This window comes from Dasypus novemcinctus, chromosome 2, assembly GCF_030445035.2.
Source record: "Dasypus novemcinctus isolate mDasNov1 chromosome 2, mDasNov1.1.hap2, whole genome shotgun sequence".
Lineage (NCBI taxonomy): Eukaryota > Metazoa > Chordata > Mammalia > Cingulata > Dasypodidae > Dasypus > Dasypus novemcinctus.
Window position 1 is genome coordinate 96,047,291 of NC_080674.1, and position 576,716 is coordinate 96,624,006.

The 576,716-nt window shown below is 38.3% G+C and overlaps 2 protein-coding genes, 1 long non-coding RNA gene, 2 other non-coding genes and 1 pseudogene across 32 annotated transcripts in view; 3 read left to right on the top strand and 3 right to left on the bottom strand.

Annotated features, from left to right (window-relative positions):
• Positions 1-30,117: 30,117 nt before the first annotated feature.
• Positions 30,118-262,312, bottom strand: LOC105747308 (uncharacterized). Of its 17 annotated transcripts, XR_011646249.1 has the most exons (10): positions 261,346-261,814; positions 250,192-250,313; positions 247,838-247,882; positions 238,340-238,459; positions 237,014-237,116; positions 198,373-198,517; positions 138,595-138,799; positions 128,249-128,342; positions 37,999-38,100; positions 30,118-36,289 (listed from the first exon to the last, which is right to left on the bottom strand). It is a non-coding gene; the product is annotated as an uncharacterized lncRNA (long non-coding RNA). The 17 variants fall into 17 exon arrangements; XR_009180544.2 differs by lacking the exon at positions 198,373-198,517 and having other exon boundaries at positions 128,266-128,342; positions 261,119-261,817; XR_011646237.1 differs by lacking the exon at positions 198,373-198,517 and having other exon boundaries at positions 128,266-128,342.
• Positions 137,202-137,993, bottom strand: LOC139436817 (motile sperm domain-containing protein 1 pseudogene; annotated as a pseudogene).
• Positions 194,000-194,160, top strand: LOC111767118 (U1 spliceosomal RNA). Its single transcript, XR_002799011.1, has one exon. It is a non-coding gene; the product is annotated as a U1 spliceosomal RNA (small nuclear RNA).
• A 1,441-nt stretch (positions 262,313-263,753) lies between the features above and the next one.
• NR2F1 (nuclear receptor subfamily 2 group F member 1) lies at positions 263,754-275,192 on the top strand. Its single transcript, XM_058276218.2, has 3 exons — positions 263,754-266,086; positions 268,534-269,061; positions 274,151-275,192. Exons 1-3 carry the CDS (start codon positions 265,624-265,626, stop codon positions 274,429-274,431), a joined length of 1,272 nt encoding a protein of 423 aa, XP_058132201.1. The 5' UTR covers positions 263,754-265,623; the 3' UTR covers positions 274,432-275,192.
• A 20,304-nt stretch (positions 275,193-295,496) lies between these two features.
• The window catches only part of ARB2A (ARB2 cotranscriptional regulator A), a 496,486-nt gene continuing 215,266 nt past the window's right edge, over positions 295,497-576,716 (bottom strand). For 8 of the 12 annotated variants that reach the window (XM_058276244.2, XM_058276234.2, XM_071209004.1 and 5 more), the window contains 4 exons: positions 520,197-520,316; positions 472,955-473,071; positions 463,892-463,976; positions 295,497-301,507 (listed from right to left, as the gene is read on the bottom strand). In XM_058276244.2, coding sequence (XP_058132227.1) covers positions 301,365-301,507; positions 463,892-463,976; positions 472,955-473,071; positions 520,197-520,316 — 465 coding nt within the window. In that variant the 3' untranslated portion in view covers positions 295,497-301,364. Of the gene's footprint in view, positions 301,508-381,715; positions 381,822-463,891; positions 463,977-472,954; positions 473,072-520,196; positions 520,317-576,716 lie in introns of those variants that run through there. The other 4 variants (XM_058276246.2, XM_058276243.2, XM_071209002.1 and 1 more) reach the window with 2 other exon arrangements.
• On the top strand, positions 399,402-399,503 carry LOC111767115 (small nucleolar RNA U13). Its single transcript, XR_002799008.1, has one exon. It is a non-coding gene; the product is annotated as a small nucleolar RNA U13 (small nucleolar RNA).

Here is a 576,716-nt window from a genome sequence, read left to right on the forward strand (position 1 = left end):
GTGACTAGAACTTTGTTCATGTTACTTTGGATTCACAGCCTGTATCTAAATGCAGCCTCTGAATTGGATCGCTACATGAAGAATCTAGCCAAATTGGTTGCAGAGATCTTCATCAAATGTTGACATCAAGAAGAACCATCATTAAAGCAATTTTAAATGTACAGATCCAGACATAGTCTAGGACAAGGCTCAATATATGCCACAGAACGATAAAAGAGATTTGGTGATTGATGCAGCTCTTGGAGTTGGTAACAGGCGACGCTGATTGGAGACTGGGAAAAGGTAGATTTTCTCAACACCAGACCTAACCTTATCACATATTGGGCTTACAGAAAAGTTTCTTAAGGGGAATTCTCTCCAACTCATTACTTTTTTCTTCTTCTTCTTTATTTTCTTTTAAATGTTACATTCAAAAAATATGAGGTCCCCATATACCCTCCACTCCCCTGACCCCACTCCTCCCACATCAACAACCTCTTCCACCATTGTGGCACTGACCCTCTCTCGAGGGGCAAGACACCAGAGGAGAAAACACTAATAGAAAAATGAAACTATTTTCTAGAAAACTATAACTTACCAAAAAATGCTCAAGCAGATACTAACAATCCAAGTACTCCCATAGCTATAAAGGTCATTGAAGTGGAGTTAAAAATCTTCCCAAAAAGAAAACAACAGGCCCAGTCAATTTTAAAGGCAAGCTCTATAAAACTTTCAGGGAACAAATAATTTGAATCTTACATAAATGATTCTGGAGTATAGAAAAAAGCAAGAAAGGAGAACAATTTATTATATATGATTATATAAAACCTTGACATCAAAACTAAACAAAGAACAGTATGAGAAAGGAAAATTCCAGACCAATCTAATTCATGCACATAGATGCAAAAATCCCAAATAAAATATTGGTAAACTGAATCCAGCATCATATACAAAATGCACTAACTAGTTCCATTTCTATCAAGAAAGCAACTTTGAGATTTCCAGTTTCAGCTCTTACACATAAGGAGCTTGGATGACGTCATACACATCCTCACAACAAGAAAAAGTTAGATAAACTGAAAATAAAACATTTTCCTTGGATCCAACATAGAACTGAGGCCACAAAGCAAACCATCACCCCAAATCTTGGAGAGAGGCACATCAAGATATGCAGCAACAGAGATTTGCTTAGCTGGAGCCATAAACTGATAGCAATACTTAAATGGTAAGTTTATCAATTGCTAAAGACCAAGTATAGACTATCATGATAGAGCAACTCCTGAAAACCACAGCCTTAAGGAGGTCCCCAGACATTCAAGGTCTTTCCCTCCAGGAACCCCAGCAGATGCTCATGCTGAGGATCCTGACGTGAGGAGGATTGGACTGAGGGTCTGGCAGGTGCAGAAGAGTAATCATGGTGAGGCAATCTCAAAGCCTTCTCCAATTAAAAAAAAAGACCTATACTCCAGGGCAAAGGACTTTGTCTTAGTGCAATCCTGAAACCTTGTCCCAGGTAGAGGAATGGAATTCCTCCCTACTGCAGCCCCCTCCAGCCTTCTCATTTCACCTAAAGGAAAAAAAATTGAAACTAAACAAAATATCTGTAGCGAATAGAAAACAGAGCTTTAAAGATATAGGTGTGGAATGCTGAAGCCAGTGAAGGGAATAGGAGGAAGGAAGAAATAAAAGCAAGCCATTAGAAGATGGACAGAAACACTTGTGAGGATCAGAGTCCCTTAACTCAGGCCCACTAAAAGAGATTTAATCAGAAGATTTTAAAAAAAACAAAACTTCCCCTTCCATACTCCTTACCTCCACATAGAGAGGGCTCCAGTATAAAAACAGTGGATTACAGCTAAAAGAGCTGCAAGACATAGATTGTCTCTGAGAAACAGTACATAGGGAAGCCCCAAAGCAAAGAAGGGAGATAAAAACAAGGATGCTAGAGCAATGTGAAGCCTTGAGAATCTATAGCTACAACAAACATTAAAGACAGCCCAACTCCTGGCCAGTGATCACAAATCCTCACACTAAAGGTCTATCACCTCAGTTTCTATTACCTAAACAATAGGTCCAGCTTTCTACAACAACATAAAAAAATCATAAGGATGCCAAAAGGCAAAGAAAAAAAAAAACTGTCTAAAGAGGCAAAGCAATCATCAGACTCAGAAATGATAGAGATGTTGGAATAATCAGACAGGGAATTTAAAATAGCCATGACTAATATATCAAGGATTCTAAGGGAAAAAGTAGAACCACACAAAAAACAGAAGGGTATTATAAACAGAGAGATGGAAACTCAAAGGAAGAATAAAAAGGAAATGCAAGAAATAAAAAATATAACAACATGAGGAACTTCCAGGTAAGATGGCACAATAGGGAGCTCCAAGATTCAGTCCTTACACCAAAAAAATTATTAAGCAGGCAGGAAATCTCTGAAACAAGTATTTTGAAACTCCAGAGGCCAGAAGAACACTGTACAGCATCCAGGGAAGAGTGGGAGGAAGAGGCTAATAAAGTACAGTAAAGAACTGTAAATTGCTCCGTCCATGCAGCAGAGCAGCAACTACCAGCACAGTTCCTCCAGTCTCATAGCTGGCCATTGTGGGTTTCAGTGCCTGGGTAGTAGCTGTTGACAGAAAGAGACATTAAAAAGCCTCTTCTGCAAAAACAGGGGCATGCATGGCCAAACACTGATAATGGATTTGATGAAAGAATTTGGATCCTGGTACTAAGGACAACTCTTGTTTCAACCCACCCCAGACAAAGGCAGTGGCAGCCATTGTTCAACCCTGCACCAAAGAGGGGCAGAAGTGGGAGAGATTGAAAGATGCAGGGCTTCCTCAGGGCTGTGGGGGAAAGTTAGCTGAAGGGCTACATTTGCTGGGGAGACCAGGAAAGATCAGTTTTGAGGAGCTGTCAGAGAAGTTTTGGCACCCTTCCTGACATACTCCACAGGGCACTTTGGATCCAGTCTGTTCCCCTTTCATGGGTCCCTGGCCCTGTTTTGACTGAAAAAGACCAACTTGGGAAAGTCCTTCCTGGAATGACCCTTCTCCAAGAATTTGCCCTCCAGGCAAAAGAACCATGAGACAATGAAAGAAGTGTAAAAACTAAAGAGGCAGAGAGTATGGAACAAAGACCTGCCAGCTTCAGACATCCAGGACAAGGAGGTTTGTCCCATAGGAAACAGAAGGGAAAACCAAACTGCTGTGAACAGGAGAACTCCAAAACAAAAAAGCAAAAGCCCAGGTAAAGACACAGGCCTAGTAAGACAGGGAAAACCCTGCCTAGTGCATTCATCTTGGTCAGACCTTCCTGAAAGGAAGGCTGAAGCTCTGTCTTATCATTAGCTGGATACAAAACAAAGAAACAGACATTCTAGGGAGTAAATCCAAGAGTTAACATTCAAAAATATTAAAATGTACATACAGTAAGCCACAAAAAAGTACAAGGCAAACAAAGAAACAGGAAATGCTAGATCATCCAAAGAATGAGGATAAAAATACAGAAAACACAAGATGATGAAAATGTGGAGATACTGAACAAAGCCTTTAAAAAATGATCTTAAAAGTGCCCAAGGAGATGAAAGGAAGTACAGAGAAAGAACTATAGGATAGCAAGGAGGAAAAAATGAATGAACAATATCAGAGTCTAACTAAAGAGATAAAAATGTTTAAAAGGAACCAAACAGAACTGCTGAAGTTGAAGGCCACAATAACTAAAATGAAAAATGCCCAGGAGAGTTTCAAGAGTAGATTGGAGCTAGAAGAAGAAAGAAATATTTAAAGCAAAAATAGCCTAAGACAGCTATAGGTCACCATCAAGCACACCAATATACGCATAAGGGGAATCCCAGAAGGAGAAGAAAGAGAGAAAGGGATAGAAGAAATACTTGAAGAAATAGTAATGAAGAACTTCCAGACTTAGCAAAAGACAAAACTATGCACAACCAAGAATCTCAGAGAAACCAAACAGGAAAAATCTGAGGAAAGATACACCCCAAAATTTATTGATTTCACTATTAAATGCAAAAGACAAGGATAGAGTTCTGAAAGCTGCAAAAGATAAGCCATGTGTTATATACAAAGGAGTACCAATAAGACTGAATATGTATTTCTCATCAGGAGCCATGAAGGCAAGGCAATGGGTTGAATTACTTAAAATACTTAAAGTGCTGGAGGAAAACAACTGCCAACCAAGAATTTTATGTCTGGTAAAACTCTCTTTCAAAGATTAGGGAGAGATTAAGACATTCTCAGGTAAACAAAAGCTGTGGGATTAAAAGCAATGTTAAGGAATTTTTCAGACTTGAGAGGAAAGGGCACTAGACAGTGATTCCAAGCAGCATAAAGAAATAAACACCTGCAGTAATGGAAACCATTTAGATAATTATAAGCACCAGTTGTTATTGCATTGTGTTATTTGGTATTAACCTACAGATGCTAAAATGCAAACGCATTCAAAAGTAATAGTAAATCTATGTTTTTGGACATATATTTTACAGAGAAAAAAAGTGTTAATAAGTAAAAAAAAATAATAATGGGGTAAAAAGGGGTATAAGAAAAGTCTACATGCATGCTACCAAAGTTAAGGTGATATCTTAGGATGTTGAATTTTAACCCTGTGATAACCACAAGGAAAACTGTATCTAGATAGAAATGAGAAGGCACACAATATGGTATGATAAAAAGCAAATAAATATAAAAATAGGATTTAACAGAAGTGAAGGACAAATAAGATATAAGATTTGCAAAGGCTAAATAGCAAGAAGGACCTGTATTTTCAGTAGTGACTTTAAATGTAAGTTGATTAAACTCTCCAGTCAAATGGCAGAGATTGGCAGGATGGATTTTAAAAAGCCTAACCCAACTATATGTCTGCAAGAGACTCAAAGTCAAAGATACATGTAGGTTGAGGGTGGAAGGATGGGAAAAAATATACCATGCTGGTAGTAATAAAAAGAGAGGTGGGGTGTCTACACTAATATTGGATAAAATAAACTTTAAGTCAAAACAGTTACAAGGGACAAAGATAGTCCTTATATACTGATAAAGGGGACAATTCAACAGGAAGGTGTAACAATTATAAATATTATAATTTATTATATTATATTATAATATATAGTTTATATTATTATAATATATTATATTATAAATATTATAATTATATACTTTTGAGGCAGAGCCTCAAATACTGACAGATTTCCGGGGAGAAATTCTAGTGGTTCTACATTAATAGTAGGAGACTTTAATACACACTCTCAATAATGGATCGAACATCTGGCCAGCAGATCATTAAGAAAATACAGGGACGTGGACTTGGCCCAATGGATAGGGCATCCGCCTACCACATGGGAGGTCTGCAGTTCAAACCCTGGGCCTCCTTGACCCGTGTGGAGCTGGCCCATGTGCAGTACTGATGCATGCAAGGAGTGCCCTGCCACACAAGGGTGTCCCCCGCATAGGGGAGCCCCACGTGCAAGGAGTGCACCCCATAAGGAGAGCTGCCCAGTGCGAAAGAAAGTGCAGCCTGCCCAGGAATGGTGCCGCACACACAGAGAGATGACGCAACAAGATGACACAACAAAAAGAAACACAGATTCAGGGTGCCGCTGATAAGGGTAGAAGTGATCACAGAGGAGCACGCAGCAGGTGGACACAGAGAGCAGACAATGGGGAGGGGGAGGGAAGGGGGGAGAAATAAATAAAAAAATAAATCTTAAAAAAAAAGAAAATACAGGACTTGAATGATACATTCAACCAACGAGACCTGACAGACATATCAACGAGACCTGACAGACATATCTAGAACACTGCACCCAACAAAAACAGAATACACATTCTTCTCAAGTTCACACGGATCATTCTCCAGAATAGACCATATGCTGAGTCACAAAACACATCTCAATAAATTCAAAAATACTGAAATCATACAATGGATATTCTCCAATCACAACGGAATGAAACTAGAAATCAATAACAGAGGGAGGAAAGGAAAATACACAAATATGTGGAAATTACACAAAATACTCTTAAACAACTAATGGGTTAAAGAGGAAATCAGACGCAAAATTAGGAAATATCTTGAGACAAACGAAAATGAAAATATAATATACTGATACTTATGGAATACAGTGAAGGCAGGGCTGAGAGGAAAATTTATAGCTCTAAGTGCATACATTAAAAAAGAAGGGAGAGGATGTGTTCTACCAAGCATTCCAAGAAGAATTAACTCCAATTCTGCAAAAACACTTCCAAAAGAAAAAATTGAAGAGGTTAGAACCTGCGTAGCTCATTTTTTGAGACCAACATTACCCGCATACCAAAGCCAGATAAAAATACCCTAAGAAAAGAAAACTACAGACCAATATCCCTTACAAATATAAATGCAAAACTCCTCGACAAAATACTAGCAAACGTAATCCAACAGTACATTAAAAGAATTACATATCATAATCAAGTGGGATTTATCCCTAGTATGCAAGATTGGTTCAGCATAAGAAAATCATCAATGTAATAAACTGCACTAATAGAATGAAGGGGGAAAAAAACTGATCATCTCAATGGATGAAGAAAAGGAATTTGACAAGATACAGCATTTTTTCTTGATAAAAAGACTTAGGAAAGTAGGAATAGAAACACTTCCCCAACATGATAATCACCATATATGAAAAGCCCACAGCTAACATTCAACTTAATTGTGAGAGACTGAAAGCTTTCCCTCTAAAATCAGGAACAAGATACGGACGCCCACTGTTACCACTGCTATTCAACATTGTACTGAAAGTTCTTTCCAGAGCAATTAGGCAAGGAAAAAAAAAAGTAAAAGCCATCCAAATTGGAAAGGAAGAAGTAAAACTTTCTCTATTTGCAGATGATATGATCCTATATAAAGAAAACCCAAGCAGAGGAAATAGTGGCTGCAAATGTCTAGGTGCTTTCAGACACTTGTACAGTACCATATGGGTGGATCCCACAAGGTATGGGGGCAGGAGTACTGGAAGCTAAGCTGGAAAAGTAGATGGAGGTCAAATTCTAAAGGGTTTTGTTTACTCCCAAAAGCAATTTGGACAGAATCATACAGGCAATGGGGAGCCACTGAAGAATTTTAAACAGGATTAATGCGATTCTGTTTGCATTTTAGGAAGGGTTGTCTGGCATCAAGGTGGATGACAGAATAGAACGAGATTAGACTGAAACAAGGGAAAAAAGCAAACTAGTGAAAGAATCAAGGAAAGACAAATGCCAGCTCGAATTAAAACAAGGAGCAAAGAGAGGATGACACAGGAGACAACAAAGAGCTGGAATCTACAGGGCTTAGTGTCTGCATGGAAGGAGAAGGAGGATATAAGGATGATCCTCAGGCTTCCATCTTGGGTGATGTAAATTATCATACAGAAAGAGAAACCAGTTGGAAGTTTGGGGATGGAATAATAAGTTCAATGTTGAACATAGAGAGTTTGGATATTAGAGTTATATCCAAATGGACATGTTTAGTAGGTATGGAAAACATCAGAGATAGAGAACAAAAAAATGAGTTTCCATAGTGAAAGAACAAAATCAGAATATAGCCTGGTATTGTTATGAAGAGCTGGCTGTCACTAATGGTAATCAGGGTCACTTCCTGGAAAATGTGCTGCCTGGGAAAAAGAAGTCTGAATAAACAAACTACTACTAAATATTAGCCTTAATTTAAAACAAAATAACATTTACTGGTGTCAAAATAATGCAGTCCAAATGAGTTTGGGACACCCAAATCTGAAAAGCTAGTCTTTTAAAATTCAAATCATTGGGCCTAACCCAACTGACATCAGTGACTATTTCCCTTTCTTCACCATTTATACGTAGATTCTATATAAAACAAAACATTAGAGTGGGCAATCTAAGGAAACCCAGTATATAAATTGCTCCTTGGAAACTAGAACGATCCAAACAATAGCAGCAGCAACCCCTAATGTAATGGAAGGATTCCATCTAATATGCCAGGGCTGATTAAAACAACTCTGCAACAGTGGCACTGGCCCATTAGATCACCCCATAAACTCTTGATGAACTATAGTAACGAAGATCAAATAAACATTGGAAGAGGTTTTAGCTTTTTAGACTTCAGAGTATCATATAGGAAATCATTGCCTCAATGACCTGAAAAAGTTAATATATTCCCAGAGATGCAGGAAGAGATGTAACTCAATAAATTCTACACAAAGCATGAGAAATCTGCTAAAGTTTCAAAAATGGGTTTTTATATAAAGTAATTATAGAACTGCTAGAATAAGATTTTCAGTTTCCTTGCTTTGACTTATTCTATGTCTCACTTTTTTTTTAATGTTTTAAGTGATTACCCTGGCACCTTTTGACATTAGCTATTGTCTTTTCTAATTCCCTAAGTTTGCTCTTTTTTCAAAATCTACACTTGTCACTTTTCTCTGGAATGTGTGCAGAGGTAGCTAGATGCCGAGTCAAGGACGACCTAAACATGTGCCTGTGCCATTAAACACATAGCATTACATGCACACCTTTTGTCTTTAATTATAGAGTATTCTTGGAGAAGATGCTCAAAATAATTATGCTGCATGTTATAGAATAAAAATATCTTTCTGCATTAACCTTTCTTCACATTTTGGGGAGAAGGTGTTGGTTTTTCACTAGTATTATTCTCAAACATATATTTCTGAATAAAACTCTGAACTTCTTTCACTGGATGTTAAAACTTGTTCTTTTTACTTTTCTCATTTGCTTCCCTAAATAATAAACAAACTCCGTTACTTTCTAGCTGCTAGAAGATCTAGAACTTAGGAAACCAAATGCTGCTATTTCATTTCTTATGCATCTCTGAAAAGCCTAAAGTTTAAAAACATAATAACAATCATGGCTAAAGGCAGTGGTCCTTTGATTCAAACATATCTTTCAGCACTTAAGATTAACAGGCATCATATTTGTATACCCACGATGTACACTCCTAAATTAGGAATAAACTATACCCTATGATGAGAACATTCAAATTATGTATTCAAATTAGTGATTGTATAGTTTTGAATACTTTACTCACGTATAATTCTAATGGCATAAATATTCTTAAATGATTTTATCAGAAGATCGAAGCTGCCACATGAAAATCCCTTTATTTTTCATATTCTTATAGTAATTGACTGATTCTGATTTTATTCAGTGAGTCAACCTTTACTGAAACGATCCCAAGCCATGCTGATTTGTGTTTTCCATAATATTCTAGTACTTCTCACCCCCACAACACTTTTATAAATGGATATACATAAAGGTCACACCATTCTATGAAAGGCTTATGATTCTCTTTCAAGATAGAGAAAGACTAGACATAAAAAGATAAAGAGGAAAACATTGGGGTCAGGAAAATAGCTTTTTTTCCAGCGATGAGATAAAAGCTGCAATGCTATTGCTACCTGTCACTCACTACATGTGCATTCTTTATGGTCTTGTTCTGATCCTTTTCCAGAACTTACTGTTGGAAAATTATCTATCCCTGAGTAGATCAGGTCCAAGAACTAAGTCTCTGTGCATTTAAAACCACCTCTGTGAACTATTAGGGCAGTGTATGGGCTTTCTATGGCTGCTGTAACAAATTACAACATATTTGGTAGCTTAAAATAAAGCACATTTATTATATTACAGTTCTGGGAGTCAGAAGTCCAAGGTGGGCCTCACTGGGCTAAAATAAATGCACCCTCAAGGCTGCGTTCTTTCTGAAGGTTCTAGGGCAGAATCCACGTCCTTCCCTTTTCCAGCTTCTAGGCCACCTGCATTCCTAGGCTGGTGGCCCCCTTCTTCCATCTGTCAAGCAGCAACGTTGCGCCAAGTCCTTTCACACTGCCCCCACTCTGGTTCTTTTATTTGATTCCCTCTTCTATTTTTAAGGGCCCTGGAAATTACATGGGACTCACCTGCATAATCCGGATGATCTCCCTATCTTAAAGTTACCTGATTAGTAAATATGAATTCCTCTTGCAACCTTTATTTCTCCTAACATACTCACAGATTCTGGAAAACTGAACGTGGATATCTTTAGTTTACCATTTTTCTGCCTACCACAGGCAGAAAGCTATTACCTAGTATCATTCTAACCGCATCAGCTGTGACACTCTTTAAAAAGCAGTATCAAGTCCCAATCGACACTAACTCTGGAGTCCTTCTTAAGCTTTAACACCCAGCACAGAGATATGCGCACTAGGCAAGACTCTCCATTTGCATCTTTCTGCGGTGCTGCACCACGGTACCTTGGCACTGTGACCTGGCACTGACTCACCTGTGAAGGTGGGGGCACCATGAAGCCAGAAGGCCAGGACAGCAGATCTTCAAGGACAGGCAGAGCTCAGTACCTGCATCTCCCAGGAGCTTGTGTTCCAGAAGTTTTGTTCTGGATATTCCTGATGCCTGTTTTCAGAAACTTCCCAGAAGCTGGTGACTATCCCAAAAGAAAAAGTTTTAAATCCCCTAATTTTAGTTAGATTTAAAATTTAGTCACTCCTACAGCTTCCTTCTAACAATACAATGGACGCTTAGGTCTCCTTCCATCCTGATGTTGCTGCATTGTCATTGTCCTCATCTGCATGTTTACTTCCAAATCAGTTTCCATACCGCAGAAATGAAAAACAGGGAAAGTTCAGGATAAATCTCTTTTTATTCAGCCAGCGAGGCAGTGGTTGCACAAATCCCATTCCCTCACATTCAAGCCTAAGCACACATCCACAGCTAGCTGCAAGAGAGGCTCAGGAATTTAGTCTTTAGCTAGGCAGCCATGTGTACCTGAAGAAGGCAAGAAAGGATTTAAAGTGACTTTAAAAGTGATTTTAAAGTCCGCCATCCATTCTTCCTAAGCTTTCACAAAATAATCTCCAGCACTGAGTTCCTTATTATTACTGCTGCCCAGGGCTTGTTATTTTGCTTGTGATAATCTGCCCTATCATTCCTACAGATGTCCAAATTTCTGATTGTTTTCTTACGTTTGAAGATCTACCTTTGCTCCACTCTCTGCTGTCTTGATTCCTCTCTCATTTGCCAGCTAAGTTTCATCCAAGTCTATCAATTTCTGTCTTCCTTAACACCCCACAGTGAGTCTGCTCTCAGATTGCTGTAACCTGTACAGGCTGTTCCTCCATCCAATAAATGTTGGCATTCCCCAAGCTTCAGTCCTTGGGCACTGTCTCTTTTCTACCTTCTCTTGGGTAGATCTTGGAGATCTCATCCACTCTCCTTGCTCTATACATCACCTCTTTGAAGTTATCTTCATTCCCAAAGGGAAGGAGTGACAGTCTTTTAATCTTCAGAACATCCCAACAGGTAGGTAATATTCTCATTTTCCAGATAGGTTCACTGAAACTCAATGGTGGGGTCACATAGGTTATAAGTAAGTACCTATAAAATAAAAGGGTATCACTCAGTACCTTTAGTTTCTTAGAGAGGATGAAAGTTCTCAGGGTAGGAGGTGGGGGGGATATATCAGAAAAAAGGCCAGAAGGAAAAACATTCTGAGGAAAGACGAGTCAGTATCATTGACTGGCAAATAGGACAAAAAGAAAGAAAAGGAAAAGAAATTTTGCAAGCTGTATGCTCTCCCCTAGAAGATATCTCCAGGCTTTCTGAAGAAGAAATAGCAGTTGGAGTCCTCTTGCCGGATGTGGGTGGGAAGCTGCCAGCACTCCCCAACCCCAGAGAGGTGTGTTAAGTTATTAAGCAGCAAATAATGTGGTGTTCATATTCTCCAAAGATACCTGGGAGATTGGGGAGAAGATGGCAGGGTCATTGCTCCTTTCCAGAAAGAGGTAGTGGCCATGGAAGAAAAGGAGCCTAGCAGAAGTGAGCAATGAGGCCAAGAAATCACTCAACTGCACTGGTCTTAGATCCCCTTGACTGCAAAATGAAGTTATATGTCTAAAAAACTTTATAGCCCATTCCAGCTCTGTGATTTGGTCAATCTTTAGGCCTACAAAGAGCAGGAAGGCCTTCTATCTGGGTCCTCTTTTTGATACCTCAGCGACTTATTACAAGGGTCAAAAATGAAACTAAAAAAGATTAAGGACCTGATCAAAAGAACAATAATTGACATTTTGAAATAGGAGCAGGTGATAAGGAGAATTAAGGGAATGCCTAAACATGTGAGAGAAAAAATAAAAGAACACTGTTTTTGAGAATAATGTCAAGATGGCTAAACCAAATGTTTTAATTGGACTCTTCTAAACTAAATTAGACCCAAGAGAGACTAAATGAAAGCATGGGGGGCTGGCACACCTAACCACAAGTATCAGCATGGGCTAGAATCTTCTGCTGCCATGGATCCTCCCCAATATTGGAGCATCTAGGATATGAACAATGGCCTCATTCCTTTAGACACTGGGCATTAGCCTGCTGTTCATCTTTCTTGGGAACCAGTCCCATAGCTAAGACCCTTGCCCCATCAAGTGGAAAGCCACCTGTCCTGGCTTCCCTTCCTTCTGCATCAGTCTCTGAGTTCCTCTCAGCCTACACTAATATGACAGGAGGAAATTTCCTACAGTAAGTGTTATCCAAAAAATGAAATTAGCTGCCTTTCAAGGCAATTGCTCATCATTGAATATGTCCAAGGTGGGCATTTGAGTAGAGGAATGAACTCCATATGACAAAATAGAAGATACTACTTACTGAGTGCAGACTTTTTATACATTATCTAATACTTAACAACATCAGCATTAACTCTACAAAGTTAATGTTATCTCCATTCTACACATGAAATGAAGGCTAAGAAAGGGCAACTCAGTTTACTCAACTAGGAAGGCTGCAGAGCCAGATATCACACCCATGGGAGTCTAGCTCCAAAGCCCAAATTCCTTCCACCCCTCCACACAACCACAAGCAGAGAGGCCTCAGGAAACTCAGGAGAGGTTCTCTGCACTTTAACACCCCTCCATCAGTTGAAAATGAGTGAGAATGACTGTTTAAACAAAATTTTTAATGAAGATGTTATCACAGGAAAGCAATCCTTTATCTAAGGCCTTACTTTTTCCACTTTGACACAGCTCTGTATACCAAAAGAAAGCAAATGGGGCTCTCTTTCTAACATTTATTGAAGACCAACTTTCTGCCAATTCCTTATACGCATTATTCTCATTTCTTGTTGATAACCAAAGGAAACAAAAGGGTCAAAAAGTAGCTAAGACCCTAGCGGCAGATTGCCCAGAACACCCGGGGGGGCTGAAGCCAGATCTCTCGGGTCCCGAAGCGCATGGTCTTTCCAATGTACTGCCATGCCTCGAAAATACACAGGCTGCCTTGCTTGGCAAATTTTTCTTTTTAGGATTTTGAAAACATCAAGGTTGGTTCTGCTTCTTTTCTGAATTCTTCATTCCCCTAGCTAACATTTCCCTCCACAGAGCCTTTTTCCTCTCATGAGCCAAAACAGAGTCTTGAGATTTATTTTCTCATTTGCCATATGCGTTAAGTAGACAGTTGTATACATTTATAAGGTAGAGCCCTTAATTTTAAAAGCAGACAATATATCATTTTATTGCTTTCTATTTTCTAAGAGTTAAACTCAAATTCATTTCATTTTGTCCTTTGCTTGCCTTTAAAATCATTTGATATCTTTCCCCACTATGGCCCACCTAGGTTGAAGGAGTTACTCTTTGAAGGCAACAAGCATGGAAACTGAGAGTTAATGATCAGGCCCACATCCTTACAAAAGCCCTCTAAATCAGAACAAGATGAGCCCGAGTAGGGAGAAGAAAATTAATGGGTGGCAGAGGTCCTTATGAAAAGAAAGTAAGGGAAGTTTGCTATAGAACCACAGCCTCAAAAGTCAGAGTGGGAAGGGACAGAGAGCATCCTGTCCATCCCCCTCTTCTACTGGAGTATTAATTTGCCCTGTCTCTGCTGTTTCGTAAACACGTCTATCACCTCTCACAGGCTCGCAGCTCCCAGGTAGATGATGGCTCCTTAAAGACAAAGTGAACGTCTTCAATTCGGCGTCATCTCCCCACAGCATTCTTTACATGGCTGGTGTTCAACAAATGTGGCTGGCAGTAGGCTTTTTTTGGAAACTCAAATGTAAGATGTCTGAGTAAAAAAAAAGCCTCGAATGAGATTTGTTTTTTCTTTTTACCAGAGCCCACACAGAAAATGACCGTCTGTTGGTGACAAATCTGAGAATCAACTCAGGGGTTCTCACTGACTATCTGGGTCCCGCAGCTCTAAGAGTTTCCCTCTCAGGTGCTCAAGACCGTAGCTGCAACAAAGAGGCCAACAGCAGTGCATGTCCTTGTCAGCCTGAAGTGCTTGGCCCTCACAGCTGCATACCTTGTCAAAATTGTTTGTCCACATCACTGCAATCTGTGTGCAGGGAAGCCTGATACATGACTGTGTTTGGGAAGCAGTGGAACGTATAACAGGTTGTGAATTCATAAGTCCAGGAAAGCAGTGATTCAGAGAGAAGCTGCTCCCCTCGGTTCTTCCAAATTGAAAAGCACTCGAGGCAACAGAGCAACTCCTGCTTCCTTTGGCTGGTTCCTGTTGACCTGACTTGACCTTTTACCTGCCACTGTGAATTGGGCCTCCAGCTAGACCAGGGAACTGCAGCCCCCCCTCTCAGGCCTGAGTTTGACTGAAGAGTCTCTCCTCCTCTCTGCACACTCACAGGAGAGGAACCACACTGCAGAGATCGAGCCCAAAGTGAGGCTAATGCACGTATTTCACTAAAGAGTTAACAGCCCCTACTTCCTATCCCTTTCTGCTCATCTGCTCACTTCTTATCCTTTACATTTTATAGTCTTCACCTCCAGTTACAGCTGATTAATAATTAAGTGATTGTTAATTCTTTTCTATCTCCTTGGAGTCATGATAATCTGAGCAATGGTGATGCAATCATAGCCTGGCAGTTAAGGGGAATGGACAGGCTTTAAATTACAGTGTTTCCTTTCCTGTGCAAAAATTAAACCATTCACAATGAAGTAGGTTGTTATTTGTGCTCTTAAAACTATAAACATTTTACTCTATTTTTTTTTTTTTTTTCTGAACCAGAGGCTGAAGTTTATTAGCTGCTTGAGTCTGTGAGAAACATAGTCCAAGCCAGAAAAGCCCGGATGATGAGAAGTGCCGGCAAGGAGGACCACACGGCTCCTCACCAGCCAGCCCCAGAGACTCCTTTACTCTATTTTAAATTAAATTTTTCTTTCTTATTTTCCAGGTCATCTTCATATTCCCAAGACACGGAATGAGAAAAAAAAAAATTTTTTAAGCAACATTACTGATTAAGGAATTGTGAGCTTACTTAGCTCCAACTTTTTTCAAATTAAATATTAAATACTTGGCAGCTGATTCAAATTCAAATAAACCTGCAGTTATTGTGTAAAATAAAGTGTGCTCCATAACTCAATGCACTCAGAATTTGTGGAAATTTTACAAAAGCAAATGACCTAATGTATGTTTCCAGTTTTACCCAAATAAATCGAACCATTCATTATTGGATGACATGAGGTTAAATCCAGCCCAAAAGATCTGCATCAAGGAATGTTCTTTGATGTTGCTCTTGAGTTCTCAGAGTTTATAAAACTAGATCCTTCTCAAAAAACAGGAAGGTTGAATTGCATCTCCCCAAAAGACGTATTCAGTCCCTGACCTCAGAACCAGTGAATGGAGCCTTATTTGGAAATAGTCTTTGAAGATGTGATTAGTTAAACTGAGGCCAAACTGAATTATGGTGGGTCCTAATCCAATACCACTGGTGTCCTCACGAGAAGAGGAAATTTGGACACAGACACAGAGGAGTATGCTATGTGAAGATGGAGACAAGAGAGGCCATTTGGAAATAGAGGTGGTGCATCTACAGGCCAAGAACACCAAGGACTGCCAGCAAACACCAGGAGCTAGGACAAGCAAGGACAGATTCTCCTCTACAGGTTTCAGAGGGAATGTGACCCTATCGATATCTTGATTTTGGACTTCTACCCTCCAGAACTATGAGACAATGAAGTTCTGTTGTTTTAAGCAGCCCTATGAAACTAAGATAATCTGTATGATGTGTATGTGCATACAACCAGATAAATGCCAAACATACTCCTATTTCAAAGAACAAGCAACTAGAGAAATTCCCTAACCATCTCCACTGTGTACCAATTACTCGCTTTATATTCATTCAAAGTGATTTGAACTACGTTATCTTAAACATCTTGGATTCCCCATTTTCCCTAACATAAAATTTTTTATCTACATGTGGATTTTAAGCGCTTTAATGAAAGGAACCTTTATTTACAGTAAATACTCAACAAATACGTGAGATGAACAAATGAATGAATAACTAAATGCCTAATTTAGACAAAGTGGCCATTCACTAAGCAGTGATCAGGTTTATGTTACAGTCTGTTACCAAGGATTTCTTGCTACCTACTCTAGTTCCTTCCCTCCATGCCCACTTCCAAAAGTAATAATGAAATTTTCATATTATATTCTTTGGAATCCCAAGGTTCCACAAGCATAGAAGAGCATTCACAGACATCCACATATACTACCCTCAGCCAGGACCAAAGCAAGGATCAGGCAAGCCTGCACCTGCCTTTCATGGAGTATTGGCCAGTGGTTGGTTACAATGGAATGCCTAGCATGAATCCATAGTACAGATACTCCTAGCACTTGTGAAACATTTGCAGTACTTCTGATCTGACATATTGGTAAGGTGTGAGCAAATAGATATTGCACTCTTAATGATTCAACTTTGAAACAAACGTTTTCCATGAGTTCTCTTTCAAGCTCCTGACTCAGTTTTGCGGTCACCCCTTGGGCTGAAGTGTGGTTTGCTGGCCTGGCAGGGGAGCGGCCGCGGCAGGCCAAGCCGCTGCCCCCATAATAGGGTGGCTGGTCAGACTCACCGCCACCCCTGAAGGGAGCTCGGCATGGGCGCAGAGTGCCCTCGGGTCTCCCCTTCTCGGCAGCCATGCTTCCGTGGCCGCCCCTCCTCCCGGATGGCGCCACACGATGCCTGTGGGGTGGCACCCTTCTTCTTCTTTCTCCCTGCGCAGGCGCAGGGCGGAAAATTCCAGTCTGCCCTTTTCCCTCCCCCCGACAGCAGCAACAGCCAGGCGTGGGCGGGAAACTCAAGTCTGCCCTCTACCCCAGCAACAGCAGCCACCAATCACTAAACCCTGCCACTTCCCCCAGCAACAGCAACAGCCAATCCCTAATCACCACCCCTCCCCCATCCAGTACCGCCCACTGACCTTTCTTCGGCAACCAATCAGAACAGGGCGTGGCTTCGACCAATCAGCCTTCCCCAGCCCCTATAAAACTGTTGCCTCTCCCTCAGTAAAGTGGACTTGCGTGTTTACCTTGTCTCTGCGGTAGTTTTTCTGCCGTGCGCCCTCCAGTCCTGAGAGCCCCCGACAAGGGCCTGGCCTCCCTTGTCCCCAGTTCGTCGCCTGCTTCTCCGGGCGACCCCTTCGTCGCCGGCTTTGCCGGCCGACCCCGTCAGCCGAACCGCGCAACCCCTGTGAGACCGACCCCTCGTCTGCTGCCGGACCAACCCCTCGTCCCAAGTGGGACCGACCCCTCGTCCAGAGCTGGACCAACCCCTCGTCCGTAGCCAGACCCCACCTCTACCGACCGAGCAAGCTGCCGCAGCTGGCGCCCAACGTGGGGCAAGGCAACTCCACCACAGCCTCACTCCATAACCTGGCGGCCCCCCCCCCTCTCTTCTCACCGTGGGACTTCTCTCATGCAACATTGCTCCTACCTGAGCCTTGGCTACCTCATATGATCCACGGCGGTCTGGGAGAATCGCTGGATGGCTTTCTCCTTCCATGTCGGGGGCTTATACCGACACGCTATGATTAAGAGGAGCCTTGGATTTCTCGGGAGCGCGCGCTTGCACGTCTGAAGTAACCCTACCACAGCCCTACACCCTCCTCTCTTCTCACCCCTATCTTTTCGCTCTGCATTGCTGCTCCTGAACCTTGGTGACCTCATACGATCCACGGCGGTCTGGGAGAATCGCTGGATGGCTTTCTCCTTCCATGTCGGGGGCTTATACCGACCCACTATGATTAAGAGGCGCCAATAAAACTCTCAGGAACGCGTGCCTGAGCACCTCCACCCCTGCCTTCACCTCTGCCTCCTCCCCTCTGTGCTTGCTACCCTTTGCCTTGCTCCACTGCTCGTCGTTCGCCTTCCCCTCGTCGGGGCCTTCTTTTGGCCCGCGACCACCGTCGGAGTCCCATCGGCTCCGACCCCTCGTCTCACCGCGCACCTCGGCTCCCATCGCCGCGCTCTCAAGGTAAGGGCCCCTTTTCTTATCGGCTCCAAAAGGCCATTAGCAATGGGTAACATCCTATCTGCTAAGCAAGCCCCGCAAGTTCGGGCCCTCGCCGGTCTCCTAGACACTCACCGGTGTAAGGTCTCTTTGAAACAGCTCCAAGTATATTGGGACCTTCTTCTCCCCTTTAATCCGTGGCTTACCACGTGTCAGCTTTGGGACCCGGACACCTATACTCGCCTTATAGATAGGGTCACTTCTGCTGTGGAGCAGGAAGGTAAAAGATTCCCTCCTGGCTTATTACCGGCGCTTTTTACCATCCGCTCCTGCCTTCAAGGCGCCCCTACCATCGACTGTCCCCGGCCGAGCCACCGCCGCCGCCGTGATTGTCAGGACGGCGACTTTAACAGGGACCCTGATTGGAATTCTGATACCGACTCCGATTCCGACTCTGAGTCGCTTGTTGAGCGCCTTAATAACGCGCTCGAAAATTGTCCCCCTAAACAGTGTAATCTAGCAGTGCCGAGCGCCGGTGAAGATGGCGAACTTCCGCCTTCTTCCTCGCTTGAAAAGGGGAGGCACTCTCAAGATGGCGGACTTCCGCCTTCTTCCTCGCTCGTAAAGGGGAGGTCCCTTTGCCCCTCCCTCCCCCCGACGACTTCCTGCCTGGGTGGGCCGGAAGCTCCCTCCCCGCCATTTTGTAGCACCGCTGGGGACGGCCCGCAGCCATTTTGTAACACCGCATGGGCAATGGCTCCTCTCGCGCCCTCCGCGCCAGCGGCCCCCCCGGCTCCGCCTCCCCCTGGCAGCCCCCTCCATCCGATCCATGGCAAGCTGCCACACACGCGGCCCCCTCTGGTCTGGCCTATTTTTGGACCCATATTCCTCCCCCGCCGGGGCACCTCCGCCTACCTCCCCGCCACCTCTGCAGCGGATGTCCCACAGGGAACGGCGCCAAATGCGAGTGATCCAGCACCAACTGAGCCAGCTCACCCTCCACCCCGAGAGACAACCATCCAACCCTGAAGTCCGTTCACTGCTCGCACTCTACCGTCAGTGCAGACGCCGCAACCCTCACCATGCTGGCAAGCCAATTAACATAGTCTCTCTCCTTAGCTATCAGCGACTCGCCACTGCAGAGGACACCCCTCCCACTTCATCTTCTCGACCTCCTCCTGCCCGACCTCTTCCTGCTCACTCTTCCCGCAGGTGTCCCAAGTCTTCGGTAACCGCGGCCCCCCATGCCGCCATCGCTCTCAAGCAGCTCCAGCCCCGCTAAACGGCCCGCAACCCGCTTTCCCCGGCCCGCGGCTTGCCTTCTAGCATCCAATAACACTTCTGCTTTTGCCTCCCCATACTTCTGCGGAGCTTCCTCCTGTCTCGACCTCACTCCTCTTCTCAGCCATCCAAAGCGTCCTTTCTCGTCCCCCGCCCCCCTCCTTTTTTTTTGCTTGAACCCCCATTGCATTGCAGATTAGGCCACCTCATGTCGGCCCGCCCCGTTTACATTGGCCTCTCTCGCGCCCGTGGAGACTTTGGCCTTCCTGTTGTCCTCGCCTACGTCTCCACCACTCCCGACGCTGCCGCCACCACCGCCGCTGGTGCCCTGACGCAACTTGTCCTCACCGCTGCGATCCTCCAGACCATCACACAGTCTGCCTCTGCCGTTCTTCGCCGCCAAGGAGAGATCAACTACCTGTAGCGCGCTGTCACTCTGGACTTTTAACAGCAGATGGACCTTATAGCCGCTGAGATCAACGAGAATTGGACATTGACCACCCTTGCTTGCAACGGCAAGATACTGCCCCCCAAATTGTACATTTGTATCCCCGTCATACCCACCTCCCTCTTCAGCCCCGCTTCCCTCATTGCTTACTGCCTCTTGGGCCTCGGCTACTTGTTGCTGCTGCCATCCTGGCCCTTATTTGAAAAGAAGGGGGAAATGCGGTCACCCCTCGGACTGAAGTGTGGTTTGCTGGCCTGGTGGGGGAGCGGCCGCGGCAGGCCAAGCCACTGCCCCCATAATAGGGTGGCTGGTCGGACTCACCGCCACCCCTGAAGGGAGCTCGGCATGGGCGCAGAGTGCCCTCAGGTCTCCCCTTCTCGGCAGCCATGCTTCCGTGGCCGCCCCTCCTCCCGGATGGCGCCACACGATGCCTGTGGGGTGGCACCCTTCTTCTTCTTTCTCCCTGCGCAGGCGCAGGGCGGAAAAATCCAGTCTGCCCTTTTCCCTCCCCCCGACAGCAGCAACAGCCAGGCGTGGGCGGGAAACTCAAGCCTGCCCTCTACCCCAGCAACAGCAGCCACCAATCACTAAACCCTGCCACTTCCCCCAGCAACAGCAACAGCCAATCCCTAATCACCACCCCTCCCCCATCCAGTACCGCCCACTGACCTTTCTTCGGCAACCAATCAGAACAGGGTGTGGCTTCGACCAATCAGCCTTCCCCAGCCCCTATAAAACTGTTGCCTCTCCCTCAATAAAGTGGACTTGCGTGTTTACCTTGTCTCCGCGGTAGTTTTTCTGCCGTGCGCCCTCCAGTCCTGAGAGCCCCCGACAAGGGCCTGGCCTCCCTTGTCCCCAGCTCGTCGCCTGCTTCTCCGGGCGACCCCTTCATCGCCGGCTTTGCCGGCCGACCCCGTCAGCCGAACCGCGCAACCCCTGTGAGACCGACCCCTCGTCTGCTGCCGGACCGACCCCTCGTCCCAAGCGGGACCGACCCCTCGTCCAGAGCTGGACCGACCCCTCGTCCGCAGCCAGACCCCACCTCTACCGACCGAGCAAGCCGCCGCAAGTTTAATTGAAGGGTATTCTGAGACTGCAAGGCAAACTATTTCTGTGTGAACCAATATTTTATTGATACAATACCAGGCAAAGTAAATAGAAGCCAGAAATAAAGTTGGATTTTTGAGACTGCTATTTGGCTGCAACCATCATTCAGGGCCCTGGGTTTCACATTTTTGCGCTTGTCACAAACAGCTTCATTGTTATCATTGACTACCTGTAAAATAAGGAAAAGCTATCAATTTGAACTTACCAAATGAAAATATTTTTGTTTATGTATTTGTTTTATAAAAGATGTTGTTTTTTTAATATTACTTTTTTAAAAGAGTTTCGAACCACTAAAACAAAGCACCAACAGTGAAGGCATATGGAAATCGCAGTGTTTTTAAGCAGTCTACACATTTTATTCATAGTCATTCAACAACTACTCCCCAGCACCTAAGCAATGCCCAGAGCAGTTGTAAGTGCTGGGAAAATAGCTGTGAATTAGAGAATAACATTCCTCTGCCTGTATTATAGAGAATTAGCATAGGTTATATAGTATTTGCTTTTCAACTTCTTAATAAAACTGGTCAGGGGATTTTGTCCCATATTTCAAATAAGCCACAGAACACTGAAGAAGTAGACTTTGTAGCCCCAAAATATCCATTGAGTTGTTTCCTCATTCGTAAAAGATTACATAAATTATGGAATCACTAATGCAAATGAAGGCTTCATTTTCTGAGGCAAATGTTCCAAGGGCCTTCAACTGTTCACAAGACATGGATTCCAGACTCCTCTTAGGCCAGTTTCCTTCCTCCTGGAGCTTTCTAGTCTGTTGATGCTCTCTGTGAGATGTGCGACAGTGTGAGAAAAAGTCTCTAGAAACTATTTATGCACTGATGGCAGGAGCTGCAGGAAAACTACACCTCAATAAATCCAGAACCAACACTTTTCTCCTCACCCTGCCCATTGCTGTTGGCGAGAGCAGCCATCTGCTCACCAAATTCCAGACTCTGATGCTCTCTGACTGGCTGAGGGAGGATGCTGTAGCTCCCCTTAGTGCTGCATACTTTGGGAGAAAGCTGATGGCCTCTTCAAATTCTTCCCCAAAGTACAATATGTATGCAGAGAGATGTAACCATTTTATTCAATTCAACCATCCAGCAAATAAATAATTAGAACCTGCTAGATATATAACAAAACCCGGATGCTCTTCTCAACACACATAAGTGGAACTTAGATTGAATAGCGTAGTTTTTAGAGCCATCAGTCACGACCCTCTGTGCCAGCAGAGTCCTACTCGATAGGAGGCACCATTGTCCCACTGAGGGCTCTGGGCCAGAATGCTGGGTTGGCCTGAGTTCTCTACCCTGGGCAAATTCCTTAACCTTTGAGAGCCTCACACACGCCATCTGCAAAATGGGGATGACAAAAGAGTATCTTCCTCATAGGACTGTTGTGAGGGTTAAATGAGTTAGAACATGCAAAGGAGTTGCACCAACCCCCCTTGCTAAATTGTAGCTGTGATCCCTGGGACACTTTGCACAGCTGCCAGAATGCTCCACTGTTTTTTAATATCTGTCCATGTGACTTTCCCCAAACAAACATTAAGAAACACATTAAATAATGGGAAGGACAGTAAAATGGTTCCAAATAATACCAAATACTATGTTCACACTAAAATTTGACATTTTATTTCTTTTCCTCGGTCGCCAGCCCTTGTATATCAATCAAGGGGAGAAACTCATTCAGGTAATTAGACTTTCTCAGGGCATGTGTGGCCTTTGTCTGTTTTACAAATTCCCCAAAATTCCTTTCTAAAATAGGTGAGACAATAATTCATTTTTCACGTGCTGGAGAATGGTAAGAAATGCAAAATTCTCTTAGGTGATATAAAAATTGAAAATGCTCCATAAAAAGTACCCACTTAAATGTCTGACTTGTAAAAGTAAATGTCGTTTGAAAATTTTTCATTTGTCACACTCCATGAGGTCTCTCCTGCTTGCCTGGCCTGTGTAAGTCCCTCTCTGTGCTTTCCCACGTGTGGCGTGAGCATAGCTAACAGACACCTTTACTTGTGAGCTGCTGGAGAATGTGCAAATCTGCCTTACCTGCAGAATCTGCTCCCATTTCCCCAAACCCCCTACTCTAAGAACCTTTAGTCCTTCTGCTGCATTTTAGAGCTACCCAGGGAGAAATTCTGCGAAAGTCACACAGTCAGGTAGAAGCCCAGCAAGTCAGAAGGTAGGTCTTCTGAGGACTCCTGAGGCAGTGCTCATTCCCCTTGACCAGGCTCACATTGAGACACACTAGAGCAAGTCCCAGAGCTGATTTTTAGCTATGTGGTCTGAGGTCAGAGTCTTGAAAAGCCTCTAGGAGTTGGCCATCACTTTGGCCCCAGTACCCACAGAGCGTCTGTGGAAATCTCCACTCTGCAATTCTAGCAAGCCTCAGCGGAGGACTCTAGAAATCATGCCACACTCCCATGGGCAGAACGTGTCCAAGAGCCACTCCTGCCCCGGTGGGACAGGCCAGCTTCTTGCTCAACCAGCCAGACTCGGCTCTCCTGGAATTTCAATAAACACCAACGCGGGGAGCCAGCGAGCAGGCTGCTGGCACCGCGGATTCGTTTGCTGCTCCCTCGTTCATGTCACACGCTGAGCTGTGTTCACTTAAGTGCTGCCAAAGTTCTTCAAAGTATTTGAATGAAACTCTTCATAAAACAAACACGAAAATCCATTACCAGCAGTCACCGAATGCTGGCGCCTTGACAAATGGCCAACCTGCTGGCGTCTGGGAAATGCGCAGCGCTGACAAGTGACTCTTGCAAAGGAGCCGTTTACTTCAATGAGGTGTGGATCAACTTCCACTTCGACAGAACACGTGGGAAGTAGGCGGGTCGATGAGGCTGCTAATTACAGCAGAGTAGCAACCCTCTGTGTTTAGGATGCATTTGTAAATCCAACATGGTCAGCTCACTCAAGCTCTCTGAATCTATTAATATAATCATGTTTCAAGTCGTGCCATGGATGTATGCGGGCCCCCTGGCAGCTGCTGCGAGCTGCGGAGGGGACAGGCATTAGCCTGGAAGGAGATGCACTGGGGTTCTTATGGCACTGCACCCTGGTCAGCCAGGCACCCGAGCAGGGACTCCCGTAAAATGCAAAAGGGGAGGGGAATAGTTCACCAGGTATCAGAATGCATTTATAAAAGCTGAACACACCAGCTAAAAATGCAAGTGTAGAATTTGGGAGTGTTGCTGAAGCTGGTTAGGATAATTCTCCCTAATAGTAAAACTCGTTGGCAACTTGGGCTGAAATTCTGCAGAAACCCTCAAGAAGATTTTTTTTATGGATTTTTCATCTTCATTTTTAATGAAGGCTACAACACTCCCCCATCCTCCAACCTACCTCTCTACAGCACACCCAATATAATGCCCTCAGCAAGTTTGGCCATTTTTTTGTATTTCTTCTTTTATTTACATTTTTAGTTTAAATGTTTTTATAGAGGCAAAGAGTAGTCAGAGAACCTTTTGTTTCCAGGTTAACTTAAAAGCAAACGTTTGCACCACTGACGTATAAATATAAATTACATTGAAAATATACATGTTCCAAAGTCTTTACAATATTAGGACACTTCTGTGTTTTCTATCACCTCTGAAGGAATATCAGGAAGCCAGGGGAATAAAGATGTGTTCCCCTATCTTTAATCTTCATATTGGGTTTGAGTAGTTACAGGTTTGCAAAATCTACACCTACAATATCCACCTGCTCCTGCAGGCAAACGTGTACTTAGCTTCTAGGCACAAGCATAGCACTGTGGGAGAAGGCGTTTTTACATCATGTTGAGGACTAATAATTCAAGTACATCTTGGAGATTCATTTTCCCAACATTCTGTTGTTTCAGCTGAACCATTCATACTACAATATTTTTATAGGCTCTGAGACTGAAAAACATTCCCATCCAGGCAGGATATATGAACCTCTCAGTTTTCTGATGCAAAAGTAGCATTTCAGATTATCCCCTTGCAGAAGGAAACTGCACTCCTTATGCTGGCAGGTGAATGGGAGAGTGGAGATTTGAACAAGGATATGCAATATAGGTAATACTTCCATAAGCACCTTATGTTACAGCATATGTGCAACAGCTGCCTTTCTGCATGTCTGAGATTAAATCAGTGTTACCCGACGTAGGGTGTGGGTGGGAAGGCATCTAGTAGAATCACAGGTAACAGACAAGGAGCCCCACAATCCTATTTGGTAGCCACAGCCTGGTGAAGGGCCATATTTCTTACTAAGTTTGATGGATAAGAAGAGCTCAAGATCTGGTTTCGGGGACCTGGGCTTGAATCCCTATTCTACCACTTGCTACCTGTGCAGCCACAAGCAAGTATTTAAACTCATAAGTGTAGCTTTTTTAATAGAATGGGGACAATAATAGCTGAATCCTGTCTCTGCCACTTACCAGTTGTGTAACCTTGGACAAGTTTCTTAACTTCTCTATCCCACAATGTCCTGTCCTATAAAATGGAAGTATTAAAAGATTTTATCTCATGGGTGAGGATTAAATGGTTAAAAGGGGTAGAGCTCTTAGAACAGTGCTAGCACATAAAAAAGCGGTTTCAGATTGTTTAGGCAATCCAAGCTTCAGGACGTCTTCCAGAACAAGATGAAGAGGGGAAAGTGAGAAGCCAAGAGTTGGGACAGAGAGAGGAAGCAATGAGCAAACACTGCTGCCCTGGCTTCGGTGGCACCTGATCTTGGTGCCTCTGGGTAGGAGCTGCCTAGCAGGAGTAGCTGGGTCCCTAGGAGTGGACAACCAATGTGGCAACACAGTTGTTTCTTCGATCGCTTTACCGCACAGCTACTTGAGAGCCCTGAACTCAGGATTTTTCTGTAGATGCTAATATTGGAGAAAGGGATATAGAGAACAACTGACTAAGACTGAATACTTATAATAAAGTAAGTATTTTTTAAACATAAATGATTAATCAGTGGTAAAAGAAAGAATGTCCTAATTTTTATTAGCTGCCACAAAGCTCTCCAGTAAGAATAATCTAGTCATTATAGATACCATCTTAGTGTGTGATGTAGGGGCTATTTCTCTTAAATGGCTAAAATCCTCTTACTATTTGTTTAAGGTAAGAGATTGCCAACGAAAAGGAAAAAAGACAGAGAAAAACAAATCACCCCCATCTTGTTGACTATCTCTGATTTCATCTGTGAGTTGGGAATATACCAGCCACAAGCTGAGACTGCTAAAGGGTTGGGAAGTTGCCAAGGGTTTTAATCTCAAAGGGATGTGAAACCTCCCTGGCACGTGCAAGTCTCTGAAAATATAACTAGAGGGAGAAGCATATACAAGGACTCCTATCATGAAGGGTATTATGGTTAGTTAAAATGCATTTATTTGATAAACCTACTAGTTGATATCTGATATCCATTCTCTCTTCCCTCCACATGGTCAGGCTACGAAGGCTACAGGTCCTCAAGGTGGTCATGTGACTAAGTGTTGGCCAATGGCATGTGAGCAGAAGTGTTATCTGCAGCTTCTAAATCATACCCTTAAAGAGAAAGGGAGTGGCCTCTCCTTCCTCTTTTCCCGTTCCGTCTTCCCTCTGGAATGTGGGTGGGTAAGAAGCCATCTTGGATGATGAGTATGAAAGTCCTGCCCTAGGGATGGCACAGGACAAGCTAGAAGGAGTCAGATATCCAGTTACCAGGGGCCCCCATATTAGCACTGTACTGCTTACAAGCCGCACAGCTAGGTGACAAATAAACATCTATTTTGCTATTTTGGGTCTCTGTTATGCTAACTTCACCAGTACTCTAATTAACCTAGTGCCATGTGGGTTAAGGAGTGAGATCACACGAGGTGTCCTTGAATTATCATAACTGGGCATAAACTGCTTTCTAAGGAAGGAAGGTCTAGATAATTCAGGGTTTTGTTTTGCTTTTTGCTGCCAGAGCTGAATTGTAAGGGACAATAAAGAGGAGGCAGCCTATGTGACATCCTCTTTCACAGCTCTTCCACAGGCAGCACCCAGGCTTTTCTGTATATAAATATGACTAAATCTTTAGAGAACATTGACTTGAACGGAGCAGCCCTGGGTGCACGTCTCCGTCTTGTCTTGTCTTCCAGACAAAGTTGTTTGGAGATGTGAGATATTTGTGAAAACTCTTACAAGAATGCCTGCCAAGTGGTTAGGGCCCAACTTAAGCAAGTTTCTTTCTTGACAGCTGCCCCCTTTTTCTTATAAGGTATGTTAAATTTCTAACGGAAGACCTTAGTTGATATTCAAAATTGCTTTGGGAGTTCCCTGCTTATAAAGATGGAAATGCTGCCCAAATCACCTGTGAATTCCTGAGAAGCCAAGTAAACTGTTTTCCCCAATTAATAAGGTTTGAGTGAGACTTTCTGGACATTTAGTTTGGGAACTAAAGGTTGAAAAGTTTAACCCCATGCTAGAAAACAAAGATGTTCATTGGAGACTCCTTGTTTAACTGTCTTATATGTTTTCTCAAAAAGTCTTATTCCTTAATGTAGTGGTCTGGGTCAATGAGCCCTAAAGTCCAAACTGAAACTGGAAAAGAAAGAAAATATGGTATATGAAAGTATCTTTCATTCGTTTTGAAAACATAAAAACATCTTGCTGTAACTTCATTGATGCATCCATCAATCTTCTGTTAACGACTTCTGCAATTCATCCAACAAACATCCATGAGGACTTCCTAGGACTCAGGGCCTGTGGCAGGCTCTGAGGATACCAAGACAAAGGCCCTTGCCCTCAAAGAGCTTTCAGTCACTGGGGTGAGGGGTGGGGGGGGGTGAGGCCAGAGATAGGGACTGAGTGCAGCAGAGTCACAAATGAGGAGCAACCAATTCCTCTTCCACAAAGAAGGGGACATTCTAGTCAGAAGGACTTTGTGAAGGGCAAAATGCATTCCTGAGTGATTGACCGCAGATCACTATGGACTAGGGGCAGCAATGCAAATTATAAGACTATTATAATCAAAAAGGCACAAATAAGGGAAGGGCCCAGGTTAAGGGGGTAGCAATGAGGATGACAGACACAGAATGTGGTGACTAAAAAGATGTGTGAAGAAAGAGAAAGGGTCACTCCAAGGTTCTTGGCTCACTATAGGAGGTAGATGGTATCCAAATAAACAAGACAAAAAATAAAAGAGGCAGCAGAAATTTAGAAGGAAAGTAGCCAAGCCCTATGTTGAGATGAAGAGTTTGCAGTTACGTAGATAACCAGGGAGAAGTACGAAGGAAGCTGTTGGATGGAAGGACCTCAACTCAGGAAAGAGGTGAGGGCTTTGGTTTGGACAGGGAAATCTTCAATCCATTCATTGGTAGCTGAAGTGATGGGAACAGATGAGATAATTCAGGGAGAAGGCTGTAACAATAAGAGAGGAGAACCACAGAGAGAACACTCGGTATTGGAATTTTTAAGAATGAAAAGGAATGAAGATAATTTTTCAAGGAATAGACATAGAAATGGGAATTTTAAAAAATAGAGGGTAAACAATATACTCAAATGCTGCAAAGAAGCCACTGAAAATAAGAACTAAAACTTGGTCAGTAACCTTGGCAACTCAGAAGACAAGGGTAATCTCTGCGATAGACTTAGTGGGATGATGAGGATAGAAGCCTGATGCATGATAGGAGAAATGAGTGGGAATGAAAGGAATAAAATTGACAAGACTAAACTATTTTTTTCAAGAAATTTGGTGGTAAATTGAAGGAGGGAAATAACATGATGGGGAGATTGTGCCAAGGGAAAAAACAAAACTAAAGATGGAGGCAGATTTAAGAAATTTAGAGGCTAAGCACAAGGAACCAGATCAGAGTGAGGGGTGGATGAAACTAGGAAAAAGTAAAGGGTGGAAGGAGATCTGAAGTAGAAGGGAATGGATGGAGTGTCGAGACCTCACGTGACTTCCATCTCTGTTAACAGGCACCAGCCTTGTGTTCCAAAGTTTTTAAGACTGATTTCTACTCATCATAACAAAAAGCTAACCTAGGTTGGATTCTATTACTCAACATATCAAGTTGAGAATACCCCCTCACCCAGGAATTGGGGAAAGTCTAGTTGCCTTCTACCTCTATGAGATTATGGAATCCAATACTGTTTCCCATATCTATCTATAATGATGTCTTCTTATATCACATATCACCTTAGCACTGAGCCTTACCCTCTCCTCTTCATTCTGGTATAGTACACAAAATACAGATTCCAAGTTCCATCACTAACACCTTGTGTTATTACAGTCCAGTGACATAATCTCACTGTGCTTCAATTTCCTCATCTGTAAAACAGAGATGCTTAATACCTCAATGTTGGATTATTTTAGTGATGTTTAGTTTCTATAGCAATCCACTTATAACTATAAAGCACCTTTATATTTTAAATTCATTCAAGAACAACAACTATGTGTGATTTGGAAACTACTCATTTCTCCATTGAAACAATTGTTTATATATTCTAAGTTTTGAAAAATAGAGAGGAAAACCCCTCTAGATACCACACAACTCATGCCCTACTGACTTCTTAGGAGAGGTTGAAAGGTTGCTGTGGTAGGCTGAATATTGGCGCCCAAAGACATCCAGGTCCTAAGCCCTGGAACCCGTGAATTTTACCTTATGGAGTAAAAAGGGCCTTTGCAGATGTGATTCAGTTAAATGAAGTGGGAAGATCATCCTGGATTATCCTGGTGGCCCTAAATGTAATCACTAGTTTCTTTATAAGAGGGAGGAAGAAGGGGATTTGGTCACAGGAGAAGAAGGCCACGTGACAGAAACAGACAGAAGCAGAAGGCAGCTGGGTCAGAGAGAGAAGGTTCTGCACATCTGGCTTTGAAGATGGAGGAAGGGGCCAGGAGCCAAGAAATGCAGTTGGAGATGCTACAAAAGGCAAGGAATCAGATTCTTCCCTAGAGCATACTGAAGCAGCACAGCTCCGCTGACACCTTGACTTTAGCCTAGTGAAACTCATTTTGGACTTCTGACCTCCGGAACTATGAGAATAATTTTATATTGTTTTAGCCACTAAGTTTGTGGTAATTTGTTACAGTGGTGTATTAGTTTCCCAGCTGCTAAAACAAATATCACGCAATGGGTTGGTTTAAACAATGGGAATTTATTAGTTCACAGTTATGAGGCAAGGAGAAGTCCAAAATCAAGGTGTCAGCAAGATACTGCTTACTCCCTAAAGTCTCTGGCATTCTGGGGCTAGTTGCTGGCAATCCTTGGTCCTTGGTTTTTGCATTATATAGCAGTGCACATGTGGCATCTTCTCCCTTCTCTTCTTGATTCCATTGACTTCCAGCTTCTTGATTGTCCCGTGGTTTCTCCCTCTGTGGCGTTCTCTATAAGGCCTCCAGTAATAGGATTAAGACCCATCCTTATTCAGCTGGACCTCACCTTAACTGAACTAACTTCGTCAAAAATCCTATTTACAATGGGCTCACACCCACATGGAGGGATTAAGATTAGGTTTTTCTGGGGTCCATAACTCCAACCATCACAAGCAGCAATAGGGAATAAATGCAATTGTTTTCCTCTATCTGACACTTGGAAGACAAGGTATCATGCCTTCTACCTGCAAGGGGAGAAGGCAGGAATCAAGCCACTGCCCTTTTATTTCTGAACCATAGAAAAGCATCTTCTGAGAGGACCAGCCAATGATATACCCCAAACAAGATCAGTATCTCAGATTCTGCAATGGAGGATTGTCCATCCTTCTCTAAAAGAGGGTCAAAGAATAGATTCACATCTGCTCAGGAGAATGGTTTTATGTTTTCGTTAAAAATGAAATTGAAATAATCACTTCTAATATTAAATATGAGTTTTTTTAAAGCAATCAGGTTAATTTAAGATTCAACTCTTCATTTACCCAAGAAGTAGGGAAATTAACTCTTAGTTTTAAGTACTAATAAAATTACAGTGTAAGGAACTGGGTTCTAAACATAACCCATAAAATATGGATGTACTTAAAATATTGTTATTAGATAATTGCCATTCCCACAAACTTCCCCTTATTGCTGCATCCTGGCAGCTGAGCACACTGTGAAGCAAAAGGAAGAAATGGTTTTATGAATAGGCTTTTTCTTAGGACATTTTGGTAAACAATAGGATCATGACATCAAGAAAACCCTGCTCCCAGAAGGAAAAAAAGTCATTTAAATTTTGTCAGGTGTTCCCCTAAGGGAACTGATGAAAGCATGTATTTCTTCCAGGAGCTTCTCTGGATGCCAAAAGCTGGGCCAGAACACAACAATCTGGTGACCTCCGTCTTTGCATCCCATCTTTGTCTTGGGCAGTAAGTAGATGGCATATTCTGAATTGCATAAAGGATGGTTCATGTACCCAGAAAAATGAATATTTCTGTTTGTCCTTCATCCCATTTGGAAGAAAGATACAACCTTGATTTAATATATCCTAACTTGAGCATCCCAGAGACTTACCATGGAAATTCATTTCAAACACTACTTATATAATTCTCTCTAAAACCAACAAGGAGACTTAGCTCATAGGAAACAACCAAATGGTATATCAAACAAAAATGAGATTCCTACTGTATGAAAGAAAATAAACTAGATACTGAAATTTAGGGATGAAGTTCAATGATAAACGAGTCAGAGTACCTGCCTTGAGTAAGCTTAAAAGAAATCTCTTCCAAAATATAGGTAGAATGGTGTAGTCAAGAATATCTAATTCAAACTTCAGTTTGCCATGAGTACATTATGGGGTTGTATTATAGCTATTGTTTTACCCTGCCTTAGCCTCTATCTCCCTTTTCTAGTAACAGTAACTTGATTTTCCTTTAGGGAATCCTCTCTCTAATTTCAGTACAGTAGTTATGTGTGAGTTGCCTCAACCCTCAACCCTCAGCAGCTCCAAGGTGGGCTACATGATCTGGGCCAAGAATAAATTCAACACAATAAACCAGAACCAAGAGATAGAGCCTAACAGATCAGTTAATTTGATTACTTGTACCCAGGCATTTCTGAATATCAGCCTATGATTATTTTTCAGTTATTTCAGCCAATAAATTCTGTGTTTCTATCATTTGCAACCAAAGAATTCTTCACAAATACAAGAGATGGGTGGGTCTATCCTTTGCAAAAGGTTTCTTGTTACCAGTATGATCACTGCTGGGACTAGGAAAAATAGAAGCCATATAAAATTGGTGTACCCTTTCATAAATGTTTAAGAAAAGGTACATATACTTAAGAGATAGTCAGAAACATCATTACACTGTCTATTTTTCTCCACTACTTTCCTACATGATTTTAACTTCCACTTCAGAACCAGAAAGTTGGCCCAACATGAGAGGATGCTCACTGTGTAGCCCTTTCTGTAAAAATGCCTTTTCTACAACCTGAAGGCCTTTCTCACTGAGGCTCAGAAGCTTTCTCCCTGAAGTCCCCTATCTCAAGGTATTCCTAACTATTCAGGATTATGTGTGAAGCCAACACAGTCCCTACTCAAGGAGGGTAACTGATTTAAAATGTGGGGGGAAATGTCAGCAGAAAATTGGGTTAGGGACTAAGAAATGCCAGGAAGGACAGTTGTGGATTGCAAAAAATGGCCATCATTTCCTTCCATTAAGAGGTGGAGTCTATTTCTGTATGCCTTGATTTTAGGATGATCTTGTGACTTACTTTGGTCAATAGATCATGTCAGATGTGACACCATGTGAAATCCCAGCCCAGGCTTTGTACACCTCTTTAGCAAACCCAGGTCAGCCCACAGAAGAAAAGAGAGACCTTGTGGAACCACCCAGCTGAACCACCCCCCTCCCAGACCAGCCAGCCCCCCATAGACCGAACAACTGACCACAGACACATGAATAAGCCTAGCCAAGACCAGAAAAGCTGCTCGATGCAACTCGAGTCAAATTGCTAACCCACATACTCATGAACTAAATGGTTGTTGTTTCATGGCAATAGGTTCTGGGTGGTTTATCATGCAGCAAAAAACTACCTGATACTGGGGTTAGTATACCTTCCATGCTTTTTAGACACATTTAGAAATTAACATCATTTACTCTATCCACCAGACTATGCACTACAGAAGAATCTCCCAGATAAACAAGTGGTAGGGGTCCATCTCTCTCAACTGTTTATCCTCAGGAGTCAGTCTTTTTCTTTCCCCATCTCAGTTATGGTTATTCAAGAGACTCCATTTTTCAGATTCCTCCTAGATTGGAGGTTCCCATGTAATCTCAGATTTGAATTATTCCATAATGACTGTATTCCAAAACCATAAATAACTGAAGGCTAGGCTATAGGCATTGAAAAGGGGGTTAATGAACTTTGAGATCATGGCTCAGAAGTTCTACATATCATGAAATAGATGTTCTCCTTAAATGCAATAAGAACAACCCTAAGACCAAAGTTCTTTAAAAATTAGAATAAACATTCCTTTCCAGATGGCATTAAAGACCTGGTGAGTCCAACATTAGTAATGTCAATTGGCCCAGTGGTTTAGAACCCCATTCTCAATTCTAAAATCAATCAACTGTTTCATTAAGAACCTCTTTGAAAAGTTTCAGGTAGGCTACCTTCCTCAGATACTTAGACACAGAATAGAAATGCAATGGTTTTTTCTGTTCGTTTTAAACTGCATTCCACGTTCTTTCTCTTCAGTATTCCTTTCCCCTTGCTAGATAGAATAAGCTGTTCTTCAATTCCAAATCTCCTCTTGAGGTTTGTTCTCCCTCTTTATTTCCCCATGCTTATCTCCCCAGCCTCACTAGAAGGCAGGCTTTCCTTTTCTTTCTTCTTGGCTCATACCTTTTGTCATAGAGTTTGTGACAAAACTAGATCTAGTTTGGGTCTTCAGAGCTCCAATGCACCAGCATGTCCAAGAGCCAAATAGATTTCCTACCTTTAAAAAAGGTTTCCATGGGAAAACGGACTTGGCCCAGTGGTTAGGGCGTCTGTCTACTACACGGGAGGTCTGTGGTTCAAACCCGGGCCTCCTTGACCCGTGTGCAACTGGCCCATGTGCAGTGCTGATGTGCGCAAGGAGTGTCCTGCCACGCAGGGGTGTCCCCCGCATAGGGGAGCCCCACGCGCAAGGAGTGCGCCCGTGAGGAGAGCCGCCCAGCGCAAAAGAAAGTGCAGCTTGCCCAGGAATGGCGCCGCCCACACTTCCTGTGCTGCTGACGACAACAGAAGCAGACAAAGAAACAAGACGCAGCAAATAGACACAGAGAAGGGGGGGGGGGGGATTAAATAAAATAAATAAATCTTTAAAAAAAAAAAAAAAGGTTTCCATTCAAAAGTAGTCATTCCCGGTACTTTATATTTTGAGAACATGCAGATAATTATTGATAAATCCTCAAGCTCCTCAGGTGGTGAAAGAGCCAAGGTTAAGATTTCTATTTTATTTGTCACCAATTTTTCCTGGCAAAAAGAAGATAAATATATCAAGCTTTCATGATTTTTATGACTTACTATGTAATCAAGGCTATGTACAAGTAAAGAAACTTTTGAAAATATTTTAGAAGACCAAATGAAATTAACATTATCGTTAAGTTAGCCCAACAACAGGAAATAAAGCAATGGTAAGTTTGGTTAGTCACATATCATTTCTAGGGTTTTATGTATCGATGCACATTTTCACGACTGTATATTTAGTATTGTAAATCTAGATACACACAAAACAACCTTTGGGAGAATTTTGCTAAAGAGAAGCATTAAAGTAAAATTAGATGTAATGGATTTTATAACAGAAAAAAATGTTCACTGGTCATTTTTTATATTCTCTCACAATAAATGAAATTACACACAAAAATGGTAGTAATTTGGGAAAGAGGCTCCAATATTCCCTCTTCTATGCCTCTTTTATTTCTATTTGACCAAATTAGAAATCTAAATTGGATATGTGTACTAAAAGGTACACGTTATTTTATTTGCCTGCTGTCTTTATAACTCTCTGTTTATATTCTATTTCTGCACTCTTTTAGTCTAGTAAGTAGGTTGTGGAATGCGCCAGAATTAAAAGAGAACACAAATTAGAGCTTGACATTAACTGCTTACAGAATAGCATGGGGTGGGGTATTATGCAGTGTGATGTTTATGTGGCTTAGTATACTTAGTAAGCCTGGTCATCTTTTAAAATTGCTTTTTCAGGCCCTCCATTGGTTAGCATGAAAAAAGCTTTAGCTAAATTTACATGTAAAGAAAATGCATGGCTTGGTTTTGCAGTCTACTAAATGGCAGGCATTAACATTGAAAAATAACACAATTGAGGAAATTAATAAAATATCCTGGCACCATGGCCTTCTGACAAACATACAAAACATACCAGACCTAGAGAAACAATTGAGGATATAATTCTCACCCCACCCAAAGCATACTTCTCTACCTGAGTCAACAGAAAACCGAGTGATAACACAACTATCACAGGGTGGGGCAGCTGTCTGCCGAACTGCAGAATGCCTTTCCTTTCCTTTTCCTGTTTATGTTGTCAATTACAAAATGCTGACTTAGAATGTTCTCATATTTAAGACCTATTCAGCGTTTTGTCATTTTCCTCACATTTACGTTAGCCTTTTCCTTTCATTATCTTGATGCTGTTGTTCTTGGCAAGACTACATTTTCCATTATGCTGTGTTTACCTTCCAAACAGTCTCTACTTCCTCCTTATCTTTGTGAACTTATTAAAATGTCCAGCTCCAACCACGCACTTCCTCTCTTCGGCATATCCTCACCTTCGCAGCTCACTTTTCTTTCTCTTTTTTCAACCCCTCTTTCAACTCTCACCCTGACCCTTTCACCCCTTTGGAACAACAAGTTATTTCCTCTTTCATTTCCTCTTACAGAAGATGTTTTTGGACCCCTTCCCGAAATTCCTTGGCATGAAACTGTACCCATGCCATTCCCAGTTTCCACTGGGCACCTTTCCAGAGGCGTTTCATCAGCCTGGAGTCCTTGGCCTTCACGCCGAGTCCAGCCCAGCTCTGTCAATCACGTTCATCGCTGAACAGCATTCCAGGCAAGAGTAGAGGCTGTGCTAACAGGGCTGCTGGGTCTTGCTCCCTCTGGCAACAGACTCTTGTTTTCAAATCTGTTTCAAGAATTCTGTTTAAGGGATGAAAATCTGGACATACTTTTTTTCTTCCAAGTGCACAGGTGAGTAGATGAAGGAAGGGAGTGCTGAGTCAGCAATATTTCTCCAGCTGCTACATGTTTCTCAATGTATGGAATATGTGTATTATCCAATTATTTTTCATACTTTATAGGTCATCCAGAAGTAAGTTTCACAGTTTCATCCAAGCTGGAGGGGAAAAAAAGTGTTAAACAAAAAAATCTGATTAAAATTAAATTTTAACTTTCTATTTTAGGGTAAAAAAAAAATGGGGGTAGGGAGAACTCACATTAATTTGTCCTTTAAGGGGACTGGAGTGTTATTACCTGTAACAATTATATAAAACAGACTAAAAAGTTTACCATTCATTATTTTATAGTGTGTTGAAGTGATCAGTTACATAGCACACTTTTATGATGTTCTTAATATTTATCACTAGCAGAATATGTTAAAGAGCTAGAAGACTCTGTCTTGAGATATAGGGTTTTTTTCATGTACCGATACCCAAGGGCAAGAAGTCATGACAGTGTTCTGTGTCAGTAACCCTAAGCAGCCTACTTCCCATTTGCTATCTATGTTTTGTCAACCAAGTAAGTGAATCTACATGAAAGCACACATTCAAACCAATGGCATTGAAATCTGATGCTCATAAGCAGAGATACTGAAAGAAATAATTAAGTGATTTCCTTAGATTTAAAACACTCTAGATTCAAACTCCAAACCTAATCATTTTTTGTTTGGTTTTAATGGGTTTGGTTGATTTGGTTCAAAGGCCAAAGGGCAAAGGTCAGAGACAGAAGAGAAAGAAAAGGCCCTGAATTTTCACTAAGTTCTTTAGTGAATAGGTCCATCAACTGGACCAAGTTATAAGCATTTTCTAAGTTACTCCAATACATTGTTGTTAATGCAGTTAAAAATGCAAAGTTAAAGAGACTTCCAAGTCAAAATGGCATTTGCCTAGCAGCTCCAATAAAGCTTCTCCCTTCAATCTGATGAAAAAAATGGATGAAGGCCCAGAAAAAGGAAATTTCACAGCACATTGCTTGAAATACATCAGTTCAGCACACTAACAAACCTGCCATAGTGAAGGAGGAAGAGATGTTTATAAAGCACAGGCTCTCTAGTGAGCACTTGTTAGGACTGAGGGGTGTCTCTGTTCCCATCATCCCATCTCAGAGAATCTGGATCTAAATAGGGCATCAGATCTATTTTAGTTTGCTAAAGCTGCCAATGCAAAAATACCAGAAAAGGGTTGGCTTTTATAATGGAAATTTATTAGGGTAAAATCTTATATTTCCGAGGCTGCAAAAATGACCAAGTCAAGGCACCATCGGAGATGCGGTCTCACCAGAAGTTGGCTGGTGGCTGATCCTGGACCCCTGCCACCTACTAGGTAAAGGGGCAGCTGGACTCTACCTTCTCCTCCAGGCTGACTCTCTTCCTGAGCTCAGTTGTGGGTGATCAGGTAAATGGCTTCTCTCTCCCCAGGCCTCATCTCTTCAGCTTCGGGCTGCTCTAGCGATTCTTCTGGCCTCTCTCTCAGCCTCTCGGGGCTTCTCTGTCTTCCTGTGGCTGTAGGCGATCCTGGAGTCCTCTCTCACAGGCAGAGTAAAAATGGTGGCTCTTTCTCTCTGTGTCTCTGCTTTCAGTCCTCAGTTTAAAAGGATTGGGACCCACCCTGGGTCTTGCAGTTTAATCAAAAACCCTAAACTGAAGCAATCTAATCTAAAGCAGTCTAATAAAAACTCTCTTAACTGAATCTAACCAAAAAGCCCCACATACAATAGGTTTATATGTATAGGGATGGGTTAGTTTAAGAACATAACTTTCTGAGATCCACAAAATACTCACACCAGGACAAGACTCCACACACATAAGGGCCAAAACAAGCCACTCACCCTCTCCACTGAAAACTGTTCAGTCTGGAGAGCTTGGTCCTTGCTTGAAGCTGCATAAGAAGGGATGGGGAAAAAACGCAGAACAAGGGAAGGGAGCAGCTTCTGGAAGACACAAAGAAAGAACAAGTTGGGTTTCAGTTTATTGCTTAGTGGCTGTTTGAACTTGGGCAAGGTACTTAAACTCTAATCTTCAGTTTCTTCACTTAAATGCAATTTGTTGTGATAATTAAGTAATATATAAAAAGAAAAAAAATGTAACTAAGATATGGTAAGCATATCATGGTTACCAGATACTGTGCAGTCAAGTTACCATTCATTCAGCTAATACTATTGAATTCTGATATTAAACTAGATGTTTCTTTTTGTATTATTATGCTGTTTGTATTCTAGTGTCATAATTTAAATAGTGAAGCTCTGGGAATTATAAACTCAACTGAAAATCAATATGGTAATATTATCAATTTGTTTCCAGGAGAAAGGAGGTCATGGAAATCTACAACTCAGAATCAAAACTAGTCAAACTATGTTACAAATAAGATTTAATGTACACATGTATAATTACACTATTACATTCAATTTTCAAGAACATAATTACTATTGTATCCAAAAATATAAAAATAGTATATATGCAACAGTCTCTGAATATAGACGACATATAAATTGCTTAAAATAGGATATAGAAAACTAAAGGAATTTAATCTGTTAAGATTTGCTACAAAAATGTAAAGCATCAATACAATAATATTAATCTAAGTGAATAGTTATGCTTATGTTCTAATAATCAGATGATCTCAGAATTGCTTTATCTATCTTTTTCCACTAATTACTATTTGCTATTAGGGATCTCTCACCATTTTTTTTAATGTGGTCAAATTTATCCTTTAAAAACATTTTGGTTAATATTGATTTGTGGAGATTTTCTTGGGGAACTCACCATGAGAACACAATTTTTAAACCAGCTTTTGGAATATGGTTTAAATTGGTCGATCTTTTTGACCCTGTGTCAGAGCAGAAGAAATAAGTTGTCCTTTCTAAGATGATAGTGCATTTGCCTCAAAGTCAATCCATTATTGAAGTTGTTTAACTTGTCATGTGCTGCCATTTCTGTTTCCTGCCTAATTTGACAGACTAGCTGATTCCCCCCACCCAAAAGTCCTTTCAGATGCTTATTTTGGTTTTTTTGCTGACTTTTCAAGCAGGTAGCTGTCCTAGTAAAGTGTACCGGCATCTTGCAAAGTGTTCTTGAGAAAAATGTGCTAATATAATATCAGGGTCTCCTCTTGACTTAGCTCATTTGATGGGGAAAACTCACAAGCATAACAGAAATAGAAAAAGGATGAAGAGGGGGCAAAGGATTTTACCTAAAGTTGTGAATGCTGAAGCTGTAAGTTTTTTACACCCTCCCAAAAGTTCTGACTAAATAGCATTCCTTGAAGCATATCAGAGTCTATAATAATTTATAAGCCTGAATCAGATACTGAAATAGAATCTTCCTTTGTTGTCTAAGATGCTCTGCCTGTTCTTCTTCAGAAAATCCAAAAAAAGAAAAATAACTTCTTGGCCCACACTAAGTACCTTTAAAGTCATGAAATGCACGGTCCCTTTGGATCAGCTCCTATCTTTCTCACTCTCTCTCTGCCAGTAAAGGCTTTTTACAAATGGAAAGGAATATCTTTATGTTCTTCCTAAGTGTTCCCCACTGCCTCCTTCTTTTTGATGGGTAGGTTGGTGCTATCGTCAGCAGTCCCATTCTCTATCAGCACATTTTAAACTACACTGAAAATGAAAAAGAAGAGAGTAGCTATGTCCGAATCCAGAAGACTGACCATACTGACTTCAACTTCGCTAGTTGAGAAAACGACTTCCTGGGGCCTTCAATCCACAACTTTTATGTCTAGAATTACATCTGAAGAGTTTGGAGAAAGAAAAATATCAGGAGAAGGAATACCAAATACTCTGCTACAAGTAATTGAGCTTAAAGCATGTCCAGAAACATGCCAGCAGCTTCTTCCTGCTGTATAGAGTGGTGGGCTAGAATAGTCTTCGGGAGCAGAGTCCTGAGTTGTAATCATGTCTCTGTTTCTAGACAACTTGCTTAGTTTCTCTAAGCCTGGGTTTTCAATCATGAAATACGTGATAACAACTTTCTGTTTATGTTGCTATATAGATTAAATTAAGATACAACGTATGAATTGCTTAGAATGGTTACTGACCCCACAGTAAGTATTGATAAGTCTAATTAGTAATATCATCATCATTTCTTTTACTTGACTCTTTGTTTACATTTCTCCTTCTCCCCTATTATTTCAGTCATTTCAACAAACACTTTTAAATGATACCCTGTACTGGAAAAGCACTGTAAGAGCCACTTGAGACACAAAGAACAGTTGAATGTGGAAGCTGGTTATAGGAGCTCATAGTCCAGGAGATGGGTCAGAGATATAAACATAAGCACTCTACCCACTAGTAAACACATGGCACAATGTTGCCCTTATTTCTGTGCATGTGTGCATTCACCACCAGACTACAAGTCCCTCTAAGACAAGGCCCATGTCTTGGTCTTCCACATAGCCCTAACACCTCGGTTTGCCCATAATTACATGTTCTGAAATGTCTACAGAATGAATGAATGAATGAATGGTTTGTTTTGGTCAGCAAAGTGAACTTACTCCATCTAGAGAAGATGGGATGCCTTGCCACAGCGGACACATACGAGCTGGGTCATATCAAGCAATTAAATATGCCAGACACCATTCTAAATGCTTTTCAATATTAAATCGTTTAATCCTCACAATTGTAAGAAGTGGGATCTGTTTTATTGAGGCACAAGGAGTTTAAGTAATTTGCTAAAGGTCACATAGCCAGGAAATAGCAGAGCCAGCCTTCAGACCTAGACAGCCTGGTTCCATTGTGCATATCTTATCCACATCATATCTTTCCTCTGTATTCCATCATTCAATAAATATTGAGCACCTACTTTATCCAGGCTCTGTTCTAAGAACCAGAGCAGTACCTTGCCCTTATGAAGCTTGCATTCTAGTGTAAGAAGACAGACAATAAGCAAAATAAATAAGCAATCAATATGGAGTATGAGAGATAGAGTGTTGTGGAAAAAATATTAAAGGGAGAAGAGAAATAAAGAATGCCAGATAAAGGGGGGACTTTCTATTGTAACTAGAATGGTCAAGGAATGCCTTGTTAAACAGATGACATTTGAGCAAAGACTAGAAAGAAATGAAAGAGACAGCTCTCTGGCTATCTGGAGGAAGGGAATTCAAGACAAAAGGCAAAGCAAGACTGAGCATGCCCACCTGTTGAGGAACCGCAGTGAGGCCAATGAAGCCGAAGCAGAGTGGCCAAGGGGCAGAGTAGAAGAGGTCTGAGAGGTAAGAAACAGATCTTGTAGGGTCTTATAAGCCACTGGCTCTAACTATGTAGGGGAAATTTTTATTTTCTTCACCTCACTACCCAACCAGACTTCATCTCTAGCCTGTGTCAAGAAATAGGGTAGATTTTACAGCTTCAGCACCAAAGAGAATGAGTCCACTTTATGGTACTCACAAACCCATCTTACCTTCCTTGGATTCCCTCTTTCATACAGTAAAATAGAATCACTGACAAAATGGAATCAAAACTGACATGAGGGAAGCGGACTTGGCCCGGCGGTTAGGGCATCCATCTACCACATAGGAGGTCCGCGGTTCAAACCCCAGGCCTCCTGGACCCGTGTGGAGCTGGCCCATACGCAGAGCTGATGTGCAGGGGTGTCCCCCACGTAGGGAAGTCCCACACGCAAGGAGTGCGCCCCGTAAGGAGAGCCACCCAGTGCAAAAGAAAGTGCAGCCTGCCTAGGAATGGTGCCGCTCACACAGAGAGCTGACACAACAAGATGACACAACAAAAAGAAACACAGATTCCCGTGCCGCTGACAACAGAAGCGGGCAAAGAAGACGCATCAAATAGACACAGAGAACAGACAACCAGGTCAGGGGAGGGGTGGGGGGAAGGGGAGAAAAATAAATAAATAAAAATAAACCTTAAAAAAAAAAAAACTGGCATGAAGGAAGTCCCTGAGACTTTGAATAAGATCACCAAGTCTAGTAGGCAAAGAAGAGGAGGTGGAGGGTGGGGGAAGTTTGGTCACTTTAAATGGCTGCTCTGAACTTGCAACCATTTGGGGATGGGACTAGATAAAACATGCTTTTTTCGCATGTTTCACAAAAATGTCAAATAAATACCATTTTTTGTATCTACAGAACATATTGTATTTTATCTCAATTTTCAATTTACAGTTCAATACCAGAGTTCCATTTTGGGTGAAAATACTCTCCAAAGAAAAACCCTACCCATCTCTCAAATTAACTGCAAAGATTAAGTTTGAGAGGGAAACTTCATAATAAGATTAAAACAGATATTAGTAACCGAGCCATTAACGATCTTTAAAAGGTATTGTCTTAATAATTGCTATTTACAATAAATCTGAAATCTTTAAATCAATGAAAGCTTTTAATTGTTCTTATTTAGGTAAAATTTACATACAATGAAATTCATAGAACTTAAATGTATAAAGTTCAATAAGTTTTGGCATTTTGGGCAAATATAAACAACCATGGAACTAACAGTCAAATAAAGACATAGAAAATTTCCATCTCCCCAGGAAGTTTTCTCATATACAGTCCCAGGCAGTTCCCCCAAACTCAAGACAACTCTATCAATTACTTTTTATCATTTCTTGAATTTCATATCAATGGAATCATAACGGGATGAACTCTTTCGAGTCTGGCTTCTTTGGTTCAACTTAATGTTTTTGAGATTCATTCATATTGCTGGGTATATCAGTAGTTCATTCATTTTTATTGCTAAGTAGTATTTCATTATATAAATATACGACAATTTATTTATCCTTTCTTCTGTTAGTGGACTTCTGGGATGTTTCCAATTTGGAACTATTATGAATAAAGATGTCATTAACATTCTTATACAAATATTTTGTGTGCATGTATTGTCATTTCTCTTGGGCAAAAAAAGCGTAGAAGTGGAATTGTGCAGTTATAGGGTTCAGTTATGTTTAATATTATAAAGTACCAGACAATTTCCCAAACTTGTGCGATTTTATACCCCTACCAGTAATGCACAGAAGATCCAGTTTCTACAAATCATCACAAATTTGTGTGAGGAAGGTCAACCACCACACCAAGGAACTGAGAAAGTCTACAACTGCAAGCAGGGGAGTCCCATCTGACAGCCATGTGGGATCTAAGCCCCATCTCGATTTAGAGGTGGAGGGGACATTGCCATCCCAGGGTTCTCAGGATGGAGGAATAAAATATGGATTAGAGCGGACTTACTGGTATTCCACTATAGAATTATTGTGACTCTAGCAATGGAAGAATTGATGTGGAGACAGTGGCCACGGGAGTTGCTGAAGGCAGAGAGAGGGAAAAAGAGGTGTGATATTGGGGCATTTTGGGGACTTGGAGTTGTCCTCAATGATATTGCAGGAACAGATGCAGGACATTATATATCCTGCCATAACCCACTGAATGGACTGGGAGAGGGTGTAAACTACAATGTAAACTGTAATTCATGCTGTGTAGCAATGCTCCAAAATGTATTCATCAAATGTAATGAATGTGCCATACTAATGAAAGAAGTTGTCGATGTGGGAGGATTGGGGGGTATGGGGTATGCTGAATGGGGTATAGGGGAACCTCCTGTATTTTTTAATGTAACATTTTGTGTTTTGAAGTTTCAGCACATAAGTCTTGAAAACTTTGGTTAAATGCATTCCCATTTATTTTTGTGTTCAGTTTTTTACCATTAAATTAAGTGCAATGTTAGCTATAGTTTGTTTTTTAAGACACTATCACATCAAGGACATTTTCTTCTATTCTTTTTTCATTTCTTCTAGTATGGCAATGAAGTCTCTCAGCTGTCACTTATCTAAAAATCTCTTTATTATACTCTCATTTTAAAGAATGTTTTTATTACATATTGCATTCAAAGTTGATGGGTGGTTTTTTTCTTTTCTGAACTTTAAAGATATCATTTCATTGTCTTCTGACCTCCATTCTTTCTAATGAGAAGTTGGTCATCATTCTTTTTTTTTTTAAGATTTATTTTTATTTTTTTATTTATTTCTCTCCCCTTCCCCATCCCCTCCCCCTCCGTTGTCTGCTCTCTGTGTCCATTCGCTATGTGTTCTTCTGTGTCCACTTATATTCTTGTCAGTGGCACCTGGAATCTGTGTCTCTTTTTGTTGCATCATCTTGCTGCATCAGCTCTCTGTGTGTGTGGCACCACTCCTGGGCAGGCTGCACTTTTTTTGTGCTGGGTGGCTCTCCTTACTGGACACACTCCTTGCGCGTGGGGCTCCCCTACACAGGGGACACCCCTGCGTGGCAGGGCACTCCTTGCACTCATCAGCACTGTGCATGGGCCAGCTCATCACACAGGTCAGGGGGCCCTGGGTTTGAACCTTGGGCCTCCCATGTGGTAGGCAGACACTCTATCCATTGAGCCACATCTGCTTCCCAGTCATCATTTTTGTTTCCCATAATTACTGTAGTTTTTTTCCTCTCCTTTTTATTGTTTAAAAAAAATGTTCCCTCTGAGTGACTTAAAGATTCTTTTTTTATTTTGGGTTCCTGCAAGTTGACTGTGATATGCCTAGGTATATTTTGCTTTGTATTTATCCTGCTTGAATTGGATCTTTAGATGGATGTTATTCACCTTGTATGGGAAATTTAGAGTTATTACTTCTTCAAATATTTTTCTGCCCCAGTCTCTCTCTTTTTTTTCTGATGCTCTAATTCAAGCTACTTGATATTGCCCCACGTGTCACTGAAGCTCTGTTTTCTCCCCATCCATTTTTCCTCTCTGTTCTTCAGTTTTAATAATTTTTATTGACTTTTATTGAAGTTCACTGACTCTTTCTCTGCACTGTTCAAATTGCTGTTAAGCCCATTCAGTGAACTTTTTATTGCAGACGTATTTTGCAGTGCTAGAATTTTCATTTCATTATTTTTCACAGATTCTATTTCATACTGATATCCCTCATCTGTTCATTCATTCTGACCATCTTTTCCCTTTAAATCCATGAACATGTTTACAATAGTTATTACAAACTCCCTGTGGGCTAATTCCAGCATCTTTGTCATTTCAGAGTTTATTTTGTTTGCTTTTGCTTCTGGTTGTGAGTTTTAGTGTTCTTCTTCACATATTTACTATATCTAAATGATCAATATTGTGAATAATACATTATAGGGAATTTGGATTATATTGTATTCCTTTAAAGGATGTTGAGTGACTTTCTGACAATTGGATAATTTATTGGCAGATCCTCTTGATCCAGACAGATTTCATTTTACACTTTGTTAGAGTGGTTCTATTTCAGTGTTGTCCCAAATTGAGACCATGGTTCTTGCTCTAATATGGTTCTTACTCCTAAAGTGTGGCCTTTCTGAGTTCTCAACTGAATGTCAGATGCTCAGTGTGCTCTGTCCACTTTGGCTGGGTTAGAAACTTATGGAATCTTCATTCAGCTTTCTCACCCAGAAGCCTCTCTCTGCTAGGCTTATAGAATCTTACACGACACATGCACAGCCCAATACTTGGCCAAGGGAACCACCCCATCACCCCTCCACCGACTTCTCCCCCACAACCCCTGCAGCATCAGTCTATCCGGAACCCTGAACTGCATGTTCCATCCTCCCTAGCAGACCTGAACTCTGATCTCTGCCTTCTCAGCTCAGCAAGACTGACTAGTTCCACTTGACCTCACTCCCCCACCCCCCAAACCACAGTCTGGAAAGTGCCACAAATCAGAAAACTGGGGTAAACAGGAAGCTTACCTCATGTCTTTCCTTCCAAGGATCACACCTCAGTACTACCTGTTTGTGATGCCTGAAAAACCGACACTCCATACCATTTGTCCAGTTTTATAATTATTGACAGCAAGAAGTTAGCTCTAATACTAGTTACTCTATTATATCCAGAAACAGAATTCCAATCACCTGATAATCACCAGTTTGTGATCTTCTGCAGGAATATGTTCCTTCGGCCTCAGTATTCTCATCTTGTAAAATGATAGTATGTAGAAACCTATCTTTTCTAAGGTCCGAACATTCTGTAATTTCTTGCCTCAGAAATTAGAGAGTATCCTTGGTCATAGTCTCTTTCCAGCTATGGACTGACAGCATTTGGACTACCACCTTGAATTTTCCAGTCAGCATTAGCTATGGCATGATTTCCTGAAAGTAAGTAAATAAATAAATCATCTGGATCACCTTAAAGGCGATTTTAAAATATTCTTACAAATCCACTACACCATTATGCTGGGGTAGAAATAAAAATGGTCCCAATTTTCCCATTTAATAGGGAATTTAATAGAGAATTATATAGGTTTCTGACAAGAATATTGGAAATGTGTCTGAAATTTCTTGAATGAGAAGGACTGCATAAATATAAAAGAGAATTTTCCTACCTAAAAACTATAATACTCCATATATGTGTTATTGGGTAGAATGAAGAGAAAATATGAAATAAGTGAAAATATTTCAACATCAGGCATACTTTAAAATGTCCAAGAACATACACACACACAAAAATCTGCCTTTAATGGGTATATTTTTTATGTAATATTTTGTATAATCTATATATCTTTTTAAAAAATTTTTTTAATCTATAAAAAATATCAATGGCAAAAAAATCTGCCTTTCATGAAATAAGGGAATGAATTTACTAGTCTTATGAAAGACTAGGATTGATGCAATTGATAAGGTACTAACAAATATCCATTTCCCCAATTTTCCTTTTTTGTCTTTTCCTCCTTTCCTTACAGACATGAATATACACCCCCAAAAAAGTAGGTTTAAGGGAGTTCAGGCTAGAACATTTTGCTCCTATAAAACACTATTTAAAAGCATTAACCTTTCTTTTATCTAAGAGCACTTGAAGGTTGTCTTGATAAACATCATGTGTGGAAAACACAACCTTTTCTTACATTAAGCATTTTGGTTGAAATATTTTTAAACTCCATGTAGTCATTTCAGATGATCTAAAAGAACCCCAGAGACAATAAAAGTAGAACACATCTGTTATCCTCTCTGTTAATATAAGTGTCTGATTGTTTCAAGTGTTATTACCCTATGTCCCACAAGGCATATTCCCACGTAAAACATGACAGGGAGAATGAGTAGTAATGACTGGAGTACAATGTCTAGTTTGTGAACATCCCACACAATGGCCATCAGTCCACTTATAGGATGATGTGCTAACAATACCAAAAATGAGCAACGACAACCCCACAGGATGAAAAACAACAGAAAGGGACACCAGGACACTGCAGGCTTGTTAGAGAGAAGGCATTTACTAACCCTGCTCCTAGGAGTCAAGGCCTCAGGGAAAGCACAGTTTACAGAGCACTGCTCTCTTTCTCTTTCTGCAGGGTGAGAAAACCAATGTCAGGACAACTTTTGATCTTGAGAGCAACAGGGGAAGGAAGAGAGCCAGGAATTTTGCCTAATGGACGGAGCTCCCTTCTTAGGTATGCAGCATTTTGAAATGGGAGTAAGTCAAGGTTGATTTTAAATATGCCAGGACAGGAACATCTGAATACAGACAGTCCTTGCATTGCACAGGAATGCAAGACTGTAAAAATGAGCATGAAGGTAAAGCATGCAAAGTGATCTCATTCGATGGGAAAGGTTTCAATTGCTCTGTGACTTTAAAAAATTTTGTCAAACCAATAAATCTTTTCTTACTGTCAGATTATAAATTAAAACAATAGGAAAAGGGAAGTTTGTTTCATACACTGTAACTTAAAACTTTTAAAACATCAAGAATTAAAGTGGGTATTTTTTTGCAATAATCTTTTTTTTAAGATATATTTGTGTTTTGTTTTGTTGTGTTTTTTGTTTTCTCTCCCTTCCCCCCCCCCACCCCCTCAGTTGTATGTGTTCTGTGTCCATTCGCAGCACCAGAAATCTGTGTTTCTTTTTGTTGTGTCAACTTATTGTGTCCGCTCTCCGAGTGTGCGGCACCATTGTTGGGCAGGCTGCACTTTCTTTTCGCGCTGGGCGGCTCTCCTTACAGGGCGCACTCCTTGCACGTGGGGCTCCCCTACGCGGGGGACACCCCTGCGTGGCAGGGCACTCCTTGCGCGCATCAACACTGCACATGGGCCAGCTCCACACGGGTCAAGGAGGCCTAGGGTTTGAACCGCGGACCTCCCATGTGGTAGGTGGACACCCTATCCATTGGGCCAAGTCCACTTCCAGCAATAATCTTTTAAGAACAATCTGAACAGTTTTGCTGTTTTCTCATCATATAACATAGGATATGAAGCAAATATCTTTTCTATGTCTTGAATTGTCATATTCTTTCTAAGTTTGGATCAACTTCCAACATTTTCTTCATTGTGCTTTAAATGTTGTGTAGTATCTCCAAGAGTTCCATTAATGTGAAGTCTTATGCCAGTGCTTCCTCTGAAACATCTTTATCCTTTCTGTTCATAACTACTTTCCAATTTCACTTCTGGAGTCATCACATTCCATTTCTCTGCTGCACTTTCATCTGTTGGCCAATTCCTTCTTTCAACTATCCATTTCTGTAATATATCACATGGGTTTATCACTGGGAGATGAAGAGACAACAAACCTATGTACTTTGCTGTCTGTGCTGGATAACATGTACAATGACAATTCATAGACTTTGAATCAAGTGATGTAATTGGTCACTGTTTGTGATGGCCTGGTCAAATACCTGGACATAGTGATTTTTTGACTGAAGAGCTAGCAGCAAAGTTTGTACTTACTCATAGTTAATATACCCTGATAACTGAAATTTAAACCTGGTTTTGTGCAACTGGTGTTATTTAACTAAACTATGGTAAATGAAATTAATGACTATCTCAACAGTACAAAGCAAGGACTGCCAGAGTTTAGAGAATTGGTTGTCCCGTTGACGTGATTTTACCTAAACGTAGCCACTGGGTATTTTCTTGCTGCTTTGTTTGATTTTATAAAACTTCTAAGCAAAGAGCTTGATGAGTATCTTGGAATATAGCAGGAACAAATCTCAGTTAAAACTCAGGTGTATAAGAAAAAGAACTGTTTCATAGAGCTTAATTTCTATTTTGAATTCCTATTTCAGCATGACTCATGTACTCGTTCAAGCACACCTGCATTACAGTAAATTATCTTGTGACTAAAAGGAAAAAATTCCTATTTTACCAAGTGGCAAAAATTAAAAATAGTCATTTCAGTTTGTCTGGGGCTTGTGACAGAGTTCAAGAGGTTTATATAATTCACAATGTATATGAGGTTGTGGGGGCAACAGGAATTTCCGATCTCCAGTCATCGGCGTCTCTCAACACCAGCATAGGGTGCAATGGTGAGCTGTCATCTTCCTGACTGGCCTTGAACTGCTCTTCGTGGAGATCATGTCTTCTCTCCTCACTGTGACTGCTTAGCTCCCAAGGTCCCTTTGTTCTCTGGCAGGTCAAGCAGCTGTCTGTGACCTAGGAAAACATTCTGTGGATCTCCAAGCATAGCGGAGATGCTCAGGACCTCACGCTCCTCTACTCCCTCTTCATGACGGCGAAAATCTACTCTCTTGCTACTGTTCTGAACTCTTCAAGGAAAGGGGGCACAGTGTCCTTTCAGTTACCCAACCTGATCTTGGAATCTGTTCAATCCCCACTCCTATACTAGGACTCAATCCAAGAAGCCACTTTGCAGGAGTCACCAAAATCCCTCCAGCTTCATAGCCTGATTCTCCCCTCTTTTGTATACTGTCTCTCCCCCACAAGCAAGCATTACAAGAGAGGGGAGATGCTGACTTTGATACTGAAGTACTTTTAGTGCCCTTATATCATTTCATCTTATGCCTGGATCTTTCTGAAACTCAAAAGCCAGCTCATTGCTGAAACCCATTCCCCATGGCTATGAAGAGGGATTCTACCACATTGACCGCTTCTCAAGGCAACAGATGCTACAAGATCCCAGCTTGAATGGGAGAAGGACCATGGGATAAAAGAAATGGAAGGAAACACATAAGTTAATGTGTTTTCTAAATTTATCCCATAGCAAGGGAGTAAGAAACACAGCGTGGAGCAAAGGTTATGGCCTTTAACCAAGGTCCATTTACTTTCTGAGTTTAAACCCTGGCTCCACCCCTAAATAACTATAACCTTGAAAATATCACTTCACCTCTTTTGAGTCTCAGTTTCTTCATCTGTAAAACTGAGATAATGATACAGACCTCTTAAGGTTTTTATGGAAATCAAATGCCCTGTTTCGTGAAAAGCATTCAGGATAGTACCTGGCAAAGAGCAACTACTCAATGAATATCTGCCCTTGTTTCCAAGGGAAACAGGCACTAGTGGAAAATGATTTTGGAAATTGAATCATGTCCCCACAAAAGACATGTTCAATTTTCAATCTACTTTCCTATGGGGGTGAACCCACTGTAACCCTTTGAAGATGCTATTATTAGTTAATGTGTGGACTGATTTGTGAATAGGATCTTTAAAGATCCTATATAGATGACACCAAATTGAATAGGTTTCCATTTCTTTTATCCCATCATCCTTCTCTCATTCCTTAGTCCATATGTCTGAAGCCCCTTAAAGGCAGAGGAAATTTGGAAGCAGTAAGTCCGTAGAAGCCAGAAATAGAAGCCAGGGAGAGAGAGAGAGATGTAAGCCAAGGAACCCCAAGCATTGCAGCAAGTCAGCACCAGAATGCTATATAGACTTTAGGAGAAAGCTTGGTCTGCTGAGACTTTGATTTTGGACTTCCAGCCTCCAAAACTATGAGACAAGAAATTCCTTCGTTTAAGCCACCTCATTGTGTGGTATTTGTCACAGCAGCCCTGGCAAACTAAGACAGATGGTAGCTCAATTTTTTAAACTTACTTATCCCAAAATGCCCTTAGAATTATGTTGCTTATTCTCAGCAAGGTTGTGATTGCCACAGGTTTCCAAAAGACATTTATCCAACAATTCTCTTTTGGACTAAAGACCAAACTTTGCTTAGAATTTTCTTCACACAAAATGAGATGAAAAGAATTTTCTGCTTTTTAAAAAGAACTTCATGTGATTCTTCATGTAATTACACATGAAGTGGTCTAGGATAGGCATAATGAAGTAAAAAAAATTGCAGTAAAATTCATTTTTTTCCTTATCATCAATAGAGTCAAATCTTTGAATGCTGCCATCAGGGCCAATCATTCTAAATCTGTGTGATCTAATGGACTTAAAGTGAAGGGTCAAGAATCACAAAAATTCAAATTTTTTTCTCACTCTTTGAAGATCACCTTGGCACCTGGGAAACCATCCTAACTGTCATTGCCTTTCCATGGTTTGAGCAGTGTGTCTGGAATCACTTCCCAACAGTCATGTGTATGTATGCATATGTGCATGCATATACAGAGGATGGAGGCAAAGAGAAAGAAATGGTTTTGAAATGAATGAATCAGGTATTATTTATAGGTGCACTAAACACATTTTAAAAAGCTCTATCTAGTTTTCATTACAATTGTGGCAAATCTGGACACAAAGCAAAACAATACCTAATTAATTAATCAATAATCAGCATCTCCTTGGCAATTGTACCCCTGAGAAAAATAACATTTATCGAAACTCAGCACAGTGAGTGACAGTCAAATAGACTAAGTAAGAGCAAGACCAGGGAAGCGGACTTGGCCCAGTGGTTAGGGCATCCATCTACCACATGGGAGGTCTGCGGTTCAAACCCCAGGCCTCCTTGACCCATGTGGAGCTGGCCCATACGCAGTGCTGATGCGCGCGAGGAGTGCCGGGTCACGCAGGGGTGCCCCCATGTAGGGGAGCCCCACGTGCAAGGAGTGCACCCTGTAAGAGAGCCGCCCAGCACAAAAGAAAGTGCAGCCTGCCCAGGAATGGCGCCGCACACATGGAAAGCTGGCACAACAAGATGATGCAACAAAAAGAAACACAGATTCCCATGCTGCTGACAACAACAGAAGCGGACAAAGAAGAACAGGCAGCAAAATGGACACAGAGAGCAGACAACTGGGGTGGGGGCGGGGGAGAGAAATTTTTTTTTTTAATCCTCTAAAAAAAAAGAGCAAGACCAAAACTAAATTGTAGACTCAATTCTATCCTAAATGGAAGGAATAAAGGAAGAACCATCTTTTCAGTCCCTGTTTTTTCCTCCCACCTTGGTACATCTGACTTTCTTGCTAGCTTGACCTCTCTCCCTCTCTCTCCTTTCTTCACGTGACAGCACCTCAGTCTTACTTTAGGTCACTTCAGCTCCACCAAGGCATGTTACCTACAGCAAACAAAGCATCTCACTTCTTCCTTAGCGGAGGACACTCAGACTCTCTTTTTCATGAATTTAATCTTGATAGGGGTGATGCAAGGAAGAAAATCAACTGGAACTCATCTGTTCCAGCAGTGATATCCTGGTCCCGCTACCTAAAGCCCTAGTGTTGTATGGACTTCCAGACTTCCCGATGAGCCTGCACGTTCTTCCTCATCTTTCCTATAAAGTCCCCTATTGATCCAGTTAGCTAGAGTCAGTTCTGTTGTTTGCAACCAAAGAAGCCTAACTCATAAACTATCTTATGGTGCCTTCAGTCTAGTCCCTACATAAAACTGCCTCAGGTGAAAAAAAGGCCATCCCTATGGGATTACTTCCTCTTGAGACCCATATCTCAAATAGGGGTGACTAAGTGTTCATAATTGCTCATCACAAACCCTCTGGTTTGACTTGACTTGACCAAATTTTCATCAGGTTTTTCTTCTGCAACAAATCCCTGGACTTTGAAAACTTTTTTAAAAGACTTGGGTCTGAGCAAGTCCTAAAATGCAGAATATCCCCCCTTTACAGCTCATCCTGAGATTCAGCTAACCACCATGAGAAACTTTTCCCACCAAATCACCCCAATTATGCTCTCGGCTCACCCCTACCCACTTGCCCAATTTCCCTTCAAAAGTTCCTGCTGACCCTGCTTATCCCTCCCTATGAAAGTACAGCTTTTCTCGGTTTAATTTTGAGATGTTCACAGATCCTGAGGTTGGAACAGTCTCCCAATAGCATAGTAGTTGTTTTTTTTTGAAAAAAGTTTCTCCTTACCTAATTCTGAATTTGTTTTTATTTGACAGAGAAGCTGCCACCATGAGAAGAAAGATGTTACGGTTTGCACTTCACAGGTCAACCAAGCATGGACGTTAGAGAGAAACAGGAAGTAAATGTACACTCTCATAAATACATATAAATGAAAATGTTTATTTAAAATGAAGTAAACATTTTGTTTAACAAATGTAAGTCATGATATAATACAAAATCAATTTCTAAAGGTAGAGTTCATCATTTTCTGGTCCTTAAATGTTACCAGGAGAGTTCTTACTCTAAAATTATGCCTTCTTAAGAAAAACACACTTTTTTCCCCCTACATTAAAAAAAAAATTGTTTAAACAGTACTTGTCTAGAAAGTCATAGATTGCCTCATCATGGCCAACAATCTTGATCTGAATGGTAGTTTTTAACTTGTACTTACTCTTATAAAAGGAAGGCAGACTTTGAGGATCCCCTGAGTCTTTTTTTAGCTTCCTGAACAGATGTCCCTCTGTGCCTCTTTTTGCACAGACACACTTTCTTTATCTTTTTCACATAGTTTGATTACCAGCAGCTCCCTTTCAATTGGTCAAAGAGTGTCATGGGACAATCTCTTTCCACCAACTCCCTGTGAACATTTCAGCCTGCTGTGAAATACCAGAGCAGCCTCTCTTTCAAACAGCAAGAGGATCCCTGGACAATAAGTTTTTAATCATTCATTCCATCCCCTTTTGAAGCTGTAAAAGTTACTTTGCACATAATAGTAAAGATTACTAATTAACTTCCCTAGAAACTTCTTTGAAACCTTCTAAAACAGCTATACCTTTTTTCTGAACTTTAAACAAAATTGAAACAAGCAAAAGTGGTGTTTGTTTGTTGAAGAGAGTCCTGTGGTCATTTTCTCACATTTTTCAAGGTTACTACCTTTGGTTATTAAGCCTGATATTTAATAATTCTCAAACCTGGTTTCTCTCTTCAACATCCAATGACAGTGTGAGCCAGTCATTATTTAACTTGCTTTTTTAACCTACAATAAACCCAAGCCCCATTGAGGGGGACGAAGTGACAAATGCCAGCCTACATCTTTCCTGACATGCATAACACTCGCTCTCTCTTAACACACAGACCTCAGACCCTTGTTCAGAATTGTTCTAGTACAATTGGTCACTCTTATGTCAAATTTGGAATTCAGTCACGAAATCTGTAATAACACCTCCTATATTCCTGACACTGCTTTAGGCACTCTGGTGCATATAAAAATAGTAGAAGGTCTTTTTTGCTGAGAAACATTACAGTGATCCCACCAAAATTCAAGACTGAAGTCTGTTTTCCTGCTCAGACTACATCACTCTCTGAGCTCAGAACCTCCTTAGATCATCAGCTTTTGTAGATGCATTGTCTTCCCATCCTGTGTAAAGAAATAAGACACAAATGGCAAGGGCAAATTAGTAATAATAAAAATTATCCTTATTCCTGTTGTTGTTGTTAATGAGCCATGGGAGAAAGGAACCACCATGAGAAGAACTTACTCAAAGCCACTTACTGTTTGGAAGTATCATGAATTACAGTGACCCCAGTGTTTATTGAGAGACTCACATTTGCCTGTGAGGTCATTTATTCCATCATCCCTTTTAACAGACTTCAGTTAAGTTCCACTTTTGGATACAGAAAACCCTGTCATTTCTAAGGTGGGTGGAAGTCACAAAGAGGAGAGGGAGTCTACAGTCTTCCAACTCAAAGTATGATCCAGGACAGTAGCATCAGCAGCATCTGAGAACCTGTTAGAAAGGCAGACTCTCAGGCCTTACCCTGACCTTCTGATCAGAATCAGCATATTAACCAGATACCCTGGATGATTCTTCCACGTGTTTAAGCTTGAAAAGCTCCCAATCTATGGCATTTGATAATCTGAAAGGGCTTTCAAAACTATCTGAAGTTCCTGGTTGTAATTCCTGGAATGTGAAAGAGAATTTATAATGCACGTACATGTCTCCCCTGCAGTATAGCATGAAGACTTTCTGATTTGTGACTGAAATAAGAAGACATCTTATGAGAACTGTCTCTACTGATATGAATTGGCCAACAGTGAAATTTTTCACACCATATATGAATCCACTGAAAGAGAAGAATTTATGTGTTTATCAAATTTAAAGTAGTTACATTTATTTTAATAACACTTAACATGAGCATGAATTATGCAGCCACATTAAGGAAAGAATAATGAAAACAAAAACCAGCTCCTATAAAATAACTTTGTCTCCCAATGTTGCCTAAAACAAAGTCTTGGACCCATAAGATTTCTCTTTTTTCTTCTCTGAAACATTCCATTTAAGAGAATTAACTTAGTCTTTCAGGCAAACTGCTCTTGCCAAAGAAAGATTTGGTAACATGCTTAAATCCATATGGTTCATTCCATTATAAAATAGCCATGAAAAGTGAGAGGAAAGAAGAAACTGATATCTCAGAAGGAACCAATTTGAGATGACAAATTAGACTAAAATGAGGCTATTGCAAGGGTTAAACTTGCATTCCATGTCCTCCAAAAATCTAATGAAATTTGGGCCTTCAGGGAAGGTTGGAGAGCATTTTATAGAAAATGAAGACTCTGAGGAAAACGATCTCCATGGGTAGTTTAAGAGGAATGAAAACCTATCTATAGCATTCACGTTTGGGTTAGAAATGAGGAAACGTTTCCAGACAATTAGATTATTAAATGCATAAATTAGCATTATTATATGGAAAGTTAAGAGGACACAATGTTAATAGAGCTTGCTTCCTTGAAGCCCTGGAGTTGATTTATTCTTACAGGGGCTCCTGTCCTATAATAATAATAGGTGTTCTTGTTGTTGATTAGCGGCAATGAAAGTTGAGCACTAACAATGCACCAGGCACTGTGCTTCGTGATTTACATATTGTAGGTACTATTCTTATACCCATTTTACAGCTGAGAAGAACTGAGGTTAAATGACTTGTGCAAGATCACAAAGCCAGTCTATGGTAGGGCCAGCATTGGTACCCATGTAGCTTTCCTCAGAGTGGGCACCCAGAGCCACTACACTGCTCTATATCATCTCTTGGAACCTGAGCATCATGATGAGCCAGACTGGGATCCTGAAAATGCGTTAACTTGCTTTGCTAAGCAAATGGACTTCAAGAGAGACTGTAGACAATACTGGGAAAGGCATTAAGCAACATTAAGCTAACATCCAGTTAACCAGGTGGTTGAAATATTTAATTTGCTCCTTGTCTGCTCAATGTGTCATCAGTCTCCAGGCATAGCCCACCACCTGGAGAGCTGGCTTGGCTACCTCGGGGCTTCATATGCCATCCACATGGCCCTCACCATATCAACACCCAGCAGAAGGCAGTTCTGGAGACAGTCTGACCCTCACTACCAATTGTACTAACCACCCATGATCTGTCAACATGTAGTATCCTCTCTCTCCAATTAAACACAAGCCAGATCACAATAATTTTCATCAGAAAGTATCATCAGAAGAGCCCAAAACAGACTGATACTATGACTACCATAATATAAACACAGTGGGTTTCATGGTTCCATAACACATGGAAGGCCCAGTCAGTGGGCCATACATCAGAGGAACTTGACAAATGTCGCTTGTTTTCTTTGCCTCCCTCCTTAACCATGTAGTTCTCACATATTTCATTTTCCTTTTGAATTGGAGAGTGGAAAGGCATGGCACCTTCAGAAAGCCAGGTGATAGCCTATTGTGAAGGAAACAGATTGGAGTTAGGAGTGACAGGGCAGAAATGGACATATTTATCAGGTGTCTCCCCTTTATAAAAGGAAGCTCAAGGTCACAAGAGAAAAGGAAGTAAGGACACATCAAGACTTAACACAAGGTAGCAGAAAAGATCTGAGAGCTAACGCAGAAACTTGGAACCTGACTATTATAAAACAACCTTGTGCTGGAAGAAACCATGAATCATTTGAAAATGCCAAATGCCTGAACTATCCTAGACTATAACCAGTAGCTTATTACAAATGGAAAATGCTGAGCAGACCAAAAGCCATGAAAATGACCCAGATGTGTTCACAGGAAGGTAAAAATAAACCTATGATTAGAGAAGTTTCAGATAACATTTAATTTACCAGAATACACATTACTTATACTGGGAAGTTTCAAAATTGATTCCTTGGTTATACTGAAAATTACTAATTTGTGTGTTAATTTCTTTTAAAGTCATATTTTATAAAATGTGTTACTGAAAATAAGTGATATGCCCTTGTTTTCTCAGTGAGACATACTGAAGCAAGTCCAACCTCTATGCCTAAAAAATCAATAAAAAGAAGAAAGTGATAAGTTCTCTCTGGCAAGGTATTTCTCGATTTGAAACTCATGCTATGATGTGTATCAAAATTTCATGCTTTCTTTTAATGTTCTATAAAATTCAGAACAAACCAAACATTTTATTAAAATTGAATCAAGCATGAGCAAAAAAAAAATAGATAAATTAGACTTTGTTGAAATTTAATAATTTTGTTCATCAAAGGACATTATCAAAACTGTGGGCAGGAAGTGGTGCTCTGTCGTGGTCCCTAGGGGAGCAGCAACAGTCTCCCAGGTACAGTGGCGGGGACCGGGAGGGAGTGAGGGTTCAACAGTGAGCCCCTGATGCTAATGACTATGCTTGCGAGCTGATAAACCTAAAATAAGAACAAGGCCTAGAGCAACATTGTGCCTGGGAATTTCCTCCTGTCAGCCTTCATGTTACTCAAATGTGGCCAGTCTCGAAGCCAAACTCAGCATGTAAATGCAATGCCTTCCCCCCAGCGTGGGACATGACACCCGGGGATGAGCCTCCCTGGCAACGAGGGACCACTATCAACTACCAACTGATGATGCAACTGGAAAATGACCTTATACGGAAGGTTCAATACGGATCAGCAGAATATCCATGTCTACATAAAATACCATGACTTTAAAATGCTGTTTGACCTAAAGTAAGGGGGAAATGGAAAGGAGAAATGAGTCTATATGGCTACGAGTTTCTAAAAAAGAGTCTGGAGGCTGGCAGAAGGATTGCCCTCATGCACAACTGAGAAGAGTCAGAGAGACAGATAAAGCAGATACAACCCCCAGATATTGGTTCCTTTGAGGGCTAAAGAGACCCATGGGAGTTATGGTCATGGCCGATGGGGTTAACTACCAGGGCAGATGGCCCCTCTTTGGAAATGGTGTTTATGTGTGATGAATCTGGACTCAGATGGGATCTCCCTTCATAAGACTTTCATGCTAATGTGCTGGAGGTGCAGTTAATGTTGGGGTTTAAGATATATTTAGGGGATTTGAATCTCTGGACTGACAATGTGATAGCCAGGTCCTGAGCCTCAACAGACTCCAGCACCTACAATCTGATTTATTGGACTTACCACACTCAGCTAAGATGGAGTTGAAGAAGGACAACCACCACACCATGGAGCCTAGAGTGATTACAACTGAAAATGGGAGGATTGCATCCAGCATCCATGTGGAATCTGAGCCTCCTCTTGACATAGAGGTGCAATGGACACAACCAATCCAATGTCCACATAGAAGAGGTGGCATTGGATTGGGAAAAGTGGACATGGTGGACGATGGGTATGGGGAAAGGCAGGAAGAGATGAGAGGTGGAGGCGTCTTTGGGACATGGAGCTGCCCTGGATGGTGCTTCAGAGGTAATCACCAGACATTGTAAATCCTCACAGGGCCCACTGGATGGAATGGAGGAGAGTATGGGCCATGATGTGAACCATTGTCTATGAGGTGCAGAGGTGCCCAAAGATGTACTTACCAAATCCAATGGATGTGTCATGATGATGGGAACGAGTGTTGTTGGGGGGCGGAGAGGGGGGGTGGGGGGGTGGGGTTGAATGGGACCTCACATATATATTTTTAATGTAATATTATTACAAAGTCAATTAAAAAAAAAAAAAACTGTGGGCAGGAAAGCAACCAACAGAATGGGAGAAAATATTTGGAATTTATATAGCTGATAAGGGCTTTATATCCACATTATATAAAAAACGCCTATACGCCAACAACAAAAAGATGAAAACCCCCAAATAAAAAATGGGCTAAGGACTTGCCCTAAGAACAGGTCTTCAGTCCAGCCCTCAGCTTGCGTGGTTCTGCCTTTGAAGTCGTTTTTCCTTCAATCTGTCCCCTTTCGTCAGGCTGGTGGTGGTTCTGTTCACACAGATCTTGCAAAAAACATTTTGGTTTCACATGCAGCAAACAGGGGTCCCAGCTGTCAGACAGTAAGACTTTCCACAGAGATCCTTTCTGGATAACTGCATTTCAGTCCTGACTTGCAGTGAAATGGTTGACTAGCTCCGTGTTCAGTTAAGTCCTCACATGGGGCACTATTCCCTGGGGACTCGTTTTCAGGAAGCTCAGAATTTTTCAAACCATCGATTTCTGGCTTCTTTGTACTCAGGAGTTCAGTTCTCTGCTTATACGTTTCCTCTCATATTTTACTATAAGCTGCAAGTAGAAGCCAGGCCACGTTTTCCACATTTAGTTTTGAAATCTCCTCAACTAAATATCTAAGTTCATCACTTTCAAATTCTGCTTCCATTTGGCTTCAGAACTGTCACACAGAGGTTCAGGGACCTGAGGGAATGGGGATGTAATGCTTAATGGATTCAAAGTTTTAGTAATGGATGATGGTAATGGTAGCACAATATTGTAAATGTAGTTAATATCACTGACTTATACACATAAAAATGGTTAAAATGAGAAATTGTGTGTTGTATCTGTTACTACCACAAAAAATTTTTAATTGCATCAAAGCAAATGAAACAAAGCGATGCCTGTTTTCAAAAAACTATATAGTACCTTGAACCCAGTATGATGTTAGGCGTGGCAGTAAAAGGGGATAATAAGCCCCTGCTCAATTCTGGCTGAAAAAAATCATTGGCTCTAGCACTTAGTCTGAAACACTGCTGGTTTGTACAAAAGAGAAATAGTCTCATTGACCAAATTTCAGAGTTCCAGTCTGGTTCACTCTCAGAGAATAAGCATGATCTAAAAGAAGCCCACTTAAGGTACTAACAGAAATGTGTCAGCTCTTTAGCTTAAAAATAATTAAATCTTGGAAATCACATCCTCAACTTTTGCAAGGTATCTGTCAGTCATTCTAACGCTTGTGAAGCTTTTCTAACATCACCCATATTTTACACGTTGTTGGAACATTTTATAGGTTGTCATTTTCTGCATCTGGATTTGTACTTTTTTTGTCCTGGAACACACTCGATACATTAATGCCTCTTATGAGCCATCATCATTGTTTGCATGGAGCGAAAAGGCAGCATAGTATTATGGAATGTGCCGAAGGCTTTGACAGTCTGACAGGCCAAGGTTAAACTCCTGAATCTGGGTGACTTGAGCACCTTCCTTCACATCCCGGAGGCTCAATGTCCACTTCTGCAAAATTAGTACAAAAATTTCACCTTTCAGCACTGCTGTGAAAATTAGAAATTCTTTGAATTGAAAGCCCCCGTCACAGTAGCTGGCACATAGTAGGTACTTAATCACTGTTAATTATGAGTACCTATCAAGCTTATGGAAAAATATTTTGTTATTAACATTATAATTCAGAGTGTATGTGATACTGGGTAATCCTTTAAGAAGAGAAAAGATTTTGAGTTTTTAAAATGAAAAGTACTATGTGTCTTGATTTAATGAAATTTGATCTTTACTATCATAATAGGGATCATTTTGAGTGAAATTGAAATATTGCTACCTAGACAACATCCAAAAAGCTAATTCCCCAAGACAGAGTGAAAGGAGATGCAAAAATTACTTCGATAATTACCAATTTGTTTCCAAATGCTGGTTTTCTTGTCATATTATATAAATTAACCATACGGTACCTACCATTAGTATATTAAATCTTTGTATTTTCCAATATATCAACTAAAGTTAATTTAAAACACTTATCCAATATTATCAAGACAACACCAGTTCCAGAAACCCTGCTTTTTTTTGCTTTTTTTCCCCCTTTTATCTCCTCCATTCACATGGTTTGGTCTCTCGTTGGTTGTCAGGGAGCCTAATTCTCCAAGCGTGAATCCTTCCCTTCTCACCCTCACCCACAGTCTGCCATGCTGTGCTCATGAGCCAGGCAGGAAGTGCTCCTGAAGGAGCCACACTCTATAATTCCTTCTCACCTTGCTCTAGAGTAATAAAAACCACCAAGTATCACAAAGGTAGAACCTCATCTTCCTAACCAGTGAGAAATTTGTAAGTAATATTGTAGAGATGTTCTCCCATCAACCTAGATGATGTGATTAGACCAATATTGCCAAAAAGTCCAGAAGAAAAATGAGAAATTCAGTCACCTTGATATTTTGCTCTAGGAAATTAACCATTGATAACAAAAGCAAAAGAATTTGTTTTCATTCTACTCCATGCTAAGAAATATAATATTAAATGGGGAGGTAGGAAAGTATGCTAACATTTGTTTAAAACACTATGGGAAAATATCTGCACAATTTCCCTTAAAACTCAGAGTTTGACATAAGTGAATGTTTCTAGAATAGTGCCTTCCTGATATAATAGCTTCGTAAATAATATTTGAGTAACAACCCAAATTTATCTTTGGTGTGCCATCCTATGTACACTGTATTAATTTATTTGATTAATCTCATAGTAATTGAAATAGTTTATTTAATGTTCTGGTAAGGACTTATCCATATTCTTTTGCTCTTCAAAGAAAAGAACTTTCAGAACAGGAATATATTGAAGTGTTTGCATTACAGTATAAATTTGCTATTTCTAGAAAAACTATTTTGTCTTGTCACTATTTATTAGTTTTGCCTGTTGCTGAACTTCAGAAAAATTGAATCATTACTTATGAGCTCTTTTGCATCTGCCTTCTTTTACCCACCATTTCACGGATCAGATTCATTCATTTTAAAGTGGGTCTCTTTTATGTTTATTTATTTTAGAGATGTTGTGGGTTTACAGAACTATCATGCATAAAATAGAGGATTCATATATACAACCCTAGTGTAAGTACACTCTTTAAAATAAAAAAGATTCCTTGATATAACCTTTTAAAAAAGCAACTTCTTATGAATGTTCATGGAACTAGAAATGTCCTGGGTGCCGTGAACCCAATCTCAGCCCTGATAAATAAGAATCTAAGTATGCGAAGTACTGAAAAGTGATATTCTTACTGAAGTTCTTTGGAGTTAGTAGCATAGAGGAATTGCATCGCCTGACACAGAGCAACACTTGCTTCCTTAAGCGTCTTGTTAACATATCCCAAAGTTACTCATAAAGATAGTTTCTCCTCCCTCCTCCCCAACAAATTCCCCAAAATTCCCCCTATCCCACCCCTGTGCCAACTCTCTTCAGCCTCCTTACTTCTCTTTCCCTTCCTTCCATTACCCTCTAAAGTAGGGAAGAAAGAGGAAGGGCTAAAAATACTGGTCTGCACTCCCATACCTGAAATCCTTGGGGCCAGATGGATTCAGAATTTTCAGACGTTAAAGTTGCATTATAACGTCTTTAATATTAATCAGTATATTATAATACCTCTACTACTATGGTGATTTGGAGTTATATAGTCCAGAAAAATATGTTCTTAAACTTAATCCATTTCTGTGGGTATGAACCCATTGTAAGAAGGACCTTCCGATGAGTTCCTTCATTACTTCCGTTAAGGTGTGACCTACCTCAACCAGGATGGATCTTAATCCTGGAGCCCTTTATAAGCAGAATGAAATTCAGGCAGAGAGAGAAAGCCACAGGAAGAAAGAGTTGATGGTAGGTGGCCCGAAAGAGAACAGAGAGGCCAGGAGAGGCCACCATGTGCATTGCCATGTGACAGAGAAGCCCAGGACCAAGGATCACTGGTAGCCAGGCCCAGAAAACCAGCCTTCAGGAAGAAAGCTTCGCCTTGAAAATACCTTGATTTTGGACTTCTAGCCTCAAAACTGTGAACCAATAAATTCCCATTGTTGAAGCCAACCCATTACATGATATTTGCTTGAGCAGCCAAAGAAACTAAAACAATTACCATATATTATATTCAGGGTCTAGAGAAACACCCTGGAATCAAGCACATTAATATTTCTGCAGTGTAATATATGAATATTTATATTAGGTGAGACTTAAATAGTACACATAGCATATGTGAGCTCAGGTCAGGTTTTATATCAAATGAACTTGCTAGCAAAAAAGAAAACTTTGCTTTCAGAGATTTGGGGGTTTCAAAATTACAGAGAAGAGATGGTAAATGGGTACTTCTAAATTATTTTTTTTTCTTTTTTCCTGTCAGATTTTACTTCACTATTAGTCAACCAAGGCTATTAAGAATGACAAAATCATGTTGTCACAGGGATGGCTGATTCACTGAACACCTACTCTGGACTGGACACTATTCTAGGCTCTGTACATGGTGAACAAAACAGACAAGCATTCTGCTTTCATGGGGCTTACATCCTGGGGATTGTGGAGGCATAATTAACAAAGAAGCAAATGAATATATAATCTAAATTCAGGTAGTTAACGGGGCAAGGAAAAAATAAAAGAGAAAGCACACAGAGTGATGGGGCAAGTTGGTCAAGAAATGGCTCTCTGGAGGCTAAAATTTGAACAGAACTTTGAATGGCATGATGGAGTGAGCCTTGTGCATTTCTGGAGGAAAAGTATTCCAGGCTGAAGGAACAGCAAAAACAAAGTGGGGTCTGGGAAGTGCTGCTTGGTGAGTTGAGAAGTAACAAGGAAGCCAGGGTGGCAGGATTGCCTGAAGGACAAGAAGAGACAAAGTGAAAAAGGCATGGGATCTAGGCAGGACTGTTAGAATGGGGCAGTTGATTGAACAGGGCAGGTGACTGGAGCTGTTGTTGGCTGCCAGTGATCAAGGATGGGCAGCCAGATGGTGCTCATGGAGGAGAGGTAAGAGGCAAGTAAGTAACAGAATGAGGCTGGCAAGGAGCTGCTTGCTATCACAGAGGCCTCACTGAGTCTCCCAACAAGCTCTGGGCAATCCAGGAGTGCAAGAGCATGGGCAGAGAGGGACAGCACCTGTCATGGAGAGGGGACGGTAGGAGAGAGAAGGAACGAACACAGCGTTGTGGGGCTGTGGAATAAGGCAAGGGTTTGGCTATAAGACAAGGAAAGCGTCTATTACCCAGAAGAGGGCTCACAGGCAGAGCAAACTTGGCATCCGGGGTGGGGGAGGGGGTGGGGAGGGAGATTGATTAATGCTGAAATAGCCAAAACTTTAAATCCCTTCTAACTGGACTGGCTCAATCCCACTAGTTGTGGCAGGGACCAGACAGGGGGTGAAAGGAAGCTGAAAATTGTGGGATCTTTAACACTTCCTCTCCCGTTTCTGAATTCAAGGTCAGAGTTTCTTAATAATTTGTTCTTACTTAGCACATAAATGTTCTAGAAGAGTCATAGAGCCCTGGCAAGATCAGAAAGAGTGCTCAGCCTCTGCTGATATAAAAAAACCACAATTGATATGAAGGAAGAAAACAGCTGTGGTAGTGGATACAAGAGGAAGGTTCCTTGGAGGAAGTATAGTGGCCCATAATAGATGAAAACTGAGGTAAGAAAAGAAGCTTGCCAGCCATCCCAGAAGGAACTAAGGTACCCCATGACAATTCTTACTGATCATAGTAAGAAAGCTACCATTACAATAACCATCAAGAATGACTTCCATTTACTGAGTTACTACTATGCGCCAGGCATCATGCTAGGCAATTTATATATGATTCCCAAACCTCGCAGCCATGAGGGTGTTAGAATGGAAGAGAGGTGGTATTCTTAATTGGAATTGTTTACTTGCATCCTGAGTGTGAGCCAATTAAGAAATATGACTCAAGAGGAAAAAGGGAACTGCCATGTGAAAGAAGATTTCAGTTTTGCCCACAGCTGAGCTGCAAGGACAGAAGCCCTAAGAGACAAGCCCTATGCCAGGAGAGAGAGGACTACAGAACTGTTTAAGTATGAAGACCCAAGAGGCTGGGCCCACGGAGCAGCTCAACAGGAGATGGTGAGCCCAGAGGAGAAGGCTGAACCTGGGCAGAGATCAGCCGCCATCTTGCTTTACCACGTGAAAACATGCTGGGGTCAACAGTAGCTGATTTTGGTGAGAGGCATCTCTGATGGTGCCTCAGTTTGGACTTTTCAAAGAATTGAAGCTGTAAGTTTTTACCCTAAATAAATCCACTTTATAAACGCCAACAGATAGCTGATACTTTGCATTGGCAGCCCTATGGCAAACTAAAACATAGCAATTCTGGTAGGTGTGGAGCAATATTTCATTGTGGTTTTGATTTACACTTCCTTAATGACTAATCATGTTGAACATCTTTGCATGTGCTCATTAGCCAGTCTTATGTTGTCTTTGGTGAGATTTCTATTCAAGTCTTTTGTCCATTGTTTAATTTGGTTGTTTACCTTCTTACTATTAAAAATGTAAATATTTCTTATACATTCTAGATACAAGTCTTTATTAGATATACAATTTGCAAGTATTTCTTCCAGACTGTGGCTTATCTTTTCATTTTTGTAATGCTGTTTTTGATGGGCAAAAGTTTTGATTTTCATGAAGTTCATCTTATCAATTTTTTCTTTTATGGCTTGTACTTTTGGTACAGTGTATATAAGAAAACTCTAATCCAAGCTCTCAAAGATTTTCACCAGAATTTTCTTACAGAAGTTTTATAATTTTAGTCTTTAAATTTAGGCCAGTGGTTTGAGTTAATTTTTGCATATGGTGTGAGATAAGGGTCTAAGTTTACTTTTTTGCTTATGGAAAGCCAATTTTCCCAGCACCATTTATTGAAAAGACTGCCCTTTCCCCACTGAATTCTTAGATCTCTTCCATCATTCTATATGCTTATCCTTTTCTAGCACCATATTGTGACTGGAGCTTTGTAGTATGTTTCAAAGTCAAATAATATAAACCCTCCAACTTTTGTTTCAAGACTTTTGGCTATTCTAGGTTCTTTGCATTTCCTGATAAAAGCAAATTCCTTATAAATGTAAAGTTTTCTAAATTTTTACAAAAAAGACTGCTAGGATTTGTGTATGAATCAATAAAACACAGGGAGAATTGTCTGAACACTTGAGACCTCCAATCCATGGAACTGGAATGGCTCTCTGTTTATTTAAATCTTCTTTAATTTCATTCAGCAATGTTTTATAGTTTTCATTGTATAGATCTTACACTTATTTTGCTAATTTTATTGCTAAGTAATTTTTTCATGATAAGGTGAATGGAATTGTTGTCTTAACACTATATAGTAGATTATCATATGCAATATAAATTGATTCTTTCATATTGATCTTAAATCCTGTGGCCTTGCTATACTTGTTTATCAATTCTAGTAGTGTTTTTGGTGGATTCCTTTGGATTTTCTACATAGGATCACGTCATCTGTGATTAAAGACTTAACACAGGGAAACGGACTTTGGCCCAGTGGTTAGGGCGTCCGTCTACCACATGGGAGGTCCGCGGTTCAAGCCCCGGGCCTCCTTGACCCGTGTGGAGCTGGCCCATGCGCAGCGCTGATGCGCACAAGGAGTGCCCTGCCACACAGGGGTGTCCCCCGCGTAGGGGAGCCCCACACGCAAGGAGTGCACCCATAAGGAGAGCCGCCCAGGACAAAGGAGGGAGCAGCCTGCCGAGGAATGGTGCCGCCCACACTTCCCGTGCCGCTGACGACAACAGAAGCGGACAAAGAAACAAAGACGCAGCAAAAAGACACAGAAAACAGACAAATGGGGAGGGGAATTAAATAAATAAATAAAATAAATCTTTAAAAAAAAAAAAAAAAAAAAAGACTTAACACATAAAAGAAATAAGACCCAGGAATCACACTAATGGAAATTAAAATGTCAGTCTTAATTCAGAAAGAGCAGAACTGAAAAAAAATGTGGCTTGGATTTGCAGCCAAATGGGCTTCCTAAGTGCATCTCCTCAAAGGGAAGGCTTCTCCCACAAGAACAAAATCTACTCATACACCTCCTTAAGAGCAGAGCAGGAGGAGAAGGAAGAGGAGAAGGCATGCATCCTGCAGAAAAGAGAAAGATGAGCAAGGTGAGTCCTCATCCCAATGGGGAAAGTGAATAAGGGAGGGAAAGAAACATGCCTCCCTTATTTCCTTATTTTTTTCCCTCTAGGGAGTAGCCTAGAGAAATTCTCTCCCTTGTGTGAAGAACAGGGAATAAATGTTGCCCCCCAACAATTATACCCATTTTGGTCTTCTTATCCACATTTTACAGACAACCCAACTGTAGTTCTGGAGTGTAAGTAACTTTCCCCAGCCATAGACCCGAAAAAAATTCAGAAGTTGAATCAAATTTAATCTGGTTCAGGCATCCTCTTTCCACTATGTCACTTAAGAAATTAACTTATTTTTTTTTAATTCTTACAAGATTAATAGAAGATGACTATAAAAAATACAAATACAAAAAAAGAAAAAAATTAGGGATACCCACAGCCTTTGCATATATTTGGTGTAGAGCCTCTCTGCCTTTATATTAGATGACCTGCCTATGAAAAAGCTCCAACCAGGTTATGACGGGGAAGTTTCCAAAAGGGTTGGAGGACAAGGCCTGTCAGAGACAGGATCCAGAGCCTGGAGAATGAAGCTAGTAAGTAGTTCCTGCAGGCTCCTGGGACACACGGATCCTTAGCACCTGCCTGCCAGAAGTCAGCTCTCACCTCGGCAAAGTCAGGGTCCACCTTGGTGTCTGATGCAGTCTGCAGCAGTTTGGTATTGTTTATGAATTCCAAAAATAGATACTGGATTATGTTTGTAAATTGGTCTATTCCTCTGGGTGTGTTCGATTGTATTAACTTCAGAGGGTTCACTTTTACTTGATTAAATTATAATATGATTAGGGCTTTGATTGGGCCACATCAGTAGGACATTGGGTCCCCACCCCCTTGATGGGTGGAAACTCACAGAGGAAACAACAGGGCAGAGGAGTTAGCTGGAGTTTTGATATTGAAGTCCCAGGAAGTAAACACACAAAGAAGTAGATATGTGAGGAGAGAAAGAAGGCTCCATTAGACATGACAGAGACCCCAGGAAGAGAGACAAGCCCTTAGTCTGACAGTTTACAGCTGGCCCTGTGGAATGAGCACAGCAGCTAAGCCCAGAGAGAACCAAGCCCTGGGGAGAGAGACAAGCCTTATGCTAACCTAAAGCTGAGAAAGGAAGGAGCTGGGACCACGGAGCCTTAAGAGGAAGAAGACTGAACCTTTGCAGGGACTGGCAGCCATCTTGTTTAAACACATGGCAACAGACTTTGGGGAGGGAAGTAACTTACACTTCATGACCTTGTGCCTGTAAGCTTCTACCCCAAATAAATACCCTTTATAAAAGTCAACAGATTTCTGATACTTTGCAGCAGCACCCCTTTGGCTGACTAAGACACAGTCTCTCCTTCTGGAATCTGAGGCAGGAAAGCTGCCTCATCCATCAAAGTCCTTTCTTGTTTCCGAGGTCTCATACCTGTGCTCCTGCTTGTTTAGTCATGCCTCTTGAGCTCCCCAGCACCTGGTTCCTGGCACATGCCTGATTTAGGACTAGTTCCTCATTTGGACATTAGGAATTTGAGATTCCATCTTTCTTTTTTTGATTTTTCTTTATTGATGTATATCATTCATACATGAATATACATTAAACAATAAGTGTATAGTAAAAGTTGTGAACTTACAAAACAAACATGCGTATCATCATACAAGGCTCCCAAACATCTTCCCACCATCAACACCTGAAACATTGTTCTGAAACTTTGTTACAAACTATGAAAGAGCATCATCAAAATATTACTACTAACTATAGCATATATCTTACATTTGGTGCATTTCCCCCAACCCACCTGATTATTACCACCCTGTATTCATATTATATATTTGTTATAGTTCATGAGAGAACATTCTCATATTTGTTCTAACCACAGTCCATTTTCCACCACAGGATTCCCTGTGTTTTACAGCCCCATGCTTTGTACAATCCATTCAAAGTACACAATCCGTGGCTCTCATTTTCATCACAGAGTTGTGCTGTCATCACCTCAGTCACTTTTCGAACTCCAAAAGGAAAAATCTCATACCCCCTTATACGCCCCCCCCATTGTTGTCCCTTAGAATTGACACATCTTCTTTGCCATTGCTGTAAAAACATATTACTGGTAACTATCATCCATAAGTTACATTAGTTGTAATTTCTCCATGTATCACCATATTCATAACACTTTGTAAAAGAAGAGCGTTCTTATATTTCTGTTAACCACAATCTTCATCCACCACCAAAATCACTGAAACTCCCTCTTTCTTAAATGTCTACTTGGCTTCCAGCTCACTGCTTGCTCTGAATCTCATTCTTTTGTTGCTTCCACAGATAATTCTACCATCTGGCTCTCAGAACCAGGTCTCTCCTTCTCCAGCCTACTGACCTGCTCAGAATCAGGTTTTACCCATCCCCCACCTATCATCTCTCCAGACTCATATCACAGTCCGGATGCCCACTCAGTGTATACAACAGTCCTTTCTATATCCCTAGTTTGGTGCCAGTCTTTTTTATTTCTACCAATAGTCTGGTTGGGAAATAAGGCTCTAAGACATTTCCAACCCCAAATATCTTATGCAGTAATTGGTTCTACTTTCAGAGTTACTCTTCTTAGAAAAAATATTACCTGTGTTATCACTCCTCTTCCAATAGCAATAGAAATTCATCTCAGTAAATGAATTAAGTTTATAAGATGTGGGTTTAAGGAATGATTTTCTGAATTGGTTTTCTGCACCAACTCTCGAGTAACATAGACTCCCTTAATCTTACCTGGGGCCATACCTTCCCCTCCTCCTGAGAATAAACCCCTGACTTGGGAGGAAGCTATAACCCAAGTGCCTTGTGCTGTCACTTTTTATATGATTATAAACACTAAATGGAATAAATCAAATGAGAATGTTTGGATCAAATCAATCAATTCAGTTAAAAATACTGATTAAAAAGGAAAACTTGCTATGAAAAAAAAATGTTCAAATCAGAGCCTGCATTTAGATATTGACTAAAATGTCTTATAGATTTTCAAAAAAGAACTTGGAAAATTAGTGCCTAGCCCACATCTTTCTCTGTCCAAGCCATTGCTATTACAATGAAGAACTCCACTGTTGGGTGTTTCTACTTAGAAGTAAGATAAGGAGCCAAGGTGCATGAACTGTCCTCTTGCTTTTGCCATGTGTTTCCATCCTCCAGGAAGGGAGATATGACTATGGGCTGTGAATCCAAGTGAAGGAAAGGGAATGAGTCTTGAATTCCCTCACTGTCCAACTGTTCAGATTTGTGAAGTCAGGAAGCTCTGGGGTATGTACCGAAGACCTTAAGGACCTAGGGGAAAAAATCATCAAACTACTGGAATGTACTCTATTCTCAACTCAACTTTGAAATCCCGTCTTGGAACCAAATTAAATAGTAGCAGCGTCAAACCTGCTGAATACAAACACATATATAATTGGGTAAGTACAATATTTGTTCAGACTAGGGAATAAATCAATAATATGATTTTACTGAGTTAGCACACAGCTTATTAAAGTGTTGGTCTCTGAAATATTACCAGAAGTGTCACCACCGCTGGGGTCTAAGTGTTGGAAAGGAGATAAAATCTCAAGTTTTTGAAACCAGAGAAGAGTCAAAAGATCTTTGAAATCTAGGAGGAGGTTAATATGTCCTTAGGCAGTGTTGAATCAAGCTGAAGAAAGTCCCAAAGAGTATGTTCATCACTGCTGCAGTGTGCTTTTACAGCAGAGCTCCCCTGCCCCCAAGAGACAAGCAGAGCAGAGCTGAGCTGGGGGGGCAGAGAGGTGGCCCTGGAAGGTGACCCTCGATCCAGTATCTAACCCCAAGACCTGCGTATTCACCCACGGATTAGGGACTGATGCACAAAAGAGGCTTTTTCTTTACGGCACAAACCATGTTTTTTTCTTTTCCCCTGTTCAAATGTGTGGGATTTTATAGCAACTGTGCTAGACCAGCGAGTGCAATACCTGATTGAAATAACCAAGTGGAGGATACAGAGTGAAGGCTGAATTCAGAATGTTCTGTGAAAGTACATCTGTTTTATATGAGACACTCAATCTGTCTCATTCCAACCTGCATTTCTGGGTCACTTGAGACATTTAAACTGCACTTATAATTAACAGCTATTTTTAAACAGCAAAAAAATAGAACACTGGTAAGGTACAAAAGCATTAAAATTGCCCCAGTTTCGCTTTTCAATAGGACACACCACCGCAATATGCTTCAAGATCAAAGAGAGCTCAGAAAAAGAGAGAGAGAGAGAGACAGGCCGATCAGTGGGGATAAATTGTTCCCATTATGATGGTGTAAGAATAGAGTTCTTTCAATTGAAACAATTTAATAACCACATTCATTACATTGGTGTCCACTTGGTTTTATCTGAGCAGTTTTTGCATAACTAGGGAGCAAGTTCAATTGAGCTTATTCTCTAGAAATTAAGATGTGCTGGGTTTGACACTCAGAAATTAAGCACTAATAGTCCACAAAGCAGTTGTCTTGCCATTCCCCCTGGATGTAGCGAGATCTGCCTACCACTAATTATGTCAAATGCAAATGCATTCTCTAAAAGACCTGCCCCAAAATTTCATTAGCTCATTTCAAGGCAGTTAAGGTTACATTATGGTGATGAGGGGATATCAGAGTCTCTTCCTTGGAACATGTTTATAGAATCACTTTGCAAAGCATCACTTGCATAGCTTAAGTATAGCATTGCCATCTGTAAACCTGCTTTTGCCTCAGCTATCAATAGAGAAAATCTTTTCAGAGCAGTCATCTAATATTCTTTGAGATCAAGACCGCCAAATAGAATCTCGACAAACACTGAAAGTGCCAATTTAATAATGAATGAGGGGGTCACTGATTTGGGAGGGGATAAAAAATCACCACATTTTCAGGGTCGACCTCAGCTGTGGATATTTACATACTAGAAAGAGTGTTGGATTTTCTGCCGACCGGCTTTCCTGAGAATGGCTACAGTTGCCGGTTCTCAACTGCACTATGGAGCATAATGTGTCACTGTAACTGTAGTTTATTCTAAAGTGCTATTTTAAAAAGATATTAGAAATGGAACTGTAAAAATGCATGCAGAAGACGAAAACCCAGGATTTGCATAAGATATATTAGACATACACAATCCATTCCTCTCTGCTTCCCTCTCTAAGAGCTAAATCATGTATAGGGACATTTAAAAGGCATTTCCCAAAGTACACTAAATCCTTTTTTTGTTTTCTTATTGCTGCCAAACAAATAGAGAGTAAGGAAATGTTGAAACATACACTGGGTGGCAACTTCACAATGGCTGCATTTCTTCTTTCTTTCTTTTTTACAGAAGACGAAGTATAAAAACTAAAAAGTTCCCCTTACCTCTACAAAAGCTTTTAAATGATGGCTTTTCCAGAAGCAATTGCACTTCTCTTGCTTGACCATTTCCCCAGGTGGGATTTGCTATATAAAACCACCATGGATTGGCTTATTGAGGAAAGAAGATAGACTTGTACAAATCACTGGAAAGATAAATAAGCTATAGAGATCGATAAATAAAAGCCAGGCAGGAAAAAAATCAAACTCTGGCATTCCAGACCAATTAAGATGTTATTTACTGCCCATGTGTTTGTAACTTCGATGCTCTCCTTCCTCGTTTTCACACCACAGGCATTTGTTTTGCTGAGAGAAAGATATATAACTGATGTGTAAATAGAAAATGATATAGATAGATTTTATGTCCCATAAAACTGTTAATCTGTGCTCCACATTAAATATAAAGTACATTTTTTATTTAGACACTGCACTGGTATAATTAAAATAAAGTATGCTAGCTTTATTTTTTCAGTAAGTCATTTCCAACCATAGAGATCAAATAACACTGCAACAGCAGCACGAAATGTGGTTATAATAGCCTGAGACCACATTTCCTGAAACTAAAACATGGGAGATAATAGTGTGAAGGTACAAATTAAATGCAAATAAAACAGATTCCCTATTGTTGCTAATCCCTGGATTGGGTTTCAGTGGGGAAATCAGCTGTAAGGTTTAACTTCTTTGTACAGTAATCATTGACATGTTATCAGTTGCATTTTGAGTTCAGCGATGGAAAATATCAGCAAAGGATTCCAGACAACTACCTGTCCACCTTTCAGAAAGTGAACGGAAGTGGCCTGGGGCAAATCGCATAAAAATATACTGCCCAGACTGTGCCTCTGGAACACTTATGGCAGTTGGCAAACACTCATTGACTTGTTTCGTAATTGATGTACATTTTTATGGCAACCTACTTTATTCGCCCGGCAGAAGCTCTTTTTTATTTCAGAGGTGTGTCAGCATGCCTTAGCAAGATCCCGTTTTTGAGGGTGACTGCTCTAAAAACATCTCAAAGTTTAACACAAGGGAACTTTAGAGTAGGTTCGTGCTACAATTTCCGTTTTCCTAAGCTGTAGTAAGCCTACATGCCACAGAGGAAATGTGGGACTGTTGTTACATAGATGTTTCTAAAAGTTGAAAGGTACGATTTTAATTCACTTTTAAGTGAATTTAGCAGAATCATATGTTCTCTCAGCTCAGTTTCACACAGACCTAGCTGCTATTGTTTAAAATGGTCAGTGAGCAATTTGTTTCCTGGGATTTTCAAGAGCACTGACATGAGTAGTCATTCTGATGAGATACAGCCTTATTCTGGACAAGTAACTAACTCATAATTTGAGGCTCTCTGGTACGCGATCTTTCTAGTCTTTTTATAAAATGGCATTTGTCTTATAATCCTATAATTTGCAGCTCTCACTTGACTTTCAGGAAAGTTTGGGGCATGTTACACTCTATAACTACAAATGGAAGTAACAGTGTATGTGAAGAAAATAAACACCTTTCTTCCTCACTTCCAAAAACTATCAGACCATCTTCCACCACATTGTTCACTGTTATACAGTCCCATGCCTTATATATTATATCCAAAGTGTGTACTCAGTGACTCTCACTTTCATCAGAGTTCGGCAGTCATCACCCGAGTAACCCTCTGAATGTTTTCCTTAGTCCAAAAGAAGAAAATCCCATACCCACCAATTATTGACCCTTAACAAATATGAGTGTTTTCTCATGAACTATAATGAATGTACAATACTAATACATAGCGCTAATAATGGGGGGGAGGGTATATGGAAAAATATACCAAGAATATGCTGTCGACCATTGCTAGTGGTAAAAGTCTGATCATGTTCTTTCATAATCTGTAACAAATGTCCCAAAACAAAATAAGGTGTTGTTGGAGGGATGATGTTTGGAAATTCTGCACATTATGCATGATTGTTTTGTAACCTCACAACTTCCCTAATTTAAAAAGAGTTTTAAAATAATAATAATAATATCAGAGACTACCAAAGCATCTCTGAGTCCCTTTGTCATCTTGAAGCCTAATGTCTCTGAAAGGAGAAAGAAAGCAATATTTCAAAGATTAACCCAACCTTCATCTTTTCTCCTTCCTCTGCAAAATGAAGTACACATAGCCTAAGGGTCAAACAAGATGGTGCGCTGGGGTGCACAAAAAACCATTGGAATATCTGTTTTTATTATTTATATACTAAAAAGAAATTAAGCTTTACCAGTAGTAAATATATAGCTAAATAATAGCCCTGTATGTAATCTATAAAGAAATGTATATACATTGGGATGCATAATTACAATTTTTTAACTACGGTCATGCAGGATTCTAAGTTTGGAGACTACTCAACTGATGAATACTGTTAATCCTTCAAATATCATTATGAGAAAGAACTCACAGTGGCTCCATACAATTGGCAGAATAATGACGGCCCCCCCAAAATAAATAAATAAATCCAAAACCTAATACCCGGAGCCTGTAAATCTGTTTCCTGACACTGCAAAAGGGGATTTGCAGATGGCATTGAAAGTGTGGACCTTCAGATGGAGAGACTATCCTGGATTATCTGAAAGGCCCCTTAAAAGTGGTGAACCTTTCCCATCTGTGGTCAGAGAGAGAGATGTGACAGCAAAGAGAGTCAGAGAAATGAAATGTGAGAAGGACTCGACATACCATTGCTAATGTGAACATGGAGGACCGGGACCATGAGCTAAGGAAGGAAGGTAGCCTAGCCTCAAGAAGCTGGAAAAAGCAAAGAAAAAGATTCTCCTCTGAAGCCTCCAGAAAGCAACGCAACTCTGCCAACAAGCAATTATAGCCCAATGAGACAAATGACCTACAGAACCATAGGAGAATAAATTTGTATTGTTTTAAGCCCCCTAGCTTTGTGGTAAATTATTACAGCAACAGAAAACTAACACCTCCATCTGCCTTGACTAATTCTGAGTGCTAACATATTAATGCAGATCTAAGGAACTAGACTGAAGTTGCATATCTTTTGGTTGACATCTCCTGATTTGACATCAACAGGGAAACAAACAGCAAAGTATGACATGATGCATTGACTAAATATTATTTGCAAAGATGTAAATAGATAGGAACAGATTCTTTGTTCAAGAAGAGGTAAGAGTTTCAGAAATCACCTTTGTCCATTACTGAATATCATCTGCAGTGTCACCAAATATCAAAAAGGAGTAAGAGAGTGGATGTAGCTCTAGTTGCTTAGCGCTTGCTTCCCATGTATGAGGTCCTGGGTTCATTCCCCTATACCTCCAAAACAAGGAGTAAAAAAGTTGACTTGAGAATAAGTTGCATTTTCCCCATATCTAAGGTACTTGGAGAATTTTAAACTCATTCCTTAACATTTGAACTTCAGAAGGTAAAATCTCCAGGAATGACAGTCTCATGCTGGAAACATTAATGTGCCAGCATGAAATAACATCATTCTGTAGGAGGTAATAAAGGCATGAATTATGTCAAATTGTATTTGGTTCACGGATGTTACTGTGCTTCTTATGGACAGATACAGCCAACAGGCACAGGAACACCTGTCCGTCTCCCTCAGAAAATTAAAGTCATGTGCACAAACATCAGTCTAAGAAATTAGGGGACCATTTGTGGCAAAACGAAAATGTGCAGTGCTATAGATACACCTCCTAAGGATATGGAATATCTCTTGTTACTGCAGAGCATAATTTTTCTCCCAGTCTTGCTCATTGTAGAAAGAGCCATTAAGTCATTTACATTACAAGTGGTGGCTTCTATTCCTGTTAGGTAATATAAAATGCCAAATGAGCTTGCTGCTATGCTGTAGAGTTCTGTCATTATGGACTCTGGCCATTAATTGGTTTGGGGTCATTGGCCATTCCAGTTAACGGGAGGAATCTATTCTTCTTTAAGCTAAATGTTCTATAGTATCTCCTATTGAAATGGACTAGATTCCAACGATATGCTTCATTATGCATGTACCGATCTATTTGTGTATAGGTTTCCCCACATTTATTTATTTAGGGTAAGAAATCAGAGTCCATTTTGTAAAGTCTTAAAGAAAGTACTTGCAGGCACGCAGGTATAACAAAGTTGTTTAAAAATTTGAGAAAAATGTGGCAGAAGGAAAATGCAAGCCTCTTTAAGCCTCATTGTGATTTAACCCTTTTGGAGCTAGAATGGTAAAGAAGGGGGAAAAAAGCTGCCTTTCTCTTCTTTTCCCTTCTCTGCAGAGTGCCTGTAGATGACACTGCAAAGAACCATCAACTTCAGCTACCACCTCGGTAATAATGTGCTCAGTTAATCTACACAACATAGAGTCATCCTCTCAAAAAAGTAATTCACTTCTTTAAAAACGGGAAGGAAAATAAATATGGTGCAGTAAAATTGTTGAGTAGAGGAATCTATCTGGACATTTCACAAAACATTTCATTATGCTGACAATTCCCAGAAGTACTCTCAAGAGTGCTTTAAGCTGGGGATTACTGCACTGGAGCTGATGGACTTTTTTTGTAGCCCCTTTAAAAGGCAGTGAACCGTTTTTCTATTTTATTTAAATAATGCCCCTTAAAATGGATTTTTAGAGGTATAATAACTCCTTAAGAGTCAGTTATGCTAAACAGTTTCTCTTGATAGAAATGTTGTAAAACTCGTTAACTGCACAATTTCAGATGCCGGCTTGGTGAACACTAACTGACATGTGAATGACCAGAGTTTGTAAAATAAATTGCAATAGTTGTTGTATCACACAGCTAGCATTGCGCGAGCTGGAGGCCACAAGGGGCTCCAACCTGACAGAAAATTACTTCAAGATGAATGAAAAGTGCTTGTTTCTCTTTATTAGTTTTTAGAGAACAATGGAAATGTTGAATTGTTTACAGAAGGGCTGATTAAATGTGGTCAGTGAGGCCATGTCCCTCCTGCTAACTGTTGGCCTCCCGCTCCTCCCCCAATCCACGCTCCCACACCACACCCCTCCCAGCGCCCACCCCCCACCCTGTGCTCCCTGCCACATGCATCTTCTTATAGGCTATTATGGCTGCACATCTGTGTGTGAAATGTGCTCATTCTGACATTCCACTGCTGCTCGGCGCTGCAGAGGCCTTTGTTAGGTAAAACGCTGTTGTCAAGTCTAACAAGCAGGTCATGCAATTTGCTGGACACTGCAGCTGAGAATAGCCCACTGAATTGCTTCGGCCTCAGACAATGCTCAGTTCCATATTGGAATACGTACGTATTCCTTTCATTGTGCAGCACTACAAAAAGTCATGACATTTTGTTTTGTTAAGGCTTTGATTTAAAAAAAAAAAAAAGGTTGCTGGGGGTTAGACTACCACAGAATAGCCTTTTTGTTGTATTTACTTAAGATAACTACTGTCTTATGGCTAAAGGGAAAAGGCATGAAGTGCTTTAATTGGTCATTTGTGGTTTAAATTCCATTATACTTTACCAGAAAGCACACTAAGAGAAAACTCGCTAGCTACCATATTAACTGACTTGTTTGGGTGTACTTAAAGAGGTGGTCAAAACCAGGGCATTTATGAGGATGTTGTGGGGAAAGATTCTTACTATGTATTTCCACAAAGTAAACAGCCCTCACTGGAAAGAAGTATGAGAACACATTAATAAGCATATGCCAGCAGGGAGCAAACACTCTTAACCAGGCCAAGCTAAATGAATCAGACTCAGAAGATGTTTTTGTGAACTAAAAAATTAAGAAAAAGTCAATCGCTGCCATTTCAGCCCAACAGCCTTCCATGGCCCATCCCCTTCCTCAGCCTAAAGTCTCCTTTCCACACACACACCATGGGGAAAATCAGCACTATTAGGGAGCAGTTTCAATGCTATTTGTGGCATTCTGGCACAATACATAGCACACACCCCTAATGTGCAAGCAGGATTCTCTTCCCTCTGTGTAGAACATGCATTCCGAGCCTATTATGTGTATAAACAATGGCATATGTAATTACCTTTCTAGGGTGGCAATTATTCCTCAGAATCAACCAGAGTTAAAGCATGCTCCCCAAAAGACATTTGGGGATCAATTCTGGGTCAATTACATCAGGCTTTGCGCCATTTTAAAAAAGAAAACTAAAAAAAAAAAAAAAAAGCTTCAAGGTAAAGGCTAAAGGTTTAACTCAATTTGATTTCTTTCCAACTTTGCTTTATCCCACTTGCTCTGTCCTTCCCCCATTCTCAAAACAACTGTGATTTGCTGGGTTTTATCTGTGAGACAGTTTGCTGTAAAGGAATATTAAATGCAATGAATCTGGACCATGTCCAGATTTGATCTGCCCCCACCCCCCACGAAGCACTGGGAATTTCTCCTGGAATGCAGACCAAGAGGTGTAGATTTGACTCCCCATGACCTAAGCAAGATTTATAACCTTTGCTGTGAATACTACCTATTTCATATGGTTGTGGAGTGGTTCAAATGAGAATTAAGGGAGAAAATATGAATGTAAAGCACTTAGCTCAGTGCCTGGCACATTGTGAGTAGCCACTGAGCAGAGCTATTGTCGTTCTATTAATGGATGAGCCAAAGAAGGAGGAAGGAGCCCGTCAGAAGGCCCCACCCCTGTGGAGAGTCGACAAGTAAAACAAGGGCCAGCGGGAGCAGAGAGGACATTGGTACAAATAACAGGGCTGAACACAAGGCACGAATTTAAAAACCCAGTAGACTAGACTCTATACGAAGTCCACAGTTAATCTGGACTCATTCTAAGTAGAATGATTGTTAACCTCAAACCAGTGAAGGTGCCACTCTGTCTTTTATAAAGCCTTAAGAGTCATTGGCAAAAACAGCTACTTCACATTCTTTGGTCACCAAACATTTGCACATACCTACCATGCATGAGGCACTAGGCTAAGTGTCAGGAATACAGAGTTGGCATCTCTGAGAATTCTCCCAGAATGGGAAATAAATATCTACTATTTAGTATAACGCAGGTTAATAAAGATATAGAGACGGGGCCATGGATCATAGAGGAGGGAGCTACTAACAATGCTAGGAGCAAAGGGGCTAGTTCAGAAAGCTTAAATGAGGAGATGCAGAAAGCTAAAAGGTGAACAAGCAGGAAAGGCATGCTAGGTGAAGGCACAGCATAAGCCATCAAAGGGTATGGCATACACATTTCGAGTGATGGGAAATGACCCTGGAAAGGTAGATTGTGGCCAGATGGGGGAAGACCTTAGGCCTCACTTGAAGGACTTGATCCTGTGGGCAACAGGGAGCCACAACAGTTTTTAAGCAGGTTGGTGAAATGTCCCATTTGTCTCTGCTAGTATCTTGGAAGGCAGATTAAGCAAGGAAAGACCAGAGGCAGAGAAGCCATTTTGGTACTATTGCAGTAGTCCAGGCTTCTAGAAGTCAAGAGTAATAGAACCAGAGGTTGCCCTTGTCTTCAGCATGCTAAATTTAATGAATATTTATTTTAATTTCCTGAAAGATCAATCGTCTGATCTCCCAAAGAGATCATTCTTTAAGTAGTCTTTCCATATTTTAATGCAAAGATAATAATGCTGAACATTTGAATAGCACAAAGCTCAGTTTTCCATATTGCTTCATCTGATCCTCCCTATAGCCCTTTGAAGTTGGGTGTTGTTTTGCAGGTGAAAAATTTTGCAGGTGAAAAAAAGTGAGGTTTAAATTATTTTCTGAGGCACTGTAGTTAGTAAGAGCCAGAGCCAGAACTCAACCCAGGACTTCTGATGTACTGTCCACGGTTTCTCCTAAGACTACTCAGGGACCAAGAGAAGCCAGGCTGATTCAATTTCTCAAAAATAAGGACTTTCCAGATAAATGTTATAAAACTGCAGTATATTTTTAATGTGTACATTTAACAAATTCACATCCTTACTGCAAAAAAAAATACAGTGCAATATACCAGTAATTATGCTATCTATAAGCTAATTATAAGATTTATTTTTTTTAAGGATTAATTTGCCAGATACCTATGACAGTGTTCACCAGTAGTGGGACACAAATTCTAAGCTGATAAATACTGTCTTCTTTCAACACTGTCTGTATATTTCTATGATTGAACATCCAATCATTTGAAGAGAACACCAAAAATGCAAATTTGAGGTCCTTCAAGTATGGGAGTCTCCCCTTAGATGGGCTCAAATTCTTCCTTCAACACCAGAATTAGCAAAGTTTGATGGTTGTTTGACTGTTTCAAAAGCAGACTCCTTTTTTACTAGACCCCTAAAAGTTGGCTCAGAAACAGATTCTTGAGAGTATATCTCAGGCATAAAAGGCTGAAAACATAAAAATATCCAGAGAGAGAAGGGCAAAGATGAATTCCACTCAGATTTCTTGGAAGCTGCTTGATGCAAACTGAAAGTGACATAACAAATATCCAATATCACAAGCAGGTGTTTGGGTTGAGGGGTGGTGAGTTCTAATATGCTCACTACTAAAGATGAATGCTATTGCTAAAGCCATTGGTCACATTAGAGCTATACTTACTGAGGAGCAAAATAAAAGTTTTAACAAAATAATTAAAAAGTGATGGTATGAGAATTCTCATAAAATTCTTCAGGGAGCAGTATAATGTCCCAGTCAAAAAACACTTTAAATTCATTTTATATGGAGCAACAAAGTTTATTTAGTAAGAAGGAAACAGTACTTACACAATTCATTTCTCAAACAACTCTACTATTGACAGTATGTATTGGCAGCTTAATTAAGAACTCTGTTCAGAAAAAAAACTGGCACATTTTCGATTCAGATGGACACCATTCAAGACAGTCTATTGTTGGCTCATACATGCTAAAATGTGTCACAGACACTACATATAAATGTCTAGTATCTACAGTCATAGTGTATTCACACTGGTAATGATGACTTACATTTATTCACAAATCAGAAATTATGTTTTGGGAAAACTGGAGAGTCAACTACATAGGGAACATAAAGTACAACGCAATGATTACTGAGGTCATTACTTAGACATTTTCATACAGAGCCATGACCCAGGTCTGTTTTGTTACTTCCCTGCCCTATACTGGGTCCTTGGGCATACTCCTTTACCCCAAATTTGGTCCAAACTCTTCCCCTTCTCTATGCTAATAGCTCACTCAGACTGGTGGGCCCCTTGGGCATGAAAAAGAAAAAACTTTCAGGGACAAAAGGTATAAGTCACTTCCCCACGACCCCAGAAATGTATAAACACGTGTTAGATCTCACAATATATTTTTCCAACAGACAATCCACACCTAAGGGGGAAAAATAGAATTTCATTCAAATTAACCCAAATAATAATCTGTTAATATCTCTAAGGTCTACTGAATATTTATGGAATCCATAAAATGGATCTCATCTATTGGAAGTCCAACCAAAAAAAATGGAATTAAGATGCCCTGAGTTCCCCACATTAGGAGTTGGGTTTTGTTCTGTTCTGTTTTTTAAATTAAAGAGAAGGGACTGAAAATACTTACAGAATACACTTTTCCATTCTTTTTGTTTCTTGCCTTAGGGACACATCTAATTAAGAGCAGAAGAAAAATAAATATGCCCAGAAACAAACTGCAAATTTACTGAAGGCAGGGACCACAACTTATTTGTCTCCTTTGTTTCCCTCCCCTATTTTGCCCAGGATCCACACATAGTAGAGATACTCAATTAAGCTAAAAAGGCAACGTATGCTTCAATTCTCATTAATTTGGAAAGATGCCTTGATTTAAGGAGCAACTGAGAAAAACAAGCTTAGGTTCAAATCTCTTCTGATTTCTGGCTAGTGAGGTACACTGTCTTGAAAACTTCCTTTCTAAAACTTGCATAAGATTGGCATCATTAACTGCTGACCAACATGGCATTGCTAATGTCTTGATTTGCTTCCATTTTTGGTGAAGGTATTCTCTAATAATTATCTTTCCAACAACAACAACAAAAAAATGTGAAATGTGATTTGAAGCAGGTTTTCATGGCAGCTATCTGCCTCAGTCCTAGGGGCACCACATCTGTGAACAAAGTGGGAATCGGTGATTAATCCAAGCCTTTCAAAGAACAGCATTTCAGAGGTGTACAAAGGTTGATATTTCACTGATCATTGAAACTGATTCAGCACATTTCAAAAAATTTTATGATGATAACACAATTTAAGGTTTTCTTTCCCAAATTTAAATAATGACTAAAATCCACGCCACCCCCAAGCATAGATGCAAGCCTAACAAAAACAGAAATACAACATATCTTTATTCATCCCTACAGATAAAGTTTCTGTATTTTCTTTCCTCCACTTGATAAACGGAAATAAGCTCCTCCTTTGGTCCCAAACCCTACTCCTCGTTAACAGTAATAGCTCTGCCAGTGGTACATTTGGTAGCACTGAGTGGATGGCTGGGAAATAACAGCTTCAGAGAAACCTGTTGTGAAGACACCAGATCAGGAAAAGAGAGTGAAAAAGAACAGGGAAGAAGACCTACTGTGGCAGTTTGAGATTATTTTATGAATCTCAAAAAGAGAATGATGAGTGTAACCTAATCTGTTCCTCTGAGTGTGATACCCTTTGATTGTATCAAATTCAGCAGAGGGCCTTTGATTAGATTACTTGATAAGACTGCTTCAAGGCTTTTGATTCGACTATGTCAGTGAGGAGTGACTCAGGTTGAGTCCTGCCCCCTTGCTGGGTCTGATATAAATGGACTCACACAGAAAGACAGAGAGGAAAAAGGGAACTGCTTGTGACAGAAAAGACTCCAGTTTTGTCACAACTGAGATGCAAGGACAGAATCCCTAAGAGACAAGCCCTAAATCAGGAGAGAGGTGACTACAGGACTTCACTTAAGCATGAAGCCCCAAGAGGTTGGATCCATGGAGCAGTTCAGGAGGAAAGCAGGAGTTCGGAGGGGAAGGCTGAAACCTGGGCAGAGATCGGCAGCCATCTTGTTTCACCATGTGGCAGCACAGCTGGGGTCAACAATAGCTAACTTTGGTGAGAAAGCATCTCTGGTGGTGCCTCAGTTTGGACTTTTCATGGCCTTAAACTGTAAGCTTTTATCCCAAATAAATCCCCTTTATAAAAGCCAACAGATTTCTGGTATTTTGTATTGGCAGCCCTTTGGCAAACTGAAACACCAACTATCCTTTAAGTAATAAAAGAGATAATATTTTACCAATGGACTGAGCAGGAGTACACTTTCTTCTGCAAAGGCTCTGAACTAACCAGGTAGGTAAAAGACAAAGGCTCATGTGACTACTTCAAACATCAGCTGCAGCAGCAAAGGCCCATGAGGGCTGCATTGAAAGGGTCCAAGTAGGCAGCGGACTTGACCCAGTGATTAGGGCGTCCGTCTACCACATGGGAGGTCCACGTTTCAAACCTCGGGCCTCCCTGACCCGTGTGGAGCTGGCCCATGCACAGTGCTGATGCGTGCAAGGAATGCCCTGCCATGCAGGGGTGTCCCGTGCGTAGGGGTGTCCCAAATGCAAGGAGTGTGCCCCATAAGGAGAACCGCCCAGTGTGAAAGAAAGTGCAGCCTGCCCAGGAATGGTGCCACACACACGGAGAGCTGACACAACAAAAAGAAATACAGATTCTTGTGCCGCTAACAACAACAGAAGTGTGCGACAGTTTGCTCGGTCGGTAGAGGTGGGGTCTGGGTGCGGACGAGGGGTCGGTCCCGCTTGGGACGAGGGGTCGGTCCCACTTGGGACGAGGGGTCGGTCCGGCAGCAGACGAGGGATCGGTCTCACAGGGGTTGCGCGGTTCAGCTGACGGGGTCGCCCGGCAAAGCCGGCGACGAGGGGGTCGCCCGGCAAAGCCAGCGACGAGGGGGTTGCCCGGAGAAGCAGGCGACGAACTGGGGACAAGGGAGGCCAGGCCCTTGTCGGGGGCTCTCAGGACTGGAGGGCGCACGGCAGAAGAACTACCGTGGAGACAAGGTAAACACACAAGTCCACTTTATTGAGGGAGAGGCAACAGTTTTATAGGGGCCGGGGAAGGCTGATTGGTCGAAGCCACGCCCTGTTCTGATTGGTTGCCGAAGAAAGGTCAGTGGGCGGTACTGGACGGGGGAGGGGTGGTGATTAGGGATTGGCTGTTGCTGTTGCTGGGGGAAGTGGCAGGGTTTAGTGATTGGTGGCTGCTGTTGCTGGGGTAGAGGGCAGACTTGAGTTTCCCGCCCACGCCTGGCTGTTGCTGCTGTCGGGGGGAGGGAAAAGGGCAGACTGGATTTTTCTGCCCTGCGCCTGCGCAGGGAGAAAGAAGAAGAAGGGTGCCACCCCACAGGCATCGTGTGGCGCCATCCGGGAGGAGGGGCGGCCGCGGAAGCATGGCTGCCGAGAAGGGGAGACCCGAGGACACTCTGCGCCCATGCCGAGCTTCCTTCAGGGGTGGCGGTGGGCCCGACCAACCACCCTATTATGGGGGCAGCGGAATTAGGCCTACCGCGGCCGCTCCCCTCGCCAGGCCAGCAAACCACACTTCAGCCCAAGGGGTGACCGCAGAAGTGGACAAAGAAGAAGATGCAGCAAATAGACACAGAGAACAGACAACCGGGGTGGGGCGGGGGAAGGGGAGAGAAATAAATAAATCTTTAAAATAAAAAAAAAGGGTCCAAGTAGGTCCCAACCTTGGGCATTTCAGCCAAAGCTATGCACATGTCTACTCGTCACATAACCTTGGATGAGGAAAGATAGTGACATCTTTATAAGAAATACTTCTAGAATCGTTCATATACTCAGCAGCTATTGCCTCTCACAATGTCCCTTCATAGATCCATTGCAGAGAGATGTAAAGTGAACAAACACACAAGCAAGTAAGTTTATCACAATTTATTTACTAATGTATTTATTTGGGTTTTAAAAAATGGGTCAAAAGTGATTTTATTTGTGTTTAAAATACCTTCAGTTCATGAGACAAATGTCATACTACATGAGCATTTAAAATACACTTGAAAGCACTTTACTCTTCCTTGTCTATCCAGTATATCAACCTTGTTACCGAAACCTGTGATTTCTTAATTTGAAATAACTTTTGCAGTCCCCCTTCTTCTGAACTTCTACTACCCGCCTTGGTCTGGCCATTACTTCCTCAACCTGGGATATCATGGCCTCCAAACTATGCCTAGGTTTCCTCTGCTATAGTCTCAACTCCTTACTGGGACGATGCCCACTGGGTTTCCACTTCAGCTGTTCATTCCAAGGCCCCTCTGAGCAGGGACGGCTGAAGCCTTCACTTAATAGGTTCAGCACTGCCATGATCTGCAGTCCATCCTTTTGAGTGCAGGCAAGAGAGAAGCACCTTAGCTCACCAAATGGCAGAACTGAAGTGCATTTTTTGGCCACAAATGTGCTGAGTTGTTCTGAGTTTCCTCTACCTTGCTGACTCATCAGGCTCTCCCATTCCCCATTTGCCTTCTAACTGTGGACTTATTGATCCAGTCCTTAGAACTGATATCTACCCTGACTAGCTTTCCAGTTCCCTACACTGCCTTGTACCTTGAACTGAAGCAAAACCTACTTAACAAGGGCTCTGATACAATCCTTTCCCAGATTCTGTTGCTGGACTCCAGCTGCTGGATGGAATCCAACAGTGAAGAGACAATTGCCTACTACCATGATGCTACCATGCCTGATTCTAAATCTCACATGCTATCGATGTTTCAGTTGCACCAATCCTCCTACTAAACTGGATCTATTTGGACACCCACTCCTTCCTGAACCAATCCCAAGAGCAGCACATCCCTCTTGATCACTGAGGACTGGGTTACTGGCTAACCCTAGCCAGTTTCCCAGTCCATGATATAACTTGTCCTGATTTCCTCCTGTTTCCAACCAATCTGTGTTGCTGAGACCCTGCATAGGAACACCCTTTGGCCAGTCTAGACAAATTGTAAAACTGTAATACTTTCATAACATGTATCATTAATTCAGTCATTTTTTCAGTCAGTCATTTGTTAATTTATCCTCACTTCCTCATTATACACAGACAAAAATTGAAGTGGCTAGCATTAACCTTTAAGAAAAAATCTTAAATGGCTACCTGTAGCCTAACCACTGAATTCAAATTCTCCTGCCTGATTTTTTAGGTCTTCCACTACTTCTATTCCACTTTATTCCCTAGTCTCCAGCATGATGTCTTTCTTCAGGCACACAGGCCTACTGACCTCTAAGCTCATTCAGGATCTTTGTTCATGTATTCTTTTCAGTCTTCTTAACTCATTCCTTTTCATTCTTTAGCATCCCACTTGTGACAAGTTCTAAGAAGCCTTCCCCTCAAGATAAATCCCTTATCTGAATTCATCTGGAGTAATCAACATCACACAATTTAGACATGTACTTCTCTAAATGTTTCATGACCATGAGCTCCCCCAGATAGACTGTCAGCTCTTTGAGAACTGATACAAAGGTCATGTCCTGTACTTGCTACTGTGCCTCCAAAGTGCCTTGTGCTGACCTCTATAGGGAAAGCAAAGTTCCATACCCATCCTCTTCCTCCTCTCCACCCTCCCCTAACCCCATCCTCAAGGAGCACAAAAAGGAATAGAGTATGGCTTAGAGTTGACTTACAGATACTCTATTCATGAACTATTGTGATTAATAATCAAAGAAAATGTGGCATTGGTGTGGAGAAAGTGGCCATGGTGGCTGCTGGCGGTAGGGAGTGGGAGGAAAAGATATGATGTGGAGGTGTTTTCGGGACTTGGGGTTGTCCTGGGTGGTGCTGCAGGACAATTACTGGACATTGTATGTCCTCCCATGGCCCACTGGATGGAACGTGGGAGAGTGTGGGCTATGGTGTGGACCACAGGCCATAGGGTGCAGCGGTGCTCAGAGATGTATTCACCAAATGCAATGAATGTCTCATGATGATGGAGGAGGTTGTTGTTATGGGGGGAGGAGTGGGGTGAGGGGGGTGGGGGGTATGTGGGGACCTCATATTTTTTGAATGTAGCATTAAAAAAATAAAGACAAAAAAAAAACAGGAGCACAAAATGACAATGTGCCTGAATCAAGTTATAGGATCCTAACCAGACCTCTTGTAAGAGGGTGGCGTTTTTGGTGTATTGAAACAAAAGTTTAAAGCTCTGGCTTCTATGGGCTATTGTCTCTTTGGAATTTATCTCTTGGGGAGTCTCACTCTTTTGGATTTGCTTCTCTCTGTTTCTATGTGACCAGTGTGGTAAAACAAGTCTGAAACTGGTTCCCACCTGGAAGATATACCCTGCATCTCCACCCCCTTACTCAGATAAGGCTGGACTCATTAAATCATCTTTCTTTTTTTGTTTTTCTCCTGCCTCATATCGCCACTAGTGAAGTACAATCTGAAGAGCTGAACTCAACTTGTCCAAACAGCTCCACATGCATAGCTGAACTCAGAGAATATATTAGGGTTGGGGATCCAGGGCCAAGGTGCCAAGTAAGAATGTATGTGTATTTATTTGAGACCTGTCCTGTGTTTATCTCAAAGAACCAAGGACCCCAGGAGACCATGGAGCAAGGGTCTGTGAGTCCATCTCAACACAACTAATATCTAAGAACATTCTCAATAAATACTTCATAATTTACTTTTACAGAGTAAATTTATCAGATTAGACCAAGAATTCTAAGAAACTTTGAAGTTCTGAGTCAGAGTTATGACTCATGAACTGAATACATCCCTCACTCAAAACCTTAGAGTAATTCTATTTCTGTAAAGCCATTTCTCTAAGAATACACCTCTTACAATAGAGATCTTTTTTATAATGAGAATGCAAAAAGAAAATTTCTGGGAATTTCACAAGACTTTCTGCCAAAGACTAAAGCCAGTGGCCTTCTTCTATTGTGAAATTTTGTATTAGCACAGGCAGGTGACCAGGGATCACTGAAGAATCATGTAGCATTCATGATATCATACGTACTTTAAATATTTAAATATGTCATATGCACAATAATACATATATATACATATATACATAACATATACTTGATATGATACCTTTTGAAAAGAAATGGATAAGGAATTTAGGTATATCCCAAAGTCATGAGATCATCAGTCACTTGGTCAAGTCTACAGCAAAACCCCACTTTGAAACAATGCTTTTGATTAACAGGTGAAGCAAAGACTGCCAGTTATCCCCTAATATCCATTCTCCCCTTCTTTCCTCATTAATTGAAGCCCTATGTTTTAAGGGGTACATGGCCACAAAGGCTATATTTCCAGGCCTTCCTGGCAGCTAATTACGACTAGTGAGATCTGACATAGAAGTTAGGAATGTAACTTCCAGGGAGTGCCTTAAAGAGCATGGTGTGCATCTTCAGTTACACAAACGAGGCCAACAGCCAAGGAGAGCAGAGTAATAAGGAATCCCTTAAACAATAATCTCAGCATAAGCAGTCCAGAGCTGATACAGCAGCTCCACTGTGTTAGGAATCTCCTTCCATCTTGTTTAAGCCTCTATATTTTGGGGTCTTTTAACCAGGATACAGCCTCTGCAATAAATACAGCACTGTAAGTCCAACTCTGCCATTTCCTAGCTATCTGACCTCCAACAAATTACTGACACTTTATATACTTGTTTCTTTGCCTGTACCTACTTCATGATATTGCTGTTAGCAATATGAGACCATGTCTTTTTCCTTTCTTTTTTTTATCCCCAGGTTCAAACACAGTGCCTGCAAATAGTAAATATTCAATAAATATTAATTATTATTGCTGTTCCTACTGATATGCCAGCTCTAGTCAAATAATTCCATACCTTAAATAACAATTAGGTACTTCCAATAAACATCAAATACAAACTCAGATTGTACATTAGAGTGATCACATTTTCTGACTCAAGTCTTAGAAAATAAAGTCTAACAAAAGATTTTTTTCTGACTCATGAATTTATTTATTAATATATGAAAATTCCTACATGTAAAACCATTAGTTACCCACTTAATGAACTAATTTTACTTTTTAAAAGCTATCCCCTTAAGTCTGGCAGTCCCAGAAAGTCAGAGGCCCATAGTTCCAGGGGTATTGGTTCTGTCTCCATCAGTTATTATAGAGTTCCACTGGGTATGCATATGAAACCAAAAAAAACTCTGATTTTTTTCTGGTTAGGAAAATAATTCTTCTGTTTTCCAAAAGGAGAATGGGCACTTCTTGCTTCTACAAAATAGCATGGATGAGTTTTCAGTGAGACATTTTTCTCCCATTGAAGAGCACTTAATAAACACATACATCTGGCTGCTTTCACTTCACCACAAGTGGCACCCATTTGCCAGTCACTGAAATAAATCAGTCTGATCCATTGAGGTGATGGATTCTGACAAACTGTGTGAGGCTGTCATTATGAGGAGGATAGATTATAGTCTCTAGGCAGGACATTATAGTGCCTTACTTCTCACCTCTGCAGCCTATGAAACATAAGAGGAAAGCAAGAAGATGGAAATAAAGATAAACATGGACTCACTGCTTCTCTCTCCCCCAATGAATGCTAGGATCCCATCACTGGTCCATACATTTTACTATTTACATGCAAAGCTCTAATTTCATTCCAGCTAATATAAAGACCTTTCCTAAGGGACACAGTGCTTAGGCACAAAATTCATTACTCAATAATTTAAGTCTAACTTGAGGTCTTGCGCCTCCACTTCTAAAGTATTGTTCTTTCCTCTTTCACTCTACCTATGTATATAGCTATTTGGCTTCCTTGTAATGGTTTTAGAGAAAAACAATTATTACTTGCTTACATAAAGTTCTTATTCAGAATGGGGATAACTTCTAGAGGAAAACTCATTGAAGATTGAAGAATTGAGAAAGACAAGCTAAAACTCATTAATAAATTGAAGAAGACAAGTCTGAATCATAGACTTTTGTCAAAAAGATCACAATATCAGCAACAGTTTGAGAGTTTACTACAGGGAGCACCTTACATGCATTACCTCATTTAGACCTCACAATAGTCCTAGCACATAACATCATCCTCTTTTGACAAAGTAGAAAACTAAATCCGAGAAATGGTTCAGTAACTTGCCCATAGCTGCATCACCAATAAAGAGTAGAACTGCTTTCAAACAGGTGTTTGTCTGACTCCAAAGCCCACATTCTGAATGACCACACCAAAGTGCTGGGTTTTTCCTTCCATCAATAATAATAATAATAAAGCAAAACCTCAGATTAGGTTAACAAAACTCTAAAGTACCAAGTTACTCAGTTTTAGTGAAAAAATGAGAGGCATTTGAAATTGGCTCATCAATTATTTTAGGTAGTTACGTACTATACACCAGATTTGAAATACCTTTTGCAGTCCCCCTGCAAAAGATACCCAGAGAAGCTAAGTACATTGTCCAAGGTCACATAGCTAGTACATGGCATAGTCTTTGCACTATGCCATTCTGCCACATTATGTCACTTCTCCTGCAAAGCCTTTGTCTACAGTGCTTGAAAAGTCTGTATTTTATAGTCATAGTTATCCCCTTGCAATTTTTTAAATAGTATTTATTAGTTTAGCCAAGCTTTGGTTCACAGGCAATGAAGAAGTAAACTCTAACCCAGGCCCTGCTCTCATTATCATAAATTCCAAATTAATGAGGTCCATGTTAAAAGGTTTTACTGTATATAAAAGAGTTTAATAGTCACTTAGCCCTGCTGTGGCTCTTAGATATTGACAAATCTAAGAAACCACACAAAGGTGAAAGAAGAACAGTAACCTCAAAACTAAAAGAGATAAGGAGTACCTGTAATTTGTACTCCAGCAAAAAGTCAGAATATAAAATTGCAGACATGACAACAAATTCAACCCTACAGGTTTACAAGCTCTATTCATCAATTAAAGAAAATTAATTCTAATCAGGTGCTCATATTAAGGAATATAACCATAGCAAATTGGCAATCATAATTAGAAGTCCATTTCAAATCTCTTTGGTGTGCAGTGAAATGATCTAACACAGCTAGGTTACCAGGTCCTTTCTGCAGTGTTGTATAATTGTGCATATTATGTGATATTTCCTGGCTGTTTAACATGGCCGTCTCTGCACACTTGTTCTAATGAAAGCATGTTTCTGTGTGCACCCTGAGTGGGGAAAATGCACAAGATGTGACAGCCAAGCACGTGTCTAGAGCAGTTTCCACTGCTCCAACAGTCAGTTCCGTAATACACAGGGTTTTCTCATGCAGGTCATCAGTGTTGTAAATATTCCAAATAAATCCTACATGCTTTGGAGGGGGCAGCATGAAGCAGTCAGGAGCTCACAGCTCTGTCATTTTGCATCACATTTTTTATTTTCCTTAATAAAATAAAAGAATTGCCAGTGGCCTCTCTCTAAGCGTTGTAGCCTTGGGACACAAGCAAAACAATCCAGGCCAAGGGGAGCCCAGCTATTCTTTCAGGACAGATGCACTCTGGGATAGGTGACAGGACCAGATTTAAGAGATTTAAGATCCTTTGTAATCTGGCAATGAAGGAAAGGTCACTTGCTGAGGGTCTTCTTGAGGGATAGATCAGTTTCTGACACCAAGAATGAATCTGATCTATCACAGCTACTCTCCATGAGGTATGTAAGTATAAACTTCCCAACTATATGGATATAAATCCATCCAAACATCTGAGGCTGCCATAACTCATAAACCTGTAATATTGTCCTGCTTTGTTGGTTTGTCGACTAGGCTCACCAAAGTGCTATCACAGGTTCTACTCTTTCACCTCTAACTAGCCTGGCCAGAACTTCGTGACTATTACCATTTCTTTTACAGCACACTGCGATTTCAGGTCATTGGAAAGAAAATGGAGTCAAATTCTGAACTTTGCAAGGTCTGAGCAAGAGGAAGTAATCTTCTTGGGAGTGTAGAATAAACTCTGAGTTCTCTCTGAATCTTTCTCAACCTATGAATCCCCAGTCGTTATTAATCAGTTAAATCTTATGAGAGACCCAGCAATTCCATTTCTAGGCATCTATCCTACAGAAACACTACCACAAGTTCACAAAAAATATATACTACTATGTTCACTGCAGCACTGTTTGTCATAGCAAAAATATGAAATGATCTAAATGCCCAACAGATAAAGAATAGTCAATTATGGACCATTCATACCACAGACCACCGTGCAGCCATGAAAAATAATAAGGTAAAATAATTTTAATTTAAAAATAAAAAATAAAATAATAAGGTAGCTCTCCATTTATGACAAGAAAAGGTATTAAGTGGAAAAAGGAAGCTGCAGAACAAAATGTATAGTATAATAAAATTTTTGGAAAAAATTCAACTCCATACACATGTTAATATATATAGAGAGAGAAATCATATGAAAAGAAACATACCCATCTTAGAGGTATACATGTAAATATATAGATGTATTAAATTATTTCTATTATAATATTCAGGTAAAAATATCTCTATTGTATATTTATATATGCATATATTTGTACATATGTAGAAAAATAAAGCAGGATGCATATTAATAGTGGTTACTTCTGGAAAGTGAGAGAAGAGGGGGTTTTAACTTTTATTAGACACACTATCATATTTGTTTAGGACAAGTAGAAGTATAGTCTTTGTCTTGGTTTTCCAGGGCTGCCATGAGACATACAACACACTGGTTGGCTTAAACAACAGGAATTCACTGTCTCACGGTTTTAGAGGCTAAAAGCCAAAATCAAAGTATTAGCCAAGTTTGGTTCTTTAGAGAAGTGTAGCATTCGGGCAATTCTCCATCACACGGCAATCTCTGTCTTCTTGTATCTGCTCCTCTGGTTTCCGCTGACCTCTGGCTTTTATTGACTGACTGCTTCTGAATTTCCTCCGCTTATAAGGACTTCAGCCATATGGATGAAGGGCCACCCCGATTCAACGCGCCCTCATCTAAATGAGCTCTTCCAAGATCCTATTCACAAAAGGGTCCACACCTTAACTGATACCTTCAAAGGTCCTGTTTACAAATGGGTTCACAACCACAGGACCTGGGGTTAGGACTTAAACATGTCTTTTATGGGGGACATGTTTAAATCCCCAAAATCTTTGTCTGAGAAAGTAGTGTCAATGCATCAGTGGTAGCTGAATCCTGATGGCAAAAGGTTAAAGAGTGACTGGTGAGGAAGCAGAGGCAGGTAGACAAGTCAAAAACATTGATAGAATTGTAAAAATGTTCTACAACAATGCAAGGTATTGGTGGTGGGGTGGCACATGGAAATCCTGTATGTTATGTATGACTGTTCTGTAAACTAACAACTTCTGCACTTTAAAAAAAAAAAAAAAAAGGCATGATGGCATTGGATTAAGTGTACCCACATCATCTTTCCTACAAAAAACTGGCTGAGTGGCAGCAAAATCCTGCCTGAGTGAGCTGTTTGGGAACCCACAAAGCAGGAGACTTTGGGGCTTCGATCTGGAGAGAGCACAACAAAAAGAGTGATTGTTCAAGGTAAACTGTGAGTTTCTGGCACTTGAGGCTGGAGCTATGGGATGCCTAAACCCTCCCTCAGGGCAGGAAGCAGCAGCGGTCCCTGACCCTTGCTGGTCACCCAGCTGGAGGAGACAAATTACCAGAGTGGGAGGGTCTGGTGAAGGGTGGAGAGGGGTCCTCTGAGTGCTGGTTCAATTGTCTGGACCCCCTTTTTTGTGGAGCTTTTGGAATGCTTTGAGGAGCACACCGTGCTGGCTTGAGGAGAAACCAGGAAGAGGGGAGAGGCAAATCTGCTGAGGCAGCCTGATTTCCCTACTCTCCCTGGGATAGGGAAATTTGGTCTGGGAGGAGGTAGAGTCAGGCAATTAACTAGTCCTGTGCAACTCATCTAAGGGAGGTGTATTAGTCAGCCAAAGGGGTGCTGATGCAAAATACCAGAAATCAGTTGGTTTTTATAAAGGGTATTTATTTGGGATAGGAGTTTACAGATACCAGGCCATAAAGCATAGGTACTTCCCTCACCAAAGTCTATTTCCACATATTGGAGTAAGATGGCTGCTGTCTCCCAGGGTTCAGGCTTCCTGGGTTCCTCTCTTCCCAGGTCTTGCTTCTCTCTGGGCTCATGATTCCTCTCTTCCTGGGGCTTACTTCTCTTTCCTCTCTGTGTTTACTTCCCCAGACTCCAGCTTAAGACCTCAGCATCAAACTCCAACATCAAAAACCCTCCAACTCCGTCCTTTGCCATGTCTTTTATCCATGAGTTTCCACCCCTTGGTGGGTGGGAACTCAATGACCTAATGATGTGGCCCAAAACCCTAATCATAACTTAATCATGCCCAGGTACAGAGCAGATTACAAACATAATCCATATCTATTTTTGGAATTCATAACTATATCAAACTGCTACAGGAGGGGAACAGTAGGAAGTGCTTAAAAAGCCTCCAAGAGCACATATAGGGTTCCCAGAAAGGCATGAGTGCTCTCTCTCAAAAAGACTGACAGTCATTTTTTTTCTGTTGTGAGTTAAGTCATCAGGGTCCCATTTGAATTCCCAAAGGGAACTCTCACACAGGTTATTGCTTCCTGCAGCCCTAGGAGAGAAAGGGGTTAGAAAAAAAGGGGGGGGGGGGGGGCGGGGAGGGGAGGTGGGGAACAGATGCCTAATCAGCAGTTCATACAATTGCAAAGAGTCAATCCTGCCCCAGGGAAAGGGACTCTTTCTGAAGAGCTAATCAACCCAACAAGAAAGTTTAGCTCAGCGGAGGAGTATCAGCCTTGAAAACACAAGGTCTCTAGTTCCTGGCTTCTCAAAGAGAGTGACCGACCCACTGGGATATTAAATATCTTGCTGATACTTTAGGAAAGGAAAACATAGACATAATCCTTGTATTAGCTTCTCTTGGGTCTCTAATTTTTCCTAAAAAAAAAAAAAGGATACTTTTGTTATATAATTTAACTTGGTTTACTCAACTAAAACTGATTTCAAAATCTGCAGCGAGAAAGCTGCAGGGTACTTGATAAACACCAGCAGCCTGACAAGCTCCAGAGAGGCTTAATAAGATAGTCTGTTTTTTCTTAGTCTTTGGTTGACTCCTTCCTTGTGCGTTTGTCTGTTTTTTTTTTGTTTTCTTGTCTTTCCTTCCTCTTTATTCCCCACCCCCTTTTTTTTTTCAATTAGGAATTGCTGGCTTGTTTCTTGTTTGCTGCGTTTTCTTTTCCTCAATTTCCTCTTTTCTGTGCGCGCTAATTTTGGCTATCAGTGCTATCTCTTTTCCTCCCTACATCTTTCTATCTTCTGCTTTCTGTTGTTGCTCTTACATTCCACCTCTCTTTGTTTAGCCCCCAATTTTTCTGACTTTTTATTTCTAACACTTCTATTCTGTTTTCTATCTTTTATTAAATCTTTCTGGGTTTTTTTTTGGTTTTTTCCCTCTCCCTTCTCCGACCCACCCCCCCGCCCCCGCCACCCCAGTTGTCTGTTCTCTGTGTCTATCTGCTGCATATTCTTCTTTGTCCACTTCTGTTGTCAGCAGCACGGGAGTCTGTTTCTTTTTGTTGCGCCATCTTGTTGTGTCAGCTCTCTGTGTGTGCGGCGCTATTCCTGGGCAGGCTGCACTTTCTTTTGTGCTGGGCAGCTCTCCTTATGGGGCACATTCCTTGCACATGGGGCTCCCCTACGTGGGGGACACTGTTGCGTGGCATGGCACTCCTTGCGTGCATCAGCACTGCATGTGGGCCAGCCACACACAGGTCAAGGAGGCCCAGGGTTTGAACTGCGAACCTCGCATGTGGTAGACGGACGCCCTAACCACTGGGCCAAGTCCGCTTCCCAAATCTTTCTGTTTTTGTCCTTTCTTTTCCCTTTCCCTCTTCCTCATCATGCTGGCCTTTTAATTTATACTATATTCTTCTCCATATTCAGTTTCCCATTTCATTATAGGTACTCCATTTTTTAATTCCTGTAACTCTACACTTCCTACATGAATTTAATATTCATCCTCTTAGGTCTTACATGGTTCTTCTGCTAAATTTTACTATCAATATTACTACTATACTTTTTCTTTTCTTACCTCTTTTGCTTTCCCTGGCCTTAATCTTTTTCCTTCAAGGGAACTTAGACAACAACAAGGAAACAGAATGAGAAGAACAAAGTGTCAAAGAGAAAACTTAACAGACAAACAAAAACAGCATCTAAATAAAACCTGAGACTAGAGGGAGAAGCTAATCAACTGAAAAAACCCATCAAAATAATAGTATGACCAGACAGCAACAAAAAAACTACAAACCATACCAATAAATAGGAAGACATGGCCCAGTTCAATGAACAAACTAAAAACCAGGAAGAGGAGCAGAACATAGGGCAGAACAATTAATCAAAGCTGTCCAAATAAATATCATGGACCAACTTAATGAAGTGAAGGAAGAGATTAAGGATATTAAGAAAACACTTGGAGAGCATACTGAAGAAATTGTAAACATACACAAAAAGAAAATGGATATGATAGTGATGAAAGGCATGATCCAAGAAATCAAAAATACACTCTCAGAACCAGCAAGATGGCAGCAGAGTAAGGAGCTGCTAGAGTCGGCTCCTGCCACAGGGCAGTTAGTAAATACCCAGAGTTCTTGGAGCTAGCTGAAGCACCTGTTTGGGGGCTTCAGGCCAAAAGAGCATCCTGCAATGTCCCTGAAAGAGTGGAAGGAGGAGACCACCCATCTGCAGAGAAGAGTCATAAATAGAGGCTCCACGCCACGGAGGCCAGTGCCCATCCTCCACTGGAGGCACAAGCCACCTCAGGAGCTGTTCTGTGGCTGGAATTGAAAGCTCCACTTCCCAAAACCAGGGGAGAAAGAGACGATTAGGCACCAACTTCAGCTATTAATGAGTAAATTCAGTGGGCTAAAGTATAATCCTGAGAGCAACTAAAGTTTGAGCCACTCCAAGTGAGAAAGAGGCTAGCAGCTGCCATCTTAACTCCACGCCTGGCATGAGGGAAGCAGGACAGACTGAAAATCCCAGCATTGTTAGGGACCGGCTTCTTTCCATCCAGATCCAGGTAACTACAGGTACCTTTGGCTGGCACAGACTGAAAATCCAAAGTCTACCAGGGCAATGGCAGTTATCTTCGATGCACATTGCATAGATTGTGGCCCACACCTGCAGCTCCATCCCTGCCCCAGGCAGGGGAAAAAGAGGCATGAAGCTTCATCAGTCTTTCTGGGCAAGTACACTCTAGGCCTGCACAACTTGGATTATTCCACACAGCTGTGACTCTGTCACTCCCCCTAGCAAAGGAGAAAGCTGGGAGAAGATTCATTGGTCCCTGGGGCAATAAGGGCAGCGTGAGCCTCCACAGCTTATAGGACCAATTATAACCTTGGCTCCTACTGCACAACAAGCAAGGGAGAAAGGGCAGGAAGCCCTAAACCAAAGAGAAAACTGCAACCAGAATAATCTAGTAATCCAGATGTCAAGATACCAACAAAAAATTATAATCCACACCAAAAACAGGAAGCTATGGCCCAGTTAAAGGAATAAGATAAGCCTCCAGATGACATAAAGGCATTGAGACAACTAATCATAGATGTTCAAACAAATCTCCTAAATAAATTCAGTGAGATGGCTAAAGAGATTAAGGATATTAAGAAGACACTGGATGAACACAAAGAAAAATTTGGAAACATACATAGAAAAATAACAGATCTTATGGGAATGAAAGGTGGAATAAATGAAATTTTAAAATATTGGAATCATATAATAGCAGATTTGAAGAGACAGAAGAAAGGATTGGTGAACTTGAAGAAATGGCCTCTGAAAGTGAACATACAAAAGAACAGATGAAGAAAAGAAAGGAAAAAATTGAACAAGGTCTCAGGAAACTAAGTGATAGCAAAAGGCATGCAAGCATAAATGCCATGGGTATCCCAGAAGAAGAAGAAAAGGGAAAAGGGGCAGAGGGAATATTTGAAGAAATAATGGTAGAAAATTTCCCAACCCTATTGAAGGACATAGATAGCCATGTCCAAAAAGCACAATATACTCCCATCCAAAAAAATTAGAATAGACCAACTCTGAGACACATACCCATCAGAATGTCAAATGCCAAAGACAAAGAGAGAATTCTGAGAACAGCAAGAGAAAAGCAATGCATAACATATAAGGGATAACCAATAAGATTAAATGTTGATTCTCACCAGAAACCATGGAGGCAAGAAGACAGTGGTCTGATATATTTAAGACACTACAAGAGAAAAACTTCCAGCCAAGCATCTTATACCCAGAAAGACTGTCTTTCAAAAATGAGGGCAAGATTAGAATATTGACAGATAAGCAGAAACTGAGAGAATTTCTAAGCAAGAGACCAGATTTTCAGGAAATGCTAAAGGGTATGCTAGAGTCTGAGAATAAAATACAGGAGAGAGAGGCCTGGAAGAGAGTCTAGAAGTGAAGATTATTTCAATAATGGTAACAAAAAGTGTCAAAAAATGGTGAAAATAAAATAGTCAGGAATAAACTTAACCAATGATGTAAAGCACATATATTTAGAAAACTGCAACTCAAAGTTAAAAGAAGTCAAAAAAGTCCTCAATAACTGGAAGAACATTCAATGCTCATGTATTGGAAGACTGAATATCATTAAGATGTCAATTCTACTCAAATTGATATACACACTCAATGCAATCCTGATAAAAATTCCACTAGCATAAAAAAAATTGAAAACATGATCATCAAATTTATTTGGAAGGGTAAGGGATCCTGAATAGCCAGAAACATCATAAAAAGGAAAAGTGAACGCTCATTTCCAGACTTTAAATCATATTACCTCTCTATAGTGTTACTGGCATAAAGACAGACACATAGACCAATGGAATCAAATTAATGGTTCAGAAACACACCCTCACATATATGGTCAAGTGATTTTTGACTAGCCTGTCAAACGCACCCAATTCAGGCAGAACAGTTCATTCAATAAATGGTGCTGAAAGAATTGGACATCCACAGCCAAAAGAAGAAAAGAGAACCTCTTTCTCACACCTTATCCAAAAATTAACTCAAAATGGACCAAAAACCTAAAGATAAGAGCAAGAACCTTAAAACTCCTAGATGAAATTGTAGGAAAACATCTTCAAGACCTAGTGGTAGGTGGTGGATACTCAAAGGAGGAAAGAGGAGGATTGAAATGGACTACTGATGTTTAATGTACGTAGAAGTTTTAATTAGCTTTACTGTAAAAGGGTGGAAATGTATAGCGGATGGTAACACATAGTGAGTAGCAGCTAGTTTATAAATGAGGATGTGGCTAAAAATGGTAGTCTAGGTATGTAAATGCCAATTTACAGAATACTAGAGAATAACCTAGGAACTGAATAGCACAGAAAACAAAGAGGTGGATGAGAATTGCAGTTGATGGTATAGATGCAAATTGTCCTTTGTGGGCTAGAGCAAACGTACATCACTACTGCAGGGTATTGGGAATGTGGAGAAGCATGGATAAAATACAACTAGAGTGATTTATGGACTGTGGTTAGCAGTAACAATATAATATTCTTGCATCCATGCAAAAGATGTACTGTGTAATGAGGCAGTATGGAAAATGTGAGCCAAATGAACACTATAGACATGGTAACAATCAGATGATATTATCTTATCTGTAGCAAATGTTCCACCACAGTGTGGTTGTTGATGGAGGGGTGTTGTCTGGGAATTCTGCACATGTGCATGATTGTTTTATAAGTTTATAACTTCTGTCATAAAAATAAATTTAAAAAATAATAGGGTGGGTTGGGGGTAAGACACACCAAATGTAAGATAAGGACTATGATTAGTAGTAAGATTTTGACAATATACTCTAATAATTTGTAAAAAATGTCTCACAACAATGCAAGGTATTGGTGAAGGGTTGATGTATGGGACCCCTGTATGATGTTATCCATGTTTGCTTTGTAAGTTCACAACTTTTACAATACACTTAAGTGTTCATGTATGTTCATATGTAAGTGATATAAAGATAATGATAGGGTTGGTTGGGGGAAAATATTTTGGTTATTAGTAATATTTTGACAGTGCTCTTTAATCATTACTTAAAAAGCTTTAACAACAATGCAAGTTATTGGTGGTAGGGTGAGTTATTAGAGTCCTGTATGATGTTATATGTTTGTTTTGTAAGTTCACAACTATTATTATACACTTATTGTTTATGTATGTTTATGTATGAGTGATATACTTCAACAAATTAATTTTAAAAATACACTCTCAGCAAATAACCGCATATTTGAACAGGCAGAGGAAAGAATTAGTGATGTGGAGGACAATATATCTGAAATCAAACAGATAGTAGAATTGATAGATAAAAAGATAGAAAAATACAGCAGGGACTTAGGGGTTTGAATGACAACACAAAATGCACAAACATATGCACTGTAGGCATCCCAGAAAGAGAAGAGAAGGGAAAGGGGACAGAAGTGGTGTTGGAGGAAATAAGGCTGAAAACTTCCCAAACCTATTGAAGGAGATGGATGTACATGTCCAGGAAGCACAGCACACCCCAAGTAGAAGAAATCCCAACAGGCATACTCTAAGACATACACTTGTCAAATTATCCAATGCTCAAGACAAGAGAAAATACTGAAGGCAGCAAGAGAAAAGAGAACGACAATATACAAGGGATGCTAAATAAAAATAAGTGCTGATTTCTCTTCTGAATCCATGGAGGCAAGAAGGTGTTGTATGACATAGTCAAGGTAATAAAAGAAAAAAAAATTCCAAAAACAATACTCTATGCAGCAAAGGTGGCATTCAAAAATGATGGAGAGTTCTTAATATTCACAGATAAACAGAAACTAAGACAGTATGCCAATAAGACATCTACCCTTCAAGAAATACAAAAGGGAGTGCTGCAAGTTTAAAGAAAAAAACAGGAGAGACAGAGTTGGAAGAGAGTGTAAGAACAACTAAAAAGACAAAAAGAGAAATAAAGCAACATATGACATAGATAAATCCAAAGAAAACACTGGAAAAACTAAGTGGAAAAATAGATGCCTCTACAATGATAGTTGGGGACTTTAATACCATCAGACAGAACATCTCAACAGAAAATCAATTATCACCATTAGACAGAACATCTCGACAGAAAATCAATAAAGAAACAAAGGCTTTGAATAATACATTAGAGGGTCTGGACCTAATAGACATATACAGAACACTACACCCAAATACAGCAGGATGTACATTCTTCTTAAGCACACATGGATCATTCCCCAAGATAGACCACAGAGAAAGTCTCAATGAGTTCAGAAAGATTGAAATCATACAAAATAATTTCTCTGACCACAATGGAATAAAGCTGGAAATCTGCAAGGGCCAGAGAACCAGATGAGGCACAAAGATATGGAAGTTAAGCAACACACTCTTAGACTAACAGTGGGTCAAGAAAGAAATCTCAAAAGAAATCAGTAACTACCTACCTTCAAACAAATGAAAATTACAACAAAACATATCAAAACTTATGGGATGCAGCAAAACCTGTATGGAGAGGAAAATTCATAGCCATAAATTCATATATCAAAAAAGAAGAAATAGCTAAAATCGAAGACCTAGCTGCACATTTGGAGGAATTAGAAAAAAAGAAAACTAAACCCAAAAGAAGAAAGAAAGAAAGAACAAACATCAGAGCAGAATTAAGTGAAATAGAAAATAAGAAAGCACAAGAAAAGGGAAGCAGATATGGCTCAACTGACAGAGCATCTGCCTACCATATGGGAGGTCCAGGGCTCAAACCAAGGGCCTCCAGGCCCATGTGATGAGCTGACCCATGCACAGTGCTGCCATGCACAAGAAGTGCCATGCAATGCAGGGGTGCCCACCACATAGGGGAATCCCATGCACAAGGAGTGCACCCTGCAAGAAGAGCCACCCCACACTAGAAAAAGCACAGCCCACCCAAGACTGGCGCTGCACACACGAAGAGCTGATGCAGCAAGATGACACAACAAAAGGAGACACAGATTCCTGGTGCCACGGAGAATGCAAGCGGACACAGAAGAATACAGAGCAAATAGACACAAGAGAGCAGACAACGGAGGGGGAGGGGGAGCAGGGGGAGGGAAGGGAAGAGAAATAAATAACTCTTTAAAAAAATAAAAATAAATTTTAAAAAAGAAAGCACAAGAAAAAATAAACACAACAAAGAGCTGATTCTTTGAGAAGATCAATAAAATGGACAAACTCTTAGCTAGACTAATAAAGAAAAAAAAGAGAGAAGATGCAAATGCACTAAATAAGAAATGAGAAAGGAAATACCACCACTGACAGAAATAAAGACTATCATAAGAGGATACTTTGAAAAACTATATGCCAACAAAAAGGACAATTTAGAGGAAATGGGCAAATCCCTAGAAATACATAAGCAACCTACATTGACAAAAGAAGAAATTGATGATATCAAAAAACCAATCACAAGTAAAGAGATAGAATCAGTCACCAAAAACCTCCCAACTAAGAAGAGCCTAGAGCAGATGGCTTCACAGGTAAATTCCACCAAACATTTGAGAAAGAACTAACACCAATCTTGCTTAAACTCTTCCAAAAAATTGAAATAAAAGGAACATTTCCTACCTCATTCTATAATGCCAACATTACCCTAAAACCAAAGCCAAACAAAGGTACCACAAGAAAGGAAAACTATAGACCAATTCTCAAATGAACCTAGATGTTAAAATTCTCAACAAAATACTTGCTAATTTTATTCAACAATGCATCAAATGAATTGTACACCATGACCAAGTGGGTTTCAACCTTTGTATGCAAGGATGGTTCAACATAAGAAAATCAATCAATGTAATACACCACATAAACAGATCAAAAGGAAAAAACACATGATCCTTTCTATAGATGCAGAAAAAGCACTTGACAAAAGACAGCACCCTTTCCTGATAAAAGCACTGCAAAGGATAGGAATAGAACAAAACTTCCTCAGCATGATAAAGGGTATATATGAAAAACTCACGCTAACACCATATACAATGGTGAAATCCTAAAATCTTTCCCTCTAAGATCAGGAACAAGCAAGGATGCCCACAATAACCCCTCCTATTTAACATTGTTAGAAGTACTTGCTCAAACACTGAGGCAAGAAACAGATATAAAAGGCATCCAAATTGGAAAGGAAGAAGTCAAAATTTCACTATTTGCAGACCACATGATCCTATTCACAGAAAGCCCTAGGAAATCTAAAACAAAGCTTCTAGAGCTTATAAATTACTTCAGTAAAGTCACAGGTTATAACATTGATGGGCAAAAATCAGTAGCATTTCTGTACACTAATAATGAGCATCTGAGGAGGAAATCCCGAAGAAAAAAAAAACACCATTTATAATAGTAAATTAAAAAATCAAATACCTAGGAATAAATTTAACTAAACATGTAAAAGACTTACACACAGAAAACTACATAACATTGTTAAAGTAAATCGAAGAAGACTTAAACAAATGGAATAATATTCCCTGTTCATGGATAGGAAGACTAAATATCATTAAGGTGTCTATCCAACCCTAACTGATCTACACATTTAATGCAATCCCAATAAAAATCAACAAAGCATTTTTTAATAAACTGGAAAAACTATGAAATTTATTTGGAAGGGAAAGAGGCCCTGAATAGCCAAAGACAGATTGAAAAAGAAAAATGAAAGTGGAGGGATCACACTACCTGATTTTAGTATCCATGTGGAATCTAAGCCCCCACTTGACATAGATGTGCAATGGACACAACAAATCCAATGTCCACAGAGAAAATGTGGAATGGGTGTGGGAAGGGTAGCCATGGTGGCTGCTGGGTTTGGGGAATGGGAGGAAAAGATGAGATGTGGAGGCGTTTTCGGGACATGGAGTTGTCCTGGGTGGTGCTTCACGGACAATTACAGGACATTGTAGATCCCCCCAGGGCCCACTGGATGGAACGTGAGAGAGTCTGGGCTATGATGTGGACCATTGACTATGGGGTGCAGTGATGCTCAGAGATGTACTTACCAGGTGCAATGGATGTGTCACGATGATGGGAGAGAGTGTTGCTGTGGGGGGAGTGGGGGGTGGGGCGGTGGGGTTGAATGGGACCTCATATTTTTTTAATGTAATTTTTAAAAATAAATAATTAAAAATAAAATAAAATAAAACATACTACAAAGCTATATTGATCAAAATGGCATATTGGCACAAGGATAGACATACTGACCAATGGAACCTAATTGAGAGTTCTGATATAGATCCTCACATATAGAGCCATCTGATATTCAACAAGGCCACCAACTGGGAGAGAATGGCCACTTCGACAAATGGTACTTGGAGAACTGGATATCAATATGCAAAAGAAATAAGAGGAATATCATCTCACATCTTATACAAAAATCAATTCAGGATGGATCAAAGATCTAAATGTAAGAGCCAAGACCATAAAGACCTTAGAAGAAAATGTAGGGAAGCATCTACAGGACCGTGTAATAGGAAACACCTTCATGAACTTCACACCCAAAGCACGAACAGTGAAAGAAAAAAACAGATAAATGGGACCTCCTCAAAATTAAAGCATTTTGCACCTCAGAGGAGTTTGTCAAGAAAGTAAAAAGACAACTACTTAATGGGAGAAAATATTTGGTAACCTAATAGGAACCTAATATCCAACATTTATAAAGAAATCCTATATCTCAAAATTAAAAAGAAAAACAACCCATTTTAAAAATGGGCAAGAGATTTGAACAGATGCTTCTCCAAAGAAGAAATACAAATGGCTAAAAAGCTCCTGAAAAGATGTTCAGCATCACTAGCTATTAGGGAAACACAAATCAAAACTATAATGAGATATCATCTTATAACAATTAGACTTGTGGCTATTAAAAAAACAGAGGACTACAAGTGTTGGAGAGGATATGGAGGAATGGGAACCCTCATCCACTGCTGGTGGGAATGTAGAACAATCCAGGCATTGTGAAGGATAGTCTGGCCATTCCTCAAAAAACTAACTATAGATTTGCCATATGACCCAGCAATTCCACTGCTGGGTATATGCCCAGAAGAACTGAAAACAAGGACACGAACCAACATATGCACACCAATGTTCATAGTGGCATTATTCACTATTGCCAAAAGTTGGAATCAACCCAAATTCCCATCAACAGATGAATGAATAAACAAAATGTGGTATATAGACACAATGGAATACTACTCAGCTGTAAGAAAGAATACAGTACTAACACATAGGATAACATGAATGAATCTTGAGGACTTTATGTTGAGTGAAGCAAACCAGGTATTGAAAGACAAATACTACATCATCTTTCCAATATGAATTAAGCAAATCAAGCTGTCTCAGAGAGATAGAAACTGGTAAAAAAAGGCTTACAGGAAATAGGGGGGAGAGGAAGGATGAGAGCCAATGCCCATATGGGTGAAATCTATGATAAAGTAGAGATAAGTAGTTGTGCAGTGAAGGGATAAGATGGGGGTATAGGGATACTACTGGGCTCGGCTTTGCAGGCTCGAGGGGGAGTAGGGTTGGGAGGATAGGTCAGATGGTACATGGAATTGGGGGGAGTGTTGTGGAGAGCAGGGGAACACAGGAGATTGTCAGGTATGTGGTTGAAACTATAATGTTGAGAAAACTCTTTAGAAAATAAAATAGGAAGGGTTATTGCTTTAAGGTGTTTGATGGGGGGTATCTGGCACAGGGTGCATCTGGGGCAGGCTTTTAGGGAGTGTGTGAGTGCTCATCTTGTCATAGTGTGTTATATCAGTGGGTGCAGACCCATAAAATGGGTGGGAAGATATTGTACCCTCACCCTGGGGAGGCCTAATATTCTCAGACAGAGGGGTAGGTGTCTCAAGAGCATAGGTGGCTCCCAATGCGGGAGGACAAACTACTGTATCAAACCCTCAGCATTGTTGCAAGTATCTATAAATCTTGTCCTTCAAGCAGTGATGCTTGGGTATCACTGTGGGCCCTGAGGGGAGGAGTGAGGAAAAGAATAGATGGAAGATGGGGTAATCGGGGGGCAATGGAAGTGTTCTACATGATCATGCAATGATGAATACAGGCCATGCTAAATTTCACCAAGAATTTATAAAAGTATATAGTCTAAAGTGTAAACCGTAAAGTAACCAAAAATGTATAAAAGTGTAGTCTAAAATATAAGCCATAATGTAAACCATAATGTAACCATGGTTAGTAGCTGTTTCCATATTTGCACATCAGTTGCAGCAAATGTAACATCCACATGACAAACGATCATTGCTGGGGAAGGGGGAAAAGGGAGAGGCTGTTGGGTATATGGAAGTCTCCTATATTCTATATGGCTTTACTGTGACCTAAAACTTTTTTGAAGACATAATAATAATTTTTTTTAAATGTAAGACACTGAGGAAAAAATGGAAGAGATTGCCCAGGATAACACCTATTACAGTGATGAAAGGCAAAATATTTAAAAATTTTTTTTTTCATTTTTTAATACCCCAATTTATTTTTTACTTTATTTTAGTTTTTCTAAGTTATTATGTGTTTTATTTCTAATCTTTAAATCTATCATTACCATTTCATTTTCCTATTAATTGAATTTGGCAATATACTAGGCTTCATTTTTGAAGAAGTTTTGGATCACAGAGGGGTTCAACTATGGCAGGGAAGGAGCAATGATATGTGATGTCATTGATGGGGGATGCATGGGTGGGAGGGAGTTTGCCAGGGCATGCATATAGGGTATATATATATATATGCTCAGATGTTCATTGGATATTGACATAGTGGGTAGAGTTTCACACAACAACTGAGGGATTGCTGAGTTCCTATTCTGGGGAACTCTGTTGCACTCCCCAATGGAGCAGCTACAATGGCCCAAGTGTAAGGGCAAAGAGCTGTGAAGAAGGATGGTCCAATGATGGCCCTTGATACTGATGACTATGCTTATGAGCCTGTGCACTTCAAATTTCAACTTGACCTAGAGCTGCAGGGTGCCTAAGAGTTACCTCCTCAGGGCCTCCATGTTGCTCAAATTTGGCCACTCTCTAAGCAAAACTCAGCATATAAATCCTTTACCTTCCCCCCCAGTATGGGACATGACTCCTGGGAATGAACCTCCCTGGCACCGAGAGATTACTAGCAAGCTCCAGCTTTTGAAGCAACTAGGAAAAAAACATTGAATAAAGGGGGAAAAGGTAAATACAAAGGAGTTTATGTGGCTAAGAGACTTCAAAATGAGTTGAGGGGTCATCAGAGGGGTCACACTTATGCACATCTCAGCAGGATCTCAGAAACAGCCAAAGTAGATACAACTCAAGGTAGTAGTGCTCCTGAGGGTTATGGAGATACATAGGTCCTACAGCCATGGCAGATGGCTCTGGAGTTCAGTGCCTTGCCAGTGGGCCCTACTTTGGAATTTGTGTTCCTGAGTGCAACGGAGTTGAACTCAGATGTGAATTCTCTACACATGCCTCTTCTGTCACTTTTACTGAACCTGTGGTTGGCGCTGGGATCAGTGTATGCACAAAGAGACTTGAATTTATGGACTGGCCATGTGCAGCTGGACCTCAAGCCTCAGTAGAGTTGCAACACCTACTCTCCAGTTCATTGGAATTACCCAGGTCAGCTAACAAGGAGGTGAGGATGGTCAACCATCATACCAAGGAACCAAGGGAGTCTACAACTGCAAGTGAGAGAATCCCATCCATCAGCCATGTGGGATCTAAGCCCCCTCTCAATTTAGAGGTGGAGTGGGCATCACCATCTGAGGGTCCTCAGGATGGAGGAATAAAATATGGAGTAGAGTGGACTTATTGGTATTTTACTATAGAATTATTGTGACTCTAGCAATGGAAGTAATTATATCATTGATGTGGGGACAAAGGCCATGGGAGTTGCTGAAGGCAGGGAGAGAGAAAAAGAGGTGTAATATGGGGACATTTTCAGAACTTGGAGTTGTCCTGAATGATATTGCAGAGACAGATGCAGGACATTATATATCTTGCCATAACCCATTGAATGGGCGGAGAGAGAGTATAAAGTACAATGTAAACTATAATCCGTGCTGTGTAGCAATGCTTCAAAATGTACTCATTAAATGCAATGAATGTACCACACTAATGAAAGAAGTTGTTGATGTGGGAGGAGTGGCGGGTGTGCTGCATGCGGTATATGGGAACCTCTTATATTTTTAATGTAACATTGTGTGCGATCTATGTATCTTTAAAAAAGAAAGAAAAATAATTTTTTTTAATGGGCAGAGGACTTGAGAATAGACAATTCTCCAAAGATGTACAAATGACCAATAAGCACATGAAAAAGGCCTCTACAATCATTACTCATTAAGAAAATGAGAACCAGATCCGTAATGGGATACTACTTCACATCTAATAGGGTATTTCTGTATAATTTATAACATTTTCTTCATAACCCAATCCTAATGAAGGTTTCGGATGGACACATATCTTTGTAGTATTCACTGATATGTACTGCATATCTAGAGGTGCACCTCTGTCGGAGAAGGTGCTCAATAAATATTTGTTGAACCATCTGGAGAAAAAAGCAAGGAGACTGAAAAAGGAGAATTTCAGGGAAGATTTCTTTTTTAAAGGAAGAGGCAACTAAGTGTCTAAGGTAGAAAATGCAAGAAACAAAATAATTTATGGCTAGAGTCTCAGGATAGTGATGAATTGTGGACACCAGTGGTGGAGGGACACTTCTTACTGAGGCATGAACAAAAAGGTAGGAAGAGGAAAAGTCACAGTCATTTGAGGCTGGGAGGAGTAAGGGAAGTTAAGTTCATATCATGGGATCAGTTTTATAAAATTGCAGATAGATCCTGGGCTAAATCCAGAAAACAAAAATTAAACTTGCAAACAGACAAAGGGCTGGCTGTGCTGAAGTCATGATAGAACTCAAAAGAACCAAGACCCACTTGTAAACGTGAAACTTTTGAGCAATTTCATTGTTTATTTATAAGACACTGCTTAGATTAGTACCAATGCATATGTATTCTCTTTATCACTCAATATCATACATCATATTAGTTGATTCACATACTCCTTTGTCCCTGGGCACCCTAAGGAATAAAGGTTTTCATAAAAAAAAGTGGTTTCATAAATAAAAGTGCAATTTTTCACAGCAATTCTGTTACCATTACACCATATTTCCCCAAGTCACAATGTAGTATAAAGTAAAATCAAACAAAACAAAGAAATTGGTGGTAAGATTTATAGTCTAAAATTCTGACTCCATTCTTTTAAACTAAGGGACTAAAATTTCTGCTCTCAAAATGTTTCCATACTTCCACTGATCTATTTTCATGCCATGGTTTCAATGACTACAGAAGTCCTAGTTAGACGGACTCCTGGTAAACGGATTTCTTGAGTTTTCAACAGTTCTCAAAGTTACACCCTTTATCAGGTTTTAAAGTTATGCTCCAAGTTTCCATTCCTCGATGTGGTTTAGCTTTACAACCAGCTGCCCCCTTTAACTAGCAGTTTTTTTACGTCATTCAGGTTTTGCAAAATGTGTGCTACAGCTCGTTCTCGGCTTCTCAGCTGCTATTAAAGTTATACTGCATTTGGTTAAGGGTGGAGGCTGGCACCGGAGAGGATGATTATCATGGTGATTATCATGCAAATCAGCCTCCAGCAAGTCAAGCTCCTGAGGAGGCGGCGCTTTGCTTCCCCAGTGCTGCTCCATTGTCCCCAGGAAAAAACTAACCATCTTTGCCGCCACTGGAAGCCACTGAGATTGCTTCTCCTGACAGAGATTAGTGGACAGCAATGAATCTTTCACTTGGGGTAGAAATATGATTTTATTTAAGAAAATAACCATACGTAATTGGGCTTCTGTCACTTTAAATTTTAATAGTGAGAGTAATACGGAGGTTTCTGGAACTTTAAATTATGGCTTTCAGAAGCTTCACACTGAATCTTTCAATTATTCTCTGTAAGTACTTTCTCAAAGCATGTGCCACCATGACATTGATATCACAATTCAAATCTAAATTCAAAACTGATTGCAAGGCTATGAGTTATGTGCTGGCAAGCAGGCTGCCTCATTTTATGTTTCGAAAGTCTGAGGAGGTGAATCAAGAGACCCTTTCCTAGAGCATAGCTAGCTGTTTGCCAGACATTCAAATACCCTGGCAGGCAAAAGAACTTTTCAGATTTCCCCACATCACAATTAGCCAGGACCCCCTATTTTTCCCATTGGTTTCTGGTTCACCTACAGCCTTTAAGGCAGGTCCTCCTGACTCACTGGGCTAAGTGCTAGCTCGCACATGCTCGCCCCTTCTGTTCCCCCACTCCAGCAACCAGAGCCAGTGTGTGCTGCAGGACCGCAGCCAGTTCAGACAAAACTATGGGGGAGAGTTTTCAAGTCTGTGTTTTCTAAGAAGTGTTCTAAAAAGAGGGGCCAAGTTGATATTTGTGACTGCAGGAAGACAGAGAGCAAAGAGAGAGCATGAGTTTTACTTGAAATGAATTCATTAGGTTGGAGCAAAAATGGAATTTGACAATAGTAAGGGAAAAGTGAAAAGGCTTTCTTTCCTTTTACTTTTACTTCAGTAGCCTAACTTCCTCATTATATACCCATTTTATCATTTTAATATCTTAAAACAATTGGAAATGAATATATTTAATCATTTATAGGTATAGCTTTAGATTGCTTCAGTTTTCTTAAAATGTGCCCCCTACCTGAGTAAATAGAGTAATAATTTACAATTGTAAATAACTCAATGCAGCTCTACTAATGAATGTATAATGAAAGATGACTCTTACATCACATTTTAAAGGTCCTGTGCCAATTTTCATTAGCAGGGTGAATTAGAACAGAGGTTGTAGATGACACTTGGGAACTTTAGAGGGAGAAGGGGACTAAGATGACAGATATACAAGATAACAGCATCTATCCGAATGGCTGGTCAAATTTCATGAAGTTGGACATCAAAATCCAAGTATCCAACTGAGTAAGGGGTTTCTTGATTCTTCCTGAAAACTTGGATCTATCACTGTTTATTTCCTATGATGTGTTTATCCTTGGATAGAAGGGGCACAGCAGGAATGCTTTCAGGGCACATTCAGAGGGAAGCCAATCTCACAGGAGTCATGAATGCCAGATGTCAAACAAGTGTGTGCTGCTGAGCATTCTCTGAGCAGGATGGTCTGGGGAACTCTGTTGTTCTTATCTTGGGCCTTACCTTAGCTGCAGGCAAAGCCAATTAGAAATCCATTCCATTTTTAAAATAATAAAAATAATAAAAGCTGCTCATATGAGTGCAAAAATTACCTGAGAACCAGACAGGCCAATATCATTCAGTTCTTCCCTAAAGCACATTCATTTCATCAACCCAAATCATCATAAGGCAAGTAAGTTACTTCTGGGAACCAAGGGTGGCAGAGGTAAGTTGACCCACACATCATAGAGTGGAAACAGACTAACATCCTTACCCTACCATTATTTCCTGAAAACAAGCTCAGACATTGCTTTGCATGAGATCAGGTGCCCAATGAGGTGCTCTTCTAAGACAGTGACCATGGACAAGGCAAAAAAATTCTAAGAGCCCACATTGATTTCAGAGCCCAGAGTACTACAATTACAAATCCTATCTGATGTGAATGTTTTAGGGAAAGTACAAGGCTTATGGAATGTTTCAAACACAAAACAGTTCTAGTTAAATCATTCGCCAAACATTACTGTGTCCCTCTTATGTGCAGATACTATATGTTGATGAGCCAGTTTTGATTAAACAATAATCCTTCAGAAGGTCATTTCAGAGATTACACTTATGCATGGCTCAGCAGGATCTCACTGACTTCCGCAGTTTACAGTGTCTCAACAGGGGGCTTCTGAGGGCTCTAGAGACATCTGGACACCACAGGCAAGAGAGACTACCCCAAGAATTTGGCACCCTTATCTTGCAATATATGGTAACATAAACCCCCAATATATCAGAGTCAGACTCATTTATAATTTTCCTACACATGGTTCTTATGCCCCTTTCATTTAAACCTACAATTAGCACTATACTTGTTAAATATGTGTCCTAAAGGTTGTTCATATGCCGGTTAAGCCCTGAATCTCAGCAGAGGTGTAGCCAACACTTACTCTCCAGTTCATCAGACTTGCCCAAGACAACTAGCAAAAGGATGATGATGGATAACACCCATCCCAAAAAACAAAGTATCTACAACTGCAAGTAAGACAATTTCATCCATCTGTCCCATGGGATCTAAGCCCCTCTCAATTAGAAGCAGAGTGGGCACCACCATCCCAAAATCCTCAAGATCATAAAGGGGGGATGCAATTATGGACTAAAGTAGACTTATTATTATTCTAGCAATGGAAGAACTTGAAACATGGATATAAATGGTCACCAGAAGTTCTAAGGGGAGGGAGAGGGAAAAACAGGTGTAACATGGGGGCATTTTTGGGACATTGGAATTTTCCTGCATGACACTGAATGATGGATACAGGCCATTAAACATCTTGTCAACCTATAAAATTGTGCAGTGCAAAGTGTGAGCCATAATGTAAACTATATTCCATGGTTAGTAGCAATGCTTCAATATGTGTTCATCAATTTTAACAAATGTACCACACTAATGAAAGATGCTGTTAATAGGGAAAAGTCTGGGAGGGGAAGGGATAGGATATAGGAACCCCCTATATTTTCAATGTAACATTTATGTAATCTATACCTTCTTTAAAAATAAAATTTTAAAAAATATGAAAAAGGGAAGTGGATGTGGCTCAACAGATAGAACATCCACCTACCATATAGGAGATCCAAGAGTTCCATACCCAGGGCCTCTGGCTCTTGTGGTGAGCTGGCCCATGTGCAGTGCTGCTGCGCGCAAGGATTGTCAGCCCACGCAGGGATGCCCCTGCATAAGGGTGGGTGCCCCCCGCGCAAGGAGTGGCCCCTGAGCAAGGAAAGCCACACTGTGTGAAACTGCAGCCCACCCAGGAGTGGTGCCACACACATGGAGAGCTGATGCAGCAAGATAACACAACAAAAAGAGACACAGATCCCAAGTACCGCCTGATGAGAATACAAGCAGACACAGAAGAATGCACACAGAGAGCAGACAATGGGGGAGGGGAGGAGAAATAAATAATCTTAAAATACATATATATATATATATAAAAGAACAATCTCCTATATTACTGGATCTCTCTGCAGAACTTAATACCATGGCTTGTACCTTCATCTTAATATTCCTATGCTCTGTAAAAGTTTCTCTCCCTCTTAAAGTGACCTACCTCTCAGACTACTCTATTTTTACTTATCGGTTCCTCTTTCTCAGCTTTGTTCTCATTTCACTCTAAATAAGAGGGTCTTAGGGGCAGTATATCAAAATCAAAATGGGGGACTTTTCTCCAAACTATACAGATACCCCCCACCTCCATTTGAGAAACATGTACCACTGTTTTTAGGTGGAGAAATCCACATTCCTCAGGTATTTGGGGTGAAACAAAGAAACAGAGTGCTGAAGATCTCTATACATAAGCACTTCAATTAGGTGATATCATCTGCTCCCATGACTTCTACTATCTACCACCTATATGCTAATAACTTCAAAAATAATATTTTAAACCCAAATCCACGTATCGAAATACCTCCTGGACTGCTGTTTTCGAATGGCCTACCATCTCAAACTCAACAAGTGCCATATCACATCTGGTATCTTCTTTCCCCCTCTTAGCTTTCTTAATAGTCTCACTATCCACTCAGTAACCCAAGTTAGTGACCTCAACCGTATTTTCACTCCTTCAACTCCCTCACACTCCCCATCCCCACCCTCATATAGATGAAATCTATCACCAGATTCTTTCAATTCTTCCTCACGAATGCATCATAAATCTATCCATCTACCATGAACCACCTCCCATCTAGACCTCTGCAATAGACCTCTCTCCCTACTGGCTGCCTCTCCACTTCAAACTCTTCACCACATACTCCTGATACCTACTGATTTAAACAGAAAGTCTCAGGATGTACCACTCATGATATATGAGATGATCGTAGGTAGTACACAGACCATCTTTTTAAAGAATACTTATATGTGTGAATAGCTTGAGTTAGAAAAGCAGAATTAACATCAAACTGGGATATTAAGTTAATACTGTTTGCTTTTCAAATAAATTTAAGTATAAAAATCTGATAATTTTAAGAAAAATTAACTTCAAATAGGAAGTATGTAGATATTTTTTAAAAGATGAAAGAGGTAGGTCAATCAACGATGTTTGGTGAACTGAATCCCATAAAACAGATCTTAACTCCTTACCATGATATCTGAAACATTTAGCATCTTCTTCATTTTCAACCACAACTCCTTTCCACATTCCTTGTACTGACTCACACCCTGTGTTTCAGTTAGCTTTTGCTGTACAACAAAATAACCCTTAGTGACTAAAACAATATTTTATTTAGTTTATAATTCTGTGAATCTGCTGGTGGTTCTTCTGTCTAGGCTGACAGAACAGATTCCCCTTAGGCTCTTCCATGTGCCTGTGGGCAAATGCTGGATCAGCTGACAACTAGATGATCCACAATGATCTCACTTACATATGTAGTGGTTAGCAGGCTGTCAGCCAGGGCCTCAGTTCCCCTCTGCCATTCCTCTTCCAGCAGGCTAACCTGCACTCATTCCCAAGGTGGCCTCAGAGTTCCAGGCACAGTAAGATAGTGAGCCAAAGCCCCAGGGTTAAAGCACTTTTCAAGTCTCTACTTGTTTCATATCTGCTGTTGTCCATTGGTCAAAGCAAGTCATACCAGATTCAGGAATAGGGCAATAACACTCTGCCTCTTAATGGGAGGATCTGCACTGTCACATTGCCAGAAGTTGGATGTAGGAAAGGAATCTTTGGCCATTTTTACAATCTACTACTCTTACTATGCTCCAAACATGGCAGAATATTCATAAGCATGCTCACGCTGTTCCTTTCATGTGAAATTAATTCTCACTCCCCTTCTCCTGTCCTTCTGGAAAATTCTTGTTTCTTGTCCTTCAAGATTCTGTTCAAATTTAGCATGCCCTGACATCTTCCCTCAAGGCAGAATTAATCATTCCCTCATATAGTCACATGATTTCTTGCATACATCTCTATTACAGCACTCAGTAGATTGTGTAGTGCTGTACAATGCCATGTATCTGTCCCTAAATATATTGTCTCTTTGTAACACCAGCCTCTAGCAGAGTGCCTGCAAAGATGAGGTATTCAATAAACATTCAGTCAACTGAATTTAGTTGAATAAATTCAAATCAAAGACTAAAGTCTCCCTGAAATAAATCTACATCTTAAAGACATAACATTCAACTATACAAAGCTGGCCTTATGAGTTAGCAGATTAGATCCGCCTCATCTAATTTGAAGGGCACAAAGGCAATGCTCTCCAACAAAAGTGTTTTATCTGTTAAATGGCGTAAAGTCTAAACTTCCAGGATAGTTTCTTCTGTGTCTTAAATTGTTTTGATGTAGTGTAAAATGCATAGGCTCTGGAGACTAAAACCCTGGGACTCAAAATTTAGCTAGCTACCTGTGTGATCCTAATGAGTTAGTTCATTTGTCTGCACCACTCTTTTTCATCCATACAAAGTTATCTGGGTTGCAATAACATGCAAAGCACCCAGGACAGTACCTGCATTTGTCAAAATCACTCATGCCACATGCCAGAGTCTCCTATTAGAAAAGCAAATGCCCCAGGGAATGGATAATCCCAAATCCTTCTCACCATCATCTGAGGAAAGCAGAGAAAGGGGAAGAAGAAGAGTCCAAGAAAGTAAATGGTAGTAGGTAAACAACTTCACCATTTGTGAAGCCAGGCCTGTGGTAAACAATTATATCAGTGTTCAGGAAGCCGATCAAAGAATAAAAATTTTCTTTTTTTTCCCCAGGGTATACAATGACAGTATTTCTGGTGATCCAGTACTTGGGGATCTCAGCATAATGTTGTTGGGCATCAGTATGGAATCAATATTTACATCCACGCTTAGACAAGATTACTGGGGAAGAAAGGAGTTAAGGGAGAAACAAGGTTGCTTAAAATGATGTTATGTTTTTAATTACAGTCCCTCATATCCGCTCACTCTTGTCCCTCTTACATTTAAAGGGGGTTGGTGAGGCAAACAACATTTTCCCCCATCTCCCTCCTTAAGGATACAATTTTCAAATGAGAAAAAGGGAAAGAGAAATACAAATACACACTTCTGAACTTGAAACTGTATCACTTCTGAAATGTTACAATTGAAATCAACATAAAGTTAGTTCTAGACACACTATTTCAAAGTAAAAAAGCCAGTTTCACATCCCAATGGTTGCCCTGAAACACTTCTGGTTCGTGGTATATAGCTACCTTTTTTGCTTCCCAGCACCCAGGATTCTGCTTTTTGTATTTTCTTAAGCCACCTCCCCCAGCACCCCTCACCCAAACTGTACTCAATGAACGTTAACTTGTGTCTGACTGTATAAGTATCACTTGCTGATGGTAAATTCATTGGTCCATTAAAGAGTTAGATCAAGACCTCTAGAGACCCCAAAGACTGAAAAGATTATAGTGCCCCATATTTGTAACTCAAAATAAAAGCAACTCTAAACCTTAACTTATAATTATGCTAATATCAAAACAGCTTCTGCATAGAGGGATTGAAAGGTGAGGATTTTTCCTGTTTTATGTTTATTATTACTGAAATAACAAAAATACTCTAAAGTGATTGAAGTGATAATTGCACAACTTTGTGATTATAGCAAATACCATTGGTTGTACACTCTGGATGAATTGCATGTTTATTAATATGTATTAATAAAATTGATTTCTTTTAAAAAAAACAACAACCAGCTTCTGCTTGCAAAATTTTAGTTAAGCTCGCCAAAGGCTCAACTCCTCCCTCATGCTTCCCCCTCCCTATTGTGAGTGCATGCTTAAGAGAAGCTGGGGGAGCATGTGTCCTTGATTTCCTACAGGATACTCCAACTCCAGATCCACTTTGGGTCCACTTAATAAAATTAGATCAGAATACTAATTAAGAGTAGGTACGCTAAGTACTGGCTGGTTATGCAACTGGAAAAAAAGCTTGAATAAAGGGGGGAAATGGTAAAGACAAATGAGTTTATTATGGCTAAGAGACTTCAAAATGAGTCGGGAGGTCATTAGAGGGGTCACGCTTATGCATGTCTCAGCAGGATCTCATAGACAGCCAAAGTAGATATTACTCCAAGTTGTGGTACTACTGAGGGTTATGGAGACACCCAGGCCCTATAGTCATGGCAGATGGTTCCAGAGTTTAGTGCCTTGCCAGTGGGCCCTACTTTGGAATCTGTGCTCCTGAGTGTGATGGAGTTGGACTCAGATGTAACCTCTCTACACATGCCTCTTCTGTCACTTTTCCTGAACCTGTGGTTGGTGCTGGGGTTGGTTTATGGCCAGGAGACTTGAATCTCTGGACTGTCCATATGCCAGCTGTGCCCTGAGCCTCAACAGAGTTGCAATACCTACTCTCCAGTTCATTGGACTTACCCAGGTCAGCTAACAAGGAGGTGACCATGGTCAACCACCACACCAAGGAACTGAGTCTACAGTTGTAGGTAGGAGAGTCCCATTCATCAGCAATGTGGGATTGAAGCTCCCTCTCAACTGAGAGGTAGAATGGGCATCACCATTCCAGGGTCCTGAGGATTGGGGAATAAAATATGGACTAGAGTGGACTTACTGGTATAGAATTATTGTGACTCTAGCAATGGAAGCAATTATATCATTGATGTGGAGACAGTGGCCACAGGAGTTGCTGAAGGAAGGAGAAGGGAAAGGAAGTGTGATATGGGGGCATTTTCATTCAACTTGGAGTTGTCCTGAATGATATTACAGGGACAGATGCAGGCCATTATATTTCCTGCCATAACCCACTGAATGGGATTGGGAGAGAGTGCAAACTACAATGTATACTATAATCCATGCTGTGTAGCAGTGCTCCAAAATGTATTCATCAAATGCAATTTATGTACCACGCTAATGAAAGAAGTTGTTGATGTGAGAAAAGTGGGGTGTGTGGGGAGTGAGGCATGTGGGACTCTACTATATTTTTTTAATGTAACACTTTGTGTGATCTATGTATCTTTTTTTAAATATTTTTTTAAGTAAAATAAAGGATAAACTACAAAAAAAAGAGTAGGTATGCTTCAGAATATAGAAAGGTGAATCAAATAATGCACTAAATCTATAATATGTATTTGTTCTTCTCTTGTAAGTGTCCAAATTCTATTGTAGGTATGTGGTGGGGCAGTGTAATATAAAAAGAAGCAATACAACATACTGGTTCGCCTGCTGTTACAACTGCATTGTGGTTGTATAAAGAAAAAGATGTGCAGTAAATGACTGTCAGCAAAGCACTCATAAATATGTGAGTCACGCAAGTTCTTTATATTTTACTTCATTAGACTCCGATATTTGATAAAAGCAACAAGTACTACATTATACTTGGATAAACTTTCTATAAATGTTTTCACAACATCCACAAAGTCTAGAATGCAGTTGCTAATTACAGAGCCAAATCAAAACCACCATTCTTGCAATGAAAACTAAAATATTTTCACTTTATAATGGGATCTCCATATTCATGACAGCTACTGGTTAATATTTCCATCAAATCAGAACTGTTTATTTTTGGAAAGAATTGTTTCAGCTGATATGACTCCACTTTTATATTTTTAAAATGTGAGTGTGTTCCATGAGTTGAATACTTTATTTTGATGTAGACCATTGTCTTATAGTAGAAAATATTTGAATGCCTAAGGAAAAAAGCATAAGAGAAATCAGAAAATTCTCATAATTATTTATTGCTTATTATATACAGGCACTTTAAAACAGTAAATTTGCAAAACCATATATTGGATTTTCAGGACAGTGAAACTATTCTGCATGGTACTATACTGTAGTGGTGGATACATAACATTATGCATTTGTCAAAACCATAAAACTATACAAGACCAAGAGAAGTCCCTAATGTAAATCATGGACTTCAGGTAGAAACAAGGGATCAATATTGGCCTATCTATTATAACAAACACATAAGATGTTAATAGGGAAAACTAGGGGGATGTTGAGAAGAGGGTTGTCTTGGTTTGAGTCTTTTGTGAACCCCAGAAAATTATATTCTTAAGCTAACCCATTCTTGTGCCTGTGAACCTATTATATGTAGGACCTTTTGATTAGATCATTTCAGTTAAGGCCCTTGATTAGACTGTGGGACCCAGGGTGAGTCCTAATCCTTTTATTGGAGTCTTATTTAAATGGAACACAGAGAAAGAAAGCTGCTATTTTTACCCTGCCATGTGAAAGAAGACTCCAGGATTACCTACAGCCACAGAAAGACCAAGGAACACCGAAGGGCCGAGAGAGAGGCCAGAGGCTAGAATCAGCAGAGCATCCTGAAGCTGAAGAGATGAGGTCTGGGGAGAGAGAAGCGATGCACCTGAGCTCAGGAAGAAAGTGAGCGTGAAGGAGAAGACAGAGTCTGGCCACCATTTTGCCTTGCCATGTGACCGGAGTCCAGGATCTGCCAGAAGGCAACTTTTAGTGAGACAGTATCTCTGATGATGTCTTGATTTGGACATTTTCAACATTTACAGCCTTAGAACTATAATATTTTACCCTAATATATTTCCATTATAAAAGCCAGCCCATTTCTGGTATTTTTGCATTGGCAGCTTTTAGCAAACTAAAACAAGGGAATATGGGAATTCTCTGCACTTTCTGATCAATTTTTCTGCAAAAATAAAGTCACAATGTTTTCTTAAAAATATCTTGAAGTACAGCAAGAATGCAAATGTAGGGATGAAATTAAGTAATTCAGTAGCTTGTTATGTGTTCAGATCTGATTGGTCCCCTCTATGTCCAATTTTTTTTTAAATGCCCTTGGAAGCGTTGATCTAGAAGTGAAGGGTGTATTATGGCCACTAAATAGGAGGCCAAGGATTACTTGAACAAATAATATTATGGCTCTCTAGAAAGACTGATGATCTTTGCAAGCCAAGACTGGTTTCATCTTTCTTGAGATTTTATCACTGATTTGTTTTTAGTCATGTGCAGTCACTGACGGCAGCAGAGGTAACAAGTGCTTGATGTATGATACTTGAGCCACTTTTGTCAGAGCTGCATTTATTTTAAGCTATACTTATACTTGGTACTCATATATATATGTTCTTGGGCTTTATTTTTTTCTTGTTTCCAGTGATGGGTCAAACTGATAAGGCAATTAAAACAATACTGCCCTCTGAACTCCAATAAAAATATATATCTGCTTCCTTGGAAGGGATGACTCTTCCATTGCATACTAAATAAATGACCATAGAAGTGAGCACCTTAATATAAGGACTTACTCTTTGTTCACTGCCATATTTGTACAGCTTTCAAAATGTTCTTTATCTTTTGGCATATATAATCAATTGCAATTCAATCCATCCTTTACAATCTGCAGCAAGCCACAGAAGCCCTGTTCTAGTTGAAAGGAAATTTCAAGGGAGGAGGGATGTGGAGAAACACATTTAATTTGTCCTATTGAAAAGGGACCATTCTAAATGGCTTCTGAGCACTTTTGCATCTTTTCACACACTGCAAATCAGCTCAGATATCTTAATCAGTGGCTAGAAACATATCCTTATCAGTAACATATTCATGAAGGATGTTGTGTTTGAGCTGCATAATGTTTGGCAGAGACCCAGGAATAAAAAAGAAAGAAAGAATATGGTAAAGGGTTGATGAAATAGCTTTGTGCTTTAGCCCTATTCATTTTGGAAATTTTCTATCATCTCTGTTTGTTCTATTTGGAAGGATAATAGACAAACCAGCAGAATGTCAAATTTCTGTGACTTGATTTCATCTATATATAGATACACATAGCATACAATGATCCAAGAGGAAGCATATTTATATACAGTGATGAATATAAGTATATATGTGTGTGTGTATATATATATATATATTCATTCTCACATCTCTCTAAATTTTCCTATTCATGATATTATCTTATGCAAAGTTTAGTGCTTTTCTGGTTTGACAACCTAAGCACTGTCTAAACATTGTTTCACAAAAATCAAGAGTAGCTCTTGACAATTAATATCAGCAGTCAATGGTCTTCTCAAACCGGGCAACTCCCCTTGGAACTTGGGAGCCACAACAGCCGACTGTGTGAGTGAAAGAGCGAGACAATTCATTAGCTGATTCTGCAGCAACTCAAAGTGGCGGGGGATGTCAGCCCCTGCTCTGGTGCTTCAATACTAATGAGAGTCATTGCATATTCATAACCCCAAATACAGTCAGCTTCTTGTAAAAACTTTTGTCACCCAGGCTTCATGGCAAGAGCAAAGCACTGCACTCTTCGTGTCGTGGCACTTCCGCCAAGTGAGTGCAAGAGCAAGATTGATTGTTTTGCAACGTAGCCTGACAGGGAACTAAAAGATGCTGCCCCAAGGGTCCTAAAACTATGTTTGGTTTGATTGCAAAGCCTCGAGTAATCAAAGAAACCAAAAGGAGGCAGTGGTGGTGAATGTATATGTCTACGGATACATTTACACACGTAAGCACCATACATAAAAATATATAAAAGAATATTCCAAACAAGAAATTTCACTTACTGAGAGTTTTCTATTAGGAATATTAAACCATCCACCTCAATTCTTATCATGCTAAAGAATGGTGTTTACCAGTAAACTTGTTCTCAAGTTTCAGAAATACCATGTCATATCTTAATAGAAACAGATTTCTAAAACTGTCTGAAGTTTCCTGTCATTATCAATACCAAAGCTTAGTGAACTGAACCTGTCAGCTCTGCCAAATCTTGTGCTATCTGGAATCCAATTCCTCAGGCACATATTTGTGTTGTTGTCCCTGCCTCCCTTGCTTTATCATCAGCATCATCATTATTAGTTTCTAGAAGCTAGTAGCCATTCACTGTGCCTGCCAAGAAATCCTATGGGGCTGGCACTACACCATTTGACCCCAAAATACCTATCTATTTGGGGTCGCTACCAGCATCCCCTGGAGTCAGAGAAAAGAAATATATGTTTCAGCATCCACTTTGAAAAAGCCTTGAGCATTTTTTCACTCATAATGATGTCTTCAGCTAGAATGCTAGCACACTTCCACATTTTTTCTGACAGACATATAGGCTATAAACTACCTATAAAAATTAAATAAAACAGGACACTGAAAGAAAAGTTTTCAAATTTGATCACACTCGAGTTGTTAAAAGTAACTTCCAGATTTGTATAATGCATATAAATATCTGCATAACTAAAGACAAATTAGGAATATTAAGAAAATGATGATGGAGTGTAGTGGGGGAAGGGTCTCACCAAACTGTTTTATATCTTAGTCACAGACATACAGCCTTTGAAAACAGAAGAATTTCTGTTTATGATTGATTGAAGTAACTGATTATCCACAGATATTTTAAGTGTTGAGACATTAAATTGTCAGCTCTATCAGTTTGATTGCAGTAAAACATGAAAACATTGACTTTTGTCTAGTTAGAGAAATTTATTTTTCCCAGAATGACAATCCTTTAAGTAGAAGCCAGGCAGCTTGCCAGCTTTCCATGTCATACACTGAAGTTTGCAAATGCAACCCATATTTTCAAGTGCTTTTCAAGGTTCAATGAATGGTGTTAGATCTTTTGCAAGTAGTCTTGTAATAAACAGATCCCTGCAGCATGCTTCATTCTGTAAGCTTAATAAAGTATTTACTCATTTTGAAGAAGAGTAAGAAGAAAAAACACTGCAGCTTTGTATTCAAGGAGTATATGTTACCAGGGTTCTTCACTTACTTAAGGTATTTCTCAAAAAGAAAATAATTTTCTTTGGACCACCTCATTTTGAACATGTTTGAGTAATATGCTTTAAAAGCCTGAAATAAATGCTCATCATAACTGTCAGCAAGCCGACAGCTTTCAAAAGTCTTTGTTCCCAGAATGAGTGATTTGTGTGATCTTCTTTATGATACCATATTCCAGCCTAAAAGGAAGATGTTAAAATCAAGTAAATTCCACTAAAGTTTGATTGCTGTTAAATCAGTCTTGTACTCTGGATCCTTGCATATACTATATGCCTCATACTATTTTACAAAATCAGAAACACCACATTTATTATTGCTTGTCAGAATACCTGTGCTTTTCATTGTGCAGAACTGCGGTTCCAGTGTTTAACAGCTAGTCCATTACAAAAATCAAAAATGACAAATGCTATATATAGTCAATCTCTTTAATAAAATCTGTGACTAGGAAATCATTAATAGGTCTGATGATTTAAATGAAAACATCAGTCAAAAGACAGATATCTGGGAAGTGGACAAGGCTCAATTGATAAAGTGTCCGCCTACCGTATGGAGGGTCCAGGGTTCAATCCCCAAGGCCTCCTGACCCATGTGGTGAGCTGGCCCATGAGCAGTGCTGCCACACACAAGGAGTGCCTTGCCATGCAGGGGTGCCCCCGTGTAGGGGTGTCCCATGCGCAAGGAGTGCACCCCATAAGGAGAGCTGCCCCACGTGAAAAAAGTGCAGCCCACCCAGAAGTGGTGCTGTACACACAGAGAGCTGATGCAGCAAGATGACGTAACAAAAAAGAGACCCAGTTTCCCAGTGCTGCCAGATAATGCAAGCAGATGCAGAACACACAGTGAATGGACACAGAGAGCAGACAATGGGGGGAGGGGGAGAATAATTAAATAAATCTTTAAAAAAAAAAAGACAGGTATCTGTACACCAATGTTCACAACAGCCAAAAGATGGAAGCAAGCTAAGTGTCCATCAACAGATAAATGGATAGTATATTCATACAATGGAATATTACTGAACAGTAAAAAGGAATGGAGTTCTGATGTATGCTACAGCATGCATGTACCTTAAAAACATTATGTTGAGTGTAATGAGCCAAGCACTTCCAAAGGACAAACATTGTATGATTCCACTTATATGAAATATCTAGAATAAGCAAATTCATAAAGACAAAAAATAGATTAGAAATTACCAGGGGCTGTGTGGAGGGAAGAATGGGGAGTTACTGCTTAATGGCTAAAGAATTACTGTTTTGAGTGATAAAAAGATTTTGGTAATAGATGGTGGTGGTGGTATCACAACACTGTGAATGTAATTAATACCAGTGAACTGTACACTTAAAAAATAGTTCAAATGGGAAATTTTGTGATATATATATGTTATCACAATAAAAATGAAAAAAAAAAAAATGGACCATTCCAAAACCAAAGAGCCATTACGCTTTCCTTCTCTGAGTTGGTGAATGGTGGTACATAATACCTGGTGTTGTGGCAGAAGCAAATAGAGGATACCTGAACAGATGAATAAAGTTACACAGACTAGGATAATAATTCCTCCTGACTCTGTTAGCCAACCAGTTTGTCCTGGAGTACTAAAATTGGTTGCCCTTCTTATCATAGATAGTAATAACTATTATAAAAGTTCATTAAATTATCCATTTCCCTATCCTTTACTCAAACTACCATGGATGCTTCCTGCTATTCTGAGGCAGAACCTTACAAAGCACCCTTTCTGTACATTGCCTGCAATTATAGTTTTTGTCAACATGCTTTTCTCCTCAATTTGGCACTACCTACTTTCATACAGTGCCTACAATGATTGAAATTACAGATAATTTCCCACTTAACATCTTTTTATTTATATTTTTCTAATCTCTAAGAAAGACTCATTTTACTAGCAATAGCACTTTTTATTCCTATATCACCTTTGTGTCATAAGTCATTTTTTTCATTATTTTCCAAACTGCCAAGAAACCACAGGTTTTGCACATGAAATCATTGGTACATTGTAAGCATTACTGCTCTTCTTGTTCATGTTGATATATGCATTACTCAACTTTTAATGCCATTTACCTACATTCTTTTAAAATCTGCCATGCCTATGTCCAATAATTTCTCATACATTTGGCAGTTTTGAAAACAATTTCTTCAGGAGTTATACACTAATTTCCCTACTTATGTTATAGCTCATCCCTTACAAGGTTTCTGTATTTAGTTCCAAATAAGGTCAAAAGAAGGTGATTTATTTTGTTCTTCTTTATTGGCTTTTTGCCTTTAAAGAAACCCAAATTCCTTTGCTGCCAACCTAAAACAATCTCTATGTTATTCTCATGTTTATAATTCCCTAATTTCAATAGTTCCCCACTGTTTTCCAGATCTTCTAAATTCTTGTTCTTCTTGAAATACTATGAATAGAGACTAAGTGGTTAACCGTAAGAAACCTAAGGGCAATGATACCTTTCCTTAGGTAGGGTTTTTCTCTTTTTGACATTAGGAATGCTATTTTCAAGAAGTATGCAGACTGTACAGACACACCTGTCAAAGTGACCTCAAGTATGATGCTGTTAACATTGCTCATTTGACTGCCCTCTTGACTATGGTGAAGCATTTTCTCATCTATGTTCTAACTTTTAAAGTTCACTATGACTGTCATTCTAGTGATAACAGCCATTCTTACCACGATTATAGACAAATAACTATGCTGGTCATAATTTCCATACTTGCCTCACTTCATTTGAACATATAAACCTAAACTAAAATTTACTGTGGCTTTTTTCCTAACTAGCTAATGACAGTCTTTCTTACAATTTCCTGAGCCTTTGGGTCAAATACAGACTTTTCCTTAGTGACTAATTTGTTTATTATGTGCTTTTTTTTCATAAGTGTGCATCAATATTTACCAACAATATCTGCACAGGTACCAATATGTAAAAGGACAAGTAATCTCTTCTTACAGTTAGTGAAATATTAGATGTTCCCTTTCTTACGAAAGATCATTATTACGTGTAAAACTATTTCTTTTCTCTCCTTTCACTGCTGAAAGGAATGATCATTTTAGTGCAGTGATTTTCAAACTGTATTCAAGGGTAATTCAGGGGTGTTTCTTAGGAGCACAATGTTGAAAGGGGAGCACCAAATGGAAGGTACTAGAACATATCATCACTTTTTGTTTTCAACTTAAAAAATAATAATTTCAAAGGGACAGAAAAGTTGCAAGCATAGTATAAAGAAGTCCTGTATGTGCTTGACCCAGATTGTTAGCATTTTGCACCTATGCTTCATCATTCTCTCCTCTTCCCTCTCCTCTCCTTTCTCTCTTCATATGTAACTTTTTTCCTGAATTGCTTGAGAGTAAGTTGCTCCATTACCGCTAAATACATTAGGGTGTATTTCCCAAAAACAAGATAAAATAATATAATGAGAAAATTTAATACAGATAAAATCAGATAATGTTACCTAATCTATAGAAGTTATTTAAATTATGCCAATTATCACCAAAATATCCTTTTTTAGTAATTTTGTGAATAGTACACACAACTTCCTTTGTAAGATATCTCTCAATTTGGATTTGTCTAATATTTCCTCAAAATTAGATTGTGGTTATGCATTTTTGGCAAGAATACTATATAAATGATGCTGTATTTTCTCAGTGTATCACAACAGGAAGCACATGACACTGTTTTGTCCAATTATTAGTTATGTTCACTAAGATTACCTACTTAAGGTAGTGTATGCCAGGTTATCCCATTGTAAATTTCCTATTTTTTTCCCTTTGTTATTAAAAGGTGATTTATGGGGAGACACTTTTAAGATCCTCATCAAATTTTCACTCAGTGGTTTTAGTACCCTCTGATGTTTCCTGTATGAATCAATTATTTTATGAAGGTTATAAAATGTTGATTTTTCTAATACTATCATTCCTCCTACATTTCTTAGTTGGTATCCTACTCTCGTTTATTTATTAGAAGTATAGGTGCATGAATTTGTTTTTATTTAATGGATTAAGACCTATTACTTTCATTATTTTGCATCTCAGATTTGCTCAAAATTTGAACAGTGGAGCTCCTCTGAGCAAACTCCCAGGGCCTTTCTGACATGCCCCATCATTTTTTGATGGGGTTCCATGGGGTGGCCTGGAAGGATACTCCAAGAGAGCTGGGCCTTATTGTGGTTGCCATAGTGCCTCTCCTGGTTATTCACATGAAGATATGAGCCCAATTGACCTCAGTGACATACTCTGCAAGAATTGTTAACCAAACAAAGGCCCAAAAAGGGCCAGTACTATTTTACTCATTGCCAGCCATATTATTCTGATGAAAACAATGCCCAGGCTATGATCAAATCTTGCTTCCTGTGACTAGACATGGAGTGAGTGACTGGTGACACCATCTATCATTTCCCTTTGGTTCATGACACCCAATAAAGAGGTCTCTTTTCTTTTTAAATGGATAGTGCTAGGCATGCTTAATTCAGTTGAATGGTAGATGGGATGGGGAAAATTCAGATGCACTAGGCTGCCTACCTTCCATCCTCATCTCTCAACTGTTTCCTCTACCTAGACCAAGTTTTCCTAGCTTTTTGTCTTAACTCTGATTCTTCAGGACTTAGCTTAGATTCTATCTCCCCAAGGAAGCTTTCTCTGACACCCTAGGAAGGTAGATGACTTCCTCACGGGCTCCCTTAGGATTTTATGCTTACTCCTGTTTTAGCACTTGTTTTGGTTTGCTTTGCTGCTGAAAGTAGATACTATAAAATGGGTTGGCATTTAACAATGGGAATTTATTAGCTTACAAGCTTACAGTCTTGAGGTCATGAAAATGTCCAAATCAAGGCATCATCAGGGAGACGTTTTCTTCTTAAAGATTGGCTGCCAGCAATCCTGGATTCTTCTGTCACATGGCAAAGCACATGGCAGCATCTGCTGGTCTCTCCCTCTCTTCTGGGTTTCCTTGCTTGCAGCTTCTTGTTTCCATGGCTTTCTCTCTTGGTCTAAATTTCATTCTCTTATCAAGGACTCCAGTAAAAGGATTAAGAACCACACTGAATGAGGTAGGTCACATCTTAAGATACTACTCACCAAAAGATCCTACTTACAGGAGCCAGTGTAGCTCAGTGGTTGAACACCAGCTTCCCACATATGAAGTCCTAGGTTTACTCCCTGGCACTAGTACCTGGAAAAAAAAAAAAAAGGTCCTACTTACAATGGGTGCATACCCAAAGGAATGGAATGGATTAACTTTAAGAACATACTTTTATGGGGTACATACAGCTTCAAACCACCACAGAATTTAATACATAGTATTAAAATTATCTTTGTATTTGCTTATCTCCCCAACTAGATGGAAGGACTGTGTATCTAACTCATTCTACCCTCAATGCTTGCATCATTCTGGCACTTATTAATAGTATAAACGTAATAACTTCTAACAAGTAGAAAGTATAGGATTCTCACATACATGAGTAATATTCTGTAAATGCTTTATTGTTGCTGCATAGATGGATAAAAAATTAGAATTTTAAAAATTATCTTTGCAAAATGTCTAAAGAAACAATTCTACACACTAGAAATCTAAAATTCAGTGTTAGCATTAGTGTCTCCTAAACCTACAAACACAAATAAGACATATTTATGACCAAGGGTAAAATTTAGCTAGGGCTTCTTATAAACAAAGGATTATATGTTAGATTATACCCTTTTCTTGGAGGTGTCATATAAAGTAAACCAACCAAATATTTTCATTAAATTTGAGTAGTCTATATTTGCCAAAATATTCTTTTTCTCTCAATTAGCACTCTAAACATGAATGATCTTACTTACTCCTTCTTTACTCCAAAAACAAATAGTAAAACATGTTTTAGTCTTGAAAAATACCAACACCAGACCATTCTCTGACTGTATTTTCCTAATGTTCACCTTCCAAAATGAAGTAAACCTAATATTACTTCACCTTTGAAAACTTCAAAGACAGAATAAAGGTGCTATAACTATAGTAACTAATCAACTATATTGTGTGTGTGTATATATATATATATATACATATAGTAACTCTTACCACTTTATTTTTCAAATTCTATCACAACCTCACTACTTTATAAAAGGTAAGAGCAAGTATTTTACAGAATTGCAATGTTTTTTGCTCTACTGCTTCAAATCCAGCAGAGTAAACACAAGTTCGGAAATTTTTATTTCCAGAGCCTGCTGACTTCACTGATTACTGTTTTGCATAAACAAGGAAATACCTATTAGAGCTGAGTACTAAGACCAAATATCAAGTAGTTGTGGTGTGAAGTATCTAATGGAAATAATAACTGTTTTAAAGACCCTTTGCCTTATCTTTGTTCTTTACCAAAAAGCAATAAAAAACTAAATACCATGTCTACATTTCTGGGATATTATTGTTCCAAGTTGGAATTTCAGTAGAGCATTGTAATAAACAATTAGGATGAGCTGTGGGTAGACATTAATGACCTCAAAGAACTTACCTTGAAGCATGCCAAGATCTGTGAAGCACCTTCTAAACACAAATGCTCACTTTCTAACTCTTTTATGGAATTCTAAGTTAGGAAATGATGATTTCTGCATGATGATCATGCATATCCTGAACTTTTTAATGTTTGAATTTAGTAAAATCTAAAACATATTTGGACAAAGCTCTCCTTAAGTCACTTTTCGAATTTTATATTCAGGCATATTTCAAACACAATTCATTTCACATGTTTCTGATTCATTTACACTTTGCTTATCAAAAATATATTTTTTTAAGAGTTAGTTTTTGTCCAAGATATCTTATGAGGTTTGGGTTTACAACACTTTAGAAACACTCAATTTTAAAGGTAGAAAGTTACTCTAAAAACTTGTACCCCAAAACTACTAATTTGGTTCGCCTGGCAAAATACTACCTATACTCTCAACAATTTTTTCTTTAATATTTCTGACATCCATATAATAAGCCCAGATATACTTACAATGTAACTAAATGTCACATTGCCATCATCTAGTCAGCATTTTTCAAACTGTGTCCTATGGTACACTCATGTCTTAAGAGATATTAAGAGGTGTTCACTGGCAGGAAGGAGGAAAAGTATGTAGGCAAATAAGTCTGGAAAATGCTGTGTTAAAATTAAACAGGTTTCTTTACTTCAAGATTTCTCAGAGCCTTTTTGTTTATAATAAATATTCAAGAGAAGGAAATAGTAAGCAATGCTTCTTGAACTTTATTTAACAATGAAACTCTTTTAACAAATGTTTTCACATGTTGTAGGCCAAGAATATTCTGTAAAACAATTTGAAAAACTGATATGCAGTCTCAAACACTAAGGAGGGGGTTGGATTTTATTTTCTACCTATCACAGTCAATGTGATAATCTGGCAAACATTTTCAGGAAAATGGGCAACTACTGTCTAGGCCTGCATGACTTGGATTATTGCATACAACTGTCACTCTGTCTCTACCTATGGCAAAGAAGAAAGTTGAGAGAAGCTTCATCAGTACCTAGGGAAATGAGAGCAGCTTGAGCCTCCACGGTTTACAGTACCAACTACATCTTGACTCCTACTACACAACCAGCAAGGGAGAAAGGGCAGAAAGTCCCAAACTAAAGAGAAAAACTGCACCCAGAATAAATACTCTAGTAACTCAGGTGCCAAAACACTAATAAAAAATTAAAATCCACACCAAGAAAGAGGAAGATATGGTCTAGCTAAAGTAACAAGGTAAGCCTCCAGATGACATAAAGGAGTTGAAACAACTAATCATAGATGTTCAAACAAATCTCCTTAATAAATTCAATGAGATGGCTAAAGAGATTAAGGATATTAAGAATACATTGGATGAGCACAAAGAAGAATTTGAAAGCATACACAGAAAAATAGCATATCTCATGGGAATGGATGGTGCAATAAATGAAATTTAAAATATATTGGAAACATTTAACACCAGATTTGAGGAGGCAGAAGAAAGGATTGGTGAATTTGAAGAAATGGCCTCTGAAAGTGAACATACAAAAGAAAAGATGAAGAATGGGAAAAAATGAACAAGGTCTCAGGGAAATTAATGACAGCAAGAGATGTACAAACATACCTGTCATGGATGTTCCAGAAGGAGAAGGGAAGGGGAAAGAGGCACAGGGAATATCTGAAGAAATAATGATAGAAAGTTTCTAAACCCTATTGAAGGAGATAGATGTCCATGTCCAAGAAGCACAACGTACTCCCATTTGAATAAATCCAAAAAGACCAGCTCCAAGACACTACTACTCAGAATGACAAGTACTAAAGACAAAGAGAGAATTCTGAGAGCAGCAAGAGAAAAGCAATGCATAACATAAAAGGGATACCCTATAAAATTAAGTGCTGATTTCTCACCAGAAACATGAAGGCAAGAAGACAGTGGTATGATATATTTAAGTTTCTGCAAGAGAAAAACTTCCAGCCAAAAATCTCATATCTGGCAAGATTGACTTTCAAAAATGATGGCGAGTTTAGAATATCCACAGATAAACAGAAACTGAGAGAGTTCGTAACCAAGACACCAAATTTGCAGGAAATACTAAAGGGTATGCTACAGCCTGAACAGAAAAGACATGAGAAAGAGGCCTGGAAGAGAGTCTAGAAACGAAGATTATATCAATAAAAGTAACCAAAAGTATCAAAAGAGTGTTGAAACCAAAATATGACAGATAAAACCCAAATATTCAGGAATAAACTTAACCAATGATGTAAAGCACTTATATTCAGAAAACTACAACTCAACGTTAAAAGAAATTTTTTAAAAAGACCTAAATAATTGGAAGAACATCCCATGCTCACAGACTGGAACGCTGAATATCATTAAGATGTCAATTCCACCCAAATTGATATACAGATTCAATGCAATCCTGATAAAAATTTAACCAGCATTTTTTAATTAAATGGAAAACATGATTATCAAAATTATTTGGAAGGGTAAGGTGTCCCAAATAGCCAGAAACATCTTAAAAAGGAAAAGCAAAGTTAGAGGACTCTCACTCCCAGATTTTAAATCATATTACCTAGCTACAGTGGTAAAAACAGCATGGCACTGGCATACAGACAGACACATAGACCAATGAAACTGAACTGATGGTTTAGAAATAGACCCTCACATGTATGGTCAAGTGATTTTTGACTAGCCTGTCAAACCCACCCTGCTCTGGCAGAACAGTCCACTCAACAGATGGTCCTGGAAGATCTGGATATCCATAGCCAAAAGAAGGAAAGAGAACCCCTATCTCACACCTTATACAAAAATTAACTCCAAATGGAACAAAAACCTAAAGATAAGAGCAAGAACTATAAAACTTCTAGAAAAAAATGTAGAAAAACATCTTCAAGACCTGGTTGTAAGTGGTGGAGATAAGAGGAGGACTGAGATGGACTAGTGATGCTTAATGTTTGTAGAAGTTTTTTTTTTCTCTTTTACACCACTTTATTAAGGTCTGTATATTTATAACATTTTGCAAATATAAACAGTCATCCAATAAACACATTCAGAATAAAAAATGTTTTCTTAACACCTCATTGTAAAAGGCAAGACAATTTATTCTCCTCTAGCAGAGTGCTTTCTGATGCACATAAATTAAATTAAAAGAACTGGAGGCCTCTCCGCCCCAGGGCTGGTACTTCCTGCTCACCAGCTGGCCGGGACTGCAGGAACGGAGATGGGGCACTAGGCTTCACGGCTTCTGACCTTAAGAAGCAGAACCCACCCCAACGTCTGCGCGTCCTGGGCCACCTGGACCGGCTTGGGGCGGGCAAGCAGGGACGGCCATGCGGGCAAGGACAGCCACGCCAGCAGTCGCCAGGGTGCTCAGAGCAGACAAATATGGGCCTGCAATTCCACCACTAGAGACTCAAACATGTTGAACGTGGCATGCTGCCGACACAAGAGCATGGGGAAACTTCCCTCCCTCCATGGGTAAAACAAAAGACCATCTCCTGACAAAAACTGTACATGGAAGTTAAACCTTAAATAACTTTACTGTAAAAGTATGGAAATGTATAGAGTTGATGGTAACACATTATAGTGAGTAACAGCTGGTTTATAAATCAGAATGTGGCTGAAAAGTGTAGTCTAGGGTGTAAATGCCAACCGAAAGAAAGGTAGAGAATAATCTAGGGACTAAATAAAACAGTAAAGCCAGAGGTGGATGAGAATTGTGGATAATGGTACAGATGCAAGAGTGTCCTTTTTGAGCTACAGCAGATGTATGTCACTATTGCACTATTGGTGGGAATGTGGAGAAGCATGGGAAAAATACAACTGGAATGATCTATGGACTGTGGCTAACAGTAATAATAAAATATTCATGCATCTATGCCAAAGATGTACTGTGTTGATATTAGGGGAGTATGAAAAAAGTGTGCCAAATGTATGTAATGAACCTGGTAAAAGTCTGATGAAATATTATCTCATAATCTGTAAAAAATGTGCTATCACAGTGTAGTGTGTTGATAGAGGGGTGTTATATGGGAATTCTGCACACATACATGATTGTAAGTTTATAACATCTGTCACAAAAATATATTTAACAAATAATACTAGGGTGGTTTGGGGGAAAATACACATAAAGTCAAATAAGGACTATAGTTAGCAGCAAGATCTTGACAATAATCTGTCATCATTTGTAACTAATATCTCATAACAATGCAGGTGTTGGTGGTGGGGTGATGTATTGGACTCCTGTATGATATGCATGTTTGCTTTTAAGTTCACAACTTTTACTACGCACTTATTGTTTATATATGTTCATGTATAAATGATATTAAAATAGTAATAATAATGTGGGTTTGGGGAAAAATACACCAAATGTAAGATACTTTGGTTGGTAGTAATATTTTGAGGATGCTCTTTAATCACTAGTTAAAAATGTTTCACAACAATGCAAGGTATTGTTGGTAGGGTGAGGTATGAGAGCCCTATATAATGTTATCTATGTTTGTTTTATTATAAGTTCATAACTATTACTATACACTTAGTGTTTATGTATGCTTATGTATGAGTGATATACTTCAATAAATTTTTTAAAAAGAAAAAAAATCAATGTAATTCACCAGCTTAAGTAACAAGCAAACATACACACATCAAAAGCATTTTTTAAATCATCTCAGAAGATGCAGAAAAGGCATTTTTTCCCTGAAATGTAAAGTTTGCTTAACTTTTGAGAAATGAGACAATGTAATTCACCATGTTAATATTCATACAAGGAATTGGAAAAAATTCAACACCCGTTCATAATAAACTCAACAAACTAAGAATAGAAAGAAACCTCTTCAACCTGATAAATGATATTTATAAAAAATCTATAACCAATGTCTTTTTTTTATGATTTTTTAAAAATTTTATTCATTTTGTAAAAATATTACATTCAAAATATATGAGGTCCTATTCAACCCCACCACCCCCACCCCACCACTCCCCCCCCCCCCCAGCAACACTCACTCCCTTCATCATGACACATCCATTGCATTTGGTTAAGTACATCTCTGGGCATCTCTGCACCTCATGGTCAATGGTCCACATCATAGCCCATACTCTCCCACGTTCCATCCAGTGGGCCCTGGGAGGATTTACAATGACCGGTGATTGCCCCTGAAGCACCATCCAGGGCAACTCCAAGTCCCAAAAACGCATCCACATCTCATCTCTTCCTCCCATTCCCCATACCCATCAGCCACCACAGCCACTTTTCCCACACCAATGCCACCTTTTCTCTGTGGACCTTGGATTGGTTGTGTCTGTTGCACCTCTATGTCAAGAGGAGGCTCAGATTCCACATGGATACTGGATGCAATCCTCCTGCTTTCAGTTGTAGGCACTCTAGGCTTCATGGTGTGGTGGTTGTCCTTCAACTCCATCTCAGCTGAGTGGGGTAAGTCCAATAAATCAGAGTGTAGGAGCTGAAGTCTGTTGAGGCTCAGGGCCTGGCTATCCTACTGTCAGTCCAGAGATTCCAATCCCCTAAATATATCTTATACCCCAACACCAACTACAATTCCAGTAAAGTAGCATGAAAGTCTTGTGAAAAGAGATCCCATCTGAGTCCAGTTCCATCACGCAGAAACACCAGCTCCAAAGAAGGGCCATCTGACATGGCAGTGAACCCCATCTGCCATGACCATAGAACCCGTGGGTCTCTTTAGCCCTCAAAGGAACCAGTACCTGGGGTTGTATCTACTTTATCTGTCTCTTAGACTCTGCTCAGTTGTGCATAAGGGCAATCCTTCTGACAACCTCCAGACTCTTTTTTAGAGACTCATAGCCATATAAACTCATTTCTCCTTTCCATTTCCCCCTTATGTTAGGTCAAACAGCATTTTAAAGTCATGTTATTATATGTAGACAGGGATATTCTGTTGATCCGCATTGAACCTTTAATTCAAGGTCATTTTCTAGTTGCATCATCAGTTGGTACTTGGTAGTGATCCCTCGGTGCCAGGGAGGCTCATCCCCGGGTGTCATGTCCCATGCTGGGGGGAAGGCATTGCATTTACATGCTGAGTTTGGCTTCGAGACTGGCCACATTTGAGTAACATGAAGGCTGTCAGGAGGAAATTCCTAGGCACTATAACCAATGTCTTACCTATGGGAAATAGACTGAATGCTTCCCCTAAGACTGGGAACAAAGCACAAACATATAGTCTAACCACTTCTCTTCAACACTGTACTGGAGGCCCCAGTCAGAACAATAAGGGAAAAAATAATAAGTCATACAGATTAGAAGGGAAGAATACAGATAGGATAGATGGCATGATTATTTATGTAGAAAATCCTAAGGAGTCAACAACAAAAAAAACCTACCAGAACTAATAAATGAATTTAGTGAGGTCACAGGACAAAAGACTCAAGTTTAATATACAAAAATCAATTGTATTTCTATGTACCAGCAATAAACAACTGGAAATTTAAACTCAAAAAAGCAATCACATTTAAAATAGCATCAAAAAGGTAGAAATACTTAGGAATAAATTTAACAAAACGTGTGCAAAATCTGTACAAGGAAAACTGTCAAACACTGCTGATAAAAATTTAAAATGACATATACAAAAGAAATACACATACTATCAGAAAATTCAATACTCTTTAAGATACCAATTCTCATCAAATGAATCTACAGATTCAATATAATCCCAGACAAATCCCTAGCAGGAATTTTTATAGAAATTGTTAGATTTACTCTAAAAATTATATTAAAATATAAAATACCTAATTTAACCAAAACAATTCTGTAAAGAAACTTCAAATTTAAAAGCAATTTTTTTAAGCTAAGAAATAAACTTAATTTTTATTTTCAGGCTGGTGCGTTTGCTCTTTTAGGCCTTTAACATTGAAGGGCACATGATGACAGAACAACAAATGTTGTTTTAATTAAAGTTTTTTGTGCTAAGGTAAAGATATGAAAAAGAATTTCTTTGGGAAATGGATGTGGCTCAACCAATTGGGCTCCTGTCTACTATATAGAAGGTCCAGGGTTCAATGCCCAGGGCCTCCTGGTGAGGGCAAGCTGGCCCACGCAGTGAGCTGGACCACATTGAGTGCCAGCCCATGCGGGAATGCCACCCCACGCAGGAAAGCCACCCTGCACAGGAGTGCCAGCCGATGCTGAGAGCTGGTGCAGCAAGATGACACAAGAGACACAGAGGAGAGAAAATAAGAAAACATAGCAGAACAGGGAGTTGAGGTGATGCAAGAGATTAATCACCTCTCTCCCATTCCGGAAGATACCAGGATTGGTTCCCAGAGCTACCTAATGAGAATACAAGCTGACATAGAAGAACACACAGCAAATGGACACAGAGAGCAGACAAGGCGGTGAACAGCGAGGGGGAGGCGGGAAAAAATAAACCTTTGAAAAAAGTTTCTTTAAACAATTTCATAAATGTAACTCAGAAGCATCCTCACTGTCTATAACATAATGTGCTTGAGCCCTTCAAGTAAAATTTAAAGTAATTTAAAATATATATTATATATTTGCAATTATTTTAACTCATTCAATAGTTTGTAGTCTGTTAATGGAATGAAATAGAAAGGCAGTCCACATTCATGATGTTTTGAAGATAAAATTACTTCAGAAATCAATTGAAAACCTTATTCATGTTCTATGTATAGCCATTGTGATAAGACCTAAAATATAAGTGGCCACAAGTTAATTTTTGATTCACACTTAACTATTAAGTAGAGAGGTGCCAGCGATTCCACATCCTCATTGTAGGAAGCCTTACGGCTACAATGCAAACCACTTCCAGGAAAACAGTACACTAGGCCCTGAGGAGATAGTTGTTTTCTGCTCAAACTCCTACTCAAAAAATAAAGTTTTTATAAATGTTCCTTTATTCTTTTTACCTTTTCTTCCTTTTGTTGTTCTTTTGCAGATGGAAGAAGAGAAGCAATAACTTCTTTTCTTCCCAAGTCTTCCCCTAACTTTGCTCAGACACTTAAGTGACAGAATTTATCTATCACACCATAGTGTCAGGATTGAACATCTCTATGACCAATCACAACATCTGCAATACTCTGAGTCTTTACTGCACATGCAGCATCAGCGACAGCACACTTATTTGTAGTACATAAAATGTTGATCTTTAAGGCAAACTCACAGGGATTATATGGAGTCAGCACTTGCTTATGTGTTCACTGGTTATCTGCATAAAAAATTAGCTCTGTGGGAAAAACAAAAACAGGAAAATTTCCTTCCACTAACTCTGGTTGTCTTTTTCGTTGATGCATTGGCACTAACCCCCTTGCGGCAGTTTCTGTTTTACAGTCACATCCGTTTGGGACTTTTCTTAGTTCAGTTTAAAAAAAATCCAAAGCATTTTGGCAATCTGGGCAACACTGGCTCCTCTGAAAGCAGCTGGGATTACTCCTTCTGTCCTTTTCAGCCTCTCTAGGAAGGGCTACTGGGATACTAGACGATTCACCTGCCACCTCCTTCCGTCTTAGAGGATGAGCCCGTCTGGGTTGTGGGTGGGAAGGAGGAGGAAAAGTGGAGTTTGGGCCAGGATGGGGGGAAATAGGATCCGGGGGTGGGGCCTTGCTTTTGGTCCCTAACCTCTCTGGGTTTTGGTGAGGCAGGGCACGCGGCCGTTTGGTTAACACAATTGGCAAACTCTGTGCCTTGAGATGTCTCGTCTCACACTGAGTGAGTACATGGAGCGGGTAGTCTTTCGCCCCACTGTCGCTCCCGCCTCCCACGGCTGCCTCCCTTCTCACTTCCCCTGTTCTGCAAGGCCGCAGAGGTTTCGGTTCCCCTCCTCCCACAGCTCGCTCACATGCGCAGCACCAGACCCCCTCCCCCTTCAGCTCGCATGCACAACCCCCGACCTCCCCCTGGTCACCCATAACCAATCAGCAACCTTCCTCCCGTTCACTGCCTTATATGGTAAAACCCTGTACCAGCTATTACCTTAGCCTATATAAGCTCTTGTAACCCTGAATAAATTGGACTTGCGCCATCCGCCTTGCTCTCCGCGGTCGTCCTTCGCATCGCAGTGCGTCCTCCGCATCGCAGTGCGTCCTCCGCATCGCAGTGCGTCCTCAGCTCCTGCTCCGCCACTCCGCAGACCCTCCGCACCAGGAGATTTCCACCCGCACCTAACCTCTCTGGGTTTCTTCAAAAGCAATTTTGAGTGAAACAAAGTTAGAAGACATACTATTGGACTTCAAGACTTACTATAAAGCTACCAAGATAGTGTGATACTGGCTTAAAGAAAGAAATACATCAGAGGTGTAGAATAAAGTCCAGAATACACCTACACATACATGATCAACTGCTTTTCAACAAATGTACCAAGTTAATGCATTAGTTTCTTCAACTAGGATAACTGGAACAACTAGATATCTACATGTACAAGTTGAAACTCAACCCTTATCTCATATTTTATATAAAGATTAACTCAAAATGGATCATAGACCTAAATGTAAGAACAAAAGTTATAAAACTTCTAGCGTCAGAACCTAGGGGATGGGGAAGGAATAGAGAATAGGTAGGTAAGACTTAAGATGTACAGAGTTCCTATTTGGAACTATGGAAATGTTTGGTAATAAATGATGGTAATAGTAGCACAACATTGTGAATATAATTAACAGCACTGAAATATATATCTGAATGTGGTTAAAAGGGGAAATGTTAGGTTGTATATATGGTAATAAAATAAAATTTTTAAAATAAATCCATGGAATTACACTACACAGTGAACCTAAAGTTAAAACCATGAACTATAGTTAATTGTGCAATTACAAAAATGTGCTTTCATCAACCCTAAGAAAGGTACCACACCAATATAAAGGGTTAATAATAAGGTGGTATATGAGAACCCTGTATTTTATGCATGATTGTGCTTTAAACCCACAACTTCTCTAACGAAAAAAAAATTAGAAAATATAGAAGAAAATCTTTGTGACATTTGATTAGATTTCATGGGTAAGACACAAAAGGCATGAATCATAAAAATCCAAATAATCAGCAAATTGGTCTTCACCAAAAGTAAAAGATAATTGCTTTTCAAAAGACACTGTTAAGAAAATGAAAAGGCAATTCAAAGAGTGGGAGAAAATAGTTGCAAAAGATGTTATCTAATAAAGGACTTGTATTCAAAATATAAAGGAGCTCTTAATACTCAAAAGGAAAAAAATGACCCACCTAATTTCTTAAAATAGACAAAAGATTTGAACAGACTACCTCTCAAAAAAATAGATACACAATTGATAAATTAAGCATAAAAGATGATCAACATCATCAGTCATTAGGAAAATACAAATTAAAACCATAATGAGATTCAACTACATAACCACTAGAGTAACTAAAATTAAAATATTAATAACACTAAAAAATACCAAGAATATGGTGCAACTGAACTTTCATACATTGCCACTAGGAATATGAAATTATATAATCACTTGGAAAACAGAATTGTAGACTTAAAACTGGCAAATTTTACTTTACGTAATTTATATCACAATAAAGTTGATTTTTTTAAAAAACGACAAAATTCTTTAAGTTAGTAAAATAAAATTCTGTTAATATCTTACGCTGGTTTAACATTTTTGAAATGCTACTCAATTTTTCCCCCTTCTTCTTTTTAGACTATTCATTCAAGCAGTTTCTAGGCTCACCTTGCCTAGGGAAATGAGTGAACAAAAAGTAACAAAAAGGAGTCTTTTTCCTGACTTTCCTGAGGAAATCCTAGGCCTTGAAGAATAATAAAAATGACTCAGAACGAATGCTCATCAGAGCCACACAAATTACTAGCGTAAAACAAAGGGCATGTGGCAGGGAGCTGAGGTGGTTCAAGTGATTGGGGTCCCCCATCTACCAAAAGGGAGGCCTCAGGTTCGAATCCGAGGCCTCCTGGTAAAGGCAAGCTGGCCTGGGACACTGCAGATAGCGGATGGCCTGGGCCACCGTGGAGAGTTGTGCCACTGCAGAGAGCTGAGAGTAGACAGCAAGCATAAACAGCAAGAGGGGAGAAATAAAGTAAAATAAATATTTTTTTAAAGGGTGGAAGTAATACAGGGACTGGAGTGAGCAAGCCGTGTAAGGAACCACTATGCAGCAAAAGTATAAATACTTCCACATAGAATGTTACTCCAGTGTTGCCAGATCATTTTTCTCTCAAAAAGAAATTCAGACTTTTATGTGAATTTTACCAATTTTTAAAAATAATGTCCAAACAAAAAGCACTTCTGTGAATCAAATTCTGTCCATGTATTTGCAACATCTGGATTTCCAGTATCTGCCATAGAAAAGAGCACATACACAAAAAGAGCAAGACCTCCTCACCTTCCAGACTAGAAGAAAATTCCTTGGAATGGGAAAAAAAAGATTCAAGGAGGAACAATGAATATATGGCAAGAAGATTCCACAGAATTGGGGAATTGCTTTACTGGATGAAATTTATGGATGGGAATGAGGGATGAATCAGCATCACAGTAACCTGTGATGACAAACTACCTACAGAATCACAATGAAAGATGATCATTTCTACAGATGCCACCCTGCAGAAAGATAAAGATGACCAGAAATAACAGAGCCACAGGAAAAGGTGAGGGATCCCTAATAGACAATAAAATTTCAGCCACCTAGGCAGAAAGGGCCCAACACAGAAAACTACACTGAGATACCAAAAAAAAAGTATATTTCTTGAGCATCTAACATTGTAGACTGAAATGTGCCTCTAAAGTCTGCTCTATCCTCAAAGCAAAGAGACCAGGGAGGGCACGTTATTTTGTTTATTTTCTTTGGATGAATTATTCTAAATAAACAATAGATTTTATAATATGCCTTATAGATGGGCCACCAGAGCAGAAGACTTTGATTCACTGCTACTCAATGGTCTTCAGATGACCTCTGTAACAATTTTACTAGACAAACTGAGCTATCAAACACATTTATTAAGTTTCCCAAACTCATCTGCAAGTCATAAATTACTTTATGACAAGTATAGATGATTAGCAACACTGGACGAAGTGACTAAACTTAATTCTGCAACTATTTAAATAAGTACAATAACAATACTGCCAGAATCCATTGGTGGCATTGTTGGTCTGAGGGGCTAACCACAGGAAGCAACAGGGTGGTCACAACATGTGTGTACAACATATAAATATACAAATTTGTATTTTCTATTTTTTGTAAAATGATCTATACTTTTAATTGCCAGAAAATTAGAAAGCATGTTTTAAGATAGAAGACAAATCTTTTAATTACACCTTTAATATATTTTTTGAAATTGAACAGCACATCGTCTGATTAAACATGATTAATATCCAGATCAACACCATGACAATTACCCAAGTAATTTAAGCAAAGAGCCAATCTTAGCGTTAATTTTCAGATAATTAACTGAGTACTTATGGCAGCTGTGGTACAAAAGGTCCTTGGTTATATTCACTTCTACTGGCCTCTTAAAGAAAAAATTGACAAGATCTTTCTAGAAAAAGAGCTATTCCATGATGGCACCACAGTATTCTTCCAGAGGTAAAACAGACTTTCAGCAGTGTCATCCACTGCAAACTATTCCTGAACAGCCATCTCCCTTTCCTATGACAGTATGTATATTAATAAACGCAACTGCATAACTGCTTAAGCATTTGCCTGGTACCTAGCAGCTTTGCCTTCATCTGAGAAAACATTCCCAGAATGAAGTGAGATTACTTAGCCTCCTCATTCTCAGTCCTCTAAGTATGATGATTTTCCATCACACTTTAAATAAAATCTAAGGACTTGACTGTGGTCTATCAGGCACTATATGATCTGGCCCCTGTCTAACTTTACCTCATTTCCTATCACTCTATCCCCCATCCACTGTGGTTCTTGCTGATCCTCGAATACATCAAGCAAAAGCCTTTACACTTGACTCATCCCACTGCCTTGTCACTCACATGGCTTGTTCCCTCACTTCACGCAGATTTCTGCTTAAATATCACCTTCACAGAGAAAACTTCATTGGCTATCCTTTCTAAAATAGCGTACTATGTTACTCTCTATCCCATTACTCTATTTTTCTTCATAGCAAATCAAAAAGACATATTTACTACTCTGTTGAACTTAAGTTCCATGAGGAGGGACAGGGACTTCTCATTCACCAGAGCCTAGAATTCTTCCTGCTACAAACTGGCACTGAGAAAATATTTGTTGAATCAACCAAGTGGGATGATTTGATTATTCAAGGAAAGCTTTCAGCAAATGCTAGTGACCATGGAATGAGGAGTAAGACCAGTGACGGTTAGAGTGGCTATGTGAACCTAGCATACATGGGAATGGAAAAGGTAAAAGGCTGGAGGAACTGGACAGCACCAGAATTACAGTGACATTTTTACTAGTTGGAGGACGGTAGGAGGGATGAAAACAAAAGGAAGAATGCCAGGCCTCAGATAGTAGAGGCCTGAACAGCAGAATGGAGGAAAATCTGTCATTTCTTCTCCCATCCACTCTCCCACCTCATTCGCCCACCTCATCTTCCTCTCATGTTGCCCCAGTTTCTACCCATTTTTGCCATCTCCTTTCCTCTTCTTTTGCTTCTTACGATACATTGTTTTTCACTTGAATATTATCCTCAAAGAATTTTTTTCCTGTGAATTAGCAGTCTCAGCTGAAGAAAAGTTCTCTTCTAAGAAACTGTTGATTGTATTTGATATTCATTTATGTGCCAAAGAGAACACCAACATCATCACCAGTATCAAGTGTTCACCATGAATGCAGCAAACTGAAAGAATCATGAAGCCATTCCTTTTCACCTCCTACATCAGGAATTCAGAATGTTAGGGGACTTCGTCTGCTTAATTTTCTTCTCTTCCTTCTCTAGAATGGTAATGATTAATTTATGTGTCAACTTTGCTAGGTTATATGGCCAGATATTTGGACAGTTGTTACTATGGAGGCCTTTCATAGATGGGATTAGCGTATACAATCAGTTGGCTCTAAGTAAAGGAGATCACCCTCCATAATATGGGTGGGTCTCATACAATCAGTTGCAGGTCCTAACAGCAAGAACTGAGGGTTTCAGAGAGCAAAAGACTTCTGCCTCAAGACTACACACTCCACTCCTTCCTGTGTTTCCAGCCTAAGGTATGTGGATTCAAGAATTCAACATCACTCTCACCACCAACTCTCCAGCCTCTAGCCTGCCCTACAAATTCAGACTTGCCAGTGCCCACAATCACATGAGTAAATTCCTTATTATAAATCTTTTAGTGTATGTGTGTATATATATATGAGGATATATACACACATATCCTGTTGGTTCAGTTTCTCCGGAGAACCCTGACTGATACAAGAGCACATCTTTAAAACACAATCAACATCTTTGATTTCTAGCTTCACATTTTATTTTTTAAAAATCATAATATACCCACTAAAGTCCTAAACCTGACACTAATTTTTTTATTAAGTTGATCCCAGTGCTTATTAAAGTTGAAATAAATGAAAACTGCCAAGCAGCCCCACTCAGGCTTATAGATTGTGTGTATGCATTTATCCACACCCCTTACCAAATGACATTGCACTTGGCACCCAGCTAGACCTTTTGAGTAATAATCTCTAATACATTAGCAGGAGTCAATATAATAATAACTATTAATTTCTGTCAAGTACCTCCCAAAATACTACACCCTATGAGGTCAAATTACTCATTTTGAAATTCATCCATAGGAGATTACAGGTAGAAACATAATCCCTGTAATTCAAAATGAGTTCTGGGCAAATAAACCATAGATCAAAACTTAAGGAGAAATTCAGTGAAGTTCTCATTTTTTGCTCATTAGTCTTATAAGAGAGAAGAAAAAGCAAAGCTAGGAGAAATGGTTTTGTTTTTTTTTTAAGTATCATGACAAGGCTTTAAGATTTATAAACTACATGATAACCTACACAGAGTTAATCAATATAACCCAATAACAAACTAGATACACAGTCTCAAGCCATTTATTCAGTAATTTTGGTAACTAAGATTAAAAGAATTCCAGTTATAACCATAAATTAAGGGAAAAAGAAGTTAATTCTATAACTTAAAACTCAAAAGCCCAGACCAGATGATCAAATGGAGCCCCTTATTTGAATCAATCAGCTTATATAACCCAAGGGCTTTCCTCATCACTATACTTTTTATAATAGTTTAGATAGGGTAATAATGCTGTGCCCCTTTCCCTAAGAATAAAAAATCTCCCAGAAATACAGTGTGGGATAAAACAGTAAGTACACTATTATGTTTATGTCCTTCCAAAGTCTAAAATTTAACTAGGTTTGTCACAGATGGTTGGCACAACCAAGCCGAGCCCTGAAGACCTGTATATCAAACTATGATATCCCATTTCCTCTTTCAAGGCACACTCTCCTCTTTTTAGCATCCCTTCTCTAGGACCCTCATGCCGCTGCTTACTTCCGAATGACCATCCCCACTCCTAAATTCATCTCTCCAAGGCTTGCCCTCATCAGGCAAGTACTCCATGCAGTTGACTAGCCTCTAAGTCCCAACAACCTACCATCAAAAGCTTACCTATTTCTTTTTATCTTCTTTCAGTTTCCTTGTCTGAAACTATTCTGACAAACTAATCCAATATACTGATAAAAATCCTGTGTTATACCTCCTAAATCAAAATTTACAATAACAGGGTCGATCAGTGGATAATTCTTTAACCCAAAATAATGACTAGCAGGCATAATTTTGGCTCACTAACAGAGATAGGTAGTTGTGGGAAAGCTCTTTGTCAGTACCCTCTAAATTACTTCATGAAAACAAACTATACATATACCTAGAATAAGGCTATGAGAAAAACCAACTCGATCTCAGTAAATAATCACAGTATTATAGAATTTCACTGTAGGAAAAAGCCTTGGAGTTGATCTAGTTTATAGGCTTTCTAAGGCCAAAAACTTAATTCTTTCTCCACAGCACATAATACAATGACTTACACGTAGTAAACACTCAAGAAACACATCCTGAATTCATAAATAGTCAAACCTCTGATACATTAATCTCCTCTATTTCTTTCCCTATTTCATCTTTTCAATTCACCACACCCACACTCCTTATCTTTGATGTTGTACATTTAAGTCTAGGGTAAAAGTTGATAGGGCTAATGTAAAATATGTATAGCTAACAACACGAGTATATTAAGTTTTTTTCTTAGTTCTAAGACTGAAGGCTGCTAACATCAATGCAAAAAATTAAGAGCTGTGACTTCTCTGACATATACTCACTGGAAAATGTGACAAGTGTAGAATATAGCAACTGTATAACTACTGCTTGAGCAACCTGGCCTTAAGGATTTGTCTATATTAGTACAAGGATTAATTTATCAATTGTGAAAGACTACATCTAACTTTAGGTTAGATTGATCTGGCTTAAAACATAACACATCTCCCTAAAGCATTCCCATTATTAAATAACTGATAACCATAAAAGGTTAAGTATTTACAGAACAAAAATATTAAACAATAGAAGAGCAGCAAAATATTCTCTTATTTTTCACTAACTTGTTAACTTAATGAAATGTGACATAACTATCAGTGTAGTGCAATAAAATGAAATAGTGCCCAGTGTAAAAAGAAAATATGAAAATTCCAAATGACAATGGAGGAAATAAAAATTATGTTTTTCTTTTCCATTCTTATATTCTTTGCATTGGTTAAGCATATGCCTTTGTTATCTACATACTATAATAAAAGTAAAATTGGTTGCCAAAGTGCCTAGATGGAGACTTCAAATATAACTAAATAAAATTATATTTCTCTGTACCCTATACAAGTTCCACCACACAAGATCCAGTTCTCATTTCCCTGTTAGAAGCTGTAATAAATGCACCTAAACAAACAAAACTACATGAATAACTCTCAGAAGTAGCACACATAGATATTATATCTTTGTTGAAATCTCAAGTCTTACATTAGCCAAATATTTAAATCACTTTTTAAAAAGAATATATTAAAATTCTACATTCATATTGTGTTTATCTTTTGTGTAAGTGGATGTATTCCTAGCAACATGTTTGTGCCTGATGTTACTCATGTAAATGAAAGCATACAGTCATTTTAAGGGATTAATAGAAAAACAGACATCTGCATGGAACATTTCCCTCATTAGATATTATCATGTTAGCATATTTTTGCTATTTCTGATTTTACTACAAAATAAAATGAGCTGATTTTTACTCCTAAGTTTCTCTATAATGTATATTGCCAATAGTGCAAATACTTTTAATGCACATTAGAAGACTTATTTTCCTCTAAAAATTGCTAAAGAAATTAGCCCCGAAGAGGCCTCCCAACACATAAAAATTAAAATATGACTTAGTCAAACTGGTATCCAAGGTACCATTTATATCAAATATTGCTTGGAAATTGTCATAGTGGGTAGAGTTACTCACAACTGAGGGAGTGCTGAGTTCCTATCTGGGGGAACTCTGTCACATTCCCCAATGGAACAGCAACAATCTCCCAAGTGCAAGGGCACAGACAAGTGAAGGATGGTCCAATGATGGGCCCTTGATACTGATGACTATGCTTATGAGCCTGTGTGCTTGAAATTCCAACTAGGCTTACAGCTACAGAGTGCCTAAAAGTTACCTCCTGAGAGCCTCCATATTGCTCAAATGTGGTCACTCTCTAAGCCAAACCCAGCATGTAAATGTATTACCTTCCCCCCAGGGTGGGACATGACTCCTGGGAATGAGCCTCCCTGGCGCCTAGGGATTACTACCAATCACTAACTGGTGATGCAACTGGAAAAAGACCTTTGAGTTTATATGGCTAAGAGGCTTCAAAATGACTTGGGAGGTCATTAGAGGGGTCACACTTATGCACACCTCAGCAGGATTCCAGAGACAGCCAACGTAGATACAACCCCAGGTACTGGTGCTCCTGAGGGCTACAGAGACACACAGGTTCTACGATCATGGCAGATGGCTCTTGAGTTCAATGTCTTGCCAGTAGTCCCTACTTTGGAATTTGTGCTCCTGAGTGTGATGGAGTTGGACTCAGATGTGACCTTTCTACGTATGCCTCTTCTGTCACCTTTACTGAACCTGTGGTTGGTGCTGGGGTCAGTGCATACTCAGGAGACTTGAATCTCTGGACTGGTCATGTGCCATCTGGGCCCTGAGTCTCAGGAGAGTTGCACTACCTACTCTCCGGTTCGCTGGACTTATCCAGGTCATCTAGAGAGGTGAAGATGGTCAACAAATTCAAAAGTGCCTACAACTGCAAGCAGGAGAATTGCATACATCAGCCATGTGGGATCTAAGCTCCCTCTTGATTTAGAGATAGAGTGGACATCACAATCCCAGGGTCTACAGGATGGAGGAATAAAATATGGATTAGAGTGCACTTTACTGGTATTCTACTACAGAACTATTGGGACTCTAGCAATGGAAGAAATTGTATCATAGATGTGGAGACAGTGGCCATGGGAAATGCTGAGGGCAGGGAGAGGGAAGAAGAGGTGTGATGGGGGGTATTTTTGGGACTTGGAGTTGTCCTGAATGATATTGCACCAACAAATGCAGGACATTATATATCCTGCCATAACCCACTGAATGGGCTGGGAGAGAGTATAAAGTACAGTGTAAACTATAATCCATGCTGTGTAGCAGTCCTCCAAAATGTATTCACCAAATGCAATAAATGTGCCACAATGATGAAAGAGGTTGTTGATATGGGAGGGGTGGGGTGGGGTATATGGGAACCTTTTATATTTTTTAATGTAACATTTTTTGCAATCTATATTTTTTAAGAAGACAATTAAATAAAAATCAAGAAAAAAAATTTTAAATGTTACTTTAAAATCTATCCTTTTGAAAATCCCAGATGAGATCATGAGTCATTAGAATGTTATTTGGTCTCTTCCAAAATTAGTACCAAGCTGAATCAAATAGACAAGGATTAGCAAAAAGATGAACACTCAGCATTTATTTAACAACTTCCCAAACTACATATTCAGAAAGCAATTCATTCTTTTGTCAGAAAGTCTCAGTTGGGCCTGGTGAGAGTATAAGTTGGCAATTTGGTTAATCTTCATTCTCTTCAACCAGTAATTCCACTCCAAAGAATTATCTTAACGAAATAATCACAAATGCAGACAAAGTTTTTATGCATAAAGATGTTCATCCCAACATTATTTTTTGGAACAGAAATAAAAAACTAAACATAGAAGAAACCTTAATTAAATCAATGAATCCTATGCAGTCATTTAAATTACAATTTGAATAAAATATAATGAACCAATAAAATTCCCAGCACATACACAAAAGACACCAAAATATAAAGTGACTACATTTGATTGGTATAATTATAAATTATTTTTTTCATATTTCTAGGAGCAAAAACTGCTGATTTAAGAATATCTGAATTTTCTACATTGACTCTTTTATAAACAGAAATAAAGTCTTTTTAAAAGTCATTTCATTGAGTGACAGTCATAAAATATTTCATATGCACAGTGAAGAAAGGACTTCAGGTCATAAGTAGATAATTGTGATCAGTGGGCTCTTTCTGAAGCATCAAAGACAGTGATACAGGAAAGTGGTTGTGGCTCAACTGATAGAGTGTTCGCCTACCACATGGAGGGTCCAAGGTTTGATACCCAGGGCCTCCTGACCCACGTGGTGAGTTGGCCTACGCGCAGTGTTGCTGCGCGCAAGGTGTGCCATGCCACGCAGGGGTGTCCCCAACGTAGGGGAATCTCCCGTGTAGCAGAGCCCCATGCACAAGGAGTGCACCTCGCAAGTAGAGCTGCCCCACGTGAAAAAAGCACAGCCTGCCCAGGAGTGGCACCGCACAGAGGGCTGACACAGCAAGATGACGCAACAAAAAAGTGACACAGTTTACCGGTGCCATGTGAGAAGAATGCAAGCAGACACAGAACACATAGCAAATGGACACAGAAAACAGACAATGGGGGAGGGGGCAGGAGAAAGGGAGAGAAATAAAGTAAATCTTAAAGAAAAAAAGGATAGATATAAACAGGAGAACTGTATCGCTATCAACTATGAAATTAATAGATCATTTATGCTAACAATATTTTAACAAATGGCTACATCTCTCACTAGGGACAGTTAATACAGCAAAATTGTTTGAAAAAGGATAGGAACTAATAATTATTTAGCAAGTAACAAACATGATGCTAAATTCTATATCATTTAATCCTTACAACACTAAGAGATGGGTTTTATTACCTACCTCTTTCAGAGAAGGGAGCTGAAGCTCAGAGGTTATGTAACTTACCTAAGTTCACAAGGCTAGTAAATAGTGAAGGTGGAATTTGAACCCAACTTTTCCATGAGTAGAATCCCTAATGATATCAATGAGGACATTAAACTAGTAACTGTATTGATGGGGTATTTCAGCTTGCATAAGATAATGGATATGAAAATATTTTAACAGTAAAGCACTAAATAAGTAATTATTAAAAAGAAAACCACAAGGCAGGGGTGGGATAGGGAATGAGGAGTTAATGCTTAATTAGTATAGCGTTTCTGTTTGAGATGATGGGAAAGTTTTTGTAATGAATAGTGTTGATGGCAGCACAACATTGTGAATGTAATTAACACCACTGAACTGTATACTTGAAAGTGGTTAAAATGAGATATTTGATATTGTATGTTACCATAATACAAAAATTTTAATCCATAGAACTGTTCAAAAAAAACAAGATAAAGCTAATTTACTGATCCTCAATCATTTTTAACAGATTCTACCACCTAAGACAGAGAGAAAATTTTTAACTAATGTTCAACAAGGTAATGCCTAATATTAATTAGGCCTGGAAATGACAGGTGTTCAGTAAGTATTCGTGGGATTGAGCCAAATTAACTTGAGGCTGGTGGATGAAAATAAAAATAGAGGCAAATAAATAATTATTTCCCTATCACTGTCCAAAAACTACATTAACATGTTCTCATTCAAGATATAAAAAGTGAAATTTACTAAATAATAATAAAATATATAATCAACATGTCACACCACTCTTGATGAGCTACAAAGTATGTGTCTGTGTAGATATGTATAGTCACATAAACAAAGAGTAAACAGAAATCCCACTAATCAAATCAAAACTAAATTGAGTAAAAATCTAGAAGTGGATGAAATAAAGTTTACATTTAACTCTTAAAATAAAAAACAAAATTTAAATCTGAGTTACTTCCCTTTCAAAAAATCTTTCAGGGATTTCTAGTTATTATACATGAATAAAACTATTTGAAATCTTAGCTCCTGAAATTTAAATAATTTGTTAAAGTGCTGCTAACCAAACATAATTAAACTGCTAAGACTTTGGGAAACAGATGCAGCTCAAGCAATTGGACTCCCGTCTACACATATGGAGGGTTCCAGTTTCAATTCCCAGGGCCTCCTGGTGAAAAGTAAGATGGCCTGCATGGTGTGGAAAGCTGACTGGTCCATGCGGCATGGAAAGCTGACACAAAATGATACAACAAAAAGAGACAGAGAAGAGACAGTGAGAGACAACAAACCAGGGAGCTAAGGTGGCTCAAGCGATTTAGTGCCTTTCTCCCACATCGGAAGGTCCCAAGATGGGTTCCTGGTGCCTCCTAAAGAGAAGACAGGACAACTGACAAGGAGGTGAAGATGGACAACCACCATACCAAGGAACCAAGAGGGTCTACAACTGCAAGCAAGAGAGTCCCATCTATCAGCCATATGGGATAGAGACCTCCTCTCAATTAGAGGTAAAGTGAGCATCACCATCCCAGAATCCTCAGGATTGGGGAGTAAAATATGGACTAGAGTGGACTTACTGGTATTCTACTATAGACTTATTGGTATTCTAGCCATGGAAGAAATTGTCATTGATGTGGAGACAGTGGCCACTGGAGGTGCTAAAGGCAGGGAGAGGTAAAAAGAGGTGTAATATGGGGGCATTTTCCTGAATGTCATTACAATGACAGATACAGGCCATTATATATCCTGCTATAACCCACAGAATTGAATGCGCAAGAGTAAAAACTACAATGTAATCTATAATCCATGCTTAGTGGCAATGCCCCAAATGTGTTTATCAATTGCAATGAATATACCACACTAATGAAAGATGTTAATGTGGGGAGGGTGGGAGGTTTGAGGACTGGTCATATGGGAGACCCTTATATTTTTTTGTGTAATATTTTGTATAATCTAAGTATCTTTTAAATATATATATAAATAAATAAATTTTAAATTTTTTTTTAATTTTGAAAAGAAGACAAGCAGACACAACAGAACATGCAGCAAAAGAAAACAGAATAGACGTGAGCACAAGTGACAGGGGCAGGGGAATAAATAAATATATTTTTTTAATTGCTATGGGGGTGTGAAGCCAAGATGGCATCAGAGTAAGGAGCTCCTGGAGTCAGAGCCAGCTCTGATACAGAGCAGTTGTGGTCATCCAGAGCTACCTAAAGCACCTTTTGGAGGACCCATGAGACCACAGGAATACGTTGCAACATCCTTGACAGTGTGGAAAGAGGAGACTATCCATCTGCACAGAGAAATCACAAGCAGAGCCATCCATGCCACGGAGTCAGTGCCCACAGTGTGCAAGCTGCCTTGGGAGTTATTCCATGGCTGGAGTTGAAGTTTCATCTCCCCCAATAAAAATGGGAGGAAAACACAGTGTGAAGTAGAATCCTAGGAACAACTAAACTTTGAGCCTGTCCAGGTCAGAGGGAAGCCAGTGGCCACCATTCTGACTCCACCCCGGGCACAAGGGGAAGTGGCACTGACTGAAAATCATAGTGCTTGTAAGGATTGGCTTCTTTCCACCCAGGTTGGATTGCAGGTCTAGCCTAAACCCCAGTCCCTCCTCCAGCAGGGAGGAAGCTGGGGGGACCTGCTCCACTTCCTACTACACAACCAGCAAGGGAGAAAAGATAAGAAATCCCTAAACTAAAGGGAGAAACTGCACCCAGAATAAACACATCTAGCAAGCCAGATGCGGAAACACCAACAAAAAATTACAATCCATACCAAGAAACAGGAAGAGATGGCCCAATTAAAGGAACAAAATAAGCCTGCAGATGACATAAAAGAGTTGAGACAACTAATCTTAGATGTTCAAACAAATCCTTAATAAATTCAATGAGATGGCTAAAGAGATTAAGGATATTAAGAAGACATTGGATGAGCACAAAGAAGAATTTGAAAGCATACATAGAAAAATAGCAGACCTTATGGGAATGAAAGATGCAATAATTAAATTAAAAATACACTGGAGGCATATAATAGATTTGAGGAAGCAGAAGAAATAATCAGCAAGCTCGAAGACATGGCTTCCAAAAGTGAACAAGCAAAAGAACAGACGAAGAAAAGAATGGAGAAAATTGAACAGGGTCTCAGGGAACTAAATGACAGCAAGAGACGTGCAAATATACATGTCATGGGAGTCCCAGAAGGAGAAGAGAAGGGAAAAGGGGCAGAAAGAACATTTGAAGAAATAATGGTGGAAAATTACCCAACCCTATTGAAGGACATAGATATTCATGTTCAAGAAGCACAACATACTCCCATCTGAATAAATCCAAACAGACCAATTCTGAGACATATGAATCACAATGTCAAATGCCAGAGACAAAAAGAGAATTCTGAGAGCAGCAAGAGAAAAGCAATGCATAACATATAAGGGATACCCAATAAGATTAAATGCCAATTTCTCTTCAGAAACCATGGAGGCAAGAAGGCAGTGGTATGATATATTTAAGATACTGCAGGAGAAAAACTGCCAGCCAAGGATCTTATACCCAGCAAGATTATCTTTTAAAAATGAGGGTGAGATTAGAATAGTCACAGGTAAACAGAAACTGAGAGAGTTTTTAACAAAAAGACCAGCTTTGCAAGAAATACTAAAGGGAGTGTTACAACCTGAAAAGAAAAGACAGAAGAGAGAGGCCTGGAAGAAAGTCTAGAAATGACAACTCTATCAGTTACCATAACTAAAAGTGTCAAATATAAAATGATAGACAAAACACAAAGATCAAAATGGATGAAATAAAACTGCCTTTACAGTAACAACATTGAATATTAATGGGCTAAACTCCCCAATCAAAAGACACAGATGACAGAATGGATAAGAAAATATAAGCCATCTATATGTTATCTGCAAGAGACTCACCTTAGACCCAAAGATACCAATAAATTGAAAGTGAAAAGTTGGAAAAAGATATTTCATGCATGCAGTAACCAAAACAAAAGCTGGGGTAACAATACTTATATCAGATGATACAGACTTTAAAAGCAAATCTGTTATTAGAGACAAGGAAGGACATTACATATAAATAAAAGGGATGATTCACCAGGAAGAAATAACAATCATAAATATATATACACCTAACCAGGATGCCCCACGATACATGAGGCAAACACTGGCAAAACTGAAGGGAGAAACAGACAATAATAGTTGGAGACTTCGATACACCACTCTCAGCACTGGATAGAACATCTGGGCAGAAGATCAATAAAGAAACAGAGAGCATGAATAATAAGTGGACTAAACCTAATAGACATATACAGAACACTGCACCTCAAAACAGCAGGATATACATTCCTTTCAAGTGCTCATGAATCTTTCTCCAGGATAGACCATATGTTGGAACACAAAGCAGATCTCAATAAACTCAACAAAATTGAAATTATACAAAGCACTTTCTCTGATAAAAATGGAGTAAAGCTGGAAATCAACAAGCAGCAAATAAAGGGAAAATTCACATACATATGGAGATTAAACAACACACTCTTAAATAATCAGTGGGTCGAAGAAATTTCAAGAGAAATCAATAAATATCTCGAGATGAATGACAATGAAAATACAACACATCAGAACCTATAGGAGGCTGCGAAGGCAGTGTTGAGAGGAAAATCTAGCCCTCAATGCTTACATTAGAAAAGAAAAAAGAGCTAAAATCAATGACCTAACTACACAGCTGGAAGAACTAGAAAAAGAACAGAAAACTAATCCTAAAGTAGAAAGAATGAAATAAAGATCAGAGCAGAATAAATGAAATTGAGAACAAAAAAAAAACCAATACAGAAAATGAACAAAACCAAAAGTTGGTTCTTCAAGGTTAACAAAATCAACAAACCCTTAGCTAGACTGACTGAGAAAAAAAGGGAGAAGATGCAAATAAATGAAATAAAAAATGAAAAAGGGAACCTTACTACTGACCCCACAGAAATAAGGGTGATCATAAGAGGATACTAAGAACAAATTTATGCTAAAAAACTAGACAATGTAGATAAAATGGAAAAATTCCTAGGAATGTACAAACAACCTACACTGACACTAGAAGAAATAGAAGACTTCAACAAACCAATCACAAGGAAAGAAACTGAAACAGTCATCAAACAGTGCCCCAAAATGAAAAGCCCAGGACCAGAAGGTTTCACAGGTGAGTTCTACCAAGCATTCGAAGAAGATTTAATACCAGTCTTACTCAAGCTCTTCCAAAAAACTCAGCAATAAGGAACACTACCAAACACATTCTATGAAGCCAATATCACCCTAATACCAAAGCCAGATAAAGATATTACCAAAAAAAAAGAAAATTACAGACCCATTTCTCTAATGAATACAGATGCAAAAATCCTCAATAAAATACTTGGTAATCAAATCCAGTAAAAGAATTATCCATCATGATCAAGTGGGTTTTATACCAGGCGTGCAAGGCTGGTGAAACACAGAAAATCAATCAGCGTAATACACCACACATTAATAAATCAAAGAAGAAAAATCACATGATCTTATCAATTGATGCAGAAAGGCATTTCACAAAATAGAGCATCCTTTCTTGATAAAAATACTACAAAAAAATAGGAATTGAAGGAAATTTTTTCAATATGATAAAGGCCATATATGAAAAACCCACAGCTAACATTGTACTCAATGATGAAAAGCTAAAAGCTTTGAGATCAGGGACAAGACAAGGATGCCCACTGTCACCACTGTTGTTCAATGTAGTGCTAGAGGTTCTAGCTAGAGAAATCAGGCAAGAAAAAGAAATAAAAGCCATCCAAATTGGGAAAGAAGAATGAAAACTTTCACTATTGGCAGATTATATGATTGTATATCTAGAAAACCCTGAAAAATCTACAACTAAGCTGCTAGAGCTAATAAATGATTTCAGTAGAGTGTCAGGATACAAGATCAATATGCAAAAATCAGTGGTGTTTCTATACACTAATAATGCACAATCTAAGGAGGAAGTCAGGAAAAAAATTCCATTCACAATAGCAACTAAAAAAATCAAATATTTAGGAATAAACTTAACCAAGGATGCAAAGCACTTGTATTCAGAAAACTATAATGCATTGCTAAAAGAAATCAAAAAAGACCTACATAATTGGAAGAACATTCCATGCTCATGGACTGGAAGATTAAATACATTAAGATGTCAATTCTACCCAAACTGATGTACAGATTCAATGCAATCCCAATAAATATTCCACCAGCATTTTTTAAGCAAATGGAAAACATAATTATCAAATTTATCTGGAAGGGTAAGAGGCCCTGAATAGCCAGAAACATCTTAAAAAGGAAAAGTGAGGTTGAAGGACTCTCACTTCCAGACTTTAAATCATATTATCTACCTACAGTGGTAAAAGAGCATGGTATTGGCATAAAGATAGACACATAGACCAATGGAACCAAACTGATGGTTTAGAAACAGACCCTCACTTCTATGGCCAAGTGATTTTTGACAAGCCTGTCAAGACCTCCCAGTTGGGGCAGAACAGTTTATTTAAACAAATGGTGTTGGGAGAACTGGATATCCATAACCAAAAGAGAGAAAGAAGACCCTTACCTCACCCCTTACACAGAAATTAACTCAAAATGGATCAAAGACCTAAATATAAAAGGAAGTATAATAAAGCTCCTAGAAGAAAATGTAGGGATTCTTAAATCTTACATCAAAAGCACAAGCAACAAAAGAAAACATGGGTAAATGCAACCTCCTCAAACTTAAACATTTCTGTGAGTCAAAGGACTTCATCAAGAAGGTGAAGAGACAGCCCAATCGATGGGAGAAAATATTTGGAAACCACTTATCCAATAAAGGTTTAATTTCCATTCTATATAAAGAGATCATACAATTCAACAATAAAAGAGCAAGCAATCCAATTTAAAAATGGGCAAAAGATTTAAATAGACATTTCTCCAAAGAGGAAATACAAATGGCCAAAAGGCACATGAAAAAATGTTCCATATCACTAGCTATTAAGGAAATGCAAATTAAAACAACAATGAGATATCTTCTAACACCACACAGAATGGCTATTATTTAAAAAACAGACAACAATAAGTGCTGGAGAGGATGTGGAGAAATAGGAACACCCCTTCACTGTTGGTGGGAGTGTAAAATGGTGCAGCCTCTGTGGAAGAGAGTTTGGCGGTTCCTCAGGAAGCTAAATATAGAACCGTCATATGATCCAGCAATTCCTCTACTAGGAATATATCCAGAAGAACTAAAAACTATGACATGAACAGACATCTGCACACCAATGTTCATAGTGGCATTGTTCACAATTGCCAAAAGATGGAAACAACCCAAGTGTCCATCCACCAATGAATGGATAAACAAAATGTGGTTTATACATATGATGGAATACCATGCTACAGTAAGAAGAAATGAAATTGGGACATATGTGATAACATGGATGAGTCCTGACGACATTATACTAAGTGAAGTAAGCCAGACACAAAAGGACAAATACTGCATGGTCTCATTAATATGAACTAAATACAAATAATAAACACATGGAAAAAAAAAACAGAATTAAAACCTATAGTATAGGTTATAAGAAGATAAGAGGAAGGTTGAGAAGAACTATGAATGCTTAATGTATGTGGAAGTTTTAATTAACTTGACTATAAAAGTATGGAGATGGATAGAGTTGATAGTAACACATTATAGTGAGTAACAACAGGTTTATAAATGGGATTGTGACTGAAAAAGGTAGTCTGGGGAAGTAAATGTCAATAGAAAGAAAGCTAAAGAATAATCTAGGAACTGAATAACACAGTGAACCCAGAGGCAGTTGAGAATTGTGGTTAAGGGTACAAATGCAAGAGAGTCCTTCTGTGAGCTAGAGCAGATGTACATCACTATAGCAGGGTGATGGGAATATGGAAAAACATGGGAAACTACAAGTGGTGTGACCTATAGACTGTGGTTAACAGCAATACTATAATATTCTTGCATTAATGCCAAATTATACTGTGTTGATAATGGAGGTATATGGAAAAAGTGTGCCAAATGTATGCTATGGACCATGATTGGTGGTAATAGTCTGATGATATTATCTCATAATCTATAACAAATGGTGCACCAGGGTGTGGAGTTATATGGGAAATCTACACATCTGTATGACTGTTTTGCAAGTTCACAATATCTGTAACAAAAATACATTTTTTTAAAAAATTAGTATGGATTGGGATAAAAAATACAACAAATGTAGGATAAGGAATATAGTTGGTAGTAATATTTTGACTATGCTTTTGCATAGTTTGTAACAAGTGTTTCACAACAATGCAAAGACTTGGTGGAGGGGTGATGTATGAGACCCCTATGTGATGTTACGTATGTTTATTTTTTAAGTTTGCAATCTTTACTATACATTTATTGTTTATGTGTGTTCATGTAGGAATAATATACTTCAATAAAAATTTTAAAATTCAAAAATTTTTTAAAAACTGCTAAAGTTTTCATTCACAAACATGATCTGAACAGTTTTTCCCAATTTTTACCAATATACAAAATCTACATCATCTATACCACTAAGACTATGACACCAAGTTAAGTTCCCTCTCCGTATCTTGTAAATTTTCAAATGGCATAAAATTTGTTGCTGGTAAATGCATCAAGGGCCAACTTTCCATATCTAAAATAGACAAGGGAGTTAAAACTGCTACAGACAATCGTGGAGCAAATTAGAACTAAAAAACAATATATTATTGACCCACCAACAAACATGCAGATATTGGTATTAAGGAAATCCTCTAAAACCACCATATATAAAGTAAACCAGGATTTTCTTTCTGAGTAATGAAGATATTATTCTCTTTAGCCACAGAAAATACAGTCTGTTGACCTTTTACTTTAACATAAAGAGTAAATTAACTCTCGAATATTTTATTTTTTCTGACTTACACTTTAGTCATACCTATTTTATGGACAGTGCCAAATCAAGGGAAAATGTTGAATATATACAGATTTCTTTGGAATCCTCCCTTTGCCATCACTAGCATCTCTTTAGTCAGATTCCTCCAAACACTGAATACTTTTTCCTACTACAAGTTCTACATCTGGGGGAAGTGGACTTGGCCCAATGGATAGGGTGTCCACCTACCACATGGGAGGTCCACGGTTCAAACTCCGTGCCTCCTTGACCCATGTAGAGCTGGCCCATGCACAGTGCTGATGCACGCAAGGAGTGCCCTGCCATGCAGGGGTGCCCCCCATGTAGGGGAGCCCCACGTGCAAGGAGTGCACCCCATAAGGAGAGCCAGTGTGAAAGAAAGTGCAGCCTGTCCAAGAATGGCACCGCACAGACAGCTGACACAACAAAAAGAAACAGATTCTTGGTGCTGCTGCTAAGGATAGAAGCCATCACAGAAGAACACACAGCGAATGGACGCAGAGAGCAGAAAATGGGGGGGGGGGGGAGAAATAAATTTAAAAATAATAAATCTTTAAAAAAAAGAAGTTCTACATCTGATTTCAATTATTACCAAAAGTTAAACTGAAGTTAGCATCTCATTTCCCATCCCCCAGAGTTAGGTGAGGTTTTATAGTATATTCTTAAATATATAGATATATAGATATAGATATAGATATATTGATATATATAAAATATATAAGTATGCTTAAATGTGTATATATATATATATATATATATATATATATAACTACTGTATACTCTTAAAGACCAAAAACAAAATATTTTTAAGACACAAAGGAATTAAGACTATCTGGTAGAACAACAGACTCTGGATATGTTGTTTATTTCTGGGAAGTAGACCTTGCTTAGCCATTGTTCAACAGAAACCCTGGCACAGCTGAGTTAACCAACTCACAGATAATTTACTAATTAGGAAACCCACCCCCCAAGATCATTTGCACAGTTTATTTTGAGGTTAAATAATGCTAGTTTATGAAACTTATACCAGTATGTATTATGTCTTCTTTACAAAATAATTATACATTAAAGAATTTAGATGAAAGAGCTAAAAGATGTATCAAAATTATAATATTAGTTAATATTACCGGAGACTATTAACCAAAACAGAATTATAAATAAGATAGAAAGAATTAATAAAATCTGTTGAGTTAAACCTGCTACAAAATTTATCTCCTCTAACGTTTCAAAATTGATATTTCTTAGGCAGTTTTTATGCAGAATTTCCAGTCATGTCACATTTACAACTTGTATAAGATTTATTGATACAGATAAAATTTAAACCAGTTCAGAGAGTGGGAAAGATTTAAAACAAAAAATAATCACATAGTAATTTCTGAAACCATGTTGATAAACTTGTCTCAGCTACTCAAATGCTAAAGTTGCTCATCTTATTCATCATTATATTCCCAGAACCATGCATAGTACCTGCAACACTCAAGTACTCATTAATATCCAACTGAGGTTACATCCTTCAGCAGGCTGTGCCAAAATACTTTTTAAGAAGTTTAGGTTTCTCATCCTGCAAATTTTCATGCATGTATGCATACATGGCTTTTTCTAGGAAGAGGATTAATATCTTTCATCACAGTTTGAAAGGAGTATATGACACCAAAAATGTTAAAAGCCACAGATCTAGATAAAAAATGGAAAGTGCAGAACATAGGCTGTGTCTCTCACAGTGTAGGAACCTCTAGAAAGAGTTTAGAAGAGGAAAGTCACTCTAGAAGGAAAAGAAAACATTTTTCCTTGGGTTTTATCATTTTGTTTGTTGCCCTTGTTTTGCCTATATTAATCAAAATTTCCAGATTACTAAAATTCTTCATTTCTTTTGACTGGCAAAAATTTAGCCACTAGCACAGCTATAGTGCAGCACACTTCTGAAAGGAACAATACTACTGTTGTTAAGGTAAACATACCTATAGCAAAATGAACAAGGATGACCATACATAAAATACCTTCCTATATAATTTTCTTTGGAATTCAGAAGTTAGCTTATTAAATACTCCTTTTACTGCTCTCTATAATCCTCACCAACTAAAGCTCAATAAAAAAGTGGCTAAACACTTCGTGATAAAGAAAGCTAGATTTCACATTAATTTTCCCCTTTACAAGTAACAATTCTCATCTTTTAATTTTGAGCACATCTATATTATAGGTGAATGCCATAAAGCTCTGCCCTACCAAGCCAACTGTATAGGTAAACATCAGAGCAATTTCTTTCTCATGCCAACTGTAACTAAAATGCTGTAATGCCACATCATTACATTAAGCAAGAGACAAGTTTCAGATTTTACACTGTCTGATTACTGAGATTAGCTCACTACTAGTGGTTTAGTCACTGTATCAACTATTGATATTAAATCTTTGGATGCAATGAAAATTAATGCTATTTTTATGTTGTGCAAAATAAAATCATTCAGTCTGTTTTCCCTTTTTGATAACACTTCACTTATGGGAAAAATGTTGCTGTATGTCTTCACAATATTTTATGTGTCTTCAACTGATAGAACATGTAAAACGTTTGAATAGGCCCATTTATTTGAGCAGATGTATTAAATAATACTTTAAATGTGAATATGCATGTCATAAATTTTGTACTCTCTTTCAGGTAGGATAAATCTGGTATTTAAAATAGTCTTTGTTCAAAGCCCTTTTTTTTTTTTCAAAGTCATAAAGGACACTGATTTGTGCTGAATGAACAATGCCAGCATCATCATTTTAATGCTATCCATATGGGCTTCTAATAATAGATAAGAGCCTACATTTGTACTGTATGTCTTAGACACATTTAAAATCTAGATAAGGAAAGGCTGATTTCATTGGCCCCATAGTTAAAGGAAAGCAGACCCTAATTAAAAGAATTCTGTTCTGAGTTAACTAGTTTGACATGTGCTAATTGACAGTTCCTGTGATATGGTTCTAATTAAAGTCAATATGTCTTTTTCAATTAAAAGGAAATTAAGAATATACTAATATACATTAACAACTTAATCTGCCTTCAATATCCCATACATCAGCTGCTTTTTTCCCCTAACATTATTGGAGAACCATCTGACATGAATCTTCTAGAATTTGCTTATGTTATCTCATTATTATTTCATACAAGTATAGCGGTAGTATATGTCCCATTGAGAAAAACGATAACCTGAACATGCTTTAATTTTCAGAGCCCCTAAACTTTTAGTTCATTAAATAAAATCCCAAATTTTTTAATTAAAAAAGAGACATTTCTTAATAAGAATTTGCTAGCAAAACAAAGACAAGTATTCTCAATTAGTTGCTTTTTTTACTATAGGTCTTAGAGGTAACTGCATTCTACTGGAAAAAAGGCTGGACTATGTTCTCATCCTTTGGCTGATTCAAAGAAAAGCAGATTTGAGCAACATACAACAGAAAACATCTTTCGTATCATGTTCTGCATTCCAAGTGAAATTCTGGGGAAATCTCAGGTGGGAATATTTTTCATTGTATATACAACAGAAAAATAGAATATAAGATTACTTAAAATGCCAGTCCTAAAAGAAGGCCTATCAGTGAAAATGTAGCTCTAGAGAAGCTGTTTTTAGCAACATACACAAATATTCAAATATACATTACCAAGGCTATGGTGTTAGCAATTTTAATACTAGAAAAAGTAATATTAAACTCAAGCATCAATACTAATGTATACAGCATTAACATCATAAGGAGAACTACAGAAAAGATTATAACTATTTGTTTCTTGGTGAACGATTACAATAATAGTTTAGACAATTATAATAAATACATGTTTAATGCAAGTTTATACTACTAAGGTACTTTATCCAGTCTTTTCATATGATATAGCTAATATTTTGATAAGTTCTCTCATAACCCTCTTTTTCAAGAATTTAAAATTCAACCATAAAATATGGCTACTGGAAGATAATGTAGGGAAGCATATACAAAATCTTGTAGTAGGAAATGGTTTCATAAACTTTATACCCAAAGCACGAACAATGAAAAAAAAAATAGATAAATGGGACCTCCTCAAAATTAAAAAATTTTGTGCCTCAAAGGAGTTTGTCAAGAAAGTAAAAAGGCAGCCTACACAATGGGAGAAAATATTTGGGAATGAACAATGGACTTAAATAATTAAGTGAAATTATTTTACTTAATTTCACCAAAACTAACACATTAATTTTTAATGCAGATCAAGAAAAAAGATAAGGAACTCATTGGCACTTTTCCACTGCTATTCCTTACAACTTTAAAAAATGCTGTCACCTCTGACACTTCAAGTATGTATAGGAGAGATGGGGAGATAGCCAGTCAACCCAAGATCTCTCATTGAAAGCATTTTCCCCAAATTTACTCTATTATTTTTTTCTGCATAGCTACCAAAACTTTTAATGAAAATCAGCTTAAGTGTTACTCTAAAAAGCAGCTGATGTCTAATGAATTTACAAAATTAATAAATGTATATTTACTTTCCAAAACAAAGTACCTCTTTACAATCATAAATATAATCAGACCCAAAAGTCAAAATGCAGTGCTATTTTTCAGCATGTGGAGCCCCTAGTTTGATTTCCAGTCCTAGGATCTTGCTCCTCAGGCTGGCATAAACTGGAAATGCCGCAGTTACAGCATGTACTCAGCTTTCTGAAATGGGAAAGAAGCCAATGCAGCAACTTTTCTGCCCAATTAAAGAGTATTGTCTATAGCAGACCTACACAACATAAGGCCTGCAGACCACACAGCCATGAAGCAATTGTTCATGACCCACCCACAGATTTGGGAAGGGGGAGCAAGTGGTAAGACAAACAACAAGGCACCTACCTACATCAGCAACGAGAGTTAACACTGTTCCACAGACTCTATCTCTCAGGTCACATTACAATGAGAACATCCCATATGTAAACCTAGGATGCAAATCAACGTGATCTGACGTCCTTTCCAAAGGCATTCAATGTATGAGTACTGGACTAGCATAAAGGCTTCTTAAAGGGCAGAAACTATATTAAACCAAAACTTGGGCAATCCTACAGCATTTATCTGATGCCTGATACTCTGAGCATTCAATATTTGTTGATGATCCTCATGGATTATATTTTCTTATAAGAACTTTTCATCTCACTGTCTTGCGCCTTTCATTCAATTACCAGTGGGTGACCAGGTATCTTATTGCCCAAGCTGGAACACGTTTAAGGATGAACACGGCAAGGGAAAGAAAACCATAAACCAATATTGTCTAGAGCAAACTGGAATATATGATCACTACTAATAGACCAAGTCAGGACATAGAAGTCCAGTTTGTCTACTTCTAGACTCAGACTTCTATTTAAATATGAGAAAATAAGGCATTTGGAAATGGGTGAGTTTATACTATTAATTAAATGAGTAACATGGTTTAACTCTGCTCCATCTATATCAGGCTAATGTAGAAAAAAAAAGTTTTAAATTTGGTCCCTGATTTTCTAATTTCTGTAAATTTATAACAAATGCAGAAAACATATTTATTTTGGTTCAAGGTGCCAAAAGAATCTAACATGGAACTGCTACTTGAGGGCCCTACAGTACTGGTGTACTCATACTAATTATAAGTGATACAATTTCATTTGCAAGGTTTGCTTAACCTTTCTCATTGTACCTTCCTGGCACTTCCCTTTCTGGCAACCCCATCTCAGTTTTTCTTGGGAAACCATGCATCTCCCCATTCTAAGTTTATGTGGTACCATGGGTTTTTTTATTGCCAGTTTATAGGCCCAGAATTAGGCTTGAAAATCATTCTGCAATTTCGAGTCCCATGACCACAGTAATTGGTTCAAGAATGGAATATATGATTTAACTAGCTCAGTAAGACTCAATCCTAGAATTTCTATTGAGAGTTTTCTGGGTAAGTAAGGATTACATAAATTTGCCACTGCCAGAAGCCATTCCTTTTAGCCTGAAAATAAAGCTAATATAGAGGAGAGAGTTGTGGAGAGATGTAAGATTCTGAGTCCTCATGTTATATCAGGCCCTGAATCCAGTGAAAACTCATATCAGGTCTTACCTTGGTCTTTTCAGTTATATGAATTAAGAAATTCTTTTTTTTTGTTTTTGTTTTTGTTTCAGCCAGTTTGAGTTCTATAACTTACTATTAACACACTAGAACTGAAACACATAGTTTTTACTTTTCATTGAAAAGTTTAGTCATTTCCAATTCTAACCTGATAGTTAGCAAGGACAGGAGTCAAGTTTAAAATTTTCTCATTATAACTTCATTTTCTTTTCAATGAAAGATAGAACTAGTAAATTTTATCAAAATTAAAATAGAATATTTGAGTATCTTAATGATCACCAATTCTACTTCCTACCCGATCTACCTTCTAAATCTCTCTGGGGTAGTTATGTAAGCATGACCTATGTAGAATACGCATTCATCACTGTAAAAAATTCCCAAAAAGGCAAAAAATGAGCAGATGGACTTTATTGAACTACCACTCTTTTTTTTAAAACTTGGACCCTCCTATTCCATTTGTCAAATAACTTCCCCAACTATGTTATGAGTAATTCATGAAAACACTGGCACTTTTGATTCTTATTTCTCATATTTTGTTGCCTTTGGATTCACTTTGTTCTACGTTAATTTGTTCTTGTTTGTTTTATGCATATGCCCAGATATTTACCTAAAAAAATACATTAAAATATAAGAAATAGGTACTTAAATCACGTTGTAATTTAACTGACTGGAAAACAGAATTCTCTCCGGCTTACAGAACTAAGAACCAGGAATGAAGGAATACCTTTCTGGTCTCAGACTAGGTCACATTACCCAGGATGTTGTTGAGATCATTGTTTTGTTGTGGCACACAACAATTCTTCCATTTAAACCATAAAAATTCCAAGATAGAATCAGAATATTATGTGAATACATGTATTATGTATTATATGTCCTCTTAAATAACTACTTATAAGGTTTGATACAGCTTTCTTTTATCTTTTCAAATATCACACAGTTTGCAAATAGTGATACTGCACTTACATGGATTTTCTACAGTCTCCACAGAGTTGCATATATATGGCTCCTCTTTTCAGTACTTTATTCTCTTCTATTTTAGTCTCTTGTGTGGTACTTGATTTTTATTCCTTCTCATTAACAAAAAATAAAAGTAGAATTATATGCCCAAATCTAGCATCAAGCAACAACTATTTTAAAGTGAGAAAATAAGATCAAGCACATGGGAGACGTGCAATTAAGAGAGAATCTCCCTAAAATACCAAGTAATCTGCAACCCATAAAACTGCACAGATTATATACTGAAATGTAAATGTTTACAAACTTTTCACTAAAATACAGTAAAATGTAGATTTAGCCTAAGCCATGTAATGAAAGTACATAGTTTACCAGGGCTGCTATAACAGAGTACCAAGGCTGCTTGGCTTAAACAACAGGAATTTATTGTCTCACAGTTTTAGAGACGAGAAGTCCAAAATCAAGGAGTTGGCAAGATTATGCGTTCTCCAAAGTCTGTCAATTCTGTAGTGGCTAGGCAGCAATCCATAACTCGATCTTTGCCTCTGTCACATGGCCTTCTCTCCCCCCATCTGTCTCCTCCTGTCTCCTCCTACTTAGTTCAAATTTTCTCTGCTTATAATGGCCCCAGTCATATTGGATTAAGACCCATCCTGATTTGATTTGGCCTCACCTTATCTAATAATATCTTCAAAAATCCTCTTTACAAATGGGTTCACATCTATAGGACCAGGTCTTAGGAATTGAACTTGTCTCTGTGGGGGAATGAATCAATCCATAATAGGAGGTAAGTTAAGAATCCTAAGATCATACTTACCCTTTTATTCTATTTGGAGAAAAAATAATTTATTCCCAGAATGCTTTATCTTTAACATGTAAATATATATACTATATAAAATTTTGTAATAAGTTAGAATATATATACAAATATGGCTATGAGTTAACACCTATTTGTAAGAAGAAATAAATTTATTTCAAAAGACTACTTACTCAACATCACTATGACTTATTTTGAAAATGCTCTCCTCAAACAAATTTTATAAATCTATTTTACAACTTTAAAAACAGGAAAAGAACATTTTGTGAAGACTATAAAATAAGTACAGTGTACATTTCTCAAATCTGTTGTAGACGATAGCATTTTTGCCACACATTATGACTTTGATCTGAGCATAAAGAAAAAAACTCAATATCACCATGCTGAAAGATTGGAAGAAAAAAATTAAGTGAATGAACTACCTCTTCAGGACTAAGTATCCAACTTTTTCAACTATCATTGTTAGGTATCCCTGAACATTAATCAAAGTGAAACAAACAAAAACAACTCTCAATTCCTTTATTCATTCATAGACCAGGCAATAATAAGAAATAAACACAAAACTCACACCCCCTTTATTTTTGTCTTTATGTAAATAATTAACAAAACATTCTAACTATTTAGGTCCTGCTTTGTTCAAGCAGGCTGGTCCATGAGGGAAAATAAATTGCAGCCTTATTAATGGTAGTTAAGCACATCCTATCGAGAGTCCAGGGAAAATACACGTTGGCAAGAAGACTATTCAAAAAATCAGCATGTGGGACATGGCATGGCTTGGCCCTTCTAGAATTTGTCAGAATTGCTTTTATTCAAGGACTTCTGTCATTATCACCTGCTCTCTTTACTATCTCTCCCCACCTAGAGAATTATGAAATAGTTAGGCATCCTCTTCTAACAAATGCTTTATGAAACTGTTTTCAATGTTAAACAGATAAACATGTTCTCTAATATCTTTCTGGCTTTGCTATATAAAGAAACTGCTGCCAGGCAATCTTAATTTACACACCATGACTTGTGATTTTTTTTCCTCTTGTTATTCTTGTTAATTGAATATGCGTATTTGGTATCTCAAAGCACAATAAACTTTTCTCCTAATTCTGATACTTTTATAGGATTCACAGTTCCTAAGTACAGGATAAAGAGTTAGTCACTTTGTTGTGAGCAAAAGAAAGGCATACTATATTCAGCTACATAGGTCATTTTCTAAATGTTTGTTTAGTTAGCCATCTCTTTACTGTGACTACAGACGTCTGCATTAAATAGTACCAATTGCCAATAAGGCAGTCTACATACAGAGAAAAGTGCATGAGAAGAAACCCAATGACTGATACATTATCTAAATTAGTGGACTTTTAAAATGTACCCCTTTCTTAAATTTTTGTAATATATTAAAGGATTTTTTAAAGATAAAATTCTTCCACGTGCTTCAGTGATTAATGGCAGTTTTATCTTGTCATTCCTACAGACTGTGGTAGATACAAAATAACCCAAAGCCTTGATCTCTGGTTGAGTTTTTATTAATGCAATGCACAGGATGTGCATGAAGAATAGTGAAACAGGAAATGACCCAGATAGCAGTGGAGACATGCTGTGTTTAAGATGCTCTGTGAAAGGCAAGCCTTTCCACTCCCCTTATCACCAGAGCTGTGATTAAAATTCTGGCTGCCTGAAACCAAATACAAGGTTGTATTCTCTTCACCCAGTTGTCAATCTTTCAACTAGTTGGTTTGCAGTTTCTAAAAAATAGATATACTTCTGTTTTCAACATATGGATGAAAGATCCTGCTTTAGAAAATTCAATTAGATGAAAAATTGAACTCTCTGTCTTAATTCCACATCACTGTAGAACAAGTGACAACTAAAGGACCTGGGATTATTATTCTTAAACCTTGGTTTTACTCATTAATTCATGTGTATTTTATTGTCTCCACCTATAAATTTATACATATTCTGGTATATACGCTATGCTTGGCACACATTTAGGATAATATATATGTATAAATACAAGTTGACATAACTTTGATACGAATGACATAAAGAATGTGTGAAGAAAAATGTGATAGCCAAAATCATAGCCTGAAAAATAAGGAAAATTCCAAACTAAAGTTCTCATTAGCCTTCTCACATACCACATGTTTTCCTTAAATATGTCAGTAAATACTTCCTACACTGCATCAGCTCTGTGTAAGTTGAATAGTCAATTAGAAAACATCTGCCTTTCATGTTTACTTATGAATGTGCTTTAATGCACAGTTTTCAAATAGCAGGTATACTATGTTTGCATTGGATTTTCTAAGTGCTCTTTAAAAAAATGAAGAAGTATTATGCGTGAAAGTGTCTTTTTTATTTTTTTTTTTATTTATTTTTTTAAAGATTTATTTATTTATTTAATTTCCCCCCCTCCCCTTGGTTGTCTGTTCAGGGTGTCTATTTGCTGCGTCTTGTTTCTTTGTCCGCTTCTGTTGTCATCAGCGGCACGGGAAGTGTGGGCGGCGCCATTCCTGGGCAGGCTGCTCTTTTCTTTTCACGCTGGGCGGCTTTCCTCACGGGCGCACTCGTTGCGCGCGGGGCTCCCCCACGCGGGGGACACCCTTGCGTGGCACGGCACTCCTTGCGCGCATCAGCGCTGCACATGGCCAGCTCCATACGGGTCAAGGAGGCCCGGGGTTTGAACCGCGGACCTCCCATATGGTAGACGGACGCCCTAACCACTGGGCCAAAGTCCGTTTCCCAAAGTGTCTTTTTTAAATAACATAATGAGAACATCTTTGGGGGACCCTGAAAACGAACTTTCCTCGGAACTAAAGTCATCTAAAGAAATTTTAATTTAATGATTTTTTTCTGGCCAAAACATTATATATAATATAAACGAAAAACTAACAAAAACAAGTAATAATTACTATTTTTATCTCTTAAGAAACTCAAAATTGGTTGAAACAATTTTTCTCATACTTTTGCAAAATTCTTACCTCTGCTGAAAGTTTCAAACAAATGCATCATCCCCAAAGAATTTTTCTAAAAGCTACAGATCTCTAGGGGAGCTGAAAATTTAACTATCACTTGCATACTTCTAAGCTATTTACTGCATATCAATATTGCATATTTATTTAAACTCACAAAAATGAACAGAACAAAATGTCTAGTTGACATATGAAATACAAAGTTCCTGTGTTGTATGCCAATACCAGATGCAGTTTTAATGAAACACCTGCACTGCAAATAGAGGAGCATAAAAGAGAGCAAAAGGGAAGAGACAAGTTAGAGAAAGTATTATACAAAGACATAAAATCAAACAGGAATAAAAGTAACTGGGTAAACTCTTTAAAGACTCAAAAAATACCCTGAACTAGGAATCTGCACTAGTGTCCACAAACTACAATGAGGTAATTTTTTCTATGTTATAAAAAATAATTTATATTCACCATGCCATTGTTGCCTATAAGCCTTGTGACTTTATTTATTGTCCTTTTGAAAGAAGTTCTGAGATTAGTTGACCTGGATTCCTCACATAAAATTTTCTTGATTTAATTAAAGAAGAAAAAAGGAGAAAAATAAGTGAGGCAGAGAGGAGAAAAAGGGAAACAATATACTGAAAACATCTTTAACTATTACAGAAGGTCTAGAATCTTTTTGAGTGAAAGGAAGGGGAGAAGGTTTGCTAGGAAATGTCATAATTTTAGTTGTAAGATAAAACATATGAAATTGTTTAATACGTGTGACTGTGTGTTTTCCTTCAGCCACTTAAGTCCAGAAAAGGATGGACTGACATGGATGATAGAAAGTAAATGTAGTTATCTACTTCTGATAACATGACAAACTGAATTGTTACTATTCCAAACACACAGAAATCTAGATAAAATACAAACAGAAAAATTAATACATAGCTAAGACATATCCAGGCACTAGAAACAAAGAGGGAACTCAAAGCCAGAGTTATGAGCATGCAAGCTGATTGCACAGCAACTGAAGGCAGTATAAAGTAGAAACAGGACCTAGGGGTCAGCAGCTGAGGTTTTAAGTCCATATATTAAGTTCAGGCCCACACAAGCAGGGTATTTAGAAATCAGATCATTGAATACCTGAATAAAAAGCTCAGATAATCAAAAGATTGCTCACTCCATGAAAAAAGAGTTAAAAACAAAAATTTTGCTCACCAACCCAAGAGAACATCAAGGAAGTTTGTTCTCTACCAAAAGCTCTAGGTAGAAAAAAAGTTTACCATGAAAGATCCAAACCTAAAGATGGGTTTAGGGACCATATTACATTACCTACATTACCTGTACGGTATAGCAATACCATGCCAAAAAAAAAAAACACAGATAGTAATAAGGAATTTCCAAATACTTCTAAGTTTGGTATCCAGGAAATATTTTAAATGAAAAAGCAAGATGTAGAACAATGTGAATAGTATGTTCACAATTACCTAAGAGAGAAAATACAAATATATAAACATTTGTATTTAAAAAAAAAAAAAAAAAGGAAAGATAAGTCAAAAGTTAAATTGTTTACCTATAAACTACAATGTAAACTATAATCAATGCTTAGTGGCAATGTTCCAAAATGTGCTCATCAATTGCAATGAATGTACCACACCAGTGAAGGATGTTGTTAATGTGGGTAAATGTGGATGGTGTGGGAAATGGGGAATCCACTATACTTTTTATGTAACATTTATGTAACCTAACTTTTTTTTAAAAATTTAAAAAATTTTTAAAATTGCTTACCTATAGGAAAGAAGAGAATAGGGTAGAGAGAAGAGACAGAAGCTAGACATCTCCAAATATACCTTGTTTTGTAGATTTGACTTTGAAACTATGTAAATATCTAATACAATTATAAAGCAAAATTGAACCAAGAATTTAAAAAGTTAGGCCCCAAATTTTAAAGTGAAAAGAAACAAACTAGTCTATGTATCAAGTTGGTGAATGAAACACAGAGAGAGCAATTTTTCAAGTGACTTCAAACAGAGTAATTTGATTGTAAATCCTTAGGATATGCAGGACCAAAAGAACTGCAAAGAAAATTTAAACTGTTTTCAGTAGTCACATTGTTAGTAATTGCACTGGCATTGTTTTACTGGTATTATTAATAGTATAGATAGTGAAATAATTTTAATATCATGAGAAATGAGCATTTCCAGCATAATAGAAAAAAAATACAAACACAAAACCAAAAGAAGTAAAAACATAATAATCCCAAATTGGAATTGGAAATATCAAGATGAAGTCATGCATTCTCTTTAACAATAAAAGTTTGTATTTCCTAGCTCTGTCCACTAAAAAGGCCTAAAAACAATAACAAATCCAGAGCAATGAGCACTCCTGGCATCCAGATTGTGGTCTTACTGTCCCAGAAAACATCTTCTTTTTTTTTTTTTCCTGAGGTACCAGGGGCCAGGGATTGTACCTGGGACCTTGTATGTGGGAAGCTGGCACTCAGACCACTGAGCCACATCAGCTTCCCTGAGTTGGTTTTTTCCTTTGTTTTGTTTGTTTGTTTTTCCTATTTGTTTTTCAGGAGATAACTGAGAACAGAACCCAGCACCTCCCATGAGGGATGCAGGTGCTCAACTGCTTGAACCACCTCCACTCCCCAAAAACATCTTACTGTGCCAAAACACAGGGAAGTTATCCAAGGCTAATGAAGTGGCAAAAGGTCAGGAGCCAGCTTTATTTAGGGACTATCACTGGAGAAAGATGGGACAAGATTAGGAAAAATATGACAAATTCAATGGATTAAAATACCAAATATGTTTAAAAATCTGTACATTCATAACAAAAATAAAAAATGAAAACTCATGGGTGCCTTTGGAGGATACTAAGGAACCAACTTATTCAGTAAACCAGTAAGTTAAAGAAAAGATACATGCTTTTTCCCTATCTTTCCTATTTAAACTATACCTCGGAGTAATGAAATAGCTGACAAGAAAAAGTTCTTTATAGAAATATTCCAAGTAACTAATTAAAAAGAAAAGAGATAACAATTCTTAATGGCATAATGAATCTGGGCAATGATCATCAACGGATGCTAAAATCATAAGGTAAATAGCAGATTGGGAACTTTATAATGTATGGATCAGGCTGACAATATCTGAAACTACTGATCAAACAGTATCACAAAAAAAAGAGCAACCCTTAGATAGTATATGCCTTCTGATATGATACAGTAGAAAACATATACTACCACCTGAGAAATATTCTTGAGGAAAAAAAAATCAAGTTTGTGTAAGCCTCTAAATCTAACTACCAATTTACAGAAAATGGAGTAGACAAAATAACATGTTTAACACATGGGATGCAATCAGCAAAATCCTGAATGTTGATATGCAGAAGCAGTGATCATAGTAGGCCTAAAAGCGCTAACTTTAGAAAGGCCTGCTTACTACGTTGGCTCTTGGCTGGTATCAGAGAGCTTGATTTCTGGAGTGTTCCACCATTCCCAGAGTTGATAAGGGAACTCACTGTGCCGAAAAACCCTTTGTACATTGTGGTTTACACGGAACACCTGTACTCCTTTTAAGACTCTGGGATTTTGGTACATAACAGGCAAAGGGCGCCTACATGGCCAGTCCCCAAATCAGTACTGAATCTCCAGTGAGCTTCCCTGTTAAACATTTCTCACTTGTCACAACTCCTTGGGGGGGGGGGGGGGATTAACCACGCCCTATGCAACTCCACTGGGAGAGGATTCTTGGAAGCTTGTGCCTGGTTTCCTACAGATTTTGCCCTATAAGCCTTTTTCTTTTGTTGATGTTTCTTTGTGTCCTTCCATTGTGATAAATCATAGCTGTATGTACAACTATTAATATATGCTGAGTCTTATGAGTCCTCCTAGTGAACTGCTGAACCTGGGGATGGTACTGGGGACACCCAGCACAGAAGGGTTAATAAACTTGTTTCTTCAACAAATAAATTGCACAAAAAACAAAGAGGGAAAAAATCTATAATGTAATGTAATAATAAGTATTAAGTTTTTGTTTCAGTTCCTCTGAAGACGGCAAACACAAAAAAATATTAAAAATTTGTTATTCAAAAATCACAAAACTTAAAAGGTATAAATAAACTCAACCATGTAAGTCTGTGACTTCTGTACTCTTGACATTATTCAAGCTACACTAAGACTTTTGGACGTCCTGTATAAATAACCTAAATTTGACTTAAGAAGAATGTAAAAACCTAAATATAGCCATGATCATCAAAGAAATTAAATCTGCAGTCAAAAAATCTATTCACAAGAAAGCATCAGGTCAAGGTGATTTATAGACTAATATTACCAAATCTTGAAGAAACAGAGAACTCTTATTTTAAATAAGATGTTCCAGGGAATAGAAATAAAAAGGGAAAAGCTCAAAAACTATGTAAGAAAAAATTATAGTTCAAACTCATTTACTAACATAGATGAAAAAAATTCTATGTGAAATACTAGCAAATTTAATAAAGTTAATGAAATAAAGTATGTGGGTATGTCTATATCATCTACATGTCTACATAGATATGCACATATACATTCATCTACATAATTACATCACGATGAAGTAAGGTTTATTCCAGAAACTCAAGGATAGACTAACATTTATCAATGAAATTTGCCAAATTAACATATTAAAAGAGAAAAATCGTATGATCATTTCAAAAAATACAAGAAAAATTCAACATCCATATATTATTTTTTATTAAGAATTGCTTAGCAAGCTAAGACCATAAGGAAATTCCCTTAACTTTATATTTAATGGTAAAACTTTTAAAGCGTACCCTTTAAATAAAGTCAGGAGCAAGATCAGAATGTTTATTACACTTATATCAAACCCTGTACAGGAAATCCTAACCAATTTTACAATATTAAAAGTATAAAGATTGAAAAGAAAAAAGGCATTACAGTATTTGCAAATATGATTACACAAAAGATTCAAGGGAATCTACAAATTGTCAAAACTAACGAGTTCAGCAAAGTTACTGGATACAAGATCAATATATAAAAAATCAGTATCATTCATATACATTGGCAACAACCAAGTAGAAAGGCAATAAAATTTCATTTACAACAGAAACAAAATGATGTTACCTAAAAATAATCTCTTAACAAAATCTGAGTAAGGCTTTTATGAAGAAAATTATAAACCTTTATTGTCAAGCATAAAAGAAAACCTAAATGAATCGGGAGATATACCATGTTAGTGGTTGGGAAGACTCAGTATCATAAAAATATCTAATCTCCTAATATTAGTCAACCAAAGGGGTGCTGATGCAAAGTACCAGAAATCTATTGGCTTTTGTAAAGGCTATTTATTTGGGGTAAAAGCTTACAGTTACAAGGCCCTAAAGGGTCCAACTCAAAGCACCATAAGAGATACTTTCTCACCAAAGTCAGCTGCCATGTGTTGAAGCAAGATGGTGAGCAATCTCTGCCTGGTCTCTCCTTCCTTCTTCCTCTTAAGCAGGGGTTTTTAACTTTTTTGTTCCATAGATGCTTTTGCCTCTCAGGTGAAATGAATACTACTGTAATTTATTTATACTACATATATTCATAAGAGAAGGAAATGCTAGGTTTCATTTAGAGGTCAGAGAAAATAAAGATAATAAGTTGATTTTTTTCAATTCAAGCTCATAGGCCCCCTGAAATCTTAACCCCCAGTTAGGAACCCCTGCTCTTCAGGCTCTGTGGTTCCAGCTTCTTCTGATCTCACCTGAAGACTGGCATAGGGCTTTTTCTGGGCCTTTTCAGCTGCTCAGCTGAAAACTGTCAAACAAATGGCTCAACTCCCTTCCCAGGGCTTTAGCTGTTGGAGCCTTCACCTTTGTCACATGACAGGATTGAAACAACCAAGTTCTCCCTTCTTCCATGTGTATGGAGCATTCTCTCTTTCAGTGTTTCTTGAGCGAGTGTCCACTTAATAGGCCCACTAAGGGGGTGGAGAATCAACCTAAGTTATGCCTTACTGATGTGGTCAAATCAAAACCCTGATCTTAACAGGTAATTTAATCAAAGACATGACAGGTGAATATAATGTAATCAAGGGGTATCATACCTGGAGGAATAAATCAGTTTACAAACACTTTTTTCTCCTTTTTTGGGATTCAAAAAAGTAACCTCAGAAGGTAGGAGGCAAGGTGGCATCGGTTTAAATGAGCACTCATCACCTGTTTCAAAAAACAGCTGAGAATGAGCAAGATCCTGCCTGAGTGAGCTGTTTTGAGAACCCACAGATCAGGAGGCTTCAGGGCATCTAGAGGGAACAGAACAGAGATAAAAAGCCCAAGGCAAAACCATGAGTTTCTCGCCCTGTTGGTTGGAAATGGCAGGTGACTTAGCACCACCCTCAAGACAAAAAACCACTGCAAAGCCCCTGACTCCTACCAGTCACTGAGCAGGAGGGAGTGTTCTCTAGGAGTAAGGGGGTTTTGGTGAAAGGTGGAGAGGGGCTTCCTTTCTCTGGGTTTGGTTACCTGGACCCCATTTGAACTTTAGGGAGCATACCAGCTGGCAAGAGGGGGCCCTGGGAAGAGGGGAGAGGTGTATCTGCTTAGGCAGCCTGATTTACCTAGCCAACTGGGAGAGAGTAATTTGGGCTGCAAGAGGACAGAGTCAGGCAATTTGACAGGTCCAGTGCTGAAAACTATCAAAATCCCAACTTCCCTGAGGGAGGCAGGCAATAGGAAGCACTTAATAAAGTTCCAAGCGCCTATTTAGGGTCCCCTGGGAGGAGGGGGGAGATCTGAAAAAGGGTTGAGGAACAAAGTGTCAAAGAAAAAATTTTGAGTTCGAATACCAAGGTTTCATCTGAATTTCAGAAGGGAACTCAACCTGACCTGGAAAGGTGAGGAGGAATCTGATCACACAGACTATCACGTCCTGCTGCCCTCGGAGGGAAAGCAATAAGAAAAGAAAGGGAGCAGACACAGACAGGCTTCCAGTTAGCAGGAATCTATCCAAATGCAAAGAGTCAAACCTGTCCTAGGGAAAGTGACTGGATAGCTCACAGCTAATAGACCCAACAATAAAATTTAGCTCAGTGGCGGAGTCTCCACTTTGAATATATAAGGTCCCTGGTTCGATTCTTGGTTCTCCTTAAAGTAGAGATCCACCAGGCTATCAAATACCCAGCTGATACTTTAGGATAGGGTGCACACACATATTATTTTTGTATTAGTTACTCAGGTCCCTTATTTTTCTTTAAAAAGGTTCCTATTTTAAATTTTAACTTAGTTTACTTGCTAAAACCTGATTTAAAACTGCAGAGTGCAGACTGCAGGATAAATGATTGATGAACACTAGCAGCCTGAGCAGCTCCTCAGGGGCCTAAAAGGGAAGGCAGTTTTTCCTAAGTTTTTGTGTGACTTCTTGCTTGAGTGTTTATTTTTTGTTCTTTTGTTCTTTTTTTTTTTCTTTTTCCCTTCTTTTTGCACTTAGACAAAAACAAGATATGAAAGGCATCCAAATTGGAGAGGAAGAAGTCAAAATTTCATTATTTGCAGACAACATGATCCCATACATAGAAAGCCCTGAGAAATCTACAACAAAGCTTCTAGAACTTATAAGTGAGTTCAGTAAAGTTGCAGGTTATAAGATCAATGCACAAAAATCAGTAGCATTTCTGTACAACAATAATGAAAAATCTGAGGAAGAAATCAAGAAAAACATCTCATTTACAAAAGCAAATAAAAGAATCAAATACCTAGGAATAAATTTACTTAAAGATGTAAACAACTTATACACAGAAAACTATACAAAGCCATTAAAGGAAATCAAAGAAAACTTAAACAAATGGAAGAATATTCCCTGTTCATGGATGAGAAGACTAAACATCATTAAAATGTCTATCCTACCCAAACTGATCTACAGATTTAATGCAATCCCAATAAAAATCAATCCAGCAATTTTTACCGAATTGGAAAAACTAACAATGAAATTTATTTGGAAGGATAAGAGCCCTCTAATAGCCAAAGACATATTGAAAAAAAAAAAAATGAAATTAGAAGAATCACATTACCTGACTTTGAAATATACTACAGGGCGGCAGACTTGGCCCAGTTGTTAGGGTGTCCGTCTACCACATGGGAGGTCCGCGGTTTAAACCCCGGGCCTCCTTGACCCGTGTGGAGCTGGCCAATGCGCAGTGCTGATGTGCGCAAGGAGTGCCCTGCCATGCAGGGGTGTCCCCCACGTAGGGGAGCCCCACGCACAAGGAGTACGCCCCGTAAGGAGAGCCGCCCAGCGCGAAAGAAAGTGCAGCCTGCCTAGGAATGGTGCCGTACACGTGGAGAGCTGACACAACAAGATGACGCAACAAAAAGAAACAGATTCCCGTGCAGCCGACAACAACAGAAGCAGACAAAGAAGACACAGCGAATAGACAGAGAACAGACAACAGGGGTTGGGGGAGAAGGGGAGAGAAATAAATAAATAAATCTTTAAAAAAAAAAAAAAGAAATATACTACAAAGCTACAGTGGTCAAAACTACATGGTAGGGAAGTGGATGAGGCTAAGCTGATAGAGCATCTGCCTACCATATGGGAGTGTCCAGGGTTCGATTCCCAGGCCCTCCTGACCCATGTGGTGAGCTGGCCCACGCGCAGAACTGCCACATGCAAGGAGTTCTGTGCCACGCAGGGGCACCCCCACATGGGGTGCCCCACACGCAAGGAGTGCACCCTGCAAAGAGAGCCACCCCATGTGAAAAAAGTGCAGCCCTCCCAGGAGTGGCACCCACACACGAGAGCTGATGCAGCAAGATGACATAATAAAAAAGAGACGCAGTTTCCTGGTGCACCAAGGGTGCAAGCAGGTACAGAAGAATACACAGCAAATGGACACAAGAGAGTAGACAACAGGGGGAGGGGGGGGAGAGAAATAAATAAAATAAATCTTTAAAAAAAAAACTGCATGATATTGGCACAAGGATAGACATACCAACCAATGGAACTGAATTGAGAGTTCTGAAACAGATTCTTACGTATACAGTCATCTGATATTCAACAAGGCCACCAAGCCCACTCAACTGGGAGAGAATGGCCTCTTCAACAAATGGTGCTTAGAGAACTAGATATTCATATCCAAAAGAATGAGAGAGAAACACCATCTCACATCTTATACAAAAATCAACTCAAGATGGACCAAAAATCTAAATATAAGAGCCAAGACCATAAAGACCTTGGAAGATAATGTAGGGAAGTATCTACAGGACCTTGAATTAGGAAATGGTTTTATGAACTTCACACTCAAAGCATAAGCAGTGAAAGAAAAATGAGATAAATGAGACCTCCTCAAAATTAAAAACTTTTGCAACTCAAAGGAGTTTGTCAAGAAAGTGAAAGACAGCCTACTCAACGGGAGAAAATATTTGGTAACTATATATCTGATAGGAGCCTAATATCCAGCATATATAAAGAAATTCTATATTTTAAAAATAAAAAGACAACCCATTTTAGAAATGGACAAACCATTTGGACAGACACTTCTCCAAAGGAGAAATACAAATAGTTAAAAAACATACGAAAAGACACTCAACATCACTAGCTATTAGGGAAATGCAAATCAAAACTACAATGAGATATCATCTTATACCCACTAGACTGGCGGCCATTAGAAAAAACAGAGGACTAAAAGTGTTGAAGATGTTATGGAGGAGTGGGACCCTCATCCACTGCTGGTGGGAATGTAGAATGGTCCAACCATTGTGGAGGACAGTTTGGCAGTTTCTCAAAAAACTAATTATAGATCTTCCATATGATCCAGCAATTCCATTGCTGGGCAGAAGAATTGAAACAGATAAATGCACACCAACGTTCCCTGTGGCATTATTCACTATTGCCAAAGATTAGAATCAACCCAATGCCCATCAACAGATGAATGGATAGACAATATGTGGTATATACATACAGTGGAGTATTATGCAGCTGTAAGGAATACAATACTAACACACGGGATAACATGGGTGATCTTCAGGACTTTGAGTGAAGCAAGCCAGGCATTAAGGGACAAATATTACATGATCTCACTAATACAAATTAAGCAAATCAAGCAGACTCAGAGAGCTAGAATCTGGAAGACAGATTTACAGGAAACAGAAAGGGAGAAGTAGGTTGTGAACCAAAATCCATACGGGCTAAATCTATGATAAAGTAGAAGTGAGTAGTTGTGCAGTGAAGGGATATGGCAGACATGTGGTGATACTATTCGGTTGGGTGGTGCAAGTTTGTTGGGGGGATAGGGTGGGAAGGGTAGGTTGGATAGTCCATGGAACTGGGGTAGGGTTGGGGGAGGAAGCAGGTGAACAGTGGGGATTGGTAGGTATGTTGTTGAAACTATAAGGTTGGGAAAGCTCTTTTGACAATATGACAAGGAAGGGTTACTGGTTTAGGGTGTTGGATGTGGGGCATTAGGGACAGGGTGCACATTCTAGAGAATGTGCAAGTGATCATGTTGTCATAGTGTGTTGTATCAGAGGGTGGAGATACACATAATGAGTGGGAAGGAGTTGAACTCCTATCCTGGGGAGGCCAGATATGTTCTCAAACAGAGGGGTGGATGTCTCTTGAGAACATGAGCAATTCCTAATAGGGGAGGACAGACCAGTGTGTCTAGCCCTCAGTGTTGTTGCAAGTAACTATGAATCTTGTCCTTCAAGGAGTAAAGCCAGGTGGTTCTATAGGCCCTGAGGGGAGGGAGAAAGAGGAATAATGTAGATAGTAAAGGGGGTATTTAGGGGGTAATGGAAGTGTTCTGCATGATCTTGCAATGATGGATATAAGCCATGTTGAATTTCATCAAAAATTTATAAAAATGTATGATCTAGAGTGTAGACCATAATGTAAACCATTGACCATGGTTACTGGCTATGTTTCAATATTTTTACATCAGTTGTAACAAATGTACCATCCACATATAAAAAGGTTATTGATATGGAAAGGGGAAAGGGGGAGAATATTGAGTATATAGGAGTCCCCTTTGTCCTGTATGTGACTTTACTGTGACCTAAAACTTCTTCAAAGACAAAATGAAAAAAGACACTGGGGAAAAAATGAAGAAAGTATCACTGTACATCCAAGACAACAGATATTACAGTGATGAAAGGCAAAACATCAAAAAAAAATTTTTAATATTTTTATTTTTTAATACCCCAGTATTTTTTTTAGTTTTGCTTTTTCTAAATTATTAGGTATTTTATTTTTATATTTAACCCTGTCACTATTATTTCATTTTCCTGTTAATTGTATTTGGCAATACTCTTGGCTTCATTTTCTAAGAAGTTTTGGACCCCAGAAGGGTTACCTCTGTGGCAAGGGGGGGCAGGGAAGGAACATTGGTGTAGGGTGCTAGTGATGGGGGATACATGGGAAGAAATACACTTTGGCATACATATAAGGTACATAAATGAGTTCAAATGTTCATGGTGCATTGTCAATGTGTGGAGATTCACACAATAACTGAAAGAATATTGAATTCCCATCCTGGAGAGCTCTGCCACATTCTCTAATGGAACAGCAACAATCCCCCAAGTGCTGGGCAATGACTAGTGAAGAAGGATGGTCTGATGGGCCCTTGATATTGACAATTAGGCTTATAACCCTTTGCTCCTGAAATTGCAACATAGCCTTGTGCTGTAGGGTGACTAAGAGTTACCTCCTGAAAGCCTCCATGTTGCTCAAATGTGGCCTTTCTTTAAGCCGAACTCAGCATATAAAATGCATTACCTTCCCCCCAGCATGGGAAATGACTCCTGGGGACGAGCCTGGCTGGCACTGAGGGATCACTACCAACACCAACAAGCAATGCAAACGAAAAAAGACCTTGAATAAAAGGGGGAAAAGGTAAATACAAATGAGTTTAAATGGCTAAGAAACTTCAAAGTAAGTTGGGAGGTCATCCCAGAGGTAACACTTATGCATGGCTCAGCAGGATCTCATAGACTTCCAAAGTAGATAATACCCCAAAAAGTGGAGTTTCTGAGGGGTCTGGAGACATCCAGGTCCTACAGTCAAGGCAGATAGCTCTGGAGTTTGGTGCCTCACCAGTGGGCCCTACTTTGGAGTTTGAGCTCCTGAGTGTGATGGAGTTGGACTCAGATGTGTTTTCCCTCCATGTTCCTCTTCTGTCCCTTCTATTTGAACCTATAGTTGGTGCTGAAGTTGGTAGGTATGTGTTCAAGAGACTTGAATTTTTGGGAAGTCCATGTGCCAGCTAGGTCCTGAGCCTCCGTGGAGTAGCAACACCTACTCTCCAGTTCACTGGACTAAGCCAGGACAACTAATAAGGAGGTGAGGATGGACAACACCATACCAAGGAACCGAGAAAGTCCACAACTGCAAGCAAGAGAGTCCCATCCATCAGCTATATGAGATCGAGACTCCCTCTCAATAAGAGGTGGAGTGGGTATCACCATCCCAGAATCCTCAGGACTGGGGAATAAAATATGGACTAGAGTAGACTTACTGGTATTCTATTATAGATTTATTGGTATTCTAGTAATAGAAGAAATCATATCATTGATGTGGAGACAGTGGCCCCTGGAGGTGCTAAAGGCTGGGAGAGGGAAAAAGAGGTATAATATGGGAGTATTTTTGGAACTTGGAATTGTCCTGAGTGACACTGCAATGACAGATATAGGCCATTATATATCCTGCCATAACCTAAAGAATTGGGTCAGATTGTAAACCAATGTAACCTGTAATCCACACTTAGTGGCAATGCTCTAAATGTGTTCATCAATTGCAATGAATGTACCACACTAACAAAAAAAAAAAAAAAAGCTAATCCATTCCTATCCCTAACCCCTGGCAACCATTAATCTTTCTTAATCTCTGTAATTTTATCATTTAAAGAATGTTTTATACATATTTGTAAATGGAATCAAATAGTAGGTTAACTTTTTGGGTTGGCTTTTTTCTACTCTGCATGATTGCCTTGAGATCCATCCAAGTTATCATATATGTCAATAGTTTCTGCCTTTTTATTGCTGAGCGGTATTCCTTGATGTTTATGTACCACAGTTAATTTAAGCATTTACACATCAAAGGACATTTGGGTTTTTTCAAATTTTTCACTATTATGAATGAAGTTGCAATAATAATAATAATAATTTCAAATTGCCACACTCCCTAAAATACTCTATAATACAATTCCAATAAAAATCTTATAAGAGTGTTTGACAGGACTTAACAAGATGATCCTACAATTCAGCGTAAAAGAACAGGCTAAAAAAGTACAATTTTGAGTAATATTAATATTGTGAGAAGATTTAACCTAACAGCCATATTATAAAACTTTGACAAATAAGATAGCATGGAGCAAAGGATAACAAACCATATGCCAAGGATGATTGTACTCATGATCTTTTTCTTGTAAAATTGAAACTTAACCTAGTATTATATATTGCCTAAGAGTTACCTCTTGAAAGCCTCATTGTTGCTCAAATGTGGCCTTTCTTTAAGCCTAACTCAGCATATAAATGCACTAACTTCCCCCTGGCATGGGACATGACTCTCAGGGATGAGCTTCCCCAGCACTGAGGGATTATTACCAAGTGCCAATTAGCAACACATCCAGAAAAATACCTTGACCAAAAGGGGGAAATACTAAATACAAATGAGTATTTCTAGCTAAGAGATTCCAAAGTGAGTTGGGAAGTCATTCAGAAGTTATGCTTATGCATGTCTCAGAAGGATCTCATTAACTGCCACAGTAAACAGTGCCTCAAACAGCAGGGCTCCTGAGGGCTCTAGAAACAATAAGCAGGGAAGACAATCTCAGGAATTCAGCACCCTGTCAGTGAGCCTTACTTTGGAATATATGTTCCCCAATGTAACAATGTTAGACTCATTTGTAATTTCCCTATACATGGCTCTCTGCCCCTTTTATTTGAACCTCTAATTACCTTGTTAATTATATGTCATAGAAACTTAAATCTTCAGTCTTTTCATATGCCCGTTGAGCCCTGAATCTCAGCAGACTTGCAACACCTATTCTCCAGTTCATCAGACTCACCCAGGACAACTAACAAAAGGATGATGATGGACAACACCTGTATTGTCCCCAAGGGGTGCTGAGACAAAGTACCAGAAATCTGTTGGCTTTTATAAGGGGTATTTATTTGGGGTAGAAACTTACAGTTACAAGGCCATCTTTCATCTTAAGGCTCCCTTCTTCCAGTCTCAGCTGTAGGTTGATATAGGGCTCAGCTGCTCTGTTCTCTTCAACAGCCAACTATCAGGCAAATGGCTCATCTCCCCAGGGCTTCAGCATCAAAACTAAGTTCTCTCCTCTGCTGTGCCTTTTTCTGTGTTCTCCTGAGAATTTACTTCTGTGTGTCTCCTTGATTGAGTGTCCATTCATAGAGCCCACAAAGGGGGCGGGGACTCAAACTGAGTTAAACTCTACTGACATAGTCAAATCAAAGCCTTACTCTTGACATAATCTAATCAAATACATCTCAGCTAAACCTAATTCAATTAAAGGGTATCATGGCCAGAGGAACAGACCAGTTTACAAACATAATCTCTCTTTTTGGAACTCATAAATGATCTCAAACTGCCACAACACTCATCCCAAGAAACAGAGTGTCTACAACTGCAAGCAAGACAGTTAGTTCCATCCATCTACCCCATGGTATCTAAGCCCCCTCTCATTCAGAAATAGAGTGGGCATCACCATCCCAAAATCCTCAAGATTGAGGAGTGAACAATGGACTAAAGTACACTTCTTATTATTCTATTATAGACATTATTATTCTAGCAATGGAAGAACTTTTATCATTGATATAAAGGCAATAGCCACCAGAGGTTCTGAGGGGAGAAAAGGGAAGAATAGATATAACATGGGAGCATTTTTGGAACACTGGAATTGTCCTCCATGACAGTACAATGACAGATACAGGCTGTTAAACATTTTGTCAAAACCTATAAAATTGTGTGGGAAAAGTATAAACTATAATGTAGATTACTGTCCATGGTTAGTAGCAATGCTTCAATATGTGCTCATCAATTCTAACAAATGTACCACACTAATGAAAGATGTTGTTAATGTGGGAAAGGGGGGGGGGGGGAAGGAAATAGGGTGGGGTATATGGGAGTTCCCTACCTTTTTTATGTAACATTTATGTGATCTAATGCTTCCTTAAAAATTATTTTTTTTTAATTTAAAGATATATACTGGGAAAAAAAAGCATGATACTGGCATAAAGATAAATAAATCAGCCATACAGAAGAGAAAAACCAGAAAATGATCCATTTATATATGACAACTTGGTATATATACTAGCTTGGTATGTGACAACATTGGGGATATAAATAATTTAGGAAAGGATAAATTATTCAAAAAATGATGCTGAGAAAACTATCCATATGGGGAAAAAATTAAAACCCAATGTCACAAAATAAATCCCAGGTGGATTAAAAAACCTTAATCTAGATATCAAAATGGTAACAGTTTTAGAAGAAAATTCAAGAAATTAAACACATGGCATCAAAACAGGCTTTCTTAAATAAATCCCAAGGCTAAAGGTCTTAAAGAGAAAGACAAAACTTTTACACAATAAATTTTAAAACTTCTCTACATTAAGACACTGTGATGGTTAGGCTGTTTCAACTCAGCCACATAACTGTGCCCAGTTGTTTGGTCAAACTAGCGCTGAGCTAACTGTAACATATGGGACATTTATGGGCTTTAGTCATCAGTGAGTTTACTGCATAGATGGCTGATTACGTCTACATAATCAGGGAGATTGCTGTCAGCAATGAGTGATGCTTTATGAAATCAGTTGAATGCCTTAAAAGGGTAAGTGATTTCAGCATTCAAAGAGAATTTCCCAGCTCATCTTTGGACAGCCAATATCTCCTGGAAACTCATCAAGGACCTTCACAGAACTTTCATCAGACCCCCTGGTTTGCAGTCTGCCTGTGGAACCTGGACTTGTGCATCCCCACAGTCACATAAGAAACTCTTAAAAATCTCATACTATTTACAAATATCTCCTGTTGATTCTGTTTCCGTAAAGAACCCTGACTAATACAGCTTGGTACCAGAAGTGGGGTGGTTTTTGAGAAACAGAGCTTAAACATGGGATGCCTGAGATGGTTCTGGAAGTTTTACAATTGGCTCTCTATTTGCACTCAAGGAAACTAACAATATGCTTTCTAATAACGAAGAGGCCATTAACAGTCCATGACATGAGTTGGCAATGTAGATACACAAAAATCATCACTGGATTTCCCTACTTCCACACTTATAAGAAGCAAGGATCTGGGTGAGAGTGTTTCCAATACCTTAACAGAGTTTTGTGGAGTCAAAAGGCATAATGATGTTGGCTGGCTCCTCCTAGATTCTCTGGATACAGTTACAAGAGGAAGAGGTGAGCTAAAAGCTTCATATTTGTGATATAAATGCAGCATGAATGATGTGAAAGTTTCTATGTGTGCTCTGAAAGAAACTCTTGTCTTCTGCAGCCACAGGCTTGAGATATCTGAGAACCAAACTCACTGTATGAGTAGCATAGTTTCAAAGGAAACTAAAATCTTAGCCCCGCAGTTTCTGCAGTTAAAGTGAAGGCATTGGTTGGAAAAGAGTGGAACCCAGAGGATTGGGATGCAGACATATAGGATGATGATAATATTGGTTGGGACATTGGAACTTTAAATTCTGCTGAGACTTTACCAGACAAACCTGAATGGCCTGCCCTGTGGAGACTACACCTTGTCAACCTTGTTATCACCCAGCCTCCAGCCTTCCCCACGGAGTTGAGACCTCCTCCCAGCCCTAAGGCACATACCAGCCAAACTGCAACATGCACTGCCCAGCCTCCAGCCTGAGAAATCTGCCTTCCAACCCCTGCCTGAAGAGATTAACCCTGTCTCGAAAGAAGAAAATGCAAAGGAACACCCTGAGGTCAGTAGCTTGCAAGACATTTCTAATCCTTTTCCTTGCCCACCCCCACCATCCCTCTTCTCTCCAAGACACATTACAGCACTAAAATCACAACAAGCCCACAAAGGTGAAATAAAGTGTGACCCTGGGAAACGGACTTTGGCCCAGTGGTTAGGGCGTCCGTCTACCATATGGGAGGTCCGCGGTTCAAACCCCGGGCCTCCTTGATCCGTGTGGAGCTGGCCATGCACAGCGCTCATGCGCGCAAGGAGTGCTGTGCCACACAAGGGTGTCCCCCGCGTGGGGGAGCCCCACGCACAAGGAGTGCGCCCGTGAGGAGAGCCGCCCAGCGTGAAAAGAAAGAGCAGCCTGCCCAGGAATGGCGCCGCCCACACTTCCCGTGCCACTGACAACAGAAGCGGACAAAGAAACAAGACGCAGAAAATAGACACCAAGAACAGACAACCAGGAGAGGGGGGGGGAATTAAATAAATAAATAAATCTTTAAAAAAAAAAAAAAAGTGTCACCCATGAGGAAGTAGGCTATACTCTAAAAGAACTACCTGAGTTTTCCGACTTATATAGACAGAAATCAGGCGAATATGTGTGGAAATGGACACTAAGGTATGGGATAAGAGTGGAAGGAATATAAAGTTGGATCACACTGAATTTACTGATTTGGACCCAATAAGCAGAAATTCTGTATTTAATGCTGTAGCACAAGGGCTGGAAAGGGGTCTAACTGTTTGTTTGGGTGGCTGACTGAAACATGGACCAAAAGATAGCCTAGCATGTCTGAGGTTGAGATGCCCAGTTTGCCCTGGTATACAGTAGAAGAGAGAATTCAAAGACTTAGAGAGATTGGAATGCTAGAATGGATTTACCATTTGAGACACGCCCGCCCACGCCAGAAATGTCGAGAGGATACACTTTTAACCAAGACTGTGCGGAAAAAATTTCTAAGTCTAACTCCATCATCCCTGAAGAGCCCTGTGGTTACTCTTCTCTGTAGTCCAGATATTACTGTAGGGAGGACTGTAATGGAATTAGAATCCTTAAATATTATGGGGATGATTGGTTCTTGGTCCAGTAAAAGTCAAGTATCAGCAGTTAATCGCCAAAGACAAGGTGTGCATGCCTACTGCAATGAAAGGCAGATTCAAAGGAGCACTCAAAATAGTCTGATTCACATAGAGTTATGGTGTTGGCTAATAGATCATGGCCTACCTAGAAGTGAAATAGATTGGCAGTCTACTGAATTTCTCCTGGATCTGTAAAAGCAGTTCTAGGTCAAGTGAACAAAACCCTAACTCAAATTACAAATGCAGAGAATCATGGCCCCTTAATCAATTCCCACACTTGAGATAGTTTATAGACCCAGAGCACCTTGAATGAGAAGACCAGGTCTCCTTGGGGAAGGATCCCATTAAATTGCCAAAAATTTATACTGTTAATCTTCCTCCCACCTTTCCCCAGGGAGACCCATGGCCTTTTACCAGAGTAACTGTGCATTGGGGAATGGGAAATGATGAGGCATTTTGGGGATTGTTAGACACTGGCTCAGAAGTGACATTAATTCCAGGAGACCCAAAATGTCACTGTATTCCACCAGAGTAGGGGCTTATGGAGGTCAGGTGATTGATGGAGTTTTAGCTCAGGTCTGTCTCACAGTGGGTCTGGTGGGACCCTGGACCCATTCTGTGGTTATTTCCCCAATTCCAGAATGCATAACTGGAATAAACATACTCGGTAACTGGCAGAATCCCCACACTGGGTCCCTGACTTATGGTTGGAAAGGCCAAGTGGAAGCCACTAGAACTGTCCCTACCTAGCAACAGCAAATCAAAAGCTATGCTGGATACCTGGAGGGATTGCAGAGATTCATGCCACCATCAAGGATTTGATGATGCACCACATCCCCATTCAACTCTCCTATGTGGCCTGTGCAGAAAACAGGTGGATCTTGGAGGATCACAATAGATTAGTATAAACTTGACCAGGTGGTGACTCCAATTGTAGCTGCTCTCCCAGGTGTGGGGTCACTGCTTGAGCAAATCAACATATTTCCTGGTACGTGGTATGCAGCTGTTGATCTGGCAAATGCTTTTTTCTCAATTGCCATTAGTAAGGACCTCCAGAAAGAGTTTGCTTTCAGCTGGCAAACCAGCAACATACCTTCACTATCCTGCCACAGGGGTATATCAACTCTCCAGCCCTATATAATAATGTCCACAAGGACCTGGATCATCTCTCCCTCCCACAAGACATCACACTGGTCCATTATACATGATATCATGTTGTTAGGACCTAATGAGCAAGAACTAGCAAAGACTCTAGACTTCTTGTAAAGCATTTGGGTGAAAGAGGATGGGAGATAAAGCTAACGAAAATACACAGGCCTTCCAACACAGTGAAATTTCCAAGTGTCCAGTGGTATGGGGCATGTCAAGATACCCCTTCTAAAGTGAAGGATAAGCTGTTGCATCCTATGACCAAAAAAGAGGCACAATGCTTAGATTTTGGAGACAACATATTCCTCATTTGGGTGTGCTACTCCAGCCCATTTACCAAGTGACCAGAAAAGCTGCTAGTTTTGACTGGAGACTGGAACAAGAGGAGAATCTGTGACAGGTCCAGGCTGCTGTGCATATGATCCAGCAGATCCAATGGTGCTGGAAGTTTCAATGGCAAATAGAGATGTTGTCTGGTGCCTTTGGCAGGCTCCTATAGGAGAATCACAAGGCAGACCTTAGGATTTTGGAGCAAAGCCCTGCCATCCTCTGCAGATAACTACTCTCCTTTTGAGAAACAGCTTTTGGCCTGCTACTGCACCTTAGTAGAGACTAAATACTTAACCATCAAGTTATGAGACCTAAGTTGCCTATCATAAGCTGGGTATTGTCTGACCCACCAAACCATAAAGTTGGGCATGCACAGCAGCACTCCATAATAAAGTAGAAATGGTATGTATGACATAGGACTCGCGCAGGCCCAGAAGGCACATGTAAGCATGGGGAAGCAGCCCAAATGCCCACGGTCACCACCCCTGCCATGTTACCCTCTCTTTCCCAGCCCACAGCTTTGGCCTCTTGGGGAGTCCCTTACAATCAGTTGACTGAGGAAGAGAAAACTCGGGCCTGGTTTATAAACGGTTCTGCGCGAAATGCAGGTACTACCCAAAAGTGGACAGCTGCAGCATTGCAGCCCTTTTCTGGGACAAACCCAAAGGAGAGTAGTGAGGGCAAATCCTCCCAGTGGGCAGAACTTCGAGCAGTGCATTTGGTTGTTCATTTTGCTTAGAAGAAGAAATGGCCAGAGGTGCGTTTGTACACTAATTCAGGGGCTGTTGCCAATGGTTTGGTTGGATGGTCAGGGACTTGGAAGGAACATGATTGGAAAATCGATGACAAAGAGGTCTGGAGAAGAGATGTGTGGATAGACTTTTCTGAGTGGGTGAAAAACATGAAGATATTTGTGTCCCATGTGAATGCTCACTAGAGGGTGACTTCAGCAGAAGAAGATTTTAATAATCAAGTGGATAAGATGAATCTCTCTGGGGCTAATGCTTAGCCTCTTTCCCTGGCCACTCCTGTCATTGCCCAATGGGCTCATGAACAAAATGGCGCCATGGAGGTAGGGATGAAGGTTATGCATGGCATGGTCTCAGCAACATGCAATTCCCCTCACCAAGACTGACTTGGCTACAGTCAGTGCTGAGTGCCCAATCTGCCAGCAGCAGAGACCCACATTTAGCCTCCAGTATGGTGCCATTCCCTGAGGTGATAAGCCTGCTACCTGTTTGGCAGGTTGACTACATTTAACCACTTCCACCATGGAAGGGGCAATGATTTAACTAGAATAGACACATACTCTGGATATACACTTGTTATTTCCTAACACAATGCTTCATCCAAAACTACCATCCATGGACTTACTGAATGTCTTATTTACTGCTATGGCATTCTACATAACATTGCTTCTGATCAAGGAACGCATTTCACAGCAAATGATGTGCAGGAATGGGCACATGCCCATGGAATTCACTGGTCTTACCATGTTCCCCATCACCCTGAAGCAGCTGGATTGATAAAACGGTCGCATGGCCTTTTGAACACTCAATTACGGCATCAACTGGGTGGCAATACCTTGCAAGGCTGGGGCAATGATCTCCAGGAGGCTGTATATGTTCTAAATTAGCATCCTGTGCTTTTCCTCAGGACAACCAGGATTCATGAGTCCAGGAATCAAAGGATGGAAATGGGAATAGCACCACTCACTATTACCCCTAGTGACCCACCAGGAAAATTTTGCTTCCTGTCCCTGAAACCTTAAGCTCTGCTGGTCAACAGGTCTTAATCCCAAAAGGAGGAGTGCTGCCACCAGAGAACACAATGATTCAACTGAACTGGAAGACTGCCACCTGGCCACTTTTGGATTCTCTTATGTCTGAATCAACAGGCAAAGGAGCATATTACTCTACTGGCTTGCATAAATTATCTTGACTATCAAGGGGAAATAGGACTGCATCTACATAATGAGGGCAGAGTTTGCCTGGAATACAGGAGATCTTCTAGGGCGTCTCTTAAAACTGCCATGCCCTGTTATTAAAGTCAATGGAAAATTGCAACAACCCAATCCAAGCAAGACCAACAATGGCCCAGAATCTTCAGGAATGAGAGTTTGGGTCACCCCACCAGGCAAAGAAACACAGCCAGCTGACATGCTTGACAAGGGTAACAGGAACATGGAATGGGTAGTGGAAGAAGGTAGTGATAAATCTGAACTTCAATCATGTGACCAGTTATAGTCATGAATCTTCCTTCCTTATTTCCTTACAAGTATGATTGTTATGTACACAAAACAAATTTCTGTTTTCTTCCCCAAACTTTTCCCATATCTTATGACAAGCCGTATTAGTTTCGTGTCATAATATTTAAGGAAGTCAAGTTTAAAAGTGACTATTACCCAGGGACTTGCACCTTATTCTTATGTGTTTCTAGTTGTACACAGGAGAGGTGAACACTGTTAGGCAGAAATATATATGTGTGCATGTTTGTTATTGTTTTTACTTAGAGACTAAGTATGGTTCAAGGTAATGAAATGGTTGCCGAATTGACAAGGGGTGGACTGTGATGGTTAGGCTAATGTGTCAACTTAGCCAGGTAATTGTGCCCAGTTGTTTGATTAAGGAAGCACTGCACTAACTGTAATACAAGGACATTTATGAGCTTTAGTCATCAGTGAGTTTACTGCATAGATGGCTGATTACATCTACATTAATCAGGGGGCTTGCTATCAGCAATGAGTGATGCTTTATTGAATCAGTTGAATGCCTTAAAAGGGTAAGTGATTTCAGCATTCAGAGAGAATTTCCCAGCTCATCTTTGGACAGTCAACATCTCCTGGAAACTCATCAGAGCCCCTGGTTTGCAACATGCCTGCAGAACCTGGACTTGTGCATCCCCACAGTCATGTTAGACTCTTATAAAATCTCATACTATTTACAGATATCTCCTGTTGATTTTGTTTCCCTAGAGAACCCTGACTAATACAGAAACCACAAAGTTAAAAGAGAATTTACAAAATGGGACAAATTGAAAAGGTACATAACCAAAACTTAATTATAGTCCAGACTATATAAAGAACTCCTAAGTCAAAAAGAAAAAGACTGGCGGCGGGCTTGGCCCAGTGGTCAGGGCGTCCGCCTACCACATGGGAGGTCTGTGGTTCAAACCCTGGGCCTCCTTGACCCGTGTGGAGCTGGCCCATGCGCAGTGCTGATGCGCGCAAGGAGTGCCGCACCACGCAAGGGTGTCCCCCATGTGGGGGGAGCCCCACGCACAAGGAGTGCACCCTGTAAGGAGAGCCGCCCAGCACGAAAGAAAGTGCAGCCTGACCAGGAATGGCGCCGCACACACGGAAGGCTGACACAGCAAGATGACGCAACAAAAAGAAACACAGATTCCTGTGCCGCTGACTTCAACAGAGGTGGACAAAGAAGATGCAGCAAATAGACACAGAGAACAGACAACTGGGGTGGGGGTGGGGGAGGGGGTGGGGTGGGGGTGGAGGTGTGAAGGGGAGAGAAATAAATAAATCTTAAAAAAAAACCATTTTAAAAAAAAGAAAAGAAAAAGACAATGGGGGGGAGAAAAGAAGAATGCGAATAGGTATTTCACAGAAAAGGAAACCCAAATGGCCAATAAATATATGAAAGGTTGCTCATCCTTACTAGATACTAGAGAAATACAAGTTAAAATAAAATAATATTTGTCTAATAATACTAAATATTGGCAAAGATATGAGGAAAAGGAAATCTTATACACTGCCGGTGGAAGCACAAGCTGGTTCAGCTATTTTGGGGAATGCTGTGGCCACATCATTTAAAGTTGATAATGATTACAACCAATAAATACATACCCTATAGAAACTCTCTCATGTATGTGCAAACGAACAAGCTCACAGCAGCATTATTTCAACAGTTAAAAATTGGAAACACTCTAAATGTCCCTATATCAGTAGATACATAAATAAGTTAGTTTATTTATTTAATGAAATATGAACTAGAGTTAAACTGAGAATGCAATCTTCAAAATATATAGCATATGATACCATTTATATAAAGTAAGTTTAAGGACATGCCAACAGGGAAGCAGATGTGGCTCAGGCAACTGGGCTCCTGCCTACCACACGGTCGGTTACTGGTTTGGATCCTGGTGCCTCTGAAAGAAGACAGCAGGCTGGCATGACAAACAGACACAAGAAGAGGGAGTAAAGGTTCCTGGTGCCTTCTAAAGACAGAGAGCTGAAGCGATGGGCAAATTCAGCAAGCTGATGAGACATAATGATGCAACAAGAGACTCGGAGAGGAAAAACAAAGCAGGGAGCCAAAGTGGCTCAAGCAATTAGGCACCTCCCTCTGACATCAGAGGTCCCAGTTGGGCTTCCAGTGCCTTCTAAAAAGAAACAAGGAAGACAAATAGACATAGCAAATGCAAACAACAAGGGGAGTGAGGAGAAATAAATAAATATAATAAATCTTTAAAAAATCATGCAAACAGTATGTATCAGCACTGTACAAAAATTTTAAAAACATGCAAACAATATGTATCAGTGCTGTCCAAAAGAACTTTCTGCAATAATGGAGATATTCTATATCTGCACTACCCAATACATTACCCTCTAGCCATACAGGCGGTATTGTACACTTGAAATGGAAATAATGCTCTAGAGAAAGTGAAATTATTTTATTATTTTAACTAATTTTAAATTAAATTTAAATAGACACATGTGCTTAGGGGCTAACATAGTGGATGGAGTAAGTATATATAATTTATGAATGCATATATATACAGAAATATAAAAGCAGAAAGGAAGAATACATATCATCTCCAAGAGAGTGGTTAGTGTGTGGAAGAAGTAGAGGAAGAGTGGGCCAAAATGGGATGTGAAGGGATTCAACAGTCTGTCATTTCGTTTCTTTGTAACTACAAAAAAATATAAAATACATACCTGGCAGGGGAGATACCATGATCACAAGTGTTTTCCCAGGGTAAGGCTTATCCATTGCACTCTGGATGTACTGACCCCAGCTATTTCCCCAAATGCAGGAAACTCTAATGCATAATTTATAGTAGTGTGGAAGTGAATTCCAGCGCTTCCCAGAAAAAAATAAAAAGACATAAAGCAAATAGGGCAAAACACTAATACTTGTTAAAATTGGTTAGTCTCAACAACCAGCAAGATGGTGGCAAAGTAAGGAGCTCCTAGAGTCAGCTCATGCTTAAGGGCAATTAGTAATCACCCAGAGCTATCTAAAGCACCTGTTTGGGGGTTCCAAGAGACCAGAAAAGCATCCTTCAACATCCTTAGAAGAATGGAAGGAGCAGACTATCCATCTGCAGAGAAGAATCATAAGTAGAGCACTCCATTCCATGGTGGCTGGTGCCCATCCTCAATTTGTGGAACTGGTCTCCTCGGGAGCTATTCCATGGCTAGAATTGGAAGCTCCATTTCCCAAAAACGAGGGAGGAAGAGACAGCTGGATACCAACTTCAGCTACTGATTAGTAAACTCAGCGGACAAAAGTATAATCCTAAAAACAGTTAAAATTTGAATCTGTCCAAGTGAGAAATAGGCCAGTAGCCACAATTTTAACTCCGCCCCTGGCAAAAGCGGAAGCAGGGTAGACTGAAAATCACAGTGCTGATAGGGACTGACTTCTTTCCATCCAGTTCAGATTGCAGCTTTACCCTAAGCCCAATCCTACCTCCAGCAGGGAGGAGGTTGGGGGTACCAGCGCCAGTCTCTCCTGGAAAATATAGGCCACACACCTGAGGATGGTGATCATCCTAGTCTTGGAGCACAAGGTGCCTCAGGAGCTGTTCTGTGGCTGGAACTGGAAGCTCCATTTCCCAAAAACAGGGGAGAAAGAGACAACTGGCCACTGATTTCTGATACTGCCTAGTAAATTCAGCTGGCTAAAGCATAACCCTAAGAACAGCTAAATTTTGAACCCATCCAAGTCAAAAAGAGGCTGATAGCTGCCATTTTTACTCCACCACTGGCATGAGGGGTAGCCAGGCTGACGAAAATCACAGCAACAGTAAAGATGAGCTTCTTTCATCCAGATTGACCTGCAGCCCTAGTCTACTCTTCAGACCCACCTCTAGCAGGGAGGAAGCTGAGAGGCCTGGTACCAGCCTCTCTGGGTAACTGCAGGTACATTTGGCTGGCACAGACTGAATGGTCAGAAGTCTACTGTGGCCAAAGCATGAACAACAAAAGAAAAAGTAAATGGGACCTCCTCAAAATTAAAGCCTTTTGCAACTCAAAGGAGTTTATCAAGAAAGTGAAAAGACAGCCTGCCTAATGGGAGAAAATATTTGGTAACCATATATCTGATAGGAGCCTAATATCCAGCATATATAAAGAAATCCTATATCTCGAAAATAAAAAGACAACCCATTTAAAAAATGAGCAAGATATTCGAACAGATGCTTCTCCAAAACAGAAATACAAATGGCTAAAAAGCTCACAAATAGATGCTCATAACTAGCTATTAGGGAAATGCAAATCAAAACTACAATGAGATACCATCGTACACCAATTAGACTGGTGGCTATTAAAAAAACAGAGGACTACAAGTGTTAGAGAGGATGTGGAGGAATGGAAACCCTCATCCACTGCTGGTGGGAATGTAGAAGGATCCAGACATTGTGAAGGACTGTTTAGCAGTTCCTCAAAAAACTAGCTATAGATGTGCCATATAACCCAGCAATTCCACTGCTGAGTATACACCCAGAAGAACTGAAAACAAGGACACAAACTGATATATGCACACCAATGTTCATAGCGGCATTATTCACTATTGCCAAAAGTTGGAATCTCAAATGCCCATCAACAGGTGAATGGATAAATAAAATATGGCATATATATACAATGGAATATTACTCAGCTGTAAGCAGGAATACAGTATTAACACATGGGATAACATGGATGAATCCTGAGGACCTTATGCTAAGTGACACACACCAGGCACTGAAGGACAAATACTACATGACCTCTCTGATATGAATTAAGTAAATCAAACTGCCTCAGAAAGCTAGAGACTGTAAGATATAGGCTTACAGGGAATATGGGAAGAGAGAAAGGTTGTGAGCCAACACCCACATAGGTAAAAGCTACAATTAAGTGGAGATAAGTAGTTGTGCAGTGAAGGGATAGGACGAGGGCACAGACATACTACTGAGTTGGGCTTTGAAGGCTTGAGGGGGGCCTGGGTTGCAAAGATGGGTCAGACGGTCCAAGGAATTGGGGGAGGGCTGGGAGTGAGCACATGAACATGGGAGATTGTCGAGTATGTGGTTGAAACTATAATGTTGAGAAAACTCTTTAGAAAATATAATAAGGAAGGGTTACTGGTATAAGGTGTTTGACAGGAGGCATCTGGCACAGATTGTACCTGGGGCAGGCTTCTAGGGAGTGTGTGAGTGCTCATCTTGTCAGAGTGTGTTATATCAGTGGGTAGAGACCCATACAATGAGTAGGAAGGTGTTATGCCCCCATCCTGGGGATGTCTGATGTTCTCAAACAGAGGGATGGCTGTCTCTCAAGAGCATGGGTGGCTCCCAATGGGGGAGGACAGACTAGTGTGTCAAGCCCTCAGCATTGTTGCAGGTATCTATGAATCTTGTCCTCAAGCAGTGAAGCTTGGTTTTCACTGTGAGCCCTGAGGAGAGGGGAGAGAGGAATAGAATAGATAGAAAAGGGGGTAGCTGGGGGGCAATGGAAGTGTTCTGTATGATCCTGCAATGATGAAGACAGGCCATGTTAAATATCACCAAAATTTATAAAGGTGTATAGTCTGAAATGTAAACCAAAATGTAAACCATAATGTAACCAAAAATTTATAAAAGTGTACAGTCTAAAATGTAAAACGATAATGTAAATGATAATAGAGCCATGGTTAGTAGCTGTGTTTCAATATCTGTACACCAGTTGCAGCAAATGTAACACCCACATGTAAAAGATCATTGCTGGGGAAGGGGGGAAAGGGTGTGATATTGGGTATATGGGAATTCCCTATATTCTACAAGTGAATTTCCTGTGACCTAAAACTTTTTTGAAGACATAATAAAAAATAAAAGGTTGTAGACGCTGAGGAAGAAATGGAAGCGATTGCCTTGCCACTGTACATTAGGGCAACACCTATTTCAGTAATGAAAGGCAAAACATCAAAAAAATTTTATATTTTTCATTTTTTAATACCCCAATTTTTTACTTTATTTTAGTTTCCCTAAATTATTATGTATTCTATTTCTAATATTTAACCCTATCGTTACTATTTCAATTTCCTATTAACTGAATTTGGCAATATATTAGACTTTATTTTTGAAGTTTTGGATCACAGAGGGGTTCAACTAGGGCAGGGGAGGAGCACTGATGTGGGGTGTCATTGATGGTGGATGCAAGAGTGGGAAGGAGTTCTCCAGGGCATACATATAGGGTATATAGATATGTTCAGATGTTCATTGGATATTGACATAGGGGGAAGACTTTCATATGACAACTGAGGGAGTGCAGAGTTCCCATTCCAGGAAATTCTTTCACACTCCCCAGTGGAGCAGCAACAATCCCCCAAGTACAAGGGCAAAGACCAGAGAAGGATGGTCCAATGATGGGTCCTTGATACTGATACTTATGCTTACGAGCCTGTGTGCTTGAAATTTCAACTAGGCCTAGAGCTGCAGAGTGCCTAAGAGTTACCTCCTAAGAACATCCATGGTGCTCAAACGTGGCCATTCTCTAAGCCAAACTCAGCATGTAAATGCATTAACTTCCCCCCAGTGTGGGATACGTCTCCCAGGGATGAGCCTTCCTGGCACCAAGGGATTACTACCAAGCACCAATTGGTGATGCAACTAGAAAAAGACCTTGAATAAAAGAGGGAGATGATAGAGACAAATGAGTTTATATGGCCAAGAGACTTCAAAACGAGTCAGAGGTCATCAGAGGAGTCATGCTCACGTACATCTCAGCAGGATCTCAGAGACAGCCAAAGTAGATACAACCCCGGGTAGGGGTGTTCCTGAGGGCTATGGAGACACCCAGGTCCTAAAGTCATGAGAGATGGCTCTAGAATTTGGTGCCTTGCCAGTGGACCCTACTTTGGAATTTGTGCTCCTGAGTGTGGTGGAGTTGGACTCAGACGTGACCTCTCTATGCATATCTCTTCTGTCACTTTTACTGAATCTGTGGTTGGCACTGGGGTTGTTGTATGCTGAGGAGACTTGAATCTCTGGGCTATCTATGTGCCAGCTGGGCCCTGAGCCTCAGCAGAGTTGCAACACCTATTCTCTGGTTCATTGGACTTACCCAGATCAGCTAACAGAGAGGTGAGGATGGTCAACCACCACACCAGGAAACGGAGAGAGTCTACAACTACAAGCAGGAGAATTCCATCCATCAGCCATGTGGGATTTCAATTTAGAGGTGGAGTGGATATCGCCATCCCAGGGTCCTCAGGATGAAGGAATAAAATATAGATTAGAGCAGACTTATTCATATTCTACTATAGAATTACAGTGACTCTAGCGATGGAAGCAATTATATCACTGATATGGAGACAGTGGCCATGGGAGTTGGTGAGGGCAGGGAGAGGGAAGAAGAGGTGTGACGGGAGCATTTTTGGAACTTAGAGTTGCCCTGAATAATATTGCAGGGACGGATGCAGGACATTATATATCCTGCCATAACCCACTGAATGGACTGGAATAGAATGTAAACTATAGTGCAAACTATAATCCATGCTGTGTAGCAGTGTTCCAAAATGTATTCATCAAATGAAATGAATGTGCCACACTCATGAAAGAGGTTGTTGATGTAGGAGAAGAGAGGGGGTGGGGAGTGGGGGTATATGGGAACCTCTTATATTTTATAATGTAATATTTTGTGTGATCTATGTATCTTTAAAATAAAATTTTAAAAGATGTCTACCAGGGCAACTGTGGTCATTTTGGACCCTCATGGCATAGACTGCTGCCCACATCTATAGTTCCATCTCCATCCTAAGCAAGGGAGAAAGGGTCATGATGCTTCATCAGTCTCTCTGGGCAACTACACTCTAGGCCTGCACGACTTGGATTATAACACATGGCTGTGGCTCTGCCAAAGGAGAAAGTTGAGAAAAACTTCATTGGTCCCTGAGGCACTGTGGGAAGCTTGAGCCTCCACAGCTTACAGCACCAACTATGTCCTTGACTCCTACTACATAACCAGCAAGGAAGAAAGGGCAAGAAGTCTTAAACTAAAGAGAGAAACTGGACCCAGAATAAAAACATGGAATAAGCCAGATACCAAGACACCAATAAAAAATTACAATCTACACCAAGAAACAGGAAGATATGGTCCAGTTAAAGGAACAAGATAAGCCTCCAGATGACATAAAGGAGTTTAACCAATTAATCACAAATGTTCAAACAAATCTCCTTAATAAATTCAATGAGATGGCTAAAGAGATTAAGGATATTAAGAAGACACTGGATGAGCACAAGAAGAATTTTAAAGTATATATAGGAAAATAGCAGACCTTATGGGAATGAAAGGCACAATAAATGAAATTTAAAATACAATGGAATCATATTATGGCAGATTTCAGGAGGCAGAAGCAAGCATTGGTGAGCTCGAAAAAAATGGCCTCTCTAGTGAACATACAAAAGAACAGATGAAGAATGGAAAAAACTGAACAAGGTCTCAGGGAACTAAATAATAGCAAGAGACATGCAAAAATACATGTCATGGGTGTCCCAGAAGAAGAGAAGGAGAAAGGGACAGAAGGAATATTTGAAGAAATACTGACAGAAAATTTCCCAACCCTATTGAAGGACATGGATATCCATGTCCAAGAAGCACAATGTATTCCTATCCAAATAAATCCAAAATCACCAGCTCTGACACACATAGTAATAAGAATGACAAGTGCCAAAGACAAAGAGATAATTCTAAGAGCAGCAAGAGAAAAGCAATGCATAACATAGAATGGATATCCAATAAGATTAAGTGCCGATTTCTCATCAGAAACCATGGAGGCAAGAAGACAGTGGTTTGATATATTTAAGATAATGCAAGAGAAAAACTTCCAACCAAGAATCTTACATCCAGCAAGACTGTCCTTCAAAATGAGAGTGAGTTTAGATTATTTACAGATAAACAGAAAGTGAGAGAGTCTGTAACCAAGGATTTACAGGAAACACTAAGGGACATGCTACAGTCTGAAAAGAAAAGACAGGAGAGAGCAGTCTGCAAGACAGTCTACAAATTAAGATTATAACAGTAGAAGTAACTAAAAGTCTCAAGAGTGGTGAAAATAAAATATGACAGATAAAACCTAAAGGTCAATATTGAAGAACTGCATTTGCAGTGATAACATTGAATGTTAATGGGTTAAACTCCCCAATCAAAAGACACAGAATGGAAGAATGGATAAGAAAATATGAGCCACTTATATGCTGTCTGCAAGAGACTAACCTTAGACCCAAGTATACCAGTAGAATAAAACTGAAAGGCTAGAAAAGATATTCTATGCATGCAGTAACCAAAAAAAAAAAAAGCCCAAGTAGCTATACTTACATTAGATGAAACCGACTTTAAAAATTCCACCAGCATTTTTTTATTAAATGGAAAACATGAGTATCAAATTTATTTGGAAGGATAAGGGGTCCCAAATAGCCAGAACTATCTTAAAAAGGAAAGCGAAGTTGGAGGACTCTCATTTCCGGACTTTAAATCATATTACCTAGCTAGAGTGGTAAAAACAGCATGGCACTGGCATAAAGACAGACACATAGATCAGTGAAGCCAAACTGATGGTTTAGAAACAGACCCTAACATGTACGGTCAAGTGATGTTTGACTAGCCTGTCAAACTCACCCAGTGCAGGCAGAACAGTCCACTCAACAAACGGTGCTGGGAGAACTGGATATCCATAGCCAAAAGAAGGAAAGAGGACCCCTATCTCACACCTTATACAAAAATTAACTCAAAATGGAACAAAACCTAAATATAAAATCAAGAACCATAAAGCTTCTAGAAGAAAATGTAGGAAAACATCTTCAAGACCTGGTGGTAGGTAGTGGATTCTTTAAAGGAGATGAGGAAGACTGAGGGAGGCAGTTGTGGCTCAACTGAAAGAGCATCTGCCTACCATACGGAGGGTCCAGGATTCAATACCCAGGGCCTCCTGACCCATGTGGTGAGCTGGCCCACATGCAGTGCTGCCACATGCCAGAAGTGCCATGCCACACAGGGGTGTCCCCCAAGTAGGGGTGCCCCACGCACAAGGAATGCACCCCACAAGGGAGCCACCCCATGTGAAAAAGCGCAGCCCACCCAGGAGTGGCACTGCACACACAGAGAGCTGACACAGCAATATGACGCAACAAAAAAAGTGACAGTTTCCTGATACGGCATGACAAGAATGCCAGAGGACACAGAAGAACACACAGCAAATGAACACAGAGAACAGACAAAAGGGGGGAAGGGGAGAAATAAATAAATCTATAAAAAAAAGAAGACGACTGAGATGGACCACTGATACTTAATGTATGTAGAAGTCTTAATTAACTTTACTTTAAAAGTGTGGAAATGTATAGGATTGATGGTAACACATTATAGTAACAGCTGGTTTATAAATCAGAATGTGGCGGGAAAGGGTAGTTTTGAGGTGTAAATGCCAACTGAAAGAAAGCTAGAGAATAATCTAGGGACTGAATAATACAGTAAACCCAGAGGTAGATGAGAATTGTGGTTGACAGTACAAATGCAAGAGTGTTCTTTGTTAGCTAGAACAGATATACATCACTATTGCAGGGTGGTCAGAATGTGAAGAAGCAGGGGAAAAATATAACTGAAGTCACTTATGGACTATGATTAACAGTTTTGTAATATTCATGCATCTATACCAAAGATGTACTGTGTTGATAATGGGGGAGTGAGGAAAAAGTGTGCCAAATGTATGTAATGGACCTGGTAATAGTCTGATGAAATATTATCTCATAATCTATAACAAATGTGCTATCACAGTGTGGTGTGTTGATAGAGGGGTATTGTATGGGAATTCTGCATATGTGCATGTTTGTTTTGTAAGTTTACAATTTCTGTCATAAAAACATATTTAACAAATAACAATAGGGTGGGTTGGGTGGGAAATACACCAAATGTAAAATAAGGACAACAGTTGTAGTAAGATTTTGATGATATCCTTTCACAATTTGTAACAAACGTCTCACAACAATGCAAGGTGTTTGTGGTGGGGTGATGTATAAGACCCCTGTACGATGTTATGCATGTTTGCTTTGCAAGTTCACAACTTTTACTAATACTTATTGTTTATGTATGTTCATATATAAATGATATTAAATAATAATAATAATAGGGTGGTTTGGGGAAAAAATATACCAAATGTAAGATACTTTGGTTAACAGTAATATTTTGAGGATTTTCTTTAATCGTTAGTTGAAAATATTTTATGACAATGAAAGGTATTGGTAGTGGCGTGAGATATGAGAGCCCTGATATATATATTGCAAGTTCACAACTATTACTATACACTTAATTGTTTATGTATATGTTTGAGTGACATACTTGAATAATTTTTTTTTAATTGGTTAAACTCTAGGATCTTTCTGGCTGTGTTTGAAATATTTCCCATTTTAATTTTTTAAAATATTTCTTCATTTAAATGCTTCATTTTTGTTTCTTTGAAATATTTCCTAATTTAAATGTTTAATAACTTCTTGAAAAAACAGTATTTAAATCTTTATGATGCCTGTATATAAATCCAAGGACTTAAGTATCATATTTATAGTCTCAGTGAACACATACAACTCCAAGAAAAATAGACAGCAGAGCAAAAACAATGGCACTTAATAAGCTTATAGAGTTCCTACCTTTCATGAATTTTATTAATTTTTAGAGGTCCAACAAAGATACTTCAAAAGTGTGTTAATTTACTTTGATTCTAAAGATAACAAAGAGAGGTAGCCATGTGTTTATCTTATAAATAAAAGATAAATATTACAAATATAATAGATAAAATACTTATAAGAGCACTGGACCAAGGGTCAGAACATTTGTACTTTCTTGTACTGGTTTATAATAACTTTCTGTGTCCTCTTTACCTAAGTTCCCCCAATTCTTCAGGCTGAACTTTTAATTGGATTTCCTTTCTTCTTTCAAACATATGCTTGGGAAACGGACTTTGGCCCAGTGGTTGGGGCGTCCGTCTACCATATGGGAGGTCCGCGGTTCAAACCCCGGGCCTCCTTGACCCGTGCGGAGCTGGCCATGCGCAGTGCTGATGCGCGCAAGGAGTGCCGTGCCACGCAAGGGTGTCCCCCGCGTGGGGGAGCCCCACGCGCATGGAGTGCGCCCGTGAGGAGAGCCGCCCAGCGTGAAAAGAAAGAGCAGCCTGCCCAGGAATGGCGCCGCCCACACTTCCCGTGCTGCTGACGACAACAGAAGCGGACAAAGAAACAAGACGCAGCAAATAGACACCAAGAACAGAAAACCAGGGGAGGGGGGGGAATTAAATAAATAAATAAATCTTAAAAAAAAAAAAAATCAAACATATGCTTAATAAGTTATTTAGAATGATCATTCATTTATATCAAAGTGTTAAAAATCTACACACTTGAAATCCAAATTATCTTACTGCTGTCTGATCCCTGTGTATTAGTCAGCCAAAGGGGTGCTGATGCAAAATACCAGAGATCTGTTGGCTTTTATAAAGGGTATTTATTTGGGTTAGAAGCTTACAGTTACCAGGCCATAAAGCATAAGTTACTCCCTCACCAAAGTCTTTTGCCACATATTGGAGCAAGACAGCTGCCGACATCTGCCAGGGTTCAGGCTTCCTGGGTTCCTCTCTTCCCAGGATTTATTTCTCTCCAGGCTCAGCAACTCTGTTTTCTCCACAAGGCCAGCTGTAGACTATCAGGCAACCGGCTCTGTCTCTCTCCCCGTGACTTGATTCTCTCTGGGCTCAGCAGCTCTGCTCCTGTGTGCTTACTTCCCAGGCTCCGGCTCAAAACTCAAAACTCCCTTCTCCGTGGTGTGGTTTCCCCAAGGGGGGTGGGGACTCAGTGTCCTATTGACATGGCCCAATCAAAGCCTTAACCATTATTTAATCAAGTAAAAGTGAAACCACTGAATCCAATATACTCTAATATCCCAGAGGGAAAGATCAGTTTACAAACATAATCCAATATTTCTTTTCGGAATTCATCAATAATATCAAACTGCTACACCTTGCTCTACCTGCCCATAGAATAAAAAGAGTGAAGGGAGTAAATCTATGACCAACTAGTCAATGATTCACGGCTCTCAAAGAACCTCGATTTACAACAATGGAAGCTTTTCTATTAAGTTGTTACTTTTAATGGATCTTATGCTGAAAATTTTAAATCCTCATGCTATTTCCTTGTGGCTATCTCAAGACCCTTAAGAGAAAAAGAGATTCTCTACTTGAATTGCATCTTTGCTTACATGAATGTTTTAACCCATAAAAATCTAAAACTTAGGCATAGTTCCAAGACATATTTATGGTTCATTTTATAAAAATATTGAAAATCTTAATAAGAAAAACAAAGGTCTCTATGTGTATGATCTTAACCAGAGAACTTGATTAACTCAGCTCCCTGTGTTATCATACACCCAAAGAATGTGGAGAAATTGAAGCTTTCTGTGCTATTCATTCACACCTAGTGTGCAAAAGAAAAATCCATCAGTGGAGAGAAATACGGCTGTTTATGATTTGTTCTGAATTTTTTCATACTGACTGACCTGCATGACTACTATTAAACGGTGAGGTTTGGGGGTTATTTGGGATAGTGGTACAAATGGCAGGAAATGACAGTAATTATCCATACCATTTTTAATTTTGTGGCAAAACTGAAACATTCCTGACCCCTATCCTATCACCTTTTATAAAATATACAGAACCAAGTTAACAAATGTCTCCTGTGATTAATTAACTTCCCACCCTTGATTTGGGGAGAGTGATAAAGGGGTGATTCTTCTTACTGAACATAAGCTGTCTTTTAGCATAGGGGAAAATCCAAGCTTATAAAGTACAAGGATTGAGAACTAGGGAACAAAATGCCCCCTACCCAAAGGGGGAAAAAAGGATTTTATGCTCCATTAATCCTAATTACCGCAGTTGACCCTCATAGAGACCACCTAAACCAGGAGTTGATAGAATTACAGTGTATTTGAGTATATAATTACAATACAGTCTGAAACACTCAACTGGTTTTTCATGTTTTATTATATATTCAAGCAAGCATAGCACTGCTGGATATTAAATACAGGGCTACTTAAAAGAACACTTTTTTTTTTTTAAGACCAAGAAATGGGAGTGAAAAGAGAAAACAATAATTACAGCTAGGTATTTCTAGTGATACCCAGTAGAGTATATTCCATATCAAATACTAACATGAAATAAATAGCTACTCTTCTTTGATAAATCCAAATTGAAAATAACCAAACAAAAGGGGAAAAAATGAGCGCAAACTACATTACTCCCATGATTAAAATATATAGCCCAAAGGCATACATTTTTCCAACTCACCAAAGGATCTTTACCTCCAGCACCCATTTAAAAAGTGAAATTCATTCCATGAGCTTTGAGAGTAATGAAGTCAGAGGGGCCATCATAAAGTCTAGCCAGTTTCCTCTGCATACTGTGGAAAGGCTGACAGTGTACAAACTTTGCGATTATTTATAAATTACTTGCAATTACCATAATCAATAAGACCTTATATATTATTAAAATATCTATTGTATTCCACTTAAGCAATAGTAATATTTTAGGGCAATTCTTGCTAACAATGAATTAAATATTTGAGTTAATAGATACAGTATTATATAACAATATAACTAGAAATCAAATATACTAAACATATTTAAAGAACTTGAAGCTTAGATGTAGATTTCAGTTATAAAAAATGAAGATGGGAATACATTATTATTTCATAGAACTAAAAATCTTTAAATTTCTTATAAGTGCTGCAATTCAAAAAACAATTAGTTCACATAAAAAGCAAAACTGACTAAAGTGAAACTAATAGTTTCCCTTTATAAGTTAAATTTCAACGAAGTAAAAACATCAATGAAAAATAATATATGGTTCCTTTGAGGGCTAAAGAGACCCATGGGAGTTATGGTCATGGCCGATGGGGTTAACTACCAGGGCAGATGGCCCCTCTTTGGAAATGGTGTTTATGTGTGATGAATCTGGACTCAGATGGGATCTCCCTTCATAAGACTTTCATGCTAATGTGCTGGAGGTGCAGTTAATGTTGGGGTTTAAGATATATTTAGGGGATTTGAATCTCTGGACTGACAATGTGATAGCCAGATCCTGAGCCTCAACAGACTCCAGCACCTACAATCTGATTTATTGGACTTACCACACTCAGCTAAGATGGAGGTGAAGAAGGACAACCACCACACCATGGAGCCTAGAGTGATTACAACTGAAAATGGGAGGATTGCATCCAGCATCCAGGTGGAATCTGAGCCTCCTCTTGACATAAAGGTGCAATGGACACAACCAATCCAGTGTCCACATAGAAGAGGTGGCACTGGATTGGGAAAAGTGGACATAATGGACAAAGGGTATGGGGAAAGGCAGGAAGAGATGAGAGGTGGAGGCGTCTTCGGGACATGGAGCTGCCCTGGATGGTGCTTCAGAGGTAATCACCGGACATTGTAAATCATCACAGGGCCTACATGATGGAATAGAGGAGAGTATGGGCCATGATGTGAACCAATGTATATGAGGTGCAGAGGTGCCCAAAGATGTACTTACCAAATCCAATGGATGTGTCATGATGATGGGAACGAGTGTTGTTGGGGGGGGGAGAGGGGGGGTGGGGGGGTGGGGTTGAATGGGACCTCACATATATTTTTTTAATGTAATATTATTACAAAGTCAATAAAAAATAAAAAAATTAAAAAAAAAAAAAAGAAAAATAATATAAATATTGAATGTTTCCATTAATAGCTTAGGAAAATAATTTTATTTTGGTCAGGCTCATAGATCGCAAAGTCTTATGTTCCTACTTTTCAAGGACAAAAATAAATTGTATATAAGAAAGTAAGAAGTGTAAAGGGATAACAATTTAGCATATGGATTTATTCTTCCTATTCCAGGAATATAAAATTGTGAGTTTTTTCTCTGATGATCCAGTTTTAATACTGAACATTATTTCTATAATCTTAGGGCACATAATTCTTTATTACATCAAAATTAAGTTCACCTACCCAATGGAAAATTATCCCACCCATAATTTTATTATAATCTCCTAAAAAACAAAAATTCTTATCAATAGAACTCTGTGATATACAAGATACATGTAATAATGTTATTATTGATTACTTAGGGTAGTTTCTCACTTCTTGTCATTCAAACATGTACCTATCACTATTTCTATTTCTCCCAAGTGTTGCATGTTCTCATAAGACCATATAACTTTCCTTAGCATTTTTTCTTTCAATTTTAAATTATTTGATTAATAGCTATCTCCTCCACTAGATTATAAATTCTACAAAGGAAGGAACCATATCTCTTTTTATTCCTATTTTATCCTCAGCATATGGCTTACAGTAGATGACCCATTAAAATGTATTAATAAACAAATGATATTAACAACAAAAGTATTTGTTGTCATTTCAGGTACTTTTAGAAATGTCACCTATTACATTTAAATTGGGCCTTACTAAACAGGCAATTGAATAACACCAGAACATCTTGCTCAAAGTCTGTGCATCCAAGAAAGAGAAAACATGCATGTATACTATTTTTGTCTCTTTATGGTTAAATTTAAGGTAATAAACTGGAAATACAGTGCATCCTTATCAATAGCTACATACAATGAAAATGTCAAGGGTCTGTTATAAAGGTACCTAATAAGAACAGAAACCAAAAACCATGTAAACAACAAAATGGGGGTTAAGTTCTCATACTTAAAGTGGTCAAGTATTAGAGCCAGAGCAATTAACTTGTGCCTGGCACAAATGACTTGGAAAGAAGGAAGGCAGGAAGGGACTTAATAAGTTAGTTGGTTCTCTCCTGAAAGGAATTATTTTTTAGTATGCCTGCTGAATTATTTTTCTATATCCGGACACAATGTATATATGCACTGCACATATATATACTATACACACACTTAAATATACTAGGGTATTTTCATATGTGGTATACAGGTAAACAACAAGGTCACAAAGTAGCCTCTATTTCTACATTTGAAATAATTTTTTATAAGAATACACATGATCTGAAATCTATGCCCGATATTTAACTTCTCCCTAACCCTCTACTGACATAGACAAAGCATCTGACCTTTCTGGAGTATTCCCACCCTACTTAATAAAGATTATGGCTGGTATCTGTGATACCATATCTGTTCATATGTCAACTTGGCTAAGTTATAGTTTCCAGTTGTTTGGTCAAGCAAAAAGTGGCCTATTAGCGGGGTATTTCACAGATTTAAATCATTAGTCAGATGATTGTTGCATCTACAGCTGAATACATCTAAAATCAACAAAGTAGATTGCTTCCAGCAATGAAAGAAGCCTTATCCAATCCATTGAAGGCCTTAAAGGGACAACTTTCAACAGTCAGAAAGAAGAATTTCTATCTCTATTTCAGCCAGCCAACTTCTCCTAGAGAATTCATTGACCCCTTCATCCATCAGAGTTCCCAACTTGAGGCCTATGCTATGGAATTCAGACTTGCCTTTCCCATGGTTGTATGAACGAATTCCTACAATAAATCTTACAATATTTACATATATATGTAAATATAACTATATATATATATATATATATATATATACTGTCCTGCTTTTCTAGAAAACCCTAATAGAGTATCTCTCATATTAATGTTAGTAAAGAGAAATAATAACAATTATTTGTACTTTTTTAATATTCCTTCTCATTCCAAAGGATATTTTGAGTGATACATTTAATAGCACTTTACAATCTACTAAGCATTTTCACATAAATTCTCATTTAAACTACCCAGCAACTCTGTGAGCCATATGACTAACTACTATTAGTCCTATTTTACAAATAAGGACACTAAGGGCAGGAGAAGTTAAATAAACTGTCAAAGATACAAAGCCTTAAGTAGGCTTCTGATTCCTCTTCTTTACACTACACCACAAACAGTAATATAAAGTCAAATTCACATGAACTATATAGTAGCAATACCAAGTATTAAATCAGCAACACACCTCTGTGGAGTTTAGAAACTGGGGCAAAAAAATCTGAGTTCTTCACATCATCAGAAAAGTGACCTCATTATTTTATTTAGCGTTCTTATATTTCTTTCACTGTACAATGCAGTCAACAACAGATTCTCTAGAATGGCACCGCACCTACTTACCTAATTCGAAAAAAATCCCTATAGCAGATTCATTCAATTACAAAATTAATACAAACTACTATGCAGTTTTGCTTGCAGACATATAGAATGGGGATATTTTCCTGAATCCTTCACTGATAAAATGTAATCCTTACAATTAGTCCATATTATCATTTTATATATACTTTTCATAAAGTATATTTACTCTGTCTTACTATTTCTCCTCCCTAAAATTCTAGAAGTTCTTAAAAAGTTATGGTTAGGGTTCTAAAATGGAATAAGTAATTCCTTGATACCTTCTTGCTAACTCTTCAAAGTACTATGCAGCTGCTGATTTATGTTTGTGCTGGCATTGCAGAGCGTAGTCTCTGGGAATACAAAACCTGACTTCAGAGAAGCCAGAGCTTTGTTCAAAGAATAGAGCAACTCTCTTCAGCTTATAAGACTTGTCCTAAAAGAAACCAACCATCAAGGAAGAAATGCACTAGTGATAGTAACACTAGAAATGCACTAGTGTTAATTCTCCACAATTCTTCTCAAAATTATTTTTCATTTACTTGATTACATATATCCATTTCCACATTTTCTCCTGTGATTTGATTTTTGGTTAATTTGTTATAGGTTTCAGATTATATTCCCATTATTACAAAGTTCAAAGTATTAGTTAAGACAATTACTACATAATTGCAGAGCGTCTCAAAGATCTCATTAGAAAGGGAAACAAATTTAAGAAATACAAAGCAGGAGGTACTTTTCTTACAGACTTAGAATGTTACTGGCAATAATAATTAGGTGGCATTATCTGTCATAGTTAACCTAACTTATATTCTTTTTTCAGAAGAGAAGAATGAAATTTTTAAAATTGGATACCAAGACTTTATCTCTTATTCTGGGAAGGACCAAGTTAAAGCAGGAAGAATGAGACTGTGTGGAGACCTATGACATACCTCTTTTTATGGTTTACAAACTAGATTAAGTTTCAACTGGGGTGAAAAAAAAGGGAAAAGAAAGAAACATTCATTATCTGGAATGTTTGCATTTTCACTTAGATGACTTTATTCAATCCTCCTGATAACCCTTTGATGGGGTAACACCCTACATTAGTCAGTGAAAGGGGTGCTGATGCAAAGTACCAGAAATCTCTTGGCAATCCTGGTCTCTCCTTCCTTCTTGCTCTTATCGCTCCATGGGTCCAGTTTCTTCCAGTCTCAGCTGTAGGCTGGCATAGGGCTTGCCTCTCAGGGCTTCCTATATCAGCCTGGCACAGGGCTCACTTCTCTCTAGGCCTTATCAGCTGCTCTGTTCTCTAGTTGCAAACTATCAGGTGAATGGATCATCTCTCCAGGGCCAAAACTGACAAAGTTCTCTCCTCTTCTGTGTCTATGGAGCTCTCTCTCCTCTTCTTGAATGAGTGACACTTTACATCAGACCACCAAGGGGGTGGGAACTCAACCCTGAGTCATGTCCTACTGACTTAGTCAAATCAAAGCCCTAATCTGAACAGGTAACTTAATCAAGACATGTCAGCTGAATCTAATGCATTCAAAGGGCATCACATCCAGAGGAATAGATTCGTTTACAAACATAATCTCCTTTGGGGATTCATAAATAATCTCAAACAGTCACACACACCTATTTTACAGATGAGAAACAGAGACTCAAAAAGAGTTAACAGATTTTGCAAAGATCATATAATTTCAGAAGTGGGATATGAACCAAGATTTTCTAATTATAACAATATAATTGTCTTCATCTGTATTTCAGTTTATCTTTAAAAATGGGAACAATTATACCTTAGTGACATGGCTGTTCATTTAACATGACAGGCAAGATTAAATGAAAGTACTCTGGCACTTATAAAAACAAAACAAACAAAAAACATACATGCACATATGTAGGGTGGGCACAGTAAAGAAACTGGTCTGGGATTAAAAGAAATTTTATCCAAGTAGACAATTTTCCCCAAAGTATCAAGCTTCTTGAGGTCCCTACAATATGCACTTGAAAGAAAACAGATCATAATAATTGAGGCTGGTGCAAAAATCTAGCAGATTATTAAATTTTTTTTATTTAAAACAAACAAAGCATTAGAGTTAAGTGGCCTGCTTCTTGGAGATTAGGATCTAAATCAGCGCATAAGGAAAAAACACATATGGTTGAAATCTCTTGGACTGGCATACTGAAAACAAACATACTTTCTCTCATAGCCAGTTATCTTTTCCTTTGATTGAATACCAGATTGATTAGTTGGCTTGCATTTCGTATTATATGAAAAAAAAATGTTATCTTTAAACTCTAGAACCACACTCAGCCTGGCGTATGGAGACAGACTGAGGAACAACAGATTCACATCTCACATTCACTCCAGGGAACGTACTCATTAAGTGGAATATTATAATTTCTCTCCCTTTCTTTTTGGCCAAACTTGTATATATGTATTTAAGTAAGTTAAATGTATGGTGTGACTCTACCACATAATTCATTAAAATAGAAAACATGAAGATAAAAATCCATGCTAATATTCACAAATGTATAGAAATAAAGATGAACTCAGAAAATTGTTCACAATTGCGTGAGGCTGGGAGAACCCTCGATTTCTATTTCTACACTATATGTTTTGGTAATAACTAACTTGCTAATATATATACATATCATCGCCATTAAAGAACATGAAAATATACCTAAGCACATATTAAAATCTCCAGAGGAAGAACCTCTAAAACAATGCTTTCTATTTAGATATGCATTTTAAGAGCCCCACACTTGTTGCTATTGCCCAGTAATTCTCAATGCTTAAAAAAAAGGAAAATAGTCAACTTGCTTCTAAGAAATGTATGACCTTTTTTAGGCAAGAATTTTAAAACAACTGCTATTACACAGTCCGTTAAACATAATACTTAAACTACAATATACTGTGTTTGGAAAATTATACTAAAGCAACATTTAAGAAGTTTAAACTAAGAAAAAGAATTTTCAGAATATTACTCATCTATAATGACTCAGTACAAACTGACATTTCTCCTAATAGAGGTTTTCAAAGATCCTCTCTATTTATGGAAAAACAAAGTAAGCATTACTGTGTCTAAAGTCTCAATGTTAAGATCACAGGGGTTTTAAGAGACAAATTCACATTTACTATTATTTTATAGTAATGTATAGATTCTGTTAAGTTCCATGTAAATCACATAATTCAAAAAGCAAAATGTGGCCCAACCTATTAAAAACAGAACCTCATACATATATACTATTATAGTGTCCATGTGCTAAAAACTAAAAAGTGTTTAAAACTTTAGTTTAAAACATTCAAGCTTAATTGTTCATGTTTGCATCTTTTAAGCTTGGAAATAGATTTGTTTTGGTTAATCTCCACTTTTTTGTTAATGAACTCTTCCATGGTCTGCTTTTTCTGAAGAGTGCCAAAAACAGTTTAAAAAGCTGTCAACTCCAGCACCCATTTTCACATACTGATAAAGCTTCATTATCTAAAGCAAAGTTCTTAGGCAAGTAGACTAATCACCAAAATTTTAATAAAATCAATCAAAATATTAATGTTACTGTATTAATAGTCTCCTTTTTTATTCAATAGGAAGAAGCATACAAGTTCTTGTTGAATAAAGAATGCCTTAATCTAAATTAGGTGGTATTTAATATAGGACCAAATTCTCATTCTGTAAATTCTGAAGAGTAGCACAGCCAGTTCTTAAGTGGTGGAGTGAAAAAGAGACTTTAATAGTTCCAAATAAGGCCCCATATTCCGTCAAAAACACAGGAAATTAAGTAACCAAAAGGTAGATGACAGTTATAGCTAAAATGCCAGAATAATACAGAACTTCTCTTTCATGACAATAGAAAATAATAAAGCTTCTACATATCCCTAGTCCAAAACTAAAGCTGATTTTTATATTAACTAAAACAGGAACATAAAATGTAAAATGAAGCATCTGATAGTCACAATACTTCATCAATATATAGATAAAATGATACTTAAGATTTATATTTTGCATCCTCTAAATACTCACTCAAAAGGAACAAGTCAATAGTATGACTTTACAAAGTTCTATACTTTATTTCTGATTTTAAAGAGGAAATAACTATTCATACTCTACAATAATAAAACCATTAGTAAAAATGAACAGCATGGTGGGCAATTTTTATTCTTGGCTTAGTACAATTCAAAACAGGATGTGAGTCGGGAAGTGGACTTGGCCCAATGGATAGGGCATCTGCCTACCACATGGGGAGGCCCACAGTTCAAACCGTGGGCCTCCTTGACCCGAGTGGAGCTGGCCCATGTGCAATGCTGATGCGCGCAAAGGGTAACCAGCCACGCAGGGGTATCCCTGGAGTAGGGGAGCCCCACGCACAAGGAGTGCACCCCATAAGGAAAGCTGCCCAGCAGGAAAGAAAGTGTAGCCTGCCCCAATATGGCGCCACATGCATGGAGAGCTGACACAACAAGATGATGCAACAAAAAGAGACACAGATTCCCAGTGCCACTGATAAGGATAGAAGCAGTCACAGAAGACACACAATGAAAGGACAGAGAGCGGACAACTGGGGGGGAGAGGGGAGAGAAATAAATAATAAATCTTAAAAAAAAAAATAAGATGTGAGTAATGAAGAAGAAATATATAAAAATAAATATATAGTACATTAAGCGTAGTCTTCTTAGATATATATTGGTTAGCCTGGATTAGTGATGTTAAACATTATTTATTTCTCACATAATGTGAAAGACAGTTGATAAACCTGTTGTTATTACTGCTACAGAAATAAGAAGGAAATAAAATTTTCAGAAGCAGTCCTATATTAAAGGTATGGGGGAACCCACCAAAATTACTGGTAAGTAACTGTACTAATAATGAAAGGGTCAAATGCTAAATATTATATGCTAGAAGAAAGATAAAAGAATCTGGAAGCTGTAAATCTATTAAGACTTATCACTGACACAGTAAGATTTGGATTACAGAAATAATGAAAAATTTCACAATTATCTTAATTGAACCAAAGATTGGACTAGAAATATTTAAAATCCTTTTTCTTACTAGTTTATTCGCTTGCAATTATCTTCTTCTTTCCTGGGGAGTCAAGGCTAATGTGAGCATAGGTGAATTATTTAATCACATGATGCTTCATTTTCAATAATACAAATGAATTTGTATCATGGGGATGCTGTAGATCAAGGTCTCCTATCTCCCAATTCAGAGTTGATATTCTACTAAAACTCTAACCTCACTTTTATTCATGTAAATCTGTTAATATAAAATATGAAGAATAAATTCCTATGTTTTAGGGAAAAAAGGAAAGTTACATTAACTATTTTGTACAAATATTCACTATGTTTCATACTTACAAAAACAGTAGGGAAAGCAGCTGTGGCTAAAGCAATTGACCTCCTATTTACCATATGGAGGACCTGTGTTCGATCCCCAGGACCTCCAGATTAAAAAAAAAGAAAAGGAAAAAGGGGAAGCAGATGTAGCTCAACTGACAGAGCACCCGTCTACCTTACAGAGGGTCCAGGGTTTGATCCCCAGGGCCTCCTGACCCGTGTGGTAAGCTGGCCCATGCACAGTCCTGCAAGCGCAAGGAGTGCCCTGCCATGCAGGGGTGCCCTCGCATAGGGGCGCCCTCGCATAGGGGTGCCCCACATGCAAGGAGTGCACCCCATAAGAAGAGCCACCCCATGTGAAAAAAAAGAGCACAGCCTGCCCAGGAGTGGTACTGCATACACAGAGAGCTGAGGCAGCACAATGATGCAACAAAAAAAAAAGAGACAGTTTCCCAGTGCCACCAGATAATGCAAGCAGACACAGAAGAACACACAGCAAATGGACACAGAAAACAGACAACGGGGGGGGGGGGGGGAAGGGGAGAGAAATAAATAAAATAAATCTTAAAAAAAAGAAAAAAGGCATCCCAGACCTGCACAGCACAGAGAGGCACACCAAAAAAACGATGAGGCAACCAGATAGGAAAAAAAAAAAAAAAAGTAGGTAACCACTGTAATAAGTTTTATAGTTTACAAAGCACTCTCACATAAATTGACTCATTATATCCCCACATCATCTCTAAAACCATTTACAAACTAAACTGTGGTTCCAACATATTAAATAATTTACCCAAAAAGAGATCACAGAAGTCATAACTATAGACTCAAATTCAGATTTTAATATCTGTGCTTTAATTTAGATTAAAGGGCCTGCCTCTCACCTACAATTTGGAGGTTTTAAAATGGTCTTTATATTCTGGACTCTTAAGTAGGGATTTCTGTACCTGGGAAGATGTATCCTGGGTTCCACCATGGATCAGCTTACTTCTCTTCTTTAGGCCCTAGAGAAGAGGTTTCACTTCCCAGCCTCATACCTAATCTTAGCCTCTTAATGGAGGCTGCAGCAGTAGTAGCAGGCACAATGGCAATCAATAACTTCAATACTATTAAGATTGGTAAAAGGAAATGGGCAAACAAGTGGATACAGTGCTAACTGCTCTCTTAACATGGATTTGTGGTACATTTTATATCTCTAGGCACTGACTTACCTTCTCCCTAGCATTTCATTCACTCAGAAAAATGACAGAAATACCAAATGACAAATCAGATAGTTCTACAATCCTAGAAACAATTTGGTCAAATGTATAACAGCTTGGAGCTGGGGGAAAACTTGAAGATCAAGTTCGAGCCTTCATTTTACACATAAAAAAATAGATTTGAGGAGACTCAGTGGTTTGTCCAAAATTACATTCTTAAGTTTAATTTAAAAAAAAAAAGAGTAAACATTTTTTCAAGTTTTTCTTTGATAACTTTGCAAGGGAAAAAGAAGACCTGCCGAAATTTTTAAAAATATTCTGTTTAAAGAATTTCCATTCTCTAATTCATCCAACACAGTATTGTTGGAAGTCAATAAAATAAGGAAAAATGAAACTGGCATTATGTTTAATAAAAAAAAAACAAAAGAAGAATCTATTTACCAATATGTAAAATACCTCACACTGCAGAAGAAATTCAAAGAAAGGGAAAATTATGGCAAATGACTTTCAAAACTTTGCAGAAATTTTATTCTTTTAGGGTTTCCTAAAGAAAATAGATAAAGACAACACAATCTTTGAGTTAAGGTATTCTCAGGAAATTCTGTTTAAAAGATAAAATGGATGTGTTCATCATTCTGCAAGGAAAAAAAAAAAGATCAGATTTTTTTTTAAGAGAGCAGATTTTACGGATCACATTGGAAAGTCCCATCCTTCCAAGGCCTAAGCCTCAGAAAAAATAATGAAAGCAAAGGTCTCACTGGTTATGATCCAAACTGCATGCCTTGGTTTCCACTAGGAGGAACACTAAATTTCCTAATGAAACGGTTTTGCTTTGTTTTGTCTTGTTTTGGCTCATTGTTCATTGTTTGCTCATTGTCTTGCTCATGGTTTTTGCTTATTGTTTTTGCTCATTGTTTGTTTGTCTTCTTTAGGAGGCACTGGTAATCAAATCCGGGACCTCCCATGTGGGAAGTGGGTACTCAACTGCTTGAGCCACATCCACTCCCCCAATGAAACATTTTTATTCTTCCATTTAACTAAGTAATTTCTTTGTACTTGCTATCATCTCAAAGAAGAGTTTTTAGTGTTAAAATAGCCTATGGTTGGGAAGCATTTGTGGCTCAAGCTCCCGCCTAACACATGAGAGGTCCATGGTTCGGTTCCCAGGGCCTCCTAAAGAGAACAGCAAGCTGACACAACAAGATGATGCAGCAACAGACACAAGAAGAAAAACATAATGACAGAAACAACAAAGCAGGGAGCAGAGGTTCCCGTGCCTCCTAAAGAAGATGAGCGAGACAGCAAGCTGACATGACGAGCAGGCACAGCAAGCTGACGCAACAAGGTAACACAACAAGAGGCACAAAAAGAAAAACATAAATAAAAACACAAAAAAGCAGGAAACAGAGGTGGTTCAAACTATTAGGCACTTCTGTCCCACATCAGAGGTCCCAGGTTCAGTTCCTGGTGCATCCTAAAGAAACAATGAAGACAACAGACACAGTAAGTGCAAACAATCATTTTCCTTGCAAAATAATGAACACATACATTTTATGATCCAAACAATGAGGGGGTGGGGAGAAATAAATAAATATAATAAATCTTTTTTTAAAAAATAGCTTATGGTTCACGTTTTATGTTTGAGGAGGGCCATTTTGTCCTCTATTCACTGTCCCTCTCTTCATCCTTTTAAACTTTCACAATTTCAAGTACCTGAAATTTTTATTAACAAAGTATTTCAAATCCAGGGATAAAAATATACCAAAATTGACCAAGGTAAAAGTTATAATGCTGTAGTAGAGTACAAACAGGAGAGAGAAAATAAACAAGTAAGGCAAACAAATATGATCGCCATGGAACCGAAGAAGGCTCTTTAAAGCCAAGCTCTGGGGTTAGAGAAGCTAAATCTAACATTTACTTCAAATTTTATACACTCCTGGAATGAATTCCTATTCTAAGTAACAGAAATAACAGCAAAAAATCTGTAGGAAGACAAGAAATTTTGAGGAAGCCTAATTATACCTTTTTTCTTCATAATACACACCAAATCTTATTACTCAATAGTATAACATATCATAACATATGAGTCCACTAATTACAATATCTCACTGAACTGTTTAAATTAGACTGCCTCTGGTGGCTTAAGTGGAACAGAGATATTCTGCCTCTTAAAAAGCCTACAATTGCTCCCAATTTTTCCACCAATATTTTTTAATCAATTTTATTAATACATATTAAGAAAGCATATGTATCATCCAAGGGGAAAAATCAATAGTATTTGGTATAATCACATAGTCATGCATTCATTACATCAATCATTATTAGGGCATTTTCATGATTTCAATAATAACAATAATAAAAATACAAAGAAAATTTCTTACCTCTTAATCTCTCTATGCTTCCCCCACTGTATATAGCTGCTGTTTCTTGCTATTCTATCCAAAATGTATAATCAATGGCTTTCAGTATAATTACAATGCTGTACATTCATGAACTTAAAAATTTTAGAACAATTTCATTACTCCAAAAAGAAAGACTCCAAACTCTTAGCATTCCTTCCTCATACTTACATAAAACTAATCTCCTTTCATCTTTGTGAATTTATTTATATTTACATTCATATTTACATTTTATATAAATAGAATCATACAATATGTAGTACTCTATCGGGTCTCCTTCACTTAGTATTTTTTTTTGTCTGATATCAACATTGTGTAGTATTAACTTACATTTGTTCAGCTTCAAAGAAAAAGGTCTGACAAATGCAATTCTACCAATATTCATGTTTCACTTACTTATATTTCACATAATATATTTAGTTCATAATAGGACATTCATACAGTATTTGTCCTTTTGTGTCCGACTTGCTTCATTCAACATAATGTTGTCCAGGTTCATCCATGTTGTCATATGCTTCACAACTTCATTTCTTCTTAACACTGCATAATATTTCATCATGTGTTTTCTCCACAATTTGTTTATCCATTCATCAGTTGATGGACGCCTGGGTTGTTTCCAACTTGTGGCTATTGTGAATAATGCTACTATGAACATTGGTGTGCAGATATCTATTCGTGTCACTGCTCTCAGTTCTTCTAGATACATACCTAGCAATGGTACTGCCAGGTCCCATAGCAAGTTTATATTCAACTTCCTTAAGAACGGCCAGACTGTCCTCCACAGTGGCTATGTACCATTCTACATTCCTACCAACAGTGAATAAGCACTCCTGTCTCTCCACATCCTCTCCAACATTTACACTTTTTTGACTTTTTAATAGTGGCCAATCTAATAGGTATGAAATTATATCTCATTATAGTTTTGAGCTAATTTTTGTATTAGGTATGAGATAGGGTTCCTCTTTCTTTCTTTTGGATATGGCTATCCAGTTCTCCCAGTACCATTTTTTTTTAATTTAATTTTTATTATTTCTCCTCCCAGCCCCGCCCCCCCAAGTTGTTTGCACTCACTGTGTGTTCTTCTGTGTCTGCTTGTCTTCTCTTTCAGCAGAACTGGGAACCAATTCTGGGACCTTCTGGAGTAAGAGAGAGGCACTCAATCATTTGCACCACCTCAGCTCCCTGGTCTGCTGCATCTCTTGTCTCTCTTCTGTGTCTCTTTTTGTTGCATCATCTTGCTGCACCAGCTCTCCATTCAGGCCAGCATCCCTGAGCAGGCCAGCACTCCATGTGGGCCAGCCCTGTGGTTGGACCAGCTCACCAGGTGGGCCAGCTTGCCTTCACCAGGAGGCCCTGGGAATCAAACCCTGGACCTCCTATACGGTAGACAGGAGCCCAATCACTTGAGCCACTCCACTTCCCATCTCAGCACCATTTGTTAAATAGACGATTCTGGCCCGGTTGGGTGGGCTTAACAGCCTTATCAAAAATCACTTGACTATAGATGTGAGGGTCAATTTCTGAGTTCTCAATTCAGTTCCACTGGTCAATCAGTCTGTCCTTATGCCAGTACCATGCTGTTTTTACCAACTGTAACTAAGTAATATGCTTTAAAGTCAAAGCAGTAGTCCTCCAACTTTGTTCTTTCTTAAGGTATTTTTGGTTATTCGGGGTCCTTACCCTTCCAAATAAATTTAATTATTGGCTTTTTTATTTCTGCAAAAAAGGCTGTTGGGATTTTGTTTGGGATTGCATTGAATCTGTAAATCAGTTTTGGTAGAATTGGCATCTTAAGGACATTTAGTTTTACAATCCAGGAACACAGAATATCCTTCCATTTATTTAAGTCTTCTTTGGTTTCTTTTAGCAATGTTTTATAGTTTTCTGAATACAGGTACTTTATATCCTTGATTAAGTTTATTCCTAAATATTTTACTGTTTTATTCACTATTACATATGGATTTTTTTTCTGATTTCCTCCTCAGATTGTGCATCAGTAGTGTATAGTAACACTATTGATTTTTGTGTTATTAACCTTGTATCCCATCACTTTGTGAACTTGTTTATAATTCTAGCCACTTTGTTGGGGATTTTTCAAGATTTTCTAGATATAGGATCCTGTCATCAGTGAATAAAGTTTTACTTCTTCCTTTACTATTTGGGTGCCTTGTATTTCTTTGTCTAGCCTAATTGCTCTAGCTAGAACTTCTCACATAATATTGAATAATAATGGTGACAGTGGGCCTCCTTGTCTTGTTCCTGATCTCAGTGGGAAAGCTTTCGGTCTTTCATCATTAAGTACAATGCTAGCTGTAGATTTTTCATATACGTACTTTCCCTTATTGAGAAAGCTTCCTTCTATCCCTATCTTTTGGAATGTTTTTATCAAGAAAGGGTGCTGTATTTTGTCAAATAACTATTCTGCATCAACAGAGAGGATCATATGATTTTTCTTCTTCAGTTTATCAATGTGGTTTATTACACCAATTGATTTTCTTGTGTTGAATCACCCTGCACACCTGGAATAAAACCCACTTGACTGTGGTGTATAATTCTTTTAATGTGCTTTTGGATTCTGTTTGCAAGTATTTGTTGAGGATTTTTACATCTATATTCACTAGATATATTTGTCCACAATTTTCTTTTTTCATAGTATCTTTATCTGGTTTTGGTGTTAGGGTAACGTTGGTTTCATAGAATGAGTTTGGTAGAATTCTTTCCTGTTCAATTTTTTGGAAGAGCTTGAGCAAGATCAGCATTAGTTCATCTTCGAATGATTGGTAGAATGGTAGAATTCATCTGTGAAGTCATCTGGTCCTAGTCTTTTCATCCTTTGGAGTATTTTGATGACTGTTTCAATCTATTCACTTTTGATTTGTTGAGTCTTCTATTTCTTCTAAAGTCAGTGTAGGAGGTTCATGTGTTTCCATGAATTTGTCCATCTCGTCTACATTTTCTAGTATTTTGGCATATAGTTGCTCACAGTATCCTCTTATGATCTCTCTTATTTCTATGGGGTCAGTGGTAATGTCCCCTGCATTAGTCAGCCAAAGGGGTGCTGATGCAAAATACCAGAAATTGGTTGTTTTTATAAAGGGTATTTATTTGGGGTAGAAGCTTACAGTCACCAGGCCATAAAGCATAAGTTACTTCTCTCATCTGTTGGAGCAAGATGGCTGCTAACATTCAGCCTCTTCCTCTTAAGGCTCCACAGTTCCAGCTTCTTTCAATATCAACTATAGGCTATCAGGCAGGCTCTCCAGGCTTGTCTCTCTCCCCAAGCAAATGACTCATCTCTCTTCCTGGAGCCTCTGCCACGTCTGTGGAGCTGTCTCTATTCCTATGTGTTCTCCTGTGTGTTTACTTCCCAGGCTCCAGGTCAAATTTCCAGCATCACAACTCCAACTAATTCCTCTGCTCTGCCATGTAGTTTTCACATCCTACTGACGTGACCCAATCAAAGCCTTAATCATTATTTAATCAAATAAAAGTGGAACCTCTGAACTCAATATAATCTAATGTGCAAATAGGACAGTTTACAAACTTAATCCAATATCTATTTTTGGAATTCATAAATAATACCAAACTGCTGCGTCCCCCCTCTCGTTTCTGATTTTGTGTTTTCTCTCTTTTTTTGTCAGTATAGTTAATTAAGGGTTTGTCAATTTTGTTGATCTTCTGAAAAAATCAACTTCCGGTTTTGTTGATTCTATTGTTTTATGGGGGTTTTGTTCTCTATTTCATTGATTTCTGCACTGATCTTTACTATTTTCTTTCCTTCAGCTTGGTTTGGGATTAGTTCGCTGTTCTTTTTCTAGTTCTTCCAAGTGTGCAGTTATATCATCAATTTCAGTTCTTTCTTCTTTTGTAATGTAAGCACTGAGGGCTATAAATTTCCCTCTCAGCACTGCCTTTGCAGTGTTCCATAGGTTTTGATAAGTTGTGTTCTCATTTTCATTCATCTCAAGATCTTTGCTGAATGCTCTTGCCATTTCTTCTTTGACCCGCTGGTTATTTAAGAATGTGTGGTTTAATCTCCATATATTTATGAGTTTTCCCTTTTTCTGTCCATTACTGATTTCCACCTTCATTCTATTAAGATCACAGTAAGTGTTTTGTATAATTTCAATCTTTCTAAATTTATTGAGAGTTGTCTTGTGACTCAACCTATGGTCTATCCTGGAGAAGGATCCATGAGTGCTTGAAAAGAATATATATCCAGCTGTTTTGGGGTACAATGCTCTATAGATGTCTGTTAGGTCTAGTTCACTTATCATATTATTCAAGTTCTCTGTCTCTTTATTTATTCTCTGTCGAGATGTTCTATCCAGTACTGAACATGGTGTATTGAAGTCTCCAACTATTACTGCTATTTCCCCCTTCGGTTTTGCCAGTGTGTGCCTCATGTATCTTGGGGCACTGAGGTTAGGTGCATAAATATTTGTAAGAGTTATTTCTTCTTGTTGAATTGCCCCTTTTATTAATATATAATGCCCTTCTTCATCCATTATGATAGTTTTGCATTTAAAATCTATTTTGTCCCATATTAGTATTGCTACTCCAGCTCTTTTTGGTTACTATTTGAATGGAATATCTTTTTCCAACATTTCACTTTTAACCTGGTTGTGTCCTTACATCTGAAGTGAGTCTCTTATAGACAACAAATAGATGGCTCATATTTTTTAATCCATTCTATCAGTCTGTGTCTTTTGATTGGGGAGTTCAAGCCATTAACATTCAATGTTTTAACTATAAAGACACTACTTACTTCATACATTTTGACCTTTGCCAATATTTTTAATCTTTGCTTATTCTAAGATATTGATTCTTTTTCTAAAATGTACTTTACAATCAATTTTACAAGTATTTATCTTAATAAATTCCATTTTGGCCTCTGTCCCTAAAAATAAAAGCCATTCTAAATTTATTTTATGTACAACATGAAATTATCTGATTAATTTATATACTTACTTTTTATAAAATTCCTTCACTGTTTGTAAGTTTTAGACAATAGGACATATGAAAAAGAAAGAAAAAGAGAGGATTTTTGTAATAGAGCCCTGCCTGAGCCAACTCTCAGTAGTCTGTTGGCAGAAGGCCTGTGTTTGAACTATTTCCAAGACCTCATCTCAACAGCAGCCAAAGGCTCCACAAAAGAACGGGCCTAAAATGGCTTATTACCTTTAACCCCTGACCCCTTACCCACTGGTCACGCTTTTGAACTTGAAATCTTGTGCAAGAATACTTAGCCACCCTGTTTACAAACATCCTATTAATTCTACAGGAACAGCTTAGCAGGACATATCCAGTTATCTGACCTTGGGTAGTCACAACTTCACCTTACACTACTCTCCTGAGGAAATTACTTGATTAAATCCATTATCTCCAGCATTTTTTTTAAGTGTGGGGGCTGGGGATTGAACCCAGGACTTCTGATGTGGGAAGCTAGCAACCAACCACTAAGTCACATCAGCTCCTCTGAGTTGGTTTCCTTGTTTACTTGTTGTTCATTTCTTTTTTATTTTTACGAGGCACTAGGAACCAAACCCAGGACCTCCCATGTGGGAAGCAGGTGCTCAACTGCTAGTGCCACATCTATTCCCCTTAAGGCTGCTACTATAATGTTGGTGCTTCCTAGTAAATTAACTAGTCAACTCCCACAAATTATTAAGGAGTATACAAATGTAGCCAGATTATTTTTAATATGGAAAATGGATTTTAAGAATGAATAAATTGGTGAGTGATCATATTTCAAAGGATCCTTTATTATTCAATGGCCTTATTTTTAGGATGTATTTTCCTAATTCCCTTACTCTATTCAAAATATAATTAAATTACCCACACTCTATGACTTATCTGATTTCTGCCAAGGTGCCAAGTTCACTCAATGGGGAAAGAATGGTCTCTTAAAAAAATGGTGCTGGGAAAGCAGATACGGCTCAAGCAATTGGGCTCCTGTCTACCATACAGGAGGTCCATGGTTCATCACCCAGGGCTTCCTGGTGAAGGTAAACTAGCCCGTGTGGTAAGATGGCCCACACAGAGTGCTGGCCTGCATGGAGTGCTGCCCTGCACAGGAGTGCTGTCCCATGTCGGAGTGGTGTTCCATGCAGGAGTGCTGGCCCACATGGATAACTAACACAGCAAAATGATGCAACAAAAAAAGACACAGAGGAAAGGCAAAAAGAGATGCAATAGACCAGGGAACTGAGGTGGTGCAAGAAAATGATGGCCTCTCTCCCACTCCAGAAGGCCCCAGTATCGGTTCCCAGAGCCACCTAATGAGAATACAAGCAGACACAGAAGCAGACACAACGGAACACACAGCAAATGGACAGAGAGAGCAGAAAATGGAGCAAGTGGGGAGAAATAAAATAAACCTTTAAAAAAATGGTTCTGGGAAAAATGGATATCAACATGCAAAAGAAACTGTACCCATGATATACAAAAATTAACTCAAAATGGATTAACACCCTACAATTAAGAGCTAAAATTATAAAACTCTTAGAAGAAAACACAGAAATGTCTTCAGGACCTTTTATTAGGCAATAATTCTTAGACTTTATGCCAAAAGCATGAGCAACAAAGAAAAAATAGATAAATTGGACATCATCAAAATTTAAAACTTTTGTACAGCTAAGGACACTATGATTTACCAAGAAAGTAAAAAAGAAAACCAACAGTATGAGAAAAAACACTTGGAAACCATATGTCTAATAACAGTTTGATATCAAGAATAAAGAACTCCTACAACTCAACAACCAAAAGACAAACAACCTGAGGAAAAAAGAAGCAAAGGATTTGAACAGACAATTCTCCAAGGAAGATATACAATTGGCCAATAAGCTCATGAAAAGATGCTCAATATCACTGGCCACTAGGGGATGCAAATCAAACCCACAATGAGATACCACCTCATACTCACAAAAATAGCTATTACTGAAAGAGCAGAAAAAAATAAGTGCTGATGAGGATGCAAAGAAACAAGAACCTTCATACACTGTTGCTGGAAAACAGTTTGGAGGTTCATCAAAAAGCTAAACATAGAACTACCATATGATCCAGCAATCCCACTTCTAGGTATATACCCAAAAGAATTTAAAGGACTTGAACAGATATTTGTATACCAATGCTCATAGCAGGACCTTTCACAACAGTTGAAAGGTGGAAGCAACTCAAATGTCAATCAACATGAATGGATAAACAAACTATGGTATACACATGCAATGGATATTACACAACCTTAAAAAAAAGAATGAAATTCTGATACATGCCATGACATAGAGGAACCCTAAAGACTTGATGTTGACTGAAATAATTCTGTTTTAGTTTTCTGGCTGCTAAAACAAATACCATACAATGAGTTGGCTTAATAACAGGAATTTATTGGCTCATGATTTCCAAGGCCAGAAGTCTTGCTTCCTCCCAAGGTCAGTCAGTATCTTCTGGCTGGCCAGAAATCTCTGTAATTCCTATCTTATCTGCTGACTTATAGCTGCTTGCTTCTCCTGTGGCTTCTCCCCTTGTGACCTTCTCCATAAGGCCTCCAATTACATGATTAAGACCCATCCTGGGAAGCAGACTTGGCCCAGTGGTTAGGGCATCCGTCTACCACAAGGGAGGTCTGCGGTTCAAACCCCGGGCCTCCCTGACCCATGTGGAGCTGGCCCATGTACAGTGCTGATGCACGCAAGGAGTGTCCTGCAAAGCAGGGGTGTCCCTGCATAGGGGAGACCCACGCGCAAGGAGTGCGCCCCATAAGGAGAGCCACCCAGCACAAAATAAAGTTCAGCCTGCCCAGGAATGGCACCACACACACAGAGAGCTGACACAACAAGATGACACAACAAAAAGAAACACAGATTCCCAGGCCGCTGACAATAACAGAAGCGGACAAAGAAGAACACACAGCAAATAGACACAGAGAACAGACAACTGGGGGGGGGGGGGGGGCGGGGAAGAAATAAATAAATCTTAAAAAAAAAAAAAAAAGGACCCATCCTAATTCATTTGGGCCATACCTTAAGTGAAGTAACTTCATCAAAAGGTTCTATTTACAGTAGGTTCACACCCACAGGAATGGGTTAAGACCATGTTTTCCTTGGATGTATAACTCCACGCCACCACAAAGTCAGACCCAAAGAGATAAATATTGTATAATTCTACTTATATTAAATAGCTAGAATATGCACACTCATAGAAAATAGGTAACAGGATACCAGAGGCAGGGAGGAGGGGAAATGGGGAGTTAATACATAAAGGATAAAGGGCTTCTATATGGGTGATGGAAAAGTTCTGATAATGGATGGTAGTAAGGTTAGCACAATACTATGAATATGATTAATTCCACTGAATAATGCTTGGCAGTGGCTGAGACAGAAATGTTTATGCTGTAAATATGTCTCCACAATTAAAAAGAGCAATCAAAGAGGCAAGAAAAATTAAATGGTCAAAAGGACATTATTGGGACATATGAATATCCTGGAATATAGACTATAAGCTTTTTATCTATGTTAAATTTCTTGAACTTGGTAATCATATAATCATACTTAAGGTGCTTATGTAAGTGAAAAGCCTTGTTCTTAGGCAATGTAAAATGAAATAGTATGTGTTCAAGGAGCATGATGTATGCAACCTACCAACCTACTCTCAAATATTTAGAAAATACAAAGAGACATAGATTTATAGATAAGATAGGACAGGAAGGTAGGGGAGGGAAGAGGAAGTGGGGAGGGGAAAGAAAATGTTAGATATGGCAAATGTGGCAAAATGTCAAAGTTGGTGGACCTGGGTATCTGGGCCAGGGGGTATGTTGGCGTTCTATGCATGAATTTTGTATTATTTTTTCAACTACCCTATAAGATTGAAACTATTTCAAAACAAAGTTTCACGAAGGAAAATGTGATATATTGGGAACTTCTGGGGAATGTGGCAGAGAAGAGGGCTCCAGGACTCAATCCTTCCACCAAAACAACTACTAAACAGGCAGGAACTGTCTGAAACAACTATTTTGAAACTCCAGAGACCACAAGAAAACCATATAACATCCAGGGAGGAGTTGGAGAAAGCAACTGACAAATTACGGTAAAGAACTATAAACTACTCTCTCCATGCAGCAGCTACAGGCAGTGATTCCCTACTCTCTTGGCATGCCACTGCAGGGTCCAGTCCCTGGCTAGCTGTTGGTGGCAGAAAGGGACGTAAAAATATTCTTTCCCAAGAACAGGAGTGGGCAGGGTCAATTGCTGCTCACAGCTTTCAGCTTTCCTTTAGAGTTCAGATAGCTGGATCCCAGCTCTGAGGGCAGCTATTGTTTCAACTCACCCTGGACAAAGGCTGCAGCAGCCACTGTTTCAACACTCCCAGGACTGAGGCAGAGGCGGCAGAGATTGAAAGACACAGCGCTTTCTCAGTACTGCAGGGTACAGTTAGCTCAAGGGCTGCATTTGTTGGGCAGGCCAGGAAAGCTGAGCTGTGGGGAGCCACCAGAGAAGTTTTGGCACCCTTCCTGACCCCCTTCACAGGGCATTTTGGAGCCAGTCTGAGTCCTCTTCATGGGTCCCTGGCCCTGTTTTCTCTGGGAAAGACTGACTTGAGAAAATCCTTTCTGGGGTGGCCCTCCTTCCAAAATTTGCCCACCAAGAAAAAGCAGTGTGAAAGAACAAAAATAGTATAAAAAAACAATTTTGATGGAAAGTCTGGCACAGAGGCTGGCAGGCTTCAGATACCAGGCAGAGGGAGGTCTGTCTCCTAGAAAACAGCCACAACCAAACCCTTTAAACAGGGGAAACACCGAAACAATTAACAAGCAAAAGCCGAGGATAAGACAAGAAGTCCAGAAAGACAGGAAAACCCTGCACACTGCATTCACCTTGCACAGACAGTCCTGATAGAAGGGCTGAAGCTCAAGAAAACCTGTCTTATCACCAGCTGGTTACAAAACAAGAAACAGATATCACAGGGAGTAAATCCCTGACTTAACATTTTAAAACATGCAAAGTGTGCTACAAAAATAAAAGAGGACATGACAAAGAAATAAGGAATGATGGAGGGAAGCAGACTTGGCCCAATGGACAGGGTGTCCACCTATCACATGGGAGGTCCGCAGTTCAAACCCCGGGCCTCCAGTGCTCATGAATTCAAGGAGTGCCGTGCCACACAGGGGTGTCCCCCGCATGGGGGAGCCCCATGCTCAAGGAGTGTGCCCCGTACAGAGAGCCACCCAGTGCAAAAAAAAAAAGTGCAACCTGCCCAGGTACAGAGAGATGACACAACAAAAAGAGACACAGATTCCAGGTGCCACTGACAAGAATACAAATGGGCACAGAAGAACACACAGTGAATGGACACAGAGAGCAGACAACTGGGGGGAGAGAAATAAATAAATCGTTAAAAAAAAAAAACCTTAAAAAAAAAGCTCTAATGATGATTGAAGTGATGAATGCACAACTATGTGGTTATACCAAATACAACTGATTGTATACTTTGGATAGACTGCAAGCTTTATTAATATGTATCAACTGATTTTTTTTTTAAAGCATCAAATGCTATTATATGTTCCTTTAGACCTTTAGTTTTATTTTTTTTAAGATTTATTTATTTATTTACTTATTTATTTCTCTCTCCCTCTCCCCTCCCCCCCCCCACCCCAGTTGTCTGTTCTCTGTGTCTGTTTGCTGCATCTTCTCTGTCTGCTTCTGTTGTTGTCAGCGGCACAGGAATCTGTGTTTCTTTTTGTTGCATCATCTTGTTGTGTCATTTCTCCATGTGGGCAGTGCCATTCTTAGGCAGGCTGCACTTTCTTTCGCACTGGGCGGCTCTCCTTACAGGGCGCACCCCTTGCACATGGAGCTCCTCTACCCAGAGGACACCCGAGTGGCAGGGCACTCCTTGCACGCATCAGCACTGTGCATGGGCCAGCTCCACATGGGTCAAGGAGGCCCAGGGTTTGAACCGCAGACCTCCCTTGTGGTAGATGGACGCCCTAACCACTGGGCCAAGTCTGCTTCCCATAGACCTTTAGTTTTAAATTACTGATTCCAAATAGCATCTATCACTTCTAACATCAATGACCCTTGAATCTTTTTGCATAATAATGCAGATTTCTCAGAATTGAAACCAAATATCATGGAATCCAATTAAAACAAGGTTCTAGAAGAATGATTTAGTTTACAGATTATCTATAATTCAAGCAAAGATGCTTAATATCATAGAGAATGCAATTATATTAGTGTTAATATAATAAAAGTAAACTATCATAATTGTATACTCCATATCTATGAATCTGTAGTTCAAAATTTTAGTATGTGCCTAAACAAGAGAAATAAAGAGCTCATCAGGGGAGTAGCTGTAGCTCAAGCAGTTGAGCACCTGCTTCACACATATGAAGTCCCAGGTTTGATTCCCTGTACTTCTAAAAACAAAACAAACAACAAGGAAACAAACTGAAAAACCAACTCCAGGAAGCCAATGTAGCTCAGTGATTGAGCACTAGCTTCCCACATACAACGTCCCAACTTCAATACAAGGCCCAGTATCTAAGAATACCAAGGCCCTGGTATTCTTTTACCAGGCCAAAGAAGGATTTAACAAGAAATATTCAAAAGGGCTATAAATATTAATTGAATATACCACATAATATTATAAAACCCACTTTATATCACCAATATAGAAAACGTCAGTTTTAACCTACAAAATTAGAATAGGAATACCAATGTAATGTTGATATTGAGAGATGCTATAAATATTTAAGACACGTGGACCATGCTAAAAAATCCAAAGTGTACTGTCTGTACATTTAGTAGAAAATGGGAGGGAGAGTAAATGACAAGGGTTAAAGTATAAATTGTGGAACACAAATCTTTGGTAGATTTTATTTATACTGAACAGCCTGACCCCTTTACACACTTACCTAGAAAGACAAAACACAGAAATTTCTTCTTGAATATTTTCTTTCAGATTTCCCATAATCTCTAGGACCCCTCTCACATTTGACTGTTCTAATGCTATATTGCTCAGTGGAAGAAATTAAGCATCAGGCTGTACATCACAAAATAGAGACAATTCAGCAATCCATTCTATTTGATCTACCACTGATCATAATAATTCAGTCAATTTCTGTAGCCTAAAAAATACTTTTTGTCTCTTTTCCCCAGGCCTCTTTTATTCCAAAGTCTTCTGGCCAGGTCACAGCAACAAAAGCCCATTTTACTATACACTGCGTACCTCAATATACCTAAAGAAGTACAACAATGCTTCTAGATTCCAAATGTACAGATATGTCTTAGAAGTAAGAAGCACCAACTCAGGCTGGAAAATGGCCACGTCTTATGGCCCCAGTATAGCTAATGGTCATTTCTCAGAACCCACCGAAGTTATAGGTTTTATCTATAATTAATAAATTTATCCTTTGCCTCTCCATTTCTAATTCCGTAATTTAAATTCTACCAGGTGGTTTATATTGTTATAAACATCTTTGGAGGATTAATACTTTATTCATAATTTTTAAATGAATGTAGTAATTGAATATGTGTATATGATTCACTGCCTAATCAAGAATAAAATTTAACCCATAAAAGGTGTTTAATAACAATTTGAATTACTGAATGCATAACTAATCATGTTAAGGGATTAAAAATTAAATTTCAAGGTATCCAATGTATAAATTCAAGAACTTTAGACAATTTTAAAAAGGACCAATACTAAGACAAAAAAACCTATAAATATGTTTATATAATTATGTATAATTACATATTACTATTTTACATATTAGCATAAGTCATATAGTAGAGATTTATTTCAAATATTTATTGTAAAATATATCTTTTTTAACTCTTTTTAAAGACAATGAAACAGCAATAAAAGTTTTTAGTTCTAATATGAATAAACCTTATTTCATGAAGGAAAACAAAGAAAGCAAGTAAAAATGCTCTGGAATTGTGAGGTACTAATTATTCTGCTTTTACATAGGGGAAAGTACAGCAGTCCAAATTCTATGTCCTAAGACATGCAAAACTTCCATTAAATTTGATGAATTTTGCCTTCATGGGACATCAGAATTACTTTCTCATATGTAATAACAACACTGTTAAGCATGTCATACATTCCCATGCATGAGAATTTTGAGCAAGGGGGGCTCACCTTTACTGAGGCAATGACTAAATTTTGTGCAAGATTCCCAGATTTTAATGTATCACATTAAAGAGCACCCATTTTATTTTCAATTGCTTTCATGGATGGGATTAAAGAAAATGCTGTTGTACTAAGAGAATTTTCTGCCACTCAATTGCAAGTGTAATTATGCATGAAGAATTCTTATTAAGTCACAAAAGAACAACGCACTTGAAAGCAGAGTTGACCCCCTGGATTCAGTATTACAAACAGAAAAAATCAAGATTCAGGTCACTATGGTCCCTTTTCCCTACTCAAGAAAGAGATCCTCCCCACTAATAACCATTAAAATGCTTCACATTTTTCAGCTGGCAACATCATGACCTCATTACAAACTAGGTATTTAGGAAAAACTACATTTCTTTCAAAGGAAAAATGTTAAAAATGCACAATTCCTCCATCATGCATATTTTATCTAACGGGGAAAGCAAATGTAACTGTTTTTGCAACCTAGGTTCAGGCAACTGCCCAGCAGCCTACAGAACTGATATCAATAGAAGTTTTATGCCTAGTAGAAAATCATCCTAAAGATTTTGTTTTCTAATCTGAAAAATAACGTCATCATTGTGGATTCCACCCCGGGCCACAAGGGAAGGAATTACACTGTGCTGTTAAAATGTTAGCAACTGCATTTCATTTTTTGAAAAGGCAATTTATTTTTCCTGAAATAAAGAGTTGATTATATCTCTTATTACTGTTACAAGAATTTGATATATCACAAAGTGAAAGAGTTACAGCATGTGCCAACTATCAACCAGGAAAAATGAACCTGATTCATAATTCACTTTGAGAATGTCTAGTTAGTCAATCAAGTGATTTGTAATCATGAAACCTGCCAGAAATTGAATGACTAATGGGCCACAGTAAAATCCCTGGATTTTTCTAGCATTCTTATTTCATTATGTGACTTTTATTGCCATTTTTGATCGCTATTTCTCAGTAGCAACAAATTAAACTACACATATTTACTTAGAAGTAGAAGTTTTTGACTTAAATTTAATAGGCTAAAGGATAGGCTAAAGGATACACAAGTTGCACGACCAGAGTAGTTAATGTCTTCAAACAAAGTATTAGGTTTAGAGGTTGAGCAAGAAAAATTCCATTCCTTCCAACCCACTCAACACTCCCCAACATTTCACTTAAATTATTTAGTGAATATGCTATTTCAGCACAGCTAATTCTAATTCAATACATTTTCTTAAGTTGTTTTTATATATTTTTAAACATTTAAAGTCATTCAATGGAGTCTGATTAATATCAGAAGCCTTAAGCTTCCTTTTAATATAATCACTACATAATATTTTCTCATTTAAAACTTTAAGCAAACTTAATGTAATGTTCAAAAAACCTCTGACCTCTACCTAACAATCTTATTAAATTATAAATAGATGAGATGAAAAACCAACTTAAAGTTTGGCATATTACTGAAGGGGCAATATGATAAATGAGTGTTTTTCCAAATGTAAAACTCCTGAACTATATAAGAATTTGTCATGCTGATAATACTGGCCCTTATAAGCATTTTAATCAGGATTGCATGTCATAAGAATTACAGTTTTAAAGTAAATGGAACTTTTTTATATGATAACAAATAGAATCATCCTTTGATTTACTTTTCATAATTTTCAAGCAGAAAGCTTTAGACTCATGATAACACTTGAGTACATGTGACTCTGCTTAAGGGAAGTACAACAGAATCCTTAAGTCAAGATTTATCATACTCATTACTGAAATCTAGTATTTACGAAAAAACTCAGCTATACACATTTTGTGAGTAAATTTCTAATAATTGTTTGGTTACTCAAGACAATAAAACTCTGGACATCCATTATACATTATAAAATACACACTCCAAGAAGCAAGTATGATTATGGTGGGTCTCAGAAAAGCTTGTTTTGTTTTTTTTTAATTTATTTCTCTCCTCTTCCCCACCCCCACCCCAGTTGTCTGCTCTCTCTGTCCATTAGCTGTGTGTTCTTCTGTGTCCGCTTCTATTCTTGTCAGCAGCACCAGCATCTGCTTCTCTTTTTGTTGCATCATCTTGCTGCATCAGCTCTCTGTGTGCAGCCCCACTCCTGGGCAGGCTGCACTTTCTTCACGCAGGGCAGCTCTCCTTAAGGGGCACACTCCTTGTGCGTGGGAGTCCCCTATGCAGGGGACACCCCTGTATGGCATGGCACTCCTTGCACACATCAGCACTGCACGTGGGCCAGCTTCACCACACAGGTCAGGAGGCCCTGGATTTGAACTCTGAACCTCCCATGTCGTAGGCAAATGCTCTATCCATTGAGCCAAATCCGCTTCCCAGGAAAGATATTATTTTCCACACTGAACATTCCCTGTAAAGAATAGCAGCACCCCATCCTGAAATTCACTAAAAGGATGGCGGTTATCACAACAACTGCTTGGGTAATTTTTCATTCCTATAGAGGCTAACCATTCATTCATCAACAAATGCTTATTAAGCACCTACTATGTGCCAGGTATGGTGCTAAAAACTGAGAAATATAAAAATGAATTAGACAAACAGCCTTGTATTTGCCCTTAAAATCTATAGTCTAATAAGAAAGAAACATATTAAATAAGCACAATAAAATATTATAGATTTTAGAATAGATCTATGTATTAGAAAGGTTCAAAGAAGGTAGAGTTCAACGATAGAGGTCAGTGATCAGGAAAGGCTTCAGAGGGAAAACGGACTTGGCCCAGTGGTTAGGGCGTCCGTCTACCACATGGGAGGTCCGCGGTTCAAACCCCGGGCCTCCTTGACCTGCGTGGAGCTGGCCCATGCTCAGTGCTGATGCGCGCAAGGAGTGCCCTGCCACGCAGGGGTGTCCCCCGCGTAGGGAAGTCCCACCTGCAAGGAGTGCCCCCCGTAAGGAGAGCCGCCCAGCGTGAAAGAAAGTGCAGCCTGCCCAGGAATGGCGCCGCCCACACTTCCCGTGCCGCTGACGACAACAGAAGCGGACAAAGAAACAAGATGCAGCAAATAGACACAGAGAACAGACAAGGTGGGGGGGGGATTAAATAAATAAATCTTTTTAAAAAAAGGAAAGGCTTCAGAGATAAGAAAGATAAATCTTGATGAAAAGGTGGTACTTAAGGGGGAGCAAAGAGGAAAGATCACAATGGTTAGGAAGAAAATCAGGAATAAAGGCAAAAGTGCAAAATAGCTTATAATTATACTGTGATTACCAGCTATTCAGTTTAACTGGGGTTTAACATGTACAGAATATATTAATATATGGTATTTGGATGACAAAGGAGAAGGCTGCCAGAAGCAAGCCTGAAGCAGTCGCAATGGCCCAATAGTGAAACACCTTGTATATGCATTAAAGAGAGCGCAGTCTATTATTTTATAAACAATAGAAACCACGGAAGGATTTCATGCATAAGAATTACAGAATCATTGGTTTCCATGTCTAAATAATTTATGCATTCGGCTTTCCTGAAAAATGTTCAAACTAATACTTTATATTTATCTGTTAGAAAACTAATACCATCATTTTAGCTTACCTGTTCTATATTCATATTTAAATAATCTCCCAAAACCAGAATCTCAATCACTGGCAAACTTGGGAGCTAAATAGCATTTCTACTATAGGAAGAGTGAAGCTGATAATCAAGATACATCAACCAAGTTTTCCAAGGAAGCATTACCAAAATTCTATTTACTATATATACATATACACACAAAAATACACTGACAGACTGTCAAAAGTTACATCCACATAAAGTTACAAAAGCAAATGTTTTGACTAGACACATTTTGGTATCCTCAATCAGTAGTAGTTCAACCTATTTTGAACTAGCCAGACTATGGATCAATAGTGAAACAGCCTAGTGTACAGCTGCATACATAAAAAGGAGTTTAACACAGCACTTAAAAGCAGAAGCTTTGAGCAGAAGCACTGAAGTCAGAGCATTCAGATCCCAGGTCAGCCACCGACCTCATGCAAACAAATTAAACTCTGAGTCTTAATTTCCTTTTCTATATATCTGGGGTGAGTATTCCTATCCCAGATGTTTGTTATGAAGCTATAATGAGATACAGAAGGCACTTAGCATAAAGATGAGCAAATATTAATTATTCAATAAATGAAGCTATTTTTATTATACCTATAACAGAAATGATTCCAGTTATGAATAAAACTCAAATTTATATACAAAATAATTCATTGGCTTTCATTTTAATAAGAAATTTCCAAAGTCTAGGTCCACTTAAAATATTTGGGTATAAAAACAATAATAATAAATGAGGCAAATTATTAAAGTTTTCATGGAAAATAATAATAATGTTTCATGACAGATTTTTTAAAATGCATCAGATTATATCTAACAACTACCTAGGAAGCACGGGAAAGGAGAGACCTGTCTTACTATAGAAATACTGAGAACTCTTTAGGGGAAAAGAAAATTGTACAATCAAACCTTTTCTGCAAATATAGTTCTGTGTGTTTTGTTTTGTTTTGTTTTGTTTTTTAACCTCACGGCCTCTTTCAGAAACCTTTAGTACAATAGTAAGGCTGGTTATAGTCATGTAATGTCATGTACCTGCAGTATAAGAAGCCTCTCCTCAAAGTTAGGTCTTTCTTTTGACTTCAGTTGAGCATCAGGGATGTGTTTATAGTTCACAAAAAGAAAGAGAAAACCAAAAAAAAAGGCAGAACACTAGAAAAGCAAGATTGTAAAAGAAAGTTTACTCTGACAACCTGGCAATGGAGATAACTCGGGTGAAAATAACTAGAATGAAGCGGGCCAAAACATCAGTAACTGTATCGTTACTTACATGAACTCACATATGTGTATATACACACACACATGCACACATATTCATGTATCTAGACATATCTCTTGGTTAGGTAAAATTGGGTCACGTCACAAATGCAATTAGTACAGTAAAATGAAGCTATGATTACTAAATATACATTAAATGATACTGACATGCACTGCAAATTGCTATGGATACACACTACTGACTCCTGTAATAATTTTATCCACTATATCTTTGGAATGTCATGTCTGTGGCAAGCATTAAAAATGGCCACTAGCTGATAAACAAAATAATTTATTTGAGAATGGAAGAGAATTTTTACATTGAGACTACTGTTATCCTGAAATTTCCTGAAATCAGTAATATATTTTAAAATAAGCATACCACATATGTGATTCTGTTCTAGCTAGTATCTATTCAAAAAAGAGTCATGAGTTATAAGGGAGCTAGCATGTATTATATAGAGCTAAGAAAGGGGATGAGAGAGAGATGCTAATAAAATTACTTTTAGGTTTATTCATAAATGCCAAACAACTACGTCCATTCTTTATTAACTGTTAGTTTGATTTCTGTGCTATCCTTTAGACGCAAGTAATATGCAATATAATTCAACATCCCAATATTGTCTCATAAAACCAAATTGTTGTTTGATAATACTGTAAACATAAAGTAATAATAATATGTGATCTTTCACTTACGATGATGACACTGACTCACCATCAAGAGAGATGAGCTTCAAGTTGTTTTTATACAATGAAGATGAACTTGCTGATCTAACCAGTTCTCTTGCCAAAGCTCCCTGGTGAACAATAGCTTACATCTGCAAGGTAAGTGTTACAGTGGTCACAGAAAATAACAAAATAAAATTATCAATACAGATGTGAAACTGTGTCTTTGGTCCCAAGCCACTATGCTCTGATGGACTAAAATAAAAAGCCACAAGAATGTATCAAAACTATATAATACATATATATAAAATTATTCATTGTCTTCTATATATCAGTAACCCAAAAATGCAAATAACCAAGCCTGAGCTCCATTCCCAACATAAAATGATTTCAGCTGTCTTAACTAAAACAAATATTGTTTCTGATGTATAAAATCAGAAGTATATAATGATAATGCTCAAAACATGAAAGCATGCCAACTTTGCATCCCTCATCACCAGTAGTAATAACTGTAGAAATTACAGAATATTTTTGTTAATGTTAGCAATATTCTCAATAGCAGTAAAGGCAGTAAGACCACAGCCAAAATTACTTTTAACATTTCCCAGAATTCTGAAAAATAATTCCACTTTTTATGAAGAAAAAATGAATACTACAGCATTCATTCTGGTTAATAGAGACAGAGTTTCTATAATAAAATATTTCCACTGCTGTGGAATTTTATCAGTTACCACCTGAATCTCCCTCATAAAAGTTCAGAAGCTAGTTAAACATTACTGGAAGCCAGAGTTTATAAATAAAATGAATTTAATGTGATTATTTATTATTTAAAGGAATAAGAAATTAGATTGAAAACTTTTAAAAAATCTGTATGGGCAAGCAGATGTGGCTCAAGCATTTGGGTGCCTGTCTGCCACATGGGAAGTGCGGGGTTTGGTTCCTGGTACCCCCTAAAAATAAGCCAAGCAGACACATAGAGCACACAGCAAAGAGATATAGAGAGATGAAAGGAGCACAAATCGGGGGGTATAAATAAATAAATCTTTTAAAAATCAGTACGATCTTTACTCCCTTGCCTACAAAAATAAATAAATAAATCAGTACAAAGCAGTTAACATCTAGACCCAATTCAAACAAAAGTCGCATTGTTGAGTGCCTATAAAGAGCAAAGCACATCTGGAGGTTCTGTGAACAGGTATAAGAATAACAAAGCACAGTAAACAATCTCAAAGAAATCACAACATCAATATTACTGACATATTCCACTACTATCCTCTTTCAGTCCTACACAATTGTTTGCAATAGCAAACAGCTAAAATCTAACACAGAGCCGCTGCTAGGATGGAAGAATAAGTGGAAAAGTACTGCATCATACCATAGAATTGTAGCTACCACAGGGATGGGCTCTGGGGCTCCTCTTGCAGGTAAAGATAAGAGATTTGAGGAGAAAAGTGGAGAACATCAGCTACAATGTGCAATGCAGGTCAAATGCCACCTGTGAAAATAAATAAACTTTGTTAACTTTAAAGCATTATGGGGAAGCGGATTTGGCTCACCTGAGAGAGCATCCACCTACCACATGGGAGGTCTAGGGTTCAAACCCAGGGCCTCCTAATCCACGTGGAACTGGCCTACGTGCAGTGCTGATGCACACAAGGAGTGCCACAACACGCAGGGGTGTCCCCCATGTGCAAGGAGTGCACCCTGTAAGGAGAGCCACCCTGCATGAAAAAAGTACAGCCTGCCCAGGAGTGGCACCGCACAAACGGAGGGCTAACACAGCAAGATGACTCAACAAAAAAAAGAGATGCAGTTTCCCAGTGCCACTGACAAGAATACAAGTGGACACAGAAGAACACACAACGAATGGACACAGAGAACAGACAACTGGCAGGGGTGGGGGGGAATAAATAAATAAAAATAATTTTAAAATATAAATAAATAAAGCATTATGCAAGCATTTCCTTTTGCTATTCAATTTCAATGGGCCATTCAGGTATATTCTCCTTAACAACTCATTATACTCCTTACCACTATCCCACCAACATGCCAAGATTAGGAGTCTTTCACTAGCTTGAAAACTCCTATAGTTCCTCTTTACTTTGGTATCCCATTCCTGCAATTCCCTGCAGAACTTCTTATGAACTATAAATACTTAATAAACGTCTGATATATTGAAACTAGCCACTTCACCTTCCACCTGTCACTCTAAAAATTACCACTGACTCTAACTACAGTCACAATTCCTGGCAGGGCAATATTAGATGAAAAGATAAGATTGTAATTCATTTGGCAAATACATGCACAAATATCTATTAAGTGCCATACTAAGTGTCATGGATACTAATTTGATTTGATACTTATATGAATAGCAAATAATCCCTGCCCTTACATAACCCAGTCAAATAAGAATGATAAAGATGAAAACTGCCAGGATGATATGCTGTAATCAGTTCTACAACAGGTTTTGTAGAAGATGCTACACATACTAAAAGGAAGGAAAGACTGGCTTAGAATAAAGGCTTCAGAGAGGAAATGTCACTTAAGATGAGAACAAAAGAATGAGTAACAGCTGAACAGAGGGACAACTGGAAAAAGGGCAATCTCGGTGAAGAGAAGAGGTGAAAAACTACAGAGATGTAAAGGAGTACACGATATTCTGAGAACTTCAAGTACCTTTTAGTAAAGTATGAGGTGAAGCAGAAGAAAAGGCATGGGAAAGATAACAAAGATGCCTTATATGCTGAAAAGCTGGAACTTTATCCTGCCAGTGGGATATTAATACTAACGGAATTAAGCCAGAAGTATGATATGTTCATTTAAAAGATCTTGGCAGCAGTATGAAAGAAGGAAGGAAGGACAAGACCCAAGGCAAAGGATCAAATCACACAAGAAACAAAGCAGTATTCACCTAATGGTATATGGAATTATGGTAACTTAACCCTCCCCCAATGGCCATTAGTTCTGTTAGTCAATGGGTCTCAAATTTAGATGCATATATTTTACTTTCTCTCCCCTTCCCTGCCCCGCCCTGAACCCCTCATTCTGTGTCCATTCACTGTGTTCTTCTGTGTCCGCTTGTATTCTTGTCAGCAACACCGGGAATCCTTGTCTTTTTGTTGCATCATCTTGCTGCATCAGCTCTCCATGTGTGCGGGGCCACTGCTGGGCATGCTGCACTTTTTTTGTGCAGGGCAGCTCTCCTTACGGGGCACACTCCTTGCATGTGGGGCTCCCCTATGCAGGGGACAGCTCTGCATGGCACGGCATTCCTTGCATGCATCAGCACTGCGTGTGGGCCAGCTAATCACACGGGTCAGGAAGCCCTGGGTTTGAACCCTGGACCTCCCATGTGGTAGGCAGATGCTCTATCCATTGAGCCAAATGCACTTCCCTAGATATATATTTAAAGAGCACTAAAGGCGGCAATTTATTTTAGAAAACTGTGTGGTATTATCACATTGAAAAGGCATGGAAGGAATTTAACAGAAATTATGTCAAGATGCCAAAATATTAATGATGACTAGCTCTGAGTAGTGGAGTTACAGGTATTTTTTGTGGTTGTTACTGAGACATTACAAATTTTCTACATAGAATTTAAAATAAATTTCACAGTGATTCCTTGAAGCGTAACAACTAAAACTGACAATAGCCCTAAAAAGCCAGAGTCAGGATTACTTAACATAACTGGCCCTGAAGACTTCCTTCACCCTGATAGCCCACTACACGTAGAATATTCCTTTCAAATCAGGCCCTTAACTCATGTTTTTTCTGCTTTTGAAACATACTCTTGTCCCCATCTCAACATCATTATAGGCCAGGCTATACCGAAGCCTTACATGAATTACCAATAGTGCATTACCTATCCCACACATTTTGACATCCAGTATATTTAATTTATTGAAAACTACCTTGAATAGTTCTCCAATTTGTTCTTCCTATAATTTTCACAAGGACAGACTATGAGTACAATCAGTCCTATTCTAAAACAAATATTCAGATATAACTCATTTATGGCCATATATGCATATAATTATACCAATACTCTGACCAACTGCAAACATATATACAACCACTACCACTACTATTACCTCAGAAAACCTGCCTGCTAGAGCAAAACATGATTTTTTCCCCTAAAAGTCCCTAAGAACAAAAAAGATTCTGAAGATTAGAGTGTAGAAATAAAATTCCTTGCTATTTATTTACCAATGTTAGCAAATACGCTACTTAATAGCTAAGCCAACCTAGTGCCATAAAGTTCAAGAATAGATATGATTCATATTTCACCCTATATAATACCATTTACACATTCAACATTACATGAACACTGGAAAATATTGAGAAATGAGCATAACATGAATTTATATAGATTTTCCTTGGTTATGAGTTGGTCTATGCATTTTTATAAACCCATGAGAATACAATTTGACCCATGATAATCAAAAGATAGTACAATAAGTTACTTGATAAGGGGCAATGAAATCAGCATAGACAGGAATGGGCTCTGAGTGACACATAATTCAGTTCAAATCCTTGTTGTCTCTTACTAGCTATGTGACTTGAGCAAATTTCTTAACCACTTTCAAGCCTCAAATTCCTCATCAGCAAAATGGGAATTTTACATGTTACCATGAAATGATCAAATTAAATAATACATGTAATGTTCCTGGCAAATAATGATAACAGACTTTTTACTATTTATATAAACTGTAAATTTCATAAATTAAGGATTTTTTACAATTCTCTTAGGTAGGACAAATAATTAAGCAAGTTTATGTAAGAATCAAAGTCTCAATCATATATACTGTACATCAAAATATGCTTTTGGCTAGTTCCTTACTATACAATGCAGGACTTTCAGAATTGTAAAACTACTTGTCAAAACTCAAAACACATTGCAACTCACTAATTGTGGAACTGAAATACATGTAGAATCTTTGTGACTTCTGACTCTGGCATAGGCATTATTTGGTATGCAGCTTTCAATGCTCTACAATAACAGTTTATCCCTCAGATCACTAAGCTATCGCCAGCCCCAAAAACACTTTTACAACCTCGACTAACATCAAGTTAATTCTAATAATATGGCATAATCGATTTTAATCTTCTACCAGTTATCAATGATGTGCTTATTTGACTCTTTTTAAATATAAATCTTATACATCTCAAAAATGTAACTGATTAAAAAGGGGCTTATTCTGGAATTCATATACTTGTTTTGAGAAAAGTATAAATAATGCAAAACCCAGCAGATCATCAAAATTCAAATCTGGGCTTATCGTTCAAGCACTCAGCACAAGACACAAATTATACTCCTACTGGCTAATTACAATACTTATTAACTGAAACTTTATGTCTACCTCTATATATTAAAGAATAGAGGAAATTACATAATTAAGTCCAAAAATACTGCAATTATTATAGAGAGAACAGTGGTGTTTTTGTTAACCTTTTTATCTAAAGCAGCTATCTGCATTGGTCAAATTTGTTGGAAAAATTATCCAACAACCCATTCAATTCTCCTTGTGAGAAAGTCAAATGATAATAATACTTAGCATCACTTAATAAACTTTGGCGAGCTATAAAAACATTTTCAATGCTATAAGAAATTCAGTAATATCAGAATCAAAGTTAATGTATGGTCAAGACCAAACATAGATTTTTTAAAATATTTACGAAAACATTTGAAAAAATACATATTTATGAAACTGTACAATTCCTAATGCAAACATATTTTGTTAGCTAAGTTTTTTAAAAGTGAATCTACTTCTATTTAGCTTATTTAAGAATATAAAGGCTGTTTTTCAGAAAACATTGTTATGCAATGTTATCTGCAGAGAAACTTGCATATTTAATCTAAACAACATACTTTACAGTATTCAGAAAACTCCTAAGATCTTATATTTTTTTCAAAAAACTGATTTAAAGTTAGCAAATGACATTTTCTATTTATTCAATTTATTCTGTTTATTATTATCACAATTAACGTAATTTTGGCTATCGCCCAGGTTATAATTCCAAGAAGAAAAGGTAAAGAAGAGTACAGCAAGGGAAAACTAACACATTTTCCTTTATCTTTTAAAGTTCCAATACAGTAATATTAATAAAATCAGGTGAATACATATTTAAAAATATAACCTGTTAAATTACTGGTAAAAGATCATATCAATTGTTAGCCTCTGAGAGCAGAAACTATGCCTTTACCTACCTCACATAAGTTAAGCATGACAAAAACTCCATAAATATGTGCTATCTATATCTCAACAATAATCACAACAGTAACATAATTCTCCTAAGAATTAAATAACGGGAAAATCCTGAAGTGCCGGGAATTCGAAACAGGACATGAACAAATTTTTACAATGTGCAAAACTAATATTAATAAAAGAAAATTCTCCCCTGTGTCAATGGGAAATAGTCAATACTAGCTTAGAAATAATCTCAATTTAGTCTAAAGTGATATCACTTTATCACTTGAGTAAAGTGATGAGTAAAGTAGTGCAGGTGTTTAAGTCCCTACAATCCTGGTAGTTCATATGGCAAAATAGTGATTTCTTAACCACATTCTGTTACTATTTCCATAAACATCATACCACCTTTCTATAGAGACCTATTATAACTAAGGGAGTGAGACTATATGATGTCTATACACTGTTGTGTTATCACTAAAATCTCTGATTTTTGCATTGTTGGTTTGGTGATTAAAGTATGTTATTCTCACCACTATTACCCAGGTTCATAGTTTGGCCAGAAAGAAAATTTGTTTGTCATAGGCTAGTTTCCTTTATCCATACATTTACCGTGTGGAAAATTCCTTATATTACAAATTACAGATGTTCACCAGAAGTTTCAACTAGACAATTAGTCTTTGAAATATTTTCACATGCACCCCAAAAAAAGCTTTTCCCTTCAGAAAGAAATGCTAGAGAAATGAAAGAAGATTTTGAGTATGAGCAAATAAAGGTTGGCCTAAATAAAAAGGGGGTACTGAAGACCACTATCCGATTATGATAGGTCTCCCTCACCCCCAACCAAATATGAAAGGGAAAATTTCCTACTAAAGGCTGCTTAACTCTTATGATAAATTGACCTAAAGTACTCAGAGACAATGATGTTACATGGTTTATCTGTTAAAACAAACCTTGAGAATATTTACAGGATTGACAAAACAGTACTACTAGTAGCTTTGTCCTCCCCAAAGAGAATGATTATGCCTTTATAAGCTTCCAAATATGTATTTATAGAAGGAAGCAAATAATTTATTAAACTAATTTTTTGATCTTGAAACAACAGATTTGGGAAAAGATGCCTTTATAATAAGATATATAAATCCAACCATGAGTTATGCTGCTATTTTTTCATAGAAGCGGCATGGCACTATATGAATGTTATGACTCAAGCTTACTCATCTCAACAAAGAATGAATTAAATTTGTAAGAGTAAAAACCTGAAAGAGAAAGTACATGCATGTAATTCTAACCTGCCATTTTTAGAATGGGGTTTTTCTCCAAAGAGATTTTAAGAATGTGTTTCCACATTACTCTGCCTGCTATTTTTGCTTTAGTGCTCTGGTAAGTTGACAGCTAAATAGAAACAAGAAACAAACACATTTTCAAATGAAAAGTCATCTGTGATTTGACCATAGCATAAGCTAAATAAGAAAGGAAAAAGTAATTTGTTAAAGTCTTGATGTCGAAAATATATTTCAATTTAAATACATGTACATGTAAAGGGGCATTTATGTTTGTGCCCATCCCTATTTTACTGGTCCAGTTACATTGAAGAGATCAGAAAATTAACTGTAGGATATGAAGCCAAGGGAAAGCCTCATTATATACAAAAATATCATTCTTTCCAAAAGATACAGAAGGGATTCACAGGTTCTGCAGAGACACACAGCGTCTTCTCATTCTATAAGTAGCTTCCAGGCTAATGTGACTTCAGTGTTTTTCCCTATAGAAAAGATATTCTGAGAAAAAAGCAACTTTCTCTCAGTTGTCTTAAGTACAGTCACATAATCACGCAAGCCTATGGATAGTCTTTAATCACCAGCTATAGCAGCAGTCAGTTAGTCAATATCCAAAGATGACAGGCAATGTAGAGTGAAAAAAAAGTACCTGAATGGAAGTCAGAAGAACTGAGTTTTAATACTGTATGGTCTTGGGCAAGTTACTTAAGTTCTGGGCCTCTATCTTTTGTTCATTCTTTTCAAATGAAAAAAAGGGGCAATCGAAAATTATAATTACAGCTAAAAGGACATCAGAGATCATATAGACCTACCACCAACTTCACAGAAGAGTAAAGTAAAACATATCCAAAGTCACGAAGTGACCAGATTAAAAGAGTCCAAACAGTAGTAGCAGCTCCAATATTTTAAAATTTATTTATTTAAAAGGAGACATTTCTTGTGATCAAATTTTTACACCATGTGGAAAAGTACCTAAAAGGCATTAAGAATAAACATCAAATATAGGATAATGATTCAAGAAGCCATAAGGGAATCCCATTAGGAAGGGCTTCAATTATACCTTAACATTTTTTTTCTGAACCTGAGTTTAGGGTCCATGGGTATTTGTGTTTCTTTACATACCATTTTTGTCTAAAATAGTCTCCTTTTTTTTTAGAGATTTAGTTATTCACTCATTTTCCCCCTTCCCCTCCTCTGGTCCTGCTGTTTTTTGTGGGTTTTTTTTTTTTTTGCTGTGTGTTGTCTTCTCATCTTTCTCCTCTAGGATTCACCAGGATTCGATCCTGGAGACTCCTGATGTAGAGAGAGGGTCCCTGTCAATTATGCCACCTCAGTTCCTCGCTTCTGCTGCACTTCACCTTGACTCTCTCCTTGTCTCTCTTTTGTTGCATCATCATCTTGCTGCGTGACTCACTTGTGCAGGCACTGGCTCACCACACAGGCACATTTGCACTCACCAAGTGGCCACTTGCACAGGCACTGGCTCACCTCACGGGCATGCTTTCTCTTCTATTTCACCAGGAGGCCCCAGGGATCAAACCCAGGTCTTCTCATGTGGTAGGCTGAAGCACCATCACTTGAGCCACATCTGCTTCCCAAAAATATTTTCTAATAATATTTTTTGGGGTACCAGGGGCCAGGGATTAAACCCAACACCTCATATGTGGGAAGCCGGCACTCAACCACTGAGTCACATCGGCTTCCGTGAGTTGGTTTTTTCATTTATTTTGCTTGTTTTTTTGCTTTTTGCTTTTTCAGGAGGTACCAGGAACTGAAACTGGAATCTCCCATGTGGGATGCGTAAAATCAACTGTTTGAACCACATCCACTCCCCACAATAATTTTTTAAGTAGCCACCAAAATATCATTAACCAAAGCTGAAATAAATGAGACCGTTTCTCTGGAATTTTAAAGATCTGTGGAAATAATTATATGTGTGATTACAAACATGCTGCTAAGTTTAAAAGGTAAATATCATTATGTCCTCCTAATGTATAGGAAAAAAAGAGTGAAATAAGCTATAAAAAATATTTCCTATCTTCTAACTGAGTAAAATATAAAATTACACAAATGGCACAAAACACAAAACTGTAATGCATAGTACTATTAGCAGCATGATTATCCCATTTAAGAATACTGAGGGAGAAACGTAATAAGTTGTACTCTAAACATATGTCTAAGAGAAATATACCCAAGAGTCACATCAAAGAACCTAGTATTCAATCATCAGACTTGTTTGTTTGTTTGTTTTAGGAGACAAATAGGATCTGCAATGATTTACCTAAAATAAGCAAAGCCCTTTCTAAACTACATGGAACCTACCTAAAAAATTAAGTGCCTCTAAAATCGCTGATATTTTCCATCGAGGAAGTATAGGTCATTCAGAAAATATATTTATTATATACTACCATAACAGCTATTTAATTCTTATCATTATGATACAGATATATAATGGAAACAGATGTTCCTTTTTCCTTTCAAAAAAAGCACAGGAAAAACATAAATTTGCTGACATTACATGGACTACTACCTCAGCACAATAAAGGAAAAAAGACATTAGCACATGACAATATTAGTTTTTACTATACAACTAATTGCCTAAAAAGTATAACTTGATATCATTAAATCAATATAATTTTCAGCACTATGGAAGGGAAACAAATAGATTTGTATAACCAGCCTGTTTCACATCTGCAATTGCGAAACTACTTCTGAGAGACTAAGCATATGCAAAAAGCTACTACTGCTTTCAGAACACAAGGAAAAGAATGTTGTTCTGTGTCCTTTCCTCATTGACAATGAATCAGAATGCAGCCTCTACAGAGATTTTTTTTTTAATAGTACCAGTATAAACTGGTAGAACTTTCTGGAAAGCTATCTGGCAATCAATAAAAAAAAAGTCTTTACCCTCAGCCCAAGTAATTTCTTTTCTAATAATATATTGTGAGTAAATAAACAGAGGGGTGATTAAAGATTTATTTAAAATGCTATCCAATACTATTTTATTTGTAATAATAGAAAATTAGAAATCTAACTCCCCAATAGTAAAAGCAATGATTAAGTTATATATTTTAAAGCATTATACAATCAGTATAAATAACTTTAATAATTTTAATCATACAATAATGTCAACTTAAAAAAATAAGACACAAAGTGGTATCTACAGTTTAAAATATATACATACACATATATAAAAACATAAATGCTCGGAGGACAAAATTTAGAGAAAACACCCAAAACATAATTTCTAAATTTTGCAAATTCCCTATTATGAGCAAATACTACTTTTAAAATAAGAAAATATGATTTTTTTATGAAGAATTCTATTTTTATGCTCTGATACTGTCGGTCCTTATTCAAAATTTCTAAAAACTCTTTGGGTAAAATAATCCTGTAAATACTTACAGGTAAATTGACTTACAGCATTGACATGTTACTTGATGCTGAAATCTGGAATAGAAAGAAAAATATTTGTCAATTATCTAGACAAAATTTTTTCCTGAGTTAAACAGGATCCTTAAAAACTAGGAACAATTAGGGAAAACATTATAGAAGCTTACTTAAGATCTGTTCATATAATGTTTTAAGTCATCAATTCAAAAAAATGTTTTCAATTAAAAATATTTTAAAGCAAAGAAAGCAGCCTATTAAATGCTACTCCAGCATACCAATAAAAAAAAGTTTGCCATAGCTTTCCTAAGACTCTTAGTTTCATGAATCTCTTTTTACAAAAGGAGCTGATTTGTCTTAGGCTATTACTGTCTATTACTTCTAGAAGTCTTGAGGAAAGGTGGGAAGCAGCAAATTCTGGCAATCTGCCTAAAGAGAAATCAATGAAACAAATTAATCCTTCGCAGGCTGCAATGACACAGTAATCCATCATTCCGAGTTGCTTTTATATACCAAATCAGAGAGCAGAGGAAAGAGCCCTGGGGGACATCATAGACAACAACTTATACCAACACTGGGAAAATACTGAGGAATCAGTTTATTTAAAGAGGATAGATTTCAGTTGATTGCCTATTTCGTCAAATAAAGATTTTTCTTCCACAGTGTGGTGAACTCATGGCTAATGACTATATCTTCAGAATTCAGTACCATTTATGTTGGCTGACATCAATAGGAGGTGAATGTTTTTAAATAATTAGCATCGTTAATCAGTATGGGCAAATAACTGGCTAGAATAATATAACTTCCAGGTGTTAAACACATTCTTTCTTTTCAGTAGGGACTAACTATAAATTTACCTACTAATCTACAACTTAACCGAGCAACTCCTGGTAAACCACACTGAGGTATTCTTTCACACATAGAATGTAATCATTTAAGATATACATAGCTTCCTAAAAACTTCATTAAGTTTAAAGACTTGAAAATTTTTATTTCACCTCTTGTGGTATAAATTCTAACAAACACATCAGGTTTATAAATGAATAACTTGCTTTAAAATTTAAAATAATTATTTGGTCTATAATATAGTTGACAGTGCTAAAAAATGTAAACGTTTCTTTTTTCAAAATAACTTAATGTTCAGCAATACAGTCACATTGAGTATATGTATTTACACATCTACAAAAATATACGCATCTAAATTTATTTATATTTATGTAGAAATTTATGCATCAAAGTATGCCTTACCAGAGAAATGTGTTCGAAGTGGAAGTATATTTCCCAGATGAAAATTAACGACAGAAACTATAAAATCACAGTATATCGCTATTGTTAAATGCATGCATGATTTTCATGGTTAAATGTGAATAGTAAAAGAAAAGGATTTTCAAGAAACAAATGAATGAACAAAAAACAGAAAACATTTCCCCAAAACTTTCAAATCCCAGAACCCCAAAACCAAGAAAGAAAACTAAATAAGGGAAGCGGATGTGGTTCAGGTGATTAGGCTTCCACCTACCACGTGGGCGGTCCCTGGTTCAGTCCCGGGTGCCTCCTGAAGAAAAGAAGGTGGCACAGGCAGGCACGCTGAGCTGATGCAACAAAATGATGCAACAAAAGAGACACAAAGTGGAAAGACAATGAGAAACACAACAAAGCAGGGAGCTGAGGTGGCTCAGGTGATTAAGCACCTCTCTTCCACATGGGAGGTCCTGGGTTTGGTTCCTGGTGCCTCCTAAAGAAAAGACAAGCAGACAGAAAGCACACAGAAAATGGACACAGGGAGCAGAAAACAACCACAAATAATGAGGGCAGGGGGAGTAAATAAATAAAATAAATCTTTTTTTGAAAAGATTAAATGCTAACTGGACACTGTTTGTATGGCATCATTGATTCTGAGGTCCTGGCCACATGACTGCAATTCCTGGCCATGCTAATGCATTTTTAATTCAATGCATGGATCTAGTATTTATTGATTTAATAAGGTTTAGGGAATTACACTGTTGCTGCTACTGATGAACTGTCAGCAATTAAATCTAGTGAAATCTTACAGAGGAATATATATATTTAGGGGGGAGAGACAAAAGACGATGTAAACTTAATCCCTGTCACTACCCATGAGTAACAAGAGCAAAACCCCTTCTTTCTCAGACTGCTTTGGGCTCCAGACATTTTCTTTTACTAAAGCTAGTGACCACCAGTTGATAGAGGTTATAACAAAGAGGTTACATTAAGTCCTTGCAAAACAAGAAATAGCTTATCTCCCCATATCCACCCTCTGGCCTCTTCTTACAGGTTTTGAGACATCCCAATCACACACATACACACACACACACACATATACACAATGCAAAGGTCTGAGCCGTTACCTTATACCTAACAGGATTTCAGGAGTGATTTCCTCTCTCTGGACCCTAGCATTTTCCACAACTTCATTAGCATGCAGGAGAGCAGAAGAGAAGAGAGAAATTTCACTTTCTTAAAAGCAATTCTGCAAAATACAACCAAAGAAAAGAGGTTTTAAAGGCTAAGTCAAAGGAAGGAGATATTACAGGATCCAGAACGAGAAAAGGGGAGAAAAAAGGAATCAAAGTTGCTGAAACAAACACTTGGGGACTATTAGAAAACTTTTTGTCCTACCCAGCTATACCCTGCTTGTGGCCTTATTTCCCCAATCTGGACACCTGGGAAGCATGTTGTGCTCCAGCTCTTCCCTGACTTTGATGAAATGTATAATCTAAGGAGTGGTGCTGCTGCTGGGGTCAGTAAAGCTATGCTAATTGGTGAACCTAATTGCTTCAAGCAGTCCTCTTTCCAAACAGGGAGAGCACAGTTGACGGAATCAGTCTGTTCCTAATAAAATGAAGAAGCACTGAATTAAATTCCCAAAGAAGGCACCATAAAAGTTTCCACAATGTAACCAAATGACTTCACCTATGCTATTACCCCTAAGATGACATCTTTGAAAGAAAGCAGACCCCAGTCAGGCTCCATATTCATAAATTGGCTAAGCTTAGGCCAGTGAATCTGGATTGATTTAAAAAGGCTTTTTCATCCTTCCAATCAAATGAAGTCATTGTTAATTAGATGCTTTCTGTTAACAATGTCACTCCTCTCCGCATTACCTGCTCACACTTGCAGCGCCTCTAGTGCAACATCTGGAGCACCAGTTCCCTTGTAATCAGTCCTCATAACAGTTTGGCTGTAGGGTGCTGGTATTTCCGTTTCTCAATCCCTGTCTGAAGGAAGATACTACTCAATGTACTGGTGGCTAGATACATACCAATGTTCTCATTTGAAAGGTTATAAAACAATCCCTGGAAAAACTCTTGAGATGTGGTCTCCCAAGATCTTTTTCTATGAACTACACAGCAACGTCTCCATGCTGTTGTCCTCACTGTAAATAGATGCTTTCGAAAATGCCCTAAGACCACAAGGTTAACCACAGTTAACTTTCCAGCAATTTAAGACCAAGCTCCTTCTTGAACTAGAAAATCAGGTTTGGGGTTCCCTAACCTTGCTCCAGACCTCCAGCTCTACTAACCCCAAAGCAACACTTGTAGAGAATAGTTGTTCGAGGCGGGGCAAACTGTGAGGCAGCCCCGGTGAGCTTCAAAACTCAGAGGTCTGTATGCAGCGAGCGGAAAGAAACGTAAAGGGGTGAGCAAAATGGTTACGCTCGACGGTGGGTCTCTGGGCCTTGGAAGGCTGGGCAGGGGCAGGCTCACACTCCCTCAGAGTTCCTTCCTAAGAGGTTTGCAGCGCCCACCCACCCGGACGTTAACTTCCCGCGCCGATCTGAGGCGGGAACCCAGGATTCGGGGGTAGGTGCCACCCCCCACCAGGCCGGCCTCCTTCTTCAATCTTAACCCGCACAGAGCCGCGCACTCCGGCCTGCTCACGAGACTGGAGCCTTCATCGCACAATTAGTCCTAGGTCCCAGTCGCGGGCCAGGGCGCGACCTCCCGCCCTCACGCGAGTTCCCAGCCGCTCAATCTGCAGCCGGGACCTCTCAACCACGCAGGACTCCCGCACTTCCGTCGAGCGCGCGGCCGCCAAGCCCGCGCGCGAGGTCTCGTGCCCCGGATGTGGGCCTCGCTTCCGGGAGCTATTCCCGGCGGGGTCTCGCGCGAGGCCACACTCGCCCGACCTGGAGAGAGGAGATGAGAGGGTTGCAGCAGACCCTGCTCGCGAGGCTGCTGGGGAATTGTTTCGCAAGGGATCGCTCTTGAGGGGTTCCGGGCCCTGCAGTGCAATGCGGACCTAGCCGTCTTTGGGGGGCACACAGCGCGAAGGTCCAAACGGTTTAGGCGCCGCCACAGGCACCTCAGAAAAACCTCGGCCTTGGAGAAAGCCTCTGGGCGCTCTCACCAGAGGAGACCTAAGTCAGGGTCACGGACTCCATCCCTAGCCCGAGCTTCTGAGCAGGAGTCGCGGCTCGGACAGGGACCTGGACCCGAGTCCTCTCCCTGGCTCTGAGGCGCTCAAGGACGCGCGCAGCTCGCGGTCCTGTCCGGCCCTGGTCGCGAAGAGGTCGGGAGCTCGACGGGTAATCGACAGGGAGTCTTCATTTCCTAGAGATCCGCAGAGGACACGACCACATTAGATGAGTTAACGCAGTGACTGCAAAAGGACAGGACCACACCAAGTCAGGCACACTCTGCGACTTACGACTCCTAATTGCATTTTTTTCAAATCCTTTATCCCTTGCCTGTGACAGCGGACGCCTTTTCCGCCACAGGGATTTGGGAAACTAAATTTGTTGGGACCCTTCTCCCCTGTTACGGCTCACGGCGGAAAAGTAGACAATAGCAGCAGCGAAAACACCTGCGATCGCTCAATACGAGAAAATATGAACGGTGATTGGAGTCATTTCGCCTTCCGCTTCCAGAGGGAGCTCGAACCTGAAGCATCAAGGTTATCCCTCCCTATACTTTAAAACAGGAGACTTGCAAAACCTGCTAGGTACCGCGCCGCGCACACCAGGAGGGAACTCCCCTTTGCAAATAGAAAAGGCATTCCGAATCGCCCCCCGGCCCCCCTTTTTAAGTGCTTGTGTGAACAAAGTCTTCGACTTGCGCCTCATAAAACACTCATTTGACCGTCAGGAAACTCAGATCTTAACTAAGGGAAATGAGGCGAAGGAAAGGGAAGGTGCTGAGGTGAGAGCGTGGGCAGGGCTCTGGGTGTGGTGCGCGGGGGCTGCTCTGACCCCGTAGTGGGACCCAGCTGGAGCGCAAGGAAATCCGGGGCCACCAGGCCCAGGACTCAGGGCAGACCCGGCATAAACACTGCCACGTGCTCAGGGCTGCTGTGATCTTGCTCTGCTGTCCGGGACGATCTCACACACTCGCAACACCCTCACCCCGGGCTCGTGACTCAGTCTCCTGGCTTTGGGGCCCCTTAGACGTTGTCCAGCCAGCGGAAGCCCACCAGTTCCACCGAGCACTGCCAGTTGGCCAATTGGCTCACGCTGCTAGCGCGAGCAAGCCGAGGCGCCCGGCGTGTGCGGGTCCAGCCCCGCTGAGGGGTAGGGGTGACAGAGTGGCAGAGCCCCGGCTGGGCGGCATCCTCCCCGGCCCCGGCACCGGCACCTGTCAGTCCGAGCTCGCTTTGCTCCCCACAGTCACGCAACAACCCTCCGTCTGCCCGAGGTGCGCGCCCTGGCGGCTCCCGGGTGCCCGAGCCCTGAGAACCAGGACGCACCCGCGCTGACGCTTCCAGGTACAGACAGCACCAGAGCCACTTTTGTAGCCTCTAGATCCCTGCCTCCCCCCTCCCGCCCCCCACGGCACAATGAGTCGCCGGCGTTTGGGGTGGTTGTTCTTTTTAAAAGTATATTAAAGGATCATTGGTGTCTCCCCCTCAAGTCATTACGCCTTTATCCCCATCAATTAACCACACCTCAGAGGGCTGCTATTAAGAGCTAAATTGAGCTGCGAAAGTAGGTATCCCGTTTCAGGCAGATGCTGTCATCTCCCGCTGAGAGGCGCGCCTGGCGGGGCGCGACCCGCAGTTTCGCGGCAGCTGCTGGACCAGGCTGAGGGCGCAGGGCGGCGGGGCTGGAAAAGAGGTCACAGTCCCACACTGCGCTAGTGCTCCCGGAGCCCGGGAGGAAAGAAGACAGAACCTCAGACCGCAAGAGCTGTACGTCCTGGGAAGTGTCTCCAGAGGAGAACGCCAAGAGCAAGCCGTGCGTTTTTGCGCAGGGAAATAGGGCCCCGAGTGACAAGAGTTCGCAAGGCCCCGGCTCTATGCTGGAGATCAGTAAGGGAGGGGTTGAGTTTGGCTGCTGTCCCCAGACTCATCTCACCACCTCTTGCCGCCACTCTAGCTTCCTTCTTCCCCGGTAGCAGACCGGCCCCCCCCCCCTCGCCCCCCAAACCCCAGAAATTGAGGTGTGGATGATGGCAAGGTGTTGTGGGGATGACGGTTGTAGAGCTAGGGAATCTGGGACAGAAACGTGGCGTTTAGGACAAAGAATTCCCTGGGGACTGCGGCGGCCTTCCGCCCAGACGTGACTTTCCAGCTTTTCTCATCCCAGCCACTCCCGAGGCAGGGAGGATAGACTGCAGTACTTGGGCACCACTACCACACACAGCTGGGAGACCTGGAGGGCTGTGAAAGGGAGGGAGCAAGGAGACGTGACTCTCCCTGCAGTTAAGGGCTTTCCTCCCGCCCAACAGTGGCCACAGTAAATTTAACCTAGGCTAAAGGAGATTAATTTCCCACCATAATCCAATTAAAAGATTTCTAAAGTAATCTTTTTTGAAAAATGAAAAAAAAAGTGTACGCTAAAGAGGGGCCTGGTTTTGATGACAGTGATTTATCGCTTCGGCACAGCATGCGCCGGACGCTGGCTCTCCTGCACGCGATTTGACCAGAGAACCCTGTCTGAGCCTCCAGTTCAAACCTTCGCCTCCCTGAAAGACAGCCATCCATCACTCCAACCTGGGCAGGAGAGAATGTGCAAGGGACTGGGATTGCTTACAAGCACCATAGACTTTTTAAAGTGCTATTAGATTTATGGTTTCTTTTTCGACGCCCATCCAGAGTAATTAGCACATATGTTCTAAATAGATGATAGTTTGGTGAGCAATAAAGCAATTACCCATCGTTGGAGCTGACAGTTCTTCCAACTAAACTCCAACCAGCAGCTAATTGGAAAAGTCATTTCAGCTCCATTGTCTGCAATTAGTCCTGCTAAACTACTACACCCCAACTAACTGGTTTGAGGTTAATTTATTCAGTGTTGTATTTGCACGGACGAGCCGTTGCCACGAAGGGACTTTCCTTTTGCCGCTCCAGACTGCGCCAAAGAACTAAAGGAGCAGGTGGCAGTGAGGAGGTCTTATAGTGGTGCCCGGATGTCTCTCGGATAAGCGGGCACCGGGTCCGGCCTCAGCGCCAAGGTCAGTATCCAGCGCGCTGAACACCGACAGAGAAAGCTATTGTTTGTCCTGCTGGGCAGCAACTGGAGGAAACTGCTCAGTTCATGCTACTGAAACCTTGGTTTAAAAAAAAAAAAAAGTGAGCATACAGGACGCTACTAGGTTCTGAACACACCTCCTAGCCTGCACATCCAGCCATGACCCAAGGCCGCCACCCCAGTCACCAAGGGTGGTATCAGACCCGACAAAACAGCGAAGTTCTGAGCCCTAGGCGGCAAGAGGGATCCTACAACTCCCGGGGTGGTTATGAGAAAAGACGGGAAAGGTCAGGTGGCGCTTCTGCCTTCAGCAGCTCTGAGCGCAAAGTAAATGCCCCCTTGAAACTGAATTTTCTTTGTGACTTTCTTTGCCTTTTTTCTTTCTTTTTTTATTTCTCTTTCCTTCCTTATCTCTTTCTTCCTTCCTTTCGAAAGTTAAACCCAATAGGCCCAGGATTTGTGCACAGTGAGTGGAAAAAATGTGTTAAACGTCGGTTTGACGCCCCACCGGAGCTTCCAAATATACAGCGGCTGGGATTCTTCTACTTAATTTAATCTTTATTGGGCAGGGCGGCTCCTACGTGCCTATTCACCAGGAATCCGTTGGGGTTCAGAATTGAGGGCGGGAAGGAGAGGCGTTAAAGAGGGATTAATCCTCCCCCACCCAACCTCGAATTTTGGAACTGCAATCTCCAGGAGGCAGCGAGGAGGGGGAGGCCGAGGAGGAGGGAGACTCAAGGTCCCAGCCCTGACAGCCAAGCGGCCCTAGGATCTGGAGCAGGGGGCGGAGAAGCTGGCAGGTTGAGATGGGAACTTGTAGCCCTGGCAACCAAGCATTCCCTTAAAGAAATTTACAGCCAAGTGTCCCAGGCTCTGGGAGCAATGGGAATATTTCTTAGGAGAACAGGGGGGTGAGGTGGAGGGGAGCCGCTTCTTAGGAAGTAAAGCCCAGTGCTTTCAATTCTAGAAATCAAGTGCTCTTTTCTGGATAATCACTCATGTTTAACACTCTGGGGGAGGAGGATTTCTCCTTTTTGAAGTAAATATAACACCCCCTAAGGAAGACAACAACTCGAATGATATTTTAGTCAGCATATCATACTTGCTAAAATAATTCTAAAATTTAATAAATCGTAATTATTATTCCACTTCAAGGATTTGGACATATGTATCCAAGAAAAGCTTAAATTGCCTAATATCAGGCTTTTGTTTTCCACTTTTTAATTTGTTTAACCAGTTTTAAGGAAGACCAAAAAGAAAAAAAATTTTTAGGGAGAAATTGAAAGTAAAGGTCTCAGTCTTTCCCATCACTTTCCACCTGTCTTACAGTCTCTACTCTCTGAAGAGAAATCCTCTTGTCATTGGGACTTCCAGTGGAAAACTGAAAGGAAATAAGATGTCTTCACAAAAAGGCCTTTTCACTGTTTTCCTTTTTTTTCCCCTCAAGACTTAAATATGACATCACAGAGGCTGGGGACAAGGAAAAGGTGAAAAGAGAGTCAGGTGGAAGTATCACCTGGACTTGATAGAATATCCTATTGTAGATACTTATGTGTGAGAACAAAATTACTCACCCAATCATAAACACCCTCCCAAAATTTATTAGAAACATTTATTTATACACCCATGCACTCAAAAAAAAAAAACTCTAAGCACATATGTGCAGAGATGCAGTTCTACGTGAGCCTCAGCTAGTTATCTGCACACATGGATTCACTTCTGGAGTAAAGGCATTTTCGTTGCTTCCATAGATTCTTTCCATTAAGAGCGATTAGATGATGTCTATTCAAAGTTGCTGATCCAGAGAGAAAATAGTAGATAAAAGGAGATTTCAAGTGACCTCCTCATCCCTTTCACACCAACCTGAGCCGTAGAATAGCCAAGGATCAACTAACACAAAAGCCTTTTCCTTTTTCCTTTCAGCTTTAGAAGATTTCATGCAATGGGTTAACAATAAAACATAGAACTATCCCTGAGTTTTGTTAGATCATACATTTGGAATACTTTATTAACTCTTCTGGTAGATGGGCTAAATTTATTTTCTACCTCTGAAATGGGTAAATAAAATATATTTAGAATAATAGAGGGCATAATTTTTTACTGCACTATGTGGTTTGTATCAGTGATGTATTCTGCTCTTCCTTTTTCATTTAAACTTTATCTAAACCCCTTCTCTCCTCATTGATGGAGGATACAGTAATAAACATATCTTTCCACTGACAGTTTAGAAGGAAATGTTAGATTTATTATTTATAACAACCTTCTGATAGGTACATACAATTGTAGCATGACTATAGTTACCAGCAGATCGCTGGCTTTACGAGCCAATACTTTTCCATTGGTTTATCGTATAAGCAGTGAAGAAAGTGACATTAAAGACTTAAATGTATGCTACCAGTTTTAGTGAATTGTTCAACTCAGATCTACTTCTAATGGGCTAATCCTGTAGTTTAAAAAAAAAATGAGTGCTCTGACTGATAACTTTTAAGGGAAATGATTTTATAGTGTAGTCGATTATACTGTCAGGGTGCTCTAACCACCTTCAAACTAATTTCAAGACCACCTTTTCATCCAAACCCAACCCACTTTCCTTGGGAAGAATAGTCATACAGTTTTTCTTTACTCAAGTGAGGAATTTATAATAAGTCTCCAGTTCATTTTGCATAAATGCATTTAGATACCCAAGCCTTGATTTTTACAAAAAGTAAATATTTGGCCATGACTCTACTGGTGTACTAGGAATGATTGTCCCTTTGCCTCCTCTAAAAAGGCTTGCTTTACATCCAAAGGTCAGTGCTTGCTCTCCTGCAGTTCTCCCCTGGCTGCTACTCCTGGGCCCTCTAACAGGGGGCCCAGACAGAAGACAGAAGTGCTTCCCTTATCTCTTTTTCAAAACATATGGATTAAATGGCCAGTTCGTGTTAGCAAACTAAACTGCTTACTAAGGTAAAGTGGGTCTGCACTTATTTCTGGGTGTTTTGACCCAAAGGTGACAAAAAAAAGTGCCTAGGCTACCAGAGTGATAGTGAGCATATGAGTCTGCTAGATCTGTGGTTCAGCTACATTGACAGTCTAAGATCAGGCTGCCCAGCAGAAGCTCAACTCCCAAATTGGCCTTTTCACCCTTGTTTTTGCATTGACAATGGCCAAACTTTTTACAGCTGGGCAGCCACAAAACTTACAGAGTTCAGTGTTGAGGAGATTATCTATTTCTGATATAGTCTAGGGTTTTTAGTTTATTTTGTTTGTTTTTAAATAATCACAACACATTGAGTGTTCCTGTGCCACACCCTTTCCTCCAAAAGATTTGCACGAGAATATTTTAAATACATCATCTTCAACTGCATTCCTTCCTGGCCTTAATCACATGCCAAGGGGGACTAATTGATTTGGCACCTTTAAAATAAGCTCTTTGGGAAAGGTCTGCAACAAGATCACAGGAACTGACCTTTCTTCCAATGATTGCAGGCCTGTTCATCTCTCCAGATGTGCCCAATAAAACAGGATTCTTTCAGTTCTGTGGTCCCTCTAAACAGAATAATGCCAGTTTTTAACGATTAGGAGTAGGGGGTGGGACAGAATTGTCTACATGTATCAGGCCATTTGTAGGGGCTCATGACTCTTGAATTAGATTTAGAACATATTTTTCTAAATATGTTTTTTCAGCATGATTATCCAAAACCCAAAATGAATGAGCCGGTGGGTGAGTTTCAGCAGAGCAAAATCAAAGAGGCCATTCTGTGTTCTCTCTCGCGCGCGCTCTCGCTCTCTCGCTCTCTCCTCTCTCCAGGTCGGGACTGTTTACTGGCTGTCTGACTGGGAGAGATCAAGTGTTGTGTGGTAGGTCTTTTAAAAAGTGATTAAGCTGAGCAATGATGCTAGCATCCTGCATGGGGCTTTGTAAGCTAACAGCCCCATTCCTCTTCCACAAGTGAAGGGATACCTTCTCACCACCTCTTGGGACACACTAAAGGCCCTGAATGTGTTGAACAGACCTGTGGGGACCAGGAGGACAAAGGAAGACAGAGGGAGACTGGAGAAGGGAGGCCTTGGGGGCCCAGACCCCAGCGAGACTCTGGTGCCCCAGACGGGCCTAACCCGGAGAGAGCCCTGGGGAAAGAGCCGAGCCGACGTAGACCGGGAAGACCTGGCTGGCAGCCTCGGTAGGGTGCTGAGCCAAGGGCCAAGCGCTTCTGAATCCAAGAGCCATGTCCACACGCTGAAACTTAGATTAAGGTTCAGGGAGGAAAGGGCCTGAGGAGGGAGGGAGGAAGATCTGGAGAAGAGAGGATGTGTGAAAGAAGAGTGGAAACTGCAACTGCATTTTCTGCTTCTGTAGCTGAGGGTGACTTGTGTTCAAAGTTTGGAGACCTAAGTGTCCTCACAAATTATGATCACTTTTCTATTAGGTGCACCCACCAAGGACAGATAGCACTCTCTTGGTTGAGTGAGGGCCTTATTAGGCTCAGGATGAGTGGGCCAAGGTGGACCAGTCATGAACGACTGCCGCGTAGAGGGTAAGCCAGAGCTCCCGCAGGACCTCGGCTGACCCCTCAGTCCCTCCACCGAAGCCATTTTGCCGGAGGCGGGGCCGTGAGCACAAGTGGAGGTGCTTTGCGGTTGTGCAAACGCAGTCCGGGAGCACAGGATCAGGAGGAGAAACGCAACCCAAGTGCCACTACGGCAGGAAGAGTCCCAGAGGGGGATAGCGCCCCTCCTGGAAAAGCCTCGGTTTCTCCCCTCCCCCTCTCCAATAGAAAGTTGGCTCAAATGTCTCCAAGAGCGCGAGTGGCGCCGCTCCTCCAAAACGCCAAGGACTTCCGCGGCTCGCCGGCCGCCCACGGGTTAGGTCCGGGGCTGCACCCCTCCTTCTTTCCCTTTCGGAGTTGCAGGCGACTCCGCCTGCGGCCTCCAGGATCTCTGTTCTCTCTCACCTCTCTGGTCACGCAGGGTCCCAGGGATCTCTTCCAAGTTTGGAAGTTGGCGGGGGGGGGGGGGGGGGGGGGGGGGGGGGGAGGAAAGGGTCCAAAGAAAGGGTGGATGGGCGCCGCGGCTCCCAGGAAGGCTCAGTTTCCCCCTCTGCCTTGCCTTGCCTCTCGCCTGCAGGGCCCGAACCCTGAACAGCCGCGCTAGACCAGGCGGTTCATTCCCTCGCCCACCCAGCCCCGGGGCGCGGCCCCCGGCGTCGGCTCCCCCGCCCCGCGCCCCCGCCCCGCGCGCCCTCTGACGCAAACGCGCGCCCCTGCTCAGCGCTGCGGAAAGCGCTCTTGTTGGTTTTAATTGAGGCTCTTCTTCTCACACATACACACCCACTCCGTCCCCACCCTTGGGAGGCGACCCCCTTTCCGGTCCCCAACCCGCCTGCCACGGCGCAGAGTCTGGCTCTGCTCCCTGGCTGCGGATCCCGGCGCTCGCTCGCCACTGCCGCCGCGGGTTCCCTGTTCAAGAGAGCGGCTCGGTGTCCCTTTTAATCTGGTGACATTATCGCCCACATCAAACAGACAGCCATCGATCGCCTTACGTTGGGGGATCGCGTTACAGTAGGGATAGCGTTACAGGCAGCGCCCGCAGATGGGCGGCGGCGGCCGAGCTCGCCTGGCGGTGGCGCGGCGGGCCAGTCAGGCGCGGAGCGGGCGCTAGGGCCAGGCAGGCCGCGCTCCGCAGCCGGCTCCTCCTCGGCCGCGGCTAGGCACCGGCCCAGGCGGGGGTGGAAGGATGCTAAACCTGCGGGTGCACCTGCCCCCGCCGGCGCCTGGGAGGCCCTGCAGCTATTCCTGCCCGGAGGAGGTAGGGGATAGGGGATGGAGAGAGGAGAAGGGGTGCCCTGTTTTGAATATGGACTGATGCTCTGCTGGCACGATCCTCACCTCTAAAACGGCGCAGCGGCTTCGATTTCCAGCCTTCGCCCCGCAAGGGACAGAGGCCGAGCGAGGGCAGCTCCGCGCCAGACCCAGCGGGAAGTTCTCTTCGTCCTGCCCCGGCTTCCTCGACTAGGGTACCGGCCGGGAGAGGCTGTGCGGTCAAGGCCGCCTCCCGGCCTGCCCACGTTACCAATCCCGAGTTCAAAAGAAACGATAATTATTGCGTTACTCGCCTGGCTGGATCAGGACTTGGCCGACTCTCGCTTCTGGTGCCCACGACGCACGATCCAAGGTCCAAGGGCGACTTGGCCCGCGGACCCAGCGTCCCGCTGACCTCCAGTTGCCTGGCGCTTGTTCTCTCCTCCTGCTCTTGCCTCCTCTTCCACACGCTCCGTCTCTCTCCGAGCTCTTTCCCTCTCGCTGTCTCCCTCCCTCCCGCTCTCTCTCTTTCTCTCTCTCTCTCTGCCTGTCTTTCTCAGTCCTCCACTCCCTGCCTCTGTACAGTCTGGGGAGTTAAAATTTAGAATTTGTATATAGAAAGTTTGCTGGTTTTTTCCCCCTGCTTTAATCGTATTTATTTCATCTTTTAACTGACCAGGAGACATGAGCAAGTTTATTTAAGAAGATAAGCAAGGATGAGAAGTCCCTGTCGCCCCCAGTTGCCTCCTCTCCATCAGCTGCGTACAATGGGCTGCCTCTCACAGCGTGCCTTGACAGTCTTTCCATTATTTGAGCTGGAAGGACTGGGGGCAGGCACAGAAACGTCTTTATTCAGCTCTTTAAAATCATCCCTTCTGATGTCATTAGGCGGTCGCCGATTACAAACTTGCAGGTTGGAGAGACCAGGAAGTGTAAAAAGCATCCTAAAAAGCAGCGCTTCCCAAACCCCCTCCGTGGTAAGAGTTAAAGTGAGAACCAGTATTTAAAAAACAAAAACAAAAAAACAACCTTCCTCTGTCAATACAGCGTGGCTGTATACTTAAACCTTTACCTGAGGGCGTGCTGGAGCTCGGGCTGCTGGAGCTGAGACAAACTTTTACGCTCTCCGCAGTCTAAAGGCTAGCAGGCGAGCGGGGCTCACACCCCTGGCGGCGGCAGCAGTGGCCGCTTCCTCGCTCCGCGCCTCTAGGCGCCCGCCCAAGCTTGCCTAAGGGAGCGATCTCAAAACGTGGGGGGTGCGAGTGTGTGATTGGAGAATATGTAACTAATAGAAGTATCATTTTTCCCTCAGTACGATCTTTCAAGGAAAAAAAAATCCATTGAAAGAATTTTCAAAGTGTTGGCCTCGTTTGGAGAAAAACACAGGCTGCCTGCGGGGAGTGGAGGAGCGACCAGCTCCCGTCCGCTAGGTGGCAGCCGGAGCCAGCGATTCCTGCGGGCCCGCGGCGGGACCCGCTCCTCGCGCCAGCCCCTCCTCCCGCGGCCAATCACCTTCGGGAATCGGGGTCTCTCGCTCGCTCGCTCTCCCCCCTCTCCCCCTCCCCTCCCCCTCCCTCCCCTCCCCCTCCCTCCCTCTCCACCCCCACCTCTTCGCCCCTCTCTCCTCTCCTCTCGCTCTGGTCCCACCCCTCCCCCCTCCACCTCTCCCCTTCTTTCTCCCTTGGTTGCGCTTTCCTTTCCTGGGACCTTCACTAATCCCTCCAAACAACAAATCAGGATTTACTTCCGTTTGATTAATAATTATTGAAGCAATGTTTGGCGTTTGAAACAGCTAAGGATACTACAAAAAGAAAGAAAGAAAGAAAGAAAAAAACCAGATAGATTGAAAAGTTTATTTTTAAAACCATCTTTGGGATCAATAGGTGAACAGTTGATTCGGATCGAATTTGTGGCATTAGCTGCAAATTCCAGTAGTTGTTTTGTCATAATTAAACCATTGAAACCAAGGTGTATTGGGGTAAAAAATAAATAAATTTTTAAAAAAAGGAAAAAACCCTACCTTGTTTCTATAAAAGAAAATTAACAGAAGCCAGAGTTGATTTAGCCCTATATAACAGAGGAAAACAATCCAAACCCAGTATATTTCACGAATCATTAAAATGATGCGGGTTTCATTCCCATTAATTTTTTTCTAACATTTTCAATGACACTTTCTTCACGCTCATAAAATCTAATTTTAAAAACTTTTAAGAAGAAATCAAAATAATTTCCTTCTAATGCTCTTTTCGACCCATCGCAATACATTTCCCCCCTCGCCATCCCTTCCCCCTTCTGCTGTGTGTGTGTGTGTGTGTGTGTGTGTGTGTGTGTGTGACCATAGACGACCCATACTAATCAGGTCTCAGAGTAAATAGCAGCGCAGGGCGATCTCAATGTAAATTGCGCTTGTCAGAAGCACACCCCCCTCGCTCACTTTCTCTCCTCCTTCCCTCGCCATCCCAGTCAGTAGGTAGCTAAGAAGGAGGGGGGGAAAGGAAGAAAGAAAAAGAGGAGGGGGAGGGGCCCTCCAACCAATGGCGTGCGGGAGGCTTGGCTAACCTTAGCCTCCCATTTTCTCTCCCCCCCGATTCAGGGCTCTGACCAGTCAGTCGCCTTTGATTATCAGTTGCCAGCAGCCCTTCTCTTGGCTCCTTGACACGAGCTCCATATAAGGCAGCGATCTCCATAGAAACGTGTCAGTTTCAATAGTAGTGTCAAAGTTCACTATATACAGACATTCGCGCAGATCCCCCTTTCGGAAACATTGCTCTGCGAGTCCTCCCGTTTAAACGCATTCAATTTTTGGGTCTCTCTCCTCTCTCTCTCCCTGTCTCTCCCTCTCCCCCTCTGTTTCCCCCTCTCTCTCTCCCTCTTCTCTCTCTCTCCCTCTTCTCTCTCTCCCTCTTCTCTCTCTCTCTCCCTCTTCTCTCCCCCTCTCCCCATTCTCCTTTCTTACATATTCTATTAGTTGTTCCCCCTTATTCTTCTTCTCTTTCTTTCTTTCCTTTTCCCCCTCCTCCTTGTCTCTTTTACTCCATTCCTGCAGAAGAGAGAGGGCTAAACTTTAAAAAGAAAAAAGAAAGAAAAAAAAAAAGGAGGAGGAGGCACCCCTTCGTATTCTTCTTATCGTTATTTTATACATATATGATATTTTTTGGAGGGAGGGTGTTGGTTCCCAGCTGAAGAGCACTTATTTAAAATACTAAAAAAAGAACATTTTTGGGCGATCTCCAGGGTTTTTTTAACTAGCTCTGTGTGTTATAGCAGAAGAAGCAGAAGAAGGAGCAAGGAAGAGAAAAAGAAGAGGATTATTTATTCGACCTACTTTGGATGTCTCTCTCGCCTTTTTTTTTTTTTTTTTTTACAATTCTTTTTGCTCTGATTTTTGTTTTCAATTTCGCTGTGAATTCGTCGCCAGCGTGAATCCCGTATTTTTCTCCCCATTCCGTCACCTCCTGAAAGAAGGCAACGAGAGCCCGGCGCCACCGGCACAACAAAAAGAGCAAAGTGTGTGATTCTCCTCGCCGGCTGCCTCCCGCTCTCCAGCGCTGCCTTCCTGAATGGCTGGCTGCGTCCGGCCCTGGACCTGGCCCCCCGACACCCGCGCGCCCTGATCGCCGGCGGCAGCCTCACCCCGCGCCCTGCTCGGCTCCCCGCGCTTCCAGCACTCTCGAGCCCGGCGAGGGCTCCCGCCGGGACAGCGGCGGCAGGGCGGTCGGCCCCGGCCCAGGCTCGCGCTCCGGCTCCGGCGCAGTCTCCGGCTCGGACTCCCGCCCGGGCCGGGGCTCCTCCACCGGCGTTCGCCTCAGCTGCTGAGCCGGCGGCTCCAGCGGCGCCTGCAGCCGCGACCTCCTCCTCCGCGGCCGCCGCTGCCGCCTCCGCCGCCGCCGCCGCCGCCGCCGCCCTCGCCGGCTTCCTCTATGTCGGCGCAGCCCGCGCGCTGCGCGTAGCCCCGGCGGCCGGCGGGCGGGCGGGCGCCCGGCGCGGGTGAGCGAGTGTGTGTGCGAGTGTGTGTGTGCGCGGGGGTGCGGGCGAGGCGGAGGGCGAGTGTGTGCGCGCGCCGTGGCCCATGCCCGCCGCCCCCGGCGCAGCGCCCCGCGCCGCTCCCCGCTGCTGCCTGTGCCATTTCTGATTTTGCAACTTGGGGAAGAAGAAAAAAGCGAGAGAAGGGAGCTTGCTCGCGGGGGGGGGTGGGGAGGGGGGAAGGAGAGCGCGGCCCCCCCAGGAACGGAGCGCGGGGGGAGCGGGCTAGGGGAGCAAGGGTGTTGGGGGGGGGGAGCTTGAGAGCCTGGGGGGGCTGCAAAAAGAGAGAAAGAAAACAGCAGGAACCACAACAAAACGCCAGCAGGGCGGGCGGGCGCGCAGCAGCAGCGGGGCGGCCGAAGCAGTAGCGGCGGCGGCGGCGGCGGCGGCGGCGGCAGCGGCCGGTGGCCGGCTCCGACTCGGTTCCCGCGACCCCGGGGCGCCCGGCGGGCCCCCCGCCCCCTCCCCCTCCCCCCTTCCCCTTCCCCTTCCCCTCCCCGCGCGCTCGCGCTCCCCACGGCCCTCGGCGAGCAGCTTGGCTTCCCCCAGCGCTCCCCGGGCCCAAAGATATGGCAATGGTAGTTAGCAGCTGGCGAGATCCGCAGGACGACGTGGCCGGGGGCAACCCCGGCGGCCCCAACCCCGCAGCGCAGGCGGCCCGCGGCGGCGGCGGCGGCGCCGGGGAGCAGCAGCAGCAGGCGGGCTCGGGCGCGCCGCACACGCCGCAGACCCCGGGCCAGCCCGGAGCGCCCGCCACCCCCGGCACGGCAGGGGACAAGGGCCAGGGCCCGCCCGGCTCGGGCCAGAGCCAGCAGCACATCGAGTGCGTGGTGTGCGGGGACAAGTCGAGCGGCAAGCACTACGGCCAATTCACCTGCGAGGGCTGCAAAAGTTTCTTCAAGAGGAGCGTCCGCAGGAACTTAACTTACACATGCCGTGCCAACAGGAACTGTCCCATCGACCAGCACCACCGCAACCAGTGCCAATACTGCCGCCTCAAGAAGTGCCTCAAAGTGGGCATGAGGCGGGAAGGTGAATATTTCTTCTCTGCTTCTCTCCCCGCGCTTCGTCCGCTTTCCCGGCCCACTTTCTCCCTCTCTCGTGGGGGTGGCTGCTGTGTGGGGCTGGGGCTCCAGTGGTCCTGGCTCGTCCCAGCTTCCCCTGTCCCCGCTGCCTTCCTCTCCTCGGCGTATCCGCCCCCCCCCCCCCAAGCTCGCTGCCGCTGCCTCCCCCTCCGGGCCTGCGTTCCTCTCCCCAGCTCCCCCACCCCGCCCGCTGCCTGCTCAGGATTGTGTCCCTAGGATCGTGAGCTGTGGCTTAAAATCCCCTCCCTCCCTCTGTCTTGGATGTGCTCGGTGTGTGTCTCTTTCCCGCGTGTGCGTGAGGATGCTTGGGGCTGTATCAGCATGAACGTGGGGGGGGGGGGTGTGTGTGCTTATTTCCCCATAAAACGCCCTTTCTGTGTGTGTGGTTTTTTTTTTTTCCATTCCACTTTTCCCTCCATCTCTTCATATCCTTTATTTAAAATGGGGGAGGGCTGGGAGCTGAAGTATCCTGAACTGTAGATTCATTGCTGCCATCATCCTTTTGGAAGCTTAGCTGGGAAAAGAGGAATGAGATTTATAGCACTTGTAGGTCTAATTAGGGGGGGAAGGGGGGCTTCTGGCCCGTTCACTGGTTCCCTGTCCTCTCCACGGAGCTGGGGGCCGCCTCCTCTGGAGCTGTGGCCTTGTTTTCACCCCTCTACTTTGAAAGGAAAGTTTGTGACTGAACCGTGCTTTCATAGTTGTGTCATTTTTTAAAAGCATGATACTCGTTTTAATTTCTTCATCAAACTCCACCCTCTGCTTAAATACTCCATACAAATTACAATTTACAACGTATTTACTGATCTTTCTGATTTGGCCATAATGCATAGACTTGCAGCTGGCATGAGCTTCCACATCATTTAATCCCTGTGTTGTATGTTGTTGTTTTTTTAACACAACTTTTGATGTTGGTTTTAGATTTGCTTCATGTTCATGGCAAGAGATGCAGCAGTTTTCTTATAAATATACTTAGCCGCTTACAGTTAAAGTTTATCTCCCGACAATCGTTAAAGAAGTCTTATAGTCAAATTAGCAAACCAGTCAATTTTGTAGAATGCAGATTACTCCTTCTTATAATTGACTTTAAAATTATATTTTATATGCCATAAGAAAAGAAATTGAATTCCCTCAGATCTCAAGGAGCAGGCAAATATGACGACTTCATTCCTAGCTCCAGGGAGATTTTGTAGGCATCTAAAAAACAACAACTTTGGATTGTACTCTCATTTAATTGAAAAATAATTGCCAAGTTCAAAACTATAATTAGAAAAAAGTATTCTGGTCGTTATATTTCAAGAGCTTAAATCGCACTTGGATTTGCATTAAAATTAGAATCAAGGCAAACTTAAGAAAATAAAGCACAACCTGAAGAAAGATAGCTGCGTGTACATGGGTATATCTATATTAATTTGTTGGGGGGAGAGTTCCGTAGCCCTAACTTTTCCTAAAGTTGCCTTTGTTTACATGGCAATTTAAAACGCTGGCACTGTTGAAGTAAAACATACACTTTGGGGGGAAAAAAAACTTTGGTCAGCTTTAAGAACTCAAAGCATGCTTACGTTTTGCATTCAGATGGTTAATGAATCCAGTGTTTTTGCAGTTGCAAGCTCGTGCATTCACTGGGCAAAAGCTGGCTGCAGGTTGCAGTGGCACCGCGCAGGACAGACTTAATTATATTTCCCACTTTTCCCAATAATGTTTGGCTACTGTAAGTTCAACTTTTTTTCTTGAAAATATTCAGTTTTCTGTTGCTTTTAACAGTGAGAACTTTGTGTGGGGATATGTGGTGGAAGGGAGAGGGGAGGGGTGCAGGATACTTGTTCTTTACTAAAAAGTTGTAAGTGGTTAGTAGGGTATGTAACTTTGTATCTATTTTAAGGATAATTCTATAGCATTTTTAGAGAATATGGCAACATTTTAGGGGCAAAACGCTGCTTGCTTGAAAATAAGGAGGCCTCTAGGCATTTGCCTAGAATCACCACCTTTCTCCGGTTTCGCCTATCCCCCCCCCCCCCCCCATTTGTTTCAGTCTGGAGGGATGAGTGGGGTTTCATTTTTCTGTGTTTCTCCTTGGTGGCAGAAGGGTTGGCACTTTCTTGTCTTAGGAGTAAGGCTGGCCATGCCGGGGATGTCAGGCCTGGTTCCGGCACGGTTGGGGTGGCCAGGGGTGCAGGCGATGGCAGGGCACGTCGGGCTGCGGAGCTCTAAGGCTTCTCCCCAGATCTCCTCGCGATGTAGGATGTGAATGAGATCCAGCGCGAGAGAGAAGGTGCGCGGGGCGCGTGCGGCTGCGGGAAGAGCCTCCGCATTGTGTCGGGTGTGCTGCGGCGCGGCGATGTTCGCAAGCCCCCTGGATGCACATTGCCTCTTTTCTCTCTTTCTTTTTGTCAGCGGTTCAGCGAGGAAGAATGCCTCCAACCCAGCCCAACCCAGGCCAGTACGCGCTCACCAACGGGGACCCCCTCAACGGCCACTGCTACCTGTCCGGCTACATCTCGCTGCTGCTGCGCGCCGAGCCCTACCCCACGTCGCGCTATGGCAGCCAGTGCATGCAGCCCAACAACATCATGGGCATCGAGAACATCTGCGAGCTGGCCGCGCGCCTGCTCTTCAGCGCCGTCGAGTGGGCCCGCAACATCCCCTTCTTCCCGGATCTGCAGATCACCGACCAGGTGTCCCTGCTGCGCCTCACCTGGAGCGAGCTGTTCGTGCTCAACGCGGCCCAGTGCTCCATGCCGCTGCACGTGGCGCCGCTGCTGGCCGCCGCCGGCCTGCACGCCTCGCCCATGTCCGCCGACCGCGTCGTGGCCTTCATGGACCACATCCGCATCTTCCAGGAGCAGGTGGAGAAGCTCAAGGCGCTGCACGTCGACTCGGCCGAGTACAGCTGCCTCAAAGCCATCGTGCTGTTCACGTCAGGTGAGGCTGCGGTCGCGGGGCGGGCAGGCCGCGCGGGGAGCGAGCCCAGGCTCCGCGCCGCCGGGGCCTGGCGCCCCGCGCCCCCAGGGCCGCCGCCGCCGCGCCGGGCCCGCACCAGGCCCGGCTCTGGCCCCGGCCCTGCGGCCCCCGCGCCAGGACGCGGCCGGCGGCGCAGCTGCCATCTTGGGAGCGCGGCGGTGCGGGAGCCGAGGCGGCGCGGGGGCGGCGGCCGCCGGGCCTGGAGGCCTGGAGGCCTGGACCCCCGCGCGGGGCCGCGGCGGCGGCGGGTGCGTGTCTGGTGGGGGGGAGGAGGAGGCGGTGCTGTGGATCCGTCTGGCTGCGCGTGTGTGCGGTGTGCGCGTGTGAGTGTGGGAGAGAGCCAGAGGCTCAGCGTTTCTGGAGGAGGAGAGGGAAGGAAGGGAACGTGGGAATGTGGCTTTCTCCTCCGAGTGGCATGCTCCCCGGATGAGTTTCCCGACACAGACACACTGAAAGAGGTGGAAAGAGAATACGCCCAAATAAATCATAAATAATCCCACTTTACTGCTGCCTGATTTTCCCTTATTGGAAACCATTCATGTTTGCAGTTGCTGAGGTTATTGAGGGTGGTAAAAACGGATTCGATCTAAACAAGAAAGATAAAAGGAAAAAACAAAAAAAAACAAAAAACAAAAGCGATACTGGAGAACCTGCAAGTATGAGAGGACTTCTGGCCAGGGATAAATCTCATGACTGTGTAAAACATACAGATATTGGAAATTTAACAGATTGCTTTTAAAATATCAAACCAAGTGTAGGCGGTGGTAACATGCATGTTAACAATTTCTCTTATGATAGATGGTTCAAATTAACTTCCAGGAAAGTGCATTAACGTTGCCTTTGAAGGACTCTGGTCTGAGCCTTTGAGCACACTGCCCGTCTTTTATTATTGTAACCTGCAAGAGGGAAACATATAAACACCAGGGACAGCAGGTAATGGGGGGAAATATAAACAAAGCCAGAAAGGACACTGGTGGGAAGCAGAGCTGCTCAGAGTCTGTCTTGGCCCCTGTTCGCTGTGAGTAGGGTTAGCTGCAGTTTTACCATTATTGCCACTATTGTATTTAATTCCTCCATTCCGAGAACAAATAAACCGTCCCAATAAATCTGTTCTCGAATCAGGCCCTCCAAAGGTCAAATTAAAACCATTCATGAGCAGAGATGGCAAAACCCTTTCCCAAGGCCTTGTTGAACAGTACGCGGTGGTATAATCTATCAATATTTCCTGGCTTTCATGCGTGAAGGATCGTATTTACATTGTATTAAAATGACTTTTAAATTTGCACAATATTGTAATGTAGTAAATGTAGTATTAATATCGATCTGAACAGCAGATAATTTATTTAGACAGGAGCATCTCATTTGTATGCAGGGTGGCCAGAGCCATGGACTTGGACTGCCCCCCTTTTACTTTCAGAGCAAATGCAGGTCTGCTAGTGGGAGAGGGAGTTATTCTTTGCAAGAGGATAAAGTGCAAACCTTAAAACAAATGGAAGATTTATTGAATAGCCTTCTCCGTGTTTGAATGCATTTTATCTTAATAAGTCTTCTTGATGGAAATGTGTTTTTCAAAAGTGACAAAGAGCCTGGGAAGCAGCGACCAGGCTGCTTTAGCTCTGGCAGGCCTGGGGCCTGGCTCGCTCTCCACTACCCGGCTTCTCAGCCAAATTCATCAGGAAGCAGGCCAGTGTCAAGGAAGCTGGGGTTTTAAAATCTCATCCAGAAAGGTGTCTTGAAGCAGAAATGTTCCTTGAAGCTGGACAGAGGTCTTCTCAAGAAACATCTCCCTTCCCTTTTCCTTGTCCCCTCTAAGGTTCTTTGAACCCTCTTGACTTATCTGATCTCATGCCCTTTCCCAGAGAAAGGCAAGGGCTTTGGCGGCTGCAGGGAAGAGTGTGGAATTATTCATGCTTTTCTGTTAACTTTCCATTCTAAAACATCCTTATAAAAGGTGTTCCTTTAAAGAGTTGTCCCGAAGAACTTTCTTGAACCAAGTCTTCAAGGTACAACTCTGTCTAGAAGGGAACAATAATGTAATTTTGTTGGAAAACTGCAAGCCGAATATCTGAAAATGGAAATAGAGCTGTCAGTAGTAATTCATCCCCCTCCTCCATACAACACATTTCCACTTTTGCCTAAACTTGTTTTGATTGCTAGCCAGAAGGGAATTCATAGGAAGCCTCTTCAAAGCCATCCAACTTTTAAGCAAACTTTGAATGATGGAAAAGACAATTTTAGACATATTGTCCAACGTGGTTTGCTCCAGCTAAGTATTTGAAGCTGGCACGGGGGTCCCCTGTGGTGGTTTTCACATTTGGCCTCCGGATGGTATGTTTAATCCTTAACATTCTGGACTGCATCCAAGGACTAGGTCATGACCTGAACTTACTTTTTTAAAAAATTCATTAATTCATACACCTAAATATTCCCTCAAATAAATGAGACCTTCCCTGAAAGGAGCCTTCTAGTTAACATAAATACAATAAATCCATTTGCAGCACAATAATAACTTTGATTTCTAGTTATGGCAGCTGATTACATCTATATTTTCTGCACACTAAACTCTTCTGAATGCACAACATGAAATACACTCTCTGCACTACAAAGGCTAAGCCGGGAGGGCCCGAGCAGTAATGGTTATTTATTTACATAATTTCTTTTCCATACACTGTAGAAGAAATATTGAAGGTTCCCACATTGACACTACTGTATAAAAAGTGAGACATGGGTTTTGCACATTCTGCCTCCTTTTCTTATCTGGAGTATAACTCACAGAGTGTAAATGTGTACTGCATTGTAACCTCCTGCTCACCTGGCTTTCCCACTGCAACCACCCAAATGACCCGAGAGCCCCATACTTTCCACAGTTGGGGGAATCCTTTTGCAGTGGGAGGGGTCGTGAATAATATCCAGAGTGGAAAGCCAGGCCTAAATGAGAGCTCCTGCTGGAGGGAAGCCACAGGGCTGGCTGGCTGGTACCTGGCAGCCTGGTCCAGCTACAAGCATTCTACATCCAAAGGAGGAAAGAAAATGGAAGCAGCCAAGCACACCTTTCCTGGAATTCCCTCCCTTGGAGTGTTCTAGCTGGGAGTCAGGCAGTTACCGCTCACTCTGGGGACCCTAGGCATCAATATCAGATACATATTATACCGACCTGAAGAGGATACCATATGGGTCTTTAAAAAAAAAGTATGCTGGGATATCAGTGGGTCCTTTTCATATTGCATTGTCTGGGGCTGAAAGGGATCCTATGGCATAATAGCAGATAATATGTGTACAGCAAGATATATGTAAATATGGGTCTGCACGGTGGCCATTCAGCAGGTTAACAGTGGGGCCCAGGGCAGACCTTCAGGGCCCCTCTCTGACCAGTGAAACCCCTAAGAGCTGCCCTGGCTCTGCTAGCTCTAAAGCCTCACTGGTTTCCCAAGACAGGCCAGTGTGGATGCACCCAGGCGGCTGGCATGAGTAATTAGACATCTGAGAGGAACCCAGCCTGCATCTGGGGTCAAAGGGGACTTCCCTCAGAAGTTCTTGAATCATCACTAGTTTTATTTGTATTTTTGCTGGAGGCCAGAGCCTTGTAGATGAAGGTGTTAGGATGCTTTGTAAATCCCAGTTCTTGAAAAATAAAGAGATAAGGCTAGAAACTACACATATACAGAGGTTTTCACTTTGAATCATTTGTTCTGTCTTCTTCGGGTCACACTTGCTCATTCATAATTATATAGGGTCCTTTGGGGGCATTGCCATGCATGGATTTCTTCCCAGATAATATATATTAGCAAACTCTGCCTTTGATCTCTAGTCAACCTCCTGACTGGCTAAGGGCTCCTCTGTGATCTTCCTGTTTTTAAAATATTTATTATTAATATAAGAAACAACGTGGATATTTAAACTTAGAGATGAAACCTTCACTTCCTTCCTTTGATTCCACCTCCCACCCCCCCACACAGTTTTTCTGCTTTAGTTAGGTGATGTAGTATAATCTACTGTATTGAAATGTTTTTATAGAGGACCAAGAAGGACCTTGGTTGATGTGAGATAAACACTATTTTTGAGATGCCATCATTGTGTGAAGGTGACTCCCTGTCCCTTTGGTCCTTCCATGGGAAGCCTCTCTCCCCACATCCCCTCTCACCCCCCACTCCCCATCTTTGAAGCAGCAGCAGCAGCAGCAGCTGCTGCCTCTAGCCCAGCTTTGTGTCTGATCACTGCAGATGTCTCCTTTCCGCAGCCTGGAGTAACTGAGCCATATTCCTCCTGATTATTATACAGCTTACAGAGATGTGACCAATTTTCAATTACTTGATCTAAGGCACAGATATAAGTATACACCTCACTGAGGATTTGCTACAGAGCCCTTGCTTGCATAGATAGTGGATCTCAAATCCTATATTGCTAAACATGGACTTGATCTGATTCCAGGCACTGTCAGCCTGTGATTCTTTACCCCCTCCCATGTGTTTGTTCGCTACACAATCTAGGTTCTCCTTGAGGCTCCTGGTTGGGGTCATTTGGCTTGAGAAGGGACTCCAAGAATCCTTTAGTTGCCTCCAGGCTGCATATTTCTTCAACTCCCGAACACCCCGAAATCAGGGGCAAAAGGGGCAAAAGTTCTCCCTTTAATGAGCACAGGCAGAAGGATGCTCCCCTGCAGCCAAGGGCAGGTTGCTACACACAGAAAACATGGCTCCAGCATCGTACATTATTTAATCCAAAGGTGAAAGAGGAAAAACAAAGGGACTAGAGAGGTTGATGCCTCTGCATGCGTGTGATTCTCTTTCCAGCTCCCCTAGGCTTGGTAGGGGTTTGATTTATTTTTATTTGTATTGGGGGCTGGAGAAAGGAGATGGGGAAGAAGGGAAAGGGAAGGTGTGGAGGAGAGGGTTTAATTTTTTTATTTGGTTTCTTTTTTCTTTTTTTCCCCCTTTTGTCCTTAAAAATTATGTGTGTGTGCGTGAGTGTGCGTGGCTTGTGTCTCTGCTGCTTGCGGACCTAACCGTGTGCCCCCTCCGCCTGTCTGTCCCTGGTGTGGCTGCTCGGGCAGACGCCTGTGGCCTGTCGGATGCCGCCCACATCGAAAGCCTGCAGGAGAAGTCGCAGTGCGCGCTGGAGGAGTACGTGAGGAGCCAGTACCCCAACCAGCCGAGCCGCTTCGGCAAATTGCTGCTGCGACTGCCCTCGCTGCGCACCGTGTCCTCCTCCGTCATCGAGCAGCTCTTCTTCGTCCGTTTGGTAGGTAAAACCCCCATCGAAACTCTCATCCGCGATATGTTACTGTCTGGGAGCAGCTTCAACTGGCCTTACATGTCCATCCAATGCTCCTAGACCTCGGGCGCTTCCCACCTGCCCCCGCCCCCTAGAGACTCGGAGGATCGGCCTGAGCCAAGGACTCCAAAGCCGCGGGGACGCCCGGGTGGCTGACATGGGGTGCGGTGGGCCAGGCAGGTGGGGCGGTGGGTGGAGGGCTGGGGCAGGAGCAGCTCATCCTGCAGAAATGCAACCGGAGCTGTAAACCAGGAGAAAGAGAGACTGGTTTAAGATCAGATCTGTGAGCAAGTTGGAAAGGGGAAAAAAAGGACCTTGTGTGGGGTGAGAAAAAGGAAAAATGGGAAGAGAGTGTCATGAGAATTTTAATAAAACAGAAGGAAACTAATGGACCTTCCAGGACTTATTGTGGACGGATGTGGATATATTCTGTACAGAAAACACCACACATGGAAGTGGACTGAACCCTATGTAGAAACACACACACACCCTGAACATTGTTATTCATTTTGTAAAATATTAGTCTTTATTTTCATTTTTTGTAAAATTTAAACATTGTATGCGCATAAAGAAAAAAAGGAAACAAGAATTAGGGAAAATAACATTTTCCAAATAATTATAAAAATTGTCCTGTGTCTATGTATCTATATCTGTTTTGTATTTTTTTCTGGTTCCAAACCAGATTTCCTGTGATTCTATACTAATAATTTTTGATATAACCCTTTGCTTCTTATAATGAGTGCGATATATGTTGTCCAGGCTGTTCTTCAAGAATTAAAATTGAAGTGAAATTTAAACAAAAATAAAAGAATTTAGCAAAACCCACGTGTCTGGTTGCTTGACAGATGTCATCAGTGCAAGAGAACCCACAATTAACATCTACCCCAATTACCATTAGAATTGTTTTTTGTGGCGGGGGGGGTGATTGGGGGAGATTGTCCATAGTCAAGTTGGCTGGATTCATTTCCTAAACCCAAGGTGCTGTCTTGGTTGTCACTGTGGAGGGCCGGGCTCTGCAGGGGCCGGAGTCAGCGGGGAGGCCAGGGCGTCTTGGTCATGGACAGCAATGTTGCAACCTCGTGACCGTGGGCAGCCTTGAACGCAGCTGGGACGCGGACTGGGGCTGACAGGGTCACGCGCAGGAACCGAATCTCCATGCACCAAGCGCCGGGCGCTCCTGGTTCAGAGTGGCAGCGGTAGCACTAATGCCGAGACCTGGCTGCAGGTGGGAACTCACGGGGCGGGAGATGCTGGGAGAGGGATGAAGGGGCAGCCTTGGGAAGGAAGGCATCTCTCAAACGCCCTGTGCGGCAAGTGGATGCCCGTGACTCGAGGGTCCAGCCTCTCCCAGCTTGGGGGAGAGAGTTGGGGCCTCAGCGCAGTGAGCTCTGACTTTGCTCCCCCTTACGGTCCGCTGGAGAGTTGGATGTGGTTTGCCCACCCCTCCAAGAGTTGTGACGGGGCTCCCTGGAGGGTCCTTCAGCTTTGGTGGGTAAGGGAAGGGCCTCCCCGGGGCACTTAGGGGCGTGGATCCAGAATCTGAGAGTGTGGAAGCTGGGCTGGGGCCGGTTCGTCCCGCCCTCATGGTCCTTTGAGGGCAGAAGTCTGCCCCTGAGCCTCTCATTGGGTGTGCGTAGGGGGCAACTTTCTGTAACAGCTTTCGGAGCGTGAATGTTTTATAGGATCCGAGCCGGCGCTGCGAGAACACATACTGCCAAGGGAGCGCTTTCTTAGCGTATTAATAAAGTCAGATCTTTTAAAATAACACCTCTCATCCTTTCCCCCAGCCCCAAACAGGCCTGGATGAGGCAAGAGCTTCTCTTTCAGAAGTCACCAGGCAATGTTTTCCTTTCAATTTGTTGTCTAGAGGTCTCAGATTTTTTTTTTTCCTTAAAAAAAAAAAAAGGCCTTAACAAGCTTCCGCACTCCAGTCCCTTGGGGTTTTCATATTCTGGGTGCAGCGCAGGATAGGGAGTGCCGCGCGCTCTGTGGAGAACCCCTGTAGGTCCATGACCCGTACCCTGGCCCTCCTGGGGACGGACCTGAGCCCTGGACGGGGGAGCCGGTAGGGTGTGCAGGGCCCCCGCGGCTCCGGCTGCCCGCCGGCGGCTCCCGCCCCGCCCCTCGCAGCACCTCCCTTACCACTCCCTGAGACAGCATCTTTGGGCCGAGACTGACTTCCCTACAGGTTGGTTGAACAGCCAAGATAGGAAGAGGCGGGGCGAGCTCACATTTAACCCCCGACCACCACCCCCAGAAAGTCCCAGGGGGCCCTCCGGGGTTGGGGTAGTGTGGGGTGGGTTGCTGCGGGGGCGCGGCGGGGGAGGGGAGTCGAGCTGCCGGGAAGAGCGCACCGTTCTTTCCTACCTTTCTTGAAATGAGATGTAAATATATTCATTACAGTGTGATCCCTCTGATGAAAACAGATAAACATTTTCGTAGGTCGGAAACGTATTTTTCAATTAATTTCAATATGGAGGCCAAAGCGCCAGGCACCCAGTGTGTGGAGACTCGCCCCAGAGCCGACGCCGGAGACGCGCGCGGCGCTTGCTGGAGGCCGGGGAGAAGAGAGTGGTAACTTGGCTCTTGCCGGACTTGGCCTGGAGCGTCGCCCACGACCGGAGGAAGTCCGACGGCCTGTCGGAGCCTGGGCCCAAGCACAGCTTAGGAAGAAGAGCGGGCCCTCCTGGTGACCTCACAGACTCCCTTGCCGGCTCCGTTCCGGAGTCCGAAGGCCCTAGGCTAAGGGGAAGGGAAGAGCAAGAGAGGCTCTGCTCCAGTGCTCCGCGGGCCTGTCTGGGGCCAGTGCGTTTCCCTCTGTGCTGTCTCCTCAGTGGCTAGCGTGGTCCCCACCTGCATCACACACAGAAAGCCAGTTGTCTTTCCCAGGCCTTCCATAGAGACAGAGCCTCCCAGGGACTGCGGGGGCCTCGTGCCCTCCCAGCCGGGCGGGTCACGCTGCGCGGGCCCCAAGGTTATCTGCGCTCAGACCACTCAGTGGGGAGCGCGGAATCCACTGGCGCTAAGGAAGGTTCGGCTACCGAGACCGCAGCATCTAAGCAGCGGTTTGGGCCTTCCGACGACCCGGAAGCGTGCTCTAAGTCCCGGGCGCTCTAAAGGCTCTCTCGGCCTGGCTGCCCAGGGGTGGCGACCCGGAGGGTGAGAGCCGAGCGGCCCCGGGGCCACTTAGCCGCGCGGCAGGGCAGGCCCGCGTCGTGGCCAGGCTAACCTGACTCCACGTTCTGGAGCTCCTGTGCCTCCCTAGCCTCTGGGATCCGCAGTGGCTCAGGGCCTGGGTGGGGGGCGCGGGAAAGCCGGCGAGGCGCGGCCAGGACGCCGGGGCGCTGTAAGCCCGTTTTGGTGCCGGGCACCAGGGGGAGCCGTGGAATCCGGGTGCGAGGCTGCAGGCAGGTGCAGGCCGTACGGTAGCCTAAGGGCGCCGCCCAGCTTCTCCTAGTCTAGGACTAACTGGGCGGCGTAGAACCACGGCATCCTTGGGGCCAGAGGAAATACTTCTTAACCTTGGAGAGCGGCCCACACACCGAGACTTGCCTCTCGAAATTACCTGCGACATGAAAATCAAACGTTCTATTTTCTAACCCAAGCACTTGCTGGGCGATTGAGAACTTTAGGGCTTTGAAGTCCAGTATAAACATACTTTCGCCACAAGCTTTGCTGGGAACATCAGAAAGGCCAACTCTGGACGTTCTCTCCTCCGGGAATAGCTGCAGGACCAGGCTGTGCCTTATCAGCCGCGGGGGGTGTGGGTGGGGAGGGAAGGAGGCCTGGCGCAAGGGAGAAAAAACATGACCTTCGCCCGCCGTGGGCAGATTCCAACCCCGGCTAGGGGTGCGGGTCCCGCCTTGCCACCAGGGCAACTTAAGTCTTCAGGGACTCCACCCCCCACTTCCACCCCCACCCGCACCCCAGGTTGGTCCAGGCTCTCCGCCTCTGGCGCAACTTCCCAGCCTCAAATAACGTCAGTGCGCTCCGGGAGGACCCACCGCCCAGCTTTGCGCTCAGAGGCGCTGGTTATTTGGGGCCCGCTCTATCCGAGCCACCTGGGCTTCTCCGCTTGGCGCGTTCAAAGATGTTTATTTTTAAAATCCGCCTTCTCCCCTTGCTCTACCCGTAGGTACTCTTTATGTCTCCCACAGTGGCAGAATCGCTTCTCGTAAGCTCCGCGATTCCTCAGAACAAACCACCTGAATGTCTCTGCGAATGCAAGGCCGTGAGGAGCGTGGGGGAGTGAGGGGCACACAAGTAAGAACTAATAAAACTCTTGTTAAAGGGCCTGCTCGGAATCCGTGGCATCACTGGGCCTTTTACTTGGGAAGCCAAAGAGTTGTATTCCTAAATGAGTTAAAGACCCATTTACCTCTGTCGTGTTCTATTCATCAAGCCACAAGTTGAGAGTTCCTAACATGAAACTATTTGTTTGCTTACACAACCAGCTGGGCGCAATTTCACGTCTGAGATATCTATCTGAAAGCGCCTCTCATTTATTATCTCTCCTTGTCAGCGAATCCATTTTCCAGCTCCCCCTCCCCCTTTCGAGTTTATTTATTTATTTATGGTGGAACTTCTTTGCCAGGGAGGACCTAGGGCTGGATTGCTCCCCGGGGAGCAGCCACCGCCTTAGCCAGGCTGGCGGACCCGGGGCTCAAGGACGCAGAGGCGTGCCCGCGGGCCAAGGCTGACCCCGGCTGGCCGGCTAGCCAGGGTGCGGGGCCGGCAGGGCTGGGCCTGACCGGACCCTGCGGAACTGCCGTTCTTCCTGGATGCTCTCCCCGTTAGCTCTCCTTGTGCAAGCCGCAACCACCTGTGCGAGGAAGGGGGGAGGGGCAGGCCGGGGAGGCGAGTTCTGGAGCCTCTTTCTGAAATGGGGGCCCGGGATTCGGATTTGAGAGATGCTTTCACAAAGCCTCACATAGTCCCATGGGGCCAATTTCTTCTCCCTGGGCCGGAGTGCGGAGTGAGTAACCAAGATGAAAATAGTTGTGTGATGGGTTGGGGGAGGGGGCAGTGCATTTATTGTGTGTGCGGAGGGGAGAAGGCTGCACGTGGTTTCAATTTTGAAGCACAAAGAAATAACATGCAATGCAGAAAATAGGTTTATGAATGTAATTGAGAGGAAAGAAAAACAATTAACACGCTGCGAGGTTGCACACTCGGTTCTCCACCCCTAGCCTTCCCCCTCTACCTCAGGTTTGAGAAATCCGAATCATGTGAATAGAGGGGGTCTAGGCATTTGGACCGGGCTGACTAGGAACCCCTGATCTCAGTGATGGCTGTATAATGGTGCCTATCCATCTCCTTGTCTGCTAAGGCCTCCTCCAACCAAGCTGAAAGAAGGAGATCAAATCCCAAAGTCCATCGTCTAAAATACCCCCAGTTGTAAAGAAGGAAAGAAGCAGGAGGGGGCGGGGGGTTGGGGGGAGAAAGGAGGAAAGAGCGACAGATAGTGAAGGATTTCTTTTAGAAAGACCAGGCTGGTCTCTGCAAGCTCTCCTATTGTGTTGATTTAGGAAGACATTTGCTGTATATAACGTTTAAGGCTGATAATATCATTGCGCAGCCAGATAAATAAAGCGTTGGCCCAACGGTGGGGTCAGCGATCGATCTCTGGGCTGAGAGAAAAAAAGGAGAGAGACGGGGGTCGCGCACGAGCCTCTGTCTATGTGCTTGTCAGTCGGCATGCAGGAGCCGGAGTGTGTGTGTCACGGTGTGAGAGAACCGAGTCTTCAGCTGGCCCTAATGTAGGCTCATTAGCATTCCTAACCCATGGACCTGCGCTGACAACTAACAGAGATATCCCGCTCACCACCAGGCCTCCTCTCCTTTTGTCTTCAGGAAGAGAAAAAGGTTTCTCTGTGGACGCTGGAGCCTGAACTTCCATGTGGTTGTTGGAGTTTCAGGGTATAAAAAAAATAAGATGTATCAGGATTTGCCTCATGTTTCACTTGCTTTTAAAAACTTACCTCCTAGAGAGGGAACTTTCTTGCCTTTCTCTCTCAAAATGTACTATGCCGTTGCAACTCCAAGCTTAAAGGAGAGAAAATTCTCTGAAAATATTTTGCCCATTTCTCCTTGCTGACATGCAGAGAGGTGGATGTTTATATATTTGGCTCATATACACATGAAAAGCTGGTACTTTTAGTTAAAGATTTCTCAAGCACAGCAATCAGGGGATGTCTGAGCTTTTTTGTTTCTCTTTCTTCTGCTTGGTTTTGTTGTGATAAATGAGTTAAAATTCATTTTATCTAAAATAAATGTCCGGCTAATTATATGATTGCTTTCCTTTCCTTTTAAAAAAATAAATACACCTTTCAAAACTAAATAGAATCTATTTTTAAAATTAACTACCACGATGCTAAGAAACATTTTAAAACTATACTTGTTTACTTAGTTTTAATCACATTATACCTTTTTTGGAGGGGGTGGGGGGAACATTTCTTTTAACCATATCTCACAGAGGGAAGTACGTATCTGCTTTGGACACCTAGATCCTGCTTCTTGAACTCCGTCAAACTAGGCAGATAGTTTTACATCAGAGTGTACAAATTATCCCATGTTGACAGATGTTTGTCACTTAGTAACTTCTTTCCAAGTCCCCCCCCCCTCCCCTAAGCCTTCTTTGCAGCTTGCTTTGTTGTTTTAAAATATGCATGTCTCTCACTGGAATGCCAGTCACGAGTGCAAACTTTGTGTCCAACCTCCCACATGAAATGATCCTTTTAGAGGGAACTCGATATGTCTCAATCTGCACTTCACTCCAAGCCTCTGGGTATGGGCCACTCACTGGTCCTGGCTCCAAAATAACTCGGCAGAAACGAGTTTCCAACTAAAAATCCCCTCGAATGTCTCCCAGGGAAGAAATATAGCTCCTATAATTAAAGGAGGCAGCGGCCAGAGGGGGAATGCAGCCGGCAGCCAAAAAAAAGTAAGAGTTTTATTTATTTGCTGATTGAACTTGGGTTGTCATGACCAGCAGGTTTATCCACACTGGAAGTGCTGGAGGTCCGTACTGTGTGCACAGGAGGGGGAGCTGGGGAGGAAAGAAAGGGGAAGGGCAGGGTGACATAGATGAGGAAGAATGAAAGAGACCGGGCCAACTTTGGGAGAGAGAAAATGATCCTTGTGGGACTATGTAGGGAAATTTCCTAGCACTGGATTTGAACAAAAACTTGTAGCTGAGGTACATAGAGGGGGCACTCGCAGGAGATGAGGGGGTAATTATAGTAAACTCTTAAATATAGGGTATCATCAGGAAAAGGAGGACTCTAACTGTTTTCCCCCAGAAAAGTAATGTGATAGCAGGAAAACTATTAGCAATGCTGGGGCGGGGGGGGGGGGGGGGGGGGTCGGTGTGCGGATTGGGGGGGGGGGGAGAGGGGGATCGTGGAGGGAGGATCGTAGAGAAGGGAAAAAGTTCCAGGACTCAAAGCAGAAGTGCCGTGGAACCAGGAGCACTCCACCTTCCTTGACAAAAGTTACCTAGGAGGTGTGCATGTGAAATCTTCTCTAGAAGGTATCATCTTTGCACCTTGTTCTAATTAGTATCATTTATTTGAGTTGAATCTGTCATTAGAACTACTTATCGGATGGTTCAGCTAGTGAGATGAACAACTCTCAACCTCTCTGACCTCTCCCCAAAGAGGGGGCTCTAAGCTTCAAAACGGAAGGAGTGCTCTGGCTGGGCAGCTCATTTCTATTAAAAAGGCAAAACTTTAGCACTGATGAAAAACAGATGAATTTTTTCTACCTCTCTCTGAAACAGTTACTCTCTTTTACTGATGTGAAATGACGTCAGCATTGCCTGCCCTATCCCCTTTAGAGAGAAGGGAGAGAGGAGGAGGGGATGGAAGGAGGGAGCTGGGAGAAAGAGCTAGAGAAAATGAGAAAGAGCGAGCTGAGCTAAGAGGAGAAGGGGAGGGGGAGAGAATGAAAATGAATATTCTACACTTTGGGGACCAAAAATTCCACAAAGAGTGGGCACAACAATGCTTTAGAAGCCCGTAATTGATAGGACACCTTTTCCTCTTCTCCCCCGATCTACATATTCTAACATATGGAAAGCTTACAGGCCCTGTGCACTTATAGAAGCCGATAATGCATTAGCTCTCAGCAATATTTACAGCACCACTTTTAATACACACCAGATGGTTCGCGACTGTGCCGCCTCAGCCAGCTCGCTCCTCGATTTTACTCGGCGGCACTTTGTTGCAATTACGCTCCATGCTGAGACCAATTTTATTGGTGACCTATTTTTCATATTTGCAGCATTTTATGTTAAAAACCCCTTCTCCGGGTATTTTTGTAAAGGGCAGCGCTCGGAGAGGGAAAGCTTAAGAGGACGACTTTGCTGCGGGGCAGCGTAGGTGGATGTTAATCTTCATCGTAATGTTACATACTCCGGGTTTAAGTGAGTAAACTGGGTAAACATAAGTACTCCAATCATTATGCCTGTTCACTCACCCCCTATTTGCCAGACCCCCACGGACTGTCTACATGGCGTTTGCCTCAGAGTCAATACATTGGACCGCAAATATTGTATTCCATTAATTACCACGCTGCTGGCTTATCCTGGGTGCCGGCGTCCTCGAGCAACGCAGGGCAAATGAGGACGCTTCCTGAACATATTTCTAGGCTGGGAAACCCGTTGAAATTTCCGCGGTGCCTGGGAATTCCTAGAGCCTGAGAACCTGGCTCAACCTGGCTGGGCCTGGGGCTGGCTCGCTGGGGCGGGGCGTGCGGGGGGAGAAGGCCCGAAGCCGCCAGGAGCGCTCAATACCTGTTATCTTGCTACGCAGAAGGCCACAGGGAGAATCCCAGTTGGCACGCGGGCAAAGGCTTTCAACTTTATCTCCCGCCACGTAAATATCCCCAAGTGCCCGACTGAGGGACTTGGTTTTGCACCAAACAATATAAATATCCTATTTGCCACAACGCAGGTGCGCTCTTCCTGCCCAAACGCCTTTCTTTTAATTTATGGTAACTCTTTGTAACTCCCTCCCCTGGCTAAAAAAACACACACAGATGTTTACTTTATTGATATAACCTATACCATGGTTATGCGGAGAATAATATACCTCGACTAACAGTCATTTTGCAAATAATAGAGGCGTTTGGATGCTTTCCAATGTTACACATGTACTTGGTCATAAAATGATACGTGAAAAAATTAACATCTGCTTTCCTAAAATAAAGTGTGCCAAGTAGCTTTTTATGAATGCTTTCCTCATTTTAAAAAGAAATATGGAGAGATAAACTGGCACCCAGATGTATAGCATATTTGTAATGGTTTTAGGATTTAAAGGTAGCTATTCACTGCATACGACATTTAAAAATTGACGTTTTAAAAGCTACTTAACCCCAGACATCTTCGAAGCCTGAAGACTCTTCTAAATTTTATCATTCACTGTAACTTAATTGCATCGTAAGACAGAACTAAGTACAAGTCAGGGACTGCAGCCCCAGCTCTTCAGAAATTCCAACTCGCCTTTTATTTATCTAATTTCTCAGCAAGGTTCCCAGGCCCTTAAGAAGGCAGAGCTGGAAAGTTTAGTTGGGCTCTTTTTTGTTGTTGTTTAATTCCACTATTAGGAAATGAGGCCTACCTTTGAATTATTTCATTAGTATTTGGCCTTTTGGGGGAAGGGGTGGGAACCATAATCATTAGTGGCTTTTTATTATTTCTACAATAAATGGCTAGATTCTTTGTTGAATAGGCTGCCTGAATGTTTTGCAGATGTTCCACTTAGACCAAATCTGACCCCCTATTTCCTCCCAAATAAGTCGCTTAAACTGTCCCACCAGTGCAGTTTCTGGGAAGCATCCTTCCGCCACCCTGGCAAGTTTATAAGCGTAGGACATATTCCTATGAAATTTCCCCTTAACTGCGCGCGTGCGCACGCGCGCACGCACACACACACACACATTCACACACACACTCCCACCCACTGAGCCTCTGTGCGTGGCAGAGGGTAAGAGAAAAAAAGAGGAGGACCTGGTGAGACGGAAAGGAAAAGAGAAGGGAAGTCAGCCCAGTTGTTACACCCCTGAGCGGAGGGGCGCGCCCTCCCCTGGGCCCTTGCCCCACTTTGTGCCTTTGGTTTGAAAGGTTGGTGGCGGCCCAGGTCCGTTTCCCCTAAGAGCTGGGCATCACGATTTGCCAAGTGCTTTGGGCGTCTGCGCCCCGAGGTGTTGCGGGCCATCCCGAGGAGCAGAGGCAGCGCGCGGGCCACGCGCCGTCATCTCCGCGCAGCCACCCCGCGGCCGCCGCCCCAGCCTGTGCGGCCGTGCGTGGGACCGAGGGGCTTAACAAAGGGCCTGGCGGGGCGCGGGGCGCGGCCACGTGACGGGCGGCAGCCGCGACCCGCCGCCCGGCGCTGGGGAGGGCGGGCCTGCCCGGGGTGCCCTGTACGGCGGGGGCTCGGGCGGGCCGCGCCAGGCCTCAGGCCGCCGGGGCGAGGGACGTCCTTCTCCGCCCGCGTTGGAAGAGCCGCACCTCTCCTCTCTCCAGCTCTTACTTGAAACACCACTTGGAAGAAACTGTGTGTGTGCGCGAAGGCCGCGGGGTGGGCCCGGGCCGGCTGCGAGGTTGAGGGGGGCCGGCTTGTGGGTGGATGGGGAGGAGGTGGAAGAAACAGCTCCTTTCTGAGTGACAGGACCCCTTTTCAAAGGGCAAACAGGGGGGAAAGAAGCTAATAGGAACAGTGGAATTTTCAAGGTTTTGAAAAGTTACTCGCCCTCCCTCCCCTTTTTGGAAAGATATCTCTTCCTTCCTTCTTTCCTTCCTTCCTTCCATCTCTCCTTCCACCTCCCTCCCCTCTTCCTTTCTCCCTCTCTTCCTCCACTCCTTCCCCTTCCTCCCGTCCCTTCCCTTTCTTTTTTTTTTAGCTAGGAAGTGCCTGTGCAAACATGTCCTGATGCGTTTTCAGATAAAGTATGATCCATTTACTTAAAAAAAAAAATCTTCTTGGGTTGTTGAAACATATTAACCGCCCTTACGTTAGGGTTTTGTGGATTTACCACCTGGGTAAGCAAGGCAGCAGAAGAGTCTTGCTTTCAGTCCTCTTTAGTTAGAGAAGGTGTGTTTGTGGGGATAAGAAAGGGACTATCTTACAAAACTCTCGCTAACCCCAAATACAAAACCTGTCACATCTTTATTACCATTATGTTTTTACTAGAAAAGAGATGGCGTTCTCATTGGAACACCTCTAAAGTGATTCTGAGATGCCTCTGTGAGAAATCAGGTTGGGAGAGGAAAGCTCATGACACACACAGATTTTTAAAGCCTGCCTGTCTGCATCTATAATTTAACCTTACAAACACTTTTGTTATATCCATTCTCAACTCCAGCATTTTTTCTTTTAATTGATGGGCCATGCCTTATAGAGGAGAAAACCTTCTTTTAAAAGAGATTTAACCCCACAGTACCAGTTGTTTGTTGTTGTTGTTGTTATCACGATTATGATGGTTATTATGTCGTCCCCTTCTTTTTGCACTTGATCTGATGAGAGAACTTTTTTAAAGAGTGTGAAATGTGGGACACAAAGACAGATATCAATGAAAAGAAGAAAGTGGCCCCTTTAATGAGAACTAAAGAAAACCCAAATGTAGATGAAGTGTACCGTAAAAGCTGCTTCAAAGTCCATCTTAATTCCCTTGAGCTCAGTCATCATGAACATGTGATAATTGGGAGTTCTACACGGAGGTAAGCGGCCCTGGGGTGGGGGGTCGCACAGATGTGCCTCCCTGCCCTCTAATTCTAAATACACTTTAGCCAAGAACTTGAAGGTCTTACAGAATCCAGAATTGGCTACTCATAGGGCAACTCCCTTCATCTTTAAATGTACCTGCCCTTTAATTTCTATTTCCTTCTCTGTTCACTAGGAGGGCTACATCCTCTGCCCCTCAGCAGGTTGGTGTGTGCTGGGCCATATTTGGAGGTCTTGACTATTATTTTGTGATCAATTCTGTTAAATTTTCCATTTATTTTTGGATCTCAGCCTTTCTGGATCACAAAAGTCCCCACAAGCAACACAGCAGTAAATCCAAACAAAAATAAGACAGATTTCCTCATCGATGTGTAATAAAGTTAAAGGACATTGTTTTGTCAGACAAGCGCTAAGTAGAAAATAAATCTCAGAGTCTGGGGAAACAAAACGGAGCGCTGTTGGCATGTGTGTAAATTTACTTTTAAAAGCAATAAATCAATGTTAAATTAAACAGCTGGGTACCCTGACTAGGAGAAGATTCCGTGTTTAGGAAGATCTCAATGGGAGAAATGTACTATTTAACCACATACAGACAAATAAAGTTAAATTTTTATTGTGATCCTAGGCAAAATTGGCTTGGGAACATCTCTGAACTTCAGAGAGGAAGGGATGAAGAAGAGACAGCATGAATTATATCCACTGTCCATCCTTAGATTTTTACACATTTTCAGGCATAAGGAGAGCAAGGAGGTCTCATAGATATGTTTTAGACGTTTTTAAAATTGTCATTTAAGCTCTGAGAGCCTCTCTCGGCTTAGGTTTGTTGGTCGGGTGGAGATTTTTGTGGGATTTTCCCCTCTGTAAATGCTATATACTGTATGGAGATATTTTAATGAACACGTTGAGCATATTTTCTAAAACTCACTTTTATTCTCAACATGGTTGGTTGTTTTGCACAGTAAATAGCATAGTAGAAAACTACGGAGAATTATTTTGCATACTTTTATTTGTTTTCCTTGAGAAGCAAGTGTGATGTTGGAAGGGCATTTAAAATTCAACCGGGATATTTTAATACTTTATTTTCTAAGGTTTTTTTTTTTTTTTTTTTTTTTTTTTTTTTTAAGTCACTTCACTGGGGAAAATTGCAGTGGAGGTTGTGGAGGACAGAACAATAGAAAACCGAAGCTCTGCTTCTCTATTCTAAGAACAATATGAATCAATGAGTTATAGAAGCAATATTAAATCGCAGTAAATTAGGAGTAGTTTAAGGCTAGCATGTATGTGCACTGAAATTTTTTGAGTTTAAAAAGAATTTCCAGAAAGACTCGACAGAAGTTCTTTAGGAACCAGGCATGTTATTGAGATAAACTCTCTTAGTCTTTTGAATTCAGACTGACCAGTGTAAAAGAAAAATATGGTGTGCTTGTCTGTATAGAAGCTAGCAGATTATTCCCTAACTTTCTTCATATCACAGTCCCAGAAGCTTTGTTTTGTAGTTACATTGTCAGCCCAGTTCCAAAGAATATTCATAGAATCAGGTCACACCAAACTTTTAAAAATGGAAAAAGTACTGTTTTCCCCCCTTTAAGCTACAAACTAACAGGGGGTGTTGAGCAGCATCCTTCCTACCTGTGACACTTCTTCAGCCAAAGGAAACATCAAAGACCCCATGGCTTGGGGAAGAATAAAGTTACGCTATTTTTATTTAGAAGGCAGCATTAGGTTTCCATGACCATCAGTGGTTGTTAGGTAAATTTGTGTCTTATACTACCTGGAGATAGCTGAGATCGTCCATCAAGAGACATTTAGGTAGGCTTGGAAACTCAGAACGACTTTTCAAATCCAGATAGATTTCCCCCGCATTGCACTTTCCTCTGTACCGAAGCCTTAGGATTCATTTCAGCCCAAGGTGAGGCTTTCAGGCTCAGTTCTTTGTTTCCATGTGGAGAGGAAGGTACAGAACAAGTTAGACACAGGGTTGGTTTTGGGAGGGAGGTTGGAGAGGCTGCTGGTTCTAATTAAAGACAATAAGCAACTCTGTGAGGAACTGTCCTGTAGCCTTAGCTTGAGGCAGAAAGAGTCCATCTCACCTCAGTAGTTAAATTTGTTTGAGCTGCCTAGTGGGGCGGAGAGCAGAAACATGCAAGCAGCACTGGCTCAGGTGAGACCGGGTTGGTGGTGAATTTGCAGCAAGTGCATCTTTAAGCCTCCATTTGCCTCCCCCATTCCCTGTTCTCTCGGTGCTCTGTGCTTCACTCAGATGCACTTGGATTCTAACTTTGCTTGCTAGATGGCGCTCGGTGTCTCAGGACCTTCCGTTTCAGAATTAAAGCGGCTTTTTAGCACCATTTTTCTTAACTAGTTATGGGCATTTGATTAGCACAGTGTGGGTAACGTTATTATTACCCTTGTTTTTTAATCACCCTTTGCCCACTCTTCGATTAAGAAAGGGTCCAAGTGGGACCTGCCCATCTTAATCCATGTAGTAATAAAATTTAGCAAAACCCTGCACCTGAATTTAGGGCACATTTTATGGCTCAGTTATTCGTTTAGATACATTTCACAAAGCACCTTAGTAACTTTTCCTCCAGTAATCTGATTGAGGTTTTCAGATAAATCAGCAAGTCCAGATGGTTATTCGCTGTCCTTCAGTCTACCTCCACCACACCACATATTTCCGCCACTACTCCCATTCTCAGTGTAGAATGAATCAAGCTGATCCTAGGGAAATTATTACTTTTGTCAATATGGTATGTCATTACTTTATTAAAAATATTATGACATATTTGAAGTCCAAATACTAAAATTTCATATCTATAAAGATATGTATTTTAATATCAGTAATAATAAATAAAATATAAAGCTTGCCTCACAGGAAGGATGATTTGTGGATTCTAATGTATACTTATTTTAATCACTAAGTGATTCTTCTCAGATATTCAAAACACTTTTTTGGAGCTCCTTTATATTGAGGCACAAAGAGAAAAACCAATAGTTCTAAGTTTCTGGTGGAAAAAAAATAAGAGAGCAAAAAAGGTCTGTATTGTTTTATCGGATGAAGATGTCACTTTTACAGTGCCCACTGCTCTTATACTATTTTATGTTCTGTAAAGAAAAGATTGCAGTGAGGAACCTTGGTTCCAATGGTTGCAAATGAAAGACAAGTATCTTTTTATAACATTTTACCAACACAAATTTACAAAGGCAGATTTAACTTGTTACTTACTTTTAGGATTTAAAGGACTAATTTGTATAGAAATATTCCACCTTTGAGAAAATTGATAACATTCAGAGTTGGGTGATCTGAAAGCCTTTTGTCAAACCTTGGCTGCTTGATGAAGAATCCCACGAAGTCTTTCTAGGTGTTAGGCTGAAACTAGCAGGCGCTGAAAACCTAAAGCGGAAAATTTACAACTTGATCAACCTCAGCCACACACCCAAAAACCTGCTACTGGTGCAAACATATGTTCCAGATTAAGTTAAGCAAATGGCTCTCATTTTCTCAGGGTTGAAAGTTGATCATGAAAATTCAAATCTGAGGGAGCTGTGCTTCCAATGGTTTGCTAGATCCTCAAGTGCTTATAGATCCCTTCCAGCCATTTACTCAAGACATTTCATATTTTCTTATCGCCTTCTTGAAAACCCAGTTTGGAATCTTCTGCAAACTGAATCCCATGAGGTATTAATTTCCAGAACATGTGGAGTTTTAAAAGTTGTCTAAGTTGAAAAAAATGGGTGTATTCTTCCTTCTAATTTTAAACTGCTAGATAGTTGAAGTGTAATTCAGTTGTCCCAATGCTTTCTCTGCTTCCTTGTATGGCTACTAACTTTTAAAAGCAGACATTAAAGTGAAGAATTTATTTTAAAGTTCTTTTAAAGTTTCGTTCACTAGAGAAGTAGGTGATTTTGTTCACAGCATGAGACAAAATAAAGGAGTGGTATCGAAGGCTTTAATTAAGTCAGAAAAGACTGAAATCATGGTGTTTCTTTTAATGTGGGTAACTGTCTTTTGCAACCTCCCCGTGGACGCCCAGCCATCTCCCAGTTCAGTTATTTGAAGACCTGGCTGGCCACTAAGATGTCTTGTAAAAAAGTTCAGAATTAACTCCCCACTCCATTTCCAAGATAGTTCCCAGGGCAGATTACAGAGAAGGGAGGTCAGGTTTTGGATATTTCGGGTCCCTGACTAAGTGATCGGGAGAGTCTGAAGTCATCCCCCCTTACCTCCCTGCATTCGAATGATCACCGTGCAGACTTTAACCAGTACAGTCATGTTTCAGTTTGGGAGTTATTGTTTACACTTCTCCCTTCCCCAAAGGGTCTTGGCAAATGTTTAAGAGATTATTGATTTCCAAGAAACCAAATAAAGAAGTCTGTTCTTTTATATCATATGAAATACATACTTTTTAAAACTAGGCAGTGTACATTTGACATTGATAAATGGGCGAGAGACAAGGAAACTTATTTAAAGACTTTGAAGAAAAAAAAAATGGATAGGACAGCAGCACTCCTGTAGAAGAGTGGGGTTGGAATTAATGGAAAAACATAGGTAAAGAGTGAAAAATGGCCATCTATGTTGTAAAATGGTTGAGTTTCAGTGAACACATACGTGTGGTGAGCAAACACCACTGGAGAAACTCCCATCAGGGGACTCTGACCAGTATCACTCAACGTTTGGATTTATCTTAAAGAAAATGAGCTTCCCCAACTTTTCTCCACATTTTTCTCTGGCAAAAGTGCTGCTAAAATAGCCACCCGGATCTGGGAGTTCCAATTTATGTAGAATAGGTGAAAAAGTTATTCCAAAGCAGGATCAGGAAAATACTTCTTTTTAAGAAAAAGAAACGCCAAAATGATTAAACAGAGATCTTAACTTCTCCCTCCCCAAGACAGAAGGGAAATCCTAGGTGCAAAAAGAGATTCCCCAAAACCCAGATAGAAAAGATAAAACTCTAGGCACCTGGGAAATCAGTGTTATCCATTCCACCCCCAAATCGCCACAATTTCCCTAAGCTAACAATGAAAGCTGCTTGTTCCTCCTCACACCTGATTTTCTCTCCTCACTCCTGAATCCGGAGAGGCTAGAGGGAAATATTTCATTTCTCTAAAGATGGAAGCTCAAGTCATGAAATGAGCTCCTGAAAAATACCCCAGCCAAACAGAAATGCAAACATGATGGAGATATTTCAGTTGCCGATTCAGATCGCTGGAGGGGGTTCCTATCTGGAACAGGAGTCTCCAAGACGCCGTTGTTCAACAGGTCTCCTTTGCAACCCTGCACACTTGAGCTGCCAAACTGCACTAACAGTTAGTTCTCCTAATTTTCGTAGGTGGGTGGTGCCGCTAGTTTAGATAGCTACCGGCGTGGCCGAGTTTCTCTAGTAGCACGGACCTGTCTTAGTATTTGGACAAAACGACTCTTGAGACCGCAAAAATGACCATCCTATATGGAAAAATGATCTTGGGGAGAACTCAATAATGTCTTTGCCGACTAAGAAAAGGGCAAAAAGTTGGTGTAAGCGGCGCTATATGAGAAAGCAGCGTGGAGTTTACGGCATTCTGCAAAAACAGGCAAAATTGTTATTCCATGAAACATTTAATAAAATATTCGTGTGCCTAAGAAATAGAAAAGTACAATGTTTTGAAGCTAAATTGTTACTACACTGAGGAACTCACTGAAAATTTTCAGCAATACTATGTCAAATCGAGAATAATTCAATTCTGAAATGTATTGTAGTCCGCGTTACTCCACGGAAGCAATTTTGAAATCAGTTTCTCGAGGCTATTTTATAGGAAAGAAACCCCATTAACTTAAGATACCAGATACTTTTTGCTTATTCCTCACCCTTTCTAGTAAAGTTTGGATTACGGTGAAACTTCCTTTGTACAATTGATCTTTAACAAACATTTTGTTTTTGGCCATCTCAGCTGCTATAAATGTATTGTGTTCGTCCCCAAAGCCAGTTCAAGAGGGTATATAACTACAGTAGGCTATTGGTGGGGAGGGGAGAGATTTCACTGAAAGCCCAGCAAATGAGGCGAGTTTCAATATAGCAAAGTGCAATTTGGAATCTTTAAAAACTAATCTTGTTTTAGGAGTGGCGACTTAACTGTTGCTAGGGAGACCATTCGGTGAAAAAGATACCCCAGGGAAGTGATCTTCCTTTATTGTTTTGCTTAAGGTGACAATAAAAGTCAAATAGGGAAATACGTCGAAAAACACAGTTTGGAGTTGAGGTCTGCAGGTAAGAAAAGAGGTGGCGGGGACTGAGCCAGACGCGCCCGCTTTTGGGGCCGTCAAATAAGTTGCTCTCGCGCTCCTGAGCGCGCGGCGGGCAGGGCGTCGCCAGCGGAGCCGCCTCTCTCGGGCGGCAAATAGCCAGCGCCGCGCGCGCGGTCAGTGCGACTGCCTCGGCCGCGGCCGGAGCCCGCAGCACGGGTCAGGTGGGCTTGGAGGTACAGCTCTAGGAACGCAAGCCTTTCGCTACTCAGACCACGAGCCCGGGGAGAAAGTGTGCTCACAGTAGAGTGCTTAAATTCCGGTACAGAATCTGCCCGCGAAGGGGTGGGGGTGAGAAGTTGGCCAAAGAAAAGTTATTGGCATAAGACCCTTACCACAGAAATGACTGAATGTGGCACTGCTTTTACTAAGAGCACCCAGCGTAGATTAGATGCGAATTCGGGGAGACATGCAGGCAAATAGTGCGACAACTCTGGGGCGCTAGAACTAGTTAACGCCGGGCACGGAACAAGAAAGACTCTGCACCTACAAAGTCTTTGAACTCATTGTCGTTTTGGGCTCAGATCCTAAGATATAGGAAGCCAGTTTCCTATGGTGGGGGGAGTGGATGGGGAGAGAAATCCGGCGAGGGCTGGAACTTCGGGGTTCTGGCCAAGGGGAGAAGGAAGGGGGCGTGCCGGGCGCTGTCCATGGTGCTGGGAAGAGCGCGGCTTCACTTCGCTCCACGTCGCTGTCCTCAAACAGAACTCAGGTGTGAAAAGGGGAAAGGAACACAACTCGTGCGGATGCTCTCTCTCTCTCTCCCTCCCTCTTTCCCTCCCTCCCTCCCTCCCTCCCTTCCTTCCTGCCTATCTCTCTCTGTCCCCGAGAATGTAGAAAATACGAATGTGGCTGTAGAATTTGAATAGTACCCTAGGGGAGTTTTATTATTTATTTCCCGGTATTTACCGCTCAGCCAGACAACACTGTTAAATGGTTATTATAAGATAGCTTCCTCCATAAAGTATTTCATATTTCAAAATAATCTAACTAGCTTTCTTGATGTACAAAGTAAAGGAGAAGGAGAGGGGAAAGAGAGGAAGTTTGCTATTTTCAGATTTGTAAGGAAATAAAAACACAGCCTGACTTAACCTGTTAGAAAACATAAGTTTATTGAGAAAGTATTAAAAATATGTAGAATCAAGTTCACCTGAATAGTTATCTAAACTCCACACTTGCCAAATGCAGTTATCCACATAGATATCTAGCAAGAATAAAAGGAATCATTTAACTATTTCAAGGTACATTTGGGGTGGTTAAGATTTCACCCTAAGTTTTAAAATGGTATGCTGACAATGCAGTCTCTTAAGATAGATTTGATTCTTGAAAGCAGATATAGAAATTAGTTCTAAATTAGGATAAAGGACCAAACAGAAACATAACTTACCTATGTTGAATCTCACTTTTGTAAATAATAACAGTAACATAAATTTATGAAATAATAGGACAGATATTTCAGGTAGAATATTAACTGTTCGGTCCAAACCGGAAGTGTGAAAAACAGGAAAAGAATTGACCTTAATAGTGTATATCATGAAAATCTTATTTAACCTTGGAATTGAACCCTTATGACAAGGAAGAAGGAAAAGGGCATGAATTCAAACAGCTGACACAATGATCAGTAGCAACTGACAGCATCTCATTTGATATTTGATATCAAGCACTAGATCAATATTTGTGAGATCAATGCAATTTTAATGGTTTTCTTTAGAAACTGTATGAAAGCCAAATTGTGACACTCTGTGCTAGGGTTATTTTTAGAACTGGTTATTCCAGGGGATGATATTAAGTAATTTACTGAAATAAAGCAAAGCAAAAGCAAAAGGAAAAAAAAATCTCTGCAAAAACAAAAGCAAAAAACCACCACAACAAACCACCAATATTTCTTCAGTTGATAATTTCTGAGTATCCCAGTATCCAGAAAAGGTGTGAACATTTATTGGAAAAAAGCCATTTATTTCATTATGGTTTAAAAACAAAGAAGAAAATACGTCTTTGAGAAATTATTTGGAGGCACAGAAGATGAACAGGATCAGAGATACCTTCTTCAGACCGAATGGGATTAGGGGTTACTTAACAAAATGAAATGAAAATGATAAAAACGGAAAATGTAGGCCTTTCAGCTATAGGGTCAATCTTCTCAAGTGTGAAACTTAGTGGGAAATAACTGATTTTTTTTTTTTGTCTCCCTTGCAGGGTAAAAATCTGAGAACCCTATCTGAAACTCTTAGCAATGCTCCTACAAAGGTAAAATGCAGAAAAACATAATTAAGCAGAAATATTGTCTATTTTTCTTATGAGTTTATATCTTAAAAATAAAACGTAAATTCATTTATAGTTCAGAGGCACATGGGTCCTAAGCTTATAGTTTATATTTTGACTTTTTTTTAATCAGCTGATTTTGTTTGATCATACTAAACTTGAATTTGTTTGTTTTTACAGATTCAATTTTGAGGAATTTTCACCTAGAGAAATCCAAGGCCTTCAGTTCAAACAGGAATTTTTGGGCAGGTAGATGATAAGGGTGGGAGAGGGAGGACAGCGTAACTAGGTGAACATTCAGCTAACAACAATAACATAGGTGAGATGTGGTGATTCTGAGTAGTGTTTGTGACAAGCAAATGTTCAAGTTTTTAGATTATAAGAGAAAATTGTAATTCAACTTCAATAAAAACCTGGGAGGACTTGGCTTTTTCAGTTGAAATAATAGGGATATTTTTGGAAATTTGTGATGCCTAATGTAATGACCTCTCCTACTTTTTCAGATAAAGAATACATACTTCAAAACTATGTGATTCTTAAATATTTTTCTTCAAATGTTTTTTTTTCTAATGCTTTTCTCAATGACAAATTGCCTGATGAAGAAACTGTTAATTTATTATTACAGACAGATCACTTCAAAGAAAAGGCATTGAATTACATGCTCTTAAATGAAATTCATATCTGAGTCCTTTTGCAGTAGAATGAGATCATACACCTAATACATTCTTTAAGAATCTAGGTAAAAGCATATTTTCTTGGATTTTAATAACTTCATAAAAGCACTTACTTTCTGCATGTGTCTCTATGCTCTATTGTATTTCAATTTTGGCAGTATGCCTACAAACTGATGACATCAAGAGTTTAAATCAATTTTTTCTTTAATGAAATAAAGCTAGCCTTAAACACACAAATACACATAACATATAAGCAGAAAATTTACTGATACAAATAAACTTGGGGCATTTTTAGACAATATTTATTACAATGCCTTAAAGAATTTGAACATGAAAAATAGATTTAATAGAAAATAAATTTACAAATATTCATGAAGACCAATATATCCCAACACCTGCGTAACAAGCACTGAAAAGACACAAAGACACACACACATACATCATATGTTGCCTCTGTGTTTCAGGAAAAATGTACAGGGATGGACATATATACATATATGTGTATATATATATTTTCTAGTCAGTCTTTAAGAACAACCCTGAGTTATTTCCAAGAAGGAAATGAGCTTTATATTAATTGTAGTTAATTTGGACTTCTTTTTGGATAATCATAATTTGAATAATACTTTTCATCAATAGATATGAAGGACAGTACTTCAAATTTAAAAGTTTAGTTCTCCAAAAATGCTGCTCTTCTTAAGCTACTTTGAAGTATTGCTAGTGAGTCTAAGATCCAGATCTAAATGTTAATCTCTAGTTTTGCCTTCAAACAGAATTCAGTTACAAAGACCTTGGAAAGATTTTGAATCTATTCAGGAGACGAAAACTCTTTAATTTTCTGAGGAGTAAAAACTCCCCAAGAAACTTCATATAGCTTCTTAGATTTTGCTTAGCATACGTGATAAAACATTGATTGTTGCAGTTTGGTGACCCATGAAATTTGGGGGTTAGTTTTCTCTTCAGACCAGAGCATATAATTATGCAAATAAAGAGCTGTCACTGATCTAGTGAAATACTCACAAACACATGCACTCTAAAATTGGACAGAAAAGTGAAAATGGTTGGTGATGTGATGGTGCCATGGTTTGTTTTCCTGCCAAGTTTCTATCCAAGTTCATTATTCAAATTGTAAACTTTTAAAAGAGACATATCATTCCTGGGTGTTAGTTGTCTTTTCATTTCAGATTCTTTGTATTGGCAGTACAGGCTGGCTACAAAGTACAGTTCAACATTATTTTACCTATGACAGTTTCCCATATTATCCAATGTAGTAGCCAAGGAAGAAAAAGCAGTATGGTCTGGAAAGAAAGATGCAGGATCTCTCTAGAATTCTTTCTAGAAACATGCTTCGTGTCTGTGTCAAGTAGAACTCAACTCCAACAATACAAAGACTTTAGTGAGAAGTTTTTCACAAATCTCAAGGCAAAAGACTGGGGAAAGTTGCCTGGAAGTCACCTCAGGGATTAAGTCAATATACATTTTCAAACTTCTTACATTCACAAGGAAAATACTGGTCCCTGTGTGATGTCCACTTAATGGTCAAACTTTCAGGACTACTCTCTCCCATCTAGCAATTAAAGTCAACTATATAATACGTGCTGACTTTAATGTTTGTCGTTCATTTACAATTACTATTACTCTAAAACCTTGTGCTAAGACTTAACAAGAGTTCTTTACTCTAATCATGGCCTTTGGCATAGGGGTCTCCCAATTCCAAAGTTACCATTGCACAGGCTGTTGCATAATTTTAGATGTCATGGAGAGTCCCACTGATGAAATCTAAGAAGGCTCATGTCAGACCACTGACTGCTAAAGACATCACTATATGAAAGATCAGTGGTGTGAAACTTTAAAAACATTGATCCAAATGAATCAATTAAATCAACATTCATCTCTCCTAAGTGTGAAGTTTAAGACTATCATTGTTGCTTTTTTTTTTTAACCCTACATAGATTTTGAGATAAACGCTGGAATGCTTTGATGGCTACTTCTATTCTCGAATCTCCGTTAATCGACTTCGTGCTATTTCCCTCTTTTCAACATCTTCCACTTGGTGTACATTCTTTACTTTTAGTACAGTGCATAACAGTTGCAATGCTTTAAATCTAAAACCACCTAACAAAGCAGACGCTTTAGGTAGGGTAGCTTTAAGCTCTGTGAAGTGTTGATTAAAAAACCCTTTCCCAGACTCAAACTGATCTTTCTGGAGATTAATAGAATATTAGATAAAAGGAAGATGAACAATTCAAGAGACTCCCACTCAGTCACTCTATACAAGGAAGGAAGGAAGGAAGGAAAGTATTCAATATTTGAAAGAGAGTACCTCCTGGAGTCTTTTATTTTATATTATTACAGCCTTAATAAGTAATCATAAAATAAGCACCACCATTATCCCTTTTTTTGCCATCTATATTTCAAAGATGAGAATGTTCCACATTTATTTAAAACACATTTTTCTCCACAGAGGCATTGGAAAAGTTCTTGAGAAATTTTTAGACTTTCTGTAGTGATATTCTTTCTTAAATGAATTAGAATGACAGACACCAACAGGAATCTGCCAGTTTACAGTAAAACAGGAGACACATGTGTTTGGATTGGAACTTCAGAAAATCAAGAGAAACATGAAAAGAAAATCTCACTTATCAGCACCAATAAATATAGTTACGTTTTGTCACCACACCCTCTGAAAGGAATTGCAAGGTTTTAAGGAAGGAATAGCTGTAAAATAAATGTAAATGAGTTACTTTCAGATTGGACATAATATATCTAGGACCTATATATAGGAATTTGGGAGCAATTTAATATCACCAGACTCTTTTTGCAGAACACATTTATTTATGGAATATTAAAATTTATTTTCTAAAACAATATTTTAACAACGGGTTGTTTAAATCTCCTTGCTAGCTAAGGTGATATTTAGGATCTTAAAAAACAATGTTTTTTAAAAAGTTAACTTTGTGAAAGTTGACTCAATGAAAGCTTGGCTATTGTTATTACAATAACAATAATAGTAATAATAAACAATTACATGGTTTTAAATATTGATGAATATTGCTTTACCATTCTTTTCAGGTTTCTGCTTTTATTAACCTCTGTACAGTTGATGAATAAATGAACTTCACAGCAAGAATACATCGCTGCTTGTCGGAAAAATTCTTTTTATTTTAAATTGGTAAACAGAAATATATAATATATAGGAAATGTTTCTGCTTTACTTTTTTTTGTATGAACAATACTGCAATACAAGTCAAAGCACAAGGCAGAAACTTGAGAAAAGAACAATTATTACCAATAGGTTTCCTTTCCTTTAAATGTCCGTGAAAACTTTTAAAGACGGACCAAATCCCATGGTTAGATATCTTTAGAAAGCTCCAAAGCAATATCTGGTTTTAAAGTTTTGACAAGACTATATGGCATCTCAGATGAACTAACAACTCCGTCCTTCCATTTCTACTTTCTCTAAGAACTAAGTATATTTAAAATGAAAAGCCCACATCCTAAATTTAAATCTCTCTTCTCCCAAAAGCCAGTTTAAAGAAACCAAAACGCAGAGGAGAAGATCAGAGCAGAAATACTGTTAACATCTGGCCGCTCCCAAGCAGGCGGGCTACTACCAACAGCTTGTTGTTGCTACAGGAAAACTGAGGTGAACGATATTATTACATTTATACCAAAAGACCCATAATCAACAGGTTAAAAAAATCCTACAAGGAATTCGATCAGTTATCAGTTGGTGGTCTGGAATGATTTGCCTAGCTCTCTCCAGGTTGCCACAGCTCAGATCCACAAGTAGAAATTACATTTACACAACTTAAATTTGCAAATAGCTCTCTATAGATAAACAAGCCCTAACAACCCAGTAGTTTTAAAGTATTAAAAACAATTAAACAGTGATTTACTCTAGTTATAAGTAAAGGTTATCAAAAGAGAGGTGAGAAAATCAAAGAGAAGGAACTGGAGTGATTTGGTTTCCAAGCTAAGCACATTTACTTTTCTCTAATTTAGCTACAGAAGCTGCATGAATTTAGCATTGCACAAGTGCTGATTTTAAAAAGAAATGCTATAAAATTCGTTTCCTGTGAACATTTTCAAATACTGAAGGCACCACACAATTTATAACACTGAAAAATATATTCAATCTGCATCAAATCTCAAATCCTCTCACTGGAACATAACCTTATCTCATAGACATCACCATTTGTTCTAAAATACGGGAGATGGGATAAAAAGGGTCAATGTCACATACCAATGTGCTGGACATTGGGATTATACATTTTTAAGCCATCCAGGAGCTAGATAAAAGGTCATTTTGATTTTTACTCCTACATTGTTTCTGCTTAAATAACATCACAAGATATGAAGACATGACCAGTGGAAAAAAGATCACTTTAATTTAGCATCATTAAAACTATAAGAACTAATTAATGTACTGGTATGCCAAACATAGCATAAGATATCAGTTTTAAAAAATAATACTTGCTGAAATCCATTTATAATATAAAACATTTATTTATGAGGTGGTTGGTTTTAAGTTATTTTCTGAGGAGTTAAGACAGTTCTAAGTCCTTTTGGGTACATTTTTCCATGTCCTCAAATAAGGCAAGCATATCAGTTGTTGCACACACTTTAAAAAAGGATGGGAAAATATTAAACTCAGGTCCTCATCTATTAGAACCAGAATATTCACTAGGTAATTAAATTCATCAAGTAATTAAAAATTGATGATGTTAAAATTTAATATTTGAATTCAAAAGTCAGCAAAATCTTAACTTTTTATTTTACCTCTTGTATTTCACAGTGTTGGCCAGACTTTTGCTGGATTTAAATTAATGCTTAATTGTTGAAATTATAGGGCAAAACTCTACAGAGCAAGTGGAGTGCTAAAAATTATACCACTGGACAGAGAGAAGAAAATCTTTCCCATCAAATCTCTCCCTTTACCTTGGAGGAGAAAACGACAAGAATTAATTTTAGTCCCACTTAGCTTTTCAAAAGGAAAAGGCTCCTAAGTATACAGGTTCATTTTCCTAAGGACAATAAAAAAGTTTTTACCCTTAAAAGGGTCTAACTCCACTAAAGCTCAGAACAGATCATTCTAATCAGGATTAACCACCACCACCACCACCAAACTTCCACTACATTACGATTTAAAAGCAAAACTTAAGTGTGTTATCTAAATTACAATTACACTCAATGCACATTATATATTTAAAAATTAAAGTCAGTCCTAATGATAAAGTTGGAAATTCCATTGAAAAGGGGTTCACAAACATACTTAAAAGATCTGCTCATCATTATGTTTTGGTTTAAACAGTCTCTTCTGTAATTAGAGATCTCTGTAAAATCTCGGGCAAGGATTTTCAGCAGTAATGTGGCTTTGGATCTTGATAGATTTTTCTGCAGTTTTTTTTTTTCTTCTGGTCTCGAAATGAAAATAGATCGTTAGGGAAAGAACAATTTGCACTCCCAAAATTACGTAGCGCATCATGGCATTCATGTTCGCAATTTAAATTTGGCTTTTCTGATGGGGGGGGGGAGAGACCTCCTAAAAAAAGGCTTAAGATGCCCTCAGGGAAGAACCCATTTAAAATGGAAGTTTGAAGTCTAGAGTAGAAGTTTGCTCCTGTTCAGAGGAAAAGAAATGAGCAGAACACGATTGGGGGTGGGGGCGGGGATGGGGGCAAAGCGGAGGCCTCGCTGCCGCAGGCGGTAGGACCGCGCAGACGCCCGGCCTCCAGCAGGCAGTAGAGGCGCGCGGGCGCGCGGGCCGGGCGCTGTCAGCCTGCAGCTGTGCGCTGACGGGCGGCGCGAGCCCGCGCCCGGCCCGCGGGGAGCGCGACCAGGGAGCCCATATTGCTTTGACAGTTGCACTCATCTAGAAATAATGCAAAACGCTATTTAGATGTATATATCACGACCCTGTGCTCTAGGAAGAAAACAATCTAATGAGGGGCTGGGAGCCTGCCCGCCGACGACAGGCAGTTAGGAGACAGGTGGATGTCTGCTCGAGTGTGGCTCCTTTTCTTCCCCGCCCCCGTCTCGCTCGCTCTCCTCTTACAACTCTTCGTGCTTTATTCTGTGGGAGCGTCGCGTCAGAGACGGCTTGAGGGAGCTGGTCTTTGCCTCAGAGGCTTCGGTAAAGAATTTGAAAATAGATGGGAAGCTCTTCCAGGAAGTCAGCTCGTGTCGGTCGGTGCCTGCAAAAAACACAGATTCGGTTACGAGGTGGCCTCGCTCTCGGCAGGACCAAGGGGGAGGCGGGCAGCGCGCGGCCCGGCCGAGCCAGGCCCAGGCCCGCCCTAGCCCCGGCCCCACCCCTCGAGCGCTGGCCCCGCGCCCCGACGCCCGGCCCGCGCCCCTGCGCACGCCCCCTCGCGGGCGCGAGTTTCCAGCCTCGCCGCGCGGGGGAGGCGAGGCCAGGCCCGCCGGCGCGAGGCAGCCGAGCCCGGCGGGAACGCGCGGCCCGGGGGCTCGCCCCAGCGCCTGGGGATCGCTTCGCTCGCCTGGGCTCAGAGGAGCCTGCGCTTCCGCCGAGTCCTCATCTCCACAGGCGGCGCCCCCGGACCGCCTCCCGCCAGAGTCCCGATCGCGCCCCGGACGCGCGGACACGGCGGGGACTGCCCCGCGGGTCGCTCGAGGCGCGGCGGGGCGGCCCCCGGGGCCCTGAGCCCCCTCCCCCGGCCAATCGGGGCGCTCGGCGGGAAGGGCCACTCCCTCTCCCGCCTCGACACCACCCACTTCGCCAGGCTCCGCGCGCGCGGGAATAGGTTTCGCTTGCAGGAGGACAGGATCCGGCTTCAGCACCCACCCCAAAGCACCCAAGTTTCTTGGCTTCCCAAGAGAAAAAAAAAAGGGTCGGATTTTTCTTGTTTCTTCCGGAAACTGGGCTGTTAGACAGGATGACCTCAGCAAGATCACAGGGACCAAACCACACGCGATGCTTACCGAAGAACCAGATGCAAAAGAGACTGTCTTGAAGTGTCCTAGGCTACCTTTTTTTTTTTACACAAATTTTAGGGAGAGTTTTAGAAAAGCTAAAAAACTGTTTCAAAGCAGTGACTACTAAAAGAGCACCTAAGCCTTCTATTTTACCAACAGGCATTCAATTTAGAAAATGCAAGTTTAGTTGTCAATTTATAGGGTTATTTTATTTTACTACAGCTTCTTTGTCTTCAATTATTTAATACTAATGTACAGTATTTTTCAAATAAACTCTACCTGCGGCTTAACACAGCAAATAGCACTGATGATGTAGACATAAGAATAGATGAGAAAAATCATCTAGTTTTGATTCCCTGTTATAGTTTATATCATTTTATCAGTAGCTTCATAACGCTGAACAAGTTTTTAGAAAATAAAAATAATACTAAGAAGACTATCCCAAAGAAATAATGAGTGAATAGCTATGAAACAGAGAAGTCTCTTCCTAGATCACCCAATTATGCAGAGATGCTGCCTAGAAGTCTCCGGATTCAGGGCCTCTGTCTGATACTTTTACATTGTTAATGATAATTCTTTAGTCTGTAATAGTAGGTCATTGCTATGGTTACTCTACAATGGTGCAACACTTTGCTTTCCCCTTCAGCTATTCGCTGAGACCTGGTAACCACATTTGTTGCCTAGCAACAGTTTTGTGACAGTATCACAATCTGGGAGTTACAACAATAACGATGCTATGGCTGCTGTCTGCCAGAGAGCAGAAGCTACAGTCTGTGCATGTAACTTAGCTGTGGGAGCTGGCCCTACTAGGGCCAGCACAAGGAACCCTTCTCTTTATAGGTGCCCTCAGAAGGGCACTCTATCCTCCTTTCTCTGCATTTTGCCCCTATACATTTGCATTTGGAATTAAGATCCAGTAATGGAGTCATATACTTGAGAAATATCCTCCAACACTACTGTATTCAGATTAAAAATGAGGTCATTTTTCTATTTGCTTACTCATTTTGGGCAAAATTCAATGTTATTCAGTGGGAGGAGTGCAGATTTATCCTGGCAAATCCAAAATGCCTGACTGGATTTTGGCAAGGCTTAATAGGATTGCTGGAAAAAAATTATATATATGCCTGACTGCATCAATAGGTGTGTACAATTTCAAGTTAAAAAAACATACATGTCTAGATATTTATTATGTTTACTGATTTATTCCAATGACAACCTTGAAGGATTCTTTTGAATTTGGAGGCATTTATAGTCTCTAAACCTAAGTGTTTAGATATGCTCTGAAATGCTACTTCATATAATATTTTGGGGTTTTTTCTAAAAAGTGGCTCAGTTCTGACTAGGTTAATGAACTATCTTAATTTCTATGAGGCTTGCAACACTAGTTTCACTTATAACAACTATTAATTGGACCTATAATGACAAATATTTAAAAATAAATATTTCTTTCTTTTTGAAAGACCATTCTCAGATGTATACTACATGGTAATGCCACCCCCCAAAACAATACGCAAAAGAAAAAGAAAAACAGGTTCTAATTGTCTTCTCCTTCTCATTTTCCTTGCTTCTAGCCATACTTGGCATTTCCTGTACTGTGATCACACTTAAACCTAAGAGTGTTACCAAGGCTATGATCAATTTGTACGCTTTCTCAGGGAACTCCTCTTATAATTCCTCCTATCCCTTGAAAACCAATTCAAACTATAAGTCTAGAGGGACCTGAAGAGTCAATGGTCTGAAGCAATTTTAACTCCTTTATTTTTTCTTTCCTGGTGATGATCCTTCTGAAGGATGAACAAATTTCCCTGGTGATAAAATCACTAGGAAGGCTTTTTAGTTTTAGATTATGATGACTCTCTGCTTGATTAGTCCTGGGTTGAAAAGACCAAAGCCCAACTGAGTATCTTTACTGGCTCTCGACATTTACCTTGCAATATAAGACTACAGATAATGAGAACATGTGGTTTTGTTAAGAGGAAGGGAAACTGTAAGGAGTAAAGTAGTAATAAGCAAGGTGGGTTAGAAACCAAATTACAGAGGATTGGGGGGAAAGGGGACTCTCCCTAAACATTTTTTTATACAAAAATGGCTTCCTTTTCCAAATTTTTGGAAATGTGTGTGTGTGTATGTATATATATATATATACATATTTTTTTTCTTCTTTTTTTTCTTTTTAGGAGGTTCTAGTAATTGAACCTTGTAACTGGGAGGCAGGCCTCAATCAGGGAGCTACATTTGCTCCCCATGGAAATCTAGTTTTAATAATTTGAAAAATAGCATCTGTATAATATCCTTATTCTGAGCAGAAATTCCTTATTTTTTATTTCTCTTCTGTTTCCATAAATATTGACTGTATGTCTATCTGGGGCTGCATATACACATTTCAGGAACAGGTTTGGAGACCATTTTAGAAAATTCAAGGCCAAATTCTTTATAAATTACTATGCAAAGAAGAGAAAAATAAAAATACTTTGTATAATGTCAGAAAGATTAAAAATAAAAAGAGGAGCTATGCAGGACAACACAGTGAACGGAAACTTTTGAGAGCAGCTTTCCAGTACTTAAAAAGTGTATCATTTTAGGGTAAGTTAAGAGTGGTGCTTTTTATTCTATCAGTACAGAAATACTAGGCTAGTACATTATCTAATCTTAGAAGGATACGAAAGGGGAAAGTTTAGGCCAATCAAAAAAAGCAGTCATTAATAAGCTGCAATGATATAGTAGTAACAGAGGAACTTGTTCATTTACCACTAACTATGATATTTGAAAGAGATAAACATGGTTTAACAGTTCGGTCCTGTATCTACAAATTTACACAGACCTATCTCCTCTTTTTAGGGACTGTGAACTTCTCTCTGTTTTTCAACGCTCCCTTCTCCTAATCTAGAGGGTTTCCCTTAATGTAGGGAGTAAAGCTTTTTAAATACCTGCCAACTTCTCAGGGAGTATATTTCTCTATCCTTTTGGATTGACAGACTTATTCTTACTGGATAATTCACTTCTGGGGTGAATTCAGTTTTCTAATCTATAAAATCAATTCAGTATCAAAGTAAAATGTAAAAGATTATAATGCTTCATTACAAAGAAGTGCCTTTGCTTAGTCTGGATCAGTGGTTCTTAAAGGGAATGGTAGTGGCCTGTAGGGGCATTTTGGAAGATAATAGGGATATTTTGGGCTGTCAGGATGATTGGAAGGGGCTATTGGCATTGAGTGGGAGGATATTAGAGATGGGGACATTCTGCAATTTGCATGGCCCATGGCACTATAGCACAATGAAGAATTGTCCTGCATTCTTCCCGGTTTTCTAAATGTTCCACCCTATTCATGTAGTTGAAAAACCTGTTTATAATTATATGGGCTTAGAATTTAAATCTGTTTTACAAATAATTTTTAAAAATTTTATTAGAGAAGGTGTGGGTTTACAGACTATGTATAAAATACAGGATTCCCATATATGTCACCCCACTATCAACACCTTGTATTGGTGTGGAACATTTGTTACAATGGATAGCACATTTGTGCTATTGAAGCCCATAGTTTAACTCAGGGTTATAATTTTAATATACACTGAATTTTCCAGGAATTCAACTATCTAAATTGAAGGAATTTTGTACTTTCATGTTGTTCAGAATTTTACGAAGAGTGGCTTACAGTATATCAGAAAATCTTATCACCAATGGCCTCACTGCTGGCGGTTTTTGAGTTGCCAATAAGCACACCTGTATCAGCCTGACTTTGTTGCTGTTGAGCTAATGGTGATTCTACGCTCACAACAAATTATCTCACTATTTTATTATCCCTCTCCTGTACTTTTGTTTTAGTTCTTTAAATAGTGAAATGTATATTATTTTTATTATGAATTACTTTTCTTTAGTCCTCATATATTAACTAGAGCATTATAATGATTTAGCAATCTTGTAAGAAGGCAGATTGTTATCTCTAGACTTTATTTCAGGGTATTAAAGCACTATTCAATATTTGTTATGATAGGAGGTGTTTAGATAATCAAGAATCAGCTTAAAGAAAAATGAATAATTCTTCTTTATTAGAGACTAATACTCCTGATAATCTGAACTTTACTGTAGCTATCTATCTCTTTTATCCTTATACAGAGCAGAAAGTGCTTCTCTTTTATTTCTCTTCTGTTTCTTCCATAAATATCATTTGTCATAGATGTTAGTCATTATGAAATAACGAAAAGGCAGGGGTTAGAGGGTCTTAAAATTAAAATGCTACACTGAATATTTATCCTTAATTTATCACTTGTTTTACAAATTAACTGCAACAAATTTCAAAGTAGTAAAGATAGCACAATTGATCAAAACGATTAGAAACTTTAAGTATGAAGGATGAGACTAAAAATTATGTAAGAAAGATCAAATTGCTAAAATGTATCTTTTGTTTTCCTAAAAGACTACATATTTAAGAAAAAGTATCTTGTATGGAACTGACAAAGAGAGAGGCTACATTCATGTAATAGCATTTAGAAATTAAACAAACAGTGATTGAAAATAGCATTGAGAATGGAATGCTCAAAGAATAAGAGAGATGAAAACATTACTGTATCTACTCTCTTATTTAATCCCCCTTATTTCTCCCTATGATAACTTCCGATTTACGTATTCTTTACAAGTCTGCCTGTCTACACTTCTCTTTTCTTGATCTTGGTGCTGAGATTCTTTTTTCCAGGCAAAAATATGCTAAATTATGCTAATGATCAGCAGCCAAAATCCTGATGTTTACTTTGGCAGATATATACTACACTGAAGAGGTCCCTCATTTTTTATGTAATGGATATCTCAAAAAGTTATATGTAGGCGGCGGACTTGGCCCAGTGGTTGGGTGTCTGTCTACCACATGGGAGGTCCGCGGTTCAAACCCTGGACCTCCTCCACCCGTGTGGAGTTGGCCCATGAGCAGTGCTGATGCGTGCAAGGAGTGCCGTGCCACCCAGGGGTGTGCCCCGCGTAGGGGAGCCCCACGCGCAAGGAGTGCGCCCATAAGGAGAGCCGCCCAGCGCGAAAGAAAGTGCAGCCTGCCCAGGAATGGCACCGCCCACACTTCCCGTGCTGCTGACAACAACAGAAGCGGACAAAGAAACAAGACGCAGCAAATAGACACAAAGAACAGACAACCGGGGGAGGGGGGGATTAAATAAATAAATCTTAAAAAAAAAAGTTATATGTAAATATAATTTCCGTAAATAAGGAAGAAATTGGTTACTCTTCAATGAATCCTTTAATAAAGTGAAGAATTCTTTGGGAAAGCAAATAATCTTTCTTTTTTTTCATTTTTAAAAATTATCTTTTTTAAAAAAAGATACATAGATCACACAAAATGTTACATTAAAAAAATAAGAGATTCCCATATACCCCATTCCCCATTCCTCCCACTCCTCCCACATCGACAACTTCTTTCATTAGTGTGGTACATTCATTGCATTTGATGAGTACATTTTGGAGCATTGCTACACAGCATGAATTATAGTTTATGTTGTAGTTTACACTCTCTCCCAGTCCATTCAGTGGGTTATGGCAGGATATATAATGTCCTCCATCTGTCCCTGCAATATCATTCAGGACAACTCCATGTCTCGAAAATGCCCCCATAGCACACCTTTTTTCCCCTCTCTCTACCTTCAGCAACTTCCGTGGCCACTGTCTCCACATCAATAATATAATTTCTTCCATTGCTAGAGTCACAATAATTCTATAGTAGAATACCAGTAAGTCCACTCTAATGCATATTTTATTCCTCCATCCTGAGGACTCTGGGATGGTGATGTCAGTCCAATTCTAAATTGAGAGGGGGCTTAGATCCCACATGGCTGATGTATGAAATTCTCCTGCTTGCAGCTGTAGACTCTCTCGGGTCCCTGGTGTGGTGGTTGACCATCCTCACCTTCCTGTTAGCTGACCTAGTTAAGTCCAACAAACTGGGGAGTAGGTGTTGCAACTTTGCTGAGGCTCAGGGCCCAAATAATCTTTCTTGAAATAATATTACACACACATATGGATCAGATTTGAATAAGGTGGTTTACTGGTATAGTATGATGGACAGTCTCAATGAGGTAAGTTATCAAAGACAATGTTAGAAGAATCTCTGGGTCAGCCATTCACTATCATAATTTTTGCTAGTCATTTTATTTTACATGGTCCTAGAACAAAAGGTCATGAAACAATTTTAACCATCTATGCCTAATTTACATCTGAGGGTCTGGTTTTCAGTTGGGAATCTCACTGTTCACAGTTACCTTTGAATATGAGAGATCATTTTTATACTTTTGTTTCATGGAGGAAAAATGGCATATGCATCCACCCTTTTACTGACTTCTCCCCAACAAAATAATGATTTTTTTAAAAAGCAAAAGGTAATGAATAAACTTTATACATTTCTTATGATGAAGGAGGAAAGAAAAAAAATCTAGGGAGATATGAAACACATTAATATTAACAGCATAAAATGTCTATGATACTTTCAAAATGACAAGACTTGATTTTAAAAATTGATCTTTAACAAGAAAAAGAAGTATAGGCAATTAAGAAGTAATGAAGACCCTGTCAATATAGCTATGTTGATAATAACAGGTAAGGGAATTCTTGAGAAAATCTAATATATAAAAATCAGGAGGTCTGCAATATGCATTATTGAGTCTCAGTGGGATTAACTAATGAATTTATGAGCTTACCACCAGCTATTTTTAGAAAGTTATAAAGAATCATAGAAATACCAGAGCACTGAAAAATAATGTGCCTTCTAAAAAGAAATAAAACTATTTTAAAATGAATTCTAGAGCTTCTAAGGAGATCATTTAAAACCACCACCACAAAATACAAACATACCAGTATTTGAACAGAGAGTCTCCTGATGGAGACTCTCAAGGATAGATGGGACAAGTGTGAGACCAGGGAGCAGCCATTCTGGGGGGTAGTGAAGTGGGGGCATGGGGACATCTGGATGTTCACTGAGATTTGTGTAAGGGAAATGCCAAGTGCAGCTCAGTAAACATATGGCATTGCCTTGTAAAATTACCAGTGTAAGATATAGGCAAGTTTTCTTCCATTGCTAACACTGTTAGAAGTTATGGAGGCCCAATAAGTCCCCAGCCCTGGCTTCCCCTCCCTAAGGAAAACTCAGCCTGCAGTACGCAGCCGCCTGCATGCCTCAGGACACAAGTTAAAATATAACAAACCTACTCACAGGAGAACAATGTACAAATGGTATCTTGGACTGTAATGTGCTCCAGGCTGTACAATTCCTTCCTACAATAACATCACCAGACCCCACTTATGTAACTCTCTTAAGAAATGTCTTTGTTCTAAGACCCTACATATTGCCCCTCATTTTCCTGCCTCTTTGCGGAGGGCTATCTTCATTCTCTGGACCATCACCAGAAAGAATCTCTCCTGTTCATCTAAGTCCCAATAAATAAAGCTCCTCTCTGATACCTTTCTGAGTGTGTCCTGTCTTGCTGCTTCCGGGACCTGTGCTTGCCCTTCAGGAGCTGGGTTGCAACATAAGCCTATGAAAACTGGTATTGTATTGAGACCCTAAAGACAAGAAGTCAGACTTGACCAGAGATAAAAGATGGGCTGAAACAAAGACATAAAATCAGCAGAAGGCACTTTTGGACCTTTTGCAGCTTCTGGAACAGCCTGTCCCTGCATTCAGCAACTTTTCTGCCAAATGTTTCTCATCTATGCATTGTGGGCAGTGGGAAGGTAAGGAGGTGACTTAAGACCCAGGGAGGAAAGTGGACTTGGCCCAGTGGTTAGGGAGTCCGTCTACCACATGGGAGGTCCGTGGTTCAAACCCCAGGCCTCCTTGACCCATGTGGAGCTGGCCCACGCACAGTGTGATGTGCGCAAGGAGTGCCCTGCCACGCAGGGGTGTCCCCCACATAGGGGAGCGCCACTCACAAGGAGTGCCTCCCGTAAGGAGAGATGCCCAGTGTGAAAGAAAGTGCAGCCTGCCCAGGAATGGTGCCGCAACACAGAGAGCTGACAGAACAACAAAAAGAAACACAGATTCCTGGTGCCGCTGATAAGGATAGAAGCAGTCACAGAAGAACACACAGCGAATGGACACAGAGAGCAGACAACTGGGGGGAGGGGGGGAGAGAAAAAAAAATCTTAAAAAAAAAAAAAGACCCAGGGAGACAACTCTGAGCTGGAAAAGATAGCCTCTAGTAGTTGTGGGTCTCTGACACTAAACCTGGTAGAATGCTCTATCAAAACTTGTCTAATCAATCAAAAATAGACATTTAAAAAATTATTTCAATTGCCTATCAAACCCAGATAGCTAGTGTAGAAGTACTTTTTTTTCTGATTTTAATTCTTTTTAAAAACATTTTATTGTGGTTATATATATATAAAATAACAAAAGTTGCCACTTAACCATTTTAAAGGCTATAATTCAGTGACATTAATTATGTTTATAATGTTGTGCTACTATTACCACCATCCTCACCTAAACTGTATCACCCAAACAGAAACTCTGTACCCATTTAGCAAGTAACTCCCAAGTCTCCCCTCCCCCATCACTGGTAATCTCTAATTTATTTTCTGTCTCTATGAATTTGCTCATGCTATATATTTTATATAAATGGAATCATATAATATTTGTCCTTTTTTGTGTGGCTTGTTTTACTTAGCACAACATTTTCAAAGTTCATCCATGTTGTAGCATGTATTAGAATTTTATTTTATTTTTGGCTAAATAATATTGTATTTCCTCTATATACAACATTTTGTTTATGTATTTGTAGATGGACATTTGGGCTGTTTCTATCTTTTGATTATTGTGAATAATGATGCTATGAACATTGGTGTACAGATAAGTTTGAGCCCCTGCTTTCAATTCTTGTAGTATATACCTAGGAGTGGAAATGCCAGGTAATATAGTATCTCTATGTTTGACTTTTTGATGGATCTAATTTTAATTCTTGTTTTGCCTTACACACTACTTTCACTTAGATTCCTGTTGCCACAAAGCCTGGCTTCCAGAGATGCACTGTTTCCCTTTAAAATGCCAGTCCAAGTATGGGCAAAAGCCCTCTTTTGCTAGCTTTCCCTTTCTATAAGTGAGATAAGCTGTCATTTTCAAAAGTAACTTTACCAAGGATTGTAAAAGAACATAGCGCTAAGCAAGAGAATGCCAAGAATGATAAAATAGTTATTTCCCTAAGTACCTGTTTCTGATTTTAATATTCCCAACACAATCAGATTGACTGGGCCCTCAATTCCCTTATTCTAAAATAAAACTTTGTTCAAGACGGCTTTACAGTAAGATTCCTTTTATCCCAGCTTTCCTGTCTGTTCTTAGCAAGGTACCTATGGCTACCATTTTGACTCTACATGTGTGTATCTCTGTGTGTGTGTGTGTGTGTGTGAGAGAGAGAGAGAGAGAGAGAGAGGGAAAGGGAAAGGAAGAGAGATTAAAAGAGGGAAGAGGGATTGGCAGGCCAATAGAGAGGAAGGAGAGGGAGAGGGAGGGAAGTATTTTGCAAAATCCTTATTTAAAAACAAAATAAAGCCATTTACTAGTTCAAATCTGAATCTTCTGAGGTTGTTCTCCCTCAACCATGCACCTTTTTTTTTTTTCAGGAACAGATTTGGAGACCTGCTCTAAAGGATATATTGTGTGGGCAGATAGTGTTTTTCCAGAATACCTGTGATTGATTAACCAATTTGTACAATCATACATGGATTTACTGTAGGCCAGGCACTATTTCTAGCTGCTAGGATGCAGTGGCAAGCAAGGTATGTGTGTTGTATACACTGTAGTGGGAGATGATAGACAATAAACTAGCAAATGAATGAACAGAATTTCAGGGAGAAGTACAACAAAGAAAATACAATAGGGGGTGTATAGAGAATGAAGAAGAGGGAAGTTGGGTGGTATGTGAAGGAGAGAGGTGGTCATCAATTTAGACTGGGTGGAGAAGACTGTTGATCTGTGACTTGAATGACAAGAAGGAGTCAGATGAAGATCTGGGGCAGTGTGCGGCAGACAGAGTTCCAGAAGAGCTAGTACAGGGGTTCTAGGAAGGAAAGATCTTGTCAGCTGAGGAGTGAAGGGAGCAAATGGAGCATGATGGTGAGAGAGAAAGTATTAGAAGAGGATTCAGAAGGGTGAGTAATCACTCAACCAGTCTCTCAGGCCTGGTGAAAGTCTGGATTTTATTCCAAGTGCAATGGATTTGCTGTTTGGAGGGTTTTACGCAGGGGAGAAATACAGTCTGATTTGCATTTTAAAAGAGCACAATGGCTATCTCATCCTCAGCTCAAAAATATTTGGTGGCTTCCCATTATCTATCAAATTAAGTAGAAATTCCTTAATTTGGTTTAAAAATCCCACTCCCCCCCCCATTCTTTGGCTCCAGAATTCTTCTCTTCTATGATACCCCCTATCTTTCCAGGCCCAACTTAACTGACAATCCTTAAATCTTTCCAAATTCTTAAGACCTCTCCCTTTAGTAAATCTCTTTAGTTACTCAACATATTCTGTCTTGAATTTCTGTATTTATCTTCTTGTGCCTGTAAAATTATAACGTAATACCCAGGCCCAATCTTCTAATGCTAAATCCGAGGTACTAGGCACCTGTTGATTCTAGTGATTCTGAAGTCCAGACAGAGTTGAGATTACTATTGCACAATTTTTGAAGGCAGGGGCCAGACCGAACTCATTTTCATAAGTGATTGATGACATAGCAGCTGATAAAGTGTATGCTAGCTTTTACAGTTAAGAAATAAATTCCTCTAAAATTGGAATATACTGACGGTTGAATACTATAGGTAAAGCTGAAGGAAGTAGTGTTGGTCTTGCCCTTTCAACACACTGTTTAGGCAGGCCCAGGTGATCCACAGTTCATTAGTCTAATTGACAAGCACTGACAGATACTTAAAGTATCTTCTAGATCTCTTAGCTGAATCATTGTGCCTATCTAGTAAATACAATTTACTAGCATCAAAAGGAGTTTAGGAAAATGGAAGAACTGAGAACTCTAAGAATGTCAAAACTTTAACTGTATAAGAGCTTATATTCCCAAGATGTAGGTAGCTTGGCTAAAATTTAGATGCAGACAGAAACACATCAAATTTAAATTAGTAAAGATCTGGGAAGAAGCTTAGATAAAATTTAGTCCAACAGTCTCATTTCAGGTGAAAAATCTGAAGTCCGGAGAGGCTGTGACTAGGCCAAAGTTTTGCAGACATTTTACCTTAAGGTATTTACAAACTGGTTAAGCACAGAGCTAGTAAAAAATTTTCAGAAGACATATATCTATTTGTTCTAAGATCCAGTTCAATATTTATTTCCTCTAATAAGCCTTCTTTTTGAACCCTACCCCATGTCAACTACTACCTTATTTCCTTTCATTGTTGAAAGCATTGTATATATACATATAGTTTGTATTATATTATCATATACTTGCTTTGTTTTCACTGGATATGTCATATATGAAAAATACCTTGGTTTATTTCTAAATCCTTTGGAGATAATGCCAGAAATCACAGCTAAGGCTTAGTAAATGTTTGCTATATAAACAACTATCCTTAATAGAATTCACCAGAAAATTGATGTTTAATGAATACTACAGAAATAACACAGATTTGCATTGGTTTTTGCATTGTTTTGATGATAATTTCCATTTTACAATTAAGAAAATGGAGACACACAGAAGATCATGGTAGTTAAAAACTTGTGAATAAAGAAAGCAAAGTGCTACTGGCATTCTGAGTACATTGATGACTTATTCTACAGACTTTGAGATGTGTAACATCATTTTTTACTTGCTTTGTGAAACTTGCAGGTTTTTTTTGCAGCATACAAGGAGGAAGAAAGCAGGTATCTGAATTACTGTGAAAGATTACCCCAGTCATTTAATGAATTTAATTTTACCTGAAGACTTTAGATCAATTGGAGAGAAATCTTTAAAATGCTGAGTCTTTCAATTAATGAACATAGTATATCTCACCATTTATTTAGATCTTCTTTAATGCCTTTCAATGAAGTTTTACAATTTTAGTTACATTTTGTATTTAGAGACAATTACACATTCATATGCTATTTTAAGAGATAATGCAGACATTCCATGTATCCTTCACCCAGTTTTACATAATGGTGACATCTTGCAGAAATACAGTACTATATCACAAAAAGGATATTGACAATATTACAATTAAATTACAGAAAATTTCCATCACCACAAAGATCCTCATGTTACCTTTTACAATAACATCCACTTCCCTCTCCCCTAACTCTTCCCTAACTTCTGGTATCCACTAATATGTTCTCCATTTCTATGATTTTGTCATGTCAAGAAGTTTATATAAATGGAATAATATAGTATTGTCACAGTTTGAGGCTTTTTGTGACTCCCAGAAAAGATCATGTTCTTAAGGCGAATCCATCCCTGTAAGTACGGGACCCTTTGATTAGATTGGACTCAGGTGGGGGGTTTTGATTGGATTACTTCAGCGAGGCATGACCCAGGTGCATCTTAGTTCTCTTGAAGTAACTTATAAACAGAGGACTGAAAGCAAAGACACACAGAGAAAAAGCTGCAGAGACAGAGAGAAAGGAATCTTAGGAGCTCAGAGAGGAATTTGGGAGAGAGGAAGCCACAGGCAGAGAAGCCAGAAGCTGAAGGAATGAGACCTGGAAGAGAAGCAGATGCTTCCATATGCTTTGCCATGTGGGAGGAGTCCAGGATCACCAGCAGTTAACCTTTGGTGAGACAGCATATCTGATGATGCCTTGATTTGGGCATTTTCACAGCCTCAGTGCTGTAAGCTTTTAACCTAATACATTCCCATTACAAAAGCCAAATCATTTCTGGTATATTGCTCCCAGCAGTTTTAGTGAAATAAAATCTTTTGGAAATCACTCCCCCCCCCCCCCCCAGTCAGTTAATTATCTGGAGATTCATCTAGGTTGTAGTGTGTATAAATAGTTTGTTCCTTTTTATTGCTAAGTAGTATTCCATGGTATAGATGTACCACTATTTGCATAACAATTCATGTGTTGAAAGAAATCTGGGTTGCTTCCAGTTTTTGGTTATTATAAGTAAAGTGGCTATAAATACATACAAGTTTTTGTGTGAATACAAGTCTTCATTTCTCTGGGATAAATGCCCAAGAGTGCCATTGCTGGGTTGTATAGTAGTTCCATGTTTAGTTTTTCAGGAAACTGCCAAACTCTTTTCCAGAGTCACTGTACCATTTTATATTCCAAGAAGAAATGTGTAAATGATATAGTTTCTTTGCCTCTTTGCCAGTAATATGTCTTGAAGTTGGGTATTCTGATTCCTCCCACTTTATTCTTCTTTTTCAAAATTGTTATGACATTTTGAATTTTGTGAATCCCATAGAAGATTATATTCTTGAACTAATCTATCCCTTTGGGTGTAGGACCCTTTGACTACATTAAATTCAGTTAAGGGATCTTTGATTAGATCACTTGATTAGAAATCACTTTTGTGCTTTTGATTGGACTATGTCACTGAGAAGTAACCCAGATTGGGTCTCTGCCCTCTTGCTAGGCCTTATGTAAACTGAGATCTGCAAGCAGAAACAGAGAAAAAGAAGAGACACAGAGAAAGAGTTCTGCCATTTTGACTCTGCCATATGAGAGAGAGGGACCCTATAGTGAGAGCAGCAGACCCATCATGTTACCTCACCATGTGGCAGGAATCCAGGATCTGCTAGCAGCCTACCTTTGGTGAGAAGGCATCCCTGATGATTCCCTGATTTGGACATTTTTGCAGCCTCACACCTATAAGCATTTATTCCAAGTAAATTCCCTTTATAAAAGTCAACCCATTTCTGGTAATTTAGCATAGGAAGCTTTAGCAAATCAAGACAATTGTCTTAGGTGTTCAGATTCCTTTGTCCTTCCACATAAATTTTAGAATAATATTGTCTATACTATGAACAAGCTTGCTGGGATTTTGATAAGAATTCTATTAAACCTGTATATCAATTTTTTTAAAGATTTATTTTTTATTTACTTCTCTCCCCTTCCCCGCCCTCCCCTGCCTCCAGTTGTCTGCTCTCTGTATCCATTCACTGTGTGTTCATCTGTGTCCACTTATATTCTTGTCAGTGGCACTGGGAATCTGGATCTCTTTTTGTTGCATTATCTTGGTGCGTCAGCTCTCTGTGTGTGTGGCGCCACTCCTGGGAAGGCTGCACTTTTTTTGCACTGGGTGGCTTTCCCTATGGGGCGCACTCCTTGCGCATGGGGCTCCCCTACGTGGGGGAACCCTCTGCATGGCACTCGTTGTGCACATCAGCACTGCACATGGGCCAGCTTACCACATGGGTCAGAAGGCCCTGGCTTGAACCCTGGACCTCTCATGTGGTAGGTAGATGCTCTATCTGTTGAGACAAATCCGCTTTCCCTGGGAAAAACTGATATCTTTACTGTGGTGGCTCTTCCAATCCATGAACATGATATGTCAGGTAGCTTTATATTTTAGTACTGCTTATTTGTTGATGGCACTATATAAATGGATCTTTTATTTACTTTTAACTGCTTGTTGCTGGTGTATAGAAATGCTGTTGATTTTTGTCTATTGATTTTATCCTTGATAAATTATCCTTTCAGTTCTAAAATTTTATCTGTAGATTTTGAATTTTCTATGTAAACGCTCATTACACATGTGATGACAGACTGACTATACCAATGGTCAATGACTAGGAAACTCTGACCCATGATCAGTAGTAATCAGACCAGGAAATTCTGGCCTACTACCTGTAGCAATCAGTCCAGGAAGCTGGCCACTATCTACAGCACAATCCCTGCAACAATCAACTCCAAATAGCCTATTGACCTGTTTCTAACTCAGAGAAACTGGAGAAAGCCAAATATGCACCCCTAACCAATCGCAAATCCCCATTTCTAGGTAGCTCACTTCCAGCTTCCTTATGCTAACACCCTCCAATCAGGGCATACTTGAAGTCTTCCCTTTTCCCCACTATAAAGTCCCTGCCTGTCTTTGAGTCTTTGCCAAACACAAGGGGTAGTCACTGACTCCTTTATTTATTTAGCAAGTGCTAAATAAATAGCTTTTGTTTGTTCTCATTTGGGTGTTCATTATTTCCATGGTGAAAGCTTTCAGTTTAGTTTTTTTACTTTCTGATTCTTATACCTTTTATTTGTTCCAGTTATAATTTTAATTAAACTTTAAACTATAAATAAAATAGCATCAAATGTATTCCATTAACTACTACCATTAACTAATGAGTAATGAGATGAATGAAATACCATGTAAAGCAAAGTATTACAAAAACATAAAACTGGCATCAAAGTACTACATTTTCTATTTGGGTTGATTTCTTAAGTTTGTACTTTAAAAAGTCCTTATTCTATCAAGTAATGTCATCCTGGTCATGAAAGCTCCCTGGCACCTTGTGACAGACTGACAGCTTCTGGAGTGTCAGTTATGGTCCTGACACAAATTCCTTTTCATTTTGTTAAGGTAATGTAGACAGACCATTTTCTTTACATTCAGCTTCCAAGTCTACAGTTGTCCTCACTCTGACTTTAATTTCACTTTTAGTGAAATTTAGTAGTACTTTAATTTCACTTTTAGTTCTCTTCCTGAAAGCATTTCTCACAGAATGTCTATTTTTTTTTTTTTGCCCAACAATGGAACTGTCTTCTTTAGGTGGCAAAAATTCTTAATTTATTTACAAGTCATCCTTATGTATATAGGATAACATCTTCTACTAAGATAAAAATAATTTGATTTTTAATTAAATGCATATATTCACAATTGCTTCATGTATACATAGTATATCGCTCTGTTGACTATATTACTGTTGACAACATTAGAATGTATTTGATCAGAGAGAATTCATGAGCAATTAAATTAAAATGAATTTCCACAAGGGACTGATCTATGAAAAAAACATGTAACAGAACCATATATGGCTAAAGACTTTATTAGAAAGGGTTATGAAAATTGTTTATAATAATAATCTTACTGTATGTATACTGAACTTCATTCTAAAAAGACATTTAATAACTCAAATTTGGCTTCCCCCATTGACTTTCCTGTGATTGTTCAGATGAACCATAGGCCGAAATCTTTCATTATTGCTCACTTTCTTCTTCTGGGATTAAATTTATTTTGGGGTAAATATTTGTAACCCTGGGGTTTGGGATATTGTAATGGATGTGAAGTCCATTTTACATGTTATAGAATTTGGCAACAGCATATTATTTCCATTTCTTTGCTTTGTACACTGGTTCTAAGCAACATTTAAAACTTAATTATAGTCACGAAAGTCTTTTTCTTGTATGTATTTAAAAATCAAGGTTAGAATTATTAGTTCGATCTTGTGAAAGTAGAAATATATGAGGATTATTACCCAAATAACCTCATGTATCTCCTTTGGGTATCACTGTAGGTAGATGGCATCTATTATCTAATTTCCATTCCACAGATACAATTTAAAAATCTATAAAGATGGGGGGAAAACCTGTAAGACAGCAGCAGAGTAAGGAGGTGCTAGAGTCAGCTTGTGCTACAGGGCAGTTAGTAATCACCCAGAGTGATCTAAAGCACCTGTCTGAGGACTCTAGGAGACCAGAAGAGAATCCTGCAACATTCTTGAAAGAATGTAAGAGACTGCCCATCTGTAGAGAAAATTCATAAGTAGAGCACTGCGTACTGCAGAAGCTCTGTTTACAAAAAACAGGGGGAAGAGACGGTTGGGCATCAACCTCAGCTGATTAGTAAATTCAACTGACTGAAGTATAACCCTAAGAATAGCTAAAGGTTGAACCTGTCCAAGTCAGAAAAGAGGCCAGTAGCTACCATTTTGACTTTGCCACTGGCATGAGGGGAAGCCCGGCTGATTAAAAATCACAGTGATGGTAGGGAACAGCTTCTTTCTACCCAGATCATATTGCAGCCCTAGCTAGCCTAGGCTTCAGCCCTATGTCTGACAGGGAGGGAGCAGACAGGACCTGTACCAGCCTCTCCAGGTAAATGCAGGTACATTGGCTGGCACAGACAGAAAAGGCAGAAGTCTACCAGGACAATTGCAGTCATTTTGGACATGCATGGCACAGACTGCTGCCCATACCTGCAGCTCCATCCCTGCCTCAGGCAGGGGAAGAAGGGGAGTGAGACTTCATCAGCCTCTCTGGGTACCTACAATCTAGGCCTGCATGACTTGGATTATTACACACAGCAGTGGGGCTGTGACTCTGTCTCTACCCCTGGCAAAGGAGAAAGGTGGGAGAAGCTTCACTGGACCTTGGGGCAATGTGGGCAGCTTGAGCTTATAGTACCAACTATATTCTTAGCTCCTACTGCACAACCAACAAGGGAGAAAGGGCAGGAAGCCCTAAACTAAAGAGAAAAACTGCACCCAGAACAAACACTCTAGTAAGTCAGATGCCAAGACACCAACAAAAAATTACAATTCACACCAAGAAATAGGAAGCAATGGCCCAATTAAAGGAACAAGATATGCCTCCAGATGGCACAAAGAAGTTCAGACAACTAATCACAGATGTTCAAACAACTCTCCTTAATAAATTCAATGAGATGGGCAAAGAGATTAAGGATATTAAGAAGACAGTGGATGAGCTCAAAGAAGAATTTGAAAGCATACATAGCAAAATAGCAGATCTTACAGGAATGAAAGGTGTAATAAGTGAAATTAAAAATACACTGGAATCATGTAACAGCAGATTTGAGGAGGCAGAAGAAAGGATTGGTGAGCTTGAACAAATGGCCTCCAAAAGTGAAAATGTAAAAGAACAGATGAAGAAAAGAATGGTAAAAATTGAACACGATCTCAGGGAACTAAATGATAGCAAGAGATATGCAAACATGTGTGTCATGGTTGCCCCAGAAAGAGAAGAGAAAGGAAAAGGAGCAGAAGGAATATTTGGAATATTTGAAGAAATAATGGTAGAAAATTTCCTAACCCTGTTGAAGGATATAGATATGTGTTCAAGAAGCACAACATAATCCCATCCCAATAAATTGGAATAGACCAACTCCAAGACACATACTCATCAGAATGTCACATGCCAAAGACAAAATTCAGAGAGCAGCAAGAGGAAAGGAATGCATAACATATAAGGGATACCTAATAAGATTAAGTGCCGATTTCTCATCAGAAACCATGGAGGCAAGAAGGCAGTGGTATGATATATTTAACTGAAATATATCAATATATTGCGAGAGAAAAGCTTCCAGCCAAGAATCTTATATCTGTCAAGACTGTCTTTCAAAAATGAGGGTGAGTTTAGAATATTCACAGATAAAGAGAAACTGAGAGAGTTTGTAACCAAGAGACCAGATTTGCAGGAAATACTGAAGAGTGTGCTAGAGTGTGAAAAGAAAAGACAGGAGAGAGAGGCTTGGAAGAGAGTCTAGAAATGAAGATTTTATTAGTAAAAGTAACTAAAAGTGTCAAAAGAGAGATGAAAATAAAATATGACAGATAAAACCCAAGGGTCAAAATGGATGAATAAGAACTGTCTTTATAGTAATAACATTGAATGTTAATGGATTAAATGCCTCAATCAAAAGACGTAGACTGGCAGAATGGATAAGAAAACATGTGCCATCTATATGTTGTCTGCAAGAGACTCACCTTAGTCCCAAGGGTACCAATAGATTGAAAGTGAAAGGCTGCAAAAAGATATTCCATGTGTGCAGTAAGAAAAAAAAAAGAAAGAAAGAAAAGCAAAAAACCGAGTAGCTATACTTATGTCAGATGACATAAACTTTAAAAGACATTAGTAATGTGCAATCTGAGGAGGAAGTCAGAAAAAAAATTCCATTTACAATAGTGACTAAAAGAATCAAATATTTAGGAATAAACATAACCAATAATGTAAAGCACTTGTATTCAGAAAACTACAATGCATTTTTAAAAGAAATAAAAAAGACCTAAATAACTGCAAGAGCATTCCATGCTCACAGATGGGAAGACTAAATATTTTTAAGATGTCACTTCTACCCAAAGTGATATATAGATCAATGCAATCCTGATAAAAATTCCACCAGCATTTTTAAACATGAGTATCAAATTTACTTGGCAGGGTAAGGGGTCCCGGATAGCCAGAAATATCTTAAAAAGGAAAAGTGAATTTGGAGGACTCTTACATCTGGAGTTTAAATTATATATCTAGCTACAGAGGTAAAAACAGCAAGGTACTGGCATACAGACAGACACATAGACCAATGGAACCAATTTTATGGTTCTGCAACAGACCCTCTCATCTATAGTCAAGCTATTTTTGATAAGCCTGTTAAACCTATCCAGCTTGGGCAGAACAGTCCATTCAACGAATGGTTCTAAGAGAACTGGATATTCATAGCCAAAAGAAAGAAAGAAAGACAACCCCTATCTCACACCTAACACAAACTCAAAATGGATGAAGACCTAAATACAAAAGCAAGAAACTCAAAGCTTCTAGAAGAAAATGTAGGAAAACATCTTCAAGGTCTGGTGGTGGTGGATTCTTAAAGGGGATATGAGGAGGACTGCGATGGACTACTGATGCTTAATGTATGTACAAGTTTTAATTAACTTTACTGTAAAAGTGTGGAAATGTATAGAGATGATGGTAACACATAGTAACAGCTGGTTTACACATGGGAATGTGGCTGGAAAGGGTAGTATAGAGATGTAAATGTCAATTGAAAGAAAGAGAATAATCTAGGGATTGAATAACATAGTAAACTCAGAGGTGGCTGAGAATTGTGGTTGATGACACAGATGTAAGAGTGTCCCTTGTGAACTAGAACAGTGGTGGGAATGTGGAGACTCAAGGGGAAAATTCAACTAGAGTGACCTATGGACTGTGGTTAACAGTAATAATGTAATATTCATGCATCTATGCCAAAGATATACTCTGTTGATAATGGGAGTGTATGGAATAGTGAGCCAATGTATGCTCTGAGCCATGGTTAGTGGTAATAGTCTGAGGACATTACCTCATAATCTGTAACAAATGTTCCTCCACGGTGTCGTATGTTGATAGAGGGGCATTGTACGAGAATTCTGCACATGTGCATGATTGTTCTGTAGGTTTACAACTTCTGTAATAAAAATATATTTAAAAATATAAAAATAGGGTGGTTTGGGGGAAACATTCATCAAATGTAACATATGGACTATAGTTAGTAGTAAGATTTTGGCAATATTCTTTCATAATTTGTAATAAATGTCTCACAACAATGCAAAGTGTTGGTGGTGGGTTGATGTGTGGGACCCTGTAGGATTTTATGCTTGTTTGCTTTGTAAGTTCACAACTTTTACTATACACTTATTGTTTATGTAATTTCATGTAGAAATGATATAAAAAAATAATAAGGTGGGTTGAGGGGAAAAAACACCAAATGCGAGATACCAAAAACAAAACAAAACAAAACAAAATCTATACAGATGGGAAAGACCAGTGTATCAACTCACAAGGTGAAATAAAGTGGAGGATTAATCTATGTAGGATAAACAGATGATGTTGGCTACTGAAAATAAGATACTTTGGTTTGTTCAGATTTCATTACTTTTGGGCCAAGAATTACATCTATCAGTGTAAACATGGGATTGAGGGAAACTTTACAAAGAGAAATTGTAAGTGAAGGAAAATCTTTTGTACTAGGACAAAGGTACTATAGAAAAAATGTCATAACCTTCTTACTAGGAAAAATTACTTTTAAAAATTCCAACAAAGAGGGCTAAGGAAGAATACACCTCTACAGTGATTTAATAGTAAAATAATAATATCATACTGAGTAAGAATACACAAGTAAAGTTAGTTTGTTTAATTAATTTTTCTTCATACCTTTGTTCAAAGAAGCATTTGAGGAAACTTAGATATACATTATTGTAGAATAAAAGAAAATGGAGTAAAGAGTAAAGACAGTTAATATAAAGGCAGGGATAAGGTAAGATTAATATGCAAGGATGAACAATATAATGTATAATTTCCAGATCATGGCCAAAAATGTGACTATGAGCTTCCCACTGACAAATGCAAGAGAGCAACAAATTGATTTATGATTCCTTGCACCCCTGCGATAAGAACAAACCAGTTGTGGAGATTGTTTTTTTATCCTTATGTGCTCAGTGTATTCTGAAAGCATACCAAAAAGCAACTCAGGAAAAGTGACTTGGAGAGGCATTAAGATAATGTGTTTCTGGTGGCTTGGGATAGTTCGGCTTGCTCAAGGGATAAAATCATATGTATTTACAGGAATGGAGGGACTGTATATTCTTCAGGCATTTGCAAATCAGTATTATTTTTGCCTAATAGGAATTGAGCAACAGAAAATCTGAGGTTATATTTTCTGGCAATAACAGATACTATTTTTGCTTTTTTAGGTATATCAGTATACTTTAAAATACTCTCCAGAAATTATGGAGCCTAACTAAGATATACTCTTGAGTTGATGGTCCCTCACTCTAAAAAAAGAGGGATTAAGGGAGTGTCTTGGAGGGGGAAGAAGGGCCAAGGATTTCTCAAAAAACAGGTTTGGGCCCACTCCTTTACATGAACAAAAAGATTGTAGAGGTTCCATATTTGACAGCATGCCCGTAAAACTTTCATCCTAGGTATTACTCTAGTTATAAAAAGTAATCAACAAATAGCCCATAGTATATGGAATGCTCTGTACAATTCAATTTTAAGCAGATAGATTTTAAGAAGCCATGGTAGCAATATGAACTCTTAGTAACTATGATCATGATTAATAAATAAATGTAATATTTAAGATTAACTGAGTATTTACTATGTGCCTGGCATGGCACTAAGGACCTAATTCATTTAAATGCAAGAATAATCTTACAAAAGTAGGCAGTATTATCCTCATTTTGCTGCTGAAGAAACTGAAGACTGGAAAGGTTATGGAATTTGCTAAAGGTCATAGTGCTAGTAAATAACACTAACTCCCATGAAGGGAGGGAGTTTGTTTTGTTTCCCCGTCACCCCTATTATCGAGGACAGTGCCTGACACATAGGAGGTGTGAATAAATATATGTTGAAGTAGTTGAGTTCAAATCTCAGGCTCTTAAATACTACAATTCGGGGCTATTATTTCTTTCCTAAAGTAATGAGACTTATCACATCTATTTCTTGTGTTGGTATGGAAAGCAGGAAAATGATAGCTATCTTCTGTATACCATGTGGACTTTTAGAAGCCATTTTGGTAGAATAAAAGATTTTCTTTTTCATTTTCATATTCTTTCCTGACTTGGTAACGTTAACTGGACCAAAGAATGGATTTAAATACTACATGATTCACTTATCTTTTTAAGAGGTATATTCTATATTTATCCCTAACTGTAGAATAACCCTTTAAAAGTGTCAGGGAAGTTCAGAATTAGTTAACTGTTGATTAAAGGCAAATAAGATTTGAATATATGGATGGCCCAACAAAAGAATGACCACACCTGGAAGGATTTTTCTTATTATCGGGAACCAGTATAGCACAGACAAGAAAAGAATACAAACATTTAAAGCATTTTCTACTTAATTTCTATAGGCTTTCCTTTCCTCTCTTCATTTCCTCATTAAGTTAATCTTTTAGAGCCAGATGACAACTTCTAAGATCCACTTTTCCTGGATATATGTTTTTAAAGCTTGGTACCGACAACAGAATTTAGCAACATTAGTCATATATAATTAGTCACCAAATAAATGATGATCCATGCCACAGTGATAAGATATGGGAGCAGTTAGTGCACTATAGAGAGCAACTATTAATGTCATATAGGTTAGCATGATACTTCTAAGAAATCTGCATATTTCCTTCTTTATATCCATATCATTATCATTTTGCTAAAATAGCACCTTGAATGGATCTTCAGTGTATGAAGATGAGCATTTGCTCTCAGCTGATTTCTGAAAAGCCACAACTGCAAACATATTGGAGAAAAGAGCTTCAAGGTCAATGTCTCTAATTTTAGATAACCAATCAATAGGTCATTTCCTAAACAAAAGGTTTCTGTGTAACCATTCCAGATAAGTATTTTTTATTTCATTTTTTAAAAAAAGCTTTACATTACACAAATGTTACATAAAAAATATAAGGGATTCCCATATGTCCCTCTCCTTTCCCCTCCCACATTTTCCCATATTAACAACATCCTTCATTAGTGTGGTACATTTGTCACAATTGATAAACCCATATTGAAACATTGCTACTAACTATGGACTACAGTTTACATTGTAGTTTACACTCTGTCCTGCACAATTTTCTAAGTTATGACAAAATATAGAATGACCTGTATCCATCACTGCAATGCCATGCAGGACAAATCCAATATCCCAAAAATGCCCCCATATTACATCTATTCTTCCCTCTTCCATCCCTCAGAACCTCTGGTGGCCACTGCCTTTACGTCAATGATTAGAGTTCTTCCATTGCTAGAATAATAAGTCTATAGTAGAATAATAAAGTCTACTTTAGTCCATTGTTCATTTCCCAATCTTGAGGATTTTGGGATGCTAATGCCCACTCTGCTTCTAAATGAGAGGGGACTTAGACTCCATGAAGCAGATGGATGGAGCTATCTTGCTTGCAGTTGCAGACATTCTCTGTTCCTTGGGATGGGCATTGGCCATCATCATCATCTTGTTGGTTGTTGGTTGTCTTGGGTGATGAGTCTAGTGAACTGGAGAGTAGGAATTGTAACTCTGCTGAAATTCAGGGCTCAACAGGACATGGGCAGACCACAGATTTAAATCTCTGGGACATATATTTATCAAATATAGTGCTAATTATAGGTTCAAATAAAAGGGGCAGAAGAGCCATGTGTAGAGAACCTATAAATGAGTCTAAATCTGTTTAGAGAGCATAAATTCCAAAGTAAGGCCCACTGAGAAGGTGCTGAATTGCTGAGGTGTCTGCCCTGTTTATAGTTTCTGGATATCTCTAGAGCCCTCTGGAGCCCCACTATTTGAGGCACTGTTTAATGTGGCAGTAAATGAGATCCTACTGCGATGTGTGTAAGCATAATCTCTGGAATGATCTCTACTCAGTTTGAAACCTCTTAGCCATAAAAACTCATTTGTATTTGCCATTTCCCCCTTTTGGTCAAGGTCTTTTTCCAGATGCATTGCTAGTTGGTATTTGGTAATAATCCTTCAGTGCCTGAGAGGCTTGTCCTCAGGAGTCATGTCCCATGTGTGTGTGTGTGGGCACGGAGGAGATGGTAGTATGTTTATATGCTGAACTTGACTTAGAGAAAGGCCACATTTGAGCAACAAGGAGACTTTCAGGAGATAACCCTTTTTTTTTTTTTTTTAAAGATTTAGTTTTTATTTATTTCCCCCTCCCCCACCAGTTGTCTGCTCTCTGTGTCCATCTGCTGTGTGTTCTGTGTCCACTTGTATTCTTGTCAGCAGCACCCGGAATCTGTGTCCCTTTTTGTTGCATCATCTTGCTGCATCAGCAATCCGTGTGTGCGGTGCCACTCCTGGGCAGGCTGCACTATTTTCACATGGGGAGGCTTTCTTTGCAGGGAGCACTCCTTGTGCGTAGGGCTCCCCTTTGCGGGGAACATCCTTGCGGGCATGGCATTCCTGCACATCAGCACTGCGCGTGGGCCAGCTCACTACACGGGATCAAACCCTTGACCTCCCATGTGGTAGGCGGATGCTCTATCAGTTAAGCCAAATTCACTTCCCAGGAGATAACCTTTAAGCAGTATATAATGGGCTGTTTCAATTTCACAAGAAAAGTTTCATGAGTACAATCATCAATATCAAGGCACATTGGTCTGCTTTCCTTCACTAGATTTTGTCCTTACACTTGGGGATTCTTGCTGTCCTATTTGAGAATGTAGCAGAATTTCTGAGGATGGGAATTAATATTCTTTCAGTGATTGTGTGGATATCCACCCACTGAGACAATGTCCCAAGAATACTTGAACATATTTATATGTACAGATAAGTATTTTTAAAAAGAATAATACTTTTTTCCAAGATAGCACAAAAATTGCTGTCACAGACTTCAACATAGAAGACAACATTTTCACCTTTATGTAACTCACTTCTCTGTCTGACAAGAAAGAACAGCTAAAAGGATGAGGGGCAATATATGGGCTTTAGTGAGATATGCTGACTTGTAAAAATCTTGTTTCTTATCTTTAAAAATGAAAGAGAAAGAACATTAAAAATCTGGGGTGATGCAATCCTAGGACATTCAAGTGTAGGTATATAAAAATAATTATTAGATAAAGAGTTTTGAAATCATGAGAACAATTTTTCTTGTTCCCATAATTGTAAACTTGTACTTTATATATATAAGACAAAACATTTTATTTACTCTATAATTGATAAAACTTCATATTTTATTTCAGAATTGCATTAAAACTATTTGAACCAAATAAAAAAGCTCAAGCTTTATTACCACAGAGGGAATATCTAATTTATCTGGAAAAATGAATCTCTTGCACATTGAAATTATAAAGAAAGAAGTTGTACTAGGGAAAAATGATTTAAGTAACTTTTAGTCTTCATAATTAGAGACTTAGAGTTAAAAAGTATTATGTAATTGAATTTTATCAAATTATATAGTAATGGTTGACCATCTTTACCTCCCTGTTAGCTGACCTGGGTAAGTCCAATGAACTGGAGAGTACGAGTTGCAACTCTGCTGAGGCGCAGGGCCCAGCTGGCACATGGCCTGTCCAGAGATACAATTCTCCTGAGTATACACCAACCGCAGCACCAATCACAGGTTCAGTAAAAGTGACAGAAGAGGCATATGTAGAAAGGCCACATATGAGTCCAACTCTATCACACTCAGGAATACAAATTCCAAAGTAGGACCCACTGACAAGGCACTCACTGAACTCCAGAGCCATCTGCCGTGACCGTAGAACCTGTGTGTCTCTGTAGCCCTCAGGAGCACCAATACCCGGGGTTGTATCTACTTTGGCTGTTTTTGGGATCCTGCTGAGGCATGTGTTAAGTGCAAATTCTCTCATGAACTCCTGACTCTTTTTTGAAGACTCTTAGCCATATAAACTCATTTGTCTTTACCATTTCCTCCTTTTATTCAAGGTCTTTTTCTAGTTGCATCACCAGTTAGTGATTGGTAGTAATCCCTTGGTGCCAGGGAAGCTCTTCCCCAGGAGTCATATCCTATGCTGGAGGGAAGGTAATGCATTTACATGCTGAGTTTGGCTTAAAGAGTGGCCAAATTTGAGTAACATGGAGGCTCTCAGGAGGTAACTCTTAGGCACCCTGCAGCTCTAGGCCTAGCTCAAATTTCAGGCACACAGGCTCATAAGCATAGTCATCAGTATCAAGAGCTCATCATTGGACTATCTTTCTTCACTGGTCTTTGCCCTTGCACTTGGGGAATTGTTGCTGTTCCACTGGGGAATGTGACAGAGCTCCCCTGGCTAGGAGCTCAGCACTCCCTCAGTTGTTATTTGTAACTGTAACTACTATGAAAATACCCAATGAATATCTAAATATTTTTACATACCCTATATACATGCCCTGGAGAACCACCACCACACCAGGGAACTGAAGAGTGCCTACAACTGCAAGCACGAGAATCACATCCATCAACTATATGGGACCTAAGCCCCCTCTCGATATAGAGGTGGAATGGACATCACCATCTCAGGGTCCACAGGATGGAGGAATGAAATATGGATTAGAGTGGAATTATTGGTATTCCACTATAGAACTATTGTGACTAGTAATGGAAGAAACTGTAGCACTGATGTGGAGAAAGTGGCCATGGTAGTTGCTGAAGGCAGGGAGAGGGAAGAAGAGATGTGATTTGGGGGTATTTTCAGGACTTGGAGTTGTCCTAAATGCTATTGCAGGGACAGATGCTAGACATTATATATCCTGCCATAACCCACTGAATGTACTGGGGGAGAGTGTAAACTACAATGCAAACTATAATCCATGCGGTGCAACAGTGCTCCAAAATGTATTCACCAAATGCAATGAATGTGCCACAATGATGAAAGAGGTTGTTGATGTGGGAGAGATGGGAAGCTCATATTTTTTAATGTAACATTTTTTGTGATCTATGTATCTTCAAAAAAATACAATAAAAATATTAAAAAAATTATATAGTTAGACAAGATATATCATTATTAAACAGAAGTAGCTCTTCAGTTGAAAAAATTACTTCTAAAAGTGACTGGCATAATTTCACAAGTTAAATTAAAATTCTCAAAACTATTTTAGATTTTCATGGGTGGAAATAAGAATCTTCACATACATTAATCTGTATAGCCACAGACACTCTTGTATTATTTAATAATCTCTCATGCCAAAAAAAAAAAAAATTCTGTTATTTTATGAGGTCTCTGATGAACCCTTTTAGGTAGTGACACTTTAGGCCCCAGAACAAGATTCCACAAATTAAAACGTTTAGAAATGTTAGCAGATGCTTAATTACAGTGTTACATATGGTGGCAAACACATAGGGTTTAAAGTGGATATTTTTATGAACAATTCTCATTTAAAAAAACCTTAGAGTTAAAATTCATTTGTAGCTATGTCATTCTTAATAATATTGCACTGTTTAGTCAATATTTTTTCCGTAGTTCTCCTTACCTAAACTCATAAAAAAGTTTACCTTCTAAGAAAGTGAACCCAGAAATCTTAAGTTTAAAATAAAATTATATAAAAATATTTTCAAACTTACAAAAAAGTTGAGCGAACAATAGAGATGATACTTGAGTATCTTTTACTCAGATTCACCAGTTTTTAAAAATGTTTTGCTACATTTGCTTTATCATTGTTTCACTCTGTATACACATACATCTATATCTATTATGTACATATTTTCTCTGAGCTGTTGAGAGAAGGTTGCGAATATCACCACTTCGTAAGCGTGGTAGCTTGGGTATGTATGTATGGTCTTAAACTTAACCGTTATGTGGGTGTGAACCCATTGTAAATAGGTCCTTTTTTTTTTAACAAATCAATTTTACTGATATGTATTAATAAAGCACAAATCCATCCAAAGTGTACATTCAATGGTATTTGGTATAATCACACAGTTGTGCATTCATCAATTCAATCATTATTAGAAAATTTTCATTATTTCAATAACAATTAAAAAAAACACACAAAAAAACTCATCACCTCTCAATCTGTCTCTATGCTTCCCTGCCTTACATAGCTGCTATTGTTTCCTGTCTCTCTAGATTATTTATATTTTGTAAAACAGTCTTATGTGTGCAATATTACCAATATTTGTATTCCACACAAGGTTTCACTCTGTTATACAGTCCCATGTTAAAGTTTTTAGCTTTCCTTCTAGGAATATACGTGTCCTTAGAATTTCTCTTTCTACCACTGTTGTACCCATGTAGTAGCTCTGCTAGTTACAAACACTATGATGTGCTGTCAGAATTTCTATTCATTTCCAAAGATTTACAAACAACTTTTTAAAAAACCAGTTCTGCACAGATCAACCCTCAGCTTTTCATTTTCTACCCTCATTCTATTTGCTAGTGAGCAATATTATAATTCTTAACTCCATGAGTTCATAATAGTACAATCATACAGTATTTGTCCTTCTGTGTCTGGCTTGCTTCACTCAACATAAAGTCCTCCAGATTCATCCATGTTGCCATATGCTTCAAAACTTCATTTCTTCTTATAGTTGCATAATATTCCATTGTATGTTTACACCACAATTTGTTTATCCATCAGTTGATGGACACCTGGGTTGTTTCCATCTTTTGGCAATTGAGAATAATGCTGCTATGAACATTGGTGTGCAATGTCTGTTCATGTAACTGTTCCCAGTTCTTCTACCTAGTAGTGGTATTGCCGGGTCACATGGCAAGTCTATATTCAACTTCCTTAGGAACTGCCAAAGAGTCCTCCACAGTGGCAGTACCATTCTACTTTCTACCAACAGTGAATAAATTATCTCTCCACATCCTCTCCAACACTTGTAGTTTTCCAACTTTTTAATAGTGGCCATTCCAATAGGTGTGAAATGATATCTCATTTTAGTTTTGATTTGCATTTGCCTAATCACAAGTAAGGTTGAACATTTTTTCGTGCGTTTTTTTACCATTTGCATTTCTTCTTTGGAAAAATGTCTATTCAATTTTTTAATTGGGTAGTTTGTCCTTTTATTATACAGTTGTAGAATCTCTTTATAAATCATATATCATGGATATTAAATCCTTACCAGATACATGATTTCTCCCATTCAGCCAGCTGCCTTTTGCCCCTTTAACAAAGTGCTTTGAGGTGCAAAAGTACTTAATTTTGAGGAGGTCCCATTTATCTATTTTTTCTTTTGTTGCTCATGCTTTGGGAGTAAGGTTTAAGAAACTCCCGCTTACCACAAGATGATAAAGATGTTTTCCTACGTTTTCTATTATGAGTTTTATGGTTGTCACTTTTATATTTAGGTCCTTGATCCTTTTTTGAGTTAATTTTTGTATAAGGTATGAGAAAGAGGTCCTCTTTCATTCTATTGGATATGAATATCCAGTTCTCCCAGCATCATTTCTTAGCATAGACTATTCTGGCCTTGTCAAAAATTACTTCATCATAGATGTGAGGGTCTATTTTTGAGTTCATGATTCAGAATGCTGGTCATCTGTCTGTCTTTACACCAGTACCATGCTGTTTTTACCATTGTAGCTAAGAAATATGCTTTAAAGTCAGGAAGTAAGAGTCCTCCAATTTCGTTCTTGTTTTTAAAGACATTTGGCTATTGGGGGTTCCTTACCCTTCCAAATAAATTTGGTAGTTGGCTTTTCCATTTCTACAAAAAAGGCTTTTTGGATTTCTAGTGGGATTGCATTGAATCTGTAAATCAGTTTGGGTACAATTGACATTTTAGTGATATTTAGGCATCCAGTCCATGAACATAGAATGTCCTTCCATTTATTTAAGTTGTCTTTATTTATTAATTATTTTCAGCAATGTTTTGTAGTTTTCTGAATATAGGTCCTTTATGTCCTTGGTTAAGTTCATTCCTAATTATTTGATTCACTTAGTCACTATTATAAATGGATTTTCCCCCCTGATTTCCTCCTTGGTAGTGTATAGAAAGGCTACTGATTATTTATTTATTTATTTAATTTCTTTCCCCCCACCCCATTCCCCCTGTTGTCTGCTCTCTGTGTCCATTCACTGTGTGTTCTTCTGTGTCTGCTTGTATTCTCGCTAGGCAGCTCTGGGAACTGATCCTGGGACCTTCCAGAGTGGGGGAGAGGCGATCACTCTCTTGCATCACCTCAACTCCCTGTTCTGCTATGTCTTCTTATTTTCTCTCTCTGTGTCTCTTGTTGCTTCATCTTGCTGCGCCAGCTCTCCACATCAGCCACCACTCCTGCATGGGACAGAGGAGCCACTCATGGGTGGCTTTCCCATGCTGGGTGTCATTCCCATGCAGTGCGGCACTACTACACGGGGTGGCATTCCTGAGTGGGCTGGACCTCCACATGGGCCAGCTTGCCCTCACCAGGAGGCCCTGGGCATTGAACCCTGGACCTCCTATATGGTAGACAGGAGCCCAATTGGTTGAGCCACATCTGTTTCCCTGAAATGCTATTGATTTTTGTATATAAAATCCTGTATCCTGCACACTTTGCTGAACTTTGTCTATTAGTTCTAGTAGCTTTGTTGTGGATTTTTTAGGATTTTCTAGATATAGAATAATATCATCAGTGAATAGTGAAAGTTTTGCTTCTTCCTTTCCTATTTGGGTGCCTTTTATTTCTTTTTTTAAATACTTCATTTTTATTTTTATTTCTATTTTAAAAATACTTTAGAGTACATTAATGTTACATAAAAAATATAGGGGATTCCCGTGTGTCCCACTCCCTACCCCTCCCACACTTCCCACATTAACAACATCTTCATTAGTATGGTACGTTTGTTACAATTGATGAACACATATTGAAGCACTGGCACGAAGTATGGATTATAGTTTATATTATAGTTTACACTCTGTCCCACACAATTTTGTAAGTTATGACAAAATACATAACGGCCTGTATCCATCATTGCAATGTCATTCGGGACAATTCCAATGTTCTGAAAATGCCCCCATATTGCACCTATTTTTCCCTCTCCATCCCCTTAGAAACTCCAGTGGCCACGGCCTCCACATCAATAATAGAATTTCTTTCATTGCTAGAATAATAAGTCTATAGTAGAACAATGGGTGTTCTTTTTCTCATTCTACCAGGTGTGCAGTTAGATCTTTAATTTTAGCTCTTCTTTTTTTAAATGTTAAGAATGAGGGCTATAAATTTCCCTCTCAGCACTGCCTTTGTGGTGTTCCATAGGTTTTGATATGTTGTATTCTCATTTTCATTTGTCTGAAGATATTTACTGAATGCTCTTGCAATTTCTTCTTTGACCTACTAATTATTTAAGAATGTGTTGTTTCATCTCCAAATATTTATGAATTCTCCCTTTTCCATCCATTATTGATTTCCAACTTCATTTTCATTATGATCAGAGACAGTTTCTTTTTTGTTTTTGTTTTCAATAAATTTTAATCTTTTTAAAATGTATTGAGACTATCTTGTGTCCCAACATATGACCTACCCTGGAGAAGTATCCATGAGTAATTTAACAGAATATATATCCCGCTGTTCTGGTGTGTAATGCTCTATAAATGTCTGTTAGGTCTCATTGATTTATCATATTATTCAAGCTCTCTGTTTCTTTATTTATCCTCTGTCCAGATGTTCTATCCAATACTGAGGGTAGTGTATTGAAGTATCTAATTATTATTGTAGAGTTACCTCTTTCTCCCTTCCATTTTGCCAGTGTACCTCACATATATTGTGGCACCCAGATTGGGTACATACATATATTTTTTTGTAGTTACTTCTTCTTGATGAATTGCCCCTTTTATTAATATATAATGACCTTTATTATCCCTTATAACAGTTCTGTATTTAAAATCTATTTTGCCTGATATTAGCACCGCTACCCCAGCTCTATTTTGGTTACTACTTACATGGGATATCTTTCCCCAACCTTTCACTTTTAACCTGGTTGTGTCCTTATGTCTGAGGTGAGTCTCTTGTTAACAGCATATAGAGAGCTCATATTTTTTAATCCATTCTATTAGTCTGTATCTTTTGATTGATTGTGGAGTTCAAGCCATTAACATTCATGTTATTACTGTAAAGGCTTTACTTTGTCCCTTTTATTCTTTGGCTTTCTGTTTTTATATCCTACTATTGTCTGTCTTTTTACCCTTTAATTTACCATTCCTAATAAGATTCATTTCTATACTCTTCTCCAAGTCTCTCACCCTTGTTTTTTCCTTTCAGGATACAGCAGTTCTTTTAGTATCTCTTGCAATTCTGGTCTTTTGGTAACATACTCTCTCCATTTTTGTTTGCCTGTGAAGACTTTAAATTCACCCTCATTTCTGAAGGATAGTTTTGCTGGATACAGAATTCTTGGCTGTCAGTTTTTCTCTTTCAGTACCTTAAATACATCATACCACCTTCTGCTCGCCTCCATGGTTTCTTATGAGAGATTGGCACTTAATCTTATCAAGGTTCCCTTGTATGTGATGCTTTGCTTTTCTCTCACTGCTTTCAGAATCTTCTCTTTACCTCTATATTTATCATTCCAAATAGGAGTTGTCTTAGAGTAGGCCTATTAAGATTTATCTTGTTTGGGGTATGTTGTCCTTCTTGGATATTGATATTCATATCTTTCATAAGGGCTGGGATGTTTTCAGTCATTATTTCCTCAAATATTCTTTCTGCACCCTTTCCATTCTTTTCTCCTTCTGGGACACTGATAATGCGTATGTTTGTATGTTTCGTGTTGTCATTCAATTCCCTGAGATCCTGTTCCATTTTTTTATTATTTTCTCTTTCTGTTCTTGTACTTTCCAGTTCAGACATTCTGTCCTCAAAATCACTAATTTTGTCTTTGAGTAATTCAAGTCTGCTGTTATGTGCCTCTAATGTATTTTTAATTTCATCTATTGTGTCTTTCATTCCCATAAGCTCTGTTACTTTTCTTTGCAGGCTTTCAAATTGTTCTTTATGCTCACCTTAATATCCTTAATCTTAATATCCTTTGTTTCTTAGTCATATTTTCTTTCAGTTCTTTGAACTGATTTAGGAGATTTGTGTGATTATCACTGATCAGTTGTCTTAAATCCTCTATCTTGTCAGGATATTTAGTTTGTTCCTTTGGCTGGGCCATCTCTTCCTGTTTCCTTTTATGGCTTGTAATTTTTTGCTGATGTCAAGGCATCTGAAAATATTACTGAATTTACTCTGATGGCCAATTTCTCTTTTTTGCCTAGTGGTTTTTCTTTTTTTTCCTCATAGCTATTCCTTGATTTTTGATTCAACTTATTCTAAGTCTTTAAAATTGCCCAGCTTAAGTTATTGAAATCAGGCCAGCAACTCACTAATGAGGTGCAGATTTTTTCTCAGGAACTGGGGCTAACAAGAGATCCAAAAACACTTTTTCCCCTCATAATTTCCTGGCCAGCCAGCAGATGGCAGTCGTTGGTGAGCCTTTCCAGGTGGGTGTCTCTGGGCAGGCCAGAGCTGAGAATCAAAGCTAGCTCTGCTGGCTGAATTCACTGAAGAGAAGCTGCTCTGCCCTCTGATGTCCATTCCCTCTTCCCTTGTAACATTTGACAGGGAAGAAGACATCTTTACCCCTCAGTTGGCTGCAGTGAGCCAGTGTTTTACCTAGGCTTAATGTCTTGAGGATAGGGGATGGGTCCCTTCTTGGTCACTGCAGGGGTTTAGTAACTCATGTTTGTTGTTTTGGGTTCTTTGTCTTTCTGTCCCTTGCCCTGCTGGGGGTTGCGCAGCACTGTGCTGATCTGCTGACCCCTAAAGCAGGTCCCTCAGACAGTTTTTGGCCCTTTCTTCATTGTTTTGGCGATAGTGTTGAGCCCTACCTGTCTATTCTTCCCAGAGCCTGTAAATAGGACCTTTTGATGAGGGTACCAGTTAAGATGTGGTTGAGGGTAGGTCTTAATCCTATTACCAGAATTCTTTACAAGCAGAATGAAACTGAGACAGACAGAAAGCCACATGAAGCAAGAGTTTGAAATTCAATGGAACCTGAAAGAGAAATGAGAGGACAGAAGAGGCTGCCATGTGACCATTGTCACAAAGAGCCAAATACCAAGTATCGCCAGCAGCCAAACCCAGAACATCAATCTTCTAAACAAACTACCTAAAGAATATTATGTATTCTAGACTGAATACTAGACTTATCTGAGAAATACTTCCTGGGTACCTGATATGCCCAAGGTAATGTGCTATATATGTCAAAGAGGCATAACTAAGAATCTTTGCAGATTACTTTTACTCTATAGACCAAATCTCCCCTATCCGATCTCTATGCTTCTGCTTTAGCCTATCTTTTATCTACATGTAATATCTAAACTCTAAAGCCACTGAAATACAGTACTTACCATCTTCCTTCTCTTACAACTCCTCTGGTTGCCATCAACTCTGTACTAGATTATGGAGGTAGAAATACGGGCATAGAGTGCAGCCACAGGGTGAACAATCAGTTGAAGGGACAGGATCACTGTGAGGGTAGGGGATAGAGCCCAAAAGAGGGCTATGTCTGTCTCCTCCAGTGCATATATACCTATTGAGTAACTTCAGTGATCTACAAACACAATTTAAAAGATTCAATGCATCATCTATTCATTTAAAAAACCACCATCTTCCAATGTGCCAAATGTAGCTTAGTAACACGATGAAGAATTTTGGGAAAGTAAACTACTTCTTTTTGCTCCCCAGGGAGTTACTTTACTGAAAAAGTGATTTCCTAATTACTACATTATATTATTTCAATGGATAAAAAGAGGTAACATGGTTTCAGAAAGGGCAACTCAAAATCTTCCAGGAAAACGTATATGGCAAAGTGTATATAAATGTATTTTGGGTACTCAGGACTATTTAGGTATAGGGTATCAAACTGATTATTCTCTTTATCAAATTCATTCTAAAATGTTCATTGCACACTACTGGGTAAAATAGCTTGGTAAACCCTGTGATTAATTCAAATATGAATTAGATGTGGCTCTTGCCTTTTATAAAGAGACTTGCAACCCAGGAGAGAAGGGAATCAATTTTTCAGTATCTCAGTGCATGTCTTCCTGACATTTTGCTGGTAGCTCTTGGAGGGTTAACTAAGATAAAATTCAAGTTTGTTATTTGCTAGTAGTACTAATATAAAATTTGATAGAGAGGATATTGAAAACAGTGACTAAAGTGAAGTTTCCAAAATATTTGAAGCTTATTTTAACTAAGATAATTTTCTTCTGTACCCACTAGAAAATGTGGAATTAACTACATACATTGATACTGATGGTTTAGAAACTGTATACACTAGGACTCAAAATTTAAGCTCTATTTCTGGCTTCTTTATCAATATGCTTGAAATTTAAGCTAAGCCTTTTAATTTTGATTTGCCCCCATTTCTCTAATTCTAAAAGCAGAAAGAGTATTGTTTACTGTACAGATATACAACTAGGATTTTAGACAATCACACTACTGATATCATAATTTGAACTATATCAAAGAAGCACAACTACATTTTATTATAGGAAGTCATCATAAACTTTTCCCGGGAAAGCAAAGAAAAAAGTAGAAAACTCAGATAAGTAAAAAGGAAAAAAGTTGCCAATAACCTACCACTCAGAAATAACCATGGCTAACAACTTGGAATGCACTATTTTAGACATTTATTTCCATACATAGTAACATATACTTTGTTACTATTTTTTGGTTTAAAAAATACATTAATAACAGAAAAATTAACCATATTTCAATTACAAGTGCATTTTTTAAAAAAGATACTATTCTGAGGGTTCTGGTTATGGTAATAAGTTTATCTTTTCATTTATAGCAACTATAAACTTCACACAAAATATAAAATACAACTATTGATGGTATTGGAGACCATGCAGAAACTGGAGGAGATTAAACTCTTGAAAGAAGGGATTTGCACTGGCTGGCTTTTTCTCTGAGACAACACCCCTTTCCACACAGCACAGAGTGGCTAGTCTTAGTGGCTTGAGGCATCAGAGGACACCTCAAGTTTGGGATGTCAGGACAGCTGGATACTAGGGAGGGAAATCAATCTCTCCCACTCCCCCCAAAAAGGGAGCCATCCACAAGTGGGTTAAAACCCCATATCTGCATATAAATTCCTCTCATTTTGTTTGGCTGAATCTTGAACTGTGTATGCAAGGGATTCCAAGAACCTGGTAGAAGGCAACAGTGGAAAATTTAAGAAATGGAACAGAGATTTTAGCTGCTGCCCACTACAGGAGAGAGAGAATTTAGAGTTTGAATATTGCTAAATTAGAGGGCCTTGATAAACACCTTGGACTTTCCACTGAAATCCAGAAGGGCCATTCATTAGGTATGAAGATGATGTCCTGAAGCTCAGAGTTCACCCTAAAATTAAGGCAAAATTTATAATAACATGGGAAATGGATGTGGCTCAAGCGATAGAGTTCCCACATACTACATGGGAGGTCCCGGGTTTGGTTCCTGATGCTTCCTGGAGAAGATGAGCAGGAGATGAAGTGACAGGCAGGCTGAAGCAACAAGATGATGCAACAAGATGATGCAACAAGGAAACACAACAAAGCAGGGAGCTGAGGTGGCTCAAGCAATTGAGGGCCTCTCTCCCACACGGGAGGTCCCAGATTCAGTTAGGTTCAGTTTCTGATGCCTCGTAAACAGAAGATGAGCACAAAGCAAATGGACACAGAGTGGACAGTGAATGCTAACAGCAAGGGGAGTGGGGAATAAATAATAAAAATAAATAAATCTTTGAAAAAAAATTCACAACAAAGCTTGAACAAGCTCAAGGTCATCAGCCAGTATTTTAAATACCTGCTAGAAAAAACTCAACACTCCTTAGATGAATATGGCAGAATTTAGAGACTCAACAACTCATCAGACACAATGCCCAATATATAATAACAATTTGCTAAATATGCAAAAAAATTAGATATGCAAAAATATGAAAAAGACTATGTGATCCATACGCAAGAGAAAAAACCTATTAACAACAGAAATAGAGTCAAATATTACTATTATAAGTATGTTAAAGGACTTAAAGAGATGGCCATAATGAGTGAATGAAGGAGTACTTCAACACAGAAATCAAAACTTAAAAAAGAACAAAATGGAAATTGTAGAACTGTAAAGTACAATATCTGACAGGAAATTCCAGAGGATGGATGTAACAGCAGTCTGGAAAAGGCAGAAGACAGACTTAGTGAACTTGAAAACTGATATAAATAATTTAAGCTAAAGCTTAGAAAAAGATTGGAAAAAAACAGTGTCAGTGACCTGTGAGACAATATGAAGCCATCTAACTTACGTTGTAGTTTGAGTCTCTGAAGGACAGGGTAAAGAGGGCAGGGCAGAAAAACTATTTGAAGAAATAACTGACCTAGATCAGAAATTTGGTAAAAACATTTAACTTACCAATCAAAGCCCACTAAATGCTGAAGAGGATAAACATGAAGAAACCACAACAAGACACATTCAGTACAATTATTGAACACCAAAGAAAATGATAAAAAAGGAAAGCAGCTAGGGAAAACTGAACAGTATAACAGTGATACAGATGACAGCAGCTTCTTATCAGAAACAATGGTGGCCAGAAGACAATGTAATAGCAACAAAAAATGCAAAAAGAAAAAAAAAAACCATTAACCCAGAACTCCATTTTTGATCAATGAAAATACTCTCTAAAAATTAAGGTAAAACAGAGAAATTTTCAGATTTTAGAGCTAATATCTCTAAGTAGACTGTGATGAGATAAAGATACACATTATTATCACTAGAATAACCATTAGAAAAATCTCAATGAAATCCTAAAAAATATTTGATTCACTCAAAAGACAGCTGAATGGAGAAAGAGAAGAACAACAAAACTGATTAGACAAATAGAAAAATACCTTAACAGTAGCTAAGCATAGCCATATTAATCATTACATGAAATATAAATGGATTAGTTATTCCAATTAAAAATACCAGATAAAAATTCCAGATAAACATGATTCAATTATGTACTGCTTATAAGAGACATATTTTTAATATTAAAGATAGATAAAGTAAAAGGTGAAAAAAGATATAACACAAACAGCAAGCATAAGAAAGTTGGTATAGATATTAGAAAAACTATTCAAAGAAGAAATAGAAGATTTGACTAACATATCAGCTACCATGACCTAACTGACATTTTGTAGAGCACTACACCCACTAACTGTAGAATGCATGTTCTTTTCTTTTTTTTTTTTTTTTTTTAAAGATTTATTTATTTATTTAATTTCCCCCCCTCCCCTGGTTGTCTGTTCTTGGTGTCTATTTGCTGCGTCTTGTTTCTTTGTCCGCTTCTGTTGTCGTCAGCGGCACGGGAAGTGTGGGCGGCGCCATTCCTCGGCAGGCTGCTCTTTCATTTCACGCTGGGCGGCTTTCCTCACGGGCGCACTCCTTGCGCGCGGGGGACACCCTTGCGTGGCACGGCACTCCTTGCGCGCATCAGCACTGCGCATGGCCAGCTCCACATGGGTCAAGGAGGCCCGGGGTTTGAACCGCGGACCTCCCATATGGTAGACGGATGCCCTAACCACTGGGCCAAAGTCCGTTTCCCTGCATGTTCTTTTCAAGGGCACATGGAACATTCACCAAAACAGACCATATACTGGGCAATGAAATAATGCTCAATAAATTTCAAAAGATAGAAATTTTATAGATTATATCCTTAGATTACAATGGAATAAAAAAAAGAGTCTTCAAAAGGCTTGGATATTTGGAAATTAAAGAACTCACATCTAAATAATCTTGAATAATTGAATGATAATGTAAATATTATATAGAAAAAATATGTGTGATGGAGCTAAAGTAATATTTAGAAAGAAATTTATAGTTATAAATGCTCATCTTTGAGAAGAAAGATTAATCATCAATGATCTAAGCTGCTACATTATGAAACTAGAAAAAGAGCAAATTAAAGTATAAAAGAGGAAATGATAGTGGAAATAGTAACATAGACTATAAACAATAGAGAAAAGTAACAATAATGAAAGAAAATGTGGTTGTTTGACAAAATCAATCACTGATAAACTCATAGAAAAAATGATCACGTGAAAATGATCAAAACCCATTAGGAATGAAAGAGGGAATATCATTACAGATCCTATAGATACTAAATAGATAATAGGGGAATATTATGAACAAACTCATGCTAATAAATCCGTCAATTCATAGGAAATTGACAAATTCCTTGAATAACTCTCAAATTGATGGAACAAATAGAAAATCCAAATAGCCCTATATCTATCAAAGTAATTGAATTCAAAATATAAAATCTTCCCACAACAAAAAAATCTAGGACCAGGTGATTTTACTGATGAATTCTACCAAATATGTAAGGAAGAAGTAATACCAATTGTACTTAAACTCTTCCTGAAAGCAGAAGAGGAGGTAACACTTTCCAACTTGATTATAAAGCCAGCATGACCCTGACAACAAAACCTGCAGAGAAACTACAAGTAAAGAAAATTATAGACCAATATCTATCAGCATTATAGTTGTACAAACTTTCAACAAAATATTAACAAATTGATTCTGGTATTATGTAAAAAATAATACATTGTGACAAGTGGGATTTATCCCAGAAATGCAAAATTTGTTTAAATAAAAAAGCAACAATTAATGTAATTCTCCATATTAAACAGAACAAAAGAGAAAAAGCATGTGATCATCTCAATAGGTGCAAAGAAAACATTAGAAAAAAATCATTTATTTATGATAAAAATTTTCAGTTAATTAGCAGTATCCTTAATATGTCAAAAGCATCTATGGAAAACCTTTGACTAACATCATACTTGATAGTTGAATAATGACTGCTTTTCCTCTAAGATCAAGCAAGAACAATGTAAGGATGCCTTCTCATCACTTCTAATTCAACCTTGTATTAGCCACAGGTGATACTAGACAGTGAAATGATGTAAGGAAAAGAAACAAACAACATAACAATTGGAAAGGAAGAAGTAAGATAATCTTTATTCTTGGAAAATATGATAATTTATATAGAACATCTACAAAACTATTAAGTGACTTAAGCAAAACTGTAAGACACAAGATCAAAATATAATCATTGGTTATTTTTATACAACAGCAGCAGACAATTAGAAAATTATACCTAAAATTTATAATACCATCAAAACCCATAAAAATTTGAGAAGATGTGCAAAATATGTGCTCTGAAAATTACAAAATATTGCTGATATACCTCAAAGACAACCTTAAGCAAATGGAGACATATACAATGACCACGGATTAGTAGCCTCAATATTGTTAACATATCAATTCTTCCCAAATTAATGTATAGATTTATTTCCAGTCAAATTCACAGCGGACTTTTAGGGGGGTAGAAACTTAAAATTTGATTCTAAAGTTTACATGAAAAAGTAAAAGCCCTAGAAAAGCCAAAACAATTTTGAAGGATAAACTTGTAGGTCTCACACTATGTTATTCTAAAGCTTACTATAAAGCTACAGTAATCAAGAAAGTTGCCATTAGTGTACGGTTAGGAAAAAAGAACTCACAAATCAATAACAAAAAGATAAGTGACTCAATTAAAAATAGGCAAAAGACTAACAATCACTCCCCAAAAAGAAATTAATGAATGCACTCAATTTCATTAGTCATCACACATGTAAATTAAAACCACAATAAGATACCATTTCATATTCACCAGAATGGCTAAAATTTTAAGGGCAATACCAAATGTTGATGAGGATGTGAAGCAATTAGAATTCTTACACATTCCTCACAGGCGTATAAAATGGTATAATCACTTCAGAAAACTGATTTGCAGTGTTTGATAAAATTAAATATATATACCTATCCTATGACCCAGCACTTCCACTTGTAGATATTTCCCCAATGGAAATGAAAAAATTTCTACAAAAAGATAAGTGCAAGAATGTTGATAGAAGCTTTAGTCCTAATAGCCAAAACCTGGGTATAGTCCAAATGTCCATCAACAGGAGACTTGATAAAGAAATTGTGATATATGCATAAAATGGATACTACCCAATTGTTAAAAAGAATGAACTAGTGATACATGTAACCATTTGGATGAATCTCAGAAACATTATGTTGTCTGAAAGTAGCCAAGCACAAGAGAGTACATGCTCTATATGCCATCTATATGGCATTTAAGTACAGATAAAATTAACCCATGGGGTTAGAAATTAGAACAGAGGTTGATTGGGGGTGGAGGTTAGGGGGATTGACTGGGAGAAGTAAGAAGGAACTTTTTAGGGATGATGAAAATGTTCTACATCTTTATTAGGGAGGTAGTTATATGGGTATAGACAAATAAAAAATTCAATGAAGATCTGATCATTTCACACTGTGTAAAATTCACACCTTCCCCAAATCCCAGGAACAAATTAAAATAAAAAGGGTATCAAACTTCATAAACAAATATAATAATATTTAATTCTTACCAATGAATAAAATTTATTGCTCTAGGACATATTTTTTCACCTCTGTGCCAAATCATTGGCCTACTCAAGGATTAAATCCTGCAAGTAGTAACAAATAAACTGATCAGCTTATACCAGAGTTTTATCTCTCTAGAGTCCTCAATGATTTAAAAATTAGCAAAAGAATATACATAATATGGGAAGTGGATTTGGCTCAACGGAAAGAGCATCTGCCTACCACATGGGAGGTCCAAGGTTCAAACCCAGGGCCTCCTGGCCTGTATGATGAGCTGGCCCACGCACAGTGCTGATGTGCGCAAGGAAAGCCATGCCATGCAGGGGTGTCCCCCGTGTAGGGGAGCCCCACATGCAAAGAGTGCACCCTGTAAGGAGAGCCGCCCCATGTGAAAAAAGTGCAGCCTGCCCAGGATTGGCACTGCACACACGGAGAACTGATGCAGCAAGATGATGCAACAAAAAGAAACACAGATTCCCGATGCTGCTAATACAAGCAGACACAGAAGAATACACAGAGAATGGACACAAAGAGCAGACAACTGGGGGGAAGGGGGGGAAGGGAAGAGAGAGAAATAAAAAAATATCTTTTATAAAAAAGAATATATATAATAGAATGGTGTTTTGTAACTCATTGCAATAAGATGGATTCATCTACTAAATTACAGAAACCAGACAATTTAAAATTACTGCTAACATAAAATCACCTTATTTGTTTATAAGATGATATTCTAATCATGTATCCTTGATGACTCTAAGTAGAGAGCTTGTCAGATCAATACATTTATAGGTAACACAAACAGCTCTGGTACTTTGTGAACTTGTCAATGACAAAGACAGTATAAGAACACTTTATCTCTAAGTGATTGGCAAAGCTTCCAGAGAGTGTTAAAAATTATAGTCCCAAAAGGAGAGTCCAGTAAAAATTCATCAACCTTTTTTATTATATAGAGTACTAATATGAGTCATTATATCCCAAGGCAGCAGAACTAATGGGCATGCAATAATAATTTAAATTCTATGTCATTTTAACAAAATATATGAGGATGAAGTAACAAAAACAGGCAATGTACCTAATGTTTTCCGAGAATAAAAGGAGACTTAAAATAGTATCTTTTAAAAATTTGGGTTGATTCAGAAAGTATTTGAGTTTCATTATAGTCTGGTGCCAATCTGTCCTTTACTCAAATAAGTTTTAAATAATTCTTAATTTGTGGGCCAAATTCTGCTTCAGTTTTCGCCTACTTTTAGAATAGGAAATGGAAAGTAGTAGTTCTGACTCTCATTAGCCTCTCTTCCAAGTTGAAATGATTATGTTGATTTAAAATCACCAATTTAAAATAATTTTCAATATTCAAAATGTTAATTTTCAATAACATAAAAAGAAATCCAATGATCTATTAGGGTACTATTTCTCACATATAAAAAATCTGAATTTGTCATCTTTGATTATAATACCAGTTGCTGTTAGAGCTGGGGAAAATATTATATTGGAGAAGCTTTGGGAAATTGGTTGACCACAATTAGAAAAACTACCAAATCAACTGTATGTTTCCAAAAATTTAACATATAGTTTCTGTGAAGATGGTGCTCTATGTGTGTTTGTTGTGAAAACTGCATAATTATTGTTGCGTTTCCTAGTTAACTTATTTAATTGGTCAACCTTTGCTGAAGTTTTTTCCGTGGAACACTGGCTCTGTGGAATGGCAATAGCTGTTCACTCGACGGTCTATGTCAAATAAAGTTCAGGAAAGCCCCTTACTATATAGCCTTTCTCAGATGCATTACCATGCTAATGTGTACCATGACTCACAGGAGAGAGGTTGCAAACATGTCCCCTCCCACACATAGTTGATCAATGAATTTCTCTTGGGACAGTTTTGGGGACTTCTATTTTACAAAGCAAGTTTGGGGAAATTTGGGTCTTCAGATTATGTAGACATGAACAATTGAGTTGTAGCAAGGTGAAAAAAAAAACGAGAATAAAAGTGAGAAAAATATTGCTTAGGTCATTTATTTCTCAGTGCTATTAATATGCTACTTACTGCTTTAAACTTATGCAGGTTCTTTAACTTATCTTTTTAAAAATCTGTAAAATGGGGCTAGTAATAATAATACCTTACACTGCAGGGTTTATGATGAAAATTAAAAGCTGATGTATGTAAAATGCAAACACAGTACCTGGCATATGGTCCTGTTTGAAAAATAAGAGTGCCAATTATTATTTGAATATTTTGGTAGTTTATATGAATTGGATGCTTCTGTTAGCCATAGAGAAAAAAAGGCATACATTCCCACTTTCTAGTCCATTTTGTACTTTCACAATATTCATTTCCAAATGTAAGATTCTGCGAAGTCCTGCTCATAGGAAACCAATATATCTTTATTTTACGCAGCATTTAGATTTGAGCAAGGAACCTGTCACCAGAGCATCTTGACACTATTGGTTCCCTACTGCTTTGAGCTGCCAGTTTGTCTTCACATATATTATCAGGTATTATCATTGTAACAAACCAATGAGGCTGGTAAAGCAGAAACCATTATCTCTAAATTACAACATGGTGAGGCCCAGATTGGTTAAGTGAATGGTCAAAGGTCACAGAATTGGTAAGTGGCAATGTCTGGACTCAAACCCATTTTTGGCAGACGGTACGTTGGCTTATTTGAATGAATGAATTACTCAGATGGGGGACCTTGACTTTGCATTTTAAAGTAATTTAGTATGGTTCCATAAACATTTACTGGGTTGCTGCTTCATGCTGGGCACTGTACGTAGGAAACAAAAATGAATAAGAAATATTCTGTCCTCTGTAAAAGAAGAACATTCTTATACTATTAACCACAATCTTCATCCACTACCAAAATCACTGTTACACAGTCTCTAGATTATGCAGAACCTCCTTTCTTTTTTTTTTTTTAAGACTTATTTATCTTCATCCCCGCCCCCCCCCCCCATTGTCTGCTCTGTGTGTCCATTTGCTGTGTGTTCTTCTCTGTCCACTTGTATTCTCATCAGGCAGCACTGGGGATCTGTGTCTCTTTTTCTTGCATCATCTTGCTGTGTCAGCTCTCCGTGTGTGTGGCACGACTCCTGGATGGGCTGTGGTTTTGTGCAGGGTGGCTCTCCTTGCACAGGGGCCACTCCTTGTGTGGGGGGCACCCTTTACACAGGGGCATCCCTGCATGGGCCTGCACTTCTTGTATGCAGCAGCACTGCGCGTGGGCCAGCTCACCACACAGGCCAGAGGGCCCTGGGTATTGAACACTTGGACCTCCTATATGGTAGGTGGGCACTCTATCTGTTGAGCCACATCCTCTTCCCCTAGCGTCCTTTCAATGGACATATTACAGACTACCCCTTAGAGCCACAATCATATTTATAAATCTGCAGGGTTATACTCATTATGATGTATTACTATCTACTCTAGTTATGTCCACACTTTCAGAATAAATCTTATTAAAAATTTATACACAATAAGCATCAACTCCCATTCTCAACCCACAGTCTAAATCCTAGTAACCCACACTCTAGAGCAGGGGTTCTTAAACTGTTTTGTTCCACGGACCCCTCTGCCAGTCAGGTGAAAACCACAGACTCCTTACTAAGTCCACGCTATACTGTGCATTTTATAATAAATATATCACACCCAAACCAACACATCCCTACAAAAATAATGTTTTTTTTTTTTTTAAAAGATTTATTTATTTATTTAATTTCCCCCCCTCCCCTGGTTGTCTGTTCTTGGTGTCTACTTGCTGAGTCTTGTTTCTTTGTCCGCTTCTGTTGTCGTCAGCGGCTCGGGAAGTGTGGGCGGCGCCATTCCTGGGCAGGCTGCACTTTCTTTCGCGCTGGGCGGCTTTCCTCACGGGCGCACTCCTTGTGCGTGGGGCTCCCCACGCGGGGGACACCCTTGCGTGGCAGGGCACTCCTTGCGCGCATCAGTGCTGCGCATGGCCAGCTCCACACGGGTCAAGGAGGCCCGGGGTTTGAACCGCGGACCTCCCATATGGTAGACGGACGCCCTAACCACTGGGCCAAAGTCCGTTTCCCAATGTTTTTTTTTTGAATTTCAATTCAAGCTCACAGACCCCTTGCTAAGAACCCCCGATCTAGAGTTCACCTCCCATGTGCTTATCCATCATATTTAGTTCACATTAGTGAGACCATACAATATTTGTCCTTTGCATTTGGCTTATTTTACTCGACATAATGTCCTCAAGGTTTATCCATGTTGTCATAAGGATCTTCTTAGAGCTAAATAGTATGTTCATGTATGAACAATAAAGTTCAATAAAAAAAATTAAAAAAGAAAATATTCTGCCCTTGAAAAGCTTATCATTTAGTAGATCCAGAAAATCAGAAAACAGAAAGGAAAAAAGAACTGGTGAGTCTGAATAGTTTTCTATGGAAACGACCTTCTTGTAAAGGTATTAATGGCATCTAATTCTCTGGTAGTCATCAGAAAACTGTTTATGGTGACCATAAGCAAGGGCTTTAAGAGATGAAATCTGAGCTGCCTCTACAATGCAACCTGTGGTCCTTTCTAACTGCATGCCCGGTCACGGATGTTACACCACACAATCATGGAGAATGCTAGGGATGCATCAGTTACGGCCTCTATAACTTTTCCTTTCTTCAGCTTGAAATACTCTCCTTCTTGTGTTCCTGCTTTCTTTCTCAACAGGTCACAGAAATGCTCTTTCTACTTTGGAATACCTAATTGTAAAAACATCACACAAAAATGCATTTTTCCTCTCTTTGATATCATTGTATTAATTTTTTCTATTGTGTCATCCTTATTCCTTTCAGCATGCCTCTGTCTTCCTGAACTTATTACTTGTCTTGACTGCCTATTGAACTGTTAACATCTATTTGTTCATTATATTGTTGAATACACTATTGGCACTCCATTTCCTCTTGATCCAATCTCACCTTTACACACAGCAAACTTTTATCAATCACCACCTTGCTGCTTAGAAACTTTTCTTTCTAAAATCATTGATCAGTTTTCTGACTGAAGCTGAGAACCATATTTCTGTTCTTATCCCTGCAGCCTTCAGTTGCTAAAAGACACTGCTGAATGCTTTCTCACTGACACGTTAGCCAAAGCTTTAGATTCACAATACTATCACCTCTCTGACTACTTTTTTTTCCTTTTGGCATCTAGTTCCTCTTGAAAATACCTATTTGTATCTGAAGTGCAGTGGAAAGCACCCTGGACTTGTAAACGAAATCCCTGGGTGAGATGTTTAGTTATAAAGCACGCTAACTTTGTGATTCTGTGTAAAGTACCTTGCCGAGCCTCAGTTTCTTCACGTATAAAGTGGAGAAAATAATAATATCTATTTCACAGCATTGTTCCAAGAATTCCATGAGATTATATCTATGAAAGTATTTTATAAACTCTAAAGCATCATTCAAATGGAAATACTATTAATAATTGCCAGTTTCAGAGATAGGATTTTTGTGTTCTTTACTCTTTAGGTACATTCCCTCTGAGAACTAGTTTCCTTAATTGCTACTATCATTTACACATAAATTATATATATATATATATATATATAACTGGAAGCTGACTTGAACCAATCTACACCATAGCTTTACAGATATTATATACCAGGAATAGAATACTTTACAGTTTGCCTTCTATCCATCCATTTTTATCATTTCCCACTATGTTCAATGACTATTATTCTAAGTATCTGAGCCCTTAATTTTGGTGTTCTTCAAATTTTCTGTATTTAGTGTTGATACTGGACACATGATCTTTTTTATTTTTGGGTGTTCAGCATCGGATCCCTTTTCCATGATTCGGGGAAGACCACAAGTGTGTAAGTTTGAGTGGGAAGCTGGGTCTTGCCTCTCAACTGAGGAGGGATGACTCTTGAACTCTGCATCCTTCGCAGCCTGGGGGAAGGACATGTGACCTAAGTAAGCTCTGTCGGTTAGATGCTACCACCCTGAATTTTCAATCCTGAGCAGAAAATGAATGATAAGGTGGGATTCTGGGGAAAAAAAGGAAAGCTGTAGTTAGATCTGAGTAGGCAACAGCAACTAGTACTGTGGATACACCCAGCCATGTGATGGCCTGTAGTCTAGGCTGGACTGTTCCTACTGTCTGTTCTGCCTGGGCTCCTGTCTATTTCCCCAGTCTGGCCGTTCAGCCTTCTTATTGATTCTGTGATCAAACCTGATATTTCAATATACTCCTTTTCTGCTTAAGCCAACAAGAGTTAGTTTCTATTGTTTGTAATTAAAAATCCTGAGAATAATAATATCATGTCATATCAAAACTTCATTAATTTCCCATTCCTTTTTCTTCATGTGGACTAGTAGAAAGATGTTTCCTACCCTAACTCTGCCACTTATTAGCTTCCCAATCTTAGGTAGCTTACTCAAGTTTTGAACCTGAATTTTCTCATCCATAATCAGGGATTATTCTTACTCAACAGAGTTGTGAGGATGAGAAATAATGTAAAACCACTTGCATAGTGCCTGACATGGCATAGAATGCTCCATAAATAGAATCTAGGACTATGTGGTTATATTCTTAAAGTCTCACCAATAAGGATAAAAATTTTTTGCTTTTAATAGAATTAAAAATAATTTTAAAAACTATACTAAGAACTCAAATATGAGTATAACAGTTTGCTGTCCAATTGAACAATTCACCATAATTCTACTGTCTTTTGGGATTATGATAAATTCTCTAGTAGTTTATTCTTTTAAAAGCAGTCATTTTTACAGATTTAGCATATATGTTTACACATACGGAAACTTACATTTACATAAACATATGTATACACACAAATAATTGTATTTCTCTGCAGTACAAAGAAAGCACATTGTTTTCAAATAGTTGAATGAAGGACAATAGCAGTAGCAGGGCTAGGCAGCCTCCAAGTGTGAAACAAATGGAGAGACCATGCAAGACAACCTTAACTAAAGGAGAATCACCACTGCGTCACTTCCTCCTCCAGGCACTCTCCATTCCATTATTCTATTAAAAGATTGTCATGACACTTACTAATATTGGAAATCATTTGTTTATGTATTTATTTATTTGTTTGTTGGCTTATATGTTTATTGTCCCTCTCCTCTGATTAAAATGTAGGTTCCTTCAGGGCAGGAAATTTGCTTTGTCTGTTGCTGGGTACCATTCCAGTGACTAGAACAGTCCTGACACACAGTAGGTATGCAATAAACATTTGTGGGCTGACTGCTCAAGTCTTCTGAAGCAGTGGGAGCTCAAGAAATCTTCAAAGTTTCAATTGAATTAAAAAGGAATGCAGACATTTTCTGACATAAACCTAAAATGTTAGGTTTTCCAAAGAAAAGAACATACTATTATGAAAAAAATCTCAAAAAAATTTTAAATGCTTTTCAAAAAAATGTAGTTACTAAGTTCCAAATACTAAAAATGACAAGATAATGCACATTTTGCTTCTAAACTGCTGATACGTCTGTTATTCTTGGTAACCCAATCATTTGAGTAAAATGATCATAAAAAAACATGATTGCTAAAAGCTTCTGGAAATATAGGAAACATAGTTTAACCGTGTATTAAGTTTAAAAATGGAAATCAATGCTACTTTGTGGCTTTTGTATTGATAGGACTCTCACTAAAAAAGAGCTATGACATTCCATAGAAATAATTTTAAGGATTCCTGTGACATTCACATCTATTTTGGACAAGAACTGTAAAAGGAAGAAATAAGACACTGTTCATTATTTTGACTTTTAACACATCTTTATATTTAAATAGATTTTAAAAGACATAAACACAAATGCAACACTCTACAAGTCTTTCTTTTGTTTCCCAAAGCAAAGGCTGACCAAAACTACCCACAACGCAATATAGCAGATTTGAAATTTGTTCAGGGAGGTCCAGCTTTAGGCCCTTGCACAAATATTTACATGGTAAAAAATACCTGAATTTTGGAGAATTCCTATGCTTCAATAAGGGGTTCCCAGGGCTATAAGTTTGTTCGCTAAAGCTTTTTTAAGGACTAGGATCATCCATATCTTTTTCATTTTTTACATTGTCCTCCTCCCCTGCCAGGGGTTAGTTGCCTACTACTTGCACACGTCATGCCTTAGTAAGTGTGAACTGCAGATATGGAAGATGAGCCTCTGTAAAAAGCGTGACTTCCATATGTCAGAGGGAAGACTGAGAAATGAATATAGGAGAATGTTAACAATCTACAATATCTGTAGTTCTGAGATAAGATGAATGGAATATCAATACCATAGAAACTGTGGCTTCTCTCTGACCACGGAGATTAACAGTAGCAAAATCCCATCTTTTTGAACTTGTTGGGAGTTTCCTACAACTGTGTAAGACAGGGGTTCTTAACCAGGGGTCCACGGACCTCCAGGGGATTTTAGGGAGTTCGTGAGCTTGAATTGAAAAATGTCAACTTCTTATCTTTATTTTCTCTGACCTCTAACTGAAATCTAGCATTTTCTTCACTTACGAATGTATGCAATAAATAAATTACAGTAGTATTCATTCCACCTGACTGGCAAAGGGGTCTGTGGAGCCAAAAATGGTTAAGAACCCCTGGTATAAGAGATGAGAAAACTAGTAACTAGGATATAGTTACTGTTGGTAAAATATCAATGTATTAGGCCATTAGCCTAACAGCAGGATATTAAATTCCTTTGGCCTCTTGTCTTTCTTTTAGACATGTCATATTTGATCTTTCATGACATGTTCTATACTTTGTCAGCAATCACCAAAGGTACAAAATAAAATGGATATGATGATTACTTCCCAATATAGAGATGTTATATTTTAGAAGTCTAAGTACAGTACTGTCCTGGAGAATATGGACCGTGTGATGACATTAAAAAGAGCTCAGTTCATTCAGTCCAAACATTTTCTAAGTGCCTTGTATATAGCAGACTCTGTTAGACAGTGAGCACATAAAGAAAAACAAGGGAAGCAGACTTGGCCCAGTGGTCAGGGCATCCATCTACCACATGGGAGGTCCGCGGTTCAAACCCCGGGCCTCCTTGACCCGCGTGGAACTGGCCCACGTGCAGTGCTGATGCGCGCAAGGAGTACCCTGTCATGCAGGGGTGTCCCCGCGTAGGGGAGCCCCACACACAAGGAGTGCCTCCTGTAAGGAGAGCTGCCCAGCGTGAGAGAAAGTGCAGCCTGCCCAGGAACGGTGCCACACACACAGAGAGTTAATATAGCAAGATGACGCAACAAAAAGAAACCACAGATTCCCGTGTCGCTGACAACAACTGAAGTGGACAAGAACACCCAGCAAATGGACACAGAGAACAGACAACTGGGGGTGGGTGGGTAAGGGGAGAGAAATAAATAAAATAAAATAAAAAAATCTTTAAAAAAAAAGAAAAACAAGACGCAGGTCTCTCCTAGAGGAGATTACAGTACTATTGCCCCTTGGAAGAGACCTAAGATATAACTGCCTTATTCCAAACTGAATTTTATGGTAAATGGCATTAAAATGAAATTTCAATGTATTATATGAAAAGTTATATTTATATACATAAATTCTCCCTATAATGAAAATGACATTGCATTACAATCTTTCTGAGTTCATCGATAGACTATACTTCTACTACTCTCACTCTCAGCATTGTAAACGAATATAGAGATCCTTCTGCTAAAAACAGCAGTAGTCACGTTTGCTACAAATGTGCAGTTTTCTTTAAAACAATCTTTTCATTTTTGAAAGATTTTTAGTAAATGAATAGCTATTATCTACATTAGACAATTACAAGGACACCAATATCTTTTTTTTATGTGAAAGTTAAATGGCCTTCTATAAGATGGTAATACAAATTAGGCTTTTCTTAATATTCCTAATGGAATGCCAACTATACTATCAGTTTGTCTGGTATCTCTCTCAGTCAATCACACAAAATATGGCCAATTCAGACTCTCATCAGAGGTCTTAGCCTTGAATTGCTAACATTCAGCTCCTGCCAAAAATGTGGTTGAGACAACTGACATTTAAGAGAGAAATTTAAAGCACATTTCAATGACCCATTTTCTATTTTTTCTGTCTTTACCAAGTTATAGTAGAAATTCACAGTGCTCTCCTATGTATGTCTCATCATTGAATTATGACTTAATGTTATAGTACAGGCTTTTATTGATCAATTATCAATATAAAAATTAACAATATAAAGAATGCAAAGTGTATTTTATATAATACTTTGGTAGAAGGCATGGCCCATGATGCTAGTCAATGTTTCTCAGAGAAGAATTCACTTGATTTCATTTCATTTTTATTTCAGACAACATTGCTGTGGGAGCTAAGGATATGGCAGTTAGCAAGCCAGACATGGTACTTCCTTCCATTCTAATGGGAAAGTAGATTGTAAAGAAATAATTTCACAAATAATTATTTATTTACAATTAAATAATATGTGATGATTTCTTTTGGTATTTATTGCAAGGAAAATGTCTTCCCAGATGAAGTCATAAGCAAAGATATATTTACTGTCATCCATTATTTCTTTTTTTTGCCTTGACCGTAAGGAAGCTCAGAGATGAATTTCATGTTAAATCAATGTCGTTATCATATCCCAGGCCTATAGCCAATTATTGTTATCTGTAAACAGTTCCTGATCCTATAAAATATTTATTTTAATTATTATACCTTATATATGTCTTATTTCCTGTTGGCTGATCAAAGGAAGTTGAGAGGGACAGGATATGGAAAGGGGTCTAATAGGAAGAGCATAAATAAAAACAATTACATCTCTTTGAAGTTTCATATCATAGTTATATTTGAAAACCAGGATTTTTCTGTATATTCACTTTTGTGCAAAACATTGAATATATTATTATAGAAATTTTAGCTGGGAGTTGTTTCTAAAATCCATAATGCTAAATAAAATTGGGGACTTCAATCACCTTTAGCCTGAAACAAGGGACTAATTAAAAATTCATAGAAGTAAAATAGATTATCTCATGTTAAAAAATTAGAATTTTATAATCTTTTGAAACTCTGCAGTACTTTACTTTAATGGTACTTCTAATAGTGCCTAACACTTGGAAGGATTCCATGATTTGGCTCCTATAAAGTGGTTTTTGACAGCAAATGTGTAGGAACCAGAATCTATACTAAACTTGAATCTGAGCCACTTAGACATCATGATGTTGCCCAAATCTGAAGTGGTTTCCATTGGCAATGCCATAATATCTTCTCACTGAAGCATAAGAAACTGAGTTTGGGGGGATGTTTAGCTACCAAAAGAAGCAGACATTATTTAAATCTTGATCAGGCAGAAAAAATTTTTTAAAAGACTTTCTGGCATTCAATCAGTGGAACATGAAGAAATGAAGAAGCCAAATAAAATTAACAGCACTAAAGAAAGGCTGGAAATTACCATGCTCCAGAGTCTTCATCATCACTGTCATATTCACAGATGCCAATAAACATTTATTGCACTCTTAACATGTGTAAAGCACAGTGACAGGGGCTTTAGTTACAATGGTCTGTTATGCCATGGACTTTATATTATGCCTTCCTGTAATTCCTTGTACCTGGCACAGGATTCATGAAGAAAGTAGATATTCAGTAAATATGTGTGGATTGAATGAATGAGACTATATATATGGGGTTTACAATCTAATAGGGAGATAGTATAGAAATGACTTCCTTGCTAGCAGAGATCTTATCCTAACCACCTTTATATTGTTATTATCTAGTAGAGTTTCTAGCACATAAGTACTTAACATAGTTTATTAATTAATGCTGAGCAAATAATTATATAGAAAACATTTGCTGAGTACTCATTATGCTTTAGATACATTACTTCCTTGAATTCACAATCTTATGTAAGTGCTATTAGTATTATTGCTCCCATTTTAGGGATGACATGAGTAAGGTTTACAGGGGTTAACTTACTTAGTTACCCAGATAGTAACCTATGGAGGCTGGATTGGAACCCAGGAAGTCTGACTGCAGTTTACAGTCTTCACCATCAGACTGTACATATAAAAATAAGACAAGCAATATTCTAAGGCAGCATAGGATAAAGGCCAGATAAATAGCAGAGATAATAAGCCTTTTAACTTTAGAATGGGGTGTGATTACTGAGGACTGGACGGTAGAGAAAACTTTAGGAAGAAAGTAAAGTGAGGCAGGCTTTAAAAGAAAAGAATTATTATGTTAAGGAAGGAAGAAGATAAGTGTAAAGAGGTGTGGCTAGGAATGCTCATAATGTAATTGGAGAAAAGAGAGATCCATTTGGATAGAGTGAAAGGGTTCATGTAGCACACTAATAGAAAGCCTAACTGGAGATTTATCAGGAACAAAACTGTGAAGGACTTGAAAGTATGGATTTTGTTCTTTAAGCAGCTGGAGAGCCATGAATTTTTTTTACATGGGGAAAGGAATAAGAAAAGCAGCTATTTGGAAAGATATATAGGTTGTAACAGAAGGGGAGAGATTAGAGACAGTGAGACCAGTTAGGTGGAAGTGAAGAAGACCTGGACGAGGATAGTGGTGGTGAGAATGCAGCGGAAATTACAGATAAAAGAGAAAGAAAGACCCAATGAAGCATGGTGGCTTGCCTTAATATTGGAGAATGGGATGAGTCAGAATGTGCTGTCTTGTGTGATAGATACCTGAAAATGTCACTGTCAGAAATGGGGATGTTCAGGAAGAAGAAGGCTTTTGGAAGGTTATTAAGTATTAATACATAATTTAAAACAGTTGGTTCATGTAGATTTAAGGCACTTACTAATTAAATAACTTGAATGTTTAGACAATGATTATAAGCCAGACACTGCCAGGTGCATGCAACAGAATGGTTAGCAGGAAAGATGTGGTCTCAGTTTCCACAGACCTTAGAGTTTGAGTGAAGAAAGACTTTAAACAGGTAATTACAATAACACTGGCAAGTTTTATAATGGTGAGAATGCAGTGTTATGGGAGCATATAGTGGGAACACATATAGAGTCTCTTCCGGGAGTTCCCTGTGGAAGAGACATTTATGTTAATATTTTGGTTCCCCAAACCAGGGACACTGATTTAAGACAGGTTATATACCAGAAGTGTCAATCATTAATACCTGCTTACCAACTACTCCTTCTAATGCCCACAGGCTAGTTTCAAGGGACAGTAGTTAAGGGACATATTTTGTACCACGTGACTGTGCACCTCCCATCCATAGCTGATTGAACTAGGGATGGGCACTGATACAAATGTGGTCAATTCATAGAACCATCACCTACTATCTGAAACAAAAAGATGAGGAAAACAGATGATTTTCTTAAGAATTTGAATGGAAGAAACAGATTTGTGGGGGGTTGAAGCTGAAAAGTCAAGCAATAAAAGTCATAACTGGAGAGAACTGAAGGTCATGCTATTTGCCTAAGTTCTGAGTGGGCAGAAAAGAGTGAGTAGGCAAGCTGAAGAAGCTGGTCTGTAGGGAGGGAACAGTGGAACCAAAGAGAAACAGATTCCTCTAGAAAAATACCATGAGTCTCATGAGAGACAAGCAGCAGGAGTAGCTGGTTCCAAGACCGATTTTAATTTTCTGTGTCTTTCTAATTCGAAAACCATGAGTACATTTCATTTCAGTACTGAGTCTAGTTCTTCCATATTTTCTGTAAGAATCTTTAGGAGACAAACTATAAATTCATTCCAAGTATTAAGGGTTGAGTTAGTTGACTGGGTCTCTGTTCCTTATAGACAAAAGAGTGTAATTAAAACGGGCTATAAAATTGTTCTAAAATTTTTGAGATGATAAATGTACAACATTGTGATTATACTAAAAGCCATATATTATACACTTTGAATAGAATAGCTAGAAACAGCACTATGTACAGTGGGGAAAGCATAGAGAGATTGAGAATTAAGGAATTTTCTTATTTGTTTTTGTTTATTATTAAAATAATGAAAATGCTCTAATGATGACTGAAGTAATGAAAGCACAACAATGTGATTATAGCAAATACCATTGATTGTACACTTTGGATGAATTGTATGCTTTATTGATTTGTATCAATAAAATTGATTTGTTTAAAAAAATAAAACAGGCTATATTCCTTCATGGATAAAAGTAAACTAAAAAGAAGATACTGTATTGAGTTCAGCTACCAGTGTAATAAATTATTATATATAAAAACTAATCTGTTTGCTACCTTTAAATGTCTTCAATTGTCTTAATTATAGCATGCATATCAATACAGATGTATAAGATATATTCTTAGGAAAACTGCCACAACTGTTGATAATTATACTCAAATATTATGTTTGTATACTGCATACCATATACATATACTTAAAATATATTTATGCACACCTAGTTAAATGTCTTTAGTAAGACATCAATTATACCAGTGTAGAAATAGAATTGTATGACTTCCTCACAATTCCATGTGTGTGCCAGGAGTACTGAGATGATGATCCCTGATGTAATCCTCGCTCCTGCTCCAGTCTCTTTAAGTGTGCATTAATGGGTACAGAGAGCTAATTGATGGGTTAAGCTAGTTTGTTCTTTGATAACTTTTGTGTTTTACTCAACTTTATTGTTGTCAGCCAATCTTCTCTAATTTCCTCAACTACGCTTTCTCCAGTCTCTCCTGGCTGAAATCAAACTATAAACAACTGGAGTTAATCAATAAGTGACAAAATGATAGTTCATCTATGCCGAACTTTTTACAGGCTAAAAATATGAACTTTTACAGAAAGTTACTATTTGGGATTAAGAGTAACATAGTTGAACTAGCTTTCCTTTTCCCCCAGAGTAAAACTAGAGGTTTCCTCTTGGTTTTTCCCTTTCTAATTTACGCTAAATTTAGTGAATTACTTAAGCATAGGAAGAGTTGAGAATGAAAATCTGCAGGAAATGAGAAAAGTTTTAACAGGCCAGGAGAGAGGGAAGAGTAGTAGTTCATGCAGAACATAAAAGGAGGTTGTGTAAAGGAAAAGACTTTCTAAAAGTATTTATGACAATGGGGTGGAAGTTCAGGTATCAGCTGGGCTTCAGTGGTGGGAGGTAGAGGAGAGAGTAAAAGGAGAAGGAAGGAGGATGTCACCAATGGTTCAGGCCTTTGTGGAAATTAACCAAAGATAATTTACACATGGTCAGTTAAATAAATTGTGAGTTGTTTTCCTAAAGGATATCAAAAGTTGCAATGAGGGAAACGGACTTTGGCCCAGTGGTTAGGGCGTCCGTCTACCACATGGGAGGTCCGCAGTTCAAGCCCCGGGCCTCCTTGACCCGTGTGGAGCTGGCCCGTGCGCAGTGCTGATGCGCGCGAGGAGTGCCCTGCCACACAGGGGTGTCCCCCGTGTAGGGGAGCCCCACGCGCAAGGAGTGCACCCATAAGGAGAGCCACCCAGCGGGAAGGAGGGAGCAGCCTGCCGAGAAATGGCGCCGCCCACACTTCCAGTGCCGCTGACGACAACAGAAGCGGACAAAGAAACAAGACACAGCAAAAAGACACAGAAATCAGACAACCGGGGGAGGGGAGGGGAATTAAATAAATAAAAATAAATCTAAAAAAAAAAAAAGTTGCAATGAAGGCCGCGGACTTGGCCCAGTGGTTAGGGCATCCGTCTACCACATGGGAGGTCCGTGGTTCAAACCCCGGGCCTCCTTGGCCCGTGTGGAGCTGGCCCATGCGCAGTGCTGATGCGCGCAAGGAGTGCCGTGCCACGCAGGGGTGTCCCCCGCGCAAGTAGTGTGCCCCGTAAGGAGAGCCGCCCAGTGCGAAAGAGGGTGCAGCCTGCCCAGGAATGGTGCCGCATACATGGAGAGCTGACACAGCAGGATGACACAACAAAAGGAAACACGGATTCCCGTGCTGCTGACAACAACAGAAGCGGACAAAGAAGGTGCAGCGGATGGACACAGAGAATAGACAACCAGGGTGGGTGGGGGGAAGGGGAAATAAATAAATAAATAAATCTTAAAAAAAAAAGTTGCAGTGAAAAACTACTTTTTTTGCACAAGTGAAAAATTTCCAGACATAATTTTTTCAATAGCAAAGAACACTTTTTAAAAGAACTGAAGATGGAACTTTAAAATCTTATCTGCATTATTTATAGTTCATTTAATTTACTATAATAAGAAGAAAGCTTATTAAAGGGGTCGTGAATCAACAGTGCTCTGATAAACACCAATTTAGTAAGGTGTTATATATCCTCTTGTTATTTTTTGGTTTCTAACATACTTTTAAAAATAACATAGATCATATGTGACAATAATATAATCTGAATTAAACTAACTAAATAAAAGTTGCAGAAATAGATATATCAACTCTATAATTATGACAGAAATTAATGGCATCATATCACTTTGGGATCTATTAATGTGTTTCTTAGTGTCATTTGTATCAGCAGAATTTACCTCAGAAATTCAGATTGAACTATTACACATAGAGTGGAGGTAATAAGCTTTAAAAAAAAAAACAAGCCCTAAACCTCCATTTACTCCTTTTCACAGTAAATAATACTTCCATTGTATTAAGTGGTTTTACTTTAATGGAAAGTAATTGAGTCAAAGATAACAGATTGTGTAGTTTATAAAATTATTCACACGCCCAAAGTAGCATTTGACATCTACCTTGATTAATAAGATATGTCATTAAGATATCGTTCATGGTTCACAACAAACTTGGACAACTATCAAGTTTAAAGAAACTACAACATAGTGTAGAAGAAAGAGGAGATAGACTGGAGAGAGAAATGCTGATGGCAGAGACATAAAGATACCAGTTCTAACATCAAGAAGACCAAAACCAATTTACTTAAGAAATAGAGCTGATAAAACAAAAACAGGGGCCAGGTACATGGCATTCTATTACTATAGGAGCTTCTTCTGTGTTAGAATTTATTTCACACAGAAAACTGCAAATAAATAATAAGACATCATAATATGTCTGATAATCTGTGACAACAATTCCAACACTGTCATTGTGGCCACTGGAGAAACCTGCACGTACTAGCCCTGACCCATGGAGTCTTTTATCTGCATGTGTACTCTCCACAGGCCAGCAAATAAAGGCCAAATGATAATTTACACATGAATCAGCTTTCTTTGCAGCATAGGCACCACAGACATTTCTTTTCTCTGAAACTGAGAGGAAGGTGGCCAGGTCGAAGCTTGTCTCACTAGAAATCGTACAAGTGAAACAGTGATTTGCAGGAAAATGGCAGATCAGCAAAGGGAAGCTGTTCTGAATACCTGATAAAAATGGCAGCCACAAAGGACTAGATGCATATTTAGTTAGAAAACACGCCTGACAGTAACAATGAGTCTTTATCCTCTTGGAAAGAGGCAGTGTCATACAAACTGAAATGGAGATACAATCCTGATAGAAGATTACACAAGATACCTGGTGGGTATCTTTAAAGACTTCAACCTTCATTTTAATAAAATGTAGACGTATGGATCCTTTGCATCTAGATCTTATTCTGAGTATACACAGTTCTTTCACATGAATGACATGTGGGAGGTATATTGCTCGCTTTAATAATGAGAAATAAATCCGTAAGGATGACTTAGGGAAAAAGATTTGTCCATGAGAAACTGGGTTTACAATTATGCCTTGAAACTTATAAAGGGAAAAAACATATACACTGTATTTCCTTCCATGGTACTTAGATCAACTTTTACACATTCATCAAAATATCAAAATATTGTTATAGCCTTTCTTATAAAAGCAGAAATGAACAATACTTGGCTTATTTAATAGAGGAAAGGAGAGTTATTATTAAATTCACGTTAATAAACCATTTCAGAGATGATCATTACAACCTTCCAACTGTTGACATATACTAACCAAACCAGTAAAATGAGTTCTTATTCCGTTATTACCACTTTCACAGCATTATATATGCCATAGTCCTTCTGCCTCTGGAATGCCTACTGTCCTACTCAACAATGCAGATCCCTGACTTCCTTTGAATTTGGTTCGAAATTTACTGTTTGGAACCCTTTTCTTAAAGCTGGTTTTGGTTTGGTACTTACATACAGGAGATTGTCAGTAAATGTTGTTCACTATGTTAGATTGCATGGACCTAACACATAATGATAGACCAAAATCTTAAAAATAAACTTTATTCATGAGTTGTAAATATAAGACCTAGTATAATTTGGGGTTCAAAAGAGGATATTTTGATTTTTCCAATTTTATTCCTTTGAAGTATAGAAATGGATCTATAAATGCCATATCACAATCTATACTTGAGAAAGTACCAAAGATAATGATAAAGAGAGACAGAGAAGAAAATAGAATTTTTAAAGAAAATATAAATTTGAGTCCGTTTAATTCAATGTACTTAAGATACTATTTAATCTTTTTTTTTTTTTTTTTCAGTTTTAGGAACAAGGGGCAGCATGAATATATAAACCTAGAGATGCTCCTCAACTTCATTTCACTATATATTTTTATCTTCTTCACCACTTACTTGGATAAGAACAGCTTATCAAAGTCCTCTCTCTTTGTCTTATCATTCATCCAGTTCCCTCCTTATTGATCAGCAGACCAGGGAAGAGACAATGGATAGCTTTGCTAGATTCAATATATAATGCAGACATTGCATCTACTCAATCTACCAGGTCTGTCGATCTGTCAAGGGGGAAACTAGGTTGGCCAGTAATTTAATATCCACAAAACCAAAGTGATAATTACATAGAAATGTGTGTTCCTCAACTATTTGAATAATGATTTTTTGATAACACTAGTACTTTCTAAAGTACCTAAATTAAGTTTATAGGACTATAACTTTAAAAAGTCATCTTAATGTGTATTTTTGAAATAAAACACCAAATTTGTACCTTCTCAGTTCTGGTTTTCTTTATTAGTATTGGATTCCTCACCATAAAAAAAAAAAAAAAAAAAAAAAGAAAAAAAAAGAAAATGAAAACCAGTCTGCCAAAGCAGACAACCTTGCTCCTTAGAGCTGTGAAAACACAAAATACCAAGCACAAAACCTTCATTCGAAGTGTTACCTTTCTAAAAGTGAAGATAACCAACAATTGAAGGGTATGTTTTCAGACAACTGTGCCATAACACTAAAATGGTTAAACTACTGTTATGGAAGTGGGAGGAACTAATTAATATCTGGAAATGTCTCTTCTTCCCACTGACAAAAAAAGCAAGGTAAGAAAGGCATTTTTCCCCCAAAATTTTATTGGGGCTTGACTGGGAGAACCTATTTGCAAAGAGATAGCCACTAAATAAAACGTATAAAGCAGAGTTCTCAAATTTGTAAGCAACATTATCCTGTAGATTCTTAATAAAGTGTTATTAAAATTCTTTAATAGAAAAATCAAGGGAAAGAAAACTTGCTTTTCAAGTTATGTGCTCATTATTAAGTTGGAGCTATCAAAAAAACTTTCCCCATTATAGTGGCTAAGAGTCACTCTGCATACTTTTTACGAAATATGCATTAGGCAGAAGTGGCTATGTTTGAAGGTCAATAAAGGTCATTTTAGTCAATGGTCAGTGTTATACTCTGATCACAAACACTGTTGTCAGAGCATTACATTCTAGTCACATCACTTCTGGTTCACACTAGAAGTTTGGTTTGCTAATAAAGTAGAAATTTTAAAGTCATGCATTTGTTATTTTAAATTTCTAACTCATAAACCTCTCTCTGTTCTCCAGAATATTTCCTTGAATAAATGTTTAAAGCTTAAATGAGAGCATGGTTAAATGCCAAAGTTCTACTTTTGATTTTCCCTCCCAAACCGATTCCTCTCCTTGACTTCCTCATCTCAGTAAATGACACCCCCCAGATGATTAAGCCAAAAATTAAGTTATCCTTCATCCTTTCTAATCCTCATCCCCCACTTAAATGATCATGACATGTTGGACACTTCTTTCCATCTCACTTCCACCACCATAATCCAGTCTGCCATAACCTCCTGCCTAGACTACTGCAACAGCTTATTATATAGTCAGCTGCTTACATCCTTCCCTCTTACCAGTCCATTTTCCCTCTATAAATTAGATAATATCAATCTCCAACTCTAAAATCCCCAGTGGCTTTCCACTGTACTAAGAACAAAATAGAAATTCTGATGCAAGGTCTACAAGACCCTGAACTAATTGGTCCTTGCTTATTCTCCTCTTTGCTCTATATGCCCCAGGAACACTTGCCTTTAGCTCTTTCCTTAGTCTGTTTTCTTCACCTAGAGTGAATCTGTGTATCAAGACAAGTAAATTCAGTAGCCTTTCCTGAGGGTAAAGGAAATAATCCTTAGTGTAATTCAGGGCCACATACCATGTCTGTAAATTATACTGAACAATGTCCTCTGTGTCATTCAGAATAGAAAAAAACCCCTGCAGATTATTTAAATTCCCACAACATGAATACTGACATAGGAACAAGTGAAAGCACACTTTCATTATGTGTTGCATTTAGTTATGTCTACTGACTAATGAAAAATTATAAACATAGTATTTTTTTTGTATTTTTGAATATGGAAAAACTATAAGTTTAAAAAGGGACGGACTTTCTCAAGCAAAATAGTTGGTCTTCTGCTAAAGATACCAGTGATGGCATACTTTACAAATTGAAAAGTTCCCAACTACTTTCATTTATAATTGTACTATGTAAAGTAATTCTCTACTTTTTTTACTTGGATTTTATAAAAGTACATTACAAGAGGAAAATAATTTTCTTATAATAGATTAGTTTAGCTCCTCACAGGACCATCTAGAATGCCACTGTTTCAGGACTTTCACTGTGATGTAAAAAATGCTGACACTGATTACATATTTGAAAATGATGAATTGTTTTCCTCACTAGTATAGGAAGCATTATAAATAAGTGATTTTTAAAAAAGGATATTTGGCATAGGTTTTATCTACCAGAGGACTGGTAATTTCAAACTTTCCAGAATCTTGAAGAAATCAAATTAGTTTAAGAAAATAAATGTAAACTGTCATCATTAGTGTTATAGCAATTGCTATTGGGTAATGATTGTCAACAATGATTTAGCCATTAATTTTGTAATCAATAAAAAAGTATGGAATACAAGGAATACAAAGACTCATACTAGAAAACCAGCATTAAATTTTTTCTACATGAAATAAAGAATAAACATAAAAATCCAAAAGTTAATAGTATAATTTTGGATCATAAAGTGAATTTAAGTAAAATTAGCAGGTTATTTGAGGATTTGTTCTATGTGGCAAATAAGTGCTGAGGATTCATTTTCTTAAAGTAATTTTATTCCTCAAGATTTGATTAGTGAAAAGATTAACAGCTGTAATTGGAAACGGAAAATATTATTGGAATTTATGTTATTAAAAAATGAAAAAAAATAAGGCAAAATTTGATTTATAGAAAAAATTTGAGCCTGGAATAGCTATTTCCAGAAATTTTGAGGTAACTTCTGAATTTTTCAAAATCTCTTATACTAAATGAGAGTCTCAAAGTTCATGGGAAAAAAACACTTTACTATATCTATATCAACGCTAAGGGTCAATAATAGGTAGTATAGGATTTTTTTCTTTCGAACTAAGGAAAACATTCAAAGTTTACTAGGGCAATGACCGCACAACTCTGTGATGAAAGCGAGAGACACTGAGTGCACACTTTGGATAGAACGTACAAGGCGTGGGACTGTATAACACAGTGAACCATGTGGTGGAAGATGGACTGTGATCATTGTTCTCAAATGAACTATAACAAATGTACAATGCTAATACATACTGTTACTAGGCCGTCTATGGAAAAAATATACCAAGCTATAGACCATAGTGGTAATAGTCTAATTGTGTTCTTTCATAATCTGTAACAAATGTTTCACAACTATTTAAGGTGTTGGTAGAGGGGTGATATATGGGAATTCTGCACATTATTCATGATTGGTTTGTAAGTCCACAACTTCTCTAATAAAAAAAAATAAAATAAATGAAGGGGGAAAATCCACTTTAATGTACTAACGTTTTATTTTTAGATTTATTGGTTGGTAGTTAAAATAAATAAAGACAAAGTTTAAAAGGGAGGAAAAAGAATTGGCTTGGAAAAGGATAAAGGTAGAAGAAAGGATGAAGAAAATAGAAAATGTACATATTTCCTAAAGCTTTTTTATTTCAATGACAAGAATTGCTAAGTAAGTTGTTGTAAATGTTGGCTAGGGAGATAGTAACTTTGAGGATGAACTGATTGAATCCCTTTCACAGGTGGGTCTAAATTGTGCCGAGAATCATCTTCAAATCTTAAGAAAGTCAATTAATAGCCCTCTAAATAACACAACATATTCATTTATGTAAAATCAAACAATTCCAAGCCCCTTCCTGGATCTGGCTCAGGCAAGAACAACATTCAATAGTGTTTAAAATGATGGGACTAAGAATAACATGAACTGAATGGGCCACATTCTCTGACAACAGAGCAACAGAAATATTATGGTAGGTATCAGTGATAGTCGAGTGCATTAAAAGCATTTATTATGATTATGAGGAAGGGAAGAAAACAACAATTAAGGAGGATGGGAAGGAATTTTTAGAAATATAACCATAAAATTCAGTCCAGAACTAACCTGTGCTTAAATCTGGGGACAATAAAATTTTAAAATCTCCTTATTTACACTTAAACTACGATTTGCAAGTCTGATTTGTGCATTAGCTATTATTAATCTTTAAATCATTTAGAACATTATAGAAAGTCACAATATCATTTGATTCTTTTTAATCATATCAAAATGTTTGACCATGGAAGTTATCCTCAGTCTCTCTCATTTCTATTTTAGCCAATACAGAAACCAAATCAAAGCAAACCAAACAAAAATTCATTTTGTTCACTAATACCAGTACACACAAAACATAATTGTCTCTAAATAATGAAATGTAAATATTTCTAGTATCATTTAATGAAAAAAAAAGATTTTTAAAATCAATAGAAATATCTTTCATTTTCTTCTAATATCATTAACTTTTTTCTATTTATAACCCGGATTTCAAAAATAGCCAGTAGAACCTATATTTTAAGCAGGAGGGAATTTAAATACAATAATTTAAAATAGGCTGTTTTTAGCAGCACTGTTCACTGATGATGGTTTTGTTTTGGGATACAGAATATAAAGTCATTTCCTCAAGATATTTTGTGTTCAGCATAAAATATTTAAAATGTCCCATTTCTAAGAGATCTGGTGGGAGTTCATGACAGATGTGTTATTTCTTTCCATCTTTTTTTTTTTTAAACCACATTATTATGTCTAATTAGCACTGATGATTTACCCATGGCAGTATGAACTTCTTGAGAGTAAAGAAAAGTAGACGTGGTTCTTTGGAGAAAAGAACAAACTGGGATAATATGGAAGAAAGGCACTTTAAAAAAAAAGGTATTTTGCAACAAATGCCCACAAATAGTCCATAGAGAGTTCACTTATTTATGCATCACCATATGAGCAATCCGATTGCCTTCAGTCTCAAACAGAGAAAGCCTCAGTACAAAGCATTCTCCAGGTGTTAGTGTAGGTTTGTTATTATTTCCTATTTATAGACTCTCTCTAGTAAAAAAAGACAAATTACTATAAATGGGGGTAAATGTGATTAAATGAGTCCTCTGAAGATAAGAGAGTACATGGACAAGGGTCATTAACACAAGTGACCTCTCTTTGCCAGACCATATTTTTATTGTGGATTTGAAAAAATGCAAAGCAAGAATAATTTATAGGACACATTCCCAGAGAGAAAAGTATTCATTTTTATCCTAATAAACATTTTCATGTATTCTGCAGTATTTTAACAACAAACTGATAGTGCTAAAATACTCTTGGAATACACTAAAACAATATTGGATAACACTGGACAAATTATTCATCTTAAGGGGTCTAACTGGAAATACTAAAAAGATATAGTTACAATCAGAATAAACATAAGGCTTAGAATGTAACACTGGATACCAAGATCATTTGAATCAGATGAAAACTTTAAATTTGGTAAGTTTCAATTAAAACATCCACATTCTTTCTTTCACCTGATTGTAGCCCCATATGGCAAGGTCAGCCCTTTCAGTGAACAAACAGCTCAGTCGCCTCCAGTGTAGCTGTTATCTTCCTCAACAAGGGGAGACATTTGGCACAGCCTAAAGCTGGGGCATGAACCCTGGCTAAGCTTAAGACATTTATCTGACAGCATCAGCTGACACTCCACAAACACATTTGCTCTCCATGACCTCAGAGCATTCGTGATTAATCAAAAATGTATCTTGGATCTTGAGAACAAGCTACAAGCAGGCACACACAAAAAAAGAATATGCTCTCGATCTCGCTTATCGACTCAAGAGGTATATTGAATTTAGAAATAGCAAATAGAATAAAATGATCAATATGTTCCCACTTGTCCATGGAAGAGCAAACTTTATCCCTCAAGCAAAAGACATTGATCATGTAAATGTTTCAGAACCGCTTTCAAACTAAAGAACACAAAATGCACATGGTTTATTGGGGGTGAGGAAGGAGGTCTGCCAAAGGGGTGCTTTTGTTTTAACTTAAAAAAATACAGCTTGAAGACATAAAGTGTTTGTATATAGTGTATTGAACTTTTTAAAACACTTGTGTGTTCTACTTAAAATCTTTTTTGGTAACATGTTGCCAAATGTTCTTAATAAAACATTATAAAGGAGATTTTAAAACTTAATGAAGGAACAGTATTTGTGCAGAGAAAACTCCCAGTCTTAATTTAAATGAGACACAGTTATAACATATCCCCTATGCACTGTATACAATTTATAATTTATGTCTCTTGGTTCAAACTCTATTTTCTGCAGTCATCTCCTAAGCAAAACGATTAGCATGTAAATATTGTAATATTCTGCTTCTCAGCACAGTATAATTTAGTATATTTTTATTTTCATTTGTACTTTTCATTTCCTAATAACAATACTGAACTCTAATTAAAGCTATGGGAAAAAGAAGTCATATGCCTCATCCACGATAATATGAAAATGATTATTATTAAAAAAAAATCTCCACAATTTAACTTATTAAATCTCATTCTTGCCTGATTACCCACTGGTTAGGTTACAGTTGTTCACGATCCTATGACACATCGTTCCACTAAAGAAAAACTACATGTCCTGGTCCCTGTTGGCATGGCAAACAAACTTTCATAGCATGTGCTCACTCTATAAAATGGTGGTACTAATTAGAAGATAGAAACTCATGCTGAGACATGATATGAATTGGCTTTATATATCTACTAAGCTCACAGCAGTACTAGATTTATATTGTTGTTGCTTTAAAGTAACACTAAACAGAAAATTCCACTTCTAAATCTGTATAAGAAAGCAAAAGTGACTGAGTTAAAAAAACAAACAAACAAAAAACCTCGGCCCCTCATTTTTGGTTTCACTTCTAAAATGTTTCCCTGTACTTAGAGGTTGCCCAGCCCTTCTCTCCCATATGTTTACCTAACTTAAATTCTTCAAACATGAATTGCAAGTACCAGATAGCACAGCTGTATGTTTTGACATCCATGGTGAAAATGAGCAGAAAATCTAACTGTTCCATATCAAGAAGTATTTTTACTAGTGCTAATGTGCCTTAAATACCTTGTTCCACAGATGAGTGGCCTGGCACCTGCTGCATGAGAAATAGCCAATTACTGTTCAGTGTCTCTAATTTTCTGATTCAATTAGCATGCTTCAGAGCTTTCCAGTTTAATTGCAAACTACTTCACAGTTAGCTCTCTGATTAATCATTGCCCATCTGCAAGCCATCGGAAAACTTAGTGGAACAAATTTGTGTACTTTGGAATGCTGGGAGCTTAGCAAATCAAACTTGTTTTGGTATATAAAGCTTTAATTTTGTTTGCCCTTTTCAGCTGCACTTGTAAGAAGCTCTGTACTGATTAAACAGGAAGTCCGGACAATAATATGCTACATTATGCATATAATTACTGTAAATACAACCGAGATTGTAGAAACATCATTTAAGGTTAGGCACTAACATGAATGGAAAGGGAGGTCAAGAAAACACATTTGGAATCAATTTCTTTCCATTATGACCAAATACAAGTATCAAGAAAAAAAAAAAAGCTGTGTGACAGTGATGTCATTACAGCACCTGTTTCCCTGAAGGCATTTTAAATTCTGGCTTTTCATGTACTCATAAAATCTTTCTTGTTATTTAATTAGTAGAGTACTAAGTTTTATAAGCTTTGTTTACAAAACATATATTAGGGATTTTAAAGCACACTGACATCATATTGTTTATGCTTAATTTTCCAAGCTTTCTTGCTTGTCCACTGAACATATGAATGATAATGTCAGAAAACAAAACTATTTAATCGAGCTGTGACTGGATTTTAGATTTTATCTTAACCTATAATGGTGAATTCTTCATTTTTGAACAATGAAATATAAAATGCATATTTTGTTCATGCATGTAAACAAATACATTAGAGGGGATTCCTCATTCTATGAAGAAAGAAGCTAGATTAAATGAATTCTAGAGTCCTTTCCAACTCTGTTGCCCTGGTTCATATTTTACAAAATTCGGAATTATTTTAACATAATTTGTAAGAGTGTCTACATAAATTTACTATATAGGAGCTTTTATTTCCAAGACAAAATTTTGTAAGCTCCTCAGGGATAGGGATTATGGACGTAGTTCACCACTTCATTTCCAGTGCCTCACAGAGGCCTGCATATTCTTGGAGCTCAAAAAATATTTGTTGGGTGAAGGTAATGAAGGCAGTATAGGTTCTGAATTTTCCATGTCATTTCACAGTGCCACTTTGGACACTGCGTTTTCCTTCTGTAAACTTAACAGGATGCAGTGATGTTATCTCATAAAGATGTTGACAAATACCATCATCCTATAAATATTTGGCAGGGAAAATAACATGGAGAGAATAATATGGCTAATTATGATAACCTATAATGATTCACTGTTAACAATAATAATAAAAAGAAGGTTTCTCCATCTTTATGAACTTCTTTAGCATGCTACAGAAATGGCTGAAAACTGAAATACATTAAGTTGGAAAAGTAGTCTTTGGAAATTGCATGACATAAAAAATCTTCACTTTCTAATTTTAAAGATAGCGATATTCAGTGTGGTATGACTTTTGACCCCCTTAACAGAGAACCATATGAAACCAAGATTCCATGAACTTTGTAATATCTTCTGTTCTGTCTCCATTAAGAGTTGTAAAACTCAAGTGGACTGACTTCAAGCTTCTCTGAATTTTGTAGGCAGCCTATGTAAGAAATGCTGAGAAGGCGTAATCTGATTATAGTAATCTGGGCAAGTGAGCAGGCATGCTGCCACATTCTGCTGCCCATGAGCAGGGAAGCACGGCTGGAATCCCCACTAAGAGAAAATTGCAAAATGATCTAGCTTTGTGGTTGGGCGGGCACGAGATGTTATTGTGAGGTCATGAGACAAATCAAGGATTTGTCAGATCAAAACTGGGTGGTCAAAAATCACATTTTTATCATATAAATAACATTTATATCATGGTTCTCTGTGGAAAATAAAATGTTAATAACGGCTTTTTTGTTTTTTTTTTTTTAACTTTGGGAAAGGTAAACTGCTTTTCCCATATAAGCTCCCACCAACAGAGACTAATGTTTAGAGATAAGTAATTATACTTCACATACCAAAGAAAAACAGTGAGCTGTTCAAAATGGAATTTAGCCAAAGAGAGACCAAACTGGGCCTTGGTCCCTGTCCTGGTGTTCTCAGACCTACTCTACCTCTTCCAGTGTGTAGCCAAATGTCTATGTATATGAAAGAAACAAAGAAACAACTGAGTAGGTACTGAACGAAAACAATTGCAAAGCACACCAAAAATGCTTAAAGTGCCCAAATATGTTTTGAACCAGTAAAACATCTTGGGCCAAAAGAGTCATTTCCACAAATAATCTGATTATGCAAAAAGAGCAGCATACTCTTTGGGAAGTTGGGTCTAATATAGTATCAAACTCAAGACAATGATATGCTACAGAGAAGTATTAACTTTTTATATGGTTCCCAAAGCTGGACCTGCTAAAGAAGTTCCATTTTAGTTTCTGAGAGGCTTCAATCTGATGGTCTTTTCTCTTGACTTCCCAGCTGTGATCACAAATACTATGAAATGAGTTGGCTTAAACAATGGATATTTTATTGACTCATGGTTTTGAGGCTAGGAGAAGTCTAAAATTGAGGTGTCAGCAAGGTGATGTTTTCTCCCTGAAGACGTGGTGGTTCTGGGGCTGGCTCCAAGGCGGTTCTTAGGTTGTTGGCTTTTCTATCATGTAGCAAAACTCAAAGCAATGTTCTTTCCTTTCTCTTCCAGGTTCTGGAGACTTCCAGCTTCCTTCCATAGCTTTCTCTCTCCAAAAGTCTGAATTTCATTCTGTTTATAAAGGACTCTAGTAATCCAGATTAAAGCCCAACCTGATTAGGTTGGCCATACCCTAACTAATAATAACATTTTCAAAAGGTCTTGTTTACAATGGGTTCACATCCACAGGAATGAAGAAAGATTAAGAACATGCTTTTCTGGGGTATGTAATTCAACCTACCACATCTGTGTAGTATCAAGTATGAAAGACAATAAAATTGTAGATATAGTTAGCTTTTCAATGGAAGAGGAATACAAAAATCAGGGTGGACATTTCTGAAGACAATAGCAGGACTCCTAAGGAACTACTGTTGGGCAAACTTTTGTTGGGGCAAAAATAATCAAGGTGCGCAAAAAAATTACTTTAAAGACTACAAATGAATAAATAAGCAAAAACCTAAATGCAGTGTAACCAAGGCATACGAACAAGGCAATGGCAACCCCTCTGCAGGTACTGTCAAGAGGGGCTGCAGAGAAGCACTTAAAAACAATTTTAGGTGGTCGAATGTGAACTAAGGGCTATGTGTTGGTTTTACACTTGTATACTGATGAACAGAGGAATTATCAGCAGCTATGCTGCTATATACCTTTGTGCACACTACAAAGTCAAGGAGTATTTTTAACTTTTTAAAAGGTGAAATATAAGTGACCATAAAGTTGATAAGGATTTTTAAAAAATGAGAAAACAAAAATAAAGGAATAAAGGATAAAAAGAAGCTGCTTTCTTTAGGCAGGGAATCTTAAAGATATATGGAATTCAACATCTACTGTACTTTAAGCTTGTATTTTATTGATAATTTAAAATTATAATTAGTGTTCTTGGGACTGAATGCTACATAGAAAACTAAATATGCACATATGTATGAGATGTGAGATGCTGCTGCATAAGAGAAATACCCTATTTTTAAAGCAAAAAAAAAAAAATTCGTAGTGAAGTCTATCCTTTCATTTATATGTCTCATGTAAATTACACAGTTTTAAATCTTCAACACATTGAAAATGGCCAGGTCTCAAGGTACTTCTTTATTACCTTCTATTTCTCACTTGATTATACCAAAGGAAATTTTCTAGAAATATTTAATGATTAAAAGTTACATACCTTGCTTTGAACCAAGAAATGACCACTAGCAAAAATTAATTTTTATTTATATAATCTGGTAAAAATATATATGATTTTTATACTCTAAAGGCATTTTCTTATGCAGTAACACCATAAAAATAGCTTAAGTTTAAAATAGTGGATTTCCCATATGGTTAGTCCATAGCAAGATAAAGTTGTAAATGAGGGGACTATGTGAAGAAAACATAAAAAAGCCTTAAGGGCACATGCAAAAAATGTTATATTACATGATTTACATATACAATTTTATTCCTCAGAATCCAAAGAGAAAAGCTTAATATGTCATAATTTAAATTGTATTTCACAATCAAGTATTCCTTATTACGTATTTAACTCACATAACTCGATTTAGAGCATAATGTGGGAGAGAAGTAAGTAAGAATCTAACCTTTTGCATTTCTTGACTTTTTTGGGCTTGTGGTAATGTTGTATTTATAGAGATTCTACACTTTCAAATTTAAGTCTTGAAATGTCAGAAAAATCCCAAAGCTGAGATCTCACAGAAGGTGATTTTTAACAGTCCTTAACAGTAAAGACTTTATGATCTTCTGACAACTGGAGCTTTCACATTTTAGGATTTTAAATTTTCAGTCCTAATATTACATGAGTATACACACTGGTACACTTTTAAAGATTCCATCATCTTTGAAAGATTTGGAAAGAAGAAAATAAGTTGGGAAGTTCAGGAATATTATGTAAATGGAAATATAAAGAAGTAAATACTTTAAAAAGTCTTGTATGGTTAAATGTGGTCCCTCACAAAGACATTTTTTCAATGTATAAGAAATCACAACATCCAGTTAATTTTTAATTATTTGTAGTAAGAAAAATGGAGATTTCTCAATATTTTCAAGCTGAAACTCGAATAAGGCCCACAAAGGCTAAGGGACTTGATCAAGATCATACTCCTAGTTAGATTTAGAGCTATTTCTATAATCTCCCAGGTCTCTTGTGTCCCAGTTTCTTTACCACTAACAAAGTTAAAATTTTATACATTATTCTTGAAATTTATTTATTTTCAGTATATCCTGCTATCATCTGTGTGACCATGGGCAAGTCACATACACTCTTGTAAACAGTTTAATCACTTTCAATTCAACAAATATTTTTCCACTACTTATGAGTCAGATGTAGGAGTTACAAAGATAATAAGACATAGATTAAATTTATTCTTGTGTATTTTGACATAGATCAAATTTATTCTTAATCAAGTGAGGGAAAAAAGATTTGTAAACAAATATTAAAGGCAATACTTTGACTAGAGAGGTGAGGAAGACAAAGATGATATCCAGTTTCTGATTACCAAGATTAAAAATAGGGTTTGGGCTAAATGATATCCAAATTCCTTTCTAGTAATCTCTATAAAATCCTTAAATCACATCTGCTAAAAAGAAAAAAGGCAAAAGGTTAATGCAATTTGAAGAGAAAACAGGGCATGAGAGCTGCTATTTAAATTGACAGAAAAGTTTTGATAGAAGATGGTGGTGATAATAGCACAGCATTGTGAAAATAAGTAACAGCACTGAATTATATATTTGCATCTGCTTAAAAGGGGAAGTTTTTGGTTGTATGTATGTTACTAGAATAAAAAAAAAACCAAAACATAGGACTATACAATGTAAACAGTGAATCTTACGTAAATGATGGGTTATTGTTAATAGAACAAGTATAAGCATGTTCCTTGATGAATTGTAACAAAAGTACCACACTAATGCCAAGTGCTAATAATAGGGTGGTATATGGGTATATGGGGTATATATGCAAGATTTTTCAGTAAACCTACAACTTCTCTAATTAAAAAAAAAGGAATTTCATCTTTCCCATCTACTCTTATTTTTAGACGGACTTATTAATAGATAAGTAATTAATTATGTTAGGACCAAAATTTCTAAATATTGAAAGTGACTTCAGTGGAGCACAGTAATGTATTCCCTAATGAACAGATGTGTAATAAAGTCTTTTATGTGCAAATAAGTTTGTGATATTATGGATTTCTTTGGTATAGGCCTTTTATCTGTCAATGTACACGGTAACTCCAAGAGGAAGGTTTAATATGCAATGTTTCCTTTTTTTTTCATCAAGAAAAAATTCCCAAAAGAGGAGTTTTTATTATCTTTTTTCAGAATTACTGTTCCAAGAACCAGTTTGGGTAATACTCCTATAATAGTTTTATAACTGGTCTTCTCCAACAACTTATTCTCCACGAATACTGACTGGTTATATTCCTAAAATGTTGCCTTCATTATATATCCATGTTCAAAAACCTTTAGTGACTCTCCATGCCTATAAATTAAAGTTCAAACTCCTTTGACCCTCTAGATGTTGCTTGTAAATTCCTCTTCAACCTCATCTCTCAAAGTTTCCTCAAACAAACTTGAGCCAAAATGTCACTGAATTTGCCATCCTTTGTCTGCTTTGGATCCCACTACTTTTCTTTGCTGGAATGCATTCTTCTTTCCACTCAATTATCTATTACTGGGAAGTGGACTTGGCTCAATGGATAGAGTGTCCTCCTATCACATGGGAGGTCCTGGGTTCAAACCCAGGCCTCCTGACCCGTGTGATGAGCTGGCCCATGCGCAGTGCTGATGTGCGCAAGGAGTGCCGTGCCACGCAGGGGTGTCCCCTGCATAGGGGAGCCCCACGTGCAAGGAGTGTGCCCCATAAGGAGAGCTGCTCAGCATGAAAGAAAGTTCAGCCTGCCCAGGAGTGGTGCTGCACACACAGAGAGCTGATGCAGCAAGATGACGCAACAAAAAGAGACAGATTCCCAGTGCTGCTGACAAGAATAGAGGCAGACACAGAAAAACACACAGTCAATGGACACAGAGACCAGACAAATGCGGTGGGGGAGAGAAATTTAAAAAAAAAAAGATCTATTACTTCTCTTTTAAAGCTCAGGCACTATCATTTTAATGAATACACACATTGTGCAACCTCTGATCTTGTTACCAGACCATTTTTTTACAAAGTTGTTATGTTATCTTTTTATTGGTATTTATCTATTATTTGACATTTTTTGCCTCTTTTGGCTAAATTGTGTAAGTTTACTGAGGCCAAGGCACAAGTCTTATATTCCAGAATTTAGCACATTATCTTGTACTTAACAGCATCATTTAACATGTGACAAAACAAAACCCTGAGGGAAAGAGAAGGAATGGAAATCAGGAGTCTGAATGCTCACTTACAAACTAAATAAATAATTTTTACAAAAAATATTAACCAATGTTGTAAATGTCAACTGGTGAGTGTTCAGGCAAAAATTCTCAACTTTAACATATCCAAAATGTATAATATAAACTGGAAATATTTGTTGTATTGGTTAGTCAAAAAGGTGCTGATACAAGGTACCAGAAATCTTTTTGCTTTTATAAAGGGTATTTATTTGGGGGTAGAGTCACAAGTCACAAGTCACAGTCACAAGGCCATAAAGAGTTACTTTCCTTACCAAAGTCTGTTGCTACGTGTTGGAGCAAGAAGGCTGCTGATCTCTGCAAGGGTTCCGCCTTCCTCTTCCTTCTAAGGCTCTATGGTCCCTGCTTTTCCCATGTCAGCTGTAGGCTGGCATAAGACTCGTCTCCCTCCCCAGGGCTCATTTCTTTCTGGGCTTTCTCAGATCTCTTCAGAGATCTGGTCTTCAACTGCAAACTATCAGGTGAACAATTCAGCTCTTTCCCCAGGGCTCCAACATCCAAAACTAAACTCTCTATGTTCTCCTTTTCTGTGTATTTATTTCCCTGTTTTTGATTGAGCATCTGTTTATATAGAAGGGGGTGGACTAGGGTGGTCGGGGACTCAAACTCAGTTGCCCTAATCAAATAAAAGCCCTAATTTGATTTAATAATGTAAAAGTGAAACCTCTAAATCTAATACAATCTAATATGCCCAGAGGAACAGACTAGTTTACAAATACAATTCAATATCTATTTTTGGAATTCATAAACAAAACCAAACTGCCAAATTTGTTAAATATTGAAATGCTATTCTTCTGTGGTTTCTTAATTTAAATACTCCTAAGCAGTTTCAGGTTATTGTACATAAAGGAATAGTTTCAGTTCAAAAGCGATATCTACCATGAGAAAATTTTAAATGAGAGAGACAGAAGGATGATCCAGTAGCAAATATTTTAAAATATCACCTGTTGAAATTAATATGATAAAACTGTAACTTTAGGCTGTAACTAGTGTAACTTTTTAAAGAAATATTCTTCACGTCACTTTGATCTTGCACATTAAAAAAACTGTATAGTAATATAGCAATATTTGGTATTGCAATATTATAAATGATTCTGAAGTTTGGATAAAACTTAGCCTCAGGTGACACAAGGTCTTACTGATTTCCTACCTTGTGAAAACTTTTCATTTTCAGATATAAAATTTTCCCTTCTAGCAACTAAAAAAAACCCCAAAAACCAGTTCTTAGATAGAGTTTGATTAGGTTAGATTTTTTTTACAAGTAAGTTGTTTTTAACAACAAACAAAAAGGAATTCCTTTTAAAGTGTAAAAATAACATTGCCCTTCCATAATACACAGTTTTAAAAAAATTTTATTTTGAAATAATTTCAAGATCACAGGACAGGTGTAAAAATAATACAAACCCCCAGATAAACAGATCCAAAAATTTGAACATTTTGTCACCTTTGTGCTCTATCATTCTTTCTTTTTGTCTGTCTTGTCTATCTAGCTAATGAACATTTGAGACAGCTTGCACATATCATATCCCTTAAACACATGATACTTTTTGAGTATTTCCTACAAACAGGTACATTCACTTTGCAATGAATTTAAGGGCAGTTATCAAGCTCAAGAAATTTAACATATATCTGAAGGTTACATTCTATATTCCCCATTTTTTCTTATGTTCCAGCAGCATCCTTTTGAGTCTTTTCTTCTTCATTCTCATATCCCATCCAATATTGTGCATTATATTGAATTGTCATGATCTCTTTTGCCTGCCTGCCTGTTTTCTTTCCTTCCTTCCTCCCTCCTTCCCACTTTCTTTTTGATTGTGGAAACATATATACAACATAAATCTTCCCATCCCAATCCCTCTCAAGCATACCACTCAGTGAGATTAATCACTTTCCAGTGTTGTAGTACTCTCACCACCATCCATTACTAAACTTGCCCATCACCCCAAACAGAAACTCTACACTAGTTTTGCATTAATTTCCTATTGTTCCTTACTCCCACCCCTGGTAAACTGTACTTTACTTTGTCTCAATGAGTTTGCATATTTTCTGATATTTTCTTTGTGATATCCATGAGGCTTAAACCCAACATATAAGTTGATAACAATCTTGTTTGCTTTAATACCAACTTAACAACTTCAATAGCATTAAAAAACTATGTTCCTATACCCCTCTGTCACTCCACCTTTATGTAGTTCTTGTCACAATTACATATTTATATACGATAAGCCGCAAAACATTGATTTATCATTACATTTTATGCATTTGCTATTGGGGTCCTGTAGGAAATAAAAAGTGTAGTTAAAATAAAAAATACAATAGTACAATAGTACTGATATTTATATTAACCATTATCTTTACTGGAGATCTTTATTTCTCTATGTGGTTTCAGTCAATTGTCTACTGTCCTTTCCTTTCAACCTGTAGAACTCCTTTTCACATTTCTTGTAGGGCTGGTCTAGTGGTGAACACTCTCATTTTTTGTTTATCTAGGAATATCTTAATCCCTTCCTCACTTAAAAAAGATAGTTTTGCCAGATTAGAATTCTTGATTGGCAATTTTTTGCTCTCAGGACTTTAAATCTGTCTTCCAACTGCCTTCTTGCCTCTATGGTTTATGGTAACTTGGCACTTAATCTTATTGAGGCTCTCTTGTAGGTCACATAATGCTTCTCTCTTGTGGCATTTTCTCAGAATTTTCTGTCTTTGGCATTTGACAGTTTGATTATAACATGGCACAGTGTGGGTCCATTTGAGTTTATCCTCTTTGAGTTTGTTGACTATCTTGGATGTATATATTTATGTCTTTCATGAAATTTGGAAAGCTCTCAGCTATTATTTCTTTGAATATTTTCTCTGCTCCTTTCTCTTTTTCCTTCCTTCTGGGACTCCCACAATCTGTATGTTGGTATACTTGATGGTGTCCCACAGATTCCTCAGGCTCTGCTTGTTACCACCTTTTCTTCGTCCCTCCTCCCCTTTCCACCCCCGCCATCCTTCCCGCCAGTCCCGCCCACATTGCCAACCTATAATCTGCCCTCTTCCCCAGCAACTGCTTACCTCAAGTCTGTCCATCAGCCTCAGCCTATCCACAGCCACCCCGTAGCCAGCCCTCCCTTCATCACACTCCTCCCTCTACCCAACCCTATATAACCAAGTGTACTTCCGCAATAAAGCAGACCTGTTCTTGCGCTCAAGCGGTCTCCGTGGTTCTTTCTCAACCGCATGTCCCCCACGCCTGGAGAACCGGTGCTCCTACTTGGAGTACCCCCCGCCGGTGGTTCGGCAGGAGCAAGCCCCCCCAACTCTTGGGCCTGAGCGAGGTCGAGACCCTCACGCTCAGCGGCATCTGCTCACTTTTTTTTCACTGTTTCCTCTTTCTGATCCTCAGACTGGGTGATTTCAGCTGTATTATCTTCAGCTTCACTGAATCTTTCTTCTGCCAGGTCCAATCTGCTATTGAACCCCTTTAGGAAATTTTTAATTTGTTACTATAGTCTTCAGATCTGTTGGGTTCCTTTTCATCATTTCTACCTCTCTATTGATATGCTCTTTATGTTCATTTATCATTTTCCTGCTTTCCTTTCATTCTTTTTTTAGGAGACACAGGGAACCTCATACATGCAAAGCAGGTGCTCAACTGCTGAGCTATTCCTGCTCCTATGGGGACTATTTTAAAAGTCTTAATCTGGAATGTCCTAGGTCTGATCATTGATGGCTTCTAATGCTTTAATTTTCTCCTTTACCTGGGCCATTGCTTCCGATTTCTTTGTATGTTTTGTAATTTTTTTTGTTGAAACATGGACATTTTAATATTTCAATGTGTTATTACTAGAATTTAGCCTCTGAGGCATCTGTTTCTTAAACTTGTATCCAGCTAGTGTCTATGGCAGAGATTTCCTTAAATGCCACGAGCTAACCAGGAAAAAAAAAAAGATAAAACAGCTTTCCCAGTCTTTATAGATTGGCCTATGTGAGTGCTCTTTTTCAGAGCTTATCTGTACAATGAGTTTACAGACTACCTCCAGGTCAAAAAATGGGAACCTCCCTGGTCCTTTCAGTTCGTGCATCTTGTCTTGGGCATGCAACTTTGGCCATAGGAATTCCCTGTTTACACAGATATGAAGTCCTCCCTTCCCTAGGAAACAATTTCCTCATGGTCCTTGGGTACTACACAGTATGTCCTACATGCAGCAATCCCTTGCTCCAGGTAGTTATTTGATCGCTCTTTCAGTGTTTTGTAGGAGAGCACTGTGAGCCACCTTCTACATGCAGGGCAGGTTCTGGGACAGCAAATGCCTCAGGCAACCACTAGACTGGGCCAGACATATATGCTCACAGTATGTGTATGTGGGTAACTCTGCTCCCTTCAGAATGGGAACTAGTTAACCACACTGGGAGCACAGGCCCCCTCTGTGTTGACCCAGGGAGTGGATGGGGGAAGGGCCTGCCAGGGCTCCAGGAGATCTACTGCTTTTAAACGGCCTTTTTCTTGATTTGGTACTCACGCTGTTACTGTAGTCATTTAACTGTTTTCTAGAGTTTTGAGAAAGATGTTTCTGCCAGTTCTTGCTGGTTGTTGAGAACTTATGTGGAGATATGAAGCCCTGAAGTTTCTCACTCTGCCATCTTGATCAGGATGTGGCTCCACGCTATTTATTTTCTAACACATTGCACTATATTAAATAGCTTTTTAATCCTTGTGAATGTTAATTACTTTATTATAACTATTACTTGTTTTAATATGCATATATTTTCTTAGTCTTTTATAATTCTTATTAGAGGCTGTAGACAGTATGAGCCATTAGAGCAATACCCTGTCTGTTTCTTTACCACTGTACTCCTCGGACCTAGGACTATGCCTGGCACATAGTGGACATTCAATGAATATTTGTTAAATATATCACTAGAATATACAGTTTATGAGGGAAAGGAACATATTTGACAATCTCTTAACTGAGACCCTGTCCCTCAGAGTCAAATTTGAAGTGTTTTAATTCTGGTTACACTATTTATAAGTGAGGGCTCTCTAAACCTGTTTTATCATTCACACAATGGGACAGCAGTAGAACCTTCCCCATATAGTCACTGTGGGGCTTAGTTCACATAAATATCTGCACCTAGGGAATACTCAATAAATATTAGCTTCTATTATCATCATCAACATTTTCATCACTTATCTCCTGTGTCAAGCACATAGCATATGCACAATAATATTTTTTAAATGAAGAAATGCATCAAAGAAGTACAGCTGTATCTGCATACATAAAACAGGTTTGGCTATCTTCAGTATAATTTTGGGTGGAATGGAATTCAGGCAAAAGAGCAATTTGACTCAAAGTTAGTGTAAGTGAATTGCTTTTATTTGGAGCTGCATTTGGAGATCTAGTTTCACAGTTCTTTGGAGAGCAAGTGTTCCTTTTATTTTCTTTTTAAACTTCTGGTGGTGTCTGTCACTGGGGTTTGCATCAGAAATCAAACAAAACAAAACAAAACAAAACAAAAAACAGAAAACACACAAAAAACACCAAAATCTTATATATTAACCAAGTCACACAAAGTAGAATTTGGAAACAAATGAACATAGATTAAGGAATGGTTAAATGTTAGAATTTTCATAATATTTAACTACATTATCCTAACAAATCCAATTTATAGCATTTATATTTTTTGCAATATTGCCATATATTGAAGTGTAACAGTGAGGATCATTACTTCTACACTTTCTTAGAACTGTAGTTGAAATTGTATAAACAGCAACTAAAGAGTTATACATTTCTGTGGACTGCCTCATGATGAGTGGACAATAAAACTGTGGTTTTTAAAAAAATATTTTTGCTTATCTTTTTTTTTAAGATTTATTTATTTATTTCTCTCCCTTTCTCCCCCCACCCCAGTTGTCTGTTCTCTGTGTCTGTTTGCTGGGTGTTCTTTGTCTGCTTCTGTTGTTGTCAGTGGCATGGGAATCTGTGTTTCTTTTTGTTGTGTCATCTTGTTGTGTCAGCTCTTGGTGTGTGCGGTGCCATTCCTGGGCAGGCTGAACTTTCTTTTGCACTGGGAGGCTCTCTTTACAGGGCGCACTCCTTGAGCATGAGGCTTCCCTGCATGGCATGGTACTCCTTGCACGCATCAGCACTGCACATGGGCCAGCTCCACACGGGTCAAGGAGGCCAGGGGTTTGAACTGCGGACCTCCCATGTGATAGACAGACGCCCTAACCACTGGGCCAAGTCTGCTTCCCAACTGTGGTTTTGAAATATGTATTTTGTCATTGACTTAAATAATTTTAGATCTTGTATTTCCAGTATTTCTGATTAGAGAATCCTGTATTAGATAATAATGATAGGTTTTCTAATTTATTTTGAGTTAACTAGGGAAAGATGGTATCATATTGTAGAATAGCCTTCTCCTTGCTTGCCTAATAGATTTTTGGTCCTATAAACAGATTATTACGTACTAGGCCCTCAGCACTGCTTAGCCATTGTACAAAATAATTCTAGTTAGCTTTCCAGATGTTATGATTTAAAGGTTTAAAAAATCATAAAGGCACTAGAAGAAAATAAAAGAGAGTTTGCATTAATTGTGGGGTGGGACTTAGGGAATGATAAGATCAGAAACTACAGGAAAAAAATGCCTGACATGGCATAAGACAAAAATAAAAACAAACATCTGCATTGAAAAAATTCTATAAGCAAACTGGAAACAATAAAAGACAAACTGGGTAAAACTATACCACATATAATATGGACAGTTATCCATAATTTATAAAGAACTCCTACAAATCAATAAGGAAATGACAAAGACAATTTTAAAAACCCTGTAATTTATCAGACAAATATAAATGACTAATAATTACATAAAAATATGCTCAACCTCACTGCTTATCAAATAGATACAAATTTAACTAACTTTTTTCGGGCAGATTAGTAATGAAAAAAATAATTAATAAAACTTAGGGTAGAAATGTAAACTTGTACAGCTACTTTGCAGAGAAATGTGGTTACATTCCCAAATTAAATATAGGACTACATTTTGATCTATAAATTTCACTTTTTGAAATTTATTTTACAGAAATACTAGCAAAAATGTACAAAGATATTCACATCAATACTGTTAATATTAGGAGAAGAAAACCACATAAAAACAAATAGCTGTCAATAGGGGCTCAATTAAATAAATTATGGCACATTCAATCAATTAAATAAATGTGGTAGCTAAAAATGAAATTGTACCTATATGAAATGACATGAAAAATATCCAAACTACACTAAGTAATATAGACATTTCCTTTTTTTGTAACTGGAATGTAGACTAGCAAAAAGGAAAAATGAAGTTTTAGAGCAATATGCATAGATCCTATTTATATTTAATAGGTATTTACACATAAATATATGGAAGTTTGTGCACATGTTAACAGAAATAGGTAATTTCTAGGAGGTGGTATGACTAGGAAATTTTATCTTCTTTTCATTGTTTGATTTGTTTTAAAATGATCAATTTTTTAAAATAGAAAAATGTAAATATTTTCATTTGCAAAGTCAAAAGGCTATCTCACATTATTTTTTATTATTATTTCACACCCCTTCTCTTAAGCAGATGATCTTGTCTCCTACTTCATGGTAAAATAAAAATTAATCAAAGTGGAATTCTTTCCATTTTTCATCACCAAACCTGAACTACTGTCAACATCAAACCCATCTTCTTTCTTCTCTCTAACAGTAATTTCTTCTCATAAATAAGCTTTGGGTCAGATACTGCCTTATCTCCTTTGGATATTTACATTCTTACTATATATTTACATAATTTATAATCATTCAAGTCTCTTTCATCTTAGACAAATAAACCCAAACTTCCTTCAGCTCCTCCTTATCTTCCAGTTGTTTAAAAAGTCTTTCTTTTCTCCTCTATAGCCATTTTATTTGCATCTCTTCATCTGAACCTAGCATATGCCCCTACATAGAGACGTTAATCAGCAAACTAAAGTCCACAGTCTGGCTCTGTTTTTGTAAATAAAGTTTTAATCGAACAGAGCAGCTATTGTTCATTTACATCTATGGCTGCTTTCGTGCTAAAATGGCAGAGATGAGTGGTTATGACATTTACTGTATGGTCCACAAGCCTGAAATATTTACAATCTGGCCCTATCCAGTAAGAGGTTTCTGGCCCCTGATACAAAGGCTACCTTTCAGTATCCTTTAGATCTCCAACAGACCTTGACACTGCTAAACATCCCTCTTTCTTGGAGCATTCTCTTCTGGCTTTCCTGCCCTCACCTTCCTCTGATTTTCTCCCTAGTTCTCCAGTGGCTCCCTCTTTGCAGCTCCCTCTAGCTGCACAGTCACCAAATGCTGGACTTCTCACTGAACATACCTACCAGGGTGACCTAAATATCATGTCAGTCCCAAATGTCTCTGAGTTTTTTCATTTATTTTTTAAAAGAGGTCTGGGGCTAGTACCCAGGACCTGGTACATTGGAAGCAGGCATTCAACCACTGAGCTACAAATGCTCCCCAGTGAGAGTTGGTGTTTTTGTTTTTGTTTTTTAGGAGGTCCTGGGGATTGAACCCAGGACCTTGTTCATGGGTAGCAGGTGCTCCAACCACTTGAGCTATATCCACTCCCACTTGAGTTTTAGTTAATAGCGCTAATAGCCTACTCTTTACTTCTACTTGTATATCTTTTAGGCACCTCAAACTCTATGTGTCAAAACTGAACTCATCATTCCCCCACAAATGTGCTTCTCCACCCTGTATTTTCTCAGTTAATGATAGGGTATCTACATGCTTGTCCAAAACCAAATCCTGGATGCCAACCCTGACACTTTCCATTCTATCATCTGCCTTAGCCTATTGGTATAGGTTTCTTGTTGATTCTCCTAAATATCTCTCACATCAAACTGTTTTCTCCATCTCCACTGCTTCATTCAGGCCACCACAATCTAACTAGTCTTGCTTTAGTCCTGTTCATCTTCCAATACATTTCCCTTATCACAGCCAGAATGTTCACTGCAAAATGCAAATCTAATCATATTGTATTTCCTTTCTGAGGACCTTCTTTCCAAGTTCTTTTACAAGGCTGAGAAGGCTACCATGATCTGGCTCCTGCTTATCTTTCCAGTCTCACCTCTTTTTATTATCCTACCTGCCACAGTCAACTCTCTCTGGCAATATTGGACTCGTTTTGATTCTTGAATGTGCCATATATTCACCTGCATTTGCCTCTGCCTGGAACCTGGAACTCTATTTTCTGCACACCTACCCTTACCTCCCACACATACTTCTACTCTCATCAACCTGAAATGGCAAACACAATTTTCATGTCTTAGCTTTTTGAGTTCAGGGACTGTGTTAGTTGTTTTAGAGTTGTGTTGTTAGTATCTAGTACAGAATTTGGCATATGGCAGTGCTATGTGTCTGAATATAAGTGAATGGACATTGTATCAAAACCTGCAGCACTGTACAATTACTCTGGCACAACAGGAGTGCTGATGAATCATTACAAGTATTACTGCCATTGACTAGACTAAGCCAAATTGCTTCCCTATCTTGGTAAGACACAACATTCCTCTATACATCTGCCCACATAATGAAAAATAAAGATATTTATTTGGGATCAATCCAATCCTTGGACTCACCCTCTGCTCTTTCTTTCGACCCTCAAACCTGCAGAAATGGTTGAGAAATACAGTGACCTGGCAGAAATCCCAAATTCTTTATGTATAAAGACAAATAAAAAATATTGTTCTAGAAACTTGTTTTCTCCTCTGTGCTTGTATTGGTTAATAGCATCACCAATCACCTACCTTGCAAATTAGAAAGTACTACCCAAGACAATTGAAAACAGGTATCTTGCATACCTATGTTCCCAGCAGCATTACTCACAAAAGCCAAAAAGCAGGAACAACCAAATGTTCATCTACTGATTAATGGATAAACAAAGTGTGCTATATCCACACAGTGGAATATTATTCAGTTACAAAAAGGAGTGGAGTACTGAAACACGCTACAACATGGATGAACGTTGAAAATATTATGCTAAGTGAGAGAAGCCAGACACAAAAGACCACATATAGTATGATTCCTTTTACCCTCAAAAATGCTTAAGATGGTAAATTTTAATTCATGTGATTTTTACCTAAATAATTTTTTTTTTCATTAGGAAGCACTCCTCTGTTTCTCAACCTTCCCATCTAAGCAGCCAGTAATTTGTGGTCTCTGTTGCATAGATATACATATTCATTCCTTCCTCTCCCATTCCCAATACAACCACTTTGGTCCAATTCTCATCATGCTCATTCCGTAATATATTCCTAACTAGTCTCTTCTCCCTCACTCTCACACCATCACCATTCTCCATTCTCATGCCACCACCACCAATCTGGTCATGCCATTTCCAAACCTGCATAAGTCTAATGGTCCCCACCATTTCTGGAGGATAAAATCCAAGCTACTCCTTAATAGGAGCAACCCTCGATTTTAAGGGCCTCACTTCCTGTAACTGCCCAACCTCTGAGCTCCATGGTGACTCATACCATATTTTGCCATTCTCAAAATCTGTCACATTGTTTTGTATTCTGTACCTAGGTAGAATGCTTTTTATATTTTCTTCCCTGCCTAGAATGCCCTCTCTTATTTTTCTTATTCATTACTTCTGGAAATAGTTCCAATTTTACTTCCTCTGAAAAATACTCTTTAAACATTCATGCTAAGCTAGTGACTCCACACTGTGCATTCATAGCACTTTGCACATCTTTCTGGTATAAGACTCATCACTTTGCTTTGTAATGACTTATTTACATACTGTGGTAGAGATGTTCACAAAAACCTGTAAGCCTCTTCTTTCACAGTAACACACCTGCACATGATTATCCAACATATTACATTTCCCAGTCTCCCTTAGAGTTAGGTGTGTACATCTAAGTCCTTGCCAATAGAACAAGTGTGAATTGATGTGTGTCACTTCTGGCTCGTGCCTCAAGGCAGTGAGCTTGTTTCCTCCATAATCTTAACCCCTACTTCCTGTGATCCAGAATGCTGATGCACCCACAACCCAGCTATGATCATGCAGATAAAAATACTGCACAGGGAATGGCAGAGAAACAAGATGGAAGGAACATGGTCTCTAAAAGGTTGTGTGGGGTGGAGCCATCTGCCCATCTGCAATATCCACCTTGGACTAAGCTTAGCTTTACCCTAACTAAAACAGGTCACTTTTCTCTTTTGGTCGGTTGCATCTTGAGGGTAGAAGCTATCTTAATAGTCATTGTGTTTCCTGTGGCAAGAACAGAGCCTGGCACTGTATTAAATTAATGCTTGGTGAATGAATCTTGAAAATAAAATAGTACCCTGCTATAGAGTCAGTCTTGTGGAAGGACTGGGGGCAAAGAAATAAGAGGAAATAAAAATATGAGAAATATTTCACAGGTTACCCTATTTGGGCACTCTGAGAGAGACATATAGGTTTATTTACACAGGGTCTGAGGCCCCTTAAAAATGGAACCACTATAAGAGGAAAAGAGGTCTAGACCCCAGGATAAGGATAGAAAGAAACACTGGTAACTTTTCTGAAAGGAAAGGAGCAAATGAGGACAAACAATTCCAGAAGTAGCAGTAATACCATTCAGTAATACTTAACACTTACTGGATAATTATATAATCCCCCTTGATAATCCTACTTTGTCTCACTATATGTGGTAGCAAGTCCCTGAAGATGGGAACTTTTCCCCTGTCCCATGAGCCATGTCTCTCAGTATTAATGCCCTTGAATAGCCTCATGTCCCTGAATGTGGGGTGGCTTCATGACTATCTTTTTTTTAAAAATAATAGAATGTGGTGGAAATAATGCTGCATGACTTGTGAGGCCGGGTCATAACAAGCTTTGCAGCTTTTGTCTGGGAATCTTGGAATACTTGCTCTTGGGATGCTCCCTCTTGGAATCGGGCTGCATGTTGTGGGAAGTCCAAGACTCATGGAGAGGTCATGTAGAGTGATCCAGTAGAGGTCCAGCTGAATTCCCAGCCAATAGCTAGCATCAACTCCAGTCAAGTGACTGGATCATTTTGGATGTCCAGTACTGTGAACTTCCAGGTGACTCCAGCCCCAGTTACCATTAAACCATAACTATACCAGAAGTATACAAGAGGTTGATGTCAGTCAACTTATGGAATCATGAGAGGGGATATAAATTGTTGTCTTAAGCCACTAAGTTTTTAGATGCTTTGTTACTCAGCAAGAGATAATTGGAACACTGTATAATTGATCTATGCATGAGCCTCTGCATAATGTGAAAAGTTGTTGAGCATTACGTGCAAGTAATCTGGGTTACTAAAAGACAACATTTCACTGAAGCGAATGTAACAGCATTCCTTTTCTCTTAATGTTTTTTTCTCTTAAGTTTCAGAATCCACATCAACAGTGATGAATGTTTGATGAGCTTTTCAAAAGTCTAATCTTTCTTACTTACTTCCTAGTGAGAAGAGGACAAAGATTACTTTGTAAACAAAAAATAAACTAAGTTATTTCCTCTCCTAAGAAAGGGAAGTTGGAGTGGAGCATGTAGTCATAAATAAATGCAAACATATCAGAATATTTTATAGTCATGCATAGATTGCAAGTGGCAGTACCTAATACTAAATGGATACAGATAGAATGTGGTATGTAATCACTGTGGTATCCAATCAGAAGAAATTGTCAAGACCTAGTCTTATATTTACCTTACACATTCCCCATCAAAATCAGATTTTTCGATGTAGCCATCTTTAAAGCTATGTCATCTCCTCCCTATTATAGCTCTCGGTTTTTTCTGTAAATCCAATCATTTGCTTCCAGAGGAAAGTATTCTAAAGGCTCAGTAATCTCAGAAAAAGGAAAGATTACTTAAATTCTGAAATAATTTTGACTCCCAGGCATGCTACAGGCACAAAATCTTCCTGAACCTCCACAAAAACTTCCCTGTTTTGTGTCCTATTCTGTCAGAGATTCCACTAAATAACCAACTGTCCTCTTTGAAGAAAAAACTTAAGATTACACTCATGGCCAAGTCTTATGTATTCTATGTCTTCTATGTATTCTTCGTATTATTTCTCCTCTTGTTACTTTCACTTTGTCAGCATTCAGATCTCATTACCCTTTGCAAGGACTCTAACAATTCCTCCCCCCACCCCGTTTTAAATTTTTATGAGAACAGGTGTAGGTTTATAGAAACATCATGCAGGTAGTAGAAAGTTCTTACATATCCCCATCTCATGCAGTTTACCTTATTAACATTTTGTGTTAGTGTGGTACCTTTGTTATAATTCATGAAACAACCTTATAATAATTATTAACTTTAGTGTACTGTTTACATTGTGTTGTACAGTTCTATGGGTTTGTGTGTGTGTGTGTGGGGGAGGGTAACTTATATACAGCATAAAATTTCCCCTTTCCCCTCTTTTGAATATACAATTCAGTGGTATTAATTACATACATGACTTTGTGTATGTAACAATAACCTTTTTTAAAAAAAAGATTTATTTATTTATTTATTTCTCTCCCCTTCCCCCCTGCCCTGGTTGTCTGTTCTCTGTGTCTATTTGCTGTGTCTTCTTTGTCTGCTTCTGTTGTTGTCAGTGGCACGGAATCTGTGTTTCTTTTTGTTGCGTCATCTTGTTGTGTCAGCTCTCCCCATGTGTGCAGCACCATTCCTGGGCAGGCTGCACTTTCTTTTGTGCTGGGCGGCTCTCCTTATGGGGAGCACTCCTTGCGCGTGGGGCTCCCCTACGCGGGGAACACCCCTACGTGGCATGGCACTCCTTGCACACATCAGCACTGCGCATGGGCCAACTCCACACGGGTCAAGGAGGCCCGGGGTTTGAACCGCAGACCTCCCATGTAGTAGACGGATGCCCTAACTACTGGGCCAAGTCCGCTTCCTGTAACAATAGCCTTTTAACTGCATTTTCCTTATCTTTAGCCTCTTCTCAATATATTTTACTTGTACCTGCCAATTCACCCTTTCTGAGGCATAACTCTTGACAGCTCATTTCTTCCTTCAAAAACTTTTAGATGCCCAGTGCCTAAAAAATAAAATACAAAGTCCTTAACCCAGCATTTAACTGTCACCTTCTTCCTCCTTTATTTTTCTCATTCTCCATTCACACTCAGGATACAGCTATCAAATTACTTCTTGTGGTGGTTCATGCTTATGTCACATATTTTATACTTGCAAGCCATTTGATTATGCTATAACCCTCACTGAAATATCTTTCTTCCTTTCTCTTACCTTAAAGTTCAGCATAATGGACCTCTATTCCTCAATCCTCAATCCTCTGAATGCCTTTTTTTTTTCCTAAGGTACTGGGGCCGGGGATTGAACCTGAGACCTCCTGTGTGGGAAGCAGGCACTCAACCACTTAAGCTATATCTGCTCCCTGAATGTCTTCTCAGATCTTATAGTTAGAAAGACTCATACCTTCTTCCAAATTCTCTATAGCTTATATCAGTTTCTCCCTTGTTATCCTTATCCGTTTTCACTTGAATTATATTTCTGAATTTTAATCTCCATCCTACTGTCCTTTATTCTTCTAAGAGCAGAATATGCTACACATATAGTAAATGTTCAATAAATATTGTTGTATGAATGAAGATGTTATTGAATCAATATGCTACTCATTCTAGATACTATTCACATTTAACACTTGGTAGAGAGACTAATATGGGGAATGAGGTGGTGAGAGAAAGGAGATAGATTTTTTTTGGTGAGAAAATATGAATTAAAAATTCCAGAATGTCACAATGTATGCCATATACATGGCTCCACTTGTTCCATGTGAATTATTTAAAAGGACAAACTTAGATTTTCCTGTCATGCTACTTTCATGTTTATAATAAGAATTAATGTTTTTTCCTATCTGGTTGCGTCATTGTCTTTTTGGTGCAACCCTTCACTGCGTGGGGCCCTGAGACGTCCTTTTTTCATTTTTCAACTGGAAGTCCCAGGGATCCATCCTGGGTCCTCCATTTAAACTGGAGCTCAATTGCTTGAGCCACAGCTGCTTCCCAGAATTAATGTTCTTAATCATCTTTGTAACTGTTTTCTTTTCATCTTATTTTATGGGATAGCACAACTGCATCCAACCTACAACTATTAGTTCCCCCATTTCTTTATTCTTCCCTTTTTGTTTTGATACTTTCTGTCCCCTTTACAAACACTTGGGAGTTATCTTGTTTCTTTAAAATTTGTGTTTAAAATTTCTTACTTAGTAAAAGTAACTAAGATCATTTTATGACACACTTACTTAAATAGCTAAATAACCTACAAACAGCAAGTTGAATAAAAGTCTCACCACATGCATGAGAGGGTGACTTTTATTATTTTTAAATATATTGCCTCCTGTACAACTCCTCTTTACTTCCTATATAATTTTCTTGTTCAATTTTGTGTTTGTGTGATGCCCTCATAATGGACTGAAACAATTAACCACCCAAGTGAAAGTTAATCTTAATGAAAAAAATTTTAACAAAAATAATGCAGGGAATTTATAAATCATATTGTTTCTTATCACTGTAGAAGGTCACAATTTTCCTGCTGGTAAGTGGCACTATGTAGCATTTTGTGCTGTAAGACATAAAAATAAATAAATAAATTTTGTTGAAATAAACCCCACTAAGCTGGCAGAAAGAAACATATTTTAATAGTGATATTTTGGTTTTCTTAATTAAAATCTTGTACAGACTCTATATTCATGCTCTAAGGGAAGTATATATCCACACATTTAACAAAGCAGTTTGCTTTAGTGTTTAATCATTTAAAAATGCCTCTAACTAGGATTCCATATTACTTTTTTTTTCCCCTCCCCTTACCGCCCCCCCCAGTTGTCTGCTCTCTGCTCTCATTCCCTGCGTGTTCTTCTGTGACCGCTTCTTTCCTTATCAGCGGCACTGGGAATCTGTGTTTCTTTTTGTTGCGTCATCTTGTGTTAGCTCTCCGTGTGTTCAGTGCCATTCTTGGGCAGGCTGCACTTTCTTTCACGCTGGGTGGCTCTCCTTACAGGGTGCACTCCTTACGCATGGGGCTCCCCTACACGGGGGACACCCCTGCATGGCAGGGCACTCCTTGCACGCATCAGTGCTGCACATGGGCCAGCTCCACACCGGTCAGGGAGGCCCAGGGTTTGAACCGCAGACCTCCCATGTGGTAGGTGGATGCCCTATCCATTGGGCCAAGTCTGCTTCCCCCATATTACTTTTTAAAGACATAATCCTAAACATACATTATTTTATAAAGTAGTTGCAATACTTTTCTCAGAATGACCCTTGGAGGGATATTTCTGGAAGAGTAATTTTCAGAATTTGGAGGTTGAATTAAAGGGCTCAGGGAGGTGAAATATGTACCTTTAGCACAGTCAAACCATATGTGATTGATCTCAAAATGGAACCAAAGATTTCTTGCTTGTTCTTTGTTGACTACCTTTGAATAGTAATTTTGCTTTCAGTTGTTTCCAAGTTGGCAAACCCAAGGTATTAAATTTACTAATCAATTAAAAAAAATTTTTTTTCCCAGTGCCTGCCTATGTTATGCCAAGTATTGTTCTAGATACTAGGAATATATACCAGTGAATAAAACCAACAGAATTACTTGCAAGTGGTGGGCTGTTTTTTTGATAACAAATTACAAAAAAACAAGTAAGTGAATTATAGAGGGTTGGACTGTCATAGGTGCTATGGAAAAGCAAAACAGATTGGGGGGGGGGTTGGGAGTAGGGTGAGAGATGCATTTTATTTTATTTTTTAAAGATTTATCTTATTTCTTTCTCTCCCCTTCCCCCCCACCCTCCGTTGTCTGCTCTCTCGTGTCCATTCGCTGTGTGTTCTTCTCTGGAATGTCCTCTGGAATTCTTGGCAGCACCGGGAATCTGTGTCTCTCTTTGTTGCATCATCTTGCTGCATCAGTTCTCTGTATGTGTAGTGCCACTCCTGGGCAGGCTGTGCTTTTCTTTGCGTGGGGCAGCTCTCCTTGTGGGGTGCACTCCTTGTGCTTGGGGCTCCCCTACATGGGGGACATCCCTGCGTGGCATGGCACTCCTTGTGCGTGGCAGCACTGCGCATGGGCCAGCTTACCACATGGGCCAGGAGGCCCTGTGTTTGAACACTGGGTTTGATAGAGCGCATGCTCTATCAGTTGAGCCACATCCGTTTCCTGAGAGATGCATTTTAAATAAGAAATTCAGGGAAGGAATCAATGAGAAGGTGACATGTGATAAGATCTGAAGAAGATGAGGGGGTAAATCTTGTGGATGTCTAAACGTAGGTTATCCCAATACAGAGAAGGTGAAATCAATAATTCATTGAATGTCAGCCTCTGCTGTTACCAGAAGAGTAAAATAATCAAAAGCAATATTCTACACATAAATTCTCAAGTATTTATGACATTCTTTTATGATATACTATTTCACATTCATCCAATAAATATTTATTGCATGCCAGTTATGTGCTAGGTATTGAAGCAATCATGATGAAAAGATATACACAGTTCTTGCCCTCAAGCTTATGGTTTAATGGAGGTGGAAGAGACAAGTAAATAGATACTATATGCTAATATCACCATGGTAGGGGTGGTGCAGGGTACCATGGAGGCAGAGAAGAGGAGCACCTCTCCCAGATTATAGGAGATGGGATTTGGAGAGAAAACTACTGAAGACTAAAGGCTTTCATATCTGCTCCCAACAGCACAGGCATCATAAAAGATCATATATAGAAGCAATGGTTCACATGTATTTAATCCTTACAACACTGTATGAGGTAAGCTCTATTATTGTCATCATTTTATAGACGAAGAAGTAGAGGGAGAGGTTAAACAATTTATCCAAGGTTGTAGAGATAGAAAGTAGTTGGGAAAGGATATGAACTCAGACAGTGTGGCTCCACAGCCTGTGCTGTTAAACCACTACCTTACTCACATTGTCTGAGAAGCATGCACGTGTAACAATTTGTTAATGAATAAAGGCCTCCAGGCATTTTCCAGCTGCTTATAGGTTAAGGCCTGGTATGGATTGTCTAAACAGTTTGTTTCTAGAATGAGTTTTTATCAGCATGACCTAGAATGCAGGAAGTCTGTATTTGTCTGAAAATTATAATCAAATCATCTCATTCATACTGTGCTATGAACTTTTGACATTGGTAATTCACCAGTCCATTAATATAAAAAGTGCGTACTAGGAGCAGTTCTTTGGAATCCTCTCTTTCTATCTTCTGACAATCTCTATAAATGGAGAACTGTCTCCCTGCTAATTTAAGTGCTATCTATTGAGTGCAACAGATTTAGAAAAATCTGCCCTCCTCTGGAGCCTCAGCCCTACTCTCAGATACTACCATCGCAGATACAAGTCTGCTTGGTTTTTGCTGAGACTGCCAATGAAGTCACGAGGGATGGTTTGGACTAAATCACAAATTATGTGACTTCATCCAGGCTACCAGAGAGTTGTCAGATGGTAACCGTTCTGAGAAGAAATTTCTCTGGTGACCCAGATGAAAAATCTAGATGATAGAGCAGAGGCGCATGTGGGTGTGGGATTGGGTTGTGGAAACTTGAAGTACTATGTATTTGCTCTGCTGGATTTCTAGGAGCTGATGATTTCTCATTTTTATCACGCCCAGCTCCTTGACTAGTTATAAACAACTGGAAATTCGAACTGGGGATTATACAAATAGTATGTGTTGAAGAAATAACATTCTCTGGCAATGATAAAGGAGAAATTCCTGTTGGAATTCTTAGAAAGGCATAAACAATAGGAAGAAATAGTAGTATATGAAAATGTGAAAAAAGCAGGCGAGGGAATTAGAATCCTACCAATTCTAAGACCATGGCTACTTTTCTGATAATATCCATAACAGAAGCCATTGAATGACTTAGGAAAAACTATATTAATAGTTATATACCTTATATGTAAATATCCTTACTGCACAACTTGGCTGTTTTAAGGTATGATGTACCTAACATTAGATAACAGTGAAGCTTTGTGTCTTGTGTCACTTTGAAGACTGGATCCACCAAAACAAAATGTCCTAACATAGCTCAGCTGACACGGGAAGACATAAAATGTTTGAGAAAAGTCTAATTTAAGTGTAAATTTCAAATAGAATATGAAGAAAAATGATTTTATCAACTGAATTTGGGAGTGATGTTAGTTTTAATGATAAAAAGATAAAAAGAAGTCAGAATAGGATAAAAGAAATTTCACAAAAATGGCAATCAAAGATTAAGACTAAATTTAAATGAACCATAAATGCTGCTATCAAAGCATTACCATCTCATGCAGTAGAAAGACTCATCATCAATTTTCTATTTATAAAGAAAACCCAACTGGTTATGGAAGTTTATTTATAATTGTAGCCAAGTGAAAACAGAAAACTTTCTAGATGAAAATAGGGTTCTCCCAATCAAAGGCTGAAAAACAAGAGAAATGTGATGTGATTCCTATTGTGGGGAATGTGTTTTTATCCAAGTTAATGCTTGTGTACATTATTCCTATGCTTTGAGCACAGAGTAACAATTGTAATTTTTGCTCTGAATCAAAACAGCAGAATCTGTCATCAGACATATTGTATCATTTGCACTTTTATTATTGTTCATAGAATAATTGTATGCCTCTTTTTACTGTTATTTTGTAGCAATTTATCTCTTTAAAAATGCTACTCAAACTATCTTCAACATGAACCTCAAAGTCAAAATCAGTCACTGTTTTAGCAGATGTTTTCAATACGCCTACACATATGATTATGCATATCTGTTTTGATAAAATGCTATTCTTACATGCCTCGTATGTCATTTCACCACAATTTGCATTGTTATAATAGGTTATTGATTGATTTTTGGTTTACAGGACGAAGGTAGTAGTCAGTAATGACTCTGTGCTACAAGTTTATTGCAAGTGCCCAAGGTTCATTCACCCTAAGCAATTTAGTCAATAACCAATTTTTATACTTCTATCTCCTTCAAAATTCCAAACCAATAATCCCTGTTTTTTAAAAAAATTATTTCAGTATCAGACTAACATTTCCCATGGAAATCAATATGGGTGCGATCCATTAGCCAAAAATCTGAAGCACTGCAATGCAAACATATTAAAAATATCGATCTTACCAAGCTACTGATATTTTGATTGACTTTAATGTTTGTAAGCAGCAATAACAGAATTTCAATGACTGAAACAAACTTTTGATTAAAATTATAGATTTTTTGGGAGGGATGAATTTGCTATTTTACTGGTTTAATGCATATCACATGGCTTACTTGCTTGCCATAAATAAGTACAGTAGGATATACGTGTCCATCTCCTTATTTGTAAATATTTCAGTCTATCATAGCTTACACATCTTTAATCTACTCTGAACTGCTCTGACATTTCAGTTCCACTTCTCATTATATCACACAGAAATGCAGAATTTTCAGACTGAGTACAGCAGGAATTGAGAACTTTAATTCTTCTTTTACTATTATGCGACCACTGAGAAGGCATTTAGCTCTCAATTTAAATTCCTCAAATGTAAAATGAAATTAACCTTGAGAATCAATGAATATTCTTATTAGATTTTGAGATCAATGGACAACAAAGACCATAACTTACACAGATGCTTTTCCTTATCACCCTATTAAAATATTACACTGCACACCGACCAGGTACCCACTCATCCCTTATCCTACTTAATTTTTATCTCAGCACTTACACTATGTCACATATTAGAGATTATAATTTTCTATATTTATGTTTCCTTAGTTGGTATTGATTTTGTCTTCTAAAATTTAAGTTTTAAGCAACAGGAGTCTTCTTCGTCCTTTTAACTGCCAAATCCCTAGCATGAAGAACAGTGTCTGACACATAGGAGGGCTTGATAAATATGTCTTTTGAATGAGTGAATAAAGGAGCAGGAACTACTAAAGGAATGGGGATAGGTTGGATAAGGGTGGAGTAAAAGAAGGATCTGGTTCTCTTAACTCTATGTTTAGTGTGGCTATTTAAGGTTTCCTTCTTATTATGCTCTGATCTCTTCCCTGGATTCCCAGATGAAAGTATCAAGTGGACTTTTGACTCTTATCAACTGCAAATATTCTTGTGAAAGTTAAAGGATATTTTTCATATTTATTTTTAAGAACTTCATTATTCAATTATTATTCCTTCTCCTGGAGTTTTTCTCTATTTATTTGCTCTACCTTCCATAGGTTAAAATTTTAATTAATAATTTCTCTATACTTTTACTCATGACATTTCACTAGACTAAAGAAAAACGTAAGTGGTTTAAGTGAAAAGTAAAGATTAAAAATAGCCATTTACCAGCTGTTCATTTCAATTCTACTCTAATCTCTCCCTTAGAGTCCTTCAGTAGAAGCACCTAGGGGTAATTTTGAAATGTGCAGTGGCTTTAGCCTCCCCATAAATTATATTAGCTTCTCCCCAAATTACCCTAAATATAAAAACCATCTGCGTAAAAATGGGGGCATACTATACAATGAAGTCTCTGGTGCAGCTGTTCACCAGGTGGGTGGCTCGGTGCTAGAAAAGGGTGGGTATTAGGGAAGCAGTACAGTTCAGAAATACCAGCTCTGGGTTAGAATTCTTACTCTCCCACATATAAACTAGGTGAACCTCTGTGTACTCACTTGTAAAAGAGATCATAGCATTCACCACAAAGACATACTGAGAGGAGTAAATGAGACGATGCAAATAAAGTGAATGGCATATAGCAGGTATGCACACAGAGTTGGTTTCCTTCTTCCCTTCATTCACTGCTGAAGAAAAGAACTACTTAATGCTTCTGTTTCTTCTTTTTTTTTTTTTATAAAGATTTTTATTTCTGTGAATAGGCTGATAAAAGTGGAGTTTGTTGAGAGACTTCCAGGAAGATAGCAGATTAGAGATAAAACAGGACTTACCTCTCTCCCAGAAAAATAGCTAGAGAACAGGCAGAAATGATCTGGAAAATGAATGTTCTAGGGTTTAGGACACCAGGAGGAGAGGGACACCACCCAGAAGAGAGAGGGGTAAAGGAAAAGAATCTTGATGGATGGAAAGACTGTGAGTAGAAGCTGCAGCTGCAGCTACCAGCACCTATCCCCCACCTCAGGGCAGACAGCTTTGAATTCTCTGGCCATCGGCTGGTGGCTATGGACAGAGTGGGCCACAGGGGTCAACCTATCCAGAAAAGGGGAGAGAGAGAGGGATGTAGCCTAAGGCTAATTCAGCTTTTGGCTAACAAATTTGGTCTGCTGTGTCCCATGAGCCCTTCCAGGTTTGGTGGGGTTGTGCCATTGTTTGCCTTGGGAGCTGGCACAGGATGAAAGAGCTTGAACTCTCACAAACACCATCCCTACTGAATGCAAGTGGTTGCTGAGGATGCAGGGAGGAGAGGATTATTTCCTACCCAGGAAAAGGGAGGGGACTGCTGGCAAAGGTTGAAGAACAGCTTCTGAGAAAGTCCGAATTGTGAGGCTCTGAATAGCCTTGAGGCAGGATCCTTCCTCACACTGTTGTGATCAGTGTTGCAGCAAACACACTTCAACCAGAGATTGAACTTGGAGGGATGCTGCAAAGCACCATCTGCTGGTGGACCAAGGAAGTGCATGTGAGGGAAATAAGTAAGAGAGGCTTTCTCTGGCCTTTATTGCCTCCTTCCAAAAGGCCCTTGGAAGTGGTTCTGCAACACATTACTGGCTTCATGGCCCAGATATGAGCAACTAATCTTAATACTAAAGATCTAAGCAGGTTGAACTAAGAACCAAAGAATGTCAGTAACACACAACCTCCTGCCACTAAATCCCTACATGAGAGAGAAATTGAACATCAAAGTAAACTCACCATCATAATAAGATACCTGGACATAAGTAAAAAAATTACAAGCCATACTAAGAAAATGGAAGAAATAGCCCAATCACAAGAATACATCAAGCCCCAGATGAAACACAGGGTTTGAGACAACTAATCAAGAGGTCCATACAAATTTACTAAATCAAATCAGCAAGCTGAAAGACAATATAGCTAAGGAGATTAAGGACATCAAAAAGATATCCTTGTGGTTCATAAACGTGATGAATAGGTATTCATGTGTTTGTGTGCGATGTGCCTCCCACAAACCTTATTATGACATCAGCACATTACCCATCCAATGTGAACGAAAAAAAAAAAAAAAAGAGACACTGAGTGAGCACAAAGAAGACTTTGAAAACTTGAATAGGAAAATAACAACTATTAGAGGCATACAACATCAGACTCAAAATGATAGAAGAAAGAATAAGTGATACAGAAAACAGAACAGTTGAAACTGAAGAGAGAAAGGACAAGAGAAAGGAAAGAATGGAAAAAATTGAGCAGGAACTATAGGAGTTGAATGATAACACAAAGTGTGACAACATATGTGTCATGGGAGTTCCAGAAGGAGAAGAGTAGGGAAAAAGGGAGGAAAGCATACCTGAGGAAATGACAGCTGAAAAATTTCCAAATCTCATGAAAAAACAAATTTACAAGTCCATATACATTTCTTGTAATGTAAAGAAATGAATTTACATTATAAGTGTGCAGCATACCCCAACCGGAATAAATCCAAATAGACCTATTCAAAGACATATACTACTCAGAATGTCAAATGACAAAGATAAAGAGAAAATTTTAAGAGCAGCAAAGGAGAAGCAAACCATCACATACAAGGGATGCCCAGTAAGACTTAATGAGGATTTCTCAAAAAACCATGGAGATGAAAAAAGAGCAGTTTGATATAATTAGGATACTGAAAAATTGCCAGCCGAGAATTCTTTTTTTTAAAAGAGTTATTTTATTTATTTCTCTCCCTCCCCCCACCCCCCACCAGTACTCCGCTCTCTGTGTCCATTTGCTGTGTGTTCTTCTGTGACCACTTCTATCCTTATCAGAGGCACCAGGAATCTGTTTCTTTTTGTTGTGTGATCTTGTGTCAGCTCTCCATGTGTGCAGTGCCATTATTGGGCAGGCTGCCCTTTCTTTCACGCTAGGCGGCTCTCCTTACGGGGTGCACTCCTTGCTCAGGGGGCTTCCCTACGCAGGAGACACCCCTGTGTGGCAGGGCACTCCTTGCGTGCATCAGCACTGTGCATGGGCCAGCTCTACATGGGTCAAGGAGGCCTGGGGTTTGAACTGCAGACCTCTCATGTGGTAGGCGGGCACCCTATCTATTGGGTCAAGTCTGCTTCCCCGAGAATTCTTTATTCAGCAAAATTGTCCTTCAAATGTGAAGGTGAATTTAAAATATTCACAAATAACAGAAACTAAGAGAGTTTGTAAAAAAAGAATTCACCTTTGCAAGAACTATTAAAGAGAGCCTTACAGCCTGAAAAAACAAAACAAAACAGGAGATAGAGGCTTGGAGGTGAGTGTAGGAGAGAAGTCGAGTAGAAAGGATAATCAAAAGAGTAAAAAAATAGATGAAAATAAGATATAACATGCGAAAGTCAAAGAATAAAACGGTGGAAGTAAATAATGAATTTACAGTTATATCGCTGAATGTGAATGGATTAAGCTCTCCAATCAAAAGGTATAGACTGCAAAAATAGATTAAAAAACATGAGCCATCCATATGCTGCTTACAAGAGACTCACCTTAGACCCAAGGATACAAATTGGCTGATAGTTAAAGACTGCAAAAAGATACTCCACACATATAGTAACCAAAAAAGAGCAGAGGTAGCTATAATAATATTGGACAAAAGAGACTTTAAATGCAAAAAAATTCTAAGAGATGCAGAAGGCCATTATATATTAATAAAAGGGACAATCCACCAGGAAGAATTAACAGTCATAAATATCTATGTACCTAACCAGGGTGCCCCAAAATACACGAGGCAAACTCTGGCAAAACTGAAGGGAGAAATAGACATCTCTACAATAAGAGTTGGAGACTTCAACACAACACTCTCATCATTAGAACAACTAGACAGAAGATCAACAAGGAAACAGAGAACTTGAATAATATTATAAATGAGCTAGACTTAATAGACATATACAGAATGCTACATCCCAAATCAGCAGGCTATACATTCTTTTCGAGTGCTTATGGGTCTTTTTTCAAGACAGACCACATGTTGGGTCACAAAGCAGGTCTTAATAAATATAAAAATACTGAAATTATACAAAGCACCTTCTCAGATAATGGAATAAAGCTGGAAATCAATAATAGATGTGACAAAGGAAAATTCACAAATGTGTAGAGGCTAAACTACACACTCCTAAACAATCAGTGGGTCAAAGAAGAAATTGTAAGAGAAATTAGTGAATATATTGAGACAAAACTCATGGGACAGAGTGAAGGCAGCACTGAGAAGGAAATTTATAAATTTATAGCCCTATATTCCAATATTAGAAATGGAAGAGCTAAAAATCAAACCTAAATGAACAGCTGAGAAACTAGAAACAGAACACGAAACCAATCCCAAAGCAAGGAGAAGGAAGAAGTAATAAAAAATGTGAGGAGCTATAAATGAAACTGAAAACAACAATAACAACAACAACAACAAAAGTAGAAGAAATCAACAAAACCAAAAGCTGGTTCTTTGATAAGATCAATAAAACTGACAAACCTAGACTAACAACAACAACAAAAAAGAGAGACGACACAAATAAAATCAGAAATGAAAGGAGGGAAGTTACAACTGACCCTACAGAAATAAAAAGGATCATAAGAGAGGATATTATGAGAAACTGTGTGCCGGCAAACTAGACAACCTAGATAAAATGGCCTATTTCCTAGAAATACATAAACAACCTGCACTGACTCTACAAGAAGTACAAGTACTCAACAAACCAATTACATTGAAAGATATTGAATTAGTCATCAAAAATCTCCCAATAAAGGAAAGTCCAGGACCAGAAGTCTTCACAGGTGAATTCTACTAAGCATTTAGAGAAGAATTAACACCAATTCTGCATAAACTCTTCCAAAAAATTGAAGAGGAAGGAAAATTACCTAACACATTTTATGAAGCCAGCCAAATACCAAATACCAAAGCCAGATAAAGACACTCCAAAAAATTTAAATAAATAAGTAAATTACAGACCAATCTCTCTAATGAACATGTATGGAAAAATTCTCAATGAAATAATTGCAAAAAGAATCCAAGAGCATATCAAAAGAATTATACACCATGACCAAGTGAGATTTATTCCTGGTAGGCAAGGGTGGTTCAACACAAGAAAATCAATTAATGTAAGACAGCACATTAACAAATTGAAGGGAAAAAAACACATGATCATCTCAATCAATGTAGAAAAGGCATTTGACAAAATCCAGCATCCTTTCTTTATAAAAACGTTTTGAAAGATAGGAGTAGAAGGACAGTTACTCAATATGATAAAAGGCATATATGAAAAACCCACAGCCAACATCATATTCAATGAGGAAAGGTTGAAAGCTTTCCCTCTAAGATTGAGAACAAGACAAGGATGCTCACTGTCACCATTATTATTCAACATCGTGCTAGAAGTTCCAGCTTGAGCAATTAAACAAGAAAAAAAAAATCATCCAAATAGAAGAAGAGGAAGTAAACTGTCACTATTTGCAGATGATATGATCCTATATTTTGAAAACTGTGAAATGTCTACAACAAACTACTTGACCTAATAAACAAGTTCAGCAAAATGGCAGAATATAAGATCAACATGCAAAACTTAGTAATGTTTCTGTACACTAGTACTGAACAATCCAAGGAGGAAATCAGGGGAAAAAAAAATTCCATTTACAAAGCAACAGATTCAAATACCTAGGAATCAATTTAACCAAAGATGTACATGACCTATAAATTACAAAGTAATGCTCAAAGAAATCAGAGAAGACTTAAACAAACAGAAAGACATTCCATGTACATGGATTCGAAGGTTAAATTTTGTGAAGATGTCAATCTTACCCAAACTGACTTATAGATGCATGCAATACTAATCAAGATTCCAAAAATCTATTTTACAGAAATTGAAAGGCAATTACCAAATTTATTTGGAAGGGAAAGTGCACCCGAATAACCAAAAGTATCCTAAAAAGAAGAGCAATGTGAGAGGACTTTTACTGTCTGACCTTGAAACATATTACAAAGCTACAGTGGTCAAAACTGCATGGTGCTGGCATAAAGATAAGACACACTGATCAGTGAAATAGAAATGAAAGTCCAGAAATAAACCCTCATAAACTGTTTTTTGACAAATCTACCAAGTTCACGTTACTGGGACAAAACAGTCTCTTCAACAAATGGTGCTGGGAAAACTGGATATCATAACCAAAAGAATGAAGGAGAACTCTACTTTACTCCCTATACTAGAATCAACTTAAAATGGTTCAGAGACCTAAATATAAAAGCCAGAACCAAAAAACTCTGAGAAGAAACTGTAGGGAAAGATCTTCAAGATCTTCTTGTAAGTGGTGGTGTCTTGGATCTTATAACCAAAGCAGGAGCAACAAAATAAAAAAAAGATAAATGGGACCTCCTTAAAATTAAACACTTTTGCACCTCAGTAGAACTTTGTCAAAGGGTGAAAAGCAGCTGACTCAATGGGAGAAAACATTTGGAAATCACGTGTCTGATAAGGGTTGTTTTATATTTTTTATTTCTCTCCCCCCCCCCCAGTTGTCTGCTTTCTGTATCCATTCTGTGTGTGTTCTTCTGCGTCCACTTGTATTCTTGTCAGTGGCACTGGGAATCTGTGTCTCTTTTTGTTGCATCATCTTGCTGCTTCAGGTGCCACTCCTGGGCAGGCTGCATATTTCTCACACGGGGTGGCTGGCTCTCCCCCGTGGGTACACTCCTTGCACGTGGGGCTCCCCTACACTAGGGACACCCCTGAGTGGCAGGACACTCCTTGCGCATCAGCACTGTGTGTGGGCTGGCTCTCCACATGGGTCAGGAGGCCCTGGGTTTGAACTCTGGACCTCCCATGTGGTAGGTGGATACTCTATCAGTTGAGCCAAATCTGCTTCCCTGATAAGGGTTTAATATCCATGACATATAAAGAGATACCACAACTCAACAATAAAAAGACAAACTGCCAAATTAAAAGAAATGGGCAAAACACTTGCATAGACATTTGTCCAAAGAAGAAATACAAATGGTGAAAAAAAAACATGAAAAAAAGATCAACATCACTAACAATTAGGGAAATGCAAATCAAAACTACAATGAAATATCATTTCATACCTGTTTGAATGGTCATGATTAAAAGGTCAGAAAACTACAAGTGTTGGAGAGGCTGTGGAGAAATAGGAATGCTTATTCACTGTTGGTGGGAATGTAGAATATAACAGCAACCTTAAAGGACTGTTTGGCCACAAACAGACATCTGCACACTGATTTTCATAGTGGTGTTATTCACAATTGCCAAAAAATGGAAATGACCCAGGTTTCCATCAACAGATGAATGTATAAACAAAACGTGTATATACATAATGAAACATCATGCAAATGAAATCATGAAGCATATGACAACATGGATGAACCTGGAGGACATTATGTTGAGGGAAGTAAGCCGGACACAAAAGGACAAATACTGTATAATGTGCCATTATGAACTAAATACATTGCATAAACTCATGGAGTTAATAACTGGAATATATGTCACCAGAAAATAGAATGTTAGAGAATGGAAAGCTGAGGGTTACTCTGTGCAGAATTGTTAAAAGATATTTGTAAATCTTTAGAAATGAACAAAAATGGTGAAAGCACATCATAGTGTGTGTAACTAGTAGAGCTATTATATGGGTATTTCAGTGGTTGAAAGGGAAGGTCCAAGGACATGTATATTAGTAGAAGGAAAGCTAAAAAATGTAACATGGAACTGTATAGCATAGAGAAACCTCATATGAAATATGAATATGGGTAATAGTGTATATATAAGACTTTTCACAAAATATAAATACAAATAAACTACAGAGACAGAAATAGAATAGCAGCTATGTACAGCACGGAAAGCATACAGAGATTGAGAGGTGATAAGGTTTTTTTTGCCTGTTTTTTTGTTTTGTTTTATTTTTATTATTGGGATAATGAAAATGCTCTAATAATGATTGAAGTGATGAATGTACAACTACGTGATCATACCAAATACTGTTGATTGTTCACATTGGATGGATCATATGCTTTATTTATATTAATAAAATTGATTTGTTTTTAAAAAAGTGGAGTTTGTTTATAAAGACTATAGTACAGGAAGCTAAATCAGAAGAAAAAAAGCTGGGATACTTATGTGGGACCACAAGTGGCTTTTGAGAATCAATGAGTGGGGTAGAATGGAAGGCAAAACTATTTCAAATAACTGACAGATGTGATCAAATTGTCAAAAGAAGTACTATGGTGGCTGGAGAAGATACTCTATACAAGCAACAGAGGCCTAAGAGTAGAAGATAATGCTACATTTTGAGCTGAGCCTGAACAACAACACTATTTTCTTCCACTCGTCCCAAGTCTGGATATTCCATTTCTGTAAGTGGTCTGGTATTCTCAGTTACCTAGCAATCCCATATTCCTTAACCCATTTCTGGTAGTCACCTTCAGCTTCATAAGCATCTCATTGGTCTATTTTTGAAAATCAATTACTAACAACAATTTCAATTCAATCATCCACTGAGACCTGTGGGGTCTATCAGTGGCTCTGAGGCTGCAAAGCTCATGAGCTTTGGATGAGATCTCAGGGCTATCTAAGGATGCCAGAAGCAACAAGCTAAGTTATTCCTTCACTTTCAATGGCATTTTATTGCACCGATGCCCATAAAATACCTTCAAGCAAAGTCAAGGACAATTGCTAGGGGAGGTGAATAGGATTGAAGATCAACAAAACAGTAAAGGCCATTTTTATTTTTAAAAATGAAAAGAAGTATAAGTATGAGATGATGGAAAAGGACAGTAGGCAAAAAGGAGAAAATAGATTTTATTATTTCTGCCCAAGTATGCAGTATGATTGGAAATGAATTTACAACATGGTATCACTGACTCTCTGCCACTCTATTAGCACTGCTATTACTTTTATTGAACAGTTGAAAACCTCACTAAAAACATATTCATGACATAAACACATACCATCCAATGCTGTCTATGGTAGCACAAGAAATGTGTCCCCTTGACTCTCTAGTCTACTGTTAGAACCAACAGATCTTCATCTTTTGGGGATCATATGACCTTTGGAGAATATGCTAAAAACTATGATTCCTGGCTCCATAATATAAATGCATCTACCCGCCCAATTCAAACGGAATTTCAAAGAGTTCATGGAACTCCCTGCAGCTCATCCTCAGCTCAACCAGGCCTGAGATTAATCCTCCTGAGATAGAAAATACCAAGATGCTTTCTTTCCTCGTAGGATTGCATACACATAGCATTAAGCTATCTGCTTGTGAGTGAAGAGGGAAGGAGAGGAGAACGGCAAGTTTTAAATAGAAAGTATTATTTTTCTCCAAGTTCAAAAGTATTCAGATGAAGGAAAAAGATTATTTAGATGCCAGGCCTTGTATGGATGCAACATAAGTTGAATGCATACAAGCAGGTGAACTGGCTTAATTTCAAGTGTAGCACATTCCATAGTCCAAAACCTCAAAGCATATATGTACACTTTTTAGTATTAAAAAGGTCCAATATTCTAATTTCTCAAGAAAACCTCAAACCTCTCAGAAATTGTAACGGTACAAACATTTTAAATGGAGAGAGCCAGCAGTTACTGAAAACTATTTTGGCATGGTTTCTAATGGAGATTTGTTGACTCTTTTCTTTCAGGGACACATTAGCAAAAAAATACACAAAAAACAACAACATAGTTATTGAGCACTTGGAAGATGCCTCTCCAATTTATGACTATTTTAAGACACATCAAATTAGGATCATCTGAAACTCCCCAATATTACACATCTAAATTTTAGGGTAAAGCTATGTCTTCTTCAACTGAAGATTAAAAAAAAAAGTGCATGTATGTGTATGTAGAGTTAAAGACTTGTTTATTATATATAGTAAAAAGCTCAAACTCCAGTTACTACCCACCCATGTGTTCTTCAATTAAGCAACTACTGACCAGAGAGCATGGAATAAAAGTTCTCCTGTGAAAACAATTTAGGCTACAGAGAAATACTTACTAGTATCAAAGGAGAGTCTTGAACTCAAATAATTCTGAACTTGAGATTACTTCCTAAGTTTTATTTTATGGAGAAGCTTTGAGGGTTCTCAACTTAAAAGGTCCTCTCCTCACAAACTGGTCTTAAAACTGTACATGTAGCCTGAAAAACAGTGTGGTGGTTCTTCAGAAAGTTAAACACAGAAGTACCAAATAACCACATATACCCAAGAGAAATGAAAATATATGCTAGATAACAAACTTGTACACAAATGTTCATAGTGCCATTATTCATAATGGTCAAAAAGTGGAGACAACGCAAATATCCATCAGCTGATGAATGGATAAATAAAAGGTGGTATAACCATACAATGGAATATTATTTGGTAATATAAAGGAATGAAGTACTGATATATGCTAGAAAATGGATAACGTTGAAAACATTATGCTAAGTGAATGAAGCCAGACACAAAAAGTCATATATTGTATGATTCCCTTTATGTAAACATGTCCAGAATAGGAAAACCCATAAAGACAGAAAATAGATTAGTGGTTGCAAGGGACTGTGGGAAGGTGGGAATGAGGAATGACTGCTTAATGGGTTTGAAGTTTCTTTTTGGGGTGATGAAAATGTCCTGGAATTAAATAGTGGTGATAGCTGCACACATTGTGAATGTACTAGAAGTCATGGAACCATGCACTTTAAAATAGTTAAACTGCTAAATTTTAAGTTATGCAAATTTTACTTCAATTTAAAAAATTGTGGCCAGAATTCTTTTTCATTTTACTTGTTATAATTTTGGTGAAGACATGAGTGATGAAATTAAAAGTCAGATATTACCATAGGTACTCTTTTTAAAACTCATGCTATTTGCCTGTGGGTGTGATTATTCTGTGCCTCAGTGAGTGAGAGATTAATTAATGATCCGGAGACTTACGAATATTTTTATAGGCATATATATGTATAATTCCAGTAAAACAATACTAGGAAAAATGGGGAATACATTTGCTTTATCCCAAATTCACTGGGAAGCCGAGCAAGTGTTTTATTTTATATATGTGAACAAAACTTTACTGAAATGTAGAGATTAAATGGAAACAAAATAAAGGATTTTTGCTTTATATTTATCCTTAATTGATGTGCAAAAAGCAGCCAGTTTTGTCTGCTTCAAGAATACAAGGCAAGATAAACTTGCTAAGATTTGAGGAGTTTGAAATGAAGTATGCTTAGCAAATATTCATAATGCACCTAATAATTTTATATATCAATACCATAATTACTATATTATACTTAATTTCTTTAAAAATTGATTGATTATAGCCTTTATTATTTTCTAATATAAGCATTTAAGATGATAAATTTCTCTGTTAATAACCTAGCTATACCAAACAGTTTTTGTATTTTCATTATGAATCAATTCTAAGTATTTTCTAGATTTATTCTTTGACTCTTAAGTTATTTGGAAGTCTTTATTTAATCTTTTGTCCCAGCATTTTACTCCTTCACTCAATTTTTATTGTTAAAAAAAACTTTAACAAAGAATTGAAATAGTACAATGAATGCTCATACTCTTCCCTTAGATTCAGCAGTTGTCAATATTTTGCTACCTTTGCTTCATCTCCTCCATTCTCTCTACATACACTCTTTCCTGAACCATTTGAAAGTTAAGTTGCAAACAAAATAATTTCTTTAACAAGTGCACCTCAGGTATTTGTGTTTTCTGTCAAAGCCACACAGAGTTGTATTGGCATGCATTTTTTTTTAATTACATTTACTTCTATAAGATAAAAAATTAGAAAATGCATTGTAATAATGATCTTGACTTTTCTGTAAAAAGGAAGAGAACTAGACTAAAAGCTCTATGAAGGCAAGGGCCATGTCTTCTACTTCTTTGGTGTGATATATTATTTCTGACTTTGACACCCCACACCCACCTGAACAGTCTTCTGTACCCTCTAATTCAAGTCCTCTCTGTACCACACAAATTCATATATTTGTTCTCTTAGCCTTGGAACAGTTAAAGCACTTGCTGCATGTAATCCACATCTGGGTACCTATTTTATGCTGGAATTTAAATTATATTTGCATGGCACATGACGTCAAAGACATCACAAGTTACTTTAGGACAGGATCCAGCAGGATCCAGGTCTTTTTTTTTTAAATATTTTTTTCTTCCCTTCCCCATCCCTCATCCTGCTGTTTGCACAGTCTGTATCCATTCGCCGTCTGATCTTCTGTATCTATTTCTCTCTCTCTTTTTTTCTTCTCTTCTCATCTTTCTCCTCTAGGATTCACTGGGATTTGATCCTGGGGACCTCTAATGGGTAGAGAGGTTTCCTGTCCATTGTACTACCTCTGCACTTCTCAGCAGCAGAGACCAGAGACTCTTTCCTTTGTCTCTCTTTTGTTGTGTCATCATTTTGCTGCATGACTCACTTGCACAGGAACTGGCTCACTGCACGGGCACTTAGCTTGCTGCATGGGCACTGACTCACCACACTGGCACTCGGCTCACCACGTGGGCACTTGCGCAGGCACTTGGCTCACCACGCGGGCACTTGGCTTGCCACACGAGCATTCACATGGGTATTCAGCTCACTACGTGGGTACCTGGCTCGCCGTGTGGGCACCCACATGGGTACTCAGCTTGCCGCACAGACACGCTTTCCCTTCTTCTTTTTCACCAGGAGGCCCCAGGGATCGAACCCGGGGCCTCCCATATGGTAGGCGGAGGCCTTATCACTTGAGCCACATCTGCTTCCCAGGATCCAGGCCTTTTTAACATCCATAGCTAGTGGATATTAAAATTCTTTCTCAATTTAACTGAACTTGTCATAGAATGATACTTACTGAAGGAATAAAAGTGAATTGATGTTTATATACATTTATTTCTAATGTGTTATATGAGATAATATGTTATAAAGTGTGAAAATTAACACTATCTGGTTGACAATTTATTTTCACTTCCCTGAATCTAACATCATATTCTCCAGATGAAAGAATTTTCATGCTGAAAGGATTCTTAGAGATTATCTAGTTAAATGCTGTATATATTTTCCCCAATTACTATAATTTTTCAAATGAGGTAACAGATCTGTAGAAGTTCAATGATTGACCCAATATGATAGAACTTTCAAAAAGCAAAATCAAAACTAGTATTAAATGAGCTAACACATACAAAGTGCTTAAAACAGAGCCAGGATCATATGGGAAGGGCTTAAATATTATTTACTTTACAATCAAGGTTTTTGGATGTTTAGCTCAGTGCACTTTACACTAAATCATATTAATTCAAAATTTTACAGGGAAACACAACATACAACTATTTGGGGATTAGGTTGTACATTCTTTTATGAGCAATAGATACAGTCTAGTTAGAACAGGCTCTGAGTATTCTTTCCTACCACAGGTAGGAAAATGGGTGGACCTGATGTGGAGAGTAGTTGTTTTATTTGACCTATCATACAAACTTAAAACCTATTTAACACACTTAAATTAGTTTCCAACCCTTAAAATTAGGGAGAGTTTAAACAAACACACCCATTTCTGGCTTGTTAGGGACACTAGAAAGCTTGGCAACACTCGGCTTGTACCTTGTCTGTCACCAATCTGTTGGAGTTTGCAACTTCTGTCCTTTAGCTAAGGTCCTAATTATGATTAAAGCACAGAATGATAACTCTGATCATGTGATAAGAAGTCTACTAGTCACACAATGCTAAGTGGTTTTTGCTAGCCATACCTAGGTAGTTATTTCTTAATTTAGGAAAATGGATAGTTACAACAAGGGTAAAACAAAGATAGTTGAAGTGCTAAACGGTCCACTATAACTTAACCAGAAAATCCTTTTGAGGGGATTCTTAATCCATTTCCTGGACTCAATTACCTATTGAGTCCAATTACCAATTACTGATCCAATAACTTTGACTCATGTGTTAAATATGTTAAATAAGAACAAATGACACAACTTATACCGGGACCCATTCTTCTCCTGATTTAAATTCTGAAAACTTTTTAGCCTGCGTTTGACCTGAACAAAGCAGCTATAAGAAAAAAAATTAAACATAAAAATAGGTTACAACACATTAAACATCCTCCCTTTGCCACCTTACACTTTTTGGTGCTAAAACATATGCTCTGCCACCTGCAGATAAAAGTCACACACTGAGCGTGTATATTCTGACAAGAATTACTAGTTTCAAGCATGCCTGGTGATTTTGGACAGTAGCACTTAAGAAACCTTCAATCTGGTAATTTTATCACCACACATTTTCTAAAGCATTCCTAGAGTCTAAAGTCACACAAGTTTTGGAATCTGACCTCTGGCTGGGAGGAAATAAAATAAAATGAAACAAAACGGATCTCATGATAGTGTTTCATTCTAACTGGCTCTTTTTTTTTTTTTTTTCAGATACATAATATTTTTCCACTTACTTTATAGCTCCAGGAGAAGCATCCAAGGGTGATTTGGATTTTTAAAATATTCTGACAGACTAAAACTCTATTGTGATAACAAGGTAACTTCCATTTCTAGGCATACTCAAGAATCTCTCATAGAACAGGATTTAAAATTATTGTGGCTCCACAAAGAAATTCATTTTCCTATTTTAAAAAATTCCTTTACTTTTCTACTTTATTTCTTTTCTTTCTTTCCCTCTCTCTCTCTCCCTCCTCCTTACTCTTTTCTCTTTAATGTTCATCTTGTTCCAGAAAGGATTTGTGGATTACAAAAATGAACCCTGATGGGACTTCCAGGGGATGGCAAGAGAAGAGGTTGGCATTTCCTCTCCACCAAAACAACTATAACAGTGGCCCAAATTATCAAATATAACCATTTCAGCACTCTATATATTAACCAAAGGCAAACAACAAATTGAGAAGTGTTTATTCATCAAAACTGTTGAAATTTGTAAGTAGAAACAGTGGCACTGTGGAGGGCAGATCGATAGGAGCCATAATGCTTCCTGGGGTGGCTATGAAAACCTACAGCTTCTCTGCCAGAGGGGGCTGATTTGATTTGGAGTGGATTTGGATTTGCCCGATAGTGTTGTCAGTAAAAAGGCAAATTCTAGTGAGAAACTAACCATGGAATCCATGCTAGTCTTGCTTGAGTTAGGCCGCAAACTAGTGGACTAAACAGAAATTTAACAGGGAAATCCTGGAAAATTAGAGAACCAAAGAAAGACTAGATGAACTCCACACATCCCTGGTTGATGGGAAGGCTGAGTACAGCACAGTAAGTCTAGGAGAGTCCAGCAGAAAGAGATCATCCACAGAGGGTGGAAGGCTTCCTGGCTTGGAGTGACTGGGCACAAACCCTGACCATTAAGCTATGAAGGCAAAGTAGTGATTCCCAGGAAGCCAGGCAAAGAAAAAAAAAAAAGAATTAAGATAAAGAATAAAAGAACAGAGATACATGCACATGCATCCTGAAGGGGAGATAGATTCTGTAGATTATGTCCAGGCAAGACTCTAAAAACAAAACAATAGCAGCAACCGCCACAATCTTCAGGGGTAAAAATCAGAATCTAAAGTTATCACCACTTTTATTCACCATTGTACAGGAAGTTATAGCCAGTGTAGCAAGGCAAGAAAAAGAAATGAATGGCAAACAGATTGGAAAGGAAGAAGTAAAACTCTCTTTATTCACAGATGATGTGATCTATAATGAAGGAAACCCAAACGACTCTACAAAAAATTCTGGAATCAATAAATGAGTTTTAGCAATAAGATCAATATACAAAATCAATTGTAATTCTTTAAACCAGCAATAAAACAATTAAAAATGAAATTAAGAAAACAATTCCATACACAATAGCATAAAAAGAATAAAAACTTAGGAATATATTTAACAAAAGAATTTTAAGATCCATATGCTGAAAATAAAAAACATTAACAAAAGAAATAAAAGATCTAAATAAAGAACAAAGTAGAAGTTATACTATCGATTTCAAAATTAACTATAAAGCTACAGTATTCAAGATAGCACAGCACTGCCATAAAGACAGACATATGGATCTTTTACCTTCTGGTCTTCATTTAAGTCCAATAATATAAATTCGAGTAGTAAAGACTTTCATTTATGGTCAATGGAGAAAGACGCCAAGGCAGTTCAATGCTATGTATGTTTGGGGGAGAAGTGATGATAGTGTTTTAACAAATGCTACTGGGAAAATGAAATATACACTTGCTAAAAAAAATAAACTTAGAGCCTTACCATAGAAAAAATTCAACTCAAAGTGGATCATATTCTAAATGTAACAGCAAAAATCATAAAACATCTACAACAAAATAGGACATAGCCTTTGTGACCTTAAGTTAAGCAAAGATTTCTTAGATATGGCACCAAAAACATGTTCCATAAAAGAAATAAAAAGATAAATTGAACTTCATCAAACTTTTGAACTCATAAAAACTTTTGCTCTGCAAAATTAACCACTAAGAAAAGGAAAAGACAGGCCACAGCTTGGGAGAAAATATTTGCAAATCATAAATCTGATAATGGACTAATAAAAGGCTAGAACATTTAAGAACTTCTACAACTCAATAATAAGAAGGTAAACAACTAATTAAAAATATGGAAAAGAAATACAAATATTGCACCAATGAAGATATATGAATGGCTAATAAGCAAATGAAAATAAATGCAACATCAGTTCGTTATTGAGGAAATATGATTAAAATCACAATGAGATAACATCACACATATACTAGAATGGTTATAACCAAAAACACTGAATATTCAAAATGTTGGTGAGGAAATGGAAAAAACGGAATCATCAAACATTGGTGTGAATGTAAAATGTTACAACCACTTTGGAAAACAGTTTCGCATTTTCTCAAAAATCTAAACATATAAACTTATCTGATTAGTTACCAATTCTTCTCCTAGGTATATATCCAAACTGTGAAAGGATTTTGACCTCCACCCCACCAAATCTACTTCTTTAGACATAATTTTAAGCTTACTATAATCACAACATAAACTACATTGCAAAATATAAACTACATAGCATATTCATGTTAGTTACAAAGGGCTGACCTTAGATTTTTTTTAAAAATTAATATTTAGTCTGACAAATCCTCCCCTTCCCACTCTCCCCATTTTAAATTAATTCTGCACAACACACAGGGTGATTATTTATAATGTGTGTCACTGGGAAGTATTAATATGCTATCCTTCGGAATTTTCACTGGTTATGAAATTTCAGGTAAAATTGCTGGTACTAGGGCCTACCAATATGGGCAATAGCTTACAGCTCCATATATTGTCCTTTACTCAGGAGAATGTTTCTATTGGAATTTCCCACCAAATATAACTGAAGATGTAGTCTTTATAAGCATATTTGTCAGTCTTCATGGTTCTGTATTCCATTAATCACATCACGGCACCAGAGTTATACCAAATATAGACAGTAAAATCATCTTACATATTAATTTCCCATATGACACATCAGATTCTTGCATCAACAGTAAAAAGTTGGGTTCTTATCTACACAAACACAACATTCCATTTAACGATAAAGAAATTCCATCCTTCCCTAATGAATTTTTACTATCTATAAAAGTGAACCAATAGGATCTAGTCTACTTAAAAGGATATTACAATACACTTCTGTTTACTCTGAAAATGAAAGAAATTCAAGAATGTTTGTATTTCTAAAAGGTACGTATAATCAAAAGAGGATTTCAGAGAAAAGAACAAATATAAGGAAAGCAAAAAGGAAAAAGTAGTGAGTATTATTTTCAGCACTTATGCATAGAAATTAGCCAAAAATTATAGATAAAAACAAAAAAGCACTCTTGTCTCTTAATTAATCTAAAATTTATCACAAATATAGAACTGTACTCTGCTGCAATTCCCTAGTCATCTTGTTACATTTTGTCACAACATGTGTTACTGTAGTTCTACACTTTTACCTTTGCACTTTGTAGTGTGTAGCAGAGCAATATAATTAACCACTGGTAGGTAGTGTTTACGTTAGTTCTCAAAAGGTTAAGAAGCTGATTATAGCTAAAATCAGCTTTGCCTGAGGCTTCAGGGGCTCTGTGTAATCAAATTAGACAAGCAGGCCACAGTGTCACCTAACACAAACCAGTGGCACTTTCTTCTTTACTATGACCCTTTTCTTCCTTTTTTATTAGGGGAACAACTCATGCTTTATACTTTTACCAGATAATTTTATAAGACTTGCTTCTAATAAATTCGGCATGCATTTCATAAGGTATCCACCTGTTTAAAAGTAATGAGAATGTGTAGAGAAAATTTTGAAAAAATTTAAAAGTCTTGTTTGTTAAAAATAAACCTACAGTTAGATAGATTGGGATATTTTAAAGAAAGTATTTTCTCAAAATTCAGGTGACAACATTATCTCATGTACATGATATGGATACTTTCTAGCTTTTTGTTCAGCAGAAAACTGTATAATCGTTTATCAGCTTTTAAGAGCATCCAGAGAACTTCAGAAACCTAATAGATAACGCATTAGCATTTCTAAGAAACCACTGGCAAGCTGCTCTGCTGAGTTATGGGTCATCCTCTTTCCATTTCTACTCTTTGAAGTTAGGCAAGGTGAACTACAGAATGGATGAAGTTAAGGAGGAGGCTTAATAAGGTGGGGAGAAGAGCAAACCAGCCCTACATTCAGAGACTTTTTTTCACAAGGTTCTATATTTAAATGTAGTAAGAAGTATTAGTCAAATCCAAATCTTGCTATCTTTGAGCCCAAAGGGAACAAAAGTATGACCACTAAAGAGAGACTGAAAAAAAAAAGCAATGACAAATTTAAATAAAATTTAGAATTCTGTTGTTAATAAAATTTACAAACCACTGCAAAAATGAGTAACATTTGTTACATCTTTATCTTCCTATCTTTGATCTTGAACTTTTGATTCAAAGTCTATATATTTATTACTTTACTATAAATAGACAGTGTAAACATCCTGAAAATGAATGCTCAGGATAAAATGAGTTTTGCTAATGATTTATTCTGGGCAATAAAATAAAAATTTGCTATTTTAATTGATTAAGTCATAAACTGCTTCTAGAGAAGTCAAGTCTTGTTATTTGCACAGTCAGACAATTCCTGCTAATCCTGCAGTACTTAACAAATTCACATGTGGTTAGCCTGTCTTGCTATAGCTGTATATCACATTTCTGTGCTGCAAGCTGTGCAAAAAAAAATCAATATGCCAAGTTTAACAAAAGGACAGGAAACATGATGTTCTCCTATAGTTTCAATGCACCTCGAATGATTCTGCTGCTCATACTCAGTACAATTTATGGCAGAGAAATGTATTCTTTGATGAAAAAACTACAATGGAATGAATTATATAATGTCGGAGCTGAAGTCTTGCCTTATTCCATAATAAAAATTTATTTTTAACATTCTGACATTGTGATTCAATGTTCACAGTATAATCAGCCATTTACAAGGCACATTTTCTTCTTGAAGGCTAAAGTATATTCTTTAGACCAAAGAAATACATACTGCCTATTACTGGTAAATGATTTGATATAAATATTTAATTTAGGTTTTAGGGACTACTTTCTAATTTCTCTCTACACATGTAAAACATATGATGAGATGGTATCTGTTGAGCAAATGCTTTAAATTTTAACACCATGGGAAAAAAACATCCCAGTGGATCCTGAGCCACTGCATTGGCTAATTGATTCTGGATTTTTACATCTTCTTTTACTGCTGCAGAAGTACATTATGTGTGGAAGTAGATTAAGATGAAAATGCTAAGAATGAGGTAGGAGTGGTCATGACCAATAAGGTCAGCACAGAGCTGTGCCACTTCTGCCTTCTCAACTCAGTGATGTGGAACTAAGTGTGGCAAAACAACCAGTAAGTTGGACTTCAGCCAAAGGATTCAGAACTGTTGCCACAGTTGCTGTTTTTGTTTGTGTGTGTGTGTAGAGTGAGAGAGAATTGACTCTAGGAATCTTCAAGAGTACTACACATAGAATATTAAGAAAACTAAACAATACATAGACAGAGAGTAATTAAATTAAACATATAGGAAATTCTTTGGTAGTTTCTCTTCATTCCAATGAAAAGCAGCAAATGCATTAATGGCACTTAGCTGGGGAGAACATGTTACTGATCAGTACCGATGTTATAAACTGCTATATAAAACACACAGAATCACACTTGTTTCTAGCTTGCTATTAATGTGTCATTTGTAAGAGAAATTTCATTCATTGATTAATGTACTATTAAAAGATGATAGGCACAAAATCCCCAATCACTTTAGCTGTGTATTAGAGTGGATTTTCAAAAGTCTGAAACTACAATTAATAGTTATATGTAATTCCCAGGAGTTGTATGGTCCTACCATATAATCTAGTCCCAGGAAAGGAGAGGTTAACACTCCTGGAAAATGCTTATTTTAACACCAAAAAAGAGCCTCTCCATTTTAGTGGGCTGTAACTGAGGGAACTGTCTTAGGTTAAATGGCAATTCAAATTATTGTTCCACATTTCACATCTTTATGGATTACTGATTTAGTTGTTATGCAGATGCCTCATCTCCGTTCTTGAGGCTACAGTCCCACTTCTCTCTTGGATATCTTCTTTAGACATCCAAGAGTTTCGTTTAACTCAATATGGTGGAGCTAACCTTCATTATTTCTAGTATTACTTGACTTCTGCAATATCGCTGGTATCCTCACTTCTTGCCTGCCCATAGGAGAGGTTTTTCCATAACTTTAATACACTTCAAAATGTCAGAACCTTCACAAAATTATACTGAGTTTTCTACCATGACTGTTATCCATAGGCTGGGATGAACCAGATAATGCTAGCTGAAACATTCATTTTGTTTGAATTCTTAGGCAATGGAGTGTTTATTTAATTTGGTCTGAATTAAGATACTAGATGAGAATCTCCAAACTGGAAAGGATTCACGGAAAATATCCACCTATGATAAACTGAACCTTTTGAAGAAGTCCAACTATTATCTATCTCCAACCAAATAAAATTGTAACTTCTCATTTTCCTACCTGTTTAATTCCCTTCTCTCAAGTAATAGAGATATAAAATTCTTTAGTTTTTATTTCTAGCACTCTGAAAATTCATTTGGATTCCTACCTTTTAAAAAAAGTTTCCTTTCTCATATATTTTATGCTCACCTTTTTAGTTTTTTAAAGAGTAGGTTCCTTTCTCTCCAGTCTTCAGCACCCCAAGAGATGTCCATCATTTTGTTGTTTTCCCCATATTTATTCTGGTCATTATGCCTTTTCACCTTCAAATCTCAAGACACCCCCTTATGAGCCTTTCTTTATAAAACCCATTTAATTATCAGACTGCATTCATAGCTGTATGTTATTGCCATCTCTTAATCTTCAACTGTTTCCTCATATCTTTTAATTTTAGAAACATAGGCTTCTAGAATTGAAATACATATTAAAGATTCTTTAGTCCAATTTCCTATGCAATGTACAAATTCCCTCTACCAAATTCTTGAAAAGCAGTCATTAAGTCTTTACTTAAATGCGTCAAAAGATGGAAAGTGTGCTAGTTTACAATGCAGCCCTTTCCATTTCTCAAATAATTCAATCATTATATTGAGTCTATTTAATTCCCATAATTCACAATCAAAGTCTTTATCTTAGCATCTATTTAGAAACTTATATATGGTTCAAGGTTGAGAACGGCTAAATCAATAACATCAAGTCTCCTGTGAGTTCTTTTGGTACCATAGCTTTAAGATTTGGATGCTAACTACTGGATCTCAAGAGATGCTTTCCCCAGTGGTACTAAGTATCTACCACCAATTGTACCAAATAATCCAAGGAAAATGTTTTTAAATTTTATAACTGTCTATTTAAGGACAAAATGCTAGTTCTACATTTCTCAAGAAGTTGGCCCACATAATATTTTAGCATCTCATGACAAAGTAGGTACTTGCTTATGAGTATAGGACAAGCTCGTACTTTAATATTTTAACTTACACAATGTTAGAAAAATATCCATGGCTTTATTTCTCTTACTAGAGAAAATAAGAGGCTTTATTTCTCTTACTAGAGATAGCATGCACGTCTAAGAATTATATTTTGGTAATTTATGATACAGAATCCATGTTTTGGATTTCTTCCTTTTTAGTTCATTGATTTACAAGGATGAATACCAGAGTCTCTTTTTCATTTTTCATTTTCTGGTGCCTAACAAAAGTGGTAGAAGTTTACAGAATCATGCCTACATGTCTTTATTATACTTTTGAAAAAGTCATAAACATAATTAAAAAACATTGTATGTTTAATGGCAACAAACCCCTAAGGCTTTGCAGTAAAGGGCATATTTTGGAAAAAGTAGATAAATAAAATAATAATGAATGTGTTCTAATTTTTTATGGTAAAATCTTGATGTTAAGCAAATATGCTAACTACTTGGACTGATTTAACTTTGAACATTGTATAAAAGTTAGCTATTAATCTGAAAGGCTTGCAAAAGGGGAAGCTGGGAGGCCGAAAGTTGGAGGGGTGGAACCTAGCCAGGCAGCTCTGTGAGATGAATTAGTGTCAGGGTGAAGCAACTGGCTTCAGTAACAGGTAGAAACCATAAGTGTCACAGGCTTTGAAGTCAGTTCAGCTTTGATGTCTTACTCTCATAGTTAATCATAAGACAGTATGGAAGGGGGAAAAATAAGATTTTCCAATACTATTCTTAGAGTCATTGTTCAAGAAGCTGTAGCATGAAAAAAAACTAGCATCTGTAAGAACTTTAAGGGTAGCACCAGTCTACTCTTTATTTTTATAAATTACTGATACAATATGTAAGATTATTTTAGTTTGGGGCCAGTTCAGAAATATGCAAAAATTCTTAAATTCGTTATTAGGACATGTGAATAAATCAATCAGGATTTTTTAATGTTGGTTTGAGTTTGTCATTATGCTAGGTATTGTTTAGATCACAGTATGTAGATGTGATTCCCAGCTTGGAGGAACTTAACAGCTGAGGACAGGTAATCTTGTTATGGGCAGTTAAAAAATTCATAGGAAGAAGCCTTAGATATTGTCTAGTTTAAGACTGAAGCTGGGAGAAGCTGGCTTTCCCAATGCAATAGAAGGATATGGAAACCACAGACCAAACTGTCAAGTACACAAATAAGTTAACCATGATCAATAGATAATATGGGGAAGTGGATGTGGCTCAACTGAGAGAATCTGTCTACCATATGGAGGGTCCAGGGTTCGATCCCCAGGGCCTCCTGACCTTGTAGTAAACTGGCCCACGCACAATGCTGCCGTGTGCAAGGAGCCCCATGCACAAGGAGTGCGTCCTGCAAGGAGAGCTGCCCCACGTGAAAAAAGTGCAGTCCACCCAGGAGTGGCGCCACACTCACAGAGAGCTGACACAGCAAGATGACGCAACAACAACAAAAAAAGAGATGCAGTTTCCCAGTGCTGCTGGATAATGCAAGAGGACACAGAACACACAGCGAATGGACAAAGAGAGCAGACAATGGGGCAGGGAAAGGGCAGAGAAATAAAAAAAAAAAAAGATAAATGTAGAAATGAAAGGTTAAGAACATCTTGTGAGTTTCTTGGCTGGAAGAAAAATTATGGGAGTTTCACGTTTACACAGGGCATTGTTTCCTTTAGTCATGTGTGTAATACTTTTATGCCTTTTGCCATATGCACAAACTCCCTATACTATTAATTACCTAGGATTTTCTTCATGTCAACTTACTTTTTCTATTTGTGTTGTACTAAGCAATAATACCCACAAATGGGTTTCATGAGTTATTCATATCTCTTTGTAATACATATTAGAAAAAGCAACTACTAAAATAAAAATGGTCCACCCATGAACTGCCAGTGGTATGTATCTAAAACACTGAGATGAAGGACTCGGGGGAAGAATACATCCTAATTACCTTGTGGAGCTTAAATGATAACTATGGTGTTTACATCTCAATTCTTATAGCATTTAAATGTCCACACGCCTGGTAACCCAAGGTAACTTGAAGTTTTAATTTTCTTTTCTTGGGGAGCCATGTGGTTTAATACTTCCCACTTTAAACTTTGTTTAGTTATTGGGACCTCCCTAGCTTGCTTTCTAGATAATAAATAATCTTGGTTTAAAAAAAATCTATAATACACATACTAGTAATGACAGCCCAAGGGCAAGGGAGTAAGGTAAGAAATGCTGAAAGGGAAGTTTTCTTTCAAGGCTTTCTTAATAGTGCTGCCTTGCGGCCTATTGTTTTTAAAGGAAAAAAACATACAACAGCTTTTCTTGGTAGAAAGAAACTACGGAAACAATCTTACAGGCACTGCTTTAATGGGAAAATGCAAAGAATGATTAAAGTTCTATGGCATTCCTCTTGTTTACGTGTTGGCATCACATAATGACATGAGGAAGAACCAAAGCCAGATACTAGAAAAGAGGGGTTACACTGCATGAAAACATAAGGTTATTCCTCTGTTAAATTCTTATTCTTTAAGTGCATTAGAGTTGACTGTAAACATAAACAAAAGCCACTGGTGGGCAATTATATTTGAAGAAGTAGCCCATAAAAAGTAGAATATTCAGTATATATTAGAATCAGTTATAGAACATCTGATTTAATAGCTGGATTTTAAGTGATCCTCTTATAATACATGTTAAATATTCTCAACAAATCATTTTCTGTAATGTAGCAAAATGACAATTTCAATGTAGTCTAAGGCTTGTAGGACAAGAGCATTAAAGCAAATTAAATTGCAATCCTTTATCTATATTAAAAGGTTGAAAATCTGCACATACTTGTAACAAGAACTTTAAAATGAATTTGCCATTCCCAAAGTCATCTCACTAGACAGGAAAGAAGAACTTGGCATGTGACCAATAAATTATGAGAGAACAACACTTCAGGGTTAGAGGGCACTGATGACTTCAGCAAATCTCACCAGCTAGGGCAACAGATTAAGGCAGGGGATAGGATGCCCTACAACCTTAACCTGTTAATACCTTTAAATTCTTGAAGGACCTCTCGTCTGTTCTTTCCTATTAGTTGTTAGTTACACTAATTATAGCTTAACGGTATTGTTGGTACCAGTATTTCCCCCCAAAAGACATGTAGAGAAAGGTTATCTCTAATAGCTTCAAAACTTCAGCCAAATTCTGTTGTGCACATTAGGAACATTTACCTCCAATTTTGAATGGGTCTTTTATAGACATCAAAGGAAAGACACTAAAAGCAATGTGTGCTTGTGGATTCTATAAAGCATTTCATGTAGGAAGCTGTAAAACTGAGAACAGTAACTTCTCTTGTGACTAGAACTTTAGAATGATTTAAAACAAGGTAATTTTAAGATGTTTATTTTCAACATGGAGGGGATGGTGACTTCAATTATAAGGTATGATACCTGAACTGTGCAAGTGAAGGAAAAATACTCAGGCTGTGAAATTCCCTCAAAATTTATGGCTTTTAGAAAGGGAGAATGAAATTTCTATCATGATCTTTTAGAACTGTTTTAAGTTCAACGTTTACATTGATGTTAACCTAACATCATATGGAAATGTACAAAGAATCCCAAAGACCATTAACAAAGATTGAAATACCATCTGGGAAACTGCAGTAAATTATCCTGTAACATTAATCTTCAAACTAGGCACTAAATCAGAAAAGGAACATACCAAATAGATTTAGAGCAGGAAAGTCATAACTGACTTATCAGGATTAATGTAAATATTCTCATACATAAGAAAAGCAAGCTTTCAATATAATTTTTTAAAAAAATTTGAATGAAACATAAAACATTACTTCAAATCTTAAAAACAAATTACTAAGATCTGACCCCAGTGTTTTTTGTACATACAAAAAGGACAGTAACCATGACGACTGAAGGGAGTTATTAACGTAAGTGTGAGTTAAGAAATACAATACAAATCTAATTTATAAAATAAACACTTTAGGGCACAATTATTAACATTACAAAAAGAAACTTTGTTTTATAAAAGGGAATCTTTAAATTGCAAGTCCCCAAATCTAGAGATGGCTTAAAAGAAACTCTCTGGGAAAACGAAGATCTGTAACAGTCAGTGAGAGTACTATGTGTCATTAAATTCAAATCCAAAGCACCATTGATTTTAGGATTCATCATTATTTTATGTACCACTTAGAAAAAACATTGCCTGATTAAACTATGACATAATGCCTTCTTGTCACACTGACTGCAAGATGTATTCAAACTTCAGATGTGTCTTGTAATCAGTGAAATACAATATTTTGTAATAAACTGACTTGTCTATCAATATACTTAATGAATAGGGTGCTTTTGTGAGAGCAATTCAATTTTGGAATATAGTCACTAGGTGAAACTGAATAATTTCACTGTGCATAAAGCATTGAGAGGACATTGAGCATATATTTTCTATCTTCTTTGAGGACAGAAGAAAAGGAAGAGTAGTTGATACATTAGTGACTTCAAATTGATTGGCTGACTAATTTACTGATTAATATACCTACCACTTCTTTCCACTAAAGATTTAAGGAAGTACAAGGGGATCACATACAATAAAATAATCAGGGAGAGGAGAATTCGAATCCAGAACTGGGGAAAAGTATACAAACAAGCAGATTATCAGAACTTACATTATTTCAATTAGACATAAATAATTTATGAATAACAAAATAGGTTCTGAATTTTAACTTCTCATTGGAATTTAAAATATAAAACATATTTATTTGTGGGAGTTCAAGAATAATTCTGCCTGAAGTACAGGAATGAATGAGGTGATAAATAACAAGGACCCTGCTAATCCCAAAGAATTCCTATGTAACAGATGATTACAGTCTATTATTTGTTTTTAAAAAAAAGATATATACCAATGAAAATAAGATCGAGAGAAATTAAATACTGGGAAAAAGAACCCCAAAATATCAGCAACTCTCCCTTGAAAAGATTAACTTGGTTGTAATCAGTAGATAAAGTAGGATTAATATGAAGAACCAGTGGACTAAGTCTGGGTATGATCAAATGTCAGATCTGGTCTATGGCACACATGTTTTGAAGCTATGGAGGATATAGGCAGGTAGATTACTGCGCTCCACTCCACGGCTTTTTATGGTACTTACTGGCTTGAATACTACTACAAGCAGGCACTTCACAAAGCAGGCTCAGGCTTCAAGTGGTAATCAGTAAACATAGTAAAATGACCCAGGGCATTGTTCTGGCATTTAGATCTACTTCAGAATATCTGTCTGCTCATGGGATTATAATGTTCAAATGTTTATAATGTAAGATCTCCTTGTATTTAGTTATTTCACATTTTCTCTTCTCTATGCACCAGAAGCTTGAGATAACATAAGTATCTCTGGCATGTAACTAAATTTTCCAAGAAACTGGGGAAACTGACACAAGGACAACTATGGTGGACATATATATTTTTTCCCCCAACAACCCTTCTCTGGGAAAGCATTCTTCTTCAACACCATAAAGTCTTCATGGGGCTGGCAATCACAATACTGTGCTCTGTGCCATCTGCTCCTCCTACAGTTATGGGTACTGGCCCAGACTGACCATTCACAGTCAATCACAGTATTCAATCTCTTTGGCATAAGTGATTGGCTCAGGGATAATCATATTAGGCAATAGGCAATGAAAGATAGAGATAGAGATGGAAGGAGAGACAGACTTTGAGTTTCAGGATCTAGTAGTACTAGAAGTATATCTATCCTTGGGTTTTTCAGTTCAGAGAAGTCAATAAATTTTTTTTGTTGTTGTTTTGGTAAGCAGCTTGAATTGAGGCTCTGAAGCTTAAAATGTAGAGAGCTTGTCTGGTCTACTATAGTAACTGAAAAGAGTAGACTGTGGCTCTTTTTTATTTTTATTTTTTCACCACCTATAAAACATGAGACTGATATTCACTTCTGCCTATTGGCATCTGTGAAATAACTATATGATAAATTTTGGTAGTGGCATTTTTTAATGTGAGTAAGAGTTTAAGGGCAAGAAATTTCAGGATTATCCATGACAGTGCCACAGATAACTAAAAATGGTAGGTAATCCAATGTAATTCTTACTCAGCCAATACTTTATAATAATGAAGGGAAGAAGGTAGTTGGCAAGGAAAAGGAAATTTATTCTCCTGATTATCTTCTTCTAGGCATAATTAAAAATAGTTTGTATTTTCTGGGAATACACAAGTTTGCTATTGGAAAAAAGTGGCACAGATATGATCTAGGAAACAATGGAAAGGTAGCCTAAGATTATGGTTTTGTTGTAGCTAATTCCGTGAACAAATGATCTACTTAAAACAATTGATTTGGTCTTTATGTGTTTGGGGGGGACAAAACTAAAATGCATCTACCATTACATTAGTAAGTTTGTTTTAAACTCACAGATCAAATGTGCCTAATGAATTTTTTTTCATTTAGATTTCAAATTGATAGGATTGCCATTTTAATATATGCCATTGGAGATTTGCTTATTTGTAAATAGCCTACTGCTCATTTGGAGAAATAAACCAGTGAACAATATTTTTCTATTGCATTTTCAGAACCATTTTGTCCCATTATTCCTGTTTTAGCTGAAGAGTTGTATTCTGTTTGGGGAGTAATCAACTAAAACACTGATTCATAAAGTTCTGCAAGTTAGAAACAAAACAATTGAGAACTGGGTGGATATAACTATTTCTCTTGGATAAGAAAGCAGAAGGAACTGGACAATAAAGGGTTTAGTAAATGCTTGTCCAGAATGAATTTTCCTATTCCTTAAATTGTATCATATAAATCACCTTAAGAATTGATTGGGAAATAACTGTCATAGGATACTAGGATTTGCATGAGCTCCAGTCTACCTCAAGTTGAGTTACAAGGAACTATGATAAAGTATCTCAGTTTTCTCAGAAAAATTACCACCTTCCATTTTCTAAATATTCTTATTAAATCCCAAATAGTTAACTTTTAGAAATCATAGCTACTAGCCTATATACTTTCTGGTTATTGTCTGCTGTTGGCTACAGCTCAAAAAGGCAATTGCTCTAAACATGAGCCTACTAGCTTAAGCAGAATTCTACACATTATTCACCTAACCAATGTTTCATTGTACATATCTGGGGATCTTCAGAAGTAATATATAATATTCATAAGAAATAGATCTATCAGTGCTGGATCCTAACAGATTGATGGTCTGTCTTCAAAAGAAAACTTATCTCCTGAAATTACTTAAGCTAAAAGTGTCAGTCCATAATTAAAGACAAAGCAAGGGCCTTAAAACTCATGAGTTTATTGATGGCCTCTGACACTGGTGATCCTGCCTGAGTTGGGAAAAAACATTTAATCTTCTTCAAATTCTACCCTGATATATAAGGTTTCATTTTAGAATGTTCTGTAAGGGTTAATATATGTGTAAAACATTTTAATAGTCATGGATGGAAATAACATTGGACTTAATAATAACTAAAGATCTATACTGTATCCTCATTTCATAAAATGTACTGTTAAGAACTTCAGTGTTTTTTAGTCCTTTTCAATAACTATTATGAGATTTAAAAAATTTTGGTGTTCTCAGGATGACTCTGTATGTTACATCAATTGTTTTATTTCCGATGAGAATAAAACCCAGAATTATTTATCATAAGTCAATTTTTTGGTAGGCAAATTTTCTGACACCTATTCTATCCCCAATATTAGACTAGGTAGACACTATCTCACACAGTGAAGTATGGATAGAAACCATAAACTATGTTCCAATGATAGTCAACAAGGTTTCTAATTAGATTTTCTTTTGCAAACAAAGGCAACTAGGCTATTTAAGGCATTGTCTCTGGTATCTGATGTTTTTTCAAATACCAGACTTTTCCCATTATTTCTTTACGATATTATAATAAACTTAAAGGAACTGATTCATAGCTTTTTATCAAAAGCCTGATGGAGACAAATGACTCTTGAGGTGAAGAGGCTGGTGAAACTGCCAACCAATAATTTCTCTGAATATGTTAAACCAGTAGCTTTGTGCCAAGGCAAACCATCAGGTAAGCTTTATGCCAGTACTTATTTTGGTTCCCAGAAGTAAGGCTTTCAGAACTTTAGAACTTAGTAGTATAAGTCAATTTAAGGACTAACCACGTGAAGAATGATTTTGTGCCTTAAATGACAACATCAACAAAAGAACTAAAGAAATTGTCTACTATGTTGTTCAATGTCTCCTTAAGACTGATGTGATACATTAATCTTTAAATTTAATGCTAAGAAAATATTCCTCCTAGAGCATTCTACAAGGTTCATGTAAATAAATACTGAGAATTATGTAACTTTTTGCAATGGCTATCAGAATTTTCACCAGCACATTTAACTCTTAATTGCAGTAACTAATCGCAACCAAGGTTTTCAGTCAAAACAAACTCCCCTCACTTTTCCTCCCATTCCTGATATTTGGTTTTCTCTTCCTCTCTTCTTACCTTCTCCATTTAATAAATTCTTAGTTATCCTTCAAGTCTTAGCTCAAGTTGCCACCTCTCTTAAAAATGTTGCAGATGTCACAGAGTAACTTGCTCCTTTCCCTGTGCTCTTTCTTTGCCCATTCCTTTAACATTGGTCATAGGGTGAGGTGATCTCTGATTTTCTTGCTTCTTTCCTCTATCTGGCCTGAGAATTGCTTGAGAGCAGAAGCTATGTATGCCCTTTATAATTCTTAATCTTCAGTACCTAGGTCTTAACAGGTTCTTATTATGTGTTTGGCCAATGAGGAAAAAGTATATGAGAATGTGAGAATGTGGAACCTGGAGAATGTGGCAACTATGATGGTTGGGAGGTGGGTAAATGCTGCTATGCTGGGAGTTATCCTTTTCTTGCCATGCTCTGCTGTATTAACTAGGGCTAAGTAGCTTACATTTTGCATGCTGTATTTAAACATGAATATATAAGTAAACATGTTTTTAGAAGAATAATTTGTGAAACACCAACTAGTTTCAAAATCCCATAATATTTGCAGAAATATTAGCAGTATAAAAATATATGTATGTAGTCAGATAATGTAATTAAATGTATGGACACATTTGTGAATAGGACAGGTGGAATTTTATGTTAGTCTTGGAGATAAACATGCTAAAGATCTATAAATGTTCCAATGAATAAATTGGATCATTATTGTCCTCAATAAAACAATGATAGAAAATTTATCCTTGGTTTTTGGTAGAAAGTGGCATTCCATTTATATGTAGTTATATTTCAACTCCAACATCACTGGATCAACTGTGAGAAAATATTTAAATCTCACAAATTCAGGCACCTTCTGTTTCCTAAATGTTCACATGGTATATATATGTGCACAGAGAATGTTCACCAAATAAATTGTTTATGGACTAATGTAAGAAACTCAGTTTAAAAATAAAAATGACACAATTTTTTATGGAGTGTGCCATTTACGGAAATTCAAATAAAAAGGATAAAGATTCTTTCACTTCTTATTTAAAAGTCTAGCATTTTTGTTAGTATTTTACTTAAAATTTCTTGGCCTCAGAGACAAAAATTTATGGCTCTAGATTAACTACTTTAATGATATGATACAGAAGTAGCAAAACAGACAGTTTTTTCCCCCACCTATAGTGTCAGTGGGTTTGCCTTTTCAGGAAAGTAAAGAAGAACACAATAAATACTTGTATGTGAAGTCTTCCCCTCAGCCTTCTCTTTAGAGTTTAAATCTCAAAGGCAATACATATTTAGCAAGTAGACTGGTACCATAAAAATATGTTTGAACCTTAAAAATATGTTTGAACTGAGGTGATCATTTATAATACTTGCATGCATTTAATGACATTATTACTTAGACAATATACATTTCATACATTTAGAAAATTTACTCTGTGTCTATTAATAGATTTAGCAATATTCTTAAAACTACTTATGAAAACAATCTGTTTCTAAACACTTGCTATTAGCTGTTTTAGGTCTGCTTTTCATAAATATAACACACACACAATAAAATTAAAAGCAAGTCACTTCACTGTCCTGCTAGAGTAACTTGAGGAAATTAGTAGCATGGTCATGCTTAGTAAAAAGTGGTAGGGCTTCTCAAGAGGTTTACATATCAATTTCTGTTGGGAAATTAAGAATCATATCTTTAACAATCTATCCAAAATTTTCTTCTTAGGATAATGCCTCTCAGTCTCACTGATGAGAGTTCAAGTGTCCTGTTCCTAAAACAGAGAGAAATAAATAGCTACTATAATTCTTCAGCCTGTTAAAAGAAATAGAACAAAATAGAGTTTCCATGGATAAGAGATTTCAAATGGAGTAGAGAAGTCATTCTGGAGGTTACTCTTTTGCAAATCCCAGCATATATTACAAACTGTCACAGTATGCAAAGCCTCAAACAACAATGTTCCTGAAAACCCTAAGGACATCTGCGGTGCCCTAAACAAACCATAAAATAAAGAACTCAGTTAACTATCTAATCTGAAAGACAATGGGATTGCCCCCAAATAACCACAACCATAAACAATTTTCTGTAATCTTCTTTTCCTTTAAAAACCCTTGCCTGGAAATGCTACCTGAATCTGTGCTCCCCAATTGCAATTCTAAGACCTCATATAAACCATTTTATTGCATTTGAAGACCATAGCTAATACAGAACATGGCAAGCAAAAGGATAATCCCCAAGGTAGCAGCTTTTAACCACTTCCCAGTCATTCTTGTTGCCACCCCAAAGTGACTTCCTCCAGGTTCCACATTCTCACATTCTTATCTCCCCAATCCAAACCTACATTTTTTTTTTTTTTTTGTCAGTGGTAGGCCTTGGACAGAAAAGTAAAAGGAGAGGGACAGTCAGAGGAGAAATAGTATGAAAAAAGGCAGGAATGAGCTTGCATTTGAGATATCAGAAAGGAGGGGTTAGGTAGAAATAATAGTATGAGGATCTTCATACTTACTAATGGAGACTAATAACAATTGCTAGAGGCTGGAATCAACCTCAGAGACCATATTTTCCAATTATATAATGCTAAATGGGTTTTCAAAAAGTATTTTATATAAATCCTACAGATAAAAAACCTAGCTATTACCTGTTTCTTTAACCAGTTCCCATTTGCCAGAAATGGACTTTATAACTGTCTTCCAATTATTACAATTTCAAAAGTAGTTTCTCACAATCAGAGATTAAATATTCTGGCAACTGAGACCACTGTCTCTATGTTTTCTTTTCTTTTATTCTTTCTGTTTTGGCTACCAATTGTTAAGTATTTATTATGTGTAAGTTCCAAGAATGCAAAAGAGTGAATTATGAGCTAAATATACAGCATAGAAAAAAGTACAGGAGAAGAACAAAGTAAAAGAAAGGGCAGGCGATGTAGCTGGGATTTGAACCCAGATCTGCCGCTCTTCCAAACCCTGCCTTTGCTGTTGGACCATACTTTCTCTGCAGGTCCCTCAGTTTCAGAATATTTGTTAATAATTGACTATTGTTATCAGAGCTAATTGTTAATATATTATAACAGAAGGACTATGAATATAAATCTAAACTAAGACCTCCAATACCCCATAATATTTATTACATGTTGTAATCACATGTTTATTTATTTAATGTCTGAGCCCACTTTTGCTAGCACATCTTTTAGCACCTAGGGCAGGGGTTCTTAACCTTTTTTGTTCCACGAACCCCTTTGCCAGTCAGGTGAAAACCACAAACCTTTTACTAAGTCCGCACTATACTGTGTATTATTTAATATATATTTCACACGTGCACTAACAAGTCCCCACAAGAATAATGTTTTTTTAAAATTTCAATTTAAGCTCAGGGTCACCTGGTTAAGAACCCCTGACCTAGGGCGCTATTTGCTATATAAGGTACTCAATATTTGTTGAATGACAATTGAATGACATTGACAATTGAATTTAGTCTAAATTTTTAAATAGGCTGGTACATTGAAACAAATTCTCTTAATAAAAAATATATTTTAAGATTTGCATACTACTCAGCCAATAATATACAAAGTTTTAAAGCTGTTCCAGGACTACTATGGTCCATTCTAAGATAATAAATCAACTTAAAGCATCTCATACACTGTTTTGACCAATATGCCTTGTTGTAGAAGTCTATATCATCCATGCTGGAAGGAAAAAATAGTACTAATTGTTAAACAATACAGTTATTCTCTTGAGAAGAAGAAATGACATAATAGAGGCAACACAGTTTTAGAAAGGAATATTGAATTTAAAATGTAGTGAATTCTCAGGAAGTTCCCAACTTTCCTTTTTTCCAACCAGTCTTTGGCTTGAGTCAGTAACAGTTAAATAAAGCTAATCTGTGTCTGTTCATTTAACTGGAAACTGGTGGAAGAAAATCTAAGAAGCCCATAAAGACAAGGTGACTAAATTTGCCTTTAGTAGAATTTTCAGCAAGGCTCCTAGCTAAAAAGTGAAGTGAAGTGGCAGAGTGGCACACTAACAGAGTCCTAGATTGTTTTCTGGAGGCAGCCGCTTGGGTAAACCAGGCAGTCTCTCCCAAAGATTCGTGTCATGTTTCTCTTCAATGGTGCAACACAATAATGCTAATATCGTGCTTTAAGGATTTTACTGGGTATTGGGTGGATTCACTTCATGACAGTTCATCTTTCAACTGGATGGGCTGTAATCACAGTAACTGACCCTGCCTTCAAACCCAGAAATCCATAGATCTCATTTATATTCATTTGGTTTCTTCAAAAATGACAAGCAGGGAGAATTCTACTGTGTTAAAATCAGAATTTTGGTATTTTCAAATGCTTTTAAAATGGAAAAGTAAACATTCTGAGACACAAAAATGATTTGTGCTTATATTATATTCTAAATATGGGTTAACTAAACTGAGGTATATAAACATACTAATTGTAATTGTAAATTACCATGTTGTGCAGGAAAACAGACATATGGCAGGTGTCTTCACTCACTGAGCTACACTACAGCTCTTTAACATTAATGGGCATCTTATAAAAAAACCCCACAAAACTACTTTTAAGTAATGTCTTTCAGATATGTCCCAATACTCTCTTCAGAGAATTGCCTTTTTAAAAACAAAACAAAACAAAACAGAAACTACAATCCTGACTAAAAAGGAAAAGGCAAAATTCATTCTTCAAAAATATTCCTTCATAAATGAGAAAGTACCAATTTAGAGACAAAGAGAACTGGGAGAATGGATATTTTTAAGAACCCTAGATTTCCGAAAGCCTTCCCTCAAAAATATTTTTCATTATTTTACTGTATAACTAAAAGGCAAAAACTAAAATATTTTACCAACAATGCCAATACATTAAGACAAATATTTTCATACTCATATTTTTCTATATATAATATATATTTTACCTTAGAAATAGTATCGAAGTTTAATGAACGGTTTTACCACAATCAACAATATATTCTGAAATTTCTGCTTGTCAAAAACTGTAGTTCTGTAACAGAATTTTAACTGCACATGGTGTTCCATTTATTGAACCTTTTGTTAAAACATTAGGCTGCTTCTAATTTTTTCTTGTTAAAATAAAAAAAAAACCTCAAATGCTGTGATAACTACCATCATCACTGAATCCTTGAACACACATAATGAATTATTTTCTTACAAATATTGTTAAAAGTTGAATTAATGAGTCTGAGGGAATTTATGCTTTAAAAGCTTTTCATATGAATTACCTAGTGGCCTTTCATAAAGGTTGCACCAATTCATATTCTCATGAATGGAGTATTCAGAGACTTGTTATTTTGTCCACCACCATCACCATGCTGTTTATTTTTATTTAACAAATCAATTTTATTGATACATGTTAATAAAGTATTCAATTCATCCAGAGTGTACAATCAATGGTATTTGTATAATCACATAGTTGTGTATTCATCACATTAATCACCATTAGAACATTTCCATTATTTCCATCATGATCATCATGATCATGATCATGATCATCATCATCATAATGATAACCAAAAAAACAGACAAACAAACAAGAAAATTCTTCACCTCTCAATCTCTGTGTTTCCCCTACCATACACAGTTGCTATTTCTGGCTATCCCTGTATAATTTTATTTATTTATTTATTAAACAGTTTTATTGAGATATATTCACATACCCTATTGATCTACCTAAGTGAATAATCAATAGCATTTAGTATAATCATAATGTTGTGCATTCATCATCACAAGAAATTATATATATATTTTATTACTACGAAAAGAAAAACTCCACACCCCTTAGCATGCCTTCCCTAGCCCTACATAACCACTAATCAAATTTCATCTTCATAATTGATCTATATTTACATATTATATAAATGGAATCATACAATATGTTACACAATATATTTAGTTCATAGTAATGCAATCATAGTGTCTGGCTTGCTTCACTCAACATAATGTCCTCCAGGTTCACCCACATTGTTATATGCTTTATGACTTCATTTCTTCTTACTGTTGCATTATATTCCATCGTGTGAATACAGCCATAGTTTGTTTAACCATTCATTGGTTGGTGGACACCTGGGTTGTTTCCAACTTTTGGCAATCATGAATAATGCTGCTAGGCACATAGTGTGTGGATGTCTATTTGTGTCACTGCTCTCAGTTCTTCTGGGTCTATACACAATAGTGGTAAATCTATATTCAGCTTCTTTAGGAACTGCCAAATAGTCCTCCACAGGGGCTGAACCATTCTGCATTCCCACCAAGAGTAAGTAAGTGTACTTATCTCTCCACATCCTCTCCAATACTTGTAGTTCTCTGTCTTTTTAATAGTGGCCATTCTGATACGTATGAGGTAATATCTCATGTAGTTTTGATTTGCATTTCCCTAATCATGAGTGACGTTGAACATTTTTTCACATGTGTTTTTGCCATTCGTATTTCTTCTCTGGACAAATGTCTATTCAAGTCTTTTGCCCATTTTTTAATTGGGCCATTTGTCTTCGTATTGTTGAGTTGTAACATCTCTTTTTAAATCATGGATATTAGACCCTTATTGGACATGTGATTTCCAAATATTTTTTCCCCACTGAGTCGGCTACCTTTTCACCCTTTTGAAAAAGTCCTGTTAGGTGCAAAAGTGTTTAATTTTGAGGAGGGTCCATTTATTTGTGTATTCTTTTGCTGTGTATGCTTTGGGCGTAAGGTCCAAGAAACCACCATGTACCACAAGGTCTTTAAGATGCTTCCCTGCATTTTCTTCTGGTAGTTTTATGGTACTGGCTTTTACTTTTAGGTGTTTGATCCACTTTGAGTTGATTCTTGTATAGGGAGTAGATAAGGGTCCTCTTTTAATCTTTTGGTTATAGATACCCAGTTCTCCCATCACCATTTGTTGAAGAGACTGTTTTGTCCTGTTAACGTGGACTTGGTAGGTTTGTTGAAAAACAGTTGTCCGTAGAGGTGAAGGTTTATTTCTGGACCCTCAATTCTATTCCACTGATCGATGTGGCTATCTTTATGCCAATACCATGCTGTTTTGACCACTGTAACTTTGTAATATGTTTCCAAGGCCAGGCAATGAAATTTCTCCCATATTGCTCTTCTTTTTTAGAAGGTTTTTGCCTATTCGGGTGCACTTTCCCTTCCAAATGAATTTGGTAATTACCTTTTCTATTTCTGTAGAGTAAGCTGTTGGAATTTTGATTATATTGCATTGAATCTATAAATCAGTTTGGTAGGATGGACATCTTCATGATATTTAGTCTTTCAATCCATGAACATGGAATGTCTTTCCATTTGTTTAGGTCTTTTTTGATTTCTTTTAGCATTGTTTTATAGTGTTCTGCATATAGGTCCTGTACTTCTTGGATTAAATTGATTCCAAGGTATTTGAATCTGTTTGTTGTTATTGTAAGTGGAATTTTCCCCCTGATTTCCTCCTCAGATTGTTCAATACTAGTACACAAAAACATTACTGATTTTTGTGTGTTGATCTTGTATCCTGGCACTTTGCTTAACTCCTTTATTAGCTCAAGCAGCTTTGTTGTAGACATTTCAGAATATTCTAAATATAGGATCATGTCATCTGCAAATAGTGAGAGTTTTACTTCCTCTTTTGCTATTTGGATGCCTTTAATTTTTTTCCTAATTGCTCTACAAGTTGTTTTAATTATTGTGGTTTTATGACTTTTGGTAGACAAGACTGTTTCAATTTCTTATCTTCGAAATTTCCTTAATTATTTCCCTAAGTTTTTTTTTTTTTTAAAGATTTATTATTTTATTTAATTCCCCCCCCCCTCCCCTGGTTGTCTGTTCTTGGTGTCTATTTGCTGCGTCTTGTTTCTTTGTCCGCTTCTGTTGTCGTCAGCGGCACGGGAAGTGTGGGCGGCGCCATTCCTGGGCAGGCTGCTCTTTCTTTTCACGCTGGGCGGCTCTCCTCACGGGCGCACTCCTTGTGCGTGGGGCTCTCACGCAGGGGACACCCTTGGTTGGCACGGCACTCCTTGCGCGCATCAGCACTGCGCATGGCCAGCTCCACACGGGTCAAGGAGGCCCGGGGTTTGAACCGCGGACCTCCCATATGGTAGACGGACGCCCTAACCACTGGGCCAAAGTCCGTTTCCCTTCCCTAAGTTTTATTATTTCAGTTTTAGAATCACTTTGTCAAGCACCATTCCCATATTCCACTAGGATTTTACTGGAATGGCAAGTATGCTTTGACTTTCAAAATATTGTTCTACATAGCTAATATAATTTTTTCTTTCTTTTTAAAAAAGATAATACAGTTTTACCTAAAGAGAACACATCATAAGTAGATTTTGCCAAGAAAACCAATATTGTGTAGTAAGCAAGACTATTTCCAGAAAAAAGTCACAAACCAAAACGGTGATTCTGAAAAATAAATCCCTATGATACAGTTTTACTATAAACAAGAATATATAGTACATATATTTTAAAAATATGAAATTATAAAGAGTTAAATGCTAATTCAAGAAAAAAATGTTTAAGACTAAGGGCAGATACTCTAACACCTAAGGTTTTTAAAAAAATGCAGCATTTCACATTGTTAACCACTTTTATTCTTGGAAATACCCATTTCCTTTGGACTCTGTGACAGCACACTCTTAGTTTCCTCCCAGCTTTAAGGCTGGTTCCTTCTCAGTTTTGAAGGATTTAATTATCAAGGCTTTTATGTCTCAATCTTAAATCTCTGAAAAAAATCTGAAATTCCTTAAATATCAAGGTTTTCCCCAAATCTACCTCTTCTCTTTTCACAACAAGTCAAGAGTCCCAGTGAAGGAAAATCTATCTTTAAATTCTGTGAAGGTTGATTAGTCACACATACCAGGACTCACCTAGGCAGAGGTAGAGGAGCAGTGTGAGTGATTCAGCTGTGCAGGTGCTGAGGCAGACCTCTGGAGTTGTCCCTGAGATTGACACTCCTTCCCCATTTCTCCAAATCTATCTGACTGCAGGAGAATTGAAGGAACAGCTGGGGCAGTGCCTCCTCACAGTTTTTAGGAGCTGAATGTTCATAGCACAATCAATTTGTTCATCCTGGCATTAAATACTCCCTGACCCTCTGAAGAAATATCTCTCAGCAAGGCTTTCCAAGAGGGATATGTTTAGGAAAAGGCAGAAATGGGGTTGGTGCTGTGTGACTTTTAGTGGGATAATCTGATGGTGATTAGCTACCCATTCAATCTAAATCTGAGCAATTTAAGTCTCACTCCATTTTCACTAACCTATGTGTATCCTCATATACACGTCAGATGCTGACAAGAAGAAAAATTGTACATTTTGTCATGCTTCATCTCTGTAGCTTATGTAGGGGAAATGGTCTCTCTGGGATGGTGCAAACCTGGAGGCACAGACACAGGCACTCACTCAGCATTTTCCCAAGTGGTCGTGGCTTCACTGTACTGAGTTCAGTTCAAGAACGAGAAGAGGAAAGCAGATGTGCCTCAACTGATAGAGCATCCGTCTACCATATGGAGGGTCCAGGGTTCGATCCCCAGGGCCTCCTGACCCATGTGGTAAGCTGGCCCATGCACAGTGCTGCTGCTGCATGCAAGGAGCACCATGCCACACAGGTGTGTCCCTGAGTAGGGGTCCCCGCTGCGCAAGGAGTGTGCCCGGCAAAGAGAGCCACCCTGCATGAAAAAAGCGCAGCCCACCCAGGAGTGGCACCACACACACGGAGAGCTGATGCAGCAAGATGATGCAACAAAAAAGAGACGCATGTTCCCAGTAGGGCAGGATAATGCAAGCGGACGCAGAGCACGCAGTGAATGGACACAGCAGACAACAGGGGGTTGTCTCAGCAAGACTTTCCAGGAGGGAAAAACAAACAAAAACAAACAAAAAAAACACAACCCTATGGCCTCGGCTATTATTAAAAAAAAAAAAACCAGAAGAGCTTAATGTTTTAAATATTCTTTTAAATGGAAGCATTAAAAGGAGATAAAAAGTTGTTCTTGAGAAGTGAGGTGAGTCCCAAGCACAAACAGGCTGAAGTGTAGAAATGAGGTCTTTCCACACTTGGGGGACCTACTCTGGACATGGACAGCTGTGGTATCGGGGACACTGGGACCATGGAAAACTGTGCCGAGTTAGGTTTCATTTGCACCTGATCTGTGGCCATTGTATGTACAATGTAATTCTGAATTCCTGGCAAAACAAATAGTGAATTTATTTTATAGAAATTTATTTTATAGGTGTATATGTGTAACCTCTATACCTATCTTTTAGCCATTGTAAAAAAAAATTAAATCTGTCGCAATGTTTTTTTTATGATTAGGTAACATTAAGAAAGTTAGAAGACTGTTAAGAACTACATGAATATTTGCTTGACATCTTATCTTCAAAGCACTTCAACTAAAGTTTATTCCTCAAAGCTGTGGCACAACTGAGAGGCTGCTCCATGGAGAGAAGTGTGAGACCTGAGTTCAAAACTTGGCTCTATCACCTAGTGGTGGGTCACTTAATCTTACAGAAATGAGGGGAAAATCCCTATATCCGCTAGTTATGGTGGCAGTGGTGATGGCAGGACTGAAGAAAGAGGTATTAGTATTGGTAGTTATTATTAATATAATCCTAGGAATAGTCACGGAATGTCATCTATCCCTTAAACAGCTTTTGTTTACTCAGGGGAAATCATATAGTAAAACAGGAATTGATATCAAAGAACAGACATTGTAATGGCCTGATAAAATAGAATTTGCTTCCATTTTGTAGGGCTTAAAGACTCTTGGATTATGAAAAGTTCAAGTGATTGTTTCAGGTAAAAGCCACTTTCCTCCCTTCAAGGGTAGCCCTTTCCTCCTCCTTCTAGATTTTAACATTCAAAACCTGAATCTAAAAATTGTCTACTTCTTACTGTTTTTATACCCTCTCTCTCCACTATTTCTTCTACTCAATGTTAAATTATGCTTCACTCCCATGCTTCCTTCTATCCTGTAACTCCTGCCACTCTACTAAGCTACCTAGCACTGTCTTCCCTTATAACTAATTTTCCTTTTCTTTTTTCACTCCTTTTTGTTTAGCCACTAGGCCACAGATGTGTTTATTTAAAAAATGAAAAGTTGACAAAAATGTGGAGGTGGAACTAAGAGGAGGGACACTTGGGTATCCATATGGAAAATGAACTATGAAGCTGGATCATTACATCACAACATGCATGAAAGTAAATTACAGGTAATCATAGGCCTAAATGTGAAAGAGAAAACAAAACTTTTATTTTTTTATTTTTTTAAATTATTTATTTTTAAAAATTACATTAAAAAAATATGAGGTCCCATTCAACCCCACCGCCCCCACCCCCCACTCCTCCCACAGCAGCACTCTCTCCCATCATCGTGACACATCCATTGCACCTGGTGAGTACATCTCTGAGCATCACTGCACCCCATAGTCAATGGTCCACATCATAGCCCACACTCTCCCATGTTCCATCCAGTGGGCCCTGGGGGTATCTACAATGTCCCGTAATTGTCCGTGAAGCACCACCCAGGACATCTCCTCGTCCTGAAAACGCCTCCACATCTCATCTCTTCCTCCCATTCCCCAAACCCAGCAGCCACCATGGCTACCCTTCCCACACCCATTCTACATTTTCTCTGTGGACATTGGATTGGTTGTGTCCATTGCACATCTATGTCAAGTGGGGGCTTAGATTCCACATGGATACTGGATGCACTCCTCCTGCTTTCAGTTGTAGACACTCTAGGCTCCATGGTGTGGTGGTTGACCTTCTTCAACTCCATGTTAGCTGAGTGGGGTAAGTCCAATAAATCAAAGTGTAGGAGCTGAAGTCTGTTGAGGCTCTGGGCCTGGGTGTCATATTATCAGTCCAGAGATTCAAATCCCCTAAATATATCTAAAACCCCAGCACCAACTACAATTCCATTAAAGTAGCATGCAAGTCTTGTGAAAAGAGATCCCCTCTGAGTCCAATTCTATCACGCAGAAACACCAGCTCCAAAGAAGGGCCATCTGCCGTGGCAGTGAACCCCATCTGCCATGACCATAGAACCTGTGGGTCTCTTTATCCCTCAAAAGAAGCAATACCTGGGGTACTTTATCTACTTTATCTGTCTCTCAGACTCTGCTCAGTTGTGCATAAGGGCATTCCTTCTGACAACCTCTAGACTCTTTTTTAGAGACTAATAGCCTTATATTCTCATTTCTCCTTTCCATTTCCCCCTTACATTAGGTCAAACAGCATTTTGAAGTCATAAAACAAAACTTTTAGAAGATTATGGAGAAGAAGAAATTCACAACCTCAGGGCAGGTAGAGATTTTTTTAAACAAGACACAGAAAACGATTAACTACAAAGGGTAAAAAACCTGTGTAAATTGGACTATATTAATATAAGAACTTCAATTTATGATGACACTATTAAGAAAGAGCAGGAAAAAGATCTGAAATACATTAATCCATAAAGGGTTCATTTTCAAAATAAACAAAGAGCTATTTGAAATCAATAAGGAAAAGTCAAACAACCCAACTAAAAATGTACTTAACAAAATTAGATATTCAAATGGCCAATAAGCATATGAAACAAATAGTTAACTTCCTTGATAAATAGGGAAATAAAGGTTAAAACCACAATGTGATACAACTACAAATCCACCAGAAAGGCTAAAATTAAAATGTCTGTCCATAAAAGCATTGATGAGGATGTAGAGGATAGGAACTCTCATATACTCACTGCTGGAGGGACTGTGAAATGGCCCTTTGGAAAACTTCAACTAAAGTTGAAGATACAAGTTCTCTATGACTCACAAATTCCCCTCCTAAGCACAGAAGATGTACAGAAATGCATGCTTCGTGCACCAAGAAACACGTATAAGAATTCTCACAGCAGCATGTGCGTAACAATCCCAAACTAAAATCAAACTAAATGGCCTCAATAGATACACTGTAGAGTATTTATACAATGGAATATAATACAACAGTGAAAACAAAGGAAACCACAACTAAAAGCATGTATAACTCTTAAACTCATAATATCATCTGGAAGAAGGCAAACACAACAGAATACATGTTACATGACTCTATTTACATAATATTCAAAAGTAGACAAAAGTAAACTATATTGTTTATGGATGCTTAATTGGGGGCTAGATCTAAAAAGGAAAACAAGGAAGTGATGATTGCTGGCACTGGGGGCAGAGGTGAGGGTTTAAGATGGGAAACAGGTGGGGAGCTTCTGGGGGATCTGGTTACTTGATTGGGTGGTGGTTATAGAGATGTTTGCTTTGTGGTGATTCACTGAGTTGGACATTTATGTTTTTGTACTTTTCTGTATGCCTACTATATTTCATTTTCAGTAGATTAAAAAATAGAATAATGATGGGTTATTTAAACAAATTTTGATCAAAACTTAGGTATGCATTCTTGGCCAAAAAATTGTTTTTAAAAAATTAAACCTGATGTTTACAGATAGCCACAAGTTACAGACACAATAAATATATATAAAAAAAAGATAAATTATTGGAAGCGATCTAGGTATTGTTAATGTACCTTAAAACCAACGCTGGATAAAAACAAAGAGAAAAGTACAATGTAGCAATAAACTTCAACATCTTTCCCAAATTTTCCCTAAAAAACTCCCATTCCCATCCTTAGGTACCTATTCTTAAATTCCTTAGCAATAAATGAAAACTTAATGCTAAAAACACTGAAACAAACCCCAGGGTCTGGGTCCTCAGCATTCTGTTCCTTTCCCAGCCTTCCCAGGACAGGTTGGCTCCTCAGCTTGAAAGTAAGAGAAGACCCAGAGTAATGGCCTGGGCAGAGAGAAGGGTTCTCCGAACAAGTGAAGTAGGGTCCCCCACCCCATAATGGGGGAAACTAAATAGGGTCCCAGTGCCAGGAGAAAGCACACTTACCCTCCATGGAAACCTCCAAATCCTCCTGTGGGCAGGGTCACTGGTTGGCCAACTGCCCTTTTTGTTCGGGTTATAGAATCAAATTCTGACCAGGCCTTTCTGCAGCCAGGGCTGCCCTGTGATGTGGCTGATTTGCTGGGGTGCAGGCTTTGTGTACTGGAGGAAATTTCTTCATGTTGTTTCTGATTCATCTCTGCCTGCTTGCCCATCTCCATTTTGCATAAGCCCAGAAGATTCTCTGCATCTATTTCCTCTAGCCTCATCTTCAGCAGTGGTTGAAGCCTCCAAATGTTGGGGAGGCTGAACTGCTGGGCCTCAAAGGCAGAGGAAATCTAGCTAAGCATTATTAAAAAAAAAAAATCCCCCAAGACAAACCTCACATCTGACCCAGAGTCATTCTCTTCTGCCTTAGCATCTTGGCCAGCTGTTCCATCTCTTTCTTTATGGTAGAGAAGTTCTCTGGCAGCTCTGACCTCAGGATGTACTGCAGGACGATGTAGAGTTCTGGAACCAGGCCCCTGCTTTACCTGTTCCAAGCCTGAGCCCGTAGGGTGCCATTTTGTCCTGGAATTCATACCCACACCTCAGGGCCCTGCAAACCCCTGATCTGATCTCTGGCTGAACCATCAGCCCAGCAGGGGGACTCTGGGTGCTCAATCAGGTCTGAACAGGTTTGTCCTCTAGGTTTGTCCTGCCACTGCCTGGCAGAAGAGAGAAATTTGAGAGCCTGTGCCTGGCTACCAAATGAAAACAGCACATTGAGTCAGAAGTCTAATAAGAATCAGTGACTTCTGAGGTTTCAGAACAGCCACCAGCCTCTCCCTTAGATCCGCCACCCCAGTGGGCAGAGACATCAGTGTAGGTGAGAGAAACAGGCCAAAGCTGTGCATGTGTTGTGGTGAGGAAACAGGGTAGACCCACAGGTAACTCTGGTTCCTAGGGCGAAGGAAACAGGTTTCTCACTCTGACCTTTGCTTCCTTAGCAAGGTACAAGCCTACCTCTTGGGCTCTGCATCTCCAAGTATATTCTCTGATAACTTTAAGAAGATCAATTTTAGTAGAAATGGATGGGGACAGAAACAATATCACTATTAGGTTAAAAAGGAGAGGTGGGGACTGGGATTGTCTAGCCAAGGTCACTGGACTCCTGCCTTCCCAAGTCCCTCTCTAGAAGCTTTTAACCTGAGGTCATTCATTCTCTCTTTCCCCTTTCCCTCCTTAGTTTTTCCCATTTAGGACCTAAGGCAAGATTCTTGAGCTAGGGACATGATGGAGTGATCTTTCAGCTGTCAAATCCAATGGCCTCTTTCTAATCCTCACCAGTGAAACATCTCTGCAGTATCTGACAATTTGACCACTTTCCTTGCTCCTTCTCCTTCATTTCCATGAAATGCTGATAACAACCAAATCTGTATTTCAGCCCTGACTTTTCTTCTAACCACTGGTTCTGTATTTCCTACTTCCTCAAAGCAAATTCATTATCTGTGCTTCTAAACTTGCCGCTCCTTTAGGGCTCCCTAAACTAGTTAATGGCATTATCACTTGCTCAGCAGCCCAAGTTTAAACCTAGAAGCTGTTCTTGACCTTTTTCATACACCATAGGGCAAAATCATATATCCTGGGTCTCCTAGAACAACTGAAATCTACCCTCTCCTCTTTAGCTCCATCTTACTGTTTTAGTTTAGGCCACATAATTTCTTACTTGTACTATAATAATAACCTTCTAATTGGTTTCTTCTGCTCCTTTCAGGTTCATCTTGCATATAGCTGCTAGAGACAGTTTTCCAAAAACAATAATCTAACCATGTTATTTTCCTGTTTAAAAATCTTCAAAATCTAAACCTCCAATCTACATAAAGTGAGAATTTAATTGCTGAGCATGGCATGCATGACTTCAAAAATTAACTTGTGTGTTCTCTGGTAAGGTTTTCTTTGTACTTGGTCAGATTTCTGCTGCCAATGTGCACATCTCCTGATTTATACATATGTCTGTCACAAAGAAAAGCCTAAATTCCTAAGAGAAGCCTTAATATGTCCTTAGAAGTATATTTAATAAGCTATGGAAATGGAGTGACCAGTGAAAATAAGTAGACATATTTGGTTGGAAAAGAAATAGAGATCCGGAAGGAGGGAGATGGGAATGCCAAAGACAACCAGCACTACTTGGGTTAGGCACTTGAAAGGCTAATCCATCACCTTCAAAAAATACAGGGACCTCTTAGCAAGTGATTAGATTACAATGTAAGAACCAGGCCAGTGTTATCCTTAGGGAACTGCAAAGTAAGGATAAGAAAGACATGGTCCCAGGTCCCCATATATTTATAATCTTAATGGGGGAGAAGAGAAACTATCAGGAGAGCAGGACAGCTACACTTGCCCAAAGAGAAGTTAACAGTTTCTATTATTAGGATCTTTGGAATTAAGAATGGTTTTCTAGAAGAGGGAAGTTTTAAGCAGAAATGTACAGAGTGTCAGGATTTGTGTTTTCAGGCTCTCCTTAAGTATTCTCTATTCTAAGGAAGTAAAACCAACTGCCAGGATCTACTAATGGTAAGAGGCATGGAACAGTGGAGACAGAGTTAGTAATAGACATACCTGTAGGGTGGTTCAAGTTTCAACTCTTTGGGAAGCCATCCACACATACTCTGAGCCACAGTGATTTCCCTCCCTCTGAACTAACTGACTATCCAGTCGAATAGTTGCTGCCTTAAACAGTCAGCTGGATTTTTCATATCTTAGCTCTCCAACTAGGAGATATGGAACTTTCAAAATGGATATTATAGATCCCATTTATTCTGTACTTACGTGCCAAACAATGTACTAGGGCATACGCCATCCATAGTTCTCTGAGTATAGGAAGTGCATAAAAACATCTGGAGATGACAGTGCTCTGGTTCTTACTTATACCATTCTGTTTGTCAGTTGTTTTGTGTGCTAGGAAATTGCTCCTTGCCTCCTCATTTCTCTAAGAACGTTCCTCACCAAAGCCGCCCATGCAGTCAGATACATGTTATTTCCAGATATCAGAGAACTGGGCTTTGTTTAAGAATACAAGAGTATGTGAGAAACTTCACTACTCCAGTAAAGTCTCCAAAAAATACTTTTTGAATGGAACTACCTCAAAAGAGCAGACTAGATGCACAAGCCAGATTAGATGGCACTGAGCTTAGTATTTTTCCTGCTCTGTAGGTGTCCTCATAAATTAGCAATGACTAGTCATCAGGACTTTCAAGCACCTTCACTCAGAAGGGCAGGTGTAAGGCCCCAAGAACTATATTCGTCAAGGAATAAGGCAAAAGGCAAAGGTGGGAGACAAGATCCAGATACCAGTCACTGAGAGGTCCCTCTTTAGGTCTAGGAAGTGAATTCAGGAATCCAGGATAACTCCGGCAGCTGAGTTATATCAGACAGGAAAGAAGCCTTCCTCCTCATGATGAGTTAACACTACACATTACAACAAGTTCAGTTCACTGAAAAATACCTCAAAACACAAGTAATTATGCTGTAATCCTTTGTGTGAGTTTTTAAGTATGAAATTACATGGCAAAATGAAACAGCAAAGATAGTTATGCAGTTAAGAAAAACTGATAACTGAAGGTATTATAGAAATAAAAGAACATTAAAGTTGTAATACCATGGAAAAATAATCAAATCAATGTAGTCAATCAATAGGATTATTTATTGCTCTGTGAGATAAATTTACATCATACATAGCAACAGCACTATTCTGCATAGAAGGTAACAGAGGACATGAGCAAAAGGATACCTATTTGTGAGTAACTACACAAGATGCTTTTACTCTTCTAAAATTGGTAGAGAAAAACTAGAATGTAGTATAATAATATTGTCAACTTAATTTTCTTCAGGTTTTTCTTAACGAAAATTCTTTGTTGCTGTCCTTTTTATTATTTTTAAATGGCTATGCAGTAATGTAATTACTGCTTAGAAATAAAAGATCATGACACAAATATGACATAACCACACAATCTGAGACTACAAAAAGATTTAGAGTATGCAAAGAAAAACCTCTCCATTTCGTTTTGTTGATCTGAGATATTCACGAGCTATGAATTCCAATAAAATAATGTTAAGTATAAAAATTCTATAGCCTTCATCAGAAGTCTTAAAGAATTTTAAATATTGGTCTAAGGTAGGAAGAACAGTTGAACTGAACAGGGCTAACTTGAAAGGTACTAGGGTGATGAGTTAGGTATATTCATAGATAGTCACAGATAGACGAAGTTTAAAGGTTCTTGTCATGCCAAACAAGATTTAAACGAAATTTTTAGCTGAGTTTGCCCTTGTTACTGAAGAAGAGCTTTAAGGATGTTTTTACATTGATTACTCTAGACAGGGTGAAATCACTGTCTTCTAAAAATTTACACTCTGCTTCCACTTTAGTGCAGGACATACACAACTTGTTTAATGAAAAATTTTCCACTATACTGTACAGTAAAATATACCAAAAAGAAATGATAGCTTATGACCAATGAAACCAGTAATTCAGCATGTGACATGGGCTCAGAAAAGTAAATGAAAAGTAGAATAGAACTTCTGTTTACCACAGACGACTCTCTTAGGTGCTGTGAGAGTTATTTTTTTAAAGAGATTCCAAATTAATTGAATTTGGGGCCATTACCACCACAAGTTTGGGGCCTCAGTGAATTTCCCTGGAATATCTTCAAGAAACTGAGATCTGAAGAAAACTAAACAGAGGCACTCATGCCTTTTCTTTTTGGAAAAATGAATTCATCCATTAGGTAGCATCAAATGTAGAAATGACAATGGAAATTCAAAAGGTTGCATCAGACTAAAAATTATGAGCAGAAATATTTTAATACTGCAACTTTACCTAAATACATAGATTAAAAACTCATTTTAGCATTTTGAACCTAATAAAGGCCCTATGATTTAAGATACTGAGGTAATACATCAATTTAGTCAGCTTATCAAACTGAATTCTCTTTCAAAGACACCTCACTGTGATTCATTCCCAAGGTCTAAAAGAGAAACCAGATTACCAACCTCTCCTTTGAGTCAGAGACTCATGCCCAAACTCAAATTTATTTGTGAAGAGTTTACTGCTCTAGTTCCCAGCAGCCTCATCTTCATGCTATGTGTCTGCAGAAAACATGGCAAGATAAAATTTTTTAAAAAGATTTTTTACTTATTTCTCCCCCCACCCCCACCCCACATTGTCTGCTCGCTGTGTCCATTCGCAGTGTGTTCTTCTGTGTCCACTTGTGTCAGTGGTACCTGGAATCTGTGTCTTGTTTTGTTGCATCATCTTGCTGCGTCAGCTCTCCGTGTGTGCCGTGCCACTCCTGGGCAGGCTGTGCTTTCTTTGTGCTGGGTGGCTCTCCTTACGGGGAGCACTCCTTGCACGTGGGGCTCCCCTATGCAGGGGACACCCCTGCATGGCAGGGCACTCCCTGTGCACATCAGCACTGCACATGGGTCAGCTCCACACGGGTCAGGAGGCCCTGGGTTTGAACCTTGGACCTCCCATGTGGTAGGCGGATGCCCTATCCATTGGGCCAAATCCGCTTCCCTAATGATAAAGTTTTCATTTCCTGAAAACTTCAGTACTCAAGGAAGTACTTACATCAAATGTAATGGAAAACTGAAAGCAATTGATTTCTATTACTATTTATTTATGTAAATTTATCAAATATGCAATTATATATCCACATGGTTAAAAAGTGCATTTATTTTTTTCTTTTTCTTTTTCTTTTCCTTTCTTTTCTTTTTTAATTATCTTTTCAAAAAGTTAATAGATCACACAAAACATTACATTAAAAAACATAAAAGGTTCCCATACACCCCACTCTCCACCCCCTACCCCCATCATTTTTTATTGTATTTTTTTTGAAGATACATAGATTACAAAAAATGTTACATTAAAAAAATGTAAGAGGTTCCTATTTACCCCCATCCCCCCACTCCTCCCACATCAACAACCTCTTTTAGCTTTTATTTTTAATTTTAAAAAATAATTTTAAAAAACAATGAGAGGAAGTGGATATGGCTTAAGTGATAGAGCTTCTGCCTATCATATGGGAGGACCTGAGTTCGATCCCTGGGGCCTCCTGGTGAAAAAGAAGAAGAGAGCCAGTACCTGCGCAAGGGCCTGCATGGTGAGCATAAGTGCCCATGTGATGAGCCAGTGCTTGCGCAAGTGAGTCACGCAGCAAGATGATGACAAATCAAAAGAGAGACAAAGGGCGAGTCAAGGTAAAGCACAGCAGAGACCAGGAACTGAGGTGGCGCAATTGACAGGGAACCTCTTTCCACATCAGGGGTCTCTAGGATGGAATCCTAGATGAGAAAAAATGGGAAGACAACACAGACAGCAAAAACAGCAGGGTGGGAGGACAGGAAGGGGAAAAAAAAAATCTTAAAAAAAAGGGGGTATTAACTTGGCTGATTTCCAGCTAAAATTTTATGTTTTGCTTACAGAGAACTTCCTGTAATAATTTAAATTCAAGAAAAAGAACGATCTTTTAAGATTGTCAGAAATGTGGCTAAAATATAAGGAAGAAACATAAATTTAAAGAAGTTTCTCATCAGGACATACTCTACAACAGATGCCATTTAGAAAGAAAGACAATGTATTAAAGAACTGATAGGTTTTCAGTGACTGAAGGAGAGTATGGAAGATATTAGAAGGAAGAAGAATAAAAGGAAAAGGGTCATTGTGGAACTTAAGGAGATAAGGGAATGAAGAAATAGGGTAAAATACTGAAGAAGAGTAAAACAAGGGGTTTAAATCTTGTACTTCTGTAGAATATATATCAGGAGACTGAGCAGAGCCCTATGATAAGACATGACTATAGAAAATACAAAGACAGAAGCAGGAAAAAAACGATAGAAGTTTTTGAATTCCCACATATTGAAAACGAGTGAATGAGTTCCCTAAAACTATTGTGCAAGACTTGCTGGGCAAAATAATTGCTAATAATAATAGCAACTACAGGCAGTCCTTGCTTTGCATGGTAGTATGGATATATGCAAAATTATCTTAATAACCAAGGGGGAAAATTACAATTGATCCGTGACTTTTAAAATAACGTGAGAACTTTAACTGTAAGTTATAAATGATTAGAATGAAAAAGCAGTAAAACATATTTACTTAGTGTACTGCAATTAAAAAAATAGAAACACTGAAAATTAAAGTGTTTCATTTCTTTGTAAAAAACATATCAATAGTAGTGCATGGCTTCTTTTCATCAGATAACAACATATGGTATAAGCATATCCTTTCTATGCCTTGGCAAATTGTCATACTTCTAACTTGGGATCAGCTTCCAACATTTTATCCTTTGCACTTTCAATGTCGTGAAATATCTCCAAGAGTTCATTTAATGTGAAGTACTTTTTTGTTTTTGTCATCATTTTTGGGACATCTTCATCCTTTTCATTGCAAACCCTTTCTGATTTCACTTCCAGTGTTTCTTTTCCCTTCCTCCCTCCCTCCCTCCCTCCCTCCCTCCCTCCCTCCCTCCCTCCCTCCCTCCCTCCCTTCCTTCCTTCTTTTCTTCTTCCTTTTTTTTTTTTTCCTGCACTTTGATTTTTGTTGGCCATTTCTCTCTTTTGATTATCCATTTTTGTAAAATGACGTGTGGGTTTATCTTTGGGAGGCAGTACTGTCTGTGCGTGAACTGAATAACAGATCGCAGGGACCAAATAAAGGCAGACTTTGAAAGAAAAGATGTGATTGGTCACTGATCACAATTTCATCTGTTATTCATGTAGAGAGATCTGTGGACTTCACGTAAAGAAGGGCTACTTGGAAAATTTGTATTTAATGTAATTATTCACAGTTAATATACTGTGGTAACTGAAATGTTAATGTGCTTTGAGGTGACTGGAGTTCTCTAACTAAATTTTGGTAGCTTAAATTCGTGTATATCAGAATTGTGCAATATGAGGACTGCCTGTATTTACTGAGTTCTTCCTATGTGTACTATCTTAAGAATTCCACAGGGCTTATTTCACTTAATTCTCACAATAACCCAATGCGATGGTGCTAATATTACCCCCAACTTATAGGCAATGTGATTGTAGATCTCCATCTGGACGCATTACAGAATTAATTCTCTACACATTTCCACAGTCTGAATAAATCCAAGTGCTTCTTCATAAACAATGACTTACTACCATTAAAGAGTTTGAGATGGTAAGTAACATATATTCATTGGGAACATATATCTAGAGTAAAAATTCAGGTTCTTACAATAGTATGGAAGGACATTTTCAGAAGATGCACTAACTCTTAGGTAGCATTGGAATACCATATAATGGAAGAGTGTCAGTGAACCAAGAGTTACTCTGGATCCTGAAAAGAGTTTAGAAGTCCTTTACCTTTTCATCTCACATTTCAGTGATCATTCTTTTACTGGGAACAAAGAGAATATTTGCAAAAAAGCAACAGTTCTGCCTAGTAGACTGTGAGTTCCTTGAGGGGCAGGGGTCAAGTCTTAGCACTCTATACTCTTAGAGTCTAGACTACTGCCAAGCATATATTAGGTGCTCAGGAAATCTTTATGGAATTAAATAATAAATCTTTACAGTTAAAATTTCTTGCCTCAACAAAATCAAGAACAATTGAAGTCTGAGATCAGACATGGGATTAGGCATTTTACAGAAAGCAAATTAAAAAATTAAATATTTAAAAAAATAATTAAATTGGGATTTTCTAAAAGTTAAGCTCTGCTGTCTGTGTTGATTTTGCATGCTTGATATTATTTTTGAAGAAAAGTAAACAATTAGCTCTGAGGGATTTTTCCTTAAGAGAAGTGCTACAAAAATCTAAACTACAATGGCTATATATTTGTCACTGTAAAATTCACACTTTATATCATTTAATTCTACTAATACCTCTTTTACATACTGGATACAATTAATTACTAAGTAGGAAAGGAGTAGCTACTACATCACATAAATTCAATTCGAAAGAATACTCTGAATTTCTTTGAGGTCAACTTAAACTTCTGAAATATTAGCTAATAACAAAAGAACTTCCAAGCCAATATTAATTTTGAAAGTTATTAAAAAATTTTAACTTTGGGTCTCATACAAAAAATTTCATCCATAGAAGACATTGTAGAAATAAACTTAAACTGTTATTTCTTTGCCCAAATTAGACAAGTCACTTCTATGGTATTTTAGAAATTAGAAATTATGCAACACAACTGAATTCTCTCAATGACTGTGCCATGCAGCTATTCAAAATGTATGTAAACTAGCTGGCATACAATTTATTGATTGGTACAAAAATATTGAATAGTTGGAGTTGAAAGGGATATTAACAAATAATATGGTCAGAAATGCTTATAAAAATTCTTAAAGAATATTTAGACATTAAATATTTAGACACAGGAAACTTTGCAACAGAACTGAATTCATTTCATTTCATTTATTTATTTATTTAAAAGATTTATTTCTTATTTATTTCTCTCCCCCTCCTCCCCCCCCCAGTTGTCTGCTCTCTGTGTCCATTTGCTGTATGTTACTCTGTGACCACTTCCATCCTTATCAGCAGCACCGGGAATCTGTGTCTCTTTTTGTTACGTCATCTTGCCCTGTCAGGTCTCTGTGTGTGTGGCACCACTCCTGGGCAGGCTGCACTTTTGTCGCATAGGGTGACTCTTTATGGGGCACACTCCTTGCGTGTGGGGGTCCCCTATGTGGGGGACACCCCTGTGTTGCACAGCACTCCTTGATTGCATCAGCACTGTGCATGGGCCAGCTTCGCCACACGGGTCAGGAGGCCCTGGGTTTGAATCTTGGACCTCTCATGTGGTAGGCGGATGCTCTATCCACTGAGCCATATCCGCTTCCCCGAATTCATTTTAGATGTTCTGAATCATACCTAGAAACAATGTAATTTCTTCAAAGAGGTATATTTTGGGGGTGTTTTTGCCAGTAGACAGATTAAGCCTTTGTGACTTGATAGCAGTCTGTCTGTGCAAAACAGAGCAGGGAGAGGGGGTATAGACCAGAGGAGATGGGGCATATGTGGGTAAGAGCAGACACAGACCTTGTAGCTTGAGGGAGGCATATTTCATACAGTCAAAGAGAAGTGAAGGGCAAGCGGACTCAGGCAAACCACATAGGTCAGGCAGAGGAAGACAGAGAGGAGTGCACTAGGTGAGTTGTTCCATAGGCTGGCAGGGCAAAGACACTCTAGGTAGGGGATACTATAGAATACAAAAACTGTAAGAAAAGAGTCATACATAGAGATAAAACCAGATGACAATGAGTATTTTTTTTTGGAGGTACAGGGAATTGAACCTGGTACTTCATACTTGCAAAGCAGGTACTCCATCACCGAGCTATATCTACTCTGCTCAATTACACAGATATGAGAGACTAATCAAGAGTAGTAACATAGAACTGATGGAGGAAGGAGAAACAGAGGACAAGTGAAGTACAGCCAGCCATGGGAAGGTAGATCAATACTTAAGATGTGATAAAAGGATGAAAATTTCTGTCTTATGTATTAGCCGTCTCTGACTTTTCCAAGAATTACAGACATAGCATTAAGAGCCATGAGGCACTTCTATGGGGACAGTAGAAGTAATATGTCTTTCACAGTAACTGCCACCACAATGTTCAAGTAAAAATATAAATTCATGTTATTCTGTTATTTATCCAGTGGCATTTCAGAAATAATTAGTTTTAAATTTCTTTATCTTTAAAGGGACTAGTTAGCTCAGTATAAGGAGAGTTGCCACCTTTACTGCCAAATTCTTCGAAGGATTTTTCACAAATTGGTTCAGAAAGCTGTAAAAACCATGGTGGCTATTTTTAAATTTTTTTTTTTTAAGTGAGATTTCTGGAGGGAGACTGGTGATATTCACTGTGATTACTGGGAAACTGAAAGAGTCAAATTCACAGGATAATATTAGACCTGATAAAAAATACATATAATCACAGCAACTGTTAGTGAAATACCTAAGTAAAGATCATATATTTAGGTAGATTATCTTAAATAATTCTCCAATCATTTATTTTCCCAGAATTCTGGATTTAGCTATTTATAATCAATGATTCACTGAAAACATAAGAACTCCTCATAGTCAACTTTTAGAATATTCATCCCTTCCATTGATGAATAATTTTAAGGTAGCATATAGTAATGAATAGGGGGACTAACTGATTGATAAACGCTACAACACCAATTCTATAGTAATGAACAAAAACTGCCAGAAAAGTGCTATTTAGTTAATGAAAATATCACTTAAAGGATTAGAATGTATATCTTTTGAATGGAAAGAGGGATGCTATAATTCTTGAGACTACATGTAGTAAAAAACTGATACAGTATCATATATACTAACATACCTCAAATGTTAAGGTCTGTTTACAAGGCAAAGTATAGATTTTCAATTACCTAATTAATTTGAGCTGTGTCTAAAAAATATTAGACAGCTTGTCTACACATTCTGGATGACAGTACATTCTAGAAGCAGTGGCCATTGATTTTTCATTGATATCTCCAGAAGGAAGTGATTATTCACTGACAAAGAAGAGATAAAACTCCTTATTGTCATTTCCTTAAGAGATATTACCAGCAATAAAATAAAGTGAATATTTAAGAAGATCTCAGTTTAGTTCAGTCAGTGTAAACAGTCATCTGGACTATTTAAGCAAGGAAAAATTACAGTTACATTAGCAGGTTGTCTACAATTCAAATTCATCTAGAAATTACTAACTTTCCACTTTACTTTCTGCTGGGGACATGAGGCTTGACATTTAGGCATGTGCCAGGTACATATTAGCAATGGCGCTCTTCTTCTATATTCAGAATCAAGACAGATCCAGCTGAATATAGTAATTTTTCAAGTTTAATTCTTAAACCCTGGGAAGTGGATGTGGCTCAACTGATAGAACATCATTCTACCATATGAGGGTGCAGGGTTCGATCCCCAGGGCCTCCTGACCTATGTGTTAAGCTGGCTCACTCACAGGGCGGCCGTGCGCAAGGAATGTCATGCCATGTGGGGGCGCCCTTGCATAGGGGTGCTCCATGCACAAGGTGTGTGCCCCGCAAGGAGAGCCGCCTCATATGAAAAAAGCACAGCCTGCCCAGGAGTAGCTCTGCACACACAGAGAGCTGATATAGCAAGATGACGCAACAAAAAAGAGATGCAGTTTTCCAGTGCCACCTGACAATATAAGCAGACACAGAAGAACACACAGCAAATGGATACAGAGAGCAGACAAACACCGGGGGGGGGGGGGGGGGGGGGGAGTGTGGAGGTGCGGGGGGAGAAATAAATAAAATAAACCTTTTAAAAAAATTCTTAAATCCTAAGATATTTACTATGGTTATTTTTCTTCCTCTTCTCTGTCATCATTGTCTCTTTTAAAATAGGCTTCTTAATTTTTTAAAAAACTTAGATTACATAAATGTTACATAAAAAATATAGGGGATTCCCACATGCCCCACTCCCTACCCCTCCCACATTTTTCCACATTAACAACATCCTTTACTAGTGTGGTACATTTGTTACAACTGATGAACACATTTTGGAGTATTGCCACTAAGCATGGATTATGGTTTACATTGTAGTTTATACTCTTTCCTACACAATTTTGTAAATTTTGGCAATATATAAAATGGCCTGTATCTGACATTGCAATTTCATTCAGGACAATTCCCAAGCACCAAAAATGCTGCCATATACCTGTTTTTTCCCTCTCCCTCCCCTTGGAACCCCCAGTGGCCATTGCTTCCACATCAATGATATAAGTTCTTTCATTGCTAGACACACAATGAGTCTATAGTAGAATACCAGTAGGTCTACTCTAGCCCTTTGTTCACTCCCCAATCCTGAGGATTCTGGGATGGTGATGCCCACTCCAGTTCTAACTGAGAAGGGACTTAGATCCCATGGGGCAGATGGATAGGACTATCTTGCTTCAGTTGCAGACTGTTCCTTGGGATGGTCATTGTCCATCATCATCTCCTTGGTAGTTGCCTTGGGTGAGTTCAATGAACTAGAGAGTAGGTGTTGCAACTCTATGGAGATTCAGGGCCTAGTTGGCATGGACAGTTCAAAGATTTAAGCTCTTGGACACACACCTATCAACTCTAGTACTAACTATAAGTTCAAATAGAAGGGGCAGAAGAGCCACGTGTGGGAAACTACAACTGAGTCCGACTCTGTCACACTGGGGACCATAAATTCCAAGGGCCCACTGGTAGGGCACCAAACTCCTGAGCTGTCTGCCTTGCCTATGTTGTCTGGATGTCTCCAGAGTCCTCAGGAGCCCTGCTATTTGAGAAATATTGACTTTGGCAGTCAATGAGATTCTGCTGAAGTGTGCATAAGCTAACCTCTGGAATGACCACCTGACTCACTTTGAAGTCTCTTAGCCATATAAACTCATTTGTCTTTACCCTTTCTCCCTTTTGGTCAAGGTCTTTTCCGGTTGCATTGCTAGTTGGTGCTTGGTATTAATCCCTTGATACCAGGGAGGTTTATCCCCAGGAGTCATGTCCCACACTAAGAGATGGTAATGCATTTATATGCTGAGTTTGGCTTAGAGAGAGGCCTCATATGAGCAAAAAAGAGGTTCTCAGGAGGTAACTCTTAGGCACCCTATAATACTAGGCTAAGTTTCAACTTTAGAAGTAAAGGATCATAAGTTCAGTCATCAATATCAAGGGCCCGTTAATGGACCATCCTCCCTCACTAGTCACTCCCCCTGTACTTGGGAGCTGCTTGTTGTTTTTGTCTTCATTTTTTATATTTATCTTGATACCTTTCTAATTTTGAGGTGCCAAGATTTATACCAAGTGTTCTATTATAGAGAAAAGCTTGTTTCAAGCCATGGCTGGGCCAAGGAGCAAAGCAATGGATACAAATTTCAGGAAGAATTACATTGACAGGCATCAGACATCTAGATCACATGCTTCGGTGAATCTAGGTTCAGGTATTTCCTTAATAGTAAGAGGAAATATGAAGCTATAAGGTAGAGCTCTGTGTCCTGTGTTTCTAGTGCAAAGTGGTCACTGATATGTTGAGATACTACTGATCCCCTCCGCCTTCAGGTAGCTATGGGGACTCTGGGGTGGTAAGGACATCTGTCCATTTGCCTGTGGACATTAGCAGCTTCATCTGTGAACACCAGAGTACTGCACAAATGTTATAATTTTCCATTATGTGCCATTTAAGGAATAGTGGAATAACTTTAATAATTTACTGGTAACAACACTTTATGCAAACTTTAGAGGGTTGGCAAAGTAGGTTTGGGGAGAAGGTCAAGTTTTCAAGGACACAGAACAAAAGACAGTTGGAAGGGAATAAAGACAGACATTTCAGAGAAGAGTCAGGTACCCTGAAGTCTAGGAAAATGAGTCTGAAGTCAGATAGACAAATAACTGCCTTTATCAGTAGGAGGTTTGGAGGTTATGTCCTAGGGTTGTCCTTTTCCCAAAAAAGCCTTCTCTGGCCACCTACCTAAAAATTCAAATCCTCCCCTCCACACATATATACTTCAAGTCCCTCCTTCCTGTTTCATATTTTCTTTTACAAATGATCACTATCTAAAACACTATACAGGGGAAACATATTTGGTCCAATAGATAGGGTGTCTGCCTACCACATGGGAGGTCCAAGGTTCAAACCCAGGGCCTCCTGACCGGTGTTATGAGCTGGCCCACATGGAGTGCTGATGCACGCAAGGAGTGCTGTGCCATGCAGGGGTGTCCCCCGTGTAGGGGCGCCCCACACACAAGGAGTGCACCCTGTAAGGAGATCCACCCAGTGTGAAAAAAAGTGCAGCCTGCCCAGGAATGGCACCACACACACACAGAGCTGATGCAGCAAGATGATGTAACAAAAAAAAGACACAGATTCCAGGTGCTGAAAAGAATACAAGTGCACACAGAACACACAGCGAATGGACACAGAGAACAGACAACTGGGGGTGGGGGATGGGAAAGGAAGAGAAATAAATAAAAACCAAATCTTTAAAAATAAATAAATAAATAAAATACTATACAATTATCTTATTTATCTAGCTTATTGTCTTTGTCCCCTACTAGAATGTAAGCTCCATGTGGGAATTTTGTATGTTGTAATTCACTGTTTTTTTTTTTTTTTTTAAAGATTTGTTTTTATTTATTTAATTCCCCTCCCCTCCCCCGGTTGTCTGTTTTCTGTGTCTTTTTGCTGCGTCTTGTTTCTTTGTCTGCTTCTGTTGTCGTCAGCTGCACGGGAAGTGTGGGCGGCGCCATTCCTCGGTAGGCTGCTCCCTCCTTCGCGCTGGGTGGCTCTCCTTACGGGGCGCACTCCTTGCGCGTGGGGCTCCCCCACGCGGGGGACACCCCTGTGTAGCACGGCACTCCTTGCGCGCATCAGCACTGTGCATGGGCCAGCTCCACACGGGTCAAGGAGGCCCGGGGCTTGAACCGCGGACCTCCCATGTGGTAGACGGACGCCCTAACCACTGGGCCAAAGTCCGTTTCCCTAATTCACTGTTATATCCCTGGCACCTGGAGCAATGTCTTATACACAGTAAATGCTTGCTCAACAAGAATTTGAACAAGCATTCATGATGTTCAACAAGAACAAGAATGTATGAAGACTAAATGCACATACCCAGAGAGACACAGAGGAAACACATTTGGAGGGGTCTGAAAGTATGCTAACATTAGCAGCAGTACTTAACCAAATCTAGCACCAGTTAGAACCAATCTGGTAAAGAGCATCCTGTCAGTCATGTGCCAGCCAAAGTAAGCTGTGCCCAGGAATTTAAGAAATTAGAAAAAAATCAAGGCTCTGTAACTTTGTCTGCTTTCAAACATTTCTACTTTGCTCTCCTTTCAACCTGGGGAATGCCTTCTCCTACACAGTCAAAAATAGTTGTTTTGGGAGAGCAGCACACCACACAAACTAATTCTAATTTTATTTTTACTGCTGCTCTGATTTCTTTCAGCTTTATTGTTTCTAGATTTCTATGTTCTACTGAACATTTTCCTTTAAACTCTAAATTTTCCTTTTGATTTCTTCACTGTATTTTCTATCTTTCTAGCTCGGGTTTCTGTGTAATATTTTGTGACCCTTATCAACAGAGAGAATATAGGAAACCATGAGAAAAGTTAATAGAAAATAAGACAGGAAAATAGAAGGATATTTCCGCAAATGCATTTTCACTCCTATAGGATTAAAATAATCAATGACATTTAAAAATAAATGATAGTCTTAAATTCTAAAATGACAAATGAAAATACATATAGTACCACATTTTCACAGTATCTTCCTTCTGATGACCTCAAAATATTCCTCCAGATACTGTAACAATTGTCCTCATAACGTTTCCTCAAGATAAGTGAGCAGATACTTGCAGTTGCCATGTTATAAAAAAACAAATAACCAGAATATGTGAAGCAGGCTATTAAGACAGGGAATTCACAGAAGGATCTGGAACCTGGCAAGAAGTCCACGTGGACATCAGCAACCCAAAGATGGCTGCTGGAAGACCCTCCCCAAGATTCCGCCACTCAGAAGACTTCCTCTGGAAGCCAGGAGAAGCCTGATTATTCCCTAAGGACTTTATCATTGGGCCCTCCTGGGAGATTGCTGGGGAAATAAAAAATCAAAACAGTGAACAGCTGGAACTCCTCCCCTGCTATTAGCAAAGGGGTGGGAAAATTAGCAGTTTAAAAAGCACACTCTTGCCTCTGGACCTGGACTCCAGCTGCCGTCTCCTCCACTTGAATCACCACACAAGTAAAACCTGGGCATTTATAAGCTGTAATGGGGAATTGTAGCCAGTAAATTGGTCCTCTTTATCACTTTTCAGCCCCTTCCTCTCTACCTGGGACCCCTGCTCTGTTATTTCCTCCCATTTCTCTTCCCTCCCTACCTGAATAAATCACTGGCCTAACTCACCCAGCGTGCTCTTGAAATTCATTTCTGCAGCACAGCCAAGAACCTAAACAAAATCCGGTAATATATGAATTATAACAAAAACATAGATCCTACTAATTGATTATATCATTCTCTGGATTACAGTGTATTCAATCGATTGATTTTACTTGTAGAAAACACTATAAATAGAAAGAAGTAAGGAACCAGTCACTTGATACAGACTCAAAACGCTTCAAACATCTACCATTCACTATATATTATAACTGAAAAGGTATATATCACTTTAAGTATAAGGTAAAATATTGCCAACTCATTCATGTGGAGTTGTGAAGTACTACAAAAAGTGCTATCAAAAAGAAAAAAATAAAACAATATCACTGCACTGAAAATAATTATCAATGATATTTTAAATATAATTATAAAACTTTATTGTAGTTGCTTTTGAAATAGATAGTCAAAGGTAAATACCATTCATAAAATGAAGATTAAGAGCAACAGATCTATTTTTTTTTCCTTTTGATAAAGGGAAACAGATTTAGTTAAAAGGAAAAAACTACAGCATTAAATGAGTATGTGTTTTTACAGGCAATTTCACTGATATCACCGTGAAACTTTCAGTCAAAAGATAACAGCATATAACTTAAGAAAAAGTCCACAACTTTATAATTTAGAAAGCTGGGGGGAAAAGACTTCACCAAATTGAATGTACAACTTGGATATCTATTACTAATTTATGGTCAGTACCTATGATGAAATCTTCAAATAATATTAACATTTTAAATTACAGATAACAGGATTTTTGACCATAGGATTTTGGGTGTTTACAATCTTGTTATTTCCATTTGAATTTTCTGCCATCACTTCAATTGCCATCACCTCAATCAAATAGGTCATAAAGCAATTTCATCATTTGTTGCCCTTCAGTGATTTCTATCTCCAGCTTCCCTACTTCCGGCAATTGTGTTTTCATTCTCCCAGTTACTTACACTAGAGTTTATCATTGTCTCCTCCCTTTCCCTTAGCCTCCATATCCAATCTATTTATCATCAAGAGGTGTGGATGTTTCCTGAGTAATCTTTGTTATAACTTTTGTAGCCTCTCCATTTCCATTGCCACCACTATAATTCATGCTATCAACTCCATATACTTGTTTCATTGCAATAGCCTGCTAATGAGACCTGCTGCCTCCAAATTATCCATTTGCTAAATCTTTTTTAAAAAACTCACTTTCATATCCCTTGTCTAACATTTTAAAAATTACTCTTTGGGTGAAACCTAATGCTGATGGCAATTTTCAAAAGGACGCAACTACCTACTAACAGGGGGCTAGGAAATGCTTTTTTTTTCTGGGAAAAAATCTTGATAATTTCTTATTCCCTGCTATGTCCCCAGCTTTCAGAGTAATGTCTTGGAAATAGTGTCAACAAATATTTGAGGAATAAATGGATATATACTAGGGAGTATATGTGAAATCTCCTGATTTAAGCCAAATTTGTTAGAATAAAAATCTAGAAGTTTTAGAAAGTTACAAGAAGTGGCAAGTTCTATCCTAAGGAAAAATTTTGTCAGAGAAGAGCTGAATAGTTGAGGATTTAGTATGAGACCAAGGGAGTGTGATAAGGAAGAAATTAATATATTCTCCCTGATAAATTGTATAGCAAGTCTACTCAGATGCTGACTTGTCTTCAATAGGCTTAAGTTGCTCTTAAGAACTAAAATATCACAGCTAAAAAAAAGGAGCCTTTACAAGGTTTTAGTCTCAAAGTTATGGTTGTTTCTATTTAGCTTTGAGTGACCACTAAAGTTTAACCCTGTTGTGTTAATTATTGTTGAGTAACAAATCATCCCCAAACCTGGCAACCTAAAATAACAAACATTTATCATCTGACTGTTTCTGTGGATCAGGAATATGTGTGTGGCTTAATTGGGTGACTCTGGTTTAAGGTCTCTCAGAACAAGGCTGCAGTCAAGGTAGTAAGGTCACTCACTTGGCTGTTTGCAGCCCTCAGGTCTTCCATGGCTCTCTGCCAGAGATACCAGTTCTTTGCCTGTAGGTTTTTCCATCCATTAGTTCACAATATGATTCATAAAATGGCACCTGGCTTCCATTAGAGAGAGGAAGTGAGAGGGCAAGAGAGGGTCTGAGTTCTGTTAACATTTACCCATCTTAGCATGTTCTTCATTTTCCTGAAGCAGCAGGCTTGACAGAATGGGGAATTTACCTTTTAAAGACTCAGTTATGGGGCGGGTAGATGGCAACACGTCGCAGGGCTAAGACAGTGTCCTCCAGGATGTGGTATTTGCACTAAACCAGCATTTAATATATGGTGCTATGTTTCAGTTGTCTAGTTGCTAAGACAAATACTATAGAGTGGGTTGGCTTAACTACAGAAATTTATTGGCTCTTGGTTTCAGAGGCTAGAAGGCTTTTCTTCCACCTGGAGTCAGCATCTTCTGGTGGGCCAGCATTCTATGGAGTTCCTTGACTTTTCTGTTCTATGCCAATTCACGTGGCAATGTCTTCTCCTTTCTCTTCTGAGTTCCACTGACTTCTAGCTTCTGGCTGCTTCCTGTGGCTTCTCTGTAAATCCGACGGTAATAGGATGAAGAGTCTTCCTGATTTAGTTGGACCACACCTTAATGGAAGTAATCTCTTCAAAATGCCCTATAGGTTCACACCCACAAGAATGGATTAAGATAAAAAACTTGTTTTCTGAAGTATATTTCTTTATGGCCAGATGATGTTTTTCCCAGATCTGGCCATTAAGAGGTGAAATGACTGTTAATGATTACTCTATTATCCTTAGTGATTCATAGCAAAATGTTACTTCCCATTTCCATGATTTTAGGCTCTCCTGGTCTAAAGGTATTAGTTCCAAAGGGAGGAATGTTTCCATCAGGGAATACAACAATAATTCATTGTACTGGAAATTGAGACTGCCATCTTGCCACTTTGGGCTCCCAGTGCTACTGAATCAACAGACAATGGAGGGTGTTATTGTTCTGGCTGGGGAAAATTGAGTTGCTACTACACAATGGGGGTATGTCTGCAATGCAGGATATCCTCTAGGGTACCTCTTTGTACTTCCATGGTCTATGATTAAAGTCAATAGGAAACCACATGAGCAGATTGGGTTATCTTACCAGGCAAAGAACCATGAACACCTGAGGTACTTAATGACAGCAAAGAGAATATGGAATGGGTAGCGAAGAAGGTAGTTATAAATACCATCACAGCCCATTGCAAAAATGAGGAATATATTTATTATGACTATTTCTTCCTTATTTTGATATGAATATTTTTGTATATACATTAGTTTAATATTTTTGCTTTCTTTTTTCCTCTCTCAATCCTTTATCATCTAATATAAGATATGCCAACCATAATTAACTTTTATTTCTCAGTATTTAAATGACAGAATAGCAAAGGTGAGAAGAATGAACATCAGCCAAAGATGAAAAAAGGGACATTGCACTCTCTTCTAGGAAAAGGGTTAGTGTGCTTTTGGTTGTATATGGAATAGTTGTATCATGCTAGGTGGAAACATGACTTTACTAATGTCTTTATTTGGAGATTAAGTCTGGTTTACAGGAATGTATTTGAGTGCCAGGTTGACAACGGGTGGACTGTGGTGACTTTGTAATGTATTGACTAGGTTGAACTACATTTCCTAGACTTCCTTTTCCTGTATGTTTCCACTTAGAGTGGTTCATAGGGGAGATATTTGTGGGATATTTGGATGGTGAAATGAAGCAGCAGACATTTTCTAGTTCACACATGCTGTCCCTTATCTGCTAGCTTACTTCATGGCATGAGGCAGTGGCCAGGACTGCACCTGCTCTGCTCTCCCCTGGATCCTCCTTCAGCATCTCTGATATTGGTCCAAGTGTTGCATGTTTAGCTCCAGGACAAATGGCATTAGCTTCTAACTGGATTCCCACACCACCAAGGCAGAGACAATAACTGACATGGGTGTAAGTTCATCCTCATGGCATCTAGCTCATGTTTGTGGATTCCAGCTCATTCTTGTTCTCCCCCATTTTACATCCATTTTCCCTTACCAACTGTCTGCTCTGTAGACTCAAGCTCTAGCATCAGATAAAAGTCAACAGCATTAGAGACTGCTTAACCATTTCTACTCAAATTATTCCAGGTCACATCTCTGTAATAAATTCTTTTGTGTGTATGTGTGTGTGTATAATAGCATACCTATCTCCTATGGGTCTGCTTCTCTGATTTAACCCTGTCTGATATAGCTATAAAATTTAGCTATAGTGACAATGAAGTTCACCTGAAGTTTAGGTATTAAAGACAATGAAGTTTAGTTATAACAATATTTCTTTACCTAACACATGAACTGTCCCCCAAACTATTTCCTTTAAATATGTAAATATGTTTGCAACTATAAGTACTTAGTGATTAGGTATCTTCTATGATTGTTATATTGAGTAGTTTGTGTTCCAAACTTCTGCTTATTCTGTGGCATCTATGACTATAGCAAGTCCACATCTCTCTTGTAGCTATAACCAGATATTCACTGTGTTTAACATCTAAATTGATTGGGAACTATGAAAGGCAAAACCAGAAAACAATGACAATTGTCATTTGTTCCTCTTACCTAGAGACTAGAGATTTAAGTACAAACCCTGTAGCCTGGAAATTAATGCCCACCTTAAAAGGGCTGGAACCCACTTGCTTCCTGAGGTCTCACCTCTCCCCTTTCCTTTGAACAGAGGCCAATCTTGTCTTTGTTCCCTGTGAACATCTTCAGGTCCATTAAAGCTGTTGCTCTGTTTCTTTTGCCTCAGATGCTATATCACGTGTCTTCCCACAATCCAAACCCTTTCTAACCTGTAAGTTCCAGCTAAAATATTTCACATGAAAAACTTTTCTAGAGATTCCAGGTCATAGCAATCTGTTTTCTTTGCACTCATAGCCTTTACTGGCTGTCTTGTCATTGCGTTGGTACTTTATCAAGGCAAAATACCCAGTGAGATAGACTGTATGGTTACCTAGGCCTTGTCTTAGTCAACCTTTTATTTACGCATGTTTTGTTTCCTTAAGCTCCAACAGTAACTTTCTATATTATTCTTAAATCATTTCATCTACTTATGGAGTTTTTTGGGTTAGGGTAAACTACTTAATAAATTTCATATAGTAAATTATATCCATGCTCTATCTTACCAATAATTTATTCAACAATTCATGGCAGAATAATATGCTTAGTTCAGAAAAATATTTCTATTTGCCATTAGAGTATTTTTTTACCTTAAAAAAATCACATATCTCTCATCAAACACATACCTGCTGAGACGCGAGGACAGTCAGGCAGCATAGACTCCACTGATGTGTCTAAAGGTTCTGAACTAGAGACCCAATTACAACAGTTCTGCAATGCAACAGAGATAATTTTCTGTTGTAACATAATTTAAGCCACAACCAAATTTTTAGGCTGCAGAGATTAATTTATCCCGATATAATCAACTACTAGAAGTGCATTCAAAATTTATTTGCATATACTTTACAACATTTTCTTATGTAAACAGTAATTATTCATGACCAACATGACTGGAAAAAGTTTATCTTCTACAATTCAGCCAATCATCTGTACTCATATTAAGGAGACATGCAATCTTTTGTGGATCATAATGCAATATATTTCTAAGAGAAGGCTAAATAGCCAAGGAGTAAACAAATAATTAAAGGGATTATAATTCAGGAAAATTGAAAAAAAGAATCCATTTTTGACTTTAAGATTGAAATATAGATTTTATCATGTGAAAGAATAGCTACATTTCTGTGGTATAATCTTTGTATGTATAATTGTAGAAAAAATTTGGCCCAAATAAATACGCTATCTTAATTTTTACTTCAAACTTGTTCAATGGGGGCTGTATCAACATAGTTCAAAAGAAACACAACCTGGTAAATTGTAGCTGTGTGTCTGCAGGCACCAAGTCTTCCATATTAAAGATCAACTTTGAAAGCAATGATGATTTGCAACTCATCAAATGAAATAAAAACAATACATACTCCTGTACAGTTTAAGTCTGTATTTGAAGTCTGGCCTTTAAAAAGTGTGCTAAAGTTATTAACTTCATATGGTTGTTTATACATTTCTCAACACATACAAACACACACATCCACAATGAATTTCCAGACAGATTTTTTTTTTTTTTTTTTAAGAACTCACCCCATCAATCATGTTGGAAAAATTGCTGATTGCTATTCTGATAAACAAGCATGTATTGTGTATTTTTAGATGCTTGCTGCCCTGGTTGTGCACCATGGAATCCGTCTTCACTGTGGAAAGATCCTTGACTGGTAGATCAAGTGTCTTATTGTATTTCCTTAATTCATTCTGTCTGGAAGAAGATGTCAGCTGTGTTGCAGTGAGGAGAGAATTTCAAAGGCCCCAATCCCCACCAATAAAGGCTGAGGAATGGCTTTTGAATAGATTTGTCAAGGCAACCCTACTGTTCTGGGACCAGGGAGAGCAGGAGTAACATAAAGGAATGGTTGCTGTATGAGATTAGAAAGTAAAGTTCACAAAGCATGGCAGATTTCTGTAAGAAACAGTAGATCAATGAAACTATTGAACTGTGTAGAAAAAAACATGAAAACAAACATAACATCTAGTAATGTTCTTAAATGCATTCTTTCTTTTTATATTTAAAATGGATAAAATAGTAACATTTTCATGTATTACAAAAGCTTGAAAGTTTAAAGTGGATACATATTCTATAACTTGCATTCCTAATCTTAATTAGCAGCTGAATGCAAAATTATACAATGTAAAAGAGAAGAAATTATAAAAGAAGTAGGGTTTTAGAAGATATTTCATATACTTGAAATAAGTAAAATTAATATTACTTTTGATAGAATACCACAGCATAGAGTTCTAGATAATGCAGAAGATTAGCACACAATTAGCCAGCTTTTATATACAATGTGACACTTGCTTGTAAGAAATAAGTATTCTCCAAAGAGTGTCAAGATATGTAAATGGATGATTTGTTTTATCATTCATCACAGCCCCTAATAAATTAAAAAATCATGACTTCTATAGGTACTAAAAATAGGCTCCCAATGATACAGGGAGATAGCGTCAATGAAGAATGACTTTCTTTCTCTCTCTTTTTCTTAAACAATTCAGTTTTTTCAATGACAGCAATTAGCACTACAGACAGACAGGCAGCGATTAGGTATATATTTTAATTATTATTCATCCTACCAGTACCTCCAAATCTGATGAAAGTCAGCTATTATCCAGGTGATATGTCAGTCTTAATACTGCTCACCTACACTTCACGTATGTAAAACTATGTCTTATAGGATTTTCTGGTATTAATAAAAGTGATGGCACATTAGACTATGCAGATTATACTAATCACATTCTAACTTGTTTTCATTGACTTTGAAATACTGAACAAAATGGTCTTTATCCAGATAACCTTTAACTCAAACATTTAAGGCAAAATGTAGGGTAATATTTTATGGTTCCGAAATTTCAACTTTTTATCTGGGCACGTTTTTAAGCCTGGATCTTTAGTGAAAATAGGATAGAAGAGAAACACCTCACAGTGAAAGTCAATATATTCAAAAGTTGTCTGGAAAGATGAAGTACCTTTGTAGGATTATAAAGGTTTGATACTTTAAGTTTGAAGAGTATATGTATATAAGTGTATGCATGTGTGAGTGACATTTTAACTCCACTGAGAAAAGTTCATAGAAAAAAGGGCAAAACAATCTAAAACTCTTTGCCATGTGAAAGCATATAAACAAATTAATAGACGCATATTGGAAAATACATGTAAAGAAAGAAATAAGAGAAAGATACTGTATTAGTCAGCCAAAGCGGTACTGATGCAAAATATCAGAAATTGGTTGTTTTTTATAAAGGGGTAGGAGCTTACAGTTACCAGGCCATAAAGCATAAGTTACTTCCCTCACCAAAATCTATTTTCACATGTTGGAGCAAGATGGCTGCCAACATCTGCGAGGATTCAGGCTTCCTGGCTTCCTCTGGGCTCAGCAACTCTGTTTTCCCCACAAGGTCAGCTGTAGACTATGAGGCTCTCTAGACTTTGCCTCTCTCCACAAGGTCAGCTGTAGACTATCAGATGGACAGCTCGGTCTCTCTCCCTGGGGTTTCTGCCGTGTTTATGAAGCTGTCTCTGTTCTTCCTGTGTGTTCTCTTGACTCAGGTCCTCTCTTCCCAGGGCTTGCTTCTCTTTTCTCTGTGTGCTTACTTTCTGGGACTCCAGATTACGACTTCAGCATCAAACACCAATATCAAAACTCCAACATCACAAAAACCCCCAACTCTGTCCTTTGCCATGCCTTCTATCTGTCAGTCCCCACCCACCAAGGGGTCAGGACTCAACCCCCTAATGACATGGCCCAATCAAAGCCCTAATCATAACTTAATCATGCCCAGGTACAGACCAGATAACAAACATAATCCAATATCTATTTTTTGGAATTCATAACTATATCAAACTGCTACAGATAGATAACCATTTCATATGAGTTCAAGCTATCTGAAATTCTGTTATCAAATGTAACTCCTTATTCTGATGTGTATTTATAGTTTGAGAACCAAATCTGTTTCACTGTATTTCTATTGCTTATTCTCTCAATGCCCTGATTTGCTCCCCGTTCAAGTTCTTCATAGCCCAAGTTCAGATGAAAATTAGTGAAGTGTCCAGGGTGGTGACACAGGCCACCCACTAAGAAAACTTTACTTAAACTCAAAATACACTGGAGTGTTTTCCTATTCCCTGTAGATCTTATCTTAGTTGTCCTGAACAGGGAGGAACAGAGCATGAGCCTGACTAGAGATACGACAGAGCATGCTAAGCCTCTGCTGCAGTTCCCGCATCCCAAATCAACATGCCTAGAGAAAGAAGCTCTTGGCCAGAGCCAGAAGATGGGGACAAATCAGGTAACTAGTATTCCTCTGGGTTTCAGGGAAAAGGAGAGAAATAAAGACACCATAGTGAGTGTTTCTTACAGTTAAGTGTTTTCAATTTAAAGGTCTTTTACTTTGAGATTATGAGCTTTCAGGATTTTGTGGTTGTAAATTGAAATTTCTTTGAAATCTGAGGGTTTGGGATTGACTGATATAGACTAGAAGTGCCTATAGGCCAGTGTGGAATGACTCCCTTTGACATTTGAACCAGGGTTTAACAATATTCCAGAGTAGACAAGAAAGGAATTAAAACATTTTATCAGAAAGGTTAGAATATAGCATATTCTATTTAAAGAGAAAACTAGGTAGCAGTTGTATGAGGTGTTTGAGATATTTTGAGATGTTTGCTGCCCTGATTGAGTTTAGGTGTTTATTCAATTTTATTTCATGTGACTTAGTTATAAATCATCATGGCCATAAAGGTTGGAAGGCTTTGTGCCCTTAGACAAGTACAGCTACGATTCACCAGGCCCTATACTTAGTGGTGAACAGTGATAGGTAAGGGTTCACAATGTTCAGTGCCCAGGTGTATGTCAGGATAGGACAGTCACCCACTTAGCCTTCACAGGCCTGGAGTATGAGGTAAGAAGGGCTTCTTAAGGGCTGCCTTCACTTACTTTCTATCTTTCCCATGAGGCTGGCTTAGAATCTAGAGTGGGTCTTTTAGTTGGCAGTAGGTTTCACTTGAAATAATTTTCAAAAGAAGCCTCTTTTGACCTTGGTTTTATTTTTCTTAAATTCCTATTAAAAATTACACATGTGTGTAGGGGATTTGAATCTCTGGACTGATAATATGACACCCAGGCCCAGAGCCTCAACAGACTTCAGCTCCTACACTTTGACTTATTGGACTTACTCCACTCAGCTAACATGGAGTTGAAGAAGGTCAACCACCACAACATGGAGCCTAGAGTGTCTACAACTAGAAGCGGGAAGAGTGCATCCAGTACCCATGTGGAATCTAAGCCCTCACTTGACATAGGTGTGCAATGGACACAACCAATCCAATGTCCACAGAGAAAATGTGGAATGGGTGTGGGAACGGTAGCCATGGGGGCTGCTGGGTGTGGGGAACGGGAGGAAGAGATGAGATGTGGAGGCGTTTTCGGGACGTGGAGTTGTCCTGGATAGTGCTTCACGGACAATTACGGGACACTGTAGATCCCCCCAGGGCCCACTGGATGGAACGTGAGAGAGTCTGGGCTATGATGTGAACCATTGACTATGGGGTGCAGTGATGCTCAGAGATGAACTTACCAGGTGCAATGGATGTATCACGATGATGGGAGAGAGTGTTGCTGTGGGGGGAGTGGGGGGCGGGGGTGGTGGGGTTGAATGGGACCTCATATATTTTTTTAAATGTAATTAAAAAAAAAATAATAATAATAATAAATAAATATTTTAAAAAAATTACACATGTGATACAAGAATATATTCCTTAACCTTCTCTTCTATAGGCTAATCACTAAAATTAAAAAATAAACTTTTAAGAGTTAATACTTTATAGCAACAATTTTAATTATCACATTAAAATGCTTAGAAAACAAAAAATTTTGTACTAATGTTTAGTACAATATGACTATGCAATTTCTATTACTGTACTATTTTCAAATTTTGAAGTGTACTTGGTAAAAGAATGGAACGAATTCTCATGATAACAAAAGCACTGAGGTATCATCTATAACCAGGCTATTATTTTTATGGACAACATTCTAATTAAGCCAAGATGTTTTTCCTTGGGGTGGATATTTGCAAAGTACCTCAATTTTAGAGTTGATTCTAAAAGAAACTAGGGTAGGAGGTGGTAGTAAAGTTGGATGCTAAGGGATTCAGACATTACCCTACCACACCCTTCTCCCAACACCTGTGCACCAAACAACAAACCTTCTATTTCCTGTTCTCCAGGCTTATGTATTTCTCATTATTATTATTTTAAGGAACCTTTCAGAGTGGACAGAGACTAAGAAGGGAGGGGAGGTTCATCCTGAGTGTTGGCAAGCCAGACTCTCCTGCCAAACAACAGAGTTTGTTTTGAAATCTCTATGAGGGGCTCACATATTTAGGTGGGTTCCTACAAGATATTTGGCAGAAATTTTTGTATTCTCCCTTTTTATTCTCATTTTTGGGAAGAGCTCTGAGCAATGATAATTTCAAAGCTCTATTAAGAATGATCTAATAATTTTTAACTCTAACAGTATAATAGTATTTTCTATAATACATCTCATTTGTTTATGTAGCACCATTTTCTTTTCAAGGTGTTTACTTCTTGGTTATCACCTTGTCTCTCAAATAGTTAATGAAATAAGAATTATTACCTCTAATTCATAGTTTTAAAACAGGTCCAGAAAGATGGAGTAACTTTCCTAAGACTGTCTTAGTAGAGCACTTGATACATTAATTATTGATTTACCTAGTGAGTGAACAAGCCAGCATCCCTATCAAAACCCCTTTTTCTGAATTACTTATAATATGACACCATGCTTCTTATTTATAAGACTATCTGAATAAGCAAATCATTCATAAAACATAGGGAGAATAGAGTTCATATACCTTCTGTTATTTGGGGGTAAGAAGATAACAATAATAGCTGTGACCTATTAAATCTAATAAAAGTGCTATTCTTTATATTGTTATTTCCCAAACATGTTTGTAAGGTAGGCATTGTATTTTTATATGAGAAAATGTCAAAGATATTATAATAAAAAACGTTCCCTAGATTACAAAGCTAAGTAAGTACTTGAGTTGGAATTTGAATTTTCTAAGTAAAAATACAAAACTCTTCACTCTGTTTCCCTAAGGTAGTTGAAAGAAGTAAAAGAACTACCCAAGAACTAAGGCATTTATAAAATTTTACTAATTTTATAAAAGCTATGTTTGCAAAACAATGGTACCTTTGGTTAAATGAAGTGACTTCGACTTTTGCCTTTTTCAGTCATTTAGATGAAAACATGCAAAGATTAATATACTCTTATTTTTGAAATAAGACCCATTCTTAGAAATACTTAAAAAAGAAATCTAAATGGATTTTGTTGTATCTGTCATCTGGAATGCGGCTTACATGAAGAACTCCCAATAAAAAGTGATGAATAGGCATGTTTCTAGTTAGGGACAAGTACCGAATTCCCTATTAGTTATGTGTAGGAAAGGTTATTAACAGCTCTTTAACCTCACTATTTAGGTAATGCTGGGATTATACTTTATATATGTATTCATCGGGATAGATAAATCGTACAGGCAAGAAATATAGAACTTCCTTTTGAAAAAATTTTGACCCTTGGAACAGGCAATTAAGGATCAGATACACTATGAAAGGAGAACTATAAAAAGCAATGTGGTCAGAAAACACCTGAATGATAGAATAGACTGGAAGAAAAACAGATCTGCTATGTTTATAGCATTATGAGGAATGGAGTAAAAATGTTTATAATGGAGAATAACAACAACAGTAGTAACAGTATATTATGATAGCACTATAGGATGAATTAGCCTATTTCTTCCATCTATTCAAAACTCATTCCAAACAGTTACTTTCTTGTCCTTATAGTGTCACCATGAGGTTGGTACAATCTACCCATCACAGAGTTCTTTGGCGAGAGGTCAGCAGAATAAATGTCTGAATACTGTACTAATAAAAACTAGGAGAAAACCAGGAAGGTCAACCAGATCATTCATATAAATCTGAGCATAGGATTTGACTGAACAATTACTATGGCATGGGATTGCAGGTATCAGTTGCGTATAATACCAGAGAGGTACATATAAATTTTCACAAGATCAGCCAGATACCTATCAAAGGAATGAAAGAAATAATGGGCTGAAAGTTAAAACAACAACAACAATAAACAGGGCCCGAGTTCAATGAGTCCTGGTTAGTTTTCAGGTTCACTTTCCTTCAGGAAGTGTGAAAAGCAGTTTTTTTTCCCCTCAGGTATCTTTTTTAAAAATTTTAATTTATTGAAGTATATTACTCATACATAAACATACATAAACAATAAGTGTATAATAATAGTTGTGAATGTACAGAACAAACATAAATAACATTATACAGGACTCTCATAACTCACCCTACCACCAATACCTTGCTTTGCTGTTAAACCTTTTTAGCTAATGATTAAAGAGCACTGTCAAAATATTACTACTAACCAAAGTATTTTCCCCCCAACCTACTCTATTATTATTATTATCTCTCTATAACTTATATATGAACATATGTAAACAATAAATGTATGGTAAAAGTTGTGAACTTACAAAGCAAACATGCAAAATAGCATACAGGGGTCCTATTGTCAAAATATTACTACTTATTATAGTTCTTATCTTACATTTGGTGTGTTTTTCCCCCAACCCACACTATTATTATTTTTTAAATATATTTTTTTATGACAGAAATTGTAAACTTATGAAACAACGATGCACATGTGCAGAATTCCCAAACAACACTCCTCCATCAACACACCACATTGTGGTGCAAAGTTTGTTACAGATAAGATAATATGTGTCCTTTGTGAGCTAGAGCAAATGTACAACACAACTGCAGGGTGTTGGGAATGTGGAGAAACATGGGAAAAATACAGCTGGAGTGACCTATGGACTGTGGTTAGCAGTAATAATATAATATTCTTGCATCAATTCAAAAGATGTACTGTGTTGATAATGAGGCAGTATGGAAAATGTGTTTCAAATGTATGCTATGACCATGGTAAAAGCAGGTTTCTTAGTCTGAGGCTAGATCATGACCAGCCCCTTAGCTGAAGGGTCTGACTCAACACTATTTCAGCTTTTTACTTCTCCCCCTACTGGCCGTAGTGAGCCAATCCATTTAAGAGTGGTAACCACTGACCATGAGGTGCAGAGATACCCAGAGATGTACTTACCAAATGCAATGGATGTGTCATGATGATGGGAGTGAGTGTTGCTGGGGCGGGGGAGGGGTGCGGTGGGGGTGGTGGGGTCGAATGGGACCTCATATTTTTTTATTGTAATATTTTTACAAAATCAATTAAAAAAAAAAAAAAAGAAGACAAGGTTGAGACTGAGTGTATATTAAGCTTCTTGTAATTATACAGCACCGATGCTAAACAGCCGGTGACAAAACTTAACATCAGGGAATAAGAATCTCCAAACCTTGAGAACTTCTTCAGCCAAAGTTCCAACTGTATATTACATGCATATATAATATTCTATAGCAAGAAAAAAAAGGGCTTTCAAAAATGTATTTGTCCTTTAGAAGGGTTTTCTATTATGATTTCAATCATGTCTAGTTTTTTCTATTCCTGCTAAACGCTCTGCCTCTAGAAATGGAGAATAGGGGTGCGAGATGATGTAAGCGATAGGGGCTCAAGATATAAAGGTTCACACCCATTCATCTCAGCATTAAAGAAATCCAGTCTCACCTCTCTCATCCATTCTCGAATCGTTTTACCAGCTTCTTGATGCCACACATTGTGAACAGAGTCTGTCAACGCTACAGCAGTTACCTTGCTTTTTACATCTGCTTCTCGTTGAATCATCTGTTTTAAAAAAGGGAAATAAAATACTGGTTTTAATTTTTTTCCTACTGGGTGCAGCCTGCTTAGTCATAGGTAATAATACATTAGAAATGAAAAAGGAATATGCATCTCTGGTTCAAAATTACTCTTTTCTGCACTGAAAACATGCCCTATTCTTATCCAGAGATTTGAAAAGACCTAATATTTTATTTTAAAAAGATAATACTACTTAAGACTTAGAATGGCACAGCTCTATTATTTTCCATGTGGTTTGATAATTCAAGGATTAAAGGGATCACAGGGGGAAAGGAAGGAATCCCTGAGGGTTTCTTTTACACATTTTTTCCACCACACTCTATTTCAGTGCTTCAGGGAAGTTAGTACCCAGGGTTCACTGTTAGCTACTTAGAACTAACTTCTACTAATTTTCAGCAGATTGCATATCAGTAGAGAAAGATATCATGCTTTGACACTCCAATTTAACAAGCCAGCTCTTCACCATGTTCTTGTAATTCCTTGGTGTTTTAAATGCCCACAAAGTCTTTCCCTTCAAAGCTTGTCAATATACATTGGATTTCTAATATATTCCTTTATATCAACAAACTATTACACTTTAACATCTTTCAAAAGAATGTTATTTCTATAAAATTAATGATTAAAAAGAAGTGGCTTGGCTTGAAGACACTGAAGAATTCATCAGTGGTCTGCAAGATAAAGGCATTGAAAAATAATGGTTTTACATCAAAAGAATAGAAAGAGGTTTTGACACTACAATGTAAGAAAGCTTAATAAAAAATTATAGTAGAATAAAATAAATGCTAGTCTTGAATTTCATAGTAACACCCTCACTATTTCTTTGCATCAGATGTCTTTTCTCCCTTTTAATTCTTCTCTCGAAGAGCAATTTCTCTATCATTTGTTATTCATTCTATGAATTGTCTATAAAAAAATAATACTGAACTTTAAAAAAGCACAGGAAATCGGAACAGCCTATGAACGCTGATACAGAGGACATTGCAAACCAGGCTTCTGATACCAAATGATGCCTACTGGCGTTTTGACTTAAAAAATGTCTCTCGCTCTTTTCAATTTCTTTACACTCTGCATATGCACATCCCCTGTCATTGAATACTACCTAATGGGAATCTAATCCACTATCAGTGTTGCTTCAGCAGCATTTCTGTACCTTAAGTCTTTGTGTCCTGTGCTTTGGAAATCTTAAAATCAATTTTATGATGTTGGTTAAAATTCACCTTAAAAGACACCCAGGCCCAGAGCCTCAACAGACTTCAGCTCCTACACTTTGACTTATTGGACTTACTCCACTCAGCTAACATGGAGTTGAAGAAGGTCAACCACCACAACATGGAGCCTAGAGTGTCTACAACTAGAAGCGGGAAGAGTGCATCCAGTACCCATGTGGAATCTAAGCCCTCACTTGACATAGGTGTGCAATGGACACAACCAATCCAATGTCCACAGAGAAAATGTGGAATGGGTATGGGAACGGTAGCCATGGGGGCTGCTGGGTGTGGGGAACGGGAGGAAGAGATGAGATGTGGAGGCGTTTTCGGGACGTAGAGTTGTCCTGGATAGTGCTTCACGGACAATTACGGGACACTGTAGATCCCCCCAGGGCCCACTGGATGGAACGTGAGAGAGTCTGGGCTATGATGTGGACCATTGACTATGGGGTGCAGTGATGTTCAGAGATGAACTTACCAGGTGCAATGGATGTATCACGATGATGGGAGAGAGTGTTGCTGTGGGGGGAGTGGGGGGCGGGGGTGGTGGGGTTGAATGGGACCTCATATATTTTTTTAAATGTAATTAAAAAATAATAATAATAATAAATAAATATTAAAAAAAAAAAGAAAAAAAAAAGAAAAAAAAATAAAAGCAAAAACTAATACTCTAATTCAATACTTAACATTAGTTATTAAGTAGTATGCTGCCTCCTTCTGGATTTTATTTTAAAAGTAGATTCTCATTGGCTCACAGTGGCACTAGAATATAAAAAATTAAACTGACACTCGACAATAAAAAACAAAATTCCATCATAGTGAATCTACCTGGCTCATGAAGAATTTATCTGTCTTTAGTCTAATTTTTTTTTTTTTTTTAAGGATGTCCGCTCATTTATTATGTACAACAACCCTTTGGAGCAGGTTCTTAGCAATGCCATGTTAATAGATTAGTAAAAATTAATCTAACAGTTTTAGTGAGGTTCAGTAATTTCCTTAATGTCACACATCAAGTAAATTAAAATGGGACCAGAAAGTTATTGTAACAGATGCTTTTGGTGAACTTCTATTTTTAACTGCATCTGTACACAACAGTTTCCTGTAAATTTTAACACATGCTGACTTTTTGACTACTCAAAAAGTACCACATATCTTTCAAATTTCTACCTCCAAGTTTCTCAGAAGCCTCTAGAGCTTTCACAGCCCACAGTCTAATTTTCAAAGCAATAACTCTTTTATGATCTAGAACAATTGTTGATGAAGTTATAAGATAAGAATATGCTTTTCTGGCATTATGAGAATATTTCTGCATTTTAAAATATTTGACCTGGATTTTGTGGTGGTTAGCCTTAACACATAGACTTATTTAAGGCAGTGTCTGAAGACACTAAATCCTGAAAGCCATTTTCAAAATGAGGTAAAATTAATGAGGTAAAATCAGATGAGGGGTAGTGCAAAATTAGAAAATCTGGGGTTAAAATTCTAGAAAAATGGAAAAATACAGAGTTGTTAGATGAACTACTAGAAGGAAAAAAATTGTGGTCTGTTTGTCCATCTGCCTGACATTTCACTTCCTCATACTGGATTTTTAAAAAGATTTATTTATTTCTCTCCCCTCCCTCCACTGTCTGCTGTATGTGTCCATTCACTGTGTGCTCTTCTGTATCTGCTTGCATTCTTATTAGGTGGCTCTGGGAACTGATCCTGGGACCTTCTGGAGTGGGAGAGAGGCAATCATTCTCTCGCGCCACCTCAGCTCCCTGCTCTGCTATGTCTCTTATTGTCTCTCCTCTGTGTCTCTTTTTGCTGTGTCATTTTGCTTTGTCAGCACTCCACGCGGGCCAGCACTCCACATGGGCCAGCTTGCCACATAGGCCAGCTTGCCTTCACCAGGAGGCCTTGGGTATTGAACCCTGGACCTTCTACATGGTAGATGGGAGCCCAATTGCTTGAGCCACATCCACTTCCCCTTATACTGGATTTGATAGAGTACAACTTTTCTTCACATGATGTCAAATCACATCATAGCCCAGTATGATACTCCCTGACACTGTTGTAAGCCTTTACAGCTTAAAAAGCACTTTCATTTATTATTAGAGGTGGGGATTGGCTAAATTTCAGAGGATCTCAGCAAAGAGTTGTTTACAAATGAACCGAAGAACAAAGAATTTCAAATATTTGACTTTTTAGGATTAGTAGACTTGCGAATCAGTAAAAAAAAAATCAGTCTAGCTTCCCAGACTATTTACCTTTATTTCAACCTTGGTGCAACCAAATCTAGTAGGACTAGAACCATTTGCAACTGCCATTTCTGTCCCAAGTCTCTGCTGCTTGCATTTGTTAGCTTCCTTTATAGCCCCATTTTCCTCCCCTACCACCTCCACTGCGAATGAGCATGCTGGTGAGTGGTGATGGAGGGGATGGACTGGAGGCAGGAATCAGATTTTAGAAACACACTAGCTAAAGCAAGGAATGGGTGAAGACACAGTTGGGCAGGAAAACAACTTCTATAATAGTTTATAAAGCAAGACCATAATAGCCTAGAAAAATTCAGAAATTGTAAAGGGAGGAAGCTAGATCAACAAATCCTGTTATATGTCAACTGAGGTTGAAGATGCTGGTATTTAATTAGGATGCATAGATGCAAACACCTTGAAATTCCTTGCAAAATTCTGAGTGATTTCCTGGAGAGACGGTCCTTAGCTTTCATAGATTTTCAAAGGGATTTTAGTCTCTAAAAGAAGACACTGTGATATAAATGTCTCTATGTACTTCTGAATGAATTATGAAATGATACCTTTGAACAATTACACTTTAGATCAATTTAATATCTATACTAGTCTTTAAAAAAGAAAGGATGGCATTCCAGTTTTGTTTATAATAATTTTCAGAATGGTTTTGAGTCAGATAAAACTGAGAAGAAAAAAATTGACACTCCAGATAGCAATGTCTTAAAGTTTCAGGGCATAAAAAAGCTAATTTGCAATTAAAATATTGTTTGTTTATGTTTTTGTATGGTAATATTTACTTGTATCTGAATTATACTTGACAAATTTCAAAACGAAAACATTCACTTTTGCTCTCAAACAATATTGAAATGAATGCAAATCTTAGTATTATTTTTGCCATTTGCAGATGAGAAAACGAGCTGAGACAGGTTAGGAAATTGGTTGAGGGCTACACAGGTACAAAGTGGCACAACTGTGATTTGACCATAATGATAATCATTATTATCACATGGAGGCCATTTCTCAGTAATATATCAAAATACTCTTACATAAAAGAACTCATTTGATAAATTCCCTTTTCAAATATATAATATTTCACTGACTTGGACATTAAAAAAAAAACTGGTAAAAAGTAGTCTAAATCCAGATAAGTAAGGAATGGGCTCTTAAAATCATGCAATGATAGAAATCAGCTATGAGCAAAAACTGATGATCACTTAAACATTATTACATAGCTCTAAAATAAATGAGTCATTGCTTCTTTGCCTTTTGACTAAGATCGAGTGTAAAATAAATGATGGCTAGGATAAGAGGGAAAACTAGATTTTTCTATAAATCACACTGATGATCTGAGAATTAAGACAAAATATTTGTTCCTATCTCTATTTTTTGTTTTCTCTTAATTATGCCCATTTATCTATTCATACTCCTCCCATCTTAGCCTAAAGATAATTTATCTGCTTTCTTCACTGTATTACATGTTTGCAGTCTGACAAAAGTTTAGCTAACCTAATAAATATCAGGTACTATGAACAGATTAAAAATATAGGCCATATGTATGCAGGCTGATCTTCATATTAAGATTTTGATGGGGTTGAAATTGAGGGTGGAAAACACTTTTTTTTCTTCCAGATTAAGAGTTAAAAAATTAAATAACTGTGACAAGATAGGTGAATTTATCGAATTGTATGTAAGACTGCCTAATAGGAGGAAGGCCAGAGGATCAGAGGGAAGGCGTGGGCAGGTGAGGGTCGGCAGCGGCTACCTTTCCTCCTCTCCGTGCACTGTGGCCCTTCACAGGGCTACTCACCATCTCTTTTTAGAAATCATGCAGACATTTTCTGTCTACCTAAGCTCTCAAATGATAGATTTGCCACTATTTTCACAACTAACTGATCAAATTCACATGCCTCCTGTCACCCTAAAAGTTCCTTGATTCTTTTTTTGTACCTATAAACTGTTGTGATTTTCCCCAATACCATGTCTTCCAGAACTCTAATGTGAACTACTTTCAGCAAAGGAAAACACAGACTCTTTTATTTCCACTAAATTAATAAAAATGTTGTCCACTTGTTTTGGCTTAGAAGATAAGCTTTTGAAGGCAAAGAGATGTTGATGTTATGGGGATGCTCTGTCATACAGCCTTTGGAAACGGTTTCATATCTCTAGCCTAGGGTCTTGAGTTTTGAGAATTATGAATCCAACTCAATTCAATATTCCCAACCTAAATGAGGAGTGAACCCTGAACTGGGTTGCCTTTTCACCCTAACCTAAAAGAAGAAATGGATAATTTAATGTGTTTTATTTGTGGCTCAGCAGGCATGGCACTGGGTCTAATTACTTCTCCTTATATTTTAGACTCCAAGGAGGTCTTCTGAAAAAGGCCAGTGTGGGACTGGGTTAAGGATTTTGTGAATGTGCATGAATACCTATAGCTATACTTGCATATATACTATAAACATGTTTGTTGAGGGAAATATTTTAAAGTGTTCACATGAGTGAAAACCATTATCTTATTTAAAAGTTCTGACACGTGTTGCACATATGTACTGACAGAGTTACAGTATGTGAATCACTTGTACAGGAAAGGATATTCTAAAAGAAAATCAAATAATGCATGTTTCCTTCAGATTAGGATCTGACACTATTGCAGCTTTATAAATCTGAGGATCATTCCTTTTGTACGAGAATGAATGAATCATCACTCTGTTTAACAGCACAGTCGAGATTTGAGATGCCTTAAAATACATACATATATATATATAAATATAAAAACAGATTAGCTCCCTCTAGAGTTAAGATTTCAGATTAAGTTGTTTCGAAGGGTTGTAAAGTATGAAAAACTGGTATCTTTTCACATTTTCATTATGCAGATTATAATTACACTTAGTGCTTTTACTTGAGTATAGTCTTTATGTGGCTTGATAAACTGTAATACAGTAATACACAACCCTCTCCTCTCCGGTCATTTTACATTTCTGACTGTACATCCCTGGCACATGGCACACTGCCCTGTGCTGTTTAAGACCCATGGGGTTAAAGTGTACCCTGTGCCAAGATGACTAATCAGCTGGGACTCAGTTTGGCAGAGTCTTTTCTGTTAATGTCAGAAATTGTGTGTGTGTGTGTTTTTTTTTTACTATTCTTCCTGAAGATTCTTTTTTTACTATTCTTCCTGAAGATTCTACCTCAACAGCATGCTATTCACAGAGCTAATATCATCTTTGCTGCAACATTAAAACCTTGGTATTGTCAACCAAGGCTCTTCGAAGCATCTCTAGTCATAATGAGATGCACATATTTCAGCAGATGAAATGTGAAGACTAAACAGCTTAGCAGGAAATTCAGACAAATATGTCATTCACCTCTTACATGCTACTCACAGTTCACACCTCTAATCGGGATTCCTTTTGTGTGTGTGTGTGAAAGTAGAAACTTTCAAGTAAGGAGTATTTGTAAGTAGGGCAGTGGTTAGGTTTTCAAGGTCTTTGGAGTCAGATTCCCTGGGTTCAAATCCCTGCTCTACCACTTCTGGTTATGATTCCTTCAGTAAATTATTCCAGTATTTTCTATGACACAGTTTCATCATGGGTAAAGGAAAATGATAAACGCATTTAAGGCACATTTGAGTATTAAATGAACTAAACAGAAAGTAGTTAGCAGAGGACCTGGCACACAGTACAAAATTATAATAGGTGATCTCACAAAAACACACAATGTGAACTTTCATATGAGTAAATGAGTGTATTCTACCCTCTAAATTCCGAAGAAGCTAAAAGACGCTTAATTTATAAATGCATTTAATGACAAACTTTATTTTAAAAAACTATAGATTCATACAGGAAAAATTTATGAAGTGCTCTTTTTCCTTTGCGTATTGTCTAACATTTCTATAACCATGTGGCTGAAGAGTAGACAGAGCTGATTATTGTGCCTGTTTAAATCCTGCGATCAGAATACCAGAGCATTGCACCATGCACTTGAAAATGAAAAGAGAATTGCCATACAGTGGCAGCTCCACTTACCTCCCACCAGTGAGTCCTTTCAGAATTAGATGGGCTAGCAGCAAAGCAGAGCTATGACTTAGCAGGGCCAAGCTGGGGAAAGAATTCCCTTAACCATTTTGTTTTCTACACAGAGGACATGTATCTGACTATGTTTTAAAGTATGTTATAAAATATGTCCAGAGGAAGGCAGTATAATATTGTAGTTAAAAGCACATATAAGCTTTGGAATTAGATGTACTTAGATCTTTATTTTTATTAAGCATTATAAGAATAGAAAAATGGGAATAACAGTAATAGTTATCTCACAGGGTTGCTGAAGGATAAATGAGATAAGGCATGTAAATGTCTTGGCATAGGGCCTAGCTTATAGTAAGCAATCAATAATGTCAGCTATTATCTATTATTATTACCTTGACTTTAATTTCTAAAATATATCCTTCCTTTTAGATATGGTATGTATGGGCTCTTCAGTGACATCAGTATTCACATAGGGTAGCAATTTACAAGTGTCATACAACTGCTATCCCTTTCCCCTCTCCTTTGTAAAGTGATTTTTTGGGCTTGCACTCTAGTTTGCCGAGGACAGCCTTGTTTGCTCCTACTAACCTGGAATAATTATTAACAGTACCCTTTTCATTGTTAAAGTGTCTTTGTTTGAGCAATAAGTTATATGGCCATCTTACGCATAAGTATAGCTTGGAAGATAAATGTTACTCTAGCAAAGGTTTAGTGATTTGAGCATATATCCCAAACTGACATAGCTGTTAGTGTAAAGATAATCAAATAGGAAAACATGTAAGAATTATTTCCAAAGTTTCTTAAGTTCAAAACTTAAGAGTGAGCCTCTCACAGATGGACATGCAGTCTCACACCCTGGCTAGGTAAACATGGCCAGCTGGATCTCCACTGCAGCAACGGGATAAGACAACATTCTCTTTTCCTGTGCTTTGAAGCCTTAGCTTCAGTTCTTGCAACCTTTGTCTAATTTCAGGAAGGAAAAGCTCTCCATGGGCAAGAACACCAAGGGACAGAGTATGTAAACTGAAACTTCTTGGGTCACATGCATTTATGAAGTTAAGTCTCTAGCCACCAGTTAGGGAATGGCAAGTTATGATTTATTATTGCAGGCAGCCAAAAGAGAGCATTAATAACTTCCTTTTCCTTTCCTGCTTAGACTATGCTGCCACGTGTAGGCTCCCTTAACAACAAAAAAGCATGTGTAAGGTGGGTTTAAAAGAAAAAGGAAAAGGAAAACAAAACAAAACAAAACAATGAACATTAAGTGATTGACACTACGGGAATTGGGAAAGAAAATCAGTGCTTTACAAAAATCCATGATGTGAGAAAATAAGCAGTAGTGTCAAAAGCTATTACGCCACTATTCAGTTAAACAGTTAATATCTATCAAGGAAGAGACAAATCAATTGTTAAGAAAAAACAGTAGGGGACACATATTAAGAAAATAGTGTGATTAGCAAGGTGACTTATTTGATAAAATTGTTTTATTATGTAACATTATAAGGCTGAATGTAAGTGGGTGAGAAAGTATAAAGCACAGATTTGAAAATTATAATGACTATGTATGAAGTGAATATCTTTAAAAAAGTGTAAGTGAGGACTAAACACAGCTAGTCTGAAAACCTAAGGCTGGCTTAGCAAAGAAGACTTTTAAGTGGTGACAAAAATAGTCTTAGATAGAAAAAATGAGAAAATTAATAAAAATTTATAAATGTACTATATACTAAGAAACAATGCTTCTGACACAAATAAGCCAGCAAGCATACTCACAATAAGTTAAAAAATCACTCATGAATCTATATTAATTGGTATAGACTAAAAATAGATACATAAGTTATATAAATTATTCCTAAAGAATCACTGAATGGTTGAAAATTTATGACAAAAGAGTTCATTAGGTTCAGCTGGGAGAGAGTTAATACATTTAATTTTTAAAGCATACCATTTTCTTTTGGTCTGAAAAAGAAAGGTAGAGGGTTAAGATTTCCAATGATATATAGTGGATAATCACAGGATAGGAGAGTGTATTATTTGACACATTTCTTTTAAATATCTTTACATTTAATTTCCATGCATATGCTTGGTGTGTTTGAATTTTACTAAGGTTAACAAAATTACTCTAAGAAAATCAATATTTTTATTAAAAATTCAGGTTCCAATTACCTGTACTGTTTTCAATATATTTGAAAGACTGTTACTTGGCATGTTCAGGAAAAGCAGTGTTCTAATTTATCAACTGTTCTAGTAATAAATTATTACTATATACATAGCATTATACAGGACTCTCATAACTCACCCTACCACCAATACCTTGCACTGTTAAACATTTTAAACTAATGATTAATGATCATTGTCAAAATATTACTAACCAAAGTATTCTCCCCCAACCCACCCTATTAAAAAAAAAAAGAACAACAACAAAAATACTTTATTACTATAAAGTTGAGTAAGATGTAACTTCTGAATCTCAGGAAGAACTTGCATATTGGAAGAAAAGCAGATTCAGATACATTTTGCAGAGAGTGTTAATAGAGTATTTCTATATAGATTATGTCATTAGACAGAACAATCTACTTTTTAATTTTTATTTTTTAAAGATACTGAGATTACATAAATGATACATAAAAAGTGAAGGGGATTCCCATATGCCCCACTCCCTACCCTTCCCCACTTTCCCACATTAACAATGTCCTTCATTAGTGTAGTGCATTTGTAACAATTGATAAACACATATTGGAGCATTGCCACTAAGTGTGGATTATAGTTTACATTATTGTTTACACTTTATCCTGCACAATTTTGTAAATTACGACAAGATATATAATGGCCTGTATCTGTCATTGCAACACCATGCAGGACAATTCCAATGTCCCGAAAATGCCCCCATATTATACCACTTTTTCCCTCTCTCTCCCCTCAGAACCTCTGGTGGCCACCACTTCCACATCAATGATAAAAGTTCTTCCATTGTTAGAATAATAATCTCTATAGTAGAATAATAGTAAGTCTACTCTAGTCCATTGCTCATTCCCCAACTTGAGGATTCTGGGATGGTGTTGCCTACTCCACCTCTAATTGAGAGGGGGCTTAGATCCCATGGGGCTATCTTGCTTGCAGTTGCGAGCTCTCTCTGTTCCTTGAGATAGTCGTTGTCCATTATCATTTCCTTGTTAGTTGTCCTGGATGAGTCCAATGAACTGGAGAGTAGGTGAGAACAATCTACTTTTTAAGTAGACTGGTAATTAAGGGATTATGCATTATTATTATTATTATAATAACTCCCTTTATTTTCCCTTCTGAGATACTTATATTTGTAGTGATTTAGCTTACTTTCTGTATTTTTTATTGAAATGAAGCCTCCTTGAGGGAAGGACCATATTTGCCTGGTCAATAGCATGTCCCCATTTCCTACACAGTGACTGGCACTTAAAAGGTGCTCAAAATTTATTTGTAGAATGGATGGAGGTGCTATTCACAAAAATAGGTTAAAGGAGGAGATGGTTAGGGCATTAACATGATGTCTTGTTGGGGGTGTTTAAAACAGGCCCTATCACAGATTGGGTTCTCCAGGAAACAGACTCTGAGATGGAGTCCAGCATGCAGAATGTTAATAAAGAAGTGTTCTTGGGATCAACAACTGAAGAATGGAGGGGAATGAAGCAAAAATGGACAGAGAGAGGAGGCAAGGTGAGATGCAGGCCCAACAACAGCATTGCAGAGCCCCAAGGGGTGCTCAGGACCTTCAGAGTTGTCCCAAGTTGATCCCAGATGGCTAAACCTTTAATTTCCCACCCTGCTCTGTTGATGGATTGCCGCACTACAGGTGAAGGCTGTCAGCAGTCCCAAAAGCTGGGGCAAGCGGTCCTTTATGAAGGAGGAACTGAGTAGTGCATCACAGTGTCCATCACAAGCCATAACTGAAATTACAGCATTAGTCTACTGCCTGTTCAAATCGAAATAGTCCTTCCAATCTGCCTAGCACTTTACCACTGTCTTATGCATGTACTCAAGGACACATTATGATCTAGCTTAATAATATCTATGAAGATCAAGTAAATTTTTCTTGGCTTTTATGTCTCTCACAATCTGACACCATATTATCCATCCCATCAAATTTTGCTTTATTCCTCAACTGAAGATAATAGGAAAACCTGAAGTTAAAAGAATGAGAAGTATTTCCTTTTGAAAAGCAGTAATAAATCAAAATCACAAATTTCAAAATTTATCATATAAATCATTGGCAAAGGATTTGATATGCTGAATTTCAAATGAAATGCATATGTCAGAAAAAGCAGATACACCTGTGAATTAAAACCAAAATGCATCTAATAGATCTCAGCCTTTATTCTCTACTATAGGAAGAAAATAAAAACTGTAGTAATAATTTGGTGGACTACAGACATTTGAGATTTTGATTCTTTACCAGATCTTAGGGTTGCTCTATACTCTTTAAATGTTTCCGTGTTTTTGTCTTTAGAAATTAAGGGTAATCTGAATTATCCAAAAAGCTGATCACATTTCTTCTGTGTAGACTCATGTTTATGCAACTGAAATGGTTGGTACTGGCTAATTTGCATATGTTGGGGGGGCTTACTTTTAGATTCTAGTGCAGGCATTGACCGGTCAACATAAGGAAGCATGGCCAGTTCAATCAAAACCATCTAAATATTTTAAAAATAGGATGCATCAATCAATTGTGGGTTAGAGTTTCCAAACATTGGGAAGAGGTTGACACCCATTTTTAAATGGGAAAATGACCATCATTATAACAAGTGTAAATCATTAGGCTTCCTACATTGCTTGAAAATATTTGAACAAGGGTCGGCAGATGGCTCTTCCACCTAGGTACTTACACTAAATACCTGAAGTTTATGTACCTGCTTAAGCATTCAAGTGAGTACTATTGCTGGAGGAAATTTCTATTTGGCTAACTGTAAGTGTTGTTTAAATGCACATTCCACTGGTCAGCAAATGTAGGACAATCCTTTAAGTTAGGATTCTTAAGTATGATTCTGATTACATGTTAGAGACATTCTTCTTATGAAAGCACATCTCCCATCTCTGAAATGATAATTCAAGTCTGTGGAATAAATGGTTTGAAATATGTTCATCTCAGGATGGAATTTTTGGGATTGTATTATATTTACTGCACAAAACCAGATAAACAATGGGTGAAAGAAAAGATGGAGTTGGACTGGAAGTAGCTATTTGCCTCTATGTATATGGCTGTATCTTCATTACACAGATAGAAAACATGCATGCCCACTATGTGTAGTAAATGAGCACTTCTGAGTTCATATTCTAGCGAACCATAAACAACAGTCACTGTGCATTAAGTGTCCTCTATCAATATCCACCCTAATGGAAAACACTGGAGTAGCACTTCAGATCACTAACAAGAAGAAGAGAACCCGAAACCTATCATTTAAACATCTGGTGACAGCTCTGTGGCATTGAACAATTTACATGGAGAAAGAGTTTATGAGGGAGAACTATTCTCCAGGCTATTTTTACAAATTCCGCTTACCTTTGTGTGTCTTTTCCTTAGCACTTCTCTGAGGGTATATTCCACTAGTTGAGTCAATGATTTAGTGTCTCTATTACACTCTCATTATATTGTCTTAGTTTCATCTATATGAAATAACTCAAACAGCAATAACTTTAAATATACTTAGGCTGCACAGTACAGGATATAAAATAATCATCAGTATTTATTATGGTAGGAAGCAGAATTTATGTTACATTACATCTTTTGTTAAGTAGCCAATTTAGCCAATATGAAATCCTATAAAGTGGCAAAGATATAAAAATGAGTCAATAGTTCACTAATTTAGAAAGTCAATTATATGTCACTGTTTCATATCAGGTTAATTACTTTATTTACATTTTTAGAATTTTAAAGGTGCTCATGAAAGGTGACAGAATGACAGCATTGAAGATTGAAATTCTTAACTATTTCACTGAGTGTTAACAATATAAAAGGTAATACACAAAACAGAATTACTCATAGGTTTTATCTAATGAAATTACAAGTGAAATAGATATGGAACAGAAAAGTGAGAAACAGGTGCTTTCAGATAAACTTTACTGAAGAGCTAAGGTGAAAGGGAGGTGGTAAATTGCTAGATAGCTTTGATATTGCTTTTCTAACATATATGTATAAAAGAATGGAGGCCAAATATTGACAAAACAGCAATGCTTCTGAAGGGAGAACAGTGAATGACAGCGAAGAGAAGTTAAAAGAAGAACTCTAGATTGAAAAAGAAAAAAGAATAAAAATCTTGAGGGGAAGGTTTATTGTAATCAGAGGTTTAATAAGAGGGGAAAGTAGGAGATAATATCACAGGCAAAGCACAAAAGAAGATGATGCATAGGAATGAGGAAAAAATGTTCGAGTGTCCATAGTTCTGATTCCTAACCTCCTTTCACAAAAACGTAACCGCTTCTCCTCACTGTGGGCGTCATGATGGAACCTACCGGATTACTTTCTTTCACTAAGTTTTCAGGAAAAGCAAGGCTTCCCTAAGTCTGTTTCTTCCCACGAAAGCAGCAGCACATACTATGTTCTATTTAGTACACTCTTCCTCCTCAAAAAGAAGTGTAATAGGCTCACCACTAACTTTTCCAGTAATGAAATCAAATGTTTCTACATGGTAATTTGATGTTGATGCTACTTTTCATTCAGTCTGGGTGGTGGGAGTGGGTGGGTTAGACACTAATGTGTTAAACCATACATTCTAATAGTCATATTAGATAATGCAACGATATCTCCTTTCATCTTTTATGGAAAAGAATGTATTTACAAGTAACATCACAGTTAGCTAAGACCAGCTAAAATATTAACTAATATTGACATGGTTCTACCTCTAATAGCACATGCAACAAAAGAATGAAAAGTTGTTAGATATATTAGAAATTATCTAGTCCTATTAACTGTACAGATGAGAAAACTGAGGTGACGAGACTTAGGTGTCACCTTTAGTTTCAAAAGATGTGGGATAACCCCAGTAACATGACTCCAAGTTTCCTGATAATGAACGCCTTTCGTTCAACCTCTACCACAATGTACTACCTAAAAGCACACGTGCCATTATTTCCTTGATGATGTGTCCTAGTGCTCTGCTTCCTTGTAATACTCCAGGCTCCAAAGCAATTTACTTTTACACAAATTTTGGGTTGACAGGCCAGCAAGGTGGTTTGTACATGTAAACTGTTTTAATTCTGTGGACTGCATGGTTGTTGTTTTGTTCTTTTGTCTGATCTGTTTGGCAAGTCAAGTCAGTCAAACTGATTTCTTCATGGAGACACTGACTTACTATGGAAATGAATGTGGAAACATTCATCTTTGTCAAAAATTATATCAAATTATTCAAATTTATTGGTGGATTACAGAAAACATCCCAGCTGATAAACATTGCAGTCATATGTTTTTTAGAGAACACTTATGGTTCTAAAAAGATAACATTACAAGGAGCTTTCCCATTCTGAAGAAAAGATGTTTAGATAGGCGATGGGGTCTGTTATTCAAAATACTTTATTTTAATCATAAAAATTCCAAAGATGTCCAGAAGTGTAAGTATTAAAACACATCCAGTCAGATAGTTTTGCTCTTGTTTTTCCCTCTCTTTGCTATGGTCCTCTTTCAAGACTCTTAGGAAACAGTCTCTAAGACCCTTTCTTCCAGTTTCCATCTTTTCCATAGACACTCTGCCACCTTCACAGAACTGCTTCTCTGGCTTGAGGTAATAAACGATTAGCTACGGCACAGTGGTGTGATGTTCATGTTATTCTTTGCTGTACTACACCCAGCCAATGTCTCAAAAATTAATGCAAGTATATCAGGTTCTGAAATTAACTTTCTGTAGCCAAAAGCAACATCCTGCTAGGAGGGAAAAAACCTATTATAAATGGCTGGCACCTGATTGCTTGTAGATGGGTAGTACCAGGAAAATAATATTTCAAATGATAAAATGTTGAATATAACAAAAGCTACCTCATATTGATTAATCAGCAATTTGTTTATGAACTGATAAGGTGTAACTAGGTGATACCTACTCTTAGTAAGTGACTAAAGATCAGAGATGAATGAATTGGCTAAAGCTTTTACTATTTTATGCAGAAATGATTGGAAAAAGAAAAATAACAAAAGCATTTCTCTCTGAACCATGTACTAACTTTAAAGTCATATTTTCTAAGAAATTGTATAAAACTAGTCACTAATAATATGTTTTAAAGTATATGTTATGCAATAAACAGTATCAAGAAATCACCTTGGAACATTTGAAATACAAAAAAAATCAATCTAGGGCAAATGCATATCCATTTCTCTTTGAAAGATTAAAAAAAAGTCTCATTAAAATAACCATTTAGTAGAAGCCAATTTGTTTGTCATAAAGCAAAGGTAATTTATAAAAATTTTATTTAAAACTGCCCATGTTGCTCTACTCAGATATTTTCCTGGTATTCAGACCGATCCTGACCATAATAACAATTTTCTCTGACCCTTTTTGTTCAGAATGTAAAACACCTGCCATGAAAACTTTGAAAGCTGCAAAAAATACTTTTTTCTAATTACTCATGCTAAAATTGAGTCCTTACCTACTAAAAACAGGCATGATTTAACTGTGTATTTTCATATATATGATACAACCAAAATTCTAGAGAAGTTGAAATTTTACCAGCTCTGTCAGGATCTGATTAATAGAACAGAGTGCAATAATTTTCTGTTTTCTTTAGGCTACTGATTTCTTTTCATGACAGAGGAGGGGAGTGGATGCAGAGAGAGGGAAAGAGTTTTATTTGAAAGGCTTATTTTATATATAACGTAATGATGTTGCTAATGTCCTTAGAGATTACAGGCAATGCCTTAGTTTGAAACATGAGTATTTAGGCTTAGAATGAATAGACATTACATTTCAAACTAACGAATAGAACAAATATTTATATTTCAAATTATGATTATCAATTGAAAATGTTTAGTTAATTACATTGTCACTTTATTTTAATCAACTAGTAGCTGCAGTTCTAATCCACAAACAGTTATGACTGGTAGCACATTTTTCTCTATTCATTTTTAAGTGATGAGCTAAAATTGAGGTTTAAATACAGTCTTTAAAAAAGTTCAAAGGTCTACAGGTCATTTTTGTGTTAGGAACATGCAAAAACAAATAGGATCACTGAAAAGAAATTTATATAAGCAGAAAGGTACAAATTATTGCTACTTGTGCTCTTCATTCTTATCCTTTGCTTTATCTTTCTCTTGACCTTTATCCAAATGAATCACACTAACTCTTGAATGCTTTCTCTCATTTGATTTCTAAAGCTGTTCATCACACTTGCTGGCTAGAAGCACAGCTGGCAAGGGATCTAAACCTCATCACTGGGCAAACTTGCCCTTCTGGTTTTGCCAAGAATGACATTTCCAATGGTGTGTGTGTGGGGGGTGGGGGTGGGGAAGTTACTGTATGGGACAGTGGATATTGTATTTGATTGTGAGCACTACATATAAGTATTTGACTAGAACCAAAATAATAAAGAATTAAACAGTTTAGAGTTCTCTAAATTCAATTGTTGATTAAAGTAAGAGCATCGAAATCAGCTGAGTATTTTTACTCATTTCCTAAAGATGCAACTGAGGATAAGCAGTGCCCCCTAGTGTCAATAACCACAGACAATAAAAGCTAGAGGAAAGTTGCTCATATTAACTGATCTAAAATTATTAAAAATATATGCATGTAATAAATTATAAATTCATCAGTAATCTAATTTTAAAATTTGCATGTAAATAAAGACTCAGCACAGTTATTTAATATTGATTTGTTTAGGGATGTGTGCATGGTGCACACCCACCCACCAAACACACATACAACACACACACACACATACACACTGTACAGAGACTGACATGGCCAAGATGTCTTTAATGTTCCAGGCAGCTCAGAAAAAAATTCCACCCAGCACAGCAGGCCATGCATGAAGCGGGTGTCAGCAAGCCCAGCAGAATCACTCACTGTGAAGACGTCTAATAGGAAGTGCTGAATACACAATACAGGCAGAGTGGCTTGAATGGCTAAAGTGGAATGACCAGAATGGAGTCCGAAGGTTTCAAACTCATCAGAAATTGTAATTAAACTTGTGATGGGTGTTTAGATATTTCTCTCTCTCTCTCTCTCTTTTTTTTTTTTGTGTTAATAGGAAGTTAGCATATTTTAGCCCTTACTGAAGACTGATTTTGAATATATGGTAAATTTACTGTGCATATTCTTAAAATTGAATCCTAAATCTTAAGTTCAAATAAATAAAATAGACATCTCTCTGGAAGAAAGTGCAACACATGAATTTAAAATATTAAATTACATTATGTTAATGAAATGTCATTTGGGAAAAACTTTATTTGATATAATCTAATATATTAAAAAACATTTTTTAAAAGATCAGTGAAACATCTATTGACATACCAATGACATTTAAGACAAAAAGGTAAAGTTAGCACCTTGCTCTGTTAAATACTGTCTAGGTAATTTATACATTAACAAAAGTTTTGAACCCATAAGTGGGGCCCCCCCCCAAAAAAAGCCATGAAAAAGAAAACACCTATACAAATAAAACTGACATAAACAAGAAAGATAGTAAGAAGCCAAGGGGACTGTATGTGGTTCAAAGAGCGTAGTAACGAAAAAAAAAATTATTGGAAAAACTATCACTTAATTTCATTTGCATCAAATGTACATGGAAAAAAAAGTTCAAGGCTTTAAAACATGCATTTATATAAGGAGCCATTTATGAACTATTTTTCCACATAAACGGACACTGCAAATACTACTAGCTTTGCATTTTAAAAAGCAAGGAAGATAATTAGGCTTTTATGAAAAGATTCCAATGTGTGTGTGTTTATATTGCTAAATCTTTAAAATGAGGATGAAATACAGTTGTTTAGTAGGCATAAATACAATATCCAGAACGATAGCTAAGAGTAGATCTTTAGGCCCTTTACAATAACTTTGGTTAAAACAGAGCTGAAACTTTCATTATCTAAATTTTTAAAAAGTTCTAAAATGCCTAATATGAACTTTTAAAAAAATTAATTTAACTTTGGCAGGGCTATTAAAACCTTGGATAAAGAACAGCAACAACTACACCACCACCAGTAAAATCTTCTTACTTGTAACAGTATTAAGCAAAGTTAAGAAGGATATGAAGAGTTTTAGTCAAAATGAACTTGTTTATGTTCACATGTTAATCGTACTAATAAATATTTTGTTGCCTCAAAATTAGGAGTTACTTCTCATAAAAATATCTACAAAAAATGGAATTTTATCTCATATGAATAATAATAGGCACCTGCTTAGATAGGTGATAGTGAAAAACCAAAGCCATATGTCTAGTTATGAGGGGAGAAGCTTTGTTTTTTTTCCATGGGAGAACACCTGCACAATCATGACATGTTACTGGAATTGGCATTAAATATCAAGTAATTTCTGACAACTCTTCCACAGGCAAAGACAATATACATAGGCAGTTGTTGTGGTTGTTTATGCTGAGATGAAACTTGCAAATATCTGCCTTCCTGGATACTTACAGCTTTACCTTTAACTCAACTATATACTATCTGGTGATTATTTGTTATTAATGAAGGCATAAAATGATGCAAGATTTCTAATTCCACCCCACAACTCACCTACAGCTATTCACAAAAGACCCAACAAAGAAAAGAATATGTCTAAAGGCTAACAGATAATGGAATACCACTAAGGAAAGTTTCCATTTTTGGAGATGAAATTTAGGACTTCCTTAATATGTTTTAGATTTAACCCAGAACAGTTCTATAAATGTTGATTTTGGAGATACATGAATAAAAGTCCAGGGCGAGGTTTTCCTTGTGGAAAAAAGGACAAAGGTAAGCAGATACATGCTTGCTGCATGAAAAAGGTACTAGGTAGGTTAGGAGTATGAAGACTGTGATGCTAGTTTTCTGTACAGCAGGATAGAAATAGTACTTAAGAGCTGTTATCATTCCTATAGGCCAAAATAAGTAGAAAAGCTTTGTAATCCACTGTAGTCTCTTTCAGCATTAACATGTCAATGATTAGACTTGATTCCTTTTGAGAACACCTCAGATAAAAGAGTTTGGAAATATATGTACACAGACAACAACAAAAAGATGTATTTTCAAATTTGAGCTTAAAGCTTTAACTTCCTAACGGTCTCATAAAGATGCTCAAATACAAGTTTTGTTTTGTATACGTGTTTCAAATAACAGCAAATGAGAGGATTCTTGTAAAGTGTGTAGAGGCAGAGAGTAGAAAAGGTAACTTCAAAGGAAGCGATTTCCTTAACATATGTGTATTCATCCCACTATCCAGTATAAACAGCTCCTCATGCATATGATATCTGTAAAGATTACTTAGTAAGAGTTTCCATAGACTGAAACAATCATAGATATATATCAAACAATTGAGGATAATAAAATTTCATTCAACAACTCTCATTATGTCGAAAACCTTTTGTTCAATATGATAAAACTAAACTATACTATACTTTCAGGAATGATTCAATACTCTTAAAGGTTGGGGAGAAGAAATACAGCCTAAGCAAATATTAGTCTTATGACTATTTCTTTAGCCACAAATATTTACCATCAGTGGTAGTACTTGCTTATTAATGGATACATAGTGCTTATTTAAATTATCTTGTGGGAGTGAGGAGGAGTAAGAAAAGGTAGTAACTTGTTATTTTATTTAAAAATTATGTAATCTTTCATATTTTTTCCTTCAGAGAGGTAAAATTTTCATAAGACAAAGTATATATTTAATTTCAGTTTCAAGGCTTATGTACTGTTTTTTACATATATTTATGTATAATCTTGAAAACTTTGGAACATATATGTACGTGTGTGTATATATGTACCTATGTATACATAAATATACACACATTCATCATGTGTTAAAAATCGAAGTTACAATGAAAACTTGTTTTAAACAATCAGAGTGACAGGAAATTTGTAAGCACATCCTGAATGGTGAGATACCAAATTTTATTTCGATAGTTAAATAAAAACTACATCTTTTGAGATTTTATGAAGAAAAGCATTTTAATATATAAGTCATGATTAATGACTTTTACAACAAAATCCTATAGTATCATTAGAAATTGTCAGACTCACAATATGCTACACCAGAAATATGGTAACTTCTAGAAATTACCATTCTAGATATACTAGGCTTTGTTAAATGGAAATAGTGAGAAGAGGGTTAAAATACTGGTATCCTTCTTTCTATGATTTAGAGTTATTATTCCTATTTTCTGAAAACACATTTGCTTGGAAACTTTTTGACGATGCTTTGCTTCCTCATTATATATATGAAAAAGTGATGGATTTTACTGGACAAGTTTTTACTGGCTGCTTAACTAACTTCATCTTCATATTCCCTAGCATCTCACAGCAAAGCCCCCCAGATTTCCCCAGAAAAGTTTTACAAAAAAGTCTGAGCACTGTGAAAAGACCTTACCCTCAGACCTCCTCTGGCATGGGGGAGGGTCTGGAGAATGTGCTCTTCCAGTCTGGGAGCGTGGGTATTTCCTGAGCATTTATATAAAAAAGCAGACATCATACTACATCCTGATAATTAAAGAGGTCAAGTTCCATTCTTTTCCACCAATACTGAATTAGATTTCTCCAGTTTGTGTCCATATAAGAAGCTGATTATGTGGTATAAATTTGGAGGGAAAAATATAGCAGTTCAGATGGAATTATTATATATGGCAGAAATTCTGGTGGGCTTAAGCATGTATTTCTATCTATTCACACTTGCTCATGGTCATTTCTATTTGGAGGTGTTGTTCAGTCACAAAAGAGGTTTTCATTGGTTCTCCTATAGCGCCACACACTATCGGTTGTATGCAGTCAATGGTACTTCCACATAACTAAGCAAAAGTACCTTCCAGCATCTGAATTAGCTTGTTTCATCATAGTCTGCTGTGAAATAAAGAGACTCTTCTGAATTCTGAGGTAAAAAAGCTCTGCTCCACATATGAGATTATTTTTTATCTAGCAGGAGTTTAAGATAAATTCATTTAAGATATATTCACTCATTCAGATAAGTAAATTTAACCACCAGAGACAAGTAAATTATGCAATATGATGTACATTTCATTTTAGCTGGGAAAAAAATGCTCCAACACTACACAATTCCATTTCAGGGAACTATACTTGCACCAAGTTGAGATGCACGGAAGAAAAGTTGCAATGTATTATCCATGTTTCTTCAGATTGGATTCAGTTTTGAAGAGCTATTTTTAAGTCTATGAAGAGGCTGTTCATGTTAATATGCCTCTTTCACTGGTATTTTCACAAATTACTTTCCCAAACTACTAAACTTGGAATATATTTTAAAAAAATAATTATGTCATTATCATTGGAATAATTTTTCATATTTTCTCAACTATATATGAGAATATATAGAGAGAATGAATAACAATAACAATTTTAGATATTCTAGTTAAGCCACAATCACTCACAAATCCAATTATTTTCATTATAAGGTCATATTTTCTAATATATGGTATTTATAATAATTCTATTTACCACTTCCACTTGCTGAGTAAATTTCAAGTAACTCATGTATATACCTCATTAATGTTATAGAGGACATCTTAAAATAGCTAAATGACATTATCTACTAACTTGACATGGTTACTGATAAATATTTCATTCATTCCAGGTTTAACTTTAAAGTGTGAATTCTAGCATTTCTGAAGTAAATAAAAGAGATATGATTACTAATATGTTAGTATCAAAAAGTAGATAAAGATTTCTATGGCTCATAAAAGTATTGAGTGACATCACAGTGATATCATAAGTAATTGATGCTATGTTTGTCTGTTAAATTTAATCTTTATATTTTATCAATATTCAGAAATACTGACCTGTTTAATGAAAATAAAATAGAACATGTGAAAAAGTTCTGATTTGCAGTAAAATGTTACTAAATATACTTTCTAAAACCATTAAGGAATTGTAGCAGAGTTTAATTACCAACAGCATAATAATGAAATTTGACCATGACACATTTCTAAATCTTTGCCAAAAGTAAGAAATTCACATAGGCTTTAACAAAATAGCAAGCTGCTTGGTAGCAGGATATTGCCCTGCATCTTGACAGAAGCCTACGTTTGTCTCACTACGCTCTCACTAAAGATGAAGCAAATAGGTTGGGGGTAATGGGCATTTTCCTGATAATCTTAGCTGTGTAGGCAAATATGTTCTTTGGCAGATAACATAAATGTTGATTTAAGAACCAGCCAATAAGGAGTACTAAACGGCAAAACATTTATTGCTCAATTCCTCATGGATTTGGTTGAAGACAATCTTTAAATTAGGTTTACATTGTCAACAAATAACACACCACTGCAAAAGTTATGATATAATGATATATATTTTACCCATAATTGGTATATAGCTGCTTAATCATTTCCATATTTGACATATTTATACCAGTCACATTAACATTACCATTAATGATGAATAGCACCAGGTAAGGAATTCTGGATCAGTGTTTCAGAGTGAAACTAATAAAACTCCTTATTTTCTTAAACACATAAAGTAATACATGTCCCATTGAAACTAAGGAATCTATATGAGTTAGTAAAGACAAGTGGTAACCTGTCATAAATACCAATAAATTTTAGTGTGTGTCTAGGTTTAAGAGATCCTCTTAAAAAAATAGCTTTAAGTTGCAAGCAATACATACTGTTTTAAAAACAAAAATAGCACAAGATAAGTGGCATATACTCTGACAATTTTCTTCAACATAGCTTTTCAAATATAATCTAGTCAACAGTGCACTCAAACCGCAGAAACATCCAAATTGCGAAAGAGAAAAAAAGAGACATTTATCCTGGTAAAAAGGGCCTATATGCAAAGGAACCTCTGAATAAAATTGAGACATCTGCAGTAAAGTTTTACCTTTTCCCTAGAATGTTTGAGATGAACTCTGTGTAACACTGTCTTCCAAGAAAAGACAAAGTGATCGATGCAAGAACACATCAGGCTGCCTTGGACAGGCCAATCAATGCAAGAAAGAACCTTGCCCAGGGCCTTATGCAAATAGAAACACGTCCTGCAACCTAAGGAGGGAACATGCGCAATAGATCAATTGAATCTAAAAAACCTTACAGCTATATCAGCTTCAGAGAGTAAATATATACCGATGAATACCTCACACTTCCCACAAATTCTTAACTGGGTTATTTTTAATAGCTAGTTAAAAAGTCTTCCTGGGATCTAGAGTGCAGCAAAGAGGAAGAAAACATCACGGGGAGAAAATGCAGTATTACTTTTAAGACCATGCCAAACAAAAACAAAAACCCCTGGATTTCTTAAAATTTCTTGGCATATCTGAAATTTGCTGAAATTTTAGAAGATTAAGTTTTAAGTTATGTTTTTACTCATGACATAAAAATCTTAAAAATAAAAACCAAATACTGTCTTGGGTAATTGTAGGAGTACTGTTGTAGGAGAAATAACTTGAGATGTAAGAGTATAGTCATCATACACAGACTAAAAACTTACCCTATTACCAAATATTATTCTCCATAGTGTTAACCTGATGATACGGGACAATTTTTTTTCTTTTAAAGTTAACATTTGTTATGTTCAAAATCAATTCTAAAATCTGATTAAAATGTATAATAAGCTCAACAGCCAGTTAATACACAAAATGAATACACAAAACTCTATCCCTATCAAATGGTCTGGAAGGCATATCAGGTGCTTTATAAGGATACATCAAAAATGCTAAAAAACTAGTGGGTATAGCTCAGTGGTTGAATATATGATTTGCATGTACGAGGTCTTGGGTTCAATCTCTGGTACCTCCTAAAAAAAAAAAACAGCTAAATTATCAGGTCTAGAGAAGAATACTTGAACACAAAATTATTCCCTAAATACTTTCATTTTCGTTTTTTTCCTTTTAAATCTACTGTTTCCTCTTAGGAATTTCACATTAAAATAAAGACTTTAAAAACGTAAAAAAAGCCTAATGATATTTAAATAGGAGTTGTAATACTAGCAACTATAATACAGATACTGCAAAGCAAATAAACTCTGTAAATATATATTAGTACATTTGTATTAAATGTCTTAAACTCTGGGATTTCAACTCACAAAATTTAGCTGCAGATGGAGCTAATGGAGCAAATATTTCTAATATTAAAAATACAATATATCATTTTTCCATTAGATATTGAAACATACATTTTTCTTGGCAAAACACTTCATAAAATATGAAAATCAGTATGTGTTGTAAAGTTTACTACTTAAAGCTGTTCATTTAGCTGTTAAAAGGCCCAGATATCTTAAGATATTATTTTATTTAGCCAGTGGAAAGAAATACAAGACTATGCAAGATGAACAATTAACCTTTCTAATGCTTTCTACATTGGTAAGATTTTAAATTTTAGTTTCCTCTAGAGAAAACTAAAATTTAAAATCTTACCAATATAGAAAGCGTTAACTTTAAAGCTTCACAAAAACTTTACTATTTTACATGGGGAAAATATAGATACATAAAATCAAAGTAAAAAAATGCTCTTTTATAGCTTTTAAGTGTTAGATATCACGTGACCTTATAATAAATTAGAAAGGAATGAAGTAGAAGGTTAACTATAGGGACTCAAATGTTTCCTTTAGTTCCAGTTTTAGTTTCCAATCTAAGTATTTTGAGTAGTCTGACTGTCACAGTGAAATGTAAACTCCAATTTACAGTAAGTAAAATACAAAAGGCCAAGCAACTACAGTTTCACTTTTTGTTACAAGATTTAAATCATTACAAATAACCAAGAAAAACAATATTAGAGCATTATCATCTAATATTTGATATGTGTTAACATTGTGATAGGCACTGAATAGTGAAATTCTATCCTTTTGAATATAGATCTGCTTAATATGTTTCTTGCTCTTAAAAGCATATTCTGAATTTAAAAAGTATGTTAGGTATGATCAGTTTACCAAAGGATTTTGTTTATTACAAATATAAATGCAGAATTTCTTTAAATGAAAAGTTCCCTCATTATTTAAAGATATTCTAATTTATTTAAAATTTATTTTGTACAGTTAAAAAAAAGACAACACCTGAGAGAAATGTGTGTCTTGGGTAAATTCATTGGTTTTGATTCTGTGCAACCTTGGGCAAGTTCCTTAAACTGTCTGAGTCCCTCATCTGTAAAATAGGGCTGATAATACCTACCTCATAGAGTGAAAATTAAACTGTACAATGCCTTGCTAAAGTACTAGTTAATGACCAAATCTAGTCATTTCCTAACATAATGCTTGAGTGGCCGTGTAGTACAGTGACTATGAGCATGGGCTTTAGAGTCAGAAAGGATGGTTTAAATTCTGGCTCCATCACTTATTAATTGTATAATTTTAAGTCAATCAATACCTCTGTGACTCAGTTTTTATCACATGTAACTGAGGATACATGTGATGTATCCTCACATCAGGACCTACATCACAGGGAGGTCATAAGGATTACAGGAGTTAATATTTGTAAAGGACTTAAAACAATGTCCAGTATTAGTTATTATTACATAGCTATTACTTCCAGGTGTAACTTACAGATATGGATAATATGAAAGAGCAAATACTGATAACAAAGATTCTTCCAGTGAGATTTGAAAGGCTAACGCTATTTAGTGGGTATTAGAAGACTGCTGTCTATTTCCAGCATGGAATGAGCTGCAAAGAAGAGCCAACTAGAGGTTGGCCAAGGAAATTCATCTGTATCCCAGATCTTCATAAAATATTTTCAATTTTTCTGATGGAACTGCATTTCTACAATACCACATCAAACATATTCAAAATTTAAATATAAATGATTTGGGGATTGTTTGTTATTTTAAATTTTCCACACCTTCTTTCACCTTCATTAGTTTGGGTAATCAAGAATTGATTAAAAGCATGCTGGAAAGGCCAAAAAAAGAATAAGCAGTAAATAGGAAGAGAATAAAAGTTAAATCATATAATTCAGCAGAGAAACATTGAATTGAATCCTGAAATATATGAAAAGCCAGGAGGCTGTTTAAGGGATGAGAGTCACAACTGTATATCAGACTATAGTATATTAGACTCTCACATTCTGCATAGACCATTGATGAGAAAGGAAACAAAATCCCAACTGTAACAAAGCTAGAGGGCCACAACTTCAAAGAGAGAAAGAATAGTATTTAAATGTTTCTCATCTGTACAATGGGGATGATGACAGTGCTTACATTATAAGGTAGTTATGAGGATTAAATGAGATACTACATACAAATTACTCAGGACAGCGCCTTGGTGCACGTTAAGAAACATTTAAGCATTAGCAATGATGATCAGGAAGATGATGCTGTTGCCTTTTGATTTGCAAGACACTCAAATACTAGTTCTACTTAAAAAGTTCATTTTTCAAAGACACACTTATAAATTATTTAGAAATGTTATTCAGTCAACCATCTTTTAGGCCCTCAAGACCAATGGATTATATGGATTCCATAATGATAGACTCATTATAGACTGTAAGACTGAGAGAGGACACTAACATACACAGTCACATACTGTATTAGTCAGGGTTCTCTAGGGAAACAGAATCAGCAAGAGATATCTGTCAATAGTATGCAATTCTATGAGTCTCTCACGAAGCCATGGGGATGCACAAGTCCAGGTTCCGGAGGCAGGCTGCAACCAGGGGCTCCAATGAAAGTCCAATGAAGGTTCTTAATGAGTTCTGGGAGAGGTTGGCTGTCCAAAGACGTGCTAGGAAATTCTCTCTCAATGCTGGAATCACTTCCCCTATTAAGGCATTCAACTGATTGGATTAAGCATCACTCATTGCTGATGGCAATCTCCCTGACTGATGTAATTGTAATCAGTGATCTATGATTCACCACTGCAGTGAAGTCAATAGTGACTAAAGTCCATAAATGCCCTTGTATTACAGTTAGCCCAGTGCTTGCTTGACCAAACAGTTGGGCACAATCACCCGGCTGAGTTGTCACAATAGCCTAACCAGCACACATAGGAAGGTTATCTGTTCTGCTTGAGAATCTATTCCAAGGTCTTGGGAAATACACAAGTGTCGTCAAATAGATAGAAGTTCTAAAAATAGGCAAGAGGAAACGAAATTGAAAAAAGGAGATCAAGCCTGTAATAGTGGTAGAAACTATCATCGCACTGCTAATGGTACTGGTTACTAGGAATTTTTTTTTGAGGTAAATTGGGCAAAATACAGGAAAGGCAATACATAGGTTAGTGATCTCGTATTTTATTATTACAATTTTTAGGGTACCATTTTATAGAGAAAGTCAAGGTTCATCTGTCTATAGCAGATAGGCAATTATAAACTTTTTTAAAAAACCAACATTTATCATTGGAAGGCATCCCTTGAAATAATTGGAAAGAAGTCTAGATGGGAATTTCTACTATAGGAGACAGTTGAGTGTGGTTTATCTTTCCGTCTAGTGTCTCTCCTAGGTAGCATGGCAGAAATCAGAGAAATAATGAATACTATTTATACTCTGCAATTAAAATAAAAGATTCTGAGGTGGCTTAAAGTAAGGGATAACTATGGATTAGGACCCATAATAGACCATGGCTTGGGATAATTACTAAAACTGAAAACTAAACATAGCTCTGGGTTTGCAGAAGACAAAGACAAAAATGCATTATAGAGGTTTTATTTCTGATAAAAAAAAGCATATCAATGTTATCAACATTGACACTAAGATAATTTTACTGTATGACTCTTTATTTTGGAGAAGTTAATATCATAATGACCTCCTGGCTACCATCTCACCTCATAATTATATTACTCCATTTGTATTAATGTGTTTCTCCTATAGACTATAACCTTCTTGAGGTCAGAATCATGTTTGTTTGTTTGTTTTTAAAGACTTATTTTTTATTTATTTCTCTCCTCTCCCCCCCCCCCCGTTGTCTGCTCTCTGTGTCCATTTGCTGTGTGTTCTTCTGTGACCACTTCTATCCTTATCAGCGGCACAAGGAATCTGTTTCTTTTTGTTGCGTCATCTTGCTGTGCCAGCTCTCCGTGTGTGTGGCGCCATTGTTGGGCGCCATTGTTGGGCAGGCTGCACTTTCTCTTTGCGCTGGGTGGCTCTCCTTATGGGGTGCACTCCTTGTGCGTGGGGTTCACCTACGAGGGGGACACCCCTTTGTGGCAGGGCACTTCTTGTGCGCATCAGCACTGCGCATGGGCCAGCTCCACACAGGTCAAGGAGGTTTTGAACCATAGACCTCCCATGTGGTAGGTGGACGCCCTATCCATTGGGCCAAGTCTGCATCCCAGAATCATGTTTTAATCTGTCTTCCCAATACCTATACAAAGAGGGGATTCTCAATTGAATAAATGAATGGAAATCTTTAATAGTGGTTTTCTAAACCATTTCTTGATTTGATGGCATAATATTTAATCTAACTCAAAGAAGGAATTTCTACAAAGTCAAACTTACATGGTCCAAGTGGCTTTGTTGTGATCTACATTAATTCAATGAAAAAGGTGTTGAAAACTTTAACAAAAAATAAGAGAGAACTGACATACATATAGGGGTTAAAAAGTCCGCAGATCTATACACTAAGAGATCACAGTAGTTTAGGAGACTATCACTTTGTTTATCTGAGCCTAAAGAAGGGTCTGCGATCATTTCAGAGTACAGGAGCAGGAAAAACGATAGCCCTTCTCACAGAATCACCTTTATTACCATTGAATCCTAGTGACCACTGTACAAAGGACAAACCCTGATCTAAATCACCTCAGAATGCAGTGTTCTACTCTATCCTGTTTTAACCTAATTGGACTTTTACATTGATTTGTCACTCCACAACCCCCCTCATTTTTCTGCCTACTGAAATAATCTTTTTCAAGAAAGGGTTCCATTTCTGAACTCTAGTCCATGGTTGAAGACTTAAAACATAATTGTCAATCCTCCCAGTGAGGGATCCTGTTCTTTCTTTCCTTTCTCCCCTATAAAGGAGTAAGGCATAGTATGATGGGGGATAAAAGGTACTCTTCTCTTAGACCCAACTACTACATTTTCTTTGTTCAGTTACCACCCACTTGATTTTCTATTCCCTGTCAACAAGATTATACCTCTTAATTCAAATCGAGCTCAGTATGCTCGCCAGCTCAATTTGCTCTCCCTGAACGCATACTGAACTCCAGCATTGAGGCCTTTGCCCAGACTTGGCTTCTATTCTTGCCTCCTGAAGTCTTGACATGGTTCAAATATGCCTCAGTTTGAGTTTACCTGGGTCCTCTGATTTAGGATAGGTGCATTACTTCTAAGATAGAAGTTAAATGGTTATGCCTGAAACATGTCCCCTGATAAGAGCCTTTTCCAATTTGAGGTGTCAAATCAGAAATTTTACATGGGCTAGGAATCTTATTTGGGAGACTTTTTTACATTCAGTGATCATTATAAAGCCATAAAGAGAGGAAAAGCAGTTCCATTGTTAACTGAAATATGTTTGTCTACAATTCCTCTTATAAAAGGCTTATAATAGTTGATCATATTTTCATATGTGCAGTAAAATCCAAAATCTCTTATTAAAATCTTTCATAAAATCTTTGGAAAGTAAAATGTTTCTTAAATAAAACTTTATATTTAACAAATTAATAATCTATTCCTCTTAGTTCTACTTAACATTTTATTGTGCTAATTTTGCCAGACATTCCTTAGCATCCTGGCAGTCTGTTGAACCATAAGAGATAGAGTGGCCAATCACAGGTGCAGGGCGATAAGGCCTGGATCCAGCCTGCCTGTAAGGATATTGAGAAACTCTCTCACAAAGGTAATAACGATGGATTAATATGGATCCCTTATTCTACAAAAAGATCTGTATTAAAGATTAGATACTTTTTACTCCATTTCAGCCTTCTGAAGAATCTGATTTTGATATGACTGAAAGGATCTAAACATTACGAAGTAGTTAAGGTTCTTAGCAGAAACGATACATCAAAAAATGAAAACAGTCATAGCTAACATCATAGATAATAGTGAAATAGAATGTTTTGCCTATAAGATCAGAAAAAAGACATAGATCCACTCTTGACTCTTATTCAGTGTTTTGCTGGAGGTCCTAGTTCATTCTTGCAATAAGGCAAGAGAAAGAAATAAAAGGCATCTAGATTGAAAAGGAAGAAGTAAAACTATCTTTATTTGTAAACGCCATGTATTACATATAGGAACACCGAAGGAATCCACAAAAAAAATTATTTAAACTAAGACGTTAAGCAAGGTTGCTGGATAAAAGAACAACATGCAAAAATCAATTGTATTCCTGTATACTAGCAAAGAACAATTTGAAAATGAAAGTAAGAAAATTACATTTAGAATGGCATCAAAAAGAATAAAATACTTAAAAATAAATTTAACCAAAAAAGTGTAGGACATATACACTAAAAATTACAAAGCAGTCTTGAAAGAAAACCCAAGTAAATGGAAAGAAAGCCCATGTCCATGGATCAGAATACTTAATATTATTATGATGGCCATGCTCCCAAAATTGATTTGCAGATTTAAAGAAAACCCAAGTAAATGGAAAAAAAGCCCATGTCCGTGGATCAGAATACTCAATATTATTACGATGGCCATGCTCCCAAAATTGATTTGCAGATTTAATTCAATCATAATAAAAATCCCAGCTCCATTTTTTTGTTGTTGCAGAAATTGACAAGCAGATTTCTAACATTCTTAGAGAAATGCAAGGGACTCAGACCAAAGCAACTTTGAAACAGAACATATTTGGAGAACTCAAAGTTCCCAATTTCAAAATTTAGTACAAAGCTACAGTCATAAAGACAGTGTGGTACAGGTATCAAGACAGACAGAACAGACATAAAGAACAATGGAATAGAATTAAGAGTGAAGAAAAAACACATTTATAATCAGTTGATTTTTGATAAGAGTACTAAGATAAATCAAAGAAAAAATAGTCTTTACAATAAATGGTGCTGGAGTAATAAGATAATCACATTCAAAAGAATGAGGTTGGACCCTTACCTTATATAAAAAAAATACAAAGACCAAAAATTAGCAAATTTAACTTCCTCAAAATTTAAAAACTTCTCAGTTTCAAAGGACATTAGGAAAGTAAGAACACAAATCATAAAATGGGAGAAAATATAGCCAATAATATATATGATAAAGGACTTGTATTCAGAATACATAAAAAACGCTTAACAATAAAATAACAACCCAATTAAAAAATGGGCAAAGGATTCGGATAGACATTTATCCAGAGAAGATACACAAATGGCCAATAAACACATGAAAATACGCTCAACATGATTAGTCATTACAGAAAGGCAAATAAAAACCAACAAGAGATACCACTATATCCCCACTAGGATGGTTGAAATAAAAAAGACTGACAACAGATCACTAATGTGAAGCTTCTAAATGACTAAGATGGCAACATAAGACACTCCAGATTCCCCCACAGAATCTTTGAACAACTAGCAAAAGTCTGAACAACTGGGACAGCTATCTTCTTCAAAAGTGGGGAAAACAGCAGGTTGCAGTAACTGGGCAAGTGCTGAATCAAGAAACACAACTTTAAAAATGACTGGGAAAGCTTGTGGTGCCTGTACTGACCCCTACCTAACACTCTCCCCCAGTGTGCAGCTGGCTTGTGCTCCCCATTGTGGGATTCTGGCCCGTTCTGGAGGGAGGAGAATAACCCCTATGCACATACTGTGGTGTCTGTATGTCGGATATTAATCTATTGGGTGGCAGCCTGAAAGTCTCATTCAGGAAACTTATCTCTGGCTTGCCCTCCCAGAACTTGCCCTGCAGGCAGAAGCAGCATGCAGACACTTAAAGCAGTGTAAGAAACATCAAGTCAAAGCGGCCAAGGACAAAAAAATTACTGTTAAGTCACATAACAGAGCACCTGGGAAGGGGAGAAGTCTATACCATAGGAGTAGGCGTATTCAAAATTCTATAAATGGGGAGATTTCCAAGGCCACAGGCAAGTGCAAGACACATGCTCAGAAAAGATGGAGAAGACCCTGCACTTCATATTTACATGGGGCTGTTCTTCTTTTTTTCCCATAAACTACATTAGTTTCATTCCTCCCACACACCACTGCACTCCCAACATCCAGCAAAAAAGGAACATACTTGTATTTGTATTATTAACCACAATTCTCATCTTCTACCAAAATCACTATATTATACAGTACCTAGATTATCCTCTAGCTGTCTTCCAATTAATTCTTTTTTCCCACTCTAATCCATATTTTATTCCTCCATCCTGTGGACCCTGGGAAGGTGACGTCCATTCCACCTCTAAATCGACAGGGGGCTTAGATCCCACGATTGATGGATGCAATTCTGCTTGCAGTTGTAGGCACTCTCGGTTCCCTGGTGTGGTGGTTGATCATCTTCACCTCCTTGTTAGCTAACCAGAGTAAGTCCAACGAACTGGAGAGGAGGAGTTGCAACTCTGTTGAGGCTCAGGGCCCAGCAGGCACATGGCCAGTCCAGAGATTCAAGTCTCCCGAGTATATACTAACCCCAGCGCCAACCACAGGTTCAGTAAAAGTCATAGAAGAGGCATGTGTAGAAAGGTCACATCTGAGTCCAATTCTATCACACTTAGGAGCACAAATTCCAAAGTAGGGCCCCTGACAAGGCATTGGACTACAGAACCATCTGCCATGACCGAAGAACCTGTGTGTCTCCATAGCTTTCAGGAACATCAGTGCCTGGGGCTGTATCTACTTTGGCTGTCTCTGGGATCCTGCTGAGACGTACATAAGCGTAACCCCTCTGATGACCTCCCGACTCTTTTTGAAGCCTCTTAGCCATATAAACTAATTTGTCTTTACCATTTCCTCCTTTTATTCAAGGTCTCCTTCTAGTTACATCACCAGCTGATGATTGGTAGTAATTCCTCAGCACCAGAGAGGCTCATCCCCATCTTTCAATTAATATTAACATTCCTAGATTACTCCTTTTAGCCATAATCACATTTATAAATCAGCAGTGTTAGTTATACTCATTATAATGTGTTACCACCAACTCTATCCACATAGTTACAATCAACCTTATTAAACATTATACATACATATCTGTCTTGGGTTGATCTTACCAAATGGGAGGCTAAACTCTGAAGGAGAGCACCAACCAATGAAGAACCAATTTTCGAAGACTGTAACAGGTGTTGTTTTTGCTTTTTTATATTAGTCTATATGTCTTTGTTAGCTCCTGGTACTTAAGGAAATCTCTGTTATAACATTGGCTGGATAAAAACTTAAGGAACAAATAGGGACTAAATCCTATATTCAACACTTTAAAATAGTAAAATGTACAGCATGCAACAAAAGATTACAAGTCAAACAAAGAAACAGGAAATGGTGGGCCATCCAAGGGAATAGTATAAAAGTCTGGAAACCCTCAACAAAAATGACTGAACTTTGGACATACCAAAGACTTAAAAAAAAAAAACAAAAAAACTTCTATATGTTCAAGGAGAAAAAGGAAAATCCAGAGAAAGAACTCAAGGATATCAGGAAAACAATGAATGAACAATATAAGACTCTTAAAAAAGAGACATAATTTTTTTTTAAAAAAGGCACCAAAAAAGAAATACTGGAGTTGAAACCATAATAACTGAAATGAAAAATTCACTGACATGTTTCAACAGCAGATTAAACGTGGCAGATAAAAGAATTAGTGAACTCAAAGACAAGGCAAATGACATGATTCAGTCTGAGGAGCAAAAGAAAAAAGAATGGAAAAAATGTGAACTGAGCCTAAGAGAACTGTAGAACATCATGAAGCACACTAATATATGGATTATGGAAATCCCAGAAAGAGAAGAGAGAAAGGGGCATAGGAATATTCAAAGAAATAATGGCAGAAAACTCATATTTAATGAAAAGACATGAATAAGAATTTTCAAGAAGCCCAAAGAACCCTAAAGAGGATAAACTTGAAGAGAATCATACCCAGACACATAGTACTCAAGCTGTTAAATGATAAAGACGAGGAAAAATTTCTGAAAGCTGCAAGAGAAAAGAACATGTTACATTCAAGGAAGTCCCAAAAAGAATGAGTGATAATTTCTCAGGAGAAATCATGGGGGCAAGAAGGCAGAGGGGTGAAATATTTAAAGTACGGAAAGAATACAATTGCCAACTTAGAATTTTATATGAAGCAAGACTGTCCTTCAAAAATTAGGGTGCAATAATTTTAGGGTGCGATAACAAAATTAGGGTGTGATAATATTAGGGTGTGATAACAAAAGTGGAGGGGATTCATTACCACTAGAACATTAGATCTGCCCTAGAAGCAATCCTAAAGGGAGTTCTTCAGACTGAAAGAAAAGGACACTAGGCAGTGAATCAAAGCAGCACAAGACAGACAGACCTCTGGTAGGGTAACCATGTGGGTAATTATAAATGCTAGTACTATTGTATTGTATTTTCTTTTATGTAACTCCACTTTTCCCCCTCTTACAGGTTCTAAAATGCAAGTACCTAAAAAGGAGTGATAAATCTATGGTTTTAAGCATATTAATACAATGTATAAAGATATAATTTGTAATAAGTATAACAAAAAGGGGGTTAGAGGGGTATGGGAACTGTAAGTATAGGCTATTGAAGTTAAGTGGTATCAAATCAAATGTGATTACTATAGATTTAGGACTTAAATTTAAGTCCAGTGGTAACTACAAAGAAAATACATGAAAAATATATACAAAAAGAAATGAAAAGAGATTAAAAAAAACCAAGCAGATATGAAAGTAGGCACTAAGGGAAGAATTGGGGGTGTGGCCATTTGAAATTATTTTGTGAATTCCAAAAAGAAAAAGCTTATGTTTTTAAACTAATCTATTCCTGTGGATGTGATCCATTTGATTACATTAAATTCAGTTGAGGTGCCCTGGATTAGACTACTTGATAAAATCACTTCGGAACTATTTACTTATTTAATTATTTATTTCTACCCCCTCCCCTGCCCAATTGTCTCCTCTCTGTTCTCTGTCTCCATTTGCTGTATTTTCTTCTGTGTCTGCTTGTATTCTCATTAGGTGGCTCCAGGAACCAATCCCAGGACCTTCTGGAGTAGGAAAGAGGTGATCATTCTCTTGTGCCACCTCAGCTCCCTGATCTGCTGTGTCTCTTATTGTCTCTCCTCTGTGTCTCTTTTTGTTGCTTCATCTTGCTGCACCAACTCTCCACATGGGCCAGCAATCCTGTGTGGGCAGTACTCCTGTGCAGGGCAGCACTCCTGCATGGGGCAGTACTTTGTGCAGGCCAGCACTCTGTCCAGGTCAGCTCGCCACGGGCCAGCCTGCCTTCACCAGGAGGCCCTGGCCTTTGAACACTGGACCTCCTATACGGTAGACGAGAGCCCAATTTTTTGAGACACATCTGCTTCCCCACTTCAGGGCTTTTAATTGGACTACATTAGTGAGGCGTGACTTGGGCTGAGTCTCTGTCCTCTTGCTGGGGCTGATACAAATGGACACACACACAGAGACAGACAGGAAAGGGAGATGCCATGTTTGATGCTGCCATCAAAACCAGAGAGGTTTTGCCCAAGTTAAGCTGCAAAGAGGGCCCCTGAGAGGCTCAAGGAGTTGAGAGAGAGAGAGAAAAACAGAAAGAGAGAGAGAGAGAGAGAGGCCCAGTAAATAACAAGCCAAGTTTGCTTACAGCTGCAGAAAGGCAGAGATATCAGCAGAGATCAGTGGCCATCTTGCTTTGCCATGTGCCCAGGCAACAGAATCAACAGTAGCTGACTTTGGTGAGAAAGCATTTCTGATGGTGCCTTGATTTGAACTTCTCATGGCTTTTCTATGGACTTTTCATTGGCTTTCACCCCAAATAAATACCCTTTATAAAAGCCTAAACATTTCTGGTACTTTGCATCGGCATCCCTTTGACAACTAGAATGGGGAAAAAAGGTGTAAGACTTACAAAGACTAAATAACAATATTTATTTTAAAGACAAATTGATTATACTCTCTAATCAAACAGCAGAGAATGGCAAATGGGATAAAAAAGACTGACCCAAATATATGTTGTTTACAAGAGACTCATCTTAAATTCAATCACAAGGAGGTTGAAAGTGAGAAAATAGAAAAAATACACCATGCAAATACTAACCAAAAGAGAGCTGGGGGTAGCTATACTACTATCAGATAAAATAGACTTTAAGTCAAAAACTGTTACAAGGGGCAAAGTGGGTCACTGTATATGGAGATAAAGGGATCAATATAACAAGAAAGTGCAAAATTATAAATATATATGCATATATGGACACAGCCTCAAAATATACAAAATATTGACAGATTTAAAGAGAGAAAGAGATGGTTCTATATTAATAGTATGTGGCTTTAATACATCAGTTTCAAAAGTGGATAGAAAATCTAGAGAGAAGATCAGGAAGGAAATAGAAGACTTGAATGATACTATAAATCAACTAGACCTAACAGACACACATTAGAACACTTCACCCAAAAGCAGCAGTACCTCCTTCTCTAGTGCATATGGATCATTCTTCAGCATAGAGTATGTGCTGGTCACAAAACAAGTCTCAATAAGTTCATAAATATTGAAATTATACACTGTATCTTCTCCAACTACAATGGAATGAAGCTAATACTTCAATAACGGAGTGACAGAAAATTCACAAATACAAAGAAATCTAACAACATACTCTTAACCAATTTGTCAAAGAAGAAATCACAAGGAAAATTAAAAAATACAGGGAGAGAAATGAAAATGAAAACACAACACTCTAAAGCTTATGGGATGTAGCAAAGGTAGTGCTAAGAGGGAAATTTATAGTTCTAAATGCATACATTAAAAAAAGTAGAAAGATCTCATATCAGACACCTAACCTTACAACTGGAGGAACTAGAAAAAGAAGAGCAAACTAAACCCAAAGTGAACAGAGGAAGGAAATAACGAAGAGAAAAGCAATGATAAATGAAACAGAGAATTATAAACAATAGATCATGGATGGTCCAAAACTTCCCCTTTCAACCATGTTCACATTGACACTTCAGCACTGTTAATTACACTCAAATTGCTGCACTACTATCACCTCTGCATATTTCCAAATCGTTACAACCAATCTAATTATAGTTTCTGCTCTTTTGGTATAATTTTTTGGTAAATCTAAAACTCCTCTAAAAATAAAGATTATTACAAAAGAAGAATCAGACAAATAAAAAAGATTTTAAAGATCAATAAAATTGCTACACTCTATCTAAACTGAGAAAGGAAAAAGAGAGAGGAATCAAATAACTAAAAACAAAACGAAAGAGGGAAACGGACTTTGGCCCAGTGGTTAGGGCGTCCGTCTACCATATGGGAGGTCCGCGGTTCAAACCCCGGGCCTCCTTGACAGTGTGGAGCTGGCCATGCGCAGTGCTGATGCGCGCAAGGAGTGCCTTGCCACGCAAGGGTGTCCCCCGCGTGGGGGAGCCCCACGCGCAAGGAGTGCGCCCGTGAGGAATGCCGCCCAGCGTGAAAAGAAAGTGCAGCCTGCCCAGGAATGGCGCCGCCCACACTTCCCGTACCGCTGACGACAACAGAAGCGGACAAAGAAACAAGACGCAGCAAACAGACACCAAGAACAGACAACCAGGGGAGGGGGGAAAATTAAATAAATAAATAAATCTTTAAAAAAAAAAACAAAAAACAAAAAACAAAACGAAAGAGAGGATGTTGTTACCAATCTCACAGAAATAAAAAACATTATAAGAGGATACCAAGGACAGCTGTACGTGAACAAATTAGATAACCCAGATGAAATGGGTGAATTCCTAGAAACACACAAATAACCTCTACTGCCTTAAGAAGAAATAGAAGATCTTATCAGACCAATAACAAGAGACTGAATAAGTCATCAAAACCCTCCCAACAAGAAAAGCCCAGGAGCAGATGGCTTCACTGGTGAATTTTACCAAACATTACAAGTAGAATTAACACCAATTCTGCTAAAAATCTTCCAAAAAATGAAGAGACGGAAACACGTTTTAACTCATTTATGAGGTGAACATCACACTATTACCAAAGCCAGATAAAGATGCTGCACACAAAAAATTACAGATCAACATCCCTTAGGAATATAGATGCAAAACTCTTGAACAAAATACTAGCAAACTAAATCAACAGCACATTAAAAAATTTATACACCATGATAAAGTGGGATTTATCCCGCATATTCAAGGGTGGTTCAACATCAGAAAATCAATTAACATAATAGACCACATTAATAGAATGAAGGGAAAAAAAACATACATGATCACCCCAATTGAAATAGAAAAGGCATTTGACAAAATCCAGTACTCCTTGATAAAAACACTTAGAAAACTAGGACTAGAATAAAACTTCCTGAACATGGTAAAAGGCATGTATGAAAAGCCCAGAGATAATATCATGCCTAATGGTGAGAGACTGAAAACTGTCCTTCTATGGTTAGGAATAAGAAAAGAATGCCCACTGTAACTACCGTTATTCAACTTTGTATGGAAGTTCTAGCTTTAGCAATTAGGCAAGAAAAGGAAATAAAAGGCATTCAAATTGAAAGGAAGAAGTAGAAGTTTCTCCATCTGTAAACGATTTGATGCTCTCTCTATAAAATCCCAGAAAATCCACAACAAAGCTACCAGAGCTAATAAATATTCAAACAAAGTGGTAGGGAACAAGGTCAATAGGCAACAATCAGTAGTGTTTCTATACTCTAGTAATGAACAAGCTGAAGAGGAAATCAAGTAAAAAAATTCCATTTCCAATAGCAAATCAAAGAATCAAATATCTAGAAATAAATTTAACCAAGTAGGTAAAGGGTTTGCATGCAGAAAGCACAAAATATTGCTTAAAGAAATAAAAGAAGACTCAAACAAACATATTTTCCATGTTCATGGATGTAAGGCTAAATACTGTTAAGATATCAACTGTACCCAAAGCAATTTATAGATTCAACACTATCCGAAATTACAATTCTAACAGCCTTCTTAGCAGAAATGGAAAAAAAAACAACCACCAAATTTTATATGGAAGGGAAATGGTTCCCAAATAGTCAAAACAATTTTGAAAAAAGAATGAAGTTGGACACTCACACTTTCTGAATTTAAAACTTATTACAAAGCTACAGTAATCAAAATAGTGTGGTACTGGCACAAGGACAGACATTTAGACCAATGAAATCAAATTGACAGTTCTGAAACAAACTCTCACATCTATGGCCAATTGATTTTTTAAGTCCACTCAATGGGGAAGAATTTCTCTTTCACAAGTGGTGCTGGGAAAACAAGATATCCATATACAAAAGGATGGAGGTGAACCTCCTATCTCACACCATATACAAAAGTTAACTCAAAATGGAAAAAAGACTTAAATATAAGATACAAAACTACATAACTCCTAGAAGAGCACACAGGGAAACATCTTCATGACCTCTTGTTAGACAATGGTTTCTTAGACTTTACACAAAAAGCATGAGCAACAAACAAAAAAGAGTGGTGCCTCATCAAAATTAAAACCTTTTTTGTATCAAATGACTGCATCGTGAAAGTAAAATGACAGTCTACAGAACGGGAGAAAATATTTGGAAACCACCACATATACAATAAGGATGCATTTTTTTTTTTTTTAGGAGGTACTGAGGATTGAAGCCAGGACTTCGCACATGAGAAGCAGGTGCTTAACCACTGAGCTACATCTGCTCCCCAAAGAGAGCTGGCTTTTCATATGTTTGTTTGTTTTTAGGAGGTACTGGGAATCGATTTGGGACCTTGTACATGGGAGTTAACATCTCCTAGACTTAACCATTTCCTCTGTCATTGAGAAGACTATATGTAAAAGACTAAGTCACAGAGAAGCAATCTTACCCAGAGAGAATATAAAGAGACTGACACCAGAAACAAAAAACGTAACACTGTGTATAGAGAATTGACTAAGATGAATTTCCAAATTGGTCAATATTCAGCTGGAAAGTAGGGAGAATATATGATATTTTTAGTTAGTAAAAGAATTACTATTAAGGTTTAAACTGTATATACTGCTCAACTTACTGTGTAGATACTTAAGATTGTTCATATTGTTGGACATATACTGATCCCAAACTTGCGGGAACAGCAATAACAGAGTCTATCTTTAAATGGTTAATAGATGAAAGATAATTTTGAAAACAAAACTAATTGATATGTACTACAACTTTAAACTGTGATACATTTTATAAACACTACAGCAGAAAGAAGAGTTAAGGCTTTATGAAGAATCTATTAAGGAAGGAAGCAAAATGAGAATGAACATATCCTGGAGTATTTAGACTCACATTCAACTAACACTGATTTAATTGCTAATAACCAGGAATTTTCACATAATCTAATTTAATCCTCAAACTTAAAAGGTGAGTACATAGGAAGAACATGGTAAGGGATTTGCTCAAAGTTATCATAATTTGTAGGTATCAGAAATAAGATTCAAATCCAGGTCTTCCTCTTTCAAGTTATGTGTTCTTCTACTACACTATGTTTGGAAGCAGGGATAGGTGGCAGAAAGGAAATTAGACTAGATTAGAAAGTTTCTTTTGGGAAAAATACAGATGGAGTGAGAGTCAGATTATATACAAAAGGTCTTAGAATCACAAAGAGAGAAAATGCAGTAGATCATACGGAACCAATATGGTTCTGGAAATGAGTGGGAAAAGTGGTTAAATTATATTAATCTTGGAGTGGTATATTTGATGGAATGGAGAATTAAGAGAGTCAGTAGGAAGATGAATAGAAGAGTGCAGTGATATAGTTATGATAGGAAGAAATGAACCACAGTGGGTACACAGAGAAAAACAAGTGACCAATATTTTAAAGAAAAACTGATACTATGTATTGGCTGATTAGATACGGGACAATGGGAGAGATATTAATAAAAAACAAATTGAGCCATTCTTTTAAATAGTGAACACTTCTACCACATATTGAAATGATTTAAGGTAAAAAAAACCAAACAATTAAAAAAAAAAGCCTCAATACATAGGAAGTTAAAACTGATAGAGCATCCATCTACCATATGTAGGGTCCAGGGTTTGATCCCCAGGACCTCCTGACCCGTGTGACAAGCTGGCCCATGTGCAGTGCTGCTGTGCACAAGAAGTGCCATGCCACGCAGGGGCGCCCCTGTGTAGGGGTGCCCCATGCGCAAGGAGTGAACCCTGCAAGGTGAGCCACCATGAGTGAAAAAGGTGCAGCCTGCCTAGGAGGGGCACCGCACATATGGATGGCTGACACAGCAAGATGACGCAACAAAAAAAAGATGCATTTTCCCAGTGCTGCTGGATAATGCAAGCGGACGCAAAAGAACACAGTGAATGGAGAGAGAGAGAGCAGAAAACGGGGAGGGGAAGAAATAAATAAAAAATAAATCTTAAAAAAAAAGTCTCATTTGTTTTCCATAACTTTGTCCTCTTTGTAATACTCTGATTTGATATCTCATTTACTCTATTAGTGAAATTTATTAAATATATAGTATGTGCAAACATTCCCCCTCCATACATATTTGCATAATCACTGCTTATTACTCTTTATTTGTTATGCTTGGATTCCCTTCATTTCTACTTTGATATGCTTATGTAGGTGTGTATGCAGAAGGATATCTCACATCCTCTTCCTTACATCCAGCTTCCCACATCCAATGTCACTAAGCCACAAAGAGCCTGTCTCCTTAACACCTCTAATGTATGTTTCTTCCTTACCACTCCCACCACTTCTATGTTGGTAAAGCCCTTCACTGGATCTCACTTGGACTATTGCAATTAACTACTAAAAGTTAGTGTTATCAGCAATCAATCAGACAGTATCTACCACAAGCAAAGCATAAAATAAAACTGAACAGAGGAGGTAAAAAATAATATAACCGTTGGTTCCTCTCCTTAAGGTGCTTACAACATAGTTAAGGAAGCTAAACTGTTTTCATATAAAATAATTAGGGAATTAAGATACCATTCTTTTTAACAAGTTATAATAATTCCATACTTTAACATGCAATTTTTAACCATGTAAGAAGCCAAATCAGAAATTCAAGTTATCTTAAAAAAGGCAATTTATTTTACTGAATTACCTATATTTTAAAGTAGGTTCATCAGGAGTGCTTTTGGCCTGAATTATTCTGATAAAATGTTTCCGTTTTTCTTTGGTTCATTCCCCCTTACTCTATCTCCCTTCAATTCTTCATTTCCAGAAGGCTACCTGTTAGCTATTGCCATTGATCACTTTAAGCAGATATTCTCTTTATATTCAATTCATTTTGTTCTTTGTAGAATAAATGTAAATGATGGATCTTTAAGGTTATAGTTAATGTCACTAAAGGTAAAAATTCTTTTTTTTTTTTTTTTAAAGGTTCTTTTTCTCTTCAGTGTAAATCCAAATCACTCTCTAGGCAAGTTTAAAAGATTGACTCAAGAGTAGACTGAGGTTGAGTGTCCTCAAACTATGTCCAAAAACTAGTCCTCTATCAGCAGTTGAAGGGCAGCTTAGGCTGCCTGGAGGCCACAGAGCCCAGCATGCAACAACAGCAGGAAAATAGAGTTCTCTTCATTTCTTAATTCACATGCAAGTGAGGTGCCAATCAAGTGCTGACAAGCATGGAGAAACCTAAATAAAAAATAGGTAAAAATACTCTTTCAAAAGGACCAGTTTTCATACTTTTCTTTAATGGTGTTTGTGAACACACTACTAGTAACATTAAAAAGAAAACAGTAATAAGAAAATACTAATTTTATATAATCTGAGTTAATAAGCTAAAGGAATATGCTTATTAAAATTGTTCAATATGTTTTATAAAAATATGAAGAACCTCATTTGGCTAAGGAAAGAAATCTGAATGCAAATTGATTTGTCGAGCATCGCAAATAGTGAAGGTAGGGTGAGTGGAGGTTGGAAACAGGGCTTTGACAAGAAAAGCCAGCTAAATTCCAAATAAGAGAAAAATTTAAGGTTACTTGGTTTTATCAAACTGACAGTCATCTGGAAAGACAAGAGCAAAGCCCCTTGAAATGGCCAACAATAGAAGCAATGGAATCACTTCGTCAAAGTGGCTGATAAAAAGAGATGATGAAAAAGCTCAAATACCTCATGGTTTTTAAAATAAAGTTAATTTCTGACAAATGAGCCTGAATTTTTCACAACCAATATAAGGCAAAAGTAAGCTGCATTATTTGTAGATATTTTAAAATTAATTTGGTAAATGCATCTGATTATGATTACTAATTCTATCATATATAGTATGAAATTTCTAAGACAGATGTTCAAAACTTAAATGATGTTTTAATAACTATAACTTTATATATTTGCATTATTTTACCTAGAGAAAAGATAATGTAGGACAGATACACTATTTTCAAAAATTTGTCAGCAATTCATAAAATAAAGTTCTTCTTTTTTGCCTTTAATGACTGAATGCTGGAATTGCTACCAGAGCTGTTGTATCAACACCGATTTTTAGGAAAACAAAGAAAAGTTTGGAGAGTTGAAAATATGAGCTGATGAGAATAAAAGCAGTAAAAGATAATATAACATGTCAATATAAACTGTATAATATTTTTATGAGGTTAGACCTGATCAAGTTCCAAGATTTACTACCATAAAATGAACACTGGTTTTGAAAATATCTCTCTGACTATAATGTATTCTTCCAGGAAGAATTCAACACTTTAAGATAGAATTTAATCATAAATTAGTTTTCAAAAAGAATAATTATTAAGGCATGAAAGTTCTATAATGGTTTTGAACTCTAAATTTAAAAGAAATTTCTTTTGATATCTATTAGCAGCAGCACATTTAAGTGTGAACTACCATTATACACAATTTTAATTTAGAAAATGATAAGATACATTTCACACTAGGTCCTAATTTGTACCTGTAACTCAAACAATAAGCACTATAAGTAACTATATTTATTGAGGAAACTATAGTTGCCACACAGTTTGCATTTAATACAAATTTTCTTGAAAATCAAGACATAGCAATGAATGTTAACTTGAATGACAATGGTATAAAAACAATTTCCAGGCATTCACACATGATGCTATAAATTAAAACTGTTCCATAAGAAAAACGAGTGTGTATACATGCATGTGTTGGTCTTTAATCAGCAGTAAAATTTTTGAGACAACTAGAAAGAATTTAAACTTTACTACTATCCAAAGGATTTACTATCTGATTTGTATCATGTACCATTGAGACAAAAATCTAAAGCAAAATTTGGAATGTATATATATTAATGTTCATGATTCATTTTCTTGTAAAGTTATATTAAAATTTCGAATCCATGTAAAACAATTCCATATGTTACACTTTTCTTGAAAAATCATGAGAATGAATATTTTCCAACATTTTAAACACCATGACCTTGCCCCTAACAATATTGGGGATAAGAGGAAAGAGTATCATTTAGTTTTAAGCTAGAGAAAATGTTTTAAAAATATTTCAATGTTTTTTATTGTTTCTTTAACAATGCTATCTTTTAAAAAGCCTTATAAAATTAAATTGAAACATAATGGCTTTAAATACATTGATCAAATTTTGTCAAAAATGTAGAACTTATCAATGTACAATGTTATTTGTTTAGAGCAATTCATTAATTCAGGAGACACTCTTTCCTCAGTTGCCACCATCTCTACACCCCCATTACATACCCTGATCAAAGCTCATTCACTATAAAACAACAAATATGGGAAGTTCAGATAATCACCATTAATATTTTAAAACATAAACAAGGTATAGTACATTAAATAGACTTCTCAGCCCTGGCATGGCCTGACAGATATGTGATGTGCCAGTGGTTATATTATATTCCTCCTCCCATGCAAGCACCTCCTGCAGAGTTAGCAGACTACAGAAGCTGACCCTTACTGAGACCATCTTGTCTCTCTGACAAAGCTCCTTTTTAACTTCTTACTTACTGGTTACTTCCTGTGATGGAGAAAAACTTTAGCTCAGCTTGTGATAATTTCACAGGCCCTGAGGACCCTGACCCTAATAGCCTCAAGGTCAGAAGTCAAGTCTTGTTCTAAAACATCTGTGTGCTTTATATTAAAGTGGAACAAAAGTGGAGTAATATCCACCAGTGTGTGACAAGAAGGACAGGCAAAATAGGACTGATTCTTTGGTCATCTGTTACCCTGGCATTTTAAGTCCATTTAAAAAAACTTTCCAAAATTCACTCAGATTAAACATTTGCTATACAAAAGGTTTTAATATACTGTCAAAGTAAAAATAATTTATACTTTACAGAAATCTGAAAATTGATTAGTCCTGCAGGTTTTCATGCATATTTTAAGTTGTTCTACAGGTCAGTGAAATTTCAGGTTTTTGGGTAAGTTAAGAGCTTACAAAGAAGAAAATAAGCTGTGTGTGTGTGTGTGCATGGATATATATATATATGGATTGAAAAGACCTATGTAAAAGAAAACATTCATGCTTTTTAAAAGTACATTATACTAGTGTATTGAAGAGCTAGCTAAGATTTCCAATGATATATTATGATAAATAAATTCAGTAGAATTAAAAGTACTTAAAATAATTCCTAAAAACGGACATCAATTTAAGAAAGAAATGATTTATTTATTGATCTTAAGATAGCAAAAGCATTTGTAGATTTAGGTGAGTTGAAACATTCTCAATGTCATGTGTCACCACCAGTTTTATATCTAAATCATGTGTGTAAGCAGTAAGATGTAGGGAGGCTGAAATGGCGATGGAAATGTATATTTCTAGGACAAAGAAAAATGCACACCAAAGTCTAGAAACATAAAAATTAGACAACTAACACTGTGCCTGATTTTAATGTCCACATTAGCCTACTTGGACTAATGATTTTCAAATATACTTTTATCAAAATAATCATTTTATTACAGAATTTGTACCTTCCTGTGACATAAAGTGTTATGATATAGAGGAATGGATTCTTCATTAGCGTAATTTTAGTACTGATTAGGTCACATTAACAAACAATTCATGCTGGCACAAGATGGTAGTGCCTGCAATATCACATATGAAATAGATAAAATTTAGGTATCTTGATACTTTTTTCTATTATATATACATAATCTTAAGTCCCAAGAATACAACTATTTTGAAATTATTTGTTATGGTCAAGCAATGTAATCCAGTTAGAAGCATATTAATGGAAGCTTTTTGATACTTTTAATACTAGTTATATAAATTCTGATCTAGTATCAAGTACCAAATTATAGAGATAACACTCAGTTAAAGACCACCAAAATATTCTCAAATATTCAAAGGATCTTTTCAATTTTAAATGCTTTTCAGATAATGGCTTCAAAGGTATACATATAACACTTGAAAAATAAATATTATGAAATGAATGGAAATTGGGACTACAATGTAAAAAATAAAAAATAAAATATAAATAAGGAATAGAAAAAAAGCTTTTTGGTTAGCATTAAAAGCTCTGTCACCATAAAAAATCAGTATACTCTTTTAAAACATTATAAGATTATTCAAAATATTTTATTTTCATCTATTAAATAATGATATTCCAAATGGGTAGGGAAGGGATAATTATGTAAAGAGATTGGGAATTAATAATAAATTTAAATGTGTGCTTACCAGTTCAACAAAAGCAAGTCCTCCATAACTGTGAGCAACAAAAAATACATTCTCAGCTGCAGATTGGGCTATGAAATGGTCCCATACATAAATTGCATGTTCTTCAGGAGAACCATTTTCCTATAAAGAAAACAAATATATATTATAGAACGAACCTGATTATTATTATGGTAATCACAAGTTAAATTCTATGCTTGCTTTTATAGCATGAGAAATAAGATGGTTATAGCACATTCAAAATAATAACCAAAAAGAACATCATAGAAAATTCAAATTAGAGACTAAATTAGTTTGATTATTAGTAAATTTCTGTTAAACTTAACTGCTATTACAAACTTCTGAAACAAAATATTTAAAGTAAACACATTCTGAGGGGAAATTACATTCTAGATACAACTGAAATACTAAACTATGTACATTAGAATTGCATAGCAGATAGCTATAGCTGCCTTAAGATAATACAATATAGTATTTTAAAAGGTTAGCTACATTTCTATCTGAAAATGTTTATATTATATACATCTAAATTATATGATTAATAAAATTTTAAGTATCTGTAAGCGGAAAATAAGCAGAAAATAACAATGAATAAACATTACTTAAATTATTTATTTATATATATACTTTTTTCCCTAAAAGCATTTTCCATACAGATTTTGTTTCCAGAACCAGGGCAAAGCTAAACAAATAAATCCAGAGGGCTTTACATTTCTCCCAACTTGCTAAATCCTAATGAATATATGCAAATGGCTTTAATCCCAAAAGTCCTGTAATGATTTCATTTTGCTGTATTTATTTCTATAGCTGGCACATACTGACTCTGTTTAAAGCCAAAACCTGGATAATGTGGGGGGGAGGGGGGAGGAGAGGAGGAAGCTGGGTAATATTGGTCAAGAACTAAAACAGGCCATGAAAATGTTCTGCACAAAAATTTTTCAGAAGCTTCAACACCAAGTGACTAATTTCCAATGAATGTCATAGATATTAGATGAACACAATCTATTCATACTGCCTGTCTTAGAAATTTTTAAAAAAGATTTATTTATTTATTTATTTATTTATTTATTTATTTATTTCCCCCTCCCCACTTCGTTGTCTGCTTTCTGCGTCCATTCATTGTGTGTTCTTCTGTATCTGCTTGTCTTCTCTTTAGGTGGCACCAGGAACCGATCCTGGGATCTTCCGGAGTGGAAGAGAAGTGCTCACTCTCTTGTACCACCTCAGTTCCCTGATCTGCTGCATCTCTTATTGTCTCTCCTCTGTCTCTTTTTTTGTTGTGTGACCTTGCTGTACCAGCTCTCTGCTCAGGCCAGCTTCCTGCAAGGGCCAGCACTCCACTCAGGCCAGCACTCCAATAGAGTCAGCTTGCCGCATGGGTCAGCACCCTGTGTGGGCCAGCTCTCTGCTTGGGCCAGCTTGTCTTCACCAGGAGGCCCCTGGAATTGAATCCTGGACCTCCCATATGGTAGTCGGGAGCCCAATAGCTTGAGCCACATCCACTTCCCTGTCTTAGAAATTTTATAATAACTTATTAAGGACCATATGCTTGGTTTCAATTCACACCTAGGAGCTATTATTCCTTAATGTCTATCTCCAGCCTAAATTTGTTTCCAGAATTCTAGACCCATATATCCAACTGCTTAATGGTCCTCTTCCTGTGGATACTGCACAGAGACTTCAAATTCAACCAATCTAAATCTGAACAATATCCTCTATAAAACAGTGTCACTGTCTATGCTCCCCACCTCCAGCTGAATCTGAGCATCATCTTTTAATTCTCTGGCCCTCAAATTCCACACATAATAAATCATTAAAATCTTTTTTTTTAAAGATTTCTTTCTTTCTTTCTTTCCCTTTCCCTCCACCCCAGTTGTTTTTGTTTTTGTTCTCTGTGTTTATTTGCTGTGTCTTTTTTTTTTTTTAAGATTTATTTATTTATTTCTCTCCCCTCCCTCCCCCCACCTTGTCTGTTCTCTGTGTCTATTTGCTGTGTCTTCTTTGTCCGCTTCTGTTGTTGTCAGCGGCACGGGAATCTGTTTCTTTTTGTTGCGTCATCTTGTTGTGTCAGCTCCCCGTGTGCGCGGAGCCATTCCTGGGCAGGCTGCACTTCTTTTGCGATGGGCGGCTCTCCTTATGGGGCGCACTCCTTGCGCGTGGGGCTCCCCTACACGGCCTACGCGGGGACACCCCTGCGTGGCATGGTATTCCTTGCGCGCATCAGCACTGTGCATGGGCTGGCTCCACATGGGTAAAGGAGGCCCAGAGTTTGAACCGCGGACCTCCCATGTGGTAGAAGGATGCCCTACCGGGCCAAGTCTGCTTCCCAATCATTAAAATCTTGTTGGTGCTGCTTCCTGTCTCTGAAGTCCTTCCTCTTCTCTATTTCCTCTGGCTTAATTCAAGCCACCAGCATATCAAGGGGATGACTGCATCAGTCTCCAGCCCAGTTTCCCTGCTTTTAGGACTGCTCATTTAAATGCTTTCTCTATTTCTACAATGAGAACAACCTTTCAAAAATGAAAATAAGATAGTATTACCACACCACTTACTCCCCATTTAGAAACTTTCAAAGAGTCCTTATTGCCCTCAGGATCAAGTTCAAACTCCTTAGTATAGCATAAAAGGCTTTTCATGATCTGGCTTCTGCCTATCTCTTGAACTATATCTTTCACCTCTGCCCTCCAAAATTTGTGCCCCAAAGTCACCCTCCCCCCACCGGCCCTGAGAGACTACACCCACTCTCTGTGTTCCAGTTGTAGGGAACAATGTGCTATTCCCTAATTACTACATACGTTTTCTCCTCTCTGGGCTAGTTCCTTTGTCTGCAAAGTTACCCTGTGCACCTCACCTTCCCCTGCTTAAGTCCTATTTGTCTTTAGTACCCAAATGAGCTATCTTCTCCTCTAGGAATCTAATCTATTACCACCAAGGTTGGGTAATGTCTACCAATAACATCTTGCGCATACTCCCGCTACAGTACTTAACATTTTATATTGTAATTGCCTGTTAGATTATCAAATTCTTGAGGCCAAGGGCTGTGTCTTGTTCATTTAATATTAGTTTAATAAATGAATAGTGAAAATACAGCAATTATTTTAAGGATGATTAGTTACAACCTTGTAGCCAAATACTAAAATACTAATATAAGCATATGTTACTATATGCATATGATACTATCAAAGGTATCTTTTATTAGCACACTTAAGATATATATATACACACACATACACATATATATATATATATATATATATATATACACATACACATTTATATATTAAAAGAATAATAATTGGAAGAAAATCCTTTAGGGAATTTTGGGCTTTGATAATTTAGCTGTCATTAGTTTAAAAAGGAAAATGATTATCATAAAAATCAGCATAGGGTTAACTTTAAAGGAAGAGAAAAGGAGTTGTGATTGGAGAGGAGACTTCTAGTGGCTGACAGTGTGCTATTACTTAACTGGGGTATTGTTACTTACATCTTTATAGTTATTCTTTAAACTGACCATACATGTTTTAGGACTTTTTGGTACATAATATTTCTAGAGTGACCACAGAATTTATTGTGCAAAGTTTTGATACCAAAGACGGGCCTTATTAACAATTGTAGTGGGTTTGCGAGTCTTAAATTGGGATTATCCAAAGAAAACCCAGATATATCTGGTCACCCTATTTATATCTCACAATGAAGGAAATATAAAAACAAAACAGGGAAAAGTTCAGTTTCCACCTGCTGATAGGTGGCATATGAGAGAAATAACAATCTTAAATACTTTTGATGGTTCTAAATATTCCTGTATATATGGATGAAATAGAAGCACATGGATTAGATATCGTGATGATTCAGGGTCACTATTATGAATTATCAGAAGAAAGTTAAATGATGCTATGTGAACTCTATTTTTGAAGGACTGTTGACATAAAATTAAGAAATATTTTTATTCAAAATAATATATAAAAATAGGTGATAAAAGAGATAAACTGTAGCTACAAAAGACTTAGCTTTCATGAATCATTAATTCCCCAAGGCTTTTACTATTACACTTTAAAAGAGCTAGCTCTCCATTATTTTAAGATGTAAGAAATTCTGCCAAGTATTTCTGCTTCTTAACAAAAGTTAAGCAAAATAATGCTAGCATATTAACTTGGAATAGTTCTTAAAATATATTTCTGGAATATAATATTGTTACTATTACATTACTAAAATCCCAGTTTTATAAACAAGGAATTTCTATTTCAAGGCAAATTCATGTCATTCCAACCTGCAGTCATTATGTCCCCAATCATTATATATTTATAAACCATAATCCAGACATTACATATTATTAGCAGTGTATTTTGAGACTAAACAGATTTCAACAGGAAAGACTTTCTAATATGCTTCAATTACTGAATGCAAACATACTAAATCTACTCTACAGGTTTCTTCATGAATTTCACATCAGGGTGAATTTTTTATTGAGTAATTCTGGTTAAACTGGATAATTTTAGAATATGCAAATGTACAAACTGCATGAAAAGACAAGAAATAAAACCATTAATTAAGATTAGTTGGTGGCAGAATGCATAGGATATTTACACTATGGGATTCTCTTGTATTCAGAGCACAGGCTGAATTTCCTGATGCACTTTTGCCATCATTAATCGTTAAATGCCAAAACAGAAGTGATGTAGTAACCAAAGCCTTATCAACTATGCCAGATTCTAATACCTAGGCATTGCAAGGTCTGCATTTATGATGGACTACCTAGCCGATAACACATGGAATTATCTAAACAACATTTGCATATTTGTGTAATTATTTTCTAAGGTTAATTAGCCCCTGTAAAGCATTTTACCCTTTGAGACTGCTTACAGTGACAAGTTCACATATTTTCTGAACCACTGCCAGATTTGACAGATTTTTCTTTGGCTAACCTGTTGCTACAAAGTTATAAAATTACTACCCCTATAATAAACATTTTAAACATATAACCGATTTTAGAAAAGATACACTGAAAATTTAATGAATTTAAAGGTTTTTAAAATGCCCAATTTTAAAGCCTAGACTTTAAGATTATTTTACTTCATATAAATCTTCCTGTGATTATATTGATAGTCATATTACTAATAAGATTTCTTTATAGATAGTGAAATTAACATTTATGACTTTAAACTACATATATCTATGCCACTAATTTCAATTGCATAACATATAAATGCCACAGAAATATTTATGTACATATACACATGTATATTTGAGATATATATCTGTATATATACATTTCCTATTCAAAGTAGAGAAATGTGGTATTAGTAATCCTCTGAAATACAGGGTTATTTTACTGGATTTTGATAATTATCTGGATTATAAGAAATTAGGGTAAATTTAGTGCAGGGATGCTGCAGACAGATGGCAGTGATGAAGCAGGAGGAAACATTTTCTGAAGTCTTGGTCACATCCTATGCTAAGAGGTTTTAGGTATGTTATTGCTATTGTTTCTCACAAAAATCCTAACAGGTAAGCACTATTATTACCTCCATTTTATATAAGAAAAACTAAAGCTCAAGAGATTAAGTAGTTTGATTATCATACAGCTCGTAAATGGCAGAGCTGGGAATAAACTCAGGTCTATCTGACTATAGAGGCCAAGTTTAACCACCAAGCTACACTGCCTCTCAAGAGTGTATTATTCAGCCTATAATTAAAGGCAAGAAGAAATAATTTTTAGTTCTTAATTCTTTTACAAGTGATATCATTGTTACAAGCCCAACATTATTACACTGATGTTGGAGGAATAACAGGATAAAAGGCAAACTTAAATCTTCAAGTTTTTAAAACTTTTGTCTAACCTAAATATTTGATGATGAAATAGGTTGCTGGTGGATACAAAATGTGGAGGCTTTCGTCTAAATTCTTAACACGTTCAGTGACAGGTGGAGAGCACTTTCTCTAATGGCCACCAAGCTTCAGAGAAAAATCTTTGTTCTATAGACAGAAACCAAACTCGTGACCAGCTCTCTCTCCAATCTTTGCAGTTGTTCCTGGGGTAGACTAGACAATAAGAGGAAATGTATTTTGTTACTAAAAAACGTCATGAACAATTTAGTGAACATCTTTGGCTACATATAAGGCAAAAACACTAGATTCAATTAAGGGTAATACATTCTTTTAAATTTAAGTCAGTGGTTTTCAATATGACTTTCCCAAGAGCCTTATTTCGTGAAAGTGCCTCAGTGCCTATGGGAGAGGAAAAGAAGAAAGGAGTTAGCATGGATGTGAAACCAGACTTCCCAATCTAATTTCAACTAGTTAAATTTTTATTTGTTTTATATATTGGGGTTCCAGAGATTTCTCCCCCCTGAAAAAAAGGGTTTTACTCCAAAAAATTTAAAAACCATTGGGGCAGACTAGTTTTTGATAATCTTTCCTCTTCTTCCAAATATACAGACATGTGCAAATGGCTACCCAGGTAGGGATTGTAATTCCTAGCTTCCTTTTCCTAGGTGTGACCACACAACTATGTTCTAGACAGTGGGAAGTGAGCAAAAGTGAGTGTACATCTTTGAACCATGCCCTTAAAAGAAAGGAATAGCCTCCCTTTCCCCATTCTGGTGTCTGGAATGAGGACATAATGATGTAAGCTGGAGAAGCTAACTTGGACTATGAGATGAGAACTGCAAAATAACAAGATAAAAGAGCCAGTATGTCAAGGTGCTATACCAGCCCTAGTATGCTTTTAATATAAAATAAATAATGTGTATTTTATTTAAGACACTATATTATTGGGTCTCTTTGTTAAAATAAGCTAAATTGTGTCTTTATTTAAAACTACTATTTTAAGCAATGTGAAAATATAGATTCTAATAGTTTCAATAAGTATGTTCTATACAGGTAATAACAGTGAGAAGGAGACTAAATACTTCAAAGATATCACAAAAGATTATAAGGTTAATTTAGATGATACTGAGTTTAAGTTCAATGAAAATTTTAAAAACATGCTTCACAATTTTTTCAGTGCTACTCGTATCTGTTTCTAAATATTACAGTATTCACAAAATATAAGCTCTTATTGTATTCAAAATAATAAAAAGGTAATATGGTTCTCTCACGATGGACCTAAGTGGATAGAAAAAGTGAAAGAGCTGATAGCATTGTGGCTGGGAGTAAATGGGGAGAATTTTTTGGAGAGAGAGAATGAGGTAGAGAACATTTTGTCTTTGATAAGTTATTAGCTGACAGAGAATTAAAAAAGAGGATTGGATTTTTATTTGCAAATAATCATGTTGCATTTTAAAAACAGTTTAAAATAGCTTTCCTCCATGCCCCTTAACTCTCTAATATCTACCCCCACTTTCACTCACACCCCCATCCACACTTCCACTCAATGCTCTAGTCATAATGAAGTGTCAGTTCCTCAATCCCTAATAAACTGATCTCTTCCTGCTTGTCTACAGGTGTTCTTTGCCTGCTCACTTTTTATGCCTCAGTTTAAATATTACTTCTTGTTTCCTGACTGTTCATGTTGAGTTAGAGTTCCTGCCCCTCCTATGTGCTTCCAGTGAATCTTACATCCCTCAACATAGTATTCATCACATCTCACTTCCCAAAAAGACTATAGACTTCCTGATATGATCCATAAACATTTCTTAAAGAATAAAACAAAGACAGTAAAACCCAGGGAACTATGCTTTAGCTCTTACATTTCAACACTCAAAATTTACCCATATAAAAAAAAATTCATGGCCAATACTTATGTAAATTTTAATTAAAAAATTATTAACTTCAAATAATTTAGGGGATTTTCCCTCAAAGTAAAGATAGTAAAAATTCTTAATTTCCAAATTACTCAGAAGTAATATAGGGACATTTGGACCATATCTTTTATCTGGAGTTTTAAAGGCTATGCAACAATCACAGCCTCTATGTATATAGCAGAATTTGTGAACGATCTGTGAGGGTCTGGTGGAGATGAGAGAGGAGATGATAGAGGAATTAATTTGCTCCCAATACTCCTATCAACTGCCCCTTATGCTATCACTGATTTGCTATTTATATTGGATCCATCAACTGGAGAAAGAACACTAAATATACACATTTTTAATGACAAAGGACTGAGTATATATGAATGCATAAAAATTGATATAGAATGCATACAGCAAAATTACATTGAACCATATGAAGTAATTGATACTAGACTTTTTTTTACCTTAAAATGACAAGATTCAACCTTAAACATGATGAAAATAGACAAAAGAACCTATAATCTACAGCTATATTGAAAATATCAATATTACCCCTACTTTAGGTGTCAAAATATTACTGACGGTGATTAATCTTGAAGACAGATTCAAGGCTACATTACTTGTCAATATGGGTACTTTAATAAATTATAAGGGTTAATGAACAGAAGACATTTGTAATGAAGAAAAGTGACAAAGGATCAGTATTCAGAACCATATTAAAACATAACTGAAATTCACAGATATTTTAAAGTTATCATGTCCAAAATAAATGCTAAATTGGATTCCCAACTCCCCACTATATGTTCTTTCTTTATCTTTCCTGTTTCATCAAATGGTACATTCACCTACCTAGATGATCAAGCCAAACATCTGGAAGTTTCCTTGATATCTTTCTCTTCCTCTATCTCCTAGTCTATCTAGTTCAATCTGCCATCCAAAATATTTCTGAAATCTCTCTATCTTATTCGTATTATCTTAGCCCAAACTATCAATATATCTTTTGCAGGATGCTAGCCACTTGAACTGGCTACATGTTTTCTCTCATTTATTTTTTTTCAATGATCAGATCCAAATTTATGGAGATTAATTAATTTGCTCAATATGATATAACTTTCTAGACTGCAAGTTAGACTGGTTCTTATGTCTGAACTTCTATGCTAGACTACTTATCCTTTTAAATCATATGTGTAAATGTGCCATACAAGAATGGCTGTAATATCGTGCTGACATAAAACCCAACACTTTATCTATTTGAATATAAGTTTAAACCACGATTAACAAGAAGTGTGTAAATGGAATAAGCAAATTATTATGCCTTATCATTTAGAGAAATGGTGCCAAATCCATTGGGACTAGGCAATATGGTCACGAAATAGGTGTGACCTGGAAGGGGAAGCAGATAGAATTGGCATGATTCTTAGATTCCAAAACTATGCTCCTGAGCATTTCCAACAAAGCAAATACCAATGATCCTATCTGATGTAATAAAATTTAGCAGAAGTGGATGTAGCTTAAGTGGTTGAGTGCCTGCTTCCCACGTATGAGATCCCAGGGATGATTCATGGTACCTCCTAAAACAAACAAACAAACAAATGAAAAAAACTGCTCTCACTGGGGAGCAAATGTAGCTTAGTGATTGAGTGCCTACTTCCTGTGATCTGAGTTCAACACCACCTGGTACTCCAAAAAAAAAAAAAAAAAAAAAACAACAAACCTAGGTTTTGCCCTCAGTGCATCTACAATGAGTAAGAAATGCTTCTATAGTAATACTGTATGACAGGTATGGATCTAAACACGTTACAAATAATAACTCATTTAATCCTGATAACAATCCTATGAGGTAAGTACTATTACTATCCCTATAATAAGATAAAGAGGCAAAGAATGATTAAGAAACTCACCTATGAAAATTGCTAGTATATAGCAGAGCCAGAATCCAAACATAGGTAGTCTGACTCCGTATCTGTAATCTTAATCACTTTGATTTTGATACTGCCTTTTTTAAAACAAAGGGACATCAGTGTTGCTTATGGAGATATCATGTACTGTGGGCCAGATCAACATGAAAAAAAGATATTTTCTGTGAAATAAAACAGTGGTTTTCTGGAAATTCAATGTGTTCTCCTTTTCCTTGAACAGGTTCTGTCACCTTATGAAAGAGAAACTGAACTTAGCTTGAAATCTGTTATTAATTTTATGTCCTTTATTTATCTATGACAAAGAATAAAGTTAAATGAAGAGCTAGTAATAAAAGACAACATACTGTATGATTAAATTGATATTAATTATTAGAAAAGCCAAATCTATAGTATTAGAATGCAGATCAGTGATTGGCAGGAGCAGGGCATGAGGAGGAGGGAATTGACTGCAAAGAGGCAAAGAGTAAACAATTTTGGGTGATGAAAATGTTTTATATCATGATTGTGGTGATCCTTTCACAATGGTATACATGTATCAAAACACATCTAATTGGATAAAAAATTGTCCAATTTATAGTATATAAAAACATGTCAATAAAGTTAACACACAAAAAAGAACAATGGTTGAACATCTTTTTTTCTAAACCAGGAGTAGTAAACCATGGCCTGACTGTAAAATGGCCCACTGTTTTTCTAAATAAAGTTTTACTAGAACACAGACATGTCCATTTATAAATGTCTGGCTGTTCTTGCCTTGCAACAGACAAGTTGAGTAGTTGTGACTAAGTCTGTATGCCCTGCAAAGCTAAATTAGTTACTATTTGGTCTTTTAAGAAAAAGTTTATTGACCTCTGCTCTAAACACATATAATCTCAATTTGAGCTCAGAATGGTAGACCAAACAACCTGTATATAACTGCATTACCTCTCCAAACTCCATAAAAATCACATAAAATTTTTTGAGACATAAATCCATAAGGACTAGGAGAACAGGGGTAAAGAAAATGGTAACTATGTTTTAGAAGATGGAGAGAAGACAGAAAGGTGATAACTGAGTAGATCTGAGTAAGTTCAATTCCAGGCTGACAGTGGGGAAAGATGAGGACTGTTTCCATTTATACTGCAGAATCCTTCTGAAAAGGATTTCAGGTACCTCTGGGATTGAAGGAGAGTGGAGTGTATGTGCTAAAATAAGGCTGCTTGAGAAGCAGTTGATTCCCCTCTTCCACACCATGCAGTTTGGTAAATGTCCTTCCATACACTGATAAGAGAGATTTTTGAAATGCAGGATGTGAGACAATGGGCATCTGTTTCAAAACAAAACCTGGGGCTTACATGACCACATGCAAATTGAATGTGGAATGTAACAACTACACCTCACTTTGACCCCATCCCAACCCTGCCTTCTATTCCTCCTAAACTTCTAGAATGAAGGGAATCAGTTTCTCAGTTTTTAGGCAGAAGATGGAAGACTCCGCTTTGGGAAATCAAGCCAGATCAAATAAGATAAAAGTTCTAAAGATACAGATTACTTATAGTCAAGCTCAGAGATAATAGTCCTACCTACATACTTAGAACTTCTAATCAGCTTTTAATGCCCATTGATAAACATGATAGACTGCCAAGCATTATTAGACATAAGAAGAAAATCTATAACAACATTGAGACCACAAAATAGAAAAATGCAACTTAGATAAAACTGAGATTTTATAAGTAGAAGAAAGCTTCAAAAACATTGTGATGACCATCTCGTGAGATCAGAGGAGATACTACAATCTTAATAAAATAAGAACAGCTATTAAAAAGGAATTTTCAAAGAATAAAAAGAGCTCTTGCAATTAAAAGCAAAACAGTAGAAATGAAAAATTCAATTGAAGGGATGAAGAAATCTCCCAGAAACAACAACAACAACAACAAAAAGGAAAATAGGAGAGAAAGTAATAAATTAAAGGACAAGTCCAGGAGGTCCATAATCCACAAAACCAAATTCCAGAAAGAGAAGACAGAAGACAGAAGGGATAAATTAATTAAAATGATTTAAGCAAATTTTGCAGAACATTAACTGCTAGCTTGAAAGAGCTAACAAAGTACCCAATACAATGGATGAAAATAGATCTATAAAAAAGGCACATCATTATGAAATTTAGAACCTGGGGGATAAAGAGAATATTCTACAAGTTTCAAGATAGAAAAATGAAAGAGGAGGATTCAGAATGATTTTGGACTTTTAAATAGCAATAGTGGAAGCAAGAAGGTAAAGAAATGTCTTTAAAATTCAAAAGGAAAATACTGTCCAAATTTCCAATAATTTTATACCCAGCCAAAATACCAACAAGTATAAGATAAAGACCTTTTCAAACACACAAAGTAACACACTCCCTTCTTCTAAAGAAGCAATTGGAAGATGCGCTCCTTCAAAGTGAAAAATAAATCAAGAAAGAGAAAGACATGAACTACATCAAAAAGGAGAAATAAAACAAGAGAGCAACAAAAGGAATCTTCAAAAGAATGGTGAAGAGGCTCTGGAGTTCAGGGCCATGTCAGTTGGCCCTACTTTGAAGTTTATGTTCCTGAGTGTAATGGAGTTGGATTCAGATATGACCTTTCTACATATGCCTCTTCTGTTACTTGTACCAGACCTGTGGTTGGTGTTTGGGTTGGTGTATACTCAGGAGACCTGAATCTCTGGACTGTCCATGTGACAGCTAGGCCGTGGGCCTCAGCAGACTTGCAGCTCCTACCCTCTGGTTTGTTGGACTTACCCTGGCCAGCTGACAGGAAGGTGAAGAGGGTCAACCACCACAACAGGGAGCCAAGAGTGCCTACAGCTGCAAGCGGAAGAATTGTATCCATCATCCATGTGGAATCTAAGGCCCCTCTTGATGCAAAGAGGGACTGGACATAACTATCCCAGGGTCCACAGGATCAAAGAATAGAGTATGGATTAGAGTGGACTTACTGGTGTTCTGCTGGGGAACTATTGTAATTAGTAAGGGAAGAAATTGTAATAGTGATGTGGAGAGGGCGGCCATGGTGGCTGCTGATGGTAGGGAGATAAAGAAGAGATATGGTGTGGGGGCATTTTCAGGATTTGGAGTTGTCCTGGGTGGTGCTGCAAGGACGGATGCTAGACATTGTGTGTCCTACCATGGCCCACTGGGTGGACTGGGGGAGAGTGTGGTCTACAATGTGGACCACTGTCCATGTGGTGCAGTAGTGCTCCAGAATGTATTTGCCAGGTGTAGTGGATGTCCCGCAATGATGCAAGAGGTTGTTGATGTGGGTGGGATGGGGTGGGTGGCACGGGGGGGGGGGGGGGGGGGGTTATATGGGGACCTTATATATTTTTAATGTAACATTTAAAAGAAAGTGAAGAAAAAAAAGAAAGAAAGATGCTAGGAGGACAGCTATACACCAGATGTAGTGGACAAACAGATAAGGTGGCAGCAATGTGTCTTAGGAGTCAGATATGCTGAGCACCACAATCACCAAGACCCCCACTACCACTGCATCATCACCTTAAGATAGAACGACCTGATGAGCATGACCTGGATTTGTATTTGTATTTGGTTTTTCCTAACCACATGCTGATGAAACTGCTGTCTCTCCTTTCATGCTCTACTGATGTATTGGCTGAGGATACTCACTATACTTCACAAAAGTGTTGTGCTTTCACTAAACTAGGGCTGGAGGTAGGCCATGGGTGCTTAGAAATAGAAAAAATAGAAAACACAGAACAGCGTACTCCCTTTAGCTGCTGTTTTTCCCTGAGAAATGTTCCAGCTGTGGAAAGTCATGTTTTTCAAGACTGTTGTCCACTGATTTACCTATAAGGGGGATGTTGTAAATGATCCAAATTATCAGTTTATCTTCTACTAGGAGCTTGCATCTAAAATAGTAATATTTTCCTTTCCTTATACAACTAGATCTGTGCTTGCTGGGCAATATTTTTTTTTCAACATTTTAAATTAAGCAACATAGTATTTAGGTATGGATACAGTAACAGCTGTAGTTTTAAAGCGGTGTGCTGCTCACTACTTCCAACTTAACCCCCACAGGACTGAGTACTCATTTCCCCAGCTGTTATGAGTTTTGATGACTGATACCTCTTACAGCCAAGTACTCTTCCAACACTCCCTCCCCTTCTGTCATTGCTTTCAGCTGAGAGAACCCCATGGCCAAGATTATACCTCCTTCGAAGAGGGAACCTGTATTCAATGACTGGCCAATGCTGGGAAACACATGCCTGGTCCCCCTGTCTCAATTTGAGAGAATGTTGTGGGATTGTCTCCGTTCGCTGTGGGATCAGCTAAGGTCTTTGTTGTGCTTACATCACAGCCCAACTTCTCCTTTTGACCAATAGTGAGTCCTTCACTTCCCTATGGTGTTTATCCTGAGAATAATCCACAGTAAATCTCCAACAAGCAAATCTCTCATCAGAGTCTGCTTCCCAGGAACCCAACCTGCAACAATTGGTTCCAAGGAGTCTGAAAAAGCTGATTCTAAAGTGGAAAGTTTGGAGATGGATCTACTTACCCACCAGCAGGTGGGCAACAAGATGGCAACACTGGCAGTAGGTAGAACACTGATAAATTCTGGCATGCAGTAGCAGTTTGTTTAAAACTTTCACTGGTGATGAACTTGAAGGGTACACTAGTAGAAAGGAAAGCACAGGTAGGTACATTTGTTGGTACTGAAAAGTACATGGAAAATAGTAATTATTATTAGTATAAGGACTCTGGAATTGGATGGCTATTTCCAAGGACAAATGGAGCTTTGGATAAAGATAATGAAAGCCAGAGTGGTAGTCAGTAATTAAAGATGAAATATGAAAGCCAGAGGGCTTCCACGGCAGCCTATAGAGAAGCTCTCATCTCTTGCAATAAGGGGTGGGGGGTTGGGGGGGACAGAACAAAACCAAAAACCAAAACCTAAACAACTCTGAGGACCGCGACCAGCACTTTCATTAGAAAAGCAGAGCTCCACAGAAAACTGGATTCTCAGCTCTGGTAGGTATGCAATGCCTGGGGTCAGCACTCTGATGAGAAGGGGTGGGACCCTGAGATGTGGGATGGGGACATCTGGGCCATGCCATTTAATTCTGCAGGATCATCTGAATCCTTAGGTCTTGCAGAAACAGCCCATGCTCGCCCTTGCTTCAAGATAATATAAAGGCTGCTGCCTTTCCAGACAACATGTGCTCTCTCTACCCCCAGCCTCAGCTGCTCTCACTACCACTTCTGGCCATAGACTAATAACAGATTTACTTACAATATAACCTAGCTAAACCTCACAGGGGAGGAAAGGGAATATATTCAGAAGGAGCTGCAAGACTTAGTCAATACAAATGGGCAGGAACAAGGAGAACACACATGGGACAGGATCTTAACAGTGCTGGATCCAGGGAGGCAGACATATTGCATTAGATAAGGGAGAGTTTATTGATATGGGAATACTCTGTCAGGATATAGGGTTTAATACCTATTTAGTTTTCTATGCTGCCGAACAAATTACCACACACTTAGTGGTTTAAAACAACTCAAATTTATTATCTTAAATTTCTGTAGACCAACACAGATTTCACTGGGTTGAAATAAAGGTGTTGGCAGGGCTTTGATACTTTGAGAGTCCATTTCTTTGCCTTTTCCAGCTCTTAGAGGCCACCCACATTTCTTGGATCATTGCCCCCTTCCTCCATCTCAAAGCCAGCAACCTTACACATTTCTGACATTCTTACACAGTCATATCTCCCTCTTCGACTCTCACTTTTACCTTCCTCTTCCTTTTAAGGATCCTCGTGATTACACTGAACCCACCTGGATAATCCAGGATACTCTCCCTATCTCAAGGTGTTTAACTTTAGCTACATCTGCAAAGTTCCCTTTGCCATAAGGTAGCATGTTCACAGGTTCCAGGAATTGTGACACAGGCATCTCCGGAGGCCATTATTCTGCCTACAACAACACCCTAGAGCAAGGACCCTGGGAGATGATGCCAAGCTTGAAGAAAGTAATGGTCAATGTAAAGTGAAGATCTTTGTATCATAGGTTATCACTCTCCAGAGAGCATCCACCACAGAAGAGGCAGTTGTAACCAAGATGACAGAACTTACACCTGCCAGACTGTCACTGGCTACCTTACTGCTGGCACAATTGATGCATGAATGGAAAAACCATGGGGTTAAGGATGGAGGCTATGTACAGGTCCATAAGCATGTAGCATCTCAATCAGCAAGGCTGATTGAGTCACTCCCATTTAATGAATACTACAATAGAGCAAGAGGCAAAATAAACACCTTTAGGACATGGGTGTGTATGTGTTTCAAGGATAGGGTAAGGTTCAAAAACTAATTTATAATCCTAAAGGTAATTAGCATTATAATAGTACCCTGAAAACATGCCAAGCATCACTGACAGTTCAGTCTAGAACATTCTACCTTTCTCTGATAAAATCAAACAAAATTTTGGGAACAAAGAGAACCAGAGTTACTCCTCTATAGACAGGCTGAACAGATGCAAAATAAGAAGTTTGGCAAAGAGCATATAATAAATGTCTGACTTTTATCAGGAGGTATTATAAAGATGTAGCTCTAAATCAGGGGTTCTTGGAGGCAGACTTGGCCCAGTGGTTAGGGCGTCCGTCTACCACATGGGAGGTATGCGGTTCAAACCCCGGGCCTCCTTGACCCGTGTGGAGCTGGCCCATGCGCAGTGCTGATGCGTGCGAGGAATGCCCTGCCATGCAGGGGTGTCCCCCGCATAGGGGATCCTCATGCACAAGGAGTGCGCCCCGTAAGGAGAGCTGCCCAGCACGAAAGAAAGTGCAGCCTGCCCAGGAATGGTGCCACACAGAGAACTGACCCAGCAAGATGACGCAACTAAAAGAAACACAGATTCCCGTGCCGCTGACAACGACAGAAGCGGACAAAAAAAGAACACACAGCAAATGGACACAGAGAACACACAACTGAGGAAGGGGGGGAAGGGGAGAGAAATAAATAAAAAATAATAATAATAATTTAAAAAAAGGAAGATTCTTAAAAAAAAAAAATCAGGGCTTAATCTTTTTTGTTCCACGGACCGGTTTGCCAGTCAGGTGAAAACCACAGGTCCCTTACTAAGTCCACACTGTACTTGTATTATTTAATAAATATACCACATCCATACCAACACATCCACACAAGAATGTTTTTTTGAATTTCAATTCAAGCTCACAAGCCCCTTGCTAAGAACCCCTGCTCTAAGTTATTACATACTTGCAAAAATTATTTACTTTACCATAAACCAAATTCTTAAAATACCTTGAAAATACACTCAGAAAAAATGATAATAGGGAAGCAGACTTGGCCCAGTGGTTAGGGAGTCCATCTACCATATGGGAGGTCTGTGGTTCAAACCCTGGGCCTCCTTGACCTGTGTGGAGCTGGCCCATGCGCAGTGCTGATGTGCGCAAGGAGTGCCCTGCCACGCAGGGGTGTCCCCCGCGTAGGGGAGCCCCATATGAAAGGAGTGTGCTCCGTAAGGAGAGCCACCCAGTGAAAGAAAGTGCAGCCTGCCTAAGAATGGTGCTGCCCACAGGGAGAACTGAAACAACAAGATGACGCAACAAAAAGAAACACAGATTCCTGTGCTGCTGACAACAACAGAAGCAGACAAAGAAGATGCAGCAAATAGACAGAGAGAACAGACAACCAGGGTGAGGGGGGAGGGGAGAGAAATAAATAAATCTTTAAAAAAGAAAAAATGATAATATTAATTCAAACATATTATGACCATATCTCTACAGTCTCTAAGAGATAGTTTGACAGTCTCTTAGAAAATTAAGTATAGAAATACCATAAGACCTGGCAATCTCACTTCTGGCTTTAGACTCAAAGGAATTGAAAGCAGAACTCCAACAGATAATTGCAAACTGATGCTCATAAAGGCATTATACACAATTGCTAAAAGATGGAAGCAACCCAAGTGTCCATCAACTGATGAATGCATAAACAAAATTTGGTATGCATCTACAATGGAATATTATTCCGTCAAAAAAAGAACGAAGTTCTGATATATTTGAGAGTGTGGATGAACCCAGAAGTCACCATATTGAGTGAAATAAGTCAGACACAAAAGCACAAATATTGTATGATCTCACTGATATGAAATAATTAGAACAAGCCATTTATTCATCAAGTCAGAAACTAGACTAGGCTACTAAGGGCTGGGATAGGGTTAGAGAATGGATAGTTAATGATTAATTGGTACAGAATTTTTGTTTGGAGTAGAGAAGTTTGGTAATGAATGGTGGTGATGGTAGCACAACACTGTGAGTACAATCAACAGCACTGAAAGGCATATCTGAATGTGATTAAAAGGGGAGATGTTAGATTGTATATATGGTAACAGAATAAAAAGTTTTTAAAAATCCATGGAACTACATTACACAAAAAGTGAACCCTAAATTAAACCATGGATTTTAGTTAATAGTACAATTATAAAAACGTGCTATCACCAATTGTAACAAATGCAGGGTGTTGGTAGTGGGGTGATATATGGAAATCCTGTATTTTGTGCATGATTGCACAACTTTGTGCACAACTTCTCTAATAAAGGGAAAAAAAAACATAGAACTTTAAACACAGAGAGTCCTAACTATGGATGATACTTAATAGTATATTATTATAATAATACTCTTTCAGCAACTATAACCAAGGTACTTCACTAATGCAAAGTGTTAATAATGGGGAATACTGTGCGTGAGGAGTTCCCAAGTGTGTATGAGAACTCTGTACTTTCTGCATGATTTTCCTGTAAACGTACAACTTCTCTAATTAAGATAGCAGAGTAAAAATGCTAAAAAAAACCTCTATTATGAGGAGGAGAAAGTGAAAGTCTCTACTTTGATTTTGAACAGTGGAAACTGGAGAAAAGAAATGGGAGGTAGAGTGGCATTTCTAGAATTTATTTAGTAGAAATCATTTCCATCTTAGATGCTTTAAATCTGTATACTGAATTTCAGTTACCATTTGATATTGTTTAAGTGTATTTAATATATATTTGAAATAGAAATGGTTTTACTTCAGTGGGACTGATTCTCAGGAATAGGGATCCTGGTTTGAAAGGTTTACATATTTTTAAATTTTAATAAATGTTAGCAAACTCCTTTGTCACATAGAGGAAACTTTTCTTTACATCTAGCCCAATAATAGGTATTACAGCTCCTTCAAATTTTTGTCAATTAATAGTTGTAAATATCAGTCCTTTGATTTGCAGTTCCCTCTTAGTGGAGATCTAAAGCAATTATTATAATCAAAGTAATGCTTAACATAATTTGCTTTTTAATGAAATTTTGTCTATTTGTAAAGAAGTACATTTACTGACATAATTTAACTTTTAAAAAGTTTCAAGTTGTTCTAATTAGTGCAAGCATTTTAATAAAAAGCAGGCATTTTTGAATGTTTCTATGCTAAGAAAAACATTTTATCCACTGCAAATCTAGATTTCTCACTACCTAAACAATTAAACTGAAAAAACATAACACATTTTAGTAAAACAACAAATTGGTACATTTTATCAGCAGTTCTGATTTTAGAAAAGGGGCTTATCTAATGTCTCCTCTATTATCCTTCACAAAATACAAACACAAAGAATAACTTTACCATGCTATTTTAAAAATTCCTCATGTATAGTCCACATACTTGAATTTGCTTAATAAGAAAAATACAATAAAAATAAAAAATATTTATTTTATCTATTGAAAATATTGCATGCATTAAAATACAAAATTCTTAAAATTCTTAAAGGCAGGGGCTCTATTTTATTACTAGTAATTATTGTAGTAATAATTGCAGCTACCATTTATCAGGTGCTTACTATCTGCCAGCTTCTAATCAAGTATTTTACATATATTAACTTATTCAATTCTCACAATAACACTATGAGGTAGGTACTATTTGGTTCCCATGAGGGCATAGAGAGGCTGAGTAACTTGTTAAAGGTCAAACAGCTAATCAGTGAAGTACAGGATTAGAGCACAGGAAGTCTGAGTTGAAAAGTTGCTACTTTTAACCCCAGTGCTATGCTAAGGACAAGGTGTCTTGCAAATGGACTTACACAAAGGCCTGCACTTAGATGCTTTAGTAAGAAATGTAATTTTAAAAATAGTATGAAAACCTTTCTAAAATAATTGTGGAACATTTATTTAACTTCCATTAGCCACAAGACAAAATCATTGGAACTAAAATTAATTATCCAAAAGAAAAGATGGACCAGTATGTCCAACTTCTAGAACCTCTACCTTGTTTCCCTTTACTAGAACTAAAGTATTATTCTTTGTTCTTGTTGATTTCACTACTGAAACCACACATGCTTATACTCTGCTTGTAGAAAATGTACTTCTTTGAAACTAAATCCACAAATGATTCTGAAGATTAGAAAGCTGTTATGTAATAAAGTATCAGACTATTAATGTATAAAATATTTTATGCTGAAAGGATGAATGAGAAAATAAAACTGCAGTCACATCAGCAAACCAGGCAAGCTCAGATTTAAGATAAAAGAACAAAAAGCTTCCAAGAATTCTCATATGCTATAGAGATTATCAGAACTACACTGTTATGCAGTGACCTTGCTGGCGTCTAACTCACCTAACAATATTTGGAAGTGCATTGTTTCAAATCAATAACTAATTAACAAAGTACAAAAGAAGTTGCACTGGTTCCTGGGCTCCTTGTTAAAATGGCTTTTGGCTGCACTTGGGCAGAAAGGTCGCTTTTATGACATCTCCAGGAGGCTCTCAACACCCTGCTTCTGTCAGATTAAATTACTTTTAGCAGTTAATTGTCCTAAGTTAAAATAGAGGCACATTTGTTACAGCAGGTTGTTATAATGACATTGTGAGTAGTTGTTTTGATATGAATTTCTTCCACTGGGCTTCTATCATATCTTAATTTTTGTGGTTGACCTAACTGGAAGATTGGGAGCATGTCTTAAGTCAAAAAGCATAGGCCAAACCTTGAGGGTCTTGGGATAAGAAATCAACAAATAACTGAGAAAAAATTTCAACAGATACTTTGAAAAGCAGAGGTTATTAAACAAAGGAATATGTAACTTGGAAATGACATTTAAAACAAAAGTATTCTTAACACTAAAATGCACAATGTCACGAGTATTGAATTTTCTACTAAATTCATAAACATGAAATTATAGGATCATCATCACATTGTACCAAAGAAAGACGATGCACTAAAGAAATAATAAGTAATTTTAAAAGCTAATTTCAGGAAGAATATACATATATATGTGTCTTTTACGTGATATAGGTACTGTTTAAACCTTTATAACTTTATCAAATTAATTACCAGTAATAATTCCTTAACAAATCATAATCTTTATAAATCTGCATTTGAATAATATCTTAAAAAATAGCCCTCCTAATCATAGAATATAATACTTAGGTGAATCCAATGATAAGTTAGACAAGATTTTGAACAGTGAATGATACAAATTTTGCCTCGAAGGTAAAATATTTTTATAGTTTATTTTTCTTCCTATTATAATAAATCTGCTACATTCTTTAACTATTTCAAAATTTAAGTGAGCTTCACAAAGGATGAAAAAAACCTACAGGATGAAAACTAGGCCAGCTCAATAGGAAAAGGAAAATGAATAGGCATGAATTTCTCAAGAAATAGTAAAACCATGACAACAGTAGCAAGAACAGCTACCATTTTTCAATTGTATCCTCTATATTAGAAACCATGCTAAATGATTAATATTCTATAATTCGTTTAATCCTTGTGTACCCTAGGCAGTGACTACTATTATTATTCCCTTTTCACAGGTAAGGCAACTAATACTTGGAGAGTTTTAAGTTGACAGCCCAACATAACACAGCTAGTAAATGGTGGAGTCTCTGACTTCAGATCCCATGATCTTAAATTAATTTTAATATAATTTATATATATATATACACACACAATATGTATATGTGTGTGTGAGTATGTGTTTGTAAATCTAAGAAGAAACTACTTTTTCTAGTTGTAAAAATAGACCTTAGGCCTGACACATGGGTAAGCCTGGAAAATTGACCTTCGGTTCTTCCAGATCACAATATATACTGAGGAAAATGCTAGAATTGTTTGTATCAATAATTTATCATCAGGTGAGCAAGAAGGCCCATAACCAGAGCTTCCAGAGCAGATGGGAGGGGCGATGGGGTCACAGAGACACTTTAAGAAAGATGTAGGCATGTGGGTATGTGTGGGGTAGGAGTTGGGTCTAATGGGATCCTCACCTTGATAAGGTATTATGAGCAGCAGACATCCTCGTGGACACTTGAAGGCCAGGGAACCTTACCTCATCTGCTTAGAAAATGTCACTGAGCTTGCTGCTTTACTGCAATGATTGTGAGCAGTTTTTATATTGTTAATCTACTTTAAAGGAACTTGTATGCTTTGCCTCCATCTATTGGCATGTTTCTGGGACTTACTATCAACTTTGTGATGACCTTGCTCTAGAAAATAAAATTTAAGCTCTTTTTGGAATGTTTGATTATGATTCTTTTCAAATGTGCTATATAACAGAATGCACAAGATGAATACAATTTATATTTAACATTTGGAGTTAATGTAAACATGTTTTTTTCAGAATTATAAAACAACCTTATGAATCAATAGAGCAAAATATTCTCCCTAAATACATGTTGTGAAGGCAAATGTATAGTGGCAAGAAATTTTCCATTTAAATAATTTTAATATCTAATGTTTATAAACTAATTTTCTAAGCTAAATTAGTACACTTTATATTAATTGTGTTTGTGGTTAAATATTAAGGATTCTTAGTTTTGACTTGAGTAGGCCTTCCATGAGGTTTTTCTTTCTCAAGGTATGTTCAATAGCACTGAAATTTAAAACAGTAACAACAAAACCAAACTTTCCAGTTCTCTACAGCACTCTTTCTAAATAACAATAAAGGCAAAGTGGAATAACTCATTTGCCAGATGATCCCAGTTAAGTATTTTTATATTTCAGAAAGTGTTGTAGAAAGAATACTACTAACTAATAGAGTATAACCTGTAGTTCCTTTTCTTTTTATTAAAACCAGAGGAAATGCTTAGTAAAGTGGCTCATTTCATTTTAAGGCCCATGGGAGAAGAAGAAAAAAACAATTGCTATTTAAATAAGATTTATTTCATGGAATTATAGAAGTTTAGAAATCATGGCCTCCTACTTATTCACATATCTATCCATTTTATAGAATAAAAACTGAGTTCCAGAGGTATAAAATGCCTTATCCATTACTTTTCACTGGTCATCACAGTAATTTTGTTGGATGAGATTTCATTTCTCACAAAGGGTGAATAGCAAAACACCTTACATTATATGTGTTTTATAAATCTTTGAAGTGAGTTCACATACATCATTTCTTGATTATCGTTACAACCCTCTGGAGAAGAAAGGTATTAGACCGCTTATATTTCTCCCTCTGCTTGAACTGCCATCTAATCAATTAGATATTCTTGTCTATTGGCCATCCTAACAGTGAATTTCTAACATTGACAACATAACTACTTCTAGAATTCATCTATTTCAATTGCCTAGGAAGTAAAATTAAGCACACTTGCACTGGAAAGTTATAACTAAAAAAAAAAAAAAAATGACAGAGTTGAAACAGTTAAATGCATACTATAAGGCCAAATCATTGTTATAAATATAGTTATATAATTGTCTGTAAATGTAAAAGAATTATTCTAAAAATGAAGCCTATAATACAAAAATTATACGGAGGGAAGAGGAAAAGGAAGAGAGAAATTATTGTTGGTGGTGACAGTATAATAGAGCTACATTTCTAACCTTAAGTTGGTGTGAGGAGGTGTGTTGGGAGGACTGAAGAATAAAATGAGGATTATTACTATGGTAAGTAGTGGCCCTGCCACATGCAACTGTTACTATAAAATATCAGTAATTATAATAAAATGCAATTGGCTACTTTAGATGGACATAGAATAATCAATAATGAAGACAAGAAGGTAAAATGTCAATTTATGTTAAACATGGCACTCTATCAGTGGGAGAAGAATGGATAATTAAAAAAATGATTAGAGAAGTTGTATGTTTACAGAACAATCATGCATAAAATACAGGATTCCCATATATCACATAACCAGCAACACCTTGCTTGGATATTGAATGTTGATTATAACTGATGATAGCACTTTTTTGTAATTGTTCTATTTTTTTTCACAGTGGTTACGCTTGTTACAATTAATGAAAGACTATTAAAATACTACTATTAACTATAATCCATAGTTGACATTAGGTGGATTTTTTCCCCATATACCATCCTACCATTTACACCTTGCATTAGCATTGTAGATTTATTATAATTCTTAAAGAATATTCTTATACTTGTATTATTAACTATAATCCACCAACTACAATAGGGTTCACTGTGTTTTCCAGTCCTAGGTTTTATCTTTTAAATTTTATTCTAGTAACATATATTGCCTAAAGCTTCCCTTTTTTAACCACAATCACCTGTATATTCATTGCTGTTAATTACACTCACAATAATGTGCTACCATCACCACCATCCATTTCCAAACCTTTACAATCAACCTAAAGAGAAATTCTGCACAAATTAAGCATCAATTCCCCATTCTTTAAACCTAGTTTATCCCATGGCAACCTATATTCTAGACTAGAGTCTAACTCTATGAGTTTACTTATTATAATTACTTCCTATCAGTGATATCATATAATATTTGTCCTTTTGTATCTGGCGTATTTCACTTAGCATAATGTGTTCAAGATTCATTCATGCTGTTGCATGCATCAAGACTTCATTCCTTTTTACAGTTGAATAATATTCCATTGTATGTGTATACCATTTTGTTTATCCACTCATCAGCTGACGGACAATTGGGTTCTTCCATCTATTGGCAGTTGTGCATAATATATAAACATTGGTGTGCAGATATCTGTTCGAGTCCCTGCTTTCAATTCTGACAGATAAATATATAGCAGGGGGATTGCTGGGTCATATAGTAATTCTATACTTAGCTTCCTGAGGAACTGTCAAATTGCCTTTGACAGCAGTTGCACCATTTTACATTTCCACTAGGAATTAATGAGTGTTCTTATTTCTCCACATCTTCAACACCTATAGTTTTTTTGTTTTTTTTTAATAGTAGAGCCATTCTAGTGGGTATGATGGTTTTGACTTGCATTTCCCTAATAGTAATGTTGAGCATGCTTTCATGTACTCTCTTGTAATGTATATATCCTCTATGGAGAAGTGTTTATTCAAATCTTTTGTCCATTTTTAAACTGGGTTGTTTGTCTTTTTATTGTTGAATTGTGGAATTTCTTCATATAGTGGACATTAAACATTTAGCAGATATTTGGTTTTAATAATTTTCTCCCATTGAGTAGGTTGTCTTTTCACTTTCATGACAGTCTTTTGAATCACAGAAGTTTTTAATTTTGAGGAGGTCCCAATTATCTATGTTTTCTTTCATTGCTTATTCTTTGGGTGTAAAGTCTAAGAAACCATTGTCTAACAAAATCCTGAAGATGTTGCCTTACATTTTCTTCTAGAGGTTTAACAGTCTTGGCTCTCATATTTAGGTCTTTGACCCATTTTAAAAAAACAGACTTTATTGTTAGAGAAGTTTTAGATTTACAGGAAAATTACATCAAAAGAAAAGGCAGTAATTTTTGTATATGGTATGAGGTAGGGGTCCTTTCCAATTTTTTTTGCATATGTATATTCAATTTTCCCAGTCCCATTTGCTGAAGAGAATATTCTTTCCTAACTAAGTGGACTTGGCAGACTTGTCAAAAATCAACTGGGGAGAGTGGATGTGGCTCAAGTGGTTGAGTGCCTGCCTTCCACATGGAAGGTCTCAGGTTCAGTTCCTGGTGCCTCCTGAAAAAACAAAAACAAACAACAAGCAAAACAAATGAAAAAACCAACTCAGGGAAGCCAGTGTGGCTCAGTGATTGGGTGCTAGCTTCCCACATATGAGGTCCCACATTATAGTCCATGGCACCTCAAAAAAAAAAAAAAATCAACTGGACATAGATGGGAGGGTCTATTTCTGAACTCTCAGTTTGATTCTATTGGTCAATATCTCTTTCCTAGTGCCAATATGTGCTATTTGGAGCACTCAAGGTTTCTACTATGCTTTTTTTTTTTGTACTATGCTTTAAAGTCAGGAAATATGAGCCCTCCAACTTCGTTCTTCTTTTTCAGGATGTTTTTCACTATTCAGGGCACCTTATTCTTCCAAATAAATTTGATGATTGGCTTTTTCATTTCTGCAAAGTAGGTTGTGGAACTGTGATTGGTAGTGCATTAAATCTGTCAATCATTTTGGGTAGAATTGACATTTTAATGATATTTAGTCTTCCAATCCATGAATAATGTCTTTCCATTTATTTAGATTTTCTTTGGTTTATTTTAGCAATGTTTTATAGTTTTCTGTGAACAAGTCCTTTAAAACCTTGGTTAAATTTATCCCTAGATAGTTGATTCTTCCAGTTACTATGGTAAATGAATTGTTTTTCTTGATTTCCTCCTCAGCTTGCTCATTACTAGTGTACAGAAATGCTACTGGGAAATGGACTTGGCCCAGTGGTTAGGGCATCCGTCTACCACATGGGAGGTCTGCGGTTCAAACCCCGGGCCTCCTTGACCTGTGTGGAGCTGGCCCGCGAGGAGTGCCCTGCCATGCAGGGGTGTCCCTCGCATAGGGGATCCCCATGCACAAGGAGTGCGCCCCATAAGGAAAGCCGCCCAGCACGAAAGAAAGTGCAGCCTGCTTAAGAATGGCGCCACACACACAGAGAGCTGACACAACAAGATGATGCAACAAAAAGAGACACAGATTCCCATGCCACTGACAACAACAGAAGAGGACAAAGAAATAAGACATAGCAAATAGACACAGAGAACAGACAGCCGGGATTGGGGGGGAGGGGAGAGAAATAAATAAATAAATAAATCGTTGGGAAAAAAAAAGAAATGCTGCTGAGAAGGTAGCTCAAGTGGTTGAGTGTCTGCTTCCCACGTTAAGAGGTACAGGTTTTAATCCCCAGTACCTCCTAAAAACAAAAGAAACAACAACAAATCATAAAACCAACTCAGGGAAGCCAGTTTAGCTCAGTGGTTAAGTGTTGGCATCCCACATATGAGGTCCTGGGTCAAACCCCAGCTCAGTACCTCAAAAAAAAAAGGAAAAAAAAAAGAAACACTACAGATTTTTGCGTGTTGATTTTGTATCCTGTCACTTTGCTGAATGTATATCCTGCATTTTTCGGGGTGGGTGGCAATGTTCTATATATGTTTGTTAGGTCTACTTCATTTATCATATTCAAGTTCTCTGTTTCCTTATTGATCTTCTGTCTAGATGTTCTATCTATTGGTGACAGTGTGTATTGAAGTCTCCAACAGTTATGCTGGAGGTGTCTATTTTTCCCTTCAGTTTTGCCAGTGTTTTCATCATGTATTTTGGGGTACCACAGTTAGGTGCATAAATACTGTTATTTCTTCTTGGAGGACTGCCCCTTTTAATAATACATAGTGCTATTCTTTGACCTTATAACAACTTTTAATTTAAAGTCTATTTTGTCTGATGCTAGCATAGCTACCCCAGCTCTTTTTTTGGTATCTATCTGCGCGGAATATATTTTTCCAACCCTTCACTATAAACCTACTTGTGTCTTTGGGTCTAAGGTGAGTCTCTTATAAAGTTGGATAATGCTTTTTTTAAAAAATCCAATCTGTTAATCTTTGTCTTTTGATTGGAGAGTTTAATTTATTAACATTCAGTTATTACTGTAAAGGTAGTACTAATTTCATCTATTCTGTCCTTTGGTTTTTATATTTCATACTTTCTTGTGTGCCTCTCTTTCCCTTTATTGCAACCTCCTTTTCTGTACAGTTGACGTTTTATGATGCAACTGACAGATCCTTTTCTTATTTCTGCTTCTGTATATTTCTAAAATACTTTCTCTGTGGTTACCCTTGGGTTTATATTATGCAACTTACATCTATAACCTAATAATTTGAAAAGATACTGTATTAGTCAGGGTTCTTTAGGGAAACAGAACTGACAGGATATATGTATAAATATTATGAGATTTTAAAAATTATTTCATGTGACTATGGGAGATATACAAGACCAAATTCCACAGGGAAGGCTGCAAGCTGGTACTCCAATGAAGGTTTTCAATGAATTCTCCTGGAGAAGCTGGTTGGTGGAAGTAGAGATGGAAATTCTCTCTTTTGACTGCTGAAATCATCACTTCTCCTTTTAAGGCCTTCAACTGATTGGATCAGATGCCTCTCATTATACAAGGCAATCTCCTCAGTTGACTGTAGATGCAATCAACCATAGATGTGATCAACTTACTGATGATTTAAGTTCATGAAATGTCCTCACAGTAACAATTAGGTCTGTGCTTCCTTGACAAAACAACTGGCATCATTACCTGACCAGGCTGACACATGAGCCTAGCCATCACAGTCCACCGCTGGTCAGCTAGGCAGCCATACACATCAAATTAAATTATATTTAATCTCTAAATAAAAACAATAATAGACATTTTTTGCCTAATGATACTCAACTGTCCTGTGTACAACTGGAAATGCACTAAATCTCTCCTAGATAGGGTACAAGTACTTGGGTAATATGCACTCCTAAAAGTGATATCCTATAACATAAATATTACAACATGAAATGAATACAACTTATGATAAAGGGATAAGAAAACAAACATATCTGTTTATGTACATATACAAACATAACAGAACAAGAAGAAATATTCATGGCCATTAGAGCCCTCATTTCTGCAACTGGTTATGTAGTCATAGTTCTTATTTATTGCTACCTTCTTCTACTACCCATTCCATATTCCATTTACCATCAGCAAGCACCTCAACTAGCCATGGTTTTTGCCTGGTGGGTGACCCAAACCTTCATTCTTGAAGTTTCAGTGCCATTGGCAGTCCTGCCTGGATTGGGTCATTGCAGTTTTCCATTGACTTTAATCACAAGGCATGATAATACTAAGAAACATTCTAAGGAAGGGGTTTTTAACCAGGGATCTGTGAGCTTGAATTGAAATTCAAAAAAACATTACTCTTGTGGGGACATGCTGATGTGGGTGTGATATATTTATTAAATAATACACAGTAGAGTAGACTTAGTAAGTGGTCTGTGGTTTTCAACTGACTGGCAAAGGGGTCTGTGGAACAAAAAAGGTTAAGAACCCCTGCTCTAAGGGATCGCCTGTATTCCAGGAAAATTTCTCTTTACCTCCCTTGTGTAGCTGCAGTCCTATTTCCCCTTGATTGTCTGGTCACTCACCCCAGGCATTACAGTAACTGCATTTGCCTGTTGATTCAGAGGCATGAGGACCCCAAATTGCTCAGGTGGCAGTCTTAACGTTCAGTTCAATAGAATCATTGGGTTGCGTCTCTTAGTAGATGTACTCTTCCTTTAGGAATTAAGACACGTAGACCAGGAGAGCTTAAGGTTAGGGATAGAAAGCAAAAAGTTTTATAGTAGATCACTAGGGTAATAGTGAATGGTGATACTCCCATCTCCACCCTTTGATTCCTTGACCTGTGAATCCTGGCTGTGGGAAAATCAGTACCATAGAGTAGATGCTGATTTAGATCATACACAGCCTCCTAGAGAACACTGCCCCAGTTCTGTAAGGTATTGCCATCTAGGTGGTACTGTAATTGAGTCTTCAAAGGCCATTCCATCTTTCGACCAAACCAGCTGTTTCAGGATGATGGGGGAGCATGGTAAGATCAATTCCATAAGCATGTGCCCATTCCCATTGCATCATTTACTGTAAAGTGAGTTCCCTGTTCGGAAGCAATGTTATGTGGAAAACCATGATGGTGGATAAGGATTCTGGAAGCCCATGGATGGAAGTTTTGTCAGAAGCATTGTGTGTAGGGAAGGTGATCACATATCTGGGGTATGTGTCTGTTCCATGATAAAAGTCGCCCAATCTAATCAACCTGCCACCAGGTAGCAAACTGATCACCTCAAGGAATGGTGCCATAAAGGGTACTGAGTGTGGATCTCTGCTGCTGTCAGATTGGCAGAGGTAGGTCATCTTTGGTGAATGGAAGTCCATGTTGCTGAGCCCATGCATAACCTCCTATCAACATAGCCATTTTGTTCATGTGCCTATTGGACAATGATAGGTGTGGTTGGAGAATGAGGCCAACTAGTATCCAGAGAACGGGTCATCATATCCACTTGATTATTAAAATCTTTCTTTGCTGAAGTCACCCTCTGGTACCATTCATATGGAATACAACTATCTTCATGTTTTTTGCCCAGTCTGAAAGGTCGATCACATGCCTCTTTCCCAGAATCCTTTGTCACCAAATTTCCAATCATGTTCCCTCCAAGTCCATGACCATCCAGTCAAACCACTGGTGCCAGACTAGCATGCCCAAATGAGGAATATGTTGTTCCCAAAATCTAAAGAGGCCAACTAGGCATTGTGCCTCTTTTTTGGTTGTAGGATGGGCCAGATGCAACAGTTTATCCTTCACTTTTTAAAGGATATCTTGACTTTCTGACATCACTGGACACCTAGAAATTTCACTGAGTTGGAAGGTTCCTGTATTTTTGTTCGATTTATCTTCCATCCTCTCTCATGCAAATGCCTTACCAATAAGTCTACAGCAGTTGCTACTTCTTGCTTACTAGGATGAATCAACATGATATCATCAAAATAATAGGCCAATATGATGTCTTGTGGGAGGGAGAGATGATTAAGGTCCCTGCGTACAATATTATGACATAGGGCTGGAGAATTGATACACCCGAGGCAGGACAGTGAAGGTATATTGCTAGCCTTGCCAGCTGAAAGCAAATTGTTTGTGGTGGTACTTACTATCAGCAATTGAGCAAAAATATTTGCCTGATCAAAGCTGCATACCAGGTATCAGAGGACATGTAGATTTGCTCAAGCAATGATACCACATCTGGAACAGCAGATGCAATTGGAATTACCACCTGTTTAAGTTCACAATAATCCACTGTCATCTTCCGAGATTCATCTGCTTTCTGCATAGGTCAGATAAGAGTGTTGAATGGGGATATAGTGGGAATCACTACCCCTGCATCTTTCATGTCCTTGATGGTGGCACTAATCTCTGCAATCCCTCCAGGAATCCAGTATTGCTTTTGATTTACTATTTTGCTCGTAGGGGCAGTTCTAGTATAATAGCTTCCACTTGGCCCTTCCCAACCATAACAGACCTCACTCCATAAGTCAGGGAACTAATGTGGGGATTCTTCCAGTTGCTGAGTATGTCTATAACAATAAAGTGGGGATAACCACTTTGTGGTTGGATCAACTCCATTGATCACCTGACCTTCATAAGCTCCTACTCTGACTGGTGGACCACAGTGATGTTTTGGGTTTCCTGGATTAATGTCACTTCTGAGTCAGTGTCTAATAATATCTCAAATGTCTGATCATTTCCTTTTCTCCCATGCAGTCACCCTAGTAAAAGGCTGCTGGTCTCTCTGGAGAAGGCTGGGGCAAAGATTAACTTTCTAGAAGAGTAACAGGGTCCTTCTGCAAGGGCACCTAGATCTCTCATTCATAAACAGTATAAACTGTCTCAAGATTGGGAATTGATTAAAGGGCTCTGTTTTTGGAATTCAAATTAGACCTTTGTTCACATGACCTAGAACTCTTCTGCTTATACAAGGAATTTAGTAGAATGCTCATCTATTTTACTTCTAGGTACCCAGTGATCTCTTAGCCAATGCCATAGGTTTCTGTGACTCAGCAATTTTGATTGCTGCTTTGAGTTGGCTGTTCATTGTGGTATCAACTCCCACATCATCTTTGGTGATAAAGTGCTGCCACCTGGCTTCTGCCAACCCAGAAATCTGATCATCCTCATTGTGTTTAAGGATCCCAATTCAGTGCAGCAATTACCATGGTAATATCTGACCTACAAAAAAGAGCAACCATAGGCTCTTCAGGGAAGTTGGCATTAGTCTCAGAAATTTATTCTTCACAGTGTTTTTTCTTTTAAAGATTTATTTATTTATTTCTCACCCCTTCACCCCCGCCCCCCCCCCCCACCAACCCCGGTTGTCTGTTTTCTGTGTCCATTTGCTGCGTCTTCTTTGTCCGCTTCTGTTGTTGTCAGCGGCACGGGAATCCGAGTTTCTTTTTGTTGCGTCATCTTGTTGTGTCAGCTCTCTGTGTGCGGCACCATTCCTGGGCAGGCTGTACTTTCTTTCGCTCTGGGCGACTCTCCTTACGGGGCGCACTCCTTGTGCGTGGGGCTCCCCTATGCGGGGGACACCCCTGAGTGGCACGACACCCCTGCATGGCACGGCACTCCTTGTGTGCATCAGCACTGCACATGAACCAGCTCCACATGGGTCAAGGAGGCCTGGGATTTGAACTGTGGACCTCCCATGTGGTAGACGGACGTCCTAACCACTGGGCCAAGTCCGCCGCCCTTCCTCACAGTCTTGATTGAAGGTGTGTCCTCAGGACATTTCTGAGCTGGGTGAGCAGGTCTTACATGTTAGATCCACTCTAGTGCTTCAATTTCTCTAAGCCTTTGGATCCCCTCATTTACATTATACCAGGGCAGTTGTGGCAATTTGACCTCAGGTAACATTGGCCATAATTTGGTCCATGTTTCAGTCAGTTATCCGAACAAATTGTTAGAGTACTTTCTACCCTCTTGAGCTACAATATTGAATCCAGTCTCTGCTTAGTGGGCCATATCAATATATTCAGTCTGATCCAAAGTTATTTTCCTTCTACCATTATCCCACACCCTTCCATTCCCACACATATTCCCCTGATTTCTGTCTATATAAATTGAAAAACTCATCCAGTTCTTTTGGAGTATAGCATACATCCGCATGATTCACACTTTGTACCTCACCTTTTGGGACCTGTTGGGAATTCAGTCTAGTTAAAGGTCTGGAATTAAAAGAGGTGGTGGAGGTGGGTAATGAGAAGGATTAGACATTTCTTGTAAGCCAAATACCTCAAGGCATTCTGTTACAATTTCACCTAGTGAAACAGGATTAATTTCTTCAGGTGGAGTTTGGATGGCAGACTCCTTAGGAAAGACTGGAATTTGAGTGGCTGTTTCCACAGGGCAAACCCTTACAGGTTTACCTGGCAAACACTCAGTAGAATTTAGGGTTTCAAAGTAACCACCACTATCATTAACAACCCAAATGTCTGCATTCCAATTTTCAGGATCCCATTCCTTTCCAAACAATGCCCTCACAGTAACAGCAGACACTCTGCAAGGCCAGGAATTCAATTTCCAGTATAACTCTGCTCCTTGTACAATGAAGTTCTGGGTCTGGTTTTCAGATATTTCAAATCAGTGGCTACATAAACTAAGATTTTCTTTCAGGTCACTCTCTCCTGTCTTTGCCTCTCACCTTGCAGAACTTCCTTTAGTAATTCTTGTAGGACAGGGCTCTTGTTAAAAAACTCTTGCAGTGTCTATTTATCTGTGAACATTTTAAACTATTCTTTATTTTTGAAGGACCATTTTTCCAGACAAAAAATTTTTGGTTGGCAGTTTTTTCTCTTTCAATACCTTAAATATATCATATACTGCTTTCTTTCCTCCATGGTTTCTGATGAAAAATCATCACTCAGTCTTATTGAGATCCCCTGTAAGTGACAAATCTCTTTTCTCTTGTTGCTTCTAGAATTCTCTCTTTATCTTTGGCATTTGATATTTTGATTAGTATATGTCTCAGAGTAGGTCTATTAGTATTTATTCTGTTTGGAGAACATTCTTGGACATGCACGTTTGTCTTTCCTAAGAGCTGGGAAATTTTTGGCAATATTTCCTCAAATTTTCTTTCTGCTCCTTTTCCCTCTCCTTCCGGAATACCCATGATGCCTATGTTTGCACACTTCTTGCTGTCACTCACATCCCTGAAACCCTACTTAATTTTTTCTATTCTTTTCTGTATCTGTTCTGACTGTATAATTTCATCTGTCTTCTAGTTTGTTGCTTCTTTCTTCTGCTTGTTCAAATCTGTTGTTGTATGTCTCTAGTATATTTTTAATCTCTTCTGTTTTGCTTTCATCTCCGTAATTTGTTTCTTTTTATACTGTCAAATTCTTCTTTATGTTCACATTATGTCTTCTTTTTTAAAAAAGCCATTTTTAAAAAAAGATTTATTTATTCCTCCCCCGCCCCCCTTCCCCTCCTCACACCCTGCTGTTTTTGCTGTTTGTGTTGTCTTCTCTTCTCATTTTCTCCCCTCTAGGATTCACTGGGGTTTGATCCTGGAGACCTCTGATGTGGAGAGAGGTTCCCTGTCAATTGCGCCACTTCAGTTCCTGGTTTCTGCTATGCTTCACCTTCACTCTCCCCTTCGTCCCTCTTTTGTTGTGTCATCATCTTGCTGCATGTCTCACTTGCATGGGCACTGGCTCACCATGTGGGCACTCATGTGGGCACTCACACAGACATTGTCTCACTGCACAGGCATGCTTTCTCTTCTTCTTTTTCAACAGGAGGCCCCAGGGATCAAACCCAGGTCCTCCCATATCGTAGGCAGAAGCTCTATCACTTGAACCATAGCCATTTTCCCGTATTGTCTTCTTAATATCCTTTATCTCTTTATGCATATTTTCCTTCCTGCCCTTGATTTAGGAGATTGTTTGATTTTCTTTAATTTGGTGTTCCAAATTTGTGTCTCCTCTGAAGTTTTACTTCTTTGACTGAACCGTATCTTCTGGTTTCTTAGTATGGCTTGTATTTCTTTACTGATGTTAAGCACTGATTATCCTGATGAGTTAACTCTGAGGGTTGTTTCTTGCTCTTGTCTAGGTTTTTATTGTTTTTGGCTTTGTCTTAAAGGTTTTCTTTCATGTTTGGTCCAAATGATTCTAGACCTTTAGACTAGCCTGTGTATAACTGATCAGATTTTCTCAGCTTTTTGTCTTCTGATTCTTGCCATGGATATACAGTAAAATTTGAAAGATTGCACCCTTCTTTTTGTGTAATTGTTTCACCTCCAGAGAAAATTTCCTTTCTTCTATTTCTTCTTTGGGAATCTTAATCTGTTCTATTTGTTTTTGTACTGAATTTTTCCCCCAGCTCCTATGATTTCTTTAAATTCTCTCCTTGACTCTGTGTTCCTTTTTCCTTATACACTTTTAAATTCTGGGACCCTCCTGTCTTACATCAGTTCAGTTTAACTCCTTTATTCCCCCCACCCCCACCTTTTTTACTCTGTGAGACTTTCCTGCCTCTGGTTTCTTCCCCATTAGGGTATCTTTCCCAAGGGAGCCAGATGGATTAATCCAGAAAAGTTTGTTTTGCATTTAGGTGGTCCAACCAACAGAAACTGAACTGAGTGAGCACAGCACTTGCCAGTCTTTTTCTCACAGCCTCTCTTTTTTTTTGGTCCCTTGGTGTCCTTTTGTATGCAGCACTCCTGAGTGTCTTGAGCTCTACCCTGAGTCTCTGTGGACTTGAATCTCTGTGCCTGGATTTGTGTGGAGTCTAATTTGCTGCTGTAAGTGCCTCTATTGTCTGTAGAAGGTGGGAGGGATTCAGGCCAGTGCCTCTGAGCAACTCCCAAGCAGTGAAGACTGAGCGTGAGGAGGAGAGAGGACTGGCAGGTCCTGGTCAGAAGTTTCCTACTTGATATTTTTCTTTTTTGTCAACTCAGCATTTGCAGAGTCCTCCTGAAGTCTCTATTGTCCTCCAGAGCTCTGAGTAAGTGGGATATATCCTTTTATTCACTGAATCTCTGGGCAAGTTTTTTTTAGGGGATATCTTATATAGCAGTTTGATATTATTGATGAATTCCAAAAAGAAATATTGGATTATGTTTGTAAACTGATCTTTTCCTCTGGGCATATTAGGTTATACTGGATTCATAGGTTTACTTGATTCAGTAATTCTGTAAACCTCTTATGCCATTAAGGCATCGGCATGGCACAGGCATGGGAAAGGACAGAGTTGAGAGTTTTTGATGTTGGAGTTCTGATGTTGGAGTTTGATGCTGAAGCCTTAAGCTGGAGCCCTGGGAAGTAAGCTCACAGAGGAAACAGAAGCAAGCTCCAGGAAGAGAGAAACCCTGAGGCCAGGAAAAAGAAGCCTAAGAAAGGGAGGAACCCAGGAAGTCTAAACCCTTGCAAACATCGGCAGCCATCTTGCTCCAACACGTGGAAATAGACTTTGGTGAGGGAAGTAACTTATGTTTTATGGCCTGGTATCTGTAAGCTCCTATCCCAAATAAATACCCTTTATAAAAACCAACTGATTTCTAGTATTTTGCACCAACACCCCGTTGGCTGAATAATACACCTTATATCACCATCTTGATGATTATTTTTTATATGGTTTTAGGAAAACTGATGAACTATTTGGAAAAAATTTAAATTAGAGATCTCTGCACAAAAAAACATAAAATCAAATTCCTAGCAGATTAAAAACTTAAATATACTGATGAAAGGATGGTCTCTCAAACAAAAAGAGATATGACAATTATAAATATAGAAAAAAATGATATTGGTTTCATCTTACTTCAAACATAAACATCAATTCCAAATAGAATAAGAAGTTAAATGTGAAAGAAAAAACTCTATAGCACTTACAAGAAAACACAGAAGAACATATTTATGACCTCAATGTAGGTAAGGATTTTTTAAACAAGACACTCAAGGGCAAACCATAGAGGGAAAAAATTTAATAAATATTGTTATATTAAAATTAATAAATATCCTCAAATGTAAAAAGAGTGAAAAGGCAAGCCAAGGAGTGATTTTCAATATGCAAATAATATACACACATCAATAATAAAAGATAAAGAAAAAATAGCAAAATGGGCATACACATGAAAAGGAAATTCACAGATGTGAAAACACATGGATAACTATAAAGGAAAAGATACGCAACCTCATTAGTAATATGTGAAATACTAATTAAACTACAATCAGATACCAGATTTGCAAAAAAGTCAGAAAACATAAAGGCTTGAGAAGGATATGAGGCATCAGGAATGGCCATATATTGATCAGAAAATTAATTCATATTTTTCAGAAATTAATTAATTCCTTTGGGGAATTATTTGATATTACCCAGGGAAGGTGACCCAAAAATTCTATTCATATGTAGCCTCTAAAGACATTCTTGAATACAAGCACCAGGAGGTATGTATAAAAATGTTCATTAGATTCTTAGACAATAGTAGCAAAAACCAAAAAACACACCACCAATGTCCATCAATAATAAAGTGGATAAATAAATAAATTCCAGAAAGGAGTGAAAATGAATTACTGCTAAATACATTATTTGGGAATATATATATATACGTAGTATACTGCAATGAAAAACAAAACAACAGAAACAAAAAATTCATGTCTCTGTGGGGGATGGACTAGAATTTGACTGGAGAGTAAGTATGGGATTTTCTAAGGTATTGGTATGAGTCTGTTAAGTTGGGTGGGTACAATGGTATTCGTTTGATTCTTTTAATTAATTAATTTTTAAAGATTTATCTATTTATTTTATTCCCGCCTACCCCTACCCTGCTGTTTTTGCTGTCTATATTCATTTGCAGTGATCTTCTGTATCTATTTCTCTTTTTGTCTTCTCATTTTTTCTCCTCTAGGATTCACCAGGATTCGATCCTGAGGACTTCTGATGTGGAGAGAGGTTCCCTGTTAGCTGTGCCACCTCAGTTCCTAGTTTCTGCTGTGCTTCACCTTGACTCTCCCCCTCGTCTCTTTTTTGTTGCATCATCATCTTGCTGTGTGACTCACTTGCATGGGCACTGGCTCACTGCACAAGCACTGTTGCTGCATGTACACTCAGCTTGCCATGTGGGCACTGGCTCACTGCGCAGGCATGCTTTCTCTTCTTTCTCTTCTTCTTTTTCACAAGGAGGCCCCAGGGATTGAACCCGGGTCCTCCCATATGGTAGATGGAAGCTCTATCACTTCAGCCACCTCTGCTTCCCATTTGATTCTTTTTAAAAAGCTGAATATATTAGTTATATACTTAATATTAAAAGTCAAATGTTAATAAAACCACAAAAAGATTAGATGGAAAATAAGTCAAAATTCAGCACAGGTCCTGGTCCATGAGAAATCTGATTTACCAGATACTATGCTAAATATTCACTTTTATTTTCTTACATCATGCGAACTCTATTAGAAAAGGATTTTGTAATACTTGTTAAAGACAACGCAATGAACAGCTGAGTTCCAGTCCTTTTGTTCAAGACCTAGTATAAGCAATTAAACAAACAATCACAGTATCTGCTTTGAAACCAATATACTCTTTAAGTATATCTTTGTAAATGAATAATTTTATTTGTTAAACTCTTCTAGTTTAACCACCTTCCCCCCAAATCAAACATACATGTTGTTTCTGCTTCTGTGCTTTTGCTTATATAATTTCTTCTGTTCAGAATACCCCTTTCCCTCTACTACCTTTCTTCAATTTCTCCTGTCCTCTATCAGCTCTGCTAACTTATTAAAGAGACATTTCAGCTATAGTCTCCTCCAGGAAATTCCTCTGGGTCTTCCAGTCTCACTCCTCAATGTATTATGTCTCATCTGTGTCTCCAACCCAAGTACTATGCTGGAATCTAGAGAATTTCTCTATCATGGTATCCAGACTTCATTACTGAGTTTCTATGGAAAAGGTCATATTTTATTGATCTTCATATCCCTAGTGCTTAGCACAGTGCTGTTCAATAAATATTTGATGAACTGCTTAAAAATTTACTGAAGGCCTTTAAAAAAATTTTCTGAAATATCACTAGGTTAGCAAACTAATAATTGAACTATAAACTTATGAATAGTTGGCTTGAGTTTAATACAGATTATTTTTTTGTGATAAAACAGAAGTCACTCCAATCTTCTCAGTGGTCTCTGTTTAGTGCTGGTGGTATATTTAAACACATACTTGATCCCAGTCTGTTTTAACTCTGTTCCCAATTAAAATCCAGCCACGTTTAAGTCTTTTTTAAGGCAACAAAATACAAAAGCATACAACTCTTTGTTGATAATGCATATTCTATTTAGAGGTTGCAGAGAACTTGGACTGAACGTATAGTTAAAATATTTGAACAAGGGAGTGGGTGTAGCTCAGTGGTTGAGTGCCTGCTTCTGATATGTGAGGTTCCAGGTTCAATCCCCAGTGCATCCAAAAAAAATGTTATGGAAAAAAAATCAGAATAAAGACAGGTTAACTAATCACTCCTTTACTAATACTCTTACTTTTAAAATTATATGATGCAATTTATCACTTTCCTAGACAGAAGATTTATCATATAAGGACATATATTCAATGGTAATTATGTCAGAACATATTTACAAATGGTAAATCATTTGAGTGATGTTTTAAATAATGTAGCTACTATCTGCACATTTCTTGTTAATAAATATATATGTTATATCAGGTTTCAGTGGAATTGGTTTCAGTATGATGCCTGAAAAAGTAACAGTATTTCCATATCACAAGATTGTCAACAATAAGACTCCCTGAAAGTCTTAAAGCAATTTCACCTGGACAATCTGGGAAATGTACAATTCAAACTTACTCCCTCAGGGACAAAAAAGAACCAAAGATTCCAGTGTGAATCAAGAGAGTTCTACTACAGACAACCTTGCTAAACAGAATTTTATTTAAATCCTGAAAATACAGAAAATGAATTAAATATAATCCTTTATTTTAAGTAATTAGACATTTACTCCAGGGAGTAAATAGAAAATCTCAATCATATACTTAATTTGGGAAAGTGCTAAAATTACGCTAATGCAATATACAAGGTGGCAAAAGGAGCCTATGATAACTCTTAGATATGTGTTGTGTGTTTGTGGACACATTCTTGTTTTGCATTGGTACGGGGAGGAGTGGTTAGGAAAAGTTGTACAAAGGAGAGGACATTAAGGTTAGGGATTGTTTGGTATAGGAAAAGTACTTTTCCAAAAAATGCATTAGAATTTGCATTCAGAATATTGTAACATGTTCGATAATATTAGATACTTCTCTATAATGTTCTATTTTTAAGTGTCCAGTTGCTTTTTATTTTATTTTATTTTTTTTTTTTTTGATTTTTTTTTTTAATTTTTTTATTTTTTATTGACTTTGTAATAATATTACATTAAAAATATATATGTGAGGTCCCATTCAACCCCACCCCCCCCACCCCCCCCTCTCCCCCCCCCCCAACAACACTCGTTCCCATCATCATGACACATCCATTGGATTTGGTAAGTACATCTTTGGGCACCTCTGCACCTCATATACATTGGTTCACATCATGGCCCATACTCTCCTCTATTCCATCATGTAGGCCCTGTGAGGATTTACAATGTCCGGTGATTACCTCTGAAGCACCATCCAGGGCAGCTCCATGTCCCGAAGACGCCTCCACCTCTCATCTCTTCCTGCCTTTCCCCATACCCTTTGTCCATTATGTCCACTTTTCCCAATCCAATGCCACCTCTTCTATGTGGACACTGGATTGGTTGTGTCCATTGCACCTTTATGTCAAGAGGAGGCTCAGATTCCACCTGGATGCTGGATGCAATCCTCCCATTTTCAGTTGTAATCACTCTAGGCTCCATGGTGTGGTGGTTGTCCTTCTTCACCTCCATCTTAGCTGAGTGTGGTAAGTCCAATAAATCAGATTGTAGGTGCTGGAGTCTGTTGAGGCTCAGGATCTGGCTATCACATTGTCAGTCCAGAGATTCAAATCCCCTAAATATATCTTAAACCCCAACATTAACTGCACCTCCAGCACATTAGCATGAAAGTCTTATGAAGGGAGATCCCATCTGAGTCCAGATTCATCACACATAAACACCATTTCCAAAGAGGGGCCATCTGCCCTGGTAGTTAACCCCATCGGCCATGACCATAACTCCCATGGGTCTCTTTAGCCCTCAAAGGAACCAATATCTGGGGGTTGTATCTGCTTTATCTGTCTCTCTGACTCTGCTCAGTTGTGCATGAGGGCAAACCTTCTGCCAGCCTCCAGACTCTTTTTTAGAAACTCGTAGCCATATAAACTCATTTCTCCTTTCCATTTCCCCCTTACTTTAGGTCAAACAACATTTTAAAGTCATGGTATTTTATGTAGACATGGATATTCTGCTGATCCGCATTGAACCTTCCGTATAAGGTCATTTTCCAGTTGCATCATCAGTTGGTAGTTGATAGTGGTCCCTCGTTGCCAGGGAGGCTCATCCCCGGGTGTCATGTCCCACGCTGGGGGGAAGAGTTGCTTTTTATTTTAGGAGGCACTGGGGATTGAACCTAGGACCTTGTACATGTGAAGCAGGCACTCAACCACTGAGCTATATCCGTTCCCCTCCAATTGACTGTTACAAAAAGAATATTTCATTCTAAATATCTAAAAAGTACCATTATAAACTAACTGGGTAATCTTTTTGGCCTAATTTTAAGAATTATATTATTATACTAATTTAGGATAATTTAACTAACTGCCTGATTTTTTTCTGCCAGGAATAAGGCTCCAGATAAATTAGTTCAGAATATCTACCTCCCACTCAGCCCTCTTAGAATGGAGATGCCCTTTGCTACAGGGGCTGTAGTTCTGGAAAAAGCAGCATCTTGGGTACCTGGTGAACAAAAACCAGGCAGCCCATCTACTTGTAGAAAGGGGGAAGGGGAAGGCGACGGTCAGGGAAAGGGGGAGGAGGAGAGGGAAACATAACAAAAACACAAACAAAAGGTGGTGAACAGCTTTATAAAATGGAGGAAATAAACCAGAATGCTCATAGTAGGTCACTGTAGCTCCAGCTCCTAGCATAGTAAGTATACAGTAGACATTTGTTGTTCTTGAGTAAGTATTGGGACTAGGGCTGAATTAATATATTTTCCAAAGTTGCTGTAATGAAATTTTATGATCTGCATAATGAAAACAAATTTAAGTTAAATTTAAGGGACATTTCACACCCCCCAAAAAAACATTAACACAGGGGAAGAGGCTTTAATGTAGTTTATAGGAAGACATCAAAAATAAAATCTAAGGGAGCAGGTAGAGTGCAGTGGTTGAGCTCCTGCTTCCCACATACAGGGTTCTGATCAAGTGTAGTATCAGTGGCTTTTTTGTAAGCATTACTTTGGCCTTGGTCCACAGAGGGCAATAAACTGTACGACTCTACTAACAGCGAGAGGATCCACGTTTAAGCCATTTCAATACAGTGATTTTTTACTACTAATCTTCCAAAATTTTTGGAATTTCTCAGGTCAACAGGCAACCATTTGCTGCATACTTTTAGCTCAACTGTTGCTACTGCTATTCTAACTCATAACATGGTTTAACACCACTTCAGATTGTCTATTAAAAGAAAGGTGACACATCCCTTGATTAAATATACTTAAATATTATAAAATATTTTTCTTTAAAATTTAAAATATTTTCAATTTTAGTTTTTAAAATCTTTATTTCTCTAATCTAGCCACTTGGGTTCCATTTTATGGGTTTTCCTATAAGAGTGTCAGTTTGCCACACTTGTCAAAAGGAAAAACTTACCTTCATTTCTTCACTTATATAACATTTGAGGGGTACCCACTATGTGCCAGGCATTGTGGATGCAAAGATGAATACAACAGGGTCCATAGTCAATTTGGTATAAGACACAAGAACATAAGCAAATAACTTATGTGAAAAGTGGGCTGATTGAGGCTAAAATCAGACACATGTACAAAATGCTTAGCAAAGTGCCTAGTACACAGTAAGCTCCCACAAAAGGGTACCAAATACAATTAATCATTAATATGATAATTTCCTTAGTGTATGAAACAGTACATTTCAGTGTATAGTGCCAATCACAGAATATTACTTATTGCCTAATTTGGGCCAGGTACTGTACTAAGTACTCGGGACACATCAACGACAAAACAGACACCTGCCCTCTCAGGGCTTGCAGTCTAGTGGGAGGAGATAGACAATAAGCAATAAATATGTAATGGATAAGTAAATTATATGATGTGTTACAAGGCAGTAAGTGCTAAAGCAAAAGGAAAAAGTAGAGCTGGGTAATGGGAATGGGGGAGGGATGGGCAGGATTGTCATTTTAATTAGAGTGGTCGTTTGCTTTTATTGAGAAGATGCTATTGGAGAAAAGACTGAAAGGAGTTAAAGGAGTTAGTCACTATATATCTGGGGGCAGAACACGATAGGCAAAGGGTATAGCCAGTACAAAGACTAAAAGGTAGGAGCATGCCTGACTTGTTCCAACAATAGCCAGGAGGCTAATACAGCTAGAATGGAATAATTGAAGGGGAGAGGGTTAGGAAATAAGGTAAGACAGGCAAGAAGAGGGCAGACCTCCTAAGACCATTGTCTAAGTAAAACCAAATCTTGAAGTCGGGTCATTTCATTCATTCATTCATTCATTCATTCATCCAGTCAACAACTTAATACTGAGTATTAAATATATTCAAGGCAAATTGTTAGGTGCTACAGGGCACAAAAATATAATTAATTCAGACTCTTTATCCTACTGAAGCTTACAAAACTCCCAGGTAGGAAATACTTTGTATTAAGGTATTACTTCTCTAGTAAAAACTAAAGTCAATGTCTTGGGATGAGATCGGGTATAAAAAAGGAAGGCATGTGCATGGATAAAAGCATAGTTATTTTAGAATTAGAATGGGACCTCCTCAGAAACTCTCCTACTTAAGCTACTCAATGCAAAATGTTCCAAGAGTTAACAACAATTTGTAATAGAGCAGTACCTTCACAGACTCCTCTGGAGGATTAATTTCTCACTTTAGTTCTTTTTGAAGAAAATTGATTGGCTAGAATTTTTGCCAAAAAGAACTATTTAAACCTGCATAAAAAGGAACTAACAAACATCAATATTATATTCAGCAATGAAGAAAACCTAAATAGAAATATCATTTTCTACTGAAAACAGATAATTATCAACTTCATACTGTATTTCCTAAAGGGTATAAAGCAAGTGAAAATGTATGATCTATAATACTTTACTGAAATGTACAATTATTATTGACATAATATTTTTCCTGAACAAGGAGTATTGTACAGTGAATACACAACATAGATCATGTGGTAGATGGGATGAAAACAAAAGAGGGGAGAATTAGTCAAGGGACATTAAATGGGTCCAGCAGTTTTGAAGTGCTCCTTGTATGTTAAGTAAGGTTCATTTGAGCTAAAAGTAGGGGTAAAACCATTTTTAGCATCATGAATAAATACTACCACATTACTGCAAATGGAAATATCACAGTTTCCAGAATGTGTCAAAAAGAGTCACCAACTTAATTCCTTTTAAATACCAAAACTTTGTAGAGGTTTATAATATTTAACAAGAAAAAAAAATTTCACATAACATTACATAAAAGCATTTATATAAACAATTTGCACAAAAATTGAGTCTCAGTATTATCAAGGTACACTGAGTAAAGAAAATGTATAAAATAGTTCTCAAATTTTAAAATTCAATGTAGTCTATAACTGAATCTGCAAGTATCTGATTTCTATTACTAGTGATTTATTAAATTTCTGAAAGAACTCTGACTACCCATTGAAAAATAAACTCTCCCTTTCTCATATAATGCCATATAGGAACTGTATCAAAATCACCTTCTGTCTAATATCAAAGCTACTTACAAATATTTCAGCTTCCCCAACAGACTTTGAGGAAAACCAGGATTTGGGTTTTTCCATCTCTATCTATCTCACAAAGGGCTAACAGTATTTGGTAAAGAGTAGGTGCTAAATTGAATTGATATGTGAACAGATCCAAGCTTTATCAAGATGTACCATTCAAAAGGATACATTTCTTAAGTCTCAAGATACATTTGAGTTCTATTTTCCTGGCTAATTTTATGGGCTCTGAGTAGAAATTACATGCTTTAAAAACCTTTAAATATCCAGCACTTGGGATATTTACAGAATCAATGAAGTTGTACTAACAGAATATAACCTACCACTAATATTGTACTTTTATAATACTTTTAGTCATTTCAGGAATCTTGAAGTGACAAAAAATTTTAAAGTAAATGGCATTGTGCAAGTAATTAGGACATATTGGGGCTAACATCTCTATTTAATCCAATCATTTAGTCATTACTTCCTAGGTATACTATCCAGTACTAGAAGGAATTGAAACCAGCTTTGAATTTGCCTGACAAATAAAAGAACACAACTGTCTATGCAAAAATAAGTAAATAAACATTTACTGGGGGATCACTACTGCCAAAAGTTAGTCTAGTGGTCTTTATACAAATTGTGGAGTCAGTTATGGGGTAAAATACAAGAAAAAGAATAAAACTCCATGTCATCTCCATTAGGGCTTCCCATAAGGCCACACAGTATACAAACTGAGCAAAACCAGAAAATGCCAGATGAGAATTACAGCCCCTTAGTGCTGTGCAATGAGGCAGTCCTGTCTTATATCATATTTCATCTATCTAAAATGACATCACTTGTAAAAGGTACCATTGTTTTATGTACCATTAAGCAAAAAAAAAGAGTCACCAAATAGTGCGTGGTATACCATTAATTTTTAAGATGCATCCCAAAGGCAGAACATTAAAATGAGATAAAATGTCTTAGGATCAAGGAAAAAGATGATAATCTGAGCAATCTTCAAATGACTGAGCTCTCTATGCACAAATCATAGCCCTTTCTTTGATGCCATTCTCATACAGGCATTCTGCATAAGAATTTCTGAGGGAATTTTTCACTCTCCTGTGTGAAACTGAAATAAAGAACATTATGGATGAATGGAGTATAGTTAATGTCACAATTCACAGATAATGCACCAAGAATGTTCAAATATATTTTTTTCCTTTTCTAAAATGGATTATGTTAGGAATAGTGTTTTCAACTAACTTACTAGGTTCAAATCTAAATTCAAGGTGGCTTAGGACATTTTGACTAAACCTCTCTCCCTATCAATAACAAGAATAGCAAATTGAAAATAGATCTTGGTATCAGCTTTTTCACTAATAATAGTGTAATACTGAGGAAGTTATATAATTTCTCTTAATCTCAGTCTCTTCATCTACATCTACAAATGAAGTAGTTAAAATGTTGGTAGTTGGAATTTTTATCTCTAAAAATTCCTACCAAGTTTTAGAAATTTTCTTTTGGCAATCTATTGTAGTAGCATCCTTCTCCTGTAAGTAGTTCTTCCTAAACAGACCCTCTCTATAAAATAGTATTTCTTTAATATAGAAAAATATGCCTTACTGCCAACATTTAGAACAGCAACACTGCAAAAAACCTGAGTTTCCCTTTTAAGTAAATATGTCTAAATCAGACTTTAGTTTTGATATATTTATTTATCAGTGTAAAATACTAATCCTTATATTAAACTTTTTAAAAATTAATAATCCATTAAATAGCTCTGGAAGTCACTATATTATTATTGGAAATGGTAGAAACACAAAAGTTTGATTGAATATTTAAGACTTTTTAAGGAAAAATAGTAACTTAAAAATATCAAATTATTTTAGAATCTTTATATATAATGGCACCCCAAAGAATAAAGCCCTGTAAGTTTTCTCTTTATCATTATGTGAAGAGGGGAATTTTCTGAAATTTCATAGAGAAACACCACTTACTGGACATTTAGTAAGCTAAACTACAGATTTTAGGAAAACAAATTCAGATATAAATTAACCATTTTTAGGACAAATGGGAATTAGGGAAAGTCTTGGAAGATGACCATTAAGATTAATATTCAAGGCTAATTTTAGCTTAGCTTTTACAAGTTCCTTAAATGAGCCACAACTTAAAAATTATAATCTATTATTTTTCAAGGAAAAAAATCAGTTTCCTCTAGTGTAGATTCATGAAAATAATATTGAGAATAAATTCACTATTATATGATTTTATGATGAAATTGATACAGCGCTATAAGCAGTAATTTCATACTCAGAATAAATCTAACCATATAATTTCATAATATAAATATACATACATAATTCAAATTAAAGTAAAATGAGTATATAGGGGAAATGCTCAGGCCACTCACTAAACGTGTTACATTGCCCTGCTATGTTACAAGAAAAATACATACAGAAGTGCTTACATCCATTGACAATGCCATAGTGTGCATGTGTGAACACTGGGGCTGGCTAAAACATTACAGTGGGTGAGGTGCGGAGCAACATGCTGATTCGTAGAGATGTTTAAACAGAACAGGCAAACTTACTTCAAGACACCCTGAGAGCTCACTTGCAGTAAACAAGCATTTTTCAGTCAATTATACAAACTAATGTTTGGTTTTTCTTATCCTCATTTGACACAACTTCAAACTCTTTTCCTGTCAAGCAACTCACACATCCCTGATGGGCAGTTTGGGACTTAGACAAAATAATGTGAGAGGTAGTCTTACTCTTGCATTGAGAATAATGTGGGCCCCAGATTCTAAAGCCAATATTTCTATTCATTGCAACCCTTCAACAAGAGTCTTTGAATAAACTGTTGCATTTTGGGAAATACTATTTGTCTTTTTATCACTGCAATTGCCTTGCAAACCAAGAAAGATCCATCCAATCATTCGTGTGTGTGTATATATATTATACAGACACAGTGACATTTTAAGAGAACCATTTGTAGAAAATGTTCACTATTGGCAGTGTAGTGTAGTGGGAAAAACATAGGCTTTACAGCCAGACAGATGTACTCAAATCTTGGTCTAGTTACTCTTATTAAGTAAATAACTACTAAGTCTATTTACATTTAGGAGCCTCATTTTCTGTATCTGAAAAATCAGGATAACATATAAGACTGTGGTGAAGATTACACATATACACTACTACTACTTCTAAGTAGTCAAATGTTAAGACAAGAAACAGGGGGAACCCAATTTGAAGAACTAAGAAGAGCATGGCTTCAGAAATAGTCACAGACAGATGCAACTTGGATTGTAAATCAAGGATATTGCAGTAATTATAAGCAATATATACCGGGTGCATACTATGTGCAAAGCCTTGTACTAGGCACTTAATTGCATTCCGACTTTTATTTCTCACTAACTACCTTATTAAGTAGATACTATTATTATCCTTATTTTTTGGATGAGAATATTGAGGTTTAAAGTGGTTAAGCGATTTGCCTGGGATCACAATGCTAGTAATAAATAGAGACTCAAACTTCCCATGTACCAGACACCAGCACCCAGGTCTCCACCACCTTGGAATCAGACTAATGCAAAGCAAGATAAACATGGAACAGAAGCAGCAGCAGGAAAGGGCTAGTAGAATACCATAGTAAGTTAACCCCAGCTAGAGAGGAGGAGATAGCAGGGATAGCAGGGCAGCAGAAAGTTTCCCTATTTGGCGGGAAAGAAGAAGGGAAATGAAATTTTCAGTTGCCACAACTCAAAGTAGGAAAGTGATTCTCCAGGGCCTTCAATTCTTAGAAGTGGAACAGTAGAAAACAAATTCTAAATCCTCAAATTCTATCAGCTGGGTAATGTGTAGTGATATCTTAGTTTTAATGAAAAGGGAAGAGAGTGGAGCAGCCTCTTGAATCCAGATGAGAAGAGTTAAAACTGGATAAATCCAAAAGACTTAAAGAACCAGTTATTCCCTGTTCCAGTTTCTCTATTTCAGTTTTTATAGCGTTCATATTCACTGATCTAGTTTCACATGACCTGACATGTCAACTGAAAAGTGGTTCTTATTCTAGTCTTACAAACTGCTTTTTCACTGGGTCTATGTTCAACTCCAAAAAAGAGATGCAGAACAGTGGTTCTAGGAATTGGTCTACAGACCTCTGGGGGGTCCCTGAGTTCCTTTCAGGGGGCCCACAAGGTCAAAGTTATTTCATAATACTACTAAGACATTATTTGTCTTTTTCATTATATTGGCATTTACACTGATGGTTAAAAAGTAATGGAGGATAAAACTTCCTGTTTCTTACTTAGCATGAACCTAGACAGTGGTACCAAATTGTAATAATAGTCACCGTATTCTTCACTGCCTCACAGTCACAGAAAAACAAAACAAAACAAAACAACTTCACGTAGAAAAATTCCAGATGAAGCAGTAAAAATTATCAATTTTTATTAAATCTGGACCCCTGAGAATATATCTTTAATATTCTGAGTAAGGAAATGGGAAGTATGCATACAGCATTTGCATGCCAAAGTATGATTTTGTGTGTGTGTGTGAGTAATGAGCATTTATTTAGCAGTTTACACGGCATCTTCATCCTCCAAGCTCCATTGTTCACACTTGTCACAAAATGAGAGGGGTCGTTTATAATGCATGTATGTCTATGTCTATGTGCAGATGAGGAAGGTACATGAGGGATAGCAGGACTTGTAAAGAGTATGGTGTTACAAGATTTACTGATCAGTCACAGGTTAGCAAACAATCATTTCCTGAGGCTTGCCTTTTAACTATTCAGAAATGGAATGTTGCTGTAACTGGATGGGAGAAAGAACTGGAAGGTTTGGGGGAGAAAAGGCAATGTCATATATACCACAATCCACCCTGTCCCACTACTTACAATCTTTCTGCCACCTCTTCCACATGAAACCCTAAGCATTATCGCAGAAAAGTAGTTATGTGATTGATTGACTGAATTATGAGCTAAAGGAGCTGCTTTTTTAATGTGCCATTCAACATTATGAAACAGTGGCACACCACTTTTACTTGAAAGTCTGACAGCCACACTATGGTTATTCAGACTTGGGTATTTGGAAGACATTTTCTTGAAAACAAAGTCGGCCTGTCAGTTTAAGGAAAACAACTGGCAGTATTTGTTGCCAATGATAAAATTTGAGCTTTCATACTGAAATTAGAATTTTGGAAGTTACATTCTTACCAATAAGTAGTTTTTCAATTTTCAAAAGCTGTTCTGATGAGATTGGTGGTGATGTTAATGATAGGATTTTTTAATATTGTATAATAAAACGTGTCAATATTTGGAAGACCTATATAACTTAGTAAAACATATTTTTCAAGTGACCAACACATGACCTTACAAAATCATACATGGGTGAAAGATTCATTCAAAGCACAAGATAGACTAATAGAGTTTCCTGAAACAGAGTATGAAATGTTCAATTGTGTTTTAGATGCCATGAATCAACTTATCTTTAAGAAACTAACTCTTGCTGAGTTTTGGTGTAGTATCAAAGAATATACAAGATTATCTGAGAAGTTATTAAAATACTCCTTCCTTTTACAATTGCATGTCTGTATGAGGAAAATATTTCTTCATATACATCCCTGAAGACAATGTATCACAGGCGAAAGTAGAAACAAATGTAAGAATTCTACTGTCTTTTATGAAGGCAGATATTAAAGAGATTTCTAAACATGCCCCACTTCTCACTACGTGTCTTTGGTTTGGCAAAATATACTTCTTTTTCATTATGATGTTATTTTTGTCATAAGTATTGGGTTTATTGCTGTAAGTCAGAAAGAAATTAAATACTTTAAAATTTTCTTAGTTTCAATTTCTTTTATAATAAATATCAGTAGAAAAAACTCACATAAACACAAACCCATTGGGCACCTTAATGTTTAAGCATGTACAGGAGTCCTGAGACCAAAAAGCTTGAGAATTGCTTTATAATAAACTGATGGGGAAATACCTCATTCTGTCTGAATTTTCCCTATAATGTCCAACTGAAAGTGGTCAGGGAGAGAAGAGAAAGGAGGGAGGAATATACGGAATAGTAAGTAGTCTGCTGGGTGTTTTCATATGCATTAATTTACCTCATTTATTTCTTACAACAGCCTGGTAGATGTGATTATGTCTATTTTACAGATGAAGAAACAAACTCAGAGGAGTGGCTTTTCTAAAGTCACAGCTAGTAAGTGACAGAATTAAGATTATAGTATCTATCTCAGATTATGAAGTTCTTATTCTTTCTGATACAGCATATTTATGTGAGAAATTCTTCAAAACCAACCATAAGTGCATAGCTTTGGTTTTCATTTTCATTTCTTTTCTAAATCTAAAGTTCTAATTATTGTACTGAGTTCTAATTCATTATTTTTTTTGACTTGCCTTATCAAATCTAAAGAATGCCTGGTGCACTTCATAATGACAGTTAACTGGATTTATACAACGATGAACTAATTTTCTGAATGTAGCACCCTTTAGTCATAAATACATAATATCATAGTTCTTTCAGCCTCATATTTGTCAATATCAAAGAACAGATTATACAGGGATAGGTCTTTCTCCTTTGCTTGGTAGGTTCATGTATTTAAGCAAGTATTTAATTCAGGAATTCATCATTCAATACTTAAATTTACTAGGTTTACTAGACTTTGGTATCATGAAACATGAACATATAGAGATTAATTTCTGATCATTTAAAGCAGAATTAAGGCCTTAGAATTAAACAATTAATTCCAAACTGTTAAAATTAAGCAATTTTGTTGTCTCTTTAATAAGGCTTGATTAGTTTCCCTAGTGAGTGAAAATTTTAAGACAAAGAAACTAAGGTATGTGCCCAGTGAACAATTGATGATTATACTTTAATATTGCTTTATTGACTTGTTAGAAAGGATAGGTAATAATCAGAGAGATCTTTTCTTAGGTGCTTACTCTTGTCCGGTAGGAACCACACCTTGCTGGGCATAATGTGGAGCCACTTCAAATAGAGTTGACATTCCTAGTTTCTCTTCCCCTTCCCTGCTTGTTTTTTCCACAGGTGGAATAAGTTATCTGACTAGTAAATTTGGGAGCACGCTCTACCAGCCCTTCAGGGCTTCTTTCATATTTGCTGGCAGAAAGGGTGCATTCCAGTTTACTTTCTACCATGTGAAATGCAAGGATGTTTGGAGGAAAAAGGGAAAATTCATCAGAAGAGATGTATTAGGAAGTCCATTTAGCTACAGATCTAAGCCATAGTTTCCAGTTGAACTCTATGAATTAATAAAACTGGTGTTTTGATCTCCATTTGTCTCATTCCAATGTCTTATTGCTCATTGAATTCCAAACTCAGTAGAGCAAGACCAAGAGTACTATTCCTGATACAAGCTACTTCTATAAGGGATAGGAATCTTGAGGATTAGATTCTTAGTTGATTCTGAACTTAAGAGGAGAAGACAGGATGTTATTTACTAGCCCTCTAAAGCCACAAAACTATGTGCCAGATACTATATTTGCTTAACAAATACCATTATCATTCCATTTTTTTCAAACAAGAAAACTGAGGTTTAGGGAAGGTAACTTGTTGAAGGTGACATTGTGTAAGTGGAAGAGCTGAGATTCAAACTCAATTCTATCAGATCTGTGCTCTTAACTTCCTCTCCATACTGTACACAATGGTATGAGTCTGAATGCTATTTATCACTAAAAATAGGAAATAAAAATACTTAACACAGTTTGCCTTCAGTGACTATAGCTTTTAAACTAATTTGGAAAAATATAACTGCCTTAGAATGTAGAGAAAGTTTAAAATAATAACATTTTATATTGATTAAGGTACGTTATTAGCTAAGCCCAATATCTTTTTCCTTTAAGTTTTATTTTAAAAGTTTGGGGCAAAAAATAAGAATAAAGCTAAAGATGTAGTGTGATTGTATATTCAGTTTCTGTGGAAAGCAAAATCCAGTACTAACAGCAGCAGCCCCTGGTGGTCTAAGGGGAAAAAAAAAATCTACACATATATGTATCTATATCTATATATATATCTATAATTATGGGGGTCGAAATATGTTTTTTAAAAGAATATATGTACATATTTAGCCGTTTGACTCAGTTCTCAAACCAACACATTAAAAAACAGATGCTTTAAAAATGATCTGTTGGCAAGATGCTTGTTAAAATTTTATCAGTTGAAATATTAAAATTCATTATGAATTAATTAACACATTACATAAAAATAAAATGTTTTTGTTTCATCGTTTTACAAAGTACTTTAACCAGTGGTGATTAACACTGGGAATTTTGTGTGTCTTGATATGTGCTGCTCAAAAAGAAACTAAATTTATAGGATTACCACTAAATTGATGACATTTTCTGTCTTCACTCTTGAATTCAGTTGGCAGATGTTTTCAAGATGAAAAAATTCCATCTTATTACAAAACATATTAAGCACGTTTTCCTGCCAGGCATGTCTGACATGATGTTTATTGCCTAGACCAAATCAATCCCCTTAATAAGCTATAATATATGCCAACAAGTACATTATTTCATAGTTAAGGAAAGTTGCCACATGAAACCATAAGTACTTTGATCTTTCAAACTCTGCTCCAAGTGCATCAAGAAATGTGCTACATAATCCACTAGTTAGTCACATCTATTTACATTCATTTAGTAAGTAAAATATAATTACACTTTTCTGATCTTAAAGTTATAGGCCTGAATTCTACTTCACTTCTGCTTGTATTTACTAGATATTAGCAAAATTTGAAAGGAAATTTGACCAGAGAAAAAGAAAAAATATATTTTCACTCCAATACTTGAAGGTACTAGGAAAATAAAATTGTTCCAGAGGTAAGACAATCATCAATTGTAATATAAATAAATAGAATTTTGTTGCTGAAACACTAGGTAGAAATGACTCCAGTGGCACTAGTACAAAAGAGAAGAAGTTCATAATAGAAGACAGGATGATATTTATTGTCCCTCACTAATATTGTGGCTATAACCCAAGTCAGTACCTCAAAAACATATTATTTAAAGGAAAGCTGAACTTATCAGAATTAGCTGTTTCTGAACAATTGTAAAAATTCACATGAATATTAAAAAATCAGTCACAAAACTAGACAACACCAAACATCTCACATGCAAAGGAATAAGATTTTTTGATGGATGTCAACGAGCAATCAATCCATAAATATTTGAGTAGCTTCAGTGTGCAATGCCAGGCTCTGCCAAGATTCCTATTCTTCTCCACATTTGATTTTTCCTTTTGGGGTCATGTAACTTGTTCCCTCTTCTCCCTACCCCAGCATCTAGTTTTACTTCCTGTCAGCACTTCCCACAATCAGGTCCCACTTTAGGGAAGAGATGTTTAAGTAGTTCTAACTACTTAAGTAGATAGATTAGCATCAGATCACTAGTGTTTATATCCTATCCATATTCTCTAAAGTTCTATTAATTGACCTTCTTTCTTAGTAGAAGGACTTGTCTGTCCTCTCATGGTTCAGCTTAATACTAGAATAACATTCATTCCTATGCTGGAGGTACCATTATCTAGGTACCTCTTAGCTAACCCCCGGTCTTTTTGTTTTGATCTTCCAGGGGATTAGATTGTAATGGGTAGGTTTAGTTTCAGTTCCTAACTTCCTCAGGAAATGCTCTATACTGCTAAGAATCTGTGTCTCCTTATTCTTAAGATTTTACATGTAAAGCCAAAATCTATGATGCCTGCTCAAATATCTAGAGAACTGTGGGGAGATATAATGGAGAGGCATGAAAAGTAAATTGTTAACATTAGTAATAGTATGAAACAAAATATAAAAACATAAGAGAGAGCCCAAGATAGTACATGATAAATTCCACAAATGTTATCAAGCAATCATAATAACCTCTATGAGTTCACACTAAGGGGAATTCACTGGTTATGATGAAAGGAAGAGGTGGAATTTCAGCTGTGCAGGAAAACATGGATAGGTTTGCAACTAGGAGGAAGGAAGAAAAGTTAAAGATTCTATAAAGCACACTCATATCCGGAGTAGAGTGAGTACACCAGTCTGGCTGTATCCTTATGAGCAAGTGTGTAAAGCAGAAATAGCAGTAGAAGGCCAGGACAAAATATTTCGATTTCATCAATAATTTTAGCCCTTATGATGATGTAGATAAAAATGAAAACAGGGTACCCAACTTTTATATATTCATATGAAAATGTACAGTTCAATCAAGGTATTAAATAAATCTTGACATCTCAATTTTTTATCATTAATTCTTAGAACATAATCTTAGATGCTGGATTGGGTAGGGAACCAACCATGTAATATATTGAATGTTTATTTACAGAAAAATCAAGTAGCAAACTTTTATGATATAGGACATATGAAAAATGTAGTAGTTTGGGATTTTAATCCAGATTCCACTACCCTATATATTCATCAAATATTAATAATAATGATCTTATACAAAGAAGAAATATATGTGCTATTTATAGGCATCTAATAGTATCTATTAAATAACTGGTCAAAAATCTATCTATAATATTATCAAATGTATGTTTCCATATCATATTATGCTTTTCTTACATATGGTTTGGTTTTTATCTTTCAGATAAGAATTTTGTTTTTAACTGATTAGAACAATGTGAGGAAAGGGAACAAGAATCTACAATAACTATAAGTCCTGGTTTCAACACTTAGTTCTACCATTTACTAGCCTTGTGATCCTAAGAACATGGATCATCTGTGTATAAGTTGCAACTATAAAATAAGGATGAAATTATGGGTTATTGAAAAGAATAAATGATTAACTGCAAAATGTAAATGGCTAAGAAGGATATATAAATAGAAGTTAGTCTATTTCCATAATGTACCATGCCCTGTGTCTGAAAAATTACAAACACTTGTTATCTGGAGATATGCAGAGGGAAGGAGAGCAGCAGCAGAAGTCATTTCTGTAATGGATCAAAATTACCAGGAATTAATGCACCTTCTACAAAATGAACTATTCTTCTCTTTCCCACTGCAGGATCAAGCCTTACTATTCAGAAGTAGGATTGAAAAGTGTCAGATTTTGTCTGCAATTTTGAAGTTTTGGGAGATTTTAAAAGAAAGGTGTTTATTAAGAAAAAAAGATTTTATGGCTAACACTATCAAATATAAAGTTGTGTTATCTACAACCACCTAGTTGTCTTTTTAGTGCTTTCAATGGCAACTTTAGATTGGTGTGTGAAAAAGGAGAAAAGAGAAAGAGAAAGAAAGATAGAAAGAGCTGTTAAGGAAAAGAAGTGAAATGGCAGAAGTGTAAAAGAAATAAAAGAATAAAGGGAAAAAAGACAAAGGGAAAGAGCGTAGGTCTTAACAATGAAGCAAAACAAAAAGATTTTTTCTTTGGTATAACAAAAAATGGATGCAGGCATAAATGAAGCAGATGTGAAAACCAGAATAAATACACAGAAATGAAGGAACAAGAAAAAAATTCAAAGCAATGATGGCAAGATAAAGAGAAAATAGAAAAGAATTAAAACCTATTTCTGAAATAGATGCTTAAACTGTATGTCAGACAAAACGCAGTTCAAAAAGAAATAAAAATATTACTCAAAATCATTTTTGCTTGCATTTTACATAGAAAACTGAATATCCAATGATTTATATATTTAAAAACACTTTACATAATACATTTATAATGGATCATATAATAGGAAGCCTAGGACAACCAATAGAGAAGACATGATCCTGAAGCAATTGTAGGAAAGAAAGGGAGTGATACAACTAGACTAGAACAGTCAAGCTACTCACTGATTCCCAATCTAATTTTTCTGTTTGCAAAATATACATTAAATAGTGAGATGCTCTGCAGAAATGTAACTATTGTAATCTGCCTATTGTAAAGTGCCTACCTTTTGCTTGACTCGTTATACAACGTGTTTGGATATTCTTGGTCTGGATACATTCTGGGTCTTCAGAATCTACATGCTGCCTTCACTACTATTTTACTGTCATAACTAACTCAATATAGACGGACCTATAGCAAATGTATTGAATATTTGAAGTACAATTCTAAGAAGTACAGTGATTATGCCATGAACTAAAAGAAAAAGAAAATAATTTAAAATGCAATGTATTTTGCCTCAAAGGTGGTATGAAATTTTTTATTATTGTAAAAATAGCTCAAGTTGTATGATTTGAAACTTTATTGTCCTATAGTGTAATTTATAAAATGTTAATTAGTCTAAATTAGTCTGTG

Bases quoted from the DNA above. Each gene is read 5' to 3' on its own strand.
- NR2F1 (XM_058276218.2), top strand. From the start codon at position 265,624: ATGGCAATGGTAGTTAGCAGCTGGCGAGATCCGCAGGACGACGTGGCC. The intron at 266,087-268,533 runs GTGAATATTTCT...TCTTTTTGTCAG, and splicing joins AGTGGGCATGAGGCGGGAAG to CGGTTCAGCGAGGAAGAATG. The intron at 269,062-274,150 runs GTGAGGCTGCGG...CTGCTCGGGCAG, and splicing joins CATCGTGCTGTTCACGTCAG to ACGCCTGTGGCCTGTCGGAT.